General features: G+C 37.4%; 41 protein-coding genes, 3 long non-coding RNA genes, 1 other non-coding gene and 3 pseudogenes across 98 annotated transcripts; 22 read left to right on the forward strand and 26 right to left on the reverse strand.

Annotated features, from left to right (window-relative positions):
• Positions 1-7607: 7607 nt before the first annotated feature.
• Positions 7608-8561, forward strand: LOC149615478 (speckle-type POZ protein-like). The gene has a single exon (XM_089857158.1). The coding sequence runs from the start codon at positions 7608-7610 to the stop codon at positions 8559-8561; it is 954 nt and encodes a 317-aa protein (XP_089713284.1).
• Positions 8562-10794: 2233 nt separating this feature from the next.
• On the reverse strand, positions 10795-27233 carry LOC149615479 (DNA repair protein RAD51 homolog 3-like). Its single transcript, XM_089857159.1, has 9 exons — positions 26625-27233; positions 26318-26546; positions 26082-26254; positions 25912-26024; positions 25725-25859; positions 25464-25652; positions 17663-17749; positions 14398-14501; positions 10795-10861 (listed from the first exon to the last, which is right to left on the reverse strand). The coding sequence occupies exons 1-9, from the start codon at positions 26737-26739 to the stop codon at positions 10795-10797; spliced, it is 1212 nt and encodes a 403-aa protein (XP_089713285.1). The 5' UTR covers positions 26740-27233.
• Positions 27234-27465: 232 nt separating this feature from the next.
• Positions 27466-38715, reverse strand: LOC149615480 (piwi-like protein 1). 11 transcript variants are annotated; one of them, XM_089857418.1, is made up of 13 exons: positions 35103-35320; positions 34966-35019; positions 34760-34897; positions 34561-34687; positions 34378-34482; positions 34103-34313; positions 33753-34039; positions 33298-33569; positions 33098-33158; positions 32756-32946; positions 32373-32658; positions 32124-32305; positions 27466-28971 (listed from the first exon to the last, which is right to left on the reverse strand). In XM_089857418.1, exons 6-8 carry the CDS (start codon positions 34235-34237, stop codon positions 33395-33397), a joined length of 597 nt encoding a protein of 198 aa, XP_089713544.1. In that variant the 5' UTR covers positions 34238-34313; positions 34378-34482; positions 34561-34687; positions 34760-34897; positions 34966-35019; positions 35103-35320; the 3' UTR covers positions 27466-28971; positions 32124-32305; positions 32373-32658; positions 32756-32946; positions 33098-33158; positions 33298-33394. The 11 variants fall into 11 exon arrangements, with proteins under 11 accessions (XP_089713544.1, XP_089713545.1, XP_089713541.1 ...); XM_089857419.1 differs by lacking the exon at positions 34378-34482 and having other exon boundaries at positions 34103-34333; positions 34561-34626; XM_089857415.1 differs by lacking the exon at positions 34378-34482 and having other exon boundaries at positions 34103-34333.
• Positions 38716-59274: 20559 nt separating this feature from the next.
• LOC149615481 (speckle-type POZ protein-like) lies at positions 59275-60228 on the forward strand. The gene has a single exon (XM_089857160.1). It carries the CDS (start codon positions 59275-59277, stop codon positions 60226-60228), a length of 954 nt encoding a protein of 317 aa, XP_089713286.1.
• A 3052-nt stretch (positions 60229-63280) lies between these two features.
• Positions 63281-64234, reverse strand: LOC149615482 (speckle-type POZ protein-like). Its single transcript, XM_089857161.1, has one exon. It carries the CDS (start codon positions 64232-64234, stop codon positions 63281-63283), a length of 954 nt encoding a protein of 317 aa, XP_089713287.1.
• Positions 64235-78450: 14216 nt separating this feature from the next.
• Positions 78451-85509, reverse strand: LOC149615483 (piwi-like protein 1). 12 transcript variants are annotated; one of them, XM_089856038.1, is made up of 12 exons: positions 81410-81615; positions 81273-81326; positions 81067-81204; positions 80868-80994; positions 80685-80789; positions 80410-80620; positions 80060-80346; positions 79605-79876; positions 79405-79465; positions 79063-79253; positions 78680-78965; positions 78451-78612 (listed from the first exon to the last, which is right to left on the reverse strand). In XM_089856038.1, exons 6-8 carry the CDS (start codon positions 80542-80544, stop codon positions 79702-79704), a joined length of 597 nt encoding a protein of 198 aa, XP_089712164.1. In that variant the 5' UTR covers positions 80545-80620; positions 80685-80789; positions 80868-80994; positions 81067-81204; positions 81273-81326; positions 81410-81615; the 3' UTR covers positions 78451-78612; positions 78680-78965; positions 79063-79253; positions 79405-79465; positions 79605-79701. The 12 variants fall into 12 exon arrangements, with proteins under 12 accessions (XP_089712164.1, XP_089712165.1, XP_089712161.1 ...); XM_089856039.1 differs by lacking the exon at positions 80685-80789 and having other exon boundaries at positions 80410-80640; positions 80868-80933; XM_089856035.1 differs by lacking the exon at positions 80685-80789 and having other exon boundaries at positions 80410-80640.
• A 20453-nt stretch (positions 85510-105962) lies between these two features.
• LOC149615484 (speckle-type POZ protein-like) lies at positions 105963-106916 on the forward strand. The gene has a single exon (XM_089857162.1). It carries the CDS (start codon positions 105963-105965, stop codon positions 106914-106916), a length of 954 nt encoding a protein of 317 aa, XP_089713288.1.
• Positions 106917-127313: 20397 nt separating this feature from the next.
• Positions 127314-128267, reverse strand: LOC149615485 (speckle-type POZ protein-like). The gene has a single exon (XM_089857164.1). The coding sequence runs from the start codon at positions 128265-128267 to the stop codon at positions 127314-127316; it is 954 nt and encodes a 317-aa protein (XP_089713290.1).
• Positions 128268-153786: 25519 nt separating this feature from the next.
• Positions 153787-155899, forward strand: LOC149615486 (uncharacterized). The gene is made up of 3 exons (XM_089856292.1): positions 153787-154412; positions 154578-154679; positions 155000-155899. Exons 1-2 carry the CDS (start codon positions 154098-154100, stop codon positions 154653-154655), a joined length of 393 nt encoding a protein of 130 aa, XP_089712418.1. The 5' UTR covers positions 153787-154097; the 3' UTR covers positions 154656-154679; positions 155000-155899.
• A 2312-nt stretch (positions 155900-158211) lies between these two features.
• Positions 158212-168876, forward strand: LOC149615487 (lethal(2) giant larvae protein homolog 1-like). Of its 4 annotated transcripts, XM_089857549.1 has the most exons (12): positions 158212-158329; positions 158756-158882; positions 165750-165846; positions 165912-166091; positions 166169-166278; positions 166798-166944; positions 167019-167360; positions 167431-167573; positions 167643-167926; positions 168099-168184; positions 168252-168417; positions 168721-168876. In XM_089857549.1, exons 3-12 carry the CDS (start codon positions 165760-165762, stop codon positions 168874-168876), a joined length of 1701 nt encoding a protein of 566 aa, XP_089713675.1. In that variant the 5' UTR covers positions 158212-158329; positions 158756-158882; positions 165750-165759. The 4 variants fall into 4 exon arrangements, with proteins under 4 accessions (XP_089713675.1, XP_089713677.1, XP_089713674.1 ...); XM_089857551.1 differs by lacking the exons at positions 158212-158329; positions 158756-158882 and adding an exon at positions 160500-160632; XM_089857548.1 differs by lacking the exons at positions 158212-158329; positions 158756-158882 and adding an exon at positions 163915-164055.
• LOC149615488 (G patch domain-containing protein 3-like) lies at positions 158323-159049 on the reverse strand. Its single transcript, XM_089857555.1, has 3 exons — positions 158927-159049; positions 158734-158862; positions 158323-158663 (listed from the first exon to the last, which is right to left on the reverse strand). Exons 1-3 carry the CDS (start codon positions 159011-159013, stop codon positions 158625-158627), a joined length of 255 nt encoding a protein of 84 aa, XP_089713681.1. The 5' UTR covers positions 159014-159049; the 3' UTR covers positions 158323-158624.
• On the reverse strand, positions 159110-159996 carry LOC149615489 (G patch domain-containing protein 3 pseudogene; annotated as a pseudogene).
• LOC149615490 (uncharacterized) lies at positions 160510-162691 on the reverse strand. The gene is made up of 2 exons (XM_089857554.1): positions 160829-162691; positions 160510-160712 (listed from the first exon to the last, which is right to left on the reverse strand). Exons 1-2 carry the CDS (start codon positions 161100-161102, stop codon positions 160510-160512), a joined length of 477 nt encoding a protein of 158 aa, XP_089713680.1. The 5' UTR covers positions 161103-162691.
• A 71-nt stretch (positions 168877-168947) lies between the features above and the next one.
• LOC149615491 (piwi-like protein 1) lies at positions 168948-171092 on the forward strand. The gene is made up of 4 exons (XM_089857553.1): positions 168948-169096; positions 169242-169393; positions 169460-170045; positions 170164-171092. The coding sequence occupies exons 1-4, from the start codon at positions 168948-168950 to the stop codon at positions 170426-170428; spliced, it is 1152 nt and encodes a 383-aa protein (XP_089713679.1). The 3' UTR covers positions 170429-171092.
• A 34117-nt stretch (positions 171093-205209) lies between these two features.
• Positions 205210-209747, forward strand: LOC149615492 (uncharacterized). The gene is made up of 2 exons (XM_089857165.1): positions 205210-205681; positions 208646-209747. The coding sequence occupies exons 1-2, from the start codon at positions 205210-205212 to the stop codon at positions 209533-209535; spliced, it is 1362 nt and encodes a 453-aa protein (XP_089713291.1). The 3' UTR covers positions 209536-209747.
• A 254-nt stretch (positions 209748-210001) lies between these two features.
• LOC149615493 (speckle-type POZ protein-like) lies at positions 210002-217068 on the forward strand. The gene is made up of 2 exons (XM_089857166.1): positions 210002-210007; positions 216463-217068. The coding sequence occupies exons 1-2, from the start codon at positions 210002-210004 to the stop codon at positions 217066-217068; spliced, it is 612 nt and encodes a 203-aa protein (XP_089713292.1).
• A 1921-nt stretch (positions 217069-218989) lies between these two features.
• On the reverse strand, positions 218990-237948 carry LOC149615494 (DNA repair protein RAD51 homolog 3-like). Its single transcript, XM_089857167.1, has 9 exons — positions 237340-237948; positions 237033-237261; positions 236797-236969; positions 236627-236739; positions 236440-236574; positions 236179-236367; positions 225883-225969; positions 222593-222696; positions 218990-219056 (listed from the first exon to the last, which is right to left on the reverse strand). Exons 1-9 carry the CDS (start codon positions 237452-237454, stop codon positions 218990-218992), a joined length of 1212 nt encoding a protein of 403 aa, XP_089713293.1. The 5' UTR covers positions 237455-237948.
• Positions 237949-238180: 232 nt separating this feature from the next.
• Positions 238181-256660, reverse strand: LOC149615495 (piwi-like protein 1). Its single transcript, XM_089856693.1, has 10 exons — positions 256529-256660; positions 256223-256428; positions 255863-256142; positions 252442-252672; positions 252152-252378; positions 247245-247396; positions 247034-247178; positions 246777-246964; positions 246566-246714; positions 238181-239686 (listed from the first exon to the last, which is right to left on the reverse strand). The coding sequence occupies exons 1-7, from the start codon at positions 256619-256621 to the stop codon at positions 247069-247071; spliced, it is 1299 nt and encodes a 432-aa protein (XP_089712819.1). The 5' UTR covers positions 256622-256660; the 3' UTR covers positions 238181-239686; positions 246566-246714; positions 246777-246964; positions 247034-247068.
• A 4718-nt stretch (positions 256661-261378) lies between these two features.
• On the reverse strand, positions 261379-268602 carry LOC149615496 (uncharacterized). 2 transcript variants are annotated; one of them, XM_089856691.1, is made up of 2 exons: positions 268455-268602; positions 261379-264770 (listed from the first exon to the last, which is right to left on the reverse strand). In XM_089856691.1, the coding sequence occupies exon 2, from the start codon at positions 263386-263388 to the stop codon at positions 261379-261381; it is 2010 nt and encodes a 669-aa protein (XP_089712817.1). In that variant the 5' UTR covers positions 263389-264770; positions 268455-268602. The 2 variants fall into 2 exon arrangements, with proteins under 2 accessions (XP_089712817.1, XP_089712818.1); XM_089856692.1 differs by having other exon boundaries at positions 261379-264680; positions 268455-268600.
• Positions 268603-269493: 891 nt separating this feature from the next.
• On the reverse strand, positions 269494-271170 carry LOC149615497 (uncharacterized). 2 transcript variants are annotated; one of them, XM_089856589.1, is made up of 3 exons: positions 271035-271170; positions 270544-270952; positions 269494-269572 (listed from the first exon to the last, which is right to left on the reverse strand). In XM_089856589.1, the coding sequence occupies exon 2, from the start codon at positions 270941-270943 to the stop codon at positions 270557-270559; it is 387 nt and encodes a 128-aa protein (XP_089712715.1). In that variant the 5' UTR covers positions 270944-270952; positions 271035-271170; the 3' UTR covers positions 269494-269572; positions 270544-270556. The 2 variants fall into 2 exon arrangements, with proteins under 2 accessions (XP_089712715.1, XP_089712716.1); XM_089856590.1 differs by having other exon boundaries at positions 269497-269572; positions 270548-270952; positions 271035-271169.
• A 782-nt stretch (positions 271171-271952) lies between these two features.
• On the reverse strand, positions 271953-274097 carry LOC149615498 (piwi-like protein 1). The gene is made up of 4 exons (XM_089857634.1): positions 273949-274097; positions 273652-273803; positions 273000-273585; positions 271953-272881 (listed from the first exon to the last, which is right to left on the reverse strand). Exons 1-4 carry the CDS (start codon positions 274095-274097, stop codon positions 272617-272619), a joined length of 1152 nt encoding a protein of 383 aa, XP_089713760.1. The 3' UTR covers positions 271953-272616.
• A 27-nt stretch (positions 274098-274124) lies between these two features.
• Positions 274125-282670, reverse strand: LOC149615499 (lethal(2) giant larvae protein homolog 1-like). 5 transcript variants are annotated; one of them, XM_089857632.1, is made up of 12 exons: positions 282553-282670; positions 282000-282126; positions 277209-277305; positions 276964-277143; positions 276777-276886; positions 276101-276247; positions 275685-276026; positions 275472-275614; positions 275119-275402; positions 274861-274946; positions 274628-274793; positions 274125-274324 (listed from the first exon to the last, which is right to left on the reverse strand). In XM_089857632.1, the coding sequence occupies exons 3-12, from the start codon at positions 277293-277295 to the stop codon at positions 274169-274171; spliced, it is 1701 nt and encodes a 566-aa protein (XP_089713758.1). In that variant the 5' UTR covers positions 277296-277305; positions 282000-282126; positions 282553-282670; the 3' UTR covers positions 274125-274168. The 5 variants fall into 5 exon arrangements, with proteins under 5 accessions (XP_089713758.1, XP_089713756.1, XP_089713759.1 ...); XM_089857630.1 differs by lacking the exons at positions 282000-282126; positions 282553-282670 and adding exons at positions 278997-279677; positions 279777-280230; XM_089857633.1 differs by lacking the exons at positions 282000-282126; positions 282553-282670 and adding an exon at positions 280250-280382.
• LOC149615500 (G patch domain-containing protein 3 pseudogene) lies at positions 280886-281772 on the forward strand (annotated as a pseudogene).
• Positions 281833-282559, forward strand: LOC149615501 (G patch domain-containing protein 3-like). Its single transcript, XM_089857635.1, has 3 exons — positions 281833-281955; positions 282020-282148; positions 282219-282559. Exons 1-3 carry the CDS (start codon positions 281869-281871, stop codon positions 282255-282257), a joined length of 255 nt encoding a protein of 84 aa, XP_089713761.1. The 5' UTR covers positions 281833-281868; the 3' UTR covers positions 282258-282559.
• Positions 282671-284601: 1931 nt separating the features above from the next.
• LOC149615502 (uncharacterized) lies at positions 284602-286718 on the reverse strand. Its single transcript, XM_089856276.1, has 3 exons — positions 286087-286718; positions 285820-285921; positions 284602-285499 (listed from the first exon to the last, which is right to left on the reverse strand). The coding sequence occupies exons 1-2, from the start codon at positions 286372-286374 to the stop codon at positions 285844-285846; spliced, it is 366 nt and encodes a 121-aa protein (XP_089712402.1). The 5' UTR covers positions 286375-286718; the 3' UTR covers positions 284602-285499; positions 285820-285843.
• A 4620-nt stretch (positions 286719-291338) lies between these two features.
• On the forward strand, positions 291339-291893 carry LOC149615503 (speckle-type POZ protein-like). Its single transcript, XM_089857169.1, has one exon. It carries the CDS (start codon positions 291339-291341, stop codon positions 291891-291893), a length of 555 nt encoding a protein of 184 aa, XP_089713295.1.
• A 3933-nt stretch (positions 291894-295826) lies between these two features.
• Positions 295827-315710, reverse strand: LOC149615504 (uncharacterized). 13 transcript variants are annotated; one of them, XR_016376093.1, is made up of 26 exons: positions 309867-310007; positions 308074-308170; positions 307829-308008; positions 307642-307751; positions 306939-307085; positions 306538-306879; positions 306325-306467; positions 305903-306255; positions 305072-305157; positions 304932-305004; positions 304616-304867; positions 304344-304546; positions 303924-304281; positions 303647-303829; positions 303196-303345; positions 302622-302759; positions 302047-302184; positions 300549-300698; positions 298918-299080; positions 298822-298851; positions 298654-298757; positions 297933-297960; positions 297478-297868; positions 296405-296538; positions 296237-296318; positions 295827-296160 (listed from the first exon to the last, which is right to left on the reverse strand). XR_016376093.1 is itself a non-coding variant. In XM_089857522.1 (25 exons), exons 3-25 carry the CDS (start codon positions 308158-308160, stop codon positions 296520-296522), a joined length of 3828 nt encoding a protein of 1275 aa, XP_089713648.1. In that variant the 5' UTR covers positions 308161-308170; positions 315040-315166; positions 315593-315710; the 3' UTR covers positions 296209-296519. The 13 variants fall into 13 exon arrangements, 9 of the variants coding, with proteins under 9 accessions (XP_089713648.1, XP_089713649.1, XP_089713653.1 ...); XR_016376095.1 differs by having other exon boundaries at positions 295829-296160; positions 297780-297868; XR_016376091.1 differs by having other exon boundaries at positions 296237-296538.
• Positions 311231-313412, forward strand: LOC149615505 (uncharacterized). Its single transcript, XM_089857529.1, has 2 exons — positions 311231-313093; positions 313210-313412. The coding sequence occupies exons 1-2, from the start codon at positions 312820-312822 to the stop codon at positions 313410-313412; spliced, it is 477 nt and encodes a 158-aa protein (XP_089713655.1). The 5' UTR covers positions 311231-312819.
• LOC149615506 (G patch domain-containing protein 3 pseudogene) lies at positions 313926-314812 on the forward strand (annotated as a pseudogene).
• LOC149615507 (G patch domain-containing protein 3-like) lies at positions 314873-315599 on the forward strand. Its single transcript, XM_089857530.1, has 3 exons — positions 314873-314995; positions 315060-315188; positions 315259-315599. Exons 1-3 carry the CDS (start codon positions 314909-314911, stop codon positions 315295-315297), a joined length of 255 nt encoding a protein of 84 aa, XP_089713656.1. The 5' UTR covers positions 314873-314908; the 3' UTR covers positions 315298-315599.
• Positions 315711-322444: 6734 nt separating the features above from the next.
• Positions 322445-324121, reverse strand: LOC149615508 (uncharacterized). Of its 2 annotated transcripts, none has more exons than XM_089856596.1 (3): positions 323986-324121; positions 323495-323903; positions 322445-322523 (listed from the first exon to the last, which is right to left on the reverse strand). In XM_089856596.1, exon 2 carries the CDS (start codon positions 323892-323894, stop codon positions 323508-323510), a length of 387 nt encoding a protein of 128 aa, XP_089712722.1. In that variant the 5' UTR covers positions 323895-323903; positions 323986-324121; the 3' UTR covers positions 322445-322523; positions 323495-323507. The 2 variants fall into 2 exon arrangements, with proteins under 2 accessions (XP_089712722.1, XP_089712723.1); XM_089856597.1 differs by having other exon boundaries at positions 322448-322523; positions 323499-323903; positions 323986-324120.
• A 782-nt stretch (positions 324122-324903) lies between these two features.
• LOC149615509 (piwi-like protein 1) lies at positions 324904-340583 on the reverse strand. 3 transcript variants are annotated; one of them, XM_089857617.1, is made up of 14 exons: positions 340449-340536; positions 331773-332074; positions 329676-330285; positions 329304-329509; positions 328932-329238; positions 328554-328805; positions 328203-328489; positions 327856-328150; positions 327579-327761; positions 327169-327275; positions 326900-327088; positions 326603-326754; positions 325951-326536; positions 324904-325832 (listed from the first exon to the last, which is right to left on the reverse strand). In XM_089857617.1, exons 3-14 carry the CDS (start codon positions 330279-330281, stop codon positions 325568-325570), a joined length of 3435 nt encoding a protein of 1144 aa, XP_089713743.1. In that variant the 5' UTR covers positions 330282-330285; positions 331773-332074; positions 340449-340536; the 3' UTR covers positions 324904-325567. The 3 variants fall into 3 exon arrangements, with proteins under 3 accessions (XP_089713743.1, XP_089713744.1, XP_089713745.1); XM_089857618.1 differs by lacking the exon at positions 331773-332074 and having other exon boundaries at positions 340449-340583; XM_089857619.1 differs by lacking the exon at positions 340449-340536 and having other exon boundaries at positions 327856-328129.
• LOC149615510 (solute carrier family 35 member G1-like) lies at positions 337570-338956 on the forward strand. Its single transcript, XM_089857621.1, has one exon. It carries the CDS (start codon positions 337747-337749, stop codon positions 338863-338865), a length of 1119 nt encoding a protein of 372 aa, XP_089713747.1. The 5' UTR covers positions 337570-337746; the 3' UTR covers positions 338866-338956.
• LOC149615511 (thiol S-methyltransferase TMT1B-like) lies at positions 339985-341419 on the forward strand. The gene is made up of 3 exons (XM_089857170.1): positions 339985-340653; positions 340738-340765; positions 340883-341419. Exons 1-3 carry the CDS (start codon positions 340148-340150, stop codon positions 341105-341107), a joined length of 759 nt encoding a protein of 252 aa, XP_089713296.1. The 5' UTR covers positions 339985-340147; the 3' UTR covers positions 341108-341419.
• Positions 341420-342364: 945 nt separating this feature from the next.
• Positions 342365-354199, reverse strand: pns (DENN domain containing pinstripe). 2 transcript variants are annotated; one of them, XM_089857615.1, is made up of 20 exons: positions 353950-354199; positions 353449-353558; positions 353201-353371; positions 351726-352239; positions 350515-350699; positions 349437-350174; positions 348625-348706; positions 348311-348549; positions 347612-347734; positions 347390-347542; positions 347228-347324; positions 346632-346733; positions 346242-346377; positions 345169-345559; positions 344763-344881; positions 344537-344697; positions 344388-344470; positions 344195-344318; positions 343947-344133; positions 342365-343015 (listed from the first exon to the last, which is right to left on the reverse strand). In XM_089857615.1, exons 1-20 carry the CDS (start codon positions 354062-354064, stop codon positions 342835-342837), a joined length of 4011 nt encoding a protein of 1336 aa, XP_089713741.1. In that variant the 5' UTR covers positions 354065-354199; the 3' UTR covers positions 342365-342834. The 2 variants fall into 2 exon arrangements, with proteins under 2 accessions (XP_089713741.1, XP_089713742.1); XM_089857616.1 differs by lacking the exon at positions 346632-346733.
• A 51-nt stretch (positions 354200-354250) lies between these two features.
• Positions 354251-355197, forward strand: HINT1 (histidine triad nucleotide binding protein 1). Of its 2 annotated transcripts, none has more exons than XM_089857623.1 (5): positions 354251-354367; positions 354517-354642; positions 354699-354803; positions 354864-354936; positions 355018-355197. In XM_089857623.1, exons 2-5 carry the CDS (start codon positions 354523-354525, stop codon positions 355107-355109), a joined length of 390 nt encoding a protein of 129 aa, XP_089713749.1. In that variant the 5' UTR covers positions 354251-354367; positions 354517-354522; the 3' UTR covers positions 355110-355197. The 2 variants fall into 2 exon arrangements, with proteins under 2 accessions (XP_089713749.1, XP_089713748.1); XM_089857622.1 differs by having other exon boundaries at positions 354321-354457.
• On the reverse strand, positions 354957-356612 carry LOC149615514 (uncharacterized). The gene has a single exon (XM_089857620.1). The coding sequence runs from the start codon at positions 356536-356538 to the stop codon at positions 355198-355200; it is 1341 nt and encodes a 446-aa protein (XP_089713746.1). The 5' UTR covers positions 356539-356612; the 3' UTR covers positions 354957-355197.
• Positions 356613-356868: 256 nt separating this feature from the next.
• Positions 356869-361753, forward strand: CCT6 (chaperonin containing TCP1 subunit 6). Its single transcript, XM_089857636.1, has 7 exons — positions 356869-357041; positions 357293-357356; positions 357475-357609; positions 357688-357861; positions 360026-360728; positions 361106-361415; positions 361480-361753. The coding sequence occupies exons 1-7, from the start codon at positions 356905-356907 to the stop codon at positions 361553-361555; spliced, it is 1599 nt and encodes a 532-aa protein (XP_089713762.1). The 5' UTR covers positions 356869-356904; the 3' UTR covers positions 361556-361753.
• A 1399-nt stretch (positions 361754-363152) lies between these two features.
• Smr (nuclear receptor corepressor smrter) lies at positions 363153-398610 on the reverse strand. 4 transcript variants are annotated; one of them, XM_089857614.1, is made up of 15 exons: positions 398382-398610; positions 392439-392634; positions 389710-390144; positions 385362-385655; positions 385194-385250; positions 385050-385102; positions 384644-384796; positions 384381-384540; positions 382702-382935; positions 382437-382571; positions 380616-381319; positions 379468-379547; positions 371583-371957; positions 364407-370331; positions 363153-364334 (listed from the first exon to the last, which is right to left on the reverse strand). In XM_089857614.1, the coding sequence occupies exons 1-15, from the start codon at positions 398408-398410 to the stop codon at positions 363820-363822; spliced, it is 9345 nt and encodes a 3114-aa protein (XP_089713740.1). In that variant the 5' UTR covers positions 398411-398610; the 3' UTR covers positions 363153-363819. The 4 variants fall into 4 exon arrangements, with proteins under 4 accessions (XP_089713740.1, XP_089713738.1, XP_089713739.1 ...); XM_089857612.1 differs by lacking the exon at positions 398382-398610 and adding an exon at positions 393413-394383 and having other exon boundaries at positions 384387-384540; XM_089857613.1 differs by lacking the exon at positions 398382-398610 and adding an exon at positions 393413-394383 and having other exon boundaries at positions 363153-364322.
• Positions 398611-403465: 4855 nt separating this feature from the next.
• Positions 403466-406303, forward strand: LOC149615517 (tectonic-like complex member MKS1). Its single transcript, XM_089856030.1, has 15 exons — positions 403466-403978; positions 404042-404191; positions 404257-404342; positions 404412-404537; positions 404603-404718; positions 404793-404838; positions 404902-404938; positions 405020-405119; positions 405187-405249; positions 405311-405381; positions 405449-405521; positions 405584-405691; positions 405753-405969; positions 406032-406079; positions 406149-406303. The coding sequence occupies exons 1-15, from the start codon at positions 403712-403714 to the stop codon at positions 406255-406257; spliced, it is 1617 nt and encodes a 538-aa protein (XP_089712156.1). The 5' UTR covers positions 403466-403711; the 3' UTR covers positions 406258-406303.
• Positions 406304-406452: 149 nt separating this feature from the next.
• LOC149615518 (putative RNA-binding protein EEED8.10) lies at positions 406453-413019 on the forward strand. The gene is made up of 12 exons (XM_089857670.1): positions 406453-406599; positions 407703-408450; positions 408549-408708; positions 408784-408943; positions 409262-409354; positions 409418-409531; positions 409610-409824; positions 410552-410768; positions 410848-411080; positions 411159-411393; positions 411462-411569; positions 412112-413019. The coding sequence occupies exons 2-12, from the start codon at positions 407804-407806 to the stop codon at positions 412264-412266; spliced, it is 2337 nt and encodes a 778-aa protein (XP_089713796.1). The 5' UTR covers positions 406453-406599; positions 407703-407803; the 3' UTR covers positions 412267-413019.
• LOC149615519 (uncharacterized) lies at positions 412662-413136 on the reverse strand. The gene is made up of 2 exons (XR_016376137.1): positions 413056-413136; positions 412662-412969 (listed from the first exon to the last, which is right to left on the reverse strand). It is a non-coding gene; the product is annotated as an uncharacterized LOC149615519 (long non-coding RNA).
• Positions 413137-414256: 1120 nt separating this feature from the next.
• Positions 414257-451093, reverse strand: nmo (serine/threonine-protein kinase nemo). Of its 2 annotated transcripts, none has more exons than XM_089857663.1 (8): positions 450296-451093; positions 432026-432155; positions 430641-430696; positions 425446-425552; positions 424372-424856; positions 423406-423604; positions 423098-423194; positions 414257-420363 (listed from the first exon to the last, which is right to left on the reverse strand). In XM_089857663.1, exons 1-8 carry the CDS (start codon positions 450463-450465, stop codon positions 420309-420311), a joined length of 1299 nt encoding a protein of 432 aa, XP_089713789.1. In that variant the 5' UTR covers positions 450466-451093; the 3' UTR covers positions 414257-420308. The 2 variants fall into 2 exon arrangements, with proteins under 2 accessions (XP_089713789.1, XP_089713791.1); XM_089857665.1 differs by having other exon boundaries at positions 414257-420005; positions 450296-451076.
• Positions 451094-451278: 185 nt separating this feature from the next.
• On the reverse strand, positions 451279-451350 carry TRNAQ-UUG (transfer RNA glutamine (anticodon UUG)). The gene has a single exon. It is a non-coding gene; the product is annotated as a tRNA-Gln (tRNA).
• A 447-nt stretch (positions 451351-451797) lies between these two features.
• On the forward strand, positions 451798-452240 carry LOC149615522 (uncharacterized). Its single transcript, XR_016375747.1, has 2 exons — positions 451798-452003; positions 452075-452240. It is a non-coding gene; the product is annotated as an uncharacterized LOC149615522 (long non-coding RNA).
• Positions 452049-452901, reverse strand: LOC149615523 (uncharacterized). 2 transcript variants are annotated; one of them, XR_016375746.1, is made up of 2 exons: positions 452704-452901; positions 452049-452548 (listed from the first exon to the last, which is right to left on the reverse strand). It is a non-coding gene; the product is annotated as an uncharacterized LOC149615523 (long non-coding RNA). The 2 variants fall into 2 exon arrangements; XR_016375745.1 differs by having other exon boundaries at positions 452049-452594.
• Positions 452902-455981: 3080 nt separating this feature from the next.
• Positions 455982-456990, forward strand: LOC149615524 (18S rRNA (guanine-N(7))-methyltransferase). The gene is made up of 2 exons (XM_089857668.1): positions 455982-456321; positions 456380-456990. Exons 1-2 carry the CDS (start codon positions 456003-456005, stop codon positions 456904-456906), a joined length of 846 nt encoding a protein of 281 aa, XP_089713794.1. The 5' UTR covers positions 455982-456002; the 3' UTR covers positions 456907-456990.
• LOC149615525 (DNA repair protein RAD51 homolog 3-like) lies at positions 456891-458906 on the reverse strand. 2 transcript variants are annotated; one of them, XM_089857667.1, is made up of 8 exons: positions 458715-458906; positions 458412-458640; positions 458176-458348; positions 458008-458120; positions 457821-457955; positions 457683-457749; positions 457561-457621; positions 456891-457082 (listed from the first exon to the last, which is right to left on the reverse strand). In XM_089857667.1, coding segments are annotated over exons 1-8 (894 nt in total). In that variant the 5' UTR covers positions 458830-458906; the 3' UTR covers positions 456891-457081. The 2 variants fall into 2 exon arrangements, with proteins under 2 accessions (XP_089713793.1, XP_089713792.1); XM_089857666.1 differs by having other exon boundaries at positions 457561-457749.
• Positions 458907-473264: the final 14358 nt, after the last annotated feature.

Genomic DNA, 473264 nt, shown 5'->3' on the forward strand with positions numbered 1-473264 from the left:
GTTTTCTCGCCGCTAGTTTCGATAATGGCGCTGTATGTTATATGGGTTATCAGCGAAGCTAGGCGGACGAGTCGGAAAATAAGGGGGAATTTCTCATTCACAGTCAAAGTCTGAATATACTAGATATAAGTGTGCAGTGACTAAAGCCTGCATGGACTATAAAGAAATTAATTTGAATCCACTGTTTTCTTCGAGTTATGACTTGATGAGTGTTTTAAGGGGGCGCTTTGAATGGCCTTGATATACTACAATTCAAATCCCCACCTCCCCTTTGCTTGTGAGTTGTGATTCGTGAAGTGAATGTTGTTTATTTTATCGACAATGAAATCAGCCAGTTTATGGTTTATTCAATTCACGATTACGATTTACGCAGAAAGCTCAGTGTAGTGCGTGTGTCTCATTCCGTTACCATGACAACCGCGAAATCAAATTACTTTCGCGTTCCACCACTAAATATGTTAATTACCTAACTAGGGTAGGGTGAACAGCTGAGCGCTGTTATTTTTCAAACTAAACTAATTCACTTTGAATAAAAACGAAAAAGTGCACTTAAAAGTTATTTTAAGGTGCACACATAAAATTTTCACAAAATGACTGGATAACGAACGTGGTAAAAACCAAATAAAAATTATTTTAAAATCCTAATAAATAAATAACTAAAATATACAAACATTAAGGCTTAATAAAAAGGCTTTTTTAATTAATTAACTGACTAATTAATAAATCTAATTGGCGTTTAAATAACAAATAAAAATATTATTCCAACGCTAATAAATAAATAAATAAATAAATAAACATTATGGCCTAGTATAAAGTTGTTTTTAATTAAACTAACTAATTCAAATATCAAAATTTGCATAAATAAATAACCCAAAAAAAATACCACAAAAATTTATTTAAAATGAAAAACCCTACAACCCTTTACCCATTAAATTCTTAACCCAATCTCAGACTCACACGTTTTTTTAACTTAACTATCTCTAGTATAAATAACAGTACAATCTCACCTTGAAAAAAGAAAACCTACAGTTTAAACCAGCCAGCGTAAGTTCCCCAATCAATAACACCTTTACATTTTCAGGACAGGTAGACCTATCAAGGTTTTTGTCGGGAAATTAAATCCCTCCAAAGGTAAACAAACGCACACAAGAAGGGAGCGATAAAAACGGTTAACGGCATTTACGCTTACAATTTTCATTATAAGCCCTAACTGTAAATTCAATAGAACCTATACTCTGCATTCTAGTATAGGTCAGATTTGGAATTAGAAAATGTATAGTGAAATCTTGCAAAACCATTTCATTTGCAATGCTGCCAGAAATAAAGACAACAAAACTACAGCTCTAAATTGTCGTTGGTGGCGCGAACAGATTTAATGACCCCAATTTAACTTCCGGGACCTTCTCCTAAACCCTAAAATGTTTTATTTTGTCAAGTAAACACAACGAGGACCCCGTTAATATTCCTTATATTCTTTTCTTAGAAAACAAAGGCTTAACTTTAACGATGTCGACAAAAAACTTTTTCTTAGCCTCTATCTGCTGTTGTGAATTTTATCAGAAGGGGATAATGGAAGAAGTGTGACACTCTCTATCCTCTTAATATGCTTAAGTTATGTAACATCATGTTTCCCAGGCGAGGGAGCCCTTTTAGCTGCGAATTTCATCAGAAGGGGGTACTAGAAGAAGTGTGAAACTCTGTATCCTCTTAATATGCTTTAGTTATGTAATATGATTCTACCCAGGCGAGCCCTTTTTGAACATTTGCTTTCCCGTTCATCAAACTTAATTAAGATGGGCATCGCACCGTGCAAGGGTGAATTCTACAACAGTTTGGTTATACTAAATCCTCAGCAATCAACCCACAAACCTCGTCTTGACATGGGGGACAAAAAATACATAAGCACTTACGCCTTGGCAAATAGTTAAGCGCTAATAGAGCATGATTCGGTTTAGTAACCTTGTGCACTCCAAATGTAAAATGATGTTGCATGGAAGAATCATGTTACAATTACTAATTTCCACTCTTTGTAGTGGTACACTTCTCTCCAAGAGAATAAGTATTATATACGTCTGATTTTACAGAAATATTATGGGGGCGTTTGTTTGGGGATGCACCATTAATAAAAATGTCTTCATTCCCATTTATGGATTACACGGTCTGTTTAAATCTTTATGTGTTTCATCTTTGTTCCTCAAAAGTTTGGCAACGAGAGCGTGTTAGCAAACATTTTGTTCCATCCATGTTTATATTTACGTCACATTATTTATTTCAAGTTCCATTATGACGTGACGCGCATCCTTCAAAAATAATTAATAACCTTCTCTAACGCTAAGCCTAACTCATCACCGAAACCATAACCTTTTCAAGGTCCATTTATCAATACAGTCATTGGTTACTTACGAACCCTTATATGAAAAGGCGGGGAAACGATTTTCCAGGCTGACACTTGACCTTAGCAACCTTTACCTAAGTCATTCCTACACATGCACGTGCGATAAAGAAGGCGCCTGCTGCTGGTAAATGATTGATCACGTGACAGCCTCGCTGCTATGGTATGTACTTAACTAAAAAAGGCGGGAAAACGATTCGCGCCTTTTATTTATATAAGTGTAGAGAGAGAAAAAAAATCCGGGCCATATTTCATAGCAACGCCTTGAGGATGGGGGCCCATTTCTAAAAGCAAGATGTTGTGGGTCCCACGCGGTCTTAAGGACTCGATAGTAATTAAAAGACTCGACTCGAGATTGTATTTGTATTAGAGCTTTTTTAAGGACTCGAGACTCGACTCGAACCCCAAAAAACTGGACTCGCACAGGCCTACAAATTTTGTAGGCTAAAAGAAGAACACTTCAGTCAGCCTGCCTGCTTGAAGTGGTACATATTATACTTTTTAACATAGAGCGAAAAAATAAAAAATTAACGTTTTTTTAAAGACGAAATTTAATGGGAATGTAGTGTTTATTTTACGTAATCTATATTATTCTTTTTTGAAACTGTAAAGTCACGATTAGGTAACGTCTAGTCTAATCTGTCAACGCTAGGTCTCATTGTCATTCGCGCTCCAGTTGAACGGTTGATAAAACCAGTACACGTTGTATAATTATTGATAGGCTTAAGGTTCGAAAATAATTCTTTGACGCTAAATTATGGCCACCGAAGCGACATCAACCCAAAGAATTTTCAGTATAAGAAAGCAAAGATTTCGTCAAAAAATATCAGACCTTCTTCTATGGACCATAAATGTTGCAGTGCATGCTCAAGTTGGAGATGAAGTACACCCGTGGATAATGGAGAGTTACTACAAAGATTACGGAAGTTACGGTGATGAGCGGTTCTTGGATTTGAGCGGGTGCTGTGCAAAGAAAATGAAGTACAAAAGATGCTATTGCAAGGTACAATTTTACAGTAAAGATGAAAAAATCACGATCCACAAGGGATACATGCAAGAGCCATGGTTCAATCAATTCGTATTTACTAACATCTACTACTTGGAGGATTATGAAAATTTATCGCGTCACTACGAAGAATTCGAAATCATTATCACCATTGTTTCGTGCGACGAGAAAAACTTTATCGAAAGACAAAAGACTTTGTTGGACCAAGGAATTCTAACGGACACAGTCATCAAAACCGAGGATCAGGAACTTCCATGTCACAAGTTCGTATTGGCGTCGCACCAGGGTTGGCAAAAATCCGGATAATTTGAATAAAATCCAGACCAGTGGTTTTTATTGGATTAAACCGGATTTTATTGGATTTATCCGGATTTTTAAAAAACATGAGTTATTTTAGTTTTTTTTTGAAGGCAAAGTACTTCTGTTTAGCTCTTATTTTAGCTTTGGGGCACTCCCCGACCCCTAGCCCCGGTTCCAATACAAAATCGTCTTCTAGTTTAACTGCTAAAATGTTTTCATGAAATCAATTTATTTCCTGAGTGCACGAGCCTAACACTAGCGCGGCTCCAGTGGATCTCTTACAAGGGGACTTTTCTTCTAAACTCCGTGTTTGGCTTGGCAAAGGCTAGTGGGCAGGATATATACATGCACGTATAAATCCCGCCCACAAATGCCTCTAGCTTTCCCAAGCCAAAACTGGAGTTCGTAAGGAAATTCGACTTGTAGGGGATCCACTGGAACCACGCTATGCTTTAAGTTCGAGTAATACTGGTAATATATTGCAAGCTGTAACTGGACAGTAACTGCTAACATAACTATTAGTTTTTCCATTTATAATAAGTAATCTTTAGTTATCGCTTCAAATATTTTTGCCTTGTTTCTTGTTGTATTTTAATTATTTTTATGGCACAAAATTGATTTTTCCCCATTCATAATTAAGCCGGATATTTTAGGTGGATTTTTTTAAGTGGATTAATCCGGATTAAACCAAGTGGTTTAAACCGGACTGGATAGGTAGTTGCCAACCCTGCGTCGCACTCGGAATACTTCAAGAAAATGTTCCAAACCGATATGAAGGAAACTCGAACGAATTCCGTCGACTGGAGGGGCGTATTTGACGCCCAAGTGGTCAAGGATTTATTGCATTTCCTCTACACCGGTCAAACCCCCCCCCCCCAACATTGTGGAAAACCATTTCGAACTGTTAAAAGTCGCCCATCTCTGTCTTTTACCCGACTTGAAGATCTTGTGTGAGAAGAGCATAATATCAAATATTTCCATAGATAATATAGATTGTGTAGTTCAGTCAGTGATAACGTACGAATCTAAGCATTTGAGAAAAGAGTTCTTGGAATTCATGGCTGTCTATTGGGATGATATATTAGAAACAGATTTCTTTAAAAAATTGGAACGAAACGTTTGCGTAGAATTATTCAAAAGTGTTTTCGAACTGTTCAGGGAAGACATTCTGCTAGGGGTATATCGTTTTAATAAAGAATGTCCATCTTTGACATGCTCTTAAGAAAAAATGATAAAAAAAAATTATGTTTAATTTTTCTTTAAGAAGTTTTTATTAATCATTTGAAATGTTCTGTTCTTAAAGTTTTTACTGTATTCGGATTTTTGTTTTAATAAATTAAATATGAATTATGAATAAACTACGTGGTTTAGTATCAGGCGTCAAACATTCGTAAAAAGGTATCAGATATAGGCCTATAACAAGTACCAAGATCTCATTCAAGTTAAGAGAGAACGTTCGAGTCAGTCTAATCCGCTTCCATGAAGTCAGAGTTATGTTTTTTTTTTCTGGGAGGGGCCTACTTTAAGTCGGTTTAGCGCGCCACCTCCTAACCGGAAATTACTGAATAAAATGTTAAATGGACGCGGCCAGTAGCGACCCGAGAGTCGGCCTAGGCAAGAAGTCGAAATAAACTATTGACAACAATGTTAAGTAATAGTATAAGATTCAGATTAATAACATCGGATCGGCCTTATTAAAAATATATTTTTTATCAATCGGGGTAGGGACAGATAAAAACAATGTTGATTTTAGATTAAAATATGGCTATTTACTGGTTAGCAGTTTAAACACTACTGTCTCGTTTCACCTCAACGATATTCATAGTTTGCCAACGCGAGTATTAAAGTTAAATAAGACCTATAACCGCGGCGAACTTATTATTGTGGTCATGGCTCGTGTTTCTATTTTTAGTCAACTGAATTATTAGATACATGTTGAATTCAGTTCTACTCTTTGGAATTGCTTCCGGCACTCTCTCTAAGGCGGAATAGGTATGTCTGTTTGCAGATACAACTATACAACTAAAGTCTAAGCTGATGGTGATACCTGGTGACTTATTTTTTGAACAATATAAATAATTTTTTTGCGAGTTTGAAACTTAATACCCTGATGAATCTAACAAAGTGAAACAAGTTGGAAAATATAGGAGAAAACCTTCGATTATAGGAATTTATAGGAAGGCATTGGAAAAATAGGAAAAAATAGGAAATATAGGAAGTCTAGTCACCCTGAAAGGGTGTCGAACTACAGTTAAAAGCAAGAACAACCGCAATTGCGAAAACCTTTGGTGGACAACCCACCCTAGGGAGGCTAGACGTTTCTCGCAACCCTAGCTGATCGCCGCGAATGTCTTAAACCAAACGATGACGATGGAGTTAGAAGCCAATGAGACAGATTGGTGTCTATGTGGAATAGACGGAAGACCAGTAGATGGTGGTGTTTAGAAGCCAGTATGTACAGACTGGTGTCCAAGTGGGATGGACAAAGACCAGAAGATGGTGGTGATTAGAAGCCAGTATGTACAGACTGGTGTCCAAGTGGAATGGACGAAGACCAGAAGATGGTGGTGATTAGAAGCCAGTATGTACAGACTGGTGTCCTAATAAACTGGATATCACTTCTTGGTATAATCAGTTATAGATAGATATTTGAGAAAGCGGTATATTTGCTTGTTGTTTATGGACAGTCACAATAGGCCATTATAGAAAGTTTTCACGGCTTGCGCACCTTGTTGATTTGTCCCGCCGCGCCTGCGCATTATAACAGCCATACGTCACCAAAATTCTCTCGGAAGTGACGTCACTAAACTCAACAACCAAGGCTTAGATCAAAATTCTTAAATAAATATACTTTACGTTAGATCTAATCATTATAAATTCATACGAGTATCAAATATCAACATTAGAATAGTTCGGCATAATATGAATAAGATTTGCTGGCACAAAGTAGAGAAAACAAACGAAGAACAAACGCGTTAAAAAAAGCCCACCATTTTATCAGTCTGCTTTATCTCTCCAAATCTTGCCTCCAGTTCGTTTTTTTTATAACACAAAACTGGCTGAACTGAACTGACTCAGTTTGAACTACAAGAGGGGACAAGTACCCATAATTCCTTTAGAACTTTCTGTAAAGGCCTATTCGTTACCAAATTTGACTAAACTGCAAGTTGATATCAGTAGGGATAGATTTAATTTTAGATGTAGGAATAGTTTCCGGTTAGTATTCACTTCAGTCCGACTCATAGCCCACTATAGAGCCCCTCCCTCCAACACGTACCGAAAATTTTAAATTATCTTATTGGCTCACTTAATCAACGTTTTGATGACGTTGCTAACGGGGACGGTGGCGAAAAATACGTAATTCCTTTTTACCTCTGTCGCTATGACCCGCCTCTTCTTTCATACCCCCCGTCCCGGGGAAGGGGGTCCGGGACTTTGACGCGACTCGAAGCCCAAAAAACTGGACTCGCACAGGCCTACAAATTTTGTAGGCTAAAAGAAGAACACTTCAGTCAGCCTACCTGCTTGAAGTGGTACATATTTCTTATAGAGCGAAAAAATAAAAAATTTCCTAACAAAAACTCGAGTATTCAAACACATTCCAGTGCCAGTTTTTTTACCTCCGTTGTAACTACTTTCTATGGAATCACGTGAAAACGTAATTTAACATAGTTAACGTTTTTTTAAAGACGAAATTTAATGGGAAGTATAGTGTTTATTTTACGTAATCTAAGCCTATATTATTTTTTTTTGAAAATGTAAAACCACGATTAGGTAAGGTCGAGTCTAATCTGTCAGAGCTAGGTCTCATTGTCATTCGCGCTCCAGTTGAACGGTTGATAAAACCAGTACGCGTTGTATAATTATTGATAGGCTTAAGGTTCGAAAATAATTATTTGACGCTAAATTATGGCCACCGAAGCGACATCAACCCAAAGAATTTTCAGTATAAGAAAGCAAAGATTTCGGCAAAAAATATCAGGGCTTTTTGAATGGACCATAAATATTGAAGTGCATGATCAAGTTGGAGATGAAGTACACCCGTGGATAATGGAGAGTTACTACAGACCTTACGGTGATGAGCGGTTCTTGGATTTGAGAGGGCGCTGTGCAAAGAATATGAAGTACAAAAGATGCTATTGCAAGGTACAATTTTTCAGTAATGTCTATGATGAAAAATTCACGATCCACAAGGGATACATGCGAGGCCCATGGTTCAATGAATTCGTATTTCATAACATTTACTACTTAAAGGAGTATGATAATTTATCGTGTCGCTACCAAGAATTCGAAATCATTATCACCATTGTTTCGTGCGACGAGAAAAACTTTATCGAAAGACAAAAGACTTTGTTGGACCAAGGAATTCTAACGGACACAGTCATCAAAACCGAGGATCAGGAACTTCCATGTCACAAGTTCGTGTTGGCGTCGCACTCCGAATATTTCAAGAAAATGTTCCAAACAGATATGAAGGAAACTCGAACGAACTCCGTCGACTGGAGGGGCGTATTTGACGCCCAAGTGGTCAAGGATTTGTTGCATTTCCTCTACACCGGTCAAAACCCCCCCAACATTGTGGAAAACCATTTCCAACTGTTAAAAGTCGCCCACCTCTGCCTTTTACCCGATTTGAAGATCTTGTGTGAGAAGAGTATAATATCAAATATTTCAATGGATAATATAGAATGTGTACTTCAGTCGGTGCTAACGTACGAATCGAAGCATTTGAGAAAAGAATTATTGGAATTCATGGCTGCCCATTGGAATGATATATTACCAACAGATTTGTTTAAAAAATTGGAACGAAATGATCGCGCAGAATTATTCAGAAGTGTTTTCGAACTGTTAGTGCCTAAATGATTTTAATTAAAAATGTCCATTTTTCATATGCTCTTTTGAAAAAATTATAAAAAAAATTATGTTTCACTGTTAGTGGCTAAATGATTTTAATTAAAAATGTCCATTTTTTATATGTTCTTTTGAAAAAATTATAAAAAAAAAAATTATGTTTCATTTTTCTTTAAGTACCTAAACTTTATTAACCATTTGAAATGTTTTGTTTTAAAGCTTTTATTGTATTTCGATTTTTGTTTCAATAAATTAAATATGAATAAACTACGTGGTTTAGTATCAGACGTCAAACATTCGTAAAAAGGTATCAAATACAGGCCTATAACAAGTACCAAGATCTTATTCAAGTTAAGAATTAGTTCTGGATTAGTTTTAAAGATATACTTAAGTTACTATTAAAACGGCCGTTCTATTATAACGTTATGTTAGCTGAACTTTTCCTGTTTTGCAATAACGTACATGGCGAACATACAGGGTGTTTGTGAAAAGTCCATCAATAATGAAAGGGCGTATTTATTGGGCCATTTTGAGTCGAAAATGTTCTATGACATTTTGCCGTCCGAGCCACGGTTTTCGAGTTATGATTTGAATATTTTAGGGATGACCCCTTCATTAAATTAGCGCTGTCTTTCAATTTCTTAATTAAATTTAAGGGGTCATCCGTAAATTACTCCAATCATAACTTGAAAACAGTGGCCCGAACGGAAAAATGTCATAGAACATTTTCGACTCAAAATGGCCCAATAAATACGCCCTTTCATTATTGATGGACCTTTCACAAACACCCTGTATATGAAAACCAATCTAAATTCAGTCGAATCATTTTTGCACGAGTTATTGTTATAAAAATTAGCCAATTAATTAGTTTAAATTTAACAAGTAAATTACAAATAACCGGAGCGAGCTCCGCGAATTTGGAGCTCTGGTCAAATCTCGGACAAAACATTTTCTGGTCACCCTTATACTTTAAATTTCCCTCCAATATATTTTTCCCTGACTTTTTAGGTCCATATTAAATTTCCCCGACTTTTCCCTGACCTTTTAGGCCCATTTTCAATTTCCCTGACTTTTCCAGGTCGTGTACGAACCCTGTTTAAACATTAGCACGTGGTAAAATAGGCGGTAAAACGTTTAAAATGGCGGGAAATACATAAATGTCTCGCGCCAAAAAACCTTAAAAGAAATATCTCGTGCTTTGCTTAAAAAAAACTTTAAAATCAGGGTCAATGTTTATATACTAAATTATCCTTAACTGTTTTTATTTTATAATTAAAATTTTGGTTTCCTTTTTATATTTATATTTATGTCTCTGACACGCGTTTGTTTTTTGAAAGGCTATATTGAGAAATAAAAATTATGGTGGTGGTTGTCTTTTATTAACCTCAAGGACTTGGGCATAAATTTGGGAATCCCATTTCAAATTTCTTTTGACTTCTGGCAAACTTTTGGCTTTTTGGCAAAAGACGCGACGCGAGACAAAAGCATCGCGTTACGAGAATTCTAAACGATGGGGAGGGACGAAGTAACTATTACTGGAAATATCTCATTAAAGGGACAAAGAAATCGAAAGAGTTCTCAAAGACTTAGGACTGAAATTCATAAGATCTAAAACGGAAGATGCGGGGAAAAATGGCGGGAACGGTATATAAAATTCACGCGCCAAAAGCTTTCTTAAAGATGGCAGGAAATCACGCGCCAAAATGTTTATTAAAAATGGCGGGAAAGGTACATAAAATCACGCGCCAAATATTTTCTTAAATATGGCGGGAAAGGTATATAAAATTACGCGCAAAAACTTCTTTAAAAATGGGGGGAACGGTACATAAAAATCACGCGCAAAAAGCTTTCTTAAAAATGGCGGGAAAGGTACATAATATCACGCGCCAAAACCTTAAAAAAACCTTTCCACGTGATTGTAACCTTTCCATTTGTAGGACCCTGTTCACTAGACCTTTAAGATGAAAGGGGGGAATGGTAGATGGGTTTATTTTTAAACAAGAACATTCTATTTCTGAAACAAAAAAATCCTTGGTCAGTATAGAGGTATCAAAAACGTGCTACAGCGCCTGGGCCCTTTATAAATAAAGAAAAAAAATGTTTTAAAGAGAGAGGAGAATCATTACATTTGCCAAAAGAAAACGCTTGTTAATCTCGCTATACAGGCGTCAGGCGGCGGCGGTTCTAACGCACCCTTACTCGCCTATGCCAAATTAGTGAAAGTAACGTGGCCCTAGCTATAGGTCTACATCATTTTGGCATCGTGGCCAAAAACACACTCGGAACAAAACCCTTCTTTCATACTTCCTTTCCTTCAATGCCATAACATTTTTACAACTTAAAGCGTCCTTTTAACTCTAAGCTTAGCTTGAAACACGTGGTGTTTCTCTATGGTGGATTACCGTTAACCCTGCATGATACTTGGTGCAATTACTTTACAGAAGGTCTAGCTAACATAAGTGATATGTCGCTCCATAAGTATGATTTGCACTACCCATAGTATTCGTAATGCTACTGAGAGACTTACAGCAGCTCGAGATAACTAGTTCGAGAAGGAGAACGACGGAAGCGAGTCAATTGAAGTCCTAAGTACACTCGGTGCATTGTTAATTAATTTTGCAGCTATAGGACCTATTCCATCTAGGTCCTATTTAGTCCGCATTACTAAGCCCCCTTTGACAGCCGCGCCCCACTCACCAACCAGGGCCCTCCCTCGCTTAACCTCCTCGAATCTATGACCTCACTCACTCACTTCAAATTCATTACAAGCCTTTCAGTTTGTCATGACCAGAGATTAATTAAACAAACTTATGGAAGGAACATACATATCTTATGAACTTATGTTGATATTGGTGAACAATACTAGGTGCAATAGTTAAAATCAAAACGATAATAACTGTACAATTACTCTGCCATGTGTTTACCTAAAAAATTCGTGGTGCAATTACTCTATGAAACGTCTAGTCGACGATTTTAAGACATCAATTCTAAGTAACTTTTCCCATTTTTTCTACCAAAAACTACGATCGTGAATGAATAATTGCTTCAGAACTCCAGACACGAGTTAAATTTATTTTCTACGTTGTTTTCCCCAAATTCAAAACAAAGCTTTTTGGACCTAAACGAATTATGATTATGGAAAGACTTTGAAAATGATAAAAACTTCAATAAAACTCTTGAATTTTTTTTTATCAAACATCTCTGTCTAGACGTTCCGGCAATTTTAAAAATGTACACCGAGTTGTAAACTGCGTCATCTCCTAAGACCTAACTCGTGCACGGTTTGAAAACCCATTGTTCTTAATTGCCATTTAAATCAATTTCAAATATTAATATAATTAAATTAAATATAATCTAATTTACTCCCCCTCAATTAATTTGCAATATTTCCATATCACTGACTCCCCCACCTATTGGCTCTCTATGAATAAACCACGTGATAGAAAATATACCATTTCATCTTTGAAGAAATAACCGATAAGGAAACGTCCTTATGGACCAGTTTTACGTTATTGTTTGGCCATATTATCCGTTCAATAGTTCGAGTTATATTATTAAAGGTATGAACGAAACGGCTCAATATTATTATTAAAATAGTCTATCGGAAAAGCTAAGTTTTCGCCGACCAAAGTTTGGATTGGGGTTTTGAAATAAAAAATAATGGGGGCCAATTTTACATAAATCAAAAGATTCCGAGCGCGAGAATCCGCGGTCTCAAGTCTCCAAGAGGGAAGGAAATCCGGTTACAACCCTGTCATCTCGAATCCCCCATAAAATCCCCTTCCCCAACACCAAACCTCAAAACCCCCAATGGACGAAACAACACCAATTCAACGCTAAAACGTTGTAAAGTTCTCTTTTCAAAATTCTAAAATAATCAGGGAATAAATACAGCTACTAGGAATCAATGTGTAGCCTGCCAAATATCTCCCATGTTAATTTCTATGACCATAGCTCCTCACACAAAATCCGCCCTATAGTCTGTCAAACGAAAGAAGAGCCCTGAGAAATTTGTCCAAATTGGTGTCACCACCATCGACCCCATAGTACTTTATCAACTTGTTTTGTTTTGTCAATAGTCGTCTGTAATATAGTCTGCTCTAAACAGATAGGCTTAATCGCAATAGAACCAATAAATTTTGCTATATATATTTAATATGTTTATGTTTCATGATTTTTTACGATCATCGAGTAAAAAACAAAATTAACGACAAGACACCAGTTTTATCTTTGTTGAACTAGCATTGCAATATATTTTAATGACATAAGTTAAAGTACTTGTCCATAAGTAGTTCAGCATCAAAGCGTCTTCAGTCCACGTCTTCATCAGAGTCTTCGCTGTCTTCTTGCACATTAATTTTAAGAGGTTCAATTGTGGTTTCGTTGATGGAATCTTTTTCCCAATACTCATACATTATATTCACGACGTGAACTTTATGAAATAATAAAGCGTCACAAGTCCAGAACCCTGAAGTACGAAATTGACGAGGTTGCTAAAAGTAGAGGTCACACGGTAGTGAGGATTCCACCGTACCATTGCCAGTTTAACCCGATTGAACTAATATGGGCACAAGTGAAGAACGCCGTTGCGAAGCAGAATTCTGGTTTCAAACTCTCGACGGTCAAAGATGCAACATTGAGGGCCATTGAACGTGTGACACCAGAGAATTGGCGTAAGGCCATAGAGCACGTCGAGAATATAATGCATGAGTATTGGGAAAAAGATCCCATCATCGAAACCACAATTGAACCTCTTAAAATTAATATGCAAGAAGACAGCGAAGACTCTGATGAAAACGTGGACTGAAGACGCTTTGATGCTGAACTACTTATGGACAAGTACTTTAACTTATGTCATTAAAATATATTGCAATGCTAGTTCAACAAAGATAAAACTGGTGTCTTGTCGTTAATTTTGTTTTTTACTCGATGATCGTAAAAAATCATGAAACATAAACATATTAAATATATATAGCAAAATTTATTGGTTCTATTGCGATTAAGCCTATCTGTTTAGAGCAGACTATATTACAGACGACTATTGACAAAACAAAACAAGTTGATAAAGTACTATGGGGTCGATGGTGGCGACACCAATTTGGACAAATTTCTCAGGGCTCTTCTTTCATTTGACAGACTATAGTTTATTAGGGAGAAGGTATAAATTCATTCATCCACATTTCTAGCTCTTTATCTCCAGTCCAAACGTAGACGTGTCCGGAGTTAATCCCCGCCTCAGTCTAAATTACAACCAGCAGCATCTCATTGGTTCTTGAAAACTCGTGCACGTCAGCGCGACGACGCGAATGAGAAAAAAATTACAGTCATATTTTCCGACTGAGGAGAGGAGGCGAAATAGCCCGGCGCCTCCTCCTTTTACGTCCCCCCTTGTATTTTGAAAGTTTGACTGCAGGACTATGGCGCGCGAATACCTAGGCATCTTATACCTTCTCCCTAATAAACTAGATATCACTTCTTGGTATGATTCATATCTCTTTATGTATTCCTTGTTTAAACAAAATAATATTGGAGATACAACATTTTAGCGGTCAAATATACACATCATATGCAAAAAATAGAAGGGTTAAGCAGGGTATACATTCAAACCCTACACCCTAAAAAGTACACCCAAATTCGTTTCGTACACGCTTAACCACACTATCGAGAAAAACTTCTAAGTAAAAAAAAAAAAAAAAAATCAGAAAAACACTACCATATATTTCCCTGGTTTTTGGGTGAAATTGGGCCGGGCTATAAAACAGGATACTCGTAAGGGCTTTCAAGAAGGTTCCCTTAGAATATATATTATATGGTCTAAGAAAAGCCGACCCTTATCAGTTTGGTTTACCCTATTTCGAGTCGAGTCCCTTCCAATTCCACGACTGAACCCTTGCACATTTCCCTAAAGGACAACCCAGTTTCGCTAGAATTTCCGACAACGGTTTTACGATCCTTGGATTATGCAAATTTTAAGAAGATTTCGAAACTCTGGTATTTTTTATTTATTTATTTTTTTTAACAGAACTTTTCCTTGTTTTAAGGGTACCCTTAAAATTATGGCAGACTTATCAAAAATACCTTGAATATAAAAATATAAGTAGTAGCATAAGTTTATAAGTGATATGTTCGCTCCATAAGTATGATATGCACTACCTATACTTTGTCGTAATGCTACTGAGAGACTTACAAGTACTCGAGATAACTAGTTCGACTCAAGGAGAACGACGGAAGCGAGAATTTAATTGAAGTCCTAAGTGCACTCGGTGCACGTGGTTAATTAATTTTGCAGCTAGGACCTAATTCCATCTAGGCACTCCTATTTAGTCTATGCATTACTAAGCCCAAATTTGACAGCAGCGCCACCTCACTCACCAACCAGACCTCCCTCGCTTTACCTCCTCTCGAATCTATGACCTACCTCACTCAATCACTCACTCACTCACTTCAAATTCATTACAAGCCTTTCACTTTGTCATGACCAGATATTAATTAAACAAACTTATGGTAGGAACATAACATACATATCTTATGAACTTATGGTACTGGTAATAGTAAGTATGAATTGTAATGACTCAATTGGCTATCTCGGGGCACTTACCACGTGGGTAACTTATTTTCAATTAAGGGTCATTCTCCCAAGGTTCCCATGCAGTTGTTCACTTTGGTTTATAAGTGACAGACGACGGTAGGCCTAAAGAGTAGATTGTAATGGTACACTCTCTAAAAATAAGCACTAATATTCCTTCATTGGTAAGACATCACTAGAAAGTGGTGCTGGGGTAGATTTGCAGACGTTTTTATAGCGTTACCCGCCATTAACTTGACCCCCCACGTCCAAGAAAAAGATAATCTAACTTCGAAGAAACAAGATCCTTTACTACAACTACAGTGTAGACCAAAGTAAAGTAAACTAAACAGGGTGTTTCGCACTGTATTTGTTTAGTAATACCAGGAATGCATACAGCTACTAAGAATTATTGTGCTCCCATGAATTCGGATTTTGTGGGCGGGGCTTGAGAACTTACTATAAAATACGTCAAGCCTCATAATTCTAACACTGATTTCATTGGTTGAGTAACGCACCAGATTATTATTAGCCACTTAAAATTCGTCACATATAATGATTAGTCTAGCTAGCTCCTCCCTTGGACTAAATCCGCCCTAGATACGTTGAGTGAAAATGAATGGCAATACGCAATGATTCCAAGTAGATGTATGCATTCCTGGTACTACATCTGATATTTTAAAAAGAAACCACACCCTGTACACTAAGCTACACCCCTATTTTTATGGTCGCACATCACATCACTTGAAATTGAACTGGCGAATTAAGAGCCAAATGGATGTATCGAATAAGTATCAAAATGTAATAACTGCAATTTAAAGTTTGTACTATAATTTACAATATTAATATTATTTAAATTAAAATTACTCCAGGATTTTATAGGTAACTAACTTGACCTTTGGCCTTCAATATGAACTACCAAACCATATTTTAAACAAACCATACAGTAATTTCTCATGAATTACTTAAATTTATCAAATTATAGACCTAAAAACCCTAATATCTTTTGACTTATAATGAGTAGAAACAAAATGAAAGTACCATAATAAAGTAGACATTCTATAGACCATTACATCAAAATATCATTAAATTCCGAGCGTAATTAAGTTAATTACAAAGCAAATACGTTACAATGTATTTCTCGCTTCCCCCTGGATGTTTGCTTTCCCTCAATACCGTTAAATACAATACTTTAACAATAACGATTTAAATAACGGTTTAAATCGAGATACGATGTTTTCGCTGTCAGATTTAAAGAGGTTAAGCTAAGGCCCGCCGTGACAAGAAAATTTACTTTCGTTTTCTGGGCCCATTTCGAGTTGTAAACAGTATTGATAGAGGTATAGATCCATTAAAGAGGATAGGGGCTTACCCTTTTGGCATCGCGCATCGACCCCCGCAATGGTTGACCTCATTCCCGCCGATAGATTACAGCCAATGGAGATCGACAGATTCAACCCTACCCCCACCCCACCCCTTTTCCCTCCCCCCATTGACTTCTATTCCTTCAAATTTAGACCTGGATTATGGTTTGAAAAGCAAAAAACTTATGGAAAAAGTCACGAATCACGTGATCCAAAATTAAAAGTCACGAATCACGTGATCTAAAATTAAAAGTCACGAATCACGTGATCTAAAATTAAAAGTCACGAATCACGTGATTTAAAATTAAAAGTCACGAATCACGTGATCTAAAATTAAAAGTCACGAATCACGTGATCCAACTATATAAGTAATCACGTGATGTAAATATATAAGGATTCACGTGATGCAAATTTATAAGGAATCACGTGATGTAAATATATAAGAAATCACGTGATGTAAATATATAAGAAATCACGTGATGTAAATATATAAGAAACACGTGGTGTAAATATATAAGAAACACGTGGTGTAAATACATAAGGATTCACGTGTTGTAAATATATAAGGATTCACGTGATGCAAATATATAAGAAATCACGTGATGTAAATATATAAGAAATCACGTGATGTAAATATATAAGAAATCACGTGATGTAAATATATAAGAAACACGTGATGTAAATATATAAGAAACACGTGGTGTAAATACATAAGGAATCACGTGGTGTAAATACATAAGGAATCACGTGGTGTAAATACATAAGGAATCACGTGATGCAAATATATAAGAAATCACGTGATGCAAATACATAAGTAATCACGTGATGCAAATACATAAGTAATCACGTGACGCAAATACATAAGTAATCACGTGACGCAAATACATGAGGAATCACGTGATGCAAATACATAAGGAATCACGTGATGCAAATACATAAGGAATGACGTGATGCAAATATATAAGAAATCACGTGATGTAAATATTTAAGAAATCACGTGATGTAAATATATAAGAAACACGTGGTGTAAATACATAAGGAATCACGTGGTGTAAATACATAAGGATTCACGTGTTGTAAATATATAAGGATTCACGTGATGCAAATATATAAGAAATCACGTGATGTAAATATATAAGAAATCAAGTGATGTAAATACATAAGGAATCACGTGACGCAAATACATAAGGAATCACGTGATGCAAAGTCTTTAGTCGTTTTGAAGGTTGTTTATTTTCAGTATCAACTGGGATATCTCTAATTCCAACACTCTGGAAAGATTATTATTTTAATTAAAGGCTAATTAACTTAATTAAATAACAATAAGGATCATTTGAAATTTTAGAGAAAAAGGTGCTCTAACTGTGGGACAACTTAGGTTGGGTGGGACGTCAAAAAATGGGGGAGGAATAGGCGGAATCAATTGTGATTGGTTAAGAAGGGCTACAGATGAACCAATTACAGGGGGAGGAATAGGCGGACTCTATTTTAATTGGTTAAGAAGGGCTACAGATGAACCAATTACAGGGGAGGAATAGGCGGACTCAATTCTAATTGGTTAAGAAAGGCTACAGATGAACCAATTACAGGGGGAGGAATAGGCGGACTCTATTTTAATTGGTTAAGAAGAGCTACAGATGAACCAATTACAGGGGAGGAATAGGCGGACTCTATTTTAATTGGTTAAGAGGGGCTACAGATGAACCAATTACAGGGGGGGAAATAGGCGGACTTAATTGTGATTGGTTAAGAAGGGCTACAGATGAACCAATTACAGGGGGGGGGGAAATATGCGGACTTAATTGTGATTGGTTAAGAAGGGCTACAGATGAACCAATTACAGGGGGGGGGAAAATAGGCGGACTTAATTGTGATTGGTTAAGAAGGGCTACAGATGAACCAATTACAGGGGGGGGGGAAATAGGCGGACTTAATTGTGATTGGTTAAGAAGGGCTACAGATGAACCAATTACAGGGGGGGGGGGGAAATAGGCGGACTCTATTTTAATTGGTTAAGAGGGGCTACAGATGAACCAATTACAGGGAGAGGAATAGGCGGACTCTATTCTAATTGGTTAAGAAGGGCTACAGATGAACCAATTACAGGGGGGGAAATAGGCGGACTTAATTGTGATTGGTTAAGAAGGGCTACAGATGAACCAATTACAGGGGGGGGGGGGAAATAGGCGGACTTAATTGTGATTGGTTAAGAAGGGCTACAGATGAACCAATTACAGGGGGGGGGGGAAATAGGCGGACTTAATTGTGATTGGTTAAGAAGGGCTACAGATGAACCAATTACAGGGGGGGGGGAAATAGGCGGACTTAATTGTGATTGGTTAAGAAGGGCTACAGATGAACCAATTACAGGGGGGGGGGAAATAGGCGGACTTAATTGTGATTGGTTAAGAAGGGCTACAGATGAACCAATTACAGGGGGGGGGGAAATAGGCGGACTTAATTGTGATTGGTTAAGAAGGGCTACAGATGAACCAATTACAGGGGGGGGGGAAATAGGCGGACTTAATTGTGATTGGTTAAGAAGGGCTACAGATGAACCAATTACAGGGGGGGGGGGGAAATAGGCGGACTTAATTGTGATTGGTTAAGAAGGGCTACAGATGAACCAATTACAGGGGGGGGGGGAAATATGCGGACTTAATTGTGATTGGTTAAGAAGGGCTACAGATGAACCAATTACAGGGGGGGGGAAATAGGCGGACTTAATTGTGATTGGTTAAGAAGGGCTACAGATGAACCAATTACAGGGGGGGGGGGGAAATAGGCGGACTTAATTGTGATTGGTTAAGAAGGGCTACAGATGAACCAATTACAGGGGGGGGGAAATAGGCGGACTCTATTTTAATTGGTTAAGAGGGGCTACAGATGAACCAATTACAGGGGGAGGAATAGGCGGACTCTATTCTAATTGGTTAAGAAGGGCTACAGATGAACCAATTACAGGGGGGGAAATAGGCGGACTTAATTGTGATTGGTTAAGAAGGGCTACAGATGAACCAATTACAGGGGGGGGAAATAGGCGGACTTAATTGTGATTGGTTAAGAAGGGCTACAGATGAACCAATTACAGGGGGGGGGGGAAATAGGCGGACTTAATTGTGATTGGTTAAGAAGGGCTACAGATGAACCAATTACAGGGGGGGGGGAAATAGGCGGACTTAATTGTGATTGGTTAAGAAGGGCTACAGATGAACCAATTACAGGGGGGGGAAATAGGCGGACTTAATTGTGATTGGTTAAGAAGGGCTACAGATGAACCAATTACAGGGGGGGGGGAAATAGGCGGACTTAATTGTGATTGGTTAAGAAGGGCTACAGATGAACCAATTACAGGGGGGGGGGAAATAGGCGGACTTAATTGTGATTGGTTAAGAAGGGCTACAGATGAACCAATTACAGGGGGGGGGAAATAGGCGGACTTAATTGTGATTGGTTAAGAAGGGCTACAGATGAACCAATTACAGGGGGGGGAAATAGGCGGACTTAATTGTGATTGGTTAAGAAGGGCTACAGATGAACCAATTACAGGGGGGGGGGGAAATAGGCGGACTTAATTGTGATTGGTTAAGAAGGGCTACAGATGAACCAATTACAGGGGGGGGGGGAAATAGGCGGACTTAATTGTGATTGGTTAAGAAGGGCTACAGATGAACCAATTACAGGGGGGGGGGAAATATGCGGACTTAATTGTGATTGGTTAAGAAGGGCTACAGATGAACCAATTACAGGGGGGGAAATAGGCGGACTTAATTGTGATTGGTTAAGAAGGGCTACAGATGAACCAATTACAGGGGGGGGGGGAAATAGGCGGACTTAATTGTGATTGGTTAAGAAGGGCTACAGATGAACCAATTACAGGGGGGGGGGAAAATAGGCGGACTCTATTTTAATTGGTTAAGAGGGGCTACAGATGAACCAATTACAGGGGGAGGAATAGGCGGACTCTATTCTAATTGGTTAAGAAGGGCTACAGATGAACCAATTACAGGGGGGGAAATAGGCGGACTTAATTGTGATTGGTTAAGAAGGGCTACAGATGAACCAATTACAGGGGGGGGGAATAGGCGGACTTAATTGTGATTGGTTAAGAAGGGCTACAGATGAACCAATTACAGGGGGGGGGGAAATAGGCGGACTTAATTGTGATTGGTTAAGAAGGGCTACAGATGAACCAATTACAGGGGGGGGGGAAATAGGCGGACTTAATTGTTATTGGTTAAGAAGGGCTACAGATGAACCAATTACAGGGGGGGGGGAAATAGGCGGACTTAATTGTGATTGGTTAAGAAGGGCTACAGATGAACCAATTACAGGGGGGGAAATAGGCGGACTTAATTGTGATTGGTTAAGAAGGGCTACAGATGAACCAATTACAGGGGGGGGGAAATAGGCGGACTTAATTGTGATTGGTTAAGAAGGGCTACAGATGAACCAATTACAGGGGGGGGGGGAAATAGGCGGACTTAATTGTGATTGGTTAAGAAGGGCTACAGATGAACCAATTACAGGGGGGGGAAATAGGCGGACTTAATTGTGATTGGTTAAGAAGGGCTACAGATGAACCAATTACAGGGGGGGGGGAAATAGGCGGACTTAATTGTGATTGGTTAAGAAGGGCTACAGATGAACCAATTACAGGGGGGGGGAAATAGGCGGACTTAATTGTGATTGGTTAAGAAGGGCTACAGATGAACCAATTACAGGGGGGGGGAAATAGGCGGACTTAATTGTGATTGGTTAAGAAGGGCTACAGATGAACCAATTACAGGGGGGGGGAAATAGGCGGACTTAATTGTGATTGGTTAAGAAGGGCTACAGATGAACCAATTACAGGGGGGGGGAAATAGGCGGACTTAATTGTGATTGGTTAAGAAGGGCTACAGATGAACCAATTACAGGGGGGGGGGAAATAGGCGGACTTAATTGTGATTGGTTAAGAAGGGCTACAGATGAACCAATTACAGGGGGGGGGGAAATATGCGGACTTAATTGTGATTGGTTAAGAAGGGCTACAGATGAACCAATTACAGGGGGGGAAATAGGCGGACTTAATTGTGATTGGTTAAGAAGGGCTACAGATGAACCAATTACAGGGGGGGGGGAAATAGGCGGACTTAATTGTGATTGGTTAAGAAGGGCTACAGATGAACCAATTACAGGGGGGGGAAAATAGGCGGACTCTATTTTAATTGGTTAAGAGGGGCTACAGATGAACCAATTACAGGGGGAGGAATAGGCGGACTCTATTCTAATTGGTTAAGAAGGGCTACAGATGAACCAATTACAGGGGGGGAAATAGGCGGACTTAATTGTGATTGGTTAAGAAGGGCTACAGATGAACCAATTACAGGGGGGGGGAATAGGCGGACTTAATTGTGATTGGTTAAGAAGGGCTACAGATGAACCAATTACAGGGGGGGGGAAATAGGCGGACTTAATTGTGATTGGTTAAGAAGGGCTACAGATGAACCAATTACAGGGGGGGGGGGGAAATAGGCGGACTTAATTGTTATTGGTTAAGAAGGGCTACAGATGAACCAATTACAGGGGGGGGGGGAAATAGGCGGACTTAATTGTGATTGGTTAAGAAGGGCTACAGATGAACCAATTACAGGGGGGGAAATAGGCGGACTTAATTGTGATTGGTTAAGAAGGGCTACAGATGAACCAATTACAGGGGGGGGGAAATAGGCGGACTTAATTGTGATTGGTTAAGAAGGGCTACAGATGAACCAATTACAGGGGGGGGGGAAATAGGCGGACTTAATTGTGATTGGTTAAGAAGGGCTACAGATGAACCAATTACAGGGGGGGGGAAATAGGCGGACTTAATTGTGATTGGTTAAGAAGGGCTACAGATGAACCAATTACAGGGGGGGGGAAATAGGCGGACTTAATTGTGATTGGTTAAGAAGGGCTACAGATGAACCAATTACAGGGGGGGGGGAAATAGGCGGACTTAATTGTGATTGGTTAAGAAGGGCTACAGATGAACCAATTACAGGGGGGGGGGAAATAGGCGGACTTAATTGTTATTGGTTAAGAAGGGCTACAGATGAACCAATTACAGGGGGGGGGAAATAGGCGGACTTAATTGTGATTGGTTAAGAAGGGCTACAGATGAACCAATTACAGGGGGGGAAATAGGCGGACTTAATTGTGATTGGTTAAGAAGGGCTACAGATGAACCAATTACAGGGGGGGGGGGAAATAGGCGGACTTAATTGTGATTGGTTAAGAAGGGCTACAGATGAACCAATTACAGGGGGGGGGGGAAATAGGCGGACTTAATTGTGATTGGTTAAGAAGGGCTACAGATGAACCAATTACAGGGGGGGGGAAATAGGCGGACTTAATTGTGATTGGTTAAGAAGGGCTACAGATGAACCAATTACAGGGGGGGGGGAAATAGGCGGACTTAATTGTGATTGGTTAAGAAGGGCTACAGATGAACCAATTACAGGGGGGGAAATAGGCGGACTTAATTGTGATTGGTTAAGAAGAGCTACAGATGAACCAATTACAGGGGAGGAATAGGCGGACTCTATTTTAATTGGTTAAGAGGGGCTACAGGTGAACCAATTACAGGGGGAGGAATAGGCGGACTCTATTCTAATTGGTTAAGAAGGGCTACAGATGAACCAATTACAGGGGGGGGGAAATAGGCGGACTTAATTGTGATTGGTTAAGAAGGGCTACAGATGAACCAATTACAGGGGGGGGGAAATAGGCGGACTTAATTGTGATTGGTTAAGAAGGGCTACAGATGAACCAATTACAGGGGGGGGGAAATAGGCGGACTTAATTGTTATTGGTTAAGAAGGGCTACAGATGAACCAATTACAGGGGGGGGGAAATAGGCGGACTTAATTGTGATTGGTTAAGAAGGGCTACAGATGAACCAATTACAGGGGGGGAAATAGGCGGACTTAATTGTGATTGGTTAAGAAGGGCTACAGATGAACCAATTACAGGGGGGGGGGAAATAGGCGGACTTAATTGTGATTGGTTAAGAAGGGCTACAGATGAACCAATTACAGGGGGGGGGAAATAGGCGGACTTAATTGTGATTGGTTAAGAAGGGCTACAGATGAACCAATTACAGGGGGGGAAATAGGCGGACTTAATTGTGATTGGTTAAGAAGAGCTACAGATGAACCAATTACAGGGGAGGAATAGGCGGACTCTATTTTAATTGGTTAAGAGGGGCTACAGGTGAACCAATTACAGGGGGAGGAATAGGCGGACTCTATTCTAATTGGTTAAGAAGGGCTACAGATGAACCAATTACAGGGGGGGGGGAAATAGGCGGACTTAATTGTGATTGGTTAAGAAGGGCTACAGATGAACCAATTACAGGGGGGGGGGAAATAGGCGGACTTAATTGTGATTGGTTAAGAAGGGCTACAGATGAACCAATTACAGGGGGGGAAATAGGCGGACTTAATTGTGATTGGTTAAGAAGGGCTACAGATGAACCAATTACAGGGGGGGGGAAATAGGCGGACTTAATTGTGATTGGTTAAGAAGGGCTACAGATGAACCAATTACAGGGGGGGGGAAATAGGCGGACTTAATTGTGATTGGTTAAGAAGGGCTACAGATGAACCAATTACAGGGGGGGGGGAAATAGGCGGACTTAATTGTGATTGGTTAAGAAGGGCTACAGATGAACCAATTACAGGGGGGGGGGAAATAGGCGGACTTAATTGTGATTGGTTAAGAAGGGCTACAGATGAACCAATTACAGGGGGGGGGGAATAGGCGGACTTAATTGTGATTGGTTAAGAAGGGCTACAGATGAACCAATTACAGGGGGGGGGAAATAGGCGGACTTAATTGTGATTGGTTAAGAAGGGCTACAGATGAACCAATTACAGGGGGGGGGGAAATAGGCGGACTTAATTGTGATTGGTTAAGAAGGGCTACAGATGAACCAATTACAGGGGGGGGGGGAAATAGGCGGACTTAATTGTGATTGGTTAAGAAGGGCTACAGATGAACCAATTACAGGGGGGGGGAAATAGGCGGACTTAATTGTGATTGGTTAAGAAGGGCTACAGATGAACCAATTACAGGGGGGGGGGAAATAGGCGGACTTAATTGTGATTGGTTAAGAAGGGCTACAGATGAACCAATTACAGGGGGGGGGGGAAATAGGCGGACTTAATTGTGATTGGTTAAGAAGGGCTACAGATGAACCAATTACAGGGGGGGGGGGAAATAGGCGGACTTAATTGTGATTGGTTAAGAAGGGCTACAGATGAACCAATTACAGGGGGGGGGGAAATAGGCGGACTTAATTGTGATTGGTTAAGAAGGGCTACAGATGAACCAATTACAGGGGGGGGGGGAAATAGGCGGACTTAATTGTGATTGGTTAAGAAGGGCTACAGATGAACCAATTACAGGGGGGGGGGGAAATAGGCGGACTTAATTGTGATTGGTTAAGAAGGGCTACAGATGAACCAATTACAGGGGGGGGGGAAATAGGCGGACTTAATTGTGATTGGTTAAGAAGGGCTACAGATGAACCAATTACAGGGGGGGGGGAAATAGGCGGACTTAATTGTGATTGGTTAAGAAGGGCTACAGATGAACCAATTACAGGGGGGGGGGAAATAGGCGGACTTAATTGTGATTGGTTAAGAAGGGCTACAGATGAACCAATTACAGGGGGGGGGGGAAATAGGCGGACTTAATTGTGATTGGTTAAGAAGGGCTACAGATGAACCAATTACAGGGGGGGGGGGAAATAGGCGGACTTAATTGTGATTGGTTAAGAAGGGCTACAGATGAACCAATTACAGGCGGACTCTATTTTAATTGGTTAAGAAGGGTACAGATGAACCAATTACAATTCAGTCCGACTGTTCCTCCCCCTTTTTTTGGCGTCCCACCCAAGCTAAGCTGTTCCACAGTTAGTGTGCCTATTTCTATCAGATTAATCATCATCAAACTCACTAAAATTTGAAAAGGAGCCACTGTCTCTTGATTAAAAGGACTTTTTTGGAGTAAAGCTTTCCTAGTTTCATTATCCCAATATAAAATTAATTTGAGATTACAATTATGGGCGAAATTATCACCTAAAGATGGTACAAGAACTATTTGTTTTTCACCAAATTTTGTAGTCATTTGATTGGTCCAAACTACCTTGATTCATTAGAGAAAAAATAGCTTAATTAATACGGGTTACTGTTAAATATATAATTATCTAAAACTTACAGCTAGATTTTTATGAGTTGCAAGTTTAATTAAAGACTTGGCTACATTATTAAGTATTTTTGTACGTTTATAGAATGTATCATCATAGCCATAACGGAAATGAAAAGCTATACTATCTATTATTATTAATTTAATCTATAATAATTAAGAAATTAGTTTAAACACTTTAAATGTTGTATAAACATACTTTATCATTTTTATCTATAATCTGTGGTAGTTGATTAACGATTGCTAAAAGTTCAACATAACTCTTACAGTTTATATATTGAATACCATTTAAAATTTTATCAACTGTAAAATCTATAAAGAAAGGCCTAATTATTGTTTAATTAAAGCTTAATTTAATTAAAAAAATACCTTTAAGGTCTAAAGTTTGATTAGAGTAATATAAATTACAATGTTCTACAGTGGCTGACGCGATTTCTATAAGTCTTTGAGTGAAAAACGTTCTCTCTGTATCAATAAATATGGCTTCACCATCAATACCACCCATTGTTATTGGAATTTGAACATCAATACATAATTGTAAACTAAATAAACATTGTAAAGAGGGTTACTAATAGTTTTGGGAATTAAATTAATTAAGATAGTACCATAATTGGGTCTTTCCTGTACCAGGGCACCCACAAATCTCAGTTATTTTACAAAGAGGTACACCACCGCCTAAAATCTGGTCTATTTTCTGACTGAACGTTATAATACTTTCACTACTTTGTTCTTTCTGAAGGCTTATGTTACCGGTTGTGCATTTATTAAGGGGTGAAGGGGCGTTAATAATTGTATTTAAAACAGTATTTACATCATCCAAACTTAATCCAGTTTCTAATTTTAGGGAAAATGTGATGGGTAAATGATTGATAAATCATGTTGCAGTCATAAGCTAAGCCTTGGCATATTTACCTTTTTGTAATTTCTCAGGCGTTACGTGTTTAAAATCTTTATCGAAACAAAATCCGGAATCGTGTAACTTGGATTTTATCGCGTATGGTAATTGGTAAGAATGTATACTTCGCATTAAATTGATTTTATTGTACTTAATTACTAATTTAAACAGGGAGTACGAGATGCAAACTCAAACTCTGGCGCGAAACTTTTATCGTCTGCTTGATCAAAGGTAAACAAGTTAAGCCTAACTTCTTTAGCTTATTTACAGCCCACTTTCTCTTCCCTTGAGTTTTGTCGTATACAAACTGGCGGCAAATTTAAATATGTGTAAAACCGTTGTTAAATATATAAGTTTACAATAAAGAACTAATTCAAATAATTATACGAATGTTTTCTGATGTTAAGTAGTAATTTGAGTTATATATTTATAAAAAAGGTCGAAAAACGCGGGAAAAATAAAATCGATTTTGGTTACCACGGTTACGACCCATAAACAAAAGACTATAAACTTCGTTAAGCCTAATAATGTAAACACTACTACTTTCAAATAAAGTATTTTACGATAAAAAAAAATAAAATACAATATTAAATTAAACAGCAGAGATACTTGGGTATGTAAGAAAAACTGTTTAAATATGCTATTTATGAATAAATTAAAAGCAACCGCTATTGTGAGAGAACAATGCACTTTGTTATGAGAGAGACAAAACATTTCTCTGGACTAGAAAGTGCTGCCCCAAGTGGTTATAATTTGAACTAAAGAAAATAAAGAAAATTAATTCATGAAGTTTTTAATAGAACTAGGCCCCTAGTAATTTTAAACAATATTTGATTTGAATTTGAATGAACCACAAACTTAATTAAAAAACGTTATATTTTAATTTAAAAATGTTGTGGTTTCGTGAGCATAGTTCATTAATCCATTTTAATCAATCACATTAACAAAGGAGCCACCACAATTCTGGGCGTTCTTTTCTAACCTCTAAAATGTTGCCACACACATACACACTCTGTAATATACATTATTACTGTCTAAACAGCAATTTCTCTACCAAGTCCTGTCCTTGATTGCTTTGATCACGCAAAGGCTTAGCGAGAGAATAAAACGAACGCCAAATACTTTTCCATATAATATCATTCAACCTTTGTCACTTGTGTAAACATGATTTGTTAACCAAGAGGAGATAAAAATGCTAATTTGATTGTAATTGGGCTTTGATATAAAAATTAATTGCAAATTAAGAGGGGGGCCAAGGCTTAACGGTTATTGCTATTTTTATATTATATTATGGATGGTTTATTTACACAAGTATTTACGTTAATATCTCACGATATCTTTGAAAGGCTGATTAATTTAAGATTAATTTAATTTAATTTAACATTAAGTTAATTAATTTACAATTAAAATTAGAGAAATTTATGGCGGTACAACTTGAAATGGCGCTTTTGAATAAACAAAGGATTATTCATATTTTGAAAGCGACCAATCAGAAGCTAGATACCTTCGCGTATTTAACAACTGATAGGTCTGAGGCGACCAATGATATGTCTGATTTTACAAAGTAAGATTAGTCTTTTAGAGGCTTGGCAAGCTTAGTTTATTAATGGAAACCAAGCGGCTTAAAGGGTATATATTAAATAGGGAATATATGGAGATATCAAAAGACTCGGTTAATAATATTAACCCCAAGCAAAATTTAATTAAAATGAAGAAATACTTGATTAAGTGTTTAAAAAAAAAAGTTACCTTTTCTTTTAATTACCAATATCATGCTGGTAACTAAGTGTTAATTAACAAAATATTAATTTAATCTATTTCTTTTATAGATTTTTGCGAATGTTTTAAAGAAATGGAATATTTGACCCAAAAGCGTTTAGACGATGCCCTTAATGACGTCATAAGAGGTCAAGTATCCCACACTGAATTAGAATTAGACGCCATTCTTCAAGACCAATCAAACATAATTAAGGAACTCGAATCGCAATTAAATCAAATCGAAAATGAACGAAATCTTAAGGTGTTGTTAATGAATGAATAATAATTAAAATTAAATTTAAATAATTTAATTATCCTTATTACTAATTAACAGAGTGAAGATAATTTTAAACTAATTAAATTTTACGAAAACCAAATTTCCGAAATTAAATTAGAGGCCCGAAACCGTTACGAAAAAATAAAGTAAATATTAATATAATTATTTTAAAAATTAATTATAATTAAACTAAATTAATTAGGGAGGAATGCAACGAAACAATATCAGTAATGAACTTGAAATTCCATAAGGTTATACCGCGAAATTTTGCACTTTTTTTTCTTAATGTTGTTTGAAGGTCTTCTACGTGGAAATTATTGTTGCTGGATCTAGTTGAATGGTTATGCATTTCCGTTTGTTTAGTAAAGAAGTCGTTCATATAGGCCGGAGTTTTCCCCTTATTGATCTGATAAGCCCTACTGGCAAATTTCCCCCGGAGCTGACAAGCCCTACTGGCAAATTTCCCCCGGAGCTGACAAGCCCTACTGGCAAATTTCCCCCGGAGCTGACAAGCCCTACTGGCAAATTTCCCCCGGAGCTGACAAGCCCTACTGGCAAATTTCCCCCGGAGCTGACAAGCCCTACTGGCAAATTTCCCCCGGAGCTGACAAGCCCTACTGGCAAATTTCCCCCGGAGCTGACAAGCCCTACTGGCAAATTTCCCCCGGAGCTGACAAGCCCTACTGGCAAATTTCCCCCGGAGCTGACAAGCCCTACTGGCAAATTTCCCCCGGAGCTGACAAGCCCTACTGGCAAATTTCCCCCGGAGCTGACAAGCCCTACTGGCAAATTTCCCCCGGAGCTGATAAGCCCTACTGGCAAATTTCCCCCGGAGCTGACAAGCCCTACTGGCAAATTTCCCCCGGAGCTGACAAGCCCTACTTTCAAATTTCCCCCGGAGCTGACAAGCCCTACTGGCAAATTTCCCCCGGAGCTGACAAGCCCTACTGGCAAATTTCCCCCGGAGCTGACAAGCCCTACTGGCAAATTTCCCCCGGAGCTGACAAGCCCTACTGGCAAATTTCCCCCGGAGCTGATAAGCCCTACTGGCAAATTTCCCCCGGAGCTGACAAGCCCTACTGGCAAATTTCCCCCGGAGCTGACAAGCCCTACTGGCAAATTTCCCCCGGAGCTGACAAGCCCTACTGGCAAATTTCCCCCGGAGCTGACAAGCCCTACTGGCAAATTTCCCCCGGAGCTGACAAGCCCTACTGGCAAATTTCCCCCGGAGCTGACAAGCCCTACTGGCAAATTTCCCCCGGAGCTGACAAGCCCTACTGGCAAATTTCCCCCGGAGCTGACAAGCCCTACTGGCAAATTTCCCCCGGAGCTGACAAGCCCTACTTTCAAATTTCCCCCGGAGCTGACAAGCCCTACTGGCAAATTTCCCCCGGAGCTGACAAGCCCTACTGGCAAATTTCCCCCGGAGCTGACAAGCCCTACTTTCAAATTTCCCCCGGAGCTGATAAGCCCTACTGGCAAATTTCCCCCGGAGCTGACAAGCCCTACTGGCAAATTTCCCCCGGAGCTGATAAGCCCTACTGGCAAATTTCCCCCGGAGCTGACAAGCCCTACTGGCAAATTTCCCCCGGAGCTGACAAGCCCTACTGGCAAATTTCCCCCGGAGCTGACAAGCCCTACTGGCAAATTTCCCCCGGAGCTGACAAGCCCTACTTTCAAATTTCCCCCGGAGCTGACAAGCCCTACTTTCAAATTTCCCCCGGAGCTGACAAGCCCTACTTTCAAATTTCCCCCGGAGCTGATAAGCCCTACTTTCAAATTTCCCCCGGAGCTGATAAGCCCTACTGGCAAATTTCCCCCGGAGCTGACAAGCCCTACTTTCAAATTTCCCCCGGAGCTGACAAGCCCTACTTTCAAATTTCCCCAGGAGCTGACAAGCCCTACTTTCAAATTTCCCCCGGAGCTGATAAGCCCTACTTTCAAATTTCCCCCGGAGCTGATAAGCCCTACTGGCAAATTTCCCCCGGAGCTGATAAGCCCTACTTTCAAATTTCCCCCGGAGCTGATAAGCCCTACTTTCAAATTTCCCCCGGAGCTGATAAGCCCTACTGGCAAATTTCCCCCGGAGCTGATAAGCCCTACTGGCAAATTTCCCCCGGAGCTGATAAGCCCTACTGGCAAATTTCCCCCGGAGCTGATAAGCCCTACTTTCAAATTTCCCCCGGAGCTGATAAGCCCTACTGGCAAATTTCCCCCGGAGCTGATAAGCCCTACTGGCAAATTTCCCCCGGAGCTGATAAGCCCTACTTTCAAATTTCCCCCGGAGCTGATAAGCCCTACTTTCAAATTTCCCCCGGAGCTGATAAGCCCTACTTTCAAATTTCCCCCGGAGCTGATAAGCCCTACTTTCAAATTTCCCCCGGAGCTGATAAGCCCTACTGGCAAATTTCCCCCGGAGCTGATAAGCCCTACTTTCAAATTTCCCCCGGAGCTGATAAGCCCTACTTTCAAATTTCCCCCGGAGCTGATAAGCCCTACTGGCAAATTTCCCCCGGAGCTGATAAGCCCTACTGGCAAATTTCCCCCGGAGCTGATAAGCCCTACTTTCAAATTTCCCCCGGAGCTGATAAGCCCTACTTTCAAATTTCCCCCGGAGCTGATAAGCCCTACTTTCAAATTTCCCCCGGAGCTGATAAGCCCTACTTTCAAATTTCCCCCGGAGCTGATAAGCCCTACTTTCAAATTTCCCCCGGAGCTGACAAGCCCTACTTTCAAATTTCCCCCGGAGCTGATAAGCCCTACTTTCAAATTTCCCCCGGAGCTGATAAGCCCTACTGGCAAATTTCCCCCGGAGCTGATAAGCCCTACTTTCAAATTTCCCCCGGAGCTGATAAGCCCTACTTTCAAATTTCCCCCGGAGCTGATAAGCCCTACTGGCAAATTTCCCCCGGAGCTGATAAGCCCTACTGGCAAATTTCCCCCGGAGCTGATAAGCCCTACTTTCAAATTTCCCCCGGAGCTGATAAGCCCTACTTTCAAATTTCCCCCGGAGCTGATAAGCCCTACTTTCAAATTTCCCCCGGAGCTGATAAGCCCTACTTTCAAATTTCCCCCGGAGCTGATAAGCCCTACTGGCAAATTTCCCCCGGAGCTGATAAGCCCTACTTTCAAATTTCCCCCGGAGCTGACAAGCCCTACTTTCAAATTTCCCCCGGAGCTGATAAGCCCTACTTTCAAATTTCCCCCGGAGCTGATAAGCCCTACTGGCAAATTTCCCCCGGAGCTGATAAGCCCTACTTTCAAATTTCCCCCGGAGCTGATAAGCCCTACTTTCAAATTTCCCCCGGAGCTGATAAGCCCTACTGGCAAATTTCCCCCGGAGCTGATAAGCCCTACTGGCAAATTTCCCCCGGAGCTGATAAGCCCTACTGGCAAATTTCCCCCGGAGCTGATAAGCCCTACTTTCAAATTTCCCCCTTCTTCTTAACTGGTTCTTTTTATTTTTATCCATTGGTTTTACCATTAGCTTTATTTCCATCATTCCTCTTCTTCATCTCTTCTTGTTTCCATTCCTTCTCCAAAAAAGCTTCAAATATGGTTCTGTCCTCTTTAAGTAATTGCTTATATTTTGCATGCACATTATTGCAGGAGTAAAATGAGGGTTTCCCCAAATACTGCTTAGCAACTTCATGTTCTCCAATCCTGATATTTAATAAACATGTTTTTAAACACCAATTTAAGATAATTTCATTTAAAGCGCGCATCTTACTCGTGAAAAAAGCAGCTTATTTTATGTGGAATTTCTTCAAAGTAAGGGAAAACGCAAAATACTTCATTGTAACAAGCAAAAACATCTTTCAAATCATAATTTTTCATACAACGATCTTCTAAATCTTCAGAATCTTTAAGCTTTTCACGAAGCTCTTTTCATCTTGGATGATCTCGAAATTAGTTTCAAGTTCCAGACATCGAGATTTTAACTTTTTCCTTGCTTCATGATCAAGTTGGAGGTACTCTGTCATTTCGTTAACCTCCGTGAAGTCCGTCCTGAGTAGCTAAAGGATTTAAATTATTTTATTATTTAATCACGGTTAGTTTTCGGGAAGAAAATAAATGTTTGATGGCGTCCATAACAACACGTTGTGCATTTACCTCCAAAGCATAAATGGCTTCGAGGAAAACATCTTTTTGGGCGCAATTTATCGCGCATCCTAAGATGAGCCGTAATAAACATGTTAACTGCGTCACATCTTGAGCCTCTACTATTTCATTGATTTCCGGCAACATAATACGTCCAAATTATAACGACGTATACCGTTAAGCACTTCATTTAAGTTACGTGGCTAAATAATAAAGTTTAAAATTATTATTTCTCAGATGAGTTCCCTAATGCGAACAAGCCATTCGGAGCAGAAATATTTTGGCTCGCTGTAGTTTATTAATATTAAAAGTTGAATATTTTTAAGCAAGCACTAAGCAAGCATGTGTATTTACATTTTAGCATCAGACAATTCAAAAGCGGTGCTATCCTCACTTGCACTTGGAATGTTTTAATCTAATAAGTGATTTAATTTTAAATATTTTCTAATCAATACGTAATTATTCAGACAAAAACGGGTAGATTATTTTATTAAAGGGCCATTCTAATCTTCCTTCCTTCAACTTCCTTGCATTAACAAAAAGCCAAAGCTTACCCAAATTATAAGATTGTCTAGTATATCCTTCATAGAGTCCATCTCGGATGAATTCAAACAACTTGGTGGAACGTATAAGGAAAAGAACTTGGAACGTTTAAGTAAAAGAACTTGGAACGTTTAAGTAAAAGAACTTGGAACGTTTAAGTAAAATAACTTGGAACGTATAAGCCAAAGAACCTTCCGCCTTGTATTCATATATAGCGTATTCCAGGTGGAAGACTTCTTGAAGCCTACGATTCTTTTGTTGAAACAGTTTTCCAACCACAGAGCTAAATTTGTTTAATCAAGAATTAAGAGTCTAAGAATACTACAAATTAAAAGTAAGTACTGTAAGATAAAAGTTCTCGCAGACGCGACGCGAAGCCTACAAATTAAAAGTACTGTAAGATAAAGCGACGCGAATACTAAAAGTTAAAAGTAAGAACTAAAGAATTAAAAATCAATAAAATTACATTTTTGGAGCGGCGACATTCATCTTCAAAGGTCCGCAAACCCTCTTGAACGTTTCATACAACTCCTCGCAATTAGGACGATCGCGTTGAGTCGAAATCATCGCGAACTTGTCCATATGACGAGGATTATGCATGGGCTTACTCCTCATGTCCTTGCCAAAATCCCTGTCTTTGGCAGTAAACTCCGACCTTCCTTGAATGATTTTTTCTTGCGGAACAACGCGGCCTTTCAACTGCAATGGTTCGCTTCCGTAACTTATTCCCCATTTTTCCATATCCTCTTTAACCTGAATAGTTAATTAAGTTAGTTAAGAACGCGACGCGCCAATTAAAATTTGACAATAATTTACCTTGGCGTTGGTAAGACAGCGATTCATGAAGCTCTTGACCATTTCAACGCGGCTTCTAGGTCCGGGACGAGTCGTTGTCGCCACTTCCCTCATCAAATTGAAATGGCTTCTCATGATGTCGGTTAAACCAGTCATGACGCACAGTTCAGGAATCAAATAAACGACGTCTTTAGCGTCCGAACGAAAATCTCGTTCTTTAGGTTGAAGATCACTAATGGTAATATCGTATTGCTACAAAACAAGAAAAAGAAACCGTAGATACCATTATTTCATACAACTTTATGAAAACCGATTTCCACGTTTTTTCGCCCCAATTTTTCCACGTTTCATCGCCCCAATTTTTCCACGTTTCATCGCCCCAATTTTTCCACGTTTCATCGCTCCAATTTTTATAGAAATAGATAAAAAATACCGCATGTCACCCAAAAAGAACAAGGAGAAAGTTCTATTAATGTTACCTAATTGTGATATTAAGATTATAATATCAACAAGCCATTTTCCACCTTTCCTAAAAGTGTGATTCCCTTTTAGAATAAATATTGGTAAATTAGACCTAATTTAATTGAGATCTTTAATTATACTAATCTGAAACAATTTGAATTAAATTCAATACAAAGGTCCAGTTTACATTAAGAACAAACTAATTAACAAACATACTTTCAAATATTTCTTCTTCAGAGTCGTCTAATAATAACACCCCATTTGAGTTTGTATCGCGTAAAGGGGGGACTAAACTATATCTCTTTTTCAATATCATTCGCTTGCAATCAATTTTGCCATAACATTGCCTTAATGCTGAAACATTAATCAGATTTTGATTGATTAATTAATTAATTACAAACAATGTCCCTATTGGTTTTTACCTAAATATTGCCACTAAAACCATAATTATGACTCGATCCTTCGAGAATACCACTCTATTATTAATAATTAACGTAATTAAGTGTGTAAACAAACGATAATTGAGCCTAATTGTAACATATGAAAGACCAAGGCTTACCTCTTTGAAAGCAAATGGCAAACCAAGTACACCGGCACCAATAAACGATATAAATATATTTGCAGTTATTTTATTTTTATTTTTATTATTTATTATTATTAATTAAATTAACTAAACTACGAACCCAAATATAATACTACACCAAGTTTGTTTTCAAAGCGACACAGATAATCCATTTAACCATCGTGTGCTAAACTGACCTATTGCACATGCGCTGTTAACAAATACGGGATGTTAACAAATACGGCCGTAACAGGGTGAGAAATAAGGAAAATTTTTAAACTGGTCATTTGACCAGTAGAGCCCAAGGGTTTTAATTAAAAAACTGGTCAATGACCACTTAATATTTCTACATACTGTCAGAGCTGCACTGAAATGGTTCTAGGTTTTATATACTGTTTATTTGTTTTATATGAATTGATTTCTATATCTCACTCAAAAGTTATCTATATCTATATAAATCAAAGTCCTGACTGACTGACTGACTGACTGACTGACAGACTGACAGATAATCAACGCCCAGCCCAAACCGCTTGCCCTAGAAGGCTGAAAATTTGCAGGAACGTTACTCATAAGTAGTAGGCGCGTACTAAGAAAGATTTTTGCAATCCGCCGCCATCTTAAAAAATGGCACCCAGAAATGTAAAAACTCTTCTCTATGCAACAAAGTCCGCGCGTTTCACCGATTTCACAGATATTTAGTACACGGGTTTCCTTTCACCTATAGACAGACTGATTGCTCTTTTGGGTTCGATTTGTTGCCATCTTTTTAAATGGCGGCTAAAAACTAAAAAAACCCTTCTTTATGGAATAATGTCCGCGTGAAAAGTAATAAAAAATGTCTCGACGGGCTGACGGGCAACGCCGAGTGCCTTCGCTCCTAGGATGCTACAAAAATATTAGTCATCAGTAAAATCTACCCATTCTTTGTATCATTTTGATGGTAGTTCTTATTACACGCGAGCGACGCCGCGGGTAACAGCTAGTAGTTTATATATGTTAAAGAAAATAATTAAACTTGGAACCTTTAATGGAAACATGTTCCATTTTAATACGAGTAGAATTTTCTAGGTTTGAAGTGCTTAAATTTGTTGCATAAAAACAACGCACATCGCAGCTAGTCTACTAGGCACTGGTGCTAACTAAAAGGCTTGTAATTTTGAAGTGAGTGAGTGAGTGAGTGAGGTAGGTCATAGATTCGAGGAGGTAAAGCCAGGGAGGCCTGGTGGGGCGCTGCTGTCAAAGGGGGCTTAGTAATGCAGACTAAATAGGAGTGCCTAGATGGAAATAAGTCCTAGCTGCAAAATTAATTAACCACCACCGAGTGTACTTAGGACTTCAATTGACTCGCTCCCCCTCGTTCTCCTTGAGTCGAACTAGTTATCTCTCTCGAGCTGTAATTAAGTCTCTCAGTAGCATTAATGCATTTCATACTTATGAAGCGAACATATCACTTATAAACTTATGCTCACGTGATTCCGAAAATAAAGAAATAATAAAAACAATTTTAGCTAATGATATGAATGTTATTTATTTCTTCAAGGTTTATTTTCAAATTAATTTCCCTGTTTTTTCCCTGAATTTCCCAGGGGGTTTCTAAAGGTCTGGCAACACTTTTTAATAATTTTGAAGGTCCCCCTGAAGTGCGCAAACTGTTACGCAAAGGTTTTCTTACCGAAGCATATCGTAAAAGTGCCAAGAAATTAAAAAAGACCAAGAAAAAGATCTTAGAAGAACCCCAGAAATAAACACTGCGCGATGATTCACTGTAATCCACCTAACCGTAACCAAAGAATATTTTTTAAACTTTAACTTTAAACAGAGTGGCTTAGCTATACGATGCCACGATATCGTGATAATACAATAATAATAATAATAACCAAGAAGTGATATCTAGTTTATTAGGGAGAAGGTATAAGATTCCCAAGTATTCGCGCGGGCCAAAATACAAGGGGGGACGTAAAAGGAGGCAACGGGCTATTTCGCCTCCTCTCCTCAGTCGGAAAATATGACTGTAATTTTTTTCTCATTCGCGTCGCGCTGACGTGCACGAGTTTTCAAGAACCAATAAGATGCTGGCTGGTTGTAATTTAGAGGCTGGGATTAACTCCGGACCTACGTAATTTGGACTGGAGATAAAGCTGCTAGAAATGTGGCGCGAATTTATACCTTCTCCCTAATAAACTATAGATATCACTTCTTGGTCATACTTACTGTTCATTCATGTTACTTATGATAAAAGGAATGAACAGTTGTTAGTTCCAAAAGAAAAAAGGAACCCAGTGAAACTATACATTATGGGAAGCGTTAAGGAATTTCTCAATGACAATTATTAAAAGTTGGATGGTAGAAAAAGTAGCTGAGGTATCTTCAGGCTAAATTTAAACCATCATACAGTCAGCCAGCCTTCATAATGCTTAATTATCGCTCGTGTTACCCTTGCTATATACCAAACCAACCCAACAGCGACCCCTGGTTTCATAAAAGACGCCAAAAAATATATAAGAAGAAAAACTTTGAAAAACCACGTCATATCTAACCTTACCTAAGAGAGGCTAGAGAGCCCGGGCAAAAAAATACCTAAAACTTACATATGACGACTTAAGCCTGGAATTCATACAGCTACTAGTAATCATCGCGTAGCCAGGCATTTTCAATCAAGGTATCTAGGCGTATTTATGGGAGGAGCCTAGACTAATCATTTAACACTGGCACAATTATTCTTATTATAGCTGTATGAATTCTTCGTTGCAGTTATACTACAAACTTTACTGGAGAGTTCACTAAAAATCTCGAGGTATTATTAAAGACACTTCCCTTGTTAAGAGTGTTTTAAAGATCTTAATCAGGAGCTGTTAGTTTTTTTAAGTTGCTATTTCGGATGTATCTTAAGTGTTACGAACCCTAAATTCCGCCGGAGGAAGGGGATTGTCTATGAGAGGAGCTGATAGAGAACAAGCCAGAATCATTCGTCGCCAACTAAATAAGATCAAGGATAGCAGAGAAGCGATGGCAACCCTTACTAATTCGCGACATTACGTTTAAACCCCCCCCCCTTTGCCCCCTCCCCAATAAAAAAACAGTCGCGTTGTCTGCATGTTAACACTCTCAATTCCTTTAACTTTACTTGAGACTTATAATCAAACAGAATTGTCTTAGTACATGAATAGCTGTTACTACCAAATGTTATGGACAGTACTTTGAATTGGGGTTCCCAGAACAGTATAAGAGCCCCTATCCTTGACACATGTACCAGCATAGAGGAGTGGCTCGATTCGACACAGTTTTGTTTAAGTAATTAGAACTTAGGGTACTTACAATGTCTCTCCACATTCATGAGTAACATGCCTTCGTTGGAACATCTGGAATCTCGCACCCAAGCAAAGAGCTTTCTCTGTCGTCCTAATTGGGAACTGGTCCATTCTTTTGGCGCTAAAGAAAGTGGTCCACCCATGACCGGTGAAGGCAAATCTTGACTGGCAAAAGTGGCGTTCTCACCAAAGTCGATGACGATACAAGTTTTGATGTCTCGAATCTCCAATCGACTCAAAGCTTGCGCGTTATCTTTCTGAAATTAATATTAAAAACAAATTGAACTTTAACCCCGAATTAATTCCATTTAAATATAAAATACAGGATTTTATAGGACCGTTCCCTAAGAATTACTTCTTCAAATAACCCCACTGTAACTTGTTTAATTTTTACGGTTGCTTGACCTAGCTCTTAAAGTAGCCAAAGGGTCAGGGTAAAGATTTGGAGCAAAGTTTTCTTATTTCTTAGTTAGGCCATAACGAGGTTATATCCTTACACGTAAGGGCCCTGTCCTCAGGCTAGACGGGAGACCTTTTAATCACGAAGCTGTCTCTAGACTGTCCGGGGTCAAAAAGAAGGTTCCTTCCAAAAATTCCTTAATGTAATTACCAAAGAAGAATGTTTTCCCTTCATTAAACAAATACTCGGGGGTTCTGCGGCTCGAGCTCCGGCCTTAGCCCTAGCTGTGGGCAACTCGAAAATTAAAGGAATAGTACAGCTACATAACTGATTAAACCTTAATTAAAAGAACGGCTTCCTTTTTCTAAATATAAAAATAATTAAATATTAAAATTAATCAATAAAATTAATTATCTCTTATTACAATATGCTAATTACTACATTTAATTAGTCATGATTAAGGACTACTGTTTCGTCATTCCCCCGCCATTGGTTTAGTGCATGGCGTCTGCTAGCCAGAACCACCTTAGCTGTATTTTTCCTTAAAGTCTTTGGCTCTTAAAGGACCCGAGTCGACCCAAGTCCATGCAGTATCTCAAAGGCTTATCCATAGTATAACCTTAAACTGATACATACTTCACCCTAGACCATTTCGGCCCATACCTTTTCTTACACAAAACCCCCCAAAACACCCAACGCTACGAAAGTCTTAATTATTTCAACACACGTCTTACGTTGAAATAGTCCATATTAATTTACAACCTTGGATTGGGCCCGAATTTCTTTAAGAAAATAAGGCAAAATAAGGCAATAATTACGGGCATATTCAGGCTGCGAAAGTTACTTAATTAATTTGATGAATATTCCACGCTTTTAATGATTTCCAGGCACGAGTTTTATGCAAATTAATGAATATCTTGAGCCAACATACAAACTTTGGTTTTTGGCAAGGGAAAAGATATCTAAATTATTAGTTACTGAATTCTTTGTAAGATTCTTCGCTTACACTTAAAGTAGTTTGTTTATAATCATAATAATAATCACACCGAATTCGTTAAGACCCTTGCTCTGTTTCTGTTTCTGTTCTGAAATTCAATTGATGCAAGTTCATAAGATATGTGTGTTCCTTCCATAAGTTTGTTTCATTAATATCTGGTGATGACAAACTGAGAGGAGGTAAAGCAGCGAGCTAGGCCTGGTGAGTGAGTGAGGTGGCGCTGCTGTCAAATTTGGGCTTAGTAATGCGGACTAAATAGGAGTGCCTAGATGGAATAGGTCCTAGGATGCAAAACTAATTAACCACCACCGAGTGTACTTAGGACTTCAATTGACTCGCTCCCCCTCGTTCTCCTTCTCGAACTAGTTATCTCGAGCTGCTGTAAGTCTCTCAGTAGCATTACGACAAAGTATAGGTAGTGCATATCATACTTATGGAGCGACCATATCACTTATAAACTTATGATAACACCACCAAAACGTGCGTTGGTTGGGGGTCCATTCTAGCTATAGGACTGTCTTGTGGTTGATATGACATTTGAGCAGAAATAAGAGACCATATAGGCCTACCCGGGATCTGGGCTCAATTCCAGAAAGAAGGCCGAAACGAGGCTTAGAGGTTTCTTATCTTTCACAAAAGATGGATTCTTATCTCTGTTGGCGCGGGATTTAGGGGCTTAGACCCCCCATTGTGTGTTATTGTAACGTATATACGACTAACAGATCTACTATTTAACCCCCCACCAAAAAAGGACAAGGGTCAAAGGTCAAAATCATTAGGGGCTGTGTAGTATGTTATTGTTTTGAAACTAATATTGAAGCTTACTTAAACGCAATGCAATGCAATGTAATTTTATTTAGCTTCGGGTTACTATGCCTTTGACAGAAGCGCAGAATTGAAGTCCTAAGTACACTCGGTGGTGATTAATTAATGTTGCAGCTAGGTCCTATTCCATCTAGGCACTCCTATTTAGTCTATGCATTACTAAGCCCAAATTTGACAGCAGCGCCACCTCACTCACCAACCAGGTCTCCTTCGCTTTACCTCCTCTCGAATCTATGACCTACCTCACTCACTCACTCACTCACTCACTTCAAATTCATTACAAGCCTTTCAGTTTGTCATGACCAGAGATTAATTAAACAAACTTATGGTGAACATACATATCTTATAAACTTATGATACTGCATGCGCAAAGAAATAAGTTCTTATATTTTTTAAATCGTATTAAAGAAAGACTGATCACAAAAGTACTTCCGTTTTTGGACGTATAACTCCCGGAACGGTCAATAAATGTCCGAACAGAATAGTATATATGTCCTTCATTCAATTTAAAAAAGGACATAACAATAGAATTGAATCGTCTTTCTATTCTATAAGGGGATTTCACAAAGCGCAACCTATTTTCAATCGAGTTTTATATTCTTGAATTACTTTTGAAATTCGGGAATGATTTTGTACAATGAAAAAAAAAATTCATTCTTAGCCAGAATTTTCTTTTATTTATTTTTTTTCCCCCATGATCGGTAACAAGAGCAGTTGGCGACTCACTCACCAGGCTTCCCTCGTTTTACCTCCTCTCGAATCTATGACCTACCTCACTCACTCACTCACTCACTTCAAAATTACAAGCCTTTAAATTCAGTTTGTCATGACCAGAGATTAATTAAACAAACTTATGGAACATAACATATCTTATAAACTTATGGTAAAGGGGTTTACATCATGGTACGTGGCTCATAGACTAATACTTAACTTACGAAGTGTGTTAAGGGGCATAAGGAAAAACTTATATGACATAATATTAGTTTTGAAAAAGTTTCCATGAAAGTTTTCAACACGCCGTTAATTTACAAATAGGCAATTTTTCCCAGCCAGAGCAGACTCTACTATACTAAAGATGGCAACAGATAACCTTTAACCTTATCTATAATCCAGGACCCATTGTTCAAATCGAGTACGACCATTGAATTGATAACTTTGCTAAAATTTAAAGCAATCTTGCATCGTAGACAAAAGCGCTTATAGCAAACGATTGCAAAACGAAAAAAATATCATTAAATGAAATCAAAGATCTTCTTACGTATCTACAAAAGATGAGGCAGGAATTGATACAGCTACTAAGAATCATTGCGTATTGCCATCCATGTTATTTTCACTCAACGTATCTAGGGCAGATTTTGTGGGAGGAGCTATACGTATGACGAATTTTAAAATGGAGAACATGGGGGACACACAATGATTCCAATAAGCTGTATGCATTCCTGGATGGAAAAATTCAGAAAGGACTTTTCCAGTTAGCTGATCTGGAAAGATTATCCGCAATCGGTTGCGGCTATACGAAAGGCGTACAATGAAATTATCAAAAACTGACCGAAAGGCAGTCTGGGTATTATCAGAAAGTGTCGAATAAGATCAAAGAAGCCGATTTCCTCAAAAGAGAAGCATCCCACAATGGGAACGAAAGAAATATCGCTTAACTTCCAATGGTTTGGAAACCTGATTGTGTGCCCTAGTTAACTTATACGTTTGCGACTTCAAAAGTTGACGACGTTCGCTAAAGAAGTTCAAAAACCCATTCTTGGACTGAAAGATTAGAACTGTCTTCTTTATCTACAAAGTCAATTAAAAACTGTCTACAAAGTCGATTAAAAAACTGTCTACAAAATCAATTAAAAACTGTATACACAGTCGATTAAAGCTGTCTGCAAAATTATTTAAAAACCACCTACAAAATCAATTAAAAACCACCTACAAAATCAATTAAAAACCACCTACAAAATCTATTAAAATCTAACACACTCCGATTAGAGTCCAAAGACATTAGAAGTGACTTAAAAACGTACTTAGGTGCACACAAGACTGGTAACTTAATTATCTTCTTTACATCCACATAACTCCCTTTTTAACCCTTAAATATGAAGCAGACGACACTAAACCCCGCCCCCTTTTCGCAATGGTCAATTCTTCAACCTATCCACATTATTTCATTTCAACCAAGTCTTTATAATAAAGTCCCCTATAATAAATATATAAAGTAGGTTTTTATATAACCTTTATCCAAAAGAATAAACATGATTTTTCCTTCCAGCGAGACGAACACACTAGGGGATTAAAGTTCTATGGGAAGTTTTGTTCTCTGATCTTCCTGGTGCTGCATGGTGACCTCTATTATTTTAACCCCCTACGGATGACCCTTCCCTTCCCTCCCCCTGCCCCCGGAACAAACAAAGATATATATTTATATATATTGTTAGACAGGATCCGGGCATCATACAGTTGGCGGCGGGAAAAATAGGCGCCAAAAACTATGGGACCCCTATAAAGTGCGCGAGCTCTCAATTCTTATATTGCGAATCCATAATAAAACAAAAACATCATAAGTCTATATGATAACTCTTCATAAGTTTAACTAGCCGTAAGTAATTTGTGAGTATCAAAGAGTTATACAGGGTGTTTATGTCCATTACAAAATGAGCTCCTTGGGTAATTATAGTTTGCCTAAGTAGTAACATGATTTCAGTTGGATGCATCTATACTTCTATGACCACACCGATTTTGTTTGACCCCCCATAAGGGACATGTACTGAACAGCCCCTAACACAAGTTAAAGTTATGAACATTGATTGAAAACAGTGTTTTAGGGATGACCCCTTAAAGCATTCATTGTCTTTCATCGTTTCTTACGTTAAATTTAATATAATTAAAGGGGTTATCAGTAAAACATTTATAACTTATAAGGGTTTATCTTATTTATTTATTTATGATAATATAAAATGTATAGCCATATTTTTCTTACAACCCCTATGCATATAATAAATGACACGCTATATATTAATATTTATACGTATGTTTACGTTGGCGGGGTTCGTGAAAATTTATAGTATGTTAGCGTCTTGGAAAGACATAAATATATAAAGAAAACTGCGGTTCTTTTATTATATTTTGACGTGTTTTTGTATAAAGTTTAGTCTGTTATTATATTTTTTTTTCACTGTTAATAATAAAACTTTGAGGTAAAAACCGAGGGGCTAATCACTGTCAAATTCCCTATACACCGATTACGTAATACATGCAATAATTTTTGCACTGTTAAGGGCGGAGTTTTTAAAGATTACGCGTAATCACATTAGAACAGTCAAAGGTACATTCGTGTACATCGATTACACTAAGAGACCAGCCCCTCGGTAAAAATACAATATGGTGTTGACTACGTAACATTGCACTGGTGGGGAAAAAATAAAATACCACCGTGACGTCATTTGATTCATTTTGGAATAAGGCACTGGTATTTCCTTTTGGAATAAAATATTTTCGCAAGTTAAATAAATTGAGTAAATAGGTTATGGTGTTGTTTCGTAATAATGTATTTATGCATTTTAAAGAAAAAAGGGAGGTTTTCGACGCATTTCCACGATCGATTAATATCTTAATAACCCTTTGGCGTGTTCAACATTCATATACGGTACCGTTGCATAGAAAACTAGGCCTAGCATGATTATTTTGAACATTTAATAAAGGTCTACGTGGTGTTGCAATAGAAGGGGTAATTTAATTATAGTTTGACCAAGAAGTGATATCTAGTTTATTAGGGAGAAGGTATAAATTCATTCATCCACATTTCTAGCTCTTTATCTCCAGTCCAAACGTAGACGTGTCCGGAGTTAATCCCCGCCACTTCTAAATTACAATAACCAGCATCTCATTGGTTCTTGAAAACTCGTGCACGTCAGCGCGACGCGAATGAGGACGAAAATTACAGTCATATTTTCCGACTGAGGAGAGGAGGAGAAATAGCCCGGTCTCCTCCTTTTATGTCCCCATTTGTATTTTGAAAGGGGGGACTGCAGGACTATGGCGGGCCAATACTTAGGCATCTTCTCCCTAATAAACTAGATATCACTTCTTGGTTTGACTTAGTACATGATGCAGTGGGATTCATGGATGGTAAGTTCTATGGGAAATCAATCTGGAGTCCGAAAATGTTCTATACATCTATACTTCTATGTCCACCCATAAGATTTGGTTTGGCCCCATAAGGGATGCACGGACCACATGTATTTTAAATTGTCATGGCGAAATTAAGGAAAATTCGTTAGTAACCAATCCATACCCTAGGAAAAACCTTAAATTCAGTTAAACGCATTCGGCATGCATTCCTTGAACCTTAGGGAACAATTAAGGCACCAAATTGGTTGGCGCCTTTTCCACTCCTTGCAATTAAAACTACACTCACACACATACTCAGGGTTAAGTGTCACGTGACTCTACTCTTGTTACAAATATGTTAGGCAGGTAGAAACCATGACAACGGTAATAGCTCGTGCGTCAGCTCGTGCAAGTCGAAAAAGGCGCGGCATTTTTTTAAAGAACGTGGCAGGAATTTTTAATGCACGCTTTTTAGACTAGGCCGAGTACTCTTGTCAAATTTTAGTTCAGGGGGTGGGGTTAGGGTTTTTTTTTTTAATTTGTTTATGGAGTTTCAAACGATTAATTGGATACACGTTAATTAATGATATTATAGGATAGGCGTGTGTATGTTGGTGTAGTCGTTAATTAAACCTGGATCGTTTTTAATTAAATTAAATTAATTAATTATTTAATTTAGACAAATACTTTTTTTAAGTTTTATATTATATTATAAAAATAAAATTATTTATTAAAATGTCTAAATTTTAATATAAAAACCCACCATTATACCATGACAAAGGGAAGATAATGAAGTAGAAAAAGTTAATTATTTTATCAAGAAGTTCTTTAAATCTTTAAGAACTTAAATAATAAGGTAGGCCTTGGAAAACTTTCTTATTCTTGAATACCCAAGAGATGGGGAGAAAAGAGAGATAAGCTCTTTAAAAAGGATTAAAAATTGTAAAGAAGGGTCCCTTAAAAGCTCTTTCTCACCAAAATAGTATGTGTAATAATCCTTTTTCAAAGTCCGGGTAAAAGAAGATGAAAACTTTCTTTTCTTACACCTCAAAGAAATAATAAAAAATGGAATTTATGAAATACGGTTTTTGATGGACTAAGAATATTATTCATTTTTTTTAGGTGGGGGTCCATCTTTCAAAAATTTTTGACCGCATTATTAAGTCAAGTTCTATTCAATAACCTAAATGTATTTTAAGACCAAAACCTTTATGTTAAAATTATTTTAAAGGTATTTTTAGACAAAAATTTTATGTTTAAATTATTATAAAAGTATTCTTAGACAAAAAATTTTATTTTTAAATTATTTTAAATGTATTTTTAGACAAAAAAATTATAATTAAATTATTTTAAATGTATTTTTAGACCAAATATTTTATGTTTAAATTATTATAAACGTATTTTTAGACAAAAAATTTCCGTTTAAATTATTATTTACTTTTTAATATTATAATTAAATATAGTAAAATTTACCCTTGACCCTATCTGGACCCTAGTTCATTATAAGCACGCACGCATACCTTATGTCCCTAGTGCATTAATTTATAACTTGGCTTTCAGTTTTATATGATCCTGGAAGCTGGAATACTAGCTAAATTCCCCAATAGAAAAATCGGGTTAACGATTTTTAAAAGCATAGGCATACTTCGAATGGATGGAAGGAACACAAGCTCATTAAGGGTTTTCGGTTACGTCACAAGGGCAAGGGGAATAGGTCCCTGCTTAGGATTATACGGACCTGGTAGGGCCTTTTAGCTTAATGAACCTTCAAATTTAAATATACGACGAGAACAGGAGAGGCGAGGCGAGCGGGCCTGGATTAAAGGAAAATTCGAACCCGAATTGAATTTAAATTTTTAACTTTTAACCTTTGAACTTTCTTTATAAAAATAAATAAATAAATAAACAACCCCATTTAAAAAAAATAATTCAAAGGATAATTCAAGGATAATTTTTCCTTACACTATTCCTTTATAAAATCAGTAGAAATCGGTTTAACGTTAAGAGGGAGGTAAGTATTTTAAGAAAAAAACCCGGTTTTTTCTTGAAGAGGGTTTTTTGTCTATAGCCTTAGATCAGGTCAAATGAGCCTTACTTCTGTGGTTAGTTAGTTAGTATATTGGAGAATCTCCATTGGGTTTGAGGGGGAAAGTTTGAGGGGGAGGATTTGACTAATGATTACATCCGTATAAATCTACTTTGAAGTCCCTGAAGTCCTGCCCAGACAGTTGTTGACGTATTGCTACTGTATTTTTATAACTTAATTTTGGTACTAGTTTGTATATTTTTTTTATATAAATTAATTTTGGTATTAGTAATTTAATTTTTAAACTCATTTCTGAATTTCCTAATTAAGAATAAAAGTTAAAACTAAAATTAAAGAAAACTGACTTTAGATAGTCAGGAAAAACCTATAGAGCCGGAGAAGTCAGGGAATTTTTGAAACGAAAAATACGTCTCAAACATATGCGCAAAATAATAATTTATAATTTAAATCACACCTATTCTACTGAATTTGAGTGTATAACATTATTAGAATAAATGGCGTGAAAATTACACGTGCCACAAATTTTGGCGCGAGCGAAAAGGAGCTGGTAAATGGCGGGAAAATTACACGTGCAGCAGTTTTGGGCGCGCGAGAAAAGGAGCTAGCAAATGGCGGGAAAATTACACGTGCAGCAGTTTTGGGCCGGCGCGAGCGAAAAGGAGCCGGTATTTATAACACAACGTCATAATTATTAGCCCCTGTGTTTTCTCCATGCAGTCACCAAGTCTAGGCGCGAATTATTAATGAACCTCTATTGTTCGCGTTAAACGAGCCACCAGTTTTGATAATATATTCAATTTCACTCTAAGAAAATACCAAGAGCGTAAGCAGGGGGGGATACGCAACGTAGCTTCAACAACGGTACATTCTTAACTTGAAAAACATTCATATATTTTAAAGATGTTCTCCCAATTTTTCGCTAAAAGCCTTTTATACCTCAGAATTTAAATTTTAATAATAATAATATTGAACATTTCGTTCAGAATCAGTCGGAGTTTGCTTTATTTTCGTTAATAAAGGTTTGTAATTTTTCAATTGACTTTATTGCAAATTGAGGTATGGGTAGTTGCACTAAGTGCTATCCCGTTGTTGTTGTTTTAAAATTCACCGCTTTCAAACCCCCCCCCCCCCCCAATCTCAATTTGCGCCAACCAAAACCAAGCTTTGAAACGACTACGTTGGTCATTTTGGTTTTAGTTACAAAACAAAATTAAAAAATATTTGGGTAAGTTAAAATCAAAGGGATAATGAAGTAGTTTACAAATTTAGCCCTAGATACGTTAAGTGAAAATGCCTACACAATTATTCCTAGTAACTGTATGCATTCCAGTAGCTACATATTACAACATACAAAAAAATAATAATATTGTAATAAAAATAATACAGGGCAACCAAAAAATAAAAACACGCAAATCGATACACAACAATATTTCGATATTAAACTAATTTTAAATATGTAAATTAAGGCCTTATAACGTAACCCATTTTCGTAGCTGCAGAAGAAATTTTAAATTTAAATTTTTTACCATGCAGCTATATAGTCTTAAACTGCGTATATAAAAAAGAAAAATACATTCTGTTTCAAGTTACACTTGCACTAAGGCAGGCCCCAAGGTAAACCATAATATATATTTTAAATATAAGCCAGGTATAGCCTTGCAACAAATTTGCATTTAAATTTAATTACGTTGCACGGCGAATATTGTCAAAAATATTTATAAACTTAACTTAAAAGGGTTTATATTCTATATAGACTTTTATTTCCGAGTACCACCAAAATATGTCGCCTAAAGGTCATTCACCTTTCATTAAATAAATATATGCATATATATACCACGTATTTTAATTAAATTTTAATTTTAATATTATTAATTAAGAAAATTTCAATTTGCCCCCTGGAAGATGATGTTTATGCGAACACCGGAGTGCTGCGGGGAAGTAGTTTTACAGGCGTTCTATGGAAAACCCATGTTAACGTTTGCCCCTGTAGGTTATCTTCGCCCCTTGGAATATAAAGTTTCAGTAAACACCGGAGTATTGCGGTGAAATAGTTTTACAGGCGTTCTATGGAAAACCCACGTTAACGTTTTGCCCCTGTAGGTTATCTTTGCCCCTTTAAAAATTTAATGGTACTAAATATTGATTTTTAAGTGGTTTAAAAGTCACAATTATAAACAATAATTACTTTTTAAACATATTTATATGATGAGCTAATTATTTTGTTTGTAAATAACTTTAATAACCATTGTTTCTCATTGCTTTAAAAGTTATTCATTTACAGTAATGCAGATAAACTATGTTAATTCATTCACTCATAGTTTTATCAAATTTCCTGACATTTCCCAGTGAGTGTTTTATAACGACAGAGTTTGAAATCTCCCTGACATTTAAGAACCTTTTCCCAAATTCAATAACTCTTCCACGTCATTTATGTCATCTACGTTTTTTAAAAAAAAATCCCTGACAATTTAAAGTTATTTCAAAAACTCCACGTTAAATTTCCCTTTCGTTTTCTTGTATTTGTATTTGTTATTGTTTAGGGAAAAGTGTATATTTATAACTATAATTTACATCGTAAATCGAAAGTTAAGCAATAATAATAACAACAAACGTAGAGTGTAAGTATATACATCTTAGTGTGATTTTAGCAACTGCATGCTACGTTCGGGATATACAGAAGTAGAGTTGGATGCTCTTTTGGCAACGGGTTGTACCAGTCTCGACCCTCCCTTTCCCTCTCCCTAACTCCGCCGCTTTTCCCAGAATATTTGAATCTGGACCAATTTTTGTCGCCCGAGCTTAAAGGGAAGTTAAAATGCCTTATCTTGATCCCTAAAACAAACATTTCTACACATATTTTTTATTTTTGAAATTACGTGTCAATAACATTACTTATTGAGTCTCAATTTCGACTACAGAGTTAAAAGAAAATTGGTAAATTATATTTTCCACGATTTTCCTGACAATGTTTTTTTCAAAATCCCTGACTCAAAACCCCAAATCCCCTGATCTAGAAAACCAGCATGCATTATCAGAAATACTGGACAGTAATGAAATCAATGGAGAGGTCAACCATAGTTACCATATTTTCAAAATCACTGACGTCGTCCCTGACTAAAAAACCTAATTGCCTGATCTAGAAACAACGCATTATCAGAAACTCTGGACCCTGACTTAAAACCCCAATCCCCTGATCAAGATAATCAAGTATTATGAGAAACAATGAACCCTATAATCGATGAAGAGGTCAAAATCACCTTCTGTCTCCCTGATTCAAAACCCCAATTCCAATTCCCCTGATCTAGTAAAACACCCTGAATTACCAGAAACAGTGGACCTTAATCAATAAAGAGGTCAAAGGGCATATAGTTAAATATTTAAAAATATATCCAGACAAAAGCCTATAAGATTGTTTACGCCTGTGTTATACATCATAACTACAGCATGGGAAGTAAATAGAGATGCACCCTTCTTCAAATATAAACTTCTGCTAATAAAAAAAACGTACACTCATGTTATAAGTCATAACTACAGCATGGGAAGTAAATAGAGATGCACCCTTCTTCAAATATCAACTTCTGTTAATAAAAACTCAATAAAATGACCCAATTGGCGACATTAAAATCATTTTGAGCCTTACACCCTTCTTCAAATATCAACTTCTGTTAATAAAAACTTACACTCATGTTATAAGTCATAACTACAGCATGGGAAGTGAATAGAGATACACCCTTCTTCAATTATCAACTTCTGTTAATAAAACTTCAATAAAATGACCCAAGTGGTGACATTAAAATCAGTTTGAGCCTCTCTTTAATGTTGAAAACACGCTTTTGAGGGCTACGACTGGCTGCGTCTAATTTTAGGGTATAGCGGTGGCGTTGGTTGGATGGGGAGAGGAGTTTAGAAAGCATGGGGCAAAGCTAGCCATCGTGACGTCACCCCCGTATATTTTTTATCTTCCTTCCCCTAACAAAACTGTTCTTTTTCTTTTCAAGCCCCTTTCAAATCATATTTCTTTTTTTTATTATCTATGTATATATAACCTATATATACCTGGCTCTCTTCCGTCCCCTAACCGCCAGTGTGTGTGCCCGTGTGTCCATTAGTGTTTTTTTAATTAATTTATTTTGTTGGTTTTTGTTTTTGTTTTCTATCTGTTCATATTGTTCTTTTTTATGTGCTACTATGCTGTTTTTGTTTTTACCATGGAGGGGGGTTGTACCCAAGCCCTGGTGGCTTCACAACCCTATCCCTCGAGTTCCACTAAATAAATAAATAAAATAAATATATATATATTACTCTGTACCTACATGGTTATAAATCTTTAAACATTGCATGAATCAATAAATCTATACTAGTAATCGTTTAGTATAGTTGTAGTACTCATTTTTCATCCATTTTTGGGTCATGGAACTCACGTGGTCTTTTAACAATATAGTTGGTAAACAAAGCCGATTCTTTTTCTTATTATTCACAACCGATATTTATTATTATTTCACAACCGTTTTAATATTTAACATATATATTTCTTTCATATAAAACTATAATTTGAATAATAATTTTCAAATAGTGTTAACTTATTTTTATTATTATTTATTTTTGGCGCGGTTTTAACAATAAGGCGCGCAATAAAAGAGCTTTTTGGCGGGTAATTTTGTCGCGCGCGTTTTCAGATTCGGATAAGGAAGGCTCTCTCGCGCGCGAGACCTAACCCTTTCAGTAACGGCGTGCTTCTAAAAGAGCTCTCACGTCAGAGAGCTCGAGCTCACGAGCTAGGGAGCGAACGAGAGCACGAGCTATAGCTTGCTTTAAACCACTCAACAAGTTAGAATGTCACGTGAAAAAATGCCTAGGGTTTTCCCAACGACCGTTTTACTAGTTTTCTCGCCGCTAGTTTCGATAATGGCGCTGTATGTTATATGGGTTATCAGCGAAGCTAGGCGGACGAGTCGGAAAATAAGGGGGAATTTCTCATTCACAGTCAAAGTCTGAATATACTAGATATAAGTGTGCAGTGACTAAAGCCTGCATGGACTATAAAGAAATTAATTTGAATCCACTGTTTTCTTCGAGTTATGACTTGATGAGTGTTTTAAGGGGGCGCTTTGAATGGCCTTGATATACTACAATTCAAATCCCCACCTCCCCTTTGCTTGTGAGTTGTGATTCGTGAAGTGAATGTTGTTTATTTTATCGACAATGAAATCAGCCAGTTTATGGTTTATTCAATTCACGATTACGATTTACGCAGAAAGCTCAGTGTAGTGCGTGTGTCTCATTCCGTTACCATGACAACCGCGAAATCAAATTACTTTCGCGTTCCACCACTAAATATGTTAATTACCTAACTAGGGTAGGGTGAACAGCTGAGCGCTGTTATTTTTCAAACTAAACTAATTCACTTTGAATAAAAACGAAAAAGTGCACTTAAAAGTTATTTTAAGGTGCACACATAAAATTTTCACAAAATGACTGGATAACGAACGTGGTAAAAACCAAATAAAAATTATTTTAAAATCCTAATAAATAAATAACTAAAATATACAAACATTAAGGCTTAATAAAAAGGCTTTTTTAATTAATTAACTGACTAATTAATAAATCTAATTGGCGTTTAAATAACAAATAAAAATATTATTCCAACGCTAATAAATAAATAAATAAATAAATAAACATTATGGCCTAGTATAAAGTTGTTTTTAATTAAACTAACTAATTCAAATATCAAAATTTGCATAAATAAATAACCCAAAAAAAATACCACAAAAATTTATTTAAAATGAAAAACCCTACAACCCTTTACCCATTAAATTCTTAACCCAATCTCAGACTCACACGTTTTTTTAACTTAACTATCTCTAGTATAAATAACAGTACAATCTCACCTTGAAAAAAGAAAACCTACAGTTTAAACCAGCCAGCGTAAGTTCCCCAATCAATAACACCTTTACATTTTCAGGACAGGTAGACCTATCAAGGTTTTTGTCGGGAAATTAAATCCCTCCAAAGGTAAACAAACGCACACAAGAAGGGAGCGATAAAAACGGTTAACGGCATTTACGCTTACAATTTTCATTATAAGCCCTAACTGTAAATTCAATAGAACCTATACTCTGCATTCTAGTATAGGTCAGATTTGGAATTAGAAAATGTATAGTGAAATCTTGCAAAACCATTTCATTTGCAATGCTGCCAGAAATAAAGACAACAAAACTACAGCTCTAAATTGTCGTTGGTGGCGCGAACAGATTTAATGACCCCAATTTAACTTCCGGGACCTTCTCCTAAACCCTAAAATGTTTTATTTTGTCAAGTAAACACAACGAGGACCCCGTTAATATTCCTTATATTCTTTTCTTAGAAAACAAAGGCTTAACTTTAACGATGTCGACAAAAAACTTTTTCTTAGCCTCTATCTGCTGTTGTGAATTTTATCAGAAGGGGATAATGGAAGAAGTGTGACACTCTCTATCCTCTTAATATGCTTAAGTTATGTAACATCATGTTTCCCAGGCGAGGGAGCCCTTTTAGCTGCGAATTTCATCAGAAGGGGGTACTAGAAGAAGTGTGAAACTCTGTATCCTCTTAATATGCTTTAGTTATGTAATATGATTCTACCCAGGCGAGCCCTTTTTGAACATTTGCTTTCCCGTTCATCAAACTTAATTAAGATGGGCATCGCACCGTGCAAGGGTGAATTCTACAACAGTTTGGTTATACTAAATCCTCAGCAATCAACCCACAAACCTCGTCTTGACATGGGGGACAAAAAATACATAAGCACTTACGCCTTGGCAAATAGTTAAGCGCTAATAGAGCATGATTCGGTTTAGTAACCTTGTGCACTCCAAATGTAAAATGATGTTGCATGGAAGAATCATGTTACAATTACTAATTTCCACTCTTTGTAGTGGTACACTTCTCTCCAAGAGAATAAGTATTATATACGTCTGATTTTACAGAAATATTATGGGGGCGTTTGTTTGGGGATGCACCATTAATAAAAATGTCTTCATTCCCATTTATGGATTACACGGTCTGTTTAAATCTTTATGTGTTTCATCTTTGTTCCTCAAAAGTTTGGCAACGAGAGCGTGTTAGCAAACATTTTGTTCCATCCATGTTTATATTTACGTCACATTATTTATTTCAAGTTCCATTATGACGTGACGCGCATCCTTCAAAAATAATTAATAACCTTCTCTAACGCTAAGCCTAACTCATCACCGAAACCATAACCTTTTCAAGGTCCATTTATCAATACAGTCATTGGTTACTTACGAACCCTTATATGAAAAGGCGGGGAAACGATTTTCCAGGCTGACACTTGACCTTAGCAACCTTTACCTAAGTCATTCCTACACATGCACGTGCGATAAAGAAGGCGCCTGCTGCTGGTAAATGATTGATCACGTGACAGCCTCGCTGCTATGGTATGTACTTAACTAAAAAAGGCGGGAAAACGATTCGCGCCTTTTATTTATATAAGTGTAGAGAGAGAAAAAAAATCCGGGCCATATTTCATAGCAACGCCTTGAGGATGGGGGCCCATTTCTAAAAGCAAGATGTTGTGGGTCCCACGCGGTCTTAAGGACTCGATAGTAATTAAAAGACTCGACTCGAGATTGTATTTGTATTAGAGCTTTTTTAAGGACTCGAGACTCGACTCGAACCCCAAAAAACTGGACTCGCACAGGCCTACAAATTTTGTAGGCTAAAAGAAGAACACTTCAGTCAGCCTGCCTGCTTGAAGTGGTACATATTATACTTTTTAACATAGAGCGAAAAAATAAAAAATTAACGTTTTTTTAAAGACGAAATTTAATGGGAATGTAGTGTTTATTTTACGTAATCTATATTATTCTTTTTTGAAACTGTAAAGTCACGATTAGGTAACGTCTAGTCTAATCTGTCAACGCTAGGTCTCATTGTCATTCGCGCTCCAGTTGAACGGTTGATAAAACCAGTACACGTTGTATAATTATTGATAGGCTTAAGGTTCGAAAATAATTCTTTGACGCTAAATTATGGCCACCGAAGCGACATCAACCCAAAGAATTTTCAGTATAAGAAAGCAAAGATTTCGTCAAAAAATATCAGACCTTCTTCTATGGACCATAAATGTTGCAGTGCATGCTCAAGTTGGAGATGAAGTACACCCGTGGATAATGGAGAGTTACTACAAAGATTACGGAAGTTACGGTGATGAGCGGTTCTTGGATTTGAGCGGGTGCTGTGCAAAGAAAATGAAGTACAAAAGATGCTATTGCAAGGTACAATTTTACAGTAAAGATGAAAAAATCACGATCCACAAGGGATACATGCAAGAGCCATGGTTCAATCAATTCGTATTTACTAACATCTACTACTTGGAGGATTATGAAAATTTATCGCGTCACTACGAAGAATTCGAAATCATTATCACCATTGTTTCGTGCGACGAGAAAAACTTTATCGAAAGACAAAAGACTTTGTTGGACCAAGGAATTCTAACGGACACAGTCATCAAAACCGAGGATCAGGAACTTCCATGTCACAAGTTCGTATTGGCGTCGCACCAGGGTTGGCAAAAATCCGGATAATTTGAATAAAATCCAGACCAGTGGTTTTTATTGGATTAAACCGGATTTTATTGGATTTATCCGGATTTTTAAAAAACATGAGTTATTTTAGTTTTTTTTTGAAGGCAAAGTACTTCTGTTTAGCTCTTATTTTAGCTTTGGGGCACTCCCCGACCCCTAGCCCCGGTTCCAATACAAAATCGTCTTCTAGTTTAACTGCTAAAATGTTTTCATGAAATCAATTTATTTCCTGAGTGCACGAGCCTAACACTAGCGCGGCTCCAGTGGATCTCTTACAAGGGGACTTTTCTTCTAAACTCCGTGTTTGGCTTGGCAAAGGCTAGTGGGCAGGATATATACATGCACGTATAAATCCCGCCCACAAATGCCTCTAGCTTTCCCAAGCCAAAACTGGAGTTCGTAAGGAAATTCGACTTGTAGGGGATCCACTGGAACCACGCTATGCTTTAAGTTCGAGTAATACTGGTAATATATTGCAAGCTGTAACTGGACAGTAACTGCTAACATAACTATTAGTTTTTCCATTTATAATAAGTAATCTTTAGTTATCGCTTCAAATATTTTTGCCTTGTTTCTTGTTGTATTTTAATTATTTTTATGGCACAAAATTGATTTTTCCCCATTCATAATTAAGCCGGATATTTTAGGTGGATTTTTTTAAGTGGATTAATCCGGATTAAACCAAGTGGTTTAAACCGGACTGGATAGGTAGTTGCCAACCCTGCGTCGCACTCGGAATACTTCAAGAAAATGTTCCAAACCGATATGAAGGAAACTCGAACGAATTCCGTCGACTGGAGGGGCGTATTTGACGCCCAAGTGGTCAAGGATTTATTGCATTTCCTCTACACCGGTCAAACCCCCCCCCCCCAACATTGTGGAAAACCATTTCGAACTGTTAAAAGTCGCCCATCTCTGTCTTTTACCCGACTTGAAGATCTTGTGTGAGAAGAGCATAATATCAAATATTTCCATAGATAATATAGATTGTGTAGTTCAGTCAGTGATAACGTACGAATCTAAGCATTTGAGAAAAGAGTTCTTGGAATTCATGGCTGTCTATTGGGATGATATATTAGAAACAGATTTCTTTAAAAAATTGGAACGAAACGTTTGCGTAGAATTATTCAAAAGTGTTTTCGAACTGTTCAGGGAAGACATTCTGCTAGGGGTATATCGTTTTAATAAAGAATGTCCATCTTTGACATGCTCTTAAGAAAAAATGATAAAAAAAAATTATGTTTAATTTTTCTTTAAGAAGTTTTTATTAATCATTTGAAATGTTCTGTTCTTAAAGTTTTTACTGTATTCGGATTTTTGTTTTAATAAATTAAATATGAATTATGAATAAACTACGTGGTTTAGTATCAGGCGTCAAACATTCGTAAAAAGGTATCAGATATAGGCCTATAACAAGTACCAAGATCTCATTCAAGTTAAGAGAGAACGTTCGAGTCAGTCTAATCCGCTTCCATGAAGTCAGAGTTATGTTTTTTTTTTCTGGGAGGGGCCTACTTTAAGTCGGTTTAGCGCGCCACCTCCTAACCGGAAATTACTGAATAAAATGTTAAATGGACGCGGCCAGTAGCGACCCGAGAGTCGGCCTAGGCAAGAAGTCGAAATAAACTATTGACAACAATGTTAAGTAATAGTATAAGATTCAGATTAATAACATCGGATCGGCCTTATTAAAAATATATTTTTTATCAATCGGGGTAGGGACAGATAAAAACAATGTTGATTTTAGATTAAAATATGGCTATTTACTGGTTAGCAGTTTAAACACTACTGTCTCGTTTCACCTCAACGATATTCATAGTTTGCCAACGCGAGTATTAAAGTTAAATAAGACCTATAACCGCGGCGAACTTATTATTGTGGTCATGGCTCGTGTTTCTATTTTTAGTCAACTGAATTATTAGATACATGTTGAATTCAGTTCTACTCTTTGGAATTGCTTCCGGCACTCTCTCTAAGGCGGAATAGGTATGTCTGTTTGCAGATACAACTATACAACTAAAGTCTAAGCTGATGGTGATACCTGGTGACTTATTTTTTGAACAATATAAATAATTTTTTTGCGAGTTTGAAACTTAATACCCTGATGAATCTAACAAAGTGAAACAAGTTGGAAAATATAGGAGAAAACCTTCGATTATAGGAATTTATAGGAAGGCATTGGAAAAATAGGAAAAAATAGGAAATATAGGAAGTCTAGTCACCCTGAAAGGGTGTCGAACTACAGTTAAAAGCAAGAACAACCGCAATTGCGAAAACCTTTGGTGGACAACCCACCCTAGGGAGGCTAGACGTTTCTCGCAACCCTAGCTGATCGCCGCGAATGTCTTAAACCAAACGATGACGATGGAGTTAGAAGCCAATGAGACAGATTGGTGTCTATGTGGAATAGACGGAAGACCAGTAGATGGTGGTGTTTAGAAGCCAGTATGTACAGACTGGTGTCCAAGTGGGATGGACAAAGACCAGAAGATGGTGGTGATTAGAAGCCAGTATGTACAGACTGGTGTCCAAGTGGAATGGACGAAGACCAGAAGATGGTGGTGATTAGAAGCCAGTATGTACAGACTGGTGTCCTAATAAACTGGATATCACTTCTTGGTATAATCAGTTATAGATAGATATTTGAGAAAGCGGTATATTTGCTTGTTGTTTATGGACAGTCACAATAGGCCATTATAGAAAGTTTTCACGGCTTGCGCACCTTGTTGATTTGTCCCGCCGCGCCTGCGCATTATAACAGCCATACGTCACCAAAATTCTCTCGGAAGTGACGTCACTAAACTCAACAACCAAGGCTTAGATCAAAATTCTTAAATAAATATACTTTACGTTAGATCTAATCATTATAAATTCATACGAGTATCAAATATCAACATTAGAATAGTTCGGCATAATATGAATAAGATTTGCTGGCACAAAGTAGAGAAAACAAACGAAGAACAAACGCGTTAAAAAAAGCCCACCATTTTATCAGTCTGCTTTATCTCTCCAAATCTTGCCTCCAGTTCGTTTTTTTTATAACACAAAACTGGCTGAACTGAACTGACTCAGTTTGAACTACAAGAGGGGACAAGTACCCATAATTCCTTTAGAACTTTCTGTAAAGGCCTATTCGTTACCAAATTTGACTAAACTGCAAGTTGATATCAGTAGGGATAGATTTAATTTTAGATGTAGGAATAGTTTCCGGTTAGTATTCACTTCAGTCCGACTCATAGCCCACTATAGAGCCCCTCCCTCCAACACGTACCGAAAATTTTAAATTATCTTATTGGCTCACTTAATCAACGTTTTGATGACGTTGCTAACGGGGACGGTGGCGAAAAATACGTAATTCCTTTTTACCTCTGTCGCTATGACCCGCCTCTTCTTTCATACCCCCCGTCCCGGGGAAGGGGGTCCGGGACTTTGACGCGACTCGAAGCCCAAAAAACTGGACTCGCACAGGCCTACAAATTTTGTAGGCTAAAAGAAGAACACTTCAGTCAGCCTACCTGCTTGAAGTGGTACATATTTCTTATAGAGCGAAAAAATAAAAAATTTCCTAACAAAAACTCGAGTATTCAAACACATTCCAGTGCCAGTTTTTTTACCTCCGTTGTAACTACTTTCTATGGAATCACGTGAAAACGTAATTTAACATAGTTAACGTTTTTTTAAAGACGAAATTTAATGGGAAGTATAGTGTTTATTTTACGTAATCTAAGCCTATATTATTTTTTTTTGAAAATGTAAAACCACGATTAGGTAAGGTCGAGTCTAATCTGTCAGAGCTAGGTCTCATTGTCATTCGCGCTCCAGTTGAACGGTTGATAAAACCAGTACGCGTTGTATAATTATTGATAGGCTTAAGGTTCGAAAATAATTATTTGACGCTAAATTATGGCCACCGAAGCGACATCAACCCAAAGAATTTTCAGTATAAGAAAGCAAAGATTTCGGCAAAAAATATCAGGGCTTTTTGAATGGACCATAAATATTGAAGTGCATGATCAAGTTGGAGATGAAGTACACCCGTGGATAATGGAGAGTTACTACAGACCTTACGGTGATGAGCGGTTCTTGGATTTGAGAGGGCGCTGTGCAAAGAATATGAAGTACAAAAGATGCTATTGCAAGGTACAATTTTTCAGTAATGTCTATGATGAAAAATTCACGATCCACAAGGGATACATGCGAGGCCCATGGTTCAATGAATTCGTATTTCATAACATTTACTACTTAAAGGAGTATGATAATTTATCGTGTCGCTACCAAGAATTCGAAATCATTATCACCATTGTTTCGTGCGACGAGAAAAACTTTATCGAAAGACAAAAGACTTTGTTGGACCAAGGAATTCTAACGGACACAGTCATCAAAACCGAGGATCAGGAACTTCCATGTCACAAGTTCGTGTTGGCGTCGCACTCCGAATATTTCAAGAAAATGTTCCAAACAGATATGAAGGAAACTCGAACGAACTCCGTCGACTGGAGGGGCGTATTTGACGCCCAAGTGGTCAAGGATTTGTTGCATTTCCTCTACACCGGTCAAAACCCCCCCAACATTGTGGAAAACCATTTCCAACTGTTAAAAGTCGCCCACCTCTGCCTTTTACCCGATTTGAAGATCTTGTGTGAGAAGAGTATAATATCAAATATTTCAATGGATAATATAGAATGTGTACTTCAGTCGGTGCTAACGTACGAATCGAAGCATTTGAGAAAAGAATTATTGGAATTCATGGCTGCCCATTGGAATGATATATTACCAACAGATTTGTTTAAAAAATTGGAACGAAATGATCGCGCAGAATTATTCAGAAGTGTTTTCGAACTGTTAGTGCCTAAATGATTTTAATTAAAAATGTCCATTTTTCATATGCTCTTTTGAAAAAATTATAAAAAAAATTATGTTTCACTGTTAGTGGCTAAATGATTTTAATTAAAAATGTCCATTTTTTATATGTTCTTTTGAAAAAATTATAAAAAAAAAAATTATGTTTCATTTTTCTTTAAGTACCTAAACTTTATTAACCATTTGAAATGTTTTGTTTTAAAGCTTTTATTGTATTTCGATTTTTGTTTCAATAAATTAAATATGAATAAACTACGTGGTTTAGTATCAGACGTCAAACATTCGTAAAAAGGTATCAAATACAGGCCTATAACAAGTACCAAGATCTTATTCAAGTTAAGAATTAGTTCTGGATTAGTTTTAAAGATATACTTAAGTTACTATTAAAACGGCCGTTCTATTATAACGTTATGTTAGCTGAACTTTTCCTGTTTTGCAATAACGTACATGGCGAACATACAGGGTGTTTGTGAAAAGTCCATCAATAATGAAAGGGCGTATTTATTGGGCCATTTTGAGTCGAAAATGTTCTATGACATTTTGCCGTCCGAGCCACGGTTTTCGAGTTATGATTTGAATATTTTAGGGATGACCCCTTCATTAAATTAGCGCTGTCTTTCAATTTCTTAATTAAATTTAAGGGGTCATCCGTAAATTACTCCAATCATAACTTGAAAACAGTGGCCCGAACGGAAAAATGTCATAGAACATTTTCGACTCAAAATGGCCCAATAAATACGCCCTTTCATTATTGATGGACCTTTCACAAACACCCTGTATATGAAAACCAATCTAAATTCAGTCGAAATGATGTAGACCTATAGCTAGGGCCACGTTACTTTCACTAATTTGGCATAGGCGAGTAAGGGTGCGTTAGAACCGCCGCCGCCTGACGCCTGTATAGCGAGATTAACAAGCGTTTTCTTTTGGCAAATGTAATGATTCTCCTCTCTCTTTAAAACATTTTTTTTCTTTATTTATAAAGGGCCCAGGCGCTGTAGCACGTTTTTGATACCTCTATACTGACCAAGGATTTTTTTGTTTCAGAAATAGAATGTTCTTGTTTAAAAATAAACCCATCTACCATTCCCCCCTTTCATCTTAAAGGTCTAGTGAACAGGGTCCTACAAATGGAAAGGTTACAATCACGTGGAAAGGTTTTTTTAAGGTTTTGGCGCGTGATATTATGTACCTTTCCCGCCATTTTTAAGAAAGCTTTTTGCGCGTGATTTTTATGTACCGTTCCCCCCATTTTTAAAGAAGTTTTTGCGCGTAATTTTATATACCTTTCCCGCCATATTTAAGAAAATATTTGGCGCGTGATTTTATGTACCTTTCCCGCCATTTTTAATAAACATTTTGGCGCGTGATTTCCTGCCATCTTTAAGAAAGCTTTTGGCGCGTGAATTTTATATACCGTTCCCGCCATTTTTCCCCGCATCTTCCGTTTTAGATCTTATGAATTTCAGTCCTAAGTCTTTGAGAACTCTTTCGATTTCTTTGTCCCTTTAATGAGATATTTCCAGTAATAGTTACTTCGTCCCTCCCCATCGTTTAGAATTCTCGTAACGCGATGCTTTTGTCTCGCGTCGCGTCTTTTGCCAAAAAGCCAAAAGTTTGCCAGAAGTCAAAAGAAATTTGAAATGGGATTCCCAAATTTATGCCCAAGTCCTTGAGGTTAATAAAAGACAACCACCACCATAATTTTTATTTCTCAATATAGCCTTTCAAAAAACAAACGCGTGTCAGAGACATAAATATAAATATAAAAAGGAAACCAAAATTTTAATTATAAAATAAAAACAGTTAAGGATAATTTAGTATATAAACATTGACCCTGATTTTAAAGTTTTTTTTAAGCAAAGCACGAGATATTTCTTTTAAGGTTTTTTGGCGCGAGACATTTATGTATTTCCCGCCATTTTAAACGTTTTACCGCCTATTTTACCACGTGCTAATGTTTAAACAGGGTTCGTACACGACCTGGAAAAGTCAGGGAAATTGAAAATGGGCCTAAAAGGTCAGGGAAAAGTCGGGGAAATTTAATATGGACCTAAAAAGTCAGGGAAAAATATATTGGAGGGAAATTTAAAGTATAAGGGTGACCAGAAAATGTTTTGTCCGAGATTTGACCAGAGCTCCAAATTCGCGGAGCTCGCTCCGGTTATTTGTAATTTACTTGTTAAATTTAAACTAATTAATTGGCTAATTTTTATAACAATAACTCGTGCAAAAATGATTCGACTGAATTTAGATTGGTTTTCATATACAGGGTGTTTGTGAAAGGTCCATCAATAATGAAAGGGCGTATTTATTGGGCCATTTTGAGTCGAAAATGTTCTATGACATTTTTCCGTTCGGGCCACTGTTTTCAAGTTATGATTGGAGTAATTTACGGATGACCCCTTAAATTTAATTAAGAAATTGAAAGACAGCGCTAATTTAATGAAGGGGTCATCCCTAAAATATTCAAATCATAACTCGAAAACCGTGGCTCGGACGGCAAAATGTCATAGAACATTTTCGACTCAAAATGGCCCAATAAATACGCCCTTTCATTATTGATGGACTTTTCACAAACACCCTGTATGTTCGCCATGTACGTTATTGCAAAACAGGAAAAGTTCAGCTAACATAACGTTATAATAGAACGGCCGTTTTAATAGTAACTTAAGTATATCTTTAAAACTAATCCAGAACTAATTCTTAACTTGAATAAGATCTTGGTACTTGTTATAGGCCTGTATTTGATACCTTTTTACGAATGTTTGACGTCTGATACTAAACCACGTAGTTTATTCATATTTAATTTATTGAAACAAAAATCGAAATACAATAAAAGCTTTAAAACAAAACATTTCAAATGGTTAATAAAGTTTAGGTACTTAAAGAAAAATGAAACATAATTTTTTTTTTTATAATTTTTTCAAAAGAACATATAAAAAATGGACATTTTTAATTAAAATCATTTAGCCACTAACAGTGAAACATAATTTTTTTTATAATTTTTTCAAAAGAGCATATGAAAAATGGACATTTTTAATTAAAATCATTTAGGCACTAACAGTTCGAAAACACTTCTGAATAATTCTGCGCGATCATTTCGTTCCAATTTTTTAAACAAATCTGTTGGTAATATATCATTCCAATGGGCAGCCATGAATTCCAATAATTCTTTTCTCAAATGCTTCGATTCGTACGTTAGCACCGACTGAAGTACACATTCTATATTATCCATTGAAATATTTGATATTATACTCTTCTCACACAAGATCTTCAAATCGGGTAAAAGGCAGAGGTGGGCGACTTTTAACAGTTGGAAATGGTTTTCCACAATGTTGGGGGGGTTTTGACCGGTGTAGAGGAAATGCAACAAATCCTTGACCACTTGGGCGTCAAATACGCCCCTCCAGTCGACGGAGTTCGTTCGAGTTTCCTTCATATCTGTTTGGAACATTTTCTTGAAATATTCGGAGTGCGACGCCAACACGAACTTGTGACATGGAAGTTCCTGATCCTCGGTTTTGATGACTGTGTCCGTTAGAATTCCTTGGTCCAACAAAGTCTTTTGTCTTTCGATAAAGTTTTTCTCGTCGCACGAAACAATGGTGATAATGATTTCGAATTCTTGGTAGCGACACGATAAATTATCATACTCCTTTAAGTAGTAAATGTTATGAAATACGAATTCATTGAACCATGGGCCTCGCATGTATCCCTTGTGGATCGTGAATTTTTCATCATAGACATTACTGAAAAATTGTACCTTGCAATAGCATCTTTTGTACTTCATATTCTTTGCACAGCGCCCTCTCAAATCCAAGAACCGCTCATCACCGTAAGGTCTGTAGTAACTCTCCATTATCCACGGGTGTACTTCATCTCCAACTTGATCATGCACTTCAATATTTATGGTCCATTCAAAAAGCCCTGATATTTTTTGCCGAAATCTTTGCTTTCTTATACTGAAAATTCTTTGGGTTGATGTCGCTTCGGTGGCCATAATTTAGCGTCAAATAATTATTTTCGAACCTTAAGCCTATCAATAATTATACAACGCGTACTGGTTTTATCAACCGTTCAACTGGAGCGCGAATGACAATGAGACCTAGCTCTGACAGATTAGACTCGACCTTACCTAATCGTGGTTTTACATTTTCAAAAAAAAATAATATAGGCTTAGATTACGTAAAATAAACACTATACTTCCCATTAAATTTCGTCTTTAAAAAAACGTTAACTATGTTAAATTACGTTTTCACGTGATTCCATAGAAAGTAGTTACAACGGAGGTAAAAAAACTGGCACTGGAATGTGTTTGAATACTCGAGTTTTTGTTAGGAAATTTTTTATTTTTTCGCTCTATAAGAAATATGTACCACTTCAAGCAGGTAGGCTGACTGAAGTGTTCTTCTTTTAGCCTACAAAATTTGTAGGCCTGTGCGAGTCCAGTTTTTTGGGCTTCGAGTCGCGTCAAAGTCCCGGACCCCCTTCCCCGGGACGGGGGGTATGAAAGAAGAGGCGGGTCATAGCGACAGAGGTAAAAAGGAATTACGTATTTTTCGCCACCGTCCCCGTTAGCAACGTCATCAAAACGTTGATTAAGTGAGCCAATAAGATAATTTAAAATTTTCGGTACGTGTTGGAGGGAGGGGCTCTATAGTGGGCTATGAGTCGGACTGAAGTGAATACTAACCGGAAACTATTCCTACATCTAAAATTAAATCTATCCCTACTGATATCAACTTGCAGTTTAGTCAAATTTGGTAACGAATAGGCCTTTACAGAAAGTTCTAAAGGAATTATGGGTACTTGTCCCCTCTTGTAGTTCAAACTGAGTCAGTTCAGTTCAGCCAGTTTTGTGTTATAAAAAAAACGAACTGGAGGCAAGATTTGGAGAGATAAAGCAGACTGATAAAATGGTGGGCTTTTTTTAACGCGTTTGTTCTTCGTTTGTTTTCTCTACTTTGTGCCAGCAAATCTTATTCATATTATGCCGAACTATTCTAATGTTGATATTTGATACTCGTATGAATTTATAATGATTAGATCTAACGTAAAGTATATTTATTTAAGAATTTTGATCTAAGCCTTGGTTGTTGAGTTTAGTGACGTCACTTCCGAGAGAATTTTGGTGACGTATGGCTGTTATAATGCGCAGGCGCGGCGGGACAAATCAACAAGGTGCGCAAGCCGTGAAAACTTTCTATAATGGCCTATTGTGACTGTCCATAAACAACAAGCAAATATACCGCTTTCTCAAATATCTATCTATAACTGATTATACCAAGAAGTGATATCCAGTTTATTAGGACACCAGTCTGTACATACTGGCTTCTAATCACCACCATCTTCTGGTCTTCGTCCATTCCACTTGGACACCAGTCTGTACATACTGGCTTCTAATCACCACCATCTTCTGGTCTTTGTCCATCCCACTTGGACACCAGTCTGTACATACTGGCTTCTAAACACCACCATCTACTGGTCTTCCGTCTATTCCACATAGACACCAATCTGTCTCATTGGCTTCTAACTCCATCGTCATCGTTTGGTTTAAGACATTCGCGGCGATCAGCTAGGGTTGCGAGAAACGTCTAGCCTCCCTAGGGTGGGTTGTCCACCAAAGGTTTTCGCAATTGCGGTTGTTCTTGCTTTTAACTGTAGTTCGACACCCTTTCAGGGTGACTAGACTTCCTATATTTCCTATTTTTTCCTATTTTTCCAATGCCTTCCTATAAATTCCTATAATCGAAGGTTTTCTCCTATATTTTCCAACTTGTTTCACTTTGTTAGATTCATCAGGGTATTAAGTTTCAAACTCGCAAAAAAATTATTTATATTGTTCAAAAAATAAGTCACCAGGTATCACCATCAGCTTAGACTTTAGTTGTATAGTTGTATCTGCAAACAGACATACCTATTCCGCCTTAGAGAGAGTGCCGGAAGCAATTCCAAAGAGTAGAACTGAATTCAACATGTATCTAATAATTCAGTTGACTAAAAATAGAAACACGAGCCATGACCACAATAATAAGTTCGCCGCGGTTATAGGTCTTATTTAACTTTAATACTCGCGTTGGCAAACTATGAATATCGTTGAGGTGAAACGAGACAGTAGTGTTTAAACTGCTAACCAGTAAATAGCCATATTTTAATCTAAAATCAACATTGTTTTTATCTGTCCCTACCCCGATTGATAAAAAATATATTTTTAATAAGGCCGATCCGATGTTATTAATCTGAATCTTATACTATTACTTAACATTGTTGTCAATAGTTTATTTCGACTTCTTGCCTAGGCCGACTCTCGGGTCGCTACTGGCCGCGTCCATTTAACATTTTATTCAGTAATTTCCGGTTAGGAGGTGGCGCGCTAAACCGACTTAAAGTAGGCCCCTCCCAGAAAAAAAAAACATAACTCTGACTTCATGGAAGCGGATTAGACTGACTCGAACGTTCTCTCTTAACTTGAATGAGATCTTGGTACTTGTTATAGGCCTATATCTGATACCTTTTTACGAATGTTTGACGCCTGATACTAAACCACGTAGTTTATTCATAATTCATATTTAATTTATTAAAACAAAAATCCGAATACAGTAAAAACTTTAAGAACAGAACATTTCAAATGATTAATAAAAACTTCTTAAAGAAAAATTAAACATAATTTTTTTTTATCATTTTTTCTTAAGAGCATGTCAAAGATGGACATTCTTTATTAAAACGATATACCCCTAGCAGAATGTCTTCCCTGAACAGTTCGAAAACACTTTTGAATAATTCTACGCAAACGTTTCGTTCCAATTTTTTAAAGAAATCTGTTTCTAATATATCATCCCAATAGACAGCCATGAATTCCAAGAACTCTTTTCTCAAATGCTTAGATTCGTACGTTATCACTGACTGAACTACACAATCTATATTATCTATGGAAATATTTGATATTATGCTCTTCTCACACAAGATCTTCAAGTCGGGTAAAAGACAGAGATGGGCGACTTTTAACAGTTCGAAATGGTTTTCCACAATGTTGGGGGGGGGGGGTTTGACCGGTGTAGAGGAAATGCAATAAATCCTTGACCACTTGGGCGTCAAATACGCCCCTCCAGTCGACGGAATTCGTTCGAGTTTCCTTCATATCGGTTTGGAACATTTTCTTGAAGTATTCCGAGTGCGACGCAGGGTTGGCAACTACCTATCCAGTCCGGTTTAAACCACTTGGTTTAATCCGGATTAATCCACTTAAAAAAATCCACCTAAAATATCCGGCTTAATTATGAATGGGGAAAAATCAATTTTGTGCCATAAAAATAATTAAAATACAACAAGAAACAAGGCAAAAATATTTGAAGCGATAACTAAAGATTACTTATTATAAATGGAAAAACTAATAGTTATGTTAGCAGTTACTGTCCAGTTACAGCTTGCAATATATTACCAGTATTACTCGAACTTAAAGCATAGCGTGGTTCCAGTGGATCCCCTACAAGTCGAATTTCCTTACGAACTCCAGTTTTGGCTTGGGAAAGCTAGAGGCATTTGTGGGCGGGATTTATACGTGCATGTATATATCCTGCCCACTAGCCTTTGCCAAGCCAAACACGGAGTTTAGAAGAAAAGTCCCCTTGTAAGAGATCCACTGGAGCCGCGCTAGTGTTAGGCTCGTGCACTCAGGAAATAAATTGATTTCATGAAAACATTTTAGCAGTTAAACTAGAAGACGATTTTGTATTGGAACCGGGGCTAGGGGTCGGGGAGTGCCCCAAAGCTAAAATAAGAGCTAAACAGAAGTACTTTGCCTTCAAAAAAAAACTAAAATAACTCATGTTTTTTAAAAATCCGGATAAATCCAATAAAATCCGGTTTAATCCAATAAAAACCACTGGTCTGGATTTTATTCAAATTATCCGGATTTTTGCCAACCCTGGTGCGACGCCAATACGAACTTGTGACATGGAAGTTCCTGATCCTCGGTTTTGATGACTGTGTCCGTTAGAATTCCTTGGTCCAACAAAGTCTTTTGTCTTTCGATAAAGTTTTTCTCGTCGCACGAAACAATGGTGATAATGATTTCGAATTCTTCGTAGTGACGCGATAAATTTTCATAATCCTCCAAGTAGTAGATGTTAGTAAATACGAATTGATTGAACCATGGCTCTTGCATGTATCCCTTGTGGATCGTGATTTTTTCATCTTTACTGTAAAATTGTACCTTGCAATAGCATCTTTTGTACTTCATTTTCTTTGCACAGCACCCGCTCAAATCCAAGAACCGCTCATCACCGTAACTTCCGTAATCTTTGTAGTAACTCTCCATTATCCACGGGTGTACTTCATCTCCAACTTGAGCATGCACTGCAACATTTATGGTCCATAGAAGAAGGTCTGATATTTTTTGACGAAATCTTTGCTTTCTTATACTGAAAATTCTTTGGGTTGATGTCGCTTCGGTGGCCATAATTTAGCGTCAAAGAATTATTTTCGAACCTTAAGCCTATCAATAATTATACAACGTGTACTGGTTTTATCAACCGTTCAACTGGAGCGCGAATGACAATGAGACCTAGCGTTGACAGATTAGACTAGACGTTACCTAATCGTGACTTTACAGTTTCAAAAAAGAATAATATAGATTACGTAAAATAAACACTACATTCCCATTAAATTTCGTCTTTAAAAAAACGTTAATTTTTTATTTTTTCGCTCTATGTTAAAAAGTATAATATGTACCACTTCAAGCAGGCAGGCTGACTGAAGTGTTCTTCTTTTAGCCTACAAAATTTGTAGGCCTGTGCGAGTCCAGTTTTTTGGGGTTCGAGTCGAGTCTCGAGTCCTTAAAAAAGCTCTAATACAAATACAATCTCGAGTCGAGTCTTTTAATTACTATCGAGTCCTTAAGACCGCGTGGGACCCACAACATCTTGCTTTTAGAAATGGGCCCCCATCCTCAAGGCGTTGCTATGAAATATGGCCCGGATTTTTTTTCTCTCTCTACACTTATATAAATAAAAGGCGCGAATCGTTTTCCCGCCTTTTTTAGTTAAGTACATACCATAGCAGCGAGGCTGTCACGTGATCAATCATTTACCAGCAGCAGGCGCCTTCTTTATCGCACGTGCATGTGTAGGAATGACTTAGGTAAAGGTTGCTAAGGTCAAGTGTCAGCCTGGAAAATCGTTTCCCCGCCTTTTCATATAAGGGTTCGTAAGTAACCAATGACTGTATTGATAAATGGACCTTGAAAAGGTTATGGTTTCGGTGATGAGTTAGGCTTAGCGTTAGAGAAGGTTATTAATTATTTTTGAAGGATGCGCGTCACGTCATAATGGAACTTGAAATAAATAATGTGACGTAAATATAAACATGGATGGAACAAAATGTTTGCTAACACGCTCTCGTTGCCAAACTTTTGAGGAACAAAGATGAAACACATAAAGATTTAAACAGACCGTGTAATCCATAAATGGGAATGAAGACATTTTTATTAATGGTGCATCCCCAAACAAACGCCCCCATAATATTTCTGTAAAATCAGACGTATATAATACTTATTCTCTTGGAGAGAAGTGTACCACTACAAAGAGTGGAAATTAGTAATTGTAACATGATTCTTCCATGCAACATCATTTTACATTTGGAGTGCACAAGGTTACTAAACCGAATCATGCTCTATTAGCGCTTAACTATTTGCCAAGGCGTAAGTGCTTATGTATTTTTTGTCCCCCATGTCAAGACGAGGTTTGTGGGTTGATTGCTGAGGATTTAGTATAACCAAACTGTTGTAGAATTCACCCTTGCACGGTGCGATGCCCATCTTAATTAAGTTTGATGAACGGGAAAGCAAATGTTCAAAAAGGGCTCGCCTGGGTAGAATCATATTACATAACTAAAGCATATTAAGAGGATACAGAGTTTCACACTTCTTCTAGTACCCCCTTCTGATGAAATTCGCAGCTAAAAGGGCTCCCTCGCCTGGGAAACATGATGTTACATAACTTAAGCATATTAAGAGGATAGAGAGTGTCACACTTCTTCCATTATCCCCTTCTGATAAAATTCACAACAGCAGATAGAGGCTAAGAAAAAGTTTTTTGTCGACATCGTTAAAGTTAAGCCTTTGTTTTCTAAGAAAAGAATATAAGGAATATTAACGGGGTCCTCGTTGTGTTTACTTGACAAAATAAAACATTTTAGGGTTTAGGAGAAGGTCCCGGAAGTTAAATTGGGGTCATTAAATCTGTTCGCGCCACCAACGACAATTTAGAGCTGTAGTTTTGTTGTCTTTATTTCTGGCAGCATTGCAAATGAAATGGTTTTGCAAGATTTCACTATACATTTTCTAATTCCAAATCTGACCTATACTAGAATGCAGAGTATAGGTTCTATTGAATTTACAGTTAGGGCTTATAATGAAAATTGTAAGCGTAAATGCCGTTAACCGTTTTTATCGCTCCCTTCTTGTGTGCGTTTGTTTACCTTTGGAGGGATTTAATTTCCCGACAAAAACCTTGATAGGTCTACCTGTCCTGAAAATGTAAAGGTGTTATTGATTGGGGAACTTACGCTGGCTGGTTTAAACTGTAGGTTTTCTTTTTTCAAGGTGAGATTGTACTGTTATTTATACTAGAGATAGTTAAGTTAAAAAAACGTGTGAGTCTGAGATTGGGTTAAGAATTTAATGGGTAAAGGGTTGTAGGGTTTTTCATTTTAAATAAATTTTTGTGGTATTTTTTTTGGGTTATTTATTTATGCAAATTTTGATATTTGAATTAGTTAGTTTAATTAAAAACAACTTTATACTAGGCCATAATGTTTATTTATTTATTTATTTATTTATTAGCGTTGGAATAATATTTTTATTTGTTATTTAAACGCCAATTAGATTTATTAATTAGTCAGTTAATTAATTAAAAAAGCCTTTTTATTAAGCCTTAATGTTTGTATATTTTAGTTATTTATTTATTAGGATTTTAAAATAATTTTTATTTGGTTTTTACCACGTTCGTTATCCAGTCATTTTGTGAAAATTTTATGTGTGCACCTTAAAATAACTTTTAAGTGCACTTTTTCGTTTTTATTCAAAGTGAATTAGTTTAGTTTGAAAAATAACAGCGCTCAGCTGTTCACCCTACCCTAGTTAGGTAATTAACATATTTAGTGGTGGAACGCGAAAGTAATTTGATTTCGCGGTTGTCATGGTAACGGAATGAGACACACGCACTACACTGAGCTTTCTGCGTAAATCGTAATCGTGAATTGAATAAACCATAAACTGGCTGATTTCATTGTCGATAAAATAAACAACATTCACTTCACGAATCACAACTCACAAGCAAAGGGGAGGTGGGGATTTGAATTGTAGTATATCAAGGCCATTCAAAGCGCCCCCTTAAAACACTCATCAAGTCATAACTCGAAGAAAACAGTGGATTCAAATTAATTTCTTTATAGTCCATGCAGGCTTTAGTCACTGCACACTTATATCTAGTATATTCAGACTTTGACTGTGAATGAGAAATTCCCCCTTATTTTCCGACTCGTCCGCCTAGCTTCGCTGATAACCCATATAACATACAGCGCCATTATCGAAACTAGCGGCGAGAAAACTAGTAAAACGGTCGTTGGGAAAACCCTAGGCATTTTTTCACGTGACATTCTAACTTGTTGAGTGGTTTAAAGCAAGCTATAGCTCGTGCTCTCGTTCGCTCCCTAGCTCGTGAGCTCGAGCTCTCTGACGTGAGAGCTCTTTTAGAAGCACGCCGTTACTGAAAGGGTTAGGTCTCGCGCGCGAGAGAGCCTTCCTTATCCGAATCTGAAAACGCGCGCGACAAAATTACCCGCCAAAAAGCTCTTTTATTGCGCGCCTTATTGTTAAAACCGCGCCAAAAATAAATAATAATAAAAATAAGTTAACACTATTTGAAAATTATTATTCAAATTATAGTTTTATATGAAAGAAATATATATGTTAAATATTAAAACGGTTGTGAAATAATAATAAATATCGGTTGTGAATAATAAGAAAAAGAATCGGCTTTGTTTACCAACTATATTGTTAAAAGACCACGTGAGTTCCATGACCCAAAAATGGATGAAAAATGAGTACTACAACTATACTAAACGATTACTAGTATAGATTTATTGATTCATGCAATGTTTAAAGATTTATAACCATGTAGGTACAGAGTAATATATATATATTTATTTTATTTATTTATTTAGTGGAACTCGAGGGATAGGGTTGTGAAGCCACCAGGGCTTGGGTACAACCCCCCTCCATGGTAAAAACAAAAACAGCATAGTAGCACATAAAAAAGAACAATATGAACAGATAGAAAACAAAAACAAAAACCAACAAAATAAATTAATTAAAAAAACACTAATGGACACACGGGCACACACACTGGCGGTTAGGGGACGGAAGAGAGCCAGGTATATATAGGTTATATATACATAGATAATAAAAAAAAGAAATATGATTTGAAAGGGGCTTGAAAAGAAAAAGAACAGTTTTGTTAGGGGAAGGAAGATAAAAAATATACGGGGGTGACGTCACGATGGCTAGCTTTGCCCCATGCTTTCTAAACTCCTCTCCCCATCCAACCAACGCCACCGCTATACCCTAAAATTAGACGCAGCCAGTCGTAGCCCTCAAAAGCGTGTTTTCAACATTAAAGAGAGGCTCAAACTGATTTTAATGTCACCACTTGGGTCATTTTATTGAAGTTTTATTAACAGAAGTTGATAATTGAAGAAGGGTGTATCTCTATTCACTTCCCATGCTGTAGTTATGACTTATAACATGAGTGTAAGTTTTTATTAACAGAAGTTGATATTTGAAGAAGGGTGTAAGGCTCAAAATGATTTTAATGTCGCCAATTGGGTCATTTTATTGAGGTTTTATTAACAGAAGTTGATATTTGAAGAAGGGTGCATCTCTATTTACTTCCCATGCTGTAGTTATGACTTATAACATGAGTGTACGTTTTTTTTATTAGCAGAAGTTTATATTTGAAGAAGGGTGCATCTCTATTTACTTCCCATGCTGTAGTTATGATGTATAACACAGGCGTAAACAATCTTATAGGCTTTTGTCTGGATATATTTTTAAATATTTAACTATATGCCCTTTGACCTCTTTATTGATTAAGGTCCACTGTTTCTGGTAATTCAGGGTGTTTTACTAGATCAGGGGAATTGGAATTGGGGTTTTGAATCAGGGAGACAGAAGGTGATTTTGACCTCTTCATCGATTATAGGGTTCATTGTTTCTCATAATACTTGATTATCTTGATCAGGGGATTGGGGTTTTAAGTCAGGGTCCAGAGTTTCTGATAATGCGTTGTTTCTAGATCAGGCAATTAGGTTTTTTAGTCAGGGACGACGTCAGTGATTTTGAAAATATGGTAACTATGGTTGACCTCTCCATTGATTTCATTACTGTCCAGTATTTCTGATAATGCATGCTGGTTTTCTAGATCAGGGGATTTGGGGTTTTGAGTCAGGGATTTTGAAAAAAACATTGTCAGGAAAATCGTGGAAAATATAATTTACCAATTTTCTTTTAACTCTGTAGTCGAAATTGAGACTCAATAAGTAATGTTATTGACACGTAATTTCAAAAATAAAAAATATGTGTAGAAATGTTTGTTTTAGGGATCAAGATAAGGCATTTTAACTTCCCTTTAAGCTCGGGCGACAAAAATTGGTCCAGATTCAAATATTCTGGGAAAAGCGGCGGAGTTAGGGAGAGGGAAAGGGAGGGTCGAGACTGGTACAACCCGTTGCCAAAAGAGCATCCAACTCTACTTCTGTATATCCCGAACGTAGCATGCAGTTGCTAAAATCACACTAAGATGTATATACTTACACTCTACGTTTGTTGTTATTATTATTGCTTAACTTTCGATTTACGATGTAAATTATAGTTATAAATATACACTTTTCCCTAAACAATAACAAATACAAATACAAGAAAACGAAAGGGAAATTTAACGTGGAGTTTTTGAAATAACTTTAAATTGTCAGGGATTTTTTTTTAAAAAACGTAGATGACATAAATGACGTGGAAGAGTTATTGAATTTGGGAAAAGGTTCTTAAATGTCAGGGAGATTTCAAACTCTGTCGTTATAAAACACTCACTGGGAAATGTCAGGAAATTTGATAAAACTATGAGTGAATGAATTAACATAGTTTATCTGCATTACTGTAAATGAATAACTTTTAAAGCAATGAGAAACAATGGTTATTAAAGTTATTTACAAACAAAATAATTAGCTCATCATATAAATATGTTTAAAAAGTAATTATTGTTTATAATTGTGACTTTTAAACCACTTAAAAATCAATATTTAGTACCATTAAATTTTTAAAGGGGCAAAGATAACCTACAGGGGCAAAACGTTAACGTGGGTTTTCCATAGAACGCCTGTAAAACTATTTCACCGCAATACTCCGGTGTTTACTGAAACTTTATATTCCAAGGGGCGAAGATAACCTACAGGGGCAAACGTTAACATGGGTTTTCCATAGAACGCCTGTAAAACTACTTCCCCGCAGCACTCCGGTGTTCGCATAAACATCATCTTCCAGGGGGCAAATTGAAATTTTCTTAATTAATAATATTAAAATTAAAATTTAATTAAAATACGTGGTATATATATGCATATATTTATTTAATGAAAGGTGAATGACCTTTAGGCGACATATTTTGGTGGTACTCGGAAATAAAAGTCTATATAGAATATAAACCCTTTTAAGTTAAGTTTATAAATATTTTTGACAATATTCGCCGTGCAACGTAATTAAATTTAAATGCAAATTTGTTGCAAGGCTATACCTGGCTTATATTTAAAATATATATTATGGTTTACCTTGGGGCCTGCCTTAGTGCAAGTGTAACTTGAAACAGAATGTATTTTTCTTTTTTATATACGCAGTTTAAGACTATATAGCTGCATGGTAAAAAATTTAAATTTAAAATTTCTTCTGCAGCTACGAAAATGGGTTACGTTATAAGGCCTTAATTTACATATTTAAAATTAGTTTAATATCGAAATATTGTTGTGTATCGATTTGCGTGTTTTTATTTTTTGGTTGCCCTGTATTATTTTTATTACAATATTATTATTTTTTTGTATGTTGTAATATGTAGCTACTGGAATGCATACAGTTACTAGGAATAATTGTGTAGGCATTTTCACTTAACGTATCTAGGGCTAAATTTGTAAACTACTTCATTATCCCTTTGATTTTAACTTACCCAAATATTTTTTAATTTTGTTTTGTAACTAAAACCAAAATGACCAACGTAGTCGTTTCAAAGCTTGGTTTTGGTTGGCGCAAATTGAGATTGGGGGGGGGGTTTGAAAGCGGTGAATTTTAAAACAACAACAACGGGATAGCACTTAGTGCAACTACCCATACCTCAATTTGCAATAAAGTCAATTGAAAAATTACAAACCTTTATTAACGAAAATAAAGCAAACTCCGACTGATTCTGAACGAAATGTTCAATATTATTATTATTAAAATTTAAATTCTGAGGTATAAAAGGCTTTTAGCGAAAAATTGGGAGAACATCTTTAAAATATATGAATGTTTTTCAAGTTAAGAATGTACCGTTGTTGAAGCTACGTTGCGTATCCCCCCCTGCTTACGCTCTTGGTATTTTCTTAGAGTGAAATTGAATATATTATCAAAACTGGTGGCTCGTTTAACGCGAACAATAGAGGTTCATTAATAATTCGCGCCTAGACTTGGTGACTGCATGGAGAAAACACAGGGGCTAATAATTATGACGTTGTGTTATAAATACCGGCTCCTTTTCGCTCGCGCCGGCCCAAAACTGCTGCACGTGTAATTTTCCCGCCATTTGCTAGCTCCTTTTCTCGCGCGCCCAAAACTGCTGCACGTGTAATTTTCCCGCCATTTACCAGCTCCTTTTCGCTCGCGCCAAAATTAGTGGCACGTGTAATTTTCACGCCATTTATTCTAATAATGTTATACACTCAAATTCAGTAGAATAGGTGTGATTTAAATTATAAATTATTATTTTGCGCATATGTTTGAGACGTATTTTTCGTTTCAAAAATTCCCTGACTTCTCCGGCTCTATAGGTTTTTCCTGACTATCTAAAGTCAGTTTTCTTTAATTTTAGTTTTAACTTTTATTCTTAATTAGGAAATTCAGAAATGAGTTTAAAAATTAAATTACTAATACCAAAATTAATTTATATAAAAAAAATATACAAACTAGTACCAAAATTAAGTTCCTGATAAGCCCTACTGGCAAATTTCCCCCGGAGCTGATAAGCCCTACTGGCAAATTTCCCCCCGGAGCTGATAAGCCCTACTGGCAAATTTCCCCCGGAGCTGATAAGCCCTACTGGCAAATTTCCCCCGGAGCTGATAACCCCTACTGGCAAATTTCCCCCGGAGCTGATAAGCCCTACTGGCAAATTTCCCCCCGGAGCTGACAAGCCCTACTGGCAAATTTCCCCCGGAGCTGATAAGCCCTACTGGCAAATTTCCCCCGGAGCTGATAAGCCCTACTGGCAAATTTCCCCCGGAGCTGATAAGCCCTACTGGCAAATTTCCCCCGGAGCTGATAAGCCCTACTGGCAAATTTCCCCCGGAGCTGATAAGCCCTACTGGCAAATTTCCCCCGGAGCTGATAAGCCCTACTTTCAAATTTCCCCCGGAGCTGATAAGCCCTACTTTCAAATTTCCCCCGGAGCTGATAAGCCCTACTGGCAAATTTCCCCCGGAGCTGATAAGCCCTACTGGCAAATTTCCCCCGGAGCTGATAAGCCCTACTTTCAAATTTCCCCCGGAGCTGATAAGCCCTACTTTCAAATTTCCCCCGGAGCTGATAAGCCCTACTGGCAAATTTCCCCCGGAGCTGATAAGCCCTACTGGCAAATTTCCCCCGGAGCTGATAAGCCCTACTGGCAAATTTCCCCCGGAGCTGATAAGCCCTACTTTCAAATTTCCCCCGGAGCTGATAAGCCCTACTTTCAAATTTCCCCCGGAGCTGATAAGCCCTACTTTCAAATTTCCCCCGGAGCTGATAAGCCCTACTGGCAAATTTCCCCCGGAGCTGATAAGCCCTACTTTCAAATTTCCCCCGGAGCTGATAAGCCCTACTTTCAAATTTCCCCCGGAGCTGATAAGCCCTACTTTCAAATTTCCCCCGGAGCTGATAAGCCCTACTGGCAAATTTCCCCCGGAGCTGATAAGCCCTACTTTCAAATTTCCCCCGGAGCTGACAAGCCCTACTTTCAAATTTCCCCCGGAGCTGATAAGCCCTACTTTCAAATTTCCCCCGGAGCTGATAAGCCCTACTTTCAAATTTCCCCCGGAGCTGATAAGCCCTACTTTCAAATTTCCCCCGGAGCTGATAAGCCCTACTTTCAAATTTCCCCCGGAGCTGACAAGCCCTACTTTCAAATTTCCCCCGGAGCTGATAAGCCCTACTTTCAAATTTCCCCCGGAGCTGATAAGCCCTACTGGCAAATTTCCCCCGGAGCTGATAAGCCCTACTTTCAAATTTCCCCCGGAGCTGATAAGCCCTACTTTCAAATTTCCCCCGGAGCTGATAAGCCCTACTGGCAAATTTCCCCCGGAGCTGATAAGCCCTACTGGCAAATTTCCCCCGGAGCTGATAAGCCCTACTTTCAAATTTCCCCCGGAGCTGATAAGCCCTACTTTCAAATTTCCCCCGGAGCTGATAAGCCCTACTTTCAAATTTCCCCCGGAGCTGATAAGCCCTACTTTCAAATTTCCCCCGGAGCTGATAAGCCCTACTGGCAAATTTCCCCCGGAGCTGATAAGCCCTACTTTCAAATTTCCCCCGGAGCTGACAAGCCCTACTTTCAAATTTCCCCCGGAGCTGATAAGCCCTACTTTCAAATTTCCCCCGGAGCTGATAAGCCCTACTGGCAAATTTCCCCCGGAGCTGATAAGCCCTACTTTCAAATTTCCCCCGGAGCTGATAAGCCCTACTTTCAAATTTCCCCCGGAGCTGATAAGCCCTACTGGCAAATTTCCCCCGGAGCTGATAAGCCCTACTGGCAAATTTCCCCCGGAGCTGATAAGCCCTACTGGCAAATTTCCCCCGGAGCTGATAAGCCCTACTTTCAAATTTCCCCCTTCTTCTTAACTGGTTCTTTTTATTTTTATCCATTGGTTTTACCATTAGCTTTATTTCCATCATTCCTCTTCTTCATCTCTTCTTGTTTCCATTCCTTCTCCAAAAAAGCTTCAAATATGGTTCTGTCCTCTTTAAGTAATTGCTTATATTTTGCATGCACATTATTGCAGGAGTAAAATGAGGGTTTCCCCAAATACTGCTTAGCAACTTCATGTTCTCCAATCCTGATATTTAATAAACATGTTTTTAAACACCAATTTAAGATAATTTCATTTAAAGCGCGCATCTTACTCGTGAAAAAAGCAGCTTATTTTATGTGGAATTTCTTCAAAGTAAGGGAAAACGCAAAATACTTCATTGTAACAAGCAAAAACATCTTTCAAATCATAATTTTTCATACAACGATCTTCTAAATCTTCAGAATCTTTAAGCTTTTCACGAAGCTCTTTTCATCTTGGATGATCTCGAAATTAGTTTCAAGTTCCAGACATCGAGATTTTAACTTTTTCCTTGCTTCATGATCAAGTTGGAGGTACTCTGTCATTTCGTTAACCTCCGTGAAGTCCGTCCTGAGTAGCTAAAGGATTTAAATTATTTTATTATTTAATCACGGTTAGTTTTCGGGAAGAAAATAAATGTTTGATGGCGTCCATAACAACACGTTGTGCATTTACCTCCAAAGCATAAATGGCTTCGAGGAAAACATCTTTTTGGGCGCAATTTATCGCGCATCCTAAGATGAGCCGTAATAAACATGTTAACTGCGTCACATCTTGAGCCTCTACTATTTCATTGATTTCCGGCAACATAATACGTCCAAATTATAACGACGTATACCGTTAAGCACTTCATTTAAGTTACGTCGCTAAATAATAAAGTTTAAAATTATTATTTCTCAGTTGAGTTCCCTAATGCGAACAAGCCATTCGGAGCAGAAATATTTTGGCTCGCTGTAGTTTATTAATATTAAAAGTTGAATATTTTTAAGCAAGCACTAAGCAAGCATGTGTATTTACATTTTAGCATCAGACAATTCAAAAGCGGTGCTATCCTCACTTGCACTTGGAATGTTTTAATCTAATAAGTGATTTAATTTTAAATATTTTCTAATCAATACGTAATTATTCAGACAAAAACGGGTAGATTATTTTATTAAAGGGCCATTCTAATCTTCCTTCCTTCAACTTCCTTGCATTAACAAAAAGCCAAAGCTTACCCAAATTATAAGATTGTCTAGTATATCCTTCATAGAGTCCATCTCGGATGAATTCAAACAACTTGGTGGAACGTATAAGGAAAAGAACTTGGAACGTTTAAGTAAAAGAACTTGGAACGTTTAAGTAAAAGAACTTGGAACGTTTAAGTAAAATAACTTGGAACGTATAAGCCAAAGAACCTTCCGCCTTGTATTCATATATAGCGTATTCCAGGTGGAAGACTTCTTGAAGCCTACGATTCTTTTGTTGAAACAGTTTTCCAACCACAGAGCTAAATTTGTTTAATCAAGAATTAAGAGTCTAAGAATACTACAAATTAAAAGTAAGTACTGTAAGATAAAAGTTCTCGCAGACGCGACGCGAAGCCTACAAATTAAAAGTACTGTAAGATAAAGCGACGCGAATACTAAAAGTTAAAAGTAAGAACTAAAGAATTAAAAATCAATAAAATTACATTTTTGGAGCGGCGACATTCATCTTCAAAGGTCCGCAAACCCTCTTGAACGTTTCATACAACTCCTCGCAATTAGGACGATCGCGTTGAGTCGAAATCATCGCGAACTTGTCCATATGACGAGGATTATGCATGGGCTTACTCCTCATGTCCTTGCCAAAATCCCTGTCTTTGGCAGTAAACTCCGACCTTCCTTGAATGATTTTTTCTTGCGGAACAACGCGGCCTTTCAACTGCAATGGTTCGCTTCCGTAACTTATTCCCCATTTTTCCATATCCTCTTTAACCTGAATAGTTAATTAAGTTAGTTAAGAACGCGACGCGCCAATTAAAATTTGACAATAATTTACCTTGGCGTTGGTAAGACAGCGATTCATGAAGCTCTTGACCATTTCAACGCGGCTTCTAGGTCCGGGACGAGTCGTTGTCGCCACTTCCCTCATCAAATTGAAATGGCTTCTCATGATGTCGGTTAAACCAGTCATGACGCACAGTTCAGGAATCAAATAAACGACGTCTTTAGCGTCCGAACGAAAATCTCGTTCTTTAGGTTGAAGATCACTAATGGTAATATCGTATTGCTACAAAACAAGAAAAAGAAACCGTAGATACCATTATTTCATACAACTTTATGAAAACCGATTTCCACGTTTTTTCGCCCCAATTTTTCCACGTTTCATCGCCCCAATTTTTCCACGTTTCATCGCCCCAATTTTTCCACGTTTCATCGCTCCAATTTTTATAGAAATAGATAAAAAATACCGCATGTCACCCAAAAAGAACAAGGAGAAAGTTCTATTAATGTTACCTAATTGTGATATTAAGATTATAATATCAACAAGCCATTTTCCACCTTTCCTAAAAGTGTGATTCCCTTTTAGAATAAATATTGGTAAATTAGACCTAATTTAATTGAGATCTTTAATTATACTAATCTGAAACAATTTGAATTAAATTCAATACAAAGGTCCAGTTTACATTAAGAACAAACTAATTAACAAACATACTTTCAAATATTTCTTCTTCAGAGTCGTCTAATAATAACACCCCATTTGAGTTTGTATCGCGTAAAGGGGGGACTAAACTATATCTCTTTTTCAATATCATTCGCTTGCAATCAATTTTGCCATAACATTGCCTTAATGCTGAAACATTAATCAGATTTTGATTGATTAATTAATTAATTACAAACAATGTCCCTATTGGTTTTTACCTAAATATTGCCACTAAAACCATAATTATGACTCGATCCTTCGAGAATACCACTCTATTATTAATAATTAACGTAATTAAGTGTGTAAACAAACGATAATTGAGCCTAATTGTAACATATGAAAGACCAAGGCTTACCTCTTTGAAAGCAAATGGCAAACCAAGTACACCGGCACCAATAAACGATATAAATATATTTGCAGTTATTTTATTTTTATTTTTATTATTTATTATTATTAATTAAATTAACTAAACTACGAACCCAAATATAATACTACACCAAGTTTGTTTTCAAAGCGACACAGATAATCCATTTAACCATCGTGTGCTAAACTGACCTATTGCACATCAGTGTTGCCAATGTTTGAAAGTGGATTTTCCCACTTCCATTTGAAAAATTTCCCACATTTCCCACACCCCCTTTTTAGCCCCGCCCCCAGCTAAAATATGGTGGAAAAGTTACAGTCATAATTATCTGTACTATTTTTTCCTACTAGGTTTAGTATGGAATATCACTGCGCATGGCTTTGACAATATGTACAAATGCGCCAAAACGCTATAAAGCTTTAAAATTCTCAAAATATGCTACTTTTTTTCCAGCGCTAAATTTAAAATCCCCGAATTTATTTCAAAATGTCGCTTGCAATTATTTAACCGAGCAAAATTTTCGAAAAAAAAATCATTTTAACTGCATAGTCTGCACTATAAACACTTAAACACGAAAATTCCCACATTTGACCGATTTTGGGAAAAAATTACCTTTTTCCCACAGAGCCTAAAACCTTACCAAAATTTCCCACGATATGGGAAATTTCCCACACATTGGCAACACTGTTGCACATGCGCTGTTAACAAATACGGGATGTTAACAAATACGGCCGTAACAGGGTGAGAAATAAGGAAAATTTTTAAACTGGTCATTTGACCAGTAGAGCCCAAGGGTTTTAATTAAAAAACTGGTCAATGACCACTTAATATTTCTACATACTGTCAGAGCTGCACTGAAATGGTTCTAGGTTTTATATACTGTTTATTTGTTTTATATGAATTGATTTCTATATCTCACTCAAAAGTTATCTATATCTATATAAATCAAAGTCCTGACTGACTGACTGACTGACTGACTGACAGACTGACAGATAATCAACGCCCAGCCCAAACCGCTTGCCCTAGAAGGCTGAAAATTTGCAGGAACGTTACTCATAAGTAGTAGGCGCGTACTAAGAAAGATTTTTGCAATCCGCCGCCATCTTAAAAAATGGCACCCAGAAATGTAAAAACTCTTCTCTATGCAACAAAGTCCGCGCGTTTCACCGATTTCACAGATATTTAGTACACGGGTTTCCTTTCACCTATAGACAGACTGATTGCTCTTTTGGGTTCGATTTGTTGCCATCTTTTTAAATGGCGGCTAAAAACTAAAAAAACCCTTCTTTATGGAATAATGTCCGCGTGAAAAGTAATAAAAAATGTCTCGACGGGCTGACGGGCAACGCCGAGTGCCTTCGCTCCTAGGATGCTACAAAAATATTAGTCATCAGTAAAATCTACCCATTCTTTGTATCATTTTGATGGTAGTTCTTATTACACGCGAGCGACGCCGCGGGTAACAGCTAGTAGTTTATATATGTTAAAGAAAATAATTAAACTTGGAACCTTTAATGGAAACATGTTCCATTTTAATACGAGTAGAATTTTCTAGGTTTGAAGTGCTTAAATTTGTTGCATAAAAACAACGCACATCGCAGCTAGTCTACTAGGCACTGGTGCTAACTAAAAGGCTTGTAATTTTGAAGTGAGTGAGTGAGTGAGTGAGGTAGGTCATAGATTCGAGGAGGTAAAGCCAGGGAGGCCTGGTGGGGCGCTGCTGTCAAAGGGGGCTTAGTAATGCAGACTAAATAGGAGTGCCTAGATGGAAATAAGTCCTAGCTGCAAAATTAATTAACCACCACCGAGTGTACTTAGGACTTCAATTGACTCGCTCCCCCTCGTTCTCCTTGAGTCGAACTAGTTATCTCTCTCGAGCTGTAATTAAGTCTCTCAGTAGCATTAATGCATTTCATACTTATGAAGCGAACATATCACTTATAAACTTATGCTCACGTGATTCCGAAAATAAAGAAATAATAAAAACAATTTTAGCTAATGATATGAATGTTATTTATTTCTTCAAGGTTTATTTTCAAATTAATTTCCCTGTTTTTTCCCTGAATTTCCCAGGGGGTTTCTAAAGGTCTGGCAACACTTTTTAATAATTTTGAAGGTCCCCCTGAAGTGCGCAAACTGTTACGCAAAGGTTTTCTTACCGAAGCATATCGTAAAAGTGCCAAGAAATTAAAAAAGACCAAGAAAAAGATCTTAGAAGAACCCCAGAAATAAACACTGCGCGATGATTCACTGTAATCCACCTAACCGTAACCAAAGAATATTTTTTAAACTTTAACTTTAAACAGAGTGGCTTAGCTATACGATGCCACGATATCGTGATAATACAATAATAATAATAATAACCAAGAAGTGATATCTAGTTTATTAGGGAGAAGGTATAAGATTCCCAAGTATTCGCGCGGGCCAAAATACAAGGGGGGACGTAAAAGGAGGCAACGGGCTATTTCGCCTCCTCTCCTCAGTCGGAAAATATGACTGTAATTTTTTTCTCATTCGCGTCGCGCTGACGTGCACGAGTTTTCAAGAACCAATAAGATGCTGGCTGGTTGTAATTTAGAGGCTGGGATTAACTCCGGACCTACGTAATTTGGACTGGAGATAAAGCTGCTAGAAATGTGGCGCGAATTTATACCTTCTCCCTAATAAACTATAGATATCACTTCTTGGTCATACTTACTGTTCATTCATGTTACTTATGATAAAAGGAATGAACAGTTGTTAGTTCCAAAAGAAAAAAGGAACCCAGTGAAACTATACATTATGGGAAGCGTTAAGGAATTTCTCAATGACAATTATTAAAAGTTGGATGGTAGAAAAAGTAGCTGAGGTATCTTCAGGCTAAATTTAAACCATCATACAGTCAGCCAGCCTTCATAATGCTTAATTATCGCTCGTGTTACCCTTGCTATATACCAAACCAACCCAACAGCGACCCCTGGTTTCATAAAAGACGCCAAAAAATATATAAGAAGAAAAACTTTGAAAAACCACGTCATATCTAACCTTACCTAAGAGAGGCTAGAGAGCCCGGGCAAAAAAATACCTAAAACTTACATATGACGACTTAAGCCTGGAATTCATACAGCTACTAGTAATCATCGCGTAGCCAGGCATTTTCAATCAAGGTATCTAGGCGTATTTATGGGAGGAGCCTAGACTAATCATTTAACACTGGCACAATTATTCTTATTATAGCTGTATGAATTCTTCGTTGCAGTTATACTACAAACTTTACTGGAGAGTTCACTAAAAATCTCGAGGTATTATTAAAGACACTTCCCTTGTTAAGAGTGTTTTAAAGATCTTAATCAGGAGCTGTTAGTTTTTTTAAGTTGCTATTTCGGATGTATCTTAAGTGTTACGAACCCTAAATTCCGCCGGAGGAAGGGGATTGTCTATGAGAGGAGCTGATAGAGAACAAGCCAGAATCATTCGTCGCCAACTAAATAAGATCAAGGATAGCAGAGAAGCGATGGCAACCCTTACTAATTCGCGACATTACGTTTAAACCCCCCCCCCTTTGCCCCCTCCCCAATAAAAAAACAGTCGCGTTGTCTGCATGTTAACACTCTCAATTCCTTTAACTTTACTTGAGACTTATAATCAAACAGAATTGTCTTAGTACATGAATAGCTGTTACTACCAAATGTTATGGACAGTACTTTGAATTGGGGTTCCCAGAACAGTATAAGAGCCCCTATCCTTGACACATGTACCAGCATAGAGGAGTGGCTCGATTCGACACAGTTTTGTTTAAGTAATTAGAACTTAGGGTACTTACAATGTCTCTCCACATTCATGAGTAACATGCCTTCGTTGGAACATCTGGAATCTCGCACCCAAGCAAAGAGCTTTCTCTGTCGTCCTAATTGGGAACTGGTCCATTCTTTTGGCGCTAAAGAAAGTGGTCCACCCATGACCGGTGAAGGCAAATCTTGACTGGCAAAAGTGGCGTTCTCACCAAAGTCGATGACGATACAAGTTTTGATGTCTCGAATCTCCAATCGACTCAAAGCTTGCGCGTTATCTTTCTGAAATTAATATTAAAAACAAATTGAACTTTAACCCCGAATTAATTCCATTTAAATATAAAATACAGGATTTTATAGGACCGTTCCCTAAGAATTACTTCTTCAAATAACCCCACTGTAACTTGTTTAATTTTTACGGTTGCTTGACCTAGCTCTTAAAGTAGCCAAAGGGTCAGGGTAAAGATTTGGAGCAAAGTTTTCTTATTTCTTAGTTAGGCCATAACGAGGTTATATCCTTACACGTAAGGGCCCTGTCCTCAGGCTAGACGGGAGACCTTTTAATCACGAAGCTGTCTCTAGACTGTCCGGGGTCAAAAAGAAGGTTCCTTCCAAAAATTCCTTAATGTAATTACCAAAGAAGAATGTTTTCCCTTCATTAAACAAATACTCGGGGGTTCTGCGGCTCGAGCTCCGGCCTTAGCCCTAGCTGTGGGCAACTCGAAAATTAAAGGAATAGTACAGCTACATAACTGATTAAACCTTAATTAAAAGAACGGCTTCCTTTTTCTAAATATAAAAATAATTAAATATTAAAATTAATCAATAAAATTAATTATCTCTTATTACAATATGCTAATTACTACATTTAATTAGTCATGATTAAGGACTACTGTTTCGTCATTCCCCCGCCATTGGTTTAGTGCATGGCGTCTGCTAGCCAGAACCACCTTAGCTGTATTTTTCCTTAAAGTCTTTGGCTCTTAAAGGACCCGAGTCGACCCAAGTCCATGCAGTATCTCAAAGGCTTATCCATAGTATAACCTTAAACTGATACATACTTCACCCTAGACCATTTCGGCCCATACCTTTTCTTACACAAAACCCCCCAAAACACCCAACGCTACGAAAGTCTTAATTATTTCAACACACGTCTTACGTTGAAATAGTCCATATTAATTTACAACCTTGGATTGGGCCCGAATTTCTTTAAGAAAATAAGGCAAAATAAGGCAATAATTACGGGCATATTCAGGCTGCGAAAGTTACTTAATTAATTTGATGAATATTCCACGCTTTTAATGATTTCCAGGCACGAGTTTTATGCAAATTAATGAATATCTTGAGCCAACATACAAACTTTGGTTTTTGGCAAGGGAAAAGATATCTAAATTATTAGTTACTGAATTCTTTGTAAGATTCTTCGCTTACACTTAAAGTAGTTTGTTTATAATCATAATAATAATCACACCGAATTCGTTAAGACCCTTGCTCTGTTTCTGTTTCTGTTCTGAAATTCAATTGATGCAAGTTCATAAGATATGTGTGTTCCTTCCATAAGTTTGTTTCATTAATATCTGGTGATGACAAACTGAGAGGAGGTAAAGCAGCGAGCTAGGCCTGGTGAGTGAGTGAGGTGGCGCTGCTGTCAAATTTGGGCTTAGTAATGCGGACTAAATAGGAGTGCCTAGATGGAATAGGTCCTAGGATGCAAAACTAATTAACCACCACCGAGTGTACTTAGGACTTCAATTGACTCGCTCCCCCTCGTTCTCCTTCTCGAACTAGTTATCTCGAGCTGCTGTAAGTCTCTCAGTAGCATTACGACAAAGTATAGGTAGTGCATATCATACTTATGGAGCGACCATATCACTTATAAACTTATGATAACACCACCAAAACGTGCGTTGGTTGGGGGTCCATTCTAGCTATAGGACTGTCTTGTGGTTGATATGACATTTGAGCAGAAATAAGAGACCATATAGGCCTACCCGGGATCTGGGCTCAATTCCAGAAAGAAGGCCGAAACGAGGCTTAGAGGTTTCTTATCTTTCACAAAAGATGGATTCTTATCTCTGTTGGCGCGGGATTTAGGGGCTTAGACCCCCCATTGTGTGTTATTGTAACGTATATACGACTAACAGATCTACTATTTAACCCCCCACCAAAAAAGGACAAGGGTCAAAGGTCAAAATCATTAGGGGCTGTGTAGTATGTTATTGTTTTGAAACTAATATTGAAGCTTACTTAAACGCAATGCAATGCAATGTAATTTTATTTAGCTTCGGGTTACTATGCCTTTGACAGAAGCGCAGAATTGAAGTCCTAAGTACACTCGGTGGTGATTAATTAATGTTGCAGCTAGGTCCTATTCCATCTAGGCACTCCTATTTAGTCTATGCATTACTAAGCCCAAATTTGACAGCAGCGCCACCTCACTCACCAACCAGGTCTCCTTCGCTTTACCTCCTCTCGAATCTATGACCTACCTCACTCACTCACTCACTCACTCACTTCAAATTCATTACAAGCCTTTCAGTTTGTCATGACCAGAGATTAATTAAACAAACTTATGGTGAACATACATATCTTATAAACTTATGATACTGCATGCGCAAAGAAATAAGTTCTTATATTTTTTAAATCGTATTAAAGAAAGACTGATCACAAAAGTACTTCCGTTTTTGGACGTATAACTCCCGGAACGGTCAATAAATGTCCGAACAGAATAGTATATATGTCCTTCATTCAATTTAAAAAAGGACATAACAATAGAATTGAATCGTCTTTCTATTCTATAAGGGGATTTCACAAAGCGCAACCTATTTTCAATCGAGTTTTATATTCTTGAATTACTTTTGAAATTCGGGAATGATTTTGTACAATGAAAAAAAAAATTCATTCTTAGCCAGAATTTTCTTTTATTTATTTTTTTTCCCCCATGATCGGTAACAAGAGCAGTTGGCGACTCACTCACCAGGCTTCCCTCGTTTTACCTCCTCTCGAATCTATGACCTACCTCACTCACTCACTCACTCACTTCAAAATTACAAGCCTTTAAATTCAGTTTGTCATGACCAGAGATTAATTAAACAAACTTATGGAACATAACATATCTTATAAACTTATGGTAAAGGGGTTTACATCATGGTACGTGGCTCATAGACTAATACTTAACTTACGAAGTGTGTTAAGGGGCATAAGGAAAAACTTATATGACATAATATTAGTTTTGAAAAAGTTTCCATGAAAGTTTTCAACACGCCGTTAATTTACAAATAGGCAATTTTTCCCAGCCAGAGCAGACTCTACTATACTAAAGATGGCAACAGATAACCTTTAACCTTATCTATAATCCAGGACCCATTGTTCAAATCGAGTACGACCATTGAATTGATAACTTTGCTAAAATTTAAAGCAATCTTGCATCGTAGACAAAAGCGCTTATAGCAAACGATTGCAAAACGAAAAAAATATCATTAAATGAAATCAAAGATCTTCTTACGTATCTACAAAAGATGAGGCAGGAATTGATACAGCTACTAAGAATCATTGCGTATTGCCATCCATGTTATTTTCACTCAACGTATCTAGGGCAGATTTTGTGGGAGGAGCTATACGTATGACGAATTTTAAAATGGAGAACATGGGGGACACACAATGATTCCAATAAGCTGTATGCATTCCTGGATGGAAAAATTCAGAAAGGACTTTTCCAGTTAGCTGATCTGGAAAGATTATCCGCAATCGGTTGCGGCTATACGAAAGGCGTACAATGAAATTATCAAAAACTGACCGAAAGGCAGTCTGGGTATTATCAGAAAGTGTCGAATAAGATCAAAGAAGCCGATTTCCTCAAAAGAGAAGCATCCCACAATGGGAACGAAAGAAATATCGCTTAACTTCCAATGGTTTGGAAACCTGATTGTGTGCCCTAGTTAACTTATACGTTTGCGACTTCAAAAGTTGACGACGTTCGCTAAAGAAGTTCAAAAACCCATTCTTGGACTGAAAGATTAGAACTGTCTTCTTTATCTACAAAGTCAATTAAAAACTGTCTACAAAGTCGATTAAAAAACTGTCTACAAAATCAATTAAAAACTGTATACACAGTCGATTAAAGCTGTCTGCAAAATTATTTAAAAACCACCTACAAAATCAATTAAAAACCACCTACAAAATCAATTAAAAACCACCTACAAAATCTATTAAAATCTAACACACTCCGATTAGAGTCCAAAGACATTAGAAGTGACTTAAAAACGTACTTAGGTGCACACAAGACTGGTAACTTAATTATCTTCTTTACATCCACATAACTCCCTTTTTAACCCTTAAATATGAAGCAGACGACACTAAACCCCGCCCCCTTTTCGCAATGGTCAATTCTTCAACCTATCCACATTATTTCATTTCAACCAAGTCTTTATAATAAAGTCCCCTATAATAAATATATAAAGTAGGTTTTTATATAACCTTTATCCAAAAGAATAAACATGATTTTTCCTTCCAGCGAGACGAACACACTAGGGGATTAAAGTTCTATGGGAAGTTTTGTTCTCTGATCTTCCTGGTGCTGCATGGTGACCTCTATTATTTTAACCCCCTACGGATGACCCTTCCCTTCCCTCCCCCTGCCCCCGGAACAAACAAAGATATATATTTATATATATTGTTAGACAGGATCCGGGCATCATACAGTTGGCGGCGGGAAAAATAGGCGCCAAAAACTATGGGACCCCTATAAAGTGCGCGAGCTCTCAATTCTTATATTGCGAATCCATAATAAAACAAAAACATCATAAGTCTATATGATAACTCTTCATAAGTTTAACTAGCCGTAAGTAATTTGTGAGTATCAAAGAGTTATACAGGGTGTTTATGTCCATTACAAAATGAGCTCCTTGGGTAATTATAGTTTGCCTAAGTAGTAACATGATTTCAGTTGGATGCATCTATACTTCTATGACCACACCGATTTTGTTTGACCCCCCATAAGGGACATGTACTGAACAGCCCCTAACACAAGTTAAAGTTATGAACATTGATTGAAAACAGTGTTTTAGGGATGACCCCTTAAAGCATTCATTGTCTTTCATCGTTTCTTACGTTAAATTTAATATAATTAAAGGGGTTATCAGTAAAACATTTATAACTTATAAGGGTTTATCTTATTTATTTATTTATGATAATATAAAATGTATAGCCATATTTTTCTTACAACCCCTATGCATATAATAAATGACACGCTATATATTAATATTTATACGTATGTTTACGTTGGCGGGGTTCGTGAAAATTTATAGTATGTTAGCGTCTTGGAAAGACATAAATATATAAAGAAAACTGCGGTTCTTTTATTATATTTTGACGTGTTTTTGTATAAAGTTTAGTCTGTTATTATATTTTTTTTTCACTGTTAATAATAAAACTTTGAGGTAAAAACCGAGGGGCTAATCACTGTCAAATTCCCTATACACCGATTACGTAATACATGCAATAATTTTTGCACTGTTAAGGGCGGAGTTTTTAAAGATTACGCGTAATCACATTAGAACAGTCAAAGGTACATTCGTGTACATCGATTACACTAAGAGACCAGCCCCTCGGTAAAAATACAATATGGTGTTGACTACGTAACATTGCACTGGTGGGGAAAAAATAAAATACCACCGTGACGTCATTTGATTCATTTTGGAATAAGGCACTGGTATTTCCTTTTGGAATAAAATATTTTCGCAAGTTAAATAAATTGAGTAAATAGGTTATGGTGTTGTTTCGTAATAATGAATTTATGCATTTTAAAGAAAAAAGGGAGGTTTTCGACGCATTTCCACGATCGATTAATATCTTAATAACCCTTTGGCGTGTTCAACATTCATATACGGTACCGTTGCATTATTTTGAACATTTAATAAAGGTCTACGTGGTGTTGCAATAGAAGGGGTAATTTAATTATAGTTTGACCAAGAAGTGATATCTAGTTTATTAGGGAGAAGGTATAAATTCATTCATCCACATTTCTAGCTCTTTATCTCCAGTCCAAACGTAGACGTGTCCGGAGTTAATCCCCGCCACTTCTAAATTACAATAACCAGCATCTCATTGGTTCTTGAAAACTCGTGCACGTCAGCGCGACGCGAATGAGGACGAAAATTACAGTCATATTTTCCGACTGAGGAGAGGAGGAGAAATAGCCCGGTCTCCTCCTTTTATGTCCCCATTTGTATTTTGAAAGGGGGGACTGCAGGACTATGGCGGGCCAATACTTAGGCATCTTCTCCCTAATAAACTAGATATCACTTCTTGGTTTGACTTAGTACATGATGCAGTGGGATTCATGGATGGTAAGTTCTATGGGAAATCAATCTGGAGTCCGAAAATGTTCTATACATCTATACTTCTATGTCCACCCATAAGATTTGGTTTGGCCCCATAAGGGATGCACGGACCACATGTATTTTAAATTGTCATGGCGAAATTAAGGAAAATTCGTTAGTAACCAATCCATACCCTAGGAAAAACCTTAAATTCAGTTAAACGCATTCGGCATGCATTCCTTGAACCTTAGGGAACAATTAAGGCACCAAATTGGTTGGCGCCTTTTCCACTCCTTGCAATTAAAACTACACTCACACACATACTCAGGGTTAAGTGTCACGTGACTCTACTCTTGTTACAAATATGTTAGGCAGGTAGAAACCATGACAACGGTAATAGCTCGTGCGTCAGCTCGTGCAAGTCGAAAAAGGCGCGGCATTTTTTTAAAGAACGTGGCAGGAATTTTTAATGCACGCTTTTTAGACTAGGCCGAGTACTCTTGTCAAATTTTAGTTCAGGGGGTGGGGTTAGGGTTTTTTTTTTTAATTTGTTTATGGAGTTTCAAACGATTAATTGGATACACGTTAATTAATGATATTATAGGATAGGCGTGTGTATGTTGGTGTAGTCGTTAATTAAACCTGGATCGTTTTTAATTAAATTAAATTAATTAATTATTTAATTTAGACAAATACTTTTTTTAAGTTTTATATTATATTATAAAAATAAAATTATTTATTAAAATGTCTAAATTTTAATATAAAAACCCACCATTATACCATGACAAAGGGAAGATAATGAAGTAGAAAAAGTTAATTATTTTATCAAGAAGTTCTTTAAATCTTTAAGAACTTAAATAATAAGGTAGGCCTTGGAAAACTTTCTTATTCTTGAATACCCAAGAGATGGGGAGAAAAGAGAGATAAGCTCTTTAAAAAGGATTAAAAATTGTAAAGAAGGGTCCCTTAAAAGCTCTTTCTCACCAAAATAGTATGTGTAATAATCCTTTTTCAAAGTCCGGGTAAAAGAAGATGAAAACTTTCTTTTCTTACACCTCAAAGAAATAATAAAAAATGGAATTTATGAAATACGGTTTTTGATGGACTAAGAATATTATTCATTTTTTTTAGGTGGGGGTCCATCTTTCAAAAATTTTTGACCGCATTATTAAGTCAAGTTCTATTCAATAACCTAAATGTATTTTAAGACCAAAACCTTTATGTTAAAATTATTTTAAAGGTATTTTTAGACAAAAATTTTATGTTTAAATTATTATAAAAGTATTCTTAGACAAAAAATTTTATTTTTAAATTATTTTAAATGTATTTTTAGACAAAAAAATTATAATTAAATTATTTTAAATGTATTTTTAGACCAAATATTTTATGTTTAAATTATTATAAACGTATTTTTAGACAAAAAATTTCCGTTTAAATTATTATTTACTTTTTAATATTATAATTAAATATAGTAAAATTTACCCTTGACCCTATCTGGACCCTAGTTCATTATAAGCACGCACGCATACCTTATGTCCCTAGTGCATTAATTTATAACTTGGCTTTCAGTTTTATATGATCCTGGAAGCTGGAATACTAGCTAAATTCCCCAATAGAAAAATCGGGTTAACGATTTTTAAAAGCATAGGCATACTTCGAATGGATGGAAGGAACACAAGCTCATTAAGGGTTTTCGGTTACGTCACAAGGGCAAGGGGAATAGGTCCCTGCTTAGGATTATACGGACCTGGTAGGGCCTTTTAGCTTAATGAACCTTCAAATTTAAATATACGACGAGAACAGGAGAGGCGAGGCGAGCGGGCCTGGATTAAAGGAAAATTCGAACCCGAATTGAATTTAAATTTTTAACTTTTAACCTTTGAACTTTCTTTATAAAAATAAATAAATAAATAAACAACCCCATTTAAAAAAAATAATTCAAAGGATAATTCAAGGATAATTTTTCCTTACACTATTCCTTTATAAAATCAGTAGAAATCGGTTTAACGTTAAGAGGGAGGTAAGTATTTTAAGAAAAAAACCCGGTTTTTTCTTGAAGAGGGTTTTTTGTCTATAGCCTTAGATCAGGTCAAATGAGCCTTACTTCTGTGGTTAGTTAGTTAGTATATTGGAGAATCTCCATTGGGTTTGAGGGGGAAAGTTTGAGGGGGAGGATTTGACTAATGATTACATCCGTATAAATCTACTTTGAAGTCCCTGAAGTCCTGCCCAGACAGTTGTTGACGTATTGCTACTGTATTTTTATAACTTAATTTTGGTACTAGTTTGTATATTTTTTTTATATAAATTAATTTTGGTATTAGTAATTTAATTTTTAAACTCATTTCTGAATTTCCTAATTAAGAATAAAAGTTAAAACTAAAATTAAAGAAAACTGACTTTAGATAGTCAGGAAAAACCTATAGAGCCGGAGAAGTCAGGGAATTTTTGAAACGAAAAATACGTCTCAAACATATGCGCAAAATAATAATTTATAATTTAAATCACACCTATTCTACTGAATTTGAGTGTATAACATTATTAGAATAAATGGCGTGAAAATTACACGTGCCACTAATTTTGGCGCGAGCGAAAAGGAGCTGGTAAATGGCGGGAAAATTACACGTGCAGCAGTTTTGGGCGCGCGAGAAAAGGAGCTAGCAAATGGCGGGAAAATTACACGTGCAGCAGTTTTGGGCCGGCGCGAGCGAAAAGGAGCCGGTATTTATAACACAACGTCATAATTATTAGCCCCTGTGTTTTCTCCATGCAGTCACCAAGTCTAGGCGCGAATTATTAATGAACCTCTATTGTTCGCGTTAAACGAGCCACCAGTTTTGATAATATATTCAATTTCACTCTAAGAAAATACCAAGAGCGTAAGCAGGGGGGGATACGCAACGTAGCTTCAACAACGGTACATTCTTAACTTGAAAAACATTCATATATTTTAAAGATGTTCTCCCAATTTTTCGCTAAAAGCCTTTTATACCTCAGAATTTAAATTTTAATAATAATAATATTGAACATTTCGTTCAGAATCAGTCGGAGTTTGCTTTATTTTCGTTAATAAAGGTTTGTAATTTTTCAATTGACTTTATTGCAAATTGAGGTATGGGTAGTTGCACTAAGTGCTATCCCGTTGTTGTTGTTTTAAAATTCACCGCTTTCAAACCCCCCCCCCCCCAATCTCAATTTGCGCCAACCAAAACCAAGCTTTGAAACGACTACGTTGGTCATTTTGGTTTTAGTTACAAAACAAAATTAAAAAATATTTGGGTAAGTTAAAATCAAAGGGATAATGAAGTAGTTTACAAATTTAGCCCTAGATACGTTAAGTGAAAATGCCTACACAATTATTCCTAGTAACTGTATGCATTCCAGTAGCTACATATTACAACATACAAAAAAATAATAATATTGTAATAAAAATAATACAGGGCAACCAAAAAATAAAAACACGCAAATCGATACACAACAATATTTCGATATTAAACTAATTTTAAATATGTAAATTAAGGCCTTATAACGTAACCCATTTTCGTAGCTGCAGAAGAAATTTTAAATTTAAATTTTTTACCATGCAGCTATATAGTCTTAAACTGCGTATATAAAAAAGAAAAATACATTCTGTTTCAAGTTACACTTGCACTAAGGCAGGCCCCAAGGTAAACCATAATATATATTTTAAATATAAGCCAGGTATAGCCTTGCAACAAATTTGCATTTAAATTTAATTACGTTGCACGGCGAATATTGTCAAAAATATTTATAAACTTAACTTAAAAGGGTTTATATTCTATATAGACTTTTATTTCCGAGTACCACCAAAATATGTCGCCTAAAGGTCATTCACCTTTCATTAAATAAATATATGCATATATATACCACGTATTTTAATTAAATTTTAATTTTAATATTATTAATTAAGAAAATTTCAATTTGCCCCCTGGAAGATGATGTTTATGCGAACACCGGAGTGCTGCGGGGAAGTAGTTTTACAGGCGTTCTATGGAAAACCCATGTTAACGTTTGCCCCTGTAGGTTATCTTCGCCCCTTGGAATATAAAGTTTCAGTAAACACCGGAGTATTGCGGTGAAATAGTTTTACAGGCGTTCTATGGAAAACCCACGTTAACGTTTTGCCCCTGTAGGTTATCTTTGCCCCTTTAAAAATTTAATGGTACTAAATATTGATTTTTAAGTGGTTTAAAAGTCACAATTATAAACAATAATTACTTTTTAAACATATTTATATGATGAGCTAATTATTTTGTTTGTAAATAACTTTAATAACCATTGTTTCTCATTGCTTTAAAAGTTATTCATTTACAGTAATGCAGATAAACTATGTTAATTCATTCACTCATAGTTTTATCAAATTTCCTGACATTTCCCAGTGAGTGTTTTATAACGACAGAGTTTGAAATCTCCCTGACATTTAAGAACCTTTTCCCAAATTCAATAACTCTTCCACGTCATTTATGTCATCTACGTTTTTTAAAAAAAAATCCCTGACAATTTAAAGTTATTTCAAAAACTCCACGTTAAATTTCCCTTTCGTTTTCTTGTATTTGTATTTGTTATTGTTTAGGGAAAAGTGTATATTTATAACTATAATTTACATCGTAAATCGAAAGTTAAGCAATAATAATAACAACAAACGTAGAGTGTAAGTATATACATCTTAGTGTGATTTTAGCAACTGCATGCTACGTTCGGGATATACAGAAGTAGAGTTGGATGCTCTTTTGGCAACGGGTTGTACCAGTCTCGACCCTCCCTTTCCCTCTCCCTAACTCCGCCGCTTTTCCCAGAATATTTGAATCTGGACCAATTTTTGTCGCCCGAGCTTAAAGGGAAGTTAAAATGCCTTATCTTGATCCCTAAAACAAACATTTCTACACATATTTTTTATTTTTGAAATTACGTGTCAATAACATTACTTATTGAGTCTCAATTTCGACTACAGAGTTAAAAGAAAATTGGTAAATTATATTTTCCACGATTTTCCTGACAATGTTTTTTTCAAAATCCCTGACTCAAAACCCCAAATCCCCTGATCTAGAAAACCAGCATGCATTATCAGAAATACTGGACAGTAATGAAATCAATGGAGAGGTCAACCATAGTTACCATATTTTCAAAATCACTGACGTCGTCCCTGACTAAAAAACCTAATTGCCTGATCTAGAAACAACGCATTATCAGAAACTCTGGACCCTGACTTAAAACCCCAATCCCCTGATCAAGATAATCAAGTATTATGAGAAACAATGAACCCTATAATCGATGAAGAGGTCAAAATCACCTTCTGTCTCCCTGATTCAAAACCCCAATTCCAATTCCCCTGATCTAGTAAAACACCCTGAATTACCAGAAACAGTGGACCTTAATCAATAAAGAGGTCAAAGGGCATATAGTTAAATATTTAAAAATATATCCAGACAAAAGCCTATAAGATTGTTTACGCCTGTGTTATACATCATAACTACAGCATGGGAAGTAAATAGAGATGCACCCTTCTTCAAATATAAACTTCTGCTAATAAAAAAAACGTACACTCATGTTATAAGTCATAACTACAGCATGGGAAGTAAATAGAGATGCACCCTTCTTCAAATATCATCTTCTGTTAATAAAACCTCAATAAAATGACCCAATTGGCGACATTAAAATCATTTTGAGCCTTACACCCTTCTTCAAATATCAACTTCTGTTAATAAAAACTTACACTCATGTTATAAGTCATAACTACAGCATGGGAAGTGAATAGAGATACACCCTTCTTCAATTATCAACTTCTGTTAATAAAACTTCAATAAAATGACCCAAGTGGTGACATTAAAATCAGTTTGAGCCTCTCTTTAATGTTGAAAACACGCTTTTGAGGGCTACGACTGGCTGCGTCTAATTTTAGGGTATAGCGGTGGCGTTGGTTGGATGGGGAGAGGAGTTTAGAAAGCATGGGGCAAAGCTAGCCATCGTGACGTCACCCCCGTATATTTTTTATCTTCCTTCCCCTAACAAAACTGTTCTTTTTCTTTTCAAGCCCCTTTCAAATCATATTTCTTTTTTTTATTATCTATGTATATATAACCTATATATACCTGGCTCTCTTCCGTCCCCTAACCGCCAGTGTGTGTGCCCGTGTGTCCATTAGTGTTTTTTTAATTAATTTATTTTGTTGGTTTTTGTTTTTGTTTTCTATCTGTTCATATTGTTCTTTTTTATGTGCTACTATGCTGTTTTTGTTTTTACCATGGAGGGGGGTTGTACCCAAGCCCTGGTGGCTTCACAACCCTATCCCTCGAGTTCCACTAAATAAATAAATAAAATAAATATATATATATTACTCTGTACCTACATGGTTATAAATCTTTAAACATTGCATGAATCAATAAATCTATACTAGTAATCGTTTAGTATAGTTGTAGTACTCATTTTTCATCCATTTTTGGGTCATGGAACTCACGTGGTCTTTTAACAATATAGTTGGTAAACAAAGCCGATTCTTTTTCTTATTATTCACAACCGATATTTATTATTATTTCACAACCGTTTTAATATTTAACATATATATTTCTTTCATATAAAACTATAATTTGAATAATAATTTTCAAATAGTGTTAACTTATTTTTATTATTATTTATTTTTGGCGCGGTTTTAACAATAAGGCGCGCAATAAAAGAGCTTTTTGGCGGGTAATTTTGTCGCGCGCGTTTTCAGATTCGGATAAGGAAGGCTCTCTCGCGCGCGAGACCTAACCCTTTCAGTAACGGCGTGCTTCTAAAAGAGCTCTCACGTCAGAGAGCTCGAGCTCACGAGCTAGGGAGCGAACGAGAGCACGAGCTATAGCTTGCTTTAAACCACTCAACAAGTTAGAATGTCACGTGAAAAAATGCCTAGGGTTTTCCCAACGACCGTTTTACTAGTTTTCTCGCCGCTAGTTTCGATAATGGCGCTGTATGTTATATGGGTTATCAGCGAAGCTAGGCGGACGAGTCGGAAAATAAGGGGGAATTTCTCATTCACAGTCAAAGTCTGAATATACTAGATATAAGTGTGCAGTGACTAAAGCCTGCATGGACTATAAAGAAATTAATTTGAATCCACTGTTTTCTTCGAGTTATGACTTGATGAGTGTTTTAAGGGGGCGCTTTGAATGGCCTTGATATACTACAATTCAAATCCCCACCTCCCCTTTGCTTGTGAGTTGTGATTCGTGAAGTGAATGTTGTTTATTTTATCGACAATGAAATCAGCCAGTTTATGGTTTATTCAATTCACGATTACGATTTACGCAGAAAGCTCAGTGTAGTGCGTGTGTCTCATTCCGTTACCATGACAACCGCGAAATCAAATTACTTTCGCGTTCCACCACTAAATATGTTAATTACCTAACTAGGGTAGGGTGAACAGCTGAGCGCTGTTATTTTTCAAACTAAACTAATTCACTTTGAATAAAAACGAAAAAGTGCACTTAAAAGTTATTTTAAGGTGCACACATAAAATTTTCACAAAATGACTGGATAACGAACGTGGTAAAAACCAAATAAAAATTATTTTAAAATCCTAATAAATAAATAACTAAAATATACAAACATTAAGGCTTAATAAAAAGGCTTTTTTAATTAATTAACTGACTAATTAATAAATCTAATTGGCGTTTAAATAACAAATAAAAATATTATTCCAACGCTAATAAATAAATAAATAAATAAATAAACATTATGGCCTAGTATAAAGTTGTTTTTAATTAAACTAACTAATTCAAATATCAAAATTTGCATAAATAAATAACCCAAAAAAAATACCACAAAAATTTATTTAAAATGAAAAACCCTACAACCCTTTACCCATTAAATTCTTAACCCAATCTCAGACTCACACGTTTTTTTAACTTAACTATCTCTAGTATAAATAACAGTACAATCTCACCTTGAAAAAAGAAAACCTACAGTTTAAACCAGCCAGCGTAAGTTCCCCAATCAATAACACCTTTACATTTTCAGGACAGGTAGACCTATCAAGGTTTTTGTCGGGAAATTAAATCCCTCCAAAGGTAAACAAACGCACACAAGAAGGGAGCGATAAAAACGGTTAACGGCATTTACGCTTACAATTTTCATTATAAGCCCTAACTGTAAATTCAATAGAACCTATACTCTGCATTCTAGTATAGGTCAGATTTGGAATTAGAAAATGTATAGTGAAATCTTGCAAAACCATTTCATTTGCAATGCTGCCAGAAATAAAGACAACAAAACTACAGCTCTAAATTGTCGTTGGTGGCGCGAACAGATTTAATGACCCCAATTTAACTTCCGGGACCTTCTCCTAAACCCTAAAATGTTTTATTTTGTCAAGTAAACACAACGAGGACCCCGTTAATATTCCTTATATTCTTTTCTTAGAAAACAAAGGCTTAACTTTAACGATGTCGACAAAAAACTTTTTCTTAGCCTCTATCTGCTGTTGTGAATTTTATCAGAAGGGGATAATGGAAGAAGTGTGACACTCTCTATCCTCTTAATATGCTTAAGTTATGTAACATCATGTTTCCCAGGCGAGGGAGCCCTTTTAGCTGCGAATTTCATCAGAAGGGGGTACTAGAAGAAGTGTGAAACTCTGTATCCTCTTAATATGCTTTAGTTATGTAATATGATTCTACCCAGGCGAGCCCTTTTTGAACATTTGCTTTCCCGTTCATCAAACTTAATTAAGATGGGCATCGCACCGTGCAAGGGTGAATTCTACAACAGTTTGGTTATACTAAATCCTCAGCAATCAACCCACAAACCTCGTCTTGACATGGGGGACAAAAAATACATAAGCACTTACGCCTTGGCAAATAGTTAAGCGCTAATAGAGCATGATTCGGTTTAGTAACCTTGTGCACTCCAAATGTAAAATGATGTTGCATGGAAGAATCATGTTACAATTACTAATTTCCACTCTTTGTAGTGGTACACTTCTCTCCAAGAGAATAAGTATTATATACGTCTGATTTTACAGAAATATTATGGGGGCGTTTGTTTGGGGATGCACCATTAATAAAAATGTCTTCATTCCCATTTATGGATTACACGGTCTGTTTAAATCTTTATGTGTTTCATCTTTGTTCCTCAAAAGTTTGGCAACGAGAGCGTGTTAGCAAACATTTTGTTCCATCCATGTTTATATTTACGTCACATTATTTATTTCAAGTTCCATTATGACGTGACGCGCATCCTTCAAAAATAATTAATAACCTTCTCTAACGCTAAGCCTAACTCATCACCGAAACCATAACCTTTTCAAGGTCCATTTATCAATACAGTCATTGGTTACTTACGAACCCTTATATGAAAAGGCGGGGAAACGATTTTCCAGGCTGACACTTGACCTTAGCAACCTTTACCTAAGTCATTCCTACACATGCACGTGCAATAAAGAAGGCGCCTGCTGCTGGTAAATGATTGATCACGTGACAGCCTCGCTGCTATGGTATGTACTTAACTAAAAAAGGCGGGAAAACGATTCGCGCCTTTTATTTATATAAGTGTAGAGAGAGAAAAAAAATCCGGGCCATATTTCATAGCAACGCCTTGTGGATGGGGGCCCATTTCTAAAAGCAAGATGTTGTGGGTCCCACGCGGTCTTAAGGACTCGATAGTAATTAAAAGACTCGACTCGAGATTGTATTTGTATTAGAGCTTTTTTAAGGACTCGAGACTCGACTCGAACCCCAAAAAACTGGACTCGCACAGGCCTACAAATTTTGTAGGCTAAAAGAAGAACACTTCAGTCAGCCTGCCTGCTTGAAGTGGTACATATTATACTTTTTAACATAGAGCGAAAAAATAAAAAATTAACGTTTTTTTAAAGACGAAATTTAATGGGAATGTAGTGTTTATTTTACGTAATCTATATTATCAGAAGTAAATGAACCGAAGTTACCGGAGTCCTATTGTTTATTCATTAAGCACAAGTTCCTCACAAACCCCCATATTTCAACCCCGACGATAGTCTCGTTCCTCTACTCTTTCGAGTCACAACAATTTTGAAAACGCCACCAAGTGGCCAATGTTCGAGTAACCGGATTTTCCGGGAATTAGTTAAAGTTTTTAAAAATGGCGACTTTTTCCCTCGGAAGATTCTTTTGGGGAGAGGTTCACACTCTTTGAAAAACTTTTCGAGTAGGATAAGAAGACTTTTAACATACTTTTGTCCAATGTCTGACTTTAGAATTTCAATAAATCTTTCCCGACTTGAAGTCACAAATGGTCGATTAATATTTGAAAGGTATTTCAAAAGATCATCCCTAATGTTTGCACCCATTATCGAACGTAAGCCTAGGGCCTAGGCTCCTAAGATAGAAGCAGACGCCTATTTCTCAAAACAACGACTATTTATTCATACTAACGATATTGCGCGGATTTGTAACTAAGCTGTAACTATGGTCTTTGGTGCCAGCGTTAAATTTCGAGACGATTCAGGTAGAGGTACAGCTACCTTGATTTTTACTACCCCCACGTTATGGAAAACGCATTATACAAATTTTGCCCTCTCCGGTAACTTCGGTTCATTTACTTCTGATATTATTCTTTTTTGAAACTGTAAAGTCACGATTAGGTAACGTCTAGTCTAATCTGTCAACGCTAGGTCTCATTGTCATTCGCGCTCCAGTTGAACGGTTGATAAAACCAGTACACGTTGTATAATTATTGATAGGCTTAAGGTTCGAAAATAATTCTTTGACGCTAAATTATGGCCACCGAAGCGACATCAACCCAAAGAATTTTCAGTATAAGAAAGCAAAGATTTCGTCAAAAAATATCAGACCTTCTTCTATGGACCATAAATGTTGCAGTGCATGCTCAAGTTGGAGATGAAGTACACCCGTGGATAATGGAGAGTTACTACAAAGATTACGGAAGTTACGGTGATGAGCGGTTCTTGGATTTGAGCGGGTGCTGTGCAAAGAAAATGAAGTACAAAAGATGCTATTGCAAGGTACAATTTTACAGTAAAGATGAAAAAATCACGATCCACAAGGGATACATGCAAGAGCCATGGTTCAATCAATTCGTATTTACTAACATCTACTACTTGGAGGATTATGAAAATTTATCGCGTCACTACGAAGAATTCGAAATCATTATCACCATTGCTTCGTGCGACGAGAAAAAGTTTATCGAAAGACCAAAGACTTTGTTGGACGAAGGAATTCTAACAGACACCGTCATCAAAACCGAGGATCAGGAATTTCCATGTCACAAGTTCGTATTGGCGTCGCACTCGGAATACTTCAAGAAAATGTTCCAAACCGATATGAAGGAAACTCGAACGAATTCCGTCGACTGGAGGGGCGTATTTGACGCCCAAGTGGTCAAGGATTTATTGCATTTCCTCTACACCGGTCAAACCCCCCCCCCCAACATTGTGGAAAACCATTTCGAACTGTTAAAAGTCGCCCATCTCTGTCTTTTACCCGACTTGAAGATCTTGTGTGAGAAGAGCATAATATCAAATATTTCCATAGATAATATAGATTGTGTAGTTCAGTCAGTGATAACGTACGAATCTAAGCATTTGAGAAAAGAGTTCTTGGAATTCATGGCTGTCTATTGGGATGATATATTAGAAACAGATTTCTTTAAAAAATTGGAACGAAACGTTTGCGTAGAATTATTCAAAAGTGTTTTCGAACTGTTCAGGGAAGACATTCTGCTAGGGGTATATCGTTTTAATAAAGAATGTCCATCTTTGACATGCTCTTAAGAAAAAATGATAAAAAAAAATTATGTTTAATTTTTCTTTAAGAAGTTTTTATTAATCATTTGAAATGTTCTGTTCTTAAAGTTTTTACTGTATTCGGATTTTTGTTTTAATAAATTAAATATGAATTATGAATAAACTACGTGGTTTAGTATCAGGCGTCAAACATTCGTAAAAAGGTATCAGATATAGGCCTATAACAAGTACCAAGATCTCATTCAAGTTAAGAGAGAACGTTCGAGTCAGTCTAATCCGCTTCCATGAAGTCAGAGTTATGTTTTTTTTTTCTGGGAGGGGCCTACTTTAAGTCGGTTTAGCGCGCCACCTCCTAACCGGAAATTACTGAATAAAATGTTAAATGGACGCGGCCAGTAGCGACCCGAGAGTCGGCCTAGGCAAGAAGTCGAAATAAACTATTGACAACAATGTTAAGTAATAGTATAAGATTCAGATTAATAACATCGGATCGGCCTTATTAAAAATATATTTTTTATCAATCGGGGTAGGGACAGATAAAAACAATGTTGATTTTAGATTAAAATATGGCTATTTACTGGTTAGCAGTTTAAACACTACTGTCTCGTTTCACCTCAACGATATTCATAGTTTGCCAACGCGAGTATTAAAGTTAAATAAGACCTATAACCGCGGCGAACTTATTATTGTGGTCATGGCTCGTGTTTCTATTTTTAGTCAACTGAATTATTAGATACATGTTGAATTCAGTTCTACTCTTTGGAATTGCTTCCGGCACTCTCTCTAAGGCGGAATAGGTATGTCTGTTTGCAGATACAACTATACAACTAAAGTCTAAGCTGATGGTGATACCTGGTGACTTATTTTTTGAACAATATAAATAATTTTTTTGCGAGTTTGAAACTTAATACCCTGATGAATCTAACAAAGTGAAACAAGTTGGAAAATATAGGAGAAAACCTTCGATTATAGGAATTTATAGGAAGGCATTGGAAAAATAGGAAAAAATAGGAAATATAGGAAGTCTAGTCACCCTGAAAGGGTGTCGAACTACAGTTAAAAGCAAGAACAACCGCAATTGCGAAAACCTTTGGTGGACAACCCACCCTAGGGAGGCTAGACGTTTCTCGCAACCCTAGCTGATCGCCGCGAATGTCTTAAACCAAACGATGACGATGGAGTTAGAAGCCAATGAGACAGATTGGTGTCTATGTGGAATAGACGGAAGACCAGTAGATGGTGGTGTTTAGAAGCCAGTATGTACAGACTGGTGTCCAAGTGGGATGGACAAAGACCAGAAGATGGTGGTGATTAGAAGCCAGTATGTACAGACTGGTGTCCAAGTGGAATGGACGAAGACCAGAAGATGGTGGTGATTAGAAGCCAGTATGTACAGACTGGTGTCCTAATAAACTGGATATCACTTCTTGGTATAATCAGTTATAGATAGATATTTGAGAAAGCGGTATATTTGCTTGTTGTTTATGGACAGTCACAATAGGCCATTATAGAAAGTTTTCACGGCTTGCGCACCTTGTTGATTTGTCCCGCCGCGCCTGCGCATTATAACAGCCATACGTCACCAAAATTCTCTCGGAAGTGACGTCACTAAACTCAACAACCAAGGCTTAGATCAAAATTCTTAAATAAATATACTTTACGTTAGATCTAATCATTATAAATTCATACGAGTATCAAATATCAACATTAGAATAGTTCGGCATAATATGAATAAGATTTGCTGGCACAAAGTAGAGAAAACAAACGAAGAACAAACGCGTTAAAAAAAGCCCACCATTTTATCAGTCTGCTTTATCTCTCCAAATCTTGCCTCCAGTTCGTTTTTTTTATAACACAAAACTGGCTGAACTGAACTGACTCAGTTTGAACTACAAGAGGGGACAAGTACCCATAATTCCTTTAGAACTTTCTGTAAAGGCCTATTCGTTACCAAATTTGACTAAACTGCAAGTTGATATCAGTAGGGATAGATTTAATTTTAGATGTAGGAATAGTTTCCGGTTAGTATTCACTTCAGTCCGACTCATAGCCCACTATAGAGCCCCTCCCTCCAACACGTACCGAAAATTTTAAATTATCTTATTGGCTCACTTAATCAACGTTTTGATGACGTTGCTAACGGGGACGGTGGCGAAAAATACGTAATTCCTTTTTACCTCTGTCGCTATGACCCGCCTCTTCTTTCATACCCCCCGTCCCGGGGAAGGGGGTCCGGGACTTTGACGCGACTCGAACCCCAAAAAACTGGACTCGCACAGGCCTACAAATTTTGTAGGCTAAAAGAAGAACACTTCAGTCAGCCCACCTGCTTGAAGTGGTACATATTTCTTATAGAGCGAAAAAATAAAAAATTTCCTAACAAAAACTCGAGTATTCAAACACATTCCAGTGCCAGTTTTTTTACCTCCGTTGTAACTACTTTCTATGGAATCACGTGAAAACGTAATTTAACATAGTTAACGTTTTTTTAAAGACGAAATTTAATGGGAAGTATAGTGTTTATTTTACGTAATCTAAGCCTATATTATTTTTTTTTGAAAATGTAAAACCACGATTAGGTAAGGTCGAGTCTAATCTGTCAGAGCTAGGTCTCATTGTCATTCGCGCTCCAGTTGAACGGTTGATAAAACCAGTACGCGTTGTATAATTATTGATAGGCTTAAGGTTCGAAAATAATTATTTGACGCTAAATTATGGCCACCGAAGCGACATCAACCCAAAGAATTTTCAGTATAAGAAAGCAAAGATTTCGGCAAAAAATATCAGGGCTTTTTGAATGGACCATAAATATTGAAGTGCATGATCAAGTTGGAGATGAAGTACACCCGTGGATAATGGAGAGTTACTACAGACCTTACGGTGATGAGCGGTTCTTGGATTTGAGAGGGCGCTGTGCAAAGAATATGAAGTACAAAAGATGCTATTGCAAGGTACAATTTTTCAGTAATGTCTATGATGAAAAATTCACGATCCACAAGGGATACATGCGAGGCCCATGGTTCAATGAATTCGTATTTCATAACATTTACTACTTAAAGGAGTATGATAATTTATCGTGTCGCTACCAAGAATTCGAAATCATTATCACCATTGTTTCGTGCGACGAGAAAAACTTTATCGAAAGACAAAAGACTTTGTTGGACCAAGGAATTCTAACGGACACAGTCATCAAAACCGAGGATCAGGAACTTCCATGTCACAAGTTCGTGTTGGCGTCGCACTCCGAATATTTCAAGAAAATGTTCCAAACAGATATGAAGGAAACTCGAACGAACTCCGTCGACTGGAGGGGCGTATTTGACGCCCAAGTGGTCAAGGATTTGTTGCATTTCCTCTACACCGGTCAAAACCCCCCCAACATTGTGGAAAACCATTTCCAACTGTTAAAAGTCGCCCACCTCTGCCTTTTACCCGATTTGAAGATCTTGTGTGAGAAGAGTATAATATCAAATATTTCAATGGATAATATAGAATGTGTACTTCAGTCGGTGCTAACGTACGAATCGAAGCATTTGAGAAAAGAATTATTGGAATTCATGGCTGCCCATTGGAATGATATATTACCAACAGATTTGTTTAAAAAATTGGAACGAAATGATCGCGCAGAATTATTCAGAAGTGTTTTCGAACTGTTAGTGCCTAAATGATTTTAATTAAAAATGTCCATTTTTCATATGCTCTTTTGAAAAAATTATAAAAAAAATTATGTTTCACTGTTAGTGGCTAAATGATTTTAATTAAAAATGTCCATTTTTTATATGTTCTTTTGAAAAAATTATAAAAAAAAAAATTATGTTTCATTTTTCTTTAAGTACCTAAACTTTATTAACCATTTGAAATGTTTTGTTTTAAAGCTTTTATTGTATTTCGATTTTTGTTTCAATAAATTAAATATGAATAAACTACGTGGTTTAGTATCAGACGTCAAACATTCGTAAAAAGGTATCAAATACAGGCCTATAACAAGTACCAAGATCTTATTCAAGTTAAGAATTAGTTCTGGATTAGTTTTAAAGATATACTTAAGTTACTATTAAAACGGCCGTTCTATTATAACGTTATGTTAGCTGAACTTTTCCTGTTTTGCAATAACGTACATGGCGAACATACAGGGTGTTTGTGAAAAGTCCATCAATAATGAAAGGGCGTATTTATTGGGCCATTTTGAGTCGAAAATGTTCTATGACATTTTGCCGTCCGAGCCACGGTTTTCGAGTTATGATTTGAATATTTTAGGGATGACCCCTTCATTAAATTAGCGCTGTCTTTCAATTTCTTAATTAAATTTAAGGGGTCATCCGTAAATTACTCCAATCATAACTTGAAAACAGTGGCCCGAACGGAAAAATGTCATAGAACATTTTCGACTCAAAATGGCCCAATAAATACGCCCTTTCATTATTGATGGACCTTTCACAAACACCCTGTATATGAAAACCAATCTAAATTCAGTCGAATCATTTTTGCACGAGTTATTGTTATAAAAATTAGCCAATTAATTAGTTTAAATTTAACAAGTAAATTACAAATAACCGGAGCGAGCTCCGCGAATTTGGAGCTCTGGTCAAATCTCGGACAAAACATTTTCTGGTCACCCTTATACTTTAAATTTCCCTCCAATATATTTTTCCCTGACTTTTTAGGTCCATATTAAATTTCCCCGACTTTTCCCTGACCTTTTAGGCCCATTTTCAATTTCCCTGACTTTTCCAGGTCGTGTACGAACCCTGTTTAAACATTAGCACGTGGTAAAATAGGCGGTAAAACGTTTAAAATGGCGGGAAATACATAAATGTCTCGCGCCAAAAAACCTTAAAAGAAATATCTCGTGCTTTGCTTAAAAAAAACTTTAAAATCAGGGTCAATGTTTATATACTAAATTATCCTTAACTGTTTTTATTTTATAATTAAAATTTTGGTTTCCTTTTTATATTTATATTTATGTCTCTGACACGCGTTTGTTTTTTGAAAGGCTATATTGAGAAATAAAAATTATGGTGGTGGTTGTCTTTTATTAACCTCAAGGACTTGGGCATAAATTTGGGAATCCCATTTCAAATTTCTTTTGACTTCTGGCAAACTTTTGGCTTTTTGGCAAAAGACGCGACGCGAGACAAAAGCATCGCGTTACGAGAATTCTAAACGATGGGGAGGGACGAAGTAACTATTACTGGAAATATCTCATTAAAGGGACAAAGAAATCGAAAGAGTTCTCAAAGACTTAGGACTGAAATTCATAAGATCTAAAACGGAAGATGCGGGGAAAAATGGCGGGAACGGTATATAAAATTCACGCGCCAAAAGCTTTCTTAAAGATGGCAGGAAATCACGCGCCAAAATGTTTATTAAAAATGGCGGGAAAGGTACATAAAATCACGCGCCAAATATTTTCTTAAATATGGCGGGAAAGGTATATAAAATTACGCGCAAAAACTTCTTTAAAAATGGGGGGAACGGTACATAAAAATCACGCGCAAAAAGCTTTCTTAAAAATGGCGGGAAAGGTACATAATATCACGCGCCAAAACCTTAAAAAAACCTTTCCACGTGATTGTAACCTTTCCATTTGTAGGACCCTGTTCACTAGACCTTTAAGATGAAAGGGGGGAATGGTAGATGGGTTTATTTTTAAACAAGAACATTCTATTTCTGAAACAAAAAAATCCTTGGTCAGTATAGAGGTATCAAAAACGTGCTACAGCGCCTGGGCCCTTTATAAATAAAGAAAAAAAATGTTTTAAAGAGAGAGGAGAATCATTACATTTGCCAAAAGAAAACGCTTGTTAATCTCGCTATACAGGCGTCAGGCGGCGGCGGTTCTAACGCACCCTTACTCGCCTATGCCAAATTAGTGAAAGTAACGTGGCCCTAGCTATAGGTCTACATCATTTTGGCATCGTGGCCAAAAACACACTCGGAACAAAACCCTTCTTTCATACTTCCTTTCCTTCAATGCCATAACATTTTTACAACTTAAAGCGTCCTTTTAACTCTAAGCTTAGCTTGAAACACGTGGTGTTTCTCTATGGTGGATTACCGTTAACCCTGCATGATACTTGGTGCAATTACTTTACAGAAGGTCTAGCTAACATAAGTGATATGTCGCTCCATAAGTATGATTTGCACTACCCATAGTATTCGTAATGCTACTGAGAGACTTACAGCAGCTCGAGATAACTAGTTCGAGAAGGAGAACGACGGAAGCGAGTCAATTGAAGTCCTAAGTACACTCGGTGCATTGTTAATTAATTTTGCAGCTATAGGACCTATTCCATCTAGGTCCTATTTAGTCCGCATTACTAAGCCCCCTTTGACAGCCGCGCCCCACTCACCAACCAGGGCCCTCCCTCGCTTAACCTCCTCGAATCTATGACCTCACTCACTCACTTCAAATTCATTACAAGCCTTTCAGTTTGTCATGACCAGAGATTAATTAAACAAACTTATGGAAGGAACATACATATCTTATGAACTTATGTTGATATTGGTGAACAATACTAGGTGCAATAGTTAAAATCAAAACGATAATAACTGTACAATTACTCTGCCATGTGTTTACCTAAAAAATTCGTGGTGCAATTACTCTATGAAACGTCTAGTCGACGATTTTAAGACATCAATTCTAAGTAACTTTTCCCATTTTTTCTACCAAAAACTACGATCGTGAATGAATAATTGCTTCAGAACTCCAGACACGAGTTAAATTTATTTTCTACGTTGTTTTCCCCAAATTCAAAACAAAGCTTTTTGGACCTAAACGAATTATGATTATGGAAAGACTTTGAAAATGATAAAAACTTCAATAAAACTCTTGAATTTTTTTTTATCAAACATCTCTGTCTAGACGTTCCGGCAATTTTAAAAATGTACACCGAGTTGTAAACTGCGTCATCTCCTAAGACCTAACTCGTGCACGGTTTGAAAACCCATTGTTCTTAATTGCCATTTAAATCAATTTCAAATATTAATATAATTAAATTAAATATAATCTAATTTACTCCCCCTCAATTAATTTGCAATATTTCCATATCACTGACTCCCCCACCTATTGGCTCTCTATGAATAAACCACGTGATAGAAAATATACCATTTCATCTTTGAAGAAATAACCGATAAGGAAACGTCCTTATGGACCAGTTTTACGTTATTGTTTGGCCATATTATCCGTTCAATAGTTCGAGTTATATTATTAAAGGTATGAACGAAACGGCTCAATATTATTATTAAAATAGTCTATCGGAAAAGCTAAGTTTTCGCCGACCAAAGTTTGGATTGGGGTTTTGAAATAAAAAATAATGGGGGCCAATTTTACATAAATCAAAAGATTCCGAGCGCGAGAATCCGCGGTCTCAAGTCTCCAAGAGGGAAGGAAATCCGGTTACAACCCTGTCATCTCGAATCCCCCATAAAATCCCCTTCCCCAACACCAAACCTCAAAACCCCCAATGGACGAAACAACACCAATTCAACGCTAAAACGTTGTAAAGTTCTCTTTTCAAAATTCTAAAATAATCAGGGAATAAATACAGCTACTAGGAATCAATGTGTAGCCTGCCAAATATCTCCCATGTTAATTTCTATGACCATAGCTCCTCACACAAAATCCGCCCTATAGTCTGTCAAACGAAAGAAGAGCCCTGAGAAATTTGTCCAAATTGGTGTCACCACCATCGACCCCATAGTACTTTATCAACTTGTTTTGTTTTGTCAATAGTCGTCTGTAATATAGTCTGCTCTAAACAGATAGGCTTAATCGCAATAGAACCAATAAATTTTGCTATATATATTTAATATGTTTATGTTTCATGATTTTTTACGATCATCGAGTAAAAAACAAAATTAACGACAAGACACCAGTTTTATCTTTGTTGAACTAGCATTGCAATATATTTTAATGACATAAGTTAAAGTACTTGTCCATAAGTAGTTCAGCATCAAAGCGTCTTCAGTCCACGTCTTCATCAGAGTCTTCGCTGTCTTCTTGCACATTAATTTTAAGAGGTTCAATTGTGGTTTCGTTGATGGAATCTTTTTCCCAATACTCATACATTATATTCACGACGTGAACTTTATGAAATAATAAAGCGTCACAAGTCCAGAACCCTGAAGTACGAAATTGACGAGGTTGCTAAAAGTAGAGGTCACACGGTAGTGAGGATTCCACCGTACCATTGCCAGTTTAACCCGATTGAACTAATATGGGCACAAGTGAAGAACGCCGTTGCGAAGCAGAATTCTGGTTTCAAACTCTCGACGGTCAAAGATGCAACATTGAGGGCCATTGAACGTGTGACACCAGAGAATTGGCGTAAGGCCATAGAGCACGTCGAGAATATAATGCATGAGTATTGGGAAAAAGATCCCATCATCGAAACCACAATTGAACCTCTTAAAATTAATATGCAAGAAGACAGCGAAGACTCTGATGAAAACGTGGACTGAAGACGCTTTGATGCTGAACTACTTATGGACAAGTACTTTAACTTATGTCATTAAAATATATTGCAATGCTAGTTCAACAAAGATAAAACTGGTGTCTTGTCGTTAATTTTGTTTTTTACTCGATGATCGTAAAAAATCATGAAACATAAACATATTAAATATATATAGCAAAATTTATTGGTTCTATTGCGATTAAGCCTATCTGTTTAGAGCAGACTATATTACAGACGACTATTGACAAAACAAAACAAGTTGATAAAGTACTATGGGGTCGATGGTGGCGACACCAATTTGGACAAATTTCTCAGGGCTCTTCTTTCATTTGACAGACTATAGTTTATTAGGGAGAAGGTATAAATTCATTCATCCACATTTCTAGCTCTTTATCTCCAGTCCAAACGTAGACGTGTCCGGAGTTAATCCCCGCCTCAGTCTAAATTACAACCAGCAGCATCTCATTGGTTCTTGAAAACTCGTGCACGTCAGCGCGACGACGCGAATGAGAAAAAAATTACAGTCATATTTTCCGACTGAGGAGAGGAGGCGAAATAGCCCGGCGCCTCCTCCTTTTACGTCCCCCCTTGTATTTTGAAAGTTTGACTGCAGGACTATGGCGCGCGAATACCTAGGCATCTTATACCTTCTCCCTAATAAACTAGATATCACTTCTTGGTATGATTCATATCTCTTTATGTATTCCTTGTTTAAACAAAATAATATTGGAGATACAACATTTTAGCGGTCAAATATACACATCATATGCAAAAAATAGAAGGGTTAAGCAGGGTATACATTCAAACCCTACACCCTAAAAAGTACACCCAAATTCGTTTCGTACACGCTTAACCACACTATCGAGAAAAACTTCTAAGTAAAAAAAAAAAAAAAAAATCAGAAAAACACTACCATATATTTCCCTGGTTTTTGGGTGAAATTGGGCCGGGCTATAAAACAGGATACTCGTAAGGGCTTTCAAGAAGGTTCCCTTAGAATATATATTATATGGTCTAAGAAAAGCCGACCCTTATCAGTTTGGTTTACCCTATTTCGAGTCGAGTCCCTTCCAATTCCACGACTGAACCCTTGCACATTTCCCTAAAGGACAACCCAGTTTCGCTAGAATTTCCGACAACGGTTTTACGATCCTTGGATTATGCAAATTTTAAGAAGATTTCGAAACTCTGGTATTTTTTATTTATTTATTTTTTTTAACAGAACTTTTCCTTGTTTTAAGGGTACCCTTAAAATTATGGCAGACTTATCAAAAATACCTTGAATATAAAAATATAAGTAGTAGCATAAGTTTATAAGTGATATGTTCGCTCCATAAGTATGATATGCACTACCTATACTTTGTCGTAATGCTACTGAGAGACTTACAAGTACTCGAGATAACTAGTTCGACTCAAGGAGAACGACGGAAGCGAGAATTTAATTGAAGTCCTAAGTGCACTCGGTGCACGTGGTTAATTAATTTTGCAGCTAGGACCTAATTCCATCTAGGCACTCCTATTTAGTCTATGCATTACTAAGCCCAAATTTGACAGCAGCGCCACCTCACTCACCAACCAGACCTCCCTCGCTTTACCTCCTCTCGAATCTATGACCTACCTCACTCAATCACTCACTCACTCACTTCAAATTCATTACAAGCCTTTCACTTTGTCATGACCAGATATTAATTAAACAAACTTATGGTAGGAACATAACATACATATCTTATGAACTTATGGTACTGGTAATAGTAAGTATGAATTGTAATGACTCAATTGGCTATCTCGGGGCACTTACCACGTGGGTAACTTATTTTCAATTAAGGGTCATTCTCCCAAGGTTCCCATGCAGTTGTTCACTTTGGTTTATAAGTGACAGACGACGGTAGGCCTAAAGAGTAGATTGTAATGGTACACTCTCTAAAAATAAGCACTAATATTCCTTCATTGGTAAGACATCACTAGAAAGTGGTGCTGGGGTAGATTTGCAGACGTTTTTATAGCGTTACCCGCCATTAACTTGACCCCCCACGTCCAAGAAAAAGATAATCTAACTTCGAAGAAACAAGATCCTTTACTACAACTACAGTGTAGACCAAAGTAAAGTAAACTAAACAGGGTGTTTCGCACTGTATTTGTTTAGTAATACCAGGAATGCATACAGCTACTAAGAATTATTGTGCTCCCATGAATTCGGATTTTGTGGGCGGGGCTTGAGAACTTACTATAAAATACGTCAAGCCTCATAATTCTAACACTGATTTCATTGGTTGAGTAACGCACCAGATTATTATTAGCCACTTAAAATTCGTCACATATAATGATTAGTCTAGCTAGCTCCTCCCTTGGACTAAATCCGCCCTAGATACGTTGAGTGAAAATGAATGGCAATACGCAATGATTCCAAGTAGATGTATGCATTCCTGGTACTACATCTGATATTTTAAAAAGAAACCACACCCTGTACACTAAGCTACACCCCTATTTTTATGGTCGCACATCACATCACTTGAAATTGAACTGGCGAATTAAGAGCCAAATGGATGTATCGAATAAGTATCAAAATGTAATAACTGCAATTTAAAGTTTGTACTATAATTTACAATATTAATATTATTTAAATTAAAATTACTCCAGGATTTTATAGGTAACTAACTTGACCTTTGGCCTTCAATATGAACTACCAAACCATATTTTAAACAAACCATACAGTAATTTCTCATGAATTACTTAAATTTATCAAATTATAGACCTAAAAACCCTAATATCTTTTGACTTATAATGAGTAGAAACAAAATGAAAGTACCATAATAAAGTAGACATTCTATAGACCATTACATCAAAATATCATTAAATTCCGAGCGTAATTAAGTTAATTACAAAGCAAATACGTTACAATGTATTTCTCGCTTCCCCCTGGATGTTTGCTTTCCCTCAATACCGTTAAATACAATACTTTAACAATAACGATTTAAATAACGGTTTAAATCGAGATACGATGTTTTCGCTGTCAGATTTAAAGAGGTTAAGCTAAGGCCCGCCGTGACAAGAAAATTTACTTTCGTTTTCTGGGCCCATTTCGAGTTGTAAACAGTATTGATAGAGGTATAGATCCATTAAAGAGGATAGGGGCTTACCCTTTTGGCATCGCGCATCGACCCCCGCAATGGTTGACCTCATTCCCGCCGATAGATTACAGCCAATGGAGATCGACAGATTCAACCCTACCCCCACCCCACCCCTTTTCCCTCCCCCCATTGACTTCTATTCCTTCAAATTTAGACCTGGATTATGGTTTGAAAAGCAAAAAACTTATGGAAAAAGTCACGAATCACGTGATCCAAAATTAAAAGTCACGAATCACGTGATCTAAAATTAAAAGTCACGAATCACGTGATCTAAAATTAAAAGTCACGAATCACGTGATCTAAAATTAAAAGTCACGAATCACGTGATCTAAAATTAAAAGTCACGAATCACGTGATCTAAAATTAAAAGTCACGAATCACGTGATCCAACTAAAATAGAGTCCGCCTATTCCTCCCCTGTAATTGGTTCATCTGTAGCTCTTCTTAACCAATCACAATTAAGTCCGCCTATTTCCCCCCCTGTAATTGGTTCATCTGTAGCCCTTCTTAACCAATCACAATTAAGTCCGCCTATTTCCCCCCCCCTGTAATTGGTTCATCTGTAGCCCTTCTTAACCAATCACAATTAAGTCCGCCTATTTCCCCCCCCCCTGTAATTGGTTCATCTGTAGCCCTTCTTAACCAATCACAATTAAGTCCGCCTATTTCCCCCCCCCCTGTAATTGGTTCATCTGTAGCCCTTCTTAACCAATCACAATTAAGTCCGCCTATTTCCCCCCCTGTAATTGGTTCATCTGTAGCCCTTCTTAACCAATCACAATTAAGTCCGCCTATTCCCCCCCCTGTAATTGGTTCATCTGTAGCCCTTCTTAACCAATCACAATTAAGTCCGCCTATTTCCCCCCCCTGTAATTGGTTCATCTGTAGCCCTTCTTAACCAATCACAATTAAGTCCGCCTATTTCCCCCCCCCCTGTAATTGGTTCATCTGTAGCCCTTCTTAACCAATCACAATTAAGTCCGCCTATTTCCCCCCGCCTGTAATTGGTTCATCTGTAGCCCTTCTTAACCAATCACAATTAAGTCCGCCTATTTCCCCCCCCCCCTGTAATTGGTTCATCTGTAGCCCTTCTTAACCAATCACAATTAAGTCCGCCTATTTCCCCCCCCCCCTGTAATTGGTTCATCTGTAGCCCTTCTTAACCAATCACAATTAAGTCCGCCTATTTTCCCCCCCCCCTGTAATTGGTTCATCTGTAGCCCTTCTTAACCAATCACAATTAAGTCCGCCTATTTCCCCCCCCCCCTGTAATTGGTTCATCTGTAGCCCTTCTTAACCAATCACAATTAAGTCCGCCTATTTCCCCCCCCCCCTGTAATTGGTTCATCTGTAGCCCTTCTTAACCAATCACAATTAAGTCCGCCTATTTCACCCCCCCCTGTAATTGGTTCATCTGTAGCCCTTCTTAACCAATCACAATTAAGTCCGCCTATTTCCCCCCCCCCTGTAATTGGTTCATCTGTAGCCCTTCTTAACCAATCACAATTAAGTCCGCCTATTTCCCCCCCCCTGTAATTGGTTCATCTGTAGCCCTTCTTAACCAATCACAATTAAGTCCGCCTATTTCCCCCCCCCCCTGTAATTGGTTCATCTGTAGCCCTTCTTAACCAATCACAATTAAGTCCGCCTATTTCCCCCCCCCTGTAATTGGTTCATCTGTAGCCCTTCTTAACCAATCACAATTAAGTCCGCCTATTTCCCCCCCCCCTGTAATTGGTTCATCTGTAGCCCTTCTTAACCAATCACAATTAAGTCCGCCTATTTCCCCCCCCTGTAATTGGTTCATCTGTAGCCCTTCTTAACCAATTAGAATAGAGTCCGCCTATTCCTCCCCCTGTAATTGGTTCATCTGTAGCCCCTCTTAACCAATTAAAATAGAGTCCGCCTATTCCTCCCCTGTAATTGGTTCATCTGTAGCTCTTCTTAACCAATCACAATTAAGTCCGCCTTTTTCCCCCCCTGTAATTGGTTCATCTGTAGCCCTTCTTAACCAATCACAATTAAGTATTAAGTCCGCCTATTTCCCCCCCCCCTGTAATTGGTTCATCTGTAGCCCTTCTTAACCAATCACAATTAAGTCCGCCTATTTCCCCCCCTGTAATTGGTTCATCTGTAGCCCTTCTTAACCAATCACAATTAAGTCCGCCTATTTCCCCCCCCCCCTGTAATTGGTTCATCTGTAGCCCTTCTTAACCAATCACAATTAAGTCCGCCTATTTCCCCCCCCCTGTAATTGGTTCATCTGTAGCCCTTCTTAACCAATCACAATTAAGTCCGCCTATTTCCCCCCCCTGTAATTGGTTCATCTGTAGCCCTTCTTAACCAATCACAATTAAGTCCGCCTATTTCCCCCCCCCCCTGTAATTGGTTCATCTGTAGCCCTTCTTAACCAATTAGAATAGAGTCCGCCTATTCCTCCCCCTGTAATTGGTTCATCTGTAGCCCCTCTTAACCAATTAAAATAGAGTCCGCCTATTCCTCCCCCTGTAATTGGTTCATCTGTAGCCCTTCTTAACCAATTAAAATTGAGTCCGCCTATTCCTCCTCCCCCTGTAATTGGTTCATCTGTAGCCCCTCTTAACCAATTAAAATAGAGTCCGCCTATTCCTCCCCTGTAATTGGTTCATCTGTAGCTCTTCTTAACCAATTAAAATAGAGTCCGCCTATTCCTCCCCCTGTAATTGGTTCATCTGTAGCCTTTCTTAACCAATTAGAATTGAGTCCGCCTATTTCCCCCCCCCCTGTAATTGGTTCATCTGTAGCCCCTCTTAACCAATTAGAATAGAGTCCGCCTATTCCTCCCCCTGTAATTGGTTCATCTGTAGCCCCTCTTAACCAATTAAAATAGAGTCCGCCTATTCCTCCCCTGTAATTGGTTCATCTGTAGCTCTTCTTAACCAATTAAAATAGAGTCCGCCTATTCCTCCCCCTGTAATTGGTTCATCTGTAGCCTTTCTTAACCAATTAGAATTGAGTCCGCCTATTCCTCCCCTGTAATTGGTTCATCTGTAGCCCTTCTTAACCAATTAAAATAGAGTCCGCCTATTCCTCCCCCTGTAATTGGTTCATCTGTAGCCCTTCTTAACCAATCACAATTGATTCCGCCTATTCCTCCCCCATTTTTTGACGTCCCACCCAACCTAAGTTGTCCCACAGTTAGAGCACCTTTTTCTCTAAAATTTCAAATGATCCTTATTGTTATTTAATTAAGTTAATTAGCCTTTAATTAAAATAATAATCTTTCCAGAGTGTTGGAATTAGAGATATCCCAGTTGATACTGAAAATAAACAACCTTCAAAACGACTAAAGACTTTGCATCACGTGATTCCTTATGTATTTGCGTCACGTGATTCCTTATGTATTTACACCACGTGTTTCTTATATATTTACATCACTTGATTTCTTATATATTTACATCACGTGATTTCTTATATATTTGCATCACGTGAATCCTTATATATTTACAACACGTGAATCCTTATGTATTTACACCACGTGATTCCTTATGTATTTACACCACGTGTTTCTTATATATTTACATCACGTGATTTCTTAAATATTTACATCACGTGATTTCTTATATATTTGCATCACGTCATTCCTTATGTATTTGCATCACGTGATTCCTTATGTATTTGCATCACGTGATTCCTCATGTATTTGCGTCACGTGATTACTTATGTATTTGCGTCACGTGATTACTTATGTATTTGCATCACGTGATTACTTATGTATTTGCATCACGTGATTTCTTATATATTTGCATCACGTGATTCCTTATGTATTTACACCACGTGATTCCTTATGTATTTACACCACGTGATTCCTTATGTATTTACACCACGTGTTTCTTATATATTTACATCACGTGATTTCTTATATATTTACATCACGTGATTTCTTATATATTTACATCACGTGATTTCTTATATATTTACATCACGTGATTTCTTATATATTTGCATCACGTGAATCCTTATATATTTACAACACGTGAATCCTTATGTATTTACACCACGTGTTTCTTATATATTTACACCACGTGTTTCTTATATATTTACATCACGTGATTTCTTATATATTTACATCACGTGATTTCTTATATATTTACATCACGTGATTCCTTATAAATTTGCATCACGTGAATCCTTATATATTTACATCACGTGATTACTTATATAGTTGGATCACGTGATTCGTGACTTTTAATTTTAGATCACGTGATTCGTGACTTTTAATTTTAGATCACGTGATTCGTGACTTTTAATTTTAGATCACGTGATTCGTGACTTTTAATTTTAGATCACGTGATTCGTGACTTTTAATTTTGGATCACGTGATTCGTGACTTTTTCCATAAGTTTTTTGCTTTTCAAACCATAATCCAGGTCTAAATTTGAAGGAATAGAAGTCAATGGGGGGAGGGAAAAGGGGTGGGGTGGGGGTAGGGTTGAATCTGTCGATCTCCATTGGCTGTAATCTATCGGCGGGAATGAGGTCAACCATTGCGGGGGTCGATGCGCGATGCCAAAAGGGTAAGCCCCTATCCTCTTTAATGGATCTATACCTCTATCAATACTGTTTACAACTCGAAATGGGCCCAGAAAACGAAAGTAAATTTTCTTGTCACGGCGGGCCTTAGCTTAACCTCTTTAAATCTGACAGCGAAAACATCGTATCTCGATTTAAACCGTTATTTAAATCGTTATTGTTAAAGTATTGTATTTAACGGTATTGAGGGAAAGCAAACATCCAGGGGGAAGCGAGAAATACATTGTAACGTATTTGCTTTGTAATTAACTTAATTACGCTCGGAATTTAATGATATTTTGATGTAATGGTCTATAGAATGTCTACTTTATTATGGTACTTTCATTTTGTTTCTACTCATTATAAGTCAAAAGATATTAGGGTTTTTAGGTCTATAATTTGATAAATTTAAGTAATTCATGAGAAATTACTGTATGGTTTGTTTAAAATATGGTTTGGTAGTTCATATTGAAGGCCAAAGGTCAAGTTAGTTACCTATAAAATCCTGGAGTAATTTTAATTTAAATAATATTAATATTGTAAATTATAGTACAAACTTTAAATTGCAGTTATTACATTTTGATACTTATTCGATACATCCATTTGGCTCTTAATTCGCCAGTTCAATTTCAAGTGATGTGATGTGCGACCATAAAAATAGGGGTGTAGCTTAGTGTACAGGGTGTGGTTTCTTTTTAAAATATCAGATGTAGTACCAGGAATGCATACATCTACTTGGAATCATTGCGTATTGCCATTCATTTTCACTCAACGTATCTAGGGCGGATTTAGTCCAAGGGAGGAGCTAGCTAGACTAATCATTATATGTGACGAATTTTAAGTGGCTAATAATAATCTGGTGCGTTACTCAACCAATGAAATCAGTGTTAGAATTATGAGGCTTGACGTATTTTATAGTAAGTTCTCAAGCCCCGCCCACAAAATCCGAATTCATGGGAGCACAATAATTCTTAGTAGCTGTATGCATTCCTGGTATTACTAAACAAATACAGTGCGAAACACCCTGTTTAGTTTACTTTACTTTGGTCTACACTGTAGTTGTAGTAAAGGATCTTGTTTCTTCGAAGTTAGATTATCTTTTTCTTGGACGTGGGGGGTCAAGTTAATGGCGGGTAACGCTATAAAAACGTCTGCAAATCTACCCCAGCACCACTTTCTAGTGATGTCTTACCAATGAAGGAATATTAGTGCTTATTTTTAGAGAGTGTACCATTACAATCTACTCTTTAGGCCTACCGTCGTCTGTCACTTATAAACCAAAGTGAACAACTGCATGGGAACCTTGGGAGAATGACCCTTAATTGAAAATAAGTTACCCACGTGGTAAGTGCCCCGAGATAGCCAATTGAGTCATTACAATTCATACTTACTATTACCAGTACCATAAGTTCATAAGATATGTATGTTATGTTCCTACCATAAGTTTGTTTAATTAATATCTGGTCATGACAAAGTGAAAGGCTTGTAATGAATTTGAAGTGAGTGAGTGAGTGATTGAGTGAGGTAGGTCATAGATTCGAGAGGAGGTAAAGCGAGGGAGGTCTGGTTGGTGAGTGAGGTGGCGCTGCTGTCAAATTTGGGCTTAGTAATGCATAGACTAAATAGGAGTGCCTAGATGGAATTAGGTCCTAGCTGCAAAATTAATTAACCACGTGCACCGAGTGCACTTAGGACTTCAATTAAATTCTCGCTTCCGTCGTTCTCCTTGAGTCGAACTAGTTATCTCGAGTACTTGTAAGTCTCTCAGTAGCATTACGACAAAGTATAGGTAGTGCATATCATACTTATGGAGCGAACATATCACTTATAAACTTATGCTACTACTTATATTTTTATATTCAAGGTATTTTTGATAAGTCTGCCATAATTTTAAGGGTACCCTTAAAACAAGGAAAAGTTCTGTTAAAAAAAATAAATAAATAAAAAATACCAGAGTTTCGAAATCTTCTTAAAATTTGCATAATCCAAGGATCGTAAAACCGTTGTCGGAAATTCTAGCGAAACTGGGTTGTCCTTTAGGGAAATGTGCAAGGGTTCAGTCGTGGAATTGGAAGGGACTCGACTCGAAATAGGGTAAACCAAACTGATAAGGGTCGGCTTTTCTTAGACCATATAATATATATTCTAAGGGAACCTTCTTGAAAGCCCTTACGAGTATCCTGTTTTATAGCCCGGCCCAATTTCACCCAAAAACCAGGGAAATATATGGTAGTGTTTTTCTGATTTTTTTTTTTTTTTTTTACTTAGAAGTTTTTCTCGATAGTGTGGTTAAGCGTGTACGAAACGAATTTGGGTGTACTTTTTAGGGTGTAGGGTTTGAATGTATACCCTGCTTAACCCTTCTATTTTTTGCATATGATGTGTATATTTGACCGCTAAAATGTTGTATCTCCAATATTATTTTGTTTAAACAAGGAATACATAAAGAGATATGAATCATACCAAGAAGTGATATCTAGTTTATTAGGGAGAAGGTATAAGATGCCTAGGTATTCGCGCGCCATAGTCCTGCAGTCAAACTTTCAAAATACAAGGGGGGACGTAAAAGGAGGAGGCGCCGGGCTATTTCGCCTCCTCTCCTCAGTCGGAAAATATGACTGTAATTTTTTTCTCATTCGCGTCGTCGCGCTGACGTGCACGAGTTTTCAAGAACCAATGAGATGCTGCTGGTTGTAATTTAGACTGAGGCGGGGATTAACTCCGGACACGTCTACGTTTGGACTGGAGATAAAGAGCTAGAAATGTGGATGAATGAATTTATACCTTCTCCCTAATAAACTATAGTCTGTCAAATGAAAGAAGAGCCCTGAGAAATTTGTCCAAATTGGTGTCGCCACCATCGACCCCATAGTACTTTATCAACTTGTTTTGTTTTGTCAATAGTCGTCTGTAATATAGTCTGCTCTAAACAGATAGGCTTAATCGCAATAGAACCAATAAATTTTGCTATATATATTTAATATGTTTATGTTTCATGATTTTTTACGATCATCGAGTAAAAAACAAAATTAACGACAAGACACCAGTTTTATCTTTGTTGAACTAGCATTGCAATATATTTTAATGACATAAGTTAAAGTACTTGTCCATAAGTAGTTCAGCATCAAAGCGTCTTCAGTCCACGTTTTCATCAGAGTCTTCGCTGTCTTCTTGCATATTAATTTTAAGAGGTTCAATTGTGGTTTCGATGATGGGATCTTTTTCCCAATACTCATGCATTATATTCTCGACGTGCTCTATGGCCTTACGCCAATTCTCTGGTGTCACACGTTCAATGGCCCTCAATGTTGCATCTTTGACCGTCGAGAGTTTGAAACCAGAATTCTGCTTCGCAACGGCGTTCTTCACTTGTGCCCATATTAGTTCAATCGGGTTAAACTGGCAATGGTACGGTGGAATCCTCACTACCGTGTGACCTCTACTTTTAGCAACCTCGTCAATTTCGTACTTCAGGGTTCTGGACTTGTGACGCTTTATTATTTCATAAAGTTCACGTCGTGAATATAATGTATGAGTATTGGGAAAAAGATTCCATCAACGAAACCACAATTGAACCTCTTAAAATTAATGTGCAAGAAGACAGCGAAGACTCTGATGAAGACGTGGACTGAAGACGCTTTGATGCTGAACTACTTATGGACAAGTACTTTAACTTATGTCATTAAAATATATTGCAATGCTAGTTCAACAAAGATAAAACTGGTGTCTTGTCGTTAATTTTGTTTTTTACTCGATGATCGTAAAAAATCATGAAACATAAACATATTAAATATATATAGCAAAATTTATTGGTTCTATTGCGATTAAGCCTATCTGTTTAGAGCAGACTATATTACAGACGACTATTGACAAAACAAAACAAGTTGATAAAGTACTATGGGGTCGATGGTGGTGACACCAATTTGGACAAATTTCTCAGGGCTCTTCTTTCGTTTGACAGACTATAGGGCGGATTTTGTGTGAGGAGCTATGGTCATAGAAATTAACATGGGAGATATTTGGCAGGCTACACATTGATTCCTAGTAGCTGTATTTATTCCCTGATTATTTTAGAATTTTGAAAAGAGAACTTTACAACGTTTTAGCGTTGAATTGGTGTTGTTTCGTCCATTGGGGGTTTTGAGGTTTGGTGTTGGGGAAGGGGATTTTATGGGGGATTCGAGATGACAGGGTTGTAACCGGATTTCCTTCCCTCTTGGAGACTTGAGACCGCGGATTCTCGCGCTCGGAATCTTTTGATTTATGTAAAATTGGCCCCCATTATTTTTTATTTCAAAACCCCAATCCAAACTTTGGTCGGCGAAAACTTAGCTTTTCCGATAGACTATTTTAATAATAATATTGAGCCGTTTCGTTCATACCTTTAATAATATAACTCGAACTATTGAACGGATAATATGGCCAAACAATAACGTAAAACTGGTCCATAAGGACGTTTCCTTATCGGTTATTTCTTCAAAGATGAAATGGTATATTTTCTATCACGTGGTTTATTCATAGAGAGCCAATAGGTGGGGGAGTCAGTGATATGGAAATATTGCAAATTAATTGAGGGGGAGTAAATTAGATTATATTTAATTTAATTATATTAATATTTGAAATTGATTTAAATGGCAATTAAGAACAATGGGTTTTCAAACCGTGCACGAGTTAGGTCTTAGGAGATGACGCAGTTTACAACTCGGTGTACATTTTTAAAATTGCCGGAACGTCTAGACAGAGATGTTTGATAAAAAAAAATTCAAGAGTTTTATTGAAGTTTTTATCATTTTCAAAGTCTTTCCATAATCATAATTCGTTTAGGTCCAAAAAGCTTTGTTTTGAATTTGGGGAAAACAACGTAGAAAATAAATTTAACTCGTGTCTGGAGTTCTGAAGCAATTATTCATTCACGATCGTAGTTTTTGGTAGAAAAAATGGGAAAAGTTACTTAGAATTGATGTCTTAAAATCGTCGACTAGACGTTTCATAGAGTAATTGCACCACGAATTTTTTAGGTAAACACATGGCAGAGTAATTGTACAGTTATTATCGTTTTGATTTTAACTATTGCACCTAGTATTGTTCACCAATATCAACATAAGTTCATAAGATATGTATGTTCCTTCCATAAGTTTGTTTAATTAATCTCTGGTCATGACAAACTGAAAGGCTTGTAATGAATTTGAAGTGAGTGAGTGAGGTCATAGATTCGAGGAGGTTAAGCGAGGGAGGGCCCTGGTTGGTGAGTGGGGCGCGGCTGTCAAAGGGGGCTTAGTAATGCGGACTAAATAGGACCTAGATGGAATAGGTCCTATAGCTGCAAAATTAATTAACAATGCACCGAGTGTACTTAGGACTTCAATTGACTCGCTTCCGTCGTTCTCCTTCTCGAACTAGTTATCTCGAGCTGCTGTAAGTCTCTCAGTAGCATTACGAATACTATGGGTAGTGCAAATCATACTTATGGAGCGACATATCACTTATGTTAGCTAGACCTTCTGTAAAGTAATTGCACCAAGTATCATGCAGGGTTAACGGTAATCCACCATAGAGAAACACCACGTGTTTCAAGCTAAGCTTAGAGTTAAAAGGACGCTTTAAGTTGTAAAAATGTTATGGCATTGAAGGAAAGGAAGTATGAAAGAAGGGTTTTGTTCCGAGTGTGTTTTTGGCCACGATGCCAAAATGATGTAGACCTATAGCTAGGGCCACGTTACTTTCACTAATTTGGCATAGGCGAGTAAGGGTGCGTTAGAACCGCCGCCGCCTGACGCCTGTATAGCGAGATTAACAAGCGTTTTCTTTTGGCAAATGTAATGATTCTCCTCTCTCTTTAAAACATTTTTTTTCTTTATTTATAAAGGGCCCAGGCGCTGTAGCACGTTTTTGATACCTCTATACTGACCAAGGATTTTTTTGTTTCAGAAATAGAATGTTCTTGTTTAAAAATAAACCCATCTACCATTCCCCCCTTTCATCTTAAAGGTCTAGTGAACAGGGTCCTACAAATGGAAAGGTTACAATCACGTGGAAAGGTTTTTTTAAGGTTTTGGCGCGTGATATTATGTACCTTTCCCGCCATTTTTAAGAAAGCTTTTTGCGCGTGATTTTTATGTACCGTTCCCCCCATTTTTAAAGAAGTTTTTGCGCGTAATTTTATATACCTTTCCCGCCATATTTAAGAAAATATTTGGCGCGTGATTTTATGTACCTTTCCCGCCATTTTTAATAAACATTTTGGCGCGTGATTTCCTGCCATCTTTAAGAAAGCTTTTGGCGCGTGAATTTTATATACCGTTCCCGCCATTTTTCCCCGCATCTTCCGTTTTAGATCTTATGAATTTCAGTCCTAAGTCTTTGAGAACTCTTTCGATTTCTTTGTCCCTTTAATGAGATATTTCCAGTAATAGTTACTTCGTCCCTCCCCATCGTTTAGAATTCTCGTAACGCGATGCTTTTGTCTCGCGTCGCGTCTTTTGCCAAAAAGCCAAAAGTTTGCCAGAAGTCAAAAGAAATTTGAAATGGGATTCCCAAATTTATGCCCAAGTCCTTGAGGTTAATAAAAGACAACCACCACCATAATTTTTATTTCTCAATATAGCCTTTCAAAAAACAAACGCGTGTCAGAGACATAAATATAAATATAAAAAGGAAACCAAAATTTTAATTATAAAATAAAAACAGTTAAGGATAATTTAGTATATAAACATTGACCCTGATTTTAAAGTTTTTTTTAAGCAAAGCACGAGATATTTCTTTTAAGGTTTTTTGGCGCGAGACATTTATGTATTTCCCGCCATTTTAAACGTTTTACCGCCTATTTTACCACGTGCTAATGTTTAAACAGGGTTCGTACACGACCTGGAAAAGTCAGGGAAATTGAAAATGGGCCTAAAAGGTCAGGGAAAAGTCGGGGAAATTTAATATGGACCTAAAAAGTCAGGGAAAAATATATTGGAGGGAAATTTAAAGTATAAGGGTGACCAGAAAATGTTTTGTCCGAGATTTGACCAGAGCTCCAAATTCGCGGAGCTCGCTCCGGTTATTTGTAATTTACTTGTTAAATTTAAACTAATTAATTGGCTAATTTTTATAACAATAACTCGTGCAAAAATGATTCGACTGAATTTAGATTGGTTTTCATATACAGGGTGTTTGTGAAAGGTCCATCAATAATGAAAGGGCGTATTTATTGGGCCATTTTGAGTCGAAAATGTTCTATGACATTTTTCCGTTCGGGCCACTGTTTTCAAGTTATGATTGGAGTAATTTACGGATGACCCCTTAAATTTAATTAAGAAATTGAAAGACAGCGCTAATTTAATGAAGGGGTCATCCCTAAAATATTCAAATCATAACTCGAAAACCGTGGCTCGGACGGCAAAATGTCATAGAACATTTTCGACTCAAAATGGCCCAATAAATACGCCCTTTCATTATTGATGGACTTTTCACAAACACCCTGTATGTTCGCCATGTACGTTATTGCAAAACAGGAAAAGTTCAGCTAACATAACGTTATAATAGAACGGCCGTTTTAATAGTAACTTAAGTATATCTTTAAAACTAATCCAGAACTAATTCTTAACTTGAATAAGATCTTGGTACTTGTTATAGGCCTGTATTTGATACCTTTTTACGAATGTTTGACGTCTGATACTAAACCACGTAGTTTATTCATATTTAATTTATTGAAACAAAAATCGAAATACAATAAAAGCTTTAAAACAAAACATTTCAAATGGTTAATAAAGTTTAGGTACTTAAAGAAAAATGAAACATAATTTTTTTTTTTATAATTTTTTCAAAAGAACATATAAAAAATGGACATTTTTAATTAAAATCATTTAGCCACTAACAGTGAAACATAATTTTTTTTATAATTTTTTCAAAAGAGCATATGAAAAATGGACATTTTTAATTAAAATCATTTAGGCACTAACAGTTCGAAAACACTTCTGAATAATTCTGCGCGATCATTTCGTTCCAATTTTTTAAACAAATCTGTTGGTAATATATCATTCCAATGGGCAGCCATGAATTCCAATAATTCTTTTCTCAAATGCTTCGATTCGTACGTTAGCACCGACTGAAGTACACATTCTATATTATCCATTGAAATATTTGATATTATACTCTTCTCACACAAGATCTTCAAATCGGGTAAAAGGCAGAGGTGGGCGACTTTTAACAGTTGGAAATGGTTTTCCACAATGTTGGGGGGGTTTTGACCGGTGTAGAGGAAATGCAACAAATCCTTGACCACTTGGGCGTCAAATACGCCCCTCCAGTCGACGGAGTTCGTTCGAGTTTCCTTCATATCTGTTTGGAACATTTTCTTGAAATATTCGGAGTGCGACGCCAACACGAACTTGTGACATGGAAGTTCCTGATCCTCGGTTTTGATGACTGTGTCCGTTAGAATTCCTTGGTCCAACAAAGTCTTTTGTCTTTCGATAAAGTTTTTCTCGTCGCACGAAACAATGGTGATAATGATTTCGAATTCTTGGTAGCGACACGATAAATTATCATACTCCTTTAAGTAGTAAATGTTATGAAATACGAATTCATTGAACCATGGGCCTCGCATGTATCCCTTGTGGATCGTGAATTTTTCATCATAGACATTACTGAAAAATTGTACCTTGCAATAGCATCTTTTGTACTTCATATTCTTTGCACAGCGCCCTCTCAAATCCAAGAACCGCTCATCACCGTAAGGTCTGTAGTAACTCTCCATTATCCACGGGTGTACTTCATCTCCAACTTGATCATGCACTTCAATATTTATGGTCCATTCAAAAAGCCCTGATATTTTTTGCCGAAATCTTTGCTTTCTTATACTGAAAATTCTTTGGGTTGATGTCGCTTCGGTGGCCATAATTTAGCGTCAAATAATTATTTTCGAACCTTAAGCCTATCAATAATTATACAACGCGTACTGGTTTTATCAACCGTTCAACTGGAGCGCGAATGACAATGAGACCTAGCTCTGACAGATTAGACTCGACCTTACCTAATCGTGGTTTTACATTTTCAAAAAAAAATAATATAGGCTTAGATTACGTAAAATAAACACTATACTTCCCATTAAATTTCGTCTTTAAAAAAACGTTAACTATGTTAAATTACGTTTTCACGTGATTCCATAGAAAGTAGTTACAACGGAGGTAAAAAAACTGGCACTGGAATGTGTTTGAATACTCGAGTTTTTGTTAGGAAATTTTTTATTTTTTCGCTCTATAAGAAATATGTACCACTTCAAGCAGGTAGGCTGACTGAAGTGTTCTTCTTTTAGCCTACAAAATTTGTAGGCCTGTGCGAGTCCAGTTTTTTGGGCTTCGAGTCGCGTCAAAGTCCCGGACCCCCTTCCCCGGGACGGGGGGTATGAAAGAAGAGGCGGGTCATAGCGACAGAGGTAAAAAGGAATTACGTATTTTTCGCCACCGTCCCCGTTAGCAACGTCATCAAAACGTTGATTAAGTGAGCCAATAAGATAATTTAAAATTTTCGGTACGTGTTGGAGGGAGGGGCTCTATAGTGGGCTATGAGTCGGACTGAAGTGAATACTAACCGGAAACTATTCCTACATCTAAAATTAAATCTATCCCTACTGATATCAACTTGCAGTTTAGTCAAATTTGGTAACGAATAGGCCTTTACAGAAAGTTCTAAAGGAATTATGGGTACTTGTCCCCTCTTGTAGTTCAAACTGAGTCAGTTCAGTTCAGCCAGTTTTGTGTTATAAAAAAAACGAACTGGAGGCAAGATTTGGAGAGATAAAGCAGACTGATAAAATGGTGGGCTTTTTTTAACGCGTTTGTTCTTCGTTTGTTTTCTCTACTTTGTGCCAGCAAATCTTATTCATATTATGCCGAACTATTCTAATGTTGATATTTGATACTCGTATGAATTTATAATGATTAGATCTAACGTAAAGTATATTTATTTAAGAATTTTGATCTAAGCCTTGGTTGTTGAGTTTAGTGACGTCACTTCCGAGAGAATTTTGGTGACGTATGGCTGTTATAATGCGCAGGCGCGGCGGGACAAATCAACAAGGTGCGCAAGCCGTGAAAACTTTCTATAATGGCCTATTGTGACTGTCCATAAACAACAAGCAAATATACCGCTTTCTCAAATATCTATCTATAACTGATTATACCAAGAAGTGATATCCAGTTTATTAGGACACCAGTCTGTACATACTGGCTTCTAATCACCACCATCTTCTGGTCTTCGTCCATTCCACTTGGACACCAGTCTGTACATACTGGCTTCTAATCACCACCATCTTCTGGTCTTTGTCCATCCCACTTGGACACCAGTCTGTACATACTGGCTTCTAAACACCACCATCTACTGGTCTTCCGTCTATTCCACATAGACACCAATCTGTCTCATTGGCTTCTAACTCCATCGTCATCGTTTGGTTTAAGACATTCGCGGCGATCAGCTAGGGTTGCGAGAAACGTCTAGCCTCCCTAGGGTGGGTTGTCCACCAAAGGTTTTCGCAATTGCGGTTGTTCTTGCTTTTAACTGTAGTTCGACACCCTTTCAGGGTGACTAGACTTCCTATATTTCCTATTTTTTCCTATTTTTCCAATGCCTTCCTATAAATTCCTATAATCGAAGGTTTTCTCCTATATTTTCCAACTTGTTTCACTTTGTTAGATTCATCAGGGTATTAAGTTTCAAACTCGCAAAAAAATTATTTATATTGTTCAAAAAATAAGTCACCAGGTATCACCATCAGCTTAGACTTTAGTTGTATAGTTGTATCTGCAAACAGACATACCTATTCCGCCTTAGAGAGAGTGCCGGAAGCAATTCCAAAGAGTAGAACTGAATTCAACATGTATCTAATAATTCAGTTGACTAAAAATAGAAACACGAGCCATGACCACAATAATAAGTTCGCCGCGGTTATAGGTCTTATTTAACTTTAATACTCGCGTTGGCAAACTATGAATATCGTTGAGGTGAAACGAGACAGTAGTGTTTAAACTGCTAACCAGTAAATAGCCATATTTTAATCTAAAATCAACATTGTTTTTATCTGTCCCTACCCCGATTGATAAAAAATATATTTTTAATAAGGCCGATCCGATGTTATTAATCTGAATCTTATACTATTACTTAACATTGTTGTCAATAGTTTATTTCGACTTCTTGCCTAGGCCGACTCTCGGGTCGCTACTGGCCGCGTCCATTTAACATTTTATTCAGTAATTTCCGGTTAGGAGGTGGCGCGCTAAACCGACTTAAAGTAGGCCCCTCCCAGAAAAAAAAAACATAACTCTGACTTCATGGAAGCGGATTAGACTGACTCGAACGTTCTCTCTTAACTTGAATGAGATCTTGGTACTTGTTATAGGCCTATATCTGATACCTTTTTACGAATGTTTGACGCCTGATACTAAACCACGTAGTTTATTCATAATTCATATTTAATTTATTAAAACAAAAATCCGAATACAGTAAAAACTTTAAGAACAGAACATTTCAAATGATTAATAAAAACTTCTTAAAGAAAAATTAAACATAATTTTTTTTTATCATTTTTTCTTAAGAGCATGTCAAAGATGGACATTCTTTATTAAAACGATATACCCCTAGCAGAATGTCTTCCCTGAACAGTTCGAAAACACTTTTGAATAATTCTACGCAAACGTTTCGTTCCAATTTTTTAAAGAAATCTGTTTCTAATATATCATCCCAATAGACAGCCATGAATTCCAAGAACTCTTTTCTCAAATGCTTAGATTCGTACGTTATCACTGACTGAACTACACAATCTATATTATCTATGGAAATATTTGATATTATGCTCTTCTCACACAAGATCTTCAAGTCGGGTAAAAGACAGAGATGGGCGACTTTTAACAGTTCGAAATGGTTTTCCACAATGTTGGGGGGGGGGGGTTTGACCGGTGTAGAGGAAATGCAATAAATCCTTGACCACTTGGGCGTCAAATACGCCCCTCCAGTCGACGGAATTCGTTCGAGTTTCCTTCATATCGGTTTGGAACATTTTCTTGAAGTATTCCGAGTGCGACGCAGGGTTGGCAACTACCTATCCAGTCCGGTTTAAACCACTTGGTTTAATCCGGATTAATCCACTTAAAAAAATCCACCTAAAATATCCGGCTTAATTATGAATGGGGAAAAATCAATTTTGTGCCATAAAAATAATTAAAATACAACAAGAAACAAGGCAAAAATATTTGAAGCGATAACTAAAGATTACTTATTATAAATGGAAAAACTAATAGTTATGTTAGCAGTTACTGTCCAGTTACAGCTTGCAATATATTACCAGTATTACTCGAACTTAAAGCATAGCGTGGTTCCAGTGGATCCCCTACAAGTCGAATTTCCTTACGAACTCCAGTTTTGGCTTGGGAAAGCTAGAGGCATTTGTGGGCGGGATTTATACGTGCATGTATATATCCTGCCCACTAGCCTTTGCCAAGCCAAACACGGAGTTTAGAAGAAAAGTCCCCTTGTAAGAGATCCACTGGAGCCGCGCTAGTGTTAGGCTCGTGCACTCAGGAAATAAATTGATTTCATGAAAACATTTTAGCAGTTAAACTAGAAGACGATTTTGTATTGGAACCGGGGCTAGGGGTCGGGGAGTGCCCCAAAGCTAAAATAAGAGCTAAACAGAAGTACTTTGCCTTCAAAAAAAAACTAAAATAACTCATGTTTTTTAAAAATCCGGATAAATCCAATAAAATCCGGTTTAATCCAATAAAAACCACTGGTCTGGATTTTATTCAAATTATCCGGATTTTTGCCAACCCTGGTGCGACGCCAATACGAACTTGTGACATGGAAGTTCCTGATCCTCGGTTTTGATGACTGTGTCCGTTAGAATTCCTTGGTCCAACAAAGTCTTTTGTCTTTCGATAAAGTTTTTCTCGTCGCACGAAACAATGGTGATAATGATTTCGAATTCTTCGTAGTGACGCGATAAATTTTCATAATCCTCCAAGTAGTAGATGTTAGTAAATACGAATTGATTGAACCATGGCTCTTGCATGTATCCCTTGTGGATCGTGATTTTTTCATCTTTACTGTAAAATTGTACCTTGCAATAGCATCTTTTGTACTTCATTTTCTTTGCACAGCACCCGCTCAAATCCAAGAACCGCTCATCACCGTAACTTCCGTAATCTTTGTAGTAACTCTCCATTATCCACGGGTGTACTTCATCTCCAACTTGAGCATGCACTGCAACATTTATGGTCCATAGAAGAAGGTCTGATATTTTTTGACGAAATCTTTGCTTTCTTATACTGAAAATTCTTTGGGTTGATGTCGCTTCGGTGGCCATAATTTAGCGTCAAAGAATTATTTTCGAACCTTAAGCCTATCAATAATTATACAACGTGTACTGGTTTTATCAACCGTTCAACTGGAGCGCGAATGACAATGAGACCTAGCGTTGACAGATTAGACTAGACGTTACCTAATCGTGACTTTACAGTTTCAAAAAAGAATAATATAGATTACGTAAAATAAACACTACATTCCCATTAAATTTCGTCTTTAAAAAAACGTTAATTTTTTATTTTTTCGCTCTATGTTAAAAAGTATAATATGTACCACTTCAAGCAGGCAGGCTGACTGAAGTGTTCTTCTTTTAGCCTACAAAATTTGTAGGCCTGTGCGAGTCCAGTTTTTTGGGGTTCGAGTCGAGTCTCGAGTCCTTAAAAAAGCTCTAATACAAATACAATCTCGAGTCGAGTCTTTTAATTACTATCGAGTCCTTAAGACCGCGTGGGACCCACAACATCTTGCTTTTAGAAATGGGCCCCCATCCTCAAGGCGTTGCTATGAAATATGGCCCGGATTTTTTTTCTCTCTCTACACTTATATAAATAAAAGGCGCGAATCGTTTTCCCGCCTTTTTTAGTTAAGTACATACCATAGCAGCGAGGCTGTCACGTGATCAATCATTTACCAGCAGCAGGCGCCTTCTTTATCGCACGTGCATGTGTAGGAATGACTTAGGTAAAGGTTGCTAAGGTCAAGTGTCAGCCTGGAAAATCGTTTCCCCGCCTTTTCATATAAGGGTTCGTAAGTAACCAATGACTGTATTGATAAATGGACCTTGAAAAGGTTATGGTTTCGGTGATGAGTTAGGCTTAGCGTTAGAGAAGGTTATTAATTATTTTTGAAGGATGCGCGTCACGTCATAATGGAACTTGAAATAAATAATGTGACGTAAATATAAACATGGATGGAACAAAATGTTTGCTAACACGCTCTCGTTGCCAAACTTTTGAGGAACAAAGATGAAACACATAAAGATTTAAACAGACCGTGTAATCCATAAATGGGAATGAAGACATTTTTATTAATGGTGCATCCCCAAACAAACGCCCCCATAATATTTCTGTAAAATCAGACGTATATAATACTTATTCTCTTGGAGAGAAGTGTACCACTACAAAGAGTGGAAATTAGTAATTGTAACATGATTCTTCCATGCAACATCATTTTACATTTGGAGTGCACAAGGTTACTAAACCGAATCATGCTCTATTAGCGCTTAACTATTTGCCAAGGCGTAAGTGCTTATGTATTTTTTGTCCCCCATGTCAAGACGAGGTTTGTGGGTTGATTGCTGAGGATTTAGTATAACCAAACTGTTGTAGAATTCACCCTTGCACGGTGCGATGCCCATCTTAATTAAGTTTGATGAACGGGAAAGCAAATGTTCAAAAAGGGCTCGCCTGGGTAGAATCATATTACATAACTAAAGCATATTAAGAGGATACAGAGTTTCACACTTCTTCTAGTACCCCCTTCTGATGAAATTCGCAGCTAAAAGGGCTCCCTCGCCTGGGAAACATGATGTTACATAACTTAAGCATATTAAGAGGATAGAGAGTGTCACACTTCTTCCATTATCCCCTTCTGATAAAATTCACAACAGCAGATAGAGGCTAAGAAAAAGTTTTTTGTCGACATCGTTAAAGTTAAGCCTTTGTTTTCTAAGAAAAGAATATAAGGAATATTAACGGGGTCCTCGTTGTGTTTACTTGACAAAATAAAACATTTTAGGGTTTAGGAGAAGGTCCCGGAAGTTAAATTGGGGTCATTAAATCTGTTCGCGCCACCAACGACAATTTAGAGCTGTAGTTTTGTTGTCTTTATTTCTGGCAGCATTGCAAATGAAATGGTTTTGCAAGATTTCACTATACATTTTCTAATTCCAAATCTGACCTATACTAGAATGCAGAGTATAGGTTCTATTGAATTTACAGTTAGGGCTTATAATGAAAATTGTAAGCGTAAATGCCGTTAACCGTTTTTATCGCTCCCTTCTTGTGTGCGTTTGTTTACCTTTGGAGGGATTTAATTTCCCGACAAAAACCTTGATAGGTCTACCTGTCCTGAAAATGTAAAGGTGTTATTGATTGGGGAACTTACGCTGGCTGGTTTAAACTGTAGGTTTTCTTTTTTCAAGGTGAGATTGTACTGTTATTTATACTAGAGATAGTTAAGTTAAAAAAACGTGTGAGTCTGAGATTGGGTTAAGAATTTAATGGGTAAAGGGTTGTAGGGTTTTTCATTTTAAATAAATTTTTGTGGTATTTTTTTTGGGTTATTTATTTATGCAAATTTTGATATTTGAATTAGTTAGTTTAATTAAAAACAACTTTATACTAGGCCATAATGTTTATTTATTTATTTATTTATTTATTAGCGTTGGAATAATATTTTTATTTGTTATTTAAACGCCAATTAGATTTATTAATTAGTCAGTTAATTAATTAAAAAAGCCTTTTTATTAAGCCTTAATGTTTGTATATTTTAGTTATTTATTTATTAGGATTTTAAAATAATTTTTATTTGGTTTTTACCACGTTCGTTATCCAGTCATTTTGTGAAAATTTTATGTGTGCACCTTAAAATAACTTTTAAGTGCACTTTTTCGTTTTTATTCAAAGTGAATTAGTTTAGTTTGAAAAATAACAGCGCTCAGCTGTTCACCCTACCCTAGTTAGGTAATTAACATATTTAGTGGTGGAACGCGAAAGTAATTTGATTTCGCGGTTGTCATGGTAACGGAATGAGACACACGCACTACACTGAGCTTTCTGCGTAAATCGTAATCGTGAATTGAATAAACCATAAACTGGCTGATTTCATTGTCGATAAAATAAACAACATTCACTTCACGAATCACAACTCACAAGCAAAGGGGAGGTGGGGATTTGAATTGTAGTATATCAAGGCCATTCAAAGCGCCCCCTTAAAACACTCATCAAGTCATAACTCGAAGAAAACAGTGGATTCAAATTAATTTCTTTATAGTCCATGCAGGCTTTAGTCACTGCACACTTATATCTAGTATATTCAGACTTTGACTGTGAATGAGAAATTCCCCCTTATTTTCCGACTCGTCCGCCTAGCTTCGCTGATAACCCATATAACATACAGCGCCATTATCGAAACTAGCGGCGAGAAAACTAGTAAAACGGTCGTTGGGAAAACCCTAGGCATTTTTTCACGTGACATTCTAACTTGTTGAGTGGTTTAAAGCAAGCTATAGCTCGTGCTCTCGTTCGCTCCCTAGCTCGTGAGCTCGAGCTCTCTGACGTGAGAGCTCTTTTAGAAGCACGCCGTTACTGAAAGGGTTAGGTCTCGCGCGCGAGAGAGCCTTCCTTATCCGAATCTGAAAACGCGCGCGACAAAATTACCCGCCAAAAAGCTCTTTTATTGCGCGCCTTATTGTTAAAACCGCGCCAAAAATAAATAATAATAAAAATAAGTTAACACTATTTGAAAATTATTATTCAAATTATAGTTTTATATGAAAGAAATATATATGTTAAATATTAAAACGGTTGTGAAATAATAATAAATATCGGTTGTGAATAATAAGAAAAAGAATCGGCTTTGTTTACCAACTATATTGTTAAAAGACCACGTGAGTTCCATGACCCAAAAATGGATGAAAAATGAGTACTACAACTATACTAAACGATTACTAGTATAGATTTATTGATTCATGCAATGTTTAAAGATTTATAACCATGTAGGTACAGAGTAATATATATATATTTATTTTATTTATTTATTTAGTGGAACTCGAGGGATAGGGTTGTGAAGCCACCAGGGCTTGGGTACAACCCCCCTCCATGGTAAAAACAAAAACAGCATAGTAGCACATAAAAAAGAACAATATGAACAGATAGAAAACAAAAACAAAAACCAACAAAATAAATTAATTAAAAAAACACTAATGGACACACGGGCACACACACTGGCGGTTAGGGGACGGAAGAGAGCCAGGTATATATAGGTTATATATACATAGATAATAAAAAAAAGAAATATGATTTGAAAGGGGCTTGAAAAGAAAAAGAACAGTTTTGTTAGGGGAAGGAAGATAAAAAATATACGGGGGTGACGTCACGATGGCTAGCTTTGCCCCATGCTTTCTAAACTCCTCTCCCCATCCAACCAACGCCACCGCTATACCCTAAAATTAGACGCAGCCAGTCGTAGCCCTCAAAAGCGTGTTTTCAACATTAAAGAGAGGCTCAAACTGATTTTAATGTCACCACTTGGGTCATTTTATTGAAGTTTTATTAACAGAAGTTGATAATTGAAGAAGGGTGTATCTCTATTCACTTCCCATGCTGTAGTTATGACTTATAACATGAGTGTAAGTTTTTATTAACAGAAGTTGATATTTGAAGAAGGGTGTAAGGCTCAAAATGATTTTAATGTCGCCAATTGGGTCATTTTATTGAGTTTTTATTAACAGAAGTTGATATTTGAAGAAGGGTGCATCTCTATTTACTTCCCATGCTGTAGTTATGACTTATAACATGAGTGTACGTTTTTTTTATTAGCAGAAGTTTATATTTGAAGAAGGGTGCATCTCTATTTACTTCCCATGCTGTAGTTATGATGTATAACACAGGCGTAAACAATCTTATAGGCTTTTGTCTGGATATATTTTTAAATATTTAACTATATGCCCTTTGACCTCTTTATTGATTAAGGTCCACTGTTTCTGGTAATTCAGGGTGTTTTACTAGATCAGGGGAATTGGAATTGGGGTTTTGAATCAGGGAGACAGAAGGTGATTTTGACCTCTTCATCGATTATAGGGTTCATTGTTTCTCATAATACTTGATTATCTTGATCAGGGGATTGGGGTTTTAAGTCAGGGTCCAGAGTTTCTGATAATGCGTTGTTTCTAGATCAGGCAATTAGGTTTTTTAGTCAGGGACGACGTCAGTGATTTTGAAAATATGGTAACTATGGTTGACCTCTCCATTGATTTCATTACTGTCCAGTATTTCTGATAATGCATGCTGGTTTTCTAGATCAGGGGATTTGGGGTTTTGAGTCAGGGATTTTGAAAAAAACATTGTCAGGAAAATCGTGGAAAATATAATTTACCAATTTTCTTTTAACTCTGTAGTCGAAATTGAGACTCAATAAGTAATGTTATTGACACGTAATTTCAAAAATAAAAAATATGTGTAGAAATGTTTGTTTTAGGGATCAAGATAAGGCATTTTAACTTCCCTTTAAGCTCGGGCGACAAAAATTGGTCCAGATTCAAATATTCTGGGAAAAGCGGCGGAGTTAGGGAGAGGGAAAGGGAGGGTCGAGACTGGTACAACCCGTTGCCAAAAGAGCATCCAACTCTACTTCTGTATATCCCGAACGTAGCATGCAGTTGCTAAAATCACACTAAGATGTATATACTTACACTCTACGTTTGTTGTTATTATTATTGCTTAACTTTCGATTTACGATGTAAATTATAGTTATAAATATACACTTTTCCCTAAACAATAACAAATACAAATACAAGAAAACGAAAGGGAAATTTAACGTGGAGTTTTTGAAATAACTTTAAATTGTCAGGGATTTTTTTTTAAAAAACGTAGATGACATAAATGACGTGGAAGAGTTATTGAATTTGGGAAAAGGTTCTTAAATGTCAGGGAGATTTCAAACTCTGTCGTTATAAAACACTCACTGGGAAATGTCAGGAAATTTGATAAAACTATGAGTGAATGAATTAACATAGTTTATCTGCATTACTGTAAATGAATAACTTTTAAAGCAATGAGAAACAATGGTTATTAAAGTTATTTACAAACAAAATAATTAGCTCATCATATAAATATGTTTAAAAAGTAATTATTGTTTATAATTGTGACTTTTAAACCACTTAAAAATCAATATTTAGTACCATTAAATTTTTAAAGGGGCAAAGATAACCTACAGGGGCAAAACGTTAACGTGGGTTTTCCATAGAACGCCTGTAAAACTATTTCACCGCAATACTCCGGTGTTTACTGAAACTTTATATTCCAAGGGGCGAAGATAACCTACAGGGGCAAACGTTAACATGGGTTTTCCATATGAATGAATGAATGAATGATTTATTGACCCTTGAAAAATTACAATCCCTTTTGTAACAGGGAGGAACCCTCTTATTTGGGTTCACAGGTCCGGAAAAAATTTAAATAAACTACAACAAAATTATGAAAGTATACTAAACAAAATAACTCTTTATGACGACAATATACCACCAAATCACAGAACAGGTTAAGGGGGGCGCTGGAGGCGAGCATTTGCCCATTTTTCGAAGAGAGATTTGGTTATACCAGCAATTTCAATATCTACAGCTACATCTACATTAGCACCAAGCGACAGCCTATCAGCCAGCGTAACAGCCCCAAATGTCTTGTACGGTTCTCTCTCTGTACTTAAAGCTGGACAATCTAGCACTACATGCGCGACATCCTCCCTATCCGCTCCACAGAGCGGGCAACTACGCTCTGCATGCCCAAAGATACTGGACAACCGTTCGGCTGTGGGCAGCGCCCCAGACCGAGCCAGGAACAAAAACCCACTAGCCCGAGAGTTGTCATAAAAGGGTTCTATGCCCGGGCTACTCTTTAAAGCGTATAGGTTCAAGCTCGGATGGCGAGCGAGCTCTAACCGCCATCGTGTCTGCGAAGACTCAGCCACCGCCTGATCAACTCGGCTGTACCATAGATGTAGGGAGTCAACAGCTCCTCGCGACAAACCGGCCCCATATTGCTCGTGTAAATACTCTACGCGTTTTAACCACGGTGTCTTGCGGGTCATCGCCCGGACGTATATAAACACCCGCTGTGCAACGCGCGATTCCGCCATAAACATAAGCCTACCCAGATACCGGAGTTTACTTTTTGCCTCTCTTTCTTCGAAAGTAGACCAGGCCATTTCACCTTTTACGGCGCGAACGCCTGTAAAACTACTTCCCCGCAGCACTCCGGTGTTCGCATAAACATCATCTTCCAGGGGGCAAATTGAAATTTTCTTAATTAATAATATTAAAATTAAAATTTAATTAAAATACGTGGTATATATATGCATATATTTATTTAATGAAAGGTGAATGACCTTTAGGCGACATATTTTGGTGGTACTCGGAAATAAAAGTCTATATAGAATATAAACCCTTTTAAGTTAAGTTTATAAATATTTTTGACAATATTCGCCGTGCAACGTAATTAAATTTAAATGCAAATTTGTTGCAAGGCTATACCTGGCTTATATTTAAAATATATATTATGGTTTACCTTGGGGCCTGCCTTAGTGCAAGTGTAACTTGAAACAGAATGTATTTTTCTTTTTTATATACGCAGTTTAAGACTATATAGCTGCATGGTAAAAAATTTAAATTTAAAATTTCTTCTGCAGCTACGAAAATGGGTTACGTTATAAGGCCTTAATTTACATATTTAAAATTAGTTTAATATCGAAATATTGTTGTGTATCGATTTGCGTGTTTTTATTTTTTGGTTGCCCTGTATTATTTTTATTACAATATTATTATTTTTTTGTATGTTGTAATATGTAGCTACTGGAATGCATACAGTTACTAGGAATAATTGTGTAGGCATTTTCACTTAACGTATCTAGGGCTAAATTTGTAAACTACTTCATTATCCCTTTGATTTTAACTTACCCAAATATTTTTTAATTTTGTTTTGTAACTAAAACCAAAATGACCAACGTAGTCGTTTCAAAGCTTGGTTTTGGTTGGCGCAAATTGAGATTGGGGGGGGGGGGGGTTTGAAAGCGGTGAATTTTAAAACAACAACAACGGGATAGCACTTAGTGCAACTACCCATACCTCAATTTGCAATAAAGTCAATTGAAAAATTACAAACCTTTATTAACGAAAATAAAGCAAACTCCGACTGATTCTGAACGAAATGTTCAATATTATTATTATTAAAATTTAAATTCTGAGGTATAAAAGGCTTTTAGCGAAAAATTGGGAGAACATCTTTAAAATATATGAATGTTTTTCAAGTTAAGAATGTACCGTTGTTGAAGCTACGTTGCGTATCCCCCCCTGCTTACGCTCTTGGTATTTTCTTAGAGTGAAATTGAATATATTATCAAAACTGGTGGCTCGTTTAACGCGAACAATAGAGGTTCATTAATAATTCGCGCCTAGACTTGGTGACTGCATGGAGAAAACACAGGGGCTAATAATTATGACGTTGTGTTATAAATACCGGCTCCTTTTCGCTCGCGCCGGCCCAAAACTGCTGCACGTGTAATTTTCCCGCCATTTGCTAGCTCCTTTTCTCGCGCGCCCAAAACTGCTGCACGTGTAATTTTCCCGCCATTTACCAGCTCCTTTTCGCTCGCGCCAAAATTAGTGGCACGTGTAATTTTCACGCCATTTATTCTAATAATGTTATACACTCAAATTCAGTAGAATAGGTGTGATTTAAATTATAAATTATTATTTTGCGCATATGTTTGAGACGTATTTTTCGTTTCAAAAATTCCCTGACTTCTCCGGCTCTATAGGTTTTTCCTGACTATCTAAAGTCAGTTTTCTTTAATTTTAGTTTTAACTTTTATTCTTAATTAGGAAATTCAGAAATGAGTTTAAAAATTAAATTACTAATACCAAAATTAATTTATATAAAAAAAATATACAAACTAGTACCAAAATTAAGTTATAAAAATACAGTAGCAATACGTCAACAACTGTCTGGGCAGGACTTCAGGGACTTCAAAGTAGATTTATACGGATGTAATCATTAGTCAAATCCTCCCCCTCAAACTTTCCCCCTCAAACCCAATGGAGATTCTCCAATATACTAACTAACTAACCACAGAAGTAAGGCTCATTTGACCTGATCTAAGGCTATAGACAAAAAACCCTCTTCTAGAAAAAACCGGGTTTTTTTCTTAAAATACTTACCTCCCTCTTAACGTTAAACCGATTTCTACTGATTTTATAAAGGAATAGTGTAAGGAAAAATTATCCTTGAATTATCCTTTGAATTATTTTTTTTAAATGGGGTTGTTTATTTATTTATTTATTTTTATAAAGAAAGTTCAAAGGTTAAAAGTTAAAAATTTAAATTCAATTCGGGTTCGAATTTTCCTTTAATCCAGGCCCGCTCGCCTCGCCTCTCCTGTTCTCGTCGTATATTTAAATTTGAAGGTTCATTAAGCTAAAAGGCCCTACCAGGTCCGTATAATCCTAAGCAGGGACCTATTCCCCTTGCCCTTGTGACGTAACCGAAAACCCTTAATGAGCTTGTGTTCCTTCCATCCATTCGAAGTATGCCTATGCTTTTAAAAATCGTTAACCCGATTTTTCTATTGGGGAATTTAGCTAGTATTCCAGCTTCCAGGATCATATAAAACTGAAAGCCAAGTTATAAATTAATGCACTAGGGACATAAGGTATGCGTGCGTGCTTATAATGAACTAGGGTCCAGATAGGGTCAAGGGTAAATTTTACTATATTTAATTATAATATTAAAAAGTAAATAATAATTTAAACGGAAATTTTTTGTCTAAAAATACGTTTATAATAATTTAAACATAAAATATTTGGTCTAAAAATACATTTAAAATAATTTAATTATAATTTTTTTGTCTAAAAATACATTTAAAATAATTTAAAAATAAAATTTTTTGTCTAAGAATACTTTTATAATAATTTAAACATAAAATTTTTGTCTAAAAATACCTTTAAAATAATTTTAACATAAAGGTTTTGGTCTTAAAATACATTTAGGTTATTGAATAGAACTTGACTTAATAATGCGGTCAAAAATTTTTGAAAGATGGACCCCCACCTAAAAAAAATGAATAATATTCTTAGTCCATCAAAAACCGTATTTCATAAATTCCATTTTTTATTATTTCTTTGAGGTGTAAGAAAAGAAAGTTTTCATCTTCTTTTACCCGGACTTTGAAAAAGGATTATTACACATACTATTTTGGTGAGAAAGAGCTTTTAAGGGACCCTTCTTTACAATTTTTAATCCTTTTTAAAGAGCTTATCTCTCTTTTCTCCCCATCTCTTGGGTATTCAAGAATAAGAAAGTTTTCCAAGGCCTACCTTATTATTTAAGTTCTTAAAGATTTAAAGAACTTCTTGATAAAATAATTAACTTTTTCTACTTCATTATCTTCCCTTTGTCATGGTATAATGGTGGGTTTTTATATTAAAATTTAGACATTTTAATAAATAATTTTATTTTTATAATATAATATAAAACTTAAAAAAAGTATTTGTCTAAATTAAATAATTAATTAATTTAATTTAATTAAAAACGATCCAGGTTTAATTAACGACTACACCAACATACACACGCCTATCCTATAATATCATTAATTAACGTGTATCCAATTAATCGTTTGAAACTCCATAAACAAATTAAAAAAAAAAACCCTAACCCCACCCCCTGAACTAAAATTTGACAAGAGTACTCGGCCTAGTCTAAAAAGCGTGCATTAAAAATTCCTGCCACGTTCTTTAAAAAAATGCCGCGCCTTTTTCGACTTGCACGAGCTGACGCACGAGCTATTACCGTTGTCATGGTTTCTACCTGCCTAACATATTTGTAACAAGAGTAGAGTCACGTGACACTTAACCCTGAGTATGTGTGTGAGTGTAGTTTTAATTGCAAGGAGTGGAAAAGGCGCCAACCAATTTGGTGCCTTAATTGTTCCCTAAGGTTCAAGGAATGCATGCCGAATGCGTTTAACTGAATTTAAGGTTTTTCCTAGGGTATGGATTGGTTACTAACGAATTTTCCTTAATTTCGCCATGACAATTTAAAATACATGTGGTCCGTGCATCCCTTATGGGGCCAAACCAAATCTTATGGGTGGACATAGAAGTATAGATGTATAGAACATTTTCGGACTCCAGATTGATTTCCCATAGAACTTACCATCCATGAATCCCACTGCATCATGTACTAAGTCAAACCAAGAAGTGATATCTAGTTTATTAGGGAGAAGATGCCTAAGTATTGGCCCGCCATAGTCCTGCAGTCCCCCCTTTCAAAATACAAATGGGGACATAAAAGGAGGAGACCGGGCTATTTCTCCTCCTCTCCTCAGTCGGAAAATATGACTGTAATTTTCGTCCTCATTCGCGTCGCGCTGACGTGCACGAGTTTTCAAGAACCAATGAGATGCTGGTTATTGTAATTTAGAAGTGGCGGGGATTAACTCCGGACACGTCTACGTTTGGACTGGAGATAAAGAGCTAGAAATGTGGATGAATGAATTTATACCTTCTCCCTAATAAACTAGATATCACTTCTTGGTCAAACTATAATTAAATTACCCCTTCTATTGCAACACCACGTAGACCTTTATTAAATGTTCAAAATAATCATGCTAGGCCTAGTTTTCTATGCAACGGTACCGTATATGAATGTTGAACACGCCAAAGGGTTATTAAGATATTAATCGATCGTGGAAATGCGTCGAAAACCTCCCTTTTTTCTTTAAAATGCATAAATACATTATTACGAAACAACACCATAACCTATTTACTCAATTTATTTAACTTGCGAAAATATTTTATTCCAAAAGGAAATACCAGTGCCTTATTCCAAAATGAATCAAATGACGTCACGGTGGTATTTTATTTTTTCCCCACCAGTGCAATGTTACGTAGTCAACACCATATTGTATTTTTACCGAGGGGCTGGTCTCTTAGTGTAATCGATGTACACGAATGTACCTTTGACTGTTCTAATGTGATTACGCGTAATCTTTAAAAACTCCGCCCTTAACAGTGCAAAAATTATTGCATGTATTACGTAATCGGTGTATAGGGAATTTGACAGTGATTAGCCCCTCGGTTTTTACCTCAAAGTTTTATTATTAACAGTGAAAAAAAAATATAATAACAGACTAAACTTTATACAAAAACACGTCAAAATATAATAAAAGAACCGCAGTTTTCTTTATATATTTATGTCTTTCCAAGACGCTAACATACTATAAATTTTCACGAACCCCGCCAACGTAAACATACGTATAAATATTAATATATAGCGTGTCATTTATTATATGCATAGGGGTTGTAAGAAAAATATGGCTATACATTTTATATTATCATAAATAAATAAATAAGATAAACCCTTATAAGTTATAAATGTTTTACTGATAACCCCTTTAATTATATTAAATTTAACGTAAGAAACGATGAAAGACAATGAATGCTTTAAGGGGTCATCCCTAAAACACTGTTTTCAATCAATGTTCATAACTTTAACTTGTGTTAGGGGCTGTTCAGTACATGTCCCTTATGGGGGGTCAAACAAAATCGGTGTGGTCATAGAAGTATAGATGCATCCAACTGAAATCATGTTACTACTTAGGCAAACTATAATTACCCAAGGAGCTCATTTTGTAATGGACATAAACACCCTGTATAACTCTTTGATACTCACAAATTACTTACGGCTAGTTAAACTTATGAAGAGTTATCATATAGACTTATGATGTTTTTGTTTTATTATGGATTCGCAATATAAGAATTGAGAGCTCGCGCACTTTATAGGGGTCCCATAGTTTTTGGCGCCTATTTTTCCCGCCGCCAACTGTATGATGCCCGGATCCTGTCTAACAATATATATAAATATATATCTTTGTTTGTTCCGGGGGCAGGGGGAGGGAAGGGAAGGGTCATCCGTAGGGGGTTAAAATAATAGAGGTCACCATGCAGCACCAGGAAGATCAGAGAACAAAACTTCCCATAGAACTTTAATCCCCTAGTGTGTTCGTCTCGCTGGAAGGAAAAATCATGTTTATTCTTTTGGATAAAGGTTATATAAAAACCTACTTTATATATTTATTATAGGGGACTTTATTATAAAGACTTGGTTGAAATGAAATAATGTGGATAGGTTGAAGAATTGACCATTGCGAAAAGGGGGCGGGGTTTAGTGTCGTCTGCTTCATATTTAAGGGTTAAAAAGGGAGTTATGTGGATGTAAAGAAGATAATTAAGTTACCAGTCTTGTGTGCACCTAAGTACGTTTTTAAGTCACTTCTAATGTCTTTGGACTCTAATCGGAGTGTGTTAGATTTTAATAGATTTTGTAGGTGGTTTTTAATTGATTTTGTAGGTGGTTTTTAATTGATTTTGTAGGTGGTTTTTAAATAATTTTGCAGACAGCTTTAATCGACTGTGTATACAGTTTTTAATTGATTTTGTAGACAGTTTTTTAATCGACTTTGTAGACAGTTTTTAATTGACTTTGTAGATAAAGAAGACAGTTCTAATCTTTCAGTCCAAGAATGGGTTTTTGAACTTCTTTAGCGAACGTCGTCAACTTTTGAAGTCGCAAACGTATAAGTTAACTAGGGCACACAATCAGGTTTCCAAACCATTGGAAGTTAAGCGATATTTCTTTCGTTCCCATTGTGGGATGCTTCTCTTTTGAGGAAATCGGCTTCTTTGATCTTATTCGACACTTTCTGATAATACCCAGACTGCCTTTCGGTCAGTTTTTGATAATTTCATTGTACGCCTTTCGTATAGCCGCAACCGATTGCGGATAATCTTTCCAGATCAGCTAACTGGAAAAGTCCTTTCTGAATTTTTCCATCCAGGAATGCATACAGCTTATTGGAATCATTGTGTGTCCCCCATGTTCTCCATTTTAAAATTCGTCATACGTATAGCTCCTCCCACAAAATCTGCCCTAGATACGTTGAGTGAAAATAACATGGATGGCAATACGCAATGATTCTTAGTAGCTGTATCAATTCCTGCCTCATCTTTTGTAGATACGTAAGAAGATCTTTGATTTCATTTAATGATATTTTTTTCGTTTTGCAATCGTTTGCTATAAGCGCTTTTGTCTACGATGCAAGATTGCTTTAAATTTTAGCAAAGTTATCAATTCAATGGTCGTACTCGATTTGAACAATGGGTCCTGGATTATAGATAAGGTTAAAGGTTATCTGTTGCCATCTTTAGTATAGTAGAGTCTGCTCTGGCTGGGAAAAATTGCCTATTTGTAAATTAACGGCGTGTTGAAAACTTTCATGGAAACTTTTTCAAAACTAATATTATGTCATATAAGTTTTTCCTTATGCCCCTTAACACACTTCGTAAGTTAAGTATTAGTCTATGAGCCACGTACCATGATGTAAACCCCTTTACCATAAGTTTATAAGATATGTTATGTTCCATAAGTTTGTTTAATTAATCTCTGGTCATGACAAACTGAATTTAAAGGCTTGTAATTTTGAAGTGAGTGAGTGAGTGAGTGAGGTAGGTCATAGATTCGAGAGGAGGTAAAACGAGGGAAGCCTGGTGAGTGAGTCGCCAACTGCTCTTGTTACCGATCATGGGGGAAAAAAAATAAATAAAAGAAAATTCTGGCTAAGAATGAATTTTTTTTTCATTGTACAAAATCATTCCCGAATTTCAAAAGTAATTCAAGAATATAAAACTCGATTGAAAATAGGTTGCGCTTTGTGAAATCCCCTTATAGAATAGAAAGACGATTCAATTCTATTGTTATGTCTTTTTTTAAATTGAATGAAGGACATATATACTATTCTGTTCGGACATTTATTGACCGTTCCGGGAGTTATACGTCCAAAAACGGAAGTACTTTTGTGATCAGTCTTTCTTTAATACGATTTAAAAAATATAAGAACTTATTTCTTTGCGCATGCAGTATCATAAGTTTATAAGATATGTATGTTCACCATAAGTTTGTTTAATTAATCTCTGGTCATGACAAACTGAAAGGCTTGTAATGAATTTGAAGTGAGTGAGTGAGTGAGTGAGTGAGGTAGGTCATAGATTCGAGAGGAGGTAAAGCGAAGGAGACCTGGTTGGTGAGTGAGGTGGCGCTGCTGTCAAATTTGGGCTTAGTAATGCATAGACTAAATAGGAGTGCCTAGATGGAATAGGACCTAGCTGCAACATTAATTAATCACCACCGAGTGTACTTAGGACTTCAATTCTGCGCTTCTGTCAAAGGCATAGTAACCCGAAGCTAAATAAAATTACATTGCATTGCATTGCGTTTAAGTAAGCTTCAATATTAGTTTCAAAACAATAACATACTACACAGCCCCTAATGATTTTGACCTTTGACCCTTGTCCTTTTTTGGTGGGGGGTTAAATAGTAGATCTGTTAGTCGTATATACGTTACAATAACACACAATGGGGGGTCTAAGCCCCTAAATCCCGCGCCAACAGAGATAAGAATCCATCTTTTGTGAAAGATAAGAAACCTCTAAGCCTCGTTTCGGCCTTCTTTCTGGAATTGAGCCCAGATCCCGGGTAGGCCTATATGGTCTCTTATTTCTGCTCAAATGTCATATCAACCACAAGACAGTCCTATAGCTAGAATGGACCCCCAACCAACGCACGTTTTGGTGGTGTTATCATAAGTTTATAAGTGATATGGTCGCTCCATAAGTATGATATGCACTACCTATACTTTGTCGTAATGCTACTGAGAGACTTACAGCAGCTCGAGATAACTAGTTCGAGAAGGAGAACGAGGGGGAGCGAGTCAATTGAAGTCCTAAGTACACTCGGTGGTGGTTAATTAGTTTTGCATCCTAGGACCTATTCCATCTAGGCACTCCTATTTAGTCCGCATTACTAAGCCCAAATTTGACAGCAGCGCCACCTCACTCACTCACCAGGCCTAGCTCGCTGCTTTACCTCCTCTCAGTTTGTCATCACCAGATATTAATGAAACAAACTTATGGAAGGAACACACATATCTTATGAACTTGCATCAATTGAATTTCAGAACAGAAACAGAAACAGAGCAAGGGTCTTAACGAATTCGGTGTGATTATTATTATGATTATAAACAAACTACTTTAAGTGTAAGCGAAGAATCTTACAAAGAATTCAGTAACTAATAATTTAGATATCTTTTCCCTTGCCAAAAACCAAAGTTTGTATGTTGGCTCAAGATATTCATTAATTTGCATAAAACTCGTGCCTGGAAATCATTAAAAGCGTGGAATATTCATCAAATTAATTAAGTAACTTTCGCAGCCTGAATATGCCCGTAATTATTGCCTTATTTTGCCTTATTTTCTTAAAGAAATTCGGGCCCAATCCAAGGTTGTAAATTAATATGGACTATTTCAACGTAAGACGTGTGTTGAAATAATTAAGACTTTCGTAGCGTTGGGTGTTTTGGGGGGTTTTGTGTAAGAAAAGGTATGGGCCGAAATGGTCTAGGGTGAAGTATGTATCAGTTTAAGGTTATACTATGGATAAGCCTTTGAGATACTGCATGGACTTGGGTCGACTCGGGTCCTTTAAGAGCCAAAGACTTTAAGGAAAAATACAGCTAAGGTGGTTCTGGCTAGCAGACGCCATGCACTAAACCAATGGCGGGGGAATGACGAAACAGTAGTCCTTAATCATGACTAATTAAATGTAGTAATTAGCATATTGTAATAAGAGATAATTAATTTTATTGATTAATTTTAATATTTAATTATTTTTATATTTAGAAAAAGGAAGCCGTTCTTTTAATTAAGGTTTAATCAGTTATGTAGCTGTACTATTCCTTTAATTTTCGAGTTGCCCACAGCTAGGGCTAAGGCCGGAGCTCGAGCCGCAGAACCCCCGAGTATTTGTTTAATGAAGGGAAAACATTCTTCTTTGGTAATTACATTAAGGAATTTTTGGAAGGAACCTTCTTTTTGACCCCGGACAGTCTAGAGACAGCTTCGTGATTAAAAGGTCTCCCGTCTAGCCTGAGGACAGGGCCCTTACGTGTAAGGATCCCGTTTTAACGAGGGTTAGAGACCATATCAGAACAGGCTGGAAACCCCATATGCCACAGTGCACGCAGAGTTAACCTAAAAGGAACCCGCATGGTTATACCGATGTCGCTCCGGGAACGCATGCTGGACATAATCCATGATGGCCATCTGGGAATTGAAAAATGCAGACGCCGCGCCAGACAGGCGTTGTATTGGCCGAATATCAACGCTGATATTGAGCGTACTTGCAAGAGTTGCTCAACATGCGACAAGTATCAGTATACCCAGCCCCAAGAGCCGTTAATTATGCGCCCGTTGCCAATGGATCCATGGGAGCGCGTGGGCACTGATATATTTCATTATCAAGATAAGGACTATCTCGTCGTAATTGATGGCTATTCCAATTACCTGGAAGTAGATGACATTAAGTCACTTGGAGCCCCAACCATCATCCATTGCCTAAAGAAGCATTTTGGAAGGCACGGCATCCCACGGGAGGTTCTTTCGGATAACGTTCCGTTTGGCTCACAAGAGTTCCAGTTATTCTCTAAGGAGTATGGGTTCACGCACACCACCTCTAGTCCCAAATACCCGCAATCAAATGGGCTGGCGGAAAAGGGTGTACAAATTGCCAAACGTTTGCTCAAGAAAGCTGTGGATTCTAAGCAAGACTATGAGTTGGGTCTCTTAAGTTACCGCAACACTTCAACACGACCTTCAATGGTCATGCAATACAGGTTTACAGGTTTAAATTGTTCGCCGTACAATGGTACGCCCTTTTGAATCAGGGCGGCTCCCTAAAAGTGGGGGAGCGCAGCAGAAGTTAATATGTTAAACAATATGCGCGAATGTTACACTGTTTGTGGTGGCAGCGGGGGAACGGAAGCCTTGAGACCTACCGGTCCAGAAAATGCGGTATATATGAGTCGGGGTGGGCGCGTCGCCAGGCTTCGTTTTTGGTCCACCAGGTCGTGAGGATGGCCCGAACGGCGTCGTGGTCCCAAACGGAGCCCTCCAGACCCAGGACGACTTCCAACGGGCTACCACGATTGACACGGCGCCAGTTGGAGGTCGCGGATGAGGCACACGTCTCTGGACACGCCATTAGGACGTGAAAGACATCTTCGTCTTGGAGACCACAGAGGCGACAGGTGCGCTGGTAATCGCCGAAGTCGGCGCGGCGGACACCCGTAAGCAGGGACCCCGTCCGTGCCTGGAAAAGGAGGCCTCCTCCGTGAGAGCCATCATAGCAGGCCTCCACTGAGGGATGCGCTTTAGCCGCGTAGTGCCGTAGGCTTTGCTTGGCGGAGATTGCGGAGCGCCACGTCCGTTCGGCGTGCTCGGTTGTTTCCCCGTCGACTTGGCTGGCCCAGGTGTCATAGGATGTTGCGTCACCCCTAGCGGTGCCGACCCCATATTTCCTATCCAACGCCGCGACGCGGAAAGTCCATGAGGTCTCTAGACCGTTGGCACGAATGGACTCGCACACTTGTTTGGCCAATCTGACTTGGGGGAGGAACTTTAGGCGGCCGAGGTACCTGAGTTTGGAACGAGCTTCTCGGGCCTCCATTGCAAAGGCCGATGGCAAAGTTCCAAGATAGGTCCTGACAACAAGAAACGTCTTTAATATGGAATAGGCCCTAAGCCGTTCGTATGCTATTTTTATAAATAATGTCTGATAAGTCCAAAAAGGGCGTTTTTGAGTTGAAAATGTCCTATTACATTTTGCAAGTAATTATTAGAATACTCTACAGGGAAATGTTCACTAGACGTGGTTTGGTGATACACAAATTTTCATGAAAATAAGTTTTGTTTAATTTTTTAAGTACAAGAATTAGAAATATACAAAAAACGGTATTTAACCAATGTTTTGACCAAAGTTGATCAAATTTGAACGTGAAAAAGTTAGATTTAGGCCTAGGATTGTTCTAAAAGGAGCTCATTTCAATCATTGATAAGGGGATTGTTGACCATTCTGTTGTCTTCTTCTGGTACACGTTCAGAATACAAACTTAAATGAAACCTAACTTAAGTTTTCGGGCGCCTCTTCTGGCATTACATCGCGCAATACATCCATTGCAGCACTAAACATATCACGTGTTATTTCCAAGTTAGCCTCATTCCAAGCAGTTGTCTGGAAAATGTATATATCATGATTAGCGATGAATTTAACGGCGACTTTTTTAAGTTTTTCCATTTCGTATTTTATTGCAATTAGCAGAATTTCTACGGCGTTTTCCCGGTTGATCAGTGTTTGCAGTCGGTCACCGCATATCTCTCGTAGATCTCTCATGGAACAGAGATAGGCGGCGTGTATCAATGTTTGGCAAGTGTTGTCTATATTTGATGGAATTTTTCCGGTGTAGATGAAATATAGTAAATCGTAGACGGTGCGGACACCGTCGTCCAGCCTGTTAAGTTTTCCTTGGCTTCCTTCATGTCGCTTGAGAACATAGTTTTGAAATACTCGGATTTGGCTGCAAGTAGTAATTTGTGGCAGCCTGCAGTGGTGGGCAAATTCGCGAATTTTTCGATCATTCGCCGAATTTCCCCCCCCCCCCCGGCTTGGTAGTACAACATCATTCGCGATTTGCCCAACACTGGACTACTGGCAGGGAAACTGTTCTTTTTTTATCACGCAGTCGCTAAGAAAGTTACCGTTCATGAAGTTATCAAGTTCAAGGGTGTTAGCATTTTTTTTAGTCGTTTAACTCTACGCTAGATGTCACTAGCGTTCCTATATTTTCTCAGTTGATTGTAAACCCCCACTCTCTTCCCCCCCCCCTCATTTTTTTGGTACGCGAGCCTAAGGTAAAACACGACTCACGAGGGTACTTTTTTTTAGTAGTCAGCCTGACTAGTGTGCCCCCCTATCCCAATTTTTTTTAGTAGTCACTGACTAGTGGGGGAAAAATTGGGGGTATAAAAACAAGATGGTAAGGTAATGTATATATTTGCTTTACCACTAAAGCACAGAAAACAGAAACGTGACACGTCTGAATAAAAGTAGGATTTTATTAATACCAGTTGAGTAAATGACTAAAGGGTCGTGGGATTCTCTTAATCTCTTCCCCCTGTCTTAAATTCCGTTCCTTTGCCGTTATATGAAAACGCGTATAGACTTGTCAAATGTTTAGCTCTATTAAAAATTATTTTGAGACGCATGGTTTACGAATATTTGGGACATTATTTTACTAGTCAAGTTGACTAGTGAGCCCCCAGATTTCGATTTATTTTAGTAGTCAAATGCCTTGACTAGTGCCTTATGTAGAGCCCTGATGGCGGGCCCTACAAACAGTATCAAGCAATGTTGCGCTATTAAAAATTGCGACAATTCTTTCTTCAGATTCCCAAAAGATTTAGTAAGGTAATAAATATTTATAATAGTAACAAAAATAGGTAAAAATTGGTTTTTGTTGTTAAATTATGATTTTGCCCTTTAGCCTAATATTTTTACCAACTAACCGTAGACCTGTATTTAAGGCAATTTAATTAAACTTATGTTTTACTCTATAATCAAAAATTAATTAAAAAATAGCTAAAATGTATCCAATTTAATTAATTTCTGTTTTACAAATAAAATGCTTTTACTTTTTTTCTTTCCCGATTTCACCCATAGATTTAATTAAAAAATTACAAGATCGAAAAAAAAAATTGTATCTTTTTTTATAAAAGTAATAAAAATATAGATATTTTATCTACCTTATATTTTATCTACCTATTGTTTATACCATAAGTTCATAAGATATGTTCTATAAGTTTGTCACTGGTTACTGAGAGCTTGTCATGAAGTGACGTAGATGAAACGTCATAGATTCTCGTAAAGCGACTCCTGGTTATGCGCTGTCAAAGGCTTAGTACAGACTAAATGGGAAGATGGACTGCAAAACCGCGTGTAGTCAATTCTCGCGTCGTTCTCGAACCAGCTCTCATTAAGTCTCTAGCATTACGAAGTATAGGAAGTTATGTTTATACCAACAAACGCAAAATCTCATTCATTTCGGGTCTCGTAAATAGGCCTATATAATGTTTAAATTGGTTTAATTTTTTATTAGTTCAGGTTAAAAATAAGCGGACAACAGTATTCCGTTCTCAACAGATTAATTTATGTAGATAATTTAAACGTTCGGTATAAGGGATTTCGACTCCATTTTGGTCAAATATAACTTTAAAAGAATTCATTAGGAATGTTTTACCACCCTAGCCTAATTAATACACGGTTTTCTTAAGTCTGCAATACCCTGTTTCCCATCTTTATACTCTCTTTTCGATACTAATACCCAATGTTACAACTTTCAGAACTTAAGTCGATGACGAAAAAAAGGAGTTGGTCCCTTGGAGTTGTATCGATATCCTTTGGTATTTTTTATATACTATCGTATACACGTTTTACCTTCATAGTTCCCTGTTTCCCAATACTAGAAGCTTAGCTGCAATGATGCAACAACTTCATGCAAGCTCTATGTTACAACTTTCAGAACTTGAGTCGATGGCGAAAACAAGGAGTTCGTCCCTTGGAGTTGTATTGTTATCCTTTGGTATTTTTTATATACTATCGTATACACGGTTTACCTTCATAGTTCCCTGTTTCCCAATACTAGAAGCTTAGCTGCAATGATGCAACAACTTCATGCAAGCTCTATGTTACAACTTTCAGAACTTGAGTCGATGGCGAAAACAAGGAGTTCGTCCCTTGGAGTTGTATTGTTATCCTTTGGTATTTTTCTGATACTATCGTATTCCCCCGTTTATCATCATAGTTCCCTGTTTTCTCGGCCCCTCGAGCCTTCTGCTGCCTTAGTCCGAGCCCTGTCACCGACCACCTCCTGGCTGGGCTCGCCGCCGACGGTGTCCCGCCTCTGTCACCTGCTTAAGGGGCGTTGCCGGGCCCGCTGGCCGATCCCGTATGCCTTGACGGCGGTTCCGCAGGTACCATTTGGGCACAGGGATGAAGGCAGGAGGGGGGCGCTGTAGAGGCCCCCTACGCGCCGGAGCAGCGCCTAATCAAATGCATTCTGAGTTCCCTGTTTTCTAATACAATGATGCAACAACTCCATTTGGTAATCTATGCACGCTCTATGTTACAACTTTCAGAACTTGAGTCTCTGTCGGAAACAAGGAGTTGGTCCTTTGGAGTTGTATTATTATCTTGTGAAATTATTCTTTTCATGACAATCAAGCTACAGATATAGCAGCGTAAGTTCATAATATATGTTCCATACGTTTGCCACTGGTTACTGAGAGCTGGTCATGAAGCGACGTAGTTCATAGATTCTCGTATACGGGACTTACGAGGTTACCGCCCCCTTTTCGGAGAGTTGTTCTGCCAAGGCTACGGAGCGCGTTCGACGACAGCGAATGTCAGCGCCCACAGAAGTACCTCTCGTAAATCCCGTATAGCGAGCCTGGCTTAGTACAGACTTATGGAACATATCATATAAACTTATGATATTAAGTAATAAGCTCTCAAATATGGATACATAGAACAGATACTACTACTAGTTTCCTTTTTGCAGATGATAAAAATATTCATTGTAATGTGAGTATTGGGAAAGTTGAACAATTGTACATCAGTACCAAGTCCATCTGAAGTTTCACGATCAGGAGTGCAAACACCGACGGGAAACACCGTGCTTTCTTAACATAACAGAACAAGATGGCCCAAGGGCTGGGCCTTAATAGTAATTTTACACGGCTCACGTGACCCCCCCCCCGTATAGTTGATCTCCAATAAATCGTACAACTAAAAACATTTCTGAAACACAATCGTGTATCCCTTTAATTTCTAATAACGTCACATTTCAAATAATATTAATGAAACTAAATTGTGCACCCCACTAAAGTATAATTTTTAAAAACCATACGAATCAAATAATGTATTTAAACAAAATCCTGGATCCCCTAAACCAGAAATCACTATGACCGTAAAGCGTCCCCTCTATTTTACGAAACCTAACCTAACCATCCAGCATAATCTCTGATGTATCACGCGCACAAAGTGCAGTAGTGCACGAAAATTATCATCTTGTTTCCCTTCACTCAAAAAAGCCCGCGAGATTTAAACTACCTTTCTTTCCTCTCTCTCCGAGCGGGATGCCCCCTCTCCCTCTTCCCCCTCTCACTAATATACCAGGCAGGCAGTTCTCTCTCTACGCGGAGCTTCGTATCGCCACCGCGTACGCTAGCGATCTCTCTCTCTCATCGTAAGCGTACGTTTCGCGGACGCGACCGGTTTCCCTCTCTCTCTCATCGTAAGCGTTCGTTTCGCGGACGCGTCCGGGACAGGGACAGGGGTTTTGGTGCCGTTTCTTAAATTTTACCGTAATTAAAATTCCGTGTAAAATTAAAAAGGGCGAGCCGAATAGGTTGACATGACACACTCTTAATAAACAGAATAAATGACTTTAACAATGAAATTTTGCATACAGTATAAAAGTTGTAACATAAGCATGGTTTGATATGCTTACGGTTATAATTAGAGATGGCCGATACCAGGCTTAACCCGATACCGATCGATACCGGTACAAACATGAACCGATACCGATATGATCCAAAACCAACCGATCCGATACTATTTTAAAAAATAGGCCAAATTGCCCGTGGATTTTTAAAAAATAGCCCAAATTGCCCGGGGATTTTTAAAAAATAGCCCAAATTGCCTGGGGATTTTTGAAAAATAGCCCAAAATGCTCGGGGATTATTAAAAAATAGCCCAAATTGCCCGGGGATTTTTAAAAAATAGCCCAAATTGCCCGGGGATTTTAATAAATAGCCCAAATTATTTCCCCCGGAGCTTATAGCCCTACTTTTCAAAAACCCCCGGAGCTTTTTTTTGCCCGGGGATTTTAAAAAATAGCCCAAATTGCCCGGGGATTTTAAAAATAGCCCAAATTGCCCGGGGATTTTAAAAATAGCCCAAATTACCCGGGGATTTTTAAAAAATAGCCCAAATTACCCGGGGATTTTTAAAAAATATCCCAAATTGCCCGGGGATTTTTAAAAAAATAGCCCAAATTGCCCGGGGATTAAAAAATAGGCCAAATTGCCCGGGGATTTTTAAAAAATAGCCCAAATTACCCGGGAATTTTTTAAAAAACAGCGCAAATTACCCGGGGATTTTTAAAAAATAGCCCAAATTACCCGGGGATTTTTAAAAAATATCCCAAATTGCCCGGGGATTTTTAAAAAAATAGCCCAAATTGCCCGGGGATTTTTAAAAAATAGCCTAAATTGCCCCGGGGATTTTTAAAAAAATAGCCCAAATTGCCCGGGGATTTTTAAAAAATATCCCAAATTGCCCGGGGATTTTTAAAAAAATAGCCCAAATTGCCCGGGGATTTTTAAAAAATAGCCTAAATTGCCCCGGGGATTTTTAAAAAATAGCCCAAATTGCCCCGGGGATTTTTAAAAAAATAGCCCAAATTGCCCGGGGATTTTAAAATATAGGCCTTAATTGCCCGGGGATTTTTTAAAAAATAGCGCAAATTACCCGGGGATTTTAAAAATAGGCAAAAATTGCCCGGGAATTTTAAAAATAGGCAAAAATTGCCCGGGGATTAAAAAATAGGCAAAAATTGCCCGGGGATTAAAAAATAGGCCAAATTGCCCGGGGATTTTTAAAAAATACCCCAAATTACCCGGGGATTTTTTAAAAAATAGCCCAAATTACCCGGGGATTTTTAAAAAATAGCCCAAATTACCCGGGGATTTTTAAAAAATATCCCAAATTGCCCGGGGATTTTTAAAAAAATAGCCCAAATTGCCCGGGGATTTTTAAAAAATAGCCTAAATTGCCCCGGGGATTTTTAAAAAAATAGCCCAAATTGCCCGGGGATTAAAAAATAGGCCAAATTGCCCGGGGATTAAAAAATAGGCCAAATTGCCCGGGGATTTTTAAAAAATAGGCCAAATTGCCCGGGGATTTTTTAAAAAATAGCGCAAATTACCCGGGGATTTTTAAAAAATATCCCAAATTGCCCGGGGATTTTCAAAAAAATAGCCTAAATTGCCCGGGGATTTTTAAAAAATAGCCCAAATTGCCCCGGGGATTTTTAAAAAAATAGCCCAAATTGCCCGGGGATTTTAAAATATAGGCCTTAATTGCCCGGGGATTTTTAAAAAAATAGGCCTTAATTGCCGGGGGGGGGGGATTTTAAAAAATAGGCCTTAATTGCCCGGGGAGATTTTAAAAAATAGGCCTTAATCTGAACATTTGCCAACACGTCAGTATGTCGCGACTCAACCTGAACAGTCTGGTCAAACGCAGCAGCATTCCCGAGCTCAAGCCCTCAGCAATGTGGGCAGGTGGTCACGATTTGGATGTTCATAGGATGGATTCGTTGGGTTAAGAAAGTCTCTCTCAAACATGAATAAAGTGTCCTTAAAAATTTTTCCTTTTTGTTATTTTCACTAAATTTTTCTATTCCATATAAATTTTATTCAATTGTCATTACGTTCCTAATAAATATGATATTTTGAAATTAATTCCGAGTGTTTTTAGTTTATTTAATGATAGAATCTACTTGTAAACGTTTTAGCCAATAGACAGTTTAGTGCGTTTGTACTTCCCGCGAAGGCCAATCAAAAAATTCCTCTAATTAATTAACCTATGCTAATTACAGAAAGAGAGAATATGAATCGCAGCTTTTAACCTCGGCGCTTTATTACGTGGTAAATTAAATCAAATCATTTAGGAAACATTAATTAGTTATCAAATTAATTAATTTAGGGTGCTCAACTTGAAAGAAAAACGGCTGAAGAAAGAATGCGTCAAATATCTCCTCAAGCTCAAACGTTTCTTTCAAGGCAACTTCCAAACGTTTAAATATACCAAGTGTTGCCACAAGGTAAATTCATTTCTTACCCACGCTTGTCGTCTTCTTTGAATATTAAGAGCAACTATGCCAATTCCTACGTTAAAAAAAAATTATTTACCGCATGGTCTTTTGAAATCAAACCCTTTTTCTAATTAATATCTGGATTTAATTAATTTTACCAAAAATAATAAGCAAATCCCGCAATGTTGCATGATTAATTTTAGAACTATTTTTACGCGAGCAATTAAAGACTAAATTATACAAATTTTATATAGTAATTTTAAGGTTAAATTAGTTAGTTTAATAATTTTTTTTAAGGAAATATTTATATAAACTTTAAAGTTCCAACTTCTCCCCCTGAAAACTGTTAAATTAATTGCGTCAAAAGTAAATAAAAACAAGTGTAAATAAGATGAAACAACAATTATTCTCACCCAAAATGCCTTTTTATCCCAGGGTTTTTGGCCAACATCAATTATGGGTTGCGCTGGTCCAATAATGGTCTTTCCAAGTCCATCACCTTCATTCCAACTTTGTTCCTTCATAATGCGTCTACCGAAACCCTGCAAGAACGTCAAAAAGGGTAAGTACGCAATTCCTTACCAACACTCTTCTTGGTACACTCACTTTCGCGTATCGTTCGAAACCACCAATTTTGCCCGTATCGCGTTGAAAATCGTTAGTGCCACTTCTTAAACTAGTTTCTTGCCTCATGGCCTTTGGCGTCTTTGTCACCAGCGCCTTAAGAAGTTAGGAAATATTTCTTGGACTTGTGATTGGATCTTAATTTACCTTGTTCGTAATAAATACTCATATCGACGTCATCGGCAGTTTTTTCATCAAACAATACTGGGCATCCGTGTAGGAAAGCAAACCAGATCCACCTTTTTCCCATTTGAGTTCAATCTCTTCTTCAAAGAGACGCTCTTTGGCGCGCTCTTGACTGCGTGTTACGTCATTATGTAGGCTTTCGTGACGTTCCCATTCTTTGCAAGTATCATTGTCGTCGTCACTCTGCCATTTATAAACTTATGGAAGCCTCAAGTAGTTACCCCTGATTGGCTAATATCCTCTAGCGGCGGTTCATCCTCTATCGGTTGTTGTTTCCTGTCCACGAACTTATCAGTAATTAGATGCAGGCTTGGAAATAAGGTTTATTTCTGAACTAGTCCTCCGGACCAGTGACCCCTGATGTCTTAAATACGAAACTGGTCCCAATTTAATTTTCTACTGGTCCCAGGACTTGTGGTCGTTCTCTCTTCCAAAAAAATCTCCCTCGGCTTAGGGTTGTATACACAACTGGACTCCTCGAGTCGAAATTTATGTTAAAATGAAAATAATTAAAGAGGTCCCCATAGCAATTTTTAATAAACTAGTCATTGGGAGCAGTGACCCGCGCGTTTTGAATAAAAAAAGTGCTCCAAGCTATTAATAAACTGGTTTTTGAGATGTCCCCTCGATGTCCTGACGAACTCGTGTTTTCCATCTTGGGTACTTCCTGTCCCATTCTCGGCTGTCCACTTTGGTCCATAATCGAATGGTACACTACTGTACTTTTGTTTGGCCCTCGATCGAGGGAATTCCAAGCCCAGTTTCCCAATTACCGAAGAAGGTAATCGGCATTGACGTATTAGATCCATGAAGACTTTAGTCGGGGTACCAACGTTTCCATTGGGCATACCAATAGGCGGGTGCATTTCAATTATAGTTTTTTAAAATAGGCATTTCACAAATATTACTTTTAAGCCCCATGACTCGAGTGCAAAATACGGCTAATAAGGAACTCCCATACTTTGATGATCCAAATATATTTGATCCGCATATACAACATTTTAAACACCAGTATAAAAACCTTAGAGTTTCTAATACAATTAACGATTTATATTAGAATGATATCAAAAATAAAAGGGAAGACCGTTTCTTCATTTTTTGTTTGCATGTACTCCCGAGTGTTGCGGGTTGAAGTTTTACAGGCGCCCATAGGAAATATATGGAGTGAATTTCCCCTGGATGTCGGCTACCATTCGATTATTACGTTCATTTGAAAGTAAGAATATTACCAGTATTTTATCGACAAATAATGTTATATAATATTAGAAAAATTAACCGTAATTAATTTTTAATTTGCATGATGTTTCTAAAAACCGTATTTTCGTGGATTTCTCGCGATTGTGGTTCGTGAGAATGACTTATATGCAGCCCTTAGCGGCTCAGCCCTGGTTCACAGTAATTGAATTGGGGTGATCAACTTCCATCACCAGCAAGTTTTCGCCATTGGTTTTCGCCTTCCAAAGGACCAAAGCAGGCTCTTCGGGAAGCAAAGGCTCAAATTGGTAAGGTTGAATATTGAATTCTTCCTGACCATCATCCGAATTCGAATTTTCCTCACTCCATTGGCGAATTTCAAACGATCCTATTTACAAACAACCAATGAATCATAGTCCCCTTAGCGACGTCACTACGGGGAAAACAAGTTGGCCGGTATTCCGCGGTTGGTTTGAATTTCAAAATATCTAAGGTACTTTTTACCTCTCCGTGTGACGTAGTCCAGGAGAGGTTCTGTAACGGCCGTGTCTGTGTGTGTGTGTGTGTGTGTCTGTGTGTCTGTGTGTCTGTCCGTTGTTACACCCACGTGACCGCGTTCGCAGTTTCCAAATCGGAGCAAACGTGTTCGCCATTTCCGAACTGCATTCACAGTCACGGAAACGGCTCCTCTACTTGAGTTCTCACACCACCATCTTCTGGTCCTCGTCCATTCCACTTGGACACCAGTCTGTACATACTGGCTACTAATCACCACCATCTTCTGGTCTTTGTCCAACCCACTTGGACACCAGTCTGTACATACTGGCTACTAATCACCACCATCTTCTGGTCTTTGTCCAATCCACTTGGACACCAGTCTGTACATACTGGCTCCTAAACACCACCATCCACTAGTCTTCCGTCTATTCCACATAGACACCAATCTGTATCATTGGCTTCTAACACCACCATCCACTGATCTTCCGTCTATTCCACATAGACACCAATCTGTATCATTGGCTTCTACTCCATTATCATCGTTTGGTTTTAGGATATACGCGGCGATCAGCTAGGGTTACGAGAAACGTCTAGCCTCCCTAAGGTGGGATCGCCACCAAAGGTTTTCGCAATTGCGCTTTTTCCTTACTATTATAATGGAAACGAATCGTATATATACCCCAAAATTTGAAGAAAGTGGGCAAGAGGGGTACCCTTCACTTTAAACGTCAATATTAGCAAAGTTTGAGATGATATTAGGTATAACGTTATTTTAAACGATTTAACTATTATTAATATTAATTATTGAAGATTAAAATAATTAAAAATAATTATGTATATTTATTTAAATATTAAGGATAAACCTCTCGTGCAAAGAGAGAGATTATCATCGCCTCCTATATCTACCAAGGCCCGTGCATGCGATATATTTCATTCATTGCCTCCTATATCTATCAAGGCCCGTGCATTGCGATATATTTTCCAAAACAACAACCAAAATGGGAAGCTCCTCTCAGAAACATAATAATTTCTTTTCTCTGTATATGAAATGAAAATATGGATAATATTGCGCTCCTTGTTTAATGGTATCAATCTTTGCCTGTCTATTAATATTTTACGTAGTAGTAATACGTTTTTAGCGAAGTCTAGAGAGGATAGACATAAGCGAGATTGTTTCGGAAAACAAATACTGCTTCCACTAATGGGTTTCTACTCCTTGTTACTCTTGTTGTCTGTGTGTGTCCGTCCATTGTTACACTAGTGCGTCGCGTTAGCAGTTAGCCTTGTGTTGATGTGTTAAGAAATCATACAGAACCTTAATATTCCCTTTTTCCATAATATAAAGTGAATATGTGGAAGTATTTTTCGTAATTATGATGCATTTAGTACTTTTGTAGCTTTAAAGCTCTGTTTCATTTTGATATTCCAAAGATGTTTTTTTAATATTGTTATTTGAAATGGCTGTTTATATATTGCTTAAGCTATACTACATCTGTATATAGAATAATCCTTGGTTTAGTGATTTCATGAAGCAAACTAAGACCTAGACTCCGGCGTGTATAACAAGTACTATCCGCAGTAGGCTTAGTGAAACAAAGAGTAAATAATTGAGGCTTTGATTTTCGTGTCTGAAATGAACAGACATCAACGTTTCAGAGTGAGCCGAAAGTTAAATACACTCTTAAATAATAATAATAAGATTAGTAAAAGGGCTAATGGTAAACGGGTAGTATCTACAGACTTATTATTCTCTTTATGGTGCGCATTGACTATTAGTGCGTCTAGCTACAATTTAGCTTTGGTGTTATTTAACGTTAACATTCATGTTGGCAAACTAAGTATATTGTTGAGGTGAGGTGAGACGAGACGATAGTGTTTACACTGCAAACCAGTTGTGAATGTAGCTTTCAGAATATAGGGTAAACAGCTGAAGCGTAGACTTCATTTCCTGTTCTTTTCCCCATTGACTGATTTCCATGTGTCCAAGATTTATCCTTATTGGATGTGAAATGTCGCCTGCTTTACTGTACATTCGCTATGTTTGGAATACTGCTTCAATATTTCGTAAATTTTTACTTCAAAAAAGTGAAATAATTCCATATCTAGGTAAATACGTTTGTAGTAGTAGACCTCTTGACACGGAGAGGTAATATTTTGGTTTTCCCAACTTGTCTTAATTTTAAACGTTTTAATTCGATTTTTTTTTGGCACACATAATTTTAGGCACATTTTTTTTTACCTAAAACTGCCCTCATCATGTACTAGTCGGAAAACATTGAGAGTATCCCTTTAATATTTTATTTTGGCCTATTTTCACCTACTTTGATTGGATTAGAATAAAAATTAATTGACCTGACTTTTTTATGAAACGTTTCTCCGAAAATTTGGATTCCCTTAAAAAACTGGAAAAGGAGAATGTTTCTTATGTTGAAAGGAATTTAAAATTAGAAGAAGTAAGATCCTTAATATTTTATTTTGGCCTATTTTCCCCTACTTTGATTAGATTAGAATAAAAATTAATTCACCTCACTACTTTCGAAACGTTTAAATAGGAATTAAGCAACTGCTACAAGTATTTTTTTATAAGGCGCGAAACGAAGACCTACGCGCCATTCATTACGTCACGTGCAAAGGTCACGTGGGATAAAACGGGTGCCGCCCCGAGATACCTCTCTCACTGTCACTGAATAAAATAGTTCCCTTATTATTAGGTCATATTTGAATGATAAATCAGTAAAAATAGATTTAAAATTTATTATAAAAATCGAAACTTATCTCGTTTGTACGCAAAACTATGATGTAAATTAAATATCACGTGTAATTAGTTTTTTATAATAAATTATCTCGACCAATAGGAATAGAGTACCTCGCCTCCGTCGGCTTTCGCGCGCTGGGCAAGCTTTGCTTTTGTCTACAGACTTCAAGTTAAAGACATTTTTGGGGTGGCTTCGTCCGTAGCGGCTGTCAGTTCGTGGTGTAGTAGTTTATTTTTAGACGCCGGTGTTCAAGTGCGGCTGTCATTTGCGGCAAAACGACAGATATTCGTATAGGTTTTACCTGGTGTTGCGTTCTCTACCTTTTCGGCGCTAGTTACACCTGTCAGTTCAGACTAAACCAGTAAGCCTTGTGTAGCTTTATAGTGCATCGTACGGTTTTACCTGAAATAAACCTGCGCAACTTTACTTAGCATCATTGTGCGGTAAAATAAACCCCCAAACTACGGTTCATTATCCGTGAGTAAACCGTTTTTGTGTTTTTAAAAGGGTGTGCTTTGTCTCTAGACGCGTTTTTAGGGTTTCTTTTGTACGGCTTTTTGGCAAGATTGATTCATAGGTACGTGAGAACAATGTCAAAAATTAGGTTTAGCTCTTAGCCCTAGACGTTGTCTCTTATCCCCTCGTGTTATGACCCCCCCCCCCTTTGTCAAAGACCTTGGATATAATATTGTAGGCCTGCAATAGGTAAAAATATAAAGTAGGAGGAGCTAATTGAAAAATATAACAAATTGTCACGAGTCAAGTTCAAAGTCTGGAGAAATGACGCTCGCGCTCAAATTCGTAAGATCTTGGAAAGAATGCGCGTGAGGAAATTTGTTTTCTTGCAATAAGATATTGTGAAAAAATTCTACATCCATGGCTTAACAATAAAAAACCAGGCTCACGTCACGTGCAAAATCGCGCGCAACTGTGATGACGATTTCTTATTTTTTAACAAGTTATATAATCACCTATTTTTTTTACGGTTTCCCAAAAACTTGGTGGGTACATGTACGCGTAAGGTGAACATCCGTTTCGACCAAACAACCCACTATTTAGGCCTAGCGAACTCTCATCAATTTTATAAGTTGCGTGTGTTGTTTTTTTATGCCAAGACTCGCCGAAGATATACTTCGTAATTAAGGAATTCCATTGGGGTATGAATTGGGAATATTTTTATTTTCGAATTTTTAAGTTAGGCTTAGAGAAATTGTCGATTTTTTTTTTATGTTTTTAAATATTTGGCTTCATGAAAAGGTTTCTCAATGCTCCTAGGAGCGTATCAATACGCTTGGTTTTATCTGCAAGCGTGTGACACTGTCATTTGATTTACTTAAGATTCTAAAGATTAAAAAAAACCGGGGGAAATACTTAACTGTGTTGGGGCTAACGAAGGGTTTAAAAATTGTAACCGAGGGGCTACTCACTTCGGAATTGATAGTTTACACACATGGAGGATTCATACCATTTACACCAGGAGGCAGGGCTACCTTAAGGACAAAAGCAGACGGGTTTCTGTCCTCCAGGTAGCTTGGCCTTCTCGTGATTGGTGTAAATGAATCCTCCATGTGTGTAAACAAGTTATTAGTAGATGCAAATTATGAATTCATAGTGACAGACTAAAGTGTTTTGCTTTTGTTACTTCCATTCAGATTGGACAAAATGCGTGATATCATTCTTACAAAATATTTTTAAATGATTATACCCCCAAGAACATTTGAGAAGGGTTCTTTCGGGAACTGATGTAGTGTTTCTCAGTAGAACTATTGATACCCTTTAAAAGGGGAGGTTGGGCTACTTGGTGGACAAAGTGTAGTACCAAGTAGCCTAGCCTCCTGGTGTAATGGTATCAATCCTCCTAGTCTGAAAACGATGTTACAGTTATCATAACAGCCAAAAACTAGACGCTGAAATAGGCTAATGGCACATCATGTTATTGCTTCATACAGTCAAACTTGGAGCACTTTCCATGTTCTATAATTTAAGTAGACCTAATTTTACTTGAGTCATTCACTCTGTCAAATGAGTTCAGACCCACGACCTTTTCAAAAACCTTTTAATTAGCTTATTAAACCAATGTATCGCTTCTGATTGGAGTGTATAGCCCCTCTTTTTTCTAAAGGAAATCTTGTACCTTTGAAAAATTTTGGGTTTTCTGGTTGGGTTTGTAGATGCTGCAAAATGCTTAGATTTATAAAAGGGAAAGGACATCAGCCTAGCGCTGAAAGGTTGTTGAAGTTACAAAAGGAGTTGTCTCAATTTTCAAAGGTATTGTGGTATTTTGAGGGGATTAAGTGATATGAAACTTTTTACTGAGAAATTTCAACAAACAGACCATAGCACACGGCTTCCCACATCGCCCAAGTGCATTAGCATGGGACCCGAAATTAAAATTAACGGCTATTGGTACCCGTAATGGGCAAATTAGGGTTTATGGGAAACCAGGTGTGGAATTTAGTAATCAACACGAAAATGAAGCTGCCGTTACTCGTATTCAGTTCTTGGAAAATCAAGTCCGTAGTCTATGTTTTAGTCTTTTAGCAATTCGGAGACTAGTTTTGTTATTAAATTATTTTTAATTGGACTTTAGGGAAGGTTAATTACCCTTCTTGATGATAGTACTTTACATTTGTGGCAAATTGATGTTAAAAATGATAAATCCGTCTTAATTGAAGTTAAAGAGTTAGAATTAGAGAAGCGGTAAGTTAAATTTTGTGGCTAGAAGACAGTAGTTGAAGTTTAAACATTACCTTTTACGGTAAGTGATATCTAGTTTATTAGGGAGAAGGTATCAGATGCCTAAAGTATTCGCGCTCCATAGTCCCCCCTTGCATTTTGAAAGGGGGGACGTAAAAGGAGGACGGACTATTTCGCCTCTCCTCAGTCGGAAAATACTTAGGACCAATGAGATGCTGCTTGTAATTTAGAGGAGGGGATTAACTCCGGACCTACGTTTGTAATCCTGGAGATAAAGCTGGAAATGTGCAGGCGAATTTATACCTTCTCCCTAATAAACTAGATATCACTTCTTGCCTTTAATCTATTTTTTTGAATCATTCAAACTGTAGTGACATTTTTCTCTAAATTTTCACAAGAACGTAATGTTTGATCTATTGTTAGTACAGAAAATGATTATTGTGAACGCAATATTTAAACTTCAAATTATTAGCTTCAGCTAAAATATTTTTAAGTATTTGGGCACTAATTAAAATATTTTAGGCTACAAAAAGTATCCGCGACTTGCGTACGGTCCAATAATGAGCAGCTATGGTTGGGAAGCGAATCGGGCAACATTTACACTGTCGATTTACTGAACTTGAAGGTTCTTGAGGAAGAACTTATTTGCCAGGATGTAGTTATGCAAAGGTATCTTATCCTTAATGGACTTTAACCAATCGTCCAGGACTCTTCAATAAGACTTAAACAAACGAACTTTCTAGCGTTCCCGACGACTTTAAAGTCAACCCTGGCGCGGTTGAAGCCATTTCCCAACACCCAGCCGATTCGGATAAGATTTTAATTGGTTATAATCGCGGTTTAATCGTCTTGTGGGATTGTGCTAAAATGGCCGTTGAAAGTACTTTTGTGGGCAATCAGCAGCAGTTGGAGTCCATTTCGTGGAGCAGGAATGGAACGTCTTTTATTGGTGCCCATAATGATGGCAGCTATATTACGTGGGATGTTTCCGATCCATCCAAAGCAAAGGAAAAGCCTCAATGGCCTCATGGTCCATTTCCTTGCAAATCCATCACGAAATTGGTGTTGAATGCTGGGGAAGACGGGTACAGTTGTTAATTATTGATCTATAAGTATTTCGGGTTGGGTTTTAAAGGTTATTTTAAATGAAATTAGGGATGATTTCATCGTATTTACGGGTGGTATGCCTCGCGCCAGTTATTGCGACCGACATACTTTGTCCATAATCGCTGGTGAAAAATACAAAGTTCTCGATTTTACTTCCAAAGTTGTTGACTTTTTTACGATAGATGATGATGGTAATATCAAAATAATCTCTTATTTAGTCGCCTATTAGTTAAAACTAATGTCTTAAGTTAATTTTGCAGAATTAGGAAGCCCCAAAGCTTTAATAGCTTTAGCCGAAGAGGAGATAGTTGTAATTGATCTATTATCGGAAGGGTTTCCCCAATTCCGTCTCTCTTACCAATCCAGTCTTCATTCTTCCGCTATTACCTCTTCGCAACATTGTGGCGATGTACCCGAAGAAGCTCTTTCAGACGATAAAAATTCCCGTTTGGAGACGGAATTAGAATTACAAAATAATCCAAGTTCTTCGAATTCATCCGAGATGGACTCTATGGAGGATATCCTAGACAGTCTTATAGTTTGGGTAAGTCTTGGCTTTTTGTTAATGCAAGGAAGTTGAAGGAAGGAAGATTAGAATGGCCCTTTAATAATAAGACCTGTATAAAATAATCTACCAGTTTTTGTGTGATTAATATGATCTATATAAACTAATTACATATTGATTAGAAAATATTTAAAATTAAATCCCTTATTAGATCAAATCATTCCAAGTTCAAGCGCCTCACAGCACCGCTTTTGAACTGTCCGATGGAGTAGCACTGGCACAGGTGCTGGCTCAAATGTAAATACACGTTAGTGCTTGCTTAAAAATATTCAACTTTTCATATAATCCTCTTAATAAACTACAGTGAGCCAAAATATTTCAATTCCAATTGGCTTGATCGCATAAATATGAAACTCTTTGAGGAAACTCAAAAAGCCTTAAAATTTCAATTGGAGGCCAAATGTTTCAGCGAAAAACTGGAGCTGGCAAAGCAGAAGGTTATTGATGAAGTTAATTTAGAATTCGAAGAAGTAAGATCCTTAATATTTTATTTTGGCCTATTTTCACCTACTTTGATTAGATTAGAATAAAAATTAATTTATGAAATGAAGAAAACTGGCCAGATGGAAACGTCCAGATTTTTGGGAGTCGGGTAAACTTGGGGTCCTGCAAAATCCCCAAAATTAGCTTTCGGGTCCAATTTGGGTCTTTGTTTTTCCTTAAAGTCCAATAAAAAAAAGCTAGATTTCAAAGCTGAGCCATTATCTCATAATAATTCATTCCAAGCTATTAATAAACTGGTTTTTGACCCGTAAACCTGTCTTATTTCCTAGCCTGCTAATACCAGCGTCGGTGCGGATTCGCTGGAAGAACTGGATATCTTGGAGGAAACCATATTAGAATTGCCACAAAAGAAAACCAATTTGAAACGAAAAAGAAGGTCCCTTAGCGTCGGTTCAGGGCTAGCGACAGTAAGTGAATTATTTTAATTAATTTTTCTATTTAATTTATTTAAGGAAGGTCGGAGTTTACTGCCAAAGACAGGGATTTTGGCAAGGACATGAGGAGTAAGCCCATGCATAATCCTCGTCATATGGACAAGTTCGCCATGATTTCCACTCAACGCGATCGTCCTAATTGCGAGGAGTTGTACGAGACGTTCAAGAGGGTTTGCGGACCCATGAAGATGAATGTCGCCGCTCCAAAAATGTAATTTAATTGATTTTTAATTAATTAATAGTACTTAATTTTTAATTTGTAGTATTCGCGTCGCGTCTGCAAAAACTTTTATCTTATACTTTTAATTGTAATTAATAATTAATTAATAATAAAATTTAATTTTTAATTATTTTAGTATGAGCGTCAGTGACGACAGAACTACGTCATTCCTCAACGCTATCAAAGACGCGATTAAAATGGGCGCCACCCTTATCGTGGCCATTGTGCCAAATAACAAAGCGGATCGTTATGACGCCATCAAGAAACTTTGTTGCATCGAATGCCCTGGTCATTATTTAATTTAATTAAGTTAATTAAATTAACCTCGTCAATTATTAACCATTTTTTTAACAGTTCCTTCTCAAGTCGTCGTAAGCCGAACATTATCGAAGAAACAAATGTTGATGTCAGTGGCGACTAAAATCGCCATTCAGATTAATTGCAAGTTAGGAGGGGAGGCTTGGGCCCTGACCATTCCTTTGAAACAAAGGACCATGATTTTGGGCATTGATACTTACCACGATTCCTCGGTAAAAGGGAGATCGGTCGGCGGACTCGTTGCTTCCATGAATGAACTATTCACCTGTTGGGCGAGTCGAGTGGCTTTCCATAATAATCGGGAGGAATTGTCCTCCCAGTTGAGGGCCAATTTCGTCATCTTGCTTAAGAAGTACCATGGAATTAATAAGGATACGCCTGATTTGATTATCGTTTATCGCGACGGACTTTCCGATGGAGAGTTGGAGTATGCCAAGGAGTATGAGGTGAAACAGTTGCTGGCTGCTTATGCCGATGTTACCGGAGGGAACAAAGTTCCTAGATTCGCTTTTGTCGTCGTGAATAAGAGGATTAGTACGCGTTTCTTTACCAATGGAAGGGGACAATATGATAATCCGCCGCCTGGGACTATTGTTGATACCGAAGTGACCAAACCGGAGCGGTAATTATTATTTTTCATCATTTCTTCATTAATTAGCGGGTTCATACAAACAGGGAAAACCTTTCTTGTTATTGCTTTGAACTTAATTGGTGGTTTTGTTTTAATTCTTCTGTTTTAGATATGATTTCTACCTGATCTCACAAAGCATTCGTCAGGGTACTGTCTCTCCGACACTCTTCAATGTTATTGAGGATACAACTGGTTTGAAACCTGATCACATGCAGAGAATCGCTTACAAGTTGACCCACATGTACGTCAATTGGCAAGGAACCATCAGAGTCCCCGCTCCTTGTCAATACGCTCATAAATTGGCTTTCTTAGTCGGCCAATCCTTGCACAGAGAACCCGCTGATATTCTCTGTAACCAGTTGTTTTTCCTTTAAAGGACGACCAAAAAAAAACAATCGATGGTATTGTCAGATAAGTACTGCTACTTAACTGTCAGTTAAGTACCATCCTCATTTCCCCTTTTTTATTTTTTAAATGAAGAAAAAAGTTCTTTCTTCGATAATTTTTCCGTTTAAAATGTTCCTATTTCCAATTTATTAACGTAAGGTAAAAATCGGGTGTTTTTTTGTTTTCGGTTTAAAACTTAAGTCAAAATATTGAGTCACTGACTTCCCTTTCCCTCCCTGATTTTTTTACAATTACATTTTGATACTTTAAAAAAAAAAAAAAAAAAACTCATTTTTGAACGAGTCTCCTTCTCCGATACTTCAGTATTATTTTCGGTTATTTTTCTATAAACATTCCAAATATGGTCATATGATCTTAATTTTGTTTTTCAGTTTTATTTAGTGATTTTTTTATGTTCCTGTGCATGTTAATAAGACTTAACACATTAAACTCAAAATATTAAGTGCCTTAAAAGTTAAAACACACACCAAAAGAGTGCCAACTACGAACTTGTCGAAATCAAAAACTACCTCGTGTATTATTATTGTTGCCAAATACTGAAGTTGTTGTTCGGAGTTTTTTCTTCGATAATAAAATTTTGTTTGTGTTTATTGTAAAAACTTTAGTAAAGGTTAAAAGTTTCATGAAAAATCCGATTTCTTAATTAAAAATTAGGCCTAATATCCTCGTGGGTTAATGACAAAGGCTTAGCGAATAGTTAAACAGAAACTGTTCATATTTATATGGGTTAATGACAAAGGCTTAGCTAATATTGTATGTTTTAATATAATATATAGTTTAAATCACAGAATAGAATAGGCTTAATGAAATCTATTATTCGGTCATTCAACAGCTGTAATTAATTAGTCTTTTATTCTAATTAGTAGATAATTAGTTCGTAGCCAATATCCGCGCGAAATTATGAAATTCGGAACAAAATCTTAATATTTTAATATAATTTACATTACATTACAGAATAGGCTTAACCGTATCCGTCATTATATCATTCTACACAGCTGAGACTAATTATTCTATTACTCTAATTAGTTAATTAGTTTCTACTTTGAAGCCAATATCCGCTCGGAATTATGAATCTTAACTAATATAATAAATAATTTACAGATTAGGCTTAAGCTTAACCATATTTATTATTTTATTATTCTACATTTGTAATTAATTAAGACTCATACTCTTAATTTAGTAGTTAATTAGTTTCTATATTGTAGCAAATATCCGCGTCTAATATTTTAATATAATATTTACATTATAGTCGGAATAGGCTTGTCTATAAATAATGGGAGTTAACTTTTGACTTATCTTATCTCGCTATTGTATACAATGTTTCAAGTCTTTAACAGTGAGGTAGGTCATAGATTCGAGGAGGTAAAGCCAGGGAGGCCTGGTGGGGCGCTGCTGTCAAAGGGGGCTTAGTAATGCAGACTAAATAGGAGTGCCTAGATGGAAATAAGTCCTAGCTGCAAAATTAATTAACCACCACCGAGTGTACTTAGGACTTCAATTGACTCGCTCCCCCTCGTTCTCCTTGAGTCGAACTAGTTATCTCTCTCGAGCTGTAATTAAGTCTCTCAGTAGCATTAATGCATTTCATACTTATGAAGCGAACATATCACTTATAAACTTATGCTCACGTGATTCCGAAAATAAAGAAATAATAACAAGACGGCCCAAGGGCTCGTAATAGTAGCCATATCGTACGAGTGAATAGCCCCTCTATACCCTACCCTAATGAGTGGATAACCCCTCTACACCCTACCCTAATGAGTGGATACCCCTCTATACCCTACCCTAATGAGTGGATAACCCCTCTATACCTTACCCTAATGAGTGAATAACCCCTCTATACCCTACCCTAATGAGTGGATAACCCCTCTATACCCTACCCTAATGAGTGGATAACCCCTCTATACCCTACCCTAATGAGTGGATAACCCCTCTATACCTTACCCTAATGAGTGGATAACCCCTCTATACCTTACCCTAATGAGTGAATAGCGCTATCTTTTTCAATGCTTAATTTCTTTACCGTGCATAAAATCAGAGTTAATAGCCCCTCGATTCCCTACTCTAAACAGTGATTAAATTATAACCGTATAAATTTACTTATGCTTTAATTCTAATATTCCGGCGAATCGAAGAACAGATAGTTTTTAGTGATAATCCCCTCGATGAGTTTACAACATAGACTTATGCCGATGCACACTCATTGCATCTTATAAATTTCTAACAAGGACTTATGCGCAGAAACTTTTGAAAGAGAAAGTTTAGTTATAGTGATTACGCATTTTAGTGATTATCCCCTCGAATTGCCTTTAGCAATGCTAAAATGATCAAACGCATAACGCTCATTTAACACTATGTTAGCTCTATCTAAACCCACATTTGAATTAACCGCCAAAACGTTCCAGTCAAACATAACATAGATGACGATAGCTACCGTAGGAAACGGGGAAAATCGTTATCTATTTAATTAGCACATAAATAAAAAGAAAATAAATATACAAACCCCAAACATACAAATTCATAAGTATCCGACCCCACAAATAAAAATTCAAAAGTATCCGACCCCACAGATTAAGAGGTACCCACCCCACATCAACCCGACATTTTAGAGATAAGAATAAATAATAAAAAACTCGAGGTTTCTATCAAGTCTCTATGGTTCAGTGGTTAGAATGTTTGCCTTCTGCCTCAGAGACCCGGGTTCGATTCCCGGGTCTGACATGAAAAATTTTAATTAAAATTAAATCTCTAACCGAGCCCAGTAACCCCTATGGGTGGGTTGTGATAATATAAAGTTCCTTTTAAGCTAAAATCTGACGATAACGAAGCGAAAACTCCGGCCACAACTACTACTACTACTACTACTACTACTACTATTACGGCTCGGGTCAAACTAAGAGCCTATCGTATACTACGATATGGCTAAAAACAATTTTAGCTAATGATATGAATGTTATTTATTTCTTCAAGGTTTATTTTCAAATTAATTTCCCTGTTTTTTCCCTGAATTTCCCAGGGGGTTTCTAAAGGTCTGGCAACACTTTTTAATAATTTTGAAGGTCCCCCTGAAGTGCGCAAACTGTTACGCAAAGGTTTTCTTACCGAAGCATATCGTAAAAGTGCCAAGAAATTAAAAAAGACCAAGAAAAAGATCTTAGAAGAACCCCAGAAATAAACACTGCGCGATGATTCACTGTAATCCACCTAACCGTAACCAAAGAATATTTTTTAAACTTTAACTTTAAACAGAGTGGCTTAGCTATACGATGCCACGATATCGTGATAATACAATAATAATAATAATAACCAAGAAGTGATATCTAGTTTATTAGGGAGAAGGTATAAGATTCCCAAGTATTCGCGCGGGCCAAAATACAAGGGGGGACGTAAAAGGAGGCAACGGGCTATTTCGCCTCCTCTCCTCAGTCGGAAAATATGACTGTAATTTTTTTCTCATTCGCGTCGCGCTGACGTGCACGAGTTTTCAAGAACCAATAAGATGCTGGCTGGTTGTAATTTAGAGGCTGGGATTAACTCCGGACCTACGTAATTTGGACTGGAGATAAAGCTGCTAGAAATGTGGCGCGAATTTATACCTTCTCCCTAATAAACTATAGATATCACTTCTTGGTCATACTTACTGTTCATTCATGTTACTTATGATAAAAGGAATGAACAGTTGTTAGTTCCAAAAGAAAAAAGGAACCCAGTGAAACTATACATTATGGGAAGCGTTAAGGAATTTCTCAATGACAATTATTAAAAGTTGGATGGTAGAAAAAGTAGCTGAGGTATCTTCAGGCTAAATTTAAACCATCATACAGTCAGCCAGCCTTCATAATGCTTAATTATCGCTCGTGTTACCCTTGCTATATACCAAACCAACCCAACAGCGACCCCTGGTTTCATAAAAGACGCCAAAAAATATATAAGAAGAAAAACTTTGAAAAACCACGTCATATCTAACCTTACCTAAGAGAGGCTAGAGAGCCCGGGCAAAAAAATACCTAAAACTTACATATGACGACTTAAGCCTGGAATTCATACAGCTACTAGTAATCATCGCGTAGCCAGGCATTTTCAATCAAGGTATCTAGGCGTATTTATGGGAGGAGCCTAGACTAATCATTTAACACTGGCACAATTATTCTTATTATAGCTGTATGAATTCTTCGTTGCAGTTATACTACAAACTTTACTGGAGAGTTCACTAAAAATCTCGAGGTATTATTAAAGACACTTCCCTTGTTAAGAGTGTTTTAAAGATCTTAATCAGGAGCTGTTAGTTTTTTTAAGTTGCTATTTCGGATGTATCTTAAGTGTTACGAACCCTAAATTCCGCCGGAGGAAGGGGATTGTCTATGAGAGGAGCTGATAGAGAACAAGCCAGAATCATTCGTCGCCAACTAAATAAGATCAAGGATAGCAGAGAAGCGATGGCAACCCTTACTAATTCGCGACATTACGTTTAAACCCCCCCCCCTTTGCCCCCTCCCCAATAAAAAAACAGTCGCGTTGTCTGCATGTTAACACTCTCAATTCCTTTAACTTTACTTGAGACTTATAATCAAACAGAATTGTCTTAGTACATGAATAGCTGTTACTACCAAATGTTATGGACAGTACTTTGAATTGGGGTTCCCAGAACAGTATAAGAGCCCCTATCCTTGACACATGTACCAGCATAGAGGAGTGGCTCGATTCGACACAGTTTTGTTTAAGTAATTAGAACTTAGGGTACTTACAATGTCTCTCCACATTCATGAGTAACATGCCTTCGTTGGAACATCTGGAATCTCGCACCCAAGCAAAGAGCTTTCTCTGTCGTCCTAATTGGGAACTGGTCCATTCTTTTGGCGCTAAAGAAAGTGGTCCACCCATGACCGGTGAAGGCAAATCTTGACTGGCAAAAGTGGCGTTCTCACCAAAGTCGATGACGATACAAGTTTTGATGTCTCGAATCTCCAATCGACTCAAAGCTTGCGCGTTATCTTTCTGAAATTAATATTAAAAACAAATTGAACTTTAACCCCGAATTAATTCCATTTAAATATAAAATACAGGATTTTATAGGACCGTTCCCTAAGAATTACTTCTTCAAATAACCCCACTGTAACTTGTTTAATTTTTACGGTTGCTTGACCTAGCTCTTAAAGTAGCCAAAGGGTCAGGGTAAAGATTTGGAGCAAAGTTTTCTTATTTCTTAGTTAGGCCATAACGAGGTTATATCCTTACACGTAAGGGCCCTGTCCTCAGGCTAGACGGGAGACCTTTTAATCACGAAGCTGTCTCTAGACTGTCCGGGGTCAAAAAGAAGGTTCCTTCCAAAAATTCCTTAATGTAATTACCAAAGAAGAATGTTTTCCCTTCATTAAACAAATACTCGGGGGTTCTGCGGCTCGAGCTCCGGCCTTAGCCCTAGCTGTGGGCAACTCGAAAATTAAAGGAATAGTACAGCTACATAACTGATTAAACCTTAATTAAAAGAACGGCTTCCTTTTTCTAAATATAAAAATAATTAAATATTAAAATTAATCAATAAAATTAATTATCTCTTATTACAATATGCTAATTACTACATTTAATTAGTCATGATTAAGGACTACTGTTTCGTCATTCCCCCGCCATTGGTTTAGTGCATGGCGTCTGCTAGCCAGAACCACCTTAGCTGTATTTTTCCTTAAAGTCTTTGGCTCTTAAAGGACCCGAGTCGACCCAAGTCCATGCAGTATCTCAAAGGCTTATCCATAGTATAACCTTAAACTGATACATACTTCACCCTAGACCATTTCGGCCCATACCTTTTCTTACACAAAACCCCCCAAAACACCCAACGCTACGAAAGTCTTAATTATTTCAACACACGTCTTACGTTGAAATAGTCCATATTAATTTACAACCTTGGATTGGGCCCGAATTTCTTTAAGAAAATAAGGCAAAATAAGGCAATAATTACGGGCATATTCAGGCTGCGAAAGTTACTTAATTAATTTGATGAATATTCCACGCTTTTAATGATTTCCAGGCACGAGTTTTATGCAAATTAATGAATATCTTGAGCCAACATACAAACTTTGGTTTTTGGCAAGGGAAAAGATATCTAAATTATTAGTTACTGAATTCTTTGTAAGATTCTTCGCTTACACTTAAAGTAGTTTGTTTATAATCATAATAATAATCACACCGAATTCGTTAAGACCCTTGCTCTGTTTCTGTTTCTGTTCTGAAATTCAATTGATGCAAGTTCATAAGATATGTGTGTTCCTTCCATAAGTTTGTTTCATTAATATCTGGTGATGACAAACTGAGAGGAGGTAAAGCAGCGAGCTAGGCCTGGTGAGTGAGTGAGGTGGCGCTGCTGTCAAATTTGGGCTTAGTAATGCGGACTAAATAGGAGTGCCTAGATGGAATAGGTCCTAGGATGCAAAACTAATTAACCACCACCGAGTGTACTTAGGACTTCAATTGACTCGCTCCCCCTCGTTCTCCTTCTCGAACTAGTTATCTCGAGCTGCTGTAAGTCTCTCAGTAGCATTACGACAAAGTATAGGTAGTGCATATCATACTTATGGAGCGACCATATCACTTATAAACTTATGATAACACCACCAAAACGTGCGTTGGTTGGGGGTCCATTCTAGCTATAGGACTGTCTTGTGGTTGATATGACATTTGAGCAGAAATAAGAGACCATATAGGCCTACCCGGGATCTGGGCTCAATTCCAGAAAGAAGGCCGAAACGAGGCTTAGAGGTTTCTTATCTTTCACAAAAGATGGATTCTTATCTCTGTTGGCGCGGGATTTAGGGGCTTAGACCCCCCATTGTGTGTTATTGTAACGTATATACGACTAACAGATCTACTATTTAACCCCCCACCAAAAAAGGACAAGGGTCAAAGGTCAAAATCATTAGGGGCTGTGTAGTATGTTATTGTTTTGAAACTAATATTGAAGCTTACTTAAACGCAATGCAATGCAATGTAATTTTATTTAGCTTCGGGTTACTATGCCTTTGACAGAAGCGCAGAATTGAAGTCCTAAGTACACTCGGTGGTGATTAATTAATGTTGCAGCTAGGTCCTATTCCATCTAGGCACTCCTATTTAGTCTATGCATTACTAAGCCCAAATTTGACAGCAGCGCCACCTCACTCACCAACCAGGTCTCCTTCGCTTTACCTCCTCTCGAATCTATGACCTACCTCACTCACTCACTCACTCACTCACTTCAAATTCATTACAAGCCTTTCAGTTTGTCATGACCAGAGATTAATTAAACAAACTTATGGTGAACATACATATCTTATAAACTTATGATACTGCATGCGCAAAGAAATAAGTTCTTATATTTTTTAAATCGTATTAAAGAAAGACTGATCACAAAAGTACTTCCGTTTTTGGACGTATAACTCCCGGAACGGTCAATAAATGTCCGAACAGAATAGTATATATGTCCTTCATTCAATTTAAAAAAGGACATAACAATAGAATTGAATCGTCTTTCTATTCTATAAGGGGATTTCACAAAGCGCAACCTATTTTCAATCGAGTTTTATATTCTTGAATTACTTTTGAAATTCGGGAATGATTTTGTACAATGAAAAAAAAAATTCATTCTTAGCCAGAATTTTCTTTTATTTATTTTTTTTCCCCCATGATCGGTAACAAGAGCAGTTGGCGACTCACTCACCAGGCTTCCCTCGTTTTACCTCCTCTCGAATCTATGACCTACCTCACTCACTCACTCACTCACTTCAAAATTACAAGCCTTTAAATTCAGTTTGTCATGACCAGAGATTAATTAAACAAACTTATGGAACATAACATATCTTATAAACTTATGGTAAAGGGGTTTACATCATGGTACGTGGCTCATAGACTAATACTTAACTTACGAAGTGTGTTAAGGGGCATAAGGAAAAACTTATATGACATAATATTAGTTTTGAAAAAGTTTCCATGAAAGTTTTCAACACGCCGTTAATTTACAAATAGGCAATTTTTCCCAGCCAGAGCAGACTCTACTATACTAAAGATGGCAACAGATAACCTTTAACCTTATCTATAATCCAGGACCCATTGTTCAAATCGAGTACGACCATTGAATTGATAACTTTGCTAAAATTTAAAGCAATCTTGCATCGTAGACAAAAGCGCTTATAGCAAACGATTGCAAAACGAAAAAAATATCATTAAATGAAATCAAAGATCTTCTTACGTATCTACAAAAGATGAGGCAGGAATTGATACAGCTACTAAGAATCATTGCGTATTGCCATCCATGTTATTTTCACTCAACGTATCTAGGGCAGATTTTGTGGGAGGAGCTATACGTATGACGAATTTTAAAATGGAGAACATGGGGGACACACAATGATTCCAATAAGCTGTATGCATTCCTGGATGGAAAAATTCAGAAAGGACTTTTCCAGTTAGCTGATCTGGAAAGATTATCCGCAATCGGTTGCGGCTATACGAAAGGCGTACAATGAAATTATCAAAAACTGACCGAAAGGCAGTCTGGGTATTATCAGAAAGTGTCGAATAAGATCAAAGAAGCCGATTTCCTCAAAAGAGAAGCATCCCACAATGGGAACGAAAGAAATATCGCTTAACTTCCAATGGTTTGGAAACCTGATTGTGTGCCCTAGTTAACTTATACGTTTGCGACTTCAAAAGTTGACGACGTTCGCTAAAGAAGTTCAAAAACCCATTCTTGGACTGAAAGATTAGAACTGTCTTCTTTATCTACAAAGTCAATTAAAAACTGTCTACAAAGTCGATTAAAAAACTGTCTACAAAATCAATTAAAAACTGTATACACAGTCGATTAAAGCTGTCTGCAAAATTATTTAAAAACCACCTACAAAATCAATTAAAAACCACCTACAAAATCAATTAAAAACCACCTACAAAATCTATTAAAATCTAACACACTCCGATTAGAGTCCAAAGACATTAGAAGTGACTTAAAAACGTACTTAGGTGCACACAAGACTGGTAACTTAATTATCTTCTTTACATCCACATAACTCCCTTTTTAACCCTTAAATATGAAGCAGACGACACTAAACCCCGCCCCCTTTTCGCAATGGTCAATTCTTCAACCTATCCACATTATTTCATTTCAACCAAGTCTTTATAATAAAGTCCCCTATAATAAATATATAAAGTAGGTTTTTATATAACCTTTATCCAAAAGAATAAACATGATTTTTCCTTCCAGCGAGACGAACACACTAGGGGATTAAAGTTCTATGGGAAGTTTTGTTCTCTGATCTTCCTGGTGCTGCATGGTGACCTCTATTATTTTAACCCCCTACGGATGACCCTTCCCTTCCCTCCCCCTGCCCCCGGAACAAACAAAGATATATATTTATATATATTGTTAGACAGGATCCGGGCATCATACAGTTGGCGGCGGGAAAAATAGGCGCCAAAAACTATGGGACCCCTATAAAGTGCGCGAGCTCTCAATTCTTATATTGCGAATCCATAATAAAACAAAAACATCATAAGTCTATATGATAACTCTTCATAAGTTTAACTAGCCGTAAGTAATTTGTGAGTATCAAAGAGTTATACAGGGTGTTTATGTCCATTACAAAATGAGCTCCTTGGGTAATTATAGTTTGCCTAAGTAGTAACATGATTTCAGTTGGATGCATCTATACTTCTATGACCACACCGATTTTGTTTGACCCCCCATAAGGGACATGTACTGAACAGCCCCTAACACAAGTTAAAGTTATGAACATTGATTGAAAACAGTGTTTTAGGGATGACCCCTTAAAGCATTCATTGTCTTTCATCGTTTCTTACGTTAAATTTAATATAATTAAAGGGGTTATCAGTAAAACATTTATAACTTATAAGGGTTTATCTTATTTATTTATTTATGATAATATAAAATGTATAGCCATATTTTTCTTACAACCCCTATGCATATAATAAATGACACGCTATATATTAATATTTATACGTATGTTTACGTTGGCGGGGTTCGTGAAAATTTATAGTATGTTAGCGTCTTGGAAAGACATAAATATATAAAGAAAACTGCGGTTCTTTTATTATATTTTGACGTGTTTTTGTATAAAGTTTAGTCTGTTATTATATTTTTTTTTCACTGTTAATAATAAAACTTTGAGGTAAAAACCGAGGGGCTAATCACTGTCAAATTCCCTATACACCGATTACGTAATACATGCAATAATTTTTGCACTGTTAAGGGCGGAGTTTTTAAAGATTACGCGTAATCACATTAGAACAGTCAAAGGTACATTCGTGTACATCGATTACACTAAGAGACCAGCCCCTCGGTAAAAATACAATATGGTGTTGACTACGTAACATTGCACTGGTGGGGAAAAAATAAAATACCACCGTGACGTCATTTGATTCATTTTGGAATAAGGCACTGGTATTTCCTTTTGGAATAAAATATTTTCGCAAGTTAAATAAATTGAGTAAATAGGTTATGGTGTTGTTTCGTAATAATGTATTTATGCATTTTAAAGAAAAAAGGGAGGTTTTCGACGCATTTCCACGATCGATTAATATCTTAATAACCCTTTGGCGTGTTCAACATTCATATACGGTACCGTTGCATAGAAAACTAGGCCTAGCATGATTATTTTGAACATTTAATAAAGGTCTACGTGGTGTTGCAATAGAAGGGGTAATTTAATTATAGTTTGACCAAGAAGTGATATCTAGTTTATTAGGGAGAAGGTATAAATTCATTCATCCACATTTCTAGCTCTTTATCTCCAGTCCAAACGTAGACGTGTCCGGAGTTAATCCCCGCCACTTCTAAATTACAATAACCAGCATCTCATTGGTTCTTGAAAACTCGTGCACGTCAGCGCGACGCGAATGAGGACGAAAATTACAGTCATATTTTCCGACTGAGGAGAGGAGGAGAAATAGCCCGGTCTCCTCCTTTTATGTCCCCATTTGTATTTTGAAAGGGGGGACTGCAGGACTATGGCGGGCCAATACTTAGGCATCTTCTCCCTAATAAACTAGATATCACTTCTTGGTTTGACTTAGTACATGATGCAGTGGGATTCATGGATGGTAAGTTCTATGGGAAATCAATCTGGAGTCCGAAAATGTTCTATACATCTATACTTCTATGTCCACCCATAAGATTTGGTTTGGCCCCATAAGGGATGCACGGACCACATGTATTTTAAATTGTCATGGCGAAATTAAGGAAAATTCGTTAGTAACCAATCCATACCCTAGGAAAAACCTTAAATTCAGTTAAACGCATTCGGCATGCATTCCTTGAACCTTAGGGAACAATTAAGGCACCAAATTGGTTGGCGCCTTTTCCACTCCTTGCAATTAAAACTACACTCACACACATACTCAGGGTTAAGTGTCACGTGACTCTACTCTTGTTACAAATATGTTAGGCAGGTAGAAACCATGACAACGGTAATAGCTCGTGCGTCAGCTCGTGCAAGTCGAAAAAGGCGCGGCATTTTTTTAAAGAACGTGGCAGGAATTTTTAATGCACGCTTTTTAGACTAGGCCGAGTACTCTTGTCAAATTTTAGTTCAGGGGGTGGGGTTAGGGTTTTTTTTTTTAATTTGTTTATGGAGTTTCAAACGATTAATTGGATACACGTTAATTAATGATATTATAGGATAGGCGTGTGTATGTTGGTGTAGTCGTTAATTAAACCTGGATCGTTTTTAATTAAATTAAATTAATTAATTATTTAATTTAGACAAATACTTTTTTTAAGTTTTATATTATATTATAAAAATAAAATTATTTATTAAAATGTCTAAATTTTAATATAAAAACCCACCATTATACCATGACAAAGGGAAGATAATGAAGTAGAAAAAGTTAATTATTTTATCAAGAAGTTCTTTAAATCTTTAAGAACTTAAATAATAAGGTAGGCCTTGGAAAACTTTCTTATTCTTGAATACCCAAGAGATGGGGAGAAAAGAGAGATAAGCTCTTTAAAAAGGATTAAAAATTGTAAAGAAGGGTCCCTTAAAAGCTCTTTCTCACCAAAATAGTATGTGTAATAATCCTTTTTCAAAGTCCGGGTAAAAGAAGATGAAAACTTTCTTTTCTTACACCTCAAAGAAATAATAAAAAATGGAATTTATGAAATACGGTTTTTGATGGACTAAGAATATTATTCATTTTTTTTAGGTGGGGGTCCATCTTTCAAAAATTTTTGACCGCATTATTAAGTCAAGTTCTATTCAATAACCTAAATGTATTTTAAGACCAAAACCTTTATGTTAAAATTATTTTAAAGGTATTTTTAGACAAAAATTTTATGTTTAAATTATTATAAAAGTATTCTTAGACAAAAAATTTTATTTTTAAATTATTTTAAATGTATTTTTAGACAAAAAAATTATAATTAAATTATTTTAAATGTATTTTTAGACCAAATATTTTATGTTTAAATTATTATAAACGTATTTTTAGACAAAAAATTTCCGTTTAAATTATTATTTACTTTTTAATATTATAATTAAATATAGTAAAATTTACCCTTGACCCTATCTGGACCCTAGTTCATTATAAGCACGCACGCATACCTTATGTCCCTAGTGCATTAATTTATAACTTGGCTTTCAGTTTTATATGATCCTGGAAGCTGGAATACTAGCTAAATTCCCCAATAGAAAAATCGGGTTAACGATTTTTAAAAGCATAGGCATACTTCGAATGGATGGAAGGAACACAAGCTCATTAAGGGTTTTCGGTTACGTCACAAGGGCAAGGGGAATAGGTCCCTGCTTAGGATTATACGGACCTGGTAGGGCCTTTTAGCTTAATGAACCTTCAAATTTAAATATACGACGAGAACAGGAGAGGCGAGGCGAGCGGGCCTGGATTAAAGGAAAATTCGAACCCGAATTGAATTTAAATTTTTAACTTTTAACCTTTGAACTTTCTTTATAAAAATAAATAAATAAATAAACAACCCCATTTAAAAAAAATAATTCAAAGGATAATTCAAGGATAATTTTTCCTTACACTATTCCTTTATAAAATCAGTAGAAATCGGTTTAACGTTAAGAGGGAGGTAAGTATTTTAAGAAAAAAACCCGGTTTTTTCTTGAAGAGGGTTTTTTGTCTATAGCCTTAGATCAGGTCAAATGAGCCTTACTTCTGTGGTTAGTTAGTTAGTATATTGGAGAATCTCCATTGGGTTTGAGGGGGAAAGTTTGAGGGGGAGGATTTGACTAATGATTACATCCGTATAAATCTACTTTGAAGTCCCTGAAGTCCTGCCCAGACAGTTGTTGACGTATTGCTACTGTATTTTTATAACTTAATTTTGGTACTAGTTTGTATATTTTTTTTATATAAATTAATTTTGGTATTAGTAATTTAATTTTTAAACTCATTTCTGAATTTCCTAATTAAGAATAAAAGTTAAAACTAAAATTAAAGAAAACTGACTTTAGATAGTCAGGAAAAACCTATAGAGCCGGAGAAGTCAGGGAATTTTTGAAACGAAAAATACGTCTCAAACATATGCGCAAAATAATAATTTATAATTTAAATCACACCTATTCTACTGAATTTGAGTGTATAACATTATTAGAATAAATGGCGTGAAAATTACACGTGCCACTAATTTTGGCGCGAGCGAAAAGGAGCTGGTAAATGGCGGGAAAATTACACGTGCAGCAGTTTTGGGCGCGCGAGAAAAGGAGCTAGCAAATGGCGGGAAAATTACACGTGCAGCAGTTTTGGGCCGGCGCGAGCGAAAAGGAGCCGGTATTTATAACACAACGTCATAATTATTAGCCCCTGTGTTTTCTCCATGCAGTCACCAAGTCTAGGCGCGAATTATTAATGAACCTCTATTGTTCGCGTTAAACGAGCCACCAGTTTTGATAATATATTCAATTTCACTCTAAGAAAATACCAAGAGCGTAAGCAGGGGGGGATACGCAACGTAGCTTCAACAACGGTACATTCTTAACTTGAAAAACATTCATATATTTTAAAGATGTTCTCCCAATTTTTCGCTAAAAGCCTTTTATACCTCAGAATTTAAATTTTAATAATAATAATATTGAACATTTCGTTCAGAATCAGTCGGAGTTTGCTTTATTTTCGTTAATAAAGGTTTGTAATTTTTCAATTGACTTTATTGCAAATTGAGGTATGGGTAGTTGCACTAAGTGCTATCCCGTTGTTGTTGTTTTAAAATTCACCGCTTTCAAACCCCCCCCCCCCCCAATCTCAATTTGCGCCAACCAAAACCAAGCTTTGAAACGACTACGTTGGTCATTTTGGTTTTAGTTACAAAACAAAATTAAAAAATATTTGGGTAAGTTAAAATCAAAGGGATAATGAAGTAGTTTACAAATTTAGCCCTAGATACGTTAAGTGAAAATGCCTACACAATTATTCCTAGTAACTGTATGCATTCCAGTAGCTACATATTACAACATACAAAAAAATAATAATATTGTAATAAAAATAATACAGGGCAACCAAAAAATAAAAACACGCAAATCGATACACAACAATATTTCGATATTAAACTAATTTTAAATATGTAAATTAAGGCCTTATAACGTAACCCATTTTCGTAGCTGCAGAAGAAATTTTAAATTTAAATTTTTTACCATGCAGCTATATAGTCTTAAACTGCGTATATAAAAAAGAAAAATACATTCTGTTTCAAGTTACACTTGCACTAAGGCAGGCCCCAAGGTAAACCATAATATATATTTTAAATATAAGCCAGGTATAGCCTTGCAACAAATTTGCATTTAAATTTAATTACGTTGCACGGCGAATATTGTCAAAAATATTTATAAACTTAACTTAAAAGGGTTTATATTCTATATAGACTTTTATTTCCGAGTACCACCAAAATATGTCGCCTAAAGGTCATTCACCTTTCATTAAATAAATATATGCATATATATACCACGTATTTTAATTAAATTTTAATTTTAATATTATTAATTAAGAAAATTTCAATTTGCCCCCTGGAAGATGATGTTTATGCGAACACCGGAGTGCTGCGGGGAAGTAGTTTTACAGGCGTTCGCGCCGTAAAAGGTGAAATGGCCTGGTCTACTTTCGAAGAAAGAGAGGCAAAAAGTAAACTCCGGTATCTGGGTAGGCTTATGTTTATGGCGGAATCGCGCGTTGCACAGCGGGTGTTTATATACGTCCGGGCGATGACCCGCAAGACACCGTGGTTAAAACGCGTAGAGTATTTACACGAGCAATATGGGGCCGGTTTGTCGCGAGGAGCTGTTGACTCCCTACATCTATGGTACAGCCGAGTTGATCAGGCGGTGGCTGAGTCTTCGCAGACACGATGGCGGTTAGAGCTCGCTCGCCATCCGAGCTTGAACCTATACGCTTTAAAGAGTAGCCCGGGCATAGAACCCTTTTATGACAACTCTCGGGCTAGTGGGTTTTTGTTCCTGGCTCGGTCTGGGGCGCTGCCCACAGCCGAACGGTTGTCCAGTATCTTTGGGCATGCAGAGCGTAGTTGCCCGCTCTGTGGAGCGGATAGGGAGGATGTCGCGCATGTAGTGCTAGATTGTCCAGCTTTAAGTACAGAGAGAGAACCGTACAAGACATTTGGGGCTGTTACGCTGGCTGATAGGCTGTCGCTTGGTGCTAATGTAGATGTAGCTGTAGATATTGAAATTGCTGGTATAACCAAATCTCTCTTCGAAAAATGGGCAAATGCTCGCCTCCAGCGCCCCCCTTAACCTGTTCTGTGATTTGGTGGTATATTGTCGTCATAAAGAGTTATTTTGTTTAGTATACTTTCATAATTTTGTTGTAGTTTATTTAAATTTTTTCCGGACCTGTGAACCCAAATAAGAGGGTTCCTCCCTGTTACAAAAGGGATTGTAATTTTTCAAGGGTCAATAAATCATTCATTCATTCATTCATATGGAAAACCCATGTTAACGTTTGCCCCTGTAGGTTATCTTCGCCCCTTGGAATATAAAGTTTCAGTAAACACCGGAGTATTGCGGTGAAATAGTTTTACAGGCGTTCTATGGAAAACCCACGTTAACGTTTTGCCCCTGTAGGTTATCTTTGCCCCTTTAAAAATTTAATGGTACTAAATATTGATTTTTAAGTGGTTTAAAAGTCACAATTATAAACAATAATTACTTTTTAAACATATTTATATGATGAGCTAATTATTTTGTTTGTAAATAACTTTAATAACCATTGTTTCTCATTGCTTTAAAAGTTATTCATTTACAGTAATGCAGATAAACTATGTTAATTCATTCACTCATAGTTTTATCAAATTTCCTGACATTTCCCAGTGAGTGTTTTATAACGACAGAGTTTGAAATCTCCCTGACATTTAAGAACCTTTTCCCAAATTCAATAACTCTTCCACGTCATTTATGTCATCTACGTTTTTTAAAAAAAAATCCCTGACAATTTAAAGTTATTTCAAAAACTCCACGTTAAATTTCCCTTTCGTTTTCTTGTATTTGTATTTGTTATTGTTTAGGGAAAAGTGTATATTTATAACTATAATTTACATCGTAAATCGAAAGTTAAGCAATAATAATAACAACAAACGTAGAGTGTAAGTATATACATCTTAGTGTGATTTTAGCAACTGCATGCTACGTTCGGGATATACAGAAGTAGAGTTGGATGCTCTTTTGGCAACGGGTTGTACCAGTCTCGACCCTCCCTTTCCCTCTCCCTAACTCCGCCGCTTTTCCCAGAATATTTGAATCTGGACCAATTTTTGTCGCCCGAGCTTAAAGGGAAGTTAAAATGCCTTATCTTGATCCCTAAAACAAACATTTCTACACATATTTTTTATTTTTGAAATTACGTGTCAATAACATTACTTATTGAGTCTCAATTTCGACTACAGAGTTAAAAGAAAATTGGTAAATTATATTTTCCACGATTTTCCTGACAATGTTTTTTTCAAAATCCCTGACTCAAAACCCCAAATCCCCTGATCTAGAAAACCAGCATGCATTATCAGAAATACTGGACAGTAATGAAATCAATGGAGAGGTCAACCATAGTTACCATATTTTCAAAATCACTGACGTCGTCCCTGACTAAAAAACCTAATTGCCTGATCTAGAAACAACGCATTATCAGAAACTCTGGACCCTGACTTAAAACCCCAATCCCCTGATCAAGATAATCAAGTATTATGAGAAACAATGAACCCTATAATCGATGAAGAGGTCAAAATCACCTTCTGTCTCCCTGATTCAAAACCCCAATTCCAATTCCCCTGATCTAGTAAAACACCCTGAATTACCAGAAACAGTGGACCTTAATCAATAAAGAGGTCAAAGGGCATATAGTTAAATATTTAAAAATATATCCAGACAAAAGCCTATAAGATTGTTTACGCCTGTGTTATACATCATAACTACAGCATGGGAAGTAAATAGAGATGCACCCTTCTTCAAATATAAACTTCTGCTAATAAAAAAAACGTACACTCATGTTATAAGTCATAACTACAGCATGGGAAGTAAATAGAGATGCACCCTTCTTCAAATATCAACTTCTGTTAATAAAAACTCAATAAAATGACCCAATTGGCGACATTAAAATCATTTTGAGCCTTACACCCTTCTTCAAATATCAACTTCTGTTAATAAAAACTTACACTCATGTTATAAGTCATAACTACAGCATGGGAAGTGAATAGAGATACACCCTTCTTCAATTATCAACTTCTGTTAATAAAACTTCAATAAAATGACCCAAGTGGTGACATTAAAATCAGTTTGAGCCTCTCTTTAATGTTGAAAACACGCTTTTGAGGGCTACGACTGGCTGCGTCTAATTTTAGGGTATAGCGGTGGCGTTGGTTGGATGGGGAGAGGAGTTTAGAAAGCATGGGGCAAAGCTAGCCATCGTGACGTCACCCCCGTATATTTTTTATCTTCCTTCCCCTAACAAAACTGTTCTTTTTCTTTTCAAGCCCCTTTCAAATCATATTTCTTTTTTACCTCTCCGTGTGACGTAGTCCAGGAGAGGTTCTGTAACGGCCGTGTCTGTCTGTGTGTCTGTGTGTCTGTCTGTCTGTCTGTGTGTGTGTCTGTCTGTCCGTTGTTACACCCACGTGACCGCGTTCGCAGTTTGCGTATCGGAGCAAACGTGTTCGCCATTTCCGAACTGCTTTCACAGTCACGGAAATGGCTCCTCTACTTGAGTTCTCACACCACCAATCTTCTGGTCTTTGTCCATACCACACGGACACTAGTCTGTTCTTACTGGCTGCTAATCACCACCATCTTCTGGTCTTCGTCCATTCCACGTGGACACCAGTCTGTACATACTGGCTTCTAATCACCACCATCTTCTGTTCTTTGTCAATCCCACATTGACACCCGTCTGCACTTACACTGCCTTCTAACACCACCATCCACTGGTCTTCCGTCTATTCCACATAGACACCAATCTGTATCATTGGCTTCTACTCCATTATCATAATTGGTTTTAGGATATACGCGGCGATCAGCTAGGGTTACGAGAAACGTCTAGCCTCCCTAAGGTAGGATCGCTACCAAAGGTTTTCGCATTTGCGGTTTTTCCTTACTATTATAATGGAAACGAATCGTATATATACCCCAAAATTTGAAGAAAGCGGGAAGAGGGGTACCCTTCACTTTAAACGTCAATATTAGCAAAGTTTGAGAAGATAATAAGTATAACTTTATTTTAAACGATTTAACTATTATTAATGTTAATTATTGAAGATTAAAATAATTAAAAATAATTATATTTATTTAAATATTAAAGATAAACCTCTCGTGCAAAGAGAGAGATTATCATTGCCTCCTATATCTACCAAGGCCCGTGCATGCGATATATTTCCTTCATTGCCTCCTATATCTATCAAGGCCCGTGCATTGTGATATATTTCATTCATTGCATAAACATAAGCGAGATTGTTTTGGGAAAAAAATACTGCTTCCACTAATGCGTTTATACTCCTTGTTACTGTTGTATAGAGTAATCATGATAAAAGCTTAAAAAATTACGAGAGGACAGACCTTTTTTATCCTCATTCAAAAATATTTTTTGGTGCTAAGACTGCTTTAAAAAATCCAAACGGTTAGGCATTGGTAAAAAAGACAAATGCTATTTTTCAAATCTTATGAGATAACGCCCACCTAGTTGAAAGTTGCCGTTTTTTATCCGCGGGAGCCATTCCTTATGAGAATTTCGATGCTAGTAGGTTGTCAATTAAACTACCGGTATATTATTGTTGTTGGAAATTGGATATTAAGTCAAATTAAGTGGTTGTAAAGAGCCAGCAGGTTTTTGCCACTTCTTTTTGTGAGTATTTGATTTTTATATGTAAAATGGAGGAAGATAATGTTGAGAGTAAGGATGAAATGCGGAAGCGCAAAGCGCGGGAAAGGATGAGGGCAAAAGGTCGACGTTTTCATTGGATACTTAAGGTTATATAATCTTCTCGACACGGAGAGGTAATATTTTGGTTTTCCCGACTTGTTTTATTATCTATGTATATATAACCTATATATACCTGGCTCTCTTCCGTCCCCTAACCGCCAGTGTGTGTGCCCGTGTGTCCATTAGTGTTTTTTTAATTAATTTATTTTGTTGGTTTTTGTTTTTGTTTTCTATCTGTTCATATTGTTCTTTTTTATGTGCTACTATGCTGTTTTTGTTTTAACCATGGAGGGGGGTTGTACCCAAGCCCTGGTGGCTTCACAACCCTATCCCTCGAGTTCCACTAAATAAATAAATAAAATAAATATATATATATTACTCTGTACCTACATGGTTATAAATCTTTAAACATTGCATGAATCAATAAATCTATACTAGTAATCGTTTAGTATAGTTGTAGTACTCATTTTTCATCCATTTTTGGGTCATGGAACTCACGTGGTCTTTTAACAATATAGTTGGTAAACAAAGCCGATTCTTTTTCTTATTATTCACAACCGATATTTATTATTATTTCACAACCGTTTTAATATTTAACATATATATTTCTTTCATATAAAACTATAATTTGAATAATAATTTTCAAATAGTGTTAACTTATTTTTATTATTATTTATTTTTGGCGCGGTTTTAACAATAAGGCGCGCAATAAAAGAGCTTTTTGGCGGGTAATTTTGTCGCGCGCGTTTTCAGATTCGGATAAGGAAGGCTCTCTCGCGCGCGAGACCTAACCCTTTCAGTAACGGCGTGCTTCTAAAAGAGCTCTCACGTCAGAGAGCTCGAGCTCACGAGCTAGGGAGCGAACGAGAGCACGAGCTATAGCTTGCTTTAAACCACTCAACAAGTTAGAATGTCACGTGAAAAAATGCCTAGGGTTTTCCCAACGACCGTTTTACTAGTTTTCTCGCCGCTAGTTTCGATAATGGCGCTGTATGTTATCAGCGAAGCTAGGCGGACGAGTCGGAAAATAAGGGGGAATTTCTCATTCACAGTCAAAGTCTGAATATACTAGATATAAGTGTGCAGTGACTAAAGCCTGCATGGACTATAAAGAAATTAATTTGAATCCACTGTTTTCTTCGAGTTATGACTTGATGAGTGTTTTAAGGGGGCGCTTTGAATGGCCTTGATATACTACAATTCAAATCCCCACCTCCCCTTTGCTTGTGAGTTGTGATTCGTGAAGTGAATGTTGTTTATTTTATCGACAATGAAATCAGCCAGTTTATGGTTTATTCAATTCACGATTACGATTTACGCAGAAAGCTCAGTGTAGTGCGTGTGTCTCATTCCGTTACCATGACAACCGCGAAATCAAATTACTTTCGCGTTCCACCACTAAATATGTTAATTACCTAACTAGGGTAGGGTGAACAGCTGAGCGCTGTTATTTTTCAAACTAAACTAATTCACTTTGAATAAAAACGAAAAAGTGCACTTAAAAGTTATTTTAAGGTGCACACATAAAATTTTCACAAAATGACTGGATAACGAACGTGGTAAAAACCAAATAAAAATTATTTTAAAATCCTAATAAATAAATAACTAAAATATACAAACATTAAGGCTTAATAAAAAGGCTTTTTTAATTAATTAACTGACTAATTAATAAATCTAATTGGCGTTTAAATAACAAATAAAAATATTATTCCAACGCTAATAAATAAATAAATAAATAAATAAACATTATGGCCTAGTATAAAGTTGTTTTTAATTAAACTAACTAATTCAAATATCAAAATTTGCATAAATAAATAACCCAAAAAAAATACCACAAAAATTTATTTAAAATGAAAAACCCTACAACCCTTTACCCATTAAATTCTTAACCCAATCTCAGACTCACACGTTTTTTTAACTTAACTATCTCTAGTATAAATAACAGTACAATCTCACCTTGAAAAAAGAAAACCTACAGTTTAAACCAGCCAGCGTAAGTTCCCCAATCAATAACACCTTTACATTTTCAGGACAGGTAGACCTATCAAGGTTTTTGTCGGGAAATTAAATCCCTCCAAAGGTAAACAAACGCACACAAGAAGGGAGCGATAAAAACGGTTAACGGCATTTACGCTTACAATTTTCATTATAAGCCCTAACTGTAAATTCAATAGAACCTATACTCTGCATTCTAGTATAGGTCAGATTTGGAATTAGAAAATGTATAGTGAAATCTTGCAAAACCATTTCATTTGCAATGCTGCCAGAAATAAAGACAACAAAACTACAGCTCTAAATTGTCGTTGGTGGCGCGAACAGATTTAATGACCCCAATTTAACTTCCGGGACCTTCTCCTAAACCCTAAAATGTTTTATTTTGTCAAGTAAACACAACGAGGACCCCGTTAATATTCCTTATATTCTTTTCTTCGAAAACAAAGGCTTAACTTTAACGATGTCGACAAAAAACTTTTTCTTAGCCTCTATCTGCTGTTGTGAATTTTATCAGAAGGGGATAATGGAAGAAGTGTGACACTCTCTATCCTCTTAATATGCTTAAGTTATGTAACATCATGTTTCCCAGGCGAGGGAGCCCTTTTAGCTGCGAATTTCATCAGAAGGGGGTACTAGAAGAAGTGTGAAACTCTGTATCCTCTTAATATGCTTTAGTTATGTAATATGATTCTACCCAGGCGAGCCCTTTTTGAACATTTGCTTTCCCGTTCATCAAACTTAATTAAGATGGGCATCGCACCGTGCAAGGGTGAATTCTACAACAGTTTGGTTATACTAAATCCTCAGCAATCAACCCACAAACCTCGTCTTGACATGGGGGACAAAAAATACATAAGCACTTACGCCTTGGCAAATAGTTAAGCGCTAATAGAGCATGATTCGGTTTAGTAACCTTGTGCACTCCAAATGTAAAATGATGTTGCATGGAAGAATCATGTTACAATTACTAATTTCCACTCTTTGTAGTGGTACACTTCTCTCCAAGAGAATAAGTATTATATACGTCTGATTTTACAGAAATATTATGGGGGCGTTTGTTTGGGGATGCACCATTAATAAAAATGTCTTCATTCCCATTTATGGATTACACGGTCTGTTTAAATCTTTATGTGTTTCATCTTTGTTCCTCAAAAGTTTGGCAACGAGAGCGTGTTAGCAAACATTTTGTTCCATCCATGTTTATATTTACGTCACATTATTTATTTCAAGTTCCATTATGACGTGACGCGCATCCTTCAAAAATAATTAATAACCTTCTCTAACGCTAAGCCTAACTCATCACCGAAACCATAACCTTTTCAAGGTCCATTTATCAATACAGTCATTGGTTACTTACGAACCCTTATATGAAAAGGCGGGGAAACGATTTTCCAGGCTGACACTTGACCTTAGCAACCTTTACCTAAGTCATTCCTACACATGCACGTGCGATAAAGAAGGCGCCTGCTGCTGGTAAATGATTGATCACGTGACAGCCTCGCTGCTATGGTATGTACTTAACTAAAAAAGGCGAGAAAACGATTCGCGCCTTTTATTTATATAAGTGTAGAGAGAGAAAAAAAATCCGGGCCATATTTCATAGCAACGCCTTGAGGATGGGGGCCCATTTCTAAAAGCAAGATGTTGTGGGTCCCACGCGGTCTTAAGGACTCGATAGTAATTAAAAGACTCGACTCGAGATTGTATTTGTATTAGAGCTTTTTTAAGGACTCGAGACTCGACTCGAACCCCAAAAAACTGGACTCGCACAGGCCTACAAATTTTGTAGGCTAAAAGAAGAACACTTCAGTCAGCCTGCCTGCTTGAAGTGGTACATATTATACTTTTTAACATAGAGCGAAAAAATAAAAAATTAACGTTTTTTTAAAGACGAAATTTAATGGGAATGTAGTGTTTATTTTACGTAATCTATATTATTCTTTTTTGAAACTGTAAAGTCACGATTAGGTAACGTCTAGTCTAATCTGTCAACGCTAGGTCTCATTGTCATTCGCGCTCCAGTTGAACGGTTGATAAAACCAGTACACGTTGTATAATTATTGATAGGCTTAAGGTTCGAAAATAATTCTTTGACGCTAAATTATGGCCACCGAAGCGACATCAACCCAAAGAATTTTCAGTATAAGAAAGCAAAGATTTCGTCAAAAAATATCAGACCTTCTTCTATGGACCATAAATGTTGCAGTGCATGCTCAAGTTGGAGATGAAGTACACCCGTGGATAATGGAGAGTTACTACAAAGATTACGGAAGTTACGGTGATGAGCGGTTCTTGGATTTGAGCGGGTGCTGTGCAAAGAAAATGAAGTACAAAAGATGCTATTGCAAGGTACAATTTTACAGTAAAGATGAAAAAATCACGATCCACAAGGGATACATGCAAGAGCCATGGTTCAATCAATTCGTATTTACTAACATCTACTACTTGGAGGATTATGAAAATTTATCGCGTCACTACGAAGAATTCGAAATCATTATCACCATTGTTTCGTGCGACGAGAAAAACTTTATCGAAAGACAAAAGACTTTGTTGGACCAAGGAATTCTAACGGACACAGTCATCAAAACCGAGGATCAGGAACTTCCATGTCACAAGTTCGTATTGGCGTCGCACCAGGGTTGGCAAAAATCCGGATAATTTGAATAAAATCCAGACCAGTGGTTTTTATTGGATTAAACCGGATTTTATTGGATTTATCCGGATTTTTAAAAAACATGAGTTATTTTAGTTTTTTTTTGAAGGCAAAGTACTTCTGTTTAGCTCTTATTTTAGCTTTGGGGCACTCCCCGACCCCTAGCCCCGGTTCCAATACAAAATCGTCTTCTAGTTTAACTGCTAAAATGTTTTCATGAAATCAATTTATTTCCTGAGTGCACGAGCCTAACACTAGCGCGGCTCCAGTGGATCTCTTACAAGGGGACTTTTCTTCTAAACTCCGTGTTTGGCTTGGCAAAGGCTAGTGGGCAGGATATATACATGCACGTATAAATCCCGCCCACAAATGCCTCTAGCTTTCCCAAGCCAAAACTGGAGTTCGTAAGGAAATTCGACTTGTAGGGGATCCACTGGAACCACGCTATGCTTTAAGTTCGAGTAATACTGGTAATATATTGCAAGCTGTAACTGGACAGTAACTGCTAACATAACTATTAGTTTTTCCATTTATAATAAGTAATCTTTAGTTATCGCTTCAAATATTTTTGCCTTGTTTCTTGTTGTATTTTAATTATTTTTATGGCACAAAATTGATTTTTCCCCATTCATAATTAAGCCGGATATTTTAGGTGGATTTTTTTAAGTGGATTAATCCGGATTAAACCAAGTGGTTTAAACCGGACTGGATAGGTAGTTGCCAACCCTGCGTCGCACTCGGAATACTTCAAGAAAATGTTCCAAACCGATATGAAGGAAACTCGAACGAATTCCGTCGACTGGAGGGGCGTATTTGACGCCCAAGTGGTCAAGGATTTATTGCATTTCCTCTACACCGGTCAAACCCCCCCCCCCCCAACATTGTGGAAAACCATTTCGAACTGTTAAAAGTCGCCCATCTCTGTCTTTTACCCGACTTGAAGATCTTGTGTGAGAAGAGCATAATATCAAATATTTCCATAGATAATATAGATTGTGTAGTTCAGTCAGTGATAACGTACGAATCTAAGCATTTGAGAAAAGAGTTCTTGGAATTCATGGCTGTCTATTGGGATGATATATTAGAAACAGATTTCTTTAAAAAATTGGAACGAAACGTTTGCGTAGAATTATTCAAAAGTGTTTTCGAACTGTTCAGGGAAGACATTCTGCTAGGGGTATATCGTTTTAATAAAGAATGTCCATCTTTGACATGCTCTTAAGAAAAAATGATAAAAAAAAATTATGTTTAATTTTTCTTTAAGAAGTTTTTATTAATCATTTGAAATGTTCTGTTCTTAAAGTTTTTACTGTATTCGGATTTTTGTTTTAATAAATTAAATATGAATTATGAATAAACTACGTGGTTTAGTATCAGGCGTCAAACATTCGTAAAAAGGTATCAGATATAGGCCTATAACAAGTACCAAGATCTCATTCAAGTTAAGAGAGAACGTTCGAGTCAGTCTAATCCGCTTCCATGAAGTCAGAGTTATGTTTTTTTTTTCTGGGAGGGGCCTACTTTAAGTCGGTTTAGCGCGCCACCTCCTAACCGGAAATTACTGAATAAAATGTTAAATGGACGCGGCCAGTAGCGACCCGAGAGTCGGCCTAGGCAAGAAGTCGAAATAAACTATTGACAACAATGTTAAGTAATAGTATAAGATTCAGATTAATAACATCGGATCGGCCTTATTAAAAATATATTTTTTATCAATCGGGGTAGGGACAGATAAAAACAATGTTGATTTTAGATTAAAATATGGCTATTTACTGGTTAGCAGTTTAAACACTACTGTCTCGTTTCACCTCAACGATATTCATAGTTTGCCAACGCGAGTATTAAAGTTAAATAAGACCTATAACCGCGGCGAACTTATTATTGTGGTCATGGCTCGTGTTTCTATTTTTAGTCAACTGAATTATTAGATACATGTTGAATTCAGTTCTACTCTTTGGAATTGCTTCCGGCACTCTCTCTAAGGCGGAATAGGTATGTCTGTTTGCAGATACAACTATACAACTAAAGTCTAAGCTGATGGTGATACCTGGTGACTTATTTTTTGAACAATATAAATAATTTTTTTGCGAGTTTGAAACTTAATACCCTGATGAATCTAACAAAGTGAAACAAGTTGGAAAATATAGGAGAAAACCTTCGATTATAGGAATTTATAGGAAGGCATTGGAAAAATAGGAAAAAATAGGAAATATAGGAAGTCTAGTCACCCTGAAAGGGTGTCGAACTACAGTTAAAAGCAAGAACAACCGCAATTGCGAAAACCTTTGGTGGACAACCCACCCTAGGGAGGCTAGACGTTTCTCGCAACCCTAGCTGATCGCCGCGAATGTCTTAAACCAAACGATGACGATGGAGTTAGAAGCCAATGAGACAGATTGGTGTCTATGTGGAATAGACGGAAGACCAGTAGATGGTGGTGTTTAGAAGCCAGTATGTACAGACTGGTGTCCAAGTGGGATGGACAAAGACCAGAAGATGGTGGTGATTAGAAGCCAGTATGTACAGACTGGTGTCCAAGTGGAATGGACGAAGACCAGAAGATGGTGGTGATTAGAAGCCAGTATGTACAGACTGGTGTCCTAATAAACTGGATATCACTTCTTGGTATAATCAGTTATAGATAGATATTTGAGAAAGCGGTATATTTGCTTGTTGTTTATGGACAGTCACAATAGGCCATTATAGAAAGTTTTCACGGCTTGCGCACCTTGTTGATTTGTCCCGCCGCGCCTGCGCATTATAACAGCCATACGTCACCAAAATTCTCTCGGAAGTGACGTCACTAAACTCAACAACCAAGGCTTAGATCAAAATTCTTAAATAAATATACTTTACGTTAGATCTAATCATTATAAATTCATACGAGTATCAAATATCAACATTAGAATAGTTCGGCATAATATGAATAAGATTTGCTGGCACAAAGTAGAGAAAACAAACGAAGAACAAACGCGTTAAAAAAAGCCCACCATTTTATCAGTCTGCTTTATCTCTCCAAATCTTGCCTCCAGTTCGTTTTTTTTATAACACAAAACTGGCTGAACTGAACTGACTCAGTTTGAACTACAAGAGGGGACAAGTACCCATAATTCCTTTAGAACTTTCTGTAAAGGCCTATTCGTTACCAAATTTGACTAAACTGCAAGTTGATATCAGTAGGGATAGATTTAATTTTAGATGTAGGAATAGTTTCCGGTTAGTATTCACTTCAGTCCGACTCATAGCCCACTATAGAGCCCCTCCCTCCAACACGTACCGAAAATTTTAAATTATCTTATTGGCTCACTTAATCAACGTTTTGATGACGTTGCTAACGGGGACGGTGGCGAAAAATACGTAATTCCTTTTTACCTCTGTCGCTATGACCCGCCTCTTCTTTCATACCCCCCGTCCCGGGGAAGGGGGTCCGGGACTTTGACGCGACTCGAAGCCCAAAAAACTGGACTCGCACAGGCCTACAAATTTTGTAGGCTAAAAGAAGAACACTTCAGTCAGCCTACCTGCTTGAAGTGGTACATATTTCTTATAGAGCGAAAAAATAAAAAATTTCCTAACAAAAACTCGAGTATTCAAACACATTCCAGTGCCAGTTTTTTTACCTCCGTTGTAACTACTTTCTATGGAATCACGTGAAAACGTAATTTAACATAGTTAACGTTTTTTTAAAGACGAAATTTAATGGGAAGTATAGTGTTTATTTTACGTAATCTAAGCCTATATTATTTTTTTTTGAAAATGTAAAACCACGATTAGGTAAGGTCGAGTCTAATCTGTCAGAGCTAGGTCTCATTGTCATTCGCGCTCCAGTTGAACGGTTGATAAAACCAGTACGCGTTGTATAATTATTGATAGGCTTAAGGTTCGAAAATAATTATTTGACGCTAAATTATGGCCACCGAAGCGACATCAACCCAAAGAATTTTCAGTATAAGAAAGCAAAGATTTCGGCAAAAAATATCAGGGCTTTTTGAATGGACCATAAATATTGAAGTGCATGATCAAGTTGGAGATGAAGTACACCCGTGGATAATGGAGAGTTACTACAGACCTTACGGTGATGAGCGGTTCTTGGATTTGAGAGGGCGCTGTGCAAAGAATATGAAGTACAAAAGATGCTATTGCAAGGTACAATTTTTCAGTAATGTCTATGATGAAAAATTCACGATCCACAAGGGATACATGCGAGGCCCATGGTTCAATGAATTCGTATTTCATAACATTTACTACTTAAAGGAGTATGAGAGAGAATATAGACCACCGTATACGGACAAGATTGTCCGTATACGGTGGTACTTAGTGTAGCTGGGAGGAGGGGGTTGTTTCTCCCCCCCCCTTTTCTATCTATCTCTTGCCTCTCGCTCTAGAGGGTACTGTGCCAGACGGAGGAAATATGGTTGGGGGGGGGGGGTTGACGACACTTATCACGTGATATTGTTGGCGGGAAATTCGAATTTATAGAGGATTTTTGGTATTTCGTATCGGTATGATGTCACGTGACTTGGTGACGGCTCTCAGTGTCCATAGTGGTATTATTTTGGTGTATCTTTAGGATATTGTATACATTTAGTGGATGATTTATTGGTAATTCTATAGGTTCAGTAGACCTTTTCTACACCATCCTGTAATGCTATTCTCTGTATGATTTTGAGGTCTCCATGTATGTTTCTGTTTCTCTTATATTAAAGAACCAGTTTCAATTGAGATAAGGTCTACGTAGTTTATTGAAAAGGATACAAATTAAGCTACGATGATGTTCTAGGTGTACTCCTTTTTTGTATTGGTTAACGATAGTACATTTTAGTATCGAAAAAGAAGAAATACGGCAGTTTTTACACAACTTGGTAGCTGGTAATTAGTTAAAATGAACAAATATTACTAAAAAAACTCAGAACATAAGGATTACAGTAGTTTTAATACGATTTGGTAGTTGATGAGTAGTTAAAATGCTGATCCAAACAAAAGTATACTCGAATATAGCTTGACTGTTTCGTATATTTTCTATTTAGCACACATTTTAAGGAACATTTTTACCAAAACAAGAATTACATATACCGTAACACATGATTTGTTTCAAACCTTGTCAACAACCTTTCGCTCCAGAGTTCGGAAGTGAAATGACTCTCTATAGTTTACAAAATCCCCTTTTGGCCACCCAGGTGTATGTTATATGACATTAAGGGGGAGGATGAGGTCGAACATGGTTCATAACAAAAGAATTTATCCCCATCTGTTTCTATTTATACGTAAACACGTTCAAACGTGTCTAAAGGGCTTTGGGGAGGGGGGGGCGTGGTCGAACCAGTTGCATTGCTATCAATGTAATTTATTTTTCATTAATTGGACCACCCACCATGTTTTATTAAAGGGTGGGGGGGGCTTAAACCTTTATCCCCATCTAGTTTTTATTTATACGTAAACATGTCCAGGCGTGTCTTAATGGCTTTTGGGAGAGGGGGTCGAACCATTTGTATTGAATCAATGGAATTTATATTTAGAGTGATTTATAACTCACACAAATGTGTTATGTCCAAGTTTATGTCATTGAGAGGGGCGGTGACACATCCTACAAGGGGGTTCAAGCATTTAATTGATTACAGGTGGTTGCCCCGAAGGCATTATTAGGACAAGTCTCAACAAGTTTAAGATGTTTCAGTTGCGTCAACAGAAAGGCAATATATCATTAAACCGAAACATTAACCTAAACGTACTATATTTATCAAAATTAACGGCAACGTAATCAAAAATTCGTGGAAAACGTAAAACGGTATTGAAAGAAGCATCATTCACAACGCATTTCGTGTTAGAAGTAAAAAACAATCGAAACGTTTTTGATTAACTACGGTACAATTGACCGACACGAAAACGATAATTTAAAATTCCTAAAATCCCATAGGAATACATGGGGAAATGAATAATCCACCGAAACGAAAACAGTCATGTACATTGCATTTTAGCAACACGAAACGAGTCATTTGAAAAACAGTTCAAATGATTAAAAACGTTTCGATAAATTTTAGCTCAATTTATCAAAATTACTCTATGTTTCACCAAAAACACTTTTGATTTAGCAAAATTCCACCAATTTTTTTCTATTTAAATAAAAATTTGTTACCCCTTGATCCCCCCCTCTTCGCAGAAACTAGTATAGCAACCTTTTACTTTAACAAAGACTAAGCTAATTAACCAAAATATTTCTAGGGAAACGTCAATCAATTCGAGCACGAGTATTGTATATGTTTACAATACCGAATCATTTACATAGTTTCACACTAGAATTTCACTGCTATTTACACTGTTCTAGGGAAAAACACAGATTTTAACTAACACCTTTAGAAAAGACATACATCCCTATATACTAAAACAGAATATAGAACCAGCGAAAAGTTCAAAGTACAACACAGAGTGTCATTTAGCTAATGCCAGTGCATGAATCGTGGATTTCTAGCAATAGAAGGAAATATTGTACGCAACATTTTTCTAACATATAAAAATGCTTATTTGGGTTTCCTAAATTCCCCAAAGAATTGCATACAAAATTTCAAAAAGTACTGACTTCAGTTAATCCAACTCACTTTGTTTCTTTAGTTGCCTTAAAATGACGAAACGAGTCATTTGAAAAACAGTTCACATGACTAAAAACGTTGCGATGATTTTCGCAATATTTATCAAAATGATTCGATGAAAAGCATATTTTCATTTATTTCAGAATCGTTAATTTCAATACATAACTGGATGGTGTTGCAGACTTAAGGAATTTAATTTTCTATACCTCAAAACGAGCTTTACTCTTATCGTTGCAATTTATTTATTTATTTATTTAATAAGGCTCGAGGGGTAGGGTCGTGAAGCCGCCAGGGCTTGGGTACGACCCCCCTCCATGGCGCAAGAGTCTAGATACAATACGAGAGTATATACAAACGGGGAATGTTACAAACAGAAACGTACAAATGAACTAACAAAAGAGAGAAATCTTACGAAATGGTTAAATTTAAACATTCAGTTACGTCATTAAAAATGTTCCTTAATAATACATTTGAATATCATGAAAAATACTGGTTTTTACACCAATAGTTACAAAATTTGACGCCTGCTTTGACTAAATTTAATATTGAATATGATAACACTAGTATTAGTGGTTAGGGTCGCTTATTCTTGAGATGTTCAGACTTTAGGGTGGTGCTTCCCTCGATTGTTGTCTGATGCTCATAGATTTTTTTTAGTTACATTGGAATTTATTGTCCTTTCTTTAATTTAACCACCCACTTGGTTTTATGAGGGTTAGGGGGAAGAGGTCGAACTTGATCCATAACAAAAGGATTTATCCCCATCCGTTCTTATTTTTACTTAAACACGTCGATCCCTACGTGTCTTAATGGGTTTAGGCAGGGGTAAATAACGAAAGGAGTTAGAGACGCTAGCTTCCGTAGTGTAGAATGCAGTGGGACCTTGAAACGTCATAGAATTTGTAACTAACGTAGTGCCATCTTTGGAACTGTATTGTAAATAAGAGCAGAACCTTAAAAGTTTTGCCTTAAAATCTCGCGCCGCAAGGTATTCTGGGTAAAGTAAAATGGCGGGTGTCGATGTTGTGAAGTCGTCTCATAAATCAATCCAATATAATTATTATAATCAATCGCGAGTAAACAGCGATTTAAAGAAGAAAGATAAGTCAACAATTTGCAATTTGAAGCCGGGGAAATCCTCAAAATGTGATCAAACTTGTTTTGCCGTAAGTGCGCGATTAGAGAGTCGGCCCAGTGAGCCAAGGCTTAGTGGGAACTGTGGAATCAGGATCATCGACTGTATCTGTGACTAAAGAAATTAAAACAACTAAAACTGTATTGAAGGATGCAAAAACGACATTTAATTCCATTTCATTATCGAATAAGGTATTTACCAACTTTAAAGTTGCATGTTTCTAATTCAAGTGCACCTTAATGAATACTCTTTACTCTAACCCTAATTGTCACTCAGTCGTAAGCAGACGAACACTAGCAGACGAATACTAGCAGACAGGAGAAAATCGATATCCCAGCATGCCTTTCGAATCTTTGCTGCCACGCTATTGGTTGCAAAATATTATACTTATTTTGAATTATAGGCGGCGCGACCGAGGCGTTTTCTCTTTTCTGTGTCTACGTTTGAAAGTCCCACTGTATTCTACACTACGGAAGCTAGCGTCTCTAACTCCTTTCGTTATTTACCCCTGGTTTAGGGGCATGGCCGAACCATTTGTATTGTTATGAATGGAATTTATTTTGTGATTTATTGCTTTGTTAGTTGGTGACTCTTCCTACCACGAAACATTTGATTCTAGGTGTTTGCCTTGAAGGCCTTATCATGACAAGTCTCTACATATATAGGATATTTTTGGTGCGCTAACCGAAACCATGAAAATATATGAGTATTTTTCCAGAACTATAGGCTAGGAGACTAATTTCGTTCTTTTTTAAAAGATGCACGAAATAACGCTCTTTTATCATCTTTAACGTAGCAAATAATTTAACAGAGCAATCCTAAATACCCCATTTTACCTTCAATCTGACAGCTAAATCAAAAACTTTCAGTGCTTACATCTCAAGTAAACGCTGTATCAATCTAGGATTAATCAAAACATTTGTTAAAAAACAGTACATTTTTTAACCCTTTTTATCGCAAACCATACAATATATTGCGATTTTCCCGCTCGATGAAGGCTCTTAAGCCGATCTTAAATACATTGTTAACAAGTTGGGTATAGTAAAACAGTCCTTGCCAGATATTTACGCCTATACAGAACTTTGACGAGATTAAAATTGATTTTGCAGAAAAATCATGCTCAAATCCTTGTTTGTTTCAGTCATTCTCACAAAGTCTCTGATTTTTTAGTGAGGTTAACAGGTTTATTTAATTAGGGTTTACAAATAAACGTTAGAAGACGAAACGTTGTTGTGTGCCGTTTTTATTAATGATTGATAAGAGAAATCCCTTGACTCTATCGCCCCCATGATACGAGTTAACACTTTTAAAATTAAGTGCTTCAAAGTCTTAATCCCTCGTTAGACGGACAGTGACCTTTTTCAGACAAAACCATAATTTTATTTTGGAATACTGGAATTATTTGTCCATATGGGACCAAATTGCTCAGGGTTTAGCTTTCTTTATTTACAAACCTTTCACAATCAATTGTGTCCCTTTTAAAGGTACTACAGTCTATCACTAGCCAGTAGCGAAAATTATCATTAATCCCAAATTAACCCAATCAATAGCATTTCGGAGTTATACGCCTTTTGTTATGCCAGTTTTGTATACACATCGGTGGAGAAAGGTCTTTTGTTCTATTCCTGCGAAAGACGTCTAATGTTAGGACTTGTTTTGAGAATTTTGATCCGCAGATAAACCTTTTCATAACGAATACTAGCTCAATTGGCGCTGTCTCTACTATAAAACTTTCGAAATTTAGCCTCTTAAGGAATTAAATATGTTATATTTAAGTGCCTAGTTGCTACCTGGCTGATTAAAAATTACCTATTCCGTAAACACGTTCAGGCAAGGGCTTTATGAGGTGGATGACCAGTGCTATTGCATTGTTATGAACGGAATTTATTTTGTGATTCATTGCTTTTTTAATTGTGTAGGCTGACTTCTCTCCTACACAATCATAGTGTGACTCATGACCGTGAGAAACTATCTTGTCATAGGTTAGAATTTTTTTGAAAAGTGTACAAGGGTTTTTATGACCTATTAAGGAAATTCGGAACCATATTATTTAACAGACGTGAAGATAACAAAGGATATTGTCAGATTTGAGAATCTCTAGAAACGCTTTACGCACCCTGTTTTTTTATTTATTACAAGTATTGTCCCTTATTTGCTGTGTTTGTAACAAAAAATCTATTTATAGGCCACTCTTTTCTTGACAATTTATTTGACATAAAGCAAATCCATCGTTATTTTATTATAAAATCGGAAAACTATTAACAGTTGTGTGTCCGAAAATGCATAGTGAGAAAAATATCTGTTGACTGATAAGATCAAGCAATAAATCAGGCTATTGTTAAACGATTGAGGAATGTAGGCGTGTCTATTAAGAAATTTAGTTAGCTTAAGGTGGAATTTTTTTTTTGAAAAGTGTACAAGGGTTTTTATGACCTGTTAGAGAAATTCGGAACGCTATTATTTAACAGACTTGAAGATAACAAAGGATATTTTCTCATTTGAGAATCTCCAGAAATGCTTTACACACCATGTTTTTTATTTATTACCCCAATAAAATTGTCCCTTATTTGCAGTGTTTGTACCAAAATTCTATTTATAGGCCGCTCTTTTGTTGACAATTTATTTGACATAAAGCAAATCCAACATTCTTTAGTTATAAAATCGGTAAACTATTAACAAGCGTGTGTCAGAAATGCATTGTGAGAAAGCATCTGGTGACTGATAAGCAATAAATCAGGCTATTGTTAAATTATTGAAGAATGTGGGCTTGTCTATTAAGAAATTTAGTATAAAAGCGGCTGAGGAAATGATCAAAATACACAGTCGATCTTCAAACACCGAAAGATAAACATGGATCCTGAAACTCTTAGTACAACTTTGAACGAACTGACTATAAATAGACCCTGGCCGTTACGTTTAATATATGAGTTTTATTTCTACCTATGCGCCTATCTGCGAATAGATCCGATGTACGGACCTCAGACTCTACCACAACTCGTAGTACAGGCTGACTTAAATGTCATTCGAGCTTGCCTCGACTTACTCGAATATATGAAAACAGTTGTTCGAACACCAGAGGACTGTACCACCATAGAAGAATTGGAAAGCCTAAGGAATCTAATTCCAAGTCCCTTAAGAACTGAATATGTAAATCGCCTAGCGAAACGACAAGAAGAAATTGAGCGTGATATACGGGAAGAGGATGCTCAAATCACCGACTTCAACAACTCGCAATATGACAAAGAGATAGCCACATTTTTAGACGGAAAAAATCAAGGACCCCCCGTAGAGAAGACACTATTGAACGATACCCTACCGCGGGAGCACGGATCTGAAGATGCGATTTCTGACGATGACATCGACGTACAATGGGGAGCAGGAGCCCAGGACCCGCCCACACCTATTGATAACCTACCTTCTTGCGAGATAATAGGTCAAAGTGAGAGATTTTACGAACATTTTAACATGTATGGTCGGGAGGTAGTTCTCAGAGTTACTGACGACCCCGTCGCTAGTGTATGTACCGTAACCAAGTGCGTCCTTAGTAAGTATAGACCTACAGATTACGTCCAAATTACTTTAAAGAGTGCGGCAAATATTTGTAGGTCCGAACTAGAATTATCTTTTAGAAGAGCAGATCAAGTCGACCCCAATATTCTTTTTGACCAGCTTAGTGTTATGCTCTATGATGACGAAATGGAAGCATTTTTCCTAGGTCCTGTTAAAATGATTTTTAGCATTGTACGATTGCCTGAGGGCAAGACCCTCACGTTACCCCGAGGGATTAAACCTTTTAATCTATTTTGCAAAGATAGACGTGGTATTGTACGTATAGCCAATTCAGATTATCTCTGTCAAGCTAGAGCCCTTTGTGTAGCTGTTTCTCATCGTGACTACATGAACAACAAAAACAACAAAGCGTTGAAAACCCATTACGAATCAATATCTAAAGCTAGAGATGAGAACAAAATGCAGAAAGAAGCTGCTTTAGAACTATGTCTTAAGGCAGGAGTAAGGGTTAGTGAGTGTGGGACTGCCGAATCGTTTCATAAGTTCAAAACTCATTTAAATCAGTATTCGATTTTCGTCTACAAATTCGAAAATAGCGTTCCTATCTTGATTTTAGGTGAAAATGATCCCGATGATACTAGGCCCCGCCTCTTTTTACTAAATGAAAATAACCATTATAACGTTATTATAAAATTAAGACCACTTTTTAATCACGACCGATTCTGTGAAAAATGTCTCGTACCCTATTGGCGAATACAGTCCCATAAATGTAATGACTTTTGTTTTAGTTGCATGAGACCCACTATCTGCCAAGGCCCCAAGATAGCTTGTGGGTCTTGTTTACGAAAATTCTTAGGCGATGAATGCTATCAAAGCCACTTAGCATCTTCAAGCAATAAAAAGTCCCTATGTGAGCGTCTTTTTCACTGTAAAGATTGTTTAAATATTATTGATTTTTCCCGAAGAACTGAGAGGCATACGTGTGGTGAGATATTTTGTCAGGTCTGCAAGAAATATCAACCTAGCAATCACTTATGTTATATCCAGGTTATCAAAGATAAACCTCTGAAAGTGCCATCCGTTAAAAAGCCTAGACCTAATCAGCCTAACCTTATGTATATTTTCTTTGACGTAGAATGCATACAAACGAAGGTATGTCAGGAAAAGTTAGGAGCCTATGAACACCAGGCTATCCTGTTAGTCAGTATAACCGTGTGTGAGTTTTGTATAGATGAAACATCCCTAAATTTTAATTGTATTATGTGTAGCCAGTTTGGTAAGCGTAAACAACAATTTTCAGGCGGTAATCCTATATCTTTATTTTTAGATTACTTAATGCAATTGCATGCCGTTAAGAACGTCATCATATTGTCACATTTTGGAAGTAATTATGATAATCAATTACTAATTCGAGAAATCATTAATCGAGATGAAAAATTCGTTCCATCTTTGAAAATTAACGGAACTCGAATTTTAGAAATGAAATTGTTTAACTTGTTATTTCTGGATTCTTATAATTTCATCCCTGTAGCTTTAGCAAAGTTTCCCGCTACTTTTGGTATATCAGACGTAGTCAAAGGGTATTTTCCACATTTTTTATTCAATGTAATAGAACACAATTTTGATGTAGATAGACAGGATGAAACCAACTATGTTATAGAAACTAATCTCCCCCCTATCGAAGCGTATGGTTGTCAATATTTTACAAGGAAAAATTTAGATGCCTTCTTAAAATGGCATAGCTCCGAAGATAGTAAAGGTAAAGGTTTCGACTTCTTGAAGGAACTAAATTATTATTGTGAGAGCGATACGGTTTTACTATTCATAGGTTGTTTAACTTTTCGTACACTACTCTTTAAAGTAACGGGTGTAGATCCATTTAATTGCGGCGCAATTACTCTTCCTGGCGTTTGCTCTTACGTATTTCGCAGGAATTATCTTAAACCTGATACTATAGGCATCATACCCGCTAATTATTATAGACTTAGCGAAAATCAGTCCATGGGGGCTATAGAATGGTTGGAGTGGACCGCGCACAAACGAAATATATCTATCCAATCATCCTTTAGAGGTAAAGAAACCAGAATACAAAAACTCAAAGTAGACGGATTTTGTGAAATCAACCAGGAAATATTCGAGTACTGGGGGTGTTTCTATCATGGGTGTAAAATACACTTTCCCTTAAACAGAAACAAGGCTTTGCATGGAGATCCTGCACAGACTTTGAATTCCAGATATTTTAGAAGCATGAACGTGCTAGCCACATTAGGATCCCTCAATTATATAGTGAATGTCAAATGGGAGTGTGACTGGCAGAAGGAAAAATTAAATAAACCAGAAATAATAGAGTTTTTAAAATGTAATGATATTAAGCCTAAAATAGTAAAAAGATTAGACCCCCGTGATGCTTTCTTCGGAGGAAGATGTTGCGCAACAAAACTATATCATAAAACAACAGGATCGGAGCGTATTCATTACGTCGATTTCACAAGTCTATACCCATTCATTAATAAAACCACCAAGATACCTATAGGACATCCTGAAATCATATTAGATAACTTTCCAGACATATTTTCGTTTGATGGTCTTCTTAAGTGTGACATATTACCGGCCCAAAACCTAATTCATCCAGTTTTGCCTGCTCGTATTAACGGGAAATTAACATTTCCGCTATGTTACACATGTTGTAAAACCCAATTTCAAGGCGATTGCGAACATACTACAGAACAAAGAGAATTGCGAGGCACATGGGTAGTCGACGAGTTACGTCATGCAGTAGAGAATGGCTACAAAATCACACGAATGTACGAGGCTTGGTCATACAAAGTGACACAGTACGATCCCAAAACAAAACAGGGAGGACTGTTTAAAGATTACGTTAATACCTTTTTAGAGTATAAAACCCAAGCTAGTGGCTTCCCTGCAGATTGCCAGACTCAAGAAGACAAAGAGGAATATATCAAAAACTTCAAAGACGAAGAGGGTGTAGAACTGGATATCACTAAAGTAGAGAAAAATGAAGGTCTCAGATGCCTTAGCAAACTTATGCTCAACTCTTTTTGGGGTAAATTTGGCCAAAAAACAAGACACATCTCTACCGAATTAATCAAAGATGCCCACAAATTATACGGCTTAATATTAAATCCAGACTTGGAGGTTAAAAGTTTATTAACAATTAACGAAAGCACAGTACTTGTAAAATACGAACACATTCTAGAAAACGAGATTGTGCACAAACACACAAACGTAGTAATCGCTTGTTTCACAACAGCTATGGCACGATTACATTTACTAAAACATCTTGAAAAGGTCGGTGACCTTTGTTTTTATTATGACACGGATAGTTTAGTGTACCTCTCACCAGATGGCACTCATTTGCTACCCACTGGCGATTATTTAGGGGAGCTCAAAAATGAATTAGAATCTTATGGACAGGATGCCTATATTTGTGAATGGGGGAGTGCTGGACCAAAGAACTATTCTATGGACATTCTAGACCCTAAAACCGGCGCTAAAACTAACATTATCAAAGTTAAAGGATTTTATTTAAACGCATCTACAGAAAATTATATAAATTTCGAAACAATGAAGAAACTACTGGGGGTAAACAATGAAGGTGAACCTCTAATGAACTCGGTTCAAGTCCCTATTGGCCCTCAAATCAGACGTCTACAAGATCACACTCTGATCACGATCAACCAGACCAAAACATATCAGGTCGTAGTGGATAAAGTTAGAATTCTACCTGAATATAAAACTGCCCCCTACGGTTATATTAAATAGAATCTTTGACCTTTTCGACATAACTTACTTGTATATATTTTAGATACCAAGTATCAGTATTTTAATTAGTATCTCAAGTATTATTTATAGTAATATTAACGTATTTCAACTATTAACATGTAACAATATTTTAACGAATACGCAGCGTTTTTGGTCATATTTTTTTGCATTTAGTAAGCTTTTTTTAATTAATATATATTAACACTTTAGTATAAAAATTAGTATTGAATTGTTTTGTATAAGTATAATTTTTTTTGATGATAATTATAGTAACGTTTTTTTAGTAATATTTCGATATTTTTATCCGTAATCGTATATCAATATTTTAGCGTGTATAGAAAAATATATTTTTTCGTCGATCCCGTGAACATTTTAGTTTAATAACTAGCCTAATATTTGTACTAAAATCGTACAATAACCATTGTAGACTTTAAATCATATTAAAAGTAGTAACGCTATATTTTCTATGAAGGTATAAGGATATGTATGCGCTTAATATTCTCGCATGCAGTAATATTGTTCTATTTTCTAAGATGGTAAATGTTTATGTGATTAATCATCCTGTACTACCTTTTTTTTGAAGTAGTACTAATTTTGCATTTTTTTGAATTTGTTTGTTATCAAAATCAGTGTAATTCTTGCTTTTTGATGATGTTTTTCAGTAATGATTGCGCATTTTAACTGTATATCAATATAATAGCGCGTATGAAAAAAATATAATTTTTAGTCAATCCTATATGTTTGTTTAGTTTAATAACTAGTATTGTGCTTATTTGCCATGTATTCTATGTAATTCGTATTTTCTGATGTTTTATTAGTAATATTTTGTATTTTAGTGAATTTGTTTGTTATCAAAACTAGCGTAAATCGCAGTTTCTGACTTTTTAGCAGTACTTCTTCATTTTAACTACTTATCAAATACCAAATTGTGTAAAAACTGTCGTAATTCCTCTTTTATGATATTAAAATGTACTATTGTTCTAACCCTGTATTTCTTTTTACCTCTCCGAGTGACGTATGTCACGGAGAGGTTCTAATTTCGACGTGTCTGTGTGTGTGTGTGTGTGTGTGTCTGTCTGTTGTTACACCCACGTGACCGCGTTCGCAGTTTGCAAATCGGAGCAAACGTGTTCTCAATTTCCGGAAATTTCGAAAATTGTATTACACTTACAGGCTATTACTCCATTGCCTGTCTAACATCACCAGCCTCTGGTCTTTGTCCATCCCACATGGACACCAGTCTGTACACACTGGCTTCTAATCACAATCATCTGCTGCTCTTTGTCCATCCCACATGGACACCAGTCTGTACACACTGGCTTCTAATCCCCACCCTCTTGTGGTCTTTGTCCATCCCACATGGACACCAGTCTGTCCACACTGGCTTCTAATCACCACCGTCATCTGCTCTTTGTCCATCCCACATGGACACCAGTCTGTACACCTGGCTTCTAACACCACCATCTTCTGGTCTTTGTTTTTGTCCATCCCACATGGACACCAGTCTGTACACACTGGTTTCTACACACCACCATCTTCTGGTCATTGTTTTTGTCCATCCCACATGGACACCAGTCTGCACACCTGGCTTCTACTCCATCATCATCGTTAAGGTTAAGACATACGCGGCGATCGGCCAGGGTTACGAGAAACGTCCGGCCTCCCTAAGGTGGGGCTTCCACCAAAGGTTCACGCAATTGCGCTGTTCTTATCCATGGCTGCGATTCGAAACCCTTATATACTACCTATTTTAGTAAGGCGAAGCAACCGGCGTATGCTTCATTTCAAACGCCAATATTAGTCAAGTCTCTCAAGAGTGTTTAATTGTTCTTTTTTAAAACGATGTAACGTTCAATAAGGCGAATAACTAACGAAGAAAATATTAAATATTAATTATATTTATTTTAATATTTAAGATAATCTTGTTTCTCAATTCAAAATTAATACGGAAAGAGTTAAAAGCAGTCTATGTTTTTGTCTGTGTGTCCGTCCGTTGTTACAGTAGCTGCGTTAGAAGTTCGTTTTGTTTTGATGTGTAAAGAAATCCAACACAACCATAATATTCCCTTTATCCTTAATATAAACTGAATATGTGGAAATATTTTTCGTAATTATGATGCATTTAGTACTTTTGTAGCTTTAAAGCTCTATTTCATTTTGATATTCCAAAGATTTTTTTTAATATTATTATTTAAAATGGATGTTTATATATTACTTAAGCTATACTACATCTGTTTATAGCATAATCCTTTCTAAAATCATAGTGAATACAAGTACAATGCTGCTATGTTGGTCAAATGAACTCTTATTTGTCAATAGGCCTAGTGAACCAAAAAGTAAAAGTTTGGGTTTGGTTTTCGTTTCTGTATGCAGAGACATTAACGGTTCAGAGTGAGCCGAAAGTTAAATACACTTTTAAATAATTAGGCTTAGATTTTATAATCATGGTGGAAATCTGGGTCGCGTTCAGCAGAGCCTCGCGTTGCTGAACGGGCCCAGGGATTTTGTTTTTGAATTTTAACGTCACGGTGCTTATTACCTCTCCGAGTGACGTATGTCACGGAGAGGTTCTAATTTCGACGTGTCTGTGTGTGTGTGTGTGTGTGTGTCTGTCTGTTGTTACACCCACGTGACCGCGTTCGCAGTTTGCAAATCGGAGCAAACGTGTTCTCAATTTCCGGAAATTTCGGAAATTGTATTACACTTACAGGCTATTACTCCATTGCCTGTCTAACATCACCAGCCTCTGGTCTTTGTCCATCCCACATGGACACCAGTCTGTACACACTGGCTTCTAATCACAATCATCTGCTGCTCTTTGTCCATCCCACATGGACACCAGTCTGTACACACTGGCTTCTAATCCCCACCCTCTTGTGGTCTTTGTCCATCCCACATGGACACCAGTCTGTCCACACTGGCTTCTAATCACCACCGTCATCTGCTCTTTGTCCATCCCACATGGACACCAGTCTGTACACCTGGCTTCTAACACCACCATCTTCTGGTCTTTGTTTTTGTCCATCCCACATGGACACCAGTCTGTACACACTGGTTTCTACACACCACCATCTTCTGGTCATTGTTTTTGTCCATCCCACATGGACACCAGTCTGCACACCTGGCTTCTACTCCATCATCATCGTTAAGGTTAAGACATACGCGGCGATCGGCCAGGGTTACGAGAAACGTCCGGCCTCCCTAAGGTGGGGCTTCCACCAAAGGTTCACGCAATTGCGCTGTTCTTATCCATGGCTGCGATTCGAAACCCTTATATACTACCTATTTTAGTAAGGCGAAGCAACCGGCGTATGCTTCATTTCAAACGCCAATATTAGTCAAGTCTCTCAAGAGTGTTTAATTGTTCTTTTTTAAAACGATGTAACGTTCAATAAGGCGAATAACTAACGAAGAAAATATTAAATATTAATTATATTTATTTTAATATTTAAGATAATCTTGTTTCTCAATTCAAAATTAATACGGAAAGAGTTAAAAGCAGTCTATGTTTTTGTCTGTGTGTCCGTCCGTTGTTACAGTAGCTGCGTTAGAAGTTCGTTTTGTTTTGATGTGTAAAGAAATCCAACACAACCATAATATTCCCTTTATCCTTAATATAAACTGAATATGTGGAAATATTTTTCGTAGTTATGATGCATTTAGTACTTTTGTAGCTTTAAAGCTCTATTTCATTTTGATATTCCAAAGATTTTTTTTAATATTATTATTTAAAATGGATGTTTATATATTACTTAAGCTATACTACATCTGTTTATAGCATAATCCTTTCTAAAATCATAGTGAATACAAGTACAATGCTGCTATGTTGGTCAAATGAACTCTTATTTGTCAATAGGCCTAGTGAACCAAAAAGTAAAAGTTTGGGTTTGGTTTTCGTTTCTGTATGCAGAGACATTAACGGTTCAGAGTGAGCCGAAAGTTAAATACACTTTTAAATAATTAGGCTTAGATTTTATAATCATGGTGGAAATCTGGGTCGCGTTCAGCAGAGCCTCGCGTTGCTGAACGGGCCCAGGGATTTTGTTTTTGAATTTTAACGTCACGGTGCTTATTACCTCTCCGAGTGACGTATGTCACGGAGAGGTTCTAATTTCGACGTGTCTGTGTGTGTGTGTGTGTGTCTGTCTGTTGTTACACCCACGTGACCGCGTTCGCAGTTTGCAAATCGGAGCAAACGTGTTCTCAATTTCCGGAAATTTCGAAAATTGTATTACACTTACAGGCTATTACTCCATTGCCTGTCTAACATCACCAGCCTCTGGTCTTTGTCCATCCCACATGGACACCAGTCTGTACACACTGGCTTCTAATCACAATCATCTGCTGCTCTTTGTCCATCCCACATGGACACCAGTCTGTACACACTGGCTTCTAATCCCCACCCTCTTGTGGTCTTTGTCCATCCCACATGGACACCAGTCTGTCCACACTGGCTTCTAATCACCACCGTCATCTGCTCTTTGTCCATCCCACATGGACACCAGTCTGTACACCTGGCTTCTAACACCACCATCTTCTGGTCTTTGTTTTTGTCCATCCCACATGGACACCAGTCTGTACACACTGGTTTCTACACACCACCATCTTCTGGTCATTGTTTTTGTCCATCCCACATGGACACCAGTCTGCACACCTGGCTTCTACTCCATCATCATCGTTAAGGTTAAGACATACGCGGCGATCGGCCAGGGTTACGAGAAACGTCCGGCCTCCCTAAGGTGGGGCTTCCACCAAAGGTTCACGCAATTGCGCTGTTCTTATCCATGGCTGCGATTCGAAACCCTTATATACTACCTATTTTAGTAAGGCGAAGCAACCGGCGTATGCTTCATTTCAAACGCCAATATTAGTCAAGTCTCTCAAGAGTGTTTAATTGTTCTTTTTTAAAACGATGTAATGTTCAATAAGGCGAATAACTAACGAAGAAAATATTAAATATTAATTATATTTATTTTAATATTTAAGATAATCTTGTTTCTCAATTCAAAATTAATACGGAAAGAGTTAAAAGCAGTCTATGTTTTTGTCTGTGTGTCCGTCCGTTGTTACAGTAGCTGCGTTAGAAGTTCGTTTTGTTTTGATGTGTAAAGAAATCCAACACAACCATAATATTCCCTTTATCCTTAATATAAACTGAATATGTGGAAATATTTTTCGTAGTTATGATGCATTTAGTACTTTTGTAGCTTTAAAGCTCTATTTCATTTTGATATTCCAAAGATTTTTTTTAATATTATTATTTAAAATGGATGTTTATATATTACTTAAGCTATACTACATCTGTTTATAGCATAATCCTTTCTAAAATCATAGTGAATACAAGTACAATGCTGCTATGTTGGTCAAATGAACTCTTATTTGTCAATAGGCCTAGTGAACCAAAAAGTAAAAGTTTGGGTTTGGTTTTCGTTTCTGTATGCAGAGACATTAACGGTTCAGAGTGAGCCGAAAGTTAAATACACTTTTAAATAATTAGGCTTAGATTTTATAATCATGGTGGAAATCTGGGTCGCGTTCAGCAGAGCCTCGCGTTGCTGAACGGGCCCAGGGATTTTGTTTTTGAATTTTAACGTCACGGTGCTTAGCGCTGAGCTAGCGCGGTCTTCAAAGAAAATAGTCTGCTTTTATGATAACGTGACGTAAAACGCGTAGTTCTCAGCTTGGCGAAAAAACCATGGAGGAATTCATACAAATAGCTCTATGGGACTATAGCTATTTAATTGGCGTGAAACCAGTTGATCACGCGAGAATTTTAAGAGATATGTTAGTTTCTAATTTTAATTATAAAAGTTGTTATCTATCTCTATAAATATGTTATCCTACAATTTTTGTTAAGCCTTGGTACCTTGCACGCTTTATTGCGCTAGCGTCATTTATAAAACGCCGATGACCCGTTTTTCCCCCATCGGATGATTTTAATGTGTACAAGTATATCATTATTGGATGTAAAATGTCGTCTGATTTACAGTAAATTTGCTATGCTTTGTATACTGCTTTAATATTTCATAAATTTTAACTTAAGAAACATTTCCATATCTGGGTAAATAAGTTTGTAAGTAGTCGTCTTGACTCGGAGAGGTAATATTTTGGTTTTCCCAACTTGTTCTATCTATAACACCCTCTTGTAGTACCGCGTCGCAACTTAATTTGTAACTGTTATTGGCAATGTAAACCATATCTCGCTTAAAACTAGTTCTTTAGTATAACATAAGCATACATGGAGAGACCTCAAAATCATACAAAGAACAACATTACTAGAAGGGCGAGTGAGAAAGAGTGTACTGAACCCATAGAATTACCATTAAATCATACCATAAATGTACACACTATCCTAAAGATACACCAAATAATAACAATACAAAGCATACATCCTTACTGTAGAACTTAGTCGTTGCTTAATTTTCAATAAACTACGTAAACCTAATCTAGTTCTTTAGTATGGCATAAGCATACATGGAGAGACCTTAATAATAATAACATTACGGGACGGGTGCGTGTAGAAAGGGCCTACTGAACCTATAGAATTACCATTAAATCATCCACTAAATGTATACAAGATCCTAAACATACACCAAATAATAACATTATGGACACTGAATGTCGTCAACATCGATAAGTCGCGCGACGTAATACCACTATACAAAAAAAATCCCCTATAAATTCAAATTTCGCGCCATCACCTTAATAATCAACTAAATCTCCCGCCACAACTAGGGGGCGTTACAATTCAAATTTACCGCCAACAATATCACGTGACGTCATTAATTCCCCCTTGCAATCCCCCCCCGGCACGACTAGAGAGAAGAACGAAAAGGGGGGGTGAAATGACCCCCCCCCCTCCCAGCTACACTAAGTACCACCGTATACGGACAATCTTGTCCGTATACGGTGGTCTATATTCTCTAGTATGATAATTTATCGTGTCGCTACCAAGAATTCGAAATCATTATCACCATTGTTTCGTGCGACGAGAAAAACTTTATCGAAAGACAAAAGACTTTGTTGGACCAAGGAATTCTAACGGACACAGTCATCAAAACCGAGGATCAGGAACTTCCATGTCACAAGTTCGTGTTGGCGTCGCACTCCGAATATTTCAAGAAAATGTTCCAAACAGATATGAAGGAAACTCGAACGAACTCCGTCGACTGGAGGGGCGTATTTGACGCCCAAGTGGTCAAGGATTTGTTGCATTTCCTCTACACCGGTCAAAACCCCCCCAACATTGTGGAAAACCATTTCCAACTGTTAAAAGTCGCCCACCTCTGCCTTTTACCCGATTTGAAGATCTTGTGTGAGAAGAGTATAATATCAAATATTTCAATGGATAATATAGAATGTGTACTTCAGTCGGTGCTAACGTACGAATCGAAGCATTTGAGAAAAGAATTATTGGAATTCATGGCTGCCCATTGGAATGATATATTACCAACAGATTTGTTTAAAAAATTGGAACGAAATGATCGCGCAGAATTATTCAGAAGTGTTTTCGAACTGTTAGTGCCTAAATGATTTTAATTAAAAATGTCCATTTTTCATATGCTCTTTTGAAAAAATTATAAAAAAAATTATGTTTCACTGTTAGTGGCTAAATGATTTTAATTAAAAATGTCCATTTTTTATATGTTCTTTTGAAAAAATTATAAAAAAAAAAATTATGTTTCATTTTTCTTTAAGTACCTAAACTTTATTAACCATTTGAAATGTTTTGTTTTAAAGCTTTTATTGTATTTCGATTTTTGTTTCAATAAATTAAATATGAATAAACTACGTGGTTTAGTATCAGACGTCAAACATTCGTAAAAAGGTATCAAATACAGGCCTATAACAAGTACCAAGATCTTATTCAAGTTAAGAATTAGTTCTGGATTAGTTTTAAAGATATACTTAAGTTACTATTAAAACGGCCGTTCTATTATAACGTTATGTTAGCTGAACTTTTCCTGTTTTGCAATAACGTACATGGCGAACATACGTATATATATGAAAACCAATCTAAATTCAGTCGAATCATTTTTGCACGAGTTATTGTTATAAAAATTAGCCAATTAATTAGTTTAAATTTAACAAGTAAATTACAAATAACCGGAGCGAGCTCCGCGAATTTGGAGCTCTGGTCAAATCTCGGACAAAACATTTTCTGGTCACCCTTATACTTTAAATTTCCCTCCAATATATTTTTCCCTGACTTTTTAGGTCCATATTAAATTTCCCCGACTTTTCCCTGACCTTTTAGGCCCATTTTCAATTTCCCTGACTTTTCCAGGTCGTGTACGAACCCTGTTTAAACATTAGCACGTGGTAAAATAGGCGGTAAAACGTTTAAAATGGCGGGAAATACATAAATGTCTCGCGCCAAAAAACCTTAAAAGAAATATCTCGTGCTTTGCTTAAAAAAAACTTTAAAATCAGGGTCAATGTTTATATACTAAATTATCCTTAACTGTTTTTATTTTATAATTAAAATTTTGGTTTCCTTTTTATATTTATATTTATGTCTCTGACACGCGTTTGTTTTTTGAAAGGCTATATTGAGAAATAAAAATTATGGTGGTGGTTGTCTTTTATTAACCTCAAGGACTTGGGCATAAATTTGGGAATCCCATTTCAAATTTCTTTTGACTTCTGGCAAACTTTTGGCTTTTTGGCAAAAGACGCGACGCGAGACAAAAGCATCGCGTTACGAGAATTCTAAACGATGGGGAGGGACGAAGTAACTATTACTGGAAATATCTCATTAAAGGGACAAAGAAATCGAAAGAGTTCTCAAAGACTTAGGACTGAAATTCATAAGATCTAAAACGGAAGATGCGGGGAAAAATGGCGGGAACGGTATATAAAATTCACGCGCCAAAAGCTTTCTTAAAGATGGCAGGAAATCACGCGCCAAAATGTTTATTAAAAATGGCGGGAAAGGTACATAAAATCACGCGCCAAATATTTTCTTAAATATGGCGGGAAAGGTATATAAAATTACGCGCAAAAACTTCTTTAAAAATGGGGGGAACGGTACATAAAAATCACGCGCAAAAAGCTTTCTTAAAAATGGCGGGAAAGGTACATAATATCACGCGCCAAAACCTTAAAAAAACCTTTCCACGTGATTGTAACCTTTCCATTTGTAGGACCCTGTTCACTAGACCTTTAAGATGAAAGGGGGGAATGGTAGATGGGTTTATTTTTAAACAAGAACATTCTATTTCTGAAACAAAAAAATCCTTGGTCAGTATAGAGGTATCAAAAACGTGCTACAGCGCCTGGGCCCTTTATAAATAAAGAAAAAAAATGTTTTAAAGAGAGAGGAGAATCATTACATTTGCCAAAAGAAAACGCTTGTTAATCTCGCTATACAGGCGTCAGGCGGCGGCGGTTCTAACGCACCCTTACTCGCCTATGCCAAATTAGTGAAAGTAACGTGGCCCTAGCTATAGGTCTACATCATTTTGGCATCGTGGCCAAAAACACACTCGGAACAAAACCCTTCTTTCATACTTCCTTTCCTTCAATGCCATAACATTTTTACAACTTAAAGCGTCCTTTTAACTCTAAGCTTAGCTTGAAACACGTGGTGTTTCTCTATGGTGGATTACCGTTAACCCTGCATGATACTTGGTGCAATTACTTTACAGAAGGTCTAGCTAACATAAGTGATATGTCGCTCCATAAGTATGATTTGCACTACCCATAGTATTCGTAATGCTACTGAGAGACTTACAGCAGCTCGAGATAACTAGTTCGAGAAGGAGAACGACGGAAGCGAGTCAATTGAAGTCCTAAGTACACTCGGTGCATTGTTAATTAATTTTGCAGCTATAGGACCTATTCCATCTAGGTCCTATTTAGTCCGCATTACTAAGCCCCCTTTGACAGCCGCGCCCCACTCACCAACCAGGGCCCTCCCTCGCTTAACCTCCTCGAATCTATGACCTCACTCACTCACTTCAAATTCATTACAAGCCTTTCAGTTTGTCATGACCAGAGATTAATTAAACAAACTTATGGAAGGAACATACATATCTTATGAACTTATGTTGATATTGGTGAACAATACTAGGTGCAATAGTTAAAATCAAAACGATAATAACTGTACAATTACTCTGCCATGTGTTTACCTAAAAAATTCGTGGTGCAATTACTCTATGAAACGTCTAGTCGACGATTTTAAGACATCAATTCTAAGTAACTTTTCCCATTTTTTCTACCAAAAACTACGATCGTGAATGAATAATTGCTTCAGAACTCCAGACACGAGTTAAATTTATTTTCTACGTTGTTTTCCCCAAATTCAAAACAAAGCTTTTTGGACCTAAACGAATTATGATTATGGAAAGACTTTGAAAATGATAAAAACTTCAATAAAACTCTTGAATTTTTTTTTATCAAACATCTCTGTCTAGACGTTCCGGCAATTTTAAAAATGTACACCGAGTTGTAAACTGCGTCATCTCCTAAGACCTAACTCGTGCACGGTTTGAAAACCCATTGTTCTTAATTGCCATTTAAATCAATTTCAAATATTAATATAATTAAATTAAATATAATCTAATTTACTCCCCCTCAATTAATTTGCAATATTTCCATATCACTGACTCCCCCACCTATTGGCTCTCTATGAATAAACCACGTGATAGAAAATATACCATTTCATCTTTGAAGAAATAACCGATAAGGAAACGTCCTTATGGACCAGTTTTACGTTATTGTTTGGCCATATTATCCGTTCAATAGTTCGAGTTATATTATTAAAGGTATGAACGAAACGGCTCAATATTATTATTAAAATAGTCTATCGGAAAAGCTAAGTTTTCGCCGACCAAAGTTTGGATTGGGGTTTTGAAATAAAAAATAATGGGGGCCAATTTTACATAAATCAAAAGATTCCGAGCGCGAGAATCCGCGGTCTCAAGTCTCCAAGAGGGAAGGAAATCCGGTTACAACCCTGTCATCTCGAATCCCCCATAAAATCCCCTTCCCCAACACCAAACCTCAAAACCCCCAATGGACGAAACAACACCAATTCAACGCTAAAACGTTGTAAAGTTCTCTTTTCAAAATTCTAAAATAATCAGGGAATAAATACAGCTACTAGGAATCAATGTGTAGCCTGCCAAATATCTCCCATGTTAATTTCTATGACCATAGCTCCTCACACAAAATCCGCCCTATAGTCTGTCAAACGAAAGAAGAGCCCTGAGAAATTTGTCCAAATTGGTGTCACCACCATCGACCCCATAGTACTTTATCAACTTGTTTTGTTTTGTCAATAGTCGTCTGTAATATAGTCTGCTCTAAACAGATAGGCTTAATCGCAATAGAACCAATAAATTTTGCTATATATATTTAATATGTTTATGTTTCATGATTTTTTACGATCATCGAGTAAAAAACAAAATTAACGACAAGACACCAGTTTTATCTTTGTTGAACTAGCATTGCAATATATTTTAATGACATAAGTTAAAGTACTTGTCCATAAGTAGTTCAGCATCAAAGCGTCTTCAGTCCACGTCTTCATCAGAGTCTTCGCTGTCTTCTTGCACATTAATTTTAAGAGGTTCAATTGTGGTTTCGTTGATGGAATCTTTTTCCCAATACTCATACATTATATTCACGACGTGAACTTTATGAAATAATAAAGCGTCACAAGTCCAGAACCCTGAAGTACGAAATTGACGAGGTTGCTAAAAGTAGAGGTCACACGGTAGTGAGGATTCCACCGTACCATTGCCAGTTTAACCCGATTGAACTAATATGGGCACAAGTGAAGAACGCCGTTGCGAAGCAGAATTCTGGTTTCAAACTCTCGACGGTCAAAGATGCAACATTGAGGGCCATTGAACGTGTGACACCAGAGAATTGGCGTAAGGCCATAGAGCACGTCGAGAATATAATGCATGAGTATTGGGAAAAAGATCCCATCATCGAAACCACAATTGAACCTCTTAAAATTAATATGCAAGAAGACAGCGAAGACTCTGATGAAAACGTGGACTGAAGACGCTTTGATGCTGAACTACTTATGGACAAGTACTTTAACTTATGTCATTAAAATATATTGCAATGCTAGTTCAACAAAGATAAAACTGGTGTCTTGTCGTTAATTTTGTTTTTTACTCGATGATCGTAAAAAATCATGAAACATAAACATATTAAATATATATAGCAAAATTTATTGGTTCTATTGCGATTAAGCCTATCTGTTTAGAGCAGACTATATTACAGACGACTATTGACAAAACAAAACAAGTTGATAAAGTACTATGGGGTCGATGGTGGCGACACCAATTTGGACAAATTTCTCAGGGCTCTTCTTTCATTTGACAGACTATAGTTTATTAGGGAGAAGGTATAAATTCATTCATCCACATTTCTAGCTCTTTATCTCCAGTCCAAACGTAGACGTGTCCGGAGTTAATCCCCGCCTCAGTCTAAATTACAACCAGCAGCATCTCATTGGTTCTTGAAAACTCGTGCACGTCAGCGCGACGACGCGAATGAGAAAAAAATTACAGTCATATTTTCCGACTGAGGAGAGGAGGCGAAATAGCCCGGCGCCTCCTCCTTTTACGTCCCCCCTTGTATTTTGAAAGTTTGACTGCAGGACTATGGCGCGCGAATACCTAGGCATCTTATACCTTCTCCCTAATAAACTAGATATCACTTCTTGGTATGATTCATATCTCTTTATGTATTCCTTGTTTAAACAAAATAATATTGGAGATACAACATTTTAGCGGTCAAATATACACATCATATGCAAAAAATAGAAGGGTTAAGCAGGGTATACATTCAAACCCTACACCCTAAAAAGTACACCCAAATTCGTTTCGTACACGCTTAACCACACTATCGAGAAAAACTTCTAAGTAAAAAAAAAAAAAAAAAATCAGAAAAACACTACCATATATTTCCCTGGTTTTTGGGTGAAATTGGGCCGGGCTATAAAACAGGATACTCGTAAGGGCTTTCAAGAAGGTTCCCTTAGAATATATATTATATGGTCTAAGAAAAGCCGACCCTTATCAGTTTGGTTTACCCTATTTCGAGTCGAGTCCCTTCCAATTCCACGACTGAACCCTTGCACATTTCCCTAAAGGACAACCCAGTTTCGCTAGAATTTCCGACAACGGTTTTACGATCCTTGGATTATGCAAATTTTAAGAAGATTTCGAAACTCTGGTATTTTTTATTTATTTATTTTTTTTAACAGAACTTTTCCTTGTTTTAAGGGTACCCTTAAAATTATGGCAGACTTATCAAAAATACCTTGAATATAAAAATATAAGTAGTAGCATAAGTTTATAAGTGATATGTTCGCTCCATAAGTATGATATGCACTACCTATACTTTGTCGTAATGCTACTGAGAGACTTACAAGTACTCGAGATAACTAGTTCGACTCAAGGAGAACGACGGAAGCGAGAATTTAATTGAAGTCCTAAGTGCACTCGGTGCACGTGGTTAATTAATTTTGCAGCTAGGACCTAATTCCATCTAGGCACTCCTATTTAGTCTATGCATTACTAAGCCCAAATTTGACAGCAGCGCCACCTCACTCACCAACCAGACCTCCCTCGCTTTACCTCCTCTCGAATCTATGACCTACCTCACTCAATCACTCACTCACTCACTTCAAATTCATTACAAGCCTTTCACTTTGTCATGACCAGATATTAATTAAACAAACTTATGGTAGGAACATAACATACATATCTTATGAACTTATGGTACTGGTAATAGTAAGTATGAATTGTAATGACTCAATTGGCTATCTCGGGGCACTTACCACGTGGGTAACTTATTTTCAATTAAGGGTCATTCTCCCAAGGTTCCCATGCAGTTGTTCACTTTGGTTTATAAGTGACAGACGACGGTAGGCCTAAAGAGTAGATTGTAATGGTACACTCTCTAAAAATAAGCACTAATATTCCTTCATTGGTAAGACATCACTAGAAAGTGGTGCTGGGGTAGATTTGCAGACGTTTTTATAGCGTTACCCGCCATTAACTTGACCCCCCACGTCCAAGAAAAAGATAATCTAACTTCGAAGAAACAAGATCCTTTACTACAACTACAGTGTAGACCAAAGTAAAGTAAACTAAACAGGGTGTTTCGCACTGTATTTGTTTAGTAATACCAGGAATGCATACAGCTACTAAGAATTATTGTGCTCCCATGAATTCGGATTTTGTGGGCGGGGCTTGAGAACTTACTATAAAATACGTCAAGCCTCATAATTCTAACACTGATTTCATTGGTTGAGTAACGCACCAGATTATTATTAGCCACTTAAAATTCGTCACATATAATGATTAGTCTAGCTAGCTCCTCCCTTGGACTAAATCCGCCCTAGATACGTTGAGTGAAAATGAATGGCAATACGCAATGATTCCAAGTAGATGTATGCATTCCTGGTACTACATCTGATATTTTAAAAAGAAACCACACCCTGTACACTAAGCTACACCCCTATTTTTATGGTCGCACATCACATCACTTGAAATTGAACTGGCGAATTAAGAGCCAAATGGATGTATCGAATAAGTATCAAAATGTAATAACTGCAATTTAAAGTTTGTACTATAATTTACAATATTAATATTATTTAAATTAAAATTACTCCAGGATTTTATAGGTAACTAACTTGACCTTTGGCCTTCAATATGAACTACCAAACCATATTTTAAACAAACCATACAGTAATTTCTCATGAATTACTTAAATTTATCAAATTATAGACCTAAAAACCCTAATATCTTTTGACTTATAATGAGTAGAAACAAAATGAAAGTACCATAATAAAGTAGACATTCTATAGACCATTACATCAAAATATCATTAAATTCCGAGCGTAATTAAGTTAATTACAAAGCAAATACGTTACAATGTATTTCTCGCTTCCCCCTGGATGTTTGCTTTCCCTCAATACCGTTAAATACAATACTTTAACAATAACGATTTAAATAACGGTTTAAATCGAGATACGATGTTTTCGCTGTCAGATTTAAAGAGGTTAAGCTAAGGCCCGCCGTGACAAGAAAATTTACTTTCGTTTTCTGGGCCCATTTCGAGTTGTAAACAGTATTGATAGAGGTATAGATCCATTAAAGAGGATAGGGGCTTACCCTTTTGGCATCGCGCATCGACCCCCGCAATGGTTGACCTCATTCCCGCCGATAGATTACAGCCAATGGAGATCGACAGATTCAACCCTACCCCCACCCCACCCCTTTTCCCTCCCCCCATTGACTTCTATTCCTTCAAATTTAGACCTGGATTATGGTTTGAAAAGCAAAAAACTTATGGAAAAAGTCACGAATCACGTGATCCAAAATTAAAAGTCACGAATCACGTGATCTAAAATTAAAAGTCACGAATCACGTGATCTAAAATTAAAAGTCACGAATCACGTGATTTAAAATTAAAAGTCACGAATCACGTGATCTAAAATTAAAAGTCACGAATCACGTGATCCAACTATATAAGTAATCACGTGATGTAAATATATAAGGATTCACGTGATGCAAATTTATAAGGAATCACGTGATGTAAATATATAAGAAATCACGTGATGTAAATATATAAGAAATCACGTGATGTAAATATATAAGAAACACGTGGTGTAAATATATAAGAAACACGTGGTGTAAATACATAAGGATTCACGTGTTGTAAATATATAAGGATTCACGTGATGCAAATATATAAGAAATCACGTGATGTAAATATATAAGAAATCACGTGATGTAAATATATAAGAAATCACGTGATGTAAATATATAAGAAACACGTGGTGTAAATACATAAGGAATCACGTGGTGTAAATACATAAGGAATCACGTGGTGTAAATACATAAGGAATCACGTGATGCAAATATATAAGAAATCACGTGATGCAAATACATAAGTAATCACGTGACGCAAATACATAAGTAATCACGTGACGCAAATACATAAGTAATCACGTGACGCAAATACATGAGGAATCACGTGATGCAAATACATAAGGAATCACGTGATGCAAATACATAAGGAATGACGTGATGCAAATATATAAGAAATCACGTGATGTAAATATTTAAGAAATCACGTGATGTAAATATATAAGAAACACGTGGTGTAAATACATAAGGAATCACGTGGTGTAAATACATAAGGATTCACGTGTTGTAAATATATAAGGATTCACGTGATGCAAATATATAAGAAATCACGTGATGTAAATATATAAGAAATCAAGTGATGTAAATATATAAGAAATCAAGTGATGTAAATATATAAGAAACACGTGGTGTAAATACATAAGGAATCACGTGACGCAAATACATAAGGAATCACGTGATGCAAAGTCTTTAGTCGTTTTGAAGGTTGTTTATTTTCAGTATCAACTGGGATATCTCTAATTCCAACACTCTGGAAAGATTATTATTTTAATTAAAGGCTAATTAACTTAATTAAATAACAATAAGGATCATTTGAAATTTTAGAGAAAAAGGTGCTCTAACTGTGGGACAACTTAGGTTGGGTGGGACGTCAAAAAATGGGGGAGGAATAGGCGGAATCAATTGTGATTGGTTAAGAAGGGCTACAGATGAACCAATTACAGGGGGAGGAATAGGCGGACTCTATTTTAATTGGTTAAGAAGGGCTACAGATGAACCAATTACAGGGGAGGAATAGGCGGACTCAATTCTAATTGGTTAAGAAAGGCTACAGATGAACCAATTACAGGGGGAGGAATAGGCGGACTCTATTTTAATTGGTTAAGAAGAGCTACAGATGAACCAATTACAGGGGAGGAATAGGCGGACTCTATTTTAATTGGTTAAGAGGGGCTACAGATGAACCAATTACAGGGGGAGGAGGAATAGGCGGACTCAATTTTAATTGGTTAAGAAGGGCTACAGATGAACCAATTACAGGGGGAGGAATAGGCGGACTCTATTTTAATTGGTTAAGAGGGGCTACAGATGAACCAATTACAGGGGGAGGAATAGGCGGACTCTATTCTAATTGGTTAAGAAGGGCTACAGATGAACCAATTACAGGGGGGGGAAATAGGCGGACTTAATTGTGATTGGTTAAGAAGGGCTACAGATGAACCAATTACAGGGGGGGGGAAATAGGCGGACTTAATTGTGATTGGTTAAGAAGGGCTACAGATGAACCAATTACAGGGGGGGGGGAAAATAGGCGGACTTAATTGTGATTGGTTAAGAAGGGCTACAGATGAACCAATTACAGGGGGGGGGAAATAGGCGGACTTAATTGTGATTGGTTAAGAAGGGCTACAGATGAACCAATTACAGGGGGGGGGGAAATAGGCGGACTTAATACTTAATTGTGATTGGTTAAGAAGGGCTACAGATGAACCAATTACAGGGGGGGGGGAAATAGGCGGACTTAATACTTAATTGTGATTGGTTAAGAAGGGCTACAGATGAACCAATTACAGGGGGGGGGAAATAGGCGGACTTAATTGTGATTGGTTAAGAAGGGCTACAGATGAACCAATTACAGGGGGGGGAAATAGGCGGACTCTATTTTAATTGGTTAAGAGGGGCTACAGATGAACCAATTACAGGGGGAGGAATAGGCGGACTTAATTGTGATTGGTTAAGAAGGGCTACAGATGAACCAATTACAGGGGGGGGGGAAATAGGCGGACTTAATTGTGATTGGTTAAGAAGGGCTACAGATGAACCAATTACAGGGGGGGGGAAATAGGCGGACTTAATTGTGATTGGTTAAGAAGGGCTACAGATGAACCAATTACAGGGGGGGGGGGAAATAGGCGGACTTAATTGTGATTGGTTAAGAAGGGCTACAGATGAACCAATTACAGGGGGGGGGGAAATAGGCGGACTTAATTGTGATTGGTTAAGAAGGGCTACAGATGAACCAATTACAGGGGGGGGGGAAATAGGCGGACTTAATTGTGATTGGTTAAGAAGGGCTACAGATGAACCAATTACAGGGGGGAAATAGGCGGACTTAATTGTGATTGGTTAAGAAGGGCTACAGATGAACCAATTACAGGGGGGGGGGGAAATAGGCGGACTTAATTGTGATTGGTTAAGAAGGGCTACAGATGAACCAATTACAGGGGGGGGAAATAGGCGGACTTAATTGTGATTGGTTAAGAAGGGCTACAGATGAACCAATTACAGGGGGGGGGAAATATGCGGACTTAATTGTGATTGGTTAAGAAGGGCTACAGATGAACCAATTACAGGGGGGGGGGGAAATAGGCGGACTTAATTGTGATTGGTTAAGAAGGGCTACAGATGAACCAATTACAGGGGGGGGGGGAAATAGGCGGACTTAATTGTGATTGGTTAAGAAGGGCTACAGATGAACCAATTACAGGGGGGGGGAAATAGGCGGACTCTATTTTAATTGGTTAAGAGGGGCTACAGATGAACCAATTACAGGGGGAGGAATAGGCGGACTCTATTCTAATTGGTTAAGAAGGGCTACAGATGAACCAATTACAGGGGGGGAAATAGGCGGACTTAATTGTGATTGGTTAAGAAGGGCTACAGATGAACCAATTACAGGGGGGGGAAATAGGCGGACTTAATTGTGATTGGTTAAGAAGGGCTACAGATGAACCAATTACAGGGGGGGGGAATAGGCGGACTTAATTGTGATTGGTTAAGAAGGGCTACAGATGAACCAATTACAGGGGGGGGGGGAAATAGGCGGACTTAATTGTGATTGGTTAAGAAGGGCTACAGATGAACCAATTACAGGGGGGGGAAATAGGCGGACTTAATTGTGATTGGTTAAGAAGGGCTACAGATGAACCAATTACAGGGGGGGGGGAAATAGGCGGACTTAATTGTGATTGGTTAAGAAGGGCTACAGATGAACCAATTACAGGGGGGGGGAAATAGGCGGACTTAATTGTGATTGGTTAAGAAGGGCTACAGATGAACCAATTACAGGGGGGGGGGAAATAGGCGGACTTAATTGTGATTGGTTAAGAAGGGCTACAGATGAACCAATTACAGGGGGGGGGAAATAGGCGGACTTAATTGTGATTGGTTAAGAAGGGCTACAGATGAACCAATTACAGGGGGGGGAAATAGGCGGACTTAATTGTGATTGGTTAAGAAGGGCTACAGATGAACCAATTACAGGGGGGGGGGAAATAGGCGGACTTAATTGTGATTGGTTAAGAAGGGCTACAGATGAACCAATTACAGGGGGGGGGAAATATGCGGACTTAATTGTGATTGGTTAAGAAGGGCTACAGATGAACCAATTACAGGGGGGGGAAATAGGCGGACTTAATTGTGATTGGTTAAGAAGGGCTACAGATGAACCAATTACAGGGGGGGGGGGAAATAGGCGGACTTAATTGTGATTGGTTAAGAAGGGCTACAGATGAACCAATTACAGGGGGGGGGGGAAATAGGCGGACTCTATTTTAATTGGTTAAGAGGGGCTACAGATGAACCAATTACAGGGGGAGGAATAGGCGGACTCTATTCTAATTGGTTAAGAAGGGCTACAGATGAACCAATTACAGGGGGGGAAATAGGCGGACTTAATTGTGATTGGTTAAGAAGGGCTACAGATGAACCAATTACAGGGGGGGGGGAAATAGGCGGACTTAATTGTGATTGGTTAAGAAGGGCTACAGATGAACCAATTACAGGGGGGGGGAAATAGGCGGACTTAATTGTGATTGGTTAAGAAGGGCTACAGATGAACCAATTACAGGGGGGGGGGAAATAGGCGGACTTAATTGTGATTGGTTAAGAAGGGCTACAGATGAACCAATTACAGGGGGGGGGGAAATAGGCGGACTTAATTGTGATTGGTTAAGAAGGGCTACAGATGAACCAATTACAGGGGGGGAAATAGGCGGACTTAATTGTGATTGGTTAAGAAGGGCTACAGATGAACCAATTACAGGGGGGGGGGAAATAGGCGGACTTAATTGTGATTGGTTAAGAAGGGCTACAGATGAACCAATTACAGGGGGGGGGGGAAATAGGCGGACTTAATTGTGATTGGTTAAGAAGGGCTACAGATGAACCAATTACAGGGGGGGGGAAATAGGCGGACTTAATTGTGATTGGTTAAGAAGGGCTACAGATGAACCAATTACAGGGGGGGGGAAATAGGCGGACTTAATTGTTATTGGTTAAGAAGGGCTACAGATGAACCAATTACAGGGGGGGGGGAAATAGGCGGACTTAATTGTGATTGGTTAAGAAGGGCTACAGATGAACCAATTACAGGGGGGGAAATAGGCGGACTTAATTGTTATTGGTTAAGAAGGGCTACAGATGAACCAATTACAGGGGGGGGGAAATAGGCGGACTTAATTGTGATTGGTTAAGAAGGGCTACAGATGAACCAATTACAGGGGGGGGGGAAATAGGCGGACTCTATTTTAATTGGTTAAGAGGGGCTACAGATGAACCAATTACAGGGGGAGGAATAGGCGGACTCTATTCTAATTGGTTAAGAAGGGCTACAGATGAACCAATTACAGGGGGGGAAATAGGCGGACTTAATTGTGATTGGTTAAGAAGGGCTACAGATGAACCAATTACAGGGGGGGGGGAAATAGGCGGACTTAATTGTGATTGGTTAAGAAGGGCTACAGATGAACCAATTACAGGGGGGGGGAAATAGGCGGACTTAATTGTGATTGGTTAAGAAGGGCTACAGATGAACCAATTACAGGGGGGGGGGAAATAGGCGGACTTAATTGTGATTGGTTAAGAAGGGCTACAGATGAACCAATTACAGGGGGGGGGGGAAATAGGCGGACTTAATTGTGATTGGTTAAGAAGGGCTACAGATGAACCAATTACAGGGGGGGAAATAGGCGGACTTAATTGTGATTGGTTAAGAAGGGCTACAGATGAACCAATTACAGGGGGGGGGGAAATAGGCGGACTTAATTGTGATTGGTTAAGAAGGGCTACAGATGAACCAATTACAGGGGGGGGGGGAAATAGGCGGACTTAATTGTGATTGGTTAAGAAGGGCTACAGATGAACCAATTACAGGGGGGGGGGAAATAGGCGGACTTAATTGTGATTGGTTAAGAAGGGCTACAGATGAACCAATTACAGGGGGGGGGGAAATAGGCGGACTTAATTGTTATTGGTTAAGAAGGGCTACAGATGAACCAATTACAGGGGGGGGGGGGAAATAGGCGGACTTAATTGTGATTGGTTAAGAAGGGCTACAGTTGAACCAATTACAGGGGGGGAAATAGGCGGACTTAATTGTTATTGGTTAAGAAGGGCTACAGATGAACCAATTACAGGGGGGGGGGGAAATAGGCGGACTTAATTGTGATTGGTTAAGAAGGGCTACAGATGAACCAATTACAGGGGGGGAAATAGGCGGACTTAATTGTGATTGGTTAAGAAGGGCTACAGATGAACCAATTACAGGGGGGGGGAAATAGGCGGACTTAATTGTGATTGGTTAAGAAGGGCTACAGATGAACCAATTACAGGGGGGGGGGGAATAGGCGGACTTAATTGTGATTGGTTAAGAAGGGCTACAGATGAACCAATTACAGGGGGGGGGGGAAATAGGCGGACTTAATTGTGATTGGTTAAGAAGGGCTACAGATGAACCAATTACAGGGGGGGGGGAAATAGGCGGACTTAATTGTGATTGGTTAAGAAGGGCTACAGATGAACCAATTACAGGGGGGGGGAAATAGGCGGACTTAATTGTGATTGGTTAAGAAGGGCTACAGATGAACCAATTACAGGGGGGGGGAAATAGGCGGACTTAATTGTTATTGGTTAAGAAGGGCTACAGATGAACCAATTACAGGGGGGGGGGGAAATAGGCGGACTTAATTGTGATTGGTTAAGAAGGGCTACAGATGAACCAATTACAGGGGGGGAAATAGGCGGACTTAATTGTTATTGGTTAAGAAGGGCTACAGATGAACCAATTACAGGGGGGGGGGAAATAGGCGGACTTAATTGTGATTGGTTAAGAAGGGCTACAGATGAACCAATTACAGGGGGGGGGGAAATAGGCGGACTCTATTTTAATTGGTTAAGAGGGGCTACAGATGAACCAATTACAGGGGGAGGAATAGGCGGACTCTATTCTAATTGGTTAAGAAGGGCTACAGATGAACCAATTACAGGGGGGGAAATAGGCGGACTTAATTGTGATTGGTTAAGAAGGGCTACAGATGAACCAATTACAGGGGGGGGGGAAATAGGCGGACTTAATTGTGATTGGTTAAGAAGGGCTACAGATGAACCAATTACAGGGGGGGGGGGAAATAGGCGGACTTAATTGTGATTGGTTAAGAAGGGCTACAGATGAACCAATTACAGGGGGGGGGGAAATAGGCGGACTTAATTGTGATTGGTTAAGAAGGGCTACAGATGAACCAATTACAGGGGGGGGGGAAATAGGCGGACTTAATTGTGATTGGTTAAGAAGGGCTACAGATGAACCAATTACAGGGGGGGAAATAGGCGGACTTAATTGTGATTGGTTAAGAAGGGCTACAGATGAACCAATTACAGGGGGGGGGGAAATAGGCGGACTTAATTGTGATTGGTTAAGAAGGGCTACAGATGAACCAATTACAGGGGGGGGGGGGAAATAGGCGGACTTAATTGTGATTGGTTAAGAAGGGCTACAGATGAACCAATTACAGGGGGGGGGGGGAAATAGGCGGACTTAATTGTGATTGGTTAAGAAGGGCTACAGATGAACCAATTACAGGGGGGGGGAAATAGGCGGACTTAATTGTTATTGGTTAAGAAGGGCTACAGATGAACCAATTACAGGGGGGGGGGAAATAGGCGGACTTAATTGTGATTGGTTAAGAAGGGCTACAGTTGAACCAATTACAGGGGGGGAAATAGGCGGACTTAATTGTTATTGGTTAAGAAGGGCTACAGATGAACCAATTACAGGGGGGGGGGAAATAGGCGGACTTAATTGTGATTGGTTAAGAAGGGCTACAGATGAACCAATTACAGGGGGGGAAATAGGCGGACTTAATTGTGATTGGTTAAGAAGGGCTACAGATGAACCAATTACAGGGGGGGGGGAAATAGGCGGACTTAATTGTGATTGGTTAAGAAGGGCTACAGATGAACCAATTACAGGGGGGGGGGGAATAGGCGGACTTAATTGTGATTGGTTAAGAAGGGCTACAGATGAACCAATTACAGGGGGGGGGGGGAAATAGGCGGACTTAATTGTGATTGGTTAAGAAGGGCTACAGATGAACCAATTACAGGGGGGGGGGGAAATAGGCGGACTTAATTGTGATTGGTTAAGAAGGGCTACAGATGAACCAATTACAGGGGGGGAAATAGGCGGACTTAATTGTGATTGGTTAAGAAGGGCTACAGATGAACCAATTACAGGGGGGGGGGAAATAGGCGGACTTAATTGTGATTGGTTAAGAAGGGCTACAGATGAACCAATTACAGGGGGGGGTAAATAGGCGGACTTAATTGTGATTGGTTAAGAAGGGCTACAGATGAACCAATTACAGGGGGGGGGGAAATAGGCGGACTTAATTGTGATTGGTTAAGAAGGGCTACAGATGAACCAATTACAGGGGGGGGGGGGGAAATAGGCGGACTTAATTGTGATTGGTTAAGAAGGGCTACAGATGAACCAATTACAGGGGGGGGGAAATAGGCGGACTTAATTGTGATTGGTTAAGAAGGGCTACAGATGAACCAATTACAGGGGGGGAAATAGGCGGACTTAATTGTTATTGGTTAAGAAGGGCTACAGATGAACCAATTACAGGGGGGGGGAAATAGGCGGACTTAATTGTGATTGGTTAAGAAGGGCTACAGATGAACCAATTACAGGGGGGGAAATAGGCGGACTTAATTGTGATTGGTTAAGAAGGGCTACAGATGAACCAATTACAGGGGGGGGGGAAATAGGCGGACTTAATTGTGATTGGTTAAGAAGGGCTACAGATGAACCAATTACAGGGGGGGGGGAAATAGGCGGACTTAATTGTGATTGGTTAAGAAGGGCTACAGATGAACCAATTACAGGGGGGGGGGAAATAGGCGGACTTAATTGTGATTGGTTAAGAAGGGCTACAGATGAACCAATTACAGGGGGGGGGAAATAGGCGGACTTAATTGTGATTGGTTAAGAAGGGCTACAGATGAACCAATTACAGGGGGGGAAATAGGCGGACTTAATTGTGATTGGTTAAGAAGGGCTACAGATGAACCAATTACAGGGGGGGGGGGAATAGGCGGACTTAATTGTGATTGGTTAAGAAGGGCTACAGATGAACCAATTACAGGGGGGGGGGAAATAGGCGGACTTAATTGTGATTGGTTAAGAAGGGCTACAGATGAACCAATTACAGGGGGGGGGGAAATAGGCGGACTTAATTGTGATTGGTTAAGAAGGGCTACAGATGAACCAATTACAGGGGGGGGGGAAATAGGCGGACTTAATTGTGATTGGTTAAGAAGGGCTACAGATGAACCAATTACAGGGGGGGGGGGAAATAGGCGGACTTAATTGTGATTGGTTAAGAAGGGCTACAGATGAACCAATTACAGGGGGGGAAATAGGCGGACTTAATTGTTATTGGTTAAGAAGGGCTACAGATGAACCAATTACAGGGGGGGGGGGGAAATAGGCGGACTTAATTGTGATTGGTTAAGAAGGGCTACAGATGAACCAATTACAGGGGGGGAAATAGGCGGACTTAATTGTGATTGGTTAAGAAGGGCTACAGATGAACCAATTACAGGGGGGGGGGGGGAAATAGGCGGACTTAATTGTGATTGGTTAAGAAGGGCTACAGATGAACCAATTACAGGGGGGGGGGGAAATAGGCGGACTTAATTGTGATTGGTTAAGAAGGGCTACAGATGAACCAATTACAGGGGGGGGGGGAAATAGGCGGACTTAATTGTGATTGGTTAAGAAGGGCTACAGATGAACCAATTACAGGGGGGGGGGAAATAGGCGGACTTAATTGTGATTGGTTAAGAAGGGCTACAGATGAACCAATTACAGGGGGGGAAATAGGCGGACTTAATTGTGATTGGTTAAGAAGGGCTACAGATGAACCAATTACAGGGGGGGGGGGAAATAGGCGGACTTAATTGTGATTGGTTAAGAAGGGCTACAGATGAACCAATTACAGGGGGGGGGGAAATAGGCGGACTTAATTGTGATTGGTTAAGAAGGGCTACAGATGAACCAATTACAGGGGGGGGGGGAAATAGGCGGACTTAATTGTGATTGGTTAAGAAGGGCTACAGATGAACCAATTACAGGGGGGGGAAATAGGCGGACTTAATTGTGATTGGTTAAGAAGGGCTACAGATGAACCAATTACAGGGGGGGGGAAATAGGCGGACTTAATTGTGATTGGTTAAGAAGGGCTACAGATGAACCAATTACAGGGGGGGAAATAGGCGGACTTAATTGTGATTGGTTAAGAAGGGCTACAGATGAACCAATTACAGGGGGGGGAAATAGGCGGACTTAATTGTGATTGGTTAAGAAGGGCTACAGATGAACCAATTACAGGGGGGGGGAAATAGGCGGACTTAATTGTGATTGGTTAAGAAGGGCTACAGATGAACCAATTACAGGGGGGGAAATAGGCGGACTTAATTGTGATTGGTTAAGAAGGGCTACAGATGAACCAATTACAGGGGGGGGGAAATAGGCGGACTTAATTGTGATTGGTTAAGAAGGGCTACAGATGAACCAATTACAGGGGGGGGGGAAATAGGCGGACTTAATTGTGATTGGTTAAGAAGGGCTACAGATGAACCAATTACAGGGGGGGGAAATAGGCGGACTTAATTGTGATTGGTTAAGAAGGGCTACAGATGAACCAATTACAGGGGGGGGGGAAATAGGCGGACTTAATTGTGATTGGTTAAGAAGGGCTACAGATGAACCAATTACAGGGGGGGGAAATAGGCGGACTTAATTGTGATTGGTTAAGAAGGGCTACAGATGAACCAATTACAGGGGGGGGAAATAGGCGGACTTAATTGTGATTGGTTAAGAAGGGCTACAGATGAACCAATTACAGGGGGGGGGGAAATAGGCGGACTTAATTGTGATTGGTTAAGAAGGGTTACAGATGAACCAATTACAGGGGGGGGGGAAATAGGCGGACTTAATTGTGATTGGTTAAGAAGGGCTACAGATGAACCAATTACAGGGGGGGGGGGAAATAGGCGGACTTAATTGTGATTGGTTAAGAAGGGCTACAGATGAACCAATTACAGGGGGGGGGAAATAGGCGGACTTAATTGTGATTGGTTAAGAAGGGCTACAGATGAACCAATTACAGGGGGGGGGAAATAGGCGGACTTAATTGTGATTGGTTAAGAAGGGCTACAGATGAACCAATTACAGGGGGGGGGGGGAAATAGGCGGACTTAATTGTGATTGGTTAAGAAGGGCTACAGATGAACCAATTACAGGCGGACTCTATTTTAATTGGTTAAGAAGGGTACAGATGAACCAATTACAATTCAGTCCGACTGTTCCTCCCCCTTTTTTTGGCGTCCCACCCAAGCTAAGCTGTTCCACAGTTAGTGTGCCTATTTCTATCAGATTAATCATCATCAAACTCACTAAAATTTGAAAAGGAGCCACTGTCTCTTGATTAAAAGGACTTTTTTGGAGTAAAGCTTTCCTAGTTTCATTATCCCAATATAAAATTAATTTGAGATTACAATTATGGGCGAAATTATCACCTAAAGATGGTACAAGAACTATTTGTTTTTCACCAAATTTTGTAGTCATTTGATTGGTCCAAACTACCTTGATTCATTAGAGAAAAAATAGCTTAATTAATACGGGTTACTGTTAAATATATAATTATCTAAAACTTACAGCTAGATTTTTATGAGTTGCAAGTTTAATTAAAGACTTGGCTACATTATTAAGTATTTTTGTACGTTTATAGAATGTATCATCATAGCCATAACGGAAATGAAAAGCTATACTATCTATTATTATTAATTTAATCTATAATAATTAAGAAATTAGTTTAAACACTTTAAATGTTGTATAAACATACTTTATCATTTTTATCTATAATCTGTGGTAGTTGATTAACGATTGCTAAAAGTTCAACATAACTCTTACAGTTTATATATTGAATACCATTTAAAATTTTATCAACTGTAAAATCTATAAAGAAAGGCCTAATTATTGTTTAATTAAAGCTTAATTTAATTAAAAAAATACCTTTAAGGTCTAAAGTTTGATTAGAGTAATATAAATTACAATGTTCTACAGTGGCTGACGCGATTTCTATAAGTCTTTGAGTGAAAAACGTTCTCTCTGTATCAATAAATATGGCTTCACCATCAATACCACCCATTGTTATTGGAATTTGAACATCAATACATAATTGTAAACTAAATAAACATTGTAAAGAGGGTTACTAATAGTTTTGGGAATTAAATTAATTAAGATAGTACCATAATTGGGTCTTTCCTGTACCAGGGCACCCACAAATCTCAGTTATTTTACAAAGAGGTACACCACCGCCTAAAATCTGGTCTATTTTCTGACTGAACGTTATAATACTTTCACTACTTTGTTCTTTCTGAAGGCTTATGTTACCGGTTGTGCATTTATTAAGGGGTGAAGGGGCGTTAATAATTGTATTTAAAACAGTATTTACATCATCCAAACTTAATCCAGTTTCTAATTTTAGGGAAAATGTGATGGGTAAATGATTGATAAATCATGTTGCAGTCATAAGCTAAGCCTTGGCATATTTACCTTTTTGTAATTTCTCAGGCGTTACGTGTTTAAAATCTTTATCGAAACAAAATCCGGAATCGTGTAACTTGGATTTTATCGCGTATGGTAATTGGTAAGAATGTATACTTCGCATTAAATTGATTTTATTGTACTTAATTACTAATTTAAACAGGGAGTACGAGATGCAAACTCAAACTCTGGCGCGAAACTTTTATCGTCTGCTTGATCAAAGGTAAACAAGTTAAGCCTAACTTCTTTAGCTTATTTACAGCCCACTTTCTCTTCCCTTGAGTTTTGTCGTATACAAACTGGCGGCAAATTTAAATATGTGTAAAACCGTTGTTAAATATATAAGTTTACAATAAAGAACTAATTCAAATAATTATACGAATGTTTTCTGATGTTAAGTAGTAATTTGAGTTATATATTTATAAAAAAGGTCGAAAAACGCGGGAAAAATAAAATCGATTTTGGTTACCACGGTTACGACCCATAAACAAAAGACTATAAACTTCGTTAAGCCTAATAATGTAAACACTACTACTTTCAAATAAAGTATTTTACGATAAAAAAAAATAAAATACAATATTAAATTAAACAGCAGAGATACTTGGGTATGTAAGAAAAACTGTTTAAATATGCTATTTATGAATAAATTAAAAGCAACCGCTATTGTGAGAGAACAATGCACTTTGTTATGAGAGAGACAAAACATTTCTCTGGACTAGAAAGTGCTGCCCCAAGTGGTTATAATTTGAACTAAAGAAAATAAAGAAAATTAATTCATGAAGTTTTTAATAGAACTAGGCCCCTAGTAATTTTAAACAATATTTGATTTGAATTTGAATGAACCACAAACTTAATTAAAAAACGTTATATTTTAATTTAAAAATGTTGTGGTTTCGTGAGCATAGTTCATTAATCCATTTTAATCAATCACATTAACAAAGGAGCCACCACAATTCTGGGCGTTCTTTTCTAACCTCTAAAATGTTGCCACACACATACACACTCTGTAATATACATTATTACTGTCTAAACAGCAATTTCTCTACCAAGTCCTGTCCTTGATTGCTTTGATCACGCAAAGGCTTAGCGAGAGAATAAAACGAACGCCAAATACTTTTCCATATAATATCATTCAACCTTTGTCACTTGTGTAAACATGATTTGTTAACCAAGAGGAGATAAAAATGCTAATTTGATTGTAATTGGGCTTTGATAAAAAAATTAATTGCAAATTAAGAGGGGGGCCAAGGCTTAACGGTTATTGCTATTTTTATATTATATTATGGATGGTTTATTTACACAAGTATTTACGTTAATATCTCACGATATCTTTGAAAGGCTGATTAATTTAAGATTAATTTAATTTAATTTAACATTAAGTTAATTAATTTACAATTAAAATTAGAGAAATTTATGGCGGTACAACTTGAAATGGCGCTTTTGAATAAACAAAGGATTATTCATATTTTGAAAGCGACCAATCAGAAGCTAGATACCTTCGCGTATTTAACAACTGATAGGTCTGAGGCGACCAATGATATGTCTGATTTTACAAAGTAAGATTAGTCTTTTAGAGGCTTGGCAAGCTTAGTTTATTAATGGAAACCAAGCGGCTTAAAGGGTATATATTAAATAGGGAATATATGGAGATATCAAAAGACTCGGTTAATAATATTAACCCCAAGCAAAATTTAATTAAAATGAAGAAATACTTGATTAAGTGTTTAAAAAAAAAAGTTACCTTTTCTTTTAATTACCAATATCATGCTGGTAACTAAGTGTTAATTAACAAAATATTAATTTAATCTATTTCTTTTATAGATTTTTGCGAATGTTTTAAAGAAATGGAATATTTGACCCAAAAGCGTTTAGACGATGCCCTTAATGACGTCATAAGAGGTCAAGTATCCCACACTGAATTAGAATTAGACGCCATTCTTCAAGACCAATCAAACATAATTAAGGAACTCGAATCGCAATTAAATCAAATCGAAAATGAACGAAATCTTAAGGTGTTGTTAATGAATGAATAATAATTAAAATTAAATTTAAATAATTTAATTATCCTTATTACTAATTAACAGAGTGAAGATAATTTTAAACTAATTAAATTTTACGAAAACCAAATTTCCGAAATTAAATTAGAGGCCCGAAACCGTTACGAAAAAATAAAGTAAATATTAATATAATTATTTTAAAAATTAATTATAATTAAACTAAATTAATTAGGGAGGAATGCAACGAAACAATATCAGTAATGAACTTGAAATTCCATAAGGTTATACCGCGAAATTTTGCACTTTTTTTTCTTAATGTTGTTTGAAGGTCTTCTACGTGGAAATTATTGTTGCTGGATCTAGTTGAATGGTTATGCATTTCCGTTTGTTTAGTAAAGAAGTCGTTCATATAGGCCGGAGTTTTCCCCTTATTGATCTGATAAGCCCTACTGGCAAATTTCCCCCGGAGCTGACAAGCCCTACTGGCAAATTTCCCCCGGAGCTGACAAGCCCTACTGGCAAATTTCCCCCGGAGCTGACAAGCCCTACTGGCAAATTTCCCCCGGAGCTGACAAGCCCTACTGGCAAATTTCCCCCGGAGCTGACAAGCCCTACTGGCAAATTTCCCCCGGAGCTGACAAGCCCTACTGGCAAATTTCCCCCGGAGCTGACAAGCCCTACTGGCAAATTTCCCCCGGAGCTGACAAGCCCTACTGGCAAATTTCCCCCGGAGCTGACAAGCCCTACTGGCAAATTTCCCCCGGAGCTGACAAGCCCTACTGGCAAATTTCCCCCGGAGCTGACAAGCCCTACTGGCAAATTTCCCCCGGAGCTGACAAGCCCTACTGGCAAATTTCCCCCGGAGCTGACAAGCCCTACTTTCAAATTTCCCCCGGAGCTGACAAGCCCTACTGGCAAATTTCCCCCGGAGCTGACAAGCCCTACTGGCAAATTTCCCCCGGAGCTGACAAGCCCTACTTTCAAATTTCCCCCGGAGCTGACAAGCCCTACTGGCAAATTTCCCCCGGAGCTGACAAGCCCTACTGGCAAATTTCCCCCGGAGCTGACAAGCCCTACTTTCAAATTTCCCCCGGAGCTGACAAGCCCTACTGGCAAATTTCCCCCGGAGCTGACAAGCCCTACTGGCAAATTTCCCCCGGAGCTGACAAGCCCTACTGGCAAATTTCCCCCGGAGCTGACAAGCCCTACTTTCAAATTTCCCCCGGAGCTGACAAGCCCTACTTTCAAATTTCCCCCGGAGCTGATAAGCCCTACTGGCAAATTTCCCCCGGAGCTGATAAGCCCTACTTTCAAATTTCCCCCGGAGCTGATAAGCCCTACTTTCAAATTTCCCCCGGAGCTGATAAGCCCTACTGGCAAATTTCCCCCGGAGCTGATAAGCCCTACTTTCAAATTTCCCCCGGAGCTGATAAGCCCTACTGGCAAATTTCCCCCGGAGCTGATAAGCCCTACTGGCAAATTTCCCCCGGAGCTGATAAGCCCTACTGGCAAATTTCCCCCGGAGCTGATAAGCCCTACTTTCAAATTTCCCCCGGTGCTGATAAGCCCTACTGGCAAATTTCCCCCGGAGCTGATAAGCCCTACTGGCAAATTTCCCCCGGAGCTGATAAGCCCTACTTTCAAATTTCCCCCGGAGCTGATAAGCCCTACTTTCAAATTTCCCCCGGAGCTGATAAGCCCTACTTTCAAATTTCCCCCGGAGCTGATAAGCCCTACTTTCAAATTTCCCCCGGAGCTGATAAGCCCTACTTTCAAATTTCCCCCGGAGCTGATAAGCCCTACTGGCAAATTTCCCCCGGAGCTGATAAGCCCTACTTTCAAATTTCCCCCGGAGCTGATAAGCCCTACTTTCAAATTTCCCCCGGAGCTGATAAGCCCTACTGGCAAATTTCCCCCGGAGCTGATAAGCCCTACTGGCAAATTTCCCCCGGAGCTGATAAGCCCTACTTTCAAATTTCCCCCGGAGCTGATAAGCCCTACTTTCAAATTTCCCCCGGAGCTGATAAGCCCTACTTTCAAATTTCCCCCGGAGCTGATAAGCCCTACTTTCAAATTTCCCCCGGAGCTGATAAGCCCTACTGGCAAATTTCCCCCGGAGCTGATAAGCCCTACTTTCAAATTTCCCCCGGAGCTGACAAGCCCTACTTTCAAATTTCCCCCGGAGCTGATAAGCCCTACTTTCAAATTTCCCCCGGAGCTGATAAGCCCTACTGGCAAATTTCCCCCGGAGCTGATAAGCCCTACTTTCAAATTTCCCCCGGAGCTGATAAGCCCTACTTTCAAATTTCCCCCGGAGCTGATAAGCCCTACTGGCAAATTTCCCCCGGAGCTGATAAGCCCTACTGGCAAATTTCCCCCGGAGCTGATAAGCCCTACTGGCAAATTTCCCCCGGAGCTGATAAGCCCTACTTTCAAATTTCCCCCTTCTTCTTAACTGGTTCTTTTTATTTTTATCCATTGGTTTTACCATTAGCTTTATTTCCATCATTCCTCTTCTTCATCTCTTCTTGTTTCCATTCCTTCTCCAAAAAAGCTTCAAATATGGTTCTGTCCTCTTTAAGTAATTGCTTATATTTTGCATGCACATTATTGCAGGAGTAAAATGAGGGTTTCCCCAAATACTGCTTAGCAACTTCATGTTCTCCAATCCTGATATTTAATAAACATGTTTTTAAACACCAATTTAAGATAATTTCATTTAAAGCGCGCATCTTACTCGTGAAAAAAGCAGCTTATTTTATGTGGAATTTCTTCAAAGTAAGGGAAAACGCAAAATACTTCATTGTAACAAGCAAAAACATCTTTCAAATCATAATTTTTCATACAACGATCTTCTAAATCTTCAGAATCTTTAAGCTTTTCACGAAGCTCTTTTCATCTTGGATGATCTCGAAATTAGTTTCAAGTTCCAGACATCGAGATTTTAACTTTTTCCTTGCTTCATGATCAAGTTGGAGGTACTCTGTCATTTCGTTAACCTCCGTGAAGTCCGTCCTGAGTAGCTAAAGGATTTAAATTATTTTATTATTTAATCACGGTTAGTTTTCGGGAAGAAAATAAATGTTTGATGGCGTCCATAACAACACGTTGTGCATTTACCTCCAAAGCATAAATGGCTTCGAGGAAAACATCTTTTTGGGCGCAATTTATCGCGCATCCTAAGATGAGCCGTAATAAACATGTTAACTGCGTCACATCTTGAGCCTCTACTATTTCATTGATTTCCGGCAACATAATACGTCCAAATTATAACGACGTATACCGTTAAGCACTTCATTTAAGTTACGTGGCTAAATAATAAAGTTTAAAATTATTATTTCTCAGTTGAGTTCCCTAATGCGAACAAGCCATTCGGAGCAGAAATATTTTGGCTCGCTGTAGTTTATTAATATTAAAAGTTGAATATTTTTAAGCAAGCACTAAGCAAGCATGTGTATTTACATTTTAGCATCAGACAATTCAAAAGCGGTGCTATCCTCACTTGCACTTGGAATGTTTTAATCTAATAAGTGATTTAATTTTAAATATTTTCTAATCAATACGTAATTATTCAGACAAAAACGGGTAGATTATTTTATTAAAGGGCCATTCTAATCTTCCTTCCTTCAACTTCCTTGCATTAACAAAAAGCCAAAGCTTACCCAAATTATAAGATTGTCTAGTATATCCTTCATAGAGTCCATCTCGGATGAATTCAAACAACTTGGTGGAACGTATAAGGAAAAGAACTTGGAACGTTTAAGTAAAAGAACTTGGAACGTTTAAGTAAAAGAACTTGGAACGTTTAAGTAAAATAACTTGGAACGTATAAGCCAAAGAACCTTCCGCCTTGTATTCATATATAGCGTATTCCAGGTGGAAGACTTCTTGAAGCCTACGATTCTTTTGTTGAAACAGTTTTCCAACCACAGAGCTAAATTTGTTTAATCAAGAATTAAGAGTCTAAGAATACTACAAATTAAAAGTAAGTACTGTAAGATAAAAGTTCTCGCAGACGCGACGCGAAGCCTACAAATTAAAAGTACTGTAAGATAAAGCGACGCGAATACTAAAAGTTAAAAGTAAGAACTAAAGAATTAAAAATCAATAAAATTACATTTTTGGAGCGGCGACATTCATCTTCAAAGGTCCGCAAACCCTCTTGAACGTTTCATACAACTCCTCGCAATTAGGACGATCGCGTTGAGTCGAAATCATCGCGAACTTGTCCATATGACGAGGATTATGCATGGGCTTACTCCTCATGTCCTTGCCAAAATCCCTGTCTTTGGCAGTAAACTCCGACCTTCCTTGAATGATTTTTTCTTGCGGAACAACGCGGCCTTTCAACTGCAATGGTTCGCTTCCGTAACTTATTCCCCATTTTTCCATATCCTCTTTAACCTGAATAGTTAATTAAGTTAGTTAAGAACGCGACGCGCCAATTAAAATTTGACAATAATTTACCTTGGCGTTGGTAAGACAGCGATTCATGAAGCTCTTGACCATTTCAACGCGGCTTCTAGGTCCGGGACGAGTCGTTGTCGCCACTTCCCTCATCAAATTGAAATGGCTTCTCATGATGTCGGTTAAACCAGTCATGACGCACAGTTCAGGAATCAAATAAACGACGTCTTTAGCGTCCGAACGAAAATCTCGTTCTTTAGGTTGAAGATCACTAATGGTAATATCGTATTGCTACAAAACAAGAAAAAGAAACCGTAGATACCATTATTTCATACAACTTTATGAAAACCGATTTCCACGTTTTTTCGCCCCAATTTTTCCACGTTTCATCGCCCCAATTTTTCCACGTTTCATCGCCCCAATTTTTCCACGTTTCATCGCCCCAATTTTTCCACGTTTCATCGCCCCAATTTTTCCACGTTTCATCGCCCCAATTTTTCCACGTTTCATCGCCCCAATTTTTCCACGTTTCATCGCCCCAATTTTTCCACGTTTCATCGCCCCAATTTTTCCACGTTTCATCGCCCCAATTTTTCCACGTTTCATCGCCCCAAGTTTTCCACGTTTCATCGCCCCAATTTTTCCACGTTTCATCGCCCCAATTTTTCCACGTTTCATCGCCCCAATTTTTCCACGTTTCATCGCCCCAATTTTTCCACGTTTCATCGCCCCAATTTTTCCACGTTTCATCGCCCCAATTTTTCCACGTTTCATCGCCCCAATTTTTCCACGTTTCATCGCCCCAATTTTTCCACGTTTCATCGCCCCAATTTTTCCACGTTTCATCGCCCCAATTTTTCCACGTTTCATCGCCCCAATTTTTCCACGTTTCATCGCCCCAATTTTTCCACGTTTCATCGCCCCAATTTTTCCACGTTTCATCGCTCCAATTTTTATAGAAATAGATAAAAAATACCGCATGTCACCCAAAAAGAACAAGGAGAAAGTTCTATTAATGTTACCTAATTGTGATATTAAGATTATTATTATTATTTCCCCCGGAGCTGACAAGCCCTACTTTCAAATTTCCCCCGGAGCTGGCAAGCCCTACTGGCAAATTTCCCCCGGAGCTGATAAGCCCTACTGGCAAATTTCCCCCGGAGCTGATAAGCCCTACTGGCAAATTTCCCCCGGAGCTGATAAGCCCTACTGGCAAATTTCCCCCGGAGCTGATAAGCCCTACTGGCAAATTTCCCCCGGAGCTGATAAGCCCTACTGGCAAATTTCCCCCGGAGCTGATAAGCCCTACTGGCAAATTTCCCCCGGAGCTGATAAGCCCTACTGGCAAATTTCCCCCGGAGCTGATAAGCCCTACTGGCAAATTTCCCCCGGAGCTGATAAGCCCTACTGGCAAATTTCCCCCGGAGCTGATAAGCCCTACTTTCAAATTTCCCCCGGAGCTGATAAGCCCTACTTTCAAATTTCCCCCGGAGCTGATAAGCCCTACTTTCAAATTTCCCCCGGAGCTGATAAGCCCTACTGGCAAATTTCCCCCGGAGCTGATAAGCCCTACTGGCAAATTTCCCCCGGAGCTGATAAGCCCTACTGGCAAATTTCCCCCGGAGCTGATAAGCCCTACTTTCAAATTTCCCCCGGAGCTGATAAGCCCTACTTTCAAATTTCCCCCGGAGCTGACAAGCCCTACTGGCAAATTTCCCCCGGAGCTGACAAGCCCTACTGGCAAATTTCCCCCGGAGCTGACAAGCCCTACTGGCAAATTTCCCCCGGAGCTGACAAGCCCTACTGGCAAATTTCCCCCGGAGCTGACAAGCCCTACTGGCAAATTTCCCCCGGAGCTGACAAGCCCTACTGGCAAATTTCCCCCGGAGCTGACAAGCCCTACTTTCAAATTTCCCCCGGAGCTGACAAGCCCTACTTTCAAATTTCCCCCGGAGCTGACAAGCCCTACTTTCAAATTTCCCCCGGAGCTGACAAGCCCTACTTTCAAATTTCCCCCGGAGCTGACAAGCCCTACTTTCAAATTTCCCCCGGAGCTGACAAGCCCTACTTTCAAATTTCCCCCGGAGCTGACAAGCCCTACTTTCAAATTTCCCCCGGAGCTGACAAGCCCTACTTTCAAATTTCCCCCGGAGCTGACAAGCCCTACTTTCAAATTTCCCCCGGAGCTGACAAGCCCTACTTTCAAATTTCCCCCGGAGCTGACAAGCCCTACTGGCAAATTTCCCCCGGAGCTGATAAGCCCTACTTTCAAATTTCCCCCGGAGCTGATAAGCCCTACTTTCAAATTTCCCCCGGAGCTGACAAGCCCTACTTTCAAATTTCCCCCGGAGCTGACAAGCCCTACTTTCAAATTTCCCCCGGAGCTGATAAGCCCTACTTTCAAATTTCCCCCGGAGCTGACAAGCCCTACTGGCAAATTTCCCCCGGAGCTGACAAGCCCTACCCTACAAGCTCCGGGGTTATTTGAAAAGTGGGGCTACAAGCTCCGGGGTTATTTGAAAAGTGGGGCTACAAGCTCCGGGGTTATTTGAAAAGTGGGGCTACAAGCTCCGGGGTTATTTGAAAAGTGGGGCTACAAGCTCCGGGGTTATTTGAAAAGTGGGGCTACAAGCTCCGGGGTTATTTGAAAAGTGGGGCTACAAGCTCCGGGGTTATTTGAAAAGTGGGGCTACAAGCTCCGGGGTTATTTGAAAAGTGGGGCTACAAGCTCCGGGGTTATTTGAAAAGTGGGGCTACAAGCTCCGGGGTTATTTGAAAAGTGGGGCTACAAGCAAGGTTAAAATGTTAATATTCAAATAACCCCGACTAACCATTTTTCAGTTGCAAATTTGTCAGTTCTTTCCTCAAAACCTGGACTTCCGCCTTGTATTCATATATGGCGTTTTCCAGGTGGAAGACTTCTTCTTGTAAACAATGAAGCCTACCATTCTTTCGTTGAAACAGTTTTCCAGCCACAGTGCTAAATTTGTTTAATCAAGAATTAAGAGTCTAAGAAATAAATTGCTAAAGTCTCTAACGAACCTAGCATCTTGTAGATTTTCAGAATGTTTAAGCTTCTCGCGAAGCTCTTCACGTTCAAGGAGTAACGCTTTGTTTTCATCTTGGACAATTTCAAAATTAGTTTCAAGCGTTTAATTTTTTCTTGCTTCATGATCTAGTTGAAGATATTCGGTCATTTTATTAACATCCCTGATGTCGGTCCTGAGAAGCTAAAGGATTTAAATTATTTTATTATTTAATCACGGTTATTTTTCGGGAAGAAAAAAAAGATCCGATACCTGTTTGATCGCGTTCTTAACAACTTGTTGCGCATTTACCTCCAAGTCTCCAACCCAAAAATGGCTTCGTAGTAAACTTCTTTGTTAGCGCAATTTATAGCACATCCTAAGATGAGCAGTAATAAACACACTAACTCCGTGGGATCTGAAATTGTTAATAATTGACGTGGTTAACTTAATTTAATTTAATTAAATTAAATTAAATAATGACCAGGGCATTCGATGCAACAAAGTTTCTTGATGGCGTCATAACGATCCTCTTTGTTGTTTGGCACAATGGCCACAATAAGGGTGGCTCCCATCTTAAACGCCTCTTTGATTTCGTTGAGGAATGACGTCGTTCTGTCGTCACTGACGCTCATTCTAAAATAATTTAAAATTATATTTTTAAATATAGTACTTCATACCTTCAATGTCAGTACTCTCTCTCTCTCCACTTTTAATAATAAAATTTAATTTTAAATAATAATTTTAAAAATAGGAAAGTAAGTACTGTAAGATAAAAGTTTTTGCAGCCGCGACGCGAATACTATAATATAATAATAACGGCTTTTATTTCGGAGAAATCCTTTCAGATAAAATCTGGTTTACAAAGGTGTCCTTATAATTTAAATTAACTCAAAACTAAAATAGAATAAAAATACATTTAAGTTTTTAAAAATTTAGTTAACTCTTTTTTAAATAGGGTTATCGATTCAATGTTTTTTAGATATTGGGGCAGCTTGTTCCATAAGGTTATACCGCGAAATTTTGCACTTTTTTTTCTTAATGTTGTTTGAAGGTCTTCTACGTGGAAATTATTGTTGCTGGATCTAGTTGAATGGTTATGCATTTCCGTTTGTTTAGTAAAGAAGTCGTTCATATAGGCCGGAGTTTTCCCCTTATTGATCTGATACATTAATTTCAGGAGATTGGTTTTATAGATTTCTGTTAGTGATGACCAACCCAATTCATTGCGGGATTCTGTTGCGGAGGAGCGCTTTTTCTTTTTTGCCGTAAAGCGAGAGCCATTGTTTTGTACAACTTGTAGTTGGTTTAATTTAGTCAAATTTGCTGAGTTATAAAAAATGTCACCGTATGTCATTATCGGCTGGATCAGGGCCTTGTATAGTAAATTGAGAGTGTCTGTATCCAGTGACGTATGAAGAGGACGTAAGACTCCCATCCTTCCATTTACTTTTTTGATTATGTAATCAATGTTTGGGCTCCATGAAAGAGTATCATCTATTAAGATACCCAAATATTTATATTGAGAGACTCGTTTGATGAGTGTATTTGACAATATTTTACAGCACCCTGAATCCAAGGATCTTCCATTGGGACAGAATATCATAAATTCAGTCTTATTTTCATTAAGAGTAAGGTTTCTACTATTAAGCGCTTCTTTTAGTAGCTTCACTTCTTTGCTCATGATAGACATCAGTACAGCTATGCTTGTTGCCGAGTTTATGAGGGCCGCGTCATCTGCATATTCATTTGATATGCTGTGCTCAAGTTTTTGATTTACGTCACTAGTGTACGTGTTGAAAAGCATTGGACCGAGAATGCTACCTTGGGGGACTCCTTTGGTTACATTACACGGCTCAGAATTTTCTCCATTGATGGTAACTACTTGACTCCTATCGGAAAGATACGACTGAAACCATCGCAGAGACTCCTCCGATAAGTTTTTACTTTTAAGAATATTTAAAAGGACATTATGGTCCACCGTGTCAAACGCCTTACTAAGGTCGGCAAAAACTACTCCCACGTAGTGTCCATTACTAAGCCGATAGATTATGGTTTCTAATAAATAAAAGATGCTAGTTATCGTTGAATGGCCTGGGCGAAATCCAGATTGAAGTTTATATAGTAGGTTATTTCTCGTATAGAAGTCATATAGTTGTACCAGTGCAAAATGTTCAATACATTTCGAGAGACATGGTAGTACAGACACAGGCCTATAGTTCCCCATATCAGTGTGGTCTCCTTTTTTATATATAGGAACCACTTTGGCTTTCTTCCACGACTCAGGAAACTTGGAGGTCGCAAAAGAGGAGTTAATTATCTTTGTCAGAAACGGTGCGATTATCCCGGCCAGTGCTCTGATTAGCTTAGATGGTATAAGGTCTACGCCGGTAGCCTTGTTTGGATCAAGTTTTCTTAGGTAGTGAAAGACTGATTCTTCAGTTATGTTATGGAATGAAAAACACTCATTACTGACTTTTTTTACTGGTGTGACAGGAGTGAGCCGAGTCGTTGTAGGTATTGTGGTGAAAAATGCATTAAATTCAGAGGCGATATCCTTCGGGTTCGTAATCATTTGTCCTTTTTTCCGAATTCCATCAATCTTTCGCAGTTTAGTTTTTAGGAAGGGTTTTAAAGTTTTCCATGCTTGTGCTGTCCCAGTTTCGTTAATATTTATATTATTCTGGAAGTAGTATCGTTTTCCTAGTCGGATCTTCTCGTTTACCAAGTTCCTATATGCTTTATATTGAGTAAAGTAATATCTTTGTCCCGGGATTCGACTCTTCCGGAGATATACGTCGCGTTGATGCATAAGATATTTTGCTTCTTTAGTCAACCAGGGTGGGTCGGATGTGCTAATCCTTCTCATTACTTTCGGAGCATGTATATTCAGTGCATTGACAATTGTAGAATTAAGCAGGGCCACATCAGTGTCTATATCAGCAGCATCCCATGTTTCGGTCCTAAGGCTATGTCTGATATCTTCTATGAATAAGTCTATATTCATTTTGCGATAATTTCGCACACTGCAGATTCGCTTCTCAACCTTTGGACATCTTCTTTTCCTCACAAGCAGAGTCATGTCATGGTCAGAAATGCCCAGTGGTATATTTGTTACTAGTGATATTTTCAGTGGATCATTCGTATATATATGATCAACCAGCGTGCTGCTTGTTAGTGTTATTCTTGTTGGGTGTACAACTAGTTGTTGAAAGCCAAAGGTAGAGGTCTTGAGGTTTCGGCAGTTCGTGGTATTTGGTGTGAGTAGGTTTGTATTAAAATCACCGAGAAAGATAATTTCCCGATTTCGATTGTCTTGCGATAGCATCTGTAGTTGTGCCTTTAGATCCTGGTAGGATGCCTTATGGTTTCCACACGGGGGAAGATAGCAAACGCCTATTAAGAGTCGCTTACAGTTTCTTTCCTCAAGGGTTATCCATAGAGCCTCCAGGTTTGAGTCTACGGTTTCATCATCAGTTGCAATATTTTCTACAGATATATTTAGTCCTTCTTTAATATATATGCCAACACCCCCGCCTCGTTTATTTGTCCTGTCCTTTCTAACAAATATGTAGCCGGGAATCTCAGTAACTTTATCGGGAATATTTTCTTTCAACCAGGTCTCGGATAGTCCAAGTATGTCCAGGGAGAATTCTTTCAGGAGAAATACTACATCAATGATGTGGAGAGATAGGCTTCTGATATTTAAATGGGCTATTTTGAGCCCTTTAAGTAATGATATATTAAGTGCTGGATTGTCTGCCTCTTGCCTGTGATTATCACATATAGTTTGTGGACCATCATCCACCACTGCCATGTAGTTTGGGAGTCAAACTTCATCGAAACGGGGCCCAGTTTGAGCACTACGTTTTTTGTCATGGAATCTCTGTATTCGGTATGGTACAGGCCAGTTTTCCAGTTTAAGGATAATGTCATCCTGTCGTTTCGTACATTCAATTACATAGGCTTGAGACCATGTATTTTCTTGTGGATACAAAGCAACATTACAGTGTGAAATACCCAGAGTTTTTAGATAGTCTATTACTTGATTAGAGCTTATTTCAGTAGGACAATTTGATAGAAAATATCTAAACTTAATTTGGTTGCATAGGGGTCTCGCATTTTCATCAGTATTTTCCCCCCACACTTTGTTTGGTGGACCCTGATGCACATATTCTAGTTTATGGCATGACATTCCGCATGGCCATAGTGAAGCTGTTAACACTTTCTCACTTGGTGTAGTTGTGCGAAGGATGAAGCATTTAGTCAGTTTCTCTGTATTGAGTGATTTCCATGTAGGTCTTATTGCCGAAGTATCTATACCGGCTCCATCTAGGTAATTCTGTAGTAGTTCGACCGTAGTTGTAGATAGACAGTTTCCAATAAAGAAATCATGACTCGTACATGCCACTTTAAGAGGGCACATCTCCAGCTGGTTACCCATCATTTTACCCATTCTATTTTTATAGGCCGAGGGTTTTTTAGTTTGTTTATGTGTATCTTGGGGTTTATCAAAATCGTTACGATTCCTATCGATAAGTTGATTCCTGTCGATAAGTTGATTCGATTTAGAATTTACTGCCACTTCCGTATATGACCTTTTTACAAAGGTGTTATTGATCCTAGGTATTTTATCGGTTTCCATTCCCCCTATGGTAGGTTTATAACTTGGATGCATGAATGGGGTTTCAGCGGGGATTGCCACGGCCCCCGGGTAAGGGTATGCTATTTGCTTGGGAGCAGTTTGATTAAGTTTTTCCTCGCAAGTGTTCTTAAGGACCTGTAGTTCTTCTTTTAGTGTATTAACTTCTATTGTAGCGTTCTTAAGTTCCTCCGCATGTTGCTTTAAGGCAGCGGATAGTTCCGAAGTAACTTTCATGTTTTCCTTTAATGTCTTCTTCATAGCTTTGTTGTCACTTGTAAGAGTATCAATCGTTGCCATTACAGTCTGCCGTTCATCCTGCCAGTTTGATTCAGATTCTGTTAATGTTTTTAGTTCCGGTAATAAAGTCTTTACGTCAATAAGTATTTCCAAACAGGAGGTACATATCCAAAATGATCCAGCGATGGTTTTAGCCAACCCAATACATTTAAAATGAAACCATTTGTCACAGAAGCCACAGTGAATCATGTCACCATACTTTTCCCCATTGCCGTTAAATTTACACTCACTTAAGCAGTGCTTCGTCATAATGATAATAAAAATAATTAGCGGTAGTAATAACCTTGTAAATAGTAATACATTTAGGGTTTAAATCAATGCTAAATTAAAAATACCGACTTGTCGTTAAGCCTAGGCTTAGGTGTCGCCGTGTCGGAGCTAAAATAAGGACGTCTGCACTCGATGAAAGTTAAAAGCAAGTACTATTAATTAAAAATCAATAAAATTACATTTTTGGAGCAGCGACATTCATCTTGAACGTTTCATACAACTCGTCGCAATTTGGACGATCGCGTTCGGTCGAAATGATCGCGAACTTGTCCATGTGACGAGGATTATCCTTGCCAAAATCCCTGTCTTTGGCAGAAAACTCCGACCTTCCTTGAATGATTTTTTCTTGCAACTGCAATGGTTCGCTTCCGTAACTTATTCCCCATTTTTCCATATCCTCTTTAACCTGAATAGTTAATTAAGTTAGTTAAGAACGCGACGCGCCAATTAAAATTTGACAATAATTTACCTTGGCGTTGGTAAGACAGCGATTCATGAAGCTCTTGACCATTTCAACGCGGCTTCTAGGTCCGGGACGAGTCGTTGTCGCCACTTCCCTCATCAAATTGAAATGGCTTCTCATGATGTCGGTTAAACCAGTCATGACGCACAGTTCAGGAATCAAATAAACGACGTCTTTAGCGTCCGAACGAAAATCTCGTTCTTTAGGTTGAAGATCACTAATGGTAATATCGTATTGCTACAAAACAAGAAAAAGAAACCGTAGATACCATTATTTCATACAACTTTATGAAAACCGATTTCCACGTTTCTTCGCCCCAATTTTTCCACGTTTCTTCGCCCCAATTTTTCCGCGTTTCTTCGCCCCAATTTTTCCGCGTTTCTTCGCCCCAATTTTTCCGCGTTTCTTCGCCCCAATTTTTCCGCGTTTCTTCGCCCCAATTTTTCCGCGTTTCTTCGCCCCAATTTTTCCGCGTTTCTTCGCCCCAATTTTTCCGCGTTTCTTCGCCCCAATTTTTCCGCGTTTCTTCGCCCCAATTTTTCCGCGTTTCTTCGCCCCAATTTTTATAGAAATAGATAAAAAATACCGCATGTCACCCAAAAAGAACAAGGAGAAAGTTCTATTAATGTTACCTAATTGTGATATTAAGATTATAATATCAACAAGCCATTTTCCACCTTTCCTAAAAGTGTGATTCCCTTTTAGAATAAATATTGGTAAATTAGACCTAATTTAATTGAGATCTTTAATTATACTAATCTGAAACAATTTGAATTAAATTCAATACAAAGGTCCAGTTTACATTAAGAACAAACTAATTAACAAACATACTTTCAAATATTTCTTCTTCAGAGTCGTCTAATAATAACACCCCATTTGAGTTATTCAGACAATTTTTCCGCGTTTCATCGCCCCAATTTTTTCCGCGTTTCATCGCCCCAATTTTTTCCGCGTTTCATCGCCCCAATTTTTTCCGCGTTTCATCGCCCCAATTTTTTCCGCGTTTCATCGCCCCAATTTTTTCCGCGTTTCATCGCCCCAATTTTTTCCGCGTTTCATCGCCCCAATTTTTTCCGCGTTTCATCGCCCCAATTTTTTCCGCGTTTCATCGCCCCAATTTTTTCCGCGTTTCATCGCCCCAATTTTTTCCGCGTTTCATCGCCCCAATTTTTTCCGCGTTTCATCGCCCCAATTTTTTCCGCGTTTCATCGCCCCAATTTTTTCCGCGTTTCATCGCCCCAATTTTTTCCGCGTTTCATCGCCCCAATTTTTTCCGCGTTTCATCGCCCCAATTTTTTCCGCGTTTCATCGCCCCAATTTTTTCCGCGTTTCATCGCCCCAATTTTTTCCGCGTTTCATCGCCCCAATTTTTTCCGCGTTTCATCGCCCCAATTTTTTCCGCGTTTCATCGCCCCAATTTTTTCCGCGTTTCATCGCCCCAATTTTTTCCGCGTTTCATCGCCCCAATTTTTTCCGCGTTTCATCGCCCCAATTTTTTCCGCGTTTCATCGCCCCAATTTTTTCCGCGTTTCATCGCCCCAATTTTTTCCGCGTTTCATCGCCCCAATTTTTTCCGCGTTTCATCGCCCCAATTTTTTCCGCGTTTCATCGCCCCAATTTTTTCCGCGTTTCATCGCCCCAATTTTTTCCGCGTTTCATCGCCCCAATTTTTTCCGCGTTTCATCGCCCCAATTTTTTCCGCGTTTCATCGCCCCAATTTTTTCCGCGTTTCATCGCCCCAATTTTTTCCGCGTTTCATCGCCCCAATTTTTTCCGCGTTTCATCGCCCCAATTTTTTCCGCGTTTCATCGCCCCAATTTTTTCCGCGTTTCATCGCCCCAATTTTTTCCGCGTTTCATCGCCCCAATTTTTTCCGCGTTTCATCGCCCCAATTTTTTCCGCGTTTCATCGCCCCAATTTTTTCCGCGTTTCATCGCCCCAATTTTTTCCGCGTTTCATCGCCCCAATTTTTTCCGCGTTTCATCGCCCCAATTTTTTCCGCGTTTCATCGCCCCAATTTTTTCCGCGTTTCATCGCCCCAATTTTTTCCGCGTTTCATCGCCCCAATTTTTTCCGCGTTTCATCGCCCCAATTTTTTCCGCGTTTCATCGCCCCAATTTTTTCCGCGTTTCATCGCCCCAATTTTTTCCGCGTTTCATCGCCCCAATTTTTTCCGCGTTTCATCGCCCCAATTTTTTCCGCGTTTCATCGCCCCAATTTTTTCCGCGTTTCATCGCCCCAATTTTTTCCGCGTTTCATCGCCCCAATTTTTTCCGCGTTTCATCGCCCCAATTTTTTCCGCGTTTCATCGCCCCAATTTTTTCCGCGTTTCATCGCCCCAATTTTTTCCGCGTTTCATCGCCCCAATTTTTTCCGCGTTTCATCGCCCCAATTTTTTCCGCGTTTCATCGCCCCAATTTTTTCCGCGTTTCATCGCCCCAATTTTTTCCGCGTTTCATCGCCCCAATTTTTTCCGCGTTTCATCGCCCCAATTTTTTCCGCGTTTCATCGCCCCAATTTTTTCCGCGTTTTTTCGCCCCAATTTTTTCCGCGTTTCATCGCCCCAATTTTTTCCGCGTTTTTTCGCCCCAATTTTTTCCGCGTTTTTTTCGCCCCAATTTTTCCGCGTTTTTTTCGCCCCAATTTTTCCGCGTTTTTTTCGCCCCAATTTTTCCGCGTTTTTTTCGCCCCAATTTTTCCGCGTTTTTTTCGCCCCAATTTTTCCGCGTTTTTTTCGCCCCAATTTTTCCGCGTTTTTTTCGCCCCAATTTTTCCGCGTTTTTTTCGCCCCAATTTTTCCGCGTTTTTTTCGCCCCAATTTTTCCGCGTTTTTTTCGCCCCAATTTTTCCGCGTTTCTTCGCCCCAATTTTTCCACGTTTCTTCGCCCCAATTTTTCCACGTTTCTTCGCCCCAATTTTTCCACGTTTCTTCGCCCCAATTTTTCCACGTTTCTTCGCCCCAATTTTTCCACGTTTCTTCGCCCCAATTTTTCCGCGTTTTTTTCGCCCCAATTTTTCCACGTTTCTTCGCCCCAATTTTTCCGCGTTTTTTTCGCCCCAATTTTTTCCGCGTTTTTTTCGCCCCAATTTTTTCCGCGTTTTTTTCGCCCCAATTTTTCCGCGTTTTTTTCGCCCCAATTTTTCCGCGTTTTTTTCGTCCCAATTTTTCCGCGTTTTTTTCGCCCCAATTTTTCCGCGTTTTTTTCGCCCCAATTTTTCCGCGTTTTTTTCGCCCCAATTTTTCCGCGTTTTTTTCGCCCCAATTTTTCCGCGTTTTTTTCGCCCCAATTTTTCCGCGTTTTTTTCGCCCCAATTTTTCCACGTTCTTCGCCCCCGCGTAAACCACGTTTTTCCCCATAAATTTCTCAGTTTTTTTCCCCCGACTTGTATGAACCTTATTATAAAGCCTGCTTTGAGAATTCCTCACCTTCTTGTAGTCCTCCACGTAACTGATCAATGCGGTCTTCCTCGTTTCGAAAGTATCAGTTGGACACTTGGTGCTGTCAAAATCATCCAAGGAGTAAGTCTTGTTGACGATGCAACCGGCCAATTCCTTCGAGCAATTTTGAAGGTAATTGTTCTTATCTCTAGCGTAACGTTGGCGAAGCTGTTGCAAAACAACAACCTTGTGAATGACGTCGACCACCATCAAAAGGCTGTTCTCGTACACGCGAATAGCAGTCAAGACTCCGGGCCATAGCTCAATCCTGAAAAGAAAACGGGCCATTCAAGACCAACCTTAACAACTAATCCCAAGGTCGCCACCGCAAACTAAAAAGGTTCTTACTTGTATTGTTCAATTGGAAGCGCCGCTTCTTTATCAAACATATTACGACCCATGGCGACAAAGCCCATATGCAAAAAGTTCTTTCTTTGCTGAGTATTCGTTAAACGCAACACTTCAGGGTGACGCCCATTCAACTCCCCAGTATGCTTAACGGTAATCTGAATGTTTTCGTCGTACGTTGTGCATTTGGACCATAAAATCAGCTCCTAAACACAAACGAAAACCATTAAAGAAACCTCACCCATATAACGCCCCGAATTGTCCACGTTTCCCCCATATAATGCCCCGAAATTTCCAATTACTTACATCCTTTGGAAGACGAGTAGTGGTGGTTTTCAGATCTTCCATGCCATCAAAAACGAAACTTCGTCCAATGACGTCCAAATGATCAAAGAGCATTTTTGACGATTCAATTGACGGACTAAAGTCCACGCGATACTGATAGAAGATGAAGTCAGACCCAAAGGCGTGTAATCGCGCGCTGTCACTGAGTCCAGAAAACACACGACTACGTAATTTATCACAATTCAATATATATTTATTACTATAGAAACCCGGTTAATTTATATTTACAGTCCGTTAGTTAACATTAATATACATTACAATTCCGTTAGATAATCTTTAAACAAGTAAATAAAGTTAATTTAATATAACAAAAGTATTAAATGATCTCGATACCGGTCACCCTCCAACTGCCCAGATTCCCGGGCTACGTTTGATTATATTCCCTCGGGCCTCCGGGGATCAGCCAATCCGGGGCTCGAGCAGACGACAGGTCCAAGGTACAGTTCTCCGGGAATGGGCGCCGTCTAGCGGGGATCCCTGGTGTTACTTTAGGTTCCTCCATCTGGCGGTGATCCCTAGTAACGGGCTCCCCGTTACATCCTCCCCCTCTGCAAAAACGAAGCAGCGGCCCCGGGTGAAAGAGTGAAAGGGAAGCGGCCGTGAAACGCAGCTGGAATTATCTGCAAAAGAATTAATGGGAAGGGAAACCCCAAACTCCGGTTCCCCATACAGAGACACGGGAAGGCCACGAAAACGTGAGGTAGAACGTATATTTCCTAATGGCTTGATAGTAGCAGGAAAAGGGGCCGCACCACCATTAGCAGGTACGGGCGTAAATCACCACAAAGCGTGGCGAACTATCTCAAACGGGGGATACGCAAACGGTTGGGGCTTCATACTAAAGTTGCGCATGCCTAATAGGCGAGCTTGGTCGCGATGGGTGCCAAGGAAAGCCGCAATTTGTTTGTACGACCGCAATTTTCCCTTTACTGGTTCTGGTGTGTAATAGTATACATCCCCAATTCGCCCTCCGGTATCCTTTCTCAAGACTATTTCCCTTCTCCACCCATATCGAAAGGGAGCCATCAATACATCGTCCTCTTCATCCGGATCTATCTCCAACACCGGGTCCTTCTGAATACCACGTTTCCGCCTTCCCTCACCGGAAGGACCTGCCACTGCTAGGTCTACCCCTTGCTTTTCCTGTTCCTCCTCTCGAACCCGGCGTCGTAGATTATATTCCCGCCGTGGAATCGGGGTGGGAACCGTGTCATTTTCTACTGGAATGCTATGATTCGGATAGGGTACATCTGGTTCTACATCTCTTGAGGTCGATGGCCTTTCAACGGCCCCTTCTGCCTGATTTTGACGAGGCCGGAAGTCATAAACTCTAACGGGAACCGCATCCCAAATGTTCCCCTGACTGTCCCGGTAATCTGCCTCCGTGAACGACCTTTCGTCCTGAGTTAAAACCAGCTCATGCCCTTGCCCAGCATCTGGGTCATCAACGTTCTCCATTTCCTGTATTACCGGCGGGATGTCAAGTTCCGTGGTTTCCTGAGTTTCAAGGACCACAGAGTTCAGCAATAGTTTCAGCTGATTTATATGCCAGGTACCGGCTAAAGCCCCTGACTCTAAATCCATGATAACATAGGAAACTGGGGATATCTTCTCTACTACCCGATAGGGGCCCTCCCAAGCTGGAGCTAACTTAGCCGAGAACTTAGCTGCAGCGTTCGACAAGCTATGTCCTACTTTCCATACTAACTGCCCCACTTCTAGTTCCCCATCGGAATAGTTCCGGTCATAAAAGCGCTTTTGTTTAGCGCTCGCTTGCTCATTCATCTCCTGAGCAAAGTCAATGGACAATTGCCATTCCCGGAGTGGCCCATCCTCATAACCCCTTATTTCTCCTTCTATGTCCTCAGGGACTCCGGCAAATGTACGCTCATCCCAGGGTAACGTAGGCTCATAACCATGATGTAAATAAAAAGGGGATGAACCAGTGGAAGTATGTACGGCACTGTTAATGGCCAACTGAATAAGGGGCAAGCTTTCGTCCCACTTCGTATGGACATTCCCGGTATAAATACTCATTATTTCACCTATAACCCTGTTTGCTCGTTCGGTCATATTTGCCTGGGGATGATATGGAGATGTGAATTTCAATTGTATTTTTAACATGCGGCATAAACGTTTCCATAAGACCGATATGAACTGAGGCCCGTTATCTGATAATAAGGCTGTCATCGTACCGTGACGTGAGACATACTGCAGTAAGATCTTACACAGTGTAGGGGCGGTAACGCTTCGCGCCGGGAATAGCTCTACATACTTGGTAAAATAATCTACCATTACCACTAAGAACCTATTCTGAGATTTCGTTACTGGTAAAGGACCCATAATATCAATCCCTACTAGATCTCCGGGATGGATTTTATGGGAGGGAATCATTAAACCTGGTCTCTTAGTGTTCCTACTCTTATACCTCTGACAAGTTTCGCATCCCCGGACATAGTCTTTAACCAGGGAATACAACTTAGGATGGTAGTATTTAGCTTGCACCCGTTTATAAGTTGCGGTGCGGCCTCTATGACCCGAGAGCGGATGGTCATGGTAGGCTTGACATACCCGTGGTACTATCGCGGTTGGAATAACTACCTTTTCCGGTTGAAAACCCTGGGCTATCCGGTATAACATATCCTCTTTAAGTATATACAATTTTGACGCCTTTCCACGTTCCAAGTCCTGTCTAACAGCCTGCCAGTACGGATCACTAGCCTGTGCTAGCTTAATATCAGCCTTAGTTGCTACGTCTAACGGGAGACCTACCACTACCGGGTTACACGATACCATATTGACCCGGACTTCCTGGTTTTCAGGACTGAGCGACTGATCTGTGTCGTCCGTTTCTAAAATCTTTGGACTGACCGTGTCCAAATCTGAAACCGGGCACCGAGATAAGGCATCGGCAACCACGTTTTCCCTACCGGATTTATGCAAAATTTCGAATGGCATAAATTCCTGTAGTTCCAAGGCCCACCGCATTAGCCTGCTCTTTTTATCTTTCAACCTCAACAACCAACATAGAGCCCGGTGATCTGATAGGACCGCAAACTCACGCCCTTCAATGTAATGCCTGAATTTACGTACGGCTTCTACTACTGCCAGCGCCTCCTGTTCCGGGGTACTATATTTTAATTCAGTAGGTCGTAAAAGGCGACTGGTATATGCAAGAGGTACCTCAACATCCCCCTGGATCTGGGTCAACATACCCCCAATTCCGATACCACTAGCATCCGTGGTAACAATAAACTTCCCCCCTGGGGTTGGGGCCTGCAGCATAGCTGCTTCCGCTATAGCCTGCTTTAAACCCTGATAAGATTTCTCCTCATCATCTCCCCACCGCCATCGCTGGTGTTTACGTTTTAGACGATTAAGTGGGGCCGTAAGATCGGCAAAGTGAGGGATAAACCGGGAGTGAAACCCACACATTCCCAAGAAGGATGAAACCTGTTTCATGGTTCGTGGTCTGGGAAAATTCCTAATGACCTCTACTTTCTCCGGGTCAATTTGGACACCTTGCGCGCTTACAATGTAGCCGAGGACCGCAACTTTAGAAACTCCAAAACTAGATTTTCGCAAATTAAGTGTTAAACCGGCGTGTTTCAGCTGTGAAAACACATACCGTAGAGCTTCCAGGTGTTCCTCCCAGCTAGTATTAGCGATGACAATGTCATCCAGGTATACACCGACCCCAAAACGTCTCGCATATTTCAAAACTTTATTCATTAACCGAGAAAATGTAGACGGGGCGTTCTTTAACCCGAATGGCATTACGAGCCATTCAAATTTTCCCTCCCGTGTGACAAATGCCGTTTTCTCGATATCATCCGGGTGCATCTCTACCTGCCAGTAACCGGACTTTAGATCAAGCTTAGTGATATATTTGGGCTTCCCCATAGAATCTATGATGTCTTCTATACGTGGTACCGGGTATGGATCATCTATCGTAACACTATTCAATAGGGTAACATCGATACACATTCGTTTCTCTGTGGTATTTTTCTTACCCACCACTATAGTAGGGGACGCCCACGGACTATCCGAAGGCCTGATTAACCCCTGTTGCAACAAGTCCTTGACCTGAGTGTTTATTTCTTCATTGGCCACCCGGCTATGGTTATATGGTTGGCGATGAATAGGGACAGTTCCTGGTTTTAACTTAATACGGTGTCGCAATAGGTGAGTTCTACCTGGACGACCGGAAAACAGAGATGAAAATTCTTGACAGATTTTTATTAAGTCCCCCACTTCGCGTTCCGTTAGAGTACCCATGTTTAACTGGGTCACATCCACTGTCCCTGTGTCAAGTTCTTGGTTTTGGGCGAACCCGGCCGCATGATCTCGTAAATAAATGAGGGGAAGAGTATATCCACAATACCGGAATTCATTACGCTCATGGTCGATGCTAGCTCGCAGCTCGTCCAATAGGTCCATTCCCAGGATAATTGGGAATTCTATATCTTTCAAAACATGAAAGCGTACCGGTATTGTTCCCATTTGCCTCCCCAAATCTATCTCCAAATCAATATAACCCACGGAAGTCGTGGTGACGCCCCTCTGTACACCCTTGACCATCTTTGACTGAGGAACCACCAACGAAATGACTCCCAGTTTGTGTAAAAAATCCCAGGCGACAATACTATGATCCGCCCCACTATCAAGAAAGGCAATACATGGTTTGCACGCGATCTGGATAACTATACCCTTAAGTCGACTATCATTGATACTATCCCCCCTGACTGAGTTCATATAAAGAGGGTCTTGTGGGTTCCGGCGCACATCCTGAGACCCCTCCAGGATGTGTCCTAAGCGTTTCCCTGACCTGGTGCCGGACCTTGCGGGGCAGCAGGTGGTAGCGCTGGTAAATTGACTGGCCGAGGTGGGGTACCCGCCGGTCTAGGACAATCCCGACGGAGATGGCCAAAACTACCACACCGATAGCAAGCCTGGGATAGTTGTGGTCTATTCGGGCCACTCGTCTGTCCGGTATTACTGCCCGTGGTCCCAGTAGGACCGGAAAAACGCACCCTTGGGCCAGGACTTGAAGGATATCCCCCTGTTCCACCCTGGGCATACCTTCGGTCTAAACCACTCTGGATACGGCTAAACTCTTGCTGCACTTGGGTCATGGTACGGCATAAACCTACCGGCAACAGCAAGGTGATTTCTGGTAAAACATTGGTAGTTAAAACCTCGACTAATTCACGTTCTGAAATCGGCTCCAACAAGGTCTCGTTCAACTGCATGACTCGTCTACGAAATGAATGTAGGTCTTCACCCATACCCTGTTTTAAATTATAGAGGGAGATCCTAATTTCCCTGTCTCTTCGGGAGGACAAATATTCTTGGGTGAATTGTTGAACGAAATATCCCCAATCCCCGGGGCGACTAGCATGGCGGCTAAGATTTTTCCACCAGCTAAGGGCATCCCCCTTTAAAGACAAGGGTATAAATAATGCTATGTCCTGAACGGTAAACCTATGATACTGAATAAACATTTCCATTTGACATAAATACTCTTTGGGATCCTCCCGACCCGAAAAACTAGGTAACATAATGGCTGGTCCTAAAACCGAGTTATAACGCGTGCCACTGGCTGGGGCGGCCACTATCTGCACCGGGGTAGTTTGGTTCACCGGCGGGGGTGTAGTAGTTCCAGCCACTCTGTGAGTTACTCGGGGCGGCGTTAGTGGCTGATTGCCCACCGGAACCTGCTGAGCAAGGACGGCAGGGGGTGATGGATTAACCCCCATAGATCTATACGTTACTCGAGGTGGTGTTTGAGGTAGATTGACCCCCGGAATATGTTGAGCTGGCGTAGCAGGGGGTGAGGGATTGGTCCCCATCGTCCTACGAGTTATCGGAGGTGGTGTTCGAGGTGGATTGACCCCCGGAATATGTAGAGCTGGCGTAGCAGGGGGTGAGGGATTGGTCCCCATCGTCCTACGAGTTACTGGAGGTGGTGTTCGAGGTGGGTTGACCACTGGGACATGCGGAGGTCGGAGAACAGGGCCCCTACCCGAGCTATTACCAGATGTTACCATACGAGGAGCTTCCCCCGGAAAGTTACGATTTCTAGACCTAGCCGGAATATTAGATAAGGCACCCTTATTCCCTGGTGTTGCAAAGGGGGGTTGATTGACAGCTCCTGGCTGGACGAAGGGAAGAGGGGGGGCAGAGGCTAATACCTGTCTCTGATGCAAGGGCGACGAGGTTCTCAGTACCGGGATATTTGGAGGGGGTGCCCTTAAAGGGGATAAAGGGGTAATTCCCCGCGGTGGCTCCCGATGTAGCTCACCCGTCCCTAGGTTTTCCCGAAAATGACCTACGCGAGCCCGAGTTCTTTCGGCTTCAATCCTAGCCCAGTTTTGCCAGGCTTTACGTTGTTGAATATCGACAGCATCTAACTCGGAAGGTCGTAAGACGCTACCAGACCTGGATAATATACTGGAAGTTGCCCTATGGGGAGGTCCTGAGCCATTAAGGCCCTTATATTCTAACTCACAATCCTTGAGGAACCGGTCCATTAGGTCAGAAGAGCCGGGACGCGCTTGCACCTGACACCCAGCGCCAGGATTTAATGTTAGGGTTATGGGAGGCCCAGTCTGTTTAATATTGCCAATTGGCAGCTGGGGCTTGATACCTTGACGAGGTGGGGGTATATTAAATCCATGTAATGGGGTATGTCGGTCATATCCCACGGTTACACCAATTTCCCGGCATATTAAATAGCCCGCATATCCTAAAGTCACCGTGACCGCAAATGGGATAAAATAAGGGAGAATGATTTGATCCCAAATAAAATAAAGCCCCATGTTGGATACCGAAAGATAAAGGCCACTTAAATGAAAAATTTAACGGACAAAAGGTCCAAGGCCCAAGTTGGCGGCCCTGGAGATAAGCTAAACCTAAGCGCAATGACTCAGCCCGTAATAATAGTGACCGAGGCTTAGGGTAAATAGTTAACGGAATCACTGTCCGTTTATCCAAAAATCGTCCTTAAGTAAGAATTAAATCCATCGCCTTACCGGAAAGATTGACTTATCATTCGTAGAGTCCTGGGTGTCCGTGCTGGTAGAGTGTTCCTGATGTCTGCGGAACACCCTCAAAGATCCCCCCAGGCCGGATCAGGGGCTCACTGTAGGGTGTTCTAATCCCACGTTGTGCAGAAGGAACACACTAAGATGCACATCAGCCCGTAAGTCCAGTAGTATCCCAAAAAGTTCACTCGGTGAAAAGACGTCCGTATTAAACGCAAGTCCGTATTAAACACAAAATCCGGGAAATAAAGGCGCGAAATTCAAAAAAGTTATGTCCTCACTCGGGGCACCAATTGTAATCGCGCGCTGTCACTGAGTCCAGAAAACACACGACTACGTAATTTATCACAATTCAATATATATTTATTACTATAGAAACCCGGTTAATTTATATTTACAGTCCGTTAGTTAACATTAATATACATTACAATTCCGTTAGATAATCTTTAAACAAGTAAATAAAGTTAATTTAATATAACAAAAGTATTAAATGATCTCGATACCGGTCACCCTCCAACTGCCCAGATTCCCGGGCTACGTTTGATTATATTCCCTCGGGCCTCCGGGGATCAGCCAATCCGGGGCTCGAGCAGACGACAGGTCCAAGGTACAGTTCTCCGGGAATGGGCGCCGTCTAGCGGGGATCCCTGGTGTTACTTTAGGTTCCTCCATCTGGCGGTGATCCCTAGTAACGGGCTCCCCGTTACAGGCGGACGTGACTTTGGCGTACTTGGTTAGTAGATCGGTTCCCCTTTTATCAACGCAGCTCGGGGGTCGGCAATGAACCTCGTCCTTGGCGGGTGGGCGTCCTCTCATGGCGCCACGTCCACCCGGTTGGCCAACTGTAACTGCCTCCATACCAGTGGTTATGGCTTGTACCGAGGCGGCGGCGGCGGCCCCATCTAATCTAGCTTCTGACGTCACACCTCCTCGATGGAGGGCGCGTCCAGCCCCCGCAGGTTGAGGGGGTTGGGCAACAGGGGGGCGAACTACCGCCGGGAATTGGCTGGCCGGAGTGGTAATTGCGATAACGTCCGTTGGACGTCTGGCTGGTTCCCCGAATTTTACTAAAAATTCCCGAGTTTTGACTAAGTTTTAGTCAACTTTTTATTTCCCTGAGTTTTCCAGGTTTGTATGAACCCTGTTACCTTACAAGCCTTTTGTTGAAAAAAAAAAAAAAATAAAACAAATCTACATAAATTAAATTAATTTTAAACTTCTTAAAACAAATTAATTTATTGATTAATTAAATAGTTCAAAATAAATTAAGTTCTAGTTTCAGTTTGAGTTAGAGCCAAGTTCAAACAGTTCTAGTTCTAGTTCCAGTTTGAGTTAGAGTTTGAGCTAAATTCAAACAGTTCTAGTTCCAGTTTGAGTTAGAGTTAGAGTTAGAGCTAAGTTCAAACAGTTCTAGTTCCAGTTTGAGTTAGAGTTAGAGCTAAGTTCAAACAGTTCTAGTTCCAGTTTGAGTTAGAGTTAGAGCTAAGTTCAAACAGTTCTATTTCCAGTTTGAGTTTGAGTTAGAGTTAAGTTCAAACAGTTCTATTTCCAGTTGGAGTTTGAGTTAGAGTTAAGTTCAAACAGTTCTATTTCCAGTTTGAGTTTGAGTTAGAGTTAGAGCTAAGTTCAAACAGTTCTATTTCCAGTTTGAGTTTGAGTTAGAGTTTGAGCTAAGTTCAGACAGTTCTAGTTCCAGTTTGAGTTTGAGTTAGAGTTTGAGCTAAGTTCAAACAGTTCTAGTTCCAGTTTGAGTTAGAGTTAGAGTTTGAGCTAAATTCAAACAGTTCTAGTTCCAGTTTGAGTTAGAGTTAGAGTTTGAGCTAAATTCAAACAGTTCTAGTTCCAGTTTGAATTAGAGTTAGAGTTTGAGCTAAATTCAAACAGTTCTAGTTCCAGTTTGAGTTAGAGTTAGAGCTAAGTTCAAACAGTTCTAGTTCCAGTTTGAGTTAGAGTTAGAGTTAGAGCTAAGTTCAAACAGTTCTAGTTCCAGTTTGAGTTAGAGTTAGAGTTTGAGCTAAATTCAAACAGTTCTAGTTCCAGTTTGAGTTAGAGTTAGAGTTTGAGCTAAATTCAAACAGTTCTAGTTCCAGTTTGAGTTAGAGTTAGAGTTTGAGCTAAATTCAAACAGTTCTAGTTCCAGTTTGAGTTTGAGTTAGAGCTAAGTTCAAACAGTTCTAGTTCCAGTTTGAGTTAGAGTTAGAGTTAGAGTTAGAGCTAAGTTCAAACAGTTCTAGTTCCAGTTTGAGTTAGAGTTAGAGTTAGAGCTAAGTTCAAACAGTTCTAGTTCCAGTTTGAGTTAGAGTTAGAGCTAAGTTCAAACAGTTCTAGTTCCAGTTTGAGTTAGAGTTAGAGTTTGAGCTAAATTCAAACAGTTCTAGTTCCAGTTTGAGTTAGAGTTAGAGTTTGAGCTAAATTCAAACAGTTCTAGTTCCAGTTTGAGTTAGAGTTAGAGTTTGAGCTAAATTCAAACAGTTCTAGTTCCAGTTTGAGTTAGAGTTAGAGCTAAGTTCAAACAGTTCTAGTTCCAGTTTGAGTTAGAGTTAGAGTTAGAGCTAAGTTCAAACAGTTCTAGTTCCAGTTTGAGTTAGAGTTAGAGTTAGAGCTAAGTTCAAACAGTTCTAGTTCCAGTTTGAGTTAAAGTTAGAGTTAGAGCTAAGTTCAAACAGTTCTAGTTCCAGTTTGAGTTAGAGTTAGAGTTAGAGCTAAGTTCAAACAGTTCTAGTTCCAGTTTGAGTTAGAGTTAGAGTTGGAGCTAAGTTCAAACAGTTCTAGTTCCAGTTTGAGTTAGAGTTAGAGTTGGAGCTAAGTTCAAACAGTTCTAGTTCCAGTTTGAGTTAGAGTTAGAGTTAGAGCTAAGTTCAAACAGTTCTAGTTCCAGTTTGAGTTAGAGTTAGAGTTTGAGCTAAATTCAAACAGTTCTAGTTCCAGTTTGAGTTAGAGTTAGAGTTTGAGCTAAATTCAAACAGTTCTAGTTCCAGTTTGAGTTAGAGTTAGAGTTTGAGCTAAATTCAAACAGTTCTAGTTCCAGTTTGAGTTTGAGTTAGAGCTAAGTTCAAACAGTTCTAGTTCCAGTTTGAGTTAGAGTTAGAGTTAGAGTTAGAGCTAAGTTCAAACAGTTCTAGTTCCAGTTTGAGTTAGAGTTAGAGTTAGAGCTAAGTTCAAACAGTTCTAGTTCCAGTTTGAGTTAGAGTTAGAGCTAAGTTCAAACAGTTCTAGTTCCAGTTTGAGTTAGAGTTAGAGTTTGAGCTAAATTCAAACAGTTCTAGTTCCAGTTTGAGTTAGAGTTAGAGTTTGAGCTAAATTCAAACAGTTCTAGTTCCAGTTTGAGTTAGAGTTAGAGTTTGAGCTAAATTCAAACAGTTCTAGTTCCAGTTTGAGTTAGAGTTAGAGTTTGAGCTAAATTCAAACAGTTCTAGTTCCAGTTTGAGTTAGAGTTAGAGCTAAGTTCAAACAGTTCTAGTTCCAGTTTGAGTTAGAGTTAGAGTTAGAGCTAAGTTCAAACAGTTCTAGTTCCAGTTTGAGTTAGAGTTAGAGTTAGAGCTAAGTTCAAACAGTTCTAGTTCCAGTTTGAGTTAAAGTTAGAGTTAGAGCTAAGTTCAAACAGTTCTAGTTCCAGTTTGAGTTAGAGTTAGAGTTAGAGCTAAGTTCAAACAGTTCTAGTTCCAGTTTGAGTTAGAGTTAGAGTTAGAGCTAAGTTCAAACAGTTCTAGTTCCAGTTTGAGTTAGAGTTAGAGTTTGAGCTAAATTCAAACAGTTCTAGTTCCAGTTTGAGTTAGAGTTAGAGTTTGAGCTAAATTCAAACAGTTCTAGTTCCAGTTTGAGTTAGAGTTAGAGTTTGAGCTAAATTCAAACAGTTCTAGTTCCAGTTTGAGTTTGAGTTAGAGCTAAGTTCAAACAGTTCTAGTTCCAGTTTGAGTTAGAGTTAGAGTTAGAGTTAGAGCTAAGTTCAAACAGTTCTAGTTCCAGTTTGAGTTAGAGTTAGAGTTAGAGCTAAGTTCAAACAGTTCTAGTTCCAGTTTGAGTTAGAGTTAGAGCTAAGTTCAAACAGTTCTAGTTCCAGTTTGAGTTAGAGTTAGAGTTAGAGCTAAGTTCAAACAGTTCTAGTTCCAGTTTGAGTTAGAGTTAGAGCTAAGTTCAAACAGTTCTAGTTCCAGTTTGAGTTAGAGTTAGAGCTAAGTTCAAACAGTTCTAGTTCCAGTTTGAGTTTGAGTTAGAGTTAGAGCTAAGTTCAAACAGTTCTAGTTCCAGTTTGAGTTAGAGTTTGAGCTAAATTCAAACAGTTCTAGTTCCAGTTTGAGTTAGAGTTAGAGCTAAATTCAAACAGTTCTAGTTCCAGTTTGAGTTAGAGTTAGAGTTTGAGCTAAATTCAAACAGTTCTAGTTCCAGTTTGAGTTAGAGTTAGAGTTTGAGCTAAATTCAAACAGTTCTAGTTCCAGTTTGAGTTAGAGTTAGAGCTAAGTTCAAACAGTTCTAGTTCCAGTTTGAGTTTGAGTTAGAGTTAAAACCATGAATAAAGAATAAGCCGCGTGAGGAAATTTGTTTTAACGCTGTAGGATTATACTCCGTTGTCAGTACGCGCAAAGGTAGGACTATAAAAACGAAGCTTTGTAAGTGCTGACAAGGGACAAAAGAAACCTCAAGGTGCACGATCTAAAATCCGTAAAATGAGAATTTCCTTTGTCTAATGTCAGTACGCACTAACCTAGGCTTAGCTTTACGCTGGTGACAACCGAAGCTGGAACCGAGTAATTCTGACAATAGACCACGTGGAGCTAAGTCCTAAACCTAACTGGCTTCACTATTCGTTGTCAGAAATCTTATATAACTTAATAATTACATACCTTCAACGTTTTTATTCGTTATCTAAGAAATGGAAGCCGAAAATATTCGACACGACTTAACGCGTACAGTTGAATCCGTTCTTTACTTCTTTGTTCTTCTTATCTCGACTCTGCCGCGTTTACGACGTTACTCTTACTCTACGGGCACGGCGTCAGTGTCTTCTCTTTATAAAGCCACAGAGAATATAAGGGAGGAGTGGAAGCTCCCCCGCTCCACAAGCGTAAATAGTTATGTCTCGCTTAAATTATACTAGCGGCAAGGCTAGCGGTACGAGGGAGTTTCCGGCTCAATAGCGCCACCTACGATACCATTTAATGTCTCAAACGGAAATGCCTCGGTACTGCGCATTGAAGATGCGCGGTAGAAAAGCGAGACAAGTTTTGCCCCTCTTTCCACTCCTCCCCTATACTCTCTTTTTTTTTTTTTTTTTTTTTTTTTGTCCACCAACGTACACTAGTGCTTAGCCGTGAGGCCTTGAGCACCAGGAAGAAGTGAGCGTGAGACCCTACGCGGCCCAACACTGACGGGGGCCGCTAGGTCGTATGTGTGTAAACAGGGAAGGAAATGAGGTTTACTTGGGAGGTGACGGAAGGTGGAATTGGGGTAAGTCACCTCCGGCGGACACGGGACAGTCGGCACCTATAGGGTAGGATCGCCGACATGTGTCGTATTCCCTCAAACTTTGCCGCCCAGAAGCCTGGCTTACAGGAGTGCGCCACACTCCCGGCCTATACTCTCTTTGATAAAGCTAGCCAGCGCGGGATCACTGACAGTGTCACGTGTAACCGAAACGGGTGAGATCACGCCCCCTCCCCGGGAAACAGTTGTCTCGTGATGCGCGCGCAGTACTGAAAACACAACCAAACAGTTGATTGGTGGATATTTCCCGCTCATTCTCAACCGCGTATTTTAAAAATTATATACGTCATTTATCAGTTAAAATAACTATTTATTTTTATTTTCACCCAAATTGCTCAGATGAACGTTTAATTTATAAAAATAATGATTTTTTAAGCCTAAAAACATTTTATAAATCCATCTTTTACCAGCGATTTTGGGTAAAACTAACCAACCAATGAAAACTCCAGGAATTTGGCGCCTCTTTTAAAAACCGCAACTACATAAAGGTACAAACATAACAATATATATTCAAATAAAAAAACAATATTCACTGTAAAGGTAAGATTCTAAAACAATAAACGTTTTTCAAAACCACATACCCTGAAATCTAACCCATAAATAAATGAAAATGGCTAAGCCTAATTTATATTCAAAAACCACGTGTAACTGTCTCGGTAGCTCAGCGCACCCACTTAAGTCGCTCTTACAAAGCCAAGGCCTGGCTTCGTTTACGCAATGCAAAGAAACGTGCAGCCTCCTCATCCACATTGATAAAACTTCGTGGCGACTATTGTGCGGCTCGCAACGCGCACACTACACATTATCGCAATGAACGGCGTCGTTACGAGAACTCACTTGTACGGCTTATTCATAAAAACCCTAAGTCCTTCTACTCCCAAATAAATAGCTTCCGCAAATGTCACTTCAAACTCCTCCAACTAACTTATCCTGATGGTTCTCGCACAACCACAGTTCCCGAAGCTGCTACCGTTCTTAACGACTATTTTGCCTCTACAGTTCAGTCCTTAGCCTGCCCTAGCTTACCGGTCCCCCCCAATACCTATTGCCCCTCCTCAAACCCTCAACTCTTTCGTGTGTGACCCTTGCGACATTCCGCGACTCTTCTCCCAATTGAATATTTGCAAATCCCCGGGTTCCGACGGTATCCATCCAAACCTTTTGCGGCAACTCGTGTCCACGTTGTCCCTTCCCACTTATCTCCTTATTACGAATTCTTTTTACACGAGTCGTGTTCCTACGGTGTGGAAAGAAGCCAATTTGACCCCCATACACAAAAAGGGCTCCAGAACAGACCCATCCAATTATCGCCCCATTAGTTCCCTTAACCAAGTTTCCAAAATATGTGAACACTTGGTCCATGAACAGTTAAAATCCTTCCTCGATCGTACCTCCTTCTTCACCCCAGCCCAGCATGGTTTCCTCCCCCGCCGTTCTTGCCTTACAAACTTACTGTGTGCCACTAATGACTGGACCCAATGGCTAGACGATGGTTCCTCCGTTGATATCTTATATTTGGACTGAGATTCGCTTCAGCCATAGCGGCTGGTCGTACCCGCATTGCCCCGCGACCAATAGATCGGTCTCCTAAAGAGATTTGTTGCATTCCAGCTTCTAAGGACGCTTCGGCGGGTCGTACAGATTGCGCTCCTCCGCCCCTGTGTAAAGCTCTCCCTGAGCCTGATGTAATTAAGGGTTGTGCAGCCGCAACAACCGCTTGTGGAACAGGTACTTGTGCCATAACGGGGACATCAGTGGGTCTACGAGCTGGTTCGGCTGGAGGCTGACCTCTTGCCCTCGCTCGAGCGCGTCCCGGAACCGCCGCCGCCGGTGGAGGATTGTTATCCATACTTTAACTCTAAAAAATTAAAAGCAATTACAGCTTATAAGCTTAATTTAATAAATTATATTATGATCAAATTTCATTTTAATTAACTTACGAAGATTATAAAACTATAAATAATAGATTTATTGGTGGTAAGTTGGTATAACTGACGTGGTACGTCTATCCCATGCGTCCCACGTTATAAATTAAAATGGCGGAGGGCCGGGATAGGTCCGGTTTGGACTGAGTACTAGTCGCAAACTATAACTAGAATCATGGACATATCTTATAGCCGGAAGCGATAAACTTTTATCTTATTGGCTATAAAGTTAAAGACTTGAAACATTGTATACAATAGCGAGATAAGATAAGTCAAAAGTTAACTCCCATTATTTATAGACAAGCCTATTCCGACTATAATGTAAATATTATATTAAAATATTAGACGCGGATATTTGCTACAATATAGAAACTAATTAACTACTAAATTAAGAGTATGAGTCTTAATTAATTACAAATGTAGAATAATAAAATAATAAATATGGTTAAGCTTAAGCCTAATCTGTAAATTATTTATTATATTAGTTAAGATTCATAATTCCGAGCGGATATTGGCTTCAAAGTAGAAACTAATTAACTAATTAGAGTAATAGAATAATTAGTCTCAGCTGTGTAGAATGATATAATGACGGATACGGTTAAGCCTATTCTGTAATGTAATGTAAATTATATTAAAATATTAAGATTTTGTTCCGAATTTCATAATTTCGCGCGGATATTGGCTACGAACTAATTATCTACTAATTAGAATAAAAGACTAATTAATTACAGCTGTTGAATGACCGAATAATAGATTTCATTAAGCCTATTCTATTCTGTGATTTAAACTATATATTATATTAAAACATACAATATTAGCTAAGCCTTTGTCATTAACCCATATAAATATGAACAGTTTCTGTTTAACTATTCGCTAAGCCTTTGTCATTAACCCACGAGGATATTAGGCCTAATTTTTAATTAAGAAATCGGATTTTTCATGAAACTTTTAACCTTTACTAAAGTTTTTACAATAAACACAAACAAAATTTTATTATCGAAGAAAAAACTCCGAACAACAACTTCAGTATTTGGCAACAATAATAATACACGAGGTAGTTTTTGATTTCGACAAGTTCGTAGTTGGCACTCTTTTGGTGTGTGTTTTAACTTTTAAGGCACTTAATATTTTGAGTTTAATGTGTTAAGTCTTATTAACATGCACAGGAACATAAAAAAATCACTAAATAAAACTGAAAAACAAAATTAAGATCATATGACCATATTTGGAATGTTTATAGAAAAATAACCGAAAATAATACTGAAGTATCGGAGAAGGAGACTCGTTCAAAAATGAGTTTTTTTTTTTTTTTTTTTAAAGTATCAAAATGTAATTGTAAAAAAATCAGGGAGGGAAAGGGAAGTCAGTGACTCAATATTTTGACTTAAGTTTTAAACCGAAAACAAAAAAACACCCGATTTTTACCTTACGTTAATAAATTGGAAATAGGAACATTTTAAACGGAAAAATTATCGAAGAAAGAACTTTTTTCTTCATTTAAAAAATAAAAAAGGGGAAATGAGGATGGTACTTAACTGACAGTTAAGTAGCAGTACTTATCTGACAATACCATCGATTGTTTTTTTTTGGTCGTCCTTTAAAGGAAAAACAACTGGTTACAGAGAATATCAGCGGGTTCTCTGTGCAAGGATTGGCCGACTAAGAAAGCCAATTTATGAGCGTATTGACAAGGAGCGGGGACTCTGATGGTTCCTTGCCAATTGACGTACATGTGGGTCAACTTGTAAGCGATTCTCTGCATGTGATCAGGTTTCAAACCAGTTGTATCCTCAATAACATTGAAGAGTGTCGGAGAGACAGTACCCTGACGAATGCTTTGTGAGATCAGGTAGAAATCATATCTAAAACAGAAGAATTAAAACAAAACCACCAATTAAGTTCAAAGCAATAACAAGAAAGGTTTTCCCTGTTTGTATGAACCCGCTAATTAATGAAGAAATGATGAAAAATAATAATTACCGCTCCGGTTTGGTCACTTCGGTATCAACAATAGTCCCAGGCGGCGGATTATCATATTGTCCCCTTCCATTGGTAAAGAAACGCGTACTAATCCTCTTATTCACGACGACAAAAGCGAATCTAGGAACTTTGTTCCCTCCGGTAACATCGGCATAAGCAGCCAGCAACTGTTTCACCTCATACTCCTTGGCATACTCCAACTCTCCATCGGAAAGTCCGTCGCGATAAACGATAATCAAATCAGGCGTATCCTTATTAATTCCATGGTACTTCTTAAGCAAGATGACGAAATTGGCCCTCAACTGGGAGGACAATTCCTCCCGATTATTATGGAAAGCCACTCGACTCGCCCAACAGGTGAATAGTTCATTCATGGAAGCAACGAGTCCGCCGACCGATCTCCCTTTTACCGAGGAATCGTGGTAAGTATCAATGCCCAAAATCATGGTCCTTTGTTTCAAAGGAATGGTCAGGGCCCAAGCCTCCCCTCCTAACTTGCAATTAATCTGAATGGCGATTTTAGTCGCCACTGACATCAACATTTGTTTCTTCGATAATGTTCGGCTTACGACGACTTGAGAAGGAACTGTTAAAAAAATGGTTAATAATTGACGAGGTTAATTTAATTAACTTAATTAAATTAAATAATGACCAGGGCATTCGATGCAACAAAGTTTCTTGATGGCGTCATAACGATCCGCTTTGTTATTTGGCACAATGGCCACGATAAGGGTGGCGCCCATTTTAATCGCGTCTTTGATAGCGTTGAGGAATGACGTAGTTCTGTCGTCACTGACGCTCATACTAAAATAATTAAAAATTAAATTTTATTATTAATTAATTATTAATTACAATTAAAAGTATAAGATAAAAGTTTTTGCAGACGCGACGCGAATACTACAAATTAAAAATTAAGTACTATTAATTAATTAAAAATCAATTAAATTACATTTTTGGAGCGGCGACATTCATCTTCATGGGTCCGCAAACCCTCTTGAACGTCTCGTACAACTCCTCGCAATTAGGACGATCGCGTTGAGTGGAAATCATGGCGAACTTGTCCATATGACGAGGATTATGCATGGGCTTACTCCTCATGTCCTTGCCAAAATCCCTGTCTTTGGCAGTAAACTCCGACCTTCCTTAAATAAATTAAATAGAAAAATTAATTAAAATAATTCACTTACTGTCGCTAGCCCTGAACCGACGCTAAGGGACCTTCTTTTTCGTTTCAAATTGGTTTTCTTTTGTGGCAATTCTAATATGGTTTCCTCCAAGATATCCAGTTCTTCCAGCGAATCCGCACCGACGCTGGTATTAGCAGGCTAGGAAATAAGACAGGTTTACGGGTCAAAAACCAGTTTATTAATAGCTTGGAATGAATTATTATGGGATAATGGCTCAGCTTTGAAATCTAGCTTTTTTTTATTGGACTTTAAGGAAAAACAAAGACCCAAATTGGACCCGAAAGCTAATTTTGGGGATTTTGCAGGACCCCAAGTTTACCCGACTCCCAAAAATCTGGACGTTTCCATCTGGCCAGTTTTCTTCATTTCATAAATTAATTTTTATTCTAATCTAATCAAAGTAGGTGAAAATAGGCCAAAATAAAATATTAAGGATCTTACTTCTTCGAATTCTAAATTAACTTCATCAATAACCTTCTGCTTTGCCAGCTCCAGTTTTTCGCTGAAACATTTGGCCTCCAATTGAAATTTTAAGGCTTTTTGAGTTTCCTCAAAGAGTTTCATATTTATGCGATCAAGCCAATTGGAATTGAAATATTTTGGCTCACTGTAGTTTATTAAGAGGATTATATGAAAAGTTGAATATTTTTAAGCAAGCACTAACGTGTATTTACATTTGAGCCAGCACCTGTGCCAGTGCTACTCCATCGGACAGTTCAAAAGCGGTGCTGTGAGGCGCTTGAACTTGGAATGATTTGATCTAATAAGGGATTTAATTTTAAATATTTTCTAATCAATATGTAATTAGTTTATATAGATCATATTAATCACACAAAAACTGGTAGATTATTTTATACAGGTCTTATTATTAAAGGGCCATTCTAATCTTCCTTCCTTCAACTTCCTTGCATTAACAAAAAGCCAAGACTTACCCAAACTATAAGACTGTCTAGGATATCCTCCATAGAGTCCATCTCGGATGAATTCGAAGAACTTGGATTATTTTGTAATTCTAATTCCGTCTCCAAACGGGAATTTTTATCGTCTGAAAGAGCTTCTTCGGGTACATCGCCACAATGTTGCGAAGAGGTAATAGCGGAAGAATGAAGACTGGATTGGTAAGAGAGACGGAATTGGGGAAACCCTTCCGATAATAGATCAATTACAACTATCTCCTCTTCGGCTAAAGCTATTAAAGCTTTGGGGCTTCCTAATTCTGCAAAATTAACTTAAGACATTAGTTTTAACTAATAGGCGACTAAATAAGAGATTATTTTGATATTACCATCATCATCTATCGTAAAAAAGTCAACAACTTTGGAAGTAAAATCGAGAACTTTGTATTTTTCACCAGCGATTATGGACAAAGTATGTCGGTCGCAATAACTGGCGCGAGGCATACCACCCGTAAATACGATGAAATCATCCCTAATTTCATTTAAAATAACCTTTAAAACCCAACCCGAAATACTTATAGATCAATAATTAACAACTGTACCCGTCTTCCCCAGCATTCAACACCAATTTCGTGATGGATTTGCAAGGAAATGGACCATGAGGCCATTGAGGCTTTTCCTTTGCTTTGGATGGATCGGAAACATCCCACGTAATATAGCTGCCATCATTATGGGCACCAATAAAAGACGTTCCATTCCTGCTCCACGAAATGGACTCCAACTGCTGCTGATTGCCCACAAAAGTACTTTCAACGGCCATTTTAGCACAATCCCACAAGACGATTAAACCGCGATTATAACCAATTAAAATCTTATCCGAATCGGCTGGGTGTTGGGAAATGGCTTCAACCGCGCCAGGGTTGACTTTAAAGTCGTCGGGAACGCTAGAAAGTTCGTTTGTTTAAGTCTTATTGAAGAGTCCTGGACGATTGGTTAAAGTCCATTAAGGATAAGATACCTTTGCATAACTACATCCTGGCAAATAAGTTCTTCCTCAAGAACCTTCAAGTTCAGTAAATCGACAGTGTAAATGTTGCCCGATTCGCTTCCCAACCATAGCTGCTCATTATTGGACCGTACGCAAGTCGCGGATACTTTTTGTAGCCTAAAATATTTTAATTAGTGCCCAAATACTTAAAAATATTTTAGCTGAAGCTAATAATTTGAAGTTTAAATATTGCGTTCACAATAATCATTTTCTGTACTAACAATAGATCAAACATTACGTTCTTGTGAAAATTTAGAGAAAAATGTCACTACAGTTTGAATGATTCAAAAAAATAGATTAAAGGCAAGAAGTGATATCTAGTTTATTAGGGAGAAGGTATAAATTCGCCTGCACATTTCCAGCTTTATCTCCAGGATTACAAACGTAGGTCCGGAGTTAATCCCCTCCTCTAAATTACAAGCAGCATCTCATTGGTCCTAAGTATTTTCCGACTGAGGAGAGGCGAAATAGTCCGTCCTCCTTTTACGTCCCCCCCCCGTTTTGTATTTTGAAAGGGGGACTGGGACTATGGCGCGCGAATACTTAGGCATCTGATACCTTCTCCCTAATAAACTAGATATCACTTACTGTAAAAGGTAATGTTTAAACTTCAACTACTGTCTTCTAGCCACAAAATTTAACTTACCGCTTCTCTAAATCTAACTCTTTAACTTCAATTAAGACGGATTTATCATTTTTAACATCAATTTGCCACAAATGTAAAGTACTATCATCAAGAAGGGTAATTAACCTTCCCTAAAGTCCAATTAAAAATAATTTAATAACAAAACTAGTCTCCGAATTGCTAAAAGACTAAAACATAGACTACGGACTTGATTTTCCAAGAACTGAATACGAGTAACGGCAGCTTCATTTTCGTGTTGATTACTAAATTCCACACCTGGTTTCCCATAAACCCTAATTTGCCCATTACGGGTACCAATAGCCGTTAATTTTAATTTCGGGTCCCATGCTAATGCACTTGGGCGATGTGGGAAGCCGTGTGCTATGGTCTGTTTGTTGAAATTTCTCAGTAAAAAGTTTCATATCACTTAATCCCCTCAAAATACCACAATACCTTTGAAAATTGAGACAACTCCTTTTGTAACTTCAACAACCTTTCAGCGCTAGGCTGATGTCCTTTCCCTTTTATAAATCTAAGCATTTTGCAGCATCTACAAACCCAACCAGAAAACCCAAAATTTTTCAAAGGTACAAGATTTCCTTTAGAAAAAAGAGGGGCTATACACTCCAATCAGAAGCGATACATTGGTTTAATAAGCTAATGAAAAGGTTTTTGAAAAGGTCGTGGGTCTGAACTCATTTGACAGAGTGAATGACTCAAGTAAAATTAGGTCTACTTAAATTATAGAACATGGAAAGTGCTCCAAGTTTGACTGTATGAAGCAATAACATGATGTGCCATTAGCCTATTTCAGCGTCTAGTTTTTGGCTGTTATGATAACTGTAACATCGTTTTCAGACTAGGAGGATTGATACCATTACACCAGGAGGCTAGGCTACTTGGTACTACACTTTGTCCACCAAGTAGCCCAACCTCCCGTTTTAAAGGGTATCAATAGTTCTACTGAGAAACACTACATCAGTTCCCGAAAGAACCCTTCTCAAATGTTCTTGGGGGTATAATCATTTAAAAATATTTTGTAAGAATGATATCACGCATTTTGTCCAATCTGAATGGAAGTAACAAAAGCAAAACACTTTAGTCTGTCACTATGAATTCATAATTTGCATCTACTAATAACTTGTTTACACACATGGAGGATTCATTTACACCAATCACGAGAAGGCCAAGCTACCTGGAGGACAGAAACCCGTCTGCTTTTGTCCTTAAGGTAGCCCTGCCTCCTGGTGTAAATGGTATGAATCCTCCATGTGTGTAAACTATCAATTCCGAAGTGAGTAGCCCCTCGGTTACAATTTTTAAACCCTTCGTTAGCCCCAACACAGTTAAGTATTTCCCCCGGTTTTTTTTAATCTTTAGAATCTTAAGTAAATCAAATGACAGTGTCACACGCTTGCAGATAAAACCAAGCGTATTGATACGCTCCTAGGAGCATTGAGAAACCTTTTCATGAAGCCAAATATTTAAAAACATAAAAAAATCGACAATTTCTCTAAGCCTAACTTAAAAATTCGAAAATAAAAATATTCCCAATTCATACCCCAATGGAATTCCTTAATTACGAAGTATATCTTCGGCGAGTCTTGGCATAAAAAAACAACACACGCAACTTATAAAATTGATGAGAGTTCGCTAGGCCTAAATAGTGGGTTGTTTGGTCGAAACGGATGTTCACCTTACGCGTACATGTACCCACCAAGTTTTTGGGAAACCGTAAAAAAAATAGGTGATTATATAACTTGTTAAAAAATAAGAAATCGTCATCACAGTTGCGCGCGATTTTGCACGTGACGTGAGCCTGGTTTTTTATTGTTAAGCCATGGATGTAGAATTTTTTCACAATATCTTATTGCAAGAAAACAAATTTCCTCACGCGCATTCTTTCCAAGATCTTACGAATTTGAGCGCGAGCGTCATTTCTCCAGACTTTGAACTTGACTCGTGACAATTTGTTATATTTTTCAATTAGCTCCTCCTACTTTATATTTTTACCTATTGCAGGCCTACAATATTATATCCAAGGTCTTTGACAAAGGGGGGGGGGGTCATAACACGAGGGGATAAGAGACAATGTCTAGGGCTAAGAGCTAAACCTAATTTTTGACATTGTTCTCACGTACCTATGAATCAATCTTGCCAAAAAGCCGTACAAAAGAAACCCTAAAAACGCGTCTAGAGACAAAGCACACCCTTTTAAAAACACAAAAACGGTTTACTCACGGATAATGAACCGTAGTTTGGGGGTTTATTTTACCGCACAATGATGCTAAGTAAAGTTGCGCAGGTTTATTTCAGGTAAAACCGTACGATGCACTATAAAGCTACACAAGGCTTACTGGTTTAGTCTGAACTGACAGGTGTAACTAGCGCCGAAAAGGTAGAGAACGCAACACCAGGTAAAACCTATACGAATATCTGTCGTTTTGCCGCAAATGACAGCCGCACTTGAACACCGGCGTCTAAAAATAAACTACTACACCACGAACTGACAGCCGCTACGGACGAAGCCACCCCAAAAATGTCTTTAACTTGAAGTCTGTAGACAAAAGCAAAGCTTGCCCAGCGCGCGAAAGCCGACGGAGGCGAGGTACTCTATTCCTATTGGTCGAGATAATTTATTATAAAAAACTAATTACACGTGATATTTAATTTACATCATAGTTTTGCGTACAAACGAGATAAGTTTCGATTTTTATAATAAATTTTAAATCTATTTTTACTGATTTATCATTCAAATATGACCTAATAATAAGGGAACTATTTTATTCAGTGACAGTGAGAGAGGTATCTCGGGGCGGCACCCGTTTTATCCCACGTGACCTTTGCACGTGACGTAATGAATGGCGCGTAGGTCTTCGTTTCGCGCCTTATAAAAAAATACTTGTAGCAGTTGCTTAATTCCTATTTAAACGTTTCGAAAGTAGTGAGGTGAATTAATTTTTATTCTAATCTAATCAAAGTAGGGGAAAATAGGCCAAAATAAAATATTAAGGATCTTACTTCTTCTAATTTTAAATTCCTTTCAACATAAGAAACATTCTCCTTTTCCAGTTTTTTAAGGGAATCCAAATTTTCGGAGAAACGTTTCATAAAAAAGTCAGGTCAATTAATTTTTATTCTAATCCAATCAAAGTAGGTGAAAATAGGCCAAAATAAAATATTAAAGGGATACTCTCAATGTTTTCCGACTAGTACATGATGAGGGCAGTTTTAGGTAAAAAAAATGTGCCTAAAATTATGTGTGCCAAAAAAAAATCGAATTAAAACGTTTAAAATTAAGAAAAGTACCTTAGATATTTTGAAATTCAAACCAACCGCGGAATACCGGCCAACTTGTTTTCCCCGTAGTGACGTCGCTAAGGGGACTATGATTCATTGGTTGTTTGTAAATAGGATCGTTTGAAATTCGCCAATGGAGTGAGGAAAATTCGAATTCGGATGATGGTCAGGAAGAATTCAATATTCAACCTTACCAATTTGAGCCTTTGCTTCCCGAAGAGCCTGCTTTGGTCCTTTGGAAGGCGAAAACCAATGGCGAAAACTTGCTGGTGATGGAAGTTGATCACCCCAATTCAATTACTGTGAACCAGGGCTGAGCCGCTAAGGGCTGCATATAAGTCATTCTCACGAACCACAATCGCGAGAAATCCACGAAAATACGGTTTTTAGAAACATCATGCAAATTAAAAATTAATTACGGTTAATTTTTCTAATATTATATAACATTATTTGTCGATAAAATACTGGTAATATTCTTACTTTCAAATGAACGTAATAATCGAATGGTAGCCGACATCCAGGGGAAATTCACTCCATATATTTCCTATGGGCGCCTGTAAAACTTCAACCCGCAACACTCGGGAGTACATGCAAACAAAAAATGAAGAAACGGTCTTCCCTTTTATTTTTGATATCATTCTAATATAAATCGTTAATTGTATTAGAAACTCTAAGGTTTTTATACTGGTGTTTAAAATGTTGTATATGCGGATCAAATATATTTGGATCATCAAAGTATGGGAGTTCCTTATTAGCCGTATTTTGCACTCGAGTCATGGGGCTTAAAAGTAATATTTGTGAAATGCCTATTTTAAAAAACTATAATTGAAATGCACCCGCCTATTGGTATGCCCAATGGAAACGTTGGTACCCCGACTAAAGTCTTCATGGATCTAATACGTCAATGCCGATTACCTTCTTCGGTAATTGGGAAACTGGGCTTGGAATTCCCTCGATCGAGGGCCAAACAAAAGTACAGTAGTGTACCATTCGATTATGGACCAAAGTGGACAGCCGAGAATGGGACAGGAAGTACCCAAGATGGAAAACACGAGTTCGTCAGGACATCGAGGGGACATCTCAAAAACCAGTTTATTAATAGCTTGGAGCACTTTTTTTATTCAAAACGCGCGGGTCACTGCTCCCAATGACTAGTTTATTAAAAATTGCTATGGGGACCTCTTTAATTATTTTCATTTTAACATAAATTTCGACTCGAGGAGTCCAGTTGTGTATACAACCCTAAGCCGAGGGAGATTTTTTTGGAAGAGAGAACGACCACAAGTCCTGGGACCAGTAGAAAATTAAATTGGGACCAGTTTCGTATTTAAGACATCAGGGGTCACTGGTCCGGAGGACTAGTTCAGAAATAAACCTTATTTCCAAGCCTGCATCTAATTACTGATAAGTTCGTGGACAGGAAACAACAACCGATAGAGGATGAACCGCCGCTAGAGGATATTAGCCAATCAGGGGTAACTACTTGAGGCTTCCATAAGTTTATAAATGGCAGAGTGACGACGACAATGATACTTGCAAAGAATGGGAACGTCACGAAAGCCTACATAATGACGTAACACGCAGTCAAGAGCGCGCCAAAGAGCGTCTCTTTGAAGAAGAGATTGAACTCAAATGGGAAAAAGGTGGATCTGGTTTGCTTTCCTACACGGATGCCCAGTATTGTTTGATGAAAAAACTGCCGATGACGTCGATATGAGTATTTATTACGAACAAGGTAAATTAAGATCCAATCACAAGTCCAAGAAATATTTCCTAACTTCTTAAGGCGCTGGTGACAAAGACGCCAAAGGCCATGAGGCAAGAAACTAGTTTAAGAAGTGGCACTAACGATTTTCAACGCGATACGGGCAAAATTGGTGGTTTCGAACGATACGCGAAAGTGAGTGTACCAAGAAGAGTGTTGGTAAGGAATTGCGTACTTACCCTTTTTGACGTTCTTGCAGGGTTTCGGTAGACGCATTATGAAGGAACAAAGTTGGAATGAAGGTGATGGACTTGGAAAGACCATTATTGGACCAGCGCAACCCATAATTGATGTTGGCCAAAAACCCTGGGATAAAAAGGCATTTTGGGTGAGAATAATTGTTGTTTCATCTTATTTACACTTGTTTTTATTTACTTTTGACGCAATTAATTTAACAGTTTTCAGGGGGAGAAGTTGGAACTTTAAAGTTTATATAAATATTTCCTTAAAAAAAATTATTAAACTAACTAATTTAACCTTAAAATTACTATATAAAATTTGTATAATTTAGTCTTTAATTGCTCGCGTAAAAATAGTTCTAAAATTAATCATGCAACATTGCGGGATTTGCTTATTATTTTTGGTAAAATTAATTAAATCCAGATATTAATTAGAAAAAGGGTTTGATTTCAAAAGACCATGCGGTAAATAATTTTTTTTTAACGTAGGAATTGGCATAGTTGCTCTTAATATTCAAAGAAGACGACAAGCGTGGGTAAGAAATGAATTTACCTTGTGGCAACACTTGGTATATTTAAACGTTTGGAAGTTGCCTTGAAAGAAACGTTTGAGCTTGAGGAGATATTTGACGCATTCTTTCTTCAGCCGTTTTTCTTTCAAGTTGAGCACCCTAAATTAATTAATTTGATAACTAATTAATGTTTCCTAAATGATTTGATTTAATTTACCACGTAATAAAGCGCCGAGGTTAAAAGCTGCGATTCATATTCTCTCTTTCTGTAATTAGCATAGGTTAATTAATTAGAGGAATTTTTTGATTGGCCTTCGCGGGAAGTACAAACGCACTAAACTGTCTATTGGCTAAAACGTTTACAAGTAGATTCTATCATTAAATAAACTAAAAACACTCGGAATTAATTTCAAAATATCATATTTATTAGGAACGTAATGACAATTGAATAAAATTTATATGGAATAGAAAAATTTAGTGAAAATAACAAAAAGGAAAAATTTTTAAGGACACTTTATTCATGTTTGAGAGAGACTTTCTTAACCCAACGAATCCATCCTATGAACATCCAAATCGTGACCACCTGCCCACATTGCTGAGGGCTTGAGCTCGGGAATGCTGCTGCGTTTGACCAGACTGTTCAGGTTGAGTCGCGACATACTGACGTGTTGGCAAATGTTCAGATTAAGGCCTATTTTTTAAAATCTCCCCGGGCAATTAAGGCCTATTTTTTAAAATCCCCCCCCCCCGGCAATTAAGGCCTATTTTTTTAAAAATCCCCGGGCAATTAAGGCCTATATTTTAAAATCCCCGGGCAATTTGGGCTATTTTTTTAAAAATCCCCGGGGCAATTTGGGCTATTTTTTAAAAAATCCCCGGGTAATTTGGGCTATTTTTTAAAAAATCCCCGGGCAATTTGGGATATTTTTTAAAAATCCCCGGGCAATTTGGGCTATTTTTTAAAAATCCCCGGGCAATTTGGCCTATTTTTTAAAAATCCCCGGGCAATTTGGCCTATTTTTTAATCCCCGGGCAATTTGGCCTATTTTTTAATCCCCGGGCAATTTGGGCTATTTTTTTAAAAATCCCCGGGGCAATTTAGGCTATTTTTTAAAAATCCCCGGGCAATTTGGGCTATTTTTTTAAAAATCCCCGGGCAATTTGGGATATTTTTTAAAAATCCCCGGGTAATTTGGGCTATTTTTTAAAAATCCCGGGTAATTTGGGCTATTTTTTTAAAAATCCCCGGGTAATTTGGGGTATTTTTTAAAAATCCCCGGGCAATTTGGCCTATTTTTTAATCCCCGGGCAATTTTTGCCTATTTTTTAATCCCCGGGCAATTTTTGCCTATTTTTAAAATTCCCGGGCAATTTTTGCCTATTTTTAAAATCCCCGGGCAATTTGGGCTATTTTTTTAAAAAATCCTCGGGTAATTTGGGCTATTTTTTAAAAACTCCCCGGGTAATTTGGGCTATTTTTTAAAAAATCCCCGGGTAATTTGGGCTATTTTTTAAAAATCCCCGGACAATTTGGCCTATTTTTTAATCCCCGGGCAATTTTTGCCTATTTTTAAAATTCCCGGGCAATTTGGGCTATTTTTAAAATCCCCGGGCAATTTGGGCTATTTTTAAAATCCCCGGGCAATTTGGGCTATTTTTTAAAATCCCCGGGCAAAAAAAGCTCCGGGGGAATTTGAAAAGTAGGGCTATAAGCTCCGGGGGAAATAATTTGGGCTATTTATTAAAATCCCCGGGCAATTTGGGCTATTTTTTAAAAATCCCCGGGCAATTTGGGCTATTTTTTAATAATCCCCGAGCATTTTGGGCTATTTTTCAAAAATCCCCAGGCAATTTGGGCTATTTTTTAAAAATCCCCGGGCAATTTGGGCTATTTTTTAAAAATCCACGGGCAATTTGGCCTATTTTTTAAAATAGTATCGGATCGGTTGGTTTTGGATCATATCGGTATCGGTTCATGTTTGTACCGGTATCGATCGGTATCGGGTTAAGCCTGGTATCGGCCATCTCTAATTATAACCGTAAGCATATCAAACCATGCTTATGTTACAACTTTTATACTGTATGCAAAATTTCATTGTTAAAGTCATTTATTCTGTTTATTAAGAGTGTGTCATGTCAACCTATTCGGCTCGCCCTTTTTAATTTTACACGGAATTTTAATTACGGTAAAATTTAAGAAACGGCACCAAAACCCCTGTCCCTGTCCCGGACGCGTCCGCGAAACGAACGCTTACGATGAGAGAGAGAGGGAAACCGGTCGCGTCCGCGAAACGTACGCTTACGATGAGAGAGAGAGATCGCTAGCGTACGCGGTGGCGATACGAAGCTCCGCGTAGAGAGAGAACTGCCTGCCTGGTATATTAGTGAGAGGGGGAAGAGGGAGAGGGGGCATCCCGCTCGGAGAGAGAGGAAAGAAAGGTAGTTTAAATCTCGCGGGCTTTTTTGAGTGAAGGGAAACAAGATGATAATTTTCGTGCACTACTGCACTTTGTGCGCGTGATACATCAGAGATTATGCTGGATGGTTAGGTTAGGTTTCGTAAAATAGAGGGGACGCTTTACGGTCATAGTGATTTCTGGTTTAGGGGATCCAGGATTTTGTTTAAATACATTATTTGATTCGTATGGTTTTTAAAAATTATACTTTAGTGGGGTGCACAATTTAGTTTCATTAATATTATTTGAAATGTGACGTTATTAGAAATTAAAGGGATACACGATTGTGTTTCAGAAATGTTTTTAGTTGTACGATTTATTGGAGATCAACTATACGGGGGGGGTCACGTGAGCCGTGTAAAATTACTATTAAGGCCCAGCCCTTGGGCCATCTTGTTCTGTTATGTTAAGAAAGCACGGTGTTTCCCGTCGGTGTTTGCACTCCTGATCGTGAAACTTCAGATGGACTTGGTACTGATGTACAATTGTTCAACTTTCCCAATACTCACATTACAATGAATATTTTTATCATCTGCAAAAAGGAAACTAGTAGTAGTATCTGTTCTATGTATCCATATTTGAGAGCTTATTACTTAATATCATAAGTTTATATGATATGTTCCATAAGTCTGTACTAAGCCAGGCTCGCTATACGGGATTTACGAGAGGTACTTCTGTGGGCGCTGACATTCGCTGTCGTCGAACGCGCTCCGTAGCCTTGGCAGAACAACTCTCCGAAAAGGGGGCGGTAACCTCGTAAGTCCCGTATACGAGAATCTATGAACTACGTCGCTTCATGACCAGCTCTCAGTAACCAGTGGCAAACGTATGGAACATATATTATGAACTTACGCTGCTATATCTGTAGCTTGATTGTCATGAAAAGAATAATTTCACAAGATAATAATACAACTCCAAAGGACCAACTCCTTGTTTCCGACAGAGACTCAAGTTCTGAAAGTTGTAACATAGAGCGTGCATAGATTACCAAATGGAGTTGTTGCATCATTGTATTAGAAAACAGGGAACTCAGAATGCATTTGATTAGGCGCTGCTCCGGCGCGTAGGGGGCCTCTACAGCGCCCCCCTCCTGCCTTCATCCCTGTGCCCAAATGGTACCTGCGGAACCGCCGTCAAGGCATACGGGATCGGCCAGCGGGCCCGGCAACGCCCCTTAAGCAGGTGACAGAGGCGGGACACCGTCGGCGGCGAGCCCAGCCAGGAGGTGGTCGGTGACAGGGCTCGGACTAAGGCAGCAGAAGGCTCGAGGGGCCGAGAAAACAGGGAACTATGATGATAAACGGGGGAATACGATAGTATCAGAAAAATACCAAAGGATAACAATACAACTCCAAGGGACGAACTCCTTGTTTTCGCCATCGACTCAAGTTCTGAAAGTTGTAACATAGAGCTTGCATAGATTACAAATGAAGTTGTTGCATCATTGCAGCTAAGCTTCTAGTATTGGGAAACAGGGAACTATGAAGGTAAACCGTGTGTACGATAGTATATAAAAAACAAGTTGGGAAAACCAAAATATTACCTCTCCGTGTCAAGAAGATTATATAAACTTAAGTATCCAATGAAAACGTTATTATGTTCTTGAGTTGGGGTTTCCCATTTTTGTTGTTGTTTTGAAAAATATATCGCAATGCACGGGCCTTGATAGATATAGAAGGCAATGAATGAAATATATCACAATGCACGGGCCTTGATAGATATAGGAGGCAATGAAGGAAATATATCGCATGCACGGGCCTTGGTAGATATAGGAGGCAATGATAATCTCTCTCTTTGCACGAGAGGTTTATCTTTAATATTTAAATAAATACAATTATTTTTAATTATTTTAGTCTTCAATAATTAACATTAATAATAGTTAAATCGTTTAAAATAAAGTTATACCTATTATCTTCTCAAACTTTGCTAATATTGACGTTTAAAGTGAAGGGTACCCCTCTTGCCCGCTTTTTTCAAATTTGGGGTATATATACGATTCGTTTCCATTATAATAGTAAGGAAAAAGCGCAATTGCGAAAACCTTTGGTGGCGATCCCACCTTAGGGAGGCTAGACGTTTCTCGTAACCCTAGCTGATCGCCGCGTATATCCTAAAACCAAACTATGATAATGGAGTAGAAGCCAATGATACAGATTGGTGTCTATGTGGAATAGACGGAAGACCAGTGGATGGTGGTGTTAGAAGCCAGTGTAAGTGCAGACTGGTGTCAATGTGGGATTGACAAAGAACAGAAGATGGTGGTGATTAGAAGCCAGTAAGAACAGACTGGTGTCCGTTTGGGATGGACAAAGATCAGAAGATGGTGGTGTGAGAACACAAGTAGAGGAGCCATTTCCGTGACTGTGAAAGCAGTTCGGAAATGGCGAACACGTTTGCTCCGATACGCAAACTGCGAACGCGGTCACGTGGGTGTAACGACGGACAGACAGACAGACAGACACACAGACAGACACACAGACACGGCCGTTACAGAACCTCTCCTGGACTACGTCACACGGAGAGGTAATACCAAAGGATATCGATACAACTCCAAGGGACCAACTCCTTTTTTTCGTCATCGACTTAAGTTCTGAAAGTTGTAACATTGGGTATTAGTATCGAAAAGAGAGTATAAAGATGGGAAACAGGGTATTGCAGACTTAAGAAAACCGTGTATTAATTAGGCTAGGGTGGTAAAACATTCCTAATGAATTCTTTTAAAGTTATATTTGACCAAAATGGAGTCGAAATCCCTTATACCGAACGTTTAAATTATCTACATAAATTAATCTGTTGAGAACGGAAAACTACTGTCCGCTTATTTTTTACCTGAACTAATAAAAAATTAAACCAATTTAAACATTATATAGGCCTATTTACGAGACCCGAAATGAATGAGATTTTGCGTTTGTTGGTATAAACATAACTTCCTATACTTCGTAATGCTAGAGACTTAATGAGAGCTGGTTCGAGAACGACGCGAGAATTGACTACACGCGGTTTTGCAGTCCATCTTCCCATTTAGTCTGTACTAAGCCTTTGACAGCGCATAACCAGGAGTCGCTTTACGAGAATCTATGACGTTTCATCTACGTCACTTCATGACAAGCTCTCAGTAACCAGTGACAAACTTATAGAACATATCTTATGAACTTATGGTATAAACAATAGGTAGATAAAATATAAGGTAGATAAAATATAAGGTAGATAAAATATCTATATTTTTATTACTTTTATAAAAAAAGATACAATTTTTTTTTTCGATCTTGTAATTTTTTAATTAAATCTATGGGTGAAATCGGGAAAGAAAAAAAGTAAAAGCATTTTATTTGTAAAACAGAAATTAATTAAATTGGATACATTTTAGCTATTTTTTAATTAATTTTTGATTATAGAGTAAAACATAAGTTTAATTAAATTGCCTTAAATACAGGTCTACGGTTAGTTGGTAAAAATATTAGGCTAAAGGGCAAAATCATAATTTAACAACAAAAACCAATTTTTACCTATTTTTGTTACTATTATAAATATTTATTACCTTACTAAATCTTTTGGGAATCTGAAGAAAGAATTGTCGCAATTTTTAATAGCGCAACATTGCTTGATACTGTTTGTAGGGCCCGCCATCAGGGCTCTACATAAGGCACTAGTCAAGGCATTTGACTACTAAAATAAATCGAAATCTGGGGGCTCACTAGTCAACTTGACTAGTAAAATAATGTCCCAAATATTCGTAAACCATGCGTCTCAAAATAATTTTTAATAGAGCTAAACATTTGACAAGTCTATACGCGTTTTCATATAACGGCAAAGGAACGGAATTTAAGACAGGGGGAAGAGATTAAGAGAATCCCACGACCCTTTAGTCATTTACTCAACTGGTATTAATAAAATCCTACTTTCATTCAGACGTGTCACGTTTCTGTTTTCTGTGCTTTAGTGGTAAAGCAAATATATACATTACCTTACCATCTTGTTTTTATACCCCCAATTTTTCCCCCACTAGTCAGTGACTACTAAAAAAAATTGGGATAGGGGGGCACACTAGTCAGGCTGACTACTAAAAAAAAGTACCCTCGTGAGTCGTGTTTTACCTTAGGCTCGCGTACCAAAAAAATGAGGGGGGGGGAAGAGAGTGGGGGTTTACAATCAACTGAGAAAATATAGGAACGCTAGTGACATCTAGCGTAGAGTTAAACGACTAAAAAAAATGCTAACACCCTTGAACTTGATAACTTCATGAACGGTAACTTTCTTAGCGACTGCGTGATAAAACAAGTTGGGAAAACCAAAATATTACCTCTCCGAGTCAAGACGACTACTTACAAACTTATATACCCAGATATGGAAATGTTTCTTAAGTTAAAATTTATGAAATATTAAAGCAGTATACAAAGCATAGCAAATTTACTGTAAATCAGACGACATTTTACATCCAATAATGATATACTTGTACACATTAAAATCATCCGATGGGGGAAAAACGGGTCATCGGCGTTTTATAAATGACTCTAGCGCAATAAAGCGTGCAAGGTACCAAGGCTTAACAAAAATTGTAGGATAACATATTTATAGAGATAGATAACAACTTTTATAATTAAAATTAGAAACTAACATATCTCTTAAAATTCTCGCGTGATCAACTGGTTTCACGCCAATTAAATAGCTATAGTCCCATCAAAGAGGGTAGAAGGAGGGGGAGTAGAAGGCTTGGCTGGAGTGTTCTCGCTTTGAAAGTTTACCTCTAAGCTTCCGGTGTGCGCGCGCATCTTGCTTTGCCCTCTTATTGGTTGAAATACCGTGAACCGGATATTAGGAGGAAAATATAACAAATAAATAAAAAAGAAAAGCGAGAACACCCAAAATGCCTTGCCAAAGCCGCTAGCTTCTACTCCCCCTCTTTCTACCCTCTTTGGTCCCATAGAGCTATTTGTATTAATTCCTCCATGGTTTTTTCGCCAAGCTGAGAACTCGGCTCACTCTGAACCGTTAATGTCTCTGCATACAGAAACGAAAACCAAACCCAAACTTTTACTTTTTAGTTCACTAGGCCTTTTGACAAATAAGAGTTAATTTGACAAACATAGCAGCGTTGTGCTTGTATTCACTATGATTTTAGAAAGGATTATGCTATAAGCAGATGTAGTATAGCTTAAGTAATATATAAACATCCATTTTAAATAATAATATTAAAAAAAATCTTTGGAATATCAAAATGAAATAGAGCTTTAAAGCTACAAAAGTACTAAATGCATCATAATTACGAAAATTATTTCCACATATTCAGTTTATATTAAGGATAAAGGGAATATTATGGTTGTGTTGGATTTCTTTACACATCAAAACAAAACGAACTTCTAACGCAGCGCACTACTGTAACAACGGACGGACACATACAGACAAAAACATAGACTGCTTTTAACTCTTTCCGTATTAATTTTGAATTGAGAAACAAGATTATCTTAAATATTAAAATAAATATAATTAATATTTAATATTTTCTTCGTTAGTTATTCGCCTTATTGAACGTTACATCGTTTTAAAAAAGAACAATTAAACATTCTTGAGAGACTTGACTAATATTGGCGTTTGAAATGAAGCATACGCCGGTTGCTTCGCCTTACTAAAATAGGTAGTATATAAGGGTTTCGAATCGCAGCCATGGATAAGAACAGCGCAATTGCGTGAACCTTTGGTGGAAGCCCCACCTTAGGGAGGCCGGACGTTTCTCGTAACCCTGGCCGATCGCCGCGTATGTCTTAACCTTAACGATGATGATGGAGTAGAAGCCAGGTGTGCAGACTGGTGTCCATGTGGGATGGACAAAAACAATGACCAGAAGATGGTGGTGTTAGAAGCAAGGTGTACAGACTGGTGTCCATGTGGGATGGACAAAGAGCAGATGACGGTGGTGATTAGAAGCCAGTGTGGACAGACTGGTGTCCATGTGGGATGGACAAAGACCACAAGAGGGTGGGGATTAGAAGCCAGTGTGTACAGACTGGTGTCCATGTGGGATGGACAAAGAGCAGCAGATGATTGTGATTAGAAGCCAGTGTGTACAGACTGGTGTCCATGTGGGATGGACAAAGACCAGAAGCTGGTGATGTTAGACAGGCAATGGAGTAATAGCCTGTAAGTGTAATACAATTTTCGAAATTTCCGGAAATTGAGAACACGTTTGCTCCGATTTGCAAACTGCGAACGCGGTCACGTGGGTGTAACAACAGACAGACACACACACACATCCACACACACACACACACACACAGACACGTCGAAATTAGAACCTCTCCGTGACATACGTCACTCGGAGAGGTAAAAAGAACAGTTTCCCTGCCAGTAGTCCAGTGTTGGGCAAATCGCGAATGATGTTGTACTACCAAGCCGGGGGGGGGGGGAATTCGGCGAATGATCGAAAAATTCGCGAATTTGCCCACCACTGCAGGCTGCCACAAATTACTACTTGCAGCCAAATCCGAGTATTTCAAAACTATGTTCTCAAGCGACATGAAGGAAGCCAAGGAAAACTTAACAGGCTGGACGACGGTGTCCGCACCGTCTACGATTTACTATATTTCATCTACACCGGAAAAATTCCATCAAATATAGACAACACTTGCCAAACATTGATACACGCCGCCTATCTCTGTTCCATGAGAGATCTACGAGAGATATGCGGTGACCGACTGCAAACACTGATCAACCGGGAAAACGCCGTAGAAATTCTGCTAATTGCAATAAAATACGAAATGGAAAAACTTAAAAAAGTCGCCGTTAAATTCATCGCTAATCATGATATATACATTTTCCAGACAACTGCTTGGAATGAGGCTAACTTGGAAATAACACGTGATATGTTTAGTGCTGCAATGGATGTATTGCGCGATGTAATGCCAGAAGAGGCGCCCGAAAACTTAAGTTAGGTTTCATTTAAGTTTGTATTCTGAAAGTTTGTATTCTGAACGTGTACCAGAAGAAGACAACAGAATGGTCAACAATCCCCTTATCAATGATTGAAATGAGCTCCTTTTAGAACAATCCTAGGCCTAAATCTAACTTTTTCACGTTCAAATTTGATCAACTTTGGTCAAAACATTGGTTAAATACCGTTTTTTGTATATTTCTAATTCTTGTACTTAAAAAATTAAACAAAACTTATTTTCATGAAAATTTGTGTATCACCAAACCACGTCTAGTGAACATTTCCCTGTAGAGTATTCTAATAATTACTTGCAAAATGTAATAGGACATTTTCAACTCAAAAACGCCCTTTTTGGACTTATCAGACATTATTTATAAAAATAGCATACGAACGGCTTAGGGCCTATTCCATATTAAAGACGTTTCTTGTTGTCAGGACCTATCTTGGAACTTTGCCATCGGCCTTTGCAATGGAGGCCCGAGAAGCTCGTTCCAAACTCAGGTACCTCGGCCGCCTAAAGTTCCTCCCCCAAGTCAGATTGGCCAAACAAGTGTGCGAGTCCATTCGTGCCAACGGTCTAGAGACCTCATGGACTTTCCGCGTCGCGGCGTTGGATAGGAAATATGGGGTCGGCACCGCTAGGGGTGACGCAACATCCTATGACACCTGGGCCAGCCAAGTCGACGGGGAAACAACCGAGCACGCCGAACGGACGTGGCGCTCCGCAATCTCCGCCAAGCAAAGCCTACGGCACTACGCGGCTAAAGCGCATCCCTCAGTGGAGGCCTGCTATGATGGCTCTCACGGAGGAGGCCTCCTTTTCCAGGCACGGACGGGGTCCCTGCTTACGGGTGTCCGCCGCGCCGACTTCGGCGATTACCAGCGCACCTGTCGCCTCTGTGGTCTCCAAGACGAAGATGTCTTTCACGTCCTAATGGCGTGTCCAGAGACGTGTGCCTCATCCGCGACCTCCAACTGGCGCCGTGTCAATCGTGGTAGCCCGTTGGAAGTCGTCCTGGGTCTGGAGGGCTCCGTTTGGGACCACGACGCCGTTCGGGCCATCCTCACGACCTGGTGGACCAAAAACGAAGCCTGGCGACGCGCCCACCCCGACTCATATATACCGCATTTTCTGGACCGGTAGGTCTCAAGGCTTCCGTTCCCCCGCTGCCACCACAAACAGTGTAACATTCGCGCATATTGTTTAACATATTAACTTCTGCTGCGCTCCCCCACTTTTAGGGAGCCGCCCTGATTCAAAAGGGCGAACAATTTAAACCTGTAAACCTGTATTGCATGACCATTGAAGGTCGTGTTGAAGTGTTGCGGTAACTTAAGAGACCCAACTCATAGTCTTGTTTAGAATCCACAGCTTTCTTGAGCAAACGTTTGGCAATTTGTACACCCTTTTCCGCCCTCTCCCGGAGCTGATAAGCCCTACTGGCAAATTTCTCCCGGACCTTACATCCCTACTTTCAAATTTCTCCCGGAGCTGATAAGCCCTACTTTCAAATTTCCCCCGGACCTTACAAGCCCTACTGGCAAATTTCCCCCGGACCTTACAAGCCCTACTGGCAAATTTCCCCCGGACCTTACAAGCCCTACTGGCAAATTTCCCCCGGACCTTACAAGCCCTACTGGCAAATTTCCCCGGACCTTACATCCCTACTTTCAAATTTCCCCCGGAGCTGATAAGCCCTACTGGCAAATTTCCCCCGGACCTTACAAGCCCTACTGGCAAATTTCCCCCGGAGCTGATAAGCCCTACTGGCAAATTTCCCCCGGAGCTGATAAGCCCTACTGGCAAATTTCCCCCGGAGCTGATAAGCCCTACTGGCAAATTTCCCCCGGAGCTGATAAGCCCTACTGGCAAATTCCTCCGGAGCTGATAAGCCCTACTTTCAAATTTCTCCCGGACCTTACATCCCTACTGGCAAATTTCCCCCGGAGCTGATAAGCCCTACTAGCAAATTCCCCCGGACCTTACATCCCTACTTTCAAATTTCCCCGGACCTTACATCCCTACTTTCAAATTTCCCCCGGAGCTGATAAGCCCTACTGGCAAATTTCCCCCGGACCTTACAAGCCCTACTGGCAAATTTCCCCCGGACCTTACAAGCCCTACTGGCAAATTCCCCCGGAGCTGATAAGCCCTACTGGCAAATTTCCCCCGGAGCTGATAAGGCCTACTGGCAAATTTCCCCCGGAGCTGATAAGGCCTACTGGCAAATTTCCCCCGGAGCTGATAAGGCCTACTGGCAAATTTCCCCCGGAGCTGATAAGCCCTACTGGCAAATTTCCCCCGGAGCTGATAAGCCCTACTGGCAAATTTCCCCCGGAGCTGATAAGCCCTACTGGCAAATTTCCCCCGGAGCTGATAAGCCCTACTGGCAAATTTCCCCCGGAGCTGATAAGCCCTACTGGCAAATTTCCCCCGGAGCTGATAAGCCCTACTGGCAAATTTCCCCCGGAGCTGATAAGCCCTACTGGCAAATTTCCCCCGGAGCTGATAAGCCCTACTGGCAAATTTCCCCCGGAGCTGATAAGCCCTACTGGCAAATTTCCCCCGGAGCTGATAAGCCCTACTGGCAAATTTCCCCGGAGCTGATAAGCCCTACTGGCAAATTTCCCCCGGAGCTGATAAGCCCTACTGGCAAATTCCTCCGGAGCTGATAAGCCCTACTTTCAAATTTCTCCCGGACCTTACATCCCTACTGGCAAATTTCCCCCGGAGCTGATAAGCCCTACTAGCAAATTCCCCCGGACCTTACATCCCTACTTTCAAATTTCTCCCGGACCTTACATCCCTAATTTCAAATTTCTCCCGGACCTTACATCTCTACTTTCAAATTTCTCCCGGAGCTGATAAGCCCTACAGGCAAATTCCCCCGGAGCTGATAAGCCCTACTGGCAAATTTCCCCGGACCTTACATCCCTACTTTCAAATTTCCCCCGGACCTTACATCCCTACTTTCAAATTTCCCCCGGACCTTACATCCCTACTTTCAAATTTCCCCGGACCTTACATCCCTACTTTCAAATTTCTCCCGGACCTTACATCCCTACTTTGAAATTTCTCCCGGACCTTACATCCCTACTTTCAAATTTCTCCCGGAGCTGATAAGCCCTACTGGCAAATTCCCCCGGAGCTGATAAGCCCTACTGGCAAATTTCCCCGGAGCTGACAAGCCCTACTGGCAAATTTCCCCGGAGCTGACAAGCCCTACTGGCAAATTTCCCCGGACCTTACATCCCTACTTTCAAATTTCCCCCGGACCTTACATCCCTACTTTCAAATTTCCCCCGGACCTTACATCCCTACTTTCAAATTTCCCCCGGACCTTACCTCCCTACTTTCAAATTTCCCCCGGACCTTACCTCCCTACTTTCAAATTTCCCCCGGAGCTGATAAGCCCTACTGGCAAATTTCCCCCGGAGCTGATAAGCCCTACTGGCAAATTTCCCCCGGAGCTGATAAGCCCTACTGGCAAATTTCCCCCGGAGCTGATAAGCCCTACTGGCAAATTTCCCCGGAGCTGATAAGCCCTACTGGCAAATTTCCCCCGGAGCTGATAAGCCCTACTGGCAAATTCCTCCGGAGCTGATAAGCCCTACTTTCAAATTTCTCCCGGACCTTACATCCCTACTGGCAAATTTCCCCCGGAGCTGATAAGCCCTACTAGCAAATTCCCCCGGACCTTACATCCCTACTTTCAAATTTCTCCCGGACCTTACATCCCTACTTTCAAATTTCTCCCGGACCTTACATCTCTACTTTCAAATTTCTCCCGGAGCTGATAAGCCCTACTGGCAAATTCCCCCGGAGCTGATAAGCCCTACTGGCAAATTTCCCCGGACCTTACATCCCTACTTTCAAATTTCCCCCGGACCTTACCTCCCTACTTTCAAATTTCCCCCGGACCTTACCTCCCTACTTTCAAATTTCCCCCGGACCTTACCTCCCTACTTTCAAATTTCCCCCGGAGCTGATAAGCCCTACTGGCAAATTGCCCCGGAGCTGACAAGCCCTACTGGCAAATTTCCCCGGAGCTGACAAGCCCTACTGGCAAATTTCCCCCGGACCTTACATCCCTACTTTCAAATTTCTCCCGGACCTTTCGAACGATACGCGAAAGTGAGTGTACCAAGAAGAGTGTGTTACACTTTTTGATGTTCTTGCAGGGTTTCGGTAGACGCATTATGAGGGAACAAGGTTGGAATGAAGGTGATGGACCAGCGGAACCCATAATTGATGTTGGGCAAAAACCCTGGGATAAAAAGGCATTTTGGGTGAGAATAATTGTTTCATCTTATTTACAGCAAGCAACACTTGTTTTTATTTACTTTTGACATTGCGTCATTGTATTATTTAACAGTTTTCATGGGGAGAAAAGGCCAAGAACTTTAAAGTTTATATAAATATTTTCTTAAAAAAAAAAAATTATTAAACTTAACTAAAACCTTAAAATTACTATATAAAATTTGGATAATTCATTAAAAATATATATATACATCTTATTTAGTCTTCAACTTCCAAAATGGCCGACATTTCATCTATTTTTTCAGATAATGCGACTAGATCCTCTTCCAAGTTCGTGTTGGATAACGACAAATCCTGGGTTTTTTTTCACAAATTCTTTTTTGATCTGAAAATACAAATTAACATATACGCAAAATATTACGAAACCAGTTAATAAGGTAACCTTAAAAATTAAGACCGTTAAATAAAATAGTTTGTGCGCTGGCACTTAGGTTATGAGACTCGGCGAACGCCACACACACACACATTTGATATTCGGGGAGCTCCAAGCAAGATAGGAGATCAGGTTGCGTTAAAATGTCAATATTCAAATAACCCTGACTTTGGATTGCAACTAACCATTGTTAATCAGCCTCGTTGTTATGATCTTTTCCAAAATATTGCTATTTTACCGTCTTTCTACCGTGAAAAGAGGGGCATACTTTGTGGTTCGCGAATAAACATTAAAAACGAAATGGGGGAGCATTACATGGGTCTTTAAACTAGGTGTCCTAATTACGAGGCCAGTACAGATATATCCTTACATTCAAACGAGATTAGGCCAGGTTAGGTGTCTGGCCGCTCAACTAGGCGTCAGTAGTTGTACTCGCGAGTTAAATTACTGGCCGCTTAAATACGATATTGTCGCAATTGTTGCAATGATAAATATTTGTTTAATGAAATTCTTCGAAAGCTGGGGTCTTATTGATCTAGGAGTGATCTTTGTAGCCTGATACATCGCGCGATTCGCGCCACTTTAGGGGAAGTCATAGAAAAGAGTCGGGGAAAACTTACATAAGTCGGGTTATTTGAATCTGAACATTTCATAGCGACCCAATCTCCCCGAATACAAAATGTGTGCGTGGCATTCGCTGGGTTTAATGTAAAGGTAATCTAACTAAAAAATTACTTCAACATCCTTATAACGAAAGTAAAAAGAATATTAGAAGAATTTACAAAATTCAGGAATATTGTTTCTATAACAAATGTTTTCAGGGTGTGATAGGTCAAATTATTCTCTTTCCAATGGTACCAGCTACTTAAGTTCGCACCAATTAGCACCTACCGCTTGCTCTGTGGGGTTTTCGTGCTCTGTGGGGTTTTCGTGCTCTGTGGGGTTTTCGTGCTCTGTGGGGTTTTCGTGCTCTGTGGGGTTTTCGTGCTCTGTGGGGTTTTCGTGCTCTGTGGGGTTTTCGTGCTCTGTGGGGTTTTCGTGCTCTGTGGGGTTTTCGTGCTCTGTGGGGTTTTCGTGCTCTGTGGGGTTTTCGTGCTCTGTGGGGTTTTCGTGCTCTGTGGGGTTTTCGTGCTCTGTGGGGTTTTCGTGCTCTGTGGGCTTTCCTTGCTCCGTAGGTCCCTTGCAGGACGCACCGTTTCTAAGTGACTGTTCGATATTTTAAATTTTAAAAATACAAAATTTTCTTTTTTCAATCCTTTATTTCTATTTTCAGATTTTCGAACTGCAAAAATCAAGCTCAATTATTAGAAATTTCGATTAAATCTCAGCTTTAAATATTAACTTACGATGCTTTTCAACATCGGGCATCGAACGCTATAATAAAAACCAAAACTTAATCCCTCTTTTATTGACGAGGTAAAATTAAGACTATTCAAGGCCGAGTTCCAAAACGCGAGCAAACTCAACAGCGAACATCGAGACCTAGGAGGATAGAGGTGAAAATACCGATCCATCCTCCTAGTTGAGACAATGGGACGCGAACGTGTCCATTTTCGCTCTTCTAGAGAACTGGAGATAGGCCAATAATTTTTTTGGTCGTTTCGAATTTTTGCATCCCTCCCACATTCTATTATTTACCATCAGTTTACCCATTTTTCTGGAACTCTGCCTTTAAGGCACTAGTTTCGGCGGAAAGGATTCCGAACTGAGAAGCAAGCATCGAGACTAACAACGGAGTGACTGTGCAGATTTTAGATTCCCTGCTGTGGCTAAATTTGAGGTTCTAGCTAACTGAAAGCCGTGCGATTCTAGCGAATTGAAGATAAACATAAGAGAGTTTCCTTCAGAGGAATTCAAAAATTTGCAAGGAAAAATTTAAACCGCTTTCAATTGTTTTTCTTCAGTTCGCTAGAACCACATTGCACGGCTTTTATTCAGCTAGAACCCTCATAACTTTCCCTCGCAAAATCTGAGAGGTCGCTCCATTGTTCGTTTCGATGCTCAGTTAGCTAGAATCCTTTTCGCTGGAACTCGGCCTTTAAACTACAGTTTAACGCGAGAACTCACCAGCGTATCACGAACTTGACCAGGCTCACTGATGGGCGGATAATAATACACATCGGTGTCATTTCTGCCGGGAATTAGGCGTATAACAATTTCGCGTTCGTACCCTTTATATAACGATAAAGAAGCGTTTAGTTAACGTTAAGAAGTTAGGTTAGTTTACGTTCTTACCAAGATCAAACGGCTTTTGGTACAGTGGATCTGTTTTTCGAAATAAAAAATTGAATTGTAAATGAATCGTCTAACAAGCAAGCGAGTTTTACTTACATTTCTCTTCAAGAGTGAGTATTTTTTCCTCACTTACTGTTGCTAGCCCTGAATCGACGCTTTTTTGTTTCAAGTTAGTTTTCTTTTGTGGCAATTCTAATATGGTTTCCTCCAAGATATCCAGGTCTTCCAGCGAATCCGCACCGCCGCTGGTATTAGCAGGCTAGGAAATAAGACAGGTTTACAGGTCAAAAACCAGTTTATTAATAGCTTGGACCACTTTTTTTTATTCAAAACGCGAGGGTCACTGGTCCCAATGACTAGTTCATTAATAGCTTGGACCACTTTTTTAATTCAAAACGTGAGGGTCACTGGTCCCAATGACTAGTTTATTAATAGCTTGGACCACTTTAATTCAAAACGTGAGGGTCACTGGTCCCAATGACTAGTTTATTAATTCCCACTTTTATTAAAAATTGATATGGGGACCTCTTTAATTATTTTCATTTTAACATAAATTTCGACTCCAGGAGTCCAGTTGTGTATACAACCCTAAGCCGAGAGAGATTTTTTTAGAAGAGAGAACGACCACTTTAAGTTCTGGGACCAGTAGAAAAATAAATTGGGGAAGGGTCACTGGTCCCGGGACCAGCTTCATATTTAAGACATCAGGGGTCACTGGTCCGGAGGACTAGTTCAGAAATAAACCTTATTTCCAAGCCTGAATTTACTAGCCGCCTGATTTTCTAGTTCCATGATCAGGGCCGGAAATAAGCACAGGACACTGGACATTGTCCAATAAAATTTCAAAATGTCCCATAATTTGACCAATTTTCCGAAGTTTTGGTAGCTTGACTATGGAGAAGCCACACCATTTTTACACTCTCAAGTCACAATGTCCTATAAATTTTCCAGTCAAACAGGGGGTCACTGGACACATGTCCTATAAGAATTTTTTCTTATTTCCGGCCCTGTCCATGATCCGTTGATTGGCCAATCTATTCTCCGTCTCCAAACGGTCTCCAAACGGGAATTTTTATCGTCTAAAAGAGCTTGAAGGAAAGCTACCCGCTGTTCATCAGCAGTATTTTGACGTAACGTCTTAATCTCGTCCGTTAATCTGATTAATTCCTATTTAAACCAGGGGTGTGCGGGTACCCGAGTCCCAATTTTAAGCCAAGAGTCTGACAAAATCCCCAAGGGTCCAGTTCATGACGTTACCGCGCATGTTTCAACACTTCTGCCTTTCATAATTAAATAATTTAATAAGTAACAAGTTATTAATTAATATTGTTTAATGAATTACACTATGGGGGATAATGGCTCAGCTTTGAAATCTAGCTTTTTTATTGGACTTTAAGGAAAAACAAAGACCCAAATTGGACCCGAAAGCTAATTTTGGGGATTTTGCAGGACCCCAAGTTTACCCGACACCCAAAAATCTGAAGCCGCACTGCCCTGCTTTAAACGTTTCCATCTGGGCAATTGTTACGTCTCAAATGATTTTGTTGAAACGCTAATATACCCGGTCCTCCAAACCTTCCCCGGGATCAAGTCTATCTTTCTATATTCGATAAATCAATTCTCCATGTATATTTTGCGTTTGATTCCTCCAATTTAAATTTAATAATTAAGTACAAATTAAATTAAATGAGCGCCCTTAAAAAAATTAATTAAAATAATTCACTTACTGTCGCTAGCCCTGAACCGACGCTAAGGGACCTTCTTTTTCGTTTCAAGTTGGTTTTCTTTCGTTGCAATTCTAATTCGGTTTCCTCCAAATTCTCGGCAAAGATATCCAGGTCTTCCAGCGAATCCGCACCGACGCTGGTAATAGCAGGCTAGGAAATAAGACAGGTTTACAGGTCAAAAACCAGTTTATTAATAGCTTGGACCCCATTTTTTATTCAAAAGGCGCGGGTCACTGGTCCCAATGACTAGTTTATTAATTCCTACTTTCATTAAAAATTGATATGGGACCTCTTTAATTATTTTCATTTTAACATAAATTTCGACTCCAGGAGTCCAGTTGTGTATACAACCCTAAGCCGAGAGGTTTTTTTGGAAGAGAGAACGACCACAAGTCCTGGGACCAGTAGAAAATAGGGATGTCAACTTCCCAGAATAAAACCGGTTTTCGGTTAACCGAATAATTTAAATGGCCGGTTTAACCGATTCAAAAAACTGGACAAAAATACCGGTTTTTATCCGGTCGTTTATGATTAATGTTGAAAAATGCGATACTATAACGTAAACTCAAAAGACCAAAAATTGCAATATACGCATCAATGTCTCCTTTGATATTGCTCCAAGTGACGAAAATGGAAAAGTTTGAATTTTGTGAATTAAAAAAAACGATTCGGTTTTCGGTTTTCATTTTAAAAAACCGATTAAAACCGAAGAATTGAAAAAGCGGTGCTCAGGAATTGGAAAAACCGGTTTTCGGTTAAACCGGTCGGTTTTTGACATCCCTAGTAGAAATATAAATTGGGGAAGGGTCACTGGTCCCGGGACCAGTTTCGTATTTAAGACATCAGGGGTCAATGGTCCGGAGGACTAGTTCAGAAATAAACCTTATTTCCAAGCCTGAATTTACAAGCCGCCTGATTTTCTAGTTCCATGATCCGTTGATTGGCCAATCTATTCTCCGTCTCCAAACGGGAATTTTTATCGTCTAAAAGAGCTTGAAGGAAAAAATAGCCTTTGCTAATACCCGCCAAGAGTCTGACAAAATCCCCAAAGGGTCCAGTTCATGACGTTACCGTTTCAACACTTCTGCCTTTCATAATTGAATAATTTAATAAGTAGCAAGTTATTAATTAATATTGTTTAATATGGCTCAGCTTTGGAATTTAGCATTTTTATTGGACTTTAAGGAAAAACAAAGACCCGAAAGCTAATATTGGGGATTTTGCAGGACCCCAAGTTTACCCGACTCCCAAAAATCTGGAGCCGCACTGCCCTGCTTTAAACGTTTCCATCTGGGCAATTGTTACGTCTCAAATGATTTTGTTGAAACGCTAATCTACCCGGTCCTCCAAACCTACCCCAGGATCGAGTCTATCTTTCTGTATTTGTTATAAATATGTATATTTTGCGTTTGATTCCTCCAATTTAAATTTAATAATTCAGTACAAATTAAATAAGCCCCCCCCCCCTTAGAAAAATTAATTAAAATAATTCACTTACTGTCGCTAGCCCTGAACCGACGCTAAGGGACCTTCTTTTTTGTTTCAAATTGGTTTTCTTTTGCGGCAATTCTAATATGGTTTCCTCCAAGATATCCAGTTCTTCCAGCGAATCCGCACCGACGCTGGTATTAGCAGGCTAGGAAATAAGACAGGTTTACGGGTCAAAAACCGGTTTATTAATAGCTTGGAATGAATTATTATGGGATAATGGCTCAGCTTTGAAATCTAGCTTTTTTTATTGGACTTTAAGGAAAAACAAAGACCCAAATTGGACCCGAAAGCTAATTTTGGGGATTTTGCAGGACCCCAAGTTTACCCGACTCCCAAAAATCTGGAGCCGCACAGCCCTGCTTTAAACGTTTCCATCTGGGCAATTGTTACGTCTCAAATGATTTTGTTGAAACGCTAATATACCCGGTCCTCCAAACCTTCCCCGGGATCAAGTCTATCTTTCTGTATTTGTTATAAATATGTATATTTTGCGTTTGATTCCTCCAATTTAAATTTAATAATTCAGTACAAATTAAATAAGCCCCCCCCCCTTAGAAAAATTAATTAAAATAATTCACTTACTGTCGCTAGCCCTGAACCGACGCTAAGGGACCTTCTTCTTTGTTTCAAATTGGTTTTCTTTTGCGGCAATTCTAATATGGTTTCCTCCAAGATATCCAGTTCTTCCAGCGAATCCGCACCGACGCTGGTATTAGCAGGCTAGGAAATAAGACAGGTTTACGGGTCAAAAACCGGTTTATTAATAGCTTGGAATGAATTATTATGGGATAATGGCTCAGCTTTGAAATCTAGCTTTTTTTATTGGACTTTAAGGAAAAACAAAGACCCAAATTGGACCCGAAAGCTAATATTGGGGATTTTGCAGGACCCCAAGTTTACCCGACACCCAAAAATCTGGAGCCGCACAGCCCTGCTTTAAACGTTTCCATCTGGGCAATTGTTACGTCTCAAATGATTTTGTTGAAACGCTAATCTACCCGGTCCTCCAAACCTACCCCAGGATCGAGTCTATCTTTCTGTATTTGTTATAAATATGTATATTTTGCGTTTGATTCCTCCAATTTAAATTTAATAATTCAGTACAAATTAAATAAGCCCCCCCCCTTAGAAAAATTAATTAAAATAATTCACTTACTGTCGCTAGCCCTGAACCGACGCTAAGGGACCTTCTTTTTTGTTTCAAATTGGTTTTCTTTTGCGGCAATTCTAATTCGGTTTCCTCCAAATTCTCGGCAAAGATATCCAGGTCTTCCAGCGAATCCGCACCGACGCTGGTAATAGCAGGCTAGGAAATAAGACAGGTTTACGGGTCAAAAACCAGTTTATTAATAGCTTGGAATGAATTATTATGGGATAATGGCTCAGCTTTGGAATTTAGCATTTTTATTGGACTTTAAGGAAAAACAAAGACCCGAATTGGACCCGAAAGCTAATTTTGGGGATTTTGCAGGACCCCAAGTTTACCCGACTCCCAAAAATCTGGACGTTTCCATCTGGCCAGTTTTCTTCATTTCATAAATTAATTTTTATTCTAATCTAATCAAAGTAGGTGAAAATAGGCCAAAATAAAATATTAAGGATCTTACTTCTTCGAATTCTAAATTAACTTCATCAATAACCTTCTGCTTTGCCAGCTCCAGTTTTTCGCTGAAACATTTGGCCTCCAATTGAAATTTTAAGGCTTTTTGAGTTTCCTCAAAGAGTCTCATATTTAACTCTTCTAATTTTAATTTGGACATTCGGACCTTATTTTCCAATTCTGCATTTTTCTTCATTTCATAAAATAGTCAGGTCAATTAATTTTTATTCTAATCTAATCAAAGTAGGCGAAAATAGGCCAAAATAAAATATTAAGGATCTTACTTCTTGTAATTTCAAATTCCTTTGAAAATAGGTGCTGTTCTCTATTTCCGATTTTTTCAATTGTTTTTTGACATATTGAAAGTCACTTAGCTTAATTTTTAAATTTTCAATTACATGTTCACGCTGGTCAAATTTTTCAGCTTTATATCGCAACATGTCTACGTCGTCCCTAAGAGGTACAACCATCTCCGCGCATTTCCTTAACTCTTCATTTTTCAGTTGCAAATTTTTCAGTTCTTTCCTCAAGACCTCGACTTCCGCCTTGTATCCATATATGGTGTTTTCGAGTTGGAAGACTTCCTTCTGTAAACTTTGTACCCTAAGATTCTTTTCTTGAAACCGTTTTCCAGCCTCGGTGCTAAATTTGTTTAATCAAGAATTAAGAGTTTAAGAAATAAATTCCTAAAGTCTCTAACGAACCTAGGATCCTGTAGATTTTCGGAATGTTTAAGCTTCTCGCTAAGCTCTTCAAGTTTAAGCAGTAACGCTTTATTTTCATCTTTAACAATTTCAATATTATTTTCTAGCTCCAGGCATCGAGATTTTAACTTTTTCCTTGCTTCATGATCTAGTTGAAGATATTTCGGTATTTTGTTCACCTCCGTGAGGTCCGTCCTGTGAAGCTAAAGGATTTAAATTATTTTATTATTTAATCACGGTTATTTTTCGGGAAGAAAATAAAGATCCGATACCTGTTTGATGGCGTTCATAACAACTTCTCGGGCATTTACCTCCAAAGCATAAATGGCTTCCAAGTAAATTTCTTTGTTAGAGCAATTTATTGCACATCCTAATACGAGCAGCAACAAACAGGTAAACTCCGTGGGATCTTGTTTCTTAACAATTTCATTGACATTTGGCTCGAGCAGACTCAACATTTCATTTCCCAATGACTCCATGTTATAGCGATGGATGCGGCTGAGAATTTCGATTAGGTTTCCTCGCTAAATAAAACGGTTTAAAATTATTATTTCTCAGTTACTATTATAAAGAGTATTTAAAGCAAACCTTGATTTCGCTATTAGAAAAAGAGGCCTTTTTTATGCGATCAAGCCAATTGGAATTGAAATATTTTGGCTCACTGTAGTTTATTAAGAGGATTATATGAAAAGTTGAATATTTTTAAGCAAGCACTAACGTGTATTTACATTTGAGCCAGCACCTGTGCCAGTGCTACTCCATCGGACAGTTCAAAAGCGGTGCTGTGAGGCGCTTGAACTTCGAATGATTTGATCTAATAAGGGATTTAATTTTAAATATTTTCTAATCAATATGTGATTAGTTTGGCAAAATTTAAGAATAGCCCCTGCTCTTCCAAACTTAATAAATCATATACCAAATGAAAGCTCACGCCTTCCTCTATTCATTGCACACCATTATAGTGAGCGCAAACAATAATTAACATTAAAAAACTAATTATATATTTAACAGTGCCAAAGACTTTGCCGGGACTCGCTGTGATGATACACGCACGCCCGTTACCAAAAAATGAATATAAATATAGCTTCAAACATTCGAAGTTTCAGTGATCAAAGAATCGCATTTTTAAAAATACAAAACGCACCTAACCTAATAAAACCAAACCAAAGCTAAAATCTATGATTTAAGGTAATTTTAACAAAATTCATTGCGCATAAATTATTTTATTTTTACATAATTTACACGTTATTTTAGGGTAGGTTTGGTTTGGTTAAGTGCGGCGCCGCTGCGTGTATCATCACAGCGAGTCCCGGCAAAGCCTTTGGCACTGCTATATATATAATTAGTTTTTTTAATGTTAATTATTGTTTGCGCACACTGTGTGCAATGAATAGAGGAAGGCGTGAGCTTTCATTTGGTATATGATTTATTAAGTTTGGAAGAGATCATATTAATCACACAAAAACTGGTAGATTATTTTATACAGGTCTTATTATTAAAGGGCCATTCTAATCTTCCTTCCTTCAACTTCCTTGCATTAACAAAAAGCCAAGACTTACCCAAACTATAAGACTGTCTAGGATATCCTCCATAGAGTCCATCTCGGATGAATTCGAAGAACTTGGATTATTTTGTAATTCTAATTCCGTCTCCAAACGGGAATTTTTATCGTCTGAAAGAGCTTGTAGGAAAGTTACCCGCTGTTCATCAGCAGTCTGTTTCTTTCTGGCTTCGACAATTTTATTCCATAACTCTTCGGGTACATCGCCACAATGTTGCCAACAGGTAATAGCGGAAGAATGAAGACTGGATAGGTAAGAGAGACGGAATTGGGGAAACCCTTCCGATAATAGATCAATTACAACTATCTCCTCTTCGGCTAAAGCTATTAAAGCTTTGGGGCTACCTAATTCTGCAAAATTAACTTAAGTCATTAGTTTTAACTAATAGGCGGCTAAATAAGAGATTATTTTGATATTACCATCATCATCTATCGTAAAAAAGTCAACAACTTTGGAAGTAAAATCGAGAACTTGGTGTTTTTCACCACCGATTATGGACAAAGTATGTCGGTCGCCATAACTGGCGCGAGGCATACCACCCGTAAATACGATGAAATCATCCCTAATTTCATTTAAAATAACCTTTAAAACCCAACCCGAAATACTTATAGATCAATAATTAACAACTGTACCCGTCTTTCCCAGCATTCAACACCAATTTCGTGATGGATTTGCAAGGAAATGGACCATAAGGCCATTGAGGCTTTTCCTTTGGTTTGGATGGATCGGAAACATCCCACGTAATATAGCTGCCATCATTATGGGCACTAATAAAAGACGTTCCATTCCTGCTCCACGAAATGGACTCCAACTGCTGCTGATTGCCCACAAAAGTACTTTCAACGGCCATTTTAGCACAATCCCACAAGACGATTAAACCGCGATTATAACCAATTAAAATCTTATCCGAATCGGCTGGGTGTTGGGAAATGGCTTCAACCGCGCCAGGGTTGACATTAAAGTCGTCGGGAACGCTAGAAAGTTCGTTTGTTTAAGTCTTATTGAAGAGTCCTGGACGATAAGGATAAGATACCTGTGCATAACTACATCCTGGCAAATAAGTTCTTCCTCAAGAACCTTCAAGTTCAGTAAATCGACAGTGTAAATGTTGCCCGATTCGCTTCCCAACCATAGCTGCTCATTATTGGACCGTACGCAAGTCGCGGATACTTTTTGTAGCCTAAAATATTTTAATTAGTGCCCAAATACTTAAAAATATTTTAGCTGAAGCTAATAATTTGAAGTTTAAATATTGCGTTCACAATAATCATTTTCTGTACTAACAATAGATCAAACATTACGTTCTTGTGAAAATTTAGAGAATGATTAAAAAAAAAAAATAGATTCAAGGCAAGAAGTGATATCTAGTTTACTAGGGAGAAGGTATAAATTCGGCACATTTCCAGCTTTAACTCCAGGATTACAAACGTAGGTCCGGAGTTAATCCCCGCCGCCTCTAAATTACAACCAGCATCTCATTGGTTCTTGAAAACTCGTGCACGTCAGCGCGACGCGAATGACGAAAATTACGTATTTTCCGACTGAGGAGAGGCGAAATAGTCCGTCCTCCTTTTACGTCCCCCCCCCCGTTTTGTATTTTGAAAGGGGGACTGGGACTATGGCGCGCGAATACTTAGGCATCTGATACCTTCTCCCTAATAAACTAGATATCACTTACTGTAAAAGGTAATGTTTAAACTTCAACTACTGTCTTCTAGCCACAAAATTTAACTTACCGCTTCTCTAAATCTAACTCTTTAACTTCAATTAAGACGGATTTATCATTTTTAACATCAATTTGCCACAAATGTAAAGTACTATCATCAAGAAGGGTAATTAACCTTCCCTAAAGTCCAATTAAAAATAATTTAATAACAAAACTAGTCTCCGAATTGCTAAAAGACTAAAACATAGACTACGGACTTGATTTTCCAAGAACTGAATACGAGTAACGGCAGCTTCATTTTCGTGTTGATTACTAAATTCCACACCTGGTTTCCCATAAACCCTAATTTGCCCATTACGGGTACCAATAGCCGTTAATTTTAATTTCGGGTCCCATGCTAATGCACTTGGGCGATGTGGGAAGCCGTGTGCTATGGTCTGTTTGTTGAAATTTCTCAGTAAAAAGTTTCATATCACTTAATCCCCTCAAAATACCACAATACCTTTGAAAATTGAGACAACTCCTTTTGTAACTTCAACAACCTTTCAGCGCTAGGCTGATGTCCTTTCCCTTTTATAAATCTAAGCATTTTGCAGCATCTACAAACCCAACCAGAAAACCCAAAATTTTTCAAAGGTACAAGATTTCCTTTAGAAAAAAGAGGGGCTATACACTCCAATCAGAAGCGATACATTGGTTTAATAAGCTAATGAAAAGGTTTTTGAAAAGGTCGTGGGTCTGAACTCATTTGACAGAGTGAATGACTCAAGTAAAATTAGGTCTACTTAAATTATAGAACATGGAAAGTGCTCCAAGTTTGACTGTATGAAGCAATAACATGATGTGCCATTAGCCTATTTCAGCGTCTAGTTTTTGGCTGTTATGATAACTGTAACATCGTTTTCAGACTAGGAGGATTGATACCATTACACCAGGAGGCTAGGCTACTTGGTACTACACTTTGTCCACCAAGTAGCCCAACCTCCCGTTTTAAAGGGTATCAATAGTTCTACTGAGAAACACTACATCAGTTCCCGAAAGAACCCTTCTCAAATGTTCTTGGGGGTATAATCATTTAAAAATATTTTGTAAGAATGATATCACGCATTTTGTCCAATCTGAATGGAAGTAACAAAAGCAAAACACTTTAGTCTGTCACTATGAATTCATAATTTGCATCTACTAATAACTTGTTTACACACATGGAGGATTCATTTACACCAATCACGAGAAGGCCAAGCTACCTGGAGGACAGAAACCCGTCTGCTTTTGTCCTTAAGGTAGCCCTGCCTCCTGGTGTAAATGGTATGAATCCTCCATGTGTGTAAACTATCAATTCCGAAGTGAGTAGCCCCTCGGTTACAATTTTTAAACCCTTCGTTAGCCCCAACACAGTTAAGTATTTCCCCCGGTTTTTTTTAATCTTTAGAATCTTAAGTAAATCAAATGACAGTGTCACACGCTTGCAGATAAAACCAAGCGTATTGATACGCTCCTAGGAGCATTGAGAAACCTTTTCATGAAGCCAAATATTTAAAAACATAAAAAAATCGACAATTTCTCTAAGCCTAACTTAAAAATTCGAAAATAAAAATATTCCCAATTCATACCCCAATGGAATTCCTTAATTACGAAGTATATCTTCGGCGAGTCTTGGCATAAAAAAACAACACACGCAACTTATAAAATTGATGAGAGTTCGCTAGGCCTAAATAGTGGGTTGTTTGGTCGAAACGGATGTTCACCTTACGCGTACATGTACCCACCAAGTTTTTGGGAAACCGTAAAAAAAATAGGTGATTATATAACTTGTTAAAAAATAAGAAATCGTCATCACAGTTGCGCGCGATTTTGCACGTGACGTGAGCCTGGTTTTTTATTGTTAAGCCATGGATGTAGAATTTTTTCACAATATCTTATTGCAAGAAAACAAATTTCCTCACGCGCATTCTTTCCAAGATCTTACGAATTTGAGCGCGAGCGTCATTTCTCCAGACTTTGAACTTGACTCGTGACAATTTGTTATATTTTTCAATTAGCTCCTCCTACTTTATATTTTTACCTATTGCAGGCCTACAATATTATATCCAAGGTCTTTGACAAAGGGGGGGGGGGTCATAACACGAGGGGATAAGAGACAAGACAATGTCTAGGGCTAAGAGCTAAACCTAATTTTTGACATTGTTCTCACGTACCTATGAATCAATCTTGCCAAAAAGCCGTACAAAAGAAACCCTAAAAACGCGTCTAGAGACAAAGCACACCCTTTTAAAAACACAAAAACGGTTTACTCACGGATAATGAACCGTAGTTTGGGGGTTTATTTTACCGCACAATGATGCTAAGTAAAGTTGCGCAGGTTTATTTCAGGTAAAACCGTACGATGCACTATAAAGCTACACAAGGCTTACTGGTTTAGTCTGAACTGACAGGTGTAACTAGCGCCGAAAAGGTAGAGAACGCAACACCAGGTAAAACCTATACGAATATCTGTCGTTTTGCCGCAAATGACAGCCGCACTTGAACACCGGCGTCTAAAAATAAACTACTACACCACGAACTGACAGCCGCTACGGACGAAGCCACCCCAAAAATGTCTTTAACTTGAAGTCTGTAGACAAAAGCAAAGCTTGCCCAGCGCGCGAAAGCCGACGGAGGCGAGGTACTCTATTCCTATTGGTCGAGATAATTTATTATAAAAAACTAATTACACGTGATATTTAATTTACATCATAGTTTTGCGTACAAACGAGATAAGTTTCGATTTTTATAATAAATTTTAAATCTATTTTTACTGATTTATCATTCAAATATGACCTAATAATAAGGGAACTATTTTATTCAGTGACAGTGAGAGAGGTATCTCGGGGCGGCACCCGTTTTATCCCACGTGACCTTTGCACGTGACGTAATGAATGGCGCGTAGGTCTTCGTTTCGCGCCTTATAAAAAAATACTTGTAGCAGTTGCTTAATTCCTATTTAAACGTTTCGAAAGTAGTGAGGTGAATTAATTTTTATTCTAATCTAATCAAAGTAGGGGAAAATAGGCCAAAATAAAATATTAAGGATCTTACTTCTTCTAATTTTAAATTCCTTTCAACATAAGAAACATTCTCCTTTTCCAGTTTTTTAAGGGAATCCAAATTTTCGGAGAAACGTTTCATAAAAAAGTCAGGTCAATTAATTTTTATTCTAATCCAATCAAAGTAGGTGAAAATAGGCCAAAATAAAATATTAAAGGGATACTCTCAATGTTTTCCGACTAGTACATGATGAGGGCAGTTTTAGGTAAAAAAAAATGTGCCTAAAATTATGTGTGCCAAAAAAAAATCGAATTAAAACGTTTAAAATTAAGACAAGTTGGGAAAACCAAAATATTACCTCTCCGTGTCAAGAGGTCTACTACTACAAACGTATTTACCTAGATATGGAATTATTTCACTTTTTTGAAGTAAAAATTTACGAAATATTGAAGCAGTATTCCAAACATAGCGAATGTACAGTAAAGCAGGCGACATTTCACATCCAATAAGGATAAATCTTGGACACATGGAAATCAGTCAATGGGGAAAAGAACAGGAAATGAAGTCTACGCTTCAGCTGTTTACCCTATATTCTGAAAGCTACATTCACAACTGGTTTGCAGTGTAAACACTATCGTCTCGTCTCACCTCACCTCAACAATATACTTAGTTTGCCAACATGAATGTTAACGTTAAATAACACCAAAGCTAAATTGTAGCTAGACGCACTAATAGTCAATGCGCACCATAAAGAGAATAATAAGTCTGTAGATACTACCCGTTTACCATTAGCCCTTTTACTAATCTTATTATTATTATTTAAGAGTGTATTTAACTTTCGGCTCACTCTGAAACGTTGATGTCTGTTCATTTCAGACACGAAAATCAAAGCCTCAATTATTTACTCTTTGTTTCACTAAGCCTACTGCGGATAGTACTTGTTATACACGCCGGAGTCTAGGTCTTAGTTTGCTTCATGAAATCACTAAACCAAGGATTATTCTATATACAGATGTAGTATAGCTTAAGCAATATATAAACAGCCATTTCAAATAACAATATTAAAAAAACATCTTTGGAATATCAAAATGAAACAGAGCTTTAAAGCTACAAAAGTACTAAATGCATCATAATTACGAAAAATACTTCCACATATTCACTTTATATTATGGAAAAAGGGAATATTAAGGTTCTGTATGATTTCTTAACACATCAACACAAGGCTAACTGCTAACGCGACGCACTAGTGTAACAATGGACGGACACACACAGACAACAAGAGTAACAAGGAGTAGAAACCCATTAGTGGAAGCAGTATTTGTTTTCCGAAACAATCTCGCTTATGTCTATCCTCTCTAGACTTCGCTAAAAACGTATTACTACTACGTAAAATATTAATAGACAGGCAAAGATTGATACCATTAAACAAGGAGCGCAATATTATCCATATTTTCATTTCATATACAGAGAAAAGAAATTATTATGTTTCTGAGAGGAGCTTCCCATTTTGGTTGTTGTTTTGGAAAATATATCGCAATGCACGGGCCTTGATAGATATAGGAGGCAATGAATGAAATATATCGCATGCACGGGCCTTGGTAGATATAGGAGGCGATGATAATCTCTCTCTTTGCACGAGAGGTTTATCCTTAATATTTAAATAAATATACATAATTATTTTTAATTATTTTAATCTTCAATAATTAATATTAATAATAGTTAAATCGTTTAAAATAACGTTATACCTAATATCATCTCAAACTTTGCTAATATTGACGTTTAAAGTGAAGGGTACCCCTCTTGCCCACTTTCTTCAAATTTTGGGGTATATATACGATTCGTTTCCATTATAATAGTAAGGAAAAAGCGCAATTGCGAAAACCTTTGGTGGCGATCCCACCTTAGGGAGGCTAGACGTTTCTCGTAACCCTAGCTGATCGCCGCGTATATCCTAAAACCAAACGATGATAATGGAGTAGAAGCCAATGATACAGATTGGTGTCTATGTGGAATAGACGGAAGATCAGTGGATGGTGGTGTTAGAAGCCAATGATACAGATTGGTGTCTATGTGGAATAGACGGAAGACTAGTGGATGGTGGTGTTTAGGAGCCAGTATGTACAGACTGGTGTCCAAGTGGATTGGACAAAGACCAGAAGATGGTGGTGATTAGTAGCCAGTATGTACAGACTGGTGTCCAAGTGGGTTGGACAAAGACCAGAAGATGGTGGTGATTAGTAGCCAGTATGTACAGACTGGTGTCCAAGTGGAATGGACGAGGACCAGAAGATGGTGGTGTGAGAACTCAAGTAGAGGAGCCGTTTCCGTGACTGTGAATGCAGTTCGGAAATGGCGAACACGTTTGCTCCGATTTGGAAACTGCGAACGCGGTCACGTGGGTGTAACAACGGACAGACACACAGACACACAGACACACACACACACACACACAGACACGGCCGTTACAGAACCTCTCCTGGACTACGTCACACGGAGAGGTAAAAAGTACCTTAGATATTTTGAAATTCAAACCAACCGCGGAATACCGGCCAACTTGTTTTCCCCGTAGTGACGTCGCTAAGGGGACTATGATTCATTGGTTGTTTGTAAATAGGATCGTTTGAAATTCGCCAATGGAGTGAGGAAAATTCGAATTCGGATGATGGTCAGGAAGAATTCAATATTCAACCTTACCAATTTGAGCCTTTGCTTCCCGAAGAGCCTGCTTTGGTCCTTTGGAAGGCGAAAACCAATGGCGAAAACTTGCTGGTGATGGAAGTTGATCACCCCAATTCAATTACTGTGAACCAGGGCTGAGCCGCTAAGGGCTGCATATAAGTCATTCTCACGAACCACAATCGCGAGAAATCCACGAAAATACGGTTTTTAGAAACATCATGCAAATTAAAAATTAATTACGGTTAATTTTTCTAATATTATATAACATTATTTGTCGATAAAATACTGGTAATATTCTTACTTTCAAATGAACGTAATAATCGAATGGTAGCCGACATCCAGGGGAAATTCACTCCATATATTTCCTATGGGCGCCTGTAAAACTTCAACCCGCAACACTCGGGAGTACATGCAAACAAAAAATGAAGAAACGGTCTTCCCTTTTATTTTTGATATCATTCTAATATAAATCGTTAATTGTATTAGAAACTCTAAGGTTTTTATACTGGTGTTTAAAATGTTGTATATGCGGATCAAATATATTTGGATCATCAAAGTATGGGAGTTCCTTATTAGCCGTATTTTGCACTCGAGTCATGGGGCTTAAAAGTAATATTTGTGAAATGCCTATTTTAAAAAACTATAATTGAAATGCACCCGCCTATTGGTATGCCCAATGGAAACGTTGGTACCCCGACTAAAGTCTTCATGGATCTAATACGTCAATGCCGATTACCTTCTTCGGTAATTGGGAAACTGGGCTTGGAATTCCCTCGATCGAGGGCCAAACAAAAGTACAGTAGTGTACCATTCGATTATGGACCAAAGTGGACAGCCGAGAATGGGACAGGAAGTACCCAAGATGGAAAACACGAGTTCGTCAGGACATCGAGGGGACATCTCAAAAACCAGTTTATTAATAGCTTGGAGCACTTTTTTTATTCAAAACGCGCGGGTCACTGCTCCCAATGACTAGTTTATTAAAAATTGCTATGGGGACCTCTTTAATTATTTTCATTTTAACATAAATTTCGACTCCAGGAGTCCAGTTGTGTATACAACCCTAAGCCGAGGGAGATTTTTTTGGAAGAGAGAACGACCACAAGTCCTGGGACCAGTAGAAAATTAAATTGGGACCAGTTTCGTATTTAAGACATCAGGGGTCACTGGTCCGGAGGACTAGTTCAGAAATAAACCTTATTTCCAAGCCTGCATCTAATTACTGATAAGTTCGTGGACAGGAAACAACAACCGATAGAGGATGAACCGCCGCTAGAGGATATTAGCCAATCAGGGGTAACTACTTGAGGCTTCCATAAGTTTATAAATGGCAGAGTGACGACGACAATGATACTTGCAAAGAATGGGAACGTCACGAAAGCCTACATAATGACGTAACACGCAGTCAAGAGCGCGCCAAAGAGCGTCTCTTTGAAGAAGAGATTGAACTCAAATGGGAAAAAGGTGGATCTGGTTTGCTTTCCTACACGGATGCCCAGTATTGTTTGATGAAAAAACTGCCGATGACGTCGATATGAGTATTTATTACGAACAAGGTAAATTAAGATCCAATCACAAGTCCAAGAAATATTTCCTAACTTCTTAAGGCGCTGGTGACAAAGACGCCAAAGGCCATGAGGCAAGAAACTAGTTTAAGAAGTGGCACTAACGATTTTCAACGCGATACGGGCAAAATTGGTGGTTTCGAACGATACGCGAAAGTGAGTGTACCAAGAAGAGTGTTGGTAAGGAATTGCGTACTTACCCTTTTTGACGTTCTTGCAGGGTTTCGGTAGACGCATTATGAAGGAACAAAGTTGGAATGAAGGTGATGGACTTGGAAAGACCATTATTGGACCAGCGCAACCCATAATTGATGTTGGCCAAAAACCCTGGGATAAAAAGGCATTTTGGGTGAGAATAATTGTTGTTTCATCTTATTTACACTTGTTTTTATTTACTTTTGACGCAATTAATTTAACAGTTTTCAGGGGGAGAAGTTGGAACTTTAAAGTTTATATAAATATTTCCTTAAAAAAAATTATTAAACTAACTAATTTAACCTTAAAATTACTATATAAAATTTGTATAATTTAGTCTTTAATTGCTCGCGTAAAAATAGTTCTAAAATTAATCATGCAACATTGCGGGATTTGCTTATTATTTTTGGTAAAATTAATTAAATCCAGATATTAATTAGAAAAAGGGTTTGATTTCAAAAGACCATGCGGTAAATAATTTTTTTTTAACGTAGGAATTGGCATAGTTGCTCTTAATATTCAAAGAAGACGACAAGCGTGGGTAAGAAATGAATTTACCTTGTGGCAACACTTGGTATATTTAAACGTTTGGAAGTTGCCTTGAAAGAAACGTTTGAGCTTGAGGAGATATTTGACGCATTCTTTCTTCAGCCGTTTTTCTTTCAAGTTGAGCACCCTAAATTAATTAATTTGATAACTAATTAATGTTTCCTAAATGATTTGATTTAATTTACCACGTAATAAAGCGCCGAGGTTAAAAGCTGCGATTCATATTCTCTCTTTCTGTAATTAGCATAGGTTAATTAATTAGAGGAATTTTTTGATTGGCCTTCGCGGGAAGTACAAACGCACTAAACTGTCTATTGGCTAAAACGTTTACAAGTAGATTCTATCATTAAATAAACTAAAAACACTCGGAATTAATTTCAAAATATCATATTTATTAGGAACGTAATGACAATTGAATAAAATTTATATGGAATAGAAAAATTTAGTGAAAATAACAAAAAGGAAAAATTTTTAAGGACACTTTATTCATGTTTGAGAGAGACTTTCTTAACCCAACGAATCCATCCTATGAACATCCAAATCGTGACCACCTGCCCACATTGCTGAGGGCTTGAGCTCGGGAATGCTGCTGCGTTTGACCAGACTGTTCAGGTTGAGTCGCGACATACTGACGTGTTGGCAAATGTTCAGATTAAGGCCTATTTTTTAAAATCTCCCCGGGCAATTAAGGCCTATTTTTTAAAATCCCCCCCCCGGCAATTAAGGCCTATTTTTTTAAAAATCCCCCCGGGCAATTAAGGCCTATTTTTTAAAATCCCCGGGCAATTTGGCCTATTTTTTAAAAATCCCCGGGCAATTTGGGCTATTTTTTAAAAAATCCCCGGGTAATTTGGGCTATTTTTTAAAAAATCCCCGGGTAATTTGGGCTATTTTTTAAAAATCCCCGGGTAATTTGCGCTATTTTTTAAAAAATCCCCGGGCAATTTGCGCTATTTTTTAAAAAATCCCCGGGCAATTTGGCCTATTTTTTTAAAAATCCCCGGGCAATTTGGGATATTTTTTTAAAAATCCCCGGGCAATTTGGGCTAATTTTTAAAAATCCCCCCCGGCAATTAAGGCCTATTTTTTTAAAAATCCCCCCCGGCAATTAAGGCCTATTTTTTTAAAAATCCCCCCCGGCAATTAAGGCCTATTTTTTTAAAAATCCCCCCGGCAATTAAGGCCTATATTTTAAAATCCCCGGGGCAATTTAGGCTATTTTTTAAAAATCCCCGGGCAATTTGGGCTATTTTTTTAAAAATCCCCGGGCAATTTGGGCTATTTTTTTAAAAATCCCCGGGTAATTTGCGCTATTTTTTTAAAAATCCCCGGGTAATTTGCGCTATTTTTTAAAAAATCCCCGGGCAATTTGGGCTATTTTTTAAAAATCCCCGGGGCAATTTAGGCTATTTTTTAAAAATCCCCGGGGCAATTTAGGCTATTTTTTAAAAAATCCCCGGGTAATTTGGGATATTTTTTAAAAAATCCCCGGGTAATTTGCGCTATTTTTTAAAAAATCCCCGGGCAATTTGGGCTATTTTTTAAAAATCCCCGGGTAATTTGGGCTATTTTTTAAAAATCCCCGGGGCAATTTAGGCTATTTTTTTAAAAATCCCCGGGGCAATTAAGGCTATTTTTTTAAAAATCCCCGGGGCAATTAAGGCTATTTTTTTAAAAATCCCCGGGGCAATTAAGGCTATTTTTTTAAAAATCCCCGGGGCAATTAAGGCTATTTTTTTAAAAATCCCCGGGGCAATTAGGGCTATTTTTTAAAAATCCCCGGGGCAATTAGGGCTATTTTTTAAAAATCCCCGGGGCAATTAGGGCTATTTTTTAAAAATCCCCGGGGCAATTAGGGCTATTTTTTAAAAATCCCCGGGGCAATTAGGGCTATTTTTTAAAAATCCCCGGGGCAATTTGGGCTATTTTTTAAAAATCCCCGGGCAATTTGGGCTATTTTTTAAAAATCCCCGGGCAATTTGGGCTATTTTTTAAAAATCCCCGGGCAATTTGGGCTATTTTTTAAAAATCCCCGGGCAATTTGGGCTATTTTTTTAAAAATCCCCGGGGCAATTTGGGATATTTTTTAAAAATCCCCGGGGCAATTTGGGATATTTTTTAAAAATCCCCGGGGCAATTTGGGATATTTTTTAAAAATCCCCGGGGCAATTTGGGATATTTTTTAAAAATCCCCGGGGCAATTTGGGATATTTTTTAAAAATCCCCGGGGCAATTTGGGATATTTTTTAAAAATCCCCGGGTAATTTGGGATATTTTTTAAAAATCCCCGGGCAATTTGGGCTATTTTTTAAAAAATCCCCGGGCAATTTGGGCTATTTTTTAAAAATCCCCGGGCAATTTGGGATATTTTTTAAAAATCCCCGGGCAATTTGGGATATTTTTTAAAAATCCCCGGGCAATTTGGGATATTTTTTAAAAATCCCCGGGCAATTTGGGATATTTTTTAAAAATCCCCGGGCAATTTGGGATATTTTTTAAAAATCCCCGGGCAATTTGGGATATTTTTTAAAAATCCCCGGGCAATTTGGGATATTTTTTAAAAATCCCCGGGCAATTTGGGATATTTTTTAAAAATCCCCGGGCAATTTGGGATATTTTTTAAAAATCCCCGGGCAATTTGGGATATTTTTTAAAAATCCCCGGGCAATTTGGGATATTTTTTAAAAATCCCCGGGCAATTTGGGATATTTTTTAAAAATCCCCGGGCAATTTGGGATATTTTTTAAAAATCCCCGGGCAATTTGGGATATTTTTTAAAAATCCCCGGGCAATTTGGGATATTTTTTAAAAATCCCCGGGCAATTTGGGATATTTTTTAAAAAATCCCCGGGCAATTTGGGATATTTTTTAAAAATCCCCGGGCAATTTGGGATATTTTTTAAAAATCCCCGGGCAATTTGGGATATTTTTTAAAAATCCCCGGGCAATTTGGGATATTTTTTAAAAATCCCCGGGCAATTTGGGATATTTTTTAAAAATCCCCGGGCAATTTGGGATATTTTTTAAAAATCCCCGGGCAATTTGGGATATTTTTTAAAAATCCCCGGGCAATTTGGGATATTTTTTAAAAATCCCCGGGCAATTTGGGATATTTTTTAAAAATCCCCGGGCAATTTGGGATATTTTTTAAAAATCCCCGGGCAATTTGGGATATTTTTTAAAAATCCCCGGGCAATTTGGGATATTTTTTAAAAATCCCCGGGCAATTTGGGATATTTTTTAAAAATCCCCGGGGCAATTTGGGATATTTTTTAAAAATCCCCGGGGCAATTTGGGATATTTTTTAAAAATCCCCGGGGCAATTTGGGATATTTTTTAAAAATCCCCGGGGCAATTTGGGATATTTTTTAAAAATCCCCGGGTAATTTGGGATATTTTTTAAAAATCCCCGGGCAATTTGGGCTATTTTTTAAAAAATCCCCGGGCAATTTGGGCTATTTTTTAAAAATCCCCGGGCAATTTGGGATATTTTTTAAAAATCCCCGGGCAATTTGGGATATTTTTTAAAAATCCCCGGGCAATTTGGGATATTTTTTAAAAATCCCCGGGCAATTTGGGATATTTTTTAAAAATCCCCGGGCAATTTGGGATATTTTTTAAAAATCCCCGGGCAATTTGGGATATTTTTTAAAAATCCCCGGGCAATTTGGGATATTTTTTAAAAATCCCCGGGCAATTTGGGATATTTTTTAAAAATCCCCGGGCAATTTGGGATATTTTTTAAAAATCCCCGGGCAATTTGGGATATTTTTTAAAAATCCCCGGGCAATTTGGGATATTTTTTAAAAATCCCCGGGCAATTTGGGATATTTTTTAAAAATCCCCGGGCAATTTGGGATATTTTTTAAAAATCCCCGGGCAATTTGGGATATTTTTTAAAAATCCCCGGGCAATTTGGGATATTTTTTAAAAATCCCCGGGCAATTTGGGATATTTTTTAAAAAATCCCCGGGCAATTTGGGATATTTTTTAAAAATCCCCGGGCAATTTGGGATATTTTTTAAAAATCCCCGGGCAATTTGGGATATTTTTTAAAAATCCCCGGGCAATTTGGGATATTTTTTAAAAATCCCCGGGCAATTTGGGATATTTTTTAAAAATCCCCGGGCAATTTGGGATATTTTTTAAAAATCCCCGGGCAATTTGGGATATTTTTTAAAAATCCCCGGGCAATTTGGGATATTTTTTAAAAATCCCCGGGCAATTTGGGATATTTTTTAAAAATCCCCGGGCAATTTGGGATATTTTTTAAAAATCCCCGGGCAATTTGGGATATTTTTTAAAAATCCCCGGGCAATTTGGGATATTTTTTAAAAATCCCCGGGCAATTTGGGATATTTTTTAAAAATCCCCGGGCAATTTGGGATATTTTTTAAAAATCCCCGGGCAATTTGGGATATTTTTTAAAAATCCCCGGGCAATTTGGGATATTTTTTAAAAATCCCCGGGCAATTTGGGATATTTTTTAAAAATCCCCGGGCAATTTGGGATATTTTTTAAAAATCCCCGGGTAATTTGGGATATTTTTAAAAAAAAAAAAAAATAAAACAAATCTACATAAATTAAATTAATTTTAAACTTCTTAAAACAAATTAAAGATTATTCATATTGATTAATTAAATAGTTCAAAATAAATTAAGTTCTAGTTCCAGTTTGAGTTAGAGTTTGAGCTAAATTCAAACAGTTCTAGTTCCAGTTTGAGTTAGAGTTTGAGCTAAATTCAAACAGTTCTAGTTCCAGTTTGAGTTAGAGTTAGAGCTAAATTCAAACAGTTCTAGTTCCAGTTTGAGTTAGAGTTAGAGTTTGAGCTAAATTCAAACAGTTCTAGTTCCAGTTTGAGTTAGAGTTAGAGTTTGAGCTAAATTCAAACAGTTCTAGTTCCAGTTTGAGTTAGAGTTAGAGTTTGAGCTAAATTCAAACAGTTCTAGTTCCAGTTTGAGTTAGAGTTAGAGTTTGAGCTAAATTCAAACAGTTCTAGTTCCAGTTTGAGTTAGAGTTAGAGTTTGAGCTAAATTCAAACAGTTCTAGTTCCAGTTTGAGTTAGAGTTAGAGCTAAGTTCAAACAGTTCTAGTTCCAGTTTGAGTTTGAGTTAGAGTTTGAGCTAAATTCAAACAGTTCTAGTTCCAGTTTGAGTTAGAGTTTGAGCTAAATTCAAACAGTTCTAGTTCCAGTTTGAGTTAGAGTTTGAGCTAAATTCAAACAGTTCTAGTTCCAGTTTGAGTTAGAGTTTGAGCTAAATTCAAACAGTTCTAGTTCCAGTTTGAGTTAGAGTTTGAGCTAAATTCAAACAGTTCTAGTTCCAGTTTGAGTTAGAGTTTGAGTTTGAGCTAAATTCAAACAGTTCTAGTTCCAGTTTGAGTTTGAGTTAGAGTTTGAGCTAAATTCAAACAGTTCTAGTTCCAGTTTGAGTTAGAGTTAGAGCTAAGTTCAAACAGTTCTAGTTCCAGTTTGAGTTAGAGTTAAAACCATGAATAAAGAATAAGCCGCGTGAGGAAATTTGTTTTAACGCTGTAGGATTATACTCCGTTGTCAGTACGCGCAAAGGTAGGACTATAAAAACGAAGCTTTGTAAGTGCTGACAAGGGACAAAAGAAACCTCAAGGTGCACGATCTAAAATCCGTAAAATGAGAATTTCCTTTGTCTAATGTCAGTACGCACTAACCTAGGCTTAGCTTTACGCTGGTGACAACCGAAGCTGGAACCGAGTAATTCTGACAATAGACCACGTGGAGCTAAGTCCTAAACCTAACTGGCTTCACTATTCGTTGTCAGAAATCTTATATAACTTAATAATTACATACCTTCAACGTTTTTATTCGTTATCTAAGAAATGGAAGCCGAAAATATTCGACACGACTTAACGCGTACAGTTGAATCCGTTCTTTACTTCTTTGTTCTTCTTATCTCGACTCTGCCGCGTTTACGACGTTACTCTTACTCTACGGGCACGGCGTCAGTGTCTTCTCTTTATAAAGCCACAGAGAATATAAGGGAGGAGTGGAAGCCCCCCCGCTCCACAAGCGTAAATAGTTATGTCTCGCTTAAATTATACTAGCGGCAAGGCTAGCGGTACGAGGGAGTTTCCGGCTCAATAGCGCCACCTACGATACCATTTAATGTCTCAAACGGAAATGCCTCGGTACTGCGCATTGAAGATGCGCGGTAGAAAAGCGAGACAAGTTTTGCCCCTCTTTCCACTCCTCCCCTATACTCTCTTTTTTTTTTTTTTTTTTTTTTTGTCCACCAACGTACACTAGTGCTTAGCCGTGAGGCCTTGAGCACCAGGAAGAAGTGAGCGTGAGACCCTACGCGGCCCAACACTGACGGGGGCCGCTAGGTCGTATGTGTGTAAACAGGGAAGGAAATGAGGTTTACTTGGGAGGTGACGGAAGGTGGAATTGGGGTAAGTCACCTCCGGCGGACACGGGACAGTCGGCACCTATAGGGTAGGATCGCCGACATGTGTCGTATTCCCTCAAACTTTGCCGCCCAGAAGCCTGGCTTACAGGAGTGCGCCACACTCCCGGCCTATACTCTCTTTGATAAAGCTAGCCAGCGCGGGATCACTGACAGTGTCACGTGTAACCGAAACGGGTGAGATCACGCCCCCTCCCCGGGAAACAGTTGTCTCGTGATGCGCGCGCAGTACTGAAAACACAACCAAACAGTTGATTGGTGGATATTTCCCGCTCATTCTCAACCGCGTATTTTAAAAATTATACACGTCATTTATCAGTTAAAATAACTATTTATTTTTATTTTCACCCAAATTGCTCAGATGAACGTTTAATTTATAAAAATAATGATTTTTTAAGCCTAAAAACATTTTATAAATCCATCTTTTACCAGCGATTTTGGGTAAAACTAACCAACCAATGAAAACTCCAGGAATTTGGCGCCTCTTTTAAAAACCGCAACTACATAAAGGTACAAACATAACAATATATATTCAAATAAAAAAACAATATTCACTGTAAAGGTAAGATTCTAAAACAATAAACGTTTTTCAAAACCACATACCCTGAAATCTAACCCATAAATAAATGAAAATGGCTAAGCCTAATTTATATTCAAAAACCACGTGTAACTGTCTCGGTAGCTCAGCGCACCCACTTAAGTCGCTCTTACAAAGCCAAGGCCTGGCTTCGTTTACGCAATGCAAAGAAACGTGCAGCCTCCTCATCCACATTGATAAAACTTCGTGGCGACTATTGTGCGGCTCGCAACGCGCACACTACACATTATCGCAATGAACGGCGTCGTTACGAGAACTCACTTGTACGGCTTATTCATAAAAACCCTAAGTCCTTCTACTCCCAAATAAATAGCTTCCGCAAATGTCACTTCAAACTCCTCCAACTAACTTATCCTGATGGTTCTCGCACAACCACAGTTCCCGAAGCTGCTACCGTTCTTAACGACTATTTTGCCTCTACAGTTCAGTCCTTAGCCTGCCCTAGCTTACCGGTCCCCCCCAATACCTATTGCCCCTCCTCAAACCCTCAACTCTTTCGTGTGTGACCCTTGCGACATTCCGCGACTCTTCTCCCAATTGAATATTTGCAAATCCCCGGGTTCCGACGGTATCCATCCAAACCTTTTGCGGCAACTCGTGTCCACGTTGTCCCTTCCCACTTATCTCCTTATTACGAATTCTTTTTACACGAGTCGTGTTCCTACGGTGTGGAAAGAAGCCAATTTGACCCCCATACACAAAAAGGGCTCCAGAACAGACCCATCCAATTATCGCCCCATTAGTTCCCTTAACCAAGTTTCCAAAATATGTGAACACTTGGTCCATGAACAGTTAAAATCCTTCCTCGATCGTACCTCCTTCTTCACCCCAGCCCAGCATGGTTTCCTCCCCCGCCGTTCTTGCCTTACAAACTTACTGTGTGCCACTAATGACTGGACCCAATGGCTAGACGATGGTTCCTCCGTTGATATCTTATATTTGGACTGAGATTCGCTTCAGCCATAGCGGCTGGTCGTACCCGCATTGCCCCGCGACCAATAGATCGGTCTCCTAAAGAGATTTGTTGCATTCCAGCTTCTAAGGACGCTTCGGCGGGTCGTACAGATTGCGCTCCTCCGCCCCTGTGTAAAGCTCTCCCTGAGCCTGATGTAATTAAGGGTTGTGCAGCCGCAACAACCGCTTGTGGAACAGGTACTTGTGCCATAACGGGGACATCAGTGGGTCTACGAGCTGGTTCGGCTGGAGGCTGACCTCTTGCCCTCGCTCGAGCGCGTCCCGGAACCGCCGCCGCCGGTGGAGGATTGTTATCCATACTTTAACTCTAAAAAATTAAAAGCAATTACAGCTTATAAGCTTAATTTAATAAATTATATTATGATCAAATTTCATTTTAATTAACTTACGAAGATTATAAAACTATAAATAATAGATTTATTGGTGGTAAGTTGGTATAACTGACGTGGTACGTCTATCCCATGCGTCCCACGTTATAAATTAAAATGGCGGAGGGCCGGGATAGGTCCGGTTTGGACTGAGTACTAGTCGCAAACTATAACTAGAATCATGGACATATCTTATAGCCGGAAGCGATAAACTTTTATCTTATTGGCTATAAAGTTAAAGACTTGAAACATTGTATACAATAGCGAGATAAGATAAGTCAAAAGTTAACTCCCATTATTTATAGACAAGCCTATTCCGACTATAATGTAAATATTATATTAAAATATTAGACGCGGATATTTGCTACAATATAGAAACTAATTAACTACTAAATTAAGAGTATGAGTCTTAATTAATTACAAATGTAGAATAATAAAATAATAAATATGGTTAAGCTTAAGCCTAATCTGTAAATTATTTATTATATTAGTTAAGATTCATAATTCCGAGCGGATATTGGCTTCAAAGTAGAAACTAATTAACTAATTAGAGTAATAGAATAATTAGTCTCAGCTGTGTAGAATGATATAATGACGGATACGGTTAAGCCTATTCTGTAATGTAATGTAAATTATATTAAAATATTAAGATTTTGTTCCGAATTTCATAATTTCGCGCGGATATTGGCTACGAACTAATTATCTACTAATTAGAATAAAAGACTAATTAATTACAGCTGTTGAATGACCGAATAATAGATTTCATTAAGCCTATTCTATTCTGTGATTTAAACTATATATTATATTAAAACATACAATATTAGCTAAGCCTTTGTCATTAACCCATATAAATATGAACAGTTTCTGTTTAACTATTCGCTAAGCCTTTGTCATTAACCCACGAGGATATTAGGCCTAATTTTTAATTAAGAAATCGGATTTTTCATGAAACTTTTAACCTTTACTAAAGTTTTTACAATAAACACAAACAAAATTTTATTATCGAAGAAAAAACTCCGAACAACAACTTCAGTATTTGGCAACAATAATAATACACGAGGTAGTTTTTGATTTCGACAAGTTCGTAGTTGGCACTCTTTTGGTGTGTGTTTTAACTTTTAAGGCACTTAATATTTTGAGTTTAATGTGTTAAGTCTTATTAACATGCACAGGAACATAAAAAAATCACTAAATAAAACTGAAAAACAAAATTAAGATCATATGACCATATTTGGAATGTTTATAGAAAAATAACCGAAAATAATACTGAAGTATCGGAGAAGGAGACTCGTTCAAAAATGAGTTTTTTTTTTTTTTTTTTTAAAGTATCAAAATGTAATTGTAAAAAAATCAGGGAGGGAAAGGGAAGTCAGTGACTCAATATTTTGACTTAAGTTTTAAACCGAAAACAAAAAAACACCCGATTTTTACCTTACGTTAATAAATTGGAAATAGGAACATTTTAAACGGAAAAATTATCGAAGAAAGAACTTTTTTCTTCATTTAAAAAATAAAAAAGGGGAAATGAGGATGGTACTTAACTGACAGTTAAGTAGCAGTACTTATCTGACAATACCATCGATTGTTTTTTTTTGGTCGTCCTTTAAAGGAAAAACAACTGGTTACAGAGAATATCAGCGGGTTCTCTGTGCAAGGATTGGCCGACTAAGAAAGCCAATTTATGAGCGTATTGACAAGGAGCGGGGACTCTGATGGTTCCTTGCCAATTGACGTACATGTGGGTCAACTTGTAAGCGATTCTCTGCATGTGATCAGGTTTCAAACCAGTTGTATCCTCAATAACATTGAAGAGTGTCGGAGAGACAGTACCCTGACGAATGCTTTGTGAGATCAGGTAGAAATCATATCTAAAACAGAAGAATTAAAACAAAACCACCAATTAAGTTCAAAGCAATAACAAGAAAGGTTTTCCCTGTTTGTATGAACCCGCTAATTAATGAAGAAATGATGAAAAATAATAATTACCGCTCCGGTTTGGTCACTTCGGTATCAACAATAGTCCCAGGCGGCGGATTATCATATTGTCCCCTTCCATTGGTAAAGAAACGCGTACTAATCCTCTTATTCACGACGACAAAAGCGAATCTAGGAACTTTGTTCCCTCCGGTAACATCGGCATAAGCAGCCAGCAACTGTTTCACCTCATACTCCTTGGCATACTCCAACTCTCCATCGGAAAGTCCGTCGCGATAAACGATAATCAAATCAGGCGTATCCTTATTAATTCCATGGTACTTCTTAAGCAAGATGACGAAATTGGCCCTCAACTGGGAGGACAATTCCTCCCGATTATTATGGAAAGCCACTCGACTCGCCCAACAGGTGAATAGTTCATTCATGGAAGCAACGAGTCCGCCGACCGATCTCCCTTTTACCGAGGAATCGTGGTAAGTATCAATGCCCAAAATCATGGTCCTTTGTTTCAAAGGAATGGTCAGGGCCCAAGCCTCCCCTCCTAACTTGCAATTAATCTGAATGGCGATTTTAGTCGCCACTGACATCAACATTTGTTTCTTCGATAATGTTCGGCTTACGACGACTTGAGAAGGAACTGTTAAAAAAATGGTTAATAATTGACGAGGTTAATTTAATTAACTTAATTAAATTAAATAATGACCAGGGCATTCGATGCAACAAAGTTTCTTGATGGCGTCATAACGATCCGCTTTGTTATTTGGCACAATGGCCACGATAAGGGTGGCGCCCATTTTAATCGCGTCTTTGATAGCGTTGAGGAATGACGTAGTTCTGTCGTCACTGACGCTCATACTAAAATAATTAAAAATTAAATTTTATTATTAATTAATTATTAATTACAATTAAAAGTATAAGATAAAAGTTTTTGCAGACGCGACGCGAATACTACAAATTAAAAATTAAGTACTATTAATTAATTAAAAATCAATTAAATTACATTTTTGGAGCGGCGACATTCATCTTCATGGGTCCGCAAACCCTCTTGAACGTCTCGTACAACTCCTCGCAATTAGGACGATCGCGTTGAGTGGAAATCATGGCGAACTTGTCCATATGACGAGGATTATGCATGGGCTTACTCCTCATGTCCTTTCCGAAATCTCCGTCTTTGGCTGTGAACTCCGACCTTCCTTAAATAAATTAAATAGAAAAATTAATTAAAATAATTCACTTACTGTCGCTAGCCCTGAACCGACGCTAAGGGACCTTCTTTTTTGTTTCAAATTGGTTTTCTTTTGTGGCAATTCTAATATGGTTTCCTCCAAGATATCCAGTTCTTCCAGCGAATCCGCACCGACGCTGGTATTAGCAGGCTAGGAAATAAGACAGGTTTACGGGTCAAAAACCAGTTTATTAATAGCTTGGAATGAATTATTATGGGATAATGGCTCAGCTTTGAAATCTAGCTTTTTTTTATTGGACTTTAAGGAAAAACAAAGACCCAAATTGGACCCGAAAGCTAATTTTGGGGATTTTGCAGGACCCCAAGTTTACCCGACTCCCAAAAATCTGGACGTTTCCATCTGGCCAGTTTTCTTCATTTCATAAATTAATTTTTATTCTAATCTAATCAAAGTAGGTGAAAATAGGCCAAAATAAAATATTAAGGATCTTACTTCTTGGAATTCTAAATTAACTTCATCAATAACCTTCTGCTTTGCCAGCTCCAGTTTTTCGCTGAAACATTTGGCCTCCAATTGAAATTTTAAGGCTTTTTGAGTTTCCTCAAAGAGTCTCATATTTAACTCTTCTAATTTTAATTTGGACATTCGGACCTTATTTTCCAATTCTGCATTTTTCTTCATTTCATAAAATAGTGAGGTGAATTAATTTTTATTCTAATCTAATCAAAGTAGGCGAAAATAGGCCAAAATAAAATATTAAGGATCTTACTTCTTGTAATTTCAAATTCCTTTGAAAATAGGTGCTGTTCTCTATTTCCGATTTTTCCAATTGTTTTTTGACATATTGAAAGTCACTTAGCTTAATTTTTAAATTTTCAATTACATGTTCATACTGGTCAACTTTTTCAGCTTTATATCGCAACATGTCTACGTCGTCCCTAAGAGGTACAACCATCTCCGCGCATTTCCTTAACTTTTCATTTTTCAGTTGCAAATTTTTTAGTTCTTTCCTCAAGACCTGGACTTCCGCCTTGGACTTTCCCCTTGCAGACGCGACGCGAATACTACAAATTAAAAATTAAGTACTATTAATTAATTAAAAATCAATTAAATTACATTTTTGGAGCGGCGACATTCATCTTCAAAGGTCCGCAAACCCTCTTGAACGTCTCGTACAACTCCTCGCAATTAGGACGATCGCGTTGAGTGGAAATCATGGCGAACTTGTCCATATGACGAGGATTATGCATGGGCTTACTCCTCATGTCCTTTCCGAAATCTCCGTCTTTGGCTGTGAACTCCGACCTTCCTTGAATGATTTTTTCTTGGGGGACTACGCGACCTTTTAGTTGCAACGGTTCGCTCCTGTAACTGATCCCCCACTTTTCCATATCCTCTTTTACCTGAATAATTAAATTAAATTAGTTAAGAACGCGACGCGCCAATTAAAATTTGACAATAATTTACCTTAGCGTTGGTAAGACAGCGGTTCATGAAACTCTTCAGCATTTCAACCCGACTTCTTGGTCCGGGACGGGTAGTTTTAGCGACTTCTCTCATCAAATTGAAATCGCTTCTCATGTTGTCAATTAAACCAGTCATGACGCACAGTTCGGGAATCAGATAAACGGGATCTTTAGCGCCCGAACGAAAATCTCGTTCTTTAGGTCGACAAATAATCAATGGTTGTTGAAGATCACGAATGGTAATATCGTATTGCTACAAAACGCAAAAAAGATACGATTATTTCATACAACTTTATGAACACTGATTTCCCTAGTTTTCCACGTTCCCCCCCCGACTTGTATGAACCTTATTATAAAGCCTGCTTTGAGAATTCCTCACCTTCTTGTAGTCCTCCACGTAACTGATCAATGCGGTCTTCCTCGTTTCGAACGTATCAGTTGGACACTTGGTGCTGTCAAAATCATCCAAGGAGTAAGTCTTATTGTTGTAAGACGTCATGACAATGCAACCGGCCAATTCCTTTGAGCAATTTTGAAGGTAATTGTTCTTATCTCTAGCGTAATGTTGGCGGAGCTGTTGCAAAACAGTGTCCATGCGAACGACCTTGTGAATCACGTCAACAACCATCAACAGGCTGTTCTCGTACATGCGAATGGCGGTCAAAACCCCAGGCCATAGTTCAATCCTGAAAAGAAAACGGGCCATTCAACTAATCCCAAGGTCGCCACCGCAAACTAAAAAGGTTCTTACTTGTATTGTACAACTGGAAGTGCCGCTTCTTTATCAAACATATTACGCCCCATGGCGACAAAACCCATATGCAAAAAGTTCTTTCTTTGCTGAGTATTCGTTAGACGCAACACTTCGGGGTGACGCCCATTCAACTCCCCAGTATGCTTAACGGTGATCTGAATGTTCTCGTCATCCGTTCTACGTTTGGACCATAAAATCATCTCCTAAACACAAACGAAAACCATTATTAAAGAAACCTAGCGGGACAAAACTAATCGTAATATTTTTCCCCAGAGTTTTCCACCTGTGACGTTTTTCCCCCCCATATAATGTTCCGAATTCCCCCCGAGTTTTCCCCCATATAAGGCCCCGAATTCCCCAATGACTTACATCCTTTTCAAGACGAGTGGTTGTTTTCAGATCTTCCATGCCATCAAAAACGAAACTTCTTCCAATAGTGTCCAAATGATCAAAGAGCATGGCTCGAAGCATTTTTGATGATTCAATTGACGGACTAAAGTCCACGCGATACTGATAGAAAATGAAGTCGGATCCAAAGGCGGACGTGACTTTGACGTAGTTGGTAAGAAGATCAATGGGGGATCCCTGGGTTCCTCTTTTATCAAGGCAGCTCGGAGGTCGGCAATGAACCTCGTCCTTGGCGGGTGGGCGTCCTCTCATGGCGCCGCGGCCACCTGGTTGGCCAACTGTAACTGCCTCCATACCAGTGGTGATGGCTTGGAACGAGGAGGTGGCGGCGGCGGCCCCATCTGATCTAGCTTCTGACGTCACACCTCGATGGAGGGCGCGTCCAGCCCCCGCTGGTTGAGGGGGTTGGGCAACAGGGGGGCGAACTACCGCCGGGAATTGGCTGGCCGGAGTGGTAATTGCGATAACGTCCGTTGGACGTCTGGCTGGTTCGGGTGGTTTTTGACCCCTGGCACGTCCGCGGGCGTGTGCTCGCGACCTTCCGACAGGGTTGTCTGAATCGGCCATTTTTCTACAGGATTTAAAGTTAATTTCACAGTGGGTTCATGCAAGGAATACCGATTTCCCCGACAGGTTTTCCCCCATACGTTTGCCTAAGTTTAAAACGTTTTTCCCCCATAAATAGAGTAATGAAAAGGGGAGTGTTCTTTAATACTTGAGGCAACCACCTCAGAGCAGACTTAGTCAAACCTCACAAATTTCCCTGAATTTTACTAAAAATTCCCGAGTTTTGACTAAGTTTTAGTCAACTATTTATTTCCCTGAGTTTTCCAGGTTTGTATGAACCCTGTTACCTTACAAGCCTTTTGTTGAAAAAAATAAAATAAAACGAGTCTACATAAATTAAATTAATTTTAAACTTCTTAAAACAAATTAAAGATTATTCATATTGATTAATTAAATAGTTCAAAATAAATTAAGTTCTAGTTTCAGTTTGAGTTAAATTAAGTTCTAGTTTCAGTTTGAGTTAGAGCTAAGTTCAAACAGTTCTAGTTCCAGTTTGAGTTAGAGTTAGAGCTAAGTTCAAACAGTTCTAGTTCCAGTTTGAGTTTGAGTTAGAGTTGGAGCTAAGTTCAAACAGTTCTAGTTCCAGTTTGAGTTTGAGTTAAAGTTAGAGCTAAGTTCAAACAGTTCTAGTTCCAGTTTGAGTTAGAGTTAGAGCTAAGTTCAAACAGTTCTAGTTCCAGTTTGAGTTTGAGTTAGAGTTAGAGCTAAGTTCAAACAGTTCTAGTTCCAGTTTGAGTTTGAGTTAGAGTTAGAGCTAAGTTCAAACAGTTCTAGTTCCAGTTTGAGTTTGAGTTAGAGTTAGAGCTAAGTTCAAACAGTTCTAGTTCCAGTTTGAGTTAGAGTTAGAGCTAAGTTCAAACAGTTCTAGTTCCAGTTTGAGTTTGAGTTAGAGTTAGAGCTAAGTTCAAACAGTTCTAGTTCCAGTTTGAGTTTGAGTTAGAGTTAGAGCTAAGTTCAAACAGTTCTAGTTCCAGTTTGAGTTTGAGTTAGAGTTAGAGCTAAGTTCAAACAGTTCTAGTTCCAGTTTGAGTTTGAGTTAGAGTTAGAGCTAAGTTCAAACAGTTCTAGTTCCAGTTTGAGTTAGAGTTAGAGCTAAGTTCAAACAGTTCTAGTTCCAGTTTGAGTTAGAGTTAAAACCATGAATAAAGAATAAGCCGCGTGAGGAAATTCGTTTTAATGCTGTAGGATTATACTCTGTTGTCAGTACGCGCAAAGGTAGATCTCTAAAAACGCAGCTTTGTAAGTGCTGACAAGAGACAAAAGAAATCACGATCTAAAAACCCCGAGATTTCAATCCGTAAAATTAGAATTTCCTTTGTCTAATGTCAGTACGCACTAACCTAGGCTTAGCTTTACGCGTGTTGGCGACCGAAGCTGGAACCGAGTAATTCTGACAATAGACCACGTGGAGCTAAGTCCTAAACCTAACTGGCTTCACTATTCGTTATCAGAAATCTTCTATAACTTAATAATTAAACATTCATTACATACCTTCAACGTTGTTATTCGTTATCTAAGAAATGGAAGCCGAAAATATTCGACACGACTTAACGCGTACAGTTGAATCCGTTCTTTACTTCTTTGTTCTTCTTATCTCGACTCTGGCGCGTTTACGACGTTATACGGGCACGGCGCAAAGAAGATACACGCGTATATTTTCTTTGCACGGCGTCAGTGTCTTCTCTTTATAAAGCTAGCCAGCGCGGGATCACTGACAGCGTCACGTGTAACCGAAACGGGTGAGATCACGCCCCCTCCCCGGGAAACAGTTGTCTCGTGATGCGCGCGCAGTACTGAAAACACAACCAAACAGTTGATTGGTGGATATTTCCCGCTCATTCTCAACCGCGTATTTTAAAAATTATAATGCGATATTTAGAAGTTTAAATAACTATTTATTTTTTATTTTCACCAAAATTGCTCAGATGAACGTTTAATTTATAAAAATAATGATTTTTTAAGCCTAAAAACATTTTAAAAAGTCAACTTTTACTGGCGATTTTGGGTAAAACTAAAAAACCAATGAAAACTCCGGGAATTTGGCGCCTCTTTTAAAAACCGCAACTTTCAAAAGGAGTACATAAAGGTATAAACATAACAATATATATATTTAAAATTCAAATAAAAAACAACGAATATTCACTGTAGAGGTAAGATAACTAAGATTCTAACACAATAAACGTTTTTCCAAAACCACATAGCTAAGCCTAATTTATATTCAATATCTATTTGGTGCACATCATTCCAAGGCGTTTCCAAGGTAAAATTTTTAAAATTGTCGGACTAAAATCCACGCGATACTGATAGACGATGAAAGCAGAAAGTAGAAGAAGAAAGGCGGACGTGACTTTAACTAACGTAGTTGGCAAGTAGATCAATGGGGGATCCCTGCTTTCCCCTTTATCAAGGCAGCTCGGCGGTCGGCAATTAACCTCGTCCTTGCGGGTGGGCGTTCTCTCATGGCGCCACGTCCATCCGCCTCCATACCATGGTTATGGCTTGGAATATGGCCTCATCTGATCCAGTTTCTGATGTAACACCTCCTCGATGGACGGTTTAGGGGGGTTGCGCAACAGGTGAGGGTGGGGGGGGGGGCGAACAACGGCCGGGAATTGGCTAGCCGGAGTGGTAATTGCAATAACGTCGGTTGGACGTATGGCTGGTTCAGCTGGTTTTTGACCCCTGGCACGTCCGCGAGCTCTTGACCTTCTTAGCTTTACGCTGGTGACAACCGAAGCTGAACCCGAGTAACACTGACAATAGACCACGTGGAGCTAAGTCCTAAACCTAACTGGCTTCACTATTCGTTGTCAGAAATCTTACATAACTAAATAATTAAAAATTAATTACATACCTTCAACGTTGTTATTCCTTCTCTAAGATATGGAAGCCGAAAATATTCGACAAGACTTAACGCGTACTGTCCACTTGAATCCGTCCTTTGTTCTTATCTCGACACCACCGAGTTACTCGCTGAGTAACTCGGTAGTGTCGAGATAAGATCATGGATGTACTAATAACTATCGTTACTGGATAAATTACTGAGCCTGAAACGCGGCCATTGTTTTTCCTCCATAACCCCTAGCGCCGGCTGGCGAGAAAAGTACGAACTTATGACCGGAAGTTCTTCGATGGGACAAACAGTAGTCTTTTCCGGTCTTTGTTCATTGGCTATATCGCGTTACGTATTTACATTTTTTCCCGCCAAGTCGTGAACAGCAGACAGCTACAAATTTCAGCCAATGAACGACGACCGGAAAAGTCTACCGTTTGTCCCACCGTAGAACTTCCGGTTGTTTTTAACACCCGATGCCTCCCCACCCCCCTACGATTTGGTAGCCAAAGCGCGAGCTTTTTTCAATGCACGGTGGAAGGTACGAGAGATTTATCCAGTAACGATAGTTATTAGTACATCCATGATAAGATCAAAGAACGGATTCAACTGACCGAACGCGTTAAGTCTACGGTTCTACACTAACGGCGTCCGTGTCTTCTCTTTATAAAGCTAGCCAGCGCGGTATGACAGCGTCACGTGTAAACGAAACGGGTGAGATCACGCCCCCTCCCCGGGAAACAGTTGTCTCGTGATGCGCGCGCAGTACTGAAAACACAACCAAACAGTTGATTGGTGGATATTTCCCGCTCATTCTCAACCGCGTATTTTAAAAATTATATACGTTATTTATCAGTTAAAATAACTATTTCTATTGTCATTTCCTCCCAAATTGTTCAGATGTAGGCCTACGTTTAATTTATAAAAATAATAATGATTTTTTAAAGCCTAAAAACACTTTTTTTAAATCCAACTTTTACTGGCGATTATGGGTAAAACTAAACAACCAATGATAACTCTAGAAATTTGGCGCCTCTTTTTAAAACGGCAACTTTCAAAACAAGTACGTAAAAATATATTTAAAATTCAAATAAAAAAAAACAACGAATATTCACTGTAAATGTAAGACTCTAAAACAATAAACCATAAACGTTTTTCAAAAACCACATACCCTTAAAACTAACCCATAAATAAATGCAAATAGCTAAGCCTAATTTATATTCAAAAATGTATTTTGCGCACGTCATTTCCAAGGAGTTTCGCGGCCTACAAAACAATGGAAAACAGAAACAACAGTCTATCACGTGCAACTCTCGTGAACACATCAATAAACCCAGAATGTAGCGCTAAATAACCATAGACTTATTACAGAAACCCTAAAGCTAGGCCTAGGTTTAAATGACGAAATTGAAAACCATAATTAACAAATACATTTTGAGGAAGCTAAAGAACCGGTTGATTCACAGCCCCGATCGTGTTTTTTTTTAACAAATTACGTCATAACCATGCAGCTCGTTGTTTTAAAACTTTCCAATGACAGGCCATTTCGGCGCGTAGTTACCAACCAAGCAAGCTAAAGTAATAGCGTAGCATAAACCTCTAAAACGGTTACGCAAAAATCCATAATCCTTTGCCAAGTTAGTGTGGTATTTTTGGAAGCAAGAATGGATCAATAATACTGCCCTTGAAAACGCCAGGAAGACTGTGGGCCTGTGACGGCACTAGAGAGAGGTCTTTTACCGTTTCCACGGCCACCCTAGAGTCGTAGACTATGGGAGTATGGCCCCGTAGACGTTTGTGTGTAGTGAAAAATCCATAAAATCGGCCTGAACAAACAATTACTATTAATTCGAAACGGGGATTCCTCAGAAGTTCACCTGACCTTACGTGGTGTTAGTTAGGCTTAGCGACAACGAAATTTGAAATAATAATATATAATTCTAAGAAACAATAGGCGGTGTTAAGGGGGGAAGTTAGTAATATGAGTCAAGGGGGATTTGAAGTTACTAATTCGGAATTAAAAACGTTCAGCACCACCAGACATTCGGGTCCGGGAGTTTCGTTGCACAAACGGCTGCGAAGGATTCAATTGTTTGCTAGAACACCCTAGACGGGCCATATAACCCCCCAGCAAGTTATTATTACCGCGGCGTCACATGGAAGTGCGAGTTCTTGTAGACATCTTTCGGACATAACGGTAAGTTTGACCCCCTTTATTTCTGACCTCTGCTTTCAAATTCACGAAACGAAATTTTTCAACTTTACACGCGGGGTTTTTTGTGCGCAATGACATTTTAACTATAATTAGTAGTAGGTACTTAAACCATTACTAACCAATAAGTGAAACCGTAATTTCATGAATTTCCATGTTTTCCCATGACCCCTTATTTGTAGAAAAATTAAAGATAATGTTGGATGGTGTGCTAATTAATGACTAACGCGTGAAATCATAATTCCATGACTTTCCATGACCACTTATTTATAGACAAATTAGAGATAGTTGGTAAGGCTAAAAATTACTGATGCCAAAATTAACACTATAATTACTTTAAAATTAAAAATTACCGAACCAAAATATGATTCAACGAGAAATTCCCTCACTTTTAAAATTTAAAATTTTTCAAAATCACCTGACACATTGCCGACTGTACAAGTGTAGGATTTTTTAACGTTAAAGGCAGCATGACAAACACTCCTTCCTACACACCTGCGGTATAGCGGAAATTTTAAATTTCAGTCGACCTAGTCACCTTTACTTGCTAAACAGAAAATTCACGATTGGGGTTTTTTTTTTTTCATTCTTATTTGGAAGTAATCGTGGCAAGTATAGTTTTAAAATTATCGATACTGAATAATATTTGAATAATTAGGCCTATTACAAAGTAAATAGGAGTCGTTTGAAATGATTAAGGATGATAACATAAGGTTTTTGAACTATAAAGAGCTTAATTTGCATAAAAATTTGTTTTTAAATTTTGCATTTTAACCTCAAAGCAAGCCCCCTAAAGTGTGACAAAATTTTGCAATGAAAACTATCGGAACTACATGAAATATCCATGGGTAGCCGAAACAGCTGTTGTGAAATTTTTTAATTTGTTTTTTGTACAGTCGGTGCATGCACCTGAGTACCACCACTCTTATCATAACTATGCCATATGTTCCCCCTGAATTATCAACGTCAAGTACTATAGTATAGGTCTGCCATGAAATAGACGAACGACAAAGACTAACTAATCGATTTTGGTTGGTTTTAGGACGCAGGTCTCTCTAAGAAATCTAGGAGTAGACGACTAGCAATTTAGTAGGTGGGTTGTCAACCCCCGTTCAAAGACCCTTTATAACGCTATGTTATATAGTAACCCTAACGAGTAAGGGGACTTTTCGGAGAGAGCCCAAAAATCAACCACTCCTTTCGAATTCCAACCAAAAAGTGTCATTTTATTCTTCTTAAAATATTTTGTACATGTTTTCAATATGAAAGGGAAAACCCGTGCTTTATCGTGAATATTTTCGTAGCTATCCAGGTGTAGGGGTAATAATTCATACTGGCTTGGCATGCAAGAAGTAAATACGAAATTATAAGTATGATATATTTTTTTTTTCGTGGTCGTTACACCTTGGACGGTGGAACCTTTTTTTAAAAGGTCAATATTGAAGGAGAGGACGTTTATTGACATTTCGTTTAATTACTCGGCCCCTAATTGTTGTAACCCCAATTATTAGGTATCGTTGGAAAGCTAAGAAATAGGGCTATAACATACTCAATGGACATCCCCGTATCTCGCATAGAACCAGAGTTAAATGGTGTCGTGTAAATAAGCTCATGTTGACGCTATGGAGAGGACGTTAATTAACATTTTCCTTAATTACTCGGGCCCTAATTGTCGTAACCCCAATTATTTAGTATCGTTGGAAAGCTAAGAAATAGGGCTATTACATATTCAAAGGACATCCCCGTATATCTTATAGAACCAGAGTTAAAAGGTGTTGTGTGAATAAGCCCACGTTAAGGCTATGGAGAGGACGTTAATCAACATTTTGCTTAATTACTCGGGCCCTGATTGTTGTAACCCCCAAGGTATTAGATATCATTAGAAAGCTAAGAAATGGGGCTATAACATACTCAAAGGACATCCCAGTATCTCTAGTAGAACCAGAGTTAAAAGGTGTGGTGTAAATAAGCCCACGTTAAGGCTATGGAGAAGACGTTAATTAACATTTTGCTTAATTACTCGGTCCCTGATTATTGTAACCCCCAAGTATTTAGTATCGTTGGAAAGCTAAGAAATAGGGCTATAACTTACTCAAATTACTTCGCTGTATCTCTTATAGAACCAGAGTTACAACAGTGCAAAGACGTTAAGTCAAAATTTCGAAAGTAAAAGGTTACAGATAAACTTATTAGTAAACCTAAAAAAAATCAAAAAACAAGACGTGCAAGCCCATATTTATTCCTTCACACTAAATCCATAATTCAAGTCCGATATACTGCACTGACGCGACAAAACAAGACGTCCAAGGACAGTTTATTAACCCCACAATTACTACTTAATATTTTTCAGATCAAAACAACAGCAACAACAAACACCAAAACCTAACTACCAGCACCTAAACTAAACTAAAAAAACCAAAATGGCGGACGACTGTAAAACACCCACAGCACTAATAACACCGGTAACACCAACATCACCTCCAATTCTTACTACAACACCGGACAAACGTGAAAAACTCTGGATAATCCCAATATTCCCGGGCCTTGGCCTAATCCTGGGTATCATCGCGGGAATGTGCGCTAGCACTTGCACCCTTTTTCTAAAACTAATACCGGATCCAAACCCAATGATGTTCCTATTCACGCGTAGTTTTATACAACTAGTATTCTTTGTTCCATTGGGTATCAAAGAAGGTATCACGTGGAACGCTCATAAAGGGGAGTGGCTACCATTACTAGGCCGTTGTTTCTTCGGTTGGGGGGCAATAGCCTGTTTATATTTCTCCTTAGAAATGATACCGTTAGCAGACGCCACGACAATCGCTTTTAGTTCCCCGGCATTCGTTGGTATTTTCGCGTTCGTCTGCTTAAAAGAACCGTGCAGTTTATTGCACGGTATAATAGTCGCCATTGCACTCTGCGGAGTGGTACTAATAGGCAAACCAACGTTTTTATTTGGCGGCAATCACATCGCGACCGAAGAGATACAACGATTAGAGGGTTCCCTATTAGCCCTAACATGCGCCATTGCCCAAGGCTTAATGTACGTTTCCTTACGTAAAATAAGGCATACTAGCTCCATTTTTATCGTTCTGATTTTCTCCCTTTTTAGTGTCTTAGCTAGCGCGGTTGTTTTCCTAACCCTAGATGATTTACGATACCCCCAATGTGGTCTGCACGGTGTTTACATGGTTATGGGCGGGTTGTTCAGTTGCGTGGCGCAATTATTTATTACAATCGCTTCAAAGTTAGAGAACGCGGGTCCCTTGAGTTTAGTTAGAACCGTTGATATATTTATGGCGTTTATTTATCAAATATCGTTTTTCGGATTGTACCCGGCATGGAATAGTATCTTAGGGGCCGTTATTATCTTCGTGAGTGTTACAGTTATTGGTTTAAATAAATGGTATCAAGAAAAACCGGAGTCTTTTGAACCCTTAGAGAAGTTGCTTTGTTTTTGTCGTACTAGTAAAAAGATCGGGGTGTGTCGACAACATCGAAATTCGGAACAAGTAACTCTTACCGATTTAAAAGTTTAACTTAAAATATTACTTAGGTTTAAGTAATTAATTTAATTAAATAGTATTATTATTATTATTATTATTATTATTTTTAGTGCACTAAAAGGGGGGGGGGGCGCTAGATAATTAATTCCCCCCCTAACCTCCGTTTCTTAACTAACTTTAAGCACATGCGCTGCAGCGTTGCCAGAAATTTGTTTTATTAGAGTATCCATTCTCCATTCTCCAGTATGCAGGTTTCAGAACTGAATCGAACAGAATCGATTTTATGCTATTCCCTATCGCCGGAAGTTAGGCTTATCCCGGAGAGTAACGACGGGAAGAAATTCGTCTGTCGTCTGCTGCACTAAATTTTGTTTCGTCTTTGTAGCAGACGACAGACGAATTTCTTCCATCCCAATACTCCCCTCTTCGAATCCCGAGATAAGCCTAATTACCGGAAGTTAGGCTTATCCTGGAAGAAATTAGTCTGTCGTCTGCTACACTAAATTTTGTTTCGTCTTTGAAGCAGACGACAGACGAATTTCTTCCATCCCCCTCTTCGAATCCCGAGATAAGCCTAATTTCCGGCGACAGGGAATATTCTATAAGCTTAATTCAGTCCCTTGTTGATAGCGGTTGAATTGCGCACGTCACAAATGACTGGCAACACTTTTTTTACAAGTATTTGCATACTAAGTATACGCGATTCCATATCAAAAAGCAAATCAAGCAAGTGCGAAGTTTTATTTATTCCCCCTATCGCTAGTGTTATTAACTTCACAACAAACTATGTATGATACAGAGGAACAAATATATTGCCATTATTTTTAATACTGTCACAGTTTCGATGTACCTTATTATTATTTAAAAACCCCCCAAATCTCATTTTGCCAATTTAAATGTACTTATGACTTAAAAATGTGATGTTTTTATAAAAACAATGCAATAGAATGATATTATAACTAGGCCTATAACTATAACTAATGAAGAAAATAATGTGGTATTTTTGTAAGATAGGCGTCAAAAAAGAAAAATAACTATATTCTTTGTTGTATTAAAAAGAATATATCAAACGTTAAAAGTGTGTTATCTTATTTGGAGAGGGAGTTATATTTGACTTTAGCAACTTGTTAACATTTTTCACTTCCCGCTGTTTACAACTTGCCCTCAACAATCAACACAAAGTGACAACAAAAGAAAACAGAGCAGATAAAAGATTGGAATTTTTCTTCCCCCGTTCAAGGTCATTTCTAACATTTTATAAAAACAAGTTACTGCACGTTGTCGACTTGTCGTTTATGGATTAAATAGATTCGCGATGGCGAAGTTTGACGCGTATTTATCGAGTTTTATTTGGACTAAACTATTTCCGTCTATAATAGTCATAACAATTTTGATTTGTCTTTGGTTAAAACGTAAAACTATCCGATTACTGTACAAAAATTGGCTACAAACTAAAGATTGGCCTCACAAATTCGACGATTTAAACCCAACTTATAAAGAAAATTTATTTTCGCGTCTAAAATTGGTTAAAAGTGGCGACTTTGATTTAAGGAACCGAGGCTTAGTAAGAATTCTAGAGGTAGGCGTTGGACACGGAAAAAACTTTCAGTATTTACCTTTAAATTGTCAGTTGATTGTTGCCGAACCAAACAGGTTTACGAGACCGGAATTTACGCGTAATTTAAAAAGGTTTCCTTTAGTTAAATTAATTAAATACGTTGAAACAACGGCGGAAAACTTGAGCTCGTTACAAGACAACAGCGTAGATATCGTGGTTGCATGCGGATGGCATGCGGATGCCTTTGTACCTGCGAAATGGGAGTCTCTCTAACGGAAATTTCCCGCGTTTTACATCACGTGAGTACAAAAACCCTATCATATTGTTGGAAATTATTCATCTGTCAGATGCACGTGCAAATTGGCGGTAAAAACAGTATAAGAGCCAATCATATTGTCCGAAATGATTCATCTGTCAGATACGCGTGAAAATTGGCGGCAAAAATCAGAAGTTCATTATTAGAAGTGTACAAGTATATATTTATTATTACAGAATGGAATATTCGTTTATATGGAACACACGATAAGCCCTGAAAAAAGAATTAAAAATTTATTAATAAAATTAATAAATCCTGCATGGAAATTCATATATGGCTGCAACATCTCTCATAATTTACCTGTAAACCTCAGAAAACATTTTAATAGCGTCTGCTACGAAGTTATCAAAAACCATAATTACTTTTTAGACACAATTATAGTCGGGAGCGCTATGAAATAAATAATTATTTTTAATTAAAAAAAAACTGACGCAAAAATATTACGCAATATTTGTTTATTTGCTTAAATGTTTGTTTTTTTTTCTTCTTTTTATAATGTTGACTGTACATTATTTTAAATGAATAATTATATTTTATGTGAAAAAACACATTCATACTGGATCTTATCATTAAACATCGTTTTTTTTCATCTATCACAAATATTGTATGATCTGGCACTCACTATATTAATTAATTATATATTCAATTTTATTTTATTTTTTATTTAAAATGCATTATGTTTAATTAATTAATTAATAAATAAATAAGTAGATAATTTGCCTGTTGTCATCATATTCATATTAGGGCAACATTTTTTCTAAATTTTGGAGTTGAAATATATACATTTATTGAATTTTTTACCATGTTTATTTTTCACTTAGAGAAAGATATTTTAAAGGGGTAAGGGGGGTCAGAGGTCAATTATGGTGTGGTTATACATATTTAATCGCGATTAGTCTAATGTCCTTTATATTTATCGGCGGGGGGGGGGGGGGGCTTTAAAATATGATAAAAATGGGGGTTTGTAAGGGGGGGGGGGTTTGTAAGGGGGGGGGGTTTATCGTATAAATGCTTATTTATTTTTCCCCAACATAAAAAATGTTTATTTATAGGGAAATATTTACTTTACATTGGACCAAATATTATGCAATTAATTTAAAAGATTTGTAGTAGCTTTAAAACCGTTTTAATTAAATTTAAAACGAATTTAATTAACTGATTACGTAGCGTAGCGATAGCGAAATTTAGCACGCAAAGGCTTAGATAGTAGGCCCAAAACATTGCTAATTCCAAGGCTTAACAGTAGCACAATAGAGAACGGAAACAAATGCTAAGCCTTGGCTTGCAAAATTAATTAATTAAACTAAAATAGCGATGTTAGCACGCAAAAGCTTATCTAATTTAGGCCTAATGTATTATAAAAACGCTGCCAAGGCTTAACAGTAGCACGATGATAGAGACCGGAAATAAATGCTAAGCCTTGGCTTGCAAAATTAATTATACTAAAGTTGCGATGTTAGCACGCAAAAGCTTATCTAATTTAGGCCTAATGTATTATAAAAACACTGCCAAGGCTTAACAGCAGCACGATGCTAGAGACCGGAAACAAATGCTAAGCCTTGGCTTGCAAAATTAATTATACTAAAATAGCAATGTTAGCACGCAAAAGCTTATCTAATTTAGGCCTAATGTATTATAAAAACACTGCCAAGGCTTAACAGTAGCACGATGAATCTAGAGACCGGAAACAAATGCTAAGCCTTGGCTTGCAAAATTAATTAATTATACTAAAATAGGGATGTTAGCACGCAAAAGCTTATCTAATTTAGGCCTAATGTATTATATAAAATACTGCCAAGGCTTAGCAGCACCTAGAAAGTTCTACGGAGCATAATTATTACTTTCCTTGGTAAAAAATATTTGGCATTAGAAAAATGGAAGCGTTTACTTAAATCAAGTGACGTCATACCCTTAATTTCTCTACTAATTAATTATTATATTATCTACTTTAATCTGGCAGTTTATGTTAATCCGGGGAAAGTGACACTAATGAACACGACGAGCTTTTAACCTTTGACATTTCTATTGGGCGCCTTATTTCAACATTTTTACTTAAAAATTTATTTGTTATGTTTACAAGGGGGGTTTGGTTTTTAGGGTTCAAATAAGAATCAGTGATATTTTATATTTACTCGATTCCTTTGGTCAGCGAAGCTTCGAGAACGATATCAAACTCCGCCAAACTCTCCATGATTTGAACGAGGAATGTGACCAGATTAGGGTCCCGTAAAAACGAACGGTCTTCGTACATATCCGCCGTTACGGGAGTGGAAGCAATGTGAAGTAGCATACGATGTAACAAATGATCCCTACCAAAACATAATTGGTTTTTCTTTAAGCCTAACTTTCTATAAAGTTCAAATATGCCGATTCACTCATAGGATCGCTAAGCCTAACTGTCAGTAAAGTTCCAAAAAGCTGATTCACTCGAAATCTTTAAGCCTAACTTTCTACAAAGTTCAAAAATGCCGATTCATTCAAACTTTCGCTAAGCCTAACTTTCTATAAAGTTCCAAAACGCTGATTCACTCGAAATCTTTAAGCCTAACTTTCTATAAAGTTCAAAAATGCCGATTCATTCATACTTTCGCTAAGCCTAACTTTCTATAAAGTTTCAAAACGCTGATTCACTCGAAATCTTTAAGCCTAATTTTCTATAAAGTTCAAAAATGCCGATTCATTCATACTTTCGCTAAGCCTAACTTTCTATAAAGTTCCAAAAACGCTGATTCACTCGAAATCTTTAAGCCTAATTTTCTATAAAGTTCCAAAAACGCTGATTCACTCGAAATCTTTAAGCCTAACTTTCTATAAAGTTCAAAAATGCCGATTCATTCATACTTTCGCTAAGCCTAACTGTCATCAAAGTTCCAAAACGCTGATTCACTCAAAATCTTTAAGCCTTATTTTCTATAAAGTTAAAAAATGCTGATTCACTCATAATATTTACGCCTAACTTTCTATAAAGTTCAAAAGTGCCGATTCACTCATAGTATCATTAAGCCTAAATGTCAGTAAAGTTCCAAAAAACGTTGATTCACTCATAATCTTTAAGCCTAACGGTAGAAAAAACTGCCGATTCATGATCTACTCATCTCTTCACCCTAAGCCTAATTTGTCTAAAATTCGCCGATTCATCCCGCAGAATAACAAAAAGATAATTAGGCCTAAACTTACCTCTCTTTGATCACTACTATTTTTTAGGCCTACTAAGCGTTTATGTTCAAATTCTACACCTACCTGACTGCGAAACAGATGAACAGTTGAAATTTTCCATCTTTTCCCATGGAACCAGAAGCTCTGTCAATTTTGGTGACGAGACTACAGTACGATTTCATCACTACAATATGTTCTAAAGGCGACACGTCACCTCTATTCGCCAACATATCTTCTTTAAGAATATTCTCAAACGCGACTGCGACTTTTACTATGATTTAAAACACGATTAAAGTAACACTAACTTAATCAAAATTAATTAAAATTAGTACCAAAGAAATCCCATAAGTAAACTTGTCTGAAAAAGCTCCGATGTTTGAAACCGTATAGAAAAACTTGCTCTAAACAATAAACTAAACCCATTTCGCCGCATAAAAGTATCGTTAAACTTCCCCTCTGCCAAAATTAATTCAATTAATTAACCCTTAATTAAATTAAACTGGTAAATTAATTAATTAAACAAACCTCTTTCTCTGGTTTGTAATAATGTTTAACTATATTGTTAACAGCATCACCGAGAATTTGTTGTATTTCAGGAACAGAAAGTTCTAACAAAACGTTACAAACGTAAAGAACAAACAAACAAGTAAATAAGTAAATAAATAATAACTTACTAGGTCGGCGAGGCATGCTGGGAGATCGACATCTTGGAGGAGTTCGACAAGATTCCATAAAAACTTCGTTGTCAACGTCAACTGGGACGCGTTCCGCGAATAACAAACGTTCCGTGCTTCCGTCATCAACGCCTTTACCTAACCAACGTCCGCATGGAAATCTGAAAGAAAAACTTAGTGTTCTACCCCAAATTAAATTAAAGTTAATTAAATTAAATTAACTTACTTATAAGTATGATTAGTAATCTCATTTCGAACCACAACATGTTCCACCATCCATTTAGAAAGAATTCCCGTATTATCATGACCTATTCTTAGCGTCGTTAAAATTCCTAGGTTTTTGTGCTGTTTAATTTAATTCAATTTTAGATTTAATTACGATTACAATATTCACGGAATCGCGTGCGCTCACTGCCTTTTCGCGTGCACCACCACTAAATAACTAACTAACTAACAGGGTATCGGCGCATCACTCCGTTGGTTTATTACATAACCACACGTAGTAATAATAACAAATTGCGTTTTACTTTGAATTAGGTTATTATAGTCTGACCTTTCATGAAATTATAGCATAAATAATAGTATAGGATAGGGTTAAAAAATATGGGATTTTATAGGAAATTAAAACTTACTTGGAAGACGAGTTCTAGCGATTTTGGTACGCTAATATTTCCGGAATCACCCAAGGTTCCAGCGACAGAGACCCAAGCGTTGGCGGAGGTAGAGGCACTGAGTTTACGACTTGGAAAAATGATAATTCGATAGGGGACAATCGAATTGGTGAAGGTATTCGTGAAACAGTAATAGTCAACGGCGTTCAACGTCAACAGATGGTACAAAAACTGTTCCTTTTCATCGTCGCAACGGACAAAGGCGTATCGACGATATAAACTTCGTAATAGTTCTTGATTCGATAGTAATTTCTTCAAATGTTTGGACAATAATTTCTTTTCCAGGGCCAATCGAACCCAAGCACGAGCGTAACCGACGTCTGTTTTGATGTCCGATATAGCTTGGACATTTCTTTCGTGATAATAATAATAAAAAAAAACGCCGACTCATTCAACACGAAGACGCAAGGCCTAATTGCCTTGTGGCTTGAAAAATGGCCGTTCATTTATTCCACGCTAAGCCTAACTTTTATTTTCATAGCCGACCTTCAAAAATGGCGGTTCATTCTTTGTTCGAAGTTAAGCCTAACTGTCATTTTCATAACGACCACAAAAATGGCGATTCATTCTTGAATCCGCGTTAAACCTAACATTTATTTTCATAACCGACCTCCAAAAATGGGGGTTCATTCTTTCTTCGAAGTTAGGCCTAACTGTCATTTTCATAACGACCACAAAAATGGCGGTTCATTCTTTATTCGAAGTTAGGCCTAACTGTCATTTTCATAACGACCACAAAAATGGCGGTTCATTCTTTATTCGAAGTTAGGCCTAACTGTCATTTTCATAACCGACCACAAAAATGGCGGTTCATTCTTTATTCGAAGTTAGGCCTAACTGTCATTTTCATAACCGACCACAAAAATGGCGACTCATTCTTGAATCCGCGTTAAGCCTAAGTTTCATTTCCATAACCGACCTAAGCCTAACTTTCATTCTCTCCACATTAAGCCTAACTGTCATTATGATAACCGCGACTTAAAAAAATGCTTAATCACCCTCAAACCCTGTAAGCCTTTCATGATGAAACTTACTTGACATCATAGATTAAAGATGACGTCATTGGTTTCAAAGCCGGCATTTCGGGTGTCCTCGCCTTTTTCTTATCCCTAGTTTCTTGTCTACTTCGACTAGTACCTGATTCGGACTCCAAGGCGAACGAAGACAAATCTTAATTAAAAACACACACCCACCCAAAATTAAATTAACATTAATTAAAACCCCCATTAATTAACTAAAACAATTACGTAAAAAAAACAAAAAAACAACGCCTGTAAAAAAAAAATAAATAAAATAATAATAATAAAAACAAGCCCGTGCAAGCGATAAATTAAATTAATTTTTAAATGAAATATTTCTTCTGGGGGGATATGACCGCGGATTTTTTTTAATGACGGGGTGAAGGTAAATTAATTAAAACTTACCAAAAGTTGAAATCTGATTAACTAACGTGCTGAAAGCACCAGTTTTAATCGTAAGTATTAATTCTGGGAGACCAAAAGAATGTGTAACCATGGGAGTACGGACTGAAAATTAATTTTTAAACAAAACAATTTGGACCCAAAAAAAATGTACTAAAAACTTAGGATCATTTTTTTTAACGACAAAATTAAAATTAATTAAAAAACGGCGCATTCTCGTGCAAAACTAAGAGTGAAATAATGTAAAAAACTGATTAATTACGCCCCCAAAAGGTTTGAAAGAGAGACACCTACAATCAATTCGTTTCCTTAGAACACACCAAGCGAGAGCTTTCGATTTTTAGAAGATAAAGAAACATACACGCGAGTAATTAGTGAATTAATTAAATAATTAATTATGTTCGGTTAGCGATAAGCGGCGCAAGCGATTAAGCAACAACTACATTAATATATATACATTTTTTTAAACTATATTTTAAATAATTTTATGCCTAAAATCATCTTAAATATTTGGGATTAATTTGGGTTAATCGTGTTAAATATTAATTAATTAATTAGTCATGAAATGAATTAATTCATTATAATTGTTTTTAACTTACCAGGAGTGAGGAAATTAGGATCAATTGGTTTCCCAGTAGTTTTACATTCCTCAACTTCGATGAAACTTAATAAATGCGACCATAATGCCGATTTTCCCTATTTAATCTTACCTTTTTAGTATTTAATTCTAATTATAATAAAGTAATTAAGGGATTAATTACTTGTTTCTTTTGTAATCCGTGTCTCCATACTCTTTCGAGAAGGTCGCATAGACCAGCTATGAGAGTATTCTCTTCTAAACCAGTGATACTAACAGCACCGTGACCTAACTCAACCGCTTCTTGACCCATTTTTTCAACTAACATTCGTTTCGTCTTTAATTTCGATTAATTTTAGTTAATTTAGATTTAAATATGTTTCGTTTCCGGGGGTTAAAAACTTACTCTACATGTACATTCTTTGAGTAAGGCTTCGACAAAACGCCAATTAGTTTGAGCGATAATGGCTGGACTAATATCGGATAATTTTGGGTGTTTTAGTTTGTTACGAGCTTCTTGCATGTATTTCTGAAAGATTACAAGTCTTCTAAGCCTAAAACGATGATTTATTCACAGGGATCGCTAAGCCTAACTTTCTATAAAGTTCAAAAATGCTGATTCACTCAATCAATTGCTAAGCCTAACTGTCAGTAAAGTTCAAAAATGCTGATTCACTCATAGGATCGTTAAGCCTAACTGTCACTGAAGTTCAAAAAAGCTGATTCATTCATAGGATCGTTAAGCCTTGAAGTTCAAAAACGATACTTCACTCATAATCTTTAAACATAAAGGTTCAAAAAACTGCCGATTCATCTTCTCAACTCTATAAGCTAAGCCTAACTTGATCTAAAATTCGCTGGTCACTAAGCCTAACTTTCTATAAAGTTGAAAAATGCCGATTCATTCATAAGATCTCTATGCATAACTTTATGTAAAGTTCCAAAAACGCTGATTCACTCATCATAACCTTTAAGCCTAACGTTAAAAAAACTGCCGATTCATGACATGATCTACTCAACTCTTCAAGCTAAGCCTAACTTGGCCTAAAATTGGCCAATTCATCCCGCAGAAGAAGAAGAATAAGATAAATAGGCCTAAACTTACCTCTCTTTGATCACTACTAAGTTTCAAATGCTCATTTTGTTGAGATTGCCTATCTTTTCTTCGAAACTGAGCATTTATTCTCTTTTTTGACTTATTGTGAACTGGTTCGCGGTTCAACGCCACAACGTCAAGCATTGGGAATTGATTTTTTCTTATATGACGTTGTGGTAAATTTGGAATCTCCTTAGGTGATGGGGCAATTACATCTGCCTTTGTTAATCTCTCTTCGATAAAATGCTCTAAAATTAATACTTAAAATTAAATATGCCTAAAACCCTAACAAATTACTAAGCCTAATTTTCGCATCATCATACCCATATTACTAAATGTACTACATGGTTCGTACATATATGAGGCAGTTCGTGCCATACATTCCCTAATTCTTCCATCGAATATCTGATAAAGGTTAATTAGTACAGCGCGTAATTAAGACTAATTAAGAACACCATAAGTTCATAAATGATATGTTCGCTCCATAAGTATGATATGCACTACTTATACAAGTTCGTAACGCTACTGAGAGAGACTTAGAGCAGCTCGAGATAACTAGTTCGACTCAAGGAGAACGACGGAAGCGAGTCAATTAAATTGAAGTCCTAAGTACACTCGGTGGTGGTTAATTAATTTTGCAGCTAGGACCTATTCCATCTAGGCACTCCTATTTAGTCCGCATTACTAAGCCCCCCTTGGACAGCAGCGCCATCTCACTCACTCATCAGGCCTCCCTCGCTTTACTAAGGATCGGTTAGCACGCTAACTGTGGAACGACTTAGGTCCGGTGGGACTCTAGAAAATGGGGGAGGAATACTCGGAAAAAAGCGGATGGTCTAGGTAAGACGAATCAGGGACTGTCCGCCATTTTTCCGAGTATTCCTCACCCATTTTCTAGCGTCCCACCGGACCTAAGTCGTTCCACAGTTAGCGTGTTAACCGATTTCCCTCAGATACTCAAACCATCATCCTTGCCTCGCTTCACCTCCTCGAATCTATGACCTCACTCACTCACTCACTCACTCACTTCAAATTCATTACAAGCCTTTCAGTTTCTAAGTTACCAGAGATTAATTAAACAAACTTATGGAAGCAACATATCTTATAAACTTATGATGATAATAACATTTCTCACTTTCAGGTACGGGTCAGGATCGGACCAATGCGAAATGATTTTCTTATCAATTAATGTGGCGAACATTTGAGATTCGATAAACCGTGATAGGAAGGGTAAATGAGGTTCGGGTTGGTCGGATAAAAACGTGGTCTTATCGAAATTTTGCATCGTTTCCCTCATGGTTATAAACTGTTCCATGTCCTGTTGACTCGGCGGTATCACAAAATGTTCGTACGAATTAAACATATGAACGAAACGATTTAAAAATATCTCTCTAATGACGTTATTCAGTTTCAAATCTTCCAGATACATTTGAACAACGTTTGATTTCTTAGTTGGTCTGATATTCCCTTCGGCTTCCAGCCTTTTGGGTCTTTCTAAGTCGTCCAAGCTACTTATAACTCCGGTTCTCTTGGCTATAGCCGTTATCCTTTGCATGGCTTCGCTTTGAAGTAGTATTTGACTATGAGTACTTGCTAGGCTACTATACGAGCTTCTAGCGCTGCTTTCCGTGCTGCTAACACCTGAATCGCCGCTATCAAAGCTCCAAGAGTGTTTTCTAGTATGATGTCGTCTTCTAGAACCTCTTTCGTTTAAATTACGATCTAATACACCCTTTTGGTTATTCAGAGGCACGCCGTATTTTTCTAACGAACTCGTAATTTCCGATATGAGTTCGTTACGAAATGGGAGTTTGGGAATGTCTTCGGGTACTTCAATCTCTCGATTGTCAATGTTTACAAAGCATATGTCAGCCTAAAAGACATTGAACGCGAGTTTTAGGCGAGTTCAGGTCTACTTTTGACCTTTTTAGGTCTATTTTAGACCGTTTTAGGCCTATTTAAGGCCTTTTTAGGTCTACTATAGTCCTTTTTAGGTCTACTATAGTCCTTTTTAGGTCTACTATAGTCCTTTTTAGGTCTACTATAGTCCTTTTTAGGTCTACTATAGTCCTTTTTAGGTCTACTATAGTCCTTTTTAGGTCTACTATAGTCCTTTTTAGGTCTACTATAGTCCTTTTTAGGTCTACTATAGTCCTTTTTAGGTCTACTATAGTCCTTTTTAGGTCTATTTTAGGCCTAAAAACCACATTTACCTCGCCAGGTACTGAAAATTGAGTCTTTTCCGCCGCGCTAGTGTGAAGTCCCATAATATACGGGACTGGCGCATCGAGAAAATGATGCAATGACGAAGGTAAAATCGGAACGTAAACGTGTTGCCAAACAAAGGGGAATAATAGAACAGTGACGCATTCGGCAACAAGAATAAGTTTGTGATAGTCTAAAAACCCCGAAATATTATTTAACCGACTATTCAACTCAACTATATAATTTAAGGAAAGGTCAAGTAACATAACATTATACCTAAAAAGAACGGCCTTTTTCTAAAAATAGGCCTAGAATACAAAATAATTAGCATTTAAATAGTCTACAAAACGATCGAGGACTACTAGGCCACCCGTCATTGCTTTAGTGGCATCTACTAGCCAGAACCTCTTAAAATATGGCGGGTGGTCTTCCTGATTCGTCTTACGTAGATCGCCCGCCATTTTTCCGAGTCTTTTCCCCCATTTCTAGCGTCCGACCGGACCCGAGTCGTTCCACAGCGTACAAACTTACCAAGAAGCGATATCTAGTTTATTAGGCAGAAGGTATAAGATGCCTCCTAAGTATTCCCGCGCGCCATTCCCCCTTTCAAAATACAAAGGGGGGGGGGACGTAAAAGGAGGAGGCCCCGGGCTATTTCGCCTCCTCTCCTCAGTCGGAAAATATGACTGTAATTTTCGTACTCATTCGCGTCGCGCTGACGTGCACGAGTTTTCAAGAACCAATGAGATGCTGCTGGTTGTAATTTCAGGGTTCGTACGAAATTTTTACATTGAAAATCCCTGACTTTTCCAGGTTATCCCTGACCAAATTTTGGCAATATCCCTGACCATTTTAAGGTGTTTACCAGAGCCCACTTCATCACACCTGTTTCATATTTAGCATTGCTCGAAGCATGGTTTGATATACCAAACGAAATCCCTGACATATCCCTGACTTTTTAGGAAAACTTTTAAATCCCTGACTTTTTCCCCTATTTTCCATATCCCTGACTTATCCAGGTTATCCAGGTTCCGTACGAACCCTGAATTTAGAGTCGGCGGGGATTAACTCCGGACCTACGTCTACGTTTGGACTGGAGATAAAGCTAGAACTATGGCGAAATTTATAACTTCTCCCTAATAAACTAGATATCACTTCTTGGTATAATGTTATGTTACCCGAACTTTTCCTTTAATTAATTGTAATTAAATTATTTTACCGTCGGAACAAATTAGAATTTGATTCTCCATCATAACGCAAGTGAATAGCTGCACAACGTTTTCAACGCCCATAATTGAGAAAAATTCTTGGAAAGAGTATTCGAAAAGAGGTAGCTCGATAGACCCTGGTCTTTGGCACAGAAATTCTTGCCTAACACAGTCAAATTTAACGCTACGTCCAATAGGGGGTAAGGGAACTTCGTAAAGTATATTATAAACGTAGCTTTCCAAGGGAATGGGCATTCGATCCCCTAATAAATAAACTTCGTAGAGATTCTTAAGAAACTTGTGACAAGAGACAACGGTGGGTAAAGGAGTTATGAGGCAAATACACTTTGTCACGTATAAAATGTCCTTATTAATGTCGTAAAGCGAACCAGTTCCTCCATTTTTAGACTGGGCTTGACGATTACAAAGTTTGAAAGAACGCGGCAAAGATCGTGAACCAACATTATCGGAGAGCACGTGCATTGGGTGAACTTTGCTACTGCTCAGTTCTGTTAAATGCATCGCCTAAAATGTTTTCCAGTAGGTTTTTTTTAGAAAAAGGAAACACTTAACCAGGGATAGATGTAATTTTAGAAGCCGGAATGGAGAACGGTTAGTATTTATTTCGGTCCGACTCATAGCCCAGTATATAGATTTCAGTTGACTGCGTAGTACGTCACACCCTCTTAAGTATTACCACGGTTTTGGCAACCATATTGGTGGGTTTCAGCTTTCCTTATGTAATGAACCCACCAATATGGTGGTGTAAATTACCTCACGTATCTTAGCTCCTCCCCCAAACGAAAGCTCTCTATAGGGAGCTAACAACTGGCTAGGGGGAAGAAATAGTCTGACGTCACGCAGCCCCCCTCTGGTTAGCATTTTTGCGCGTAGAATACTGTTTCCAACCGTCAAGGGGGATGAAACTCCAGTAAGAGATAGAAGGGTGTGACGTTTCAGGGTCAGAACTGTTAGCTCCCTATAGAGCTATTTCAATTCGGGGGGAAAGGAGAGCTTTTGAGGCGGGGTTTCGCCAGTCTCCGCCCAGGCGCCTTATTGTGCGCGAAATTAAGCATAGAGGTCTTCAGCGGCCCGCACGGAGGGAGAGTGAAAAACGACTCCGTTTATTGGCAGGCCCAACTGTGACGTTCCCCCCCTTGAACTAATATAGCTCTATAGAGCCCCCCCCCCCTCCAACACGTAACGAAAATTTCAAATTATGTTATTGGCTAACTTTAAGTACGTTTTGAAGACGTTGCTGACGGGGACGGCGAAAAATACAGTAACTTCATTTTACCTCTGTCACTATATGACCCGCCTCTTCTTTCACCCCCCCCCCAATCCCGGAGAAGGGGGTGCGGGACTTTGACGCGCGCCTTGTTCTCTATACCTGCTTCTAAAATTGCATCTATCCCTGACATAACCAAAAGGGGATATTCCCTTTTGATGTAACTATATTTTGAACATTTAGATGATCAGGGCTAACCTGTAATGTTTGCATGGCTGCACAAATCTGATCATCAATAACCTCCTCATAAAATGTGAAAGCATGACCATATGTTCTAGATCCATCCTCTCTCGTAATAATAAAAGAGTGATGTGTTGATTCCCTAGTATGTTTTTGAGTACAGAATAATAGCCCCCTCGGCATACAAAGCTACACGTAACGGTACAAACAAACCCTTATCACTGAAAACCCTTACTAAAACCCGGATTTTCTTTAAAAAAACTAACCATTCCAACCGCGCTTTCATCGAAGGTATTCCATGGCACATTTTCAGGGTAATGAGCTAAAACTTTCCACCGATAAGGACGATCTAATGGTGTAGCGATAAGGCTGTCACCTACCAAAATAAACCCCCAGTTTACATTTACACCTTTCCCTTATTTGAGACGATTCAAATTCGACGGATTGTCAAATTATTATTACGAAACATTAATTAGTCACGCGGAAATCATTAAAATTCATCGCGGAAGTACATCAAAAATAATACAAAAGGAACAAGGAACTACTACTATAGAGTGCTGTCAGAAGCGCCGGTGTGACGTCACCCATGCTGTTTTCCCATAAAGAAAAAACGGTAACTGTCATGGCCGCCCATTGCTAAAGGCAGACTCGTGACGTTTAACCTTGGATCTGACGTCACAACTGACAGCACTCTATTTGAAGTTTAAAAGGCCTTGTATAACAAAAATTGATTAATCGGGCCTTGGTCAAGGTCTAGAGTACAGTACCTGAAAGCTGATCTGGTTCCAATCCCGATTTGTAATCCAAACCACATATTACGAAATAATCCGCAAATCTTTTATCTCCCGTTGTCTGAGAACCCGATGAATTCATAGTTTTCATCTAAAAATCCTTTCGAACGTTTACCTTCGCGTAAAATTATTTAATTTAAATAACATTTCAAAGGTCTCCGACATTCGCGTCCAGCGTCGATCTTTCTCACTTCACTGGAGAGCGGCCATTACTGTTTTTTCACAAAGCGGAAACATTTTTTTGACGGGAAATAAGTATCACTTAGTGCGTTCAATACGCTAATCAAAGTAATCAGATACATTTTGTATACATTCAATGTTGTCTATAAGTGAAAGCACTGAACGAACTTTATTGGCTTCACATCGCAAAAATCAGTAGGCCAATTTCTAAAAGGCAAGGAGCATGTTAACCTCCATAATTAAAACTAAATTAAATTTAGCCTATAATTTATATCCCCTATGTAGAAAGTTAACTATAAAATCAGTTAAGAAACTAATAATTTATTTTAATTAATATTAAATCTTATTGAACTATGATTGCAGATCGTTATGGCTGACGAAGTAGCCAAGGCCCAAGCTGCTAATCCTAATCCAGCGGCATCTGAGACCATTTTCTCTAAGATAATCCGCAAAGAAATTCCTGCAGATATTATACACGAGGATGACAGCGTAAGTTAATTAAAAATTAAGAAAAAATAATTAATTATAATTAATTTAAATTCCAGTGCATCGCATTTCGGGATGTAAGCCCACAAGCTCCTGTTCATTTTTTGGTAATACCACGTAAGCCTATAGCTATGTTAGAAGATGCAACTACGGAGGATAAGTCTGTAAGAATAAAACATTAATTAATTCTAATTAAGATTAATATTAATTAGCGTTAATTTAAGTTGCTGGGACATCTTTTACTGGTAGCTAAAGATGTAGCTAAGAAAGAAAATCTTGATAATGGATATAGACTTGGTAATGATCGTAAAAAACAATTTGGGACAAAAATTTCATATTTATTTTATTACAAAACTAATTAATTAATTATTAATTTAGTAATTAACAATGGCAAGGATGGAGCGCAATCAGTGTATCACTTGCACATTCACGTGATGGGAAAACGTCAAATGAACTGGCCTCCTGGTTAACACGTTGTTAAACCAAAAGAAAAAACACTTTTCACAATGTATAACATAACATGATTAATAATTAATAAAGATGCTGAATTAAAATTAATTATTTCTTGTCTTTTCTTTGAGCTTTAAACTTCGAAACGGGTTTTTTATAATTATTTTTATTGTTCTCCTTTAAATCGCTAGGTTTAATTGGTTCCATCATCGCAGCTTTCTCTAATACCGTTGCAAATCCAGTTTTGAGTTTAATTTCAGTTGAATTGGGTTTAGGTTTTGGGTCTTCTTCACAAGGGGGTTTTGAACTGTCACTATTTGGGATGGATAATTCATCTTCCTCTAGGTCTATTTTAGGCCTAATTTGATTAGTAATACGTTGAGCTTTGAATTTAGAAATAGATTTTGTTTTGGGGATTGGAATTGGCATCTCTTCATTTTCTTCTCTAGAAAATTCTGCTAAAGATGTTGGGTTTAACCCTTTTTCAACAACATTTCCAGTGAATGCAACTGGTTGTTGAGCTATAGTATCCCTTTGGTTTTCACTAGCTGGAGTGTAATTTTTCTCCACAATAGTTCCAGAAAATGCAACTGGTTTCCTGGGTTCGGCTAAAGTGTATTCTCTTTCAGGTTTTGCTAAGACTTCATCCTCAAATCTAACCCTATTTTTTTGTGGCTTTGACTGTGGTTCATTTCTAAAATTTCTCCGTTTTAGTATAGATTTAATTGTAGTTTCAACTGGGCTAAATATCTTATAGATATCATGTGGACTTTGTATTGGAAGATTGTCATTTGAGGCCTCTATTTTACTCTTTATGTTGCTAATTGAAGTATTACTATGAGTGAAGTTAATTAGAGTTGGTTTTATAGTATTAGTGTCATCATCATCATCTTCCAGAGCTAATTTATCTAATTTAGTCAAATAATCCTCTTGAACATCTATTTTAGGACTATCTTTAGAAGAAGCCTGTTTGTGACGTTTTACACTTTCTCTATGTTCTTTCCTCCATATTTCCTCTTTTTCTTTATCATAATCTTCCCTAATATCAATAAGATTCTCATCCCCTTTAACATCTTTCGAATATTTAATCCATTTTAGTATTTGTTCCTCCTCTTTCTCAAGATTTTTCAACATATTTGTACAAGTGATCATTCTCCTTTTGGCAATCTCCAAGGCTTGTTTAGCCGATCTTTCCACGAACCAATTATCCCCCAATAGTACGGTGATTTCGTTAGTATGCACGATTTTACCTGGCATAAATGCGAGGGATCCAAAAGGTACCATGACTTCGTGGGAAACTTTATCTGTTAGTGTTGACAATCTAACACAAAGGGCTTCATAGTCATCATTCATCTTTTCAAAATGTTTTTTTGTTTGTAAACATTGTTGTAATTGTTTTTCATATTGCGTATCCAATCTCTCGAGTTGTCCGAGATCCGTTGCTTCCATTTTTTTGCAGTTAATAATTCAGAAATTAAGAATAAATAAAGATTTTTCGGAAAAGAAAATGTTTCGTTGTCAACTCTAAGCCTAACACGAGAATAATTTGATGTAGCAGACGAACTAAATTTTCGGTAAAAGATAAACAATCTACCACCATGGAGTATTATTTAGGGAGGCAAAGCTGCAATATAATACGTTTTGAAGGAAAAGTCTATTTTCACTACAGTACAAATACTCCATGGTATGCCAATCGAAACAGCATAAGACCAACTACTTGTAGGGAGTAAAGTCTGGTAATTCCAACAATTTTCTATAGCGAATTACCATTCCGTTTTGTGAATCAGTTCTTAAGGAAACTTCTAAAGTAGTAAGATGTCGGCAATTGTTTCTCTCAACCCTAAAGCCGAAATTGCACGACATGCTGAGGCTTTAGCGGTAAATATTAGCGCGGCAAGAGGTCTGCAAGATGTAATGAAAACTAATTTAGGCCCAAAAGGCACCATGAAAATGTAAGTACCCTTTATTTAAAAACCCGTGAGAACAAAGGCGTCATAGTGACGCACCATGTGGTCTTAAGCCTCGGCCCAACCTATAGGCGTTTTCCCTTGTGCATGGCTTCCAATTTAACTTGACAGCGCTGTCAAACCGGCGCACCCACGTGCAATCCCGTATTACGTTGTGACAGGATACCTTGTCAATTCCTATTAAATTATATCCTTATATGGAAATTTTAAATCTAAACGAAGAACATTAATTTTAGGTTAGTTTCTGGATCGGGTGAAATTAAAATAACTAAAGATGGAAATGTTTTATTACATGAAATGGTATTTAATTAAAAGATTTAATTAGAAAGGCATAGAATATTGCTGTTTTATGCCTTCTATTAATTATATTAAGCATTAGAAATTAAATTTAATTGCAAAATTAAACGATAATTCATAGCAAATCCAACATCCCACTGCATCCCTTATTGCAAGAGCTTCTACAGCTCAAAATGACATAGCAGGGGATGGTACAACCTCAACTGTATTGTTAATCGGAGAGTTGTTAAAACAAGCAGATCATCATATATCCGAGGTTAATTTAACTTAATTTAATTAAAACCACAAAATAAATAGAACAAAATTAAATATATATAAATGAATAAATATTTAGGGTTTGCATCCACGTATTGTAACTGAAGGATTTGATCTCGCTAAGAAAAAGGCCTTAGAGGTTTTAGAAGATATTAAAATCACCAAAGAAATGGATAGAGATCTATTGATTAATGTTGCTAGAACTTCCCTAAAAACTAAAGTTCACGCTGATATGGCAGAGATACTTACAAATGTAAGTTTTTGAAAGAATATATAGGTTAGGTAACATAACATTATACCTTAATTAAAAGAATAATTGGCCTTTTTCTAAATACAAAAGGAATTAAATATTAAAATTAAAATTATCTCTTATTACAATATGATAATTAGCATACATTTAATTAGTCATGATTAAAAACTATCAAGGACTACTGTGTCGCCATTGCTTTAGTGGCGTCTGCTAGCCCGAACCCATTGGTTTAGTGGTGGCGTCTGCTAGCCCGAACCCATTGGTTTAGTGGTGGCGTCTGCTAGCCCGAACCCATTGGTTTAGTGGTGGCGTCTGCTAGCCCGAACCCATTGGTTTAGTGGTGGCGTCTGCTAGCCCGAACCCATTGGTTTAGTGGTGGCGTCTGCTAGCCCGAACCCATTGGTTTAGTGGTGGCGTCTGCTAGCCCGAACCCATTGGTTTAGTGGTGGCGTCTGCTAGCCCGAACCCATTGGTTTAGTGGTGGCGTCTGCTAGCCCGAACCCATTGGTTTAGTGGTGGCGTCTGCTAGCCCGAACCCATTGGTTTAGTGGTGGCGTCTGCTAGCCCGAACCCATTGGTTTAGTGGTGGCGTCTGCTAGCCCGAACCCATTGGTTTAGTGGTGGCGTCTGCTAGCCCGAACCCATTGGTTTAGTGGTGGCGTCTGCTAGCCCGAACCCATTGGTTTAGTGGTGGCGTCTGCTAGCCCGAACCCATTGGTTTAGTGGTGGCGTCTGCTAGCCCGAACCCATTGGTTTAGTGGTGGCGTCTGCTAGCCCGAACCCATTGGTTTAGTGGTGGCGTCTGCTAGCCCGAACCCATTGGTTTAGTGGTGGCGTCTGCTAGCCCGAACCCATTGGTTTAGTGGTGGCGTCTGCTAGCCCGAACCCATTGGTTTAGTGGTGGCGTCTGCTAGCCCGAACCCATTGGTTTAGTGGTGGCGTCTGCTAGCCCGAACCCATTGGTTTAGTGGTGGCGTCTGCTAGCCCGAACCCATTGGTTTAGTGGTGGCGTCTGCTAGCCCGAACCCATTGGTTTAGTGGTGGCGTCTGCTAGCCCGAACCCATTGGTTTAGTGGTGGCGTCTGCTAGCCCGAACCCATTGGTTTAGTGGTGGCGTCTGCTAGCCCGAACCCATTGGTTTAGTGGTGGCGTCTGCTAGCCCGAACCCATTGGTTTAGTGGTGGCGTCTGCTAGCCCGAACCCATTGGTTTAGTGGTGGCGTCTGCTAGCCCGAACCCATTGGTTTAGTGGTGGCGTCTGCTAGCCCGAACCCATTGGTTTAGTGGTGGCGTCTGCTAGCCCGAACCCATTGGTTTAGTGGTGGCGTCTGCTAGCCCGAACCCATTGGTTTAGTGGTGGCGTCTGCTAGCCCGAACCCATTGGTTTAGTGGTGGCGTCTGCTAGCCCGAACCCATTGGTTTAGTGGTGGCGTCTGCTAGCCCGAACCCATTGGTTTAGTGGTGGCGTCTGCTAGCCCGAACCCATTGGTTTAGTGGTGGCGTCTGCTAGCCCGAACCCATTGGTTTAGTGGTGGCGTCTGCTAGCCCGAACCCATTGGTTTAGTGGTGGCGTCTGCTAGCCCGAACCCATTGGTTTAGTGGTGGCGTCTGCTAGCCCGAACCCATTGGTTTAGTGGTGGCGTCTGCTAGCCCGAACCCATTGGTTTAGTGGTGGCGTCTGCTAGCCCGAACCCATTGGTTTAGTGGTGGCGTCTGCTAGCCCGAACCCATTGGTTTAGTGGTGGCGTCTGCTAGCCCGAACCCATTGGTTTAGTGGTGGCGTCTGCTAGCCCGAACCCATTGGTTTAGTGGTGGCGTCTGCTAGCCCGAACCCACCTTACCCTTACCTTTCTCAGTCTGTGAGAATTCAACCAATCACAGAATGGTAAGGGGTTCGGGCTAGCAGACGCCATCCACTAAAGCAATGGCGGATGGCGACACAGTAGTCCTTGATAGTTTTTAATCATGACTAATTAATAATAAATGTATGCTGATTATCATATTGTAATAAGAGATAATTTATTTTAATATTTAATCCCTTTTATATTTAGAAAAAGCAGCCGTTCTTTTAATTAAGGTATAATTAGTTATGTTACCAGAACTTTAACATTAATTAACTTCCAACGCAAACCTTAATTATCAACGTCAAAATTGACTTTTCAATAAAGATTTGCGTTGACGCTGTACTATCCATTCGTCAAGCTAATCAACCCCTCGATTTACACATGGTCGAAATCATGGCAATGCAACATAAATCCGAGAAAGATACGTGTCTAGTTAAAGGCATCGTCATGGACCATGGCGCGCGTCATCCTGACATGAGAAAAATGGTTCAAAACGCTTTCATCTTAACATGTAACGTTTCAATGGAATACGAAAAAAGCGAAGTTAACTCCGGATTTTTCTATAAATCCGCTGAAGAACGGGAAAAATTAGTCCAAGCTGAACGCCAATTCATAGAGAATAGGGTCAAAAAGGTCATAGAGTTGAAGGACAAAGTTTGCGACACTCCCGATAAGGGCTTTGTCTTGATTAATCAAAAGGGGATCGACCCAATGTCCCTTGATTTATTGGCAAAGAATGGGATTGTCGCGTTACGTCGAGCTAAGAGGAGAAATATGGAACGTTTAGCCTTGGCTTGTGGGGGCGTGGCCATGAATACAGTTGATGATTTGAGCCCCGAATGTTTGGGATACGCTGGAACCGTTTACGAACACGTTTTAGGCGAAGAAAAATATACTTTCGTGGAAGATTTAAAGGATCCACGTTCAGTTACCATTTTAATCAAGGGTCCCAATAGTCATACTATTAATCAGATTAAGGATGCCGTACATGATGGGTTACGTGCCGTTAAAAACGCCATTGAAGATGGTGAGTATTATCAGGGTTCATACCAACGTTTCTGGGAAACTCTGGGGAAAACGGTGGAAAACTCTGGGAAAAACGCTGGAAAACTCTGGGAGAAACGGTGGAAAACTCTGGGTAAAACTGTGGAAAACTCTGGGACAAACTGTGGAAAACTCTGGGAGAAACTGTGGAAAACTATGGGAGAAACTGGAAAACTCTGGGAAAAACGGTGGAAAACTCTGGGACAAACGGTGGAAAACTCTGGGACAAATGGTGGAAAACTCTGGGAAAAACGGTGTAAATATATGGGTGAAAACACTGGAAAACTTGTATGAGCCCTGATTAGTGATTACAAAGTACAGTAGGCCTATATTACTATTACTAACCTTAATCTTTACTAGGTTCTTTAATTCCCGGTGCCGGAGCCTTTGAAATCGTGGCCCACGCGGCCTTGATGAAATATAAGAATGAGGTTAAAGGTCGCGCCCAATTGGGTGTTCAAGCCTTCGCCGACGCTTTACTCATCATCCCGAAGATCTTATCAGCCAATTCGGGTTATGATCCTCAAGAAACAATGGTCACTTTGCTACAAGAGTACGCCTCTGCCGGACAACCTGTTGGTTTAGATTTGGCAACTGGTGGAGTCTTGATACCGAGTGAAGCTGGAATTTACGATAATTATCGCGTTAAAAGGCAGCTTTTAAATTCATGGTAATTAATTAATTTATTTATAATTTTAGGTAATTAAGAGTATTAATTGGTTTTTTAATTGCAGTTCCGTCATTGCTAGTAATCTTTTACTTGTTGACGAAATTATGAGAGCTGGAATGTCTTCTATGAAAGGAAAATAAATAAAAACATTAATGTTTTGTTAAATTAACCACTAATTCTTTTGTTATTTAAGTTAATTCTTAATAAATTTTTCATCATTATTTGGCTTTGTTCCGAAAACATTTTGTAACATGCATTAATATCTGTCTATTATAGACATTCCACCTCTAGCTACTGTATCAGAATTGAATAAAAAAAATTGCTTTTCAAATAATTAACTGAGTGTTCTAATTAATCTTTTACAATAAAGTTACTTTAAAACGTTTTTTTTATATTTATATAGGCTTATATAACTCCAAAAAACGTTAAATCTCAATTAACTTCTAGTCTCCATTTTATTTGGCTTCGTTTACCAGATTTTCCCGCCTAAATATAGCGTCCCTATAGCTCCTAGCCACCATTTTGTTTCATCTCCAGTTTAGCTAGATTTTCCCGCCAAAATATAGTGTCCCTATACGTTCTAGCCGCCATTTTGTTTGAGCTCCTAGACAAAGAGATTTTCCCGCCAAAATATAGCGTCCCTATAGTTCCTAGCCGCCATTTTGTTTGAGCTCCTAGACAAAGAGATTTTCCCGCCAAAATACAGCGTCCCTATAGTTCCTAGCCGCCATTTTGTTTGAGCTCCTAGACAAAGAGATTTTCCCGCCAAAATATAGCGTCCCTGTAGTTCCTAGCCGCCATTTTGTTTGAGCTCCTAGACAAAGAGATTTTCCCGCCAAAATATAGCGTCCCTATAGTTCCTAGCCGCCATTTTGTTTCATCTCCTAGACAAAGAGATTTTCCCGCCCAAAACGTATAACGTCCTTGGCGCCATTTTTTACCTTCCACCGACGAAGATCGAAACCAATGCCTCCTAAATTTGCCAAAACAAATACATTAAAAGGAACAGAAAATACACCATACTTCTTACCGACATATCTTCATTAATACTTGAACTATTTAGAAATTAATGAATTAAAAGTCAAAAATCGCCCATTTTTTTACCATAATTCCAATACTAATTACACATTTTATTTTCCTGTATCAGAAAGAAAATTTAAAAAAAAAAAAAAATAAAATAAAAATTAAGACCTTATCGAAAAAAAAAAATAAACATATTAACACTACAGCCTGCAGTTTGTTTACAAATACAGCCACACTAGTGGATGATAAGATGAAATGTGAGTTTCTTTTGTTTTTCTCCTGTTTGTTTTTTAAATCCTTGTTTGTTTGTTTAAACAATTGTTTAACCCCCATAGTTGAAACAGAAAGAAAAAAAAATATATCCAAAAAACATGAAATTCCCACGGCGCGCGCGCAGTTATTTAACAAATGTTTATCGTCTTGTTTTTGTTTTTTATAACTTGTATGTTTTAAAAATTATATATACATTTATATTGTTTGTTGGAGAGTTAAACATTATAGTAAAAAAACATTGTTTTTCATATTTTTTTTTTTACTGCCTTGAGCTGAATTTTAACGGACCTTGTTTTTACCGAAGTTCTTAAATCTTAAATTGTTTTTTAACGCGTTAAAAGCCCGTTAATTTAATGTTTTTTTTTGTTTGTTAGTTTGTTTGTTTGTTTGTTTTTCACGTAAACACGTTTATACCGAGGTTCATACTTGTTTATTTATTTATTTAAAAAAAATTAATTCGGAACTATTTATACGCGCAAAATTGGGTCACCGATGTTTGTTTTTTAAGCTAAACAATTGTTTTTTGTTTGTTTATTTTTTAATTCACATTTACCAACCGATTTCTTCATTAAACATATTTTTTTCTTCATAATATTGTTCATCACAATCACGCAAAAAATTAAATTAAACTAAATTAACTATACAGTTAATTACTCACCAGATTAATTTCTCCGTTGATTGCACTACACAGGGTATAAGAGCTTTGCCCGATTTTTCTTTTAAACCAATATTAAAAACAAAAATACGTAGCAAGCCAAGGCACCTGTTTTATATTTCTCCTTTTTTGTTTAATTATTTAATTATTAAGAGCTTAATTTTAATTAATTTGGCTCTAATTAAGATTTGAGCTCTTAATTGGCAGTGCGTTAAATATTAATCACCGAAAAAAAAATTATTATTTATTTATATAACCCTAATTATAAATCTTTCATACTCGTACCACAAAAAAACGAACTTATTAGATCCCAAGGGCCACAATTAACATTAATTATTATTTATAAAATTTACATTAGATTAATTAATTAATTAATTAAAAAAGCGCTTTGTTTGTTTGTGTTTGTGTGTGTGTGTGGAATGCTAATTAATTTTGGGTTAAAAATTAAAACACTTAATCCTCATCCGATAATGGTTCGTAATGAGCCGACAATAAAGGTGCCGGCTGCGTATCTCGCGTACCGGAAGTAGGTGAGTTACTATTAGAATTGTTACCAGGTTGTTGTTGAGACGTAGAGTTACTGGTACTCTGTGACGTAGCCACAACGCCACCGGTAGCGTTTTGGGACGTCACAGACGAGTTAGATTGTCCTTGCAATGACGCGTTCGTTTGATTCGAGGTGGAAGAAGAATTTAAGGAACGCATAGTTAGGGCCGAGAAAGGATACGCGTACGTGTTACCGACACCCGAAAATGGGGGGAAAGGACCAGAGGTCAAAGGTTGACTCGAAGTGACCATCTGCGGTACCGAAACTGGGGTAGTTGAATACTGTGGACTACTGCTACTAACGTTTGAACTTGAAATACTGGTACGACCATAACCCGGGTATCCCGAGTTACTTACCGTCGTCGTGGGTTGGTTACTACCAGTTGACGAGGGTATACCACTTCCCGCAACTGGAAATTTAACTAATTCAATTAGTTTTATTTAAAACCAGAAGCGGAAGTAAGTTAATAAACTAAAGTACTTAAGACTCTTACCTAAACTTTGATTATCGGAGGTTGAAATCTCTTGAGAAGGCGGCGAAACCGGTTCAATCCTCGAAGATGATGATGGTGTAACATTTATATTTGAACTCTCGTCAATAACCATTTCACCGGAAGCTGGACTATCAACGGAGACATCGTGAACCGATTGTCTATCATCATTTGAACTAACTTTCCATTGACTCTGTTGATTCATGTTACTACTTTCAACATCCCCTTGTTGTTGCTGCTGTTGTTCGTTATCATGTCGCGCGTAGCTCTCCGTAGGCGATGTCTGACTTATAGGACTGGCCGCTGGTCTTTTAGGACCACCGTGTGACGTCATACGACTTCCGGAAGCGGAAACGAAACATTCCCCACCATGGTTTGCGTTTCGATTCTCGGAACTTTCAGGATATAACACGTTTCTTCTATCAGTTGAACTCTCTGGTAGGTAAGAAGCTTCCCGCCTTTTCTTCGCATCTGGTTCATTAATATGGTCCGAACTGCTTGGTGACGCGTTAGACTGTTGTTGATTAGCCGATGTTTCAGCCCATTCCGCCGCTGCGGAACCGGAAATAATTTCGTGGCTTCGTTTATACGCTCGCATATTTTCCATGGCGGTATTACCACCCCGACTTGGTGTTCTTTCCATACTGGACTGAGGCGGAGGTAATGAATGCTGGTAATTAGGATTACCACCTCCGGGACCGGGGCTATAACGATGTGCCATTTGTACAACGACGGAACTTTCTTTCGGGGTACTACGACTACTTCCGGTGCTTTGAGGTCGTTCAGCGTAGGCGGCTTCAGAGTCGTTCATGTGTTGAGCGGCGTAATGTTGTTGACGTTGTAACGCCTCGCGTTCCTCCATCGGACTTGGTTGACTTCTGGGGTCAGAATCCGTATTTTCCGCCGTCCTCATGACCTCAACGATCCTATTTTTGACATAGTCCAAGGGCGACAACCCCATTTGTTGTTGGGAAGAATTAGACCCGGATTGCAGGTTTTCTTGTTGCTGTAGTTGGTACATTCTTCTGGAGTTCAGCATCCCAGCCATTCCAGCACCCGAGGTAGTCCATGGAGGGTTAGTTCGGTTAACGGATGATGTATTTGAAGTTGGAGGCGTTAATGGATGCAATGGCATACGTTCCACGGGTCCATTACTATCGGGGATGCTTTGAACTGGTGGAGATATCGGTTCGATTCCGTACGGGGTTAACGTCGGTGTATGTGGACTTGAACGCGTAGATGCTGGTCGCATACCGGGAGAACCCGCTTGAGCTATACGTATTATTTGACGTTCATCGTGAGTAACGGCTGGAGATGGCGGCTGCATTTGTTGATTGGGGTTGTTATCTTCGGTCGGGGATCTTTCTTTCTCTTGTTGTAAAGCTCGTCGAAGTTTCCAACTATGATGCGTTTCTTGTTCAGTTGGTGACCGGTTGTGATTCATTTCGTTCGCAGCCATCCCTTCTAAAGGTCGATTTCTTTGTTGAGCATGAAGTTGTTGTTGCTGCTGTTGTTGTTGTTGTTCCCGATGATGCATTTGCTCTCTGTGCATTTGTTCGCGTTGAATATGCAATCGTTCTTGTTCACGATGATGGTGAGCTCGTTCTTGATTTTCGCGTTGAATTTCGCGATGTTGATGTTCTCTGGCTTGATGTTCGCGATGTTGTTGTTCGCGTATATGATGCTCGCGTTGTTGTTGCTGTTCCCGTTGTTGTTCCCGATGATGCATCTCGCGTTGTAACGCCTCGCGTTGATGCATAAAATCGCGTTGCAATTGTTGATCTCTCTGTTGCTGTTGTTGCACTTCGCGTTCCCGTTGTTGAATTTCCTTCTCACGTTGTTGCAACTCCCGTTCGCGTTGCTCTCTCTGTTGCAATTCGCGTTCGCGATTATGAAGTTCGCGTTCGCGATCTCGCAAATGATGTTCCCGTTGCAATTCCCTTTCTCGTTCCCGGGCTTTAATTTGTTCGACATGCATCGCGTGTTGCTGCTGCAAACCGGGCGGTAAATTCATGTACGAATGGGATTTAGTTAGAGGTAAGGGTCCTGCCGAATTTTCGGCGTAGATATTCTGCACGTGTTGTTGCATATCGTTAGGACCATTATAATTCTTTGAAATAATGGCGGCAATATGTTCCCCTAAAGTTATGGAACTCTTCTCGGGATGTTGGAACTTAATATGAGGCGGCGGTTGCTGTGGTTGTTGGTCTGAACTTGAGGGAGGCGTCCTACCAGTGTTTTCTATACGACTATAAGGTGGTCGTTCGCGTTCATTGGGACCATCGTCTATCGTTACAATCTCTTCTCGACTGTTGTTCTTAGGCCTGGCGTTTCTTTCGTGAGAACTGACCTCATTAGCCCGGTACCGGAATATGTTATCAACAGCAGGGTTTTTGTTAATAGCAGCCGGAGTTTCGGTATTTTGATTGATTTGGTGTGTTATAATGGCGTCTATCAAATTAGCCGCCGTGAACTCGCGTTGCGGATTTTGTTTCGGGCTATCCTTCTGGAAGGAATGAGAGAATATCTTCGAGGCCTCGTCGATATGAACTGAGGATGAGTCACCACCCGGTGGTTCATTGGACTTCAACCTCGGTTCCACTTCCTTATTGGGTTTCTGGTACTCCCGAGGTTGTTCTCTACTGGCTCTCGACGGATGTTCTTGCCTCATCTCCCTTTCAAACTGTTCCTTAGAGAATGGTTCTCTTATCCCCGAAAACCTAAGACTTGGCGAATGTTCCGGTACAAATCTTAACCTTTCCGCATCAGGGTTGAGTTTTGTGTCTATGGTGGTCACCCTGTCTCTCTCGTTCTCAACAGACCGTCTATGGTGTTGATCCGCAAGATACCTTTGTTCCTCAACCAGGGCGGGTGGTACTATCATCATTTGGGGATGATGTTCACCATCAATGGGTATACTGTCCACGCTAGACCTTCCTCTGTCCATATCCCGATACCTATCGTGTACCACGTGAAGTCCAGTTTCGGAATGAGATCGGGGTCTTTGATGCATCTCCAATAAGGATTTTTCCAAGCCTTCCGCCGCCGATGGTCCATCTCTTGAACTCTGAACCACGACGTCGTTTCTAGTCTGATTCGGAGGGACCCGTCTATCTTCTTTAGGGACTACAAGACTCGGTTGAGCAGCCGCGGCATTAACAAGGGCGTTAAACGCGTCATGTCCAGTTGGTAATGAAGGATGGGTGAACCGTGGCGATGGTGAGCCTTTGTTGATGGGCGCGGGACTTATAGATTCAACTCTTAAATCAGCCGCGCGAGGTGACACCGATTTGGGGGCTTGAATCACTGACGGTTTTCCCGTACCCCAAGTAATACTTCTTTGTATAACATTTTGTTGAATAACGTTCTGTCTAGGCGCGACGTGTTTCGACTGTGCCCAATGAGCTCCCGGTGACATTTGAGACTCGGGTGGAGTAGCGCGAGCCTCGTGGGCGGCAAGCAAAGCCGGTGACGCGGGATTATGCGCGAACCTACCTTCACCAACGGGTATGTACGCGGAATTTTGACCTTGGTAGGGTGGTTGATTACCCGGCGGATACACCCCGTATAGTCTCGAGTCGGGTGGTTGGGAACCGGGTGCGTGTGGGTTCGAATCGGGTCGGGGTGAAGCGCGGGTGTCTTTATCACTAGACGCGCTACCTCTTCTCATTTGCATTTGTTTCGAGGTGTTAAAGTCAATCATAATCTGTTTGGAACTCAGCGCCGATTCGCTGGCGTATGGCGCCCTAGGGGGTGGAGGCGGTGGTGGTCCGCTACCCGGCGGGAAATTAGACGGGGGATAACCAGGGTATAAATTAGGCGACATTCTACGATAATATTGTTCCATAGCCGCGGTATCGTACACAGCGGGTAAACCGGGTCTGGGTAACCCTTCCGGTAAGGATCCCCCACGTAATTCCATAACGTTTATCACTTCCGACTTACCATTACTGTTTATAGTTATTTGTTTCTTGGGTAAATCGTGTTGAACCGGCGTCCCTAACATAATAGAGCCACCCTCTTTGCCATGAGGCGTCGGAGGAATGGGTCTTAAAAGTCCTTCGAAACGGGGCGAAGACTGAGGTTGAGCATTAATCTTGTTAACTGGCGTTCCTTCCGTTATGGAACCAGAACCAATATGGGACGGATTTGATAGTTTATCCTTGTATACAATCTTGGGGGACATGGCGTGTGGTTTATTCGACGCTATCAACGGAGGCGGCGGAGGTACGGCCGACTTGTTAACACTTATTTTCGAAACGTGCCTACTTCCGGGTGGCGTTACCGATGGCGGGACGTTAATCATATTTTGACTCACGAGATGCGGCGGTTGCGAACGTTCCGATAAGTAATTAGTCTTGGCTACCACGCGAGTTGGTTCCGAACCAGGGGGGAATTGGTAGATTGTTTCTCGTCTATGATCCGCGGGGTAATGAGGAGCTAGTTCCGGTAATGGTGGCGGTTGAGACGTTCGCGAAAGTTGGTTCGAATGGGCGGGCGGCGGGAAATGTTGGTAAGAATGTGGAGGTGGTTGGGAACCACCGCTACCACCTCCGACGTAATGTTGATCAACTAACCTCAACTTGTCCTTTTTAAGACTGTTCGCCGGGGATGATGGGTAATCCTTGGGTTTATCTTTCTTACTCAAGTCCTGAACCTCGTATTCCGATTGGTCCATCACCATAACCGGGGGTTCAGCACGCGCCAAGTGAGAGTACGACGCCATAACGGCTAACCCTTCCGGTCGGGAAATGGGCGGTGTTACCGATGGGGAAGGGTTATAAATCGGCCTTCTAGGTGGTGGTAACGAGGGCGGTACACCGTGCGCTGAAGGTGGTGGTTCATTGTTAGTTCTACCTTGGGTATTCTTAACTTGGGGCATATCTTTCACACTAACCGGGGGCGATATATTAGGAATAATAGCAGGGGGTCCAGGGGTATTTGTCCGTCCCGGTTTAATCGGCATTTGTAAACTTACTTCAATCGCGTGGTAAATTAAATCCCGCACGTACGTTGGTTCCTCCTTGGGTTGTTTATTGTTCGGAGGTTGTTGTTGAGGTTGAGGTTGTTGTTGTTGTTGTTGTTGCAACATATCCGGTCTCATATTAGCACCATGTTCGTGATGTAACATCATCTTTTTAACCGGCATCATAGCCACCATGTCACCACCCGTGGTTCGCGGACCCATCATTGGTGGGTAAGGTTCAACCATACGCGCCGCGGTCATAATCTCCTGTTTCGAATGATGCTGAAGGTTAACCGAAGATGGTGGTCCGGGGCTTAGGGTTATAATTCGACTGGGGGTAACGCGACCGTCCATCTCACCAGGACCACCTTGACCTTCATCGGCGCTTACCGTAGCGCTACTATCATGGTCACCGCCTAAATTAACAACCGTACCACTATGTCCACCACCGTGCGTAGCTGCCGATACAGTAAAGTTCTTGGGTTCTTGATGATGATGGTGTTGTTGTTGGTGATGAGGGTAAGGTGGTATACCGATCATGGCTTTCTCACTTACCCCTTTTTCAATGGGGTAAACTGCCTCCCGTCGGATAAGGTCCAATGTCTCTGGTTTCTTCTCAATAAGATTAGCTTTAGAAGTACTCGGACTGGGCGCGCTGGCTGTGTCGCTACTGTTCTGGTCAACGCAGTTGTCCTCCTCGCAACTTGAAGTCGTTTCCCCGCTATCGTCCTCGGTACCGTCTTGAATGATCCCTTTGGCTCGTTGACTCTCTTGAAATTCGCGGTACACCGTTTCCAGGCCAAACTTTCGTTTGTAATAGTAGTAGAATTTCTTGCACTGTTCTTTCGTTTTATTGGCCACTTTTTCCGAGACTAAGACCCATTTTGTACCGTGATCTCTGATCCCTTTTTTAATTGATTCAATCTCGTCTTCCGTCCAAGATAAGACGTCGTTTGATGGATCTAAGTTTATGAGATTAAGTTTTTCACGTTAAAGTTAAGTATACTTAACTAAAAGACTAAGTTTCACACGGTTAAAGTTAGTTAAGTATAGTTAACTAAAACACTAAGCGTCGCGTAACTAAAAGACTAAGTTTCACGTTAAAGCATAGTTATTAGTTAACAAACCAAAAGACCAAGTTTTCCGTTAAAGCATAGTTAACTAAACAAATGACTAAAATTACCGTTAAAGTTAAGTGTTAACTAACTAAAATTACCGTCAAAATTAAGTATAGTTAACTAAAATACTAAAATTCCCGTTAAAGTTAAGTGTTAACTAACTAAAATACTAAAATTCCCGTTAAAGTTAAGTGTTAACTAACTAAAATACTAAAATTACCGTCAAAGTTAAGTATAGTTAACTAAAATACTAAAATTCCCGTCAAAGTTAAGTATAGTTACCTAAAATACTAAAATTTCCGTTAAAGTTAAGTATAGTTAACTAAAATACTAAAATTTCCGTTAAAGTTAAGTATAGTTAACTAAAATACTAAAATTTCCGTTAAAGTTAAGTATAGTTAACTAAAATACTAAAATTTCCGTTAAAGTTAAATATAGTTAACTAAAATACAAAAATTTCCGTTAAAGTTAGTAAAGTCAAGTTAACTAAAATACTTAGATTCCCGTTAAAGTTAGTTAAGTCAAGTTAGCTAAAATACTTAAGCCGCGTTTACACGAGACACTTTGAAACCGTTTGAAACCGTTTTGGAATGTACAAAAAATAATATTAAGCTGATAAAACCAGAGATCTTTCACGAGAAAATGCAAATATTATTTTTTAAAAAGTGTTAGGCCTTTCCAAAACGGTTGAAAACGGTTCCAAAGTGTCTCGTGTAAACGCGGCTTAAGTTTCCCGTTAAAGTTAAGTATAGTTAACTAAAAGACTAAGTTTCCAGTTAAATTTAGTTAAGAATAGTCAACTAAAACACTAAGTTTACCGTTAAATTTAAGTGAACTTAACTAAAAGACTAACATAACTGTTAAAGTTAAATATAATTAACTAAATGACTTTAAAAAAAATTCGGAATCCTTTCATAATAGACCAAAACAACTTTTAACTAGCCTAAATTAAAAATAAATATAAAAATATAAATCAAAATCAAAAACGAACACAAAAAACATAAAACCCTTCATTTTATTTTAATTATCAATTAATTATCAGAAACACACATCTTAAGCAAATAAACGGCAAAAAAGAAATTAATTAAAACGAACCTTCAATGTCACATAAGGTATTAGCACCAAGTTTCCTCGCTATCCGATTATAGCAAGTTGAACAACATTTTGTGGCATCGTGGGGTATTTTCAACTCGGCCATAACAGTGTCCCGCATCTCGGAGGGTTCGGCGAATTTCGCTGGTAAGGGTCGTAACCTTTTGACCTTTCTCTTGGGAGTTTTACAAGTAGGAATGGGACATCTTCGACGGACGAATTTGAAACGACACGTGGAACAGACCCTCATGCCCGAGGTGTGTTCGCTTTCTTTCATGCCATACAGATCACAGTTGTAGCGTTTCAGCGCGCGCGATTGGTTGAAATTTTCCAATTGAACCTTGCAAATGGCGCAAGGATGGACACCACCAGTTTCCGCTTTGGATTCAAAAAGAAAAAAAATGGACCCCCAAATGAATTTAAATTGACAAAACTTTTAAACCCGATTTTTGTCAATCATTTTAAAACTATAGAAAATTAATTAAAATTTTTGTATTTTTTTATTTAATTATAGCATTTAATAAGAGAAATAAATCACGTGTTTTTATAGGATTAAATATAGGAATAAAATGCATGCTCATATATTATATAATACTAACTAATTTGGATTAAACTATTTTATAGAAAAATCTCAAATAAATAATAAAAATAATTAACAAATTGGGGTTTTACTTTGAATTAAATTCAGAGGAACTTAATTAAATTAAATGATATAATATAATTAAAAAAAATAATCCTGAGCACAAACTCCGCCTGATCAATTTCGGTCAAATCTAGTCAAATGTCATCTCTATTTTAAAAGAGCCATAACTAAATTTTAATTAAAATAAATTTGATAATGCTAAACTATAAACTAAAACTACGACCCCAAACTAAGCATCAAAAATATATATTGAATATTATATTATAGTCTGACCTTTCATGAAATTATAGCATAATAATAATATAGGACAGGTTAGAAAAAAAAATATGAATTACAGGACCGCCGTTCTCCCTTTAAAATGAATTTAAACACATCCTAACAAGCAGCAAAGGAACCATAGTATTTGAGCAGCTTGCAATAAACAGATAATCCAAAAACACAAGAAAAATAGGAAATCAAACCTTAACACAAAAATTAACATTTAAATAACCAACTCCTAAATTCAAATTTCTCTCCATATATGATTGTATCACAAAACACATTACATACATTGTATATAGGCGGTTTTTTAATTTAGCTAATGACAACATCATTAGAATAGCTTAATTTCGAATTCGTATTCTCATGAATACTTAATGAATTTGGGGGGAGGGGGGCTAGCTGCAATGGGACAGATAGGAAGTCGAGTATATAGAGTCGGTGGTCCCCGACTACAATTACTCCGACATGATTACTTATTTCAAAGGTTTTTCGTTATTTACAGCTAGCGAAACAGGTTAACTAAACTCACTCCCCTCCTGGGAATTGCAATATCAAGCCACTTATATTTATTGCAGCTTGATATTCAGGTTCCATTTTTGGCCCAAAAGGTATTACAGCAGGGTTAGTATAACTTTTGGAAAATCGATTACACTCATAATTCCAGGTGCAACGCCACAAGTGGTTGGTTTTGTTGGAGTATTAACTAAGGGATGGGTTATTTTTAGTATGAGTTACCCCTTAATCCCAAACCTCAAATTTCCCCGAGTTTTCCCTTAATTTCACCGAAAACCATATATTTTCATGAGTTTTCCCTTAATTTCCCCGAGTTTCCAATGAATTTTCCCGAAAACCATAAATTGTTCCTAGTTTTCCATGAATTTAACGGAAATTCCATAATATTCCCAGAGTTTTCCATGAATTTTATAGAAACCCATACATTTTCCTGACTTTTCCCCCGAATGCTAGTGAAAATTACCGAATTTACCACGAATTTCACTCAAAATTATAAATTTCCCCTAACTTTTAGTGAACAACTTAATTCAAAGACTTTTCCAGGTTTGTACGAACCCTGCCACGTTTGTTACACAAGTCAGATAAAACAAAACACCTTCTAATGTTTATTATGGTAATATTAAACTTTCATATTTAAAATGAAGTGCCGTTTGGAATTGCTTTCCAAAGCAGAGCTACGAACAGTGCATTAAACAAATTAAAGACAGTTCCATTTCGTTTTAACTTCTATCGAGCGGCCAATCAATATAATAACTTTCGAGCCTTCATAACGCAAGTATAACGCAACTTTCATGGAAAATCCCTTGAGCAAGTGATGGCCCTATTTAACCTCTACCCAAAATTACTACAATACTACTATACCCGAGTTAATAGGCTTTCAATAAAAACAAATACCCAACCCTAATGTTTGAACAGCTTCACCTCGACCCGAACCTCGCAACTTCAGAACATTATATCACCTCAACTTTAAACCATCATAACTCTTAATTTAACAATAATTCCAGGAAAATCCCTTGAGTATAAGATAGCCCTAACAGTCCTCTATTGAACAATACCAAAAATAGAGACCTGCACCAACTATGGGGTCAAGAAAATTAACATTTAATGAAAAAACAAAAAACAACCCAAAAATTGACCGCTACGAAACACAATTTATATTCGCGTTGATTTCACGCTTCCTCGGATTCCAATTTCAGTGCACCTTCGTGACAAACAAAGTTTCTTTTGCTTGTGGCATTTATTTTCCCCCTTGCCTTAATTACCATCTTATTACTTTTAATGTTGGGATGGTAATTCAAGCGTTTAAAACTTAGATTAAAAATAAAACGTAGTCACGAAATTAGTAACTTAGCGACCGAATTAAGCCTAAATCTTAGGTTGAATTAATCTCTGGTAACTTAGAAACTGAAAGGCTTGTAATTTTGAAGTGAGTGAGGTAGGTCATAGATTCGAGGAGGTAAAGCGAGGGAGGGGCCTGGTGAGTGAGTGAGGCGCTGCTGTCAAATTTGGGCTTAGTAACGCGGACTAAATAGGAGTGCCTAGATGGAATAGGTCCTAGCTGCAAAATTAATTAACCACCACCGAGTGTACTTAGGACTTCAATTGACTCGCTCCCCCTCGTTCTCCTTCTCTAACTAGTTATCTCGAGTTGCTGTAAGTCTCTCAGTAGCATTACGAATCGTATAGGTGGTTGGAACTTATCACTTATAAACTTATGGTACGGTCTTATACAAAATAATCGGCCACGGCATTCTTAATTCAAATGCAATTACATTAACATGATTAAAAATGTAACACCCCAAAAGAAGAAAAAACGAACGAACCGAACAGAATTAACCAATATATTGGAAAGAAATCCAATACTTTCATTGTTAAAAACACAGCAGCAGCAGCGAAAGGGTGAATATCTAATGGGATTCATTTCGTTCCTTACCGAGAGGTCAACCACTCAATCACAAGACTACAAAAGTTGTACTATGAAGTAATTACATATCTTTAAGAAATCAGTGCAAAACCGCTTTTCAATAAACACGGGAAGTTCAAGTTTGGGAAACAAACATTTATAGCGAGTTCGAAAAAGTAAGTTTTTAAATTAAAAATGAAATAAATAATTTATAAAAAAAATGTAATATTAAATTAAAAAGAATAAAATTAAATTAATTTAATTAAAAAGGGATTGAACTATATTAGTTAAAAAAGGGACCAAATGAAGAATTTTCTTTCTACAATGTAATAATATTAAATTAAAACCGATTGAATTAAATTAATAATGGCGATTAAACTAAATTAAAAAAGGATTAAATTAAATTAAATTAATTAAAAATTTATCCGAATTAATAATTCGAAATATACAGTTTCAAATTTAAAAACTTTCTTTACCCCAAAACGGGATGCGATTAATAATTAAACTTTGAAATTTCTTAGAAAAAACCTAAGTTTTAAACTTCTTACATCTTAAAATATTAATTTTCCAATTTCCCCCCAAAAATAAAAAAAATATTAAAAATTCATACTATACTTCAGTTAAGTTAAAAGTTAGAACCGAAAAAAAAAATAACTAATATTTTAAGACGAATATTATTGATTAAATATGGATTTAAAAATACGAAGAAGATTTGAATAATATATAATTAATAAATTTCTAAGTTGGGACCCACGACGATAGCGAAACTTCAGTCTTTCCCTACACTATTTGGCAGAAGGGGGAAGGCGGGGGATGAAGGAATTGGGGGGGGGGCTTCAATTTCATTTCAAGATCATATTTTGTGGCCCCTGGGGTCAAATACAAAAGCTAATCAACCGAAAGTGAGAGTAAATACATCATTTCCAAATTAATATAACTCCGATCCATTTGGCCATGCGAGCCAAAAAACGAAATCGTGCATTAATTATTAATACAGTGGGCACGCTCTAAAACTGACTGATTTAGACGATAAAACCAGGGACTTGAAACGTTCAGCCGAGTAAATAGTACCAATACTAAATGCTACTGAGAGACTTAGAGCAGCTCGAGATAACTAGTTCGAGAAGGAGAACGAGGGGGAGCGAGTCAATTGAAGTCCTAAGTACACTCAGTGGTGGTTAATAAATTTTGCTGCTAGGACCTATTCCATCTAGGTCCTATTTAGTCCGCATTACTAAGCCCAAACTTGACAGCAGCGCCCCCTCACTCACCAGGCCTACCTCGCCGCTTTACCTCCTCTCGAATCTATGACCTACCTCACTCACTCACTCACTCACTCACTCACTTCAAAATTACAAGCCTTACAGTTTGTCATGACCAGATATTAATTAAACAAACTTATGGAAGGAACATATCTTATAAACTTATGGTAGGCCTACAGCTAATTGGAATACAATCCCATGTTAATTTCTATAATTAAATCCCAAGGTAAATTCGCCATAGTCTAACTAGCTCCTCCCACAAAACCCGCCTAGATATTACCAGCATATATTAATATTTCCGTATTCCATTCCACATCTTAATCGTCCTAGAATATGTGTAATAAAAAAAGGTCTTTTCCAATTCGTTGGAGTTTCCACTAAGGGGGGTAGGTAATAATTTTAGGGGTTATGAACGTTACAGTCAGTATTTAAACACGACAATATTCTAGCTCTTTCCCCATTGGCTGACTTGATTATTGTAATAGTAACTAGCTAGTTGGGGCCTGCCCCCCGAAAAGTCCCGACTCAATCCTTATTTACATCAATTTGTTTCAGTGGTATGTATGCTTGAATTACTTTCTCCGTTCTCGCGATAAGGTTCGCTTGTGACAACGATTAAAGGCAAGCGCCGTGTCGCCACAACAAAAAAGGAAAGGCATTTAATATAACTCCATAGTCCGGGAAAAATTAATGGTTTTTAGTCCTGCAATTCGGCTTCGAGGGCTAAACCATGGCTAAACCTAAACCGTTATGTATTTTATTACACTTGTTGAGTCTTGAGTCAAAACGGGGACCGCGGTGACCGTAACAGGTGAGAGAAAGTTTTCCCAATTTTGTGTACCTTAACTCCTAAACTAAAAATTCCAAATTTCCCCGAGTTTTCCCCGAATTTTACTAAAAATTCTAAATTTCCCCGAGTTTTCCCCGAATTTTACTAAAAATTCTAAATTTCCCCGAGTTTTCCCGAATTTTACTAAAAATTCCAAATTTCCGAGTTTTCCCTAAATTTTACTAAAAATTCTAAATTTCCCCGAGTTTTCCCCGAACTTTACTAAAAATTCTAAATTTCCCCGAGTTTGCCCCGAACTTTACTAAAAATTCTAAATTTCCCCGAGTTTGCCCTGAATTTTACTAAAAATTCTAAATTTCCCCGAGTTTGCCCCGAATTTTACTAAAAACTCTAAATTTCCCCGAGTTTGCCCTGAATTTTACTAAAAATTCTAAATTTCCCCGAGTTTGCCCTGAATTTTACTAAAAATCCTAAATTTCCCCGAGTTTGCCCTGAATTTTACTAAAAATCCTAAATTTCCCTGAGGTTTTTGTCAACTATTTATTTCCCTTATTTTTCCAGGTTTGTATGAACCCTGAAATTATACCATTTACACTGGTCTGCAAGAGGCCATGCTACTTGTCGTACAAAGTGCATTACCTACCAAGTAGCTTCGCCTCCTGTTACAAGTAAATACAGTAACAATCCTCCTTGTCTCAAAACGATGAATAGGCCCCTACCTATGGGTCGAACGTCTTATCTTACTGATCTGATCTTATACAAATACAATCTATTTCAGGTGGGGAAGTTTCTAAAGCGAATAATTGGATTTGTCAATCAATCAAGTGTCCCCCTCTTTTCAAGTAAAACTACTGGAACCTCCCAAAATTACTTAGTACACAGCGCAATGTGGAAACCAGTACAGCCACCACCTTCAACCCTACCTGCACCACTGGAGACCTCTGCCTTACTCCCTGACACGATTATCGTAGTTCAGGATCAACTATTTCACGCTCACCGCGTACTTCTAACGGCCCACAGCGGTTATTTCAATACCTTACTATCACCGGACAACTCTAACGCCAGTACCACCCACCGGGACGACAACAAACAATCTCAAGTACCCAAGATAATCAACTTAAACCGTATAAGCGCCCATTCATTCGCAATTCTACTTAGTTTCCTTTACGACGGACAATTACGCGTAACAATAACGGACATAAACGAGGTCCTATTCGCAGCGGAGTACCTTAACATGCCAGCAGCCGTTTTAACATGCAAGTACTTTATAGAACAAAATTTCCCATTACTGGCAGGACTAACGAGTCCATGTCGAAACCAGTACCTCTACCCCGGTATTTTTAACCCATTAATCTGCGGCGGGTCATTACGAACTCCAACCCCATCAGCTGCAGCGGCGGCATTACCAACCTCGTTAACCTTTAACCCTTACAACGTCTTACGTCGCCCTGCAAGTTCCCCACCACCACAAACACCAGCGTCTTCATCGTCGTATTTACCAGTGCGACCCATACCAACGGTACCCCGTAATTTCATCACAACCACGCACCACAATATTTCAGAAACCGTATCAAAACCCAGTAGCGACGGTGACAATGACGTCACCACATCCCCGGTAAGACGGGATGAACCCATAACGGACCAATCAGATAGCAGCGACGACGACCGTTACGTCTCAGTCGATTCCCCAACATCGGTAACCAATAAAAACCACCACTTATTGTTCAGTTTACGACAACATTTGGATCGCACCAATAACAACAACAATTTAGACTCAAACTCAAATGATTCGGACACCGCCCCTAAGGTTATAGTGGACATCGCGGCTTGCGATGGTCCGGTTAAATTCGAACGCGTTTTAAATAAACATTACAATAAAGACCGTCGCCCCCAAACCGAAATGGTCGAAGTTAACATAACGGACGAATCAAATTCGTCCTTATCATCACGTGATAAAACAAACACGACTAACGCTAAATTACATAAACCCAATAATAATAACGAAGGTGTGACGCAAAAATTGTACACTTGCGTTTACTGCAATCACACTTTTAAAAGTTATTATTGCTACGAAAAGCATAAATTACGTCACATTAACCCGAAAGCTATAGACCCAAAATCGCCAACGTTATCAACGCCACCAACGGAAGTTAACGACACTAATCAAACCCCAAAACCATTGGAATTAAACGTAGCGTTTTATCCTTGTAAAATGTGCGGTGGAAAATTCCCGTCTTATTATTTTGTGCATAAACATAAGAAATATTGTAAAGGTAAGCTCGAAGTTGAAAATAATCAACCGTAATTAAATTATTTTAATTACGGATTATTCTATCGCTAATTGTTCCTTAATTAACGCGTGTAACACTTGGAAAAATATTACTCAATAAAGTCACGTTCTATTAGAATTTTGTTTTAACTATTTTAAACGATTACGCGCAATCCAAAATAATTAACAACTTAGTTTGAAATAGGCTTAATTAAGGTAAAATAATGAAGGTGGAATTTAAACTCACTGTGGTTTTCCGAGGCGTCGTTATCACTCATTTCGTCCCCGGCTTCTTCTCCATCTTGATTCGTTCTTTTCGCGCAACCACTGGTTAAAAAGACACACAGACAAAAGAAATATCTAAATTACTATCATTTCGACTTGACTAATATAAAATCACGTTAGAACACTAAATAAACCTTTACAAGCACGAAGGAACTGCTCTATAACTACGCGTATAAAACAAAAAACCGTTATAAAACTACGCGTATAAAACAAAAAACCCAATATAAAACCACGCGTTAACCCATAAAAACCCAATATAAAACCACGCGTAAACCCGAAAAACCGTTATAAAACTACGCGTAAACCCGAAAAACCGTTATAAAACTACGCGTAAACCCGAAAAACCGTTATAAAACTACGCGTAAACCCGAAAAACCGTTATAAAACTACGCGTAAAAACAAAAAACCTTAAAAAACCACGCGTAAAAATAAAAAAAACGTTATAAAACGACGCGTAAAAACCAAAAAACGTTATAAAACCACGCGTAAAAACAAAAACCCGTTATAAAACTACGCGTAGAAACGAAAAACCGTTATAAAACTACGCGTAGAAACGAAAAACCGTTATAAAACTACGCGTAGAAACGAAAAACCGTTATAAAACTACGCGTAGAAACGAAAAATCGTTATAAAACTACGCGTAGAAACGAAAAATCGTTATAAAACTACGCGTAGAAACGAAAACCGTAATAAAACCACGCGTAAAAACTAAAAACCATTATAAAACCACGCGTAAAAACTTAAAAACCGTTATAAAACCACGCGTAAAAACAAAAAAACCGTTATAAAACTACGCGTATAAACAAAAACCGTAATAAAACTACGCGTATAAACAAAAACCGTAATAAAACTACGCGTAAAAACAAAAACCGTAATAAAACTACTCGTAAAAACAAAAACCGTAATAAAACTACGCGTAAAAACAAAAACCGTAATAAAACTACGCGTAAAAACAAAAACCGTAATAAAACTACGCGTACACCCTTAAAAACCGTTATAAAACCACGCGTAACAACAAAAATCCCGTTATAAAACCACCCGTAAACCCATGAAACCCTTATAAAACTACCCATAAACCCTTTATTAAAACCATTAAAAACGACAACATACCTGACATTCGACCTTTCAACCGCCGTTCCCGTCACCAATCTATTAACACCAGCAGCAGCAGCAGCACCTCCAACTTTCATCTGCGTGGCGTCAACCTCCACCTTCTTCATATTATTATTATTATTATTCTTCTGATTGTGAGCAACATCAGGATTGGACAAGGAGGACGCGTTGGCCGCGGCGCCGGAAGTCAAAACTCTGGAGGTGACCGCGGCACTGTTGCCACCACTAGGCGTAATAGTACTACTAACAACCGATGACGCGCTACAAGTCGACACCGTCGTCGAGGTATTATTAAAACCACCGTGAACGGAAATGGAGGCGCTAGTGGTCACCGCCGGCGTCGACGTTGTCGTAGTTACAATAGAAACCGTGGTGACGTTGGACGTTGATGACGTTAAGGAGGAGGAGGTGGTGGTACTCGTACTTGATAGGGGGGTTGAGGAAACGGGGGTACTTGAAATGGTGGTGGTGGTCGTTGTAGATGAAGATGTGGTCGAACTTAGGCTGCTAGTAATTGAGGAATTGGTTGTTGAGGTGGTACTGGAGGTGTTGTTACTGCTGCTTGTTGTTGTTGACGTTGTTGTGGAACTTGTAGATGAAGAAACTGAAGCAGCAGCTGCTGCTGCCGCTGCTGCAGCCGCCGCCGCCGCAGCAGCAGCAGCGGCTTTGGCTTCTTCTTGTTGCCGAGTTGAAATACCACCCTAAATAAATAAACAAACAAACAAGAAATCTCGCGTTTATAAACATTTCCAAGGGTCATAACTCTGGTTCTATAAGAGATACGGGGATGTCCTTTGAGTATGTTATAGCCCTATTTCTAAGCTTTCCAATGATACCAATTACTTGGGGTTACAACAATTAGGGCCCGAGTAATTAAGAAAAACGTTCGTATACGTCGTCTCCCTAAGATTAACGCGGGACTTATTAACACGACACCATTTAACTCTCGTTCTATAAGAGACAGAGGGATGTCCTTTGAGTATGTTATAGCCCTATTTCTTAGCTTTCCAACGATACCTAAAACTTGGGGTTACAACAATTAGGGCCCGAGTAATTAAGCCAAATGTTAATTAACGTCCTCTTCATAGGATTAACGCGAGACTAATTTACACGAAACCTTATAACTCTGGTTCTATAAGAGATAGAGGGATGTCCTTTGAGTATGTTATAGCCCTATTTCTTAGCTTTCCAATGATACCCAAAACTTGGGGTTACAACAATTAGGGCAGGAGTAATAAAGCAAAATGTTCATAGACATCGCCACCCTAAGAATAACGCGAAACTTATTAACACGACACCATTTAACTATGGTTCTATAAGAGATACGGGGATGTCCTTTTGAGTATGTTATAGCCCCATTTCTTAGCTTTCCAATGATACCAATTACTTGGGATTATAACAATTAGGGCCCGAGTAACTAAGCAAAACGTTCATAGACATCGCCACCCTAAGATTAACGCGGGACCTATTAACACGACACCATTTAACTCTGGTTCTATAAGAGGTAGAGGGACATCCTTTGAGTATGTTATAGCCCTATTTCATGGCTTTCCAATGATACCAATTACTTGGGGTTACAACAATTAGGGTCCGAGTAATTAAGAAAAATGTTCATAGACATCGCCTCCCTAAGAATAACGCGAAAATTATTTACACGACACCTTTTAACTCTGGTTCTATCAGAGATACGGCGATGTCCTTTGAGTATGTTATAGCCCTATTTCTTAGCTTTCCAACGATACCAAATACTTAGCGATTACAAAAACGAGGACCCGAGTAATTAAGCTTAAAACGAAAGAGAAGAAATTTGACACTTACCTGAACGTTAACATTTTGCGGATTAGGTTTGACTAAGGCTCTAGTTCGTTTCTTAACATTGTGCTTCCTTAGTAACGTCTTATAATTCGCCTGTTTCTTATTTAGATAATAATATTGTACACAATCAGCTACGCTCTGTAAACAAAAAACAAACAAACAAACAAATTATTATTTACATCATTCATTAAGGAATAAACAGTGAAATTAATTAAACTTTAAAACAATAAATAAACGGACAGGGATTTAAAGAATGCAACAATCTAACCTTCCTCTCTAAGTATGAGGCGATGACGCAAAAGTTTTTTGGATGTTGAAGATACTTTTCTTGAAAGATTTCGCGTTCTTGTTCCGTCCAAATGTTTAAAAGCTGCCGTTCTTTGTATTCGGCCATGGGATTCTCGACCAGTCCGTTTCTATTGATAAAGGTTATCTGCCGTTGTTTAGGATCCAAAAGAATCGGAGGTATCACAGCGTAGCTACGCATTTTTTTGTCTTCCAGCTATAATATATTCATTGGAAACGGGGAAAACAAAGATTTAACATTAATACAACGCGGTTAAAAACAATTAAAAAGCGATACCACGCGGTTATAAACAATTAAAAAGCGATACCACGCGGTTATAAACGATTAAAAAGCAGTAACACCCGGTTATAAGCAATTAAAAAGCGATAACACGCGGTTATGAATGATTAAAAAGCGATAACACGCGGTTATGAATGATTAAAAAGCGATAACACGCGGTTATAAACGATTAAAACGCAATAACACGCGGTTATAAACGATTAAAACGCAATAACACGCGGTTACAAACGATTAAAACGCAATAACACGCGGTTATAAACGATTAAAACGCAATAACACGCGGTTATAAACGATTAAAACGCATTAACACACCGTTATCAACGATTAAAACGCATTAACACGCCGTTATAAACGATTAAAACGCATTAACACGCCGTTATTAACGATTAAAACGCATTAACACGCCGTTATAAACGATCAAAACGCAATAACACGCCGTTATAAACGATCAAAACGCAATAACACGCCGTTATAAACGATCAAAACGCAATAACACGCCGTTATAAACGATTAAAACGCAATAACACGCCGTTATAAACGATTAAAACGCAATAACACGCCGTTATAAACGATTAAAACGCAATAACACGCCGTTATAAACGATTAAAACGCAATAACACGCCGTTATAAACGATTAAAACGCATTAACACACCGTTATAAACGATTAAAACGCATTAACACACCGTTATAAACGATTAAAACGCAATAACACGCGGTTATGAACGATCAAAACGCAATAACACGCGGTTAAAAACAATTAAAAAGCGATACCACGCGGTTAAAAACAATTAAAACCCAATAACACGCGGTTAAAAACAATTAAAACCCAATAACACGCGGTTAAAAACAATTGAAACCCAATAACACGCGGTTAAAAACAATTAAAACCCAATAACACGCGGTTAAAAACAATTAAAACCCAATAACACGCGGTTAAAAACAATTAAAACCCAATAACACGCGGTTAAAAACAATTAAAACCCAATAACACGCGGTTAAAAACAATTAAAACCCAATAACACGCGGTTAAAAACAATTAAAACCCAATAACACGCGGTTAAAAACAATTAAAACCCAATAACACGCGGTTAAAAACAATTAAAACCCAATAACACGCGGTTAAAAACAATTAAAACCCAATAACACGCGGTTAAAAACAATTAAAACCCAATAACACGCGGTTAAAAACAATTAAAACCCAATAACACGCGGTTAAAAACAATTAAAACCCAATAACACGCGGTTAAAAGCAATTAAAAAGCAATAAAACCAAGTGAATAAACCATAAAAAGCCAATAAAACCACTTAAATATAATAAAATTGAACAGAAATCACACACGAAAATACAAATTAAAATTACCCGTACCTCCTGTTCTTGTAAACCGTCCATAATCTCCTCGAGTTCGGCATCACTACGAATTCTTTGACCAACTCGAGAGAACCTTTCCCTATCTTCCCTTTGCTTTTTCAACTCGGGGAATTGTTTTTCAAAGAATTCCCTTTGTTTCTGATCTTTAGCTCTGAAGAAAATTAAATAAAAATCATTAGCTTTTAAAATTAAAACCCAAATTAATTTTATAGATAAAAAACAAACAGAAAAACAAATAGAAATAACACTCTTACTTTTTAGTGGCATTATTTTCGCGTTTCTCAATCTTCTTCAACCATTCCTGCATTAATTTTGAGTAGGTCTCCGTTAAATATTCCTCCCTGGTTAATTTGTCCGCTTGTTTTCGTTTAAAATATCCTATTAATCTCTTCTTTAATGTCATAAACCTGAAGAGAAAATCGCAATTAACGTTAATACTTAAAATAACAATAAATAAATAACATCAAAATTAAAAATTAAAAAAAAAAAATAAAATAAAATAAAAAAAATAAAATAAAAAAAAAATAAAATAAAATCAAAAATAAAAAAAAATAAAAAATAAAAAAAAATCAAAATAAAAAAAATAAAAAATAAAAAAAAATAAAAAAAAAAATAAAAAAATCAAAATAAAAATAAAAATAAAAAAAAAAATCAACGTACTTTCGTTTATTTTCATGATAAACAGTGGTATCCGATGGTTGGTTATACATAGGCTGTAAAATAAACAAACAAACAAACACATAAACAACATGAAATACCAACAATAAGTAAACAAAAAACTTGAAAGGAAAAACAAATTCATACAATATCTACTTTAGGCCCATAGGGTTCGAGCATAGCATGAGCTCCATAAGCTTTTTTCTAAATTAAATTAAAGTTAATTAAAGTTAATTAAATTTAATTAATTTAGGATTAAAAACATTAATTAATATGTCAATTAGTTTATTAAACGAAATAAAGTAATAAACATACCCTATTTTCCGAATAAATAATCTGCGCAATGCTCATTTGTTTCGGTTCGACAGTTGACGATACTGTAACGTGAGATTTGGAATTTTGAGGTTTTGCCGCTTCAGCTTCGAGTTCCTGTTGTTTCTTTTGCAATTTAGTCATTTGCGATTCCACCTGCGATATTTCCCTATCAATTTTATTGATAGATTGCAGTAGAACGTCTTTCGACGTCCTCTGAGGCGAGAGATCGTGACGGACATCGTCACTCGGTAACGTAGGCGAGATAGCTTCAACCTGAGGCGTATAAGCTGGCTCCTGAAAACGATAATAACAACCGCAACGAAACATAATTAAAAAAACACTAATTATAATTTGTCTTAGTTAAGTTTTGAGTGAGTTTGCTAGTTTGTTTGACGTAGTTAGTACTGTCTCAAAGAACGTAGAATGTTCTAGCAATCTTATCGGGTAAATTAAGAGTTCATTTTTACTGAACAGATCAGCTTCCTCAGATAAGACTTTTAAAACAGATAAGAATCATTTTTTTATCATAACGAGGGAATGAGACAGAAGAATTGACAATCTTTGGGTGACAATTCAAATTAGGTTGTCAGCCCTTGGAAATTTATCGATGTATGTTTATTATCAAACCACTTCTTTATCATTATTAGCCTAGGTCAAAGTGAAATCAATTTCGGGGGATATTTCTATGATATACTAATATTTTTGTGAAGATATAAGATCATTATCGTTTCTTAACAATAATGAATTCACCATACGAAGAAGGTCAAAAGTCAATTATGATAAGCCAAGGCCTAAGACTAAATATAACTCAAATGCATAAGCTTTATCATATAAACAGTACACTATTTAAGATTTTCAGATATTTTCTTTATTAAAAATTATTTATTAACTTTGTTTTAATTAAGAAATAAGTCAATTTAACTTAATTCAATTTAAAATATAAAAATAGATATCAAAATTCGGGAAGCAAGGGTTCAAAGTTCACGCCTTAAGCCTAACGAAAGTTTCGAATGAACTTTTCTTATTAACTTCGTTTTAATTTAGAAATAAATCAATTTAACTTAATTCAATTTAAAATATAAAAATATATATCAAAATTCGGGAAGCAAGGGTTCAGAGTTCACGCGCTAAGCCTAACGAAAGTTCTGAATTAACTTTTATTTTTAACTTCGTTTTAATTAAGTAATAAGTCAATTTAACTTAATTTAAAACATAAAAAATGGGTAGCCAAATGAATAACCACATTGCTGCATTCATAAATTAGCCAATCGCATTCAGCAAGTAAGGGTTCAAAGTTCACAATACTTAAGCCTAACGAAAGTTTTGAAAGACCTTTTTATTCTTAAATAATTAAAACACCACCACTCTAAATTCATTACAATGGTGACGTAATCAAGTTCAAACGTATAAAAACGGCCTTAATTTATACGAGCCTGCAACTTTTAATTTGTTTAAACATTTTATATCAAGAAATAGGCCTAGAAAAAATAATCCTGAACGCCATTATCGAAAAAGTGTATGCCTATATAGATTCAAACGTAATGTAAAGTTATCTTTTCAGACAAGTTATAAACGTTCCGGTACACTTATAAATAATAAAAAAACAGAAAACTTGAATACAACTGCAAATAATGTGCCAAGAAAAGATATACAACAGAACGGGGGGAGGAAAAGTGAAAGTTTTAGAACTTAGAAGCAAGTACAAACTACAAATACATAGGAAGTTTTTTTAAAAAAAAACAAAATTTAGGTCACTGCCTCGACTTCCAAGTACCCAAAAATAAATCGAGACGTAGAAAACATTTACGCAATTCTTAAGTCTAGCAGCTATTTAGGAAAAAAAAAGAAAGATTCTAAAGGTGTATAATTAATTGAGATAAAAAAAGAAATAACGCTAAGCCTAGGCCGGTGCACTATTGGGCTTGCTAAACTTCACAAGCATTTATTGGCTAACCAACCAACTTGGAAACGTCAGAACCTCAAGAACTATTTAAAAGATACGGGGCAAGAAGTGATATCTAGTTTATTAGGGAGAAGGTATAAATTCGTTCATCCACATTTCCAGCTCTTTATCTCCAGTCCAAACGTACGTAGGTCCGGAGTTAATCCCGCCTATAAATTACAACCCCCCAGCCAGCATCTGATAGGTTCTTGTAAAATCGTGCACGTCAGCGCGACGCGAATGAGTACGAAAATTAGTCATATTTTCCGACTTCCGACTGAGGAGAGGAGGCGAAATAGCCCGGCTCCTCCCCCTTTTACGTCCCCCCCCATTGTATTTTGAAAGGGGGGACTGCAGGACTATGGCCGGCGCTATACTTAGGCAACTTCTCCCTATTAAACTAGATATCACTTCTTGACGGGGAAAACACTTAAAGGTATGTATGATAACTTAAATTGTTCTTTAATAAACTTTAATTACATCAATCAAAAGAAGTTGTTTTATTTGGGTGTCCAAAATTGGCGTAATAAGCCTTGGCATACGCACCGATAATATCATAAGCTCATATGATATGTTCCTACCATAAGTTTGTTTAATTAATCTCTGGTAACTTAGAAACTGAAAGGCTTGTAATGAATTTGAAGTGAGTGAGTGAGTGAGTGAGGTAGGTCATAGACTCGAGAGGAGGTAAAGTGAGGCGCTGCTGTCAAAGGGGTCTTAGAAGTATAGGTAGTGTCATACTTATGAAAGGAACATATCACTTATAAACTTATGAAATAACGAACCATATTTAAATAACCAGTATAATTATGTTTACTTAAAAAATAAGAAAATAAACCAACAATGACAATTTACTACTCGTAACTCTAGACAAGGCTTAGAGAGATAGGACTTTTTATAATGATGAAAGAAAAACAAGAATCTAGATAAATCGCCTAACAATCGGATATGTCGTAACGCATGGCCAGTTTTAAATCCAAAGTACTTCTACCCGGGCTCTAATTCCTTACTTTTTCCCGCGGTAATACACTAATGGCACCTAGCCTTACCTTCCCCACGTACCCCAATACTGTTAAAGCCTAGTACCTGTCACTACTCCGTAGTAAACTACAAATGTTAAATGACAGCACTACGGCCGGCTACGCTTCGTAGATCAAGGGGGGGGGGGGGTTGGGGGGGGGTTGTAACGTCACAACTGTAGGTCAAATACACAGTTCACTGCCAATAATACAATAGCGTATGAATAGTGAAAAAAAATAACAAGGGAAGACTACAATAGGGTCCCGCGTTCTAGAGACGACTTTCAATATGTAGTTAATTATTTTAAATTGTTTGTATGACCTTTAAAGGGAATACCACCTTGAATGAATACACAAATAGACCCTTTTTTAAGGTGAAAAAACGGGTAGGGTACCCCTCAGTGTCGGGACATACAAAATGGGTTCATACAGCTTTTGAAAAACAGATTTCCATGAGTTTTCCCCATGCATTTCCCAGAGTTTCCCATGTATTTTCCCATATATATTTCCCAGAGTTTCCCATGTATTTTCCCATATATATTTCCCAGAGTTTCCCATGTATTTTCCCATATATATTTCCCAGAGTTTCCCATGTATTTTCCCATATATATTTCCCAGAGTTTCCCATGTATTTTCCCATATATATTTCCCAGAGTTTCCCATGTATTTTCCCATATATATTTCCCAGAGTTTTCCATGTATTTTCCCATATATATTTCCCAGAGTTTTCCATGTATTTTCCCATATATATTTCCCAGAGTTTTCCAGGTGTTTTTCCCCATGTATGATATATTTCCCCGAGTTTTCCAGGTGTTTTTCCCCATGTATGATATATTTCCCCGAGTTTTCCAGGTGTTTTCCCCATATACATATATTTCCCCGAGTTTTCCAGGTGTTTTCCCCATATACATATATTTCCCCGAGTTTTCCAGGTTTTTCCCCATATACATATATTTCCCCGAGTTTTCCAGGTGTTTTTCCCCATATACATATATTTCCCCGAGTTTTCCAGGTGTTTTTCCCCATATACATATATTTCCCCGAGTTTTCCAGGTGTTTTCCCCATATACATATATTTCCCCGAGTTTTCCAGGTTTTTCCCCATATACATATATTTCCCCGAGTTTTCCAGGTTTTTCCCCATATACATATATTTCCCCGAGTTTTCCAGGTGTTTTTCCCCCATATACATATATTTCCCCGAGTTTTCCAGGTGTTTTTCCCCATATACATTTTCCCAGAGTTTCACAGATTTCCCCCATTTATTTCCCAGAGTTTTACCCCCTAGGCTACATCGAAATGGTCTACTGGGAGGGTTATTTTGGGGGTATATAAAGTCGAACCAAGGTCACGCTGTAATAAGGTAAAAGAAAGAAAAGCAACTGACCTTTTTGACCTCGACGAGTTCCCTGGTATCAATTAGAAGCTGTTGGTTAATTGGAGGTTTTTGGTCCATCCCGGTCGCCAATCTCGGCCTCTTCCCGACGATATCATGAGCTTCTAAAGATGGCGGCGCGGATAATTGGACAGCGGCAGCGGCGGCGGCCATTGTGGCGTTGACGTTGACGTTTCCAGCGGACAACATGACGGTACCGGTGGAATAGGGTACAGTCGACGGGGAAGGCATGACAACTTCGCGTTCGAAATTAGCCGTGTACCGATGAACGGCTTCCAAGTACCTTTCACGTTCCATCCGGTCAGCGGCGGCCTGTTCCGGTGTTGGCAGTAAAGATGGCCGCCGTCTGACCTGTTGGTGACTAACTTGACCCGTTTCATTTTCGCGAAATCTTTCGATGACGTACTCTGTCGAACCCCTCTCACCCTAAAACGAATTAACACATTTGTGTTAAAAGCCATAAAAAAATAGATAACGGACGCCGCGAACAAAAGGGGTTATAAATCTAGTTTAACAACCACTCCAGGGAAATCCCTTGAGTATACGATAACCCTACTGGTCCTCTATCTAACGATACTAAAAACAGAACCCTACACCAATCACAAGCCGAGATAAATCAACTTTAAATAAAACATGGCGAAACATAAAATTTTGAAACGTCATAACTCTAGTTTAACAACAACTCCAGGGAAATCCCTTGAGTACATGATAGCCCTAATAGTCCTCTATCAAACGATACTAAAAACATAACCCTACTCCAATCACAAGCCGAGATAATCAACTTTCAATGAAATAAGACAAACATGGCGAAACATAAAATTTTGAAACGTCATAACTCCAGTTTAACTACAACTCCAGGGAAATCCCTTGAGTTTATGATAACCCTAATAGTCCTCTATCCACCGACACTAAAAACATAACCCTAAACCAATCACAAGACGAGATAAATCAATTTTAATGAAATAAGAAACATGGCGAAACAGAAAATTTTGAAACGTCATAACTCTAGTTTAACAACAACTCGAGGGAAATCCCTTGAGTACACGATAGCCCTAACAGTCCTCTATCAAACGACACTAAAAACATAACCCTAAACCAACCACAAGACGAGATAATCAACTTTCAATAAAACAACACAGTTCAAATTTCCAGCGGTTTTCCTAAAGAAACCTCAACTTTCAAAACGTCATAACCCTTAATTTAGCCAAAACTCCAGGAAAATCCCTTGAGTATGCTATAGCCCTAACAGTCCTCTACAAAACGAGACTAAAAACATAACCCTACACCAATCAGAACTATAGATAATCAAATCAATACCTGAAACTAAAAATAGCAAAAGGTAAAAGAAACTAATTCTTTGGAAATTGTAAACAAACCGGTTTAATTAAATTTCCATTAATTCCCTAAGCAATTAATCGAGCCATTGACCCGTATTAACATTAAAATAATAATAAAATAAAGATAATAGCGGCTGTGGGAGCTAGCTTTATTGATGTCTTTATAAATTGGTTTTTGGCCTATTTTCCGCGCCTAATAATGAAGCTATAAAAGAACACACTTTCCTTTTCTTCTAAAACCATAAGTTAATAAGATATGTTCCATCCATAAGTATGACGCTACCTAATTCGCGAAGGAGAACGAGGGGGAGCGAGAATTGAATTGAAGTCCTAAGTACACTCGGTGGTGGTTAATTAATTTTGCAGCTCCATCTAGGCACTCCTATTTAATCTGCATTACTAAGCCCAAATTTGACAGCAGCGCCACCTCACCACTCACCAGGCCCCTCTCTCGCTTTACCTCCTCTCGAATCTATGACCTCACTCACTCACTCACTCACTTCAAATTCATTACAAGCCTTTCAGTTTGTCATGACCAGATATTAATTAAATAAACTTATATGGAACATATCTTATAAACTTATGATAAAACCTAACCAATTGGCTTCATTTCAAATTGTCACGCAAATCGATCATTAACTAAAAATTAGATATTCTTCGTTTATGTTACGATCAAAAGCTATCTAAATAATCATAACAATGAAACTCATCACTTTTCATTGGCAGATTAAACATTAAGAACGGAGTGTTTTTCCGGAATTATAGGATTTTATAGGAGAGAAACAAATCACGTGTTTTTATAGGAAAATATATAGGAATAAAAATGCATGCTCATATATAATACTAACTATTTTGGCTTAATTAAACTATATTATAGAAAAATCTCAAATAAATTAAAAATAAATATAACAAATTGGGGATTTTACTTTGAATTAAATTCAGAGGAACTTAATTAAATTAAATTAAATTAAATGATATAATATAATTAAAAAAAATAATCCTGAGTACAAACTCCGCAGCCTGATCAATTTCGGTCAAATCTAGTCCCAAATGTCATCTCTATTTTAATTAAAAGAGTCATAACTAAATTTTAATTAAAATAAATTTGATAATTCTAAACCATATAAACGAAAACTAAGACCCCAAACTAAGCATCAAAAATATATAGCAAATATTATAGTCTGACCTTTCATGAAATTATAACATAATAATATAGGACAGGTTCAAAAATATAGGATATTATAGGAACTATAGGATTCCCTGCGCTAAACAGTTCATAATCCCGATCTATAATATTACTTATATACTTATAGCGGGGTTAAAAACCGTAAACCAAGGATGATAAAGTATGGAGTGTAAATAAAACACGTTTTTGACACTTACCCCTGCATACGGGCTTTCCCTATAAACAGGTGTAGCGTAGACAGAAACTGGTATATGCGTAACGGCGGTCGAATGTTGAGGGTACGAACTACGACCGGGTTCTTGAGGGTACGGATACCCTCGAGTACCCGCCAGTGGTGGACTGCGCACTCCCGGAGGTCGAGCTTTGTAAGGGGAACTATTTTCATGGGGAGGCCTAGAAAAAAAGACAGACAAGAAATCGGTATACATTTTTTAAACGCTATATAATTTCGGTTTCCAAAAAAAAAAACCGGTTTTATCCAGTGGGAAGGTTATTTTTAAAACCGTACACACACACACACACAAAAACCCTCCTACGTCACACAAACAGAAATAAACCTTTCCTTCCTCAATTTGTTATGTTATTTACATTACCAAAGCTTATTCGCTTTTGTAAACAATTGACTTAAATCAATTAATTTATCACCGCATTGAAAATAAATAATCCTTAACTTAAGCCTTGGCATTGCATTAATTAATTACGTAACGAATTATGTAATTTGTATAAGTGGGGTTAGTTTTAAGTGACTTTTAATTAGAATTTATATCAGATTAATATCTGTAGATAATATGACTTAGAGGAATTTTAATTTTAATTATAATTAATATAAACTAAATAAGTTTGCATCAGCACTGCCTAACTTTATAAAGAAAACTAACATAAATTATCCTTAATTTTCATCCCCATCCTTAATAGATAATCATAATTAAATCAGCATAAATTACGTTAATTTTACCCCCCCCCCCCCCCACGTCTAAAATAACTAACCATAATTAAAATTTCCCCCCTTAAATAAATTGAAACAACAAATTCATCAAACCACGAAATAATCTTAATAATTTCCTCCAACCAATTTACGTCATCAAAATCTGATCAAATGATGACAAAATATCATCTTAAGAAGAAGAGAAGACACAAATAACAACCCAAATAATTGGCAAAAATATCTTACATAATTCTGGCCGATTGTATTCCGAGCGTTTTAACGTTGCTCATGTTGTTTTAAAATAATTAATCCGTAGCATAAAATTGAGGCGATATTGAGGAGATACATATATAAAAAAACACCACCAAGGCCTAGGTAAAATTCTAGGGAGAAGAAGCAGGAAAGGATCTTGGCGAAGAGATACCGACGTAAAAAAAAATACTAGCCGTAGGCTGTAAAATATTTAAATGTCTTTTAAGATCACAGCCGTTTTAGCTACGAGGCAAAACGTGTATTTTCTTTCTTTTACGGATAACTGGTTTCACTAGATGCTATACTAGACCGCCATTAAACGTACGGTTAGGCTTAGTATATGGAATTTTGCAAAAAAGTAAAACTTCTAAACCGCACGACGACTCTATTCATATTTTAATCCAACAAAGCGTGATAATTCCGATAATTACGCGGCATTTTCGCGTAAAATCATGAGTTAAAAACCAATTAGCTACGATTGTTTAATTTAAAACTAGTAGCCATAGTTAGGCCTAACTTTTAAAAAATTGTACCTGTCATATTTGTCTAGTAAACACACGAAAAAGAAGCCTAAACAGGTGTTGTTGTATTTCCTGTTGATTTGTTGTCTTTTTTTCATTATAATCACAGCGCCACCTTACGTAAAAACAAGGGAACTTCGGTTAAGCCTCGGTCAATATTAATTCCGCCTAGTAACTAAGCTAAAACCATGAAGATCATTTTTACCGACCGCGAAAATTCCGCTGCTATTTCCTACGGTTTCCGTATATTACTAGGCCAAGGCTTAGCGTAGTGTATGAAGAAAAAAAAAAGAAGCCAAATTCACAACGGCGGCGGTATCACACACACTAACACACACAATAATACACGCGCAAACCGTATATATTCCCGTGGCCAACCTGCCAAGGCTTAACGAAGCCTACCTTCCCTCAAAAATTTCTACTAGGTTCTGAGTGAGTCAATGAACTAGCCGGGTGATTACAAAGCCGCGCGCTAGGAAACTTGTACGCGCGTGAAAAGCCTAGAACGGGGGAAAAGGGGGTGGGGGAGAAATTTAACCCAATGAGAGGGGAGCTAAAACGTCAGTAGAGGAAAACGGGGCTGCAAATAACCCTGGAGGGCGCGCAAAATTTCCTCCATAAAGGGCGGGAAAGAATAAAGAGGGCTAGAAATAAAAAGTAAAATAATAAAAAAAAAAAAGAAAACTAGGGGAAGAATCGAAAAATGGCACTACTAGACATGACAGGCAGGTTTGGAAGATCTCATTGCATGGGAAAAAGGGGGGATTGGAACAGTTTTGCGCCCGATATGAAGGTCAGAGTCGGATGGGGGGGAAGGGGGTTATCACGATTTTTACCCCCCAACCCGTTTTCCCCATTCCTTTAGAACTGGCCCGCTGACGGCCTCGTGTCGGGTGTTCCATACCCAAGACCGAGGCTTAGCCTTAACGATAAAATGTCTGAAAATAGACGACGGGAGTAGGAAAGGAGGTAGGAACTCGGAGGAGGAGCGCATTTTTGGCAGAGTCGATTTTACACCGTAGGGGGAGATGAGGTTACGGGGCACTCCATTCCAAATATCGGAAGTTACGCGTTATTTTTGTTTTGTTAAAGATTATCTTTATAAAAATACATCGAGAGGGTGAGTGAGAGAAACACCAAGGTTTTCATCAGCTAATCTGGATTAAGATAAGCAAAGGCCTAAATTTAAGCCTCGGTATATGTTTATGGAATAAAAAAGGAACCAAATTAGGCCCAAAAACAATCAAACTAAATCTCAAAACAACCTTCAGCATAATCATTAAACACAAGACCAAGGCCCGTCACTCCGTCGTTAACCCTAAATACATCGCTAAGCCTAACGGGTTTTCCCCAACACAAACAATCTATAATAAAAATTATAATGTAAACTATGACAAGTCACGGATAAATATTAGAAAACTCATTATTAAAAATAATAACTACAATTTATTCAAATTTAAATGTTTGTAGGTAGTTTTGGATTGAAAGGACAAGGTTGTATTGTAGCTTTAAAATTTAGGCCTAACTTTGACACATTAGGCTTGGACGATTAAACTATATACATAGGGCGGAAGCTAGTTTTAAAAAAATTGGACAAAATAAAAAAGGAGGTTAAATTTCTTGAGAGATGAAAATAAAATAAAAAAAAATATAAAGAATTCATACATTTTTCTTTCATTCTTTGTTACTTGTTTGGTCCAAGGTCAAAATACCGCCACAAAAAAAGACCGGCTTTAGGAATTAGGACCTTCTTTCTTACAGAAATACATAACTTAGTAGTAAAGTTAACAATATTACGTCCATTAGCAACCAAACTCTTTCCAAAAAAAAAAAAAATAAAAAGCTAAGCCTAACTCGGGCCTAATTTCGTCTATTTATATATTATAAACCCCCACACTTTTCCAGAAAAAAAAAACAGAAAAGGCGGTAAATTTAATTTATCGTTTACATAACTGTAGTTTAAAATTATCTTTTTAAAGTTGCAAAACCAGTTTAAACAATTTTGAATTTTCTTCTTTCTTAAATTTAGAAAATCATTGTAGGAGAGTTCATTTGTTTGTTAAAAGGGGAATATGTCTTGTTTATTTATTTATTTATTTATTAATTCTTTAAAACCGGAACTAAAACCCCATTTAATTTATAAAGGAAAATAAACTATAATGGAACTTCAAAGCGCCTTGTAAATTAATTAACTTTAAATTTAATTAAATATAAATATTTAAATAGGTATCGCCAAATACAGCAACAAAAACACTACAAAAATATCTCCAACAGAAAGGTAAATAAAAGAATTCCAACCTGGAATTATCGATTTATTGGCAAGTTTGAAAAATAGGCCTAAAAACAGGAAGCGGAAAAGGTTTCCTAACAAAAAAAAAAAAAAAAAAAAATAAGGAAAACAGAGGGGATAACCACTTCCAAATTCTACGGGGAATCGATAAGGGGTAATATTTAAAGCACTAGCTGCCAAAGTTAACAATACCCCCTCTCTCTAAGGGTGTAACAAAATCCATATGACCTAAAACTAAAACTAAGGGAACCTTTTTTAGACATAATTCCCAGCTGTGCCTAAAAACGTCAACAGCTGGTAAAGCATTTTTCCCTAAGCAAGGTGTATAGACGTTAAAAGTTCATAACTTGAAGTTTCAGCTATAGATAGTGCCTACCATTAACAAATATTTCAATAAATATAAACACAAATTATGAATTGGTTGTCAAAAGGGGGGGGGCCTTCTTGCACTCTGCAGTGTCGTGTCGACGTTCTGAGCCTTTCTCTGGCCCAGAAAATGAACTTTGTCCCTACCGCGCATGTCTAGACTAACCAAGGCTTAAGCTAACTTCTCCAAGAAAAGAAAAGGGCAAATTACGTTTAAGATTTTTTTATATGAATACATAGTTTTCATACAAGGAGTATTGATACCATTTACGCCAGGATACCAGGGTAGTGGTTGACAAAGCCCAGTATTACCAAATAGCTTGGCCTCCTGGTGTAAACGGTATCAACACTCTTTGTCTGAAAACTATTCGACCACGCCTCGGAACTGGATGTAGGATTATCTTAAGTGTGTTTCTTATCCCCGTAAAAAAATGATACACTGTTTAGGCTTAACGCCCTTTTTATAATACCATGGATTATACCGGGATTTAGTGCAATAACGTCTTAACTTCAGTTTTGTTACCTTCTTGAACCGAACTGAACTGATTGATATTGAGAGGTCAAGGGGTAAATAAATAGCTAGCGGAATACCTAACACTAAAATTTAGATTACTAAAGGTAATCCAGAGCAATACTGTTAAATCCTACATCAGTATTAGCATAATTACAAATAAAGATAAACAGTCATTTTTAACTATAGATATTATTGCAAAACGAAATTATAATTGGGTAGTTAGTTATACACCACGTGCCTGAATATTTTTCTTATCTACAATTTTCTTTATCCACAAAAAAAACGAACCAAGAAGAACTAGGGGTGATTTTCTCTCTCTCTTCAAACCGGATGTGTCCATAGAAGACCAAGGCTTAACAAAAACCCTAAGGGCGGGACATTAAATAGAAACTTTGGCGGGAGGGGGATAAGGCGGGAAGCCAACCGCGTCACCATGGAAACCAGATCGTATCCATCTCTAAGGGTTACCTCAAAAATAGGGGTGGTTTATGGAAGAGTCCATTTACACACACACAAACGAAAAAAGAAATTACATCCTTACAATTGAGTTGACAAAAATTGCAAGTAAGACTCGGGAGTCTTTACATTTATATATAATAATATATAAAATATATTGGCAATGACCTTGAATATCACACAATAAAAAAATATGGTCGAAATATGAATATGAAACTGATTAAGGAAAGTTTTAAAACAAAAATTCGATTTGGTCTCAACTTCTCAAGGTCATTGGAAATTTTAATCGCTCAAACCTATGCCAATTTTAATTAATTACAACGCCTATTATTCCTAGATTTGAATAATTAGCCTTATTTCCTGCAGCCTACACTCCTACTCTAATTGATTAACAGTTGATTTTTGAAACAGATCTCTTCTGTTATCGTGGAAAGACTTTTGATATCATAATATCGTCTTTAAAAAAAATGTACTCAGACGACAAGATAAACAGTTATTATCTATCAATATTTGAACATAACTTATTTAAGTATACTGCTAAGCCTAATGGCAATTAATTACGCATTTAATGCGGTTTTACAAAGAGATAAATGGTTATGGATTCACTATTTGTTACTGCTAGACCCTTAAGCCATACCCCAATAAATAAAATTATTTTAATTACGATTTAATTGTAATTAAACCTGCATGGTAATTATTGTAAAATGGAAGAGCTTTCTTTTTTCCCCTTACGCCTGCCTTCCATTTCTGAGCTAGCGTTTTTGTCATTAAGCCTCGGTTATAATTGTAACTATACAAAGGCTTAAGAAAACTCACCGATCCGTCGCTTTACTGGACATTTTCATCCAAATTCGAGAACGAATTAAGCCTCGCGTTACGTAATCTCGTACATCTTGAATTTGATCACAAACGCGATTAATTTAATCAATTAAAACACACAGACGCGACGGATTTAGAAACGAATTAACTAAGCCTAAACACGGTGGGTTACCCGAAAAACTTGTAATTTTTTAGGCCCTAAAATTCTAAACGATTTCAAACTCGCTAGAGCAAGGGCTTCCAAAGGCAAAGCGGGGTAGCGCGAGAACTACGGGGGGGGGGAGGAAACGATCCAATCACCCTCTATGCAACCACGTCAGCCAATCAAAACGCGAGATTGGACACGAAACTCGAGATGACGTAACGAACAGCCCAGCAGGACTCTAACTTCCGGCGTTAAGCCTATTTATTTTTTTTTCTATGCATAGTAGTATTTTTGCGTAGGACTCAGCTAGACTGCCTTAAACCAAGCGGCATTATAGGCCTAACCTTTGTTGTTTTTAGACGTTTATCGAAAAACATACGTTAATATGAATTTTCAAATTGAAAATTGCGTTTATGGTTGTTATAAATATACAGATAATATTAAAAATTTTGGTAGGATTTTACTTTACCTACCTAACCCAACCAACACTTGATTCTGACTAATTAGGCCACGGGGAGTTCGAAAAAAATAGTGAAAAAATTCTAAACCCGCCGCAAGTTGGTGAAAAAATTTTTTGAAAATTTGAAAATTGCAAGTACTTACCGCCATTAAGACCGCTACGCGCCTAAACGCATTCTGCCCTCGATCTTGAAAAACTACCCGGGGGGGTAATAATAAGAACTCGCGACGGAAATCAAGGAGCACATACTGCGGAAATATAGCTATGAAATTTTAAACACCCACTGAAACATTTAGAATTCTCATACCAGGATAGAAAAATATTTGAAGCGAGCTCCAATTTTAAAAATAAACAACGATATTTTGCTAAATTGCGTAGATTATTTCGGAAGTAAATAAAGATAAACAATAATATTTTGGAAAAGGTGTAACATTATTTGGGAAGTAAATAAAGATAAACAATAATATTTTGGAAAAGGTGTAACATTATTTGGGAAGTAAATGAAGATAAACCACAATATTTTGGAAAAGGCGTAACATTATTTGGGAAATAAATGAAGATAAACCACAATATTTTGGAAAAGGCATAATATTTTTTGGGAAAATAAATGAAGGCATAGAATGATATTTTGGAAAAGACGTAACATTATTTGGGAAGTAAATGAAGATAAACCGCAATATTTTGGAAAAGGCGTAATATTATTTGGGAAGTAAATATAGATAAACAATAATATTTTGGAAAAGGCGTAACATTATTTGGGAAGTAAATGAAGATAAACAATAATATTTTGGAAAAGGCGTAACATTATTTGGGAAGTAAATGAAGGTAAAGCACAATATTTTGGAAAAGGCATAATATTGTTTGTTAAGTAAATGAAGATAATTAGCAATATTTTTGAAAAGGCGGCCAATTATTGGGAAGCAAATGGTGGTGATCAACAATATTTTAAAAAGGCTTCAATATGTTGGAAGAAAGTGTATGTTAAAAATTATACACTACTAACTGCAAAACTGTTTATACCGATGGCTATGCAGTAAAGTGTGGCACTTAGCGTTACCCGAGAAACACCACTTGGAGGTGGCCACACGTCGTTTCTCATGAGGAGTTTTGATAAGGCAGGCCCCCTTGCCTACTGCCGCTACAATCCAACCGGGAGTTTTGATAAGGCAGGCCCCTTGCCTACTGCCGCTATAATCCAACCGGGAGTTTTGATAAGGCAGGCCCCTTGCCTACTGCCGCTATAATCCAACCGGGAGTTTTTATAAGGCAGGCCCCTTGCCTACTGCCGCTATAATCCAACCGGGGAGTTTTGATAAGGCAGGCCCCTTGCCTACTGCCAAAAACTAAGAAAACGTTGCCTTATTCGTCAGTGAATTCGGCAGTGTTTTCTTCGTTTTGGCCAGCAATTAAAAATGCTGGTTCTGTCTCGGGATCGAGAGTAGCCAGCTCTTCCTCCGAGACCCCGATTTCAATTAATTCAAGGCCTTTTTTGCCCGGTCCAGGGTAGCAAGCCTTTACGTCTTCCAAGAACCGAGCAAAATTGGTTCCAGGAGGAAGCCAGTTTCCATCCTGGTCCTTGAAAAATAGGCATCGGTACCAATAAGAAGCCATATAGCTACTTAATGACCTGTCTGTTCTGTGGGACTTAATGGCATCCTTCACGTGTCTATTTCGGTTCTCGATGTTGTTCGTATGGGCGCGAGAATCTTCCGAGTTGACAAACTCGTACTTATGAAGCACGGTAAGGTGCTCCCGAAAGCCCATTAACGTACAATTCATGTACATAGGGGCTCCGTCAGACACGATGATGGACCCAGGGGCTATATATTTTGCCATTTGCGTCCACAGAACAGCACGGGACTTATTTTTCACTTTCAAAAATAGACCATCTTTTGTATCCCGGCAATAAATTCCAAAGATACAAATGGTTTCCCCGGCTAACTCCGCCCCTCGGTTGTATTTGCGAGTATGAAGGTAGGTTTCGTCCACCTCCACAAACAGTCCTGGTCCTCCAATCTGAACTTTGTCGGCCCTATTAGAAATGACAATCTCCGTTACCTCACGACACATGGAAAAATAATCCACAACTGTTCGTGAGGAACATTCACTATGGGTTGTAGCGTCAGTGACGCTCATTTTACAAACCCAAAGGAAAACGAGGAAAAGATTGTCGGTAACCGACAAATTTTGATTATAAAACCATGTGTTTTTGGAGGGGACGAAAGCCTTCACACACTCGGAAACCAAATGATCGGGAACCTTTTTCTTCAATGCCCTTAAAGCCTTTCGCTTGTTGGCTCGAGATTGCCCAGTGGAACATCGGATTACGTATCCAAACCGACTTTGGTTGTTAAACACCCCCACAAGAAATCCATCGATAATTCCATCGTCGGATTTATTTCCGCAAGTACAAGCGATCTTTCTTTCATTGAAAGAAGTAACGCTTGGAACCAAGTCCAATGAAATCACCAGAGTTTTAGCGTCCCTTTCAGATTTGGCCCTTAACTCTTCGTTCATACATGGAAAAAATCCACCCCAATTTTTTAACGAAATACTGTGGAAAAACTGTTCCGCAGTTTCAAAATTAGGGTTTTCAAAAGTTGGATTTTCCATTTTTGAAAATAGGCCAGCCACAAAACCAAATGCTTCCCACCAAAAATGTGTTTCTTCCCACCAGAAATGTCTCTTCCCACCAAAAATATCTCTTCCCAACAAAAATATCTCTTCCCAACAAAAATATCTCTTCCCAACAAAATAATGCCACAAAATTGAGTTTTATTAAACCTCTCGCTTAGCTCGCTCAAACGCGTCTGATGAGTAATAAAGAATTGTCTTAAAAGGTCACCTGTTACTTAAAAACGGTTCGCGCATGCGCGAACCGTTGCCATGGCAAAGAAGAAGGTTGCCACGTTACCATGACAACCATTGTGCCGGCGGTGGGTTTGGATGTTTTAAATCTAGAACAAAAATTCATTTTCTCCACGTGAAGTGAAATCCTAAGCTATCCGAACCAAAAACCTAACCGAACCTGCTTCTGCCCACAATAAAAGGTAGATTTAGATCTTTTTTTTTCAAACCATTTATTGAAAAGGATTAACGGTTTGTAAAAATAAAAATTATTTGAGATAAAGTTGATAATTATGGCTTTCAAAAGCAATCGCGTTGCAGCGATGCGAAGGTTGCTAAATGGAAAGGATGTATCTGATTTTAGCAGCGTTCCTGAACATATTGTGTGTGCTTTTTTTGACGAATGCACCATAGAGAAAGAAAGGTGTTACTGGAGTGGCCGATACAATGCCTACAACACGCGTATGTTGTACCGATGTGTAGCACAGAATCCACCAGAGGCGCTACATGTTAAGGTTGGTGCGTACGACTATAGCGCCTTCTATGGTGAAAATAATTTAAAAATATTCAAAGAAACTTTGAAATATTTTAGTACAAATTTTAGTACACAGATGGCAGCACTATATTACGCACCAACCCAAACTTAGGCTGCTCATGGAGCGTCCACTCGGCCACTCCAGTAAAATGCACATACGTAAAAAGAATGCAAGTTGTAGCATTCTGCATATTGAATGGAATATCGGAATACAATTTTTGGCGAATCATTCGTTGGAAAGATTGTTCAAGGCAGGACGAACGTAAGGTTGCAGATCTTTTCATTTACATGAAAAAACCGGAAAATCAGGGTAGATATTATTCATATGATATTCATTCAGGACTTATAAAATATTTGGATGGGGCTACTAGATATTTAGGTTCTCGAATTGAGTCATCTTAATTAATTTATTATTTACCGATTTTCACGAGATTTGGTGGAATTTCAGTAAATATATACGGCAGTAGGCAAGGGGACCTGCCTAAACAAAACTCCCCATGAGAAACGACGTGTGGCCACCTCCATGTGGTGTTTCTCGGGTAACGCTAAGTGCCACATTTTAAGCAAATATTATATAATTTTCCAAATAAGTGACCGCCTTTCCAAAATATGTTGTTTATCATCCCAAATAATGTTACGCCTTTTCCAAAATATTGTGGTTTATCTTCATTTACTTCCCAAATAATGTTACGCCTTTTCCAAAATATTGTTGTTTATCTTCATTTATTTCCCAAATAATGTTACGCCTTTTCCAAAATATTGTTGTTTATCTTCATTTATTTCCCAAATAATGTTACGCCTTTTCCAAAATATTGTGGTTTATCTTCATTTACTTCCCAAATAATGTTACACCTTTTCCAAAATATTATTGTTTATCTTTATTTACTTCCGAAATAATCTACGCAATTTAGCAAAATATCGTTGTTTATTTTTAAAATTGGAGCTCGCTTCAAATATTTTTCTATCCTGGTATGAGAATTCTAAATGTTTCAGTGGGTGTTTAAAATTTCATAGCTATATTTCCGCAGTATGTGCTCCTTGATTTCCGTCGCGAGTCCTTATTATTATATTTACCCCCCCCCCCCGGGTAGTTTTTCAAGATCGAGGGCAGAATGCGTTTAGGCGCGTAGCGGTCTTAATGGCGGTAAGTACATGCAATTTTCAAATTTTCAAAAATTTTTTTGACCAACTTGCGGCGGGTTAAGAATTTTTTCACTATTTTTTCCGAACTCCCCGTGGCCTAATTAGTCAGAATCAAGTGTTGGTTGGGTTAGGTAGGTAAAGTAAAATCTTACCAAAATTTTAAAATAAGGTAGGAAATTGTGTATTTGTTTGTTGAAATGGAAATAAAGCACATTATAACACCTATTAATTTTGCACATAATCCTTGCACCTATCCTATTAATTTCACACTACCTATTAAATTAATTAAAATAACGCATAATTCAAGAATAACAATTAAAAAAAGCGCAAATACAAACCTAAAATTGGGAGATGAGGCAAATATTGAGGAGGCTGCTTTAGAAATGGCTTTAATGTTAAAAGAAGCTAATGAAATTGGTGTTGAAAGCTGTCTGTTACAATGGCAAAAGAAAATATTTAGCCATGTAATAATAATAATAATACAGAAAATTCAACGCTAAATATTTAATTTTAATTAATGTACGCAGAATGAAATAAAGTTTTATAAAGATGACAGACATTGCGTAACATTTTTAGACCATAAATACCACGATTTAGTGTCTAATTTGGACGCTAGTGAAGTTACAAATTATATATACACATATACCGATGTTGATTTTAAAACGGCGTATTGTAAAGTTAGTTTAATTACAATTAAACCCTAATTAAACTAAAATTTAGCTAAAATTAAACTAATTTTTAGAATTACGAAGACCCCGAATCAATTATTAAAGAAAGTTCTTCGAGTTCAGGGGAAATTAGAAATAGAAAAAAGTCAATTAAACCAAGGTTATCAAAATGTTTAAAAATTAAAAAATTCCGATAGAAAAATTTATTAAATTTTAAATTTTAATTTAGACAATCTGATTTAAAATCAAAGCCAATATTCCCCAAAGATTTAAAATTCCCTCAATGCAAAGGGTGTTTGGAAAATGGTTCAAAACATCAAGTGATGTTTGTAATGGCTGATTTGGATCCGGAAGAGTTAGTAATTATAGTTAATTTTAATTAAGCATTAATTAGAGATTAAATATAATTAAAAATAATAGGTTTTCTGAGGATATATTAATTTCTATTTTGCATTCTGATGAAAAGGGAAATTTAATAATAACACCTGATTTCAATCCTAAAGGAAAACCATATATTTTGCAAAATAAAAAATTTGGTACTTAAGTTAATTAAGATTAATATAAGATATTTAATTATTTATTAGTATTATTGTTAATATTACTATTATAGAAACGTTTGAATATCGGATTGAAAATGTTTCTGAACAAATACCCAAGTAATTTTAATTATATTTAAGCTAATTCAATTATTTTAACTTAAATATAATTATATTTTTCAGAGCTGAGAAGGATTTGGAAAATCAAAAATATTTAGAAGTATTTTTAATTATTATTTTTTTTCAGTGTTGCGTCTAAGAATTTAACTTAATTGACATTAATTAATTTAATTAACTACAGATTTGTTTAAAACATTCGCGATACCTAAAAAGCTGTGTTGGAAGTCAGTTTGAAGTTCCGAATCACGGAATTTTTAAAGTTTATTTAATGGGAGAAATTGGTATATTTGATTTATAATCTCAATTAAATTAAAATTAAACTTAATTAATTAATTACTATATATATAGTTGAAGCCACTAATTTTGGTAACAAAAACCTCTACGTCATTTACAATATCGATCTACCAAATGGTAAGTAATTAAAATAAACATTAAAATTAAAACTAATTATAACACTTAAATTTAATTATAGGTTGGTCTGTATCGGATACCGGTTGGTTAAGTGGTATGACGCAAGTTTCCAAACCGACAATAAGAAATAAAGTGAAATTAAATTAAATATTAATGTCAATTAAATTAAAATTAATGCGTATTAATGAGTGATTTTTAGATCTACACGTCAAATTTTTCACTCCCAATAGAAGGGGAGTTTGAATTAACCATAAACAACTTCAACTCTGAAGGTTTTTAAATTTAATTTCAATTATAATTAACTGAATTAAAATTATAATTCATCAATTTTCAGATAATCTATTTAAATGGCCAATTATTTTGTTCGAAATTGCCTCAAAAGATTCATGGAATTGCGTTCGGACTGAGGGTTATGGATTTATTGAAATACCTCATGAACCTGGTAAGCTTTTTAAATTCACAAATGCGAACACCAACTTAATTACCTTCAAATCTTAATTAAGGTTGTTATAAAATTAACCTATCAACTTGGAAACCAATTAACCCTTCCCCAACTGCCCAATTACGCAATCATTTCATTGGTAATATGAACGAGTTGGAGGATATAAGCTACGTAAGAGTGCCCAATGGTCATCAAGATGGTCTAATAAGTCGTTTGGGTTTCGCAACAGAAACCAGCGGGGATTTGATGGTTAAGTTAAATATTTTACATCAATCACAGTAAGTTTTCTTTGATTTTAACTAAGTCTATTAAATAACGGTCTAATTTCTTTAAAATATAGGTCATTTTTGATTATAAATGAAAAGAAAGATCTGCTAAGTAAATTGGAGTGAGTTAAACCGTAAATCAACAACCAAGGCTTAGGAAAACTATGTCGCTAACCTCTTGACCTTTTCAGATTATCCAATTCCAGAAACTCCATTCAATCCGTTTTAATGGCCTTTCAACGCGCTAGACACAAGATGTTATCGGCAAGAAACAAACTATATTCGCCGTCTAAAACTTAATTACTTATTTTTGTAAAAAAAACTTCATTAAAATTTGCATAAAAGCATCGAAAACTGTTTTTGCCCACACACTTGGCGGTAATTGGGAAAACGCGGGAAATCTATAGGCCCATAGGACTACAGTCGCCATCTGGTAGGCCTACTTGGGACCGTCACATCACCTCTTTTCTGATTGGTTAAAAAAAACCAGGTGATCGTACTACCACCACCACCTGGCTGAAAGCGTTAAATTAGTAGGCCAAATATTTTAAGTAATTAATTAGTATTTTAGTTAGATCACAATGTTTACATTGTAATGTAGTTGTGTAAAGCATCGTCCGATACTAACTTAAACAAAATCCGGTACGGGTACAATTTCGGTATGAGTGAATAAGGTCAAAAATCACTTTAGAGCAAAATCAAGCACACCATTCGATAGAGCGTAAAATTTAGATCTAAAATGGCCGCCGCTTTTTTTCAAATTTCCAAAAAAAAAAAAAAAAAAAAAAGTCTTATCCCCCATAAGAATTGCCACCTTTTCCAAAATATTGATGTTTAACGTTAGGGCTCATTTTCACTTAAGAGGCCGAATAGGTTTGGTTAGGTTAGATTAGATTAGGTTAGGTTAGATTAGATTAGGTTAGGTTAGGTTTGGTTAGGTTAGGTTAGGTTTGGTTAGGTTAGGTTAGGTTAGGTTAGGTTTGGTTAGGTTAGGTTTGGTTAGGTTAGGTTAGGTTAGGTTAGGTTAGGTTTGGTTAGGTTAGGTTAGGTTTGGTTAGGTTAGGTTTGGTTTGGTTAGGTTAGGTTTGGTTAGGTTAGGTTAGGTTAGGTTGGAAAAGGTGGCAAATTATTGGCCCTCTGATGTTTTCCACACTGTTTTTGAACTTGTTCACCTATACTGCAAAAAATTTTTTTTGGTTTTTTTTTTGGAAATTTGAAAAAAGCGGGGGTTATTTTAGATCTAAATTTTACGCTCTATCGAATGGTGTGCTTGATTTTGCTCTAAAATGATTTTTGACCTTATTCACTCATACCGAAATCCTACCCCGGTACGTTTTTGGTCTATTTTAAAATAAAAAATAAGAAAAACGCCAAGTTTTTAATTTTTTTATTAAGCCTTGGCTATGTTTATACTCCTATTTTTGATAATGTAGATCAATAATTTAGAGGTTAAACTTTATTTTCCTGTATTTTTATGACCGTGCACTGTTTATTTGGTCTAATTATTACCTAAATAGGCCTAATTTTTAATGGTTTTGGTCTATTTTCAAGTAAAAAATAAGAAAATCGCGAAGTCTTAGATTTTTTTATTAAGCCTTGGCTATGTTTATACTCCTATTTTTGATAATGTAGATCAATAATTTAGAGGTTAAATTTTATTTTGCTGTTTTTTTATGAATATCCACTTATTATTTTGACGTTTTTTGGTCTAATTATTACCTAAATAGGCCTAATTTTTAATTTAGGTTTGCATAAATTTCTATACACAAGGTGTTGGTGATAATAAATATCAACGGCGAATTTAAACACTATAGCAACTGGGGGTGCCCCAGTAAGCCCATCCGCGATGGATGTTGGTCAACAATGGCGCCGCAGAATGACCGGCTTTTGGATGATGGCGAACCCAGTATTTGGGAGAAGATTCCGCCATTTACATAAATTACACACTGAAGGTTTTATGGGCCTAAACGCAGTCTGTTTACCCGATGGCAATCCACCGGGAGCCGTCTACCGTTCTAGTTTACCAGCTACCCCAGTTTCAACCCCTCTTTGGGATAATAATCATTATTTTAGTGAACAAATACTACGCGACCGTTTATGTAAAACACCATCCCCTAGAAAATGTAGAATGTTCGAACCCCGGGGCTCGATCCCCGATATGGGATTCAATTCTTTAGATTTACCGTCAACTAGTTCATCCCCCGCTAATGATAACGCCGCAAGCGAATTAGATAATGAGGAATTAACAAGTCCTAGCCCTGAAGATGAACTTAAAGAATTAACAAAATCTAGTGACGAGGAAGAAACGGAAAAAGGGGGTTTAGGAGACCAAATTAACGATATTTCGGAGGGTAGAATCCTTAAAAGGCGGCTTTTTGTTGGGAATATAAGTTATAGGGTAACCAAAAACCAAATGAAAGAATATTTTGGACAATTTGGTAAAGTTATATACGCTGAAGTTGTCCAGGATCATTTCAAGAGATGGTCTAAGGGGTAATTAATTAATTAATTAACTCCGTTAAAACCTATAAAAATCAAAAACGCCTTCCTAATTAACGAGGGAAATAATTAATTAATTAATTAAATTATAGATATGGTTTCGTTACATTCGCAAAACACGAATCGGTTATTAAAGCTCTAAATGCCCCGGTTGGTTCTTTAGAACTTGATGGGAGAACTTTAAGAGTTTTTCCCGCTGAAGAGAAACGTACTTCCAAATTAAAGAAAGATGTTAAAGACCTGAGTCCTCAGGTTAATAACAATATTAACCCCAAAATGTTAATAAACAAACCCCTAAAATAGATTTATTTTAATCTAATCTACCAGGATTTTGAACCTGATTTTGAATCAGTACCAGAAAAACAATCCACAATTATAACCTTACGTAAAGGCAATCCCATTCAAAATATAAATGATCTTGAAGATGACATAATCTTTCATATATTCTCATATTTGAATTTTGTTGACAGGGTTAGAATTGAAAGGGGTAAGCAAGTTAATTAGCGGTCTTATTTATTCCTGATCAGCGCCATCTACCCATAGCGGTGACTTTAAGAACTACTGTAAGCGGCAAGCCAATCAGATGTCGCTAAAATCTGGTGACGTCATTTTTGGTAAGACCCCCCCACCGAGAGTGCCAGTCAGTGACGTCACCAGATTTTAGCGACATCTGATTGGCTCGCCGCTTACAGTAGTTCTCAAAGTCGCCGCTATGGGTAGGTGGCGCTGATCAGGAATAAGACCGCTAAGTAGAAAGAGTTAATTAATTAAATAGAAGATAATTTTAATTAAAAATTAACTATAGTTTGTAAACGGTGGCAAATATTGGCTTTAAGAACATGGCAAAGTCAGGAATCTCTAGAACATTGGAGTTGTTTCTCTTATAATGGACAAGCAGGTCCGTTAAAATGTTAAATATTAATGTTAAAACTTAATTTTAACATTAATTTACACATTTCAGTTCTTAATAACATGGTCCTTAGAAGTTTGTTAAAAAAATGTGCCCCTAACTTGAAGAAAATTGATGTTTCAATTACTTTACACGCACTTGATTTTCAAGCTATTGAAATCATAAGTTAGTTCATTAATTAATGATTTAGTTGTTAATTAATTGATTTCCTTGGCGTTAATTTAATGTTAATTTTTAATTCAGCTCATTTGTGCCCCAATTTGGAATATGCTAATCTATCTGGATTAAGAGTTACAAACGTATCTTTACAACAATTAGCACAAAAATGTCCTAAACTTAAAACTATAATTGTACAAAAATGTTTTGATGCTGGAGAAAAAGGATTTTGGTGGCTGTTACATTTATGTAAGGATTTGGAATATTTGGACGCAAGTGGAAGCCTAAGACTAACAGGACAGGTATAATGGCTAAGCCTTTGCGCCCCCCCCCCATTTGCGTTTTAAGCCTTTGCTCCTTTGTCAGTGGCGTTTTTAAGCCTTGGGCCCTTTGTTGTGGCGTTTTTTTAAGCCTTTGTTCCTTTGTTAGAGCGACATTTTAAATCTTTCCTCCTTTGTTAGAGCGACATTTTAAGCCTTTGCCCCTTTGTCAGAGCGACATTTTAAGCCTTTACCCCTTTGTCAGAGCGACATTTTAAGCCTTTACCCCTTTGTCAGAGCGACATTTTAAGCCTTTACCCCTTTGTCCCAGCGACATTTTAAGCCTTTGCTCCTTTGTTAGAGCGACATTTTAAGCCTTTGCCCCTTTGTTAGAGCGACATTTTAAGCCTTTGTTCCTTTGTCAGAGGAGTTTTTTAAGCCTTTGTTTTCCTTTGTTAGAGCGACATTTTAAACCTTTGCCCCATTGTTAGAGCGATATTTTAAGCCTTTGCCCCATTGTTAGAGCGACATTTTAAATCTTTCCTCCTTTGTTAGAGCGACATTTTAAGCCTTTGCCCCTTTGTCAGCAGCGTTTGTAAGCCTTTACCCCTTTGTCAGCGGCGTTTGTAAGCCTTTACCCCTTTGTCAGCGGCGTTTGTAAGCCTTTACCCCTTTGTCAGCGTGCCGTTTTTAAGCCTTTGCCCCTTTGTCAGCGGCGTTCTAAGCCTTTGCGAGTTGGAATAACTAACTAATTAAAAATTTCACGCAGTGTTTTCACATGGCGAGGCCAAAATTGAAGACGGTGGTCTTAAATAACTGCACCAAACTTTGCCCTCAAGGTTTCAGTAAACTAGCCACAAAATGTCACGGATTAACGGCATTATATTTGAACGAATGCCACGAATTAACTGACAGAGCATTAGAACTCCTATGTCAGAGTCTGCGCAATTTGACCATATTACATTTGGGCGGACGTTACAGAGAGTGTAAATGATAATTATCAATTAATTAACATAAATAATTGGTTAATTAACTGATTATTACCGTAATTTATAATTAAAATAGTAACTCCGTCTGGTTTGCACCATATTGGTCGACTTTCAAGCATGGAGGAATTGCTTCTAAAACAAAATGACGCGGTTGACGATGACGTCATGTGCGCAATTGCGAGAGGTTGCCGCAAATTAAGGTGGCTAAATATTAGCGGTTGTTTTAGAAGAGGAGTTTCAGACGCATCCTTAAAATCAGTTTCCGAATGTCCAAGGCTTAGGACTTTATTTATAAGTTATCTTGATAAGGTTAATTGATTAATTTTCTAACTTTAATTTTTCCCTGACTTAGTTTAATTAAATTTAATTTAACTTAATTATCATTAGATTACGGATGACGGTATCTCAACTTTAGCTAGACAAGGACAATTAGAAGTCCTTCAAGCTAGGGGTTGTATGAATTTGGGGGATAAAGGATTTATCGCGGTAGCGTTACTTTGTCCTTCCTTGAAACAATTAGACGTTTCAGGATGTTCTCTAGTCACAAATTACACGGTTCAAGCTTGCCTCGAAAGCGTTAATAATAGAGCCGTGTCCAGTAAACTGCAATTAATAGTTGGAGGTAAAAGCAATTAAGAACTATAAAGTAATTAAAAAGTTCCCTCTAATTGCATTTTCTTTTTTTGGCAGGAACAAGTGTTAAATTGGAAGAATTACAACTCGATAACGATAATCTAACGATTTCAAGGTTTAATTACTGCCAGGATTCCCTTAGACCTGATTTCATTGATATTATTGGTAAGTATTGCGTCTATTTTGATCAAAACGGGGCGTTTCCCTCGATTAAAACGGGGCGTTTCCCTTGACCGAAACGGGGCGTTTCCCTTGACGAAAACGGGGCGTCTCTATAGATCAAAACGGGGCGTTTCCCTGGATCAAAACGGGGCGTCTCCCTTGATCAAAACGGGGCGTCTCCCTTGATCAAAACGGGGCGTTTCCCTTGACCAAAACGGGGCGTTTCCCTTGACCAAAACGGGGCGTTTTCCTTGACCAAAACGGGGCGTTTCTCTTGATCAAAACGGGGCGTCTCCCTTGATCAAAACGGGGCGTCTCCCTTGAACAAAACGGGGCGTTTCCCTTGAACAAAACGGGGCGTTTCCCTTGAACAAAACGGGGCGTTTCCCTTGACCAAAACGGGGCGTCTCCCTTGATCAAAACGGGGCGTCTCCCTTGATCAAAACGGGGCGTTTCCCTTGACCAAAACGGGGCGTCTCCCTTGACCAAAACGGGGCGTTTCCTTGATCAAAACCCCGCGATTTAAAAACAACATTTTATTTTAGGTACCACAACATTTGATGAACTTGATCACGATCAAGAAGGTGATCAACAACAGCACAGGGGTTCCAGAGAAGGTTGGCCAGTAGCTGACGAAGTCGCCGAATATTTCCTAACGTGTGATGATCCAGGATATATTGGTGATATGTGGCCGAGTTGATTGAGTCAAACAATTTGTAATTAAATAACTAATTAATCAAACCTAATTAAAAACTTTCAAGAACTAAATTATTAATTTCGAAAGATTGTATTGTAAATTGCATTAAACACAGAAAAATAACACATTAAATTAAAAGAAAGAAACAAAACCCTTAACTTGTAAAAATTAAAATTAATTGGAATTAATTTTGTTTAGGTGTTTTTTTAGATGTTAATTGTGTTAGATTCCAAGGATGGTTTGCAATCTTGGAAAGTATTAAATTTCCTTGCAATAAAATGGGGGAAAATAATAACTTCTTAGCTTGCAAATTAATTAATTAATCGATTAATTTAGATTAATTAACTGCTGTAAATATTTACAATAATAAGACAATGGTTGAAGTTATTTGTTTAAAAAAAGGAAAAAGGCATTGAGGAAGGCTGTATTTTTGAATGAAACATCGGGAAATGGATATTTTTGGAATGAGGATTAAATATTGCTAATTAATTAATTATTAATTAACTAATTGATAATTAAATCATATCATTTTTGATTAAAAGAAAATAAAATAAACAATTCTAGTCTTAGGTAAGGTAAAGTTAGCAGCTATTTCTTTTTTGGAAAACGGGATTAATGTTAATTGCATTTAAATTAATGTAATATTAATTAATTAACTTACTTTTTATTAATTAATGTTAATGCATTGCTTTCCCACCACGATTGTCTGTAAAAAGTTTTGAAACCAAAATAAAATTATTTCTTTTATTTAATAAAGTGTTTATTTGTTTGTTTATTTATTTATTTGTTTACCTTTTTCTTTGAGAACATGTTCATTTAATTTCATGCAGGGGATGGTTTTAAATTAATTAATTAGGCGATTTTCTGTTCAGGTGATGCAATAATTGGGAATTTGGGCCTTGGTTTCATTTACAAGCAGTTGGTCATGCAAAAAGAAAAGTATTTTAGTCTAATAGCGCTCTGTGCAAACTTTACATAGATAATAATACGTACAAAGGCTTACTGCTGCCACTACTGTAAAAATAAATCGGAATTACATGTTCAGGTGATGCAATATTCGGGCCTTGGTTGAAATTACAAGCAGTTAGTCATGCAAAAAGAAGCGTATTTTAATCTAATGGTACTCTGTGCAAAGTTTCCCTAGATAATAATACGTACAAAGGCTTACTGCTGCCACTACTGTAAAAATAAATCGGAATTTCATGTTCATGCACGTTTTCATCGCGATTTTATGTTCAGGTGATGCAATATTGGGCCTTGGTTTCAATTACAAGCCATGCAAAAAGAAGCGTATTTTAGTCTAATGGAACTCCGTGGAAACTTTACAAAGATAATAATACGTACAAAGGCTTACTGCTGCCACTACTGTAAAAATAAATGGGAATTACATGTTCAGGCAGGTTTTCATCGCGATTTTATGTTCAGGTGATGCAATATTCGGGCCTTGGTTTCAATTACAAGCAGTTAGTCATGCTAAAATACAAGTATTTTAGTCTAATAGCATTCCGTGCAAAGTTTCCGTAGATAATAATACGTACAAAGGCTTACTGCTGCCACTACTCTAAAAATAAATCGGAATTACATGTTCAGGCATGTTTTCATCGCGATTTTATGTTCAGGTGATGCAATATTGGGCCTTGGTTTCAATTAAAAGCCATGCAAAAAGAAGCGTATTTTAGTCTAATGGCACTCCGTGGAAACTATACATAGATAAGAAAGAATATGTACAAAGGCTTACAACTGCCACTACTACACCTGTAAAATAATATGTTATTATACACCAATCATAAGTAACATGACAACATCAAATGTTCATAGATAACTATGAAATTTTGGTAAAACATGATTAACTCCGACTTATGTTGTTACATTACTTATGTTTTCACTTAATTGTTTACAAAAATTCCACGTACCTTTTTTTTTTCGTAGAAGCCTATTTACAACAAAATAAACAACAATTATTTTTCAAACAATTAAAATACAATACAATACATAATTTATGATATTTTTTTTTTCATGTTTTATGAAAACTTATGTAAAAAACGTCACGGTTACATGATTACTAATTTACAAAGGCTGGTTAAGGGAACTATCTATTAAAATATCCCATTTGTTTGTCTGTTTGTTTGTTTGTCTTCCAACTTTTACGTGGAATTAACGAAATAATTAATCAAAATTAATTTAAGAAAGTTCGTTTGTTATCAATTAGCTTATTTTTCTTTAAAAAAAGAAAAGATTAAAATAGCTCATTTTGACTGATTGTATATATGTATCGTAAAAAGCGTAAAATAATGACAAATTAATGAACTAATTAATTAGCTAATGTCAATTAAAACAAAATTAATTGACTTGTTTTTTGTTTTCTTGCTTTTATAAAAAAAGAAGTTGATTTATGCTTCAAAGCACCATTATTAATGTTTAAATTTTAATTTTAATCGGGAGGATTAAATGTAAATTTTAAATCACATGCATTAATTTAATTTTTAAGCTAGTGATTTTTAATGAAGTTAATGATGGTGGGGGCGGCGGTTAATTTGGCCTACGAAATTTGACCAGAATGTAATTAATTCTTAATTAAAAATAACCCTAATCCGACAATTAATGTTAATATGAAAATTAATTAATGTATAATTAACATCAAATAAAAAAAAAGTGAAATTGGTAATTTTTGTTGTTAAAAAGGGAGGGACAATTAATTAGTTAATGAGCATTTACAAATGTGTTGTCACAAATTGTTCACAAATTTTTTTTGATGGTTTTTCACAAATATTTCTGTGGTTGTTGAAATATGCACCAAAAAAGTATTTTTTTTAGCAAATACCAAATAATTTTCGTGATTAAGGAATTATATAAAAACAATAATTGGAATTAATTGCAAAAAAATATTAACATAAATTATCATAAGAGTGGTTGTGTGTGTGTGAGATCAACAAAATTTAATTTTTGTTTATTAATGAATTAATTAACCATTGACCTAACAAGGAGGATTCGTGTTTAACAAACAGATTTTGTTTAAAATTTACGTTAATCGACTTTAATTTATTTAAATTAGTATTCACCTCGTAATTACCTTTAATTTGAATACCTACAAGCCATAGTTAATAACATCATGAGTCACATGACACTTATGTCATTAACATTAACTCATGGTGGCGCTTTAGTCCGCACTTATGACGTCATTACCTTATATATTGGTATGCAGCTCGTAATTACCTTTAATTTGAATACCTACAAGCCATAGTTAATAACATCATGACATTTAAGTCATTAACATTAACTTATGGTGGTCCGCCCTATGACGTCTTTCACAACTCATTGCGGCGCTTCAGTAACCCCATGACCTCATTAGCTTAAGAGGTAATTCGGAAAAACGTAAATTTAAACAATAACTATTCATTACAACTTAAAATAAAAATGGGGTCAAACAGGGGTCAAATGGTCAACAAAAAAATCCGTATTCATTGGCAGTGTAAAAAAATGGAAGATTTTACAAGTTTCATTGATCACAAATCTGGTTTGTTATATTTTATAAAGTTGGTAATTGTTACTTACTTTTAATTCTAGCTACGTTGGTTTTAATTTCCGAAATATACCACAAATATTTTAGGCACAAAGTTCTTTTTATCTTAATTAATTAAATTGTAATTAACTCTATCATCACATTAACATCTCAGTGCGTTTATCAATTAATTTAACTCGTATTATTATTATACAGAACATTTATATCGTTGGATTAATTACTGCAAACGTTAGGGGGAAGGTTAATGTTAATTTGTTTACTGTATAGCCCAAATTTTTCGGTTGATTCTTAATTAATTTTTACCTTAATCTTAATTATTTTTAGGTGACGATCCATAATTATTTACAAGTACAATTAATTAAATAATTAAACTACGATGATTAGTCACCTGTTATAAAGTAATTAAGATTTTGTGTTACGTTAATATTAACGTATTTAGGGTTGATATTGATAAGGCTTCGGTTGGGCCTTTTCTACACCGTCGTCCTAGCATTTTTAAAATATTTTTCGAAACCAATATTAACCCGAAAACGCGTTAATTAATTTAAGAGTTAGTAGTTGAATCAAACTAATTTAAACTTTGGTAAAAATTTGTTATTTTGGGCCGATGGAAAAGCTTTAGTTTGTAATGTATTTTAATATATATAGTGCAATATTACGTTTTGAAAACTTTACGGTATTTATTTAGAGTTAACAAGGCACACAGGTTAATCAGTTTTATGTATGTATTTTATGTTTGTGTTGTCAATTAGGTATTTATTTATTTGTTTACTAATTAAGGGGTTTAGTTAATTGTTTTTCTACGCGATTAGTTCTACTAACTTGCGTTTTTAGAAGTTAAAAATCCTGATATGGACCAAATATAATTCTTCCTATTGAGTTTGTTTAGCATCGTTTTTTAATTTAATTGCATCCTGACTGACTTTTGACTGTCTGTATTCGATTTTAATTGCAAACCAATATTAACAATTAAGTTCTCAATTGTTTGAAGTCTAACAATTGAATTTCTTCGAAGAAAACGCGATATTCTTCAAAGAAACGATTGAATTTCTTCGAGTAAAACGCGATATTCTTCAAAGAAACGATTGAATTTCTTCGAGTAAAACGCGATATTCTTCGAAGAAACTCGATTGTTCTCGAAGAAAAACGCGATATTCTTCGAAGAAACTCAATTGTTCTCGAAGAAAAACGCGATATTCTTCGAAGAAACTCAATTGTTCTCGAAGAAAAACGCGATATTCTTCGAAGAAACTCAATTGTTCTCGAAGAAAAACGTGATATTCTTCGAAGAAACTCAATTGTTCTCGAAGAAAAACGCGATATTCTTCGAAGAAACTCAATTGTTCTCGAAGAAAAACGCGATATTCTTCGAAGAAACTCAATTGTTCTTGAAGAGAAAAACGCGATATTCTTCGAAGAAACTCAATTGTTCTTGAAGAGAAAAACGCGATATTCTTCGAAGAAACTCAATTGTTCTCGAAGAAAAACGCGATATTCTTCGAAGAAACTCAATTGTTCTCGAAGAAAAACGCGATATTCTTCGAAGAAACTCAATTGTTCTTGAAGAAAAACCGAAATTCTTCGAAGAAACTCAATTGTTCTTGAAGAAAAACCGAAATTCTTCGAAGAAACTCAATTGTTCTTCGAAGAAAAACGCGATATTCTTCGAAGAAACTCAATTGTTCTTGAAGAAAACCGCGATATTCTTCGAAGAAACTCAATTGTTCTTGAAGAAAAACCGATATTCTTCAAAGAAACAATTGAATTCCCTGAAGAAAATGTTCAGGCGATATTAATGTACCTTCAAACAACACTAATTGTTCAATTGTTAACACTGGTTTTAAGTAAATTCATTTTCTATCTTGCATTGTTATTTCTTGACTTTCGTTAGCTTAATTGGTTTTTTTTGGGAGAGGGGGGGGGGCAAGGGAGTTGTTCATTAAATGTAAAACAAGAAAAAGAAACCACGTTCATATGTTCATGTTCATATCATACCCATTTAAAAACTTGTAGAGACGAAAAAAACACCGAACTTGTTTTGACATTTAACACAATATCGCTTTGCAAGCTTTAGCCGAAACTTTTATCCCAAAAACTATTCTTTTTATTTCACGACGACCATTTAATGCCACCATTTTTTTTATGTTTTGTTAATTTTTGTTTTTCATATCACATTTACTTTGTTAAAAAATTGTTTTTGTATGTTTGTTAAAAAAAAAAAAAAACTAAAAGAAATTAAAGCTCAAAAACAAAACTGCGTTGATTTCAAATTAATGAATTGAGAGACGATTTTTTAATCAATGTTAATTAGCTCTAAATAAAGCTAAGCTAATTAATTAAATCCTAAATTAAAAATAAGTTTAAACCCATATTATTATTAAAGCACATGATTGTAGTAGCAGATGTTTATCCCAACCAAAAAAAAATTCAAATATTGTTTAATTACCCAAATGATAATGTATATTGTATTTGTTTACTTATTTACATTACACGAGAAAAGTTATTCCCGATGCATTTGCCAAGGCTTAACACGCTGAAAAAATGCTGTAAAAATTATGGCGTCGTCTGCTTCAGAGGCCTTTGAAGCGTTTCAATATTTTTAAGACGCTTAAGCACACGACACAATAATTTTAAAACGCAAATTTGTCAATTAAAAGAAAAACAATGCGTTTTAAGCCTTGGCAGGCGCATCGGGAATACGATGTATTAGAAATATTCCTAAAAAATAGCTCCCAAATGTTTTTTTGTTTCGCTTACGATCTTAATTCTAATTAAAACTAAAATTAAACTTAAATGAAATTATATACATATGCGTTCTCAATATACATATAAGTGTGTGTGAGTGTGAATTATTATTCCTAAAAATTACCTAAAATGGAAGCCGTTGGTTTAGTTTATATGGAAAGTGGTGCATTAATGATTAATAATTAACTAAAAAAATTAATTATCTTGGCATATACGAACTTTCTCTCATTTTTTTTCAAAATGCATTGATTTGCTTGTGTTTCATTTAATTGACGTACTAGCTAGCTCCTTCACCGAATATTAATTAATTAAAACACTAATTACTTAATTATTTTACAGGTATGTGTGACCACCATGTCCGTCTTTCTGTCTGTCACAAATTCAAAGACTTTTTTTGAAACGTAAATTTTCAAAAAATATTGGGAAATTAATAATAAAAGTAATAAGTTTTGTATCAAAGCCCTAATAGTGGATTAATTAAAGAAATTATATAGGCTTAATTAAATTATTTTTGATTAAATTAGTACCTATTTCACGATGTAAATAAAATGCATAGTGTTACTTGGAATAATGAAACCTTTTTACTCAAGGTTTCCGTCAAGGTAGATTAGCATAATTAATTCCCCAATATTATTTAAAACTTACCTTTTAAAAAGTCCCCAAAAAACTAATCACGATTAAAAAAAATTATCCTATAATACAGTAAATTAAAAAATAATGACATGACCTTTTAAAACGAAATTAATAGGACTGCAATGGTCAAATAATTAATTATCATACCATATTTAAGTTTTCAATTAAAAAAAAAATTCATGGATATTTAAGAATAATTATAATAAATCAGGAACCAAATAATGTGATTAAAAATAAAAAATGGCTAGAATGGAGAAAAATTAGCCAATAAAAAAAATTGACAATTCAAGCGCACTTGGTAGGTTTTTTAAAATTAAAATTTCAATTTAATTAAACTGAAAAATTAAAATTAATTATGCGCTGAACTGAAATTATTCCTAATTAAACCCTTTTAAATTAAAAAAAATTCCCGTAAGTTAAAAATTAAAAAATAAATTACAAAAAAAAAATTAGCCCGGACATAAACGAAAATTTGAAAAAAAAAAAAAAAAAAAAAAAAAAAAAATTGTCAAAAGTTTTTTTTCACGACGAAATATTTCACATAAACTTGGCTTTTTCGTTTTTTTTTTCATGAAATTTTTTTTCATTAATTTGGGTTTAAATTACGATTGGTTACTTCGATCTTTGCATAGTGAGTCTTAATTTTCGACCAAATAAAAATCCCAAATTACCTTTGTTGACTTTCACTGGCATTTGTTTGTTTTTTGTTGTTATTTTTTGAATAAAACCCCGCACGATTTTATTTGTGTCCGTTTGTTTGTATTTTAAAGTAAAATCAACAAAGCAACTTTACGCGCGTTTAGTGCAGGGCTGATTCTGGCATGTAACATGCTGACAGTTATCGCTGTTGAAATTTGTTATTTATTTTTTTTAAAAAGTTGTTTTTTGTCGATCCAAATGGGATTGTCACATCACAGTTATTGTTTATTTATTTGTTTGTTTGTTTTTTTGGCGTTGAGGTAATAAATTCAAGTTAGATTTGTGTGATTTAACGTATTGTTTTTAGGAGAAAAAAATTAATATGAAAATTAAAAAAAAAATTTCTCCGAACGTTAATTATTTTTTAAAAAACTTCCTAAGTGTTATTTGTTTATTTATTTAATTAATTTTGGTGTTAATTATGATGTTTTAAAAAACCTAATATTGTTTATTCCCATTGATGTGGTGAAGGGGGCAATTCGGAGGGATGAGCAACGGTAGAGCTGGAATACCCACAATTTGCCAAAAATCAATATTTACCAATAAAAAATAAATAAAATAATAAAATTTGAAAAAAAAAAAAATTAAATATAATAATTCAAAATAATAAAAATAATTGGGGTTTTGTTACCAAAAAATAACCGGAAAAATTCAAAAAGTAATATATTTAAGAATAAAATAATTATATAAACAAAATTTGAGATAATCTTCTCAGGGGCAGATTTAATTTTAGAAGTAGGAATGGAGAACAGAGTAATATCTGGGTGCGCGCGTCAAAGTCCCGGACCCCCTTCCACGGGACGGGAAAGGGGTGGGGGGTATGAAAGAAGAGACGGGAGGGTCATAGCGACAGAGGTAAAAAAGGAATTACGTATTTTTCGCCGTCCCCGTCAGCAACGTCATCAAAACGTATTGTTTAAGTGAGCAACCAATAAGATAATTTAAACTTTTCGTTACGTGTTGGTTGGAGGGAGGGGCATATCTATACTTGGTGGTCTATGAGTCGGAATAACTGAAGTAAATACTAACCGTTCCGTTCTCCATTCCTACTTCTAAAATTAAATCTATCCCTGGTACAAATAATGTAAAATTTTGATGGTAGTGCAAATCATACTTATGGATGGACATATCACTTATAAACTTATGATTTAATCAAATTCCTTAGCCTTTAATTGAAAGCAGATTATCTCAAATTTTATTGAATGGGAAAAATTAAATAATAAATCAAAACAACTTTAATAATAATAATAAACTTATCCCGATATATCGATAAATAAATTGCCATTCTTGCTTATAATATTAATATTGGCTTGCTAAAATATTTTATTTACTTATTTACTTAAAAAATGTTTATTGAAAGAGATAAGAGTTGGTCATGCAAGATCCGTAGTAAACAGATTCATGGTAAGATAGTAGAAGAGCCGGAACGCTACCTTGACGTCTGAATTAAGGAAAAATTAAACTAAACATCACTGATCACATGACGATTATAAATACCCTAATTTAATAACAGACGCCATTGTTAGTCGTTTACTTCCAACAGGAATGAATACAGCCACTAGGAATCATTGCGTCCCCCACGATAATTTCTATGAATTCGGGTTTTGTGGGAGGGAGGGGCTTCAGATCTTACTATCCCCCCCGTCACGCGCCTCATAATTCTGATGGCGAGTCCCTAGGCACGTGCGCAACATAGCTCGAGATAGATTATAATTTCGCCAGGTTAAATTCGTCATACGTAATGATTAGTCTAGTTAGCTCCTCCCTTGGACAAAATTCGCTTAAGAAGTGATATCTAGTTTATTAGGGAGAAGGTATAAATTCGCGTCACATTTCTAGTTCTTTATCTAAAGTCCAAACGTAGACGTGTCCGGAGTTAATCCCCGCCGCCTCTAAATTACAACCAGCAGCATCTCATTATTTCTTAAAAACTCGTGCACGTCACCGCGACGCGAATGGTGAAAATTAGTCTCCTGAGGAGAGGAGGCGAAATAGCCCGGCGCCTCCTTTTACAACCCCCCCCCCCCTTGTATTTTGAATGGGGGACTGCAGGACTATGGCGCTCGCGAATACTTGGGCATCTTCTCCCTAATAAACTAGATCTCACTTCTTGATCCGCTCTAGATACATTGAGGAAAATAACTTTTTCACAATGATTCCTAGTAGCTGTATGTATTCCCGGTACCAACGTTAAAATAAATTGCCAAAGACATGCTATTATACCAAACCAAACACTACGAGATATTGCATGCCAAAAATTAATCTAAAACGAACTAAATAAAATTAAGCCTACATGCTTCAATTTGTTTTAATTAATTAAGATTACGTAATAATTAAAAAAGGTCCCCGAAAAATTTTACACATTCCAATAAATAAATAAATAATTAAAAAATGCAAAATTAGCTTGGCATTTTAGCTAAGTATTGCAGCTCTTGGTGATAAGTGAGATAGGGTTGTTTATTTTTTAATCTCGTTAATATGATAAGTGAAGTAAGTCGAAAGAGGAAAATATTAATTAGTTACGTGCAGTTAACCCAATTTTTAATTAATTAGAAGGGGTAATTAAGGGATTAGACATAAGAAGAACTATCACCCAATAAAAAGCGTTGTTAAAACTCCATTAGAGAAATCTATGACATCACAAGTATCGCTAGTTACCACTGGTTAAAATTTTTGAAAATTAATAAATATAATTTTGAATAAATTAATTTAAAATTAAATTAAATAGCAGTACGAACAAAATAATTTTGATGTCATTAAAACGTTCTCTTAATTAGGGGGTTAATAAATGTATGGACACCACGTGATGAAGTAGATATTATAAACCCCAACTCGCGAATTAATTATGTAATTTCAACATAAGTTTATAAGATATGTTCACACCATAAGTTTGTAACTGGTGAAGGCTTATTACAGACTACATAAATCCTGCAAAACCGAGTGTAGGACTTCAATTCTCGAGCTGTAACTCTCTCAGTAGCATTACGAATCGTATACCTAGTGTCATACTTATGGATGGAACATATCACTTATAAACTTATGATAGGAATTTAAATAAAAAAAAACATCGTATTTGTATTTCTACTTCACCACAATATACTAACCATGATATATTATATATTATATAGAAATTTGGCGGGGCAAACTAACTTAACTTAATAGTTAATTACTAAATTACTAAAAATACTAAGATAAGATTCAAAAAAAGATAAGAGATAAAGATAAAGGGGTAATTACCTGGCGAAACTCTTGAAGGCCGCGGAATGAGGGTTGATACAAAGTGGCACACGAGCTGCTTGGGCACACCGTTCTAAAATGAACTTGTGAAGACGTTCTAATCATGGAAAGAAAGAAAAACAAGAACACGAGTGAATTAGAAACTTTAAAGGAGAAAAATAATTAAGTCAAAACTATAGGATTTTATAGGAGAAAATTAAGTCAAAACTATAGGATATTATAGGACCTTTCATGAACTTATAGGATAATAAAGGACAGGTTCAAAAAAATATAGGTTTGTTATAGGACAACTGGGATCCGGAGCGTACCTTTGACTTGCTGTACAGTGGAAAGATCCTTCTCGAAGGCGTCGTCAAAATGGAACGGGGCGACGGGTTCAAAGTCTGAGATATAATGGCGTCCAGTGGGCGTGGCCGGACAACAACGGCACATGCACGAGTGATACCTGAGTCTCCCTTCGTCGAGGTAGGGGTGAGATAATGCGTCCGCGCACGATATTCGTTTGTCCTGAACGGTAGATAAATAAAAAGAGAAAAAAAACCCACTTATGTAGAACTCATTGGACACGACGAAGGAATCTCGAATTCATATTGAGGACATTGCAAGAAAGTGGTAATTTCATAACAACACGATGAACAATGCGTTCAACTTCAAGAAAAACCCTTAATACCTCAAAAGGATATCGCGAGAGACATAAGAAAAGCCTTAATACCTCAAAGGACATCGCGAGAGTCATAAGAAAAGCCTTAATACCTCAAAGGACATCGCGAGAGTCATAAGAAAAGCCTTAATACCTCAAAGGACATCGCGAGAGACATAAGAAAAGCCTTAATACCTCAAAGGACATCGCGAGAGACATAAGAAAAGCCTTAATACCTCAAAGGACATCGCGAGAGACATAAGAAAAGCCTTAATACCTCAAAGGACATCGCGAGAGACATAAGAAAAGCCTTAATACCTCAAAGGACATCGCGAGAGACATAAGAAAAGCCTTAATACCTCAAAGGACATCGCGTGAGACATAAGAAAAGCCTTAATACCTCAAAGGACATCGCGTGAGACATAAGAAAAGCCTTAATACCTCAAAGGACATCGCGTGAGACATAAGAAAAGCCTTAATTACTTAAAGGACATCGCGTGAAACTTAAGAAAACCCTTAATTATTCAAAGGCCATCGCGTGAAATTTGAACCCTTAATGTAATCTCTTAGGGACAACGTGTCAAAACCCTTAAATAGGGAAAAGACCCGATTGATGGATTAAATTCAGACTTACGGGATTGAATATGAGCATCTGGCAGAGCAAGTGGACAGCTTCGTGAGTGGCTTGCGAGGAGAGCGTATAGAGGGCGGCTAGGGAAGGAGGTTTGGCGGGTCGCCTCAACATATGAGCTCGGGCACCGTCGCAGGCGTAACCCATCTCTTCGACATGGGGGGTGCCCAAGAGGTCCGTAATCAGTTCCAACTGTTGAATGGGCGTTTGAGCTTGGAAGAGAATGCGTCGACCCAAGAGTTCGGCGAAGATACAACCGACAGACCAGATATCGACAGTCGAGGTGTAATGTTGGGTGCCCATTAGGAGTTCGGGCGCCCTGTAGTATTGGGTCACCACCTCTTGCGTCATGTGTTTGGCTTCGTCCGGCTCTTCGACTCGCGCCAGACCAAAATCGCAGATCTTTAACACGCAATTACTATTGACCAATAAGTTGCCCGGTTTAATATCACGATGTAGTATCCGCGCCGAGTGCAGATATTTTAGACCTAAATAGGCCAAAAGTGAAGAAAAGAAAGAAAAGAAATACAAAACGTTAAGTTTCACGTGGTACTATCACAAATTCCGTAGCCTAGGATAATTTTGACAACCCAAGGTATTTTTTTTTTACTTTGAAAATTCAGAGGAACTTAATTAAATAATATAACCAGGGATAGATTTAATTTTAGAAGTAGGAATGGAGAACAGAGTAATATCCGGGCACGCGCGTCAAAAAGTCCCGGACCCCCTTTCATGGGACGGGGGGGGGGGGGGTTTGAAAGAAGAGGCGGATGGGTCATAGCGACAGAGGTAAAAAGGAATGACGTATTTTTCGCCGCCGTCCCCGTCAGCAACGTCATCAAAACGTAGGGTTTAAGTGAGCAGCCAATAAGATAATTTAAACTTTTCGTTACGTGTTGGTTGGAGGGAGGGGCATATCTATACTGGGTGGTCTATGAGTCGGAATAACTGAAGTAAATACTAACCGTTCCGTTCTCCATTCCTACTTCTAAAATTAATTCTATCCCTGCCTGGTTAGGCCTAATTATAATTGACACGTCATTTGGGGGGAAAAAATAAATAAATTGTATATCTTACCTCTGAGAATTTGATATAGAAATACTTTAACATGGTCGGAAGTAAGGGGTTGAGGCGACACTATAATTTTATGCAAATCACTTTGCATTAATTCCGTTATTACATATCTGAATTGTCAATAATGAAGGAAATCTTTAATTTTAATGTTTTTTTTTTTGTCAAAGTCGGTACACACGCAACGCATCACAAGAGGGAAATAATAAATAAAATATTAAAAAAAAGGGTTAAAAATGATTGTACCGGTACCCAAACATTATATTCTAAATTTGGTATTTTTTTCGGTATTATCGTTATAAAAACACGTTTACGATCTCTCTTATTTCCTCCTTAACTACATACATAACATAAAAACCGCCGCGTTTCATAGGGCTTCTTTAAGAATAAAAGGATTACGTAATGACCTAGTTCTAGTTTCGTTATAAAAAGGGGCAAACGTACTCTTTGAAATAATCCTCATATCATATCCATGGAAGTTAATATGAAATCAAAGTAACAATACCTAGTATACACAACTACCCCTTTATCAAAATTATTTAGAATTATAACTTGTTTCTATTAAAATAATATCCTCAATTACATTAGTTAATTATACTAATTAAGTTGCCGACGTTAAATACTATCCGCCTCCTTTCCAATTAAATCGTTAAGCCTAACTAGCAAACATGAAAAGCATTAAAATTTGTTTTAAAATGCAATAAAAATTGGGATTAATGCTTAATCAGGAAGTGATTATTACTTAAATTAATGTAAATTTAAAGTTAAAATTACTGATAATTTGAGTTTTAATTATAACTCATTAAGTAAAGAAGGAAAGTCTAACGATAATCAACCCTTTTTGAATATTAGGGTTAAAAGCGACAGGTCACAACCCCGCCATTAATATAAGCGCGCGAATCTATCAACCAATAAAAACAGCGCGCGAAACGCAACTTTTTAAAACGGGACGGGACATAAGTTTTTCCCCAAATTTAAAAAAAAAAAAAAAATAAATAAAAAATATTGGGAAAAAAATTTTCAATGAAATCATTGAAACCCAATTCAATATAAGCTTTTTCATTATATTCTTTACCTTTCAGGTAAGTAGGGGCAGAAGAAACGGACGGTAGAATTCATAGAATTCACCTGGGCAGGTGTGCAAGAAAAAAATGGGGATTGTAAAATTTGACCTGCAAGCGAGAGCCAGCCCCAGCTAAGCCTCGGTCGTGGAATAATAATAATAATACAAAACAAGACGGCCCAAGGGCTCGTAATAGTAGCCATATCGTACGAGTGAATAGCCCCTCTATACCCTACCCTAACGAGTGGATAACCCCTCTATACCTTACCCTAATGAGTGAATAGCGCTATCTTTTTCAATGCTAAAATGATTTACCGTGCATAAAATCAGAGTGAATAGCCCCTCGATTCCCTACTCTAAACAGTGATTAAATTATAACCGTATAAATTTACTTATGCTGTAATTCTAATATTCCGGCGAATCGAAGAACAGATAGTTTTTAGTGATAATCCCCTCGATGAGTTTACAACAGACTTATGCCGATGCACACTTATCGCATCTTATAAATTTCTGACAAGGACTTATGCCCAGAAACTTTTGAAAGAGAAAGTTTAGTTATAGTGATTACGCATTTTAGTGATTATCCCCTCGAATTACCTTTAGCAATGCTAAAATGATCAGACGCATAACGCCCATTTAACACTATGTTAGCTCTATCTAAACCCACATTTGAATTAACCGCCAAAACGTTCCAGTCAAACATAACATAGATGACGATAGCTACCGAACGAAACGAAACACATGAGGAGCGAGGTAGGAAACGGGGAAAATCGTTATCTATTTAATTAGCACATACATAAACAAGTTGGGAAAACCAAAATATTACCTCTCCGTGTCGAGAAGATTATATAAACTTAAGTATCCAATGAAAACGTCGACCTTTTTGCCCTCATCCTTTCCCGCGCTTTGCGCTTCCTCATTTCATCCTTACTCTCAACATTATCTTCCTCCATTTTACATACAAAAATCAAATACTCACAAAAAGAAGCGGCAAAAACCTGCTGGCCCTATACAACCACTAAATTTGACTTAATGTCCAATTTCCAACAACAATAATATACCGGTAGTTTAATTGACAACCTACTAGCATCGAAATTCTCATTAAGAATGGCTCCCGCGGATAAAAAAGGGCAATTTTCAACTAGGTGGGTGTTATCTCATTAGATTTGAAAAATATCATTTGTCTTTTTTACCAATGCCTAACCGTTTGGATTTTTTAAAGCAATCTTAGCACCAAAAAATATTTTTTGATACAAAATAAATGTTTTATATTCTTATTAAGAATAAAACAAGAGGATAAAAAGGTCTGTCCTCTCGTAATTTTTTAAGCTTTTATCATGATTACTTTATACAACAGTAACAAGGAGTATAAACCCATTAGTGGAAGCAGTATTTTTTTTCCGAAACAATATCGCTTATGTTTATCCTCTCTAGACTTCGCTAAAAACGTATTACTCCTACGTAAAATATTAATAGACAGGCAAGGATTCATACCATTAAAGAAGGAGCGCAATATTATCCATATTTTCATTTCATATACAGAGAAAAGAAATTATTATGTTTCTGAGAGGAGCTTCCCATTTTTGTTGTTGTTTTGAAAAATATATCGCAATGCACGGGCCTTGATAGATATAGGAGGCAATGAATGAAATATATCACAATGCACGCGCCTTGATAGATATAGGAGGCAATGAATGAAATATATCACAATGCACGGGCCTTCATAGATATAGGAGGCAATGAAGGAAATATATCGCATGCACGGGCCTTGGTAGATATAGGAGGCAATGATAATCTCTCTCTTTGCACGAGAGGTTTATCTTTAATATTTAAATAAATATAATTATTTTTAATTATTTTAATCTTCAATAATTAACATTAATAATAGTTAAATCGTTTAAAATAAAGTTATACCTATTATCATCTCAAACTTTGCTAATATTGACGTTTAAAGTGAAGGGTACCCCTCTTGCCCGCTTTATTCAAATTTTGGGGTATATATACGATTCGTTTCCATTATAATAGTAAGGAAAAAGCGCAATTGCGAAAACCTTTGGTGGCGATCCCACCTTAGGGAGGCTAGACGTTTCTCGTAACCCTAGCTGATCGCCGCGTATATCCTAAAACCAAACGATGATAATGGAGTAGAAGCCAATGATACAGATTGGTGTCAATGTGGAATAGACGGAAGACCAGTGGATGGTGGTGTTAGAAGCCAGTGTAAGTGCAGACTGGTGTCAATGTGGGATTGACAAAGAACAGAAGATGGTGGTGATTGGAAGCCAGTATGTACAGACTGCTGTCCAAGTCGAATGGACGAAGACCAGAAGATGGTGGTGATTAGAAGCCAGTATGTACAGACTGGTGTCCGTGTGGGATGGACATAGACCAGAAGATGGTGGTGATTAGAAGCCAGTATGTACAGACTGGTGGCCGTGTGGGATGGACAAAGACCAGAAGATGGTGGTGTGAGAACTCAAGTAGAGGAGCCATTTCCGTGACTGTGAAAGCAGTTCGGAAATGGCGAACACGTTTGCTCCGATACGCAAACTGCGAACGCGGTCACGTGGGTGTAACAACGGACAGACAGACAGACAGACACACAGACAGACAGACAGACACACAGACACGGCCGTTACAGAACCTCTCCTGGACTACGTCACACGGAGAGGTAAAAATATATATATAAAAACCCCAAACATACAAATTCATAAGTATCCGACCCCACAGATAAAAATTCAAAAGTTTCCGACCCCACAGATTAAGAGGTACCCCACCCCACATCACCCCGACATTTTAGAGATAAGAATAAATAATAAAAAACTCGAGGTTTCTATCAAGTCTCTATGGTTGAGTGGGTAGAGTGTTTGTCTTCTACACCAGCGGCCCGGGTTCGAAACCCGGGTCTGACCTGAAAAAATTTTAATTAAAATTAAATCTCTAACCGAGCCCAGTAACCCCTATGGGTGGGTTGTGGTAATATAACGTTCCTTTTAAGCTAAAATCTGACGATAACGAAGCGACAACCCCGGCCACTACTACTACTACTACTACTACTACTACTACTACTACGACAGCTCGGGTCAAACTAAGAGCCTATCGTATACTACGATATGGCTAAAAAAGTAGTATGCTTTTGAGGATGGCGCCAATAAGACTCCCCTAGAAAACTTTCCGAGGGGTCCAAGGGTGAACTAGGGGGTGCTCAAACCGAACCGAACCCTCGTGTAAAAAAAAAAAACCTTAGTAGACTATAATAAAAGATAGGCCTATTTTTCAAATACCGCCTTAGGCCTTGGTTTGGTTATGGGCATAGCAACAGATGCTAAGCCTTAACGGTAACTTTAGGTCATTTGACTGGTTTTTACACTAATTTACGATAGCTAAGGTGTCCAGCTGTTAATAATATAACTTAAAATAATTATAAACAAACAAAATTTGAGTTTTCTTATATTTTTTTATAAACTAAGGCAAATGGGGCCTCCTTAATATTTTATAATATCATCGCAAATCGTGACATGGGTTTTTAATTAAAACTAAAACTTGAGCCTAAATGCTTTTGAAAATAGCCCACAGAAGAGAGAGAGAGAGAGGAGGGAGTTTATCCGAAATATGATACCATTTTTCGTTGGTTACATCAAGATATAGTTTAATAAGAAAAAAAGTATAAAAAAAAACCATCTGATATTCAATACCATAGGGTAATTTGTCCGTTACGTTAAAAATAAAACGTATTTTCCTAAGCCTTGGTTGGTTAGTTTATCTTTTGAGTGTATATCCTTTATCAAATCAATCAAATTGGTTACTTTGTGGTGGTGATGCTGGTATTTCCGAAACTTTTGTGGCCTCATATTTTAAATAAACCCAAAAATAAAACCACTTTTCCAAAGTTCAAGACACCAAACCGATCTCTAGTCTGAAACTAAAAGCTTTCCTTAAAAAAAAATGTTTTCAAAATATTCGGGAATGGTTCCAAAAATACAAGAATAGGGCTATACATCTTTGTCTCGTTTGTGACATATTTGGGAGACAGAAGTCTGTCTTTAAAATTAAGAAAAGAAAAGAAGAGATTTGCGTAATTAGCTGTTAACTAAGTGCAAAAACCACTTAAGCCTAATTTAAATATAAAAAAGGATACATTTCTTGAAAGAAATCAACGTGTGGCGGTTGTAGGATATCCAATGCGGACAGAACCTGTTGAACAAAACATTATTTAAACATTTATTTATTTATTACTAGCATAAGCTTATAAGATTATGTTCGCTCCATAAGTATGATTTGCACTATACCTATACGATTCGTAATGCTACTGAGAGACTTACAGCAGCTCGAGATAACTAGTTCGACTCAAGGAGTACGAGGGGAGCGAGTCAATTGTAGTCCTAAGTACACTCGGTGGTGGTTAATTAATTTTGCAGCTAGGACCTATTCCATCTAAGTCCTATTTATTTAATCTGCATTACTAAGCCCAAATTTGACAGCAGCGCCTCACTCACTCACCAGGCCTCCCTCGCTTTACCTCCTCGAATCTAAGTTTCTAAGTTACCAGAGATTAATTAAACAAACTTATGGTAGGAACATATCTTATGAACTTATGTTACTAGTAAAATAGTGTCCGAGTGAAAAAATAAAATGGCTACGTAATAATTCCTAGTAGCTATATGTATTCCTTAATGTATATTTAAGGAGTAAACGACGTTTTATTTTTCGTCTTTTAATATAATCTAAAGCTTATCCGCCCAAAGACTAATTTGAATTTAAAAAGAAACCGAAGGCGGGCGGAATTTATCTGAATTTATTTGGGAACAATTACACCCAATATGGCCGACATAATGCCCTCTTAATTCAACCCACCCACAATAGAAAGAACAAAACAACTTAAAAAGAAAATAATCAAATCCGGAACACAATTCCCCTCCTTGTCTATAATTCAACCAAGAAGTGATATCTAGTTTATTAGGGAGAAGATGTAAGATGCCTAAGTATTCGCGCGCCATAGTCCTGCAGTCCCCCTTTCAAAATACAAGGGGGGGGGACGTAAAAGGAGGAGGCGCCGGGCTTTTTCGCCTCCTCTCCTCAGTCGGAAAATATGACTGTAATTTTTTCTCATTCGCGTCGCGCTGACGTGCACGAGTTTTCAAGAACCAATGAGATGCTGGTTGTAATTTAGAGGTGGCGGGGATTAACTCCGGACAAGTCTACGTTTGGACTGGAGATAAAGAGCTATAAATGTGGCGCGAATTAAACCTTCTCCCTAATAAATTAGATATCACTTCTTGATTCAACAGTAAAGAAATTGAGGTCGATGGTCATTTTCTTTCATCTCTCCCTCCATTACACGAATAATATTTAAAGATTAATTATAATTAAGATTAAAATTATATAATTTATTATAAAGAAATAATTTTATAAGAAAAAAATAAAATATTTTAAAACGGAAATGGCAGTTAATGGTTTAGAGTGTATGTTGAGATAAAACACGATGCTGTTACTCAATTAAAAGATAATTTATTATGCACTTACATTTTCATGTCTAAAGAAGCAGAGCATCTTAATCTCTCTGTATACCCGTTTACTTGAGACCAGATTTTGGAAGACGTTTGGCATTTTCTTTAGAGCTACCCTTTTACCGTCTCTTGGATCTGTGACAGACCTGTAAGCAAAGAAAAACAGAAATAAACATCCATAATTAATTAAAATATAATTGAAAACTCCGGCAACACATTATTTCTTAATTAGTAAACATTAAGGGAATGATTTATTTAAATTTCGTTAAGCCTAAATTTGAAAATTCTTTCATATTAGGCTTAAATAAGAGCGCGTGAATTTTTAGCGGGAAAATTCGCTAAGCCTAAATTTCAAACTTATTAAAATAAAAATTGGCGCGTGAAAATTCGTTAAGCCTAAATTTCAAACTATTTATGTTTTTAGGTTCAAGATTACAACGGAATATTTTCTCACGAAACTATTAATATAAAATAAACCGATCACAATATTAATTAATTAACTAAATAATAACCACAACAGCGCCCCGTGTTTTAAATGATTGATTAGACCAAAACACGACATACGCAATTTATTAAAACATAGATAAATCAAAGTTCTTTGACGTTAGGCTTAGTTAGTCAGCAAAATAAAAATTGGCGTAGTCTAGATTAAAAGGGCGTTTATCAAACTACATTATTAAAATAAAAGTTCACTAACAACAAAATAGGCTTAAAACTTGAAATCCAAATCCATAAAAGTTGAAAAATAGGCTTAACAAATTTAAATGTGAACTAGTTCAGTTTTTGAAAATGAATAAAGCTAAAGAGAACTGAATAAAAAACTCGCTTCAAGCTAGCTGTTCCGATGGGATCATAATACTGGTTTTTATTTAAGTAATTAACCTTTTAATGGTAATTTTCTTTATGACTATGATAGGATATACTCCCAAAAAGAAAGAAACAAACCACGTTCTCTTCCACTTCCGTGCCATCAACATAAACCAAGAAACCAACCAAGGCCTGTCAAACTAGTTTATTATACAATGAGATCATTTTTATCAAACACGTGGTGACTGGTGAGTAGTAGTATTTATATTTGGGTGTAATTTGCAAAAAGGTTTCTTGGGTGTTGAAAAAAGACGTTTTAGTTTTAAATGAATAATTAATACGGAAAGTACCTCTACAATTCATTAAAATTAAATTTGAATTCGAGGTTAGCGTTTTTTATTCAATTTTTTCTTAATTTTGAGTTTATATTGGAGTAGCAATAATATTCTATGGATAGAGGTAACACAAGAGGGCGTTTCCCACGTATGACCGTTAAACTTACCCATAATTCCCCTATATTTTAGCTTAGGCATAACGCTTTAGGCGCCATCTGGTTATTGCAACGATAACTAAACCAAATTAAAGAGTATATTGTAGAGCTAACACGTGCAGGTCCTTTTCCACCCCAATTTACCCATAATACCCCGGGTTTATGTTGGATATAACTCTTTGGGCGCCATCTGGTAAAGCAACGAGAACAAAACGTAATTAAAGGGTATGTTGTAAGTACTCAAATTAAAGGTCTTAGCAATCCAAACACAATTATGACACTTTGAAATCGAAATTACCAACATGGTACCAATAAATATAGCCTAATAACAAATCAAACATTTCCTAACATTAATAGATTAACCCCTCAGGATTGAAAAGGCTAAAATAACGCCCCCAACTGACTGGCTGGGTTGAGGGGCGCCAAACGAAGCTTAAAGAAAGGACGTATATATAATATATATCTCTAAAAAATCGAGTTGTCATTTTGTATAACCAATGGGGCATGAAGCGTGATACGGACAAGGGGGGAGTTGCTTATAACATATCAAATTACAACAACTGCGATGACAACTTAACCTGACAATGTAGGCGGATACAGGAAGCCATAGTACAACGTAAGGGGAATGACCAGACACCTAAAATTGACGAAGGAAAAACTCTACACACACACAAAAAAAATGCCAACACTAGAAAACCTATATCTTGAAGTTAAAGATCTTTTGGACCTAATTTCAAAAACGCTACAAGTTTTCATTGACATTTTAGACCGAATTTCAATGCCCCTTGACCTTTTGTTGACATTTCAAAACCCCTTGAACTTTCGTTGACATATTAGACCTAATTTCAAAACACCTTGACATTTTAGACCTAATTTTAAAATCCCTTGACCTTTCGTTAACATTTTAGACCTACTTTCAAAACCCTTCACATAACAGACACCCACGTACTTTGAACCTAACCCTGACCCCAACTGAACTTTCCAAAATTAAAATTCAATCCAACCAGCACGGAGAAAACATTTAACCAAACATTTTATAATTGTGACTTCAATTTACAAGCTTTCAATAAATGATATATCTCCGAGCAACAGGATGGCTGGTATATAATGTACAGGGGGTTCCCGGAGATCCCTCTCTCCTACCCATGGATGGTGCAGTGCAGTTGTACAGTACACATCAGGACCTCTCCCCAAGTCAGAACTAGCTAAGCCTAAACTTAAAATCAATACAAAATACTAAGGATCTAGCTGGTGCTTCACAAGTTCAGTGGAGAGATATAGCCGGAGCCACCACGTTTTTTGATATTTCTAAAACCACTCGACAGATGGCGCGTACTAAAACGCAGAGTACTTGCGAGTTGCGACTACACTGAAGGATTAAACCATATGACGTCATGGGATTATATAATATAGTTTTAAGCAGTCTGAAAAACACGAATTTGTTTAGTTTAACAGACAGACAGAAATATATATCTAAGTCGAATATGCAAATAATCATGTTCCTAATGCATTCTGGGTATTCGTTACACTTGGAATTATGGGATAGGTTAGATTAGAGCACGTTATTTAAGCATTACGAATATAAAGAATGACACAAGCTAAAATAATGCAGAATAAAATTCCTGGAAATCGTCGCCTGAATCAGAATTAGATACATAGACTCAGATGACGTAATCTTAATCTTAAACGCCCCGCCCATTATGGATTTCCAGATGTACATTTCATATTATTAAAGCGAAGAATCGTCATATCATTTTCTGAGAAAAATAAATAATAAAGTCGTACTAAACTGTTTTGATTTAAATTAAATACACTAACTGAACATTATTATGAACCTAGAGTAGTGGCACTACATGTTAACTTCTCATAGAACATAACGTGCACTGAGGTGCCATTACTCTATAGACGTTAAAAATGGCAGTCAGTATCCCTTGAAACAAGCAAGCAAGCACGCAAGCAGACGGCAGAACGGGGTGACTGTTTGCTAAAAAGCAGAGTGAAAGGGGTTGTTTTTTAACGATCGAAAAATTTGAATCTCAAGTTCAAGGGCCTCTGGTGTGTTTCTGTAGTCTGTGTAGACGCTGCCTACTAGACTTAATAACGGTTCTGACGCTAAGCCTTGGTTAGGATAAAATTAAAGAGAAGAGAAAAAAGGGTTTTTAACGCCGAAAGCGATTAGTAGCGTGTTGTACATAAGGTAACGTTATATTGTTCGGACCTAATTCCATTTACATACGTAGTGTGTTGACCTCTCTATATACAGATAAAACTACAATATATATAAATTTTCTAATAACGAAAGCATTGAAGGGTTTAGAATACTAGATTCAGGGTTACGTTCGTTTTATTTATTGAACTAACATTGGGTTGGGGGCGTTTAACCAACGAACCACAAAATTGTACTAAATTAAATTAAATAAATAATTTATTTAATTTCCAGCAAAATTTAAAAATTTTAATATTTAAAATTTCCCGATTTATTTTTTTAAGTTTAAAATTTTCCTGACCTGTATCTGTATCTGTATTAAGGCTACTGTAAGATTAGAAAACCCTGAAATTATTAATTATAAAAATTTAAATATTTAGGTTATAAAAAGGTCTTTAATTTAGGTGTGGTGGTTTGTTGTTAAATTAACTAAAAACAATAAAAACCAAACCCTTTTTTTAAATAATATCCCACGTTAAGTTAAGTCCAAATTAATTTCAAAACAATAACAATTTTTTGTTGTCAACTGGTGTATAATTATAATTAGCTTAAGTAATTATCGCCAACGATTTAAATCGTATCTAGAAAACAACACCCTCAAAATTACAAGAGACCAAACATGGTATGTTTTGTCGAATTTCTATACATTTAAATAATACACCTCAATTAACTTAGTTTATGTTTTAAAATTATCTTTTAAATATATAATTAGTTCTAAACGCAATATGAAATCCAATAAACCTTTAAAATTATTACAATTTTCCAGGACTTTTAAAAAATTTCCTGATATTCCGACAATTCAACTCTTCATTTGTACTTATTTTTGGATAAAATTGAGTGTGTTTGTTGCAACACACAATTTGTTCTAAATATTTGCAGCTGTCTAAATTAGGCCCGACTCTGAACCCCCTACCTCGCCTACAACGGAAATGGTTCTTTTTTTAATATATATATTATTTTTATCTCTTATCTTTGCCATAATATTAACCAAAGATAAGATTCGAGTCGTGGTTGGTTTTGAGGGGCTTTTTATGGAAATATACAAGCATCTTTGGTAAAATTAAGATTCATCCGGTTTTTGAATAATGGATATTTTCTATGTATACGATATGGGTGGTTTTTTGAACGGTTATTTCTACAATAATCGTGTACTAACTTTGAAACGTTATAACTTCAATTCAAGGAAATTTCCAGGAAAATCCCTTGAAAGTATGATAGCCCTAATTGTTATCTACACAACGAACCTAGTTACTTAGGGCTACGGCAATTAGGGTTCGAGTAATTAAGGTTTTAATTAAAAGATCCATTGTGTAAATAAATAATTTTAACTATGGTTCTATCAGAGATACATGGAAATCCTTTGAGTATGTTATAGCCCTAATTGTCCTCTACACAACCGTACTAAATACTTGGGGTTACAACAATTAGGGCCCGAGTAATTACGCAACAACTTCAAGACAACATAACACTACCATATAAGATTAATTCCATGAAAATCCATTGAAAATACGATAGCCCTAATTGTCCTCTACACAAGGATACAAAATACTTATGGTTACAACAAACCATGGTAGGTAAAAATAAGATTACAACTTGAGGTTTTCGACCTCACCAAGATTTTCATATATTTTTTCTTCCAAAATTTAAACACACGGAATCTTTTAAATACGATTTCAATCTTTTCTGACTTTTAAAGCGTCAGGAATAACAATACCAATTTAAGATGATTTGAACAATAAAAAATATATCTTACGGTGGTGGTTCGTTCGTTCGTTCGTTTCTAGACGCAGACGCGTGTTGAGATTACCAAAACACGATAAGAAAAATCCCAAGTACTTTCAAACTAGCCACAAAAATCCGTTTTTTAAAGTATATTAGGTTATTAAACTTTTAACTAAAAGAAAAGTTGATAGTATTTCTTTATTTAAAAGATAAGTTTAACTAGATGGAAATTTAACGGGGTTGGATTATACTAGTTTAATAATAAATAAATAAAAATGAACATAAATACGTTGTCAAAATTTTTTATTTCTATAGTTGGGACCAGGAATTCATACAGCTACTTGTAATAATTGTGTACGCAAAATATCCCCCATGTTTTTAAATTTTCTATGAATTCGGGTTTTGTTTAGCCAGGCCTTGAGAACTTACTACCCCCACCCCGTCACTCCTCATAAGTCTGATGGCGTCTTTCTAACTGTGATATTTTCATTGGTTGGTAGTGAAGACGGTTCATTAGGTGCGCAAGGCACAAGGTGCAACAGGCAGAGAGATATATTATAAATTCGCCAGGTAAAATTTGTCAACAAACTCCTCCCACAAAATCCGGCCTAATGAAAATGGATGGGTACGCAATGATTCCTAGTAGCTGTATGTATTCTTGATTTAACTATTAATTCCCAAACCAAAGTCTGCTTGCTGGTCAGTAATAAATATAAGAATTTTTGCGCTTAAGTCTAGACTCGAGACTATTGTCTAGATGTCTAGACCGAAACATACATGAGGGCATTTTTATTACTTTTTATTTAATGTTTTGATTAACTTATTAATTAAGTGGTTTCCCAAAATGTTTAGGAACAACGGACCTGCAAAAATTACAGACAATAAAATTGGTTTAATTAGAAATTGAAACAATTTCATCACTTGACCATGTCGTACTTAACATTAACATGTTACTAAATAATATTAAAAAGAAAAATAATTCTATTCTGTGCTTTCTTCATAAAATGGGCCCCTATTATAACATACCGTGAAATACTTCTTCAGCAGGTGGGTGGATGGATGGTTTTGCATTTATACAATCGTGAACATAAATTCATGTAATTTCCCACGCATTTTTTTTCCTTTTACCTTACTGCAAAAACCAGTAATTAAACTACTAAATAACAGGTAATTTATTACCATCAAAGTTACAACCCTTACTTTCGTATTTTTTTTAAATACCGCCATCTTTCCGCAACTAACAGGGGCGTTACTTACAGACGGACAAAACCTTATCCACCCTTCTTACTTTTATCAATAAAAGGTAACTTTTAATGGCGATATTTTATAAATTTATTATTCTTGAATTTTAGATAGAAAAATACTTAATACTTTTAAAATCAACGACATCTTTCTGCAACTAACAGAACTAATAGAGACGTTATTTACAGACGGACAAAACATTACCTACGCTGTTTAAGATAATATAACAATACAGACGATATAATTCTTACAAGAAATATTCTACAAATTTATAATTTTTGAATTTTAGATAAAAATACTTAGATATTAATAAAATTAACGCCATCTTTCTTCAAATAACAGAACTAGAAGCGTTATTTACAGACGGACAAAACCTCCCTTCCCCATAATTTTTTCTTTACGATAATATACTAATTTAAATGAGATAATTCTTAATAGAGATTAACTATAACTTGCTCATTATTAATTCAAACCATTTGAAAACACTTCAATAATAGCCAACAATAACTTTATTATAAATAATAATAAAAACTATATTGTTAACGCTTTATATATAAAAATATAGTAATAAAAGTAGAAAAATGAACGCCTTTAATAACAAAGTAATAATAATAATTTCTTTGGAAAAGAATTAGGCAGGTTTAATACGGTCCGTCGATCCTAACCCTTCCTAAAAAATAACAAGTATTGACACTTGTATAGCCTCTACAATAGATAACTACCAGGAAATGTAACGTAGGATGCCGTGTCCATGTCTCTATACGAATATTGATCTCTTTTACAACGGAATAACACTAAGCCTATACGCCCTTGTTTTTTATATTTTATCAAACTACAATTTGGATCATTTCTAGCTAGGTATATATCTATCTCCTTGTCACCAACACGATCCTGTTCCGGTCAAGGTCTGCTGACCAAGCGACCAATCAGTGCACTGCCTTTTGAACCCTGAAGACTATAGTGTATGTATGTACATATATATATGACGTGTATATTATTATAGTTTATTTAGTTTTGAATTGAAACATACTTTCTAATGTTTGTTTACTCATGTTTAAAAAGGAATTTAATTTGTAAATAATATCTTACGTAATTATGATGCAAAAATAGAGGGTAATTATTGGACCTTACTAAGTATATGCATGGATGGTTAGTTCTATGGAAAATCAATCAATCAATCTTGAGTCCCAAAATGTATTTAACATCTATACTTCTATGACCACACCGATTTTGTTTGACCCCCCCCATAAGGGATGTACTGAACACCCCCTAACACAAGTTAAAGTTATGAACATTGATTGGAAACAGTGTTGTACCAATGACCCCCTTAAGAAATTGAACCCATAATGCTATAAGGGGTCTTTCATAAAACACTGTTTCCAATCAATGTTCATAACTTTAACTTGTGTTAGGGGGTGGTCAGTACATGTCCCTTATTGGGGGGGGGGGTCGAATAAAATCGGTGTGGTCATAGAAGTATGGATGTATTGAATACATTTTCGGACTCGAAATTGATTGATTGATTGACTGATTGATTGATTGATTTCCCATAGAACTTACCATCCATGTATCCAACACACGTACGCGTATAGGGGATGCTTAAACTCTCTAGTTATTGACACCCTGTATTTCCCAAAAACTTACTGAATATTTCTTTAATAAATAAATAAATAAAATTAAAAAATACCGACAAATCAAAATCAAACGAAGCATTTAAGAAATTCACTTTCATAATTTCTCTTTTTTTAAATATAACGCAATGCAATTTCGCCGCCAAGTTCCTTTTCTTAATAATATTAATAATAATAAAAAAAAAAGAGTTAGGAAATAAAAACATCAATTTCCTTATTAAACAAAAATAAGACTTCCTTTGAGCTCTGACACAAACACACACATATACATAGAAAAACGTGTTAAATAAAATTAATTCAAAGATAACTAACTGCTTAAGAAACATCAAAACTTGTACCAACTTACCAAGAAGCGATATCTAGTTTACTAGGGAGAAGGTAGTTATAAGATGCCTAAGTAAGTATTGGCGCGCCGTAGTCCCTGCAGTCCCCCTTTCAAAATACAAGGGGGGACGTAAAAGGAGGAGGCCGCCGGGCTATTTCGCCTCCTCTCCTCAGTCGGAAAATATGAATGTAATTTTTTTCTCATTCGCGTCGCGCTGACGTGCACGAGTTTCCAAGAACAAATCAGATGCTGGCTGGTTGTAATTTAGAGGCGGCGGGGATTAACTCCGGACGCGTCTACGTTTGGACTGGAGATAAAGCTAGATTATAAATGTGGGGCGAATTTATATACCTTCTCCCTAGTGAACTAGATATCACTTCTTGATTATACCTAACGGAAATCAACGTTGCTTTTCAAAGTAAAATATTATTATATTTGTACGAGTAATTTTTCAAATTTTCCTTTATCTTTGAACGGACTCTATAGACTGTACATAATCGTGTTACACCTAAAATCCCAAATCCTTGGCATACTTTGTTTGTCATAAGGTAACATTACCGAGTAACCTGGATACACACGGTGAAAGAATTTAATTTGAAAAGGGAAATAACGTATCTCCTATACGATGATGTCATACCTTTGATTTTTTTGGTATTTATGCAAATTTCACGGAAATTAAACATTGCGAATTTTAATATTTGAAGGTATTATTTTATGGACGACCCCTTAAAAGAAACTGAAGGACAATGAAGTAAGGGGTCATCCCAAAAACACTCTTCTAATGTCGAGCATTAATTATTTTTGGGGGGGGGGGGGACCCCAGCGAGCCCAGAGAAAAATTTAAACAGGGTTCATACAACTTTTCGAAAACAAATTTCCCTGAGATTTCCAGGTTATTCCCCATATACTTCCCTGAATTTTCCAGGTTTTTCCCGTATATGGAGTATCCTATGGAGCAAACGTTAACGAAGAAGGAGGGGGCAAATATGACTATTACATAATCAAAGGACATCCCCGTATCTCTAATATAACCAGATTTATTAGCCTCCAAAGTATAGTGTAATGTTAATCCTATGGAGGATGTGTTATATTGAACATTTTGCTTAATTACTCGGCCCCTGTTTGACACAAATTTCCCTGAGTTCCCTGAATTTTAGTAAAAATTCGAAATTTCCCTGAGGTTTTTGTCAACTATCTATTTCCCTGATTTTTCCCGGTTTGTATGAACCCCGTTTAAATTTTTTTTTTGGAATTATAGGATTTTAAACGAAAACAATAGCTTACATCCTATGCCTTATAAAGAAAGGTTGAATTAAAACGAAAGGACAGAAAACCTACGTTAAGTTAGTTGTCTCTATGACTAAAGCATGATTAGGTTTTATCGAATTCTCTTAAGTTGGTAACTAAAATTGGGCCAAGGTTTCCAAGTTTATTTCTAAATGAAAAGTAAAAAAAGAAAAGACTATCTCTGCATTAAAACGTTGGCACCAAAAAGAAGCATTTGATAGAGGAGAGACAATACCCAACAACCAACTCTAGTTGAGAACTGTTCTTTCCTGGTTTCTAAAAATACAGTTTAACGTGTTAGCGAGATATTTAAAACTACAGGAGAGAAAAGTTAAACTTAAGATTTCAACAAGGATTATGGTTTTTCCTCACTAGTTGTTTAAATCAGCGTGAATTAACTGCTTTTATTTTCATTTATAAATTCTATTTATTACAGATTTACATAAAAGGGTTAGCTTGGTTTGGTTTGTTTTTAATTATAAATAGCTTTAATTGGTTTAAACCTAACTAATTAGGCTACTAATTGGAGTAGAGGACAATTAGGGCTAGCTATCGTACGATCAAGTGGATTTTCTTTATATTCTGTTACCGCAAACAGGAGTTATGAGGTGTCAAAGTTCAGAGGTCGTGAACGAACTCGTCGTGTGAAAATATTGATATGGTATTTTACTAAATGCTAATTAACTCGAGTCCCAATTAATGTAGGGCCAACTAATTAGTCTCGTTTGATAGAGGACAATTAGGGCTATAACATACTCAAGGGATTTTCCGGGAAATATAGTAATACCAGAGTTATAACGTTTCAAAGTTGGGATTCGTGTCGATTCCATTATGAACCACCAAAAAAATTAATATTATTTAGGTTTAAGTAAATGCTCATTAACTCGAGCCCTAATTAACTTATGACCATCTAATTAAAATCAATTGATAGAGGACAATTAGGGCTATAACATACCCAAAGGAATCCCCGGGATCTCTTATAGAACCAAAGTTATAAGGCCCCAAAGTTAGTGTTGGTATAAATGAAGCAACACTCCTTTTTTAAACAATATTTATAAAGAACCCTTGATGTTATTATAAAGCACTTCTAGATCGAATTTAGTAGGTTAAAACGTGATCTAAAAACTCCACTTAAATTAAAAAACAAAAGATAAATTAAATAAGGTAAACAACTTACGAAACAAAATTAAACTTTTTAAAATTTCAGTAAATAATTTTTAAAAAAAATTGAATTTAAGGTATAATGTTATGGCACCTGAACTTTTGCTTTAAATGAATAAATGACTTGCTTAGTGCTTACGTCACAGAATCTATCTTTACCCTAGTAGCAAACTTAAAACGGGGAAAAATAAGGGATATAAACGTCAAAAGTACTAAATATAAACTTAAAAACCAAAAACCACCGTATTTTTTAAGGAGAATTTCCATAATATCAAGTTACTAGGGTGTGATCATTTTAAACTCAATTTAGTTTCAAGAAGTAACAAGATAATATGGGTACAAAAGTTCGAAAAAGGGTTAGAGAAAAATAAAAAAATAAAACCTACGCTTAAGCCTAAATTTCTTGTCTGTCGTCTGTTAGTTGGTTTTTGGTTGAACTTACTGGTGCGTTTGACCCTTTTTTTTATTACGAAAAAACTATGGTGACAGAATTTCTGGAGCAATTTTTGTTTTTATAATTTGCCTATTTCGAATTTATTTTATTTAAATAATTCTTTGTGTTTTGTTTTTAAGTTCTTAACGCCGACTTTCAGCTTCAATCGATTTGATTAATTTTGGTTTCTTTTAAAACCTTGGCTAAGTTTGGTTAATTTGTTTAATTACTAGGGCTCTGATTGGGGTAATCTCCAAGTATTTAGTATCGTTTTAAAGCTAAGAATTAGGGCTATAACATACTCAAAGGACGTTCCCGTATCTCTTATAGAACCAGAGTTATAAGGCTTCAAAATTGCCTGCCAATAGTCCTATGGACGTTAATTAACATTTTGCTTAATTACTCGGGCCCTAATTGTTGTAACTCCAAGTTTTAAGTATCATTGGAAAGCTAAGAAATAGGGCTATAACATACTAAAAGGACATCCCCGTATCTCTTATAGAACCCGAGTTATAACCCTTCCAACATGGATATGCATAAGATTTTAATAGAAAAAATTAATTCCATTTTTGTTAATTTGCTTAATTACTCGGGCCCTGATTATTTTAATCTCAAGTTTTAAGTATCATTGGAAAGCTAAGAAATAGGGCTATACCATACTCAAAGGACATCCCCGTATCTTTTATAGAACCAGAGTTATAACATGGGAACTACCAACAGCAACCTACACTTCCGTAATCAAATACAGCAGATATGGGACGACAACACAACACAAAAAAAGGGGCAGGCAGAGTATGTAAATGTAGTATAGAAAATCCATCGGAAGAACTTCGTGTTTAATTGAGGTCACTATGCCAACACACCACGTTTTTGGACAAAAAAACCCAGCGATTTCATTGAATTGTGTCTTCAAAAAACCAACCACTACTCAACAACACAATAGAGAGAGATACGACTAAGTAGTTGCAGTTAAATACTGTTCAAGCGTAGGATTACGATTGTCATTTTCATACTTAAGCCTTGGTTTGTACATTATTTCTTTCAACCAACTTTAATAAGTCTAGATAGATTACGACATACATACCATAACTATATAAACAATTCCGCATTTAATTTAAATTAAATTGAATTCAAGTATAGAATTAAAATTAAATTACTATTCTATACAAATTCGAGAGGGGGGGAATGTAATGTAATGTCAAGCCAATTTAAATTTAAATTCGCTGTTGATGCAATGCAACTTTATCTTCTAGAGAGAGAGAAGTTGTCCTCTAAAAGGCCAATATGCAAATTAGCACGCATGCACAGGTAAATAATAAAATCGTGAGCCAAGATTTCTCTTCTTAAATCTCTTTGGATTGGAATGATGTAGAGGATTAGCTAGCATTTTACCATGGGTACTTTTTCCACCCAAAAACCTCACTCAAGGTAACGCAAAATAATAATAAAATAAAAAAAAATTATTCATCGTTATCTGATACCTAGAATAACTCGACCAAAATTCCGAAGGTTGTGTATTGAATATTTTTTGAACATTGGATTCTGGAATACACGTTTCAAAATCAACGTCAACTCAATCTGAATGACGTAGCAAGGAAATTATCTGACGCAAGCAAACAAGCATGCAAGTAAGCGTTTAGTGTCGCAAACGGGAAATAAGTCTTTTTTAAAAAAGACCCCCATTTAATTCTGCAATCGCATTCGCAACGAATCCAAGGATACTGCTTGCATGGGTATTTGCTGATTGAATCCCCCTGATTGTTGTAATCACAAACAAGTATCTAAGTCTATGGACATTACATACTTTTAAGGATTTCACAGTATCTCTAATAGAACAAAAGTTACGACACTTCAAAGTGAATTTGCAGTGTCAATCAGTCGCGTATTTCCTCAACTACAACTAATTACCATTAAATTAAACTAATTAAGATTAAATAAAAATAATCTTGGGACATTACATACTCCAAGGATTTCACAGTATCTCTAATAGAACAAAAGTTACGACACTTCTAAGTGGATTTGCAGTGTCAATCAGTCGCATATTTCCTCTACTACAACTAATTACCATTAAATTAGTTAGTTAATTAAGATTAAACAAAAATAATTCCCCAAGGTCAACAGCATACCATACATTAAAATTTTAAATTAAAAAGGAAATAAATCTCAAATTAATTCTACAATAACACCGAATCAGAATACAACACTTAACCACCATAAACACCACAGAACGCTTGAAATGAAACGAACTCGCGGCTCTTCAAACTTTACCCCAATACAAGCAGACCCATTATAACTTCAGAGGGGTCGCCTACTTGCCAACAAAATTAACAGAATCATGTTGAGAGGAAAAAAAACCCATCTTAAAACGTATCGCGTCGTGAGATCCACCCTGGTGGCAAAAGCTAGTTTCTCTTTAAAAAAAAAACCTCCAACCCAAGGTCAGCAAACGGTCCATGCCCCTAAGAAACGACTTGCCAGCAGCCAAACCCAGGCTAGCAAAGGGTATTGTCCCTACAATAGACGCCCGGCCGCCGGTCTCTCTCTTTCTCCCTCTTTCCCTCTCTCTCAAAAAAGAGAAGCCTTTAGTGCAAGAAGTTTCGTTTCGTTTCGTTAGAAATTGGTTGGGAATCGGCCCCATCCATTGACAACAAAAAACCCCCAACCAAGACTCCAAGAGGAAATGGTTGCTTTTTTTGGCCTTAATATAATTATGCTTCAATAATGCCTTTAAAGAAGTTGATAACCTTTCCAAAAAGAACTCGAGTCTTGGGTAATTATATGACAGAACAGAAGAACATGGTTCTATGAATCTCGAGTCCGAAAATGTATTTAACATCTATACTTCTATGACCACACCGATTTGTTTGACCCCCATAAGGGATGCATGTACTGTACACCCCCTGACACAAGTTAAAGTTATGAACATTGATTGAAAGGAGTGTTTTACAGATGACCCCTAAGCTTGTTCTTTCATTGTTTCTTACGTTAAATTTAAGTAAGGGGTCATCCCTAAAACATTCTTTCCAATCAATGTTCATAACTTTAACTTGTGTCAGGGGGTGTACAGTACATGCATCCCTTATGGGGGTCAAACAAATCGGTGTGGTCATAGAAGTATAGATGTTAAATACATTTTCGGATTGATTGATTTCCCATAGAACTTACCATCCACTGCATGATTGTACCTCCGCAAACTATAATTACCCTCACTTATCCATTAAAATTATTGCAGTTTATTTTGATTAATTTACCTAAACCAAACTATAATTACCCATGGAGCTCTTTCTTTTTAAAATTGACAAACACCCTTTATATATTATCCCTTACAGTTAGTTCAACCCTTCCGGAACAGTTTCCTTATAGACCTACACTACACCTTCTTACTTTTCCAGAAGGTTAAATTCAGTATCTTAGATATTTTGGCAACCGTGGTTGCTTTTGTTCAATGTTGTTTAATTAAAAAAGAAAAAATTGTCAAGCAAGCAAGCCAAGCCAGATCCTTCTATGTTACTATAAAAGAGTTGCACTTGAAGTTTAACCCTCCCGACCCCCTGTCTTTCTCTCTCTTGATCTAGGGAGCTTAGCTTTGGAGACAATGGTACTTAGGTATGTACACATTTGGAAAAGGAAAACACACTGACGACGTTACTTGAGTACATCGTCTTTGTTTTAAAAGTGTTTCAAGATCTTTTATAGTTATCTTCAAGGTAAGAAAAGGATTGACTTCCGAAATAGACTGACTAAAGACTTACCTATACATAGATTTTAAGACTAGAAGGATTGATACTGAATTTACTGGTACCAAAAAGCCAAGTTACTTTGTAAGTACTGCACTTGTACACCAAGAAACATGGTCTCCTCCAGTAAAAAGGTATCAACCTTCCTAGGCTGGAAATAATGAACACCTTAGCAGATATTTTTGGCAATTGGCATCTAACCCTTTCACTTGATCAGAAAATTAATTAGGCCTTTTTAATTAACAATAAATTACTTTAACAGGTAATTAAACTTAATATTAACAACCTTGATTTAATTACGTTAAATTATATTGGATAACGCGTAAGCCTTTTTGGCTGGCATTTAACCCTTTCACTTGATCAGAAAATTAATTAGGAATTTTTAATTCACAATAAATTAATTTAATAGGTAATTAAACTTAGATATTAAGGACCTTAATTACGTAAAATTATATTGGATAACGCGCAAGTCTTTTTGGCTGGCATCTAATCTAACCCTTTAACTTGATCAGAAAATTAATTAGGCCTTTTTAAATCACAATAAATTACTTCAATAGGTAATTAAACTTAAATATTAATAACCCTAATTTAATTACTTTAAATTAAATTAAAATCAATATCGGTGAAAATAAATTCAAGTGTTGCCAGTTAGTTATTTGTAACGTGTATAACCCTTTCACTTGATCAGAAAATTGGTCATTTTTAATTCACAATAAATTACTTCAATAGGTAATTAAACTTAAATATTAACAACCTTAATTTAATTACGTTAAATTAAATTAAAATAAAAAGTGTTGCCAGTTATAGTTATTTGTAACGTGTGTAATATTCAATTCAACAACAGACTGAATTAATTAAGATTGTAGTTCAATTCAGTAATTTATAATTCAGTTCCAAAGGGCCTTATAAATATAATAAAACTAGTTCTTTATGAAAAATTCTACAGAAAAAAACCTCGAGGCTTTCAGATGGTACGGTTGAATTCACCACCTGGTTCACACACAGCGTCAGTTAGTACTTAAGAGAGGCATGGACAGAATTCTAACGTATATCTAATTATAAGTTAAAAGAATAAATATAAAATAAAACCAGACTATCCAAGGCCTTATCTAGTAACGTTTTTTAATTCTCCGATATATTTTTTTTAACTATATTAAAAATCAGTAGAGACAGACAGACGTACGACTATTGTACGTATCTTTCTTAAAAACCAGCTAGAGTTGGTTGACACCTTGAAAAGTTGAATAGTTTTTTTATATTATATTATAACTTTCTAAGTAAAAACGCGTGCGTTTTGCAGAAACCTCCATCTGCCCCTTGAAGGCCAACTTCTAAACTTCTTATTTATTTTAAGTGATTTAAATTAATTTTACGTCATTAAAAAGGAGTATTAGTTATTAGTAAAGGTTGTTAATATTATATTATTTTAGGGGTTTTTGTAGAGCGTAATTTAAGCTACGAAATGGGACAAATTAGGTCAAATTTGGGGCTATATTAACGGAGAAAACTTTTAAGAATATTAAATTAATTTTAATTAATTTTACGTGATTAAAATTAAAATTAAAATTAAAAAGGAGTATTAGTAAAGGTTGTTAATATTACATTATTTTAGGGGTTTTTGTAGAGCGTAATTTAAGCTACGAAATTGGACAAATTAGGTCAAATTCGGACTATTTTAACGGATTTAGAACCTATCTAGACTTTTGAAGGAGATACTTTAATTTAAATAAAATTTGATATAAATTAAAAAGGGTTATGTATGAATTATTTTTTTATTTAAATTGGGACAAATTAGGCCAATTTCTAACGATAATTAACTAAGTTCTGATTATTTTAGGTCAAATTCGGACTATATTAACGGATTTAGAACCTATCTAAACTTTTAAAGGAGATATTTTAAATTTGAATAAAATTTAATATAAATTAAAAAGGGTTATGTATGAATTATTGTTTTTATTTAAACTGGGACAAATTAGGCCAATTTCTAACGATAATTACCTTACTAAGTTCCGATTATTTTAATTCAGGATGAATTAGTTTTAAATTTAATTGAAGTTATATTCCAATTTAATTTAAATTTAATTATTTAAGGTTGCCAACCCTTAAATAATTAATTAAGGTATTCAGATGAAACTAATCAGGTCAGACTATAAATACCGTAGTTACCAATGAATCAGCATTGATATAGAAATTATTCATTAATATTCATAAAAAAAAACCACCATCTCAGCTCTGTGTTTAAATTATTTCAAATAAAACATTTGTTAGACTTGGTAGAAAGAAACATTAGGGCAGAGAAAATGAAACTCGTATTTTGGGTCAAAGTTATAAAAATATTAAGAGCAGAGAAGATCATTAAACTGATTTCAAAGTCAGATTATTTTTCAAAACAGTAAAACTTAAGTACCAACGAATTCTTGAAAAATTCTTTGTACATAAAAAACCTCTAGATTTTAAAAAATTAAAGAAAATTGAGGTTTTTAAACTTAAATGACTGCTTCAATCATCTAGTTTTTTTATAAGTGAAACATTTTAACCTAAACCAGTAACTGAGTAAAGATAACCTTAAAGTAGTTCAACTGGCTGCTAGCTAGCTAGCTATGGGGTTAAAGTTCAAAATTTATAACTGCTGATATATGGGGAAAAGATATAAATATATTTATCAAATCTGATTTTAGATTTTTCTAGAGTTTTCTATTTGGGCCATCACATGATTTAAACACGTTTTAGAGCTGCGTAATTTATTTAATTATTTATTTAAATTAAAGGTGTGGTAACTTAGAGTTTGTTTTTATCTACACCTGTTTAAAGATAACCAATAACAGAAACTGATAACAACAAAATGTGTTTTAAACAAAGAGCTCTCAAAATATTGAAATATTGGCTAACAATGTCATCAGTTCTAATAATAATGATTGTAAAACACGTGACGCAATTGTTTTCAACATAACGTCTAAGGGTTAAAGGTCATTTCAATTAAATATGTCAAAATTTACGTTATGTAGTTAGGTTTGAGCCAAGGCCTAATTAGAAACCCCCCATCCCATTATGGTCTTATCAAATTAGCGACAACAGGGTGAAAGGTTACAGGCAAAATTCGCCCAATTTATGGTACTGAATACGCGGCTTTCTCAGGGAACACGACCCGCGACACACAATAATACTAACCAAGGCTTAGCGTCCAAACAATGGACTGTCCGTGCATGGTATAATTAGGCTTATGTAAAGATATTTTGTGAACTTACCAAACGACTCCAAAGGCTCCGTATCCTATGGGTCTATCCGGTTGTATATCTTGCGACGTTACTGGTGTATGGAAATAAGGCTGGGCCGCGGCTAAAATAGCCTGTTGCGAAGCCGAGCCCGCCGGGAAAGCCATCATGTGCCGACTGGTTCTCGCACCGACCACCGCCATTAGCCGTCAATAAGGGACAAAGGCGATGGAAACCCGCACAAATATTACGATGTTCGACGGTAAACCCGTAGAATTAGGGCCTAAATCCAACCGATTAGGCTTAGTTCTTCAAAGCACTCTTTAAATCCCGGGCATAATTCACCGTTTCAGAGACACAGACTCCCGTTAAACATTAAATTAAACATCATTGTTAGTCGTTAAGCCTCGGCGAATTAATGCGCGTACTTTTCTCGCGTCACACCCCTGAGCGACTCAGGAGTCGTTTGCTGCCCTCGCCTCGACGGGGGAACACGGCTTACTGTCTGACGTCAGTGTTGCCAGAATCATTGTCCCGATAGAATGGAGGGAGCTGATTGGTTAATTCTACTTAGCTCTCCTCATAGCTCAAATATCCCGAGGAAGGCTTCAAAGTTCTACACGGAGGACAATGAAGGGTCACGTGATTTCCACCGTAGTCTAGTCACTAGTCTCCTAGGAAATTCATTCTCATTGGTCCAATTTTCCAGGAATGGAATTTTTTTGCTTCTATTTCTTTGGAAAGATTTTCCAAATTCCAAGGATGACCAAGCTTCAAATTTCATGGAAAATATTTCGTAGATTTCCAGGGATATTAGATGATGGATTGTTCCTTACGCAGCACTGGAAAATTAATATAAAATGAATTTTAAATACTTATGGTAACCCTTGGGACATTTTTAAATAGGCCAGTTTTTATATTAAAATTTAATAAAACAATCAAAGAAACGTGTTTCATTTGTGTTTTTCCTTTGAAATTTACGTCTAAAATAGGCCTACAAAAAATTTATGGTTGCTAGGTTCCACCGAGATTTGAACTCGGATCGCTGGATTCAAAGTCCAGAGTGCTAACCATTACACCATGGAACCCTGTTTCAAAACTTCCTAAATTGATAGTTTGTTTATAAAATCGTGGATTACCTTCTATAATTCACTAAAATATAGTATTTTTACCCATTGAGTTGAGAAACTTCCCACTAGAGTGGCCTTTCATCCGCTAGGATATAGACCCAATTAAACTATATCACGCGCTTGAGGCGCCATCCCGGTGTAACTAAGGGAACGAAAAGAAAAGGCGGGAAATTGATTTCAAGGATACCGGCGGAAATTCAAGTTCGTTTTAAAAAACGCAATTCTATTTTCGCGAATTGACTGAAAAAATGGGTCGAAAATGTGTCGTAGCAAAGTGTAAAAACACTGGAAGAAACAAAAAAGTGTCTTGGCATAGGTATGCAGAGCATATTATGCAAAAAACTTTATTTGCGTTAAAATTAAAAATGTGATTATGCTTTAGGTTTCCTGAAAAAAATTCAATTCGTTTCCGAAAGTGGTTGAAGGCAATTGGGAAAATAGATTGGTGTCCACGGCAAAATGATGTTGTGTGTGGTGATCACTTCACGGACGAAGATTTTAGAGAAACTTCAAAAATTAGAACTCTGAAAGATACAGCGGTTCCTAATGTAAATTTACAACAATCAGTAGTGCTAAACATAACCAGCAATGAAAATCTGCGACATGGAATTGTATGAAACTATAAAATCTCTGTAATCAAAAACAATAACATAACATTTCATTTAATATATTTTAATCATAGAAAACGTACAGCAAAGCATTGTCGTATGAAAAACATTTAGAATCTACGGGTTGTGGTGAAAATGAAGATAAACAATGTGTGGAAGAATTAGTTCATTTTTCTATGGTAAATACTACATCAGAAAACATTTTTGAAGCAATGTTCCACATATTCAATGCCAAATGAATTTTCAGGATGAAGACATTGGAAGTAACGCTGTTGTTGAAGGCAATCTTTATGAACCTCACACCAGTGGCGACGTGGTAGCTGTCCAAATTACGGGAAATATTTGCATGGTGCCTATACAATTAAGGTATATTTGGAATCGTTTGGCATTGAGGGACACTAAATTCTTTGCTATGCGATTTTAAATTACCCCATACCCTCAATTCCAACTGAAACCTACTGGTCAGCGGTACCTCCATGTGGGCGAATATTACCTTAGTCTTAGATAGTGTCACCATGCAAGTACAGCCTTCATCAGAACAATCGTTTCTATATTAAAAACACTACTTGCGAATTAAGGTCGCTGAAGTTCATGCTGATGAAGTGCAAAAAAATGATGAAATGAGCAATTTGAAGAAAGTTGTGGAATTGGACCACGGGGTATGTGAAGATGTGATAAATTGTGCTTGATAAACTGTACTTACCACATAAAAATTTGAAGGCTTACAGTACAACTCCCAAGAAGGTCTTTGAAAAAATGCAAAAGGAAGCAAAAAAGAAGGTTTGAAATTAAGGTTACAAAACATCGGAGACTGAATATTGATATTAGGTTTCTTAAACCGATAGGATATAGAAATCTTAAGTCTGAAATCTAGGCTAAAGGAAAAGCAAAGGCTGTTACGCAAAGCAGGGAAAAAGATGTGGCACCAAACTAAGAAAATTGAGAATTTCAAAAACCTAATTACAACCTTGCGGAAGAAAAACCTCATGCAAGAAGAAAATGTTCAGTACATAGAGGAGACATTTTCACCAACAGCAAAGGAGCTTTTCAAACAGCTGAAAGAAATTGGCCTAAAAAACTCTAAGAAGTCCACATACAGCGCCACTCTTCGGGAGTTTGCCATTACTCTTCTGTTTTACAGCCCTAAAGCCTATCGATACCTGCGAAAAATTTTATGCTTGCCTAATCCCAGAACGATTAGAAAATGGGCTGCGAAGGTTGATGGAGATCCTGGATTTACAATGCAAAGCTTTCAGTTTCTCAAATCAGAAGTTGAAAAATCAAAGCATCCTCTCCTTGTTACATTGATGTTGGATGAAATGTCTATTAGAAAAGAAGTAAGATGGAATGGTAAATTCTTTGATGGTTATGTTGACTTGGGAACAAGTGTGGAACCGAACGGAGACAATAGTACCATTGCCACGTCCGCTTTGGTCTTCATGGTGGTCGGAATCAACAGTAGCTGGAAGCTTCCAATAGGATATTTTTTTGTGCATGGGACTCCAACTTGGCTCCTGGATAACCTGGTCAAAGAAGCTTTCCACCGATTACACGAAACTGGAGTGAAATGTGTCGCTCTTGTCTGCGATGGTCTTGCTTCTAATATAGCAATGGCTCAGCGACTCGGTGTTGTAATGACATCATCCGAAATAAAATCTGTGTTCCCTAATCCAGGTAAAACGCTTTTAATCTTGTTTCGATTATGCAAACCTGACGAAAGTTGTTGGCGGTTTTAAAAAAGCCAATGCAGACGAAGACGTTGCGTTCATATTAGATATATGTCATATGCTGAAACTTCTCAGAAATTTATGGGAATATTTCTTGGACCTCATTGATAAGCGAACTGGAGAAGTGAGTGGCTAACCTAAATTCTTTTCCAAAGTTTTCCATCTAAAGCAAGTTTATGTTTTAGAAAATATCATGGGCACTAGTTCAATTACTGGAACTTATCCAAGAGGAAGAAGGCCTAAGCCTAGCCAATAAACTTACACGTTTTCACGTTAAGTTCCAAACTCAAAAAATGAAAGTGAAACTTGCTGCCCAGACATTAAGTGCTTCAGTGGCTAACGCAATGAGATTGCTGAAAAAAATCGGTGTGGAAGATTTTAAAACATGTGATGGAACCGCGAAGTTTATTGAAATAGTAGATAGGTATTTTGCTAATACGGTTCCCATGATCTATTACTTAACTTTAAAACATATTGTGTTGGCAATCATTCCTACATTAGATCCTTTGATATTCTTAATTCGCGAAACCCATACGCGAAGGGCTACAAGTCTCCTATCAATGAACGAAACAAAAACATTTCAAGGGTTCGTTTACTTGACATGAAAGAACTCATGCTAAATTTAACAGATATAGACGGTAACTTGATTTGTGAAACCACGCGGAAAACGGGACCGCTCGGATTTGCAGTTGCAATTGACAGCATACTGCACTTAGTTGATAAATACGTGACAGCAGGCGGGCCACTCAAGTAGTTAAAACGCGACTATAGATAATAAAGATAATTTTCAGATAAAATTGGATAATTGCGTTCCATAGGTACCTACCTACATACAAATTGTCCCAAGATCACTTGGAACTTTTCTTTTGCACAATTAGAATGAAGGGTGGGTGGAATAACAACCCTACTGTAGCCCAGTTCAAGTCAGCATACAAGACATCTTTTATGGCAAAATTGGAATCAACTGGGACTGCAAATGTTTTAGCCTTGGATAATTCAGCTGTGCCAAACCTCTGCGAACATTCCACAAGCTTTCTAAGTCTACCTTCAATGCCTATTACAGAGACTGATGGACTGGCTATCAACGATGAGGATTTAGAAGACCATCTAAGCTTTTCCTTGAATGAATCCAATCTTTTGCGAGATTGCATTGTCCGCTATGTTGGTGGATTTGTGGTGAAAAAGCTTCGCAGGCTATTAAAATGCGAACAGTGCAAATTCGCCCTAGAAGAAAACGAGAACAACACCGATAGAAGTTTTCATGACTATAGCCTTACATCGAGAGAGTTAATACTTGTCCGTGACCATGGTGGATTGATCTACCCATCGCAATCTGTTGACAAAATTTGCGCACTCACTGAAAAATGCATTAGAAGCCTGAAAATTGATGAAAAGGGTTCCTCGTCCAAGAAAATCATTCTTAAAATTGTGAATCTTGTTAGACGTAGCCTTACATATGACGATATATTCCCAGAAATTAGTGATCACATGTTTGATCAAGAACTAGGATTTAATCATCACCTAAACTTCTTAGTCACAAAGATAATTGAAATCTACAGTGATATCAGGATGCGTAAAATCTCCAAAAACATCTCTGAAAACATAAGAAAAGAAGCTATTCGAAAGAAGTTGACTAAACTAATTCTATTCCAAGGGCAATAACATTCAAACTAGCCATTATTTACATTTTCTGATTTTATTATTTATTATTCATATAAGTTTTATTTACAAATACAGTAATATATTCATATTTCCCATTATATTAATCAAAATAAATTACCTTTATTTACTGACGAAGCGTCCACTTTTTTTCGTTTATTTATACATTTCTTATCTACGATTCTAGATGGCGACACCATCGCGTGATAAACTTGGTAGCTGTCCGTCCGTCCCTATGCTTAAAAAAGTGTCCCGCGTACTCCAATAGGCAGGTTAACGCAAAGGCCACTCTAGTGGGAAGTTTCTCAACTCAATGTTTTTACCCCTAATATCCTCCTAAAAACATAAAATATCACTCAGTAAAATTCTGTAAAATGCTATAGAATACCCAGAAAATTTAGTTTACAGGCGTGGAGGATTCCTACCATTAACACAAGGAGACCAAGCGTAATCGTCTGCAATTTTAAGCTCTAGGTTGCCTGGTCTCCTTGTGCAAATGGTATGAATCCTCCATGCGTGTAAACTATGTATTAAAATAGTGGCTCCGTGGCGCCATCTAGACTTGACAGCTAAGCCTAACCTCGAGGAAAAAAAATCAAAACAAATCTATTTAAAAATGGCGGCTTCCAGGAGACCCGAACACGCCGCACCTCCGGACATATTTTACAACGAAGATGAAGCTAAAAAATACTCTTCAAACTCTAGAATCATGGAAATTCAATCTCAAATGTCCGAAAGAGTACTGGAATTACTCGCTTTACCAGAAGACACACCTTGCTTACTATTAGACCTTGGTTGTGGTTCGGGCCTTAGCGGAAACGTGCTTGAAGAGAATGGACACTATTGGGTTGGAGTGGACATCAGTAAACCCATGCTGGACATCGCTTTAGAACGAGAAGTCGAAGGGGACGTTATGTTAGGGGATTTAGGCCAAGGTAGGTCACGAAATAGGCTAAATTAGATCAAATTTGATGTGAATTTCTTTCTCTCAAGGTGTTGGTTTCCGTGCTGGTTCATTTGACGGAGCTATCAGTGTATCAGCCTTACAATGGTTATGTAATGCGGATAAAAAGAGTCATAGCCCCCCTAAACGTCTATATAAATTCTTTTCAACCCTTTACGGATGTTTAAGCTTGGGTAGTAGAGCTGTTTTTCAATTTTACCCGGAAAGTAGCGCTCAAATTGAACTAATAACCCAACAAGCAATGAAAGCCGGATTTACCGGAGGTTTAGTAGTTGATTTCCCTAACAGTGCCAAAATGAAGAAAATGTTTCTGTGCCTTTTTACTGGAGGTCAACAAAAATTACCCAAAGGTTTAGGAACGGGGGAAACGGGAGCCGCAACTAATGATCAAATTGCTTATAATTCAAAACGGGAAAGGGTTAAGCAATTAAGGGGGAAAGCTCCTAAAAAATCAAGGAATTGGATAATGGATAAAAAAGAACGAAGGAGAAGAGAAGGAAAAACTGTTAGAGATGATACTAAATATACTGGAAGAAAACGTAGTGGAAGATTTTAATTTTATTAAAACATACATTAATGTATTATAAAATTAATTAATAAATTTGTAATTGCTTAAATAAAAATTATTTGTTTGAAATTATTTATAAAAGTTTCTTTTTAATTTTAAGTCTTTAGTCGTTTTGAAGGTTGTTTATTTTCTGTATCAACTGGGATATCTCTAATTCCAACACTCTGGAAAGATTATAATTATAATTTTAATCAAAGGCTAATTAACTTAATTAAATAACAATAAGGATCCTTTGAAATTTGAGAGAAAAAGGTGCTCTTAACTGTGGGACAACTTAGGTTGGGTGGGACGCCAAAAAAGGGGGGAGGAATAGGCGGACTTAATTGTGATTGGTTAAGAAGGGCTACAGATGAACCAATTACAGGGGAGGAATAGGCGGACTCTATTTTAATTGGTTAAGAAAGGCTACAGATGAACCAATTACAGGGGGGAATAGGCGGACTCTATTTTAATTGGTTAAGAAGGGCTACAGATGAACCAATTACAGGGGGGAATAGGCGGACTCTATTCTAATTGGTTAAGAAGGGCTACAGATGAACCAATTACAATTGAGTCCGACTATTCCTCCCCCCTTTTTTGGCGTCCCACCCAAGCTAAGTTGTTCCACAGTTAACTAACCTATTTCTATCAGATTAAACTCACTAAAATTTGAAAAGGAGCCACTGCTTCTTGATTAAAAGGACTTTTTTGTAGTAATGCTTTCCTAGTTTCATTATCCCAATATAAAATTAATTTGAGATTACAATTATGGGCGAAATTATCACCTAAAGATGGTACAAGAACTATTTGTTTTTCACCAAATTTTGTAGTCATTTGATTGGTCCAAACTACCTTGATTCATTAGAAAAAAATAGCTTAATTAACACGGGTTACTTTTGAATATATAATTAACTAAAACTTACAGCTAGATTTTTATGAGTTGCAAGTTTAATTAAAGACTTGGCTACATTATTAAGTATTTTTGTACGTTTATAGAATGTATCATCATAGCCATAACGGAAATGAAAAGCTATACTATCTATTATTATTAATTTAATCTATAATAATTAAGAAATTAGTTTAAACACTTTAAATGTTGTATAAACATACTTTATCATTTTTATCTATAATCTGTGGTAGTTGATTAACGATTGCTAAAAGTTCAACATAACTCTTACAGTTTATATATTGAATACCATTTAAAATTTTATCAACTGTAAAATCTATAAAGTAAGGCCTAATTATTGTTTAATTAAACATTGATTTAAAATAAAATACCTTTAAGTTCTAAAGTTTGATTAGAGTAATATAAATTACAATGTTCTACAGTGGCTGAAGCGATTTCTATAAGTCTTTGAGTGAAAAACGTTCTCTCTGTATCAATAAATATGGCTTCACCATCAATACCTCCCATTGTTATTGGAATTTGAACATCAATACATAATTGTAAACTAAATAAACATCGTAAAGAGGGTTACTAACAGTTTTGGAATTAAATTAGTTTAAGATAATACCATAATTGGGTCTTTCCTGTACCAGGGCACCCACAAATCTCAGTTATTTTACACAGTGGTATACCACCACCTAAGATCTGGTCTATTTTCTGACTGAACGTTATAACACTTTCACTACTTTGTTCTTTCTGAAGGCTTATGTTACCGGTTGTGCGTTTATTAAGGGGTGAAGGGGCGTTAATAATTGTATTTAAAACAGTATTTACATCATCCAAACTTAATCCAGTTTCTAATTTTAGGGAAAATTTGATGGGTAAATGATAAATCACGTCTAAGTCATAAGCTAAGCCTTGGCATATTTACCTTTTTGTAATTTCTCAGGCGTTACGTGTTTAAAATCTTTATCGAAACAAAATCCGGATTCGTGTAATTTGGATTTTATCGCGTATGGTAATTGGTAAGAATGTATACTTCGCATTAAATTGATTTTATTGCACTTAATTACTAATTTAAACAGGCGACAATACGAGATGCGAACTCAAACTCTGGCGCGAAACTTTTATCGTCTGCTTGATTCGAAGGTAAACAAGTTAAGCCTAACTTCTTTAGCTTATTTACAGCCCACTTTCTTTTCCCTTGAGTTTTGTCGTATACAAACTGGCGGCAAATTAAAATATGTGTAAAACAGTTGTTAAATGTATAAGTTTACAATAAGAGACTAATTGAAACAATTATAAGAATGTTTTCTCGTGATAAAGAGTTATTTTGAGCCTGATTGGTACATAAAAGGTTGAAAAACGCGGGAAAATAAAATCGATTTTGGTTACCACGGTTACGACCCATAAACAAAAAAGTACAACTTCGTTAAGCCTAATGATGTAAACACTACTACTTTAAAATAAAGTATTTTACGATAAAATTAATAAAATACAATATTAAATTGAACGGTAGAGATATTTGGGTATGTTAGAAAAACCGTTTACATTTGAAACTTATGAATAAATTAAAAGCAACCGCTATTGTGAGAAAACAATGCACTTTGTTATGAGAGAGACAAAACATTTCTCAGGGACTAGAAAGTGCTGCCCCAAGTGGTTATAATTTGAACTAAAGAAAAAAATTAGAACGTGAGATTTTTATTAGAACTAGTACTTTAAATTAAATTTAAATAAGTTTGAATAAACTGCAACCATAATTAAAACCGTTATATTTTAATTAAAAAATGTTGTGGTTTCGTGAGCGTAGTTCATTAATCCATTTTAATCAATCACATTAACAAAGGAGCCACCACAATTCTGGGCGTTCTTTTCTAACCTCTAAAATGTTGCCACACACATACACACTCTGTAATATACATTATTACTGTCTAAACAGCAATTTCTCTACCAAGTCCTGTCCTTGATTGCTTTGATCACGCAAAGGCTTAGCGAGAGAATAAAACGAACGCCAAATACTTTTCCATATAATATCATTCAACCTTTGTCACTTGTGTAAACATGATTTGTTAACCAAGAGGAGATAAAAATGCTAATTTGATTGTAATTGGGCTTTGATATAAAAATTAATTGCAAATTAAGAGGGGGCCAAGGCTTAACGATTATTGCTATTTTTATATCATATCATATTATATTATGCATGGTTTATTTACACAAGTATATCTCACGATATCTTTGGAAGCGATAAAGGCTGCTAATTTTAAATTAATGTTATTTAATTTAATATTAAGTTAATTAATTTACAATTAAAATTAGAGACATTTATGGCGGTACAACTTGAAATGGCGCTTTTGAATAAACAAAGGATTATTCATATTTTGAAAGCGACCAATCAGAAGCTAGATACCTTGGCGTATTTAACAGCTGATAGGTCTGAGGTGACCAATGAAATGTCTGATTTTACAAAGTAAGATATATTCTCTTTGAGGCTTGGAAAGCTTAGTTTATTAATGGAAACTAAGCGACTTAAAGGGTATATATTAAATAGGGAATATATGGAAATATCAAATGACTCGATTAATAATATTAACCCCAATCAAAGTTTAATTAATATGAAGAAATACTTGATTAAGTGTTTAAAAAATGAAGTTACATTTTCTTTTAATTACCAATATCATAGTGGTAATCTAAGAGGTAACTAACTGCATTAATTAAGTCTTAATTAACAAAAGATTAATTTAATCTATTTCTCATATAGATTTTTGCGAATGTTTTAAAGAAATGGAGTACTTGACCCAAAAGCGTTTAGACGATTCCCTTAATGACGTCATCAGAGGTCAAATGTCCCACACTGAATTAGAATTAGATGCCATTCTTCAAGACCAATCAAATCTAATTAATGAACTCGAATCACAATTAAATGAAATCGAAAATGAACGAAATCTTAAGGTGATGTTTATGAATGAATAATAATTAAAATTTAAATAATTTAATTATCCCTACTACTAATTAACAGAGTGAAGATAATTTTAAACTAATTACATTTTACGAAAATCAAATTTCCGAAATTCAATTTGAGGCCCAAAACCGTTACGAAAAAATAAAGTAAATATTAATTTAATTATTTTTAAAAATTAATTATAATTAATTTAAATTAACTTAAATTAATTAGGGAGGAATGTTACGAAACAATATCGGTAATGAACTTAAAATTCAGTGAAGAAATGAGGGAAATAAGTTCAGAAATTCAAAAAATCGAAGCTGAACTTGAAAACCTTGAAATAATTCACGATCTTAGGGAAACACAATTAAAATCCGTAAGTTTATTTAATTATTTTAATTAAAATCAACCACTTATGATGAGGAGTATCAAACCCCGGTCACTCTCAACTTGTTACCCACGTAACATCACTTATTTAAATGATTTAAACGTACCATCAATTTTGTCAAGACAATTTACAAAAGGTTTCAATTTAAATATACATATAAAGTAAACACACCACGTGTCCCTGCATATTAAAATTGGCGGGAAAAAGGTGAATATGGCGGGAAAAGTTAAAAATGCGAGTTGAATATTAAATAAGGTTACAACAAAGGGTGGGGTGTAATTTCTTAAAGAGTTTATTGTGTACCTTTTTAAGTTAAGGAATAATTAAATATATTTAAATATAAAAATATTTAAATATAAATACTTAAGAGGGGAAGCCACAACATAGGGGCGGAGATCCCATGTATATTTCCGTAGCCCCTGTAAAAAGGGTTTTCCCCCTAAACACCAAAGTCTTACAGAAACTTAGATACAATTTTTTTCAGATAAATTTTTTTGTAGGGGGAAACTACTACTTTGTAGGGGGAAAATACTACATTGTAGGGAGATAATTGAGCCTAGATTTTCACGTACGAAATTGTATAGAATATGTTCTCGTAAAAACTTATCCGTGTCAAATAATTAAGGGGAACAAATACAAAATGAGCTTTTAGCATTTTATTTTTTCAGGGTGGAACATAACACTTATTTAGTACAGGCAAAGGCAGGGCGTTGCGCGCGCAATATATTAATAATAATAGTAATAAATTTCGTTTATGAATTCCACCATCACGATAAAAATTTATTATTTTTATTAAAATAAAAAAATAAATTCTGTTATTTGCAAAATTCCCGTTAAACTTGTCTCTAAGGCGAAGGCCTAAATCATCAACTTCTTATAGGGTTTTACGGTCAACTAACAATGTTTCCAAATATATACTCCCCGGTATTAGGAAGGGAAGGCGCGCGGCGGCTCCTTTGAGCGCAAGCGCGGTGGGGTTTCCCCAGCTGCGAGGCTATCTAAACTTCAAGGATGCCGCTTTTGCAGTGCAGATACTACATACCAACGGGTTGGAGAGGGGTTTCCCCAAGAATGTAGCATTCACCAGACAGGCACAATAGAAGCCGACATTTTTTGGAATGCGGAAAAATGGTACCGGAAACAGACGCGATAGAATGCGGAAAGACTACGTAACCCTTTCTTTTTAGCTCCATCCACAATTATATCATGACTGAGTGACTTATAATTTAACGCCCAGACCGAACCGCTTTACTTAGGAAGTTGAAATTTCGCAGGGACGTTATTCTTAACTAGTAGATAATCATTAAGAAATATTTTTGTAATCCGCCGCCATCTTGAAAATGGAGGCCATCCCTAACTTAGTTGCTATTTACGTTTATCACATAGTACTTATTAAGTATTACGGAAACTTAGGAACAATTTTTTTCAGATAAACATTCTTGTAGGGGAAAAATACTGTATTTTAGGGAGAAAACTACTTCGTTGTAAGGAAAAACTACTAAATTTTATGGATAAAAATACTACATTGTAGGGAAGAAACTACTACATTGTAGGGCGAAACTACTACACTACAGAAGGTTAATACTACCCCATTTGTTATATTCAAGTTAAACCTTGCATAATGAAAACCTCTAGAGAAAATACTAACGGTAATATGAACCCCAACAAGTGAGCAGCAACTTAGATAACTTAGAAGGCGTAATCAATCAAGCCATATCGGAAAACACAGTGATGATTGTAACAGGTACCATAAGTAACATAACACCCATAAATATGACGTAAAACTTAACTTCTCAAGGAATTAATGCTTTGTTTTGAGTGAATACAGGACACGGACCACTTGACTTAAGTTGGATTTACTTAATGTTGTTAGGTTACTAATGCAGGTACTAAGAGATACCATCTTGAACATACACGATATGTTCCGCAATTCGTTTTCCCGCCAAATTAACCCGTCACGTGATCCCCCCCTCTATTGCAAAACGTATTTCCCTAGGCCTTTAAAAATGCACACACAAATATTCCTCGCACGTAATCTTTGTGCTCGGTTTAGGTAAAAATCGTTCAATTATTATTTTTTGACACTCCCTAAAAGTTATTGTTGTATGATCAAATGGTGTAATATTTATTTCAACTCTAAACCGTTAGGGACAAGAAAAGTTTGAATTATTTATAGATTAGGCTTAGCTTAAAAAGAAAAGAAAAAAAATGGCGCGTGAAATTTTATTTCGTTTGGCGAGTTAAGCCTTGGGTTCAATAAACTTAAGCCTAATTTTTTTCAGGCCTATTTCTTTATCTAGCTCGTGAGTCACGTGAATTTTAAATTAAGTTTGAGTTCGATTTATTCTATATATTTATTTCCCCTGGAATTAATTGACTAAGAGGTCAAAAAGCCTATTAATTATTTTTACCTGTCATCGTTTCGATTCTAAGGATATTAGGCCTATTCAACTGTTAAACCTAAGGCTATTATGTTTACTATAATATCAGTAGGATAATTATTCAATGTGGATGGTTGGTTTATTTAATTATGTTAGTCATATCATAAGTTTATAAGTTATATGTTCGCTCCATAAGTATGATATGCACTACCTATACTTTGTCGTAATGCTACTGAGAGACTTAGAGCAGCTCGAGATAACTAGTTCGAGAAGGAAAACGACGGAATCGAATTGAATTGAAGTCCTAAGCACACTCGGTGGTGGTTAATTAATTTTGCAGCTAGGACCTATTCCATCTAGGCACTCCTATTTAGTCTGCCCATTACTAAGCCCCCTTTGACAGCAGCGCCACCTCACTCACTCACCAGGCCTCCCTCGCTTTACCTCCTCGAATCTGTGACCTACCTCACTCACTCACTCACTCACTTCAAATTCATTACAAGCCTTTCAGTTTGTCATGACCAGAGATTAATTAAACAAACTTATGGATGGAACATATCTTATAAACTTATGGTAATTCAATGCTTTGTTTTGTTATTTGATGGCAAATTTGAACTTGCAGATAAAAATATCAGTTCAAGATGAAATCATTGAAATTTCTAGAAATACGCAAGAAACGCAAATTAGAAAAGATGTATGGGTGGTTTAATTGAGTTTGAATAGAGCATCAAAATGAGACAAACCAAGTCAAAATCGGACCGAAAACGAAGAAGTTATTAAAACTTTAGTATCTTGGGTCCAATTTTGGCCATATTTGTTTCGTTAAAAAGCTAGGGTTACTGTGACCTTAGATTGACCTCTGTTTATTTTTTACTAAGGAGAAAATATCTAAACTTCAATCAGAATTAGACCATCTTTTGGAACAATGTAATATACTTCAAGGTCAAACCAGGCGTTTAAAACGTCAATACGAAACTATTTTGGACGAACGCGAACGTAAACGTATAGAAGAGGAACGTCTAGCCGATGAATTATTCAGAAAATCATCCGCCGCTGTTTTAATTCAGAAAAGTTGGCGGGGTTATCAAGCTAGGTTAAAATTAAAGGCCAAGTTAAGAAAATGGAGGAAGTCCAAAAGGGGGAAATTGGCTAGAATGGACAGTGTTTCCAAAGTGGTTTCCGCTATTGTGCGACAAGAGAAAATACGCCGTCAAAGTCAAGACGTTGATAAGTTATTGATACCCGAGACGTCATTCGATATTGATACTACAATCACGTGAATTAGGCTTAACGAAGACATCAAATTGTGAGTTAGGCCTAACTAGTTTAAATTAATGTTTCAATTTGGGCTAATAAGATCCATTTAAACTTTGAATTAGACTCAAAGAGGTCCAATTATAGTTTGAATTAGACTCAAAGAGGCCCATTTATAGTTTGAATTAGGCCTAAGAGATTCAATTATAGTTTGAATTAGGTCTAAGAGATCCAATTATAGTTTGAATTAGGTCTAATAAGATCCAATTAAAGTTTGGGTTATTCCTAATAAGATTCAACTAAAGTTTGAACTAGGCCTAATGGGATCTAATTAAAGTTTGAGTTAGGCCTCATAAGATTTAACTAAAGTTTGAATTAGGCTTAATAAGATTGGACTAAACTTTGAATTAGGCTTAAATTGTGTAAATAAAGTCTGAATTAGGCTTAAATTGTGTAAATAAAGTCTGAATTAGGCTTAAATTGTATAAATAAAGTCTGAATTAGGCTTAAAATTGTATAAATAAAGTTTAAATTAGACTTAACATATTTAATTAATGTAATCCAAGTAACAAACGCACATTGTAAACATCATTAGTCAATAAATAAATAAATAAATATATTTCAATTAAACCTTAAACCCGCAGTGTCCACAATTAATTAACCCAAATTAATTATCCAAACTACGAAAAAACGGCTTATCGTTGAAGCCAACCATAAAATCTTTCATGAAAGTCCCGTTATTATTATCCATATTACCCTCTGATTCTTCAATAAAGTTATTCTTTTGAGTGACACCATCACCATCCGAAGTTGAGGAGCTTGTTTGTATAACGCGTCGAACAGATTTGAAATCAGATTTATCATCCGTTTCTCCCTCATTTGAATCTACATCCGGTTGCTGCTCTTGTTGTTGTTGTATTTCGGAAGTACTCGATTCCTCTTTCACATCCGGTGTTGCTGGAGATTCCGAATTTTGCGTACTGTTGCTGCTATCATTTTGAGCGTTAACCGCGAGTAAAACCGTGATAATAATGTTTAATTGAAGATAAATTAAGAACATAATGTATTGTATTTGCCTACGATTTGAAAGTTCTGCAGTATAGTTATGAGTTGATAGCAGTTTTCGAATCTTTTAACTGGTATGCGGTCCAGTTACTTGGTTCAATTTATTACCCCAATTTTGATGTTAGCACTGGATTTGTTAGATTAATCAGTACATGTTAAGGGAAATCGGGTCAATCTAGTGCTAAGGGAAATCAGGTCAGCCTGAGTCAACTGATTTGGTTAAGGGAATTGATTGACGTATAAATAAAATGATTTGGGTTGAATTTAAATGAGATTTTTCTGATTTAGCAAATAGGTCTAAAATAGGCCTATTTACTTTACCTTTAAAAACATGGTCACTATTTACTTTACCTTTAAAAACATGGTCACTATTTACTTTTCCTTTAAAAATATCTTGTAACTTCGTATGTGTATTTTAAAATGACCCAAGGTCAAAGGTCAAACATTAAATATTAAATAAATATTTAATAAAATATAAAAATTATTAATAAGAATTAATTTTAATTCACAAATCAAAATGAATTTGATAATAAAAATTCTTGTTCGTATGTTTGCTTAAATGTAATGTTGAAGTTACACCCAAAGGTCAAAGGTGAAATATAATATTGTGAAGAAAATAAAAAGTGAAAACTTATAGGTAATTAACTTTATTTAATATTTTAATTACAAAATCAATAAATTAGAATTAGCGTTTGGTCGCATTAGCAAAAAAAATTCAAATTATTTTTGCTAGAACAACGAACTGAAGAAATCGTTGTCCGCCGAGTCGCTATTACTGTTCGATAACGCATTGGCGTTTGCACTGTCAGCCGAATTGTTGTCGTAGTTTTCCAAGAACGACCTTTGGTCATTACTATTTTGATTGGATCCTTGCACCTCGTTACTGTAATTCATGTTATCTTTGACGTCATTAACGATTTGACGGTTATTTTCAATACTCTGATTGTTAATTAATTCGTCATTCGATGTAGTACTGGACGTGCCACCTGAAGGCCTCCCGGCATATCTACCTCCTCCTGATTGGTAGGACAATCCTGGTGCAGGGTAACACGAAAACCCAGCTACCAAACCTTAATTTAATAATACAGAAATGTTTACTTAAAATTAAATGTGTAGCCAAGCCATGTGTATGTCCTTTGTGGGCAGGGTGATTAAAATTTTCGCTTAAAATATTTGTTCTTTTGATTTGAATCATAAGTCAATAAGTATAAATAAGTAACCAATCTCTACATTTCTTAATTTATAACACGGTGTATTTAATCTATTTTTTATTTTTTACCATAAGTCTATAAATATCTTTAAGTAACCATTCCCTCCTTTTCTTAATCTGTAACATGCGGTGGTTGTGAAATAAAGATTGAAAGCGTTTTAAATAAATGAGAAAATTTATTAAAATTTAAATTATTTACGTAATAATACAATTTAAATTATTTTTTATTTCCGAAAATTCCTGGGAAGTAACTTGATTGGCTTCCGCCATTTTGGTTACTTTGTTGGGCGTTATTTGAATAATCAACATGATCCGAAACTTGATTTACAGCATTAGTATTAACTTCAACTTTTTGGTCGTTGATCAATTTGTTCAAATCGTTTGGTTTACATAAGACATAGTTTAAAACGCCTGTACATGAAGACAAAAGAATATTTTGTCAATTTCACAACCACCATGATAATGTTATAACCCCCAATATGTATAGCATCGTCTGCTAGTGCTACAAAGTCTCCTTGCCTAATTTCCATAAAACTCCAATCATTAAAACATTCATGCTAAGCCTAAAAACACTTTTAAAACAACTTACGTAACCCATAAGAAAAACCTCACGCATCTATAACATCAAAACCGACCTTAAGCCTAACGTACAAACATTCGTCTTGATTCGAATCGAATTTAACTCTAATTAAAACCATTAAACCGTAATAAAAACCGAACCCAAACTCCATATTCCAAGAGAAACGCATGAATATTATAGATAAACATTTCTACCCCAACTATTTGGTAAATAGCATTGAATAAAATAACATTGAATAGTCAAAACAACTTACAAAAAAGACCAAGGCTTAGCTGCAAGGATAACTTCATGGTTTACGAATACGATATATTATATCGAAATAGAAGGTTGATTTCAGGATTTTAGTATAATAACGCGCTGTTAGGATACGTAGCTACCAACTGACTATGTTAGGCCTAAATTTTTCAGTTGGGCTAATGCACCGGAAGTGAATTTAAACTATGAGTACTGCGATTTCAAATCGAATGTAGGTCCAAATAATAACTAGGGTTTGTTGACAGTTAATATACTACGTGTTATTACTAAGGTTTTTATGTTAACTATGGCCAACTCTAGTTGGTGTTTTAGTTAACGGTTATTGAACTATACAGGCCACTTTTATTTGCACGGTATAACCCAGTTTTGTTAATCAAGAATTTGTAGGCCTCGATATGTGTTATGATTTCTATTTATTTTATTTATTTTTTTTTATTAAATATAGGACTAGTTTTAGTTAAAGATTGGTGATATGTATTAAGTGTTAATTTTAATTAGGGTTAAGATAGGCCTATAATAATTAAGACATTTAATTCAAGACAACGACCAACAGTTAATTCGACCCAGGACAGCAACCAAACTGGTGGTCATATAAGATTCCTAAATACTTGAGTAGATAGTTAACTTAATTGGTAACTTCAAGGAAACCTTAATTAATATTAAAATGTCAATCAAGATAAGTAAGGAACACATTATTACGTCAGAATATGTGATTTCAATGAATTAATAAACACAATATAACATCAAAATACAATATTTATTTAATAATTTTATTTTTGAAATTTTAATAAATTAAAGTACACTTTTTTAAAAATCTAATTTATCTCCGACCAAAATTTCTTCGGGTATTTCGCATATCCTTGTAGATATCGGCCATCAGGTCATTAGCCATATCTTCGGCATTGGTGGCACTGTTAACATTGCTATTGACTCCTTGGTTGGAGTTGCTAGAGACGTCTTCGTTCACTTGACTGCTTGAAGTCGACTGTTGACTCGAAACCTGGTTACTACCCTGACTCTGACTGTCGGAATTGATAACATCAGAGTTGTCGCTCGATTGGGAGATGGTACTGGACATATCGGTTTTGGTATTCGCGTTGTTTTTGGTATCAACGTTACGGTTGATCGAGCTGCCATTGTTACCACTAGAGTTACCATCTACGATCTTGGTACTGTCGTATTCGTACTCGGGTTGGTCTGATTCGTTCTCGTCTTCGTACCCGTAGTACTCAGTGTCCGTGTATGGCTCATCATAATAACTGTCCTCTGAGTACGAGCCAGGTTTGGAGACAACGCTTGCGTAGACCGCTGTTTAATTTATGTAAATTGGTAAGATTGGGGATTGTGTTTCCTTTTTAAAAAAATTGTAGCTAAGCTGAACTATGACAAACTAAGGCCGTCTTTAGACATGTTACTGTAACTTCTATCCCAATTTTGCCACAAGGGACACTGTTTTCGAGTTAAGATTGGATTGGAGTATTTTAACGATGACCACTTAAATTTAACTAAGAAACTGAATAATCAATGATTGATCTTTAATTTAATGATAAGGGGTAATCCCTAAAACACTCATCAAATCTTAACTCGAGAACAGTGCCCCTTGTGGCAAATTAACAAAATGGAGATTCGACTCGAAATTGATTTTCAAAAGAACACTGCCACTTAATTTATGGCTGCAGACTTATGATTAAGTCTAAAGAAATAAATGGATTCAGTTCTACTGTCAAATAAACCCAGCTTTTCTGCGCAAACTAAGCCTAAGTAAGCTATTATTCCTTCTTCAAAAAGATTGCGTTTAAAACTTACAAATGGCAACGATTAGGAATAAATATAGTTTCATAGCGATCGAGATATGAGAGAGTAGCTCGACTCGGTCCAGAACAAAATTCGATTTGGAACTGAATTATTTGGGGTTTGCCGCCGCGATTGGGTTTAATTTTTGTGTAGTGTACTATGCCTACAATCTGATTGCACGGTTTAAGGGGTCACCACAGAATCTAGTTCACCTACTCGAGCTCGTAGCGAAAGGTTCAGCGCGTTCATTTCAAGTGAATATGGGTCAGAGCGGTGCTAAAACGAAAATCAAAATATTAACGCGAAATCAGGTCTAATCCGAAAGGCAAAATATAGCAAAATAGGAAAATATTATTTGTCAATCTTATTTTCCCCAAAATTTAAGATTAATTACTGCATTTATTCTGTGAATGTTAAACCTTACATTCTTCTGAATAGAAGACATATACAGGATGTTTCTGATAAGTCAGGCATAAGTTAAGGGGCGGTGTTCTTTAGGAAATCGATTTTGAGTCCAAAATGCAACTTCTATCTCCATTTTGTTAATTTTCCACAACGGACACTGTTTTTGAGTTAAGATTGCTGTTGGAGTATTTTATGGATGCCCACTTAAATTTAATTAAGAAACGGATTAAGACAATGATTTCTAACTAAATGATAAGGGGTCTTCCCTAAAACACTCATTCAATCATAACTCGAAAACAGTGTCCCTTGTGGCAAATTAACAAAATGGAGATAGAAGTTACATTTCCGACTCAAAATTGATTGATTTCCCAAAGAACAATTAACAAACCCCTTAATTTATGGCTGCAGACTGATCAAAAACACCACAATGAATATCTTTAAGATGGTACAGTACAATACAGTTGTAAAAAAGTATAAAGATAAGGATTTATAAATAAATAAATAAATAAATATTGTTGGCTTGTATTTATTTTGTTGAAAGTTTAAAAACGAAACAAATGCTGATTTTTAATGAATTTTAATTTTATCATTTAATATGTTTAATTACAATGTTTAGCTTTCTAATTGTTACCGGTAACTTGCGCAAAGTTCACTTTATTGTCATTGTCACTATTGTTGACGGTTGTTGAGCTACCACCGGCTGCATTGGAGTTACTGTCCATGGTCGTTTCTTCGAGATTGTCAACGTCTCCAGCAGCCGAAATTTCCGTCACACGGTTCATGTTGGATCGACTATCCGACCTAACGTCACTCACACTGGCTCCATTCGCACCTCCAGTGTTACCATTGGATTGACCAACAACGGCAACACCGCTGTCGGTAGCTTGGGCAGAGTCGGAATCACTAGAGGCTTGAGCCAAGACAGTAACCAACAAGGTGGCTACACATTTAACAAACAAGGAATGTTGAAAATTTCGAAAAGTTACTTTCTTGAACCTACAATCAATTTAATTTAATTTAACTTAACTTACAAATTAAAAAGAGTGAAGTGAAGACACAGTTCATGTTTGGTGGGTGTTGAGGTACTTGAAGGGTTTTATCAAGACAGAGAGAGCGAGAGGGAGAGTCAACTCGATGGTTTAGGGTTACCTATGACTTTCAACTTGTAACTGATCCCTAGCTGCTGGTATACCGTTTATATTTTGGTTGGCGGTTTAGAAAAATAGGTCACCCGGGGCAGAATTGGGAATTTATGTCAAGTACTTGTAGAAAGAACAAGCGAGTTGTTGTGTTCAAGAATTTAGAACGCAAACAACATTTAGGTTATGCAGTATCATAAGTTTATAAGTGATATGTTCGCTCCATAAGTATGATATGCACTACCTATACTATTCGTAATGCTACTGAGAGACTTACAGCAGCTCGAGATAACTAGTTCGAGAAGGAAAACGAGGGGGAGCGAGTCAATTGAAGTCCTAAGTACACTCGGTGGTGGTTAATTAATTTTGCAGCTAGGACCTATTCCATCTAGGCACTCCTATTTAGTCTGCATTACTAAGCCCCCTATGACAGCTCCTCACCAGAGAATCTATGACCTACGTCACTCACTTCATTACAAGCTCTCAATAACCAGAGGCAAACTTATGGAACATACACGCTTATGAACTTATGATTGTATGGATATGTCCTAAAAACTGTATGGCGTTCAATGACACCCAAGCCTTAAAGATACATAATTAATTAGGATTTTGGGACCCTTGTCTTAATTAGGATTTAATTATAAAAATTTGGGTATAAAAGTATGTTTGTCGGTGTAAGATAATTGATATGAATTTATACAATTACCCCATGACTAATGAACAGAAATTTGTGGCTTTATTTAAGGATATATTATTTTAAACTTAAGAATAAGTTGAAAACATTTAATAATGTTTCCACGAAGAAAATTACGAAAATGTCAAATTAACAATAAAACTTTATTGAATCTTTAATCAATCTTAATTTAATTACAATTACAATTTTTAATCATTTACGACTTTGAGCTGCTTCATTCAATTGGTTTTTATTTCTTCGACCGGACACGTCCGCTACGGCATCACCTTGTGCATTGGAATCGCTTCTAATATCAGTTCTTTGGGTATTGGTAACTTGTCCACCTGATTCAATGGTCGTAATTCGATTTACGCCGGTTTCACTTGAGCCAGCAGTGTTTTCTCTAGTGGCACCATTAGTACCCCCAAGGTTACCATCGCTTAATCCAACAACCGCATAACCGCTTTTGGATGCATTGGCTTTGCCGTCGTCTATCTCGGGTGAACCTTGACTTGAAACAGCGAGGAACAAAGTGGCTAAACAGTAAACATTCACAAGAATGTTTTAAATTTACAAAATTGATTTTTAAAGATAGAATTGGGACTATCGTCTGTCCAAAGACAGGAGAGTTGGGACTACTGTCTGTCCAAAGACAGGAGAGTTGATACTATTGTCTGTCCAAAGACAGGAGAGTTGGGACTATTGTCTGTCCGAAGACAGGAGAGTTGGGACTATTGTCTGTCCGAAGACAGGAGAGTTGGGACTATTGTCTGTCCAAAGATAGGAGAACTGGGACTATAGTCTGTCCAAAGACAGGAGAATTGATACTATTGTCTGTCCAAAGACAGGAGAGTCGGGACTATAGTCTGTACAAAGACTGGGGAGTTGGGACTGTTGTCTGTCCAAAGACAGGAGACTTTGTCCAAAGACAGGAGTGTTGGAACATTCAAAGGGCGACGTACTAACCTATAGTCACTTTAATTAACTAAAACAAATTAACTTACAAATTATAAAGAGTGAAGTGAAGACAGAGTTCATGTTTGGGTTGAGGTTCTAGACGCGTTTAGAGGGAGAGAGAGAGAGCTGGTTACCGTTCGCCAATGAATTTCGATGTGTAACTGATCCCTAGTATCCGGTTTATATCTTGACGTGCGATTTAGAAAAATAGGTTACCCGGGCCGTTTCGGGAAAGTGTGTCAAGTACTTGTAGAAAGAACACGCGAGTCGATATGTTATGTTCCAGTATTTGGACCGCGCAAACAACAACTTTTTTAAGTTATATGGTATGTCCTAAAAATGGGGGGTTAATAACCCCCGAGTCTTACAGCAAACTAATTACGTAACTAAGTAATTAGGACCGTAACATACTGATTACTTATGGAGTAAATTACAC

This window comes from Phalangium opilio, unplaced genomic scaffold (genome assembly GCF_054372755.1).
Source record: "Phalangium opilio isolate 3A_F unplaced genomic scaffold, DU_Popi_V2 ptg000217l_1, whole genome shotgun sequence".
Classification (NCBI taxonomy): domain Eukaryota; kingdom Metazoa; phylum Arthropoda; class Arachnida; order Opiliones; family Phalangiidae; genus Phalangium; species Phalangium opilio.

Bases quoted from the DNA above. Each gene is read 5' to 3' on its own strand.
- LOC149615478 (XM_089857158.1), top strand. From the start codon at position 7,608: ATGGCCACCGAAGCGACATCAACCCAAAGAATTTTCAGTATAAGAAAG.
- LOC149615479 (XM_089857159.1), bottom strand. From the start codon at position 26,739: ATGCGAAGTATACATTCTTACCAATTACCATACGCGATAAAATCCAAG. The intron at 17,750-25,463 runs GTGAGTTTGATG...TAATCTTTCCAG, and splicing joins TGGCTCCTTTTCAAATTTTA to AGTGTTGGAATTAGAGATAT. The intron at 14,502-17,662 runs GTATTTGCGTCA...GCATAATCCAAG, and splicing joins TGCATCACGTGATTCCTTAT to GATCGTAAAACCGTTGTCGG.
- LOC149615480 (XM_089857412.1), bottom strand. The intron at 34,040-34,102 runs GTAAATTATTGT...TTAACTATTCAG, and splicing joins GCTGTCTTACCAACGCCAAG to GTTAAAGAGGATATGGAAAA. The intron at 33,570-33,752 runs GTAATTTTATTG...AAACAAATTTAG, and splicing joins AATGTCGCCGCTCCAAAAAT to CTCTGTGGTTGGAAAACTGT.
- LOC149615481 (XM_089857160.1), top strand. From the start codon at position 59,275: ATGGCCACCGAAGCGACATCAACCCAAAGAATTTTCAGTATAAGAAAG.
- LOC149615482 (XM_089857161.1), bottom strand. From the start codon at position 64,234: ATGGCCACCGAAGCGACATCAACCCAAAGAATTTTCAGTATAAGAAAG.
- LOC149615483 (XM_089856032.1), bottom strand. The intron at 80,347-80,409 runs GTAAATTATTGT...TTAACTATTCAG, and splicing joins GCTGTCTTACCAACGCCAAG to GTTAAAGAGGATATGGAAAA. The intron at 79,877-80,059 runs GTAATTTTATTG...AAACAAATTTAG, and splicing joins AATGTCGCCGCTCCAAAAAT to CTCTGTGGTTGGAAAACTGT.
- LOC149615484 (XM_089857162.1), top strand. From the start codon at position 105,963: ATGGCCACCGAAGCGACATCAACCCAAAGAATTTTCAGTATAAGAAAG.
- LOC149615485 (XM_089857164.1), bottom strand. From the start codon at position 128,267: ATGGCCACCGAAGCGACATCAACCCAAAGAATTTTCAGTATAAGAAAG.
- LOC149615486 (XM_089856292.1), top strand. From the start codon at position 154,098: ATGATGCAACAACTTCATGCAAGCTCTATGTTACAACTTTCAGAACTT. The intron at 154,413-154,577 runs GTACCATTTGGG...TACAACTTTCAG, and splicing joins CCTTGACGGCGGTTCCGCAG to AACTTGAGTCTCTGTCGGAA.
- LOC149615488 (XM_089857555.1), bottom strand. From the start codon at position 159,013: ATGAGGCAAGAAACTAGTTTAAGAAGTGGCACTAACGATTTTCAACGC. The intron at 158,863-158,926 runs GTGAGTGTACCA...ACGTTCTTGCAG, and splicing joins GTTTCGAACGATACGCGAAA to GGTTTCGGTAGACGCATTAT. The intron at 158,664-158,733 runs GTGAGAATAATT...TTAATTTAACAG, and splicing joins GGGATAAAAAGGCATTTTGG to TTTTCAGGGGGAGAAGTTGG.
- LOC149615490 (XM_089857554.1), bottom strand. From the start codon at position 161,102: ATGGTGGTGATTAGTAGCCAGTATGTACAGACTGGTGTCCAAGTGGAA. The intron at 160,713-160,828 runs GTAAAAAGTACC...GTTTGTAAATAG, and splicing joins GGACTACGTCACACGGAGAG to GATCGTTTGAAATTCGCCAA.
- LOC149615487 (XM_089857549.1), top strand. From the start codon at position 165,760: ATGCTTAGATTTATAAAAGGGAAAGGACATCAGCCTAGCGCTGAAAGG. The intron at 166,092-166,168 runs GTCCGTAGTCTA...ATTGGACTTTAG, and splicing joins TTCAGTTCTTGGAAAATCAA to GGAAGGTTAATTACCCTTCT. The intron at 167,574-167,642 runs GTAATATCAAAA...TTAATTTTGCAG, and splicing joins TTTTACGATAGATGATGATG to AATTAGGAAGCCCCAAAGCT.
- LOC149615491 (XM_089857553.1), top strand. From the start codon at position 168,948: ATGAGGAGTAAGCCCATGCATAATCCTCGTCATATGGACAAGTTCGCC. The intron at 169,394-169,459 runs GTCATTATTTAA...TTTTTTTAACAG, and splicing joins TTGTTGCATCGAATGCCCTG to TTCCTTCTCAAGTCGTCGTA. The intron at 170,046-170,163 runs GTAATTATTATT...CTTCTGTTTTAG, and splicing joins GAAGTGACCAAACCGGAGCG to ATATGATTTCTACCTGATCT.
- LOC149615492 (XM_089857165.1), top strand. From the start codon at position 205,210: ATGTACGGACCTCAGACTCTACCACAACTCGTAGTACAGGCTGACTTA. The intron at 205,682-208,645 runs GTGAGAGATTTT...ATACCTTTTTAG, and splicing joins TTGCGAGATAATAGGTCAAA to AGTATAAAACCCAAGCTAGT.
- LOC149615494 (XM_089857167.1), bottom strand. From the start codon at position 237,454: ATGCGAAGTATACATTCTTACCAATTACCATACGCGATAAAATCCAAG. The intron at 237,262-237,339 runs GTAAATATGCCA...CCCTAAAATTAG, and splicing joins GCCTGAGAAATTACAAAAAG to AAACTGGATTAAGTTTGGAT. The intron at 236,970-237,032 runs GTACTATCTTAA...ATGTTTATTTAG, and splicing joins ACAGGAAAGACCCAATTATG to TTTACAATTATGTATTGATG.
- LOC149615495 (XM_089856693.1), bottom strand. From the start codon at position 256,621: ATGCTCTTTGATCATTTGGACGTCATTGGACGAAGTTTCGTTTTTGAT. The intron at 252,673-255,862 runs GTGAGGAATTCT...CTTGTTTTGTAG, and splicing joins ACGTGGAGGACTACAAGAAG to CAATACGATATTACCATTAG. The intron at 252,379-252,441 runs GTAAATTATTGT...TTAACTATTCAG, and splicing joins GCTGTCTTACCAACGCCAAG to GTTAAAGAGGATATGGAAAA.
- LOC149615496 (XM_089856691.1), bottom strand. From the start codon at position 263,388: ATGGGGCTTTATTTTATTTGGGATCAAATCATTCTCCCTTATTTTATC.
- LOC149615497 (XM_089856589.1), bottom strand. From the start codon at position 270,943: ATGGATAACAATCCTCCACCGGCGGCGGCGGTTCCGGGACGCGCTCGA.
- LOC149615498 (XM_089857634.1), bottom strand. From the start codon at position 274,097: ATGAGGAGTAAGCCCATGCATAATCCTCGTCATATGGACAAGTTCGCC. The intron at 273,804-273,948 runs GTAATTTAATTG...TAATTATTTTAG, and splicing joins AATGTCGCCGCTCCAAAAAT to TATGAGCGTCAGTGACGACA. The intron at 273,586-273,651 runs GTCATTATTTAA...TTTTTTTAACAG, and splicing joins TTGTTGCATCGAATGCCCTG to TTCCTTCTCAAGTCGTCGTA.
- LOC149615499 (XM_089857632.1), bottom strand. From the start codon at position 277,295: ATGCTTAGATTTATAAAAGGGAAAGGACATCAGCCTAGCGCTGAAAGG. The intron at 277,144-277,208 runs GTATTGTGGTAT...TTCAACAAACAG, and splicing joins AGTTGTCTCAATTTTCAAAG to ACCATAGCACACGGCTTCCC. The intron at 275,403-275,471 runs GTAATATCAAAA...TTAATTTTGCAG, and splicing joins TTTTACGATAGATGATGATG to AATTAGGAAGCCCCAAAGCT.
- LOC149615501 (XM_089857635.1), top strand. From the start codon at position 281,869: ATGAGGCAAGAAACTAGTTTAAGAAGTGGCACTAACGATTTTCAACGC. The intron at 281,956-282,019 runs GTGAGTGTACCA...ACGTTCTTGCAG, and splicing joins GTTTCGAACGATACGCGAAA to GGTTTCGGTAGACGCATTAT. The intron at 282,149-282,218 runs GTGAGAATAATT...TTAATTTAACAG, and splicing joins GGGATAAAAAGGCATTTTGG to TTTTCAGGGGGAGAAGTTGG.
- LOC149615502 (XM_089856276.1), bottom strand. From the start codon at position 286,374: ATGTTACAACTTTCAGAACTTGAGTCGATGGCGAAAACAAGGAGTTCG. The intron at 285,922-286,086 runs GTACCATTTGGG...TACAACTTTCAG, and splicing joins CCTTGACGGCGGTTCCGCAG to AACTTGAGTCTCTGTCGGAA.
- LOC149615503 (XM_089857169.1), top strand. From the start codon at position 291,339: ATGTTGTACTACCAAGCCGGGGGGGGGGGGAATTCGGCGAATGATCGA.
- LOC149615504 (XM_089857522.1), bottom strand. From the start codon at position 308,160: ATGCTTAGATTTATAAAAGGGAAAGGACATCAGCCTAGCGCTGAAAGG. The intron at 300,699-302,046 runs GTAAGTGAATTA...CTTATTTCCTAG, and splicing joins TCGGTTCAGGGCTAGCGACA to CCTGCTATTACCAGCGTCGG. The intron at 297,869-297,932 runs GTAAGTTAATAT...TGATTTTTGCAG, and splicing joins GCCCGATGTTGAAAAGCATC to TTCGAAAATCTGAAAATAGA.
- LOC149615505 (XM_089857529.1), top strand. From the start codon at position 312,820: ATGGTGGTGATTAGTAGCCAGTATGTACAGACTGGTGTCCAAGTGGAA. The intron at 313,094-313,209 runs GTAAAAAGTACC...GTTTGTAAATAG, and splicing joins GGACTACGTCACACGGAGAG to GATCGTTTGAAATTCGCCAA.
- LOC149615507 (XM_089857530.1), top strand. From the start codon at position 314,909: ATGAGGCAAGAAACTAGTTTAAGAAGTGGCACTAACGATTTTCAACGC. The intron at 314,996-315,059 runs GTGAGTGTACCA...ACGTTCTTGCAG, and splicing joins GTTTCGAACGATACGCGAAA to GGTTTCGGTAGACGCATTAT. The intron at 315,189-315,258 runs GTGAGAATAATT...TTAATTTAACAG, and splicing joins GGGATAAAAAGGCATTTTGG to TTTTCAGGGGGAGAAGTTGG.
- LOC149615508 (XM_089856596.1), bottom strand. From the start codon at position 323,894: ATGGATAACAATCCTCCACCGGCGGCGGCGGTTCCGGGACGCGCTCGA.
- LOC149615509 (XM_089857618.1), bottom strand. From the start codon at position 330,281: ATGGCCGATTCAGACAACCCTGTCGGAAGGTCGCGAGCACACGCCCGC. The intron at 328,806-328,931 runs GTGAGGAATTCT...TGCGTTTTGTAG, and splicing joins ACGTGGAGGACTACAAGAAG to CAATACGATATTACCATTCG. The intron at 327,762-327,855 runs GTAAGATCCTTA...TATGAAATGAAG, and splicing joins GGAATTTGAAATTACAAGAA to AAAAATGCAGAATTGGAAAA.
- LOC149615510 (XM_089857621.1), top strand. From the start codon at position 337,747: ATGGCGGACGACTGTAAAACACCCACAGCACTAATAACACCGGTAACA.
- LOC149615511 (XM_089857170.1), top strand. From the start codon at position 340,148: ATGGCGAAGTTTGACGCGTATTTATCGAGTTTTATTTGGACTAAACTA. The intron at 340,654-340,737 runs GTCTCTCTAACG...TTCATCTGTCAG, and splicing joins TTTGTACCTGCGAAATGGGA to ATGCACGTGCAAATTGGCGG. The intron at 340,766-340,882 runs GTATAAGAGCCA...TTATTATTACAG, and splicing joins GCAAATTGGCGGTAAAAACA to AATGGAATATTCGTTTATAT.
- pns (XM_089857615.1), bottom strand. From the start codon at position 354,064: ATGAAAACTATGAATTCATCGGGTTCTCAGACAACGGGAGATAAAAGA. The intron at 352,240-353,200 runs GTTAGCCCTGAT...AAAACATTTTAG, and splicing joins CAGCCATGCAAACATTACAG to GCGATGCATTTAACAGAACT. The intron at 350,175-350,514 runs GTAAATGTGGTT...AATGTCTTTTAG, and splicing joins AATTTTCAGTACCTGGCGAG to GCTGACATATGCTTTGTAAA.
- HINT1 (XM_089857622.1), top strand. From the start codon at position 354,377: ATGTTAACCTCCATAATTAAAACTAAATTAAATTTAGCCTATAATTTA. The intron at 354,458-354,516 runs GTTAAGAAACTA...CTATGATTGCAG, and splicing joins GAAAGTTAACTATAAAATCA to ATCGTTATGGCTGACGAAGT. The intron at 354,804-354,863 runs GTAAGAATAAAA...CGTTAATTTAAG, and splicing joins CAACTACGGAGGATAAGTCT to TTGCTGGGACATCTTTTACT.
- LOC149615514 (XM_089857620.1), bottom strand. From the start codon at position 356,538: ATGGAAGCAACGGATCTCGGACAACTCGAGAGATTGGATACGCAATAT.
- CCT6 (XM_089857636.1), top strand. From the start codon at position 356,905: ATGTCGGCAATTGTTTCTCTCAACCCTAAAGCCGAAATTGCACGACAT. The intron at 357,610-357,687 runs GTTAATTTAACT...ATAAATATTTAG, and splicing joins CAGATCATCATATATCCGAG to GGTTTGCATCCACGTATTGT. The intron at 361,416-361,479 runs GTAATTAATTAA...TTTTAATTGCAG, and splicing joins AGGCAGCTTTTAAATTCATG to TTCCGTCATTGCTAGTAATC.
- Smr (XM_089857610.1), bottom strand. From the start codon at position 393,456: ATGAGCAACGTTAAAACGCTCGGAATACAATCGGCCAGAATTAT. The intron at 390,145-392,438 runs GTAAGTGTCAAA...AATTCGTTTTAG, and splicing joins GGGAAAGCCCGTATGCAGGG to GGTGAGAGGGGTTCGACAGA. The intron at 385,251-385,361 runs GTATGTTTATTA...AATTTAATTTAG, and splicing joins TTATTTATTCGGAAAATAGG to AAAAAAGCTTATGGAGCTCA.
- LOC149615517 (XM_089856030.1), top strand. From the start codon at position 403,712: ATGGAAATAAAGCACATTATAACACCTATTAATTTTGCACATAATCCT. The intron at 405,250-405,310 runs GTAAGTAATTAA...ATTTAATTATAG, and splicing joins CAATATCGATCTACCAAATG to GTTGGTCTGTATCGGATACC. The intron at 405,692-405,752 runs GTAAGCTTTTTA...ATCTTAATTAAG, and splicing joins TGAAATACCTCATGAACCTG to GTTGTTATAAAATTAACCTA.
- LOC149615518 (XM_089857670.1), top strand. From the start codon at position 407,804: ATGGATGTTGGTCAACAATGGCGCCGCAGAATGACCGGCTTTTGGATG. The intron at 408,709-408,783 runs GTTAATAACAAT...CTAATCTACCAG, and splicing joins TTAAAGACCTGAGTCCTCAG to GATTTTGAACCTGATTTTGA. The intron at 411,570-412,111 runs GTAAGTATTGCG...ATTTTATTTTAG, and splicing joins TGATTTCATTGATATTATTG to GTACCACAACATTTGATGAA.
- nmo (XM_089857663.1), bottom strand. From the start codon at position 450,465: ATGGCGGTGGTCGGTGCGAGAACCAGTCGGCACATGATGGCTTTCCCG. The intron at 432,156-450,295 runs GTAAGTTCACAA...CTTTGCTTACAG, and splicing joins GGAGCCTTTGGAGTCGTTTG to GTCTGTCACAGATCCAAGAG. The intron at 425,553-430,640 runs GTATCCTTTTTT...TTGACAATTCAG, and splicing joins GTTGATTTCTTTCAAGAAAT to ATATGTAATAACGGAATTAA.
- LOC149615524 (XM_089857668.1), top strand. From the start codon at position 456,003: ATGGCGGCTTCCAGGAGACCCGAACACGCCGCACCTCCGGACATATTT. The intron at 456,322-456,379 runs GTAGGTCACGAA...CTTTCTCTCAAG, and splicing joins GTTAGGGGATTTAGGCCAAG to GTGTTGGTTTCCGTGCTGGT.
- LOC149615525 (XM_089857666.1), bottom strand. From the start codon at position 458,829: ATGCGAAGTATACATTCTTACCAATTACCATACGCGATAAAATCCAAA. The intron at 458,349-458,411 runs GTATTATCTTAA...ATGTTTATTTAG, and splicing joins ACAGGAAAGACCCAATTATG to TTTACAATTATGTATTGATG. The intron at 457,750-457,820 runs GTAAGTTTTAGT...TAATGAATCAAG, and splicing joins CAACTCATAAAAATCTAGCT to GTAGTTTGGACCAATCAAAT.